Below are 405,661 nucleotides of genomic sequence, written 5' to 3' on the forward strand. Positions count from 1 at the left end.
TACCCGCTCGGAGCCGACCAGACCAGAAGTTGCGCGATCAATTGAAAAAAAAGATAACTTCATATATTTACTTCGGCCCAACCTTACTCAAATTCATGCCCTAATGTATACAATTTTAACTTTAACTGGCCGCAAGAAGCACATAGCTGAGGTGGAAAAACAGGGTTAGAGAAAAGGTGGGGGAACAATGGAGAACTTCAATATTGTCATTTAACCGCGCGCAGCGCGGAAGCAAAATTCATATATGAATTTAGAGCAAGAAGAGTGAAGGAGTTTCTCTTTTGAGAAAAAAATAAAGAATAAAAAGAAAAAAAACACAAAGCTACCTTTCTTCCCTTTCCTCCCTTCCCTTTTCCTTTTCTCTTCTCTTTTTTCCCTTCTTTTTTTTCTTTTTGGGGAGATTTTTTTTTGGGGGGGCGACCGCCCCCCCTGGCTACGCGCCTGTATGTCAGTCTTATTCCATCCAGGTAGGCCTACAATATTTTGGATGCATGCTATCAAAAGTTAAACAAATATAACATATAATTATTAATTTCTTTGTAATTACATGTGCATACATCATTTTTTTACATTAAAAAAGTGCCCGTCGGGGTCTTACGAGCTTGCTCATTAAAAAAATAAAATCTTTATCCGAAAATCGGTAGCCTACCATTTTGTCAATGTATGATTGACCGGTGGTTAAACTCATTTCCTTGTTTACTTGCTCCATCGATTCCCTTCACTGATGAGTGACGTCATCCAGAACTTCTGAATTTCGGGAACGAACTGGACCATTTTCATTTCCTCCTATTCAGTTTGTAATGGGGAATAACCAGTCACTTCTGTTATCCACAAAGCATATGCAAATATTTGAAAATTAGTTTTATTGATGCACATGTGGAAGGCACCACCAGAGGGGGGGGGGGGGGGTGACGACCATGGGTGTCGATCGGTATTCTTGGTTGGGGGATGATTGACACAAATGTTCTTGTGGATGGGGATCTTTCAAAATTACCCCCACTAAAATCACAAGTTAGGACATTTGGGAGTGGTTGATATGCATGGTGTTCTTGGAAATTCCTTCATTGTTGTAGTGTACTATACTTGTATAATTTTTTGAAAATTCAATTTGTGTTACAAGTAAGCCTATTCTAAACTCATACCGAGAAAAAAATGACAAAAATTTACTGGACCATGTACATAGTGATCTGTTTATTGAGCATGATGTATACACAGGGCCATGGGTGTCGATCACGGGGGGGATGGGGGGATATATCCCCCCAATATTTCAAGTGGGGGGGATGGCCTGTATTATCATCCCCCCCAATAACTTAGGGTAGAAAAATTATAATAATGATGATGAAAAAATGAAAAGTTTGATCATGATGATTATAGTATGCCATCAATCAGTGTGTTTCCCTCGCAATTTGTGTATATTGTTATTAAATAAAAACATTCTTTTTCAGGACTATTAAACAGATGGGTGGAGGTTCAAGATGAAAAAGAATGAAATGTTTATGTATCTGATATTTTTAACACATGACATAAAAGGACCCCAACGAAAATCAACTTTTGTTGATAGGGTGTTCCATCCCACCAGTGGTGAATAAATTAATTTAAATAAATCATTAATTCAAAAGGGTGGAAAAATAAATGGGAGTAAAAGAGTGGCAAGATAAATCTCTAAGGAATGACGGTAAGCCTGATGGCGCTCGAGAAGCCACACAGGTTGCAATTTGTGCTAGTCTTAATTGGTCCGAATCTGCATTTTATCATCATGCATTAACAAGAATAAAGATATTGCCAGTCAGGTTAGAATTAAGAGAGAAGTTGTATACACAGAGGCGTCGATCCTGGGTGGGGGGGGGGGGCAGGGGGCGATCGCCCCACCAATAAAAATATTGGGGGGCAAACATATCGTCCCCCCCCCAATAATTCCGCATGTGCAACTAAAAAATAAAATAAGATTGTAATGCTACACTGAAATCAGCAAGCGAGATTGAGATACCAACTCGATTTTGATTTAAAATCGTGCTCAAAATGTCTGCTTTTCAGATTGGAATTGAAAAATTTTCAGCTCGCGCTTCGCGCTCGCATCATGTACCAAAATCCAAAAACCCATACTTTTCATGATTACATAGGCGAATAGAATGTCCCGTTTTCAATTCTAAACCTCAAAAGAACTTTGATTTGCAATAATCTTTTGTTGGATAAACATCTTCCATTAAAGTGTCTTTTTTCCAGATCAAAATTTTCAGCTCGCGCTCGCATCTATTGTTCTTCTAGATACCCATCTTAATCATTGGTACCAAAAATGCTTAAAATATCAAGCTTTCAGGTCAGAATATAAAGAAATTTCAGCTCGCTCTCTAGTGAGACACATGTATCGACCCTCCTCATGAGTTACTACAAACAAACCTAAACAGGTACATTTTTCCTGTTTTCATGACATACTAAAAAAATTTAGCTCGCGCTTCGCACTCGCATTGTTGGTGAAGGTGAGATATGTGTCTCTTTTATATAGGCCTATGTGTGTGGGGGAGTGGGGGTGAGTTTGTTCGTTTTTTTGTGATCGAGCGCCTTTGGAACTTTGATTCATAATCCCCCCCCCTATCTGAAAAATGGATCGACGCCCTGTGTATACATCATGCTCAATAAACAGATCACTATGTACATGGTCCAGTAAATTTTTGTCATTTTTTTCTCGGTATGAGTTTAGAATAGGCTTACTTTTAACACAAATTGAATTTTCAAAAAATTATACAAGTATAGTACACTACAACAATGAAGGAATTTCCAAGAACACCATGCATATCAACCACTCCCAAATGTCCTAACTTGTGATTTTAGTGGGGGTAATTTTGAAAGATCCCCATCCACAAGAACATTTGTGTCAATCATCCCCCCCCCCAACCAAGAATACCGATCGACACCCATGCACAGGGCGTCGATCCATTTTTCAGATGGGGGGGGGGATTATGAATCAAAGTTCCAAAGGCGCTCGATCACAAAAAAACGAACAAACTCACCCCCACTCCCCCACACACATAGGCCTATATAAAAGAGACACATATCTCACCTTCACCAACAATGCGAGTGCGAAGCGCGAGCTAAATTTTTTTAGTATGTCATGAAAACAGGAAAAATGTACCTGTTTAGGTTTGTTTGTAGTAACTCATGAGGAGGGTCGATACATGTGTCTCACTAGAGAGCGAGCTGAAATTTCTTTATATTCTGACCTGAAAGCTTGATATTTTAAGCATTTTTGGTACCAATGATTAAGATGGGTATCTAGAAGAACAATAGATGCGAGCGCAAGCTGAAAATTTTGATCTGGAAAAAAGACACTTTAATGGAAGATGTTTATCCAACAAAAGATTATTGCAAATCAAAGTTCTTTTGAGGTTTAGAATTGAAAACGGGACATTCTATTCGCCTATGTAATCATGAAAAGTATGGGTTTTTGGATTTTGGTACATGATGCGAGCGCGAAGCGCGAGCTGAAAATTTTTCAATTCCAATCTGAAAAGCAGACATTTTGAGCACGATTTTAAATCAAAATCGAGTTGGTATCTCAATCTCGCTTGCTGATTTCAGTGTAGCATTACAATCTTATTTTATTTTTTAGTTGCACATGCGGAATTATTGGGGGGGGGGAACGATATGTTTGCCCCCCAATATTTTCATTGGTGGGGCGATCGCCCCCTGCCCCCCCCCCCTCCCACCCAGGATCGACGCCTCTGTGTATACAACTTCTCTCTTAATTCTAACCTGACTGGCAATATCTTTATTCTTGTTAATGCATGATGATAAAATGCAGATTCGGACCAATTAAGACTAGCACAAATTGCAACCTGTGTGGCTTCTCGAGCGCCATCGGGCTTACCGTCATTCCTTAGAGATTTATCTTGCCACCCTTTTACTCCCGTTTATTTTTCCACCCTTTTGAATTAATGATTTATTTAAATTAATTTACTCACCACTGGTGGGATGGAACACCCTATCAACAAAAGTTGATTTTCGTTGGGGTCCTTTTATGTCATGTGTTAAAAATATCAGATACATAAACATTTCATTCTTTTTCATCTTGAACCTCCACCCATCTGTTTAATAGTCCTGAAAAAGAATGTTTTTATTTAATAACAATATACACAAATTGCGAGGGAAACACACTGATTGATGGCATACTATAATCATCATGATCAAACTTTTCATTTTTTCATAATCATTATTATAATTTTTCTACCCTAAGTTATTGGGGGGGATGATAATACAGGCCATCCCCCACTTGAAATATTTGGGGGGATATATCCCCCCATCCCCCCGTGATCGACACCAATGGTGACGACTGTCAACATGTTCAAACGATAAAAAACAAGGGAAAATTGCGGAACTGAAGAGAGAAAAAACTAAGAGCAGACAGGGCTACTCCGTTTTTGAACACTCCAAGAGTCGATTTCTTTCAATGCCGGAGGAAAATGAAGAAACCCACTCATATTGCCATCTAGAAAACTGATAGCTCGCATGTCGCTATCATTTCTACCAAAAAGACTTATTTTTCGTGTGTAGAGGTTAACCTATCCTATCGGATAGGGACACGGACCATAGCCCTCCTAGTACGTGTTGGCGATCTTCAGGTTTCTTAATTCACTCGGAATGGGTCGATTCTCGACGCTTTGATTTTCAAAATTATTCCCGGGGGGGGGGGGGGAACAGTCAAATACATTGCTGCACACACGCGTGACCAAAAAAAGGGGGTTCATGAATGGGTATTTTTCAGTTTTGGACGCGGTCTCGTTAAGAGTATTAAAAACACAGATTTTCAAGAAAAAGGGTGGCTTTTAAAGACTGATCAATGGTCAATCGCGGGGTCAAACGTATGTCCCCCCTATAGCTTTTTTCTTTTAAAGACAAGCCAAAGTGTTTTGTTTTTCCCCAAGCTTTTTCCCCGAGGTCAGTTTTTTGGGGGACAACTTGTTTAGGGGCCAAGATGTGTAAATAAAGCCCGCGAAAAACTTGTTTAGTTTTTTTTTTTGCACACAGAGAAAAATTAGTCTAGGGTGTGTTTGGAAAGTACTTGGTCACGCATGTGTACAGCAATATATTTGACCCCCCCCCCCAAATCAGTTTGCTTTCGTTCTGCTTTATACGCAAGTGAAGCCAGAACAACACAGGGTCCTGTCTTGTATGCTGTTTCAATTATGAGATATTCCAATCATGAATAAGAAGTAGGCGTCTATTATTTACAATGATTAAACCCTCATTCTTTGGCCGAGTGTGGGCGTTTTTTAGCATCGCTGCGCACATTGACTACTGTGTTTGCAAAAGAAAACACGAACGAAACGAACGTCCCCCTTTTTACGCAAGTCATTCAATCGAAAAAGCCGTTAGCAGACGACATTCTGTCACTCGCTCGCACTTTATCATGATTATAGTGCGAACTTCTCGCGGACGTGATTAACAAACCTGGAACGAAATCATATTCGGATATTTAGCTCATGGACTTCTTGCCTACGAGAGAATATAAGCTTACATTTCGAGTTGATATACCGGGTGATATACTGCTGTAGAGTTTATCAAGAACATTCATCTGATTTCTTCTTATCATTCAAGCGCAAGTGCTATCAAAAGTGCTGCAGGCAAACGCTTGTGATTTATTAGCTAAAAACGCAAATGCACCGTTGACCGCCATATCGGTTTGTATTCTGAGTCATTTGTCATTCAATTGCGACAGACAGCAAACAAGACTGTCAACGAATTAAGAGGAGCATTTAAAAGGGAATAACTCGAAATCGAAGATGAGTTCCAATGCTACCAAAGAGTCATCGACGTCGCCCTCGGGTGTGACCATCACAGCGACGCAAGAGAAGGTACTCGAGCAGACATTCAAGCAGGATCGTAACTGGGATGAATTCACGCTGGAGTTGGTGGTTGCAGAAAGTGAACTAAGTCAAAAGGATGTTGAGGTGAGGATGATTGGCCAGAAGTTTGAACACCTGGGGAGCGTTTCATCAACATATTTTGTCCGACAAGTTGTCAGATCTGACAACTTTCCCTGATTCTGATTGGCTGACAGGTACTGTTGCTATGGTAATTGTCGGATAAAACAAGACTTGTCGGATAAAATCGTTTCATGAAACGCTCCCCAGGTCCGACTCCATATACTCTTCATTAAAAAAAGAGGTTTATATCATTATGAGTGAATGGATGCTATTTTAGGCAGTGGCGTAACGAGGCAGAAATTTTAAGGGGCCAAACGTGGTGATTGGGGCAAAATTTATAAAAAGCTATGAGCGAGCAAAGTGTTTGACCCTTTTTATACGAAAATTAGATTTGTGATTATATATGATTTGTCATGTTATCCGACATGATTATTCAGATAACATTATCATTTTTCTATTTTCCTTTACTTCGCTTTTTTTTCTTGATCAATTTTTTTTCCGGGGGGGGGGGGTCCATGTCCATATGCCTCCATCTGTACGCCAGTGGCTCTAAGCATGAAGCTATTACAATAGCTCCATGCTCGAAGCTATTTTATGTTGGTTATATAATACCAAGTACTATGCATTTAGACCAAGGTGATATCTCCTTGTTTAAGACGGTAACACTTTCCGATTTACTATAAGGAAGCAAATAAGATAAGCCGGGGAGCAGGAAATGTATTAATCGGGATTCATCTTTAGGCCTACAATGATAATACTGGTGGTATATATATCAGGTATACGGAAAGGTTTTCAAAGTGGGGAGGGGGCTGACCAAGCAAAAAATAAGAATCATGGCCATTTTTATGTAAGTACACGGTTTTTGAAAAAAAAAGGTGGAAGCTGAAGCCCCCCCCCCCTCTTCCGAGGCCCCTGATATATTCATCTACTTATATCTTTGTGACTTTATATGCATTTGCAGATTGAAAATCAAATTTAGATTCAATTGAAATATAATTCTCTTCGTATATTTATTTTTTAATGTTTTTGTTTAATAAATATTGGAAATTAGTAAAGTACGAATCACGTTTCAATGTGCTTTTAAATGGACTTTGGATGTTACTACCCTGATTTTAGCATTGCATTATGGCTTTCATTATCAACGTAATATTATCAAGGCTACGTCGTTATACATGTGTTTAAAGACAAAAACAGTTTGTCACAATAAAACTATTTCATTCCCTTTAACATCATGCACGAAATGAAATGTAGGCTATACCTTTAGCTTGAATATTTCATATTTTTACTAATTTGATACATATGTTTTATCCATAAATCATTTTAAAGTGTCATGCACATATCCTCTTTGGGAATGAGTAATATAGAGTCATTTACAAGTTTCCTCCTTTTTAAGGACACGAATATAAAACTGGTTCAATGTCATAGGAAGTCCTAATTAGCGAGATTAGGGGACTTCTTATACCACCAGGGCTGCCGAAAGAGATCAATTTTACACCATGCACCTCTAAAGTCACTCGGGTTTAAGCCTTTTAGGCATAGAAAACATATTTTTTCATAAGTGATGTAAATTACATCATATACAAGTAATTCAAGTGTTAAAGAAAATCGCGGAATTTATGTGATAGGTTTGTTTTAATGTATGAGTTCAACCTATAATGTGTATTAAATAATATGCCAAGTGATAGCGAAATCAGTTAATCAGATCAACTTCAAATAGGCCTATGAATTTTAACGCCCTAAATTTATTTATTTATTCATTCATTTATTTATCTATCTTTATTCATTATACATCAATGATGAGCATTTAAGTGTTAGGATTATCCAAAGAAACGGAACGAAAAGAGAAATGGACCATCAGGTCATCTTGAAGCATTTTTATAAAAACATGTCAAGTGGAATAGTCCTAAATATTGATTTTAAAAAATAGTTGGATTGTTCAAGGAGATCAGTGTCCACAGAGGGATGGGTAACATGGGGGGGGGGTGCAGTAACATACATGTAATCTGGATATTATGACGGGCATTGATTTAATCTCTATCAGACAAGAAGTTAACGTTCATAGGCGATCTATGATCTTCTTGTGCTCTTGAAAGCAATTGTAATTTGAGATTTTTTTCATTTAAAACTCACAGGCCTCAATAAGGGGGGGGGGGGGGAGGTCCATGCACCCTCATACGACCCACATCAGAGGCCCGTTGCAGAAAGAGTTGCGTTTAAACGCAAGTCAAAAAATCAATCGCAAGTCAAAAATGCGCGCTGTTGATTGGTTGAAAATCAAGTTGCGCGTGATTTTTAGAGTTGCGTTTGATTGCAACTCTTTCTGCAACGGGCCCCAGTACTCGTTTTCGTTATTGTCAATACAATCGATGTGTATAGTGATGACGTAATGAAATGTTTCCTCGTCCGGTATTTAGACAAATCATGAATACAGGTCTTGATTATTGTGACGGTGTTACCTGACTTATTTGGGTTTGTTATATCGCGTGTTTGTAGTAGGTCGCATCTGTCAATAAAATCCAATCGCCCGATCTGTCCAATTTAATGCTATGATCCTTCTTGTTTTATTCTTCCCTTAACATGATAAACGCAGACTTTTCTCCTTATCTGTATCAAAATGATTAAAAAATGTCCCGGTAGCCATTTAAGGGCGTAGGCTGCTTTTGGCAAAGGGAGATACATATTTTGGGGAAAGTGCATGGAGTCAACATTTACTGCATGAATAAATGAAACAACGAAAAATTTGATATTCTGACTAATTTTGCAAACTGGATTTATTTTATGTCACTCAATGGAAAATAAAATCCAACATCACCCAATTCACTTTCAAATCGAACTATCACATGGGGGGGGGGGTACATATAGTCACGTAAACTTGCAACATGCTTGAAATATCGATTGGAGATGATTAAGTATATACATTTACAAGCTTCATGATACAGCTCTCGATCAGCCCATATCACAAGATTGATAGAGATATTTGGCCCCTGGATGTACATCAGCTTCGATAAAAACGCATAATCGTGACTGGCATACGAGTATACGGCCTACTATCATGACTATAATCGTAGTTGAAGGATTTGTGTATGACACATTAAAAAAAATGTATTATTTTGTTGTTTTACTCATGTTTGTTGACTACTCTAAGTTGTCCCATAGGACCATATATTTAAAGGCTTTGGCCACCAAGCTATTCGGTAGTATTGATACCACTATTAATTTGATGCATAGCGCGTTAAAGGCCTACACAGTGACATGATTTATTACTGATATCGACTTTCATTCTCTTCTGAATGCAAGACTGTCATTAGTGTATTTTTTTTCGGGGGGGGGGGCGTATGTCAGATTATTATCACCATAGAATTTAATAGATTTTAGCACTATAAACAATATTCTAAAAGCTGTATAAAGTTATTAAGCTATAAAAATGCTCAAGCTATACTCTATATGTACCAGACGATGCCTGAGGTGAGTTTCAGAGAACTTATATTAAAATAGAGTATCATGGCGCGTTGGATTTAATTACAGAGGAACGGAATGTCCATAGCAACGAGACAGAAGACATATGAATCAATTATTGAGCGTTGTAACGAGTTTCTCCCGTCTATCATAAAACACCCTGGTAATTTCTTTGTCGCGCAGTGGCTCAATGCAAGGAAATATATGGGGTTATTTTAATCTTAAAATGGCGGGAGGGGGAGACAGGTAGAAAGCATATGTATTGGGGTGGGAGGCGGGGACATGCGATTCCATTTATACATGTACCTTGAATTGAAAACACGAACGTTTTCGTGTAATTTTTCTCCCCAAATCAGCCTAACGTTCATTTAATTTCGATTTAAGATGAAAACAATAACATCCGTCATGTCCGTAGGCCTTGCTCGAAAATACCTCTCTGGTTGTCAGCTAGGTTACTTCTTTCTCTCAAAAGAGAAAAATCGTCTTTCTGATTGAAATGCCATTTCAGCTGACACAACAATAACATCAGCATTTGTCGGTTGCATATACTTTGAGACAAATATATTGTCAAATGAATCCGTGTTGCGTTAGGATTCGAACCCCAAGATCCCGTGGTTCACGCGCCACCACCTTTTACTATCAGTTGCTAATAATTATACACTTTTATAGGCTACATATACACTGTGCAAAATATTGGGTAAAATTTTTACCACCACGAGGGTAATTATGTGTCCAACCAATTTTGGGCAGCATTTTGCCCAATGCGGGAAGCATATTGTTCAGTAAGTTTGAAATATAAGTAGTAATTGCTTTAGAATGGGCAAAATTTTCATTACACTGGATAAATAAAAATGCCCAAAAGAAATGCCCAATGTTGGTGGGACACATAATTACCGTCATGGAGCACTTTTGTCCGATATTATCTGTCAGTAATGTAATATTGCATAGGAGAAAATAAGCAGGGCAACGATTGAATATTATAACGTGGAACTGTATATGGCAAGTATCATCTCATTCCCTATCCTTGTGAACGCATCCCTCGTATCGTCTCCATGGCAACATGGTTTCAGCCCTGATAATCATCCTCGTGATCAGGAATGAAAATACGAAATTCGTGGAGCTATGCATCATGCCATGACCTTCAATTGGTATCTCTCCTCACCTGTTAATGACGAAGGCTCTCTCATTTTGGTATCTATTGATAACTGTTCTTTGATATTAAGGTTATGTAGGGATCGACGGGGGGGGGGGGGGCGGGGTGCGGAGGTCCCGGTCGTAGATAAACCCTAGATTGTGAAATGATTGAAACGTTGTCATTAGCAGGTTTGCGAAGACACTTAATGTGAAGTTCCTGACATGATGATCAGAACATCATCATATGGCCATCATCATCATTATCATCATCATCACCATCATCATCATCATGGCCATCATCATCATTATCATCATCATCACCATCATCAATATCATCATCATTATCATCATCACTATCATCATCACTATCATCATCGTTATCACCACCACCACCATCAATCCCCATCACTGGCATCATCAGCAGCATGATCATCGTCGCTATCATTTTCAGCATCACAACAATCATCATTAGCATCCCATAATGGTCTCTGTTTTAATTACGTTTTTATCACTGACGCATGGGAAACGGACTTTGGTTGTCAATAATTTCATCAATGTCATTGACAGCTTTATCAGGTTCATTTTGCCTCGTCTCCTGTCTGGTAAAGCAATACGTTTTTAGAGTCTATGTTTTATGTTTCCATAATTATTCTAGGTATATTTTGTGTAATTACACTGTATAGGTAAGAGGGGCCCCACTACAAATGAATGGCCTACAGTAAATAGCTAACTGGTGTATCAATTGAAGGAACCGTTTTGGGTAAGTGCCACACCCGCCCACAGAGCGACGCCCACGCCTTTATCTGACGAAAGCAAAAAATGAAAATGTTTACAATTTTGGCTGAATAATTTTGCAGAACAAAGGGACAGGGGGACGTGATAAACATGTTATTGTGGGCGTTAATGGCGTAGAACCGTTTGGGTTTGTTCAAGAAGTTCAAAAGATACAGTTCATAATCCTTTTGATGAAAATTAGATCGGCAAGCAGATAATTCAAAACAAGGTTTCGAATGATATTTTCTTTGTTTTTGGTTTTGCGACGATCAACTAAATAACATGTATACGTACTAACCAATATTTTGTGTACTGTATAATTAAAAGCGAAATGGGAATAAAAGCGGTTAAAGTGATGTAAGTATGGAAGAGCCGTGTAGTCGTTCTGACTCTCGCCTTATAAACAGAGGGTCGTGTGTTCGAATCCCACCGAGGTCTAGCGTCCTTTGGCAAAGCGTTTATCCACACTTTGCCACTCTCGACCCAGGTGCTAAATGGGTACCGGGTAGGATGCGAAATATATTGTATGTTTGATTTTGCCAGCGTCATAATGAGGATGCGATGAATGCAAGGGAGTGGAAATTGTGCACTTTTCGTGCGGGATTGAAATGAATCCAATGACCGGGGTAATAATATGCTGTAACGCGCTTTGAGCCATTCTGGCAAAAGCGCTTTATAAAAATTGGCTATTATCATTATTATTATACAAGCTTATTTATACTACCGTGACTACGGTATTCTTTAGGCCTATCTTCTATTCTCTGAGCTAGAAATTTATTCAACTTTCTTGGTGATCCTATTCTCTTAAACTATCCACCTCCGGCTATTCCCCTGCCAATTAATTAACCCACCCCCCCTGTGGTGCTGTATGCCCCTGAGTTCATGCAATGATCTTTTGGTTTCCCTATTCCTTTTTTTTAAACATGTACTGGTGAAATAATTAGTGAAAGAAGCCTCAAAAACAATCTCTGCTCGATTTTCGGAGTCGATACCTAACAAAATCATGCAAGTTCCCTCATATTACCCCATAATATAGTTCACCATATTTCAAATTGTCTTTGATTTCAAATCGCTGTATTATTCAATTTGGATGAACGATGCCGTATGTCTGATGTCATACTGTTTTTGTATATTGTTTACTTGCGAAATATGTCAAATAAAGTCAAAAGTCAAATTCAAATTCAAATTAGCCGCGCCATACTCTTCCTCGTATTTTTATCAATCCTCCCAAATTGTATTGAAAGTAGACCTTCAAATTAAGACATAATTATAGATGTTTGCACATTGCATCGATCTAGATTTAGGACGTCTATGACTGTATTCATAATCAATAATGGAATTACATGTAATTAAAACACATATCTCCCTACTATACCACTGTGATCGGTCTGGATTTATCATTCATGTTTTGAATGGTGGTCAATGTTATAATAGAAAAGCAAGAACGGGTCTGGGATGATTTTTTCCCTATTTTTTTCTTTGCCTTTCCGAACCACAGCTAACCCTTTTGATGTTTTAAAAATCTAAGTCTCGCCTCAGGAAAGAAAACCTGCAAACGGAGTTTAATTTCATCCTCGGATGCGAACCCTTAACCTTACCTATAGGGGCCGCGGAACGGTTTTCAAAGTGGGTGCTGACCATGCAAAAATCACAATCGGGGGGGGGGGCAGTCCCCCCGCTTCCGCGGCCCCTGTTACCTTTATAAGTGCAAGGGCTGTCCCATTGCGCCACGCTGACAAATTGCTCGATTCGATCAATCATATCTTTACGATTCGTGTTTATGAATATTTATGATAATGTTTTTAGTTTGATGCGATAAAGGCCTATACCATTTTTGATGGTGGCAAAGAAATGTAGAAAAAATAGCAGTGGGGGGGAGGACAGCGTACAGGGGCATGTACCTATATACATTTTGGGGCAAAATTATACATTGATATTCACCTTCCCGGGAACGAATTGTGCAATTGGACCCACAGGGAGATCCATCCCCATAATCCTATTACCTTACATTCAATTTCCTTCCTACCAACACTACAATGTTCATGTTCGATCATCCGAGGCGCTATATGGGGCAAGGTATAGGGATAAAGCAACTCGGTCTGATGGATGGGTAAGGTTGAGGGCTGGAGACCCCCCCCCCAAAAAAAAAAATCAAAAGGATTCTTCAGGTTAATGTACTGTAATGCCCACTTCACCATCAAGTTTGCTTGACGATTTTGACTTATAGTTTACCCGTTCACATACCAAATGTAATTCAGAATTAGTATACTTAGATTATTATCATATATTATGTTTTCTTTTCTCGTTTGCTTTGCTCTCCCGCGTCATAAAAAAGACATAGTGCATCGTATATAGCCAAACTAACGCAACCGCCACAATTTTGTTGCTTCATCTCACCTACTGTATGGAAAAGCATTATAAAGAACTCCCCCAGTTTTCCCACCGTCAGGTTAGTATACCTATAATGGGATTAATCAAGCCCCAACAAACCTCCTCTCTCTTGTGAAAACGACCATTGTGCCGTTTATGGGTCTCAACACGAACTAATCGAATCATCTTGACAGGGGAATAAAGCGAATCGGTTCAAAATTCTTTGCACAAGTTCACTTCATTGGCCATGCAAAGGTGTTCAAATATTGTACCCGGTTTTTATGTTATTGTACATTTCACCCCGTTTGTTTGTAATTCCTTAAAGCCGTCAATTATTTTGTGGACAAACTTTTAAAAATTTACACGCCGCAAACAGTGGCAAGTCACTCATAAATCTTGAAAGTGGTAATTTTTGATAAAGTGTAATATATATTCATATACAAAAATGATTGGAATCATAATATGCACACCGGTTATTAATCAAAGAAGTAATATCTTGAAAAAAAGAAAATACGTAGGACTCACCGATATCATTTTGCAAATAAGGAAATTCCCGGTTTAATTAAACCTGTCAAAAAGGAGAGCTATGTTAAACCTCTATGTTTGCGAAATTCACCTCAGTCGAAATATGAAATATTGACATCTTCATTCATCACCTCTATAACAGTTTTTCGCATATAATATTTGCAATCATTTTTGTGTGATGAGAATGTACGTTACTGAAAAGGCAAAATGACATTCACAATATATACTGTCTATTTTTGCTCTACAATATTCGCCAATTGATAGGAATTCAATTTATAGACTTCTTGTGTGCACTTGGGAGAACATTAAAATTTAGCTCACAAATGAAGTAGTTATATTGTATTATATATACAGCCTTTAAACAATTGATCGAATGCATTAATCAATTATAGGAATTGCATTAATGATCCAACGATTTACCCAATGCAGAAATCACTCAGCTTGTTTTGCAATGATAAAGTTCTGAAATATGTTTTCCTCCAATGCATTTATATTGTTTGGACGAAAAAAATAATTTCAACTGATATATTTTGGTTAGATAAATCAATAGGAAAAAACCTTGCTATATAAACATGATAAAATGTTGGCAGTTAAAAAAAGCGAGAAAAAATCAAATAAGTCAATCTTGCAGCTACTTTGGTTACGAAAACAACACAAATCGAATTAAAATGTATATAGCTACTCAAATTTCACTATCATTTCCATTCACCCAATACCAAGTGAGCATAATAATTAGGCTATTAAGAAAATGGATGGGGGTATCCAGAAATCGGACTGGTATATTGTTAGACACACATCGGTAAACACGCATCCATCATTGAGATTTAATAATCATCCATTATCCATTTATTAAAAACTAGATTGGATATCGTATTTGGCTTGCGAAATCCATTGTTTTTTCATTCACATTCGTTGAGCGATGAACCGTTTATTATGACTTATCCTGATGATTATGTCATTAATATAAGCCTTCGTTTTCAGAAGGAATAGGGGTAGGACATTGAGAAGGGAAAAGAGAAGGAGAAGGAGAGGGGAAGGGGGAGAGAGGGAGGAGGATGTGGTGGTGGAGGAGGAGGAGAAGAAGGGAAAAGAAAAGGATGAGAATAAAAAGACTCGATGGTTTTTAATGGTACTCTGTCAGGTCACTTCAAAAAGAATTAATTTGTCCCGCCTGTTATAGTTAAATTCACTCATTATAACGAGCATGATCAATTATTTTGCATGGTATTATTTCTGACATCGTCATGTATTGAGAAATAGAAAATCCCTGTTATAATTTTGTACGTAATTGAGCACTGAGTCCTATAATGCAATGCATAATAATTCTATTAAACTACATTTTGACCTTTGTAATATTTGTTCTGCTAAGTTTGAAGCCCACATCATAAGTATCTAACCATGCACCCTTTGGTGTGGGTTTGACTGATATCATCTTATTTATTCTATTTCAAAAACAAACACCGATTACTCTTTGTATCTTTGATGGACACGAGTGCGTCCATATACAGTATTTTTTCAGCGGCGTTGAATAGGAGTAGTTATCGGAATTGAAATTTAGTATTGAGGAAAAAGCTGAAACGAAATCCTTAAATCGACTAGAATGTCAGCTTCTGTGATAATTGATAAAAATAAGCAGTAATGTGGGCATTAGTTTATATTATTCCGTGTGATAAATGCCTCCATTAAATTGCCCAGTTTGACAGTGGCGTAGGAGGCCGAATTGGGCGGGGGGGGGGGGGGCTGAGATTTTCATACGATGTAGAGCACTATATTGGAAATTTGTGAGCGAGTGAAGCAAACGATAAAAAATGGTGAGGCCACAAATAAAAATCAGTGTATATTCAGTCAAAGTAACTCGAAAATCTATTTTAACCTGGGGGCCGTTTCATAAAGCTGTTCGTAAGATAAGAGCGACTTTAAGAACGACTGGTGAACCTTTCTTACGCGCTAAACCATCGCCAATTCAATATACCACTTACCGCAAGAAGGAATCAACAGTCGTTCTTAAAGTCGCTCTTAACTTACGAGCAGCTTTATGAAACACCCACTCGGAATGAGGTCTACTTCATGATAATTTGATGCCGTTAAGAGTCAAATTTGACTCCTAACGGCATAAGACATGCAAGAGAGAATGCGTCCCCAATGCATGCAGTACTCCTGCATGCGATGTACCAAGATTCTTTAAATACTGTAATACTGTACCATCATAATCATTACTTACATTGAAAACCGATATCGTCCGTGTCTGTTAATCGTTGTCATTATGTAATGAGGTCATGAGAATACCATGAGTTATTAAATCATTATTAGCCGCCACAAATCTACACAAATATGAGTTTAGGGTGCACAATATAGGTTTGGGGTAATATACAGCTTCCCGTCTATGAAGCAAAATATACTTCTAATAGCCTTCTCCGTCACCATTCCTTTTGATAGGCAAACCATCATCCATACAAGCAACGGTACTCCATTGGAGAATGGTTTCTATTTGCTCACCTGTCCACCAACGCTCTTTCTCAAAAACCCTTTCGATCGATTTCCTCACTCTGGGAAAAGGAAATAACGAACATGAAATGATAATTTTTCATCACAATTCTGATATTCAAGGCATTCCCAAATCGTGATTGTTTGTAATTATACGACCTAAATTTTTACAGGGTTCATTTTAGTTTTTCGATCTTTTAGTTGATTTTCTGTGCGAAATTGTGTGTGTATATGTGTGTATATATATATATATATATATATATGAATACATCGAAGAAATTTTATTTCGTATGCTTTTTTCTGCTCACTGTCAAGTAACTTACGAAACTATATAGCGGACGAACCTCAGGTGAACCTGATCAACTTCATGTTAATCTATATATCTAGTGATTTGATATTAGAAATTAAAAACAAATTAAAATAGAAAATAAATATTTTGCATAAATGACAATAGTAATAATGTATGATGAATTTTATGATGATGATGATGTTGATGATAACAACAGCAATAATGACTTTGGTCATGAGGATGTAAATAGTATAATAATAATAATGGTAATTACAATGATGATAAGAGTAATGCTAGAAAATGATATTTTTTTATGTTTACTTTCCGAAATTGATGCGTTCCCATCAGTATTTCATGAAGTGGAAGATAAGGGATATTGAGCACAGGACATGTTATACAAAACCAGTACCACTTACCAGCATACATCTAATTGGCATGTTCGCGTGACAACCACCTTAATCATTTGTAAACATGAAATACTTTACCAGGGATATATAGGGAACTAGGTTTGCGTCAGTGTATAGGATGAATTGGAATGGCAGTATATAATATGGGGAGGGAGAGTGATAAGAAGCGTTAAGGGGGGGGGGAGGGGGAGGGGATGGAAAGGAAGAAAATGAGTTCTAGCTTAATAACCTTATGTCAATGAATTATCAGCGCTTGCTTGAAAAAAAAATGTCACAAATCTTTCGAAATACATCAGTGTTTGATTCATGGATCGATAGATGATGCAGCACCACTATTTTCGGTTACTGTCCAGGGATCAGGAGATATTAAAGGAGCATGCACAGTCTGATTAGCCTATAAAATAATTATTAAAAAACACCCAATAAAATAATAGCTGTAAATATCCCTTCATAATCATTCTCTTATTTGCGATCCTGTTTTCAACTGATCATAATTAGCATGCACTCCAAAATCATATGAATTCGCAGGAAATATGTTTGATTCTAATGGGAGCAATCAAAAGCATTGTAACACTGACATAGCAACGCATCTGACTCAGTTTTTTTTAGTCCATTTTCATCTTGTTTCTAAAAGAACTATGCGTGTATTCTAGGCCATGCAGGGGCCGTTTCATAAAGCTGTTCGTAAGTTACGACTGGTGATCCTTTCTTACGCGCTAAACCATCGCAAATAAATGTACCATTTACAGCCTGGATCACCAGTCGTTCTTAAATTCGCTCTTAACTTACGAACAGCTTTATGAAACACCCACCGGGTCGCATATTGGTCCAAATTAAAGAAGGGTTCCTTTATAAATTTCGGCAACAAAATTCAAACATTTTTATTGGTAGGGCGTATATGATTGTATATTCCCGCATTCAAGCTTCTGTTTATCATCAACAGTTGGTATTCTCCACAAGTCGCTTGTTGGTATCCCATAATTCCTAGGGCTCGATCGTCACGTTTCCATTTCATCATTTCCATACATTGCATGAATAAGCAGCTATAGCTAGACGGGGAGTATCATGATTAAAATATGTAATCCATGATACGATCTTCCCTCATCCATGTAACACGTGACAGACTGGGCTGAGCTTATAACACGTATTAGTTCGCATATCACGGCGGTATGGGGTCTAATGATTTAACAGTTTAAAGGGATAGTCCTTATTTTCGAACTTACAGAGAAATGTAAGATTTGTATGATAAATTGTATTATATTCAAAGTGGTGAGATATAATGTTAAGATCAATTTCTTTTCAATTTGGGTAGGCCTACCATTAAAAACAATAATTAACGTTATCTATTGTTCTCTCTGAAATTTTAAGGGGAGGAGTTTGAATCTAGACCACAAGTGTTAATATTGATAACTTTCTATTGCTTTTATTTATTACTTACAGATTTCCTTTAATTGTAATTGTTGACATATAGTGTGCTTAATAAGCATGAAATGTGGTTATTATGATATATTACGTGCGTGGAAAGTAGACATATTATATACATGCACAGTCCTATCTTCGTCGTAAAATTCCCTTTGCCAGCCTATAGGTCTATATAGCTGCAAAATGGCCGGACTATGCTATGCGTTGTAAACAAACCCCTAAAAATACCAGTGCACTCTCTCCATATCGATTAAAAAAGAGCTTCAAACATATAACCTATTAAAATAGATGCTGATTTTCCTTTTAAAAACGAGGGATGACTGGGAGGGGAGACGGATTCATCGCTGTGTGTGTGTTAACAGGTACGAACCCCATCTGCATTTTGGAAATCCAATTATTTTTGAGCGAGAATCGTGACGAAAATAAAGATTATTTTGCTCTTTCGGCTCGAGTATTTCCTATCCTTGGTATTATCGCCATTAGTCATGGGAGGATCCCTGGGCGATACAGGTTAGAATCAAATTACCCCCCCCCCTCCCACAGTACACAGAGGCCCCTTTTCGTCAGAAGGGGGGGGGGGGGGTCGAAGACCGGATAGAAAGAATTGATGCAAGGAGATAGCGGAGAAAGAATTTGCCTTGGCGTAATGAATTTTTTTTAAAGAAAGAAATGGGATCCAGAATATGGCATATTGAGGAGAATCTTTACAATTACCTATTTATAATGGAAATATAATTTTGTGACAGTTAATAATAATGTATAATGTTACCCTTTTCTCTTTCACTTCCCTTTATTTTTCTAGCCTCCAACAAGCCACCATCTATACGCCAATGAGTGTGAGTGTGAGGGTGTGTGTGTGTTTAAAGGGGTGGGCTATAACAGTAGAGATAATAATGATAATAATAATAGCTGGATTTATAAAGCGCTTTTGCCATAGGATACAAAGTGACGCTATTATTACCCCGGCTTTAGCTCGAGCTACCATCACCAGCGCTCAGTGCATGCAAGTAAATATCCCTGCCGGGTATATACCCATTCACCTCACCTGGGTCGAGTGCAGCACAGTGTGGATAAATTTCTTGCTGAAGGAAAACATTTGAACCCATGACCCTCTGTTTAAAAAGCGAGAGTCAGAACCACTATACCACGACGCCTATACAGTAGTATAAGAGGGGACAGAAATATAGACAGGATGAAGAATGATATTCGGTAAAGTCAGACAGAATGTGTGTGACAAAGTGTGCGTGTATGTTTGAAAGAGACAGAGACATACATACAGACAGACAGGAGAGACAGAGGAAGAGAGAGAATGAGAGACAGATCAGGAGAACGATGGGAGGATAGAGATTAGAGGGGGGGGGGGGTGGTTAGAGATTGTATTGTGGAGATAAACTGATGAGTAGATGCGTTGAAAGATGGTATTGAACAGCAACGTAATAATTGAAATCAGTGGGTTGCAAGAGTTGTCGACAGACAATCCAGATGAAAGTTATTTTAAAACTAAGTATACAAGTACATGTATATTAAATGTATGTAATATACAGTAGCAGCTATTTGCTGAAGGGAGGAACACAAATAGATAAACTTAATTTTATCAACATATATACTACTACTACTACTACTACTACTACTACTACTACTACTACTACTACTACTACTACTACTACTACTACTACTACTACTACTACTACTACTACTACTACTACTACTACTACTACTACTACTACTACTACTACTACTACTACTACTACAAATGAAGGTAATACAAATTAAACATTAAAGTTCATAGATTAAAAAAAGTAAAAAAGCATATCGTTTCCCATTTTATGACATCCATTTCCCATCAGTACCACTCTTAAACTTGAGTAAATTGCTTGATATTTGAGTTTCAAACTCTATATCCATATCTTCTAAAGATAACTTCTGAAGAAATGGTCATTAGGACTAGGATTATCCTTCCATCCATGCGTAGACCTATAAAGATGTCGTCCTACCAGAAACAAGGAGGTTTACTCTTTTTTCCCCAATTATTATACGCCAAACCTTTGTGACTGCATGGAACTTGCTTTAAAAATCTGTACTTTTATTTTGTCATAAATAGTTTGTGCACACTTTTGGAAGAAAACCCTTTTTAATCAACGTCTTGAACGAAGAAGATAAATGTTGATTGTGGCTGTGATTAAACAATGGGTATCCTAATCGGTTCAGACAGAAAGCACAGCGACGAATGGAATTGGAAACGGGATGCATTTTATGAACCGTCTTGTCACTGATTTTCAAGAATAAATTTACCCTTTGCCAATGGGATGCGAGGATTTCAGTAGCTTATAACTGTTGTGAGTGAAAACCTCTGACAAACAGCTTCATGAAATGCTCTTCTGTAGCCGATCTTGCGTGTATTTAGACAGATCGTGCATGGAGGATGGTTGTAAATAAACAATTCATGCAACATCAGTATCGTGATCGTGGTCTAGTTTTAATCAACCCAATTATTTGTGCATAGGCGGTGGAAGCGTGGGGGGGGGGCGTGTCCCCCTAATTTTTTTGTTGGTAGCCCTTTTTTTTGGGGGGGGGATTGTCTATTTTTTCTGCATTCTCCTATAATTTGTGGTTGATAACCTTCTTCTTTTTTGTTTTTTTTGCTTGTCAAAATTGTGAGGTGGTCCCCCTTGAAATTTTTGGCTTTCGCCGCCAATGTATTTATGACCCTGGCTGGAGAGGGTAAATTCTATGATAAAATTTATATGAGATGATACGGGAATTTAAAAAAAATGAATCAAGAAATGAATATAATATTTCTGTGGGAATATGTAAAGCAGATGTGGTTTGCTTTGTTTGTTTGGTTTTTTTCTCTCCTATTTAATATTTATTTTGATTTCGGAATAGTACCTGAATTTTCGTAACAAACTATGGTAATGAAAAAAAGTTTCCTTTCATTTTTATATATGAAAGGTCACGCATTATGATCATGTATTAAATGTATATATATATATCTTTTTTTTATATATACATACATATATGTATGTATATATATATATATATATATATATATATATATATATATATATATATATATATATATATATATATATATATATATATATATATATATATATATATATATATACATACATACTTCTCAAGGAGTCCCCTGAATATGACTCCAGCCTAGCACTTCTGAGGTGATCCCTGATGAAAACAAATTTACCGGTAGCGCAGTCAATCAATATTTATCATGGGTAATATTTGAACAAATTGCACCCCCATCACTCTCTATTTGTAACATACTGTACCCTGGAATATCACATGGTTTATAATGGTTCCGATTAACAAGTAAATGTCTCGAATTTAGTGGAGCTGCACAGAGAGAAGTAATCAAGGAAGCTTAATTTCTTGAACGATTTGTTGTCTGGTTTTCGTCTTATGTGATTTATACCCGTTATTGGCAATTACCTCCAGTTAATTTATTCAGTTGTGTTTAAATGGAGCTCGTATTTCATGCAGGCGTTCTTCAAAGTTCAGAAAATAAAAGAATAATATCGTGTGAATTTGTTACTGGTATATTACATAATGAGTTTGCTAAGTACCGCTAAAAGAATGATTCAATCTGAATTAAATTTAAAACAAATTTATGTCATGTAATCGTCGTATCACCAGAAATTCACATGCAATGTATTTATTCATAGAATGTATAAATTTATTGTCACATATAATGGATATAAGTTATACAAAAGTTTTGAACAAATTTGTATTATTATTTTCTTTTTTTTTCTTCCTTTCTATCCAGAAATGGTACTCCTGGCGCAAGAATGAATGGCGGAGAACGGAAGGGTTACGAATTGGAAGCGGTACTCTTACGGACATGTGAGATCTGAAATCCATGCCGCAAAGGAACGATTATCATCATCAGTCAATGAATTTAAGATATTCCAAGTGTGAAGGATAAATTGTAATATTGATCTGTGCACAGATCGAGTCTTAGCATTACCTTAAAAGGTCAATTCCATCCCAGAGGAAGGTTGATTTGAATCAATATAGAGCCATATCAGAGAAGCATAATGCTGACATTTCATCAAAAACTGATGTAAAAAAAGAAAGTTACGACATTGTAAAGTTGTAAAATTTAAAGTGTCATAACTTTTTTCCAACCGATTCGATGATTGTTTTTGTGTCATGCTTGTTTGATTTGCCTCTTCTTCTTTTTTTCAAACCAACTTTGTTTTTTTAGGTGGGCTTGTCATTTCACGAAGATAGTCTTTCTACTTTTTATGGCATTATGAGAGAAAAGCAAGTACTCTCAGTTACGAACAATCTCATGTTGAAATAAATGTATGGTGATTTTTCTGCAAGATCTGTGGCAGTGTAATTTATAAGGAATACTTGTGATTTTAAATATTAATTGAGTTTGAAAAGATTGGGGTTCGAATCTCATAATAAAGTCCCACACTACAAGAAACCTGAAATATGAGCGACTTAATATGAGTTGACAGAAGAGGTACGAAAGTATTGCAATTACCAGGCGTAAACTGAGTTGATTCTGCAAATTCAACTTGTTTTGATTTTCGGCAAAACCCGGGAAGGAAACCGAGGATTAACCACGTGATGTAATCAACATTACTCCGGATCGGTTGCCATGGAAACAATCACAAAATGAAGCACATCCTGGATGACAAACCCTTAAACCGACGAGAGAAGTTAATTTCATATCTTCCCTGAGAAAACATGCAGGTATAAATCAGAGACCGTGGAACCAGGGGCAAAGATTTTCCTCAAATTTTCAGCCATATTTTCATTGATTTTTTTTAACTGTATATTTACCTCTCCAAGATTATATCATAGTCACGCTAACGAGTAACGACAATTATGGTAGCCATGGAATACCTCATTGATCACCTTATTACAGTTATATGGAGTGCCAGATTTCAACTCATTCACCAATTAACAATTGTTCTTAATCCTGCTGCAGAAAGTTGTCAAAATTTAATTGACCCGAGAGATGGGAAGAATAGGAAAATACAAATGTTAGAATTTTTATCATCATAATTGCCAGGGATGTGGAAGAAATAGTATAAAGCACAGCATTCCATTGAACTGTGGTTTAAAATTTTCGTTTAGACTAGGATTAAACCACTGATTTGTATAGAGATCAGTTGGTTAACCCAGGTTTGATCATCGGATTATCATCCACCGACTAAATCGTTCTATTCGTCAGAAAAATATACGAAATTAAATAGGTTTGAATAATTTATATCACTCGGTTCCGTTTCTCTTTTAGGCTAAACTTGAGTGACATTCTGAGCAGAGGATTTTAAGATACTGTTTATGTTTTGTGGTTTATTGTGGTTAATTATGGCCAGCCACAAATGTAATCAACACTTTGTTCACTCTGTAGTTATTTTGTTAACAATTGTGCTATTATGGTAAACAATGAGGTTTTGCATTTTTGCTATTTATTTGGAGTTAAGCCACGGTTTGAGCTTATAAAATGATGTCAAACCTTTGTCTTGAAATATGGATCTTTATCAATAGATAGGCCTATCCTATCGCCAGATCTTACCATGGCGACTGATTCCATACATCTTTTTATACATGAATGCTGGAAATGATTCACACACAATCCAAGATATTTAGTATTTTTTGTATAACCAATCATACCTTTGAAAATTTTTAAAAAGATTTATGATTCATAATAGGTTAATTTCATCTGCTAAATCATACTTAAGATAATGTAAGGAGTTGTGTAAAATACAAAAATAAACAGAAAAATCAATACTTTGAAATTTGATCAATTTTACCATTACCATTTGTGAAGGGAAAAGCATTTGAATAATTAACGCGCAATCAATGTGGGTCTGCTTTCCAATGAAGTTGAGGGTGGGGATCATTTTTTTTCTTCAAAAGAGCACATTAAAAAAAATAAGTCCCATCGCTGGTGAAGTAACAATTTATTGAACGTTTTCAATCCGGAATGTACAACTCAGGATCTATTTACTACCAGTATTGTATTCATTCATTTATTATTGAGATAACATGGTAAGGTAAATTGTTCAGGAAAATCCGTTCAAGCAGATTTAGCCCTCCCCATACTAGATGCGACTGTAACAGCCTTGGATTATCCATTGCTCAGTTTGGTTACAGGGGGGGGGGGCACGTGCCCCCCTCTCTTTGAGAAGCAAAATTGAAAAATTTGTAATGTAAAAATGCCATGAAAACAGAGGTGTGCCCCCCTCCTTTCGGTAAGAAATATCCTTTATTTGTAGTTGAAGACCTTTTTAATCGATTTTTTCCTTCGAAAAATTGGCCCCCTTTGGAAAATCCTGGATCCACCCCCGGGTTACATCACTGATTCAGATTAAATAAACATTGTTTCAACATTTACCTAATAACTAGAAGAAAATGAACGAGTAATATCTCCAGATTATGAATATACTGCACATTAATATGAAAATAATTCATCAAATTTACTTATATGTCTTACCAGCATTTTAAATATCTAGAAGCGCCCTTTATTCTTGCAAGAATAAGAAAAAATGTTTTTTTTTAAGACAATGTAAATATCAAATGTATTTTAAGATGTTTATTCTAAAGAAATAGCAGAAATAATCGCAGGAAAACGATGTGTGTAATAACATTTTGTAGGTGATGCACACACCGAATTCCTTGCCAATATTTTGTGCAATAAAGTATCATGAATTGTCTCCATTTTTCTATTCTTTTAGAAAAATTCATGTCATTATGCCAATAGGTACCTACTTCATTTTGTTTATATATCCGTCATGTTAACTTTATGCATCTTAATTTAAATTTATCGTACACGTACGGGTGATTTTTTTTTCCTTTAGTGCAGTTATGCTCTTAGTCAACTGATTTGCATGACACGAATTAGATGTTTATAAATGTAGCTCGGGTAAAAACACGTTTTCACTCTTGCAAGGACTATAAATCTATACAATTTTGAAAATAGTTTATCGCAATCGTTTGAATTCTAATTTTGTTATCGTATTTTGTAAATGCAGTATATAGAAATTAAGAACTGTAGGGGGTTTAAAAATCATTGTTTAGTTACTTTGAATATGAAGAAGAATAAATGAGGATTGAATCTTATTCAATTTTGTAATGCGATTAAGAGGGGAGATTGGTATATTAGTATGTACATGTACGTGTATTCTAAAGGATGAAGAGAGGGGAATGAAAAAAAAGGATAGTAGACGAGAAGAGTTGTCGATTTTATTTTTGAAATAGAAAAACAGAATAAAGAGAGAGTCACCGGGAAGGGGAGGGGCGTTCAGAAAGAGAGAGAGGGAGGGGGATGAGATGAGAAGAATGTGGTAACACCAGGGTAAAGGAAAAGAGGAGATGGGTGATGGGGTATGATATGAAAGCAATAAGAATGAAGAGATGAGTAAAAAAAGGGGGGGGGGCATATAAGCAAGAAAAGAGAATGTGATTTAGAGGATAGCGGGTGAGAAGGGCAAGATGCGGGTTGAAAATAACATGATAAAGAGTAGAGAGGGATGGAAAGTCAGTGTGGAGTCAGTAAGAATGACGAGGTGGGCAAGAGGGGGGGGGGGGGGGGGCTTGGGGAAAGAAATAATGTGATAATGTGATAAAGAGGAGATAAGAGGGGCAAGATGTGGAAGCAAGTTAATATAAAGAGATGAGAGCGAAAGAGGAGAAAAAAGGCGTAAGAGAAGAGAAAGTTAGTGGAAGAAAGGGAAAGCTGTTAAAGGAGTTATTTTTTTTCCGTTATGTCGATCTGTCCACAAGTGAGAGACGGAAAGGTGAGGATTGGAGAAGTACGTGGAGTAGGATACCTGAGAAATACCAGTGAAACACCGAACACGAATCCATTCTGGGCATATAAGGATATTCCTAACCATACTTGCCAACATAAAAGACTACAAAAGCTGTAAACTTAACGGGGGAGGGGCCTCCCAGGGCTAGAGACATTTGAAATTTTGAAATCTATTTGATGTATTTTAAAGCGCTTTCTATTTATATCAAAATTAAATTTCAGCTCGTGCTTGCTGTATTGTTAAACTCTTTCAAGAAATTTGTCAGCTCGCGCAACGCGCCGTCCGTAAAAGAAATGTCACGGTCTCCGAATATAAAAATATGTAATTTATTTGCGATTCCATAATCTCGCTGAAAATGTTCAGTATTGTCCACTGCATTTTCACAAGTACTGTTTAAAGTTATGTAAAGTATATAATATATACTTTACATAAATTTAATATTCAAGATTGTCAGGTGACCGGGCTCTTTTGGTTAATTTAAAATTACTTCTGACCCAGTTTATTATACAGAGGCATCTTGATTTTGTAATAACAGTATTTGCGTGAATCGTGAACATTGTGATAACTTTATAATTTCTACAGTGTAAGCATTAATAGCTCCATGGTGTGAATACTAAAGATTACCAAACCGGTATGAAAGAATATGCATAATTTTGTTAAGGCCTATCCATAGAGCTATTAATAGCTCCATGGCCTATCCATGTTATCTGAGTTTTACTGCATGGCGAATAGTTAAACAAATCTCAAAACTATCGAATGCCTTCATATTTGAAAAATGCAACCATTCCAAGATAAGTTTCTGTTCGTATTCCTTATAATTCTGCTATAACCCCACTATGATTTTTAACAACACCGGAAACTGACTTTCTGTTTCTAAACGTTCTCACCACTATCTTTAAAAATTCTGAGAACTAAGTTTTTTCCGGAATGCTAATTTATCTCCCTATTTTCAACAATTCTGAGAAACACGTTTTTATTTTTATCAGGAATGCTGCTATCTCCCCAGCGGGCTCCCCAGTCCCCTCTATTTTTAACAATTCTGAGAACGAAGATTCTGTTTCTACCCGTTATGGTGTTATAATTTTTAACTACAACCTTCTTCTCCTATCAAGACTAGCGACACTCATCTCCTTTCAAGACTGGTGCCCATATTCTACTATTATGACTAGTGACCCTCTTCTCTTATTATGGCTAGCGACCCTTTATAGGCCATCACATACCACAATATAAACTTCCAGGAACTTGAAAATATTACAATTATGCAAATGAAAGGGAAAAACTTGCAAAAAGAAGAGATCTTTAATGGTTATTCGTTACTTTGAGCATGAAGCTATTATAGCTCCATGCATGCTGTGATCACCTTTAAATTATAGCTGCACAACGACTAGACTCACACACTTTCCCGATAGAGACCCCTTCCAGGGGCTCACTTTATTAACCATCTCAGTATAGATTCTGTATAAGCTGCCAAAGGGATTACTACATCAAGTGTCAAGTACCGAAGTGATGACGTTATCATTATTATTTTTTTGGTGCATTTCAGAATTTTTGATACCATATTTTGGTAGAGCATGATGAAATACCTACACTACTAAAATTCAGTGCGAATCGGTCCATGGGGGCCCAAAAAATGACCTCGTGAATACATAATTAGCCCCATTGATGTATTCATGAGGTCATATCTCAGGCCCCCATGGACCGATTCGGATCAAATTCTGGTATTGGGGGTATTTCATCATCCTCCAAAAATGCTGAAATGCAAAATTTGAAAATTTCTTTCAGCTATTTTTTTGCGGTAAATTTTATTGCGAGGAGAGTAAAAAGCGGTAGGGGTGAAAATGTCTGAATGGCGATAGACTATCGCCCATAGCGGTAGACTCGAGTTGGCAACTACATGTATGTTCTTAACGGCAGTTGAATCAACCTCAAACATGCAACCGGAATAGAAGTTTCCAAACCCAGAGAGATGAGCACATACAAGAAAGGATACAAAAGGTCAGTTCGAGTTGCTTGCATGAGGCGCGCAACATTACTATTTGAGTCTCACGCATAATGGTGAGACTTAGTAGCTCTGAATGTCGGCGCGTCATGGTCTAGTGGTTCTGACTCTCGCCTTTCAAACAGAGGGTCGTGGGTTTGAATCTTAGCCACGGCAAGAAATTTATCCACACTGCTGCACTCGACCCAGGTGAGGTGAATGGGTACCCGGTAGGATTGATTCCTTGCATACGCTGAGCGCAAGTGATGGTACCTCGAGCTTAAGCCAGGGTAATAATAGCAAACGCTTTGTATCCTCAGGTAAAAAGTGCTATATAAATCCAGCTATTATTATCATTTATTATTAATAAGATCATGATATGGAAATATGTTAAAAGAGGTTCCGTGCAAGAATAACTGTTTAAGCTGGATTCATTTTACACCCATTTACGATATGGTCTACTCAATTCACAATAAACATCAATTGAAACTATTCACTCATACCTGCATTTACATACAGAAATCAACAATGATATACCATTTCAAACAGTTTATAATATTTTATTATTGATATTCTTTGCATATATCAAGTATGAAATATATTAATTCATGTATCAGGCATTTAAACAAAATAGTACAAAAGGAAGAAGAAATAAAATACCACAGTTAAAGGACAAGTACACCCCAACAAAAACTTGATTTGAATAAAAAGAGAAAAATAAACAAGCATAACACTGAAAACTACATCAAAATCAGATGTAAAATAGCATTTTAAAGTTTCGCTTCATTTCATAAAACAGTTTTATGCACATCTTGGTCGGTATGCAAATGAGGAACTGATGACATCCACTCTCACTATTTCTTTTGTATTTTATTATATGAAATATGAAATATTTTTATTTTCTCGTCATTGTCATGTGAAATGAAGTTTCATTCCTCCCTGAACACGTGAAATTCCATTATTTCAACATTTTGTGCTTCAGGCAATTAAGGAGGTCCTAATCGTCAAATTCATCAAAATTGAAATATTGTATAATTCAAACAATGAAAAACAAAAGAAATAGTGACATCATCGAATCTGTCATTCGGATGTAACTGGCTCGTTCATATAACTATTTTGTTAAAAGTAAGCGAAACTTTGAAATGTCATAACTTTCTTATTTTACATCCGATTTTGATGAAATTTTCAGAATTGTGCTTGTCTGATTTTTCTCCATTGATTCAAATCACATTTTTCTGAGGTGGACTTGACCTTTAAACAAGAACCATGAATAGCACAATAAGAAAAAAACTACAATCCATATGCTAAAACTAGCTTGATTTTGAATTATATTACACCTTCATTTATCTGTTATCTGATTAAATCAGTAAATCACCTATAACATATTGGACAACAGAGGGCAATCTCCCTCTAAAACTATCATACCTACATTAAGACTTTCAACATAGAAAGCACAGCTGTACAGTCAGTCGGCAAGCCCTGAAAAAGAAGCTTCTTTTATCCAAGTGATATTCATGACTAGAGGGTTTTTGCATTGTTAATGAGCTTGGTGCGAACTAAAACACCTCTTTTTATTCGGCCATTGCTGCTCTAAATATTTACCAAATTTCATGTTTTTGGTATCTCTGTAAAGAAGAGGAATCATTCTTTCAGGTCATGTGTTTGGATTTTTAAAAGAATGGTGCAATATAGGGAAAACTTTTGATATAAAACATGAAACAAATTATTTTTTTTTCATGCAACAAAAAATGTTGTTTTCACACTTAATTTCTGTTTGAGCACAAATGATTTTTAGATCATGATAAAGCTCAAGATCTAAGCTTTAATATGATATAATTTGTACAAGAAGATGTATTTTAGATGGGTCAGCAGCCAGCTTTTCATAGGCCAAGTACATTTAGCAGTTCAAAAACAAGAATACTGCGCTCTGATTGGTCATAGAGACCACACACCCATGCAAATTCCAATGTTCCCCACACTGAGCCTCTGTAAGGTCACACTCACCATGTGGTAATCTCTTCAAAATACCCGCACCTGTTGTTGTGAAAACATTCAGCCAATCAGAACTCTGGATTTTATGTTACTCAGAAATTTTAGCCCAGGGAGGACTCGAACCTACAATCTTTGGTTCGACCAAGGAGCTTCAAACAGAAGCTCCTTGGTTCGACAAGCAGACGCTTTGATGACTGAGCCAACTTTTAGCATATAACTAGACCATAACTTAAGTCTAATAAAAGTTTTTAACTTTGAAGGTAACGGAAATTGCCCATCTAATGAAATAGACTTCTTCAAAATAAACATGTTGTGTACAAAATATTGAATTTCCTGACAAATATTCACTTTTTACATTCTTACTTCTGAAACATTATCAATGAAACCAAACTATTTCAAAGTTTTAGAGTCCATTGGACTAAAGCATTGAATAATAAATACCAACTAAAAATTACCAAACGTCATGAAAGCAGGATATTAGAATATATAAAACGTGATAAAGAAATCTGAGAGCAAGAGGGGGGGGGGGGTAGTGGGATTAGTTCAGACAATATGTTACCAGGAAAGTATATTCTTTGAATTTGATAATGCTTTCATTCACTAAAACCAAATTTAAAGTGAAAATAGAAAAAATAATCAGCAAAACTAATTTATTTACATGCATTGTGCTTATACTGATTTGCGATTCCAATAGCATACTTAAAAGGCATAAAATATCAAATTTAAGTTTACTTCATTTGTGATTTTGCCATGATTCATTATAAATATGAGTACTTATTCAATTAATCAAAACATTTTATTCCATAATTCATATCTGCATGTTCACATGACTAAAACAACATAATTGTTTTGATGAAATAATACACTAATGCATATCAGTTGCTCAAGTATTTTCATGAAGTATTAAAAAATCTCATTCTCAGACCTTCTTTCTATGTTTCTCTGTCACATTGCAGCACATACAAAACCTTTAAAAAAATTATTTTCGGAATGCAACAATCATAATACTGACTTCCCTCTCATTTATATCCTTACTCATCACTGTACTAAGGTCAGCAGTCAAAAAGGAATGACACAAGGTTTCTAAGGGTAAGTATAGTGTCTTCAGCACAATTAGACTCATCTCTCTTTTCCCTTCACCTCAATGCCATCACTGAGCTAAGGTCTTCCACTTCCTAAAGTCTGGTTTCAGGGAAAGTTTACAGAGTATGATCCTGTATTAGGGATCTTGCTGAATGTAACAGCTTCTTCCAATAAAAAGTCCAAAAAGACATGGCACTATATTTCCAATGGCTATGTTCATGTCTTAGAAACTATCATACTTTCTTATAACTTCGCCTAATAGTCATCACTGTGCAAGGGCCTTTCATTCCCTAAAGTCAGATTTTGGCAAAAGTAATAAGCATGATTCCGTACAGGGATATTGCAGCATCTACATGTACATTCTTCTGTTGACAGACCAAGAGAATATGGCACTAGGTTTCCATAGGTTATGATCCACGTCTCAGACGCACTGAGGATTGATCACTGTGCTAGGCACTGAGGTCTCCCATGCACAGAAGTTGGGTTTTGGTTAAAGGAGAAATATATTGATTATGAATGTGGTCTTATTATATATCAATGGAAAGGTAATGATGTGGGGATCATCAGTGGGTCATTCAAAAATACCGAAAATAATACAAAAAGGTGAAAATCGCCGATTAAAAAACGCTAAAATGCCCCTCCGAAATATGCCTCGCATCGGTCTCTGAATTGACTGGAATTTGATGACGTCACTGTCTGTACGAGAGGCGTGATTGGCTCTCCAAAGGGAAGCTCCACTTGCATGCAAAACCTGTTGCGTGGGTACGTTTTCTCCACACTGTCACTGAATACTTCTATCACGAAATGAAAGAAAACCCAGAATTTTATCTAGATTTGGATTTTCAAATTGATGATTTTAAAGATGAAGAGAATGATGATGAAGTGAACAACACAGTGAGGTAGTTGGAGGTAAATAATGGGGGAACAATGCCGATGATTATGATGAAAATTCAACTTGCCTGACGATCACAAGTAAAGTCATGTACATGCCGATTCGCTACCAACTCATGCAGCTGCTGTTACAAGTGGTAGCTATACGTACACCGCGCGGGCCAAATTAAATCCATGAAAATGAATAACCACATCAGAGAGAGTCTATCATAAGAAGGAAAATAATGATATAACTGTACTTACAAACAAGTGAATAATCCGAATTAACCTGAAAGCAAATCAACTCAACGAATAGCAGCAGACGATATGCACCGACCATAAACTTCATGTGGCTGGGATAGATTGTCACTCGTTCTGTTAGATGTAATTTGTAACTCATTAATTTGACAAAATTACGAAACTCGGGGAATTATTTATATATATAAAAATATAGTAACATCTCTTATTATTTTTTGTATTACGATAAAACCTCTTTTGAAGGAAAACGTTGAGATAAACTAAAATTACTTTTAAATCCCCCCCCAACATGCGTAGCTTGTATGTCATTGCAAACAAACCATCGCAAACATGCACGTATTCCTTCCTTGCTGATTGAGAGCTGTGCAACACGTGCATAGATCTACATGTATATTCTCTCAGTCTCAGCCGAGGCGAGCAAACAATACGGCATGTGTTGTTGTGATGGTTTGTTTAAATGCTACGCATGATGGGATGATCTTTTACATCTAATTTTAATTTACCCCAACGTTTTCCTTCCAAACAGGTTTTATCATAATTCAAAAAATGATAAGAGATGTTACTATATTTTTATATAGAATAATAATTCCCCGAGTTTCGTAATTTTGTCAAATTAATGAGATAAAAGTTACATCTAACAGAACGAGTGACAATCTATCCAGTCACATGAAGTTTATCGTCAGTGTATATGCCATATCGTCTGGTACTATTCGTTGAGTTGATTTGCTTTCAGGTTCGGATTATTCACATGTTTGTAAGTACAGTTACATCATTTTCCTTATGATAGACTGTCTGGATGTGGTTCAATTTGGCCCGCGCGGTGTAGCTAGCACTTCCAGCAGCATTAATTGGTAGCGAATCGGTATGTACATGACTTTACTTGTGATTGTGTTGCAAGTTGAATTTTCATCATCATCATCATCGGCGTAATTCCCCCAATTACCTCCAACTACGTCACTGTGTTGTTTCACTTCATCTCAAAATCATCAATTTGAAAATCCAAATCTAGATAAAATTCTGGGTTTTCTTTCGATCATTTCGGGATCGAAGTATTCAGTGACAATGTGGAGAAAATGTACCCTTGCAACAGGTTTTGCATGCAAGTGGAGCTTCACGTGGGAGAGCCAATCACGCCTCTCGTACAGACAGTGACGTCATAAAAAAATCCCCAATTTCGCGGACGTAATTCTGCGTGTTTGAAGCATTCAGAGAGAGAACTTTAAACTATCAATTAACTGAGTTTCATCCGTCTCCATGATAAATGATGTACACCATCGTGTTCTCCTTATTTTCTCCTTTATTGTGATATATGATTCTCCAGTTTTACGATTTTCAATATATTTCTACTTTAAGGATGACAGAGTAGGATCCTGAACAGGGATCTCTGCATCTAATGCTTCTCCTGTTGACAGAATAAAGAGACATGGCACAAGGTTTTCCATGGGTCATGCTATTGACACAATGAGAATGGAATTTTTTGTCCATACACCTCAGATGAGTCATCACTGTGTTACGGTCTCCCATTCCCCGAAGTCGGGTTTTGTCTAAAGTTGACAGAGTAGGATCCCGTGTTGGGATCTTGCTGCATTTGGAAGTTGTCCGTTGACAGACCAAAAGGACGGAGCACCAGGTTACCAAGATCTTTCAACTTCCCAAACATCTCCTCTTTTAGTTTTTCATTTCTAACCTTGATCTGCTCAGGAAGTCTCTGTATAAAAAAAGATTAAGAGAAAAAAAATATATCAGTGTCAGGCCTTGAAATAGGATTTTGAAGGGGCACGGCCACTTGGGTAATGGGTAATTTTTCAAATACCCAGAAAGCAGGGAGCCAAAGGTCAGAAAGAGGTGCACCAAGGCCATTTTTAAAAGGGCATGGAATGAATTATCAAAATCACAAGAAAGCTCACCACAGCCAAATAAAAAAACACGAACATGCATGGTATCATATTGTTCTGCAGCAGTAGAGCTGGCAAAGCCCCCGACCTCTATTCTACATGCACTTTGAAGATAAGCTTTTGAGTTGAATGTCAGGCTAAGAGAGATCTGAGGTAGTGTCAGGTCTATTAGAAGCATTGTAACTTAAAATCTTATAATATGGAAACTTTGCTTATGCTATACTATACACTCAACTATCTACGAGTATGATAATGTGGCTATAAAGTAATAACTTAATTATTACAATTTTCCAGAGAATCATGGCCTTATGCTTGTTTAACAAAACCGTCAAAAGATGTTTGTTAGCATCATCCCATCCCGAGCAAATACATGTTAATTTTATACTGGTGATGATGGGTTTTTGTGATACATGATACAGCAATATATAGGCCCCTGCTCCTGTCAGCTGATATCAAAGAGGAAAATATAGCTCACCATACAAGCTGCTCTGGCTTCATAAGAGCTTGGATCTAACTCCAGGACTTGTTTGAAGTCTGCCAAGGCTTCATCTAGCTTTTCCATCAGCTCATATGTGTTTGCTCTTCTTAGCCATACCTAAAGCAATTGGAACAAAGATGATCAGAATCTATACAGTGCATCCCCGGAAAAACAAAGCAGAGAATGATCAATTATTGATAATTTATCATACCTTCATCACAAAGTGGTCATTGTAAAGCTTAGTCTCCTGCTTCACCTATTATAATTGATATGATTCCTCAATCATGCATGAGTGTGCAAAAAACAATTCTAACAAATGATACCAAAAATTCACTTGCTGGAAGGTATCTGAATTTTGAAAGGAAAGTCATATGTTCTAAAAATTCCACACCTGCTCTTTAATCTGATTATTCAATAATAAACAACAACAAAGTTCGTTGAATGATGCTTGCATTTTCATAATTTACTGAAGCAAATAAGTAGTCATGGATTGCCACCTGTTCCAATGGCATGGTGGTCAAAAGACTTTATGCATGATTGATCCAAGCCTGTTTATCATCTTCATTACATAAAACTATGAAAATTGAAGCATTTATTCTGAAAGAGGTGACTTTAATTGCTTAATTAACTGTACCATACTTTATTTCTTATTATCAAAAATATCCTTTCCCATGTTCTGATACACAAATTGAACATAAATACTATCATCATATTTGAATTTCATTCCTTGTCATAGATTTAATCCCTTAACAAAAAAGTAAAGTTGTTGATTTCAGTTACCTACATACATCTCATTATCTTTCAATATTTTATTACGTCTGGATAAATTTTATGTAAAATTGGTTAAAATGCCACGTTCATACATTACGTAATTGACTTTGTATGTTTCCTGTTAATGTGTTATTTTCCATAATTGAAAATGAAATGAATATGTAGGCACCATGTGTCATAATGTGATTTACAAAACAACAATACCTTCAAGTAATGTGGATGAAGTTCTAGGGCTTTATTGCAGTCTTCTATGGCCATCTCATTCTGCTCTCGACGCACTCTGCATGCTGCTCTGTTTGCATACATTATTGACCTCTCCTTTTTAAAACATAGAGGGCAGACTTCCAATGCTTGTGAGTAGGAGGATATTGCATCCAGAAACTCTGTAATAAAAGGAAGGAAAGAAGCTGATAAGATGAGGGAAAACATGAAAAAATAATAAAATGAGATATGACGGGGAAAATTGTCAAACTGACTGATTACCAGATTTTGAGATAAAAGACCCCCCCCCCGTTTGTTATTTTGTGCCAGTAAATAAAAGGGAAAAATAATACAAGAAGCTACTAACTGAAACATAATTGAAGTATAATAAAGACACAGAAAATAAGAACTGAGCATATTTCACACAAACATGAAAAGAAATTATCTCCTTTTCAAACATTAGCTGCCTGTGAATTAATATCTTAGTGAATTTTCCAAAGTATTTTTCTTAATTCTCACCATCTTGTTTGAATAGGTTGTTTCCTTTTGCCTTGTGTGATTGAGCTTCCTCCTTTAGATTCTGTGTAAAAATAAAACAAAATATAATTGAATTATGATATAATAAAAATATAAGTCAGCTAAAGTTTTTTTGCATAGGTATTTGAATGTACCTCAGCAACTTTCCTTTTAAATCTTTATTTTGGGCAAAGATATTATTTTCATCTTCAAAAGTCAAATTCTATAAAGCTTTTATCTTTAATACACATTAATTTTTGTTTAGAGTTGAATCTATAATGTCACAACAACTTTAAATAAGATATTCCAATAAATGAATGTCATGAAAGCAATAATATCGACTAACTTGAATAAAAGTCAACCTCTCATAACTGGAAAATTTGTTGAAGTAAAAACTTCAAATGTTTATCAGTATTGATTCAATAATGTAATAACAACCTCAATAATGAAAGATTCCAATACATATATGCTAACAAAGCGATAATATCCTCTAACTTTTATATGAGCCAAACTCTCATACATGAAAAATTTATTGTTCAAAGAAAAAAAAAAAAACTTTTTTTCACATCTTGTTTTCAAAATGATAATAGTCAGTTCTTGTATAGCACATAACACATTATAAGTAACGTCTCTATGCGCTTCCAAAAGACTTGGATATTATTACCCTGGCTTTAGCCCTGCAGCCTTTTACAGCACTGAGGCATTTCAATGAATAAATTCCTGCCAGGTACCCATTCACCTCACCACGGCATGGCTGGGGATTGAACCCACGACCCTCTGATTCAAAGTCCGGAGACTAATCCACTAGGCCACAACGCTCCGCAATATAAATAATATAAACAATAATAAAAATAATAGTATTATGGTAGACTGATCTTGTGAATCATAAGTCTACTTGATATCAGGTAGACTAATTTGAATTGACATTTACCTCTCTCTCTTCATTGGTCATTGCATCTTCCCTTTGTTGCCTCATCTCCATCTCATCTTCCACGATCTTCTCTTCCTCCACATTCTCTCCTTCTTCCTGCAACCTATCATCCTCCTTCTCCTCTGCTTCCAAGCCTTCACACACCTCTTCATCCTGAGTGAGTTCTTGAACCTTTGAAGCAACTGGCTGAATTGTTGAATCATCTGAAGTAACTGGCAGACCAGTAGAAGTATCTGAAGAAACTATCAAATTATCAGATGTTTGTTCATTCTCTACATTTGCATTGTCTGCAAAATTAGAGCAGGCATCACCTCCAGATTTTTCCAAAACCTGCACACTTTCTTTCAATCTGCTACATGAACTGTCACAATTTTCCTCTATATTCAGTTCTGTCTTTGAAACAGAACCGACATCTAAAGTTTCCTCTTGCCCAGGTTGGCGATCTGATGGCAAGCCCTGTGCTGTTTCACCTGACCCTGAACCTGACAATGAAACACGATTCTCTACAGACTGCACTGATGGATGATCATCACCACTGCTTCTTGACAGAAACTCCTTTTCTTCTCTGCCACCTTTGGACTCTTCATTGGCTAATGCATCAAAGAATTCATCATCAGAGTCGCTGTCGGAGACTGCAACTTGATGGGCCTCATTTGTGTCCATGGTGACAAGTTTTCGCTTTGCTATCCTTCTCCTGGTTGGCTAACAGCACATCAATGGCATCTAAAATCAACCAGAAACTTCTGAAAACATAACAGAAATTAATTTGTTAAATAAAATGAAAGGAATGACACCAATCCAAAGATTCCAAACTCTCTTATTTGTTTAATTTTCCTTGTAAGACTTAGAATAATTCTAGAGAGTTGATGCTACAAATGCATATCATTATTCAATCTAATTTAATTTTTTAATTCAATTCAATTTTTTTCCAATCTACCTATTTCCACTCAAAACAATATAAATCGATATAACCCAATATTCAATAGATACATGTAACATAGGGATTCTGGGGAATAATAAAAAGAACCAATCGGCTTATTGAATATGACCCCTTTCATCAATTATTATTATTATCATTATCATTACTATTATTAAATGTGTGGACATATAAAATAGATCCAATTTTTTTTTTAAGTCTTAGCAATTGCACTTGTGACAAAACACACCTATTGCTTGGTTAATCTAATAATTTCATTTGATCATTGTAGATTTTAACCATCAGTGATACACCCAAAACCATGTGAATTTTATTGCACAGGGGTTTTTGTACAAAGTCATTAATTTGGCTTGCAAAGTTTACTCACATTATCGCGTTTCACTTCTTGACTATGTTTATAAAAAAGCATCCACTAATCTACAAAGTGAAGGGTTTACAAATTACACTTTGAGTCTTTACACACTTTACCCTTGGACAGTTTTTCAAGATTTTTCAAATTGCAAGCGCTTGTTAATAAGATTAATCGTCACGTCACACAACAAAATGAACCCGCACAAGTATCACAATATAACATGTATGTGTGTGATGAAACAAAGGATTAGACAGGAAAATCTGTTTCAAGTTATTAAAACATTTTACATGTATGGTGTACAATTGTTTTTTTCTCAAATATACATCCTCTGCACACAGCTTGATACATGACATAACTTGAGAGACAAGCTTCTATTGGTAAGTTATTGATTCCTGCTCACTTTTTCACATTAATATTCAACATTTGCATATTAGACTTAAACTTAAGTCAAAGACAATTCACAACATGCACCAAATAGTCTAGACCAAAAGCTTCTGTCTCTGATATATTGGTTGTTGCTCTGAACTCAGTTGGCTCCACTCAACAATTACAGAGACCAAAGTTCTATCTCGATCTGTACAGGGAGTCAGGGACTCAATGGGCCATATGTTTATGTATTAAGTTCAGATAAACCAGGGAAGTGGGAGTTGTGCAACGGCCAAACAGCCGAAGTCACTGTTTTTCCCTTTTAAGTTTATTTTTCCTGTTTTGTTGCATTGTAGGCCAAAAGGGAATAATAATAATTATTTTGGTAAATTCTTGGAAAGACTTCCATATGTCCCCACCACTAATTTTAAAAAATACTTCTCCAAAACCCCCTTCTGTCTTTCTCTTTCTTCTTTTTTTCTTCTTACTTCTGGTGGGAACTTGGATTCAAACCTCTCGCTGCAGAACGAAGTATCTCCAGTCTGTCGCCTTACTCACTGAGCTAACAGGAATTGTTGAAAGCCATGGGTTTCATAACGGTTATCAAAAGATATTACGACTTGTCTACTCTCCAAGAGTATTGGGTATTTATTTTTCTGACTAAATAAACCGATGCCATTGGGAATTACACACACTCAAATTTTTGACGGAATATAGCCATATTTTGGTATGTATCTGACTTTTCCTTCTTAAATCTCTTAGTCTTAGGTATATATTAGAGACAAAAATCAATGAGCCCCGTCAGGGGGATTTTGCATAAAAAATCCTCGAAACAGATGGCTGCTAGCTGTCTACAAAAAGTCATGCTAATGATAGGTATGTTGCAAAAGCGCCCTCTAGGTGCATTCTGAATGAGGCATTGAATGTGCTGGCTAGAATTGCAGGGCGACTGTGGGGGCATTGCTTTGTATGTTTTTGCATGTGGAAGGAAAGGTTATTCTCCATGGCATCATTGTTTTTACGTAGTTGAATGTTTATGGCAGCTGTATAAACTTGAAAAAAATTCTCACTTGGTGATCTTGCGACTCTGTGTGCTACTGGAACTTTGGCCTTGCTTTCAACCTCTTGCTATTCACATTTACAGGTATCATCCCACTCTAAAATGTATTCATTCCGATAGAGCAACATTTAAACTATATTGTGGTGAAATTTGAGTGAAATCTACTGACGCTAAAGATGCTTTTTATGTCCCTGTTTCGGCGGCGTCTGTTATTTTTGGGAGTGTTTTGGGGCACTTCCACATGTAAATGCATGCGCATTGCCGTTTTCTATTAGTGCACCTTGGTCCCAGTTAAGATCACAGCTTTTGGCTTAAAAAACAAAGGAATACATAGTCATAAGAATTGAATAGGCGATTTATATGACCTTAAAACTACAATAACTTTCTTATTTCTGGGGCTATTGAGACAAATGAGGTGTTAAATTAAAGGTCTTGATGAGCCCTAAATGATGCCATGAAGAAAACACCTTATTTCTGAGATTTATTTTTTTTTGCAACATACCTACCATAATGATTATTAGTATTACGACTCGGTGACACAATATGTCCAATCTAGACTCACACAAGTAATGTAGCTATATTACATGATTTTTTTTTTTTTTAAATACAGACAAATTATACATCACTTGAAAGGTTTTTTTCAAGACAAATTCAATGGTGAAGACCAAATTACAATTGGAGCACCATAACTGAAGATATGGCCTCTTAAAGGGACGCTATACGCAGAACTTTTCTGCCACCCAAGACAAGTACCCATTGGGTGGCAGATCTACAGGTACTTGTAGATCTAAGAAACTTCCATACTTTTTTTTCATGTAGGTTACTAAGTTAATTTGACTAAAATGCAACACAAGAGGTGATCTTGTAGAGCATGGCTGTGTTACCTTCATATTTTTCTTATTCAAACAGCTTCTATTTGTGAAAATATAGTATACAAGAAGAAAGATAACAAATTAGAATAAGACAAGAGAAATGCATGGAACGCTTTGCGTTGTTAAAAAAAATTAATCAACTCTTGGGGGTCTCATTCCTCAACAGACTTTAATCAGAAAATAAAAATGAATGTCCCACTATACTTCCCGGTATCTGTAAGATTTATATCATTCAAAAGTAGAAAATTAAGTTTTGCAAGTAAATTTTTTTTTTCTTTCTGTTTGTCCATGTTCACTCTGTATTCTGTATAATTACCATGATGTCTCTTTTTGTTTGCAGATCTGAGAATGCGAGATCAGACAGCTGGAGCTGCAACAGTACCTAGAAATGTACTCCACTGCTTAGAATTATAGAATATATTAACATTAAATATATTGGAATATATAAAGTTAAAAAGCAAGTCTCTGACATTATCTGAATTTCTACTACATTTAAAATCACATTTACAAAATAATCCCCCTTCTAGTAAACATAATAAAACAGGGACCCATTATTGTGTACATCATGTGAATTGATGAGACAGCTTATTTATATGATGACACAAAACAACAGAATATAGATATAGTCATGTATCTATTCATTTTAATACCAGTACCAGGCAGCAGTCAATGCATGGTCTGCGCCTGTACACCATGAAAAAAAAATGAGACTGCTTTAATTCCCGCCTGTTTTTTTTTTCTTGAAATATTAAGTTGAAATTATCATTAATTTATCATCAATACACATAATTCATGCAGAAATCAAATGCACAACTTATCACCTACAACTAATTTCAATGGGTTTAACAATAACATACATGCATCAAGTACCACACCCATGGCCACCACGCCCACTCACTCCTTTCGGTCAGCCATGGCACCAAAATCACACTCTAGGCGGCACAACATGGGCTTGCATTCGCCTCTTGCGCAGCTATGCGACACATTCTTATATATCAAAATTAGATTTTCTGATACAAATACACTTCAAAGAATTAATTTATATCTGATATTTGACTGTTCCCTGGGAAATTTTCTGTTTATACGGCTTTGAAGTAAGAAAATAGAAACACGATTTACCGTAAGTGTCCAAAAAACTCCTTTTTGTAACGAAAAACATTGCCGATATTGAACTGACATCGTCACTAACTTGTAGAAGAAAGTCTGCCGATTTTAATGATACATAACACATGGTTATTTGATGCCCCTAGAGGGTGTCAACGAGTAAAAGTAACTTGCAAGATTAACCCGGTTCTGGAGTCATATTTTCCAAAATGGCGACTTCCATCGTGTGACGACGGACAGGTGGTGCTCTCGAAAACGGCCTTAAAAACAACATTTTGGCGATGCAAATGTGAGTAAATTGACTAGAAATAAGAAGTTTAGATATAATAGAAAAAGATCGTAACATTTTATGAAAAAAGGATTTGAAATGTTGATACACTGGCTCAATGAATTTTGCCCATTTTGTGTGTTGGCAGAATAGGAAATGTGTTAAACGCGAACCTGTTGCGATCGCTAAATAATGATAATATTATTACCCATAAAAAAGCATATTAGAAAGATATCTGCTTCCTATTTATATTACCATACCTATGACTGTTACAATACAAAACGCGTTAACTTAGTTTTTTACCTCATAACAATATTCAAGTGGATATGCCATAAATTACAATGGACTTACACAAATATCAATATATGGGGCAACAGCAAGTAAAACAAAAAACTTGCATAATTAGAAATGATGCTAGAATTTCATATTTAAAAGTAAGATACAGATCGATACATCAGATAACGAATTAAATGCTTTTACATGTACTTTACAAGGTTGGTTTGATAAGAAAACACTGAAAAAGCCGGTAAAATTACCTCCTTCAGAGCGCGACTGTCGTGAATATGTGTGATGTATGGTATCTCGAAGTCGAAATGTGAAAATTTGATTTTTTTAATTTCGGGAAGAAAGTTGTGATGCAATGGAATAGGGGATGCAATGATGCAATCATAGAGATCTCTATACAATCCATTTGGTCAAATCTGCCCTTTTTGGTTTGCACTCTCTGGTGTATTTTTTTTTCTTGAAAATTTGATTGGAAATAAACGAAATTGATTTTCAAAATAAATACAAATTAAAAATATTTTGCATGAATGTGGCTTGTAGTATTTTTCCATTTTTTCTTCCAAAATATATTATTTGGTTGTCTGAAACACATAATTTCGCAACTTCTTTAAAAAGACATTTGAAATTCGATTGAGTTTCATTTTTTTGGTCTTTCCTCCAGTGACTGTATTATGATTTTTAAGGGGGTGAAGGGCAAACGAAAAAAATTATTGGGACAGAGTCACTGTGGACAATTTCTTCATAGTCATATTTTCTTGTGGCCACTGAGTGGAGTTGGGAGGGGCAAATGACGATGACACCACTACCCATAAGTTTCGCAGTGGCGGACTGCAAACATGCAGATACTCTTTACCTCAGACAGTATATAGGACTCGAATACACTTTATCGATTCACTAAACAAGAGCATCAATCCAACAATACAATCTTTTTGTTTTTCAAGGAATTCTAAATATTGATGTGTGACTTTCTTTGCTTATATAGGTCTATATAGCCTACCTTATCTTTCTCAAATTTTGCTTTGATGATGATGTATCCATGGACATTAGGTCCATGAGCTATCAGTATTATTATGTAGGCCTATAAACTGCAGGAATTAATTACCCTTCCATATTTAAAAAAAAACAATAATTCTTGAATTTTTTATGCAGTGTAAGTTATAGTAGGCCTAATTAATGACATTATTTTAAGCCTGATCTGAAACAAAATTTGAACTTGGTTATATTTTGATCAAATTGATGATTTATTTTATGAACTTAAAACAATAAAAATGACATTCATACACTGCACATTGCATAACTTCTTCACCCTTTGATGATCACGGGTGCTTTTTTAAAAGTCTATCTATATCGATCATATTTGTAGGACCGTAAGAACAGTCATTTGGAATTCACTTCCATCATACAAATGTATTAAAACAATATCGAATATTTTAAATATAAAAAAATACTCTTCATATTTTTATTCACTTGCTTCATATCCTCAAGATGAGTTAATACATAATAATGTATATATTTTTAATTTAAATTTTAATGTAAACGAGAGAAAGTGTAGGAGGAACATGAATATGAGATGAAAAAAAATAAAGGGAACAAATCACTCTTCCTCCACTTTGATATTGAAATAGCTATTTCTATTAATTTCTTCCATTCTTATATTAATAGCTACCTCCTCCCTTCACAGTGCAGTGCAGTGGAAACAATTTTCTGTACTATATGGGGGCGGATCCAAAATTTTTGAAACGGATTTAAAAAAAAATGAGATGGGCTTCACTCCAAAACAATGAGGACTTATCTCACGAGAAATATAACAAGCAAAAGAACAGCCTTAAAAAGTTTCCCATGCTGGACCCTTCCTGGTAGTCCCCCATCTTTTCTGACGAAACATCTGGGCCATTTGCCATATGAACAAAAAAAATCAAAATAATTTCCCCAAATAATCCAGATTGCACCCCCGTGTCCACCCACGCACCCACTCTCAACTTCTAAAGTCTTTAACGCACGTTGAGGTTGACGTCGCATCGTTGTCATCATCACTATCTTCATCCCTTCTTCTCCAGCTTCTTCTTCATCATCTGCTCTGTTATTTCTTGAATTTTGAAACTTTTTTTTTTTCCATTAAATGTTGAACAATAATTTTAGGACATGACGTCATGGGAGTTTCAGCTGGGGATTGTATACACCACGTATTCGAGAGTGAGTCACCGTACCGTTTGTTCGTTTTGTGATTTTTATTGTACAAATTGAAATCTTACGAGCCAAATATTCTATAATGAAATGCAGAGCGTTGTAATGTAGAAGGTTGTTCATTACTTAGTAGTAATCGGTTGGCTGATCAAAAGATAAAAAGGAGATAAAAGACTTAGAGCCTCGGCCGTCACGGTGCAAAGTCTCACGCTTCTGCAGCTGCAGACAATACGGTACACACACTCAACACGTCAATGCACGGAAAAGACGTCGGAGAAAAGGGTTCGGAATGAGTACCGTAGTCCAACGTATTGACAACCGACGTGGGGAATCAGATTGTGAACTTCTTTTACCGGTAGGACCCGATTTCAGCGACAGCCGTCGCAATGAGAAAATACTTGATTTAGAATCGAGTGATGAGTATGTCGCGAATGTGAACGTTCATGTTGAGAATAGGATAGAACCCCCTCATTTGCATGGTCTTCCAGATGTAATTTTTGAACCGAACACGGCCACACTCGATAATTCAATGACAAGTTCTCCCGCCGGGCACAGCCGGCGAGAAAGAGAGAACGAACCTCTTTTGCAGCCGGTGCGGAGTAGGAGTAGAAACTCGTCATCTTTGGAGGATTTCAACACATTTTCAGATGACCCAGAATTTACTGGTATTGTTCGAGAGGCAGAGCAAGCCATTCTCCATGGAATTTACCCAGAAAGAATATCACAAGGATCGAGTGGAAGTTATTTTGTCAAGAGTTACACTGGGGTAGGAAGGAAATTGACATTCATTTCAACAAAGTCAATGAGGTTGAATTTACTTGAATGTTAGGGAGAATAATAATAACATATATGAAGCCCATGAAATGAAAAGATCAACATGATATTGATGAAGATCTTGTAGATCTCTACACATGACATGTAGAAAACAACTTTTAGTTTTAATTAAAGTAAAAAAAAAATCAAACTTCTAAATCTTAGGCCCATATTCTGAAGTCGGGTTTGATTTTGGAAGCCATAAGTTCAAAATTTATGTTTATATTGTATATTTTTTATGTTTACTATATTGTTTCCTTTTGCCTTCATAATGAAGAAAAATACTTCAGTTATCATTCCCAGACAATTGTGAACAATTTGGGTGTCATTAACCCAGGGATTTTAAAAAAAATGAAATTTCAATTATTTTTTATTTAGAAAGAAGTAATCAAAAGAATTCAATTACTTACGCATTATACATGTATGATGGACAGCTGTAATGAAAACTGGCAGTGTCAAAAAATCAAGCATTTGTCCTGGAGAACAAGAGAAAATAAGCTAAATATTGCCAACCTTACATGTATTTCCCCACACAGGGAGTTGTAACAGAGAACAAGGTTCATAACCTTGTTAATTGAATGAGTGGTACCGACTACTGATAGGTATTCAAACAAATGTGTTTCATTACCTTGTGATGATGTGATCTAATTTAAATTTTCATAATTAAAATAGTTCAAGAGACTCTACTTGATTGTGGTAGATCAACAGGAAGAAAAAGTTGATTTGCATTTTGCACACAAATATTTTTAAGAGAAGTTCTAGAAAATTGAATAGGAAATACCAGCTTCTAATACATAAATTGAATGTTTTTTTTTCATGTTTTTTTTTATTGTAGAAGGTGATAGGTGTCTTCAAGCCCAAGAGTGAGGAACCATATGGTCAGTTGAACCCCAAGTGGACAAAATGGCTGCAGAAGACTTGTTTCCCTTGCTGTTTTGGCAGAGGATGTCTCCTACCAAACCAAGGATATTTATCGGAGGCTGGAGCTTACTTAGTTGATAGGAAATTAGGCCTCGATGTAGTTCCCAAAACAAGGGTAAACTATCTTTTTAAAGATGTAGAAAAGGATTAGTTATACTTGAAATATACAGCATTACTATTTTTTACCATATTGTGAGTCTAGTTCATGAAACTTGGTCAAAAGGGTAACAGTGTACCACTGAACATCCTGTCTGAGTTTCAGTCCACATGACCAAGGTCAAAGGTCATTTAGGGTCAATGAACTTTGGCCATGTTGGGGTAATTGTTGTATTATTAGCATCATAACTTAAAAAATGTATGGATCTACTTAATTGACCTTAGATGTAAGAGCAATCAGGTACCATCAATTATCCTGTTCAAGTTTAAGGTTACATGATCAACGTCAAATATTGATAGAGATTGAACTTTGGCCATGTTGGGAGTATCTGTTGAATTGCCATTAATATAACTTTGAAATTTTATGCATCTACATGTAGTTAATGAAACCTAGATAAGAGTAATCAATTATTATTGAACACCCACCATGAGTTTCAGTCCTACTCATTAGTATTTTATTATAGTTATGAATGGTGTTTTTTTGTAAATAATTATTCAATAGTTTTCAGAGTCACTCAGCACTGCTGTTACAAGTATATTGCGTAATGCAGGCGAGACTGCCAGAGGCAGTTCCTGAGCTAAAAAGATGACTGTAAACTTTCACATTTTGTATCTGATATTCACAGCCCCCTGCCCTGAAGTTTCGATGATTGAAAAATATTGTAAATAATATGTGATTGTAACATACAGAGAAGCAAAGAGTTTACAAAGTACTACCAGTCACAATTCTTTGACTCACAAATACCTGTTAAAACCAGAAAACAATCATTCGGTCCACTGAATTGTTCTCCGGTTTTAACAGGTAATAGTCAAAGAATTGTGACTGGTAGTGTGCTCTCATGTCGAAATATGTTTATATTGGCAATAACGGTATTATATTACAAATCATGTACTAACAATGAATTCATCTCTGAATACAGCCCAGACAACATCAGTTTTCTTTAAATTCCATATTCATTTAGAGGTTTCACTTCCTCAACTGTACTTCAGAAGTTTGTTGTACCAATATGAATTAGTATATTTTCTTGTACTTCATGTTGTAAATTTGCAATTAAGCTTTACTGATTAGTTATTCTGTGCTTTAATATTTTGCTCATCCGGCCCAAAGGCTATGATAGCTCTAGGTAGGGATACAAAATGTCTGCACAGACTTATACATGTATATGAAACTCATTGAATATGCTAATTTCTGCATATTTTTCAAAACTCACAAAAATGCTTGTTATTTATTTGTGGACTCATTTAGATTTTTTTTTTGAGATTCACCATGGTTCTACACAGAATTTAGAAATTTTGACTAAAAATCATTTATGCTAATTTATACGAAATGTTTCATACGTCAACATCAGTTTTCTTTAAATTCCATATTAATTTAGAGGTTTCACTTCCTCAACTTTACTTCAGAAGTTTGTTGTACCAATATGAATTAGTATATTTTCTTGTACTTCATGTTGTAAATTTGCAATTAAGCTTTACTGATTAGTTATTCTACACAGAATTTAGAAATCTTGACTAAAAATTATTTATGCTAATTTATACGAAATGTTTCATAAATCACAAAAATGCTTCTCTGTCATTTCTTCATCAATTTCAATTCTGTTTCCTCATTTTGTCACCAATATAATTCACTACAGTGTCAACTGAGCTGTAATTAAAAATTGTGTTAAATTTTGTTGCAAGATGGCAGATGAGCTCCACATCATTGATGTGCTAGTTATCTTTTAACTGCCATTAAAGTAGGGAAAACATAAATTAAAACTCAAAGTATTCACTTAGATATATTAATAAAATCCTAGCTTTAACAAAGTATCCAGTTGAAATTCATCTCAAACTCAAACTTTGTCCATTTGTTTTGTGAATTAGTTGTTTATTTTGAGTCACGAGTGTATTTTCTTTATCTTGCAGGTTGTAAAATTAGCTAGTGAAACTTTCAACTATTCTCCCATCGATAGAGCAAAAGCCAAGACAAAGAAATTCACCTTGGAAAAGTTTGAAGCCATTGGTAGGAGATTCAATCGTATTGGGCTACCACCAAAGGTAAGAATACATAGTACATTATAATGTAAATTTAATCATTATTATGATGGATTGATGGTAATAATGGTGATGGCAGCAATAGTGATTTCTTTGTGCTTCCCAATATCTGGAAAGTGAGACAATTTAATAAACAACCCCTCCCCCTTAGAAATAGGAAAATAATGAATCTGGAAATAAATGATAAATGAATAAAAATAAATAAATGAAAAGAATATAGAAAAAAAAATAGTGATAAACAGAAAATTAGATAAATAAATGAAATAATGAATAATTAGGTAAATAAAAAATTAAATGTTATACATGAAGAAATATACATGTATATTAAATAAACAAATTAATATGAATCTCATCACCATGACTGGAGTGGAGTTACAGAGATGCCAAGTTCAAAGACCAGATATGTGTGAGATTTTCTGTGAATGAGTGAGATCACAGACATTGTGTACAATGTATATGGAGATAGGCTGTGATAGTTGCGTGAGACAGAGATTTGAGGGGATGAACAAGAGTCCAAAATGCTTGAGTCTCACACATAATGCGTGAGACTTGGTAGCTCAGGAGTTACATAACTGTTACACCATGGGAACTGGGTTGGGGTGTACTTCTAATGTACATAATATGCATTGCAAAAGGTCAGAATACACGCATGGCTGGTGCATGATGGGAGATACAGTATGCTCGGTCTGTCACTATATTTACATTCATACTGGAATGATGTACTGTATTGTCATTCATAAGTGAATACAGTTGATGTGTTCAAAGATAACATTTACTCTTTAAATGTCATAGTCGCCACCTAGCTCCACATTTTATAGGTTTAAGCTCTTTTACACACAGTACTACAATGTACAATGTACCTGTGAAGGTAAAAATGTATTTGCAATATCATTGTTATTGCCTATTTATTATGAAATGCCATATGAGGCAAGTCAACCCGGTATTGACCTGGTTCTTCAAATCACTTCTAAATTTGTTAAAGTTTAAAGATTTTGATGTGTCGTTTGCCCGGAAGTGCCCCCCCCCACCCCCGGATCGTTTGTGACATTTTTTTTTTTAATATAGAATAGAAGTTAGCATGGAATGTACATTCTGTATGTGCATGTTGAGTGTAACTGTTACCCCCCCCACCCTGCAGCTTTCTGTAGAATGTTAAAGGTATCAATCACCCTCTCTCAATCTTTGTTATAAATACAATGCTCAACAGTCCATTATACATACATGTACTATTGGTGAAAACTTTGAAATGTTATACAAAAGATCTTGTTACATTCTGTAGAAGTGTCTAATTTCAGAAACATCTGTAGAAACCACACAGATATAATCATGTGTGGTGACTAATGCATGAAATAATGCATGAAGGAAGTATTGTAAAGATCTCAAAATGCATTTAGTATTAAATTGTAAGTGTTTTTGTTTGTTGCATATCAACATAACCCTATGTATATCTATAGGATTCGGGAGGTTTGGGCCATGGGTAGTTTTTCATGAACTACATGTACCCCATCCTCATGAAAACTGCAGAATCAAGAAATTATGACTTTATAATGCTACATGAATAAATACACAATCCAAAACAATATAATCAATATAATTGGAATAGTATCATAAAATAAGAGGATGTTTTTTGGTACATTTTAGATCCTTTCCTGAATAGGTGAACAGTGGACAATATTAGAAGTAATTCTGTATACAATTTTTCCCCATACCTGTACAATGTACTGACATGTCGATCCATAAATGCATGTTGCATCGTCCAAAAAGTGTATTTCATATGTTATAAAGGAAATGAGCAATAAACAATTGATTTAGAAAGGATTAAATAGATTTAAATTGTTTTGACAGTCATTTAGCTTTTTGGCATATTTTGACCAGTTTCCTACACGTTTTTTTCATATTTGAGAAACATTCTGATATATTTAACTCCCAAAATGGATCCTTTCCAAAAATGATTGAATGCTGAGTGTACAAACATTATAATTGCCTGCTCCTTAACATTGATTTCTCTTTGTGCTGTGAACAATACAGCATAACAATCACTGTCCTGCTCTTGGCAAAGAAAAGGGTAAAAGAAAAAAGTCTGCCTATTATCCTAAGTTTTCTTAAAAAAAAGAAGTTTGGTACAATCATGAAGCTGGCAAAATATAGTTTTGGTCATAAGTGTGGAAAAATAGCTGACTTTAATTTGAAATAATGGGAATATGATTAAAGGGATGCTCCGGGCTGAGATTAATATGATTTAATGGACAGATAAAGAAAAATCAGACAAACAAAACATTGAAAATTTGATCTAAATTGGACTAGGAATAACAAAGTTATGGCATTTCAAAATTTGCATTATTCCGGTGAAAAATTTCTAGGCATGTCTTCATGAATATTCAGTGAGCAACTTGATAACTTGATATAACTTGGTAAAACTTGATATCCCAAATTGTTCTTTTGTATTTTATTATATAAAATTAGGTATATTAAAAAAATTCTATCAAGGACTGAAAAAAATTGGAATGAAAACTGATTTTAATAGTGCATTAGATATTCATTGCTGCATCTTTTTTCTTATAAAGGAGACATATTATTCACACATGTGTGAAAAAATGAAACAATTATGATTTCATGTAGTAACACTAAGCCCACCTAATGAATATTCATAATGATTTGCAAGCTATTTTCACAATATATTGCTAAACTTTAAAATTTTATAACTGTTATTTGTTATCCGATTTTGATGAAATTTTTAGCATTTTGCTCTTAGGATTTTACTATATTTGTTAATAGATATACATGTACATGTATTAATATTTTCAGCCCGGAGTACCCCTTTAAATTATACAATGTGATTTTGTAGTATCTACTTGTAGAGTTCGTCTATAATAATCATTTGACATTGAATGTTAGCCAACCATAAAATACAACCTGAGTCATTTAACTGACTTTTAATTCATACAAGCAGATAAAATTTTGTACCTTACCACCTTTGGACAAAGTACAAGGAAATGTTTGTCTAGCATACATGTACTAAGATTATAAAGACATTTTTACTGGTCTCAGCTCACATACATGTAAACCATAGTAGGTTTACAATTCTGCAATTGTAATTGTGTATCTTCATGGCTCTCCGTATAGTTGCTTCATTTTTTTTTATATAAAAATTAATTCATACATGTAGATTGTTAAGTCATAAAAAAGGATTTTCTTAAAATTGGAGACTCAAAAGAGCCCTTCACACCCCAGTGATATGCACTGTACAGGATATAATGTAATGCAAACAGGTATCGAATGCATGGATGATGTACATCTTAACATGCATGTCACAAAATATAATTGAGTGCACAGGCGTATACTGTCTACCAGTATAAGTCTTAACAATCAATTATGATAGAATTACCTACATGTACACATATGGTGAGTGGAGTGGTGAAGGACAAAAATGAAATATGAGCTTACTCCAGTGGTTTGTGTGCAGTCCATTGACATTTTTTTAATGTAATTTGTGTACTGATGTACATGCCAAGAAGTATGGATACATGTATATAAGGTCATGATTACTATCAGTTTGAATTGTCAAAATAATAAAGATACAGACCATTTAAATTAAGAGCTTGGCAGTCCTAATATAATTCATAAAGTCATTTTAAACTTCCTTTGAAAAGTAAATTGGTAATGATATACATTTTAAACAGTAAGAAATGCGAAGCCCACTGAAGCACTCGTTTGAAGCGTCTGCTATTTTGCAGGTCACTTGAATATTATTAACACCTGTATGATATTAGAAAACAAAATGCCCAGTTACATCTCAAGTGGTTTCAGTTCCTGTTTGTATGAGATTAATGTATCAACTTCTGCAATACTGAATGAAGTGAATATTTAATCTGCAGCTTTTACTGCTAAACTAGCTGGAAAATAACACATGGAGGCTTTATACCATGAATTATTTTAATTAGAACCATCATAAACAAGGGGGGGGGGGATAAACAGAAAATTTATTTATTGAGGATGTTTGCAATTGGATGTCAAGTCTTCAATAGAAAATAATATATTCCACAAGTGAAACAGATGATTGATGACCACAAGACACCATCGCTAGAGTGACCAAAGCTTTGTATCTTTAAAAAAAAATCAGATCTGCAGTTGAATGTTAGAAATCATAATACTGTTTCCAATGGGATAGTCTTATCTCTTCGTTTATGTGGTGTAGTGGCTCCTTTTTTCTTTTGAAAGAGAGAGCTAAGATCAACAGATTTTATCTTGTCTTCATTAAGTGATTTTCCTCAAAATATGAGATGGAAGATCATAAACCTAGCTTCAAAAATAAAGATGTCTGTACAACTACACTGTCCAATGGCCTGTATTCTGAACTCTACTTTTATAGTGTAAAGTCTGGTCTACAGTTGTAGTTTAAATATGGAAAGCCAAGTGGGACACAAATCAACCACCTAATTTTCTAAGCATTGTATCGATATGTGAAATATTTACCGTTTTTTTACCTAGTTTTTGTCTTAAATATATTGCAGAAAATTGAGCAGATCAGAATCCCATGTTTAGATCGACATCTCAGATTCTGTTCACGTATATATCGGCGACCAACGGATGCGATGATTTCAGATTTGCTTATTTGCACCCTTCTTTTAGAACCGACCACCCGCAATGTACTAATTTTACAGCCAGTTCTTGTCGCAGTGGCAAAATGTGTTGACTCTTCAAAATATATTCTATGTCACTGTGCTAAATGATTGTCTCACTTTTTCCTCTGCGAGCTCTGGCACATGATTCAACGATTGACGATGTTCTAAAGCCGATTCCTCTCAGATTTCTTGGTATGAACAACTGTTTTGCAGTGGTATTACATGTAGGGTCTGGTCAATACAACTTTGTTAAATTATACAAAATGTTTTATCGCTCTCTGGACATTGTCCCTAATTTCCTGTGCGTAGCATTTGTAATAATGTGCGCAAGGTGGTCGGCTTCAAAAGACTTAGTCGATATATGGTGGACTCATTATAGTTGACCATAATAATGGAATATGTTACATGTATTTATAATATTTTTTGTGTTACTTGTTTTATCAGGTTGGATCGTTCCAGCTCTTTGTCAAAGGTTTCAAGGATGCAGACTTTTGGTTAAGAAGGTTTGAAGGAGAGGACCTCCCGGAGTCAACATCCAAACAATTCCAGCTTCAGTTTGAAAGACTTGTTGTCTTAGATTACATCATTAGAAATACAGGTAATTCTTACATTCCTTTCTTTATTGAATTGAACTTATTCTAAAATCCCACTGCCATGACAAAACAAACAAATATATAAAAAAAAAGCAATGAAAAAATTGGATTGCATACATGTAGTATGTGCAAGGACTTGTCCTACTGGGAAGAACATACATGTAGTTTGTCACTAACTTTGTTTACACTTTGTTCATAGTGGGTTCACAGTGTAATATCACCTTCACACCAATAAATTTTGACCATTTTAAGTGTCGTCACATTGTCAGATATCCTCTTTGTGAACAAACTGAGCTCTCACACAGTTGAGGTTTCCACGGTGTGAAATTTTCTTCACTTCGATAAATTTGGGAATTTTAACATTGCGAATTGCATAATCCAAGACCCCATTTTTTCATGTTTCTCCCGTCACCAGATAGGGGCAACGACAACTGGCTGATCAAATATGAGAAGACAGGGCTGGAAGAGGACCAGCAGCAGCAGCAGGGCCTTGAAGAGTCTGGTGAGGAATGGGGTATGGTCACACCACCGGTCACTCACGTAGCAGCGATAGATAATGGATTAGCATTCCCTTTCAAACATCCAGATGAATGGAGGACATGTGAGTATGAACTTGGTTTTGATGTCACCATCGTCATGATCATTGTTAGTATCTTCCTTTACATCATCTCCATCATGTTCATCATTATTCCTCTTAATGTCATTTATAGTTCTTGAAAAGCTCCTTGAGCACTCTACAGAGTGGATTTGCCACGTTACATCATCACCATTGTCAGCATCATCAACATCATCATGTTCATCATTTCGAGCATCACCATAATTATCATCATCATCATCACCATCATCATCCTCATCATCATCGCCATCATGAACATCATCATCATCATCATTGTCATCATCTTCATCATTATCACCAGCATCATCATGTACATGATTTCCAGCATCATCACCACCACCATTACCATTATCATCTTCCGCATCATCAATATTCTCCTCCTCCTCCTTTTTTCATCCCATTTTGAAAAAGGAAATAGTGGATTGCTTCTTTTTAATCTTACTCAATAGTCAATTCATTGAAGTATTAGACTGCCTTTGTTTTATTGGTTATTACCATTAAATAATCTGATCTGTCCATTTTTCAGATCCATACCACTGGGCCTGGCTACCTCAGGCAAAGCAAGCATTTTCAAAGGAGACGGTTGACCATGTACTACCCAAAATAAGTGATATGAATTTTATTGAAGAACTCTGTACAGAGCTCTACCAGCTTTTCAGCGTAAGTATGAATTGTGATTTGACTTATATTTTGTTCCTTAAAATATATACACCTGCAGTAGAATTTGTTTTCTGTTTTATTTTCTGAAACTGAAGGTGCGCTGCTTTCCATTTGTTTCTTACACAAATAGAACAAGCTGAACTATCATACAGTTGTTTTTGTGTACATATCGGACACGAATTTGAAATTTTCAGCAACATTCTCACCCTGTAAAAGTCTGACTCTGGATCAGCGCCTGTATATATTCTGAGTCCAAGACAGATATACAGTGCAACACATATTTGTGAATTATCAACTCAATTAACCAAGGCAAAGAGATGTAACCTAATTTATGTTTGACTGAGTATATTTGACAAAGAGGGGGAAATATCTAGCTGATTGTGTGCAATGTAATTACACACGAAACAAACACAACAGCTGTGAATAATGCCCTCAAGGGAAATGGTATAATTCAACCTTTTCCATGTGAATATCGTAAGCTTTCATATTCATACAATCAAATTTGACAATCATAAATTATATTTTCATTTCCATACAAATGAAATGAACAAGTAATTTGAAAATTTACTAAGGAAATTTAACATTAAAAGCAAATTTCCATTATTATTAACCCAGAATCAATTTCGCAGAAGAATTTTTTAGAGAGATTTATATAGATTTTTCTTATCAAGTACTGCTTCTTTGAAAAGTAGGAAATGAAAGAGGAAATTTTTTTTAATACATACATGTATCTTACTCCCAAAGTGTGTAGAGACATCATAAATTTGTTAAGTTTTCCATGAAATTCATTTACATATACTATTATTATGTGCTATCGTACAACGCCTACTTAGCGAGTTGTACGCGATCAAATGGGAGGCTGAATGTCATACAATCGTACCGTTGCACACAAGACGTACCATCCAAAGTGTACCACTGCACGGCTTTAGGAGGTGACGTCACAATGCGATTTCATTGAATAAGGTGACAATGCGCGTACAGCTCGCTGGCTAAATGCGCAATGCTGTCCAAGATCATGTGCGCTTGTGGGCCCGGCTTGTGGGATTTTGCTTTTCGCTTTCAATATTTTTGCTCCCTTTTTATAGATTACTGGAGGGAAAAACTCTTGTTTTTTCATATTTTCGCTAGATTCCGAGGCGTTGTACAACACAAATAGCGAATATTCTTATTCGTGCAATGGTGCGAGATTTCGCATTCGGTGAAAGAATGAAACGCTCTATTCAACTCGGCTAACGCCTCGTTGAATAGAGCATCTTTCTTTCACCTCATGCGAAATCTCGCACCATCGCACTCATGCCTATTCGCTATTTGTATACTATCGTACAACATTCCATAGAAACATAGTTCAGATTTTATTTACACACGTATCTGAAGATATCAACCAAGGTTTAGCTATCGTTAGGCATGGCCTTGTGGTAAGATTAAACACAGAAGACATGCAAAACATAGGAAACCATTAAAGACACTTTAATCATCTATGCTAATACATTCCATATTGTAGGTTTGCATACAGCATTCTGTGAAAAATGGCAATTACAGCAGTAGATCTACTGAAAATTTTCTAGCCAAATGTGATTGACTAGGTCTTTGTTGCATGATATACTTTGTATAGATCTCAAATGGGATGGCATGTGAATACAATGATCTGATCTCTTTGGTTCAACTCTTCTCAAGAGCCTCTAATTCATTTCACTTTATAGTTTGTGTAATAATCATGCTTCAAAGCCAAATGCTCAATTGACTTTTTTGAAGAAACTAATTGTAAAAATTTGTTTGAAGTCAAATGGTTAAATTTCTTAATGCTTTGTGATATAATCTTGCAGATAAACTTCAACAATTTAGGCATAACAAAAAATCATCATTGGAACCAAATTATATATTATTTTTTTCATTTTCAGTTATATAATTTTTATTCATAATTTCTATTTTAGGAGGATAAGGGCTTTGATAAACACATGTATGAGAAACAGATGGCCGTAATGCGTGGGCAGGTAAGGATGAAATGTTTATTTTTCATCATTTAATTAAAAAATCAGTTTCACAGTTGAATTATACTGTTTTAGGTTTGACTTTGTGTGAATAATGAAAAGGGTTATTTCATGTATGGTTGCGGTGAGATGGGGAAGGGGTAAGAGGACTGACAGTTAGTATTCATCACCCTTTTCACAATTTTACGAAGAAATTTCACTCATGAAGGATGTGAAAATTGGAATCAGTTGGACTGATAATAATTTATAGTGTATTTCTGTGTCTGTGTTCATATTTCATGAACATGGAAATTGTTAGATTTACTGCTGTCAACGTTTCTTACTTCATTAGCCAAATGTTTCCGTTTGCCATGAGAGCAAATTTTGAGGACAATATTCAATGGAAATAATTAAAATAGTATGTCCAAAGTAGTTTTCCTTTGAACACTTTAGATGCTATTAACCCAGGCATGTGATTGAGACTATACCAGAACACATTGTGTGCACATTATCCATTCCCTGGGGAGTATTCCAGTGCTGCTCACATTTATAGCTACCAGTCAGTCAGTGATCACTATATTCAAATCAAACATGCACTTTTAGAGAAACAAAACATGTTTTGCCCTGTGAATTTGCATGACCCACTTTGTCACAGACAAGACGTCATACTATGATAACTCTGATCTCATAGGCTGGTATTCTGAGGTCCAGTTTAACTTAGTCCATGATCTCTGAGCTAAAATGTTTGTGTAAGGTTGAGTACCTGACATAGCATCAGGCTGGAATCCTCCTTTGGGAGTGGAGAAAGTACATACATGCATACAGAGCTTGTCTGGCATGGTTTACAGTTATGATGATTATGCGCAGTTAGAAACATGTGTTTGGTCTTATCAGTAAAAGCGTATCGTTCCATTATTTTCCCAGGTGTTGAACCTGGGCCAGGCGATGAGGGACAACAAGTCCCCCGTACAGTTGGTCCAGATGCCCCTCATCACCGTGGAGAAGAATAAGCAGGATGGGAGCAGCGGCCCGGGGCGCATCCGTCACCATAGCGACTCCTTCACACAAAGCTTCCATTCAAAGATGCCCTTCTTCAGCTGTTGTTGATGACGGCTGATGGTTAGTTAACTAGAATCACATAGATTTAAAGAAAAATGTACTTTAAGGTAATTTCTGTAGCTGTGGTTAATATTGTTGTGAAGTTGTGCAAAAAAGGTATTCGATGTATCTTGCAATCCAAACATGACTCCAATGAGAGTGATGCAATGAAGAGTATTGACACTTTCCTTGAGATCCTTTGAGTCCTGAAAATTCTAAAGTTGAGTGAGATGAGTGGTATGATACATGCATCTATTACAATTAAGCTTTAATGGATGGGACATTCCTTTACAGGATTGTAAAGTTCATGTAATGTCAACCATAAACAAGCATTTGAAGGTTTGTTTGATTGTCATGAATTTCTAAAATAAGACACTTAATTTTTCTTTTGCCAATCTGACTGTACTGACTCTTTGTAGTGGAAGAGAGTTGAACCTTGATCCCATACGGTCTCATAATTTGAACTTGTGTGTTTTTACTCCAAAAGTTTTTCCGCCGTGGAAAAATTTGATAAACAAGTGATGACAATGATCATTTATCTCGTGCTAATACACAGGAGTCTCATGCTGTGAAATTGTGGCATTCAGTTTATTGAAACTAAATGTCAGGAGAGTTTTTATTTGAAACTGCACCCTCTTTGTTGGGTGAAAAACATGATTGTTGGTGATTGGATATGCAGTATAAGCCTAGTAATTGAAAGATGTATAAACTAAAAAAAAATATATCATCTTTATAGGGAGATTATCCTTACTTTATATTTGTAGTTCGGAATCTTTACCTGTGTCAATCAGCATTCTAAATCCAGTGGTAAATTTGACCACGGTTTAGGGACTTGACTGTCAAAATGATAAGTGAATCTTTAAAAGGAAGGTAGTATATATTTGACAAAACTATATACATTTCTATGTTTACCAATATAATTTAGCAGATTCAGCAGAGATTTTGCTTCATATAGCATGCTAACAGAATCTTTTAAGAACTGGAGCAGACTGAAGCTGCTTTCATTCACCAGAATGGCAGAAGATAAAGTGAATTTGAGAGTTGTTGCAGTCAACCTCTGGACAGGTAGAAGCTAATATTGAAATACTGTAGAAACTAGATTGATATAGCTCCTTTTGCCTTTTAGCTGCTGGTAGGAGACAAAGACCAAGAGCTTTGCATGTTTAAATTGTGGCCTTGATTGGTGTTTTTGTACTTTGGGTATTGACAAAAATACATGTATGAGGATCAAATATCTGTGTTTGACTTGTCTTGCTATATTGTAATGGCTACATGTAGATGAAAGAAGGTAGTAAAACAAGTTTAAAACTAAGGTAATTATGTACTTTGAATCAAAAGTGACTTGTAAGTTGGATTTGGATGTTTTTTTTTAATTGACTACCCGGTAGTTTAACTTTCAATGATTTCTAAATACATTCAGTTCAGCTTTGAATAATGACCAACTGAGTATTAGATTTAGATGTACATGTTAGCCTGGGGGTGTTCCACAAGATTTAAGTATGACTTAGAATCGCACTGAATGTCGTTATGTACCGGTACATACATGATATGCAACGCACAATACGCAGTAGTGCGTGTCCCCCTTGCATGATCTGACCAATGGGGTCATGCCTTTTATACCGCACGCAGCTAGGCATTTGAGTTTAACTCGAAGTCATACTTTTTTTGTGAAACACTCCGTTGATTTGAATTTAAAGCTGAAGTAATCTAAATGTTATGAGATTTAAAAAGAAATCATTAATATTAAAAATAAATCTAATTCTGGCTGGTCACTATTCACAACCGACATGGATTTATTTCAAATCCTTAAAATTCAGATGTTTATTTATCCAGTTACTGGTATTCATATTATATGAATCATTTTTTCTCTGAAAATAATATCAATTATGGAGTGATCTGATCTGTATAGAACTTTTTAATTCCGAATCGAGCCAGGACTATCAACTGTTTTGAATAATAAGAAATCAAATATTCCATTACGTGATATTTATGCAGTCTTGAGAATGTACTTTAGGGGTAGAGACTTTGAGAACCCAGTAAGACTAATGTCTGCAATCAATTGTAAAATTGCTTTGGCCAATTAAATTAATTGTTACGCATGCATTTTGTTCAAAAGACTGTCCACAACCAATCAGAGTTCCTTTTTCAAATTGAAATGAGTCATTGGGTTTGGGTTAATGGGGATCAGATGATTAGTGGTAGTTTGCATTTATGTGTAAGCAGTTTATTTATTAAACATCGATCATGAAATAGGCGGTTTGTAGAAGCATGATATCTTATGTCTGTTTCTTTAATACTTTATGAGGGAAATGTTTTTAATATGATGTGTTATGATTTCAACAAAGGTGGATGAGCCCAAATAGTATATATACTTAGGTGTCATAACTTTAGGGGAAAAGGAAAGAGCAAATTTACTCTTGGAAAATGGGAACTATTTTTGTTCTATTGTGTATGTAGTAATGTACTTGTATAGGAAGTTAAAATGTATCTATTTAGAAAAAAATAATATTTTCTTCCTTCTTTGCTACAGGGTTTAAAGGTGTACTTTACTTTAAAACACTTGCTTTAATTGAAAATTATGTAATTTAACTGTCTTAGATAAATTTTATGCAAAATATTTTGGCAAGAAGCATGATTTAAAAAAACACACACAAATGGTCAAGATGCCCTGAAATGGTTGAGAGCAAATTTGACAGTAGAAGTCTCGTGAATTTTTCATGGAATGCTTGCAAGGTAGCAATTTGAAGTACATGTAACTCAGTAAATGCTTGCATGTATGTGCCAAGCCAATAAACACATAGGCCCATATTCTGATACCAGTTTAATAAGGCCCTGGTCTAACTGTGAAAAGTATGGGAAGCCAAAATGTTTAATAGTCTATGTTCTTTCTCCTTTTTTTTTGCTCATTACCCTTGAATTAAGAATTATTCTCCGGCATTGTTCTCTGCTTAAAATTTAGTCAGTTTAGTGAGTTTGAGGGTGGTTGGGAATGATTAAATTTAATAGTTCTCAAGAGAAACCTTTGAAATGAATTGTAAGCTCAATTCTGTAATCTTTTTCATTGGTTAGGTGGAATGGAATTAAAGAGAGAAACCTATGCAATAAATCATAATGAGCATTTAGAACTAATTTGGATGGTGGTTTGACCATCCATCTCTTAACGTGAGCTGATTTTGTAATCACACCGTTTAATGATAGCAGTTTGTGTCTTTTTAAGTGGAGTTAAATGATTAGTAGGTATATGAATGAAATGAAAATTTAATAGGCCTAATGAATTACATGAGCAATCGGCAAAACAATGTCTGTATTTATTATTCTGAATGCTATAGCTGGGGTCTAATGCTGAGAATGTCTTAACTGATACACTTGTGTATGTGCTCAGAATAATTACGTTATGTGTTGTTCTTTAATAAGAATGTCGTGTAGAAGAACCAAGAGCATTGCCAACGGCAGCTTCAACAGCGCTCGCTGCGGCTGCAGTTGTTGAACTCCAGCGGCGCCTCCAACTGACTGCAACACCGCTACTGTGCTTCCCACCGCAACTCCTCCTCCTGATGCCATTGCTGATGCTGACATCATTCCTGCGGCATAGGACACAGCCGTGATACCCGCTGCGGTGAATCCTGCAATGCCTAAAGCTGCGGATAGAGCAACCGTAGCAACACCGACCCCGATGACACCACTGATGACTTTCCCCAGGGATGCCTCAGCACCTTGTCTTGTGAGGAGGAGAACAAGGCTACCCGTCAAATTTATTTTCTTCAAGCTCTTCATTTCTCATCAGCTGAGATCTTAAAGGAGAATGAAACCTTTAGAACAAGATAGCTTGTGTGAAAACAGAAAAATCAAAGAAACAGATTAACGAAAGTTTGAGAAAAATCGGACAAATAAGGAGAAAGTTATGAACATTTGAATATTGCAATCACTAATGCTATGGAGACCCTCACATTGGCAATGCGACAAAGATGTGTGATGTCACTTGTGAACAACTCTCCCCATTACTTGTGTACATATTTCACTTAAACTGCCTCTTTTATCACATCTATCAGTAGATCATGTGTTCTTTCTATAGGAGGGCATGTAATACAGATTTTTGAAGAATACATCATGGATAAAGAGTTTGTATCACCACAAGAAAAAGCAAAAAGATACATTTTGGGGGTATTTTATAGTCCATCAAAGGGAAAGTTGTTCACATGTGACATCACACATCCTTTTCACATTGCCAATGGGAGGATCTCCATAGCATTACTGATTGCAATATTGAAATGCTCATAACTTTCTCATTATTTGTCTGATTTTTCTCAAACTTTCTTTGTTCTTATTCTTTGATTTTTCTGTTTTGACCCAAGCCTACTTGTTCCAAATGTATTTTTTCCCTTTAATGTAAACTTTGAAAAGAAACAGATATAAGAAGCGTTTGAACTTTCAACAATGACAGGGAGTCCGCTGCACTGAGTTGAGAGATGAGAGTTGATTTAATTAATATGAGTACCTAATGGTAGCTTTAGAGCATTTCCTATATTTCAGGTAACCTCGAAACCTGAAAAGTGCCCAATTAACCCCTAATCCAGAATATTGGCCATAATCTTGTCTGGTGGTTTCAAAATGTTACACTATGTTTAATGTGTGTCTTTTGAATTATTTTTGGTCACAATGAGTAATATGAAGTTAGGTGTTGACCTTTTAATGTTGCTGTAGGTTTTTTTTTAACATCATCTCAGCACCAAGTAAACATGAGCTATCAATAATGTGATTTGGATATTTTTTTTTTGTAAATCATATGAGGTGTTGAAGCTAGTGAACGTATTTTGCATTGTGCATTTAACATAAACACCAACACCAACCGCAGCACCAAACTTGAATAACCAGTTTACCTTTATCAATTTTAATCATACATCAAATAGCCTTAGGTACATTATGTTTTAAATTGTCTTTAAAATTGATTCGATATGGATGATTTTGAGCACAAATGTATTCTGTTTGTACTATCTTTTCATAGATTAATTAGCAATATTTGTTCGTTAGCCAAACATGTTTTCCTTAAAAAAGGTAACATAGATTATAGGTAGTAGAGTGTATCCACAGAATTTGAAATATTTAGAACATTTTTCTCAATTCTTAGTTCATGCACCCTCAGTGGCTCTGCCAAGCCCCATCTTGCATAAGCCCTAGACACAAAAGAATAATAATACAAGACAGACATTCAGCATTTTGTTGTGATACATGTAATATTGCTTATCATTTGTGAGGTGCTAATAAAGATAGATGGTCCCCGATACTGCTGCTCAGTAGCTTATTTAATTCTACTGTACCTATTTCAAATTGTCATAATTCAAGTTTCTGCTATTACAGTGAATCTGAAAGTTAGAAGCAAAATATGTATATTTTTTTTCATAACAGTAATTGTTTTTCATCTTTATTGCTTACTGGTATGTATGAAGTGCAATATGAGAGCATGTACTGTATTTCTTTCCTAATTACCATTTTTGTTTTGTTATGACGGTTATATCATTTATTTGTCTTTATTGAACACTAACTATTGTTTTGTAAATCTTAACAATGAATATAACTGGAAGGTGTAAACTACAAGTATGTATGTTTATTGAGGAAGACAGTTTCATTTGTCATAGATTTCAAAGTTTCCATTTCATTGAAATTGTAAAAATTATTGTCTAGAATAAATGCACCTAATATGTTTAAGTATGTACATGTAGCTGCAATGACATTGTCAAGATTTCATGGGAGTAGGGGGGGGGGAGTAACTGATAAATATTAGCTTTAGAAAATTGGTCAAGTATAAGTTTGAAAAAAAAGGATATAACCTACTTTCGCAATTTACTCCACACTAATTTGAATTGAACTAAATTGAATAGCGAGCTTGTATTTATCCATATAACCATGTAATATTTCCCTTGCTTGCCAGATATTTGGTTTACAGAATGAGATTTTGTCTTTGTTTTCATTTTGTTTTGTTTTGTTTGTGAAGGTGGTTCTTTAACAAAAATGATAGAAATTGTGTTTATTTGTCTAAATCTTAAAATGGAAATATTAGATGAATATCATTATTGAGAAAAAATTGCTGTAAAATGTTTGTATCAGTACATATAAATCAACATTGCTTCCCTTTATGTTGTGTTTATAAGCATGGTATGGATTTGGCAATACATTTGTACACATTATTATCATTCTTTGTTACTATTTGTCAAAATCATAATTTCTTAGAGAATGAATCATCGTGGTATGTATCTGGAAAACAAAATGGAAAAGAAGTGAATTTGAGGTGACAACTGTTTTAATGTGTCTTAAAAGATATATCGTCTCAGTGTTCTCTTCAAAATATAGTCATGATGGTTGGAAATATACATGAAAATTTACTTTTAACCTGAAAACTCAATTACTATATTGTGTGTTTATTTTTCAGCTCTGATGAGTACTGAAAGTAAAAAAAAATGTAGGAAACAAGGATAGCATGTTTTCTGACTTAAATATATTGCATATTAAAAGAAAGTATAAGGGAGAGAAAATAGGAGGCTGTCATTACTAAAGACATGATACTGATGCATAATCTGATACATGAATGAATTTGATATATTGCCATGTAGTGTCATTATACCCTCTATCTAAATGGGCTTAGCAATGCTCCTCTGCCTGGTATGATGTGCATTGCATATGAACTTCCAATGAGATGAAATATTTCTATGATTTATTGTATGTATTCTTTTATCGGTCTTGTCTCCGTTTTCTTTTCATGTGCCTTATCTGTCTAAAGGAAATAGACTCATCTTTGACAAAAAAGCTTTGCAACAATTGATAAGCATGGTGATCTTAATATCTTTTTTTTGCCAGTTTGCAATCTTTTGTTGGATAACTTATCACCCTTATAGTGAATGGAGAAATACAATCAAACCAATATTTGTATGGATTTAAGGTACATGTGTGAAATTTTAAAATCCTGATAATAGAGCCAGGTTATTTGAACCCATGTCACTGCTTTGGGGTATGGATTATGGACTTCAACTCGGTTATCATTGTAATTCTCATGTATCTTTAATTAAAACACAAGGATTGATCTTAGGTTCTTGATACATATAAACATAAAAGTGAAAGCAGTATGGAACCTGCATCCAACCCTTAAGATCTAGGCTATCAAAATGCACATTGTAACATAAAAGCGAACCTAGACCTATCATACTTAAAGGTGCATCACCTCTCTCTCAAACTTGCAGAAAAGGTTTACATCGAGTTACAAGTTATTTGTAAACCCATGAACCCATGAGATAAGTGTAACAATTTATTTACCTTGGTAACGGCTTGTTGCATTCAAGCAAAGCTAGAAAGCAGCTTCATCTGCAGATTTCAGGATAACATTCTGCATTAAATGTGAGTAAAAGGTGTTCCGGAGAGTACTCATACTGAAGTGGCAATGAACTTTAGTTAGATCTTCTTTCAAGTATTCTTATCAACTCTGTATGAAAATGGTTCAGAACCATTGACTATTTTATTTGAATTACTCGTGCTCTCATATCTACCTGTCAATATCTGTCTAAGTTATGTGGTAATCGTAATTTATATATGAACAAAATGTTTTTGTCTAGTCATTGTAAATATAAATGGATGAATTTGTATCATTTTGCAGAGCTATTTCAAAGGATATTCCATTAAATGCTATGAATATGACTGCATGCATTATATGAGTTTCTGTACAGTGTTTTTTTAGGGGGGACTATATGCCCAGGTTCTAGGATGTTGTTCTTGATTTTCATGTATCAATGAAAATAATTTGAGAAGGGTACACTATTAAAAATGTTTATATCTTATTGCTATATTTTCAGCCAAGCCATGTTGACTGGTTTTCTGAGAGGTTACTCTGAAAAAAAAAATTGATGGAACTTGTGAGTGTTCCATTGAGCTAATAGTGATTGTCAATGACTAATTTGTTTTGAGGATTGAGAAAAGGGGAAAAAGAAGTTTGAAAATGAATAAAAGAGATGAGTGAAAATAAAGTGTTAGGATATGCGAGTGAAAATATTAAAATATACGTTAATTTAAACTATTACACAGTTCCATTGATAGAAAGGTTTGTTTTTTGTCTTGTCATCTGATCAAATTGTACAGAAAAAATGTATTTGAAATATGAATTGGCATAGACTAATGGCTCTCGTTTTTCTCATATTTCGCCCCAAGCCCAAATATTGCTTGTCCACGAACTTTTTCACGATCAAGATTGGTCGTTTATTATGAATAGCAAATTCTACGGTATTAGTAACAACGCTCGTACATTATTATAACTCGCAACTTTAGTTATTTATTTTGACCAGTGATCTTCTTTTGATTATGATTAGCGGCCCTCAGTGGATTTTGACAAATTAATTTTTTCTACAATGAAACTGGTACGTAATCGGTATACCATGTGAACTCCAAGGGGCTAGGGGGCGGCAGTCACATTTTATGTAGGTACAACATTTTGGGCCCTTATTAGTATGACGCAATAAGACCGCATACATTCGTCAATCCGAAGGTTCGTAATCCCGAAGGTTCGTCAATCCAAAAACGAAATAAGGTTCGTAATTCCGAAGGTTCGTTAATCCGAAAACGAAATAAGGTTCGTAATTCCGAAGGTTCGTTAATCCGAAAAAGAAATGAGGTTCGTAATTCCGAAGGTTCGTCAATCCGAAAACGAAATAAGGTTCGTAATTCTGAAGGTTCGTTAATCCGAAAAGGAAATAAGGTTCGTTGATCCGAAAACGAAATAAGGTTCGTTAATCCGAAAACGAAATAAGGTTCGTAATTCCGAAGGTTCGTTAATCCGAAAAAGAAATGAGGTTCGTAATTCCGAAGGTTCGTCCATCCGAAAACGAAATAAGGTTCGTTAATCCGAAAATTAAATAAGGTTCGTATTTCCGAAAATGAGAATAATTCATTTTGGTAACAAAAACGATGTTGTCGTTACAAGATTACACGATATTATGCAATGATAGTAATAACGATCGATGATACATGCGTGTGTTGTAGCCAAAAGCATGTACATGTATATCATTGAAAATATAGGCGCCCTGATCAAGCATAGGCCGATTTCGATTTTATCTGAGCAATTGCTGCCTAAGCAAATGGTTTAAAGATGCAGGGATCAATTGTGTTGGTCGCATGCGAGTAACTTCTAGATAATAGGATTTGTATTGGAGGGGATGCCATTTTTAATAACAGCTTCTGCTGGTAATAAAAATAATACTAATAATGATCTTTGTGAGATGTTGAAAGCGCGAATCGCAAGCTCAAACTAGTACACATTTCAAGACGTGAATTGAGCATTCGGAGCATTTTTTGTAATCGTGAGAAAGATGTGTATCTTTCTAAAGAATTAATGCGAGGGCGATCTGTATACTGACCTGGGGCCCGTTGCATAAATTGTTTTAACAGGAGTTTTTGCCCTGTGCTAAAGTCAATGGCGGAAATCAGACTAACCATAGTTTTCAGTTTTTACCAGAGTTTTCTAAGGTAAAAAGGTTTATGCAACAGGCTTCAGAAAGTAATCTTTTAAGGACTGCATTTAGTGACTCATGAATAGAGTATATATCTCACGAACTAAATAATGAGAGCGCGAACCGCAAGCTGAAAATTTGTGATATTCCAACCTGAAAACTGGACATTTTATACTTTTTTTTATTTGTAACCAGGAATAGAATGAGTTCCTCAATAAACAATACTTGATGCGAGCGAGAAACGTGAGCCAAATTTTTCCGATTTTCCAAACCTGAAAACTGGACATTCTAAGCATTCTTTTAAAAAAAATAATAATAGCTGGGAGAACAGTTTTCAGAACTGAAGTGGCTTCCCTGGGTAAATAATATCTATATCAATTATCATTCTAGACCTACATGAAATTACCAAAAGTTTGAGCACGTGATTCGCTCGCAACATCTCACAAGGATGCCCTTTTATAAGTACTTGACCAAAAAGGCGAATTTTACATCTTCAGATTTGATTTTTTCCCCCAAACCGCTTGCTCGCTACGCTCGCAGAAATGAAACGTAAATGTATAACTCTAGTGATCACTTAAAAAATTGTGCTCAATTTAATTTCTACAAAACACACAACCTCTTTACACAGATGATAATCTCATGGTGAAAATATCCGCTTGCACCAAATTGCCCCTATTGGCCCTTTTTTTGCTTTGCATCCCCCCCCCGAAAAAAAGAAAATACGTTCCGCCGCCATTGGTTGAAAAACGCATCGTCTTCATGGCAAACTGCAAAAAGTTCTTAAAATGTCCCCTTTAGATCAGGTCAGAGCTTATATATTTAAAATTTCTGTTCGCGCTTCTTGCTCGCAGTTATTATCTAAATTTAGTTACTTAGGCATCTCGTTTTGAAGATCACAAACATATTGCCCATCAAAAAAAGTATATAGCTCGCGCTCGCATTATTTAAAAAGGGTTTATCATGTTATTACATATTTACTTTATTTCATAAGTATAAAGCTAATTATTGACTGTTAGGACTACCCTTTCAAAGAAACAAAAAAAAACAACTTTAAGCTGCCGATCGAGGAAAATAGGACTGAAAAAAATATTGCCCCCCCCCCCTATTTGACGAAAGTTGGATCCGCCGGGCGGGAGGCATGTTGCACTTGCACCCCCTAAATTAAATTAAAAAAAACAGGGAAATTAATATTTTCCAAAATGGGAAAGTTCCTTTTTCAAAAATAAATATGCCGTTTTTTATGTTTTTTCGAAATGAAATACTCTTTTTAAAGTATACAAGTTAAGTTTTCAGGCTGGAATATTGCAAATTTTCAGCTTGCGCTTCGCACTCTCGTGTGATTGGTGAAATATGCATCCTAAAGAGGTCACTGAATGCTTTCTTTAACAGGTTCCTTTTCTGGTCAGTATGTTTAAGCTCGCGTTTTACGCTCGTGTTAATTCTTTAGTTATATGCACATCTTTTTAATGACAGCAGAAATCTGCTCGAATTTAAAAAAAATTATTTTCATTTTTTATTTAAATACCCTAAAGTTTTAGCTTGTGATTCACGCTCGCAACACCTCGCAATAATGCCATTTTAAGAATAATTGACCCCAAAAAACGTTTTACAACTTCACCTTTGAATTTTTTTTACCAAGCCGCTCGCTCATTATACTCTCTCCCGAAAAATAAAGCCTAATTATACATTTTGCCATAATAAGAAGTCACTTCAAAAAAGTTTTTCTCTACTTAATCACTATCAAACACACTGACTTCAAGCAGATGATAATCTTAAGGTGAAAATATCACCAAAGTGCCCATTTTGACGTATGAGTTTCATTTTTGGCTTTACCCCCCAAAGAAAATTCGTTCAGCCGCCCTTGCCTTCCCATCCTCATAATGATTGAACGGCAACAGTGCCCCCTCCCCTTGCCTCTGCTTTCACGGTTTTCATTTTTCGGATTAACGAACCTTATTTTGTTTTCGGATTAACGAACCTTATTTCGTTTTCGGATTAACGAACCTTATTTTGTTTTCGGATTAACGAACCTTATTTCGTTTTCAGATTAACGAACCTTATTTTGTTTTCGGATTAACGAACCTTATTTCGTTTTCGGATTAACGAACCTTCGGAAAAACGAACCTTATTTCATTTTCGGATCAACGAACCTTCGGAATAACGAACCTTATTTCGTTTTCGGATCAACGAACCTTCGGAACAACGAACCTTATTTCGTTTTCGGATTAACGAACCTTCGGAACAACGAACCTTATTTCGTTTTCGGATTAACGAACCTTCGGAACAACGAACCTTATTTCGTTTTCGGATTATCGAACCTTCGGAATAACGAACCGTCGGAATTACGCCACAAATGTTCGGATTAACGAACCCTTTTTCGTTTTCGGATTAACGAACATCGAGGTATAGGCAATTTACGTGTTTCGGAATTACGAACCTTCGGAATAAAGAACCTTCGGAATTACGAAGCTTCGGAATTACGAAGTGTAACCAATAAGACTGCCATAATATTGACTTCTGCCGTTTTAACCCACCATAATATTGCCTTCTGCCGTTTTAACCCGCCATTTTACTTCTTACATGTTTACCTCTATCAACTTTACTCCTGTCCAAAAAGTGTCCAATTAAGTAAATTTGAATTAACAATTTCGATCATGTTTTTTTTTGTCACAAAATATTGTTGAGAAGGGGAAAAGGGGGAAAACAAAGTCCTGTAGTAGGGTATTCCGTGGCAGGATGTTGCAGGCGATTGAAATGTTGATACGATTGTAACGCTTGATGAGGTTGGTTTGGGTTTGGTTAAAGGGATACTCCGGGTTGAATATCTTTATATTTAAATACATAAATTAAAATTTGCTGAGCAAAATGGTGAAAATTTCATCAAAATCGGATAACAAATAACAAAGTTATTGAATTTTAAAGATTTGAAATATTCCGATGAAACAGTTCTAGGCATGTCACATGAATATTCATTAGGAGGGCTGATGTCACATTCCCACTTTCCTTTTTCTTATGCTATTACATGAAAACATTTTTTTTAAATAAGCCAGTTTACGGTTAGCTAATGATGAACTTTTCTCAAATGACCTTTGTGATTTTTCATTAGGACAAGCACTATCATTTTCAAATGTAGATGTTCCGTAAGCTTTAACGGTAGAGTATTCAAATTCTAAGAACAAAAGGCATTGTATAGACCAGGTGACTAGAATAGTACATCAGGGATAAAGTTTGGAAATCTGTTTCATTGTCTGCCTGGCACATTTGACTATTGTTTAGGCTACTGTCAAATACCAGTGATTATGAAGGCTCTATTTATTACTCTTCAGCGAGGATGTGATAAAGTGAATATTTTGAAAGGAATACATGAATAATCAAATCACAAATGCCTATGTCAGTGAATTGAATGTCTCATGGTTTATCTCAAATGACATTTTCTGCTCGTGCTTATATGTAAGTGATATGTGTCTCCATTATATGGTAAAATACGTTGCAGAAATAATTAACTAATGCATTTAATCAGTTGTCAATCCCATTGTTTTAGTCCTTGGTAGAAAAATATAGAATAAAACTTATTTTATATATCAAAAAGAGCAAGCGGGATTTGACATCATCAGCCCACCTAATAAATATTCATGACGACATTCCTAGAACTGTTTCACCTTAATAATGCAAATATTTAAAATTCATTAACTTCGTTGTTATTCGATTTTAATCAAATTTTCAGCATTTTGCTCTGAATTTTACTCTATTTATTGAGATATAAATCTATCTTCAGCATGGAGCATACCATAACGTTTAGATGTTCTAATAATTCTCAAACTGAGCAACTGTGGTCTTAATAAACGGTACCATAGGGTTAGACAATTAAGCTACGGTTTTGTAAAGATGAAAAGGTTCAATTTTTAACAGACAGGATGTATATGGTGCTGAATATGTCGTTAAAATGTTTGCACGTTTCCAGGGGTCTAATTCAGCCGGTTTAAACATTATTTTTGAGGGGCGGACTGTTGTGCTAAAAAAAATACTACCCTCGAAATACGGTCTCTATATGCATTGGAGCAAACACGACTAGATCCGGCCTGATTTCCACATTTCATGGACTTTGGCTATGTTTCTGTGTTCCCAGTCAGCTCAAACGGAGATTTTGCATTCTAGTAAAATTACAGTCTCAGCCATTGATGTTACTAAAACAATTATCAGAACACAAAGCAACTAAGGTGTGTGTGTTATCACAATTTATTTCTGAAATAAAGGATGCAAAACGGACCCAATGCTCCATTTTACCTGTACATTATTATTATATTATTTTAATGTAGCCATATGTTTTCCACATTATGTGTATGTAAAAATCTGTTTTGTCGTTTTATGCATTGTAAGACAGATACATGTGCATTTTAATTAAATAAAGTTAAATTGAAAAACAATGTTACGCATAAATAACTTTTACCGGGAACTTTTAGAACATTGTGTCTTCTCTAGTCACGCACGGAGAAGGAGAATCACATTGAATATCTTTTGATCAATGGCTATTACTCTAGGATTTAAATAATAAGCATGGATGACTTCACATACTCAAAGAATCTTCGGGCCTCCGTCGTGCCAGAATAGATTCACTACATGCAAAGCCATTCTGCAATCGTATTGTGAGAATACCATCGGTCCTGATTTAGGGAGTACATTCATTCTACATATCGAGCAAACATGGCTTCACAAAAATCATTTTGTATAGTTACAGGGGCAAGCAGGGGCATCGGTCGTGCAATTGCTATCAATTTTGCCAGGTCATTTTCTGCGGAGTCTCGGATTGTTGTGACAGGGCGAACGGCGGAGGCCTTGAACGAGACGAAGCAGATGATCCAGGCCGCTGCTCCCGGTGTTCACTGCACGGTTGTCATCGCCGATCACTCGGATGAGGGTGGTATGTCAAACACTCTCTCTGAGGTCACAAAAGATGTCAATCCAGAAGAATTTCAGCGATGTTTCCTCATCAATAATGCTGCTAGCTTGGGAGATGTGTCACGTTATGCTCGGCAGTTGGATGCTTCTGATCTGAGCAGGCTGCAGAAAGTATGCATGTTGAATGTTACTTCAGTGTTGCTCCTGACCTCGCATTTTCTGAAGACCTTTCCGCGGAGGGATGGACTGTCCAGAACTATCGTGTCCTTGTCATCGCTCTCTGCTTTGGTACCATTCGCCAGTTGGTAAGTTAATCATGTTTTGTTTTTGAAATACTCCTATGCAGGGGTGTTGTCCTATGTAGGGATCGTTGGCGTGATGAAGGCGAATCTTGGCCTTGGTGATGGTTATCCAGGATGGCCAACATGGGAGTATCATAATGTGGTTGTCCAGTGGGTGGTTTCCTGCAGGGGTGGCTGTCTGTAATAGATGGTTTTCATAGTGGATCTAGGGGGTGTTAATTGTCCAAGAGATTGTTTAGAGAATATGTAATGAAGGTTATCTATAACCTTGAGAATAGTTACAGGGATGTTTGTCTGCAGGGGTTTGATGCCTGTATAATAGGTAGGGATAGTCGTCTAGGAGATGGTCACCCAAAGGGTTATTGTCCAAGTGATGCTTGATCAGGACATTTTCATGGTTATCCGGTATAGTTCAGCTGATTGTCCATTGGATTTAGTTGTCCGGGAGTTCTGGGTAATGGTCAGGGAAATTTGTTGAAGGGGTAGTTGATCAGAAGTGGCTGTGGTGATGAGTATCCATGGCGGTTAATATTGGGGATAATAATAATAGGAGTGGTTGTCTACACTCTTAAAAATGTTGGGCAACATACTGCCTACACAACAGTTGGTTAAAGCTTTATCCGATTTTGGGTAGTTTTAAACCAATGTGTGATTTGGGTGAAAAGTACGCTGTATTGGTTGAAAATTACCCAGAGTTGGATATATTTTTTTAACCAATATCGGTGTGCACATGCAGTATGTTGCCCAACGTTTTAAGAGTGTACACTTTAAGAATTATTGGGTAAAACTTTAACCGGCAGGAGGGTAGTTACGTGTCCAACCAATTCTGGGCAGTATTTTACCCAATGCGGGAAGCATATTGTTCAGTAAGGTTTAAAAAATAAGCATTGACTACTTTAGAATGGGTCAAATTTTCATCACACGTACTGGATAAATAAGAATGACCAATATTGGTTGGACACATATACCCTCAAGGAGCATTATTATCCAATATTTTTAGAGAATATGGGCGGCTGTCTATCGTAAACTCATTGGAAGGATGGTTGTCAGGGGTGGCTAACGTTCGGAAAATTGCCCAGGAGGTTGGTTCAAGGAGATGGTCATGAAGGCATTGATTGTCGGAGCGGGATGGTTGTCCAAGGATGAGATGATCATGTCTATAATAATGCTCCACTGTATTTGGGAATTTTGGTCAATTTGCACTAAGATATACATTCTTGAAACCATTCATATTTTGTTATGTGGAGCGTTGTGGCCCATTGATTAGTCTCGGGACTTTGAAACAGAGGGTCGTGGGTTCGAATCCCAGCCATGGCGTAATTTTTTTCGGCAAGAAATTTATCCACATTGTGCTGCACTCAACCCAGGTGAGGTGAATGGGTACCTGGCAGGAATTTATTCTTTGAAATGCGTGTGCGCTGTAATCTTAGTAATTACGGCTGCCAAGCTACAGCTGGGGGAATAATATCCAAGTCTTTTGGAAGCGCATAGACATTATTCATAATTGTATTGTGATATGCGCTATACAAGAACTGTGTATTATCATTATTGTTATTATTATTATCATTATTATCATCATCATTCTAACCTGTTTGCAGCTCTGTTTACTGCATGACGCAGGCAGCTAGACTCATGCTCTTCAAGACCATAGCTCTAGAGGAACCCGATGTTCGAGTTTTGAGCTATAACCCAGGCCCGGTGGACACGGCAATGTTCAAAGACATGCAGACCAACAGTGCCAGTGCTGAGTGCAGGAAGATGCTAGAAGTTACTGAAAGCGAACAGAAGTTGCTCCAGCCGGATCAAACCGCTTCAAGGCTGCTCAGCATCTTGGAGAAGGATGCATTTGAGTCCGGGGCTCACGTTAGTTACAACGATGACTTGGCAGAGACGGTCGGTAACTTACGCAAGAAGTAGGTTTCATCTTTCACATTTCGTCTCACACCCGCTGCTCACACCAATCGCTCCAAAGGGGTGTGTACATCCAGATTTCTTTGGATATAGAGCTCTCGGGTTAAATTGGACTTCTAATAGCATGCCAGAGCCTATATTAGCAAAATAAGGAAGATCTAGCAAAACAAATACTTAAGCAAAATAATCTTTATGTGCGTTTTTTTTATTTTAAGTTGTTCTTTAAAATATGTTTATACGTAATATATAAGAAAGAAAGGGGATTAAAAAAAGGGGGGTGTAGTTGCATATAAACTGAACATAAATGAAACGAAGAACCATCGATGGTTTATAACCTAATCAAAATGCACGTGACACGTACATGTGAGCACCGGAGAGAGAGAGAGAGAGAAAGAGGGGGGGGGGTAAGTGGTGAGACTGGGGACAGGAGAGAAACGGGGAACAGATCGACGGTCATAAAATTGACCCCCCCCCCAAAAAAAAATGAATTATCACGATTCTCTTAGTACATTTATTCACGGAAGGAAAAGATCGAAAAAAAATTAAAGTACCATTCGCCTATACCATGCCACTTTGGAGAGTTTGTCACCCTTGCCATGATTTATTAAGTTGTATAAATTTACATTTCAGTATTACAAATAGTCATAAACAGTAAACCAAGGATGGTAAACTAGGAAAAGTATCTAAAATGCATAAAGTGTATTACTACAACATATCGAGTTTTTGTGAAGTATAATGTCAAAGTTCTGCTTTGACAGAGGTCAACACACGATGTTAAAATTGATGCATATACTCTTGATGCTACCGATGGATATCAAATCAGTGGATTCCCGATCCAAGTAGGAAAATATATAAAATGGATTATATGTTTTACTTCATTATTTCCAGTTTTTGTGCGGTACAGTTTCAAATAAGCATGTGTTGTTGTATGAATATATCACTGCTTATGCTACCAATAGATATCACATTAATGGATTCCGAAATCTATTTAGACCGCTTATGACGTCAAATTAATGGATTACTCTGCTAACACCAATAATGAGGGTAACTTCTCTCTTTTGTCATGACTTCTGTAGATTAATGTCCGCCATTTATCAGACACAATCAATCAATGTAATAAAACGAGTTGATTAAACAAATCAAACAAAGACACTGATAATTTCATATGAATAAGATTTGTTTGTAATTTTCCGCCACTTATCTCCCTCCATCGACTGTAAGTCTTTGCTTTATATTACAATTGGCGCTCCCTAGTTCGAAGATCGATTCGCCGCCTCGTAGTTGGAACACCAATCTTCTGTTCCCCTAATTCAAACATCAATTTTGCGCCCCCTAGTTCTAACATCAATTTGGCGCCCCCTAATTCGAAGATCAATTTGGCACCCCTTAGTTCTAACATCACTTTGGTCCCCCCTAATTTGATCATCAATTTGGCGCCCAAACCTTAGTTCAAACATCGATTTGGTGCTCCATAGTTCGAACAACATTTTTGCACACTGTAGTTCGAACATCAATTTGGCGCCCATTTATTTCAAACATAAGTTTGGTGCCCCTACTTCAACCATCAATTCGGCGCCTCTACTTCAAATGTCAGTTTGGCGCCCCCTAATTCCAAGATCTATTTGGCGCCCCCTACTTCGAACATGAATACAACACTCCCTAGTTCGAACACAATTCGGCTCCCTCTAGTTTGAGCGTTAATTTGGCTCCCCTGGTTTGAAAATCAATTCGGTGCCCCTTGTTCGAACATCACTTTCGCATTCCCCTAATTTGAACATCGATTCGGCACCCCTAGTTCAAACATTAATTCAGCGCCCCTAGTTTGAACATCATTTGCCCCCCATAATTTGATCATCAATTCGGCGATCCCCTTGTTCGGACATTATTTGGGCACCCCCCTAATTTGATCATCAATTTGGCGCCCCACACCTTATTTCAAACATTGATTTGGTAGTTCGAACATCAATTTTGCACCCTGCAGTTCTTACAGCAATTTGGCGCCCATCCAGTTCAAACATCAATTTGGCGCCCTCATATTCCAAGATCATTTTGTCGCCCCCAAGTTCGAACATCAAATTCGGCTCCCTCTGGTTCGAACGTGAATATGGCGCACCTTAGTTCGAACATCAATTCGGCGCCCCCTTGTTCGAACACCCCCTTGTTCGGGCACCGAATCTATTCGGTGCCCATCTTGTTTGAACACTTTGGCTCCCCCTAATTTGATCATCAATATGGCGCCAAATAGTTCGAACATCGATTTGGCACATTGTAGTTCTACTTCTCACACCAGTGCCCATCTAGTTAAAAAATCAATATGGCGCCTCCTAATTCGAAGATCAATTCGGCGCCTCTAAGTTCGAACATCAGTTCGGTTCCCCTATTACAAACATCACTTTGGCGCTCCTACTTCAAACATCAGTTCAACACCCCTGCGTCAAACATTTCGGCTCCCCCTAGATCGAACATCAACTTGGCACCCCTAGTTCAAAGATCGATTTGGTGCCCCCTAGTTCGAAGATCAATTCAGCAACACCCTAGTCGAATAGTTATTCGGATCCCATCCAGTTCTAACATAAATTCAGCGCCCGTAGTTCGGGCATCACTTTAGTGTCCCTTTTTTTGAAAATCAGTTTGGTGCTCCCTAATTAAAAATCAATTTGGCACCCTGTAACTCGATCATCAATTCGGCACCCCCTAGTTAGAACAGCCCTAGCTACAACATCGATTCAGGGCACCTTGTTCGAACATCAGTTCGGCTCCCCTTTCTTCAAGCGTTAGTTTTGTGAGCCCTAGTTTGATCATCATATTGGCTCCCCTAGTTCAATCATCAATTTGGCGCCCCCTTATTCAAAGATTAATTTGGCACCCCCAGTTCTAACACCAATTTGGCACCCCCTAGTTCGAAAATCAATTCGGCGCCCCCTTGTTCGAACATCGCTTTGGCACCCCCTTAATTTAAACATCTATTTGGCACTAATAATTCAAACATCGACTTAGTGCCCCCTTATTCAAAGATGAATTTGGCGCCCCCAGTTCGAAGACCAATTTGGCGCCCCCTAGTTCGAACATCACTTTGGCACCCCCTAATTTGATCATCAATTTGGCACCCCGTAGTTCTCATCAATTTGGCGTCTCTACTTCATACATCAACTCGGCGCCCCTACTTCAAACATCTATTTGGCGCCCCCTAAATCCAAGATCATTTTGGCACCCCCTACTTCGAACATGAAGTCGGCGCCCCCTAGTTCGAACATCAATTCGGGCTCTTTAATTCGAAGATAATTTTGGCGCCCCTAGTTCGAACATCAATTCGACAGCCCTCTAGTTCGAACGTCTATTTGGCACGTCCTATTTTAAACCTCAGATCGCCGCCTCTAGTTCGAACATCGATTCCGCTCCAACTGGTTCGAACATCTGTTTGGTGCCCCCTCCCAGTTCTAACATTAGTATAAGACCTCTAGTTCGAACATCACTTTGAAGCCCCTCCCCCCTAGTTCGAAAATCAATTTTACACCCCCTTGTTTGAACATCGATTCGGTGCTCCCTAATTCGAAGATCAATTTCGCACCCTGTAGTTCGAACATCAATTCGGCTCCCTCTGGTTCGAACGTTAATTTGGCGCCCCCTTGTTCGAACATGAATTCAGTGCCCCTAGTTCGAACATCACTTTGGCGCCCCTAATTTGATCATCAACTTCGCGCCCCAAACCATAGTTCAAATATCGGTTTGGCGCCCTTCTAGTTCGAACATTGATTCGGCGGCCCTACTTCAATACGGCGCCCTTAATTCCAAGATCAATTTGGCGCCCTATAGTTCGAACATGAATACAGCACCCCCTAATTCGAACACCAATTTGGCGACCATTGTTCAAATATCAATTTGGCGCCCCTAGTTCGAACATCTATTCGGCGCCTCCCTAGTTCGAACAGCTATTCTGCGCTCCCTAATTCAAATATAAATTTAGTGCCCCCTGGTTCGAACATCAATTCGGCTCCCTCTTGTTTAAACGTGATTTTTGGCACCCCTCGTTCGAAAATCAATTCGGCGCCCCCTTGTTCGAGCTTAGCTTTGAGACCCCCCTAATCTAAACATCTATTCGGCGCCACTAGTTCAAACAGACTTGGTGCCACATAGTTCGAACATCAATTTGACTCCCAGTAGTTTTAACATCAATTTGGCGCCCATCTAGTTCAAACATCGAATCGGCGGCCCAACTTCAATATGGCGCCACTAATTCCAAGATCAATTTGGCGCCCTCTAGTTCGAATAGTAATACAGCACCCCATAATAATAATAATAATAATAATAGGCATTTATATAGCGCCATCTATCTAGAAATAATCTATTCCGAGGCGCGTTGTTATTATTATTATTACCCCGGCTTTAGCTCGAGCTGCCTCTCAGCGCTCATGCATTCAAGGAATTAATCCTACCGGGTACCCATTCACCTCACCTGGGTCGAGTGCAGCACAATGTGGATAAATTTCTTGCTGAAGGAAATTACGCCATGGCTGGGATTCGAACCCACGACCCTCTGTTTCAAAGTCAGAAGACTTATCCACTGGGCCACAACGCTCCACAATACAGCACCCCCTAATTCGAACACCAATTTGGCGACCCTTGTTTAAATATCAGTTTGGCACCCCTAGTTCGAACATCGATTCGACAGCCCTCCAGTTCGAACGTCTATTTGGCACGTCCTATTTTGAACCTCAGATCACGGCCTCTAGTTCGAACATCGATTCCGCTCCAACTGGTTCGAACGTCTGTTTGGTGCCCCTCCCAGTTCTAACATTAGTATAAGACCTCTAGTTCGAACATCACTTTGACGCCCCTCCCCCTCCCCCCCCCCCTAGTTCGAAAATCAAATTTTACACCACCTTGTTTGAACATCAATTCGGTGCTCCCTAATTCGAAGATCAATTTCGCACCCTGTAGTTCGAACATCAATTCGGCTCCCTCTGGTTCGAACGTTAATTTAGCGCCCCCTAGATCGAAAATAAATTCGATGCCCCCTTGTTCGAACATTACATTCGCATCCCCCTAATTTGAACATCGATTCGGTGCCCCTAGTTCAAACATGAATTCAGTGCCCCTAGTTCGAACATTACTTTGGCTCCCCTCCAATTTGATCATCAATTTCGCGCCCTAAACCATATATAGCCAATATGGCGCCACTAATTCCAAGATCAATTTGGCGCCCTCTAGTTCGAATATTAATACAGCACCCCCTAATTCGAACACCAATTTGGTGACCCTTGTTCAAATATCAGTTTGACGCCCCTAGTTCGAACATCGATTCGGCGCCCCCCTAGTTTGAAAATCTAATCTGCACTCCCTAATTGAAAGATACATTTTGTGCCCCTAGTTCGAAGATCGATTCGGTGCCGTTACTTCAAACACCAATTAGGTGTCCTCCAATTCGAAGATCGATTTGGCGCCCCCTAGTTCGAAGATCAATTCAGCATTACCCTAGTTCGAACAGTTTTTCGGCTCCCATCTAGTTCTAACATAAATTCAGCGCCCCTAGTTCGGGCATCACTTTAGTGCCCCCTAATTAAAAAATCAATTTGGCCCCCTGTAACTCGGCACCCCCTAGTTAGAACACCAAATTGGCATCAATAGCTACAGCATCGATTCAGGGCACCTTGTTCGAACATCAGTTCGGCTCCCCTTTTTTCGAGGGTCAGTTTTGCGAGCCATAGTTCGATCATCATATTGGCTCCCCTAGTTCAAACATCAATTCGGCGCCCCCTTATTATAAGGTTAATTTGGCGCCCCCAGTTCTAACACCAATTTGGCACCCCCTAGTTCGAACATCAATTTGGCTCCCACTGGTTCGAACGTGAATTTGGCACCCCCTTGTTCGAAAATCAATTCGGCGCCCCCATGTTCGAACATCGCTTTGGCCCCCCTTAATTTCAAACATCTATTCTGCGCCACTAGTTCAAACATCGACTGGGTGCCCCATAGTTCGAACATCAATTTGGCTCCCTGTAGTTTTAACATCAATTTTGCGCCCATCTAGTTCAAACATCAATTCGGCGCCCCTACATCAGATATCCATTCGGCGCCCCTACTTCAAATATCAATTTGGCGCCCCTAATTCCAAGATCAATTTGGCGCCCCTAGTTCGAACACCTAATTGGCACCTCCTAGTTTGAACTTCAGTTCGTCGCCCCTAGTTCGAACATCGATTCCGCTCCAACTGGTTCAAACATCTATTTTTTTAAAGTTCTAACATTATTATAGGGCCTCTAGCACGAACATCACTTTGGAACCCCCCCCCCCCACTTCAAAAATCAAATTTGCACCCCCTTGTTTGAACATCAGTTTGGTGCTCCCTAATTCGAAGATCAATTTGGCACACTGTATTTCGAACATCCATTCGGCGCCCCCATGTTCGAACATCGCTTTGGCCCCCCTTAATTTCAAACATCTATTCTGCGCCACTAGTTCAAACATCGACTGGGTGCCCCATAGTTCGAACATCAATTTGGCTCCCTGTAGTTTTAACATCAATTTTGCGCCCATCTAGTTCAAACATCAATTCGGCGCCCCTACATCAGATATCCATTCGGCGCCCCTACTTCAAATATCAATTTGGCGCCCCTAATTCCAAGATCAATTTGGCGCCCCTAGTTCGAACACCTAATTGGCACCTCCTAGTTTGAACTTCAGTTCGTCGCCCCTAGTTCGAACATCGATTCCGCTCCAACTGGTTCAAACATCTATTTTTTTTAAGTTCTAACATTATTATAGGGCCTCTAGCACGAACATCACTTTGGAACCCCCCCCCACTTCAAAAATCAAATTTGCACCCCCTTGTTTGAACATCAGTTTGGTGCTCCCTAATTCGAAGATCAATTTGGCACACTGTATTTCGAACATCCATTCGGCTCCCTCTGGTTTGAACGTTAAATTGGCGCCCCTAGTTTGAAAATCAATCCGGTGCCCCCTTGTTCGAACATCACGTTCGCATCCCCTTAATTTGAACACCGATTCGGCACCCCTAGTTCAAACATTAATTCAACGCCCCTAGTTCGTTAGGTGCTCCCTAATTCGAAGATCAATTTGGCACCCTCTAGTTCGATCACCAATGCAGCACCCCAACCCTAGTTCGACATCAATTCGGCGCCCCCTAGTTTGAAGATCATTTCGGCGCCCCCTAGTTTGAACATCAATTCGGCGACCCCAAGTACAAACGTCAATTTGGCGCCCCCTAGTTCGAACCTCAATTTGGCACCCCTATTTCGAACATCTCTTTGGCTCCCGCTGGTTCGAACAACAATTTGGCGCCACCTAGGTCGAACATCAATTCGGAGCCCCCCTAGTTCGAAGAACAATTTGGCGCCCCCTGGTACGATCATCCATTCGGCTCCCTCTGGTTTGAACGTTAATTTGGCGCCCCTAATTTGAAAATCAATCCGGCGCCCCCCTTGTTCGAACATCACTTTCGCATCCCCTCAATTTGAACACCGATTCGGCACCCCTAGTTCAAACATTAATTCAGCGCCCCTAGTTCGAACATCACTTTGGCACCCCCTTGTTTGAACATCAATTAGGTGCTCCCTATTTCGAAGATAATATTGGCACCATCCAGTTCGATCACCAATGCAGCACCCCCCACCCTAGTTCGACATCAATTCGGCGCCCCCTAGTTTGAAGATCATTTTGGCGCCCCCTAGTTTGAACATCAATTCGGCGACCCCAAGTGCAAACGTCAATTTGGCGCCCCCTATTTCGAACATCTTTTTGGCTCCCGCTGGTTCGAACATCAAATTGGCGCCACCTAGGTCGAACATCAATTCGGAGCCCCCCTAGTTCGAAGAACAATTTGGCACCCCCTGGTACGATCATCAATTTAGCGCCCCACCTCTTAGTTCAAACATCGATTCGGCACCCTGTAGTTTGAATATCAATTTGGCACTCCCTAGTTTATATAAGGTTTCAGGTATACTTACCATTCTTATACATGTACGCCTATCTTTTTATTTTACCGTTAATACTAAGATGATCTATAATGTTTCGATGTTTTTGTATCACGTTGATATTTTTGTATCTTACCCTGTTTTTCGATATATGCTTATGATTATATGCATATTATTGCCAGTTTACTATGTTTTTTATGCACAAGGACCAAGACGCAAAACAGTAATTTTATCTCAGATATTGTGAACCTGTTTGAATATGTGTGAGTAATAAATAAATGAATAAATAAATAAATAAACAGAACATCGATTCGGAACCCCTTGTTTGAACATCAATATGGCGCCTCGTAATTCAAAGATCAATTTTGCGCTCCCTAGTCCGAAGATCGATTTGGCAACCCCTAGTTCGAACATCGATATGACGCCCCCCCCCCATTGTTCAAACATCGATTTGGCACTCCTTAATTAAAAGGTTAATTTGGCGCCTCGAGTTCGAAGATGTATTCGGCTCCCCTAGTTCATCGAACATCAATTCGGCACCCCGTAGTTCGAAGATCGATTTGGCGCCCCCTAGTTCGAACATACCTTTAGCGCACCCTCCCCCCTCCCCAGTTCGAACATCAATTTTGCCCCCACCCCTTAGTTAAAACATCAATATGGTACCCTGTATATTGATCATCAATTTAGCACCATGTAGTTAGAATTTCAATTTGGCCCCCCTAGTTAGAACATCGATTCAGGGCCCCTCGTCCGAACATCAGTTCGGCTTCCCCTACTTAAAGCGTCAGTTTGCACTCCCTAGTTCGATTACCAATTTGGCACCCTTTAGTTCGAACAAAAATTCGGTTCCCTCTGGTTCGAACGTTGAATTTGCACCCCTAGTTCGAAAATCAATTCGGTGCCCCCTTGTTCGAACATCACTTTCGCATCCCCCTAATTTGAACATCGATTCAGCGCTTCTGGTTCAAACATAAATTCAGCGCCCCTAGTTTGAACATCACTTTGGCGCCCCTTAATTTGATCATCGATTTCGCGTTCCAAACCTTAGTTCAAACATCGGTTTGGTACCCCATAGTTAGAACATCAATTTAGCACCCCCTAGTTCGAACATGAATACAGCACCCCCCCCCCTAATTCGAACATCAATTTGGCGACCCTAGTTCAAATATCACTTATGCGCCCCTAGTCTAAACATAATTTCGACGCTTTCCTTGTTCGAACATCTATTCTGCGCTCCCTAATTCAACGATAATTTTTTTGCCCCCCTAGTTCGAAGATCGACTCGGCGCCCGGTAGTTCGAACATCAATTGGTGCCCCCTAGTTTGAAAATCAATTCGGCACCCTCTAGTTCGAACATCAATTCGGCGCCTCCTATTTGAAACATCAATTTGGTGCCCCCTAGTTTGAACATCAATTTGGCGCCCCTACTTCAAACATCAATTAGGCGGCCCCTTATTCGAAGATCAATTTGGCGCCCACTAGTTCGAACCTCATTTCGGCTCCCACTTGTTCGAACATTAATTTGGCGCCCCCTTAGTTTGAACATCAATTTGGCAGCCCCACTAGTTCGAACATCGATTCGACGCCCCTGGTTTTGACGTTTGACATCAATTTGACACCAGCTAGTTCAAACATCAATTTTGTGCCATTCCTTTAAACATCAGATCGGCGCTCATTAATTCAAAGATTAATTTGGCGCTCCCTAGTTCGAATATCAATTCGGTGCCCCCCTTCTTTGAACATCACTTTCGCATCCCCCTAATTTGACATCGATTCGGCGCCCCTAGTTCAAACATAAATTCAGCGCCCCTAGTTTGAACATCACTTTGGCGCCCCCTTATTCCAAGATCAAATTGGCGCCCCCTTAATTTGAACATGAATACAGCACCCCCTAGTTCGAACATGAATTTGGCAACCCTTTAGTTAAAACATCTATTTGGCACCTCCTAGTTTGAACCTCTGTTTAGCGCCTCTACTTCGAACATCGATTCCACTCCAACTGGTTCGAACATCGATTTGATGCCCCGTAGTTCGAACATCAATTTGACACCCTGTAGTTCGTTCTAAGATCAATTTGGCGCCCATCTTGTTCAAGCATCAATTTGGCGCCCCTCCAAATATCAATTTGGCGCCCCCTAATTCCAAGATCAATTTGGCGCCCCCTCCTTCGAAGATCACTTTGGCATCCCCTAATTTGATCATCAATTTGGCACCTTGTAGTTCTAACATCAATTTGGCGTCTCTACTTCACACATGAACTCGGCGCCCCTACTTCAAACATCTATTTGGCGCCCCCTAAATCCAAGATCATTTTGGCACCCCCTACTTCGAACATGAAGTCGGCACCCCCCTAGTTCGAGCATCAATTCGGGCTCCATAATTCGCAGATAATTTTGGCGCCCCTAGTTCGAACATCAATTCGACAGCCCTCTAGTTCAAACGTCTATCTGGCACATCCTATTTTGAACCTCAGATCGCTGCCTGTAGTTCGAATATCGATTCCGCTCCAACTGGTTCGAACATCTGTTTGGTGCCCCCTTCCCAGTTCTGACATTAGTATAAGACCTCTAGTTCGAACATCACTTTGGAGCCCCTCCCCCCTAGTTCGAAAATCACTTTTACACCCCCTTGTTTGAACATCAATTCGGTGCTCCCTAATTCGAAGATCAATTTCGCACCCTGTAGTCCGAACATCAATTCGGCTCCCTCTGGTTCAAACGTTAATTTGGCGCCCCTAGATCGAAAATAAATTCGGTGCCACTTGTTCGAACATTACATTCGCATCCCCCTAATTTGAACATCGATTCGGTGCCCCTAGTTCAAACATGAATTCAGTGCCCCTAGTTCGAACATCACTTTGGCGCCCCCCCTAACTTGATCATCAATTTCGCACCCCAAACCATAATTCAAATATCGGTTTGGCGCCCATCTAGTTCGAACATCGATTCGGCGGGCCTACTTCAATATGGCGCCACTAATTCCAAGATCAATTTGGCACCCTCTAGTTCGAATATTAATACAGCACCCCCTCATTCGAACATCTATTCTGCACTCACTAATTGAAAGATACATTTTGTGCCCCTAGTTCGAAGATCGATTCGGCGCCCGGTAGTTCGAAAATCAATTCGGCACCTGGTAGTTCGAACATCAATCGGCGCCTCCTATTGTAAACATCCATTTGGTGCCCCCTAAATTCAAAAATCAATATGGCGCCCCCTAGTTCGAACATCCATTTGGCTCCCCCTAGTTCGAAGATCAATTTGGCACCCGGTAGTTCGAACATCAATTCGGCGCCTCCTATTTGAAACGTCAATTTGGTGCCCCCTAATTCATTAATCAATATGGCGCCGCCTAGTTTGAACATCCATTTGGCGCCAAAAGTTTAAACGTAAATTCGGCGCCCCTGCTTTAAACATCAATTAGGCGTCCCCTTCTTCGAAGATCAATTCGGTGCCCCTAGTTCGAACATTTAATTCGGCTCCCGCTCGTTCAAACATTAATTTGGCACCTCCCTAGTTCGAACATTAATTTGGCGCCCCCCTAGTTAGAGCTTCAATTTGGCACCTCTTGTTAGAACTTCTGTTCGTCTCACCTACTTTGAGCGTCAGTTTTGCTTCCCCTAGTTCGAACACAATTTTTTTGCCCCCTTAGTCAGAACACCAATTTAGCGCCCCTAGTTCAAACATCAATATGGCGCCCCTAGTTCAATAATCAATTTGGCGCCCCCCTAGTTCGAACATCAATTTGGCACCCTGTAGTTTGATCATCAATTCGGCACCCCTCCCCTAGTTAGAATTTCAATTTGGCACCTCTTGTTAGAACTTCTGTTCAGCTCACCTACTTGAGTGTCAGTTTTGCGTCCCGTAGTTCGAACATGATATTTTTTGCCCCTTAGAACACCAATTTAGCGCCCCTAGTTCAAACATCAATATAGCACCCCTAGTTCAAACATCATTTTGGCACCCCCTAGTTTGAACATCAATTTTGTGCCATTCAACCACCAGATCGGCGCCCGTTAATTCAAAAATTAATTTGGCGCCCCCTAGTTCGAACACCAGTTTTTCGGACCCTAGTTCGAACATCGATTCGGCACCCCCACCCCCTTAGTTCGTACATCTATTTAGCGCCCCATACTTCGAACATCGATTAGGCACCCCTTGTTTGAACATCAATCCAGCTCCCCGTACTTCGAGCGTCAGTTTTGCGCCCCCAAACATGATTTCGGCGCCCCCCTAGTTCAAACATCAATTCGGTGCCCCTACTTAAAAGATCAATTTTGGCGATCAATTTCGCAACCTGTAGTTCGAACATCAATTCGGCTCCCTCTGGTTCGAACCTTAATTTGGCGCCCCCTAGATCGAAAATAAATTCGGTGCCCCTTGTTCGAACATTACATTCGCATCCCCCTAATTTGAACATCGATTCGGTGCCCCTAGTTCAAACATGAATTCAGTGACCCTAGTTCGAACATCACTTTGGTGCCCCCCCCTAATTTGATCATCAATTTCGCACCAATTCAAATATCGGTTTGGCGCCCATCTAGTTTGGACATCGATTCGGCGGGCCTACTTCAATATGGCGCCACTAATTCCAAGATCAATTTGGCACCCTCTAGTACGAATATTAATACAGCACCCCCTAATTCGAACACCGATTTGGCGACCCTTGTTCAAATATCAGTTTGACGCCCCTAGTTCGAACATCGATTCGGCTCCTCCCCAGTTCGAACATCTATTCTCCACTCCCTTATTCAAAGATACTTTTTGTGCCCCTAGTTCGAACATCCATTTGGCGCCCCCTAGTTCGAAGATCAATTGGGCACCTGGTAGTTTAAACATCAATCGGCGCCTCCTATTGTAAACATCCATTTGGTGCCCCCTAATTCAAAAATCAATATGGCGCCCCCTAGTTCGAACATCCATTTGGCTCCCCCTAGTTCGAAGATCAATTCGGCACCCGGTAGTTCGAACATCAATTCGGCGCCTCCTATTTGAAACATCAATTTGGTGCCCCCTAATTCAAAAATCAATATGGCGCCCCTAGTTCGAACTTCCATTTGGCTCCCCCTAGTTCGAAGATCAATTCGGCACCCGGTAGTTCGAACATCAATTCGGCGCCTCCTATTTGAAACGTCAATTTGGTGCCCCCTAATTCATTAATCAATATGGCGCCGCCTAGTTTGAACATCCATTTGGCGCCAAAAGTTTAAACGTAAATTCGGCGCCCCTACTTTAAACATCAATTAAGCGTCCCCTTATTCGAAGATCAATTCGGTGCCCCTAGTTCGAACATCAATTCGGCTCCCGCTTGTTCAAACATTAATTTGGCGCCTTCCTAGTTCGAACATTAATTTGGCGCCCCCCTAGTTAGAACTTCAATTTGGCACCTCATGTTAGAACTTCTGTTCGTCTCACCTACTTTGAGCGTCAGTTTTGCGTCCCCTAGTTCGAACACAAATTTTTTGCCCCTTAGTCAGACCACCAATTTAGCGCCCCTAGTTCAAACATCAGTATGGCGCCCCTAGTTCAATAATCAATTTGGCGCCCCCCTAGTTCAAACATCAATTTGGCGCCCCCTAGTTCGAACATCAATTTGGCACCCTGTAGTTTTATCATCAATTCGGCACCCCCCTAGTTAGAATTTCAATTTGGCACCTCTTGTTAGAACTTCTGTTCGGCTCACCTACTTGAGTGTCAGTTTTACGTCCCGTAGTTCGAACATGAATTTTTTGCCCCTTAGTCAGAACACCAATTTAGTGCCCATAGTTCAAACATCAATATAGCGCCCCTAGTTCAAACATCAATTTGGCACCCCCTAGTTCGAACATCAATTTTGTACCATTCCTTCAACCACCAGATCGGCGCCCATTAATTCAAAGATTAATTTGGCGCCCCCTAGTTCGAACACCAGTTTTTCGGACCCTAGTTCGAACATCGATTCGGCACCCCCACCCCCTTAGTTCGTACATCTATTTAGCGCCCCATACTTCGAACATCGATTAGGCACCCCTTGTTTGAACATCAATTCAGCTCCCCGTACTTCGAGCGTCAGTTTTGCGCCCCCAAACATGATTTCGGCGCCCCCTAGTTCAAACATCAATTCGGTGCCCCTTCTTCAGAGATCAATTGTGGCGCCCACTAATTCAAAGATCATTTGGCGCCCCCTAGTTCAAAGATCGATTCGGCAACCCCTAGTTCGTACATCATTCGTCACCCTCTTAGTTCGAACATATGTTTGGCGCCCCCTTGTTCAAACATCAATTTTGTGCCATTCCTTCAAACATCATATCGGCGCCCATTAATTCAAAGATTAATTTGGCGCCCCCTAGTTCGAACACCAGTTTTCCGCCCTCTAGTTCGAACATCGATTCGGCACCCCCACCCCCCATAGTTCGTACATCTATTTGGCGCCCCATACTTCGAACATCAATTAGGCACCCTGTAGTTTGAACATCAATTCGGCACCCCCTAGTTAGAACACCAATTCGGCAGCCCTAGTTAGAACATCGATTCGGGGCCCCCTTGTTTAAACATCAATTCAGCTCCCCGTACTTTGAGCGTTAGTTTTCCCCCTCAAACATGATTTCGGCGCCCCCCCCCCCCGTTCAAACATCAATTCGGTGCCCCTACTTCAAAGATCAATTTTGGCGACCCCTAATTCAAAGATCATTTTGGCGCCCCCTAGTTCGAAGATCGATTCGGCAACCCCTAGTTCGAACATCATTCGTCGCCCTCTTAGTTCGAACATATGTTTGGCGCCCCCTTGTTCAAACATCAATTCGGCGGCACCCTAGTTCGATTATCATTTTGGCGCCCCTAGTTCGTCGAACATCAATTCGGCACCCCGTAGTTCGAACATCACTTTGGCTCCCCCTAGTTTACTTATTCAGATATTCATTTATTTATTAGAAAATATTTTTACAGGATAAAAAAATGAACTGAGTTGCTGTTTTTCATCAATGTCCTGATTTTACAAGGTTAAAAAACATAAAATTACAATATTATGATGCAAAATCCATATAAATATTTAAAACAGCAGTATCTAAACTCTGATGACAAAGTGATAATTCAACACTATAGGAACCTAAACAGTAGCGGCACCTTGATTCAAGTTATTATTTCACTAAGAAAAAACAAATAGCCCTATCAAAGGGCAGCCATGCACTCCACAAGCACCCAAAGCGCCAAACCAGCACCCTATCCTTCAGAGTGTACGCAACTAGATAACTATAGGGTAAGGCGGGGTAAGTTGTGACAGTTTTTGCTTTTTGCATGTTAGAATTGATATGATTAATAATCTTGTCGAAATAAGTACCTTGCCTTGAAATTTAATTCTTCTGAAGTATTTTCCACCTATATATAACTTTCTATCCCCACACTGAAAGTCATCGTGACCTTTGAAAAAAACGATGTCAAATGGCTCAACTTGCCCCATATATGGGGTAAGTTTGAGCCACCTTCTGGGGTAAATTGAGCCACAAAAACTATGTACAAAATGTATGAGGGGAGAACCAGCATGTCAATTTTTTGTTTAAAGTCTTTTCACGTGCCAATTCTCTATAAATACTAACATCCTTTAAAAGGAAAAGAGCAATCATGTAAATTTGCTCCTTTCAGCCAGCATTTCAATCGATTTTTATGATTTGTTTTTTTTTAAGATACATTACCATAGGAATTATCATGGCTCAACTTGCCCCATGCTGTTTGGCTTAACTTACCCCAGTACGAGCTAAGTGCGATAATTTTGTATCCACACATTTATTATGCATCCATCATATAAAAGACTATGACAAGAATTAAGATCCATACCTGGACTAATAATGCTGTTATCATGTCTTTATTATATTTAAAGACGTGTGTGTTTATAATGCACTTATCTATTTCACACTCTTTTTTACTTTTTTGGCTGAAATTCATATTTTTCCCTCTAAAAAACTACTTTTTGTTTCAAAGTTGAAAACAATGTGGTGGGGTTAGGGGTTATGCTATGGGTCATCAATACATGACACCACCACAATGTCTGACTCATTCATTATTGGCCTGGGGCTGGTGGCTCAACTTGCCCCTATGCTCAACTTACCCCGCCTTCCCCTACATAAAGTTTGCAGGTATATCAATTACTTAGCTACTAAAATATGACAATGAAATACTGTTAATAATTATGTTAAGACATTAATAAAAGTGAAATTCAGTTCAAACTAGTAAAGTGACCACGGGAAGACAATCTGCTGCACCCACCCCAACCTTTTGCAAGCAACCGAAAATTCATGACACGGAACAGTCCCCGCCCAACACATCGCTGACATGGGAGAGAGAACAGACAATATATAAAGGTCAAGTCCATCCCAGAAAAGAGTTGATTTAAATAAATAGAGAAAAAATCAAACATGAATAACGCTGAAAACTCCATCAAATTCGGATGTAAAATAAGAAATTATGACATTTTAAAGTTCCGCTTATTTTTTCACAAAACAGTTCTATGCTCAACTCAGTGATATGCAAATGAAAATGTCGATGATGTCACTCACTATTTCTTTTGTTTTTTATTGTTTGAATTATACAATATTTCAATTTTCACGAATTTGACAATTAGGACCCTCTTGCTTGAACCACAAAATGTTAAAATAATGGAATTCCATGTGTTCATGGAGGAATGAACTTTGTTTTATATGATAGAGACGAGAAAATCAAAATATTTTATATTTTATATGCAGTATAATACAAAAGAAATAGTGAGTGGGTGATGTCATTGGTTCTCTCATTTGCATACAGGATGAGCATATAACTGTTATGTGAAATTATGCAAAACTTTAAAATGTCATAACTTTCTTATTTTACGTCTGATTGTGATGAAATTTTCAGTGTTATGCTTGTTTGATTTTTCTCTTTCTATTCAAATCAGCTTTTTGTTGGGGTGGACTTGTCCTTTAACGACGTCATTCATCTCTCGGTAGGTCGAACAAGAACGATTCACCACAACAATAATTTGGAAAAGCCTGTGAGTGCGGCGACATGCAGTCAAGCCAAGCATCATGAATATCAATAAGTTCGATCATCAAATAAAACGTTTATTTTACAACACCCGCACTCTGAAACAGAGCTCACATACAAAAATCATACTTATTAGGAAATTAAAACACCCACTACATCGCAGAAAGAAAGAAAACAGAGCAAATGAAGATAAAGAAAGGACGTACAGATAAAAAAGAAGAAACGCAGAAGAAAGGAGAAATTTGCTACAAAATAAGCATGATAAGGAAAGGCAAAAAAGATGGAAAGACAAAGAAAGGGAAGAGTAAAGAGAGAAAATAACAAAATAGGAAATAAAGGAAAATTTAAGTATGAAGAAAATAAGAGACATAGAGTGAAAGAAATAAGAGTAGAAAGTTTAAAAAAAGAAAGTGAGAAAGAAAACAAATTGGCTTTAAAAATTATCTTCTTTGGCGTTCAATTGTTTCTGCTATTCCACAGATAGTTAAAGCTCGTTGTTTGGAGAGGCGACATTTGTTTAAAAAATTAGATATTTTTATAGTTTTTGGTAATAAAAAAATGTTTATATCAAAATTGTCAACCAAGATCATAAATATGATATTAAAAGAAAATAAATACCAAACCCCTACTTCTGAAATATATTGGAGATCAAGGTATGATATAAGTAAAGAAGATTTTAGTTTTATTTATGAATTGCCTTTTAAAGTTATTCCAGATACAAGAACAAGAATATGTCAATATAAAATAAATACAAGATGCCTACTAGTAAATGCAAAGTTAAAGAAAATGAAAGTTGTAGACAATGAGATGTGTTCTTTTTGTGAACAAGAACAGGAAACAATTGAACACCTACTGGCAGAATGTTCGCATGCTCGAGATTTTTGGAATGAATTTCTAAGATGGTGGCATACTAAATTTAAAAAGGAAACTATCCAATTAATGCTAGGTTCCCACTGCCGATCAAACCAACCCAACCAAGCCCGATCACCCATTTTTCCCCGACCAATCCCGACCACATGCCTAAACACGAGCTCTTCCCGACCGCTATTTGACCATTCACGACCCATATTCGACCATTCACGACTCCTTCACGACGTACAGTCGACCACTACTTAGATCTCTTCTCGATCATTCCGATCTACATACGATCCCAACGCGATCCCTACTAGACTAGCTGGACGTCCATCCGATCTCTACACAATCTAGACCCAAGCAGATCAACTTGTTCGAAAAGAGATTGCTGCACGTTCGTTTTTTTCTTGGTCAACCGAGGGATTCACTGGCGTAAATCCGTGTTGATGGGTGGGGGGATGACTGAAATATTTTGGCATTTTTTGCAATCATGTTTTTAGATATGCAAGGAATTGTCATTGATATGTCCACACTGGCGTTCCGTGGGTCACGGCATTGTGGGGGCACCAGCAAATTTTTTGAATCACTGAGTGAGCGCGCGAGCTGATTTTTTTTATATTCACACCTAAAAAGGGACATTATAATCAAATTTATGTAATCATGATAGGTACCTGTCTTGCTAAACAATGCGAGCTGAAATTTTCTTATATTTTGACCACAAACAGCGAGATTTTAAGGAATATATTTTAGGAATCCATTAAGAGTATGCATATCTCACCATAGTCATCTAATGCGAGTGCCAAGCGCTTGCTGATTTTATTAGAATTACATCTGAACACATGAAACACTCTTCGTAGTCATTGCAATCATGATTATCATACGCATTTCACCAATCAAATATTGCGAGCGCGAAGCGCGAGCTGAAAATTTAGATAATTCAGACCTGAAGTGGGGCATTCAAAGGTTTCTTTGTAGGAATTAACTAGGACCATATAGGTATTTCATTAACCAAATGATGCGAGCGCGAAGCGCGAGCTGAAACTTTTTCATATTCAGATCAGAAGGGACATTTTAAGGACTGATTTTAGGAATTCACGAAGAGCAGACATATCTCACCAATCCACTAATGCGAACGTAATCACGGACAGGAAATGTTTATATCACTTTTTGAGTCATGTAAAAAAAGCATATGTCAATATATGATATCTTAAGTGCTAGAAAATATATTTGGTTTATATTGACTTGAAAACGTGATGTTTTAGTACAACAGGATTACATATCTTGTTAAACAGACAATGCGAGCACCAGGAACAATGAAGACGTAGGCCCTGGGCAAATTATATTTCATGAAGTTATGATAAAAATGTTTCTTATGTAATGTAACATAAATAATTATAATATAACATTATAATGAATTATATTTTCTTCTTTCCCACTACGTTTCTCTTCCTTTCTCCCTCATTTCTCATTTTCCCCGTTTTTTTTTGGGGGGGGGGGTGCATGTGCCCCCATGCCCCCCCCCGGTAGTTACGCCACTGTATGTCCATATGGCAAATACCCCTCCGATATTGTTATCTTTTTTACCCCATTATGGTTTAACGGTTTTATTAGAGATTACATTCAAAATGTTTTGACATTCCATCTTAATCCCTCCCCCCAAAACCCCAACATTGATGAATTGGAAGAAACGGGGGTTTCTCTTCAATGTTATAATAAGGACAAAAGTAATTCGTTTGCAAATGGTGAACTGGCTCTTTATTTGCATTTTATGATCCAATGATATTGTTTTATTTATTAAGCGGTATTTTAGGAAGAATTTTCACCAACAAAACAATTATCTCTTGTGATTTTTTTTTTCATTTCTTCCGTAAAAAAGTGGGGGGATGTTTGTACAGGCCATCCCCCCTCCTCAAAAAGTGGGGGGATATATCCCCCATCCCCCCGGGATTTACGCCAGTGGAGGGATTTCTACAGGAGGTGAGATGGCCGAGGTTATTTTCACTTTCAGTCACATCAGATGACGCAGCAGAAGCACTGACACTTCTTTTCATGTGCTCTTGTCTTCGGGTGTGTTAGGCAGGGGAGTCTTCGGTTTGAGGTGCTGCTGTACGCTCTTCGGGCCTTGTGACTGAAGATGTTGAAGATGTCGATTCATTGCCATCATCTGTATCAGCAGCTGTCGCAGCTTTACGTTTAGTTCTACGCGGCATGTTGGAGTATGTGAAGAGCTGCAAGTAGTCACCTGTTATCACTCCCAATTCCAGAACTGATTAATTTTAATATCAATAATAGGCCTACTGGTACGAAGAAAATGTGATAAGATCAGCACGTAATTGTGTCTTTGCCCTTGGTTGAGTTGCGATCCGAAAGATCGAGTGCGGTCGGGAAGTGATTGGGACGTGATCGTAAAGCAGTCGAGAAGTGAGCGAGTTCGGTCGAGTAAGTGTTCAGGGCAGACATGTATCGATCGTGAAGCAGTTGAGTTGTTGATCGAGTTGATCGGGAACCAATCGTGTAGAAGTTGTGTGTGAATCGAGATGATCGGGTAGTGATCGGCGGAAAAAATCCACCCCGACCAAACTAGACCTCTACACGATCGATTTTCGATCAACTCGATCAGTACACGATCGCTGTACGATGGCTTGCCTTCACGACTCCTACACGATATTTTTTGGCATGCCAAAAAATGTCGTGTAGGAAGCCAGATCGATACCGATCAAGGTAGACCGACCCCGATCGCCCTTGCCGACCGAGCCCGACCAGGCCAAAATAGCTTGATCGGGCTTGGTCGGGCTGGTTTGATCGGCAGTGGGAACCTAGCAAGCCCCTTTCACAATTGACGTACGACCTGTTTACGACCGCCTGCAACAGTTTTTTCTTGTTGTTGCACGATTGATCTCTTGGTGTCTTGCGAGCACTCGCAGTCGTTGTAGACGAACGCACGAATTCGAGGTGGTCGTGACTGGTCGCATCTGAATTTGAATGTTTTTCAAAATCCAAAGGCGATCGAATACGATCGATTCACTGGCATCAGGTCGTGCCAGGGGTCGTACCATCGGTCGGGTGATCATCGTGCGAATGTTTTTCAACGTTGTACGACTTGGTGCGAGAGGTGGCACGAATAAGTAGTCGCATTTACTCGAATGGAGGTCGTACAACACTTGCACATGTGCTAGCGACCTACATATACAGGTGTTGTGGCTCAGTGGATAAGGCTTCGGACTTTGAACCATAAGGTCCGGGGTTCAAATCCCACCTCAGCACTAACGTCCTTTGGCATGACGTTTATCTACATTTGCCAATCTCAACCCAGGTGTAGTAAATGGATACCCGGTATTAATGAATTCCTTGAATGCCCGTGCGCCCGATCAGGGTAGCCGTGCTAAAGCCGGGGTAATAGTATGCAGCGCTTAGAAACATTTGTATTAAGCGCTATATAAATGTTGCATATTATTATTATTATCATTATATACAGAGACATGTCTTGCGACTGGGCGCGATAATATATGGGCCAAGATTGTTGCAAGACCGATCGCAACGGCTCACAACATTGCACTACCGTTTCATTCGCATGTATGCGACCTTTCCCCTCGAAATCCCTCGTGCAACATTCGCATGTGATCGCACGAGCACAATAGGATCATAAGCGACTTACTCGTGCAACGGGTTTTACTGGTTGTTTTTGTTGTACGACAGCTGTTGCAACTGTGATAGCCTCTGGGCGATCTTATGAGATGACTAGCAATTGATGCCTGTTGCAGCCTGTCGCACGACCAAATGGTCGCAAATGGTCGTACGTCAATTGAGAAAGGGGCTTAACGTAGCATGCTGCTCTTTTTGTAATCGTGTTAAGTGATCATGTTCCTTTTTCCCAATACAATTTCCACAAACATAAATTGCATAATCTAAAGTTGGCAAAACATTACTCATATAAAGAGTGTTAAGGAGGGATTTATTCAAAAATTGTCTCAGTTTACAAAGAGAAAATATCTTGTAGGCTAATGTTTTAGATATTTGATTAACGTGCGAACTCCAATTCAAATTTTCATCAATTTCAACACCGAGGTATCTAATGGATTTTTCCTGTTCTACCAAATTATTGTCGATAAAAATATAAGACCTATTTCTCAACAGCATTACCTTTGTCTTACTGACGTTTATACTTAAGTGGTTTTTATCGTACTATTTTTTAACATTGTCGATACTTTTTGTGCATTTTTAAAGTAACTTCATTGACATCGAAACCATAATCATAAATTACCACGTCATCATAAAAATTATTACATTCACTACTGATGAGACAAGTAGAAATGTCGTTAATCATTAAGAGAAAAAGAGCCGGGCCAAGCCCACTTAATTGCGGAATTCCTATATCCACATCTTTATATGATGAAATTTCACCATGGCAACAGACCATTTGCTTTCTGTTACTTAAATAACATTCAGATCATTCCAATGGAGTACGAGTAACGCCGTATTATTTGTAAATTTCAATAGTATTAGCTTATGATCAATTGAATCGGAGCATTTAGAAATGCTAAGGAAGCATGCCCCGACCATTTCACTTTAATTTAACGCCCCATACCAGTCGTCAATCAATCAATGTAAGGAGGTAACAGTTGAGTGGTTAGGTATGAAAAGCAAACTGAACAATAAGATCAAACTTCTGTAAATAAACGAGAAGTTGGTTTTGAACAGTTTTTTTTTTTCAATTAATTTGGAGATATGACAAGCGACTGAAATTGGTTTATAATTTGATTTATCTGATTTTGATCCTTTACCCTTATAAGCATTGTTCTTGACTTTTTCCAATCATCCGGGATTATACCTGACATTAAACTTAAATTGAAAATTTGAATTAGTGAATTGTAAATAAAAGGTGCAGCTAAACGTAGAAATTCAGAATCAAAATCCATAACATCTGGGTTACTTGTGACTGACAGACTCAGAAGCAGTTTTACCACTTCATGTAAGGTTTATCATGTTCAAAATCAAATTCATACTTACACTGAGGTTGGTTCCAGTAAACATTTTTCTTATCTTTTTCTGTAATTAAGATTTTTGCCTATATTAATAAAATAATCATTCATTGTGTTACATTATAATTCAACTTGAACATCAATTTCTTTTTGTATTTCCAGTCATCAAAGTAAGTTCATTCCATAATTTCTTAGGATCATGTTTATATTTAGTGGAAATCTCAGAAAAGTATTGGCGTTTAGATTCTCTTATCAATTTGGTAATTTGATTTCTTACAATACGATATTCATTAACACGATGAAGAATATCTACCGCTTTGGATTTACAATATTTTCTTTTCAAGAAATCACGCCGGCACATGAGATCAATAATTTCATCAGTTATCCACGGAGTAACGTTCTTTAACTCTGATAACTTTAAGAGGAGCATGTTTATGACTTATTTCAAGAAAAATACTTTTACAACTCTTCCATACGCTATTGATTTCATTGTTGCACGATTCATATTCAGGCCACATGAATACCTTATTTTGCTTCTAAAAATGATTTTTTTTTTGTTAGGAATAACCCTTAAAAAGGAAAAGGGAAAAAATCAGATTTTGGTGGCTGCGACGGGAACATTTTGATGAAACTATTTTCGCACCCCCCATGATGAAAGCTGGAACTGATCCTGGGTATGACCGAAGAAAATGTAAGAAAGGAGAATGTAGAACCCTTCCAATATTCATGGTCGCCGGACTTCCCTACCGACTTTTGGGGGAAGAGAAGAAGTAAGGAACGAAGGGAGAAAGAAACATTAAAAGATGAAAATAATTGGAAATCAAAACTATAAGTCAAATAATATAAATTTAGCTCGCGGTTCGCGCTCGCATTTATATTTATGCAATGATAAAAGACATACGGATGAGTTTATCTTCCTACCACAACCACTTATATTTCAAAGAAGAAAGTCATTTCTTATACGGATTAAGGGGACCGAAGCGACAGCCACCAATTGACGACGTTAAAAGGGGAGGGGAGCAGGAAAGAAAAAAAAGAGAAGAAAATAGGGAAGGTAGGAAAAACTAAAACAATGGTGAAAAATGTGAGGATGGGAAAAACGTGAAAAGGTACGGGGAAGAATTGTGAAATATAAAGAAAAAAAATCGATCACTACGACACCAGTCTGAGATCATTACATCTTATTCTACAGACATCAAAAGCTTGAGTGAGCTAGATGAAAGGATTTTCACTCGTAGCACCTTCTATTTACAACAATTCGCCATTAAATCTAAAGAAAAAAATAATTAAGGACTTCTAAATGTAAATCAAAGTTTCTTAATGTTAACATTTGCATTATTCATTCTTGACGCAATGACACTCATCCAGATTATGTGCGCCTCTGAATAGATTATTTCAAATTTCTAGATAGGCGGCGCTACATTTATTCATACCAATTGTGGTATTGAATTATATAAAAGCCCGTGTAAGGGAGTGGCCAAGACCAGTGCTTTGGAAAAGAGAATAACTTTGTGTTAATATTCAGGGCCCGCTGCATCATAAGAGCTGAAGTGGCCGGGTAAATTGCTGTTCTTGTTGAGTTAGTCTGGCAGTTAGCCTGTAAAACGTCTTCGTAATTATAGAAATTCGAGCATTATTTTAAGGAAAAGGAATTATGTTATTCCTTGATAATTTTCTTTGATTCGTGTACCATATGACTTAGTAGATATAGACCTGTTAATACGTATCTTAATTCAGATACCATTAGCGGGTATGGCGATATAACACTTGGCGGGATACTAGATATTATGTGTTTACCAATAATCAACATAGAAGGGAGAAACCCACACAACTACAGTCTGATGTTTTCTGTCTGATTCGTCTGCTTAGTTGCAGGTATCGGATTATTTTTTTTCCACAAGAGGTGCAGCTTAACAATGCCCTTAAATTCGACTCGCAATGACATTAGCAGAAACAGGGAGAAACGATGATAAACGCATTTCCATTAATTCTAATACGGTAATCGTCATGTATATATCATGAAATAACGAATAATCAAACCTAAACTTAGCACTTGAATACCAACGCGAAGTAATATTGTTTTGTTTAGAAGTAAACAAAACATTAACTTTCATGCTATGTGATATGATAAGGATTTGGTGCGAGTGCACAGCTTGTCGGAGTACAAACAAGCGTTTTGGATTTGGGAGCAATTGTTTCAGGAAGTGATCGATGTTTAAAAAAAACAGTCTTTTAAAAATGATACCATTGCTGCCGTTATAGAGTGGATATATTCCATGGATTGCCATCTGGTTTTAATTGAATGGTAGGCATTTGCTGTGAGAGGTCGTAATTCATATCTGACAGAGTTGTAACTTATTGGCCGGTTCTGTTTACCAACTACCTACCAGCATTAATACATTCATTGGCCCGAGATCTATGAATAAAATCGCATTTTATTGAAAAGCGTTGTAGTATCATTCACTCAGAATTGCATGTAGGCTGGGTTGGAAGTACAGCATTTGTGTTATACGACTCAACATCCAGAGTTTGAGCTTGGAAAGTATTCCCACGGGCTTGGGTGCTTCATAGATTCAACATTAATTAGCCAAGCCGTCTTTAATTGTCATGTAAATCTTCAAATCCAGAGGAGGATCCCATACCCGTTTCTTTTTTATTTCCGTTATTACGGCTGGATTTTAGCCCTGGTTTTCTCTCCATCACCTGTCAGGGGAAAACCAATTTGAATTGATCTAATTCGAAGAGTTCCAGAGCTACCATTATAAAATAACAGCGAAGATGATGGAAATTTAAAAGGATTTGAAGTGATAAACTAGCGAGCAGGAATCCATTAAGATGGCTCTGCAACTCGTAGCAAAATGCGCCAAGAACTTGCCGAATCTCGACGTAATTGGGAAAATAGATCCGTATTTGGTGGCAAATTTCCAAGGTAAGCTTGCTCATAATTTGATTGATTACCTCGATTTTCTTTAACCCATCCACAAGAAAATAATTACTCTTTTCAATTAAATTAATTGATGTCTCTTTCTACTCAACTCTTAAAAGAGATTTGAATTTATTGTGCTATGTGTACATCCAATCTGTCGTTATGGTGCAAAAGTTTGAAGGGATGGTCCTGGCTGAAAATATTGTGGCGAAAATGGAGGGGCTGAGGAGATGTGCTTCACGGGGGCTTTTCAATCCCACCGCTGCCCCCAGTGTGGCGAAAATAGAGGGGGGGGGGGGTGTTTGGTTCACGGGGGCTTTCAGTTCGTTCTCTCTCTTTTATATCAGCTATACTTCGTGGGGGTTTATGGGTAGTACTGGGAAAATGGGGTACGGGGCGCTTCTCCTTCGATCAATCCCTCTCTTGGAAGCGAGCGGTCAACAAAGCAACAGTGGGGCTGAGATCCACGTATTGTGTATGACATAGGTGCTAAACCAATGACGACAGGGAGAGCATAATCTTGCAGTGCAACTATATTGGGGCTCTATAGCTCCCATTTTATTCATACTACTTCCAACCAATCATACTGATGTAGTGTATATACAGTGAAGGCCAATACCAATGCATGGCCATATAAAAGTGAACATAAGTTTAATTATAGAACAAGCCTATGAGAACTGGGGTCGGCACAGGCATCAATGTTTTGGACTATATAACCCTTGACCTATAACAGTATATTACGGTTCCTACTCTATCTGTATAAATCCCTTCTCAGGGCGGTGTGGGGCTGGCTTGGCAACCATTGCGAGGGAGGGGATTGGAACAGGTATATGAGTACATCATTAATGTACCATGCATTAAAGTAAGCTGTCCCTTGTCTTCCCAACCGCGCCTGTCAGCCTAACTGCCCACATGCCTGAGTCTTTCCTACCCTAATGAATAAGTCCAAGTGTAAACAGTGGATGGGGGAACCCCAACAAGTTTATGTAACAATTTGCCTAACCCTATTAAACTCTTCTCCTATTAAATGGCCACTATGTAAACCCATGGTCCCCAGTGCTTTAGGGTACACTGTAATCCCCATACTAACCAAGAATCCCCCTTGTTTTGGTATGGCTATGCAAACAGCCATGGCAATGAGATGAGCATAATATACGTAGGGGAGGCGAGGACGCTGTTCGTGTAATACACATACTAGGCAGCCCTGCAGTAGTTCCTCGACCCATGGTATTATTATGTAATCCCATACCAAGGATGCAGCAAGCCCTAGCTATCAGTCCCCCCACTAACCTAACGTGATGTGGCCTGGTATGTAAACCCCATAGAGCAATTGGGGATGCACAGTGAGTACATGGGTGCTGTTCGTGTGAGCAAGCTAGCCCGAGCATTTACTAGGCCACCCATTAGTAACTGTGCACCACCTCTCACCCCTAGGCGTTGTATACCAGCCGTCTGCCCCCCACCCAACCCAAGGTGGATGTAGATGGTAACCTACATTGATGTTGATGCCTGGCCTCCCAGTCTCACGACCGAAATTTATGCTTGGTGGTACGGAAGTTGCCTGCTCGAGTCTGCTCTGGAACTGCCTGTTTTACCCGAAAAATCCTCCCTATTTATACCCTTCGAGCAAGTCCTTCTATACCACTCAAGCATAGACTCTGGGAGAGTTACATAAGCATTACTTCTGCTCATTAAACATTGTAAACCCCGGAAGATAGTTTGACCCATAGGGAGCTGTACTTAAAATTCAGCTATTTCTCCCCACTCTAAACACAGGGGCTGGAAATAGCCCGGCCAGGGTAATCATATCTGGCCTCGATCATAGCCTCCCTTGTTCTCTACTCTTAAGAGTTACAATTAATCGCTTAAGTCAATACCTCCCAAACTTTGTCTTAACTACTGGAGTGAGCTTGAGGTAGGGCTGTGTGGTATTGGAAGGGTTAGTGCTAGGTTTTCACAAGCTTCCATTGTCTGGCGATTTTGGTCATTTATAAAAAGGTAGTTTAAGCCTATTCCACTCCTGGGTGACTGTCAATCAGGGATACTGCGTGTAGGTGTTAGTCGCCCGGGAGTGAAACGGTTAAACTGGAGAGAATTTTGCCTGTCCCTCTCTTCTCGCGAGAGGGCACTTTACCTTAAAGCTGCATTGTAGGTTTTCACCTAGCTTAAAGTGACATTTCGTCACAATATTCATATCTAAATAATAGGGTAAAATTCACAGACCAAATTGCTGAAAATTTCATCGAAGTCGGATTGAATTTTAAAGTTTATCAATATTTTGTGAAAACAGTTTTATGCACATCGTCATGAATATTCATTAAGTGGGTTGATGATGTCATATCCCCATTTTCCTTTTTCTTATGTAATTACATTAAATCATAATTGTTTCATTTTTTCATACATGTGTAAATGATGTGTCTCCATTATGATGAAATAAGTTGCGGCAATAAATAACTAATGCACTTAATCAGTTGTAAATCCAATTGTTTTAGTTCTTGGTAAAGACAATTACGTGCTTTCATATAATACAATACAAAATAAAAAGTGGGGATATCACATCTTCGGCCCACCTAATAAATATTTATGAAGACGTGCCTCGAACTGTTTCACCGGATTAATGGAAATCTTTCAATTCAATCATTTCGTTATTTGTTATCCGATTGTGAACAAATTTTCAGCATTTTGCTCTGTGAATTTTACTCTATTGATTGAGATATAAATATATCCAGCCTGGACCATCCCTTTAAGTCATGTAAAGGTGAGTGCATGGGCGTCGAGCCGGAGCACAATATCTGGCATTTGTGAGGGAGTGAAATGAGCGAGCGAAATCTGCGAATTTGTGATATTTATATATGCCAAGGTTTGTCATCATAAAGTAAAATTGAACAGATACTCAACGTGATCCAGAGGAAGATATGATTTCCCGGGGAGGGTGTAAAAATCCAAAATGTATTATACGTATGTGCCGCGATCGAGATCCACATTTTTAGCCTGAATTTCCGTTCCAGAGCATCACCAATTCAGAAAGCCATTCATATTTTTCCCCCGCTCCGGAGACCCTCAAATTTCCAGTTTCTCGTTCCAGTCATGGAACCCAGCGCCCGCTCATGCGGATCCTATATAGTACAGGGGTTTTCAAACTACGGCCCGCGGGCCGGATCCGGCCCGCGAGACTCTGGTGGGTTTTTTTCGGGTTTTTTTTTAATCACTTTGAAGTCACAATATGAAACATAGCTCAATATGATTACATTGTGTATCCATGTAGACCTAACCGTAATAAAAGTAATGGCAGAAAAATAAATTTTCCCATACTGAAAGTGACTAGGAGACCGACGTCCTGGTTAGAGTCTACAACAGACATGCTCTATATATTCATTCTACTTTGACTACAAAAAAGTTGATACTTCAAGACATTATCTGTTTCCCCAATTAATATCAGGTATATGTGCAATCTAAGTTCAATTCCGTTTAACAAAGTACTACAATTTTGTTATTGATATTGACTCTCGCTGTATTTTGAAATCTTTTTCTAATTTTGCCTGCGTTCCATATGAAACATTTTTTTCTAATCAAATGCTCCCAAAATAAGGGGCAGATTGCACAGGAGAGCATCTCGGACCCCGACCGCAAGGGTCTTTGCGCTTCGCGCACATTTTTTCTAAGTATCCACTTCACCCCGGCCCTTTGAGGTTGCTTGGAGTCTCATCTTGCCCTTGAAAGAAAAAGTTTGAGAACCCCTGCTATAGTAGGATCCACGCTCAGCACAGTCATGACACGGGCAAATGGCGTTCAACTACAAGCCAAAGCTCTGGACAGCGATACGGAGGCCGCTGATTGGTTCATCGCGCAGAAACGTCATGACCAGTCTCATGCATATTTATGCAGCGCTCCGAAACAGAATTTATTCCGTTCCATTTTTAGTTATCGTTGATACTAGAGCAGTTCCGGTCCGGAGACCCCCATTTTAAGACCAAAGTTTAGTTTCAGTGCCCCCGACTTTCGTTCTTTTTTGTGCAGCACATAGGTATCATTTTTAAAAAATATGATTCGAGTACCCCCCCTGGTATAGTTTTTAAAAAATGCCTATAAAAACCTCAAACAGTACTTCAGTGTGTTCAGTTTCTCCTTTCGAAAAGTAAATATTGATGATCCATAAACTTATGAGTTAAGTCTTGTTTCAACGTGCAGTTTTCAACCAATCAAAGGTCATGAATTTTCATCAATTCCAAAATCCGTATTTTTTCTTAAGTGAAATTGATATGGAAACAGAGCATTTATTGATATTTCTGACATTTTAAAAGAGAACAAACAAATTACACGAGTCCTAAATTATATTTGCTTCTTTCCACCCAAGTATCAGATATTCCTGCAATGATGTGACATAATAAAGGAATATGAAAACGCATAAATAAATAAGAAAATAGATAAGTGAATAATAAAATGAAATCGATAAATGTAAAAAATGAATCAATCACAAGAGTTATTAATGTACCTGACCTGGTTTACAAAAAACGGGGAACAATGGGGAATCGTAATTAGTGCATTCCGAAGTTGAGTGCATGACCATATAGATTTTATTGAGGATGTGACCCTTTTATAATTGAGGGTACATTCATTTTTTATGACTGTTTTCCGCTAGCTTAAAACATGATAAAACCTTGTAAGAATGCTCGTTGTACATTTTCCATGCAGAATAGTTTCCGCGTGTTGTCCAATTTTCAGTTTAAGATATTTTTTCTAAAACTGTATTTTCCTTCAAACTAATGAATGAAATGGTGGTCATTTTGAAAGTCAGAATACAGCATCAACATGACACAAGAAATGACTTTAATGTTGTCAGACAATATTTCACTCCTGTTTCACAATTTTAGACATTCCATAGTCAATGTAAGTGCAATTTTGTGATTTACATGGGTAACTTGCATATTTTGTCCGCCATATTGGATTATGCCAATTGGCAGAAATGCACTTTCATCAACATTTTTGTCCGACAAGTTGTCAGATCTGACAACTTTCCTTGATTTTGATTGGCTGAAAAGCACTGTTACTATGGCAATGGTCGGCTAAAATGAAACTTGTCGGATAAAATTTCTGACGAGTCCTATTATGAAATGCTCCCCAAATTTGGAATCAGAAACATCGAATTGACAAAAAAAACCCCATAAAAACCATGTCTGAACCAAATTAAAGGTAGATTAAGAAAATGTAGGGGTAAGACGAAGCTCTTGCAAAGGCTGCTGTACAAATTTCAAAGGGGGTGGCACCCTCCCCGCAGGGGCCGCGAAACGGTTTTCAAAGTGGGGGGGGGCTGACCATGCACAATAAAAAAAATAGCACGTTCTTTAAGCCTGTCACTCTAACAACAAGTTGTCAATTGCAATTGTATGGTAATTTTTGCGTTATTATACACGTGTTTGGACCCTGTCACGGATCGCCTCCCACGATACCAACATTTTTTTTCCAAAAAATAAAAATAATTTGTAGTAATATTGGTACACCATCGAATGTGTTATGAACCAGTCAGTCTTTCATGATTTTCCATTTCTCATATTAGTGCGCCACACAGAATGAGGGTATTATTGTATTATACTTTATTCATCTGTTTCGATTCGCACAGATTAAAAACATCTGTAGCTGTATATTCATAACTGGAGTACCTGTAAAATGATATGTGTATGCAATCAAACGAGCGAAACACTGTTGCTCATTATAATGGAATCCGTGATTGTAACGTCATGATGAAAAAAAAATCACTTGAACAAAATGAATAAAACGAGCTCTTTATTTGAGTACCAACTACAATAAATTATAGCAATTTTAGAATGTAAATCTTCAAAATTATTTCCATTTCAGATAGTATCGTCATATTTTTCACAAAAAATGTAATATTATCTTATCAATGTGACTATAGGATCTTCCCTATTGTCCATATAATCGTAATAAAACTGACTAAAATTGTATTAATCTCTTATAGTATCAACTCCGCTTGGAATCGTATCAATTTTGACTACTAGTAGATTCGTGTTTGCGACGGGAATTGTGATAGGCCCTGTTTAAAAAAAAAGTTTTGTAATTATAAAGAGAATCGTTTTACATTTCACCCTTTTTTCTTTCCCTTTCTAGACCTATATTATAATACCAGAACGTTATCGATTCAAAAGCATTCTGTATATATGAAAGGACATATTAGTCGTAAGTGGGGGGGGGGGGGTCGTGGATATGGTCCGATTCTTTCCTCTTCGATAGTAACAATATGGAAAAAAACAACTTATATCAATATGGTAGATGAATAATTCTTACCTTATTCTTTTATTCAGGTGTAAAACGAGAGACGCATCACGTGAAAAGTGATTTAAATCCGACATGGGACAAGGTGAGTCAATGTTTTTTTTAAAACAAGTTTACATTTCAAAAGGAAATCAAAATCCACATCAAAACTTGGAGGCTTATGATGGTACCGAAATCATTGTAGAATCGAAGCTGTTATGCATTTTATATTATTCATCTCACTTGATTGTTTTCAGAATCTAGACATGGGGAACCTTTCAACAATTTTTTTTTATATAAGACAAGTTGTCAGATCTGAAAATTTTCTTGATTTTTGATAACTTTCCGATAGAGTCCTAATGTTAACAGTGCGTGTTTTTTTCGGAGAAATCATTAGGCCCTATTCCTTTCATTGTTTGGGGTGGTTTCTTTTCGGAATGTATACGGTTTATCAATAATACCAAGTCATAATACCATTATGGGAACATATATAAGGGATTTGAAACAGAACCGGAACGGATCTACCAGCAGTAAAGTACTCGCACTCTATAGCATGCATTATATCCTGCATGAATATATATATATAAGGATAATTTCATAGAAATTTTCGAGAAGGACTGCGCTGGCATTCTCTCAAGTGTATAAAGAATATGCCTGTTAGGCGGCTATATTAGCTATTTTCCCCCAAATATTTCCGAGCTCGAGACATGAAACTTTCTTCACTGTTTCGTAATTTCTCTAAGGCAATGACGAAAATGCTAGTGCAATGTCATTTAGAAACCTACTCCAACGCTGTGTTTCCCTATACTTTTCCTGTTAAAAGATATAGTTCCCTTTTATTACATGTTTGCATGTAGTTAAATTAATATTCAAGATATATCACCTCAAATATATACAGTGCTAACGCATTTTGCTGGTAGTGGATTTAAATAGAAAGGTGATATGATATAACGTTTCCGCATTGAACAGGCCACATCATTGCCATTCGATTGTAATTTTTTAAGCTATTTTAGTCAATAAGTTAATTGCAACATCAATATAAAATATGAATAAAACATACTAAGATCACGTATAGAATATATCAACTGAATAAATCAAGTGTTATTCATTAATTTTTGATTATTATGTCAACAACTTTACACAACGGATATTATCCTGTCATTATAAACAAACTTGATTCTCTCATATTCATGATAATTTCAACCAGATCAGATAGCCCTTTGGTCTATCTGATCTGGTTGAAATTATCATTAATATGAGAGAATCAAGTTTGTTTATAAACAAACTTGATTCTCTCATATTCATGATTTCAACCAGATCAGATAGACCAAAGGGCTGTCTATAATTGAAAAAAAAAATCAATGTCTCAAATTATAAATTAAAAAAACTAGCTAATGGGCTAACTTTAAAACAGCCTAAACACACTTGGCTAACGCCTCACGCATATAATGTTGAGTTTAATTTGGTGTTGATAATTTCATAGGCCGTGGGTCCTCAATTCACGGTAATCTTAAAATCAAGAAATATACCATATCGTGGAAAATTGTTCCTTTAAAAATAATTGAGTGAATGAGACAATTAAATATTTAATCGAGCGCTCCATTGAAATTAATAATGTCATCGATCTGTATCACTATGAAGATTTAAAACACACTTCAGGCAGAATGGTTAATGACATCAAAGCACTGCATTCATTCAACGTGTTTCGCTTTAGTGAGTGAAATATGTTACGTAATCGTCGTATGATTCCAAATTACTAATTTTGCGGGTATTCCGGTCACGACTGTATACATAACAAACTGATATGAAACTGGAACAAGAAATATATACATGTGTATAGAGCTGTCATGCCCTATAGGCCTCCACCTTACCCCCCGCCTAATGTATTTTCAAGCATATACGAGTGTCAAAATAGGAAGATCACATATTTTGTCGAAAGATCCTCAAAATCTTGAGAAGTGTTGTCCTGAGCAATTTTTGAACAATGCGTGAAGTCTTTACTATATAAAAACGTAAAGAAAAATAAATCATATAAAATATGTTACAATGATGAAAACATGACCAACATCTTTGCATTAAAAATCACATTGTTATTATTATCACTATTATTAGTATTATTATCATTATCATTATTATTACTATTATTATCATTATTATCATTAATATTATCATTATTATTATTATCATGACAAATCTCATCATTCGCAGCTTTCCGAAAAACGTTCACTTGCCAATGAAAAATAAATAAACAAAAATGCCTCTGCATTATATGTTTAACTCCAAGTAAACTATTTGTTTTATTTGCTATTTGAACCTTAATTCATATCTAAAAAAAAGGGACAGAAGCAAAAATTTAATATCTATAGACGTCGAAATATAATTTGATGGGGCCTCTCAAGAAACAAATTTTGTTTGAACAGTTCCCGATATATACTGCTATAAAGGTTATATTGTTTTCGATTTTGTGACGATTCGAAACTATTCTCTTTTTTCTTAACAAGACAGATAAATAATTTGAAACACAGTTTTCTTTCAAATACGACAAATATTATTTTCGTTTCAAAATTCAAGTTGATTCATTTCTATATTCATTTAATACCTTTTAATTTATTCATTCATTTATACATCATTTTTTATTTGTTATATACAATTCATTTTTATTCGTAAATAATATGAAAGAAAAACGTATTATGAATTGTCATTTTTAACACTTAATTGTTAACTGCAGTAAAAAAAAAGTGGATGAAAAATCTTCCATGAGATAGAGTGTACTTGATTTACAGTATGTATATATAGGCCTACCAGCAAACATATAGTTTGAGAACAATTTCCCAACGAGACCGGCAGCATTTCACAATGACCCAAATTAGTACTTAAACTCCGGATTTACACTTAATCACTATTGAAATGGATCCCATTTTTCCAAAAGCCTACATGCTTAAAACATTTTAAAAATTGATTTCCTAAGATCTTGAACGCAGTAAGTGTGTGTTTTCTATCGAATTCTGCGATATCAATTTGTTGAATATTGTGTTTTAATTGTATGAAGGAATACGAATATAAATGTCAGGACATACAGAACTTTTCTACTCCGTTTCGGAAATTCAGTAGGCCTAATTGAATATAATTGTTCTTACAATCATGAATTCAATTGTATTCCAAAATGCATTCTCAAAACACTAATCATATGCGTTTATGTGTATTAGTAATCATATATGGACGGTTTATATCCAATTCGTACAATTACAAACTCGTTTACTATCATTTGGTCTACCATCAGTTCGTCCACGATCCATATTCTATTTTCTATTTTGTCCACTAATGTCGATTCGTACAATCACAAACTCGTCTACTATCATTTGGTCTACCATCAGTTCGTCCACTATCCACATGGTCTAATTTCTATTACGTCTACTCACTTTCCTACCGGGTGCCCATTTATTACAACTGGGTGGATAGTGGCAAATGTATATAAACACCTTGCCCAAGGACGCGATTGCTGCAGTGAGATTTGAACCCTGGACCTTGTGGTTCAAAGTCCAAAGGCGCTGAGCCACACATCTATATACCATATAGAATATGTTTATCCGACCCCATGTATGTGAGACCTTCATGGAATTTTCTGTCTCTGATTTCTGGTTCATATGACAGTCTGTAATTTTCTCAAATGACCATGACTTGGTTAGTTTTTTTAATGAAGTAAGTATCGATAATAATAGGAGTCGGACGTACAAAATGGTTCAATATTTCATGGAATTGCCCCATATAGTCTAATTGGACTTAGTGTTGATTGGGAGAAAATTAATGAAAGAAAATGGGTATTAGACCAACACTGCTTATGAGACAAAATGATCGTAGACGAACGGAGTGATTATTGGACCAAATTAGTGTTAGACGAAATGGCAGTACACTAAATGAAGATTGACCATTCGAAAAGTTGACGAGTTGGCGATAGACGAATCGGCAGTTTATTATCCGAACTGGAACACGGTGAACCATTTACCTTTGTATAAAACAAAATAGCAGAAATCAACTGATTAAACCACCGTTTATACGATGATTTGTAATAGACATCTTAAGATCTTAGTTTGAATGGTAATGAAACCAGCCTAATCATTGTAAAAAAATTTATTCAGGTAAGAGATATATAGCTAAACATATCGATGAAAGTTTCATTTTTTCTTCATTTTTGGTGACGGCACTTGGTAACCACCCTCTATACCATGTACCGAATTCCAAGAACAGACATTTTGAAATATATTTTGTTTTATAAATCAATAAATCAAGATCCTGGTTTTTAAAGAATAATATGCATGGAAATTCACATCCATGAATATTTTTTAAAAATAGAGAAAATTGCAATTTCAATGTATAGATACACAACATAATCCTATGAAAAAGTACCCACAGTCCAAAAAGCAAAACTAAAACAAAAAAAACATTCATAGGCCTAGCAGAGAAAGGGATCGGGTATATGCTATACACATGGACAGTCATGTGAAGTACAGAGAGCTATGAATACTAAAAAATACGCGCGAAAAAAACATGTGTATTTACATAATTTCATATGGATTATAAAGTATATATCTTTTTTCGATTTCAACAGGCACTGGACTGGGACCTGGGTACAAAACCCCTTGAAATCGGAGATTTTATCGAAATAGATGTCAAAGATTGGGAGAGAGTTGGCAGGCATCGGTAAGTTATTATGATGAATAATTTAGGAAATGAATTAAGCCATAAGTTGTATTTATTATTTACTCCAGCTTGGTAGGGTGTTGCAAGGTATTGTTGAAGGACATGCGATCGAAAACTATTGCCTACCAAGATAAATTTAGGAAATGAATTAAGCCATAAGTTTTATTTATCGTTTACTCCAGCTTGATAGGATGTTGCAAGATATCGTTGAAGGACGTCATGTAGCAAAGTATTAGGCCATAAGTTGTATTTTTCATTTACTCAAGCTTGGTAGGATGTTGCAAGGTATTGTTGAAGGACGTCATGTGATCGAAAACTATAGCCTCCTCTCCCCCCCCAAAAAAAAAATGATTTACGAAATGAATTAAGACATAAGTTGTATTTATCATTTACTCCAGCTTGGTAGGATGTTGCAAGGTGTCGTTGAAGGACGTCATTCGATCGAAAACCAAAGAGACAGAGTGCACCGTTCAGCTTAAAGACTGCTCAGATAGACTGACGACGGTAATTTTGTTTTTAGTGATGGTTGGATCCAAATGATCCAGTCACACCTGCACAGCAGACCCCAGAAAGAACAAAGCTATTACGTTATTTTGAAATAAATGCCATCGATCGATTTGGAGTCGCTTTCATTCGTATGACTGCTACAATAAACGTGAAATATTAATGATTGCGATTGATCACCAAAGGTGATTGTAGTAAAAAGTGGAGGTGTCATGGTAATTTGATAGGCATGTGTTTTTGTTTTCTCTCTCATTAAAGGCAGAAATTATGTACGCATAAAGTTCTAAAACATATTCTTCTCCAAAGTTCTTGTTTCTCCGCCGTGTGTACACTGTTAAAAAAAATCCAGAAGATTTTACAGAAAAATACAAATGTTACAGAAAGAAATAACCAAATCATTTTGTAAATTGTTATAACAGGAAATATTTTTACATTAATAATTGTACAATTCTACAGAACAGGTGTGTTTTAAAAAGGAGGGAAACAGTTTTATTACAATAAATTTGAAAGTTATAAATGCATGTAAAATTACGCAGTGCAGTAAGATTACAGGTGTTCTCGAGACTCTGCTTCAGAAATCTTTGTTTTTATTAAGTAGAAATTTTCTAACAGAGAAATCGTGGGAAAGGTGGTTGACTGTGGTGCAACCGAATTGTTTGTTTCAAATAGTATATTGCGCATCATTTAATATTATTTTCTAAATGATTGGATTCGTTAAAATACCACATTGGTCTAACATTTCCTTTCTTTTATTCGCAGGGTGAGATTGAACTGGTTCTAAAATACCGGGATCCGACTTCTGGCCAAGCAGCAACAACAGGAGGTAAGTTATTTTTTTTTATTATTCTATCGGTTAATGAACGCTTATTTGTCTTAATCGCTTTCGTCTCTGAGGGCGGCGGCGGCGGCTGGGGAGAGGGCGCTGCCCCTTTCCATGACTTGGGATAATTTTTTTAGTACGACAGAAAATTTATTGGAATAGTGCTTGCAAAAACAGTGTCGGAAAAGATATTCGCCCCCCCCCCCCGGTCGGGTTTATCGGCATGCCTCTGGTCTCAGCCCACTTTGCACATTTGGTGTAATTTACAAATGGGTTGTCTTGATTGGGGCCATATCGGTCCCATGTCCACTTTGGTTAATCATCACTTCGTCTAAATATCATAGGTTCCATATCATTTGGTCTATACTTCAGTGAAAATGAGCAGAATACATTAGATTAAGAGGGGTCCGACAATCAAACATACACTAACTGAATTATGATTATTAGTCAGTGGAAAATAAACAAACTGATACCGATAAAGGAAGAAATATGAATTGGAGTACCATGCACATGTCGAACTCCACATGTGTGGTTCGACTTTTAATTAGACCAAGTGTCCGCAGACCAAGAGAGGGTATTAAACTATTTTGCCACCCTCACTCTCCAGCCCCCATACCTCATATTTTGTATACTCTTTTTTTACATCCCAGCGCCATTTGCCTCTTAGAATGTTATTATTAGGGGAAGCTCAACTAACGCAAATTTGGTTTAAAATATATTCTAAAAATATTAAAGATTTAGGGGATATTCGTCCGATTCGAAGGAAAACATAGTTATGAATATTTCAAATTCAAATGTTTTACTTTTTAACGTCACATGCAAATAGCCACCCAGTATGTAATTTGATTTTTAAAAATCCATAAAATGCTATTCTCTGAGAAAATTGAACGAAGAGAAAGATTTAGCTGGCTTTCAATAGGCCATCAGACACATCATTTCATTCACTCATCTATAATAATATATATATATATATATATATATATATATATATATATAATATATATATATATATATATATATATATATATAGTCATCCATCATCATGATTCACAAACCATTCAAAGATGTGAGTCGATGTTACATGATATCTGGAGCAGCTGGTCACATGTAACATAGAAAACATACGATTTCCAAAATTCTGAAGTCAAATTCAAGTTTATTTGATCAAATCAAACAAGACACATATTAAATAGTTTGACAAAAATCAATCTGACATGATAATAATAATACGTGAAGCTTAATATAGCGCTTATAATGAAAACGAATCTCTAAACGCTTTACACAAATCAGGTATAATAATCATAATAATATAACATAAACACAATACGAGCTATACTACACGGTATTAATGTTCAATAAAATGTTATTTCTTGGTAAAGAGGTGACATTTAGGTGGTTTCTTGAATGTTTCAACCAAGATCTTGGTTCTTATGTGCAGTGGTAAAAAACAAGGTATCAGAGGATAAGTTTGGGATCTTATAGAAGCTCAGCTTATGAAAGGGACCCCTAATGAAACAAACAAAATAAAACAAAGTAAGTTACATTACAACAAGAAAATTTATGAAATAGTATTTACAATGATAATTCAGAGAGAAAATAAGAAAAATGCATACATAAATCCACAGACACACACGCACCAAACCTAAAACATGCACACGCACCCTCTCTCACACACATGTTTTTTCAAGTTTCAAGATTTTGTTATATCTCAATTAATATTTTCGACATTAAGTTTTAACTATAGGCAGTGTTGGAATGAATCTGATGCTTCGTGGTAACTTATTCAATTCTTTGATGCAAACTATCACAAAAAAATTCATAAGCTTGTGGTTGGTAGATAAGATTTCTCTGACGCGTATTGTACAATTATGGACCTTTGAGCAAACAACAAATGCATTTTTTAAAAAGGACATTTTTTTTAGAGGATTGTGATTTGTACATAAATGTCAAATAATTCAAGGAGACTAAATCATCAAGAGATAGAATCTTCAGTTGCAGAAATAAAGTTACACGTGAAGTTATGTAATTCGAGCTTGTCATTAGCCTGATAACTTTCTCCTGAAGAATTAGTAACTAGTTTAAATGGTTCCTTATAGGTATTTCCCCATGCAACATTACACTAGATTAAGTGTGGCATAATAATAGGATTGTAAAGAGTTACTTAAGTTTGCCGAGGTAAAGACAAAAATAACTTATAAATCACACCAACACTCCTCGAAACTTTGGTACAAATATTACTGAGACGATTTTTCTATGATGCGTGATCATCAACTACAACTCCCGAAACCTTACATCTTGGCTTCGATTTATCTGATAACCTCCTATTGATAATGGATCAATATCATCAGGGATTCTTTTACCATTTGTTTTAAAAACAATATGTTGTGTTTTACTAGCATATATTAAAATTTTGTTACAGCAAACCACTTGAATATATTTTGAACTTCATTATTTCTTGAAAGATTATGCATATCTTTATGACGGGAAAGTAAGCAATTGTCATCTGCAAAATAGTGAATAAGTAAAGAATTGTGATGAATTTAAAACGCCATTAACATAAATCAAGAGCAGTAACAGTAAGAGACCCAGGACTGAACCTTGGGTTACATCACATTTTACCTCATTGGATTGCAATTTAACTCCATTAATCATTACATACTAAAATCTATTCTTTAGGTAATGATCGACAGTATTAAATGCCTTCGATAAATCTAAAAACACACCAACACAAAGTTTTCCACTATCAAATGCACTAATGATAGTATTTAATAAATTCAAAACTCCATAAACTTGTGGATTAATTCTTTCGAAAGCCAAATTGTTATGGATTATAATATTATGAAGTTGCAGGAAATCATCCAATGTTTTTTACACTAGTAAGTATGTTATTATTTGACGAATTTTCCCAAACATTCGTTTGTATGCTTCTCTCACTTTTCGGCATTTATAATTAAAGCAAATTTATTTCGTGTTGGGCCGTCCGATGAAAATAAATTTGCTGATAATTATAATATACTCTTAAGATTGAGACTTACAAAGTCCTTCCACTTTAGTCACAGGTCAAGACGAAGCTGATACTTGCCCCAAAGCTCCCGATCCTTTGCCAGTCAACGTCAACGCTGGAATGCCCGGAGCCCCGGTTTCGGGACCAGAAGGAGTTGGACTAACGTAAGTAACCGATTTTCAAAATACCGTTGAAACATAATGTTATGCAATTCAAGCTTATGGCTGTGGTCCCATGTGCAACCCAGATGATTACCGTGGAAGATTAATAAGAAGTTATTTTTAGAAAGGTGATCAAAAATAAAATGCTTTAATTACACGGCTTTGTCGACGATTTCATTCGCTGTTATCATGCTCTCTCATCTGTTTCTTGAATAATTAACCAAAAGTCTTTCTTAGTCAATATTTTCTTGGCGATCAGGTGCAATTAAATTATCTTCAATATACATTACATTATGTAAACTGTACAAAAATATTTGAAAGGGAAATCATTAAATCATAAATGTCAGTATTTCAGTTTCAAGTACAAAAAGAGATCATGTTTGTTCTCTTGCTAGGCTCGCTCTAGACAGCTGGCAGCAGACTGTTTCTCGGGGCTTTTTAACATTTTTTAAAATTTTCCCTCGTACACAGACGACTCGCGATCTTTCAGCCGCCATTAGGGGGTTAACAATGCAAACCCCCGACGGGGCTCATCGATTTTTGTATTCATTTCATAAAAATCTAGAAAAAGAACTGGACCAAAATAAAGATGAAAGATATTATTTGTATAAAGTTTATGGTCATGTAGAGTGCAATTTGGATATCCGGTTATGATATGAAGTCTCCCAAACAGAAAACGGGCGGCTCTTCTTTCTCGCTCGCTGCACTAGCTCGTAAAATCGAAATCAAAGTGAATTCAGGGGCAAACAATAGGACCAGAATGACCCGTACAGTGGCAAAAAAAGTGTTAACTCAAGATAACCATTCTCTGTTTACCCCGAATAGTTCTAGAACCTCGTGTCTAAATATGTGTCAATTTTATTTCTTTCGAACAGGTTTATGCCTGGCCGCACGAAGAGGGAGGGTCTTTCTGACAAACCACGTGACTTTCAAATGCGAATCAAGATCTGGGAAGCGCGTCAACTTTACGGTGCCAACACCAACCCAGTTTGTCGGGTAACCGTCCTTCATAGCACCCGGGTAACCAAAGTGAAGAAATCAACCAACAAACCATACTGGGATGAGGTAAGTCCTATTTGTATTTCTAATATATTTCCCCTTTTAACATGCTCCAGTAAAAGGGAGTTTGTGCCATCGGCACATTTCCCCTTGATACTTGATTTCAAAATTGGGAGAATCCCCTCACCCCCGAAATTTAGACTCGTTATGATTATGATCACTGCTTCTTATTTAACAGCGAAACTGGTTTTTGCTTTTTTTGTCAAAGAGCTAACAGAAAACAGACATAATAAAATGGTATTTGTGGCACAAAATTTGAATAACAGTGCAAAACACGATCGCACTTAACTCTTTCGATGACTCTCCAGCATGTCTGTGGTACAAATAATGTTCCGTGCTACAAACAAATAAGAAAATTAACCGTCACACTCTCTGTTTCATAATGTATTCTGTTGCATAATTTTATAATATTATCATAGATTTTAAAGTAATCCCGAGCAATGAGAGAGAAGGAAATAACATATCATCCATGGTACCTCACTTGTTTGAAGTACTTTTAACTTTGATTACTGTGAATTATTAATAAACTTACATTTTTCCTTTATTCATCTTACAGCTGTTCTTCTTCCAGTTCAACATAAGCCCTGTGGAATTGTTTGATGAAGCCATACAATTCCAGGTATGTTTTATCATTATTATTATTTTTTTTTGGGGGGGGGTGGAAAATCACCAAAATATTCACAGTAAAAGTTATATGTAGCGCAGTTTTACAGGGTACACATTTATTTTGCGTAGGATGCATATACCGAACAATGGCAAAATTCAACATTTGGAGGTTTTATGCATAAAAAATGTCAAAACGTTTGGAATTATCATCAGCTTACCCCAATCATGCAGAAAATATTCACAAGCAAATAAAAAGTAAAAGAAATGATGAACACTCGCTTGCCAACACAATCATTGCCAAATAAAGACCCTTTTATTATGAGTTACGCAAAGCTTATGCAGTACTATTCTATCAGCAGAATATATTCTTTTTACTATAATTACATTTCAAATTTGTGTCACATTTGTGTAAATATTGTTAGACAATGGATTTAATGATTTACTTTTCCCTCCATAATGGTGTAATGATCCAATTAGTGCCCGGCTAGTTATCATAATATTGTTTCAATTACCAGAGTATCGCCACTCCAGCTTTTATTTGCTTATGGTCCAATGGGCCCAGTTTGTCATCATTATTTCGAAATTGGGTTACTCTATTTTAATGCCCGAATCTACGAGTGAAATTATTGCCGTCACGTAATCACATATCAGGATAAAAAAGTTTTCGCCTTCTCATGAACTAGATATGAAATGGATATTTAGATATAACAATCTATCTAAATAAATGACGCAAAATCTTCTTTTCCTACGTTCTTCTCATCAGTAAAGTGGATCTCCCGCTTAGTAGATCAGTAAGTTCCGTATCGGATTAGAAAGCTGAAACTATTTACATGTTTATCATTGAGAGTAGTCACTTCTGTGTGGCTTGTATTTGATGCTGACAGATTACAAAACAAAAGGGAAAACATACAATGTTGCAAGATGGGTTGCGATCTCTTAAACGACGGCATCATGGTCGCTAGAATGGTCGACGCGGATGATTGTGATGCCGTGCATACTCGTGAAATGCTCGCACTACTGGTCGTATTACCCGACACGACTTAATTTGATTGTGAAACCGTCCGAATAAAGACGCGACCAGTCACAACCACATTAGGTTCGTGCGAACTCCTGTAAAGAAGGAAACGAACACAAACGATCGCACGACAAACTTAGAAAGCGCCTTTAAAGTCAGTCCAAAATGCTTTAATGCTAACGACGTTTGGCATTCGTATATATTTGCTGTACTGTTTTTCTTTCCCTTTCGCTCGTCATGAAGTGCACAAGCGGCTGTATCCATGTACTGAGGCATGGTAAGCAGAAGGATAGGGCGTAAATGATTTTGTTCCCCAAGGGCACAAAGAAAACCATAACAAATGGCACCCAACACAGGTAGAATGACAAGGTCATGATGATCAGGGTTTTGGTGCCTTTCAGTCGCGATCGTTGGCTTTGATCAGGGTATCTCATTGTCGGTTTCTTTGAGGATGGTGCTCTATGATTCCAGACACTTCTTCTATTACCTATTGCTTCACTCCTTGAATGAGGGGTTATGGAGCTCTGTAACTTGTCAAACGAACTTTCTACACCATATCCTCGCTCTGCATAAAGAGCCACCGGGATTCCCGTAGAGTCGATCGTAGCGTCGGTCGCAGCATTTGAAAGTCGATAATCATGCATTCCCGACTGACGATCTTTCAGGTATTAAACCATCTCTATTTTTATGTTCATCTCCTACCAAGACACATTAGTTGGTGGTTGGTACATCTTTATTTAGGCTTCGGTCCAAACTGTGGCTAATGTCCACAATTGTTCCTTTGTTGACATCAATTTTATTTGCTACAGGTGGGTGTGGCTCAACTGCATCTTTTGTCACTTAATCTCTTGACGAGGTGGCGGTTGACAGGTGACATTCTTGACCTGATAATCTGTATGACTCAACATCCTCTGACGCAGATGCTGTACTCTGAAAAGGTTGTTTGATTATGCGTTGTGTTGCTGTTTGTGTCACTTTGGTATGTTCCGTTATCGCGAACCCAATGGAATCTACCCTATGTGGACGGACAACGCGTTTCGTATGCTTCCACGTAATCCAAAGAAGACCACTGTTTGAGATTGTGGTACATAACGTGGTGAAAACAATAGGAACCATAAAGCAGATCACAACGGCATAGTGGATCTGGTTATCCCTTTCTACAGATGCTCTACATGGGAATGCAATTTCCTCCCATAGAGACAACCAAGGTATCGGTAACAACAAGAAGGCCGCACTTATCCAGAATACAATCAGTACTGTTGCCACAGATATCTTAACATGTCTTAACGTGACATGGGTTAAGTAACGTAGAGGGCGTGACACCATGATGTACTTGTTAATCCCGATGAAGTTCAGCGTGGCCATGACCGATAACAAGAAAATTGATGACATGAACGGGGAGACATTTGCCGCCACGATGCAATTGAAGCTAATTGGCATGAAAGAAAGGAGCGTACACAAAAACCAAACAACACATGAGAACATGTTCAAATAAGCTAGTAGTTGGTACAAAAATTGCGTCACTTCGTGCACTTCTCTATCAGAACCTAGGACGATAAGGATGAGAATGTTAAGGACCGTGGCTAGAAATGTGCTTATGGCATTAATTGTAATTATCAAGGTATAGCTCGTGTCAGAGCTAAATATTTCAAAGTTTGAACTGTTGTTTGCCATCTTAATATCGATCTCTTGTCAAGCCGTCCCCAATCTGTTAAAAAAAGTCTTGGAAACTGTAGACAATGACGCGACCTCGCTATTATTGAGGAAATGTGACTTCACTCATACGACAAAATTGATCATTAATGTAGCTGTATAGAGTGCATAAGCAAACATATAGATGACATTTTTTTCAACCATTAGGAGGTGTTTGTTGTCAGCGACACAGCATTGCACAAACCAATCGGATCACTGTCAAACACTGTCAAACTCTTAATGGCATTTTGATTGTCTTGATGTGTGTATTAAGAGTCATATCACGTTAAACGATAATAATTTCAATACTAGTCTATGCTTGGCACATCTCTAGACTGATGACTAAACTATTTGATTTGCCAGATTTACCGGTGAATGTTTTGGTGCAGGTAATGCTGTTCTCCAACTTAACCGAATAAGATTAACTGATTTTACAGTTCCAAAATTGTAAATTTAATTTTGTGTTAGTATGTTTTTATAAAGTTACACTTCTAAAGAACGAAACAAATGAACTACATGTCCGCAATAGTCATCCGCATGAAGCCATGAGTGTCACGATCAGAATCGACACGATCATGGCCCCAGTGTCCCTTTTTATGTGACTGGAGTCGTTTGATTGATGCTTCACCAGTGGAAATAGTCACCAATTATCGTTCAGCAATACTACAATCCCTTCATCACTTGTTCACTTATAGCCGAGTGTCAACAAACGCACTAATTGATATTGCGTCTATGGTGCTTTGTGTTTGTTGGCTAATATCGATTTGTTGGTTCCGAAAGAGGTAAAATTGACAGTTAATAGAGCCATATTTAATAATTAAGTCACATTCAATAATTTACAAGTGTGTGCGTCCGTCTTTGCATTCATACCAGAGGTTGATACTGCCCTACTTTTACAAAAGGGAGACGAGCAAAAACTGAAGCAATCTTTCCTGTAAGATGGTAAAATGTGCCTTTATATTAACACAAATTTCAAATCATTAGCACAATAGTTAACACGCCATTATATCATATGAGGATTAGTGTTTTATATATATTTGCTTTGATTATTGTGGTTATGCTACTTGATTCCTTTCTGTAAGGCATATTAGTTGTAGCCTGGATGCCTTACATATTTTAAATTAACCCGGAGACATAAGGGAAAATGCATTGTTATAAGTGCGTTCCTGAAAATCAATTTTCCCGTAAATGACAAAAAGTCTTGATACCAATTTCCACATTTCTTTAGCCATATGCCGAGTCCCTTAAACACAGGACCCATCTCTGTGGTCTATTGGTCATAATTTAGGCATTTCCCTTCATAGAAAAATTAGGCTCATGTTTGATTTCTTTGGACGAGGAAGAGATATTTTTTAACTTTACACCCCCAAAAAAGAAGAAGAAATGGAATCTTACTTGAAGCTACACAATCGTCATAATCATTTTTAATTTAATCTCTATGAAGGGCATGATTCCGAAATCTAGACGTAGTTGTGTATGTTCTCAAGACTTAATATATATTCAATGGTCACCCACTTTCATTTGCAAGGTTGGTGTTTGTAAGACACCGAACGACTAATACACGGAACCGGGGGCACTTGCCCCCCTTAAATTCCCCGTAGGAATAATGCCCTTTTTTCAAAATGAAATACTCTCAAAAAGCATTACTTTTTTAAGCAAAAAATAATTTATTTTTTAAGTAAGAAAATAACAACATTTTTGCACCAATTATTGTTTAGTAAGGTACTCATTATGTTACTGATTACAAAATATGCTTGGAATGTCCAATTTTCAGGTTGGACTATCACAAATTTTCAGCTCGCGCTTCGCGCACATATTCTATTGGTAAGTAAGATATACGTATCCTATTCATGATCCACTAAACGCAGTCCTTAACAGGTACCTTTTCTGTTCGGTACATTAAAAATTTCAGCTCGCGCTTCGCGCTCGCGTTAATTCTTTGCTTAGATACACATCCTTTTCATAATTACAAAAAATGTTCGGAAATGTTTAATGTTCAGATCTTATTGCATGAAATTTCCACAAGTTTGAGCTCATTTTTGCGCTCGAGAGAATGCCCTTTAACAGTAATTTGCGCCATAATTGACCAAAAAGGGAGTCTTACGATTTCAGATTTGACCATTCTTTTCTAACTCGCTTGCTCGCCAAGCTCTCTTGCGGAAAAATGAAGTCTAAATATATATCTCATCAATCAGAAATCACTTCGAAAAGGCTTTGCTTAACTTAACTACTACAAAACAGACAACTACCATTTTGTATATATAATCTTAAAGTGAAAATATCCGTTTGCACCAAAATGCCCATCATAAACGAAAAAAAAAGTTTCGCCCCCTGCACTATTGATATTTGACAGGAGAGTTCATTATTTTGCCAATTAATCAAAATCTATCCTTTATTTCGTGGTATCTGATAGAAAAGAGTTTACGGCATCTCTTTGCATTGATAGGGGCAGTCGAAATATTTAAATTAATTCCAACGATTTGTTGCATTGGCTATCATTTGTTTTGCTATTTTCCGTGCTCTTTCGCTCGTCATAAAATGCACCAGCGGTTGTACCCACGTACTCAGACATGGCAGGCAGAATGCAATAGCATGCACAATCTCGATCCCCGTGGGCGCGAAAAAAATCTCAACAACAAAAGTGATCCAGCATAGATAGAATGACAAGGTCATGATGACCAAGGTTTTGGTGCCTTTCAGTCGTGATCGTTGACTTTCGTCAGGGTATCTGGTCGGCTTCTTCGGTGAAAACAAAGGTGCTTTATGACTCTGGGTACTTCCTGTGTTCTCTCGTGTTTCACTCCGAGAATTCCCTCGACGCACTGGACAAAAGCCTTGTGAGATTCTTGTAGAGTCGATCGCTGTTGTACCATGTATCCCCGACTGACGCACCTTACAATTCATCTGGCAACCGTTATCTGCTTCTACTGATACGCATTTGTTGTTCGATGGCTCATCTTTTTCAAGGTTACGGTCCAAGTTGTGGTTGATATTCGCAAATGATTCTGCGCTGACACCGACACCATTAGATTCTTCACAGGTCCTTAGTTCAGTCGATAGTTTATCATCATTGATCTCTGAAACTTGGAGCTTACCTGTGGTTGACAGATGATATTCCTTAACTTCTACCGTTCTGGGTGACTTCATATCCCTCTGTGTTGAGGAGGAACTCTGAGGAGATTGTTGGTTTGAACGCTGTGCTGATGTTTTTATCGCTTTGTTTCCAACATTCCCAAACCCAATGGCATCCGCCCTATGTGGAAGTACAACACGTTTCGTATGCTTCCACATGATCCAAAGAAGACCACTATTTGACAAAGTGGTACATAAAGCGGTAAAAGCAATAGGAACCATAACACAGACTACAAATGCAAAGTTGTCAGTTGAGCCCTCTGCTGCAACATTGTAACATGGGAATCGGACTCCCTCTGAGAGCGAGAACCCGGGTATTGGTATCATCAAGAGAGCTGCACTAATCCAGAGTATAATCAGGGTCGTTGCCACAGATATCCTCACGCGTCTCAAAGTGACATGTGTAAGGTAACGCAGAGGACGTGACACCATGATGTACTTGTTAATCCCGATGAAGCTCAGCATGGTCATGAGAGATAACAAAAACACTGATGCCATGAATGGGGAGACGTATTTCGCCACGATGCAACTGAAGCGAATTGGTATGAAAAAGAGGAGCATGGACAAAAGCCAAATTACACAAGCGAACATATTCAAGTAGGCGAGCAGTTGGTACAGGAATCGTGTGACATCGTGCATTTCTTTATCAGAACCTAAGACAAGAAGCTTGAGAATGTTGAGGACGATGGATAGAAAAATGCTGGTAAAATTACTTGCAATTATCAAGTGAAAGCTGGCGTCAGAGCTAAATAATTCAAAGGTAGAACTGTCGTTTGCCATCCTAATTTTTTCTCTGTCCGATGTACATTTGCTTATTCACAATGCTGGTAAAGATGCGAGAAATGATATCCTAAACGAAGAATGGAAGATGTAGGCCTACCCAAGAAAGAATTCGCAATGGGATAATTTGATACTCAGTTATTGAATTAATGTGATATTCAATAAGCCTACTGCCTTCGTACGATAATAATAGTAACACTTAATATATCCATAACGATATCAGCAGATGGGTTGATATGTAAGTTAACGTGTGGTATCCTGGAGACAGATGATAACTTTGTTATGAAATCAATAAATGTGCTTGTTCCTCTTTTGTCACTCTGCTATGTGTCCGTTTTTATTGTCTTTAATGAAAATGTGAAATCAGGACCGCTGAATAGAACAGAATCATGTCCCTCTTTCGATCACATCTACGTGTCGATTGGTTTCCCTTCTTGTTATGTCATGTCAATGAGGATGCATCACCGTACGTGACTGTGAAGACAGTCAACTAATAGTTTTTAGATTACAATGATGTAGATCTTACTGACATTTCTGTCAACGTTAAACGATGTAGTTTTAGTTCCAATACAAATAGGCCTACATCCCAGGCACACCAACGGGCTGATTATAATTATTTAAAGGGAAATTTTACCCTGACAAAAAGTTTATTGTAAAAATAGTAAAAAAATAATAATAGATATTGCAGAACATTTGAGAAAAAGTCCATTAAAGAATTAAAAAATTATTAGAAGTTTAGTTGTTTTATTTGTGACGTCATATGCGAGTAGCATATATACATAGCGAAAGGTAAAAAAATCACTGGTATGTAATTTTCTCGGAAAGTTGAAAAATGGTTTTTGCTGTACGTTTGTATATTAATAGACATGTGATTTTACACCCGATAATGAATAGAAAACGAGTATAAATCATCAGGAATCATTAAAATAATGAAATTCATTCATTTTGTGTTACATACATGTATGATTGCAAAGATGAAAATAGGACATTTTAATGTACATAACAGAGCACTGGACTGGTGAGTAATGTGTTCTATATGCACGATTTAATCTGAAAAAAAGATTTGTAATGAAAATATAATCATCAGAATAATATATCCGAAAGTCTACATTCATAATTCATATTTCAAATCAAATGGATCCCTTCCATAAAATCAATGAATAGGGGAGTGACAAAAATAATCATTTCCCTTCTCTTATTATTTTCTCTGGTGATATTGAATCAAACCCAGGCCCACAATTTAAGTTTCCATGTGGAAACTGCGAAAAACCAGGAAAATCTAATCAGTGCGGCCGTCTTTGTTCCACTTCTAAAAGATGGTATAGCCCGATAGTCCGGATAGTATGGAAATATATACAAGTTGATATCTGAGACCCGATGAAGAGTGGTTTTGTTCAACCTGCTTTTTACCATCTTTCTGTAAATCTTTATTTGATGACTATGATAATACTCTAGAGGACTGTGAGAAAGAAATTCGGGTACCCGAAATTATTCCAGAGACAAATTTACAACAAAAAAGCTCGAAGGATTCAACGACAGTTTTTCAAGATTTTGAAAACATATTTGCTGTAAAAGTTCTTCACTTTGAACATTTCAATGTTAGATCTATTCTACAAAAAATATCAGAAATTCCACTTCTTTTTAAGAAAAAGAATCTTGCAGTCATTGCTTTCAAAGAAACATGGTTAAATGACTCCGTGAACAATGAAGAAATCAATATAGATGGATACAAAGTTATACGCAATGATTGATTATCAGGCTGGGGGTTATGGTGGTATATATCTTTATATTTGCGTTTTTCAGAAATTTCCACTGGCTAAAAAATATATTGACTTATTGAGTCTTCATTGATTTAGCCAACTCATCAAAGGGGCAACCCGTGTCACACACACATTTTCATCTTTTTTGGATGATTTTATATGTAACAACGAACAAAAAATAGTCAAAGTGGTGTTGCTGATCTTGGTATAAGTGACCATTCTTTTCTTTTCTGTACACGTAAGAAAAACAGACTGGCTATTGGTGTTCATAGAACCACTGATAGAACGTTGAAAAAATATAGCGAAGAATCTTTCAATCTCAAACTGTCTGCCGTTTGATCGGTCAGATTTCAAACCAATGCACTGACGTAAATAAGGCTTGGTCAGTTTTTCAAAATAATTTCATTTCAACGTTGAGCATGATAGCGCCACAAAAACAGATAATAATTAAACAGACCATAAAACTGGATCACTATAGATATTATTTATCTTATACAAGAAAGACACTTGGCTTATAAGAAAATGAAGAACTATTTAAGAGATGAGGAGTATGAACGGTATCTAAAAGATACAAGAAATTAGGAAATGTGGTTCAAAGAGAGGTGAAAAGGCCAAATTAGAATACCTACAAAACAAAAAATAAGAAGATAAAAAAGATTCTAAAAGACTGGCAGAATCTAAAAAGTTTTGGAGTAAAAAGGGAAAATGGAAAGGACCAAGATTTGGTCATTTCAATTGACTGAAAATTATGTCATGATGAGATAACTATTTTCAATAAATTCAATTCCTATTTTTCAAATATCGCAGCTACGTTGGTAAATAAACTTCTTTCTTGCAAACACATTTTCAGTGCAGATAGTGAGAACATTCGTGAATGTTCGTGAAGAAAAGGTATCAGCCCAGATAAATTCGAGTTATTACATGTTTGTGGTCAAGCCATTTTTAATGAGTTGTGTAAATTAAATGTATCAAAAAGCGCTGGATTACATTTGATACCTCCTAAATTTTAAAGAGGAGGGAGCAAAGGCTTTGTACAAACCTTTAAGTTTCTTAATGAATTTATCTATGTTTACTAGCACTTTCACACAGAAAATAAAACTTTCTATACAGGTATCAAAGTTGTATGGATCAGAAAGCAAGACATATTCTCTCTTTTGTTCTTATTCGGAGTATATTTGATTATTACATGCTAACCCTGCATGGTTTAGTGGCTTAAGAAAATCCGATCAAAAGAAGTTGAAAATTATACAGAATAAAATGGTTAGATTTATTAACTGTTCTGATCCCAGAACCCACATTGGCTTCACCGAATTCTCTGGAGCAAATTTTCTTGAAGTCACCCAAAGATCAACACAGCTTATTTTGTATTTTGCACCACGTGCATTGAACTTATCACAAATGATATTCCGTCACTTTGTTTTTTTTTTTTGCTCGTTATATCAATATTTTAAGCTCAGAGTGAAGTGATTAATGTTAAGTATTTAAGCCTCCTTTTTACTCAGGTTATCTTTTGAATAACAAAATGACTTGAGATAAAGATCTTCACATGCAATACGGGTATCATGGTTAATGGCATGAATATGAGTAAATGAAGCCTAGAGAGAAAAGGTAATATTGAAGCAAATGGATGATTTCTTTGAAGTCCATAAGAAATATTTTTTTTTTCAAAAACAGGGATTTTGTTGGAAATTTCAGATGATAAAGAGCTTATTGTGTTTGATAGTTCAAGCTTTCCCTGTCTCCAACGTCTGATTCGATATCATCCTTCATTCATACATATATCTTATGATAATTTATTTTTGTATGCTAACACATTAAACCATTGCTTCTATACACTTTTTTTACACACAAAAACATATATCACCCTTTTTAAGTAAAGAAAATACATTTTAGGTTAGAAAATACCAATTTTGCATCAATTAAAGTGTATAGTATGGTAACCATTCTATTACTGGTTATAAAAAATTGCTTAGAATGTCAAATTTTCAACTTGAAATATCACAAATTTTCAGCTCACGCTTCGCGCATTTATTATTCGATTGGTGAGATAATATGTATCCTATCCATGAGTCACTAAATGTAGTCCTTAACAGATACCTTTTCTAATTAGTGTATTAAAAATTTTAGGCCGCGCTTTCCACTCACGTTAATTCTTTGCTGAGCTACACATCTTTTTCATAATTACAAAAAATGCTTGGAATGTTTAATATTTAGGTCATATTACATGAAATTCGAATTCACGCTCGAGAGAATGCCCTTTCAACAGTAATTAGCCATAATTGACCAAAAAGGTAGTTTTAGAACTTCAGATTTGAGATTTTTTTCAAAAACCCTTGCTCGCTAATCTCTTTCACCGAAAAATAAGGTCCAAACATACATCTAATCAATCAAAAATCACCTCAAAAGGCTTTGCTCAACTTAACTACTACAAAACACACAACTATTCAAAGTGAAAATATCCGTTTTCACCAAAAAGCCCATTTTGACATAAAGTAAGCATGATAAGTTCACTTTTTGGCTTCGCCCCCAAACGAAAAAACGTTTCGCCCTCCTGGACTCCAACACCTTCAAGATTGAATTTTGCGCAAAGATATTTGACACCTTTGAATCCTCCTCTGACAGGAGAATTCATTATTCTGCCATAAAACCAAAATCTCTCCTTTATTTCGTGGTATCTGATAGAAAATAGTTTATAGGGTATCTCTCTGCAAGAACACGCACTTTACTCCAATTTTCGGAACACGATTTTAGCAACCAGTAAGTGTGACTAAATTGAATCACCCTGTATACCATATTATACATGTATTTCGAATGTCTAGATTAGGACATCTTTCTACAAAATAGTTTTAAAGAATATCCTTGTTTTGCCGTATTATGTTACCATCTGGTGATTATTTATAATATATTTAAAGGATTATTAAATTCTTTTACACCATATAAAATCATTAATGAATGACCGCGAATAAGACAAAACAGAGTGAAAGAGTACAGACAATACATTCGTTGATGATGTTACAATGAATTAATGATTCATTCATTGAATCATTCATCAAACTTGAAAATGTTATAGTCGCAATCGGTTATATCGGTTCAAGCGAATTATTAAACTGAATATATATTTTTGTTCTTTCACAGAAACTAAAATTGAAACGCAACTTGATTGTAACTGTGCCCATTTTCCGACATGTTGTTTTTGTCGATTCCTGAGCTTCAATCTATTTTGGGTAATAGGAAATGGGGGCAGTCAAATATTAACATTAATTCCAACGATTTGTTGCATTGGCAATCTTTTGTTTTGCTATTTTCCGTGCTCTTTCGCTCGTCATAAAATGCACCAGCGGTTGTACCCACGTACTCAGGCATGGCAGACAGTATGCAATAGCATGTACAATATCGATCCCCACGGGAGCGAAAAAAATCTCAACAACAAAAGGGATCCAGCATAGATAGAATGACAAGGTTATGATGACCAAGGTTTTGGTGCCTTTCAGTCGTGATCGTTGACTTTCGTCAGAGTATCTGGTCGGCTTCTTTGGTGAACACAAATGTGCTCTATGGCTCCGGGTAATTCCTGTGTTCTCTCGTGTTTCACTCCGAGAATTCCCTCGACCCTCTGCAAAAAGGCCCTCTGAGAATCTTCTAGAGTTGGTCGCTGTTTTACCATGTATCCCCGACTGACACACCTTACAATTCATCTGGCAACCGTTATCCGCTTCTACTGATACGCATTTGTTGCTCGATGGCTCATCTTTATCAAGGTTACGGTCCAGGTTGTGGTTGATATCCGCAAATGATTCTGCGCTGACACCGACACCATTAGATTCTTCACAGGTCCTTGTTTCAGTCGATAGTTCATCATCATTGATCGCTGAAACTTCTGGCTTACCTGTGGTTGACAGATGATATTCCTTAACTTCTACCGTTCTGGGTGACTTCATATCCCTCTGTGTTGAGGAGGAACTCTGAGGAGATTGTTGGTTTGAACGCTGTGCTGATGTTTTTATCGCTTTGTTTTCAACATTCCCGAACCCAATGGCATCCGCCCTATGTGGAAGTACAACACGTTTCGTATGCTTCCACATGATCCAAAGAAGACCACCATTTGACAAAGTTGTACACAAAGTGGTAAAAGCAATAGGAACCATAACACAGAGCACAACTGCAAAGCTGACAGTTGTTTTCACTGCTGCAACATTGTAGCATGGGAATTGGGTTCCCTCTGAGAGCGAAAATCCGGGTATTGGTATCATCAAGAGAGCTGCACTAATCCAGAGTATAATCAGGGTCGTTGCCACAGATATCCTCACGCGTCTCAAAGTGACATGTGTAAGGTAACGCAGAGGACGTGACACCATGATGTACTTGTTAATCCCGATGAAGCTCAGCATGGTCATGAGAGATAACAAAAACACTGATGCCATGAATGGGGAGACGTATTTCGCCACGATGCAACTGAAGCTAATTGATATGAAAGAGAGGAGTATGAACACGAACCAAATCACACAAGAGAACATATTAAAGTAGGCGAGCAGTTGGTACAGGAATCGTGTGACTTCGTGCATTTCTCTATCAGAACCTAAGACGAGAAGCATGAGAATGTTGAGGACGATGGATAAAAAAGCGCTGGTAAAATTACTTCCAATTATCAAGTAAAAGCTGGTGTCAGGGTTAAATAATTCGAAGGTAGAACTGTCGTTTGCCATCTTAATTTGTTCTCTGTCTTACGTACACCTGCTTATTCAAAATGCAGGTAAAGATGTGCGAAAGGATATCGTAAACGAAGATTGGAAGATGTAGGCATATGCCAGAAAGAATTCGCAATGGAATAATTTGCCACTCAACTATTGAATTAAGTTGATTTATAATAGTGTTCTCGTCCGATAATAACGGTAACACTCAACATATCAATAATGATATCAGCAGACGGATCGATACGCACGTTATCGCGTGCTAGTTCCTCCTTTATCACTCCGCTATAAACAAGTCCGTTCTTTTTGTCTTCACTGAAAAGATGAAATCAGTACCACTTACTAATGCAGAATCATAGCCCTCTTTCGATCACATCCACGTATCGATTGCTTTCCCTTCTTGTTACGTCATGTCAATGAAGATGCATCACCATACGTGACTGTGAAGACAGTCAACTAATAGTTTTTAGATTACAATGATGTAGATCTAACTGACATTTGTGTCAACGTTAAACGATGTAGTTATAGTTCGAAGATTTGAGAAAAGTCCATTAAAGAATTGAAAAGCTATTAGAATTTCAATTATTTGATTTGTGACGTCATATTCAAGTGGCATTCCATACAATTAATGAATAAGGAAGTGACCATAATCAATGTTTTCCTTCTCTTATTATTGATTGGTGATATTGAATCAAACCCAGGCCCCCAATTTATGTTTCTATGTGGAAACTGCGAAAACCAGTAAAAATCAAATCAGTGCGGCCTTCGTTGATCCTCTCGTAAAAGGTGGTATTATATTCTCTGTCAAGAAATAAGTATGGGTAAATTTATATTTGAGCCCGATGAAGAATGGTATTGTTCAACCCGCTTTTTACCATCTTTTTGTGGAATTCGGGTATCCGAAAATATTCCAAAGACAAATTTACAACAAAAAAGCTTAAAGGATTCAACGACGCTTCATCAAGATTTTGAAAAAAAAAATTATTTGCTGTAAAAGGTTTGTATTAGATCGTTGATATAGCGAAAAAAGCCAGATTACAATACCTACAAAACAAAATGAAGAAGATAAAACGGATTCTAAAAGACTTTGGCAGAATATAAAAAGTTCGGGATTAAAAAGGGAAATTGGAAAGGACCAAGAATTGGTTACTTCAATTGACTGAAAATTATGTCATGATAAGATAACTATTTACAATGAATTCAATTCCTATTTTACAAATGTCGCAGCTACATTGGTAGATAAACTTCCATCATGCAAAGACATTTTCAGTGCAGACAGTGAAAACATTCGTGAATTTTATGAAAGAAAAGCTGTCAGCCAAGATACATTCGAGTTATTATCTGTTAGTGATCAATTCATTTTTAAGGAGTTGCTTTAATTAAATGTATAAAAAAGCGCTGGGTTAGATTTTGATACCTGCTTAATTTTAAAGGTCAAGTCCACCTCAGAAAAATGTTGATTTGAATCAATAGAAAAAAATCAGACAAGCACAATGCTGAAAATTTCATCAAAATTGGATGTAAAATAAGAAAGTTATGATATTTCAAAGTTTTACTTATTTTCAACAAAATAGTTATATGAACGAGCCAGTTACATCCAAATGAGAGAGTCGATGATGTCACTCACTCACCATTTCATTTGTTTTTTATTGTTTGAATTATACAATATTTCAATTTTTACGAATTTGACAATTAGGACATCCTTGCCTGAAGCACAAAATTTTAAAATAATGGAATTCCACGTGTTTAGGAAGGAATGAAACTTCATTTTATATGACAATGACGAGAAAATCAAAATATTTCATATAATAAAATACAAAAGAAATAATGAGTGAGTGATGTCATCAACTCTCTCATTTGGATGTAACTGGCTCGTTTATATAACTATTTTGTTGAAAATAAGCGAAACTTTAAAATGCCATAACTTTCTTATTTTACATCTGATTTTGATGAAATTTTCAATGTTGTGCTTGTTGAATTTTTCTCTTTTTATTCAAATCAAGTTTTTGTTGGGGTGGACTTGTCCTTTAAAAAGAGGGTGCAAAGATTTTGTACAAACCATTATTCTAATAACTTTCTTAATCCATATCGGATTTTCCTCAAACCTTCAATATTTTTCATTACTTTTTCTGCTTTTTTTTACAACAAGGTTTTCTTCAGGTTGAACTTCTTTAAAGCTTAGACCTGTAATTCTGACAGTACTGATTATTAGTAATAATGAGAATACATTTGCCTACTGAAGTCGGTTTATCCATTGTGATTGCAACATTGCCCGCAACTAGACCTTTAGGCATACATCATATTATATTCGGGGTTTTATCCAAGCAACGGAGACTAGGGAAAAGTACCGTTTTGATATGATAAGAGATGAATATTTTTTTCCACCTCCTTTCCCCAAAACATCTTCATCGAACGACAAAGTGTGTATTTCAGGCTGCTTTGACGACGATCAGAAGTTCTGACACAGGTTTAATTTGCGCCTGGTTGTATTGTCGGTACGACTGGAGTACATTATTTTTGCGGACTGTCTGCGCTTAATTGTGTGTAAACAAACATCAATTGACTTGTCAGCTATAACAAGATTATAACGTGTTCAATTACAACCGAGTATTAACAAACCTACTAATGGATATTGCGTCACTTGGGTTATTTGCTATCGATATTTGCTCCGAGTAAAGTGATTAATGATAGGTATTTTAGCCTCTTTTTTTACTTAGGTTATATGTTTATGAACTATCACTTTAGATGAATATCTTCACATGCAATACGGGGATCATTGTTAATGGCATGAACAAGAGTAAATTAAGCCTAGAGAGAAAACGTATTATTGAAGCAAACGGATTATTGCTTTGAAGTCCATGACAAAAAATATTTCCTTCAGAAACAAGGAATTATTTTATTACAAATTTCAGATGATAAATAGATTATTGTAATTAATAGTTAAAGCTTTCCCTGTCTGCGCCGTGTAAGTACAGATCATTTTTCATCCTTCATCTACTCATACATTGTTACGATACTGCAACAAATAACAATCAAGATGTATTTTAAATTTCCTTTTTTTATTACAGGAAATAATTATACATAAATAAAAAAAAATAATGATCTTACATAAATCTCTTGAAGTGTCTGATGTACAATCCAGGGTTATAGTTCACTGTTATAGTCCAATATATATATTCCAGGTAGGCTGGGAAGATTCCTTATTGATGATGGCGATGATGAAACTGATGTTGAAGTCCGATGAATAATAAAAGTCACTGTAACGAGTTGAAATGTCCGTGAAGACGATGTTGATGATGATTAACAGTTGATTTCAGCAATCCATGGGTTGAAACGTGTTCATTGAACAGGTTGATGATGTTGATGAGAACTGATAATTTCTCTCTCAAAATAACTGCAAACAGTTCATTGATGGTGGGCATAAACTGCTCTGATCTGATCTGGTGAAGTGATCTCATATGATGTGATGTGATCTCCTGCTTTCATATGATGTGATGATATCCTTAAAGAAACTGCAGCTTTATATATTAAATTTCAACTAATCTAGAATCTTCTAAAAAATGTCACCACCATAGAAGGTTCTAGCACCTTCTTCCAAACGAACATTCTCCTTTCAGGAGCAGTCAAAATCCAGAAGACTCTTGAATGACCTCATTGAAATCAAGTGTCAATAACATAGCTAAGCCTATTGTTCCTAATCTCTATTCAGAAATAACAATACAACTCCTTGGCCTTTAAATAGGCAAGCCCTGCATAATAAAAAGACATCTGGAACGTTCTTACAAACATGCTGTGGCATGTACTTGATCATTCTAGGCTATTTTTAAAGAGGAAATAACTAATAGATTAATGTAACTGCTTTCATAATATTCTTCTACAATTATTCTTATATATATATATATAACAACATACACACCCACCCTCACACACCCACCCACACACACATATCTTAATATATACAGTGCGTATAAAAAAAAATTACACTTAGAAAAAATCCTGTAAAATTATATATTTGTAATATCCTAAAGATTTTTCCACATTTTAACATTGGTACAGATCCATTTAAGCAAATGATGATATAACTGTCGAAAAAAATTACCGCTTGAGTGAGCACCACTTACTTTTGAAAAGTTAGTGAAAAATGATTTTCGCAGAACTTGGAAATAGTTATGCGAATAAAAGTAGACCTAATCATGAAGAAAACGTAAATTTAGCTAGTAAATTGATTTGATGATATCTTTTACCCTTTTAAACTTGTTTCCTTGCCCAAAACACTTCGAAAAGTGCATTGCGCCCCACCCCACTCCCCCACACACCGAGGCCATCTTGCTTTACACTGAGGTGTGATTTACATTAAATGTCTAAGGCTTCATTTTCATTTTATTAATCATTGTCAAGCTTGGGAAAAGTGTGAAGGAAACAAGTATCAAATTAAAAATGAGCTGTAAACCCACTTTAATGACACAAACTTAGTGAAAAATGCTGGAGATGTCTGATATAAACTTTTGTTCAGATTCAGTTATGTCCTCAGATCCAGCTGGCACACAAAAGGGTAAAGGTTGTGCTTACTAAGTGTTGAAAATTTCAATTTGGGTGGCGGCAAAATTGTTACAAAATGCTGGAGTGTATCCGTGTTATTTCAATCGACTGAAAGTGCAAGGGAAATATTTCGCAGTGTAAGTTTGATTTCGCTCTTTCTCCTTGACACAGCGTGAAAACGAGCATTTCTGCGCAAACAGATTTCTGCGAACTTTACAAAAATGGACAGTGCTCACTCAAGAGTAACATTATGTCAAAACTTTTACTTTGATTAGATAGATGAGACCGAAACCCAAAATTATATGTGAAAAAATTACCCACATGTTGTATATTTTTAAATCCCCAGGGCTTTTTCAAAGTGTAAACTTACTTTTGATACGCACTGTATATATATATATATATATATATATATAAAACAAAATATGCTGAAGATAATGCTTTCAATGCCAATATAGTTTTTGTCTCACCTGCGAAGCAGAGTGAGACTATAGGCGCCGCTTTTCCGACGGCGGCGGCGGCGTCAACATCAAATCTTAAACTGAGGTTAAGTTTTTGAAATGACGTCATAACTTAGAAAGTATATAGACCTAGTTAATAAAACTTGGCCATAAGGTTAATCAAGTATTACTGAACATCCTATCAGAGTTTCATGTCACATGACCAAGGTCAAAGGTCTTTTAGGGTCAATGAACTTGGCCGAATTGGGGATATCTATTGAATTCCCATCATAACTTTGAAAGTTTATGGATCTGATTCATGAAACTTGGACATAATAGTAATCAAGCATCACTGAAAATTTTTTGCAAGTTTCAGGTCTCATGATTAAGGTCAAAGGTCATTTAGGGTCAATGAACTTTGGCCGAATCGGGGTATCTGTTGATTTACCATCATAAGTTTGAAAATTTATTGGTCTAGTTCATTAAACTTGGACATTAGAGTAATCAAGTATCTCTGAACATCCTGTGCGCGTTTCAGGTCACATGACGAAGGTCAAAGGTCAATGAACTTTGGCCGAATTGGGTGTATCTGTTGAATTACCATCATAACTTTGAAAGTTTATGGATCTGATTCAAGAGACTTGTACATAAGAGTAATCAAGTATCACTGAACATCCTGTGCGAGTTTCAGGTCACATGATCAAGGTCAAAGGTCATGTAAGGTCAATGAACTTTAGCCATGTTGGGGTTTTTTGTTGAATAACCATCATATCTCTGTAAGTTTATTGGTCTAGTTCATAAAAAGTGGACATAAGAGTAACCATGTATCACTGAACATCTTGCGCGAGTTAGAGAAGTATTCAAAGTCAGCACTGCTGCTATATTGAACCGCGTGATGCAGGTGAGATGGCCAGAGGCATTCCACTTGTTATTATTCTTTACTCGAATTTTCGACGCACCTCTGTCTTCTTCAGGAGTATATCCAATGTGTGGTATCAATCAGAGAGCGCATCCTCAGACAGATGTTGTTATGATGACTGGCTGAGGATGCTCGCCCTTCACAGAAACATACATAGTAACGCTTGTTTGTAATTATCTAATTGTTTCGTAAATGGCTATGTATATATATATATATTTATATAGAGCCATTTATTTTTGTTTGCTTGTTTGCTAACCAATTAAACCAATGCATCTTTTTACTTTTTTACAATACAAAAACATCGAAAAGATCAACCTACGATACGACGAGATATCATCACGCCCTCTCTCACCCGCTACATTTACACAAATTGGCCCAGAACCACTAATTTACACCCACACAGATACACGCCACAAACACATCATCACACACCCTTACAGCACACACACACTCACTCACACACACGCACGCGCGCGCGCGCTCAATCATTTGAAATTCAGCTTCATTTTATCGTTTGTATAAAAATTATTGTTTTTTTAATGCCATATGATTTAAATTCGTATTACCTTTTTATGCTTAATCATTACATAAAAAAGCATGCTAGCTGATGAATTGTTTTAACGTAAGATATTTCAATAAATCAATGAAAAAAATAATAAATCTTTACATTTATATTTCTATTTACTCATCGTTTAAATGATCAGGAAAATGTAAGTATTCCTTTCAGGTTAGATTAACCCTCCCATTTCCGATTTATTACACGAATTTATCATTGACATTCTGCGTCTATTATTCTTTTTCGACACAGGTTCTCGATTCTCATCTTGTTAGGAGCGATGCCATGATTGGCTCATTCAACTTAGACGTGGGATCAGTCTATGACAGCGAAGAACACACTTTCCAGAACAAGTGGTTGCTGCTGACGTCTATGGAGGAGTCTAAATCTTCAGGCGCCAAAGGTTATTTGTTGGTCAGCATCTCCGTGATTGGACAAGGAGACGATTTGCCAGTATGCTGTTTTATTTCCTGTTGTTTTAACATGTTCAATTAGAAGAATATTCACGCCTGTATTAATGCCTATAATATTTAGGCCTTCTTACGTATGATCAAGGAGATATCACCCATCTCCTTGGTCTTACTTCACACCCCAGAAAAATTTCACAACTGAAAAATGGGGTTAGGAATTGAAAGAAAAACCAGTGGCCCGTTTCTTAAAACATGTTACAATAAAAAAAATTTGCAGTTACGGTCAAAAGTTACAGAAATCATTCGATTTGATCGGCCGAGAGTAAACTCGTCATCGAAATCATGCACTTTAAAGCAAAAAAATAAAAATAAAAAAAAACAAAACAAAATAACGAATCTTTATGAAACGGGATTTTGCAATCATACACAAATATGTTTAGCCTTGATCAAATCTTAATTGTTGCTCATTTTTTATTTCATGGCATTTAAACACTATGTTATACTAATGATGTTCGGCGCATCTACTTTTCCAATTACTGCTACTTTTGATTTGACCGCATACAGTTCAACTTTTAAACAGGTAGTTTCTAAAGTTTGAACTATCCCATATTCTAGGTCAACATGAAATGTATTCTTTTGATCTTAATTATTAGGGTTTTATGGACTGATTCATGTTTATGTCGTTTTAAAATTATGTTAATATATATGTACACGTTTTCTCTATTTAAGAAGGAAATGCAAATCGTTTTTTTCTTTTGGTGCTAGACTCATAAAAATTGTATAATAAAATTACTAAATCAATCGTGTCATCATAGAAATTAATTCTTACACTGTCGACCTCCATGTGATACATCTTATTCCGTTTCTTCACCTTTTCCTCTTTTCGTTTTTTCAGATATTTAAGAGAGCTGAAGACGATTTCGACATAGAGACGTAAGTATAACCTATTCAGCTATATTGTGGTGGTCTTTTGTCGCAAATAACATTGAATGAATTTCACCGATCGTAAAAAAAAATGATGTTCACCCTCAACTGAAATATTAATTGTTTTCATTATCCGCAGCCATATTTGTTGGACTTTTAGAGATTATATGCCCTTGATTTTACAAATTCTGTACGTTAATAAGTCCGCCACAATGTATTTTGTTTGCCTATTGAATTCATTAGTACTGCTCAACTTCTTATATTTAAAAGCGGATTAATGAACGTATCAAAATAGGCTGATATATAAAAAGGTTTATTTACTTTTCTCTTCCATCTTTGCAGCAATCTGATCCAGCCTGCTGGAGTGGACGTTCGGAGAGGATGTTTCAATCTGCAAGTTTTCCAAGCTGAAGATCTGCCACAGAGTAATCAGATTTTGGTGCTATCATTTTGAAAAGTTTCTTGTTTTTTCTGCACAATTTCATTGTTATTTTTACAGTTTGTTTTTTTATTCATTATAAAATGCCGTTTTGGTATCTTTAAAATCATACTGGTTTGCGCTTAATATTCTCGGAACAAAATTCATGTAAATATTGTTAGGTTTTACAAAAAACTTTTGTCAAAGAATTTTTATATTATCCATCTATATTAAATCGTTTTTTCACCTTTTTATAATTATCATTATTAATGTTGTTAGATTTTTTTTTTTTTTGGGGGGGGGGGTCAACGTGATTATATGTCATTTCCACTCCCTCCCTCTTTCTGTCCCATTCTTATTCTCTCTCTCTCTCACTTTCTTAATGCCCCAAGATCCTTTCGTAAATCAAAGTAGATTATTGTCACACACATGTTCGCATAATTTTTTTTTTTTTTACTCTTAGTGGATGCAGGTACCTTCGAAGGGATGAAGAAAGTTCTTCGTGTCGGGGAAGAGAAGAAAGAGTTGGTTGACCCCTACCTTGTCTTCTCATTCGCCGGGAAGTCGGTAAGTAGGCCCCCCCCAAAAAAAAAATGAATAAGTAAATATGGAAAAGAAACAAATGAAATGAAAAAAAATCTGTATAATAATCATGATAGTGATAGTAATAATAATTATTCTGATAATAATATAAAGAAATATCATAATCAATGATAATAAGAATAGTAATAAAAATGTTAATAACAACAATTTTAATAATAACAATAGTAATAATGATAACAATAATGAAAATAGCTTACTCAATCGATAAATGAGATAAAGATTAATCTGAGAATAAATGATAATGAACAATAATTCATAGATAGTAATTGTGACAATATTCAGCAGATTTGTAAATCACGTGAGGAGCAAATCGTTGCTCTATATTTCGTTTTGTCTGAAGGTGATGATATCATTTTGTTTGTAAATAAGCAAAATATGATTTTAAGCTAACTGCATTTTGTAGCTATTGTATTTAAAAAAATATGCCTTTAAAAATTGTTTCATGATTTAAGATCCATTGTGTAACTGTTGATTTGAATGTGATTCATTGTTTTGTTCGTTGATTAAATGTGATGCTCCAGTAGAGGATAAAAAATGTTATCAAGTGATGTAATTTCATTTTGTTTGTCACCCTAGTTGGAGACAGATGTAAAGTACACAAATGATCATCCTGAATGGAACCAGGAATTACGGCTACCAATACGGGTAGGATTTTATTTGTTCTTTTTTCTCATCATTGCTCGTATTATTATTTCTTACATCATATATCCTTGATTATTTACTTTAATCTTTTTATCATAAACATCATCATGATTATCATTCGTATTATCATCATAGTCATCATCATCACAACCACCAATGTCATCGTTATCATTATTGCCGTCATCGTCATCATCATCACCATCACTACCATCACCACCACCACCACTGTCATCACTACGATCGCCACCACCACTATCATTACTACCATCACCACACCACCACCACTATCATCACTACCATCACCACACCACCACCACTATTATCACTACCATTACACACCACCACCACTATCATCACCAGTACCATCACCACCACCACTAGCATCACCATCACCACCACAACTATCATCATCACCACCACCACTATCATCGCCACCATCACCACTATCATCACTACCATTACCACCACCACCACTGACATCACTACGATCACCACAACCACTATCATCACCAACACCACCACTATCATTGCTACCATCACCACCACCATTATCATTACTGCCATCACCACCACTATCATCACTACCATCACCACTATCATTACTACTATCACCACCACCACCACTATCATCACCATCACTACCAATATCATTACTACCATCACTACCACCACTGTTATCACTACCATCACCACCACCACTATCATTACCACCACCACTATCATTACTACCATCATCATCATTTATTTAATAAATTCATCATCATTATCATCATCATATTCATTTTATCAGTCATCATCATCATCATCAACAACATATTCATTATATTCATTATGATATATATATAATATATCATTATAATAATAATATATAGATTACAAGTACTTTATAACTCTGTACAATCACGATGATTTACGTTCAGGTTCATGTTTAATATGTTACCGGTATTTTCATTGTTATTCTGTGAATAATATTTTTGTTGCAAGAATTGTCAGGTTATACAATTATCCGTTTTAACGGAAAAATAAATGAAATGAAATCATCATCATCTTACTTTGATAAGTATTGCAATCATTGTGATTGGTGATAACTATGGTCGATTTTAACTTCATGATGCAATGGTAAATATTGTTGATGTAAAGAAATGTGAAGAAATTGAAACTTAATTGAAGGCGCAGCTTATTTACTGTTTCTTATGAGATACCTTTCGTGCACAGGTTCATCACTCTTATTTCATTATTCATTTGTTTTGGTTAAGTTTGTATAAAGACGAAATATATTTTCTTGCTTTACTTCCCTATGTAGTTTCCATCGATGTGTGAACGGTTGAAATTAACATTAAAGGACTGGTAAGTCTTATAACCAAAATTGATACACAACTCAACGACCTATTTCAGATATTTTCTAAAAATCTTTGACGTATCCACTGGTCCCAATACGAATTCGCGTTTTTGCGTGTGTGTTTGGAGTGATTCTTTTCCCTCAGAACAATAAGATAAAGATCTCATCATGCAGGAATATATTAGAATTGTAAATATTATATGATATGAATTATTTAATGGAAATCATCAAATTAACGTTTCTAATAGTACCGGAAAGGATATCTATTCCCATATTTATCTTACCTGTATATATTCGTCTTATCTGTAGATATACTAAAATAAAGAGGCAACATTGCCATTCATTTATGGAGAAGGGAGGGAGGGAGGGGGAGGGGGTCTTGTAAAATTTGCCACAAGAATAACGACTTAATACAGTCTACAAATTGGTATAGGCCACATATTTTCATATAGCTTAATAATTATATTATGAAATATTATTTCACTGTAGGGATCGTTTGTCAACCGATGACTACATCGCTACAGGCTTCATCGATATCAATGAGATTGGATCGAGAGGAGATGACGGTACCTATTATTTTTTTCTTCTTTTTAATTTTTTTTTTTTTTTTTTAAACAAGTGCACACCAAGTTAATACCAATAATGCATATAGCATTCCCATTTATTTGAAGGCAGGATAAAAGAGCATTGTACATTAAATACTTTGCTCACGGGCATAGGTGCCGCGGCCGGGGATCGAACCCCGGATTTTCTATGTATAGCCAGGCGCCTTAGACCACTCGGCCACGGCACCTCCATTCATAGATGATAATCGATTATAGAGAACACTTGAAAGCAAATAGAACTTTATTGATATCAGTTATATCAACCTAATAACAGTTTCTCTTTTGTCCTTTAAAATTCAAATTCTTTGTAAAAAGAAAACATGTTAATTGAACTGGCTTTTCTAATTGCCATGTAAAAACCTTGCAAACAATATTTTTTTTGATAAAATACAACAAAAGATACCTCAAAATCTAATTTAGTTTTTTTATGTTCTTTTTGTTTTAGATATAATTGATATGTGGGCCTGTTTTATGTAGAATTATAAAAATGACGAATCCTAATTGAAAGATGAATGTATCCCTAACCCCCCAAACAGACAATAATACCTATATTTTAGAAATGTATATGAAGGCAAAATGTAATGCTGACCCCAAAGAAATCGTATCTCCTTTTTTTTTCTTTTTTAGGGGGGGGGGGTGATTTTCATTTTCAAAAATTACGTTTTAAAAGATTAACCGATTTACATTTTCACTCTTATTCGACGAATCGTGTGTTTTCAACTGCATAAGAAGATCACAATGGTAAGAATGCATTAAGTCATGATTGCCAGCAAAGTGCACCCTCACGTCGCAATCCCGCTCGACCCCCTCCCTTCTAATTGCATTTTTCCACTTCCCGATTTCCACTCGCTTAGTTTTACACCCTATCAAGACTGGAAATATTAACAGCACTTCATCATAGCCTTAGAATACTATTTTAACGCTTTTTTAAATCTGGCACTGTGAACTAGGTGGATCTGCCAAATTCTTGTTTAAATCCTTGCAAGCATTTTGTCATCTTTCACACAATATGAAGCCTTTGCACAACCCCCTTTTCATGTAAAGTTTTTATCTTTCTTTTTTCTAATAACTAATAAAAAAATCGCATATTTTCTTTCCATTGTTAACGTCATTGTTTGCAGAGCACAGAATGGGTAATATTATAAAAGTGATTGTTTTAGTATGCCCAGCTGGTGTTGAGTCTATTGGAATAGCAATACACTATTAACAAAAAAAAGTTTAACCCAATATTGGGTAAAATGGGAACGTGCATGTTCGTTGGGTAAAATAATGCCAAATATTTTACGCAATGTTACATTAAAAGTTACCGTTAAAACATGGATCTAGCACAATATGGGGTAAACAAAATACCCAGCAAACATGCATGTTCTCTTTCTACCCAATATTGGGTAAAACTTTACTCAGTTTTTTAGAGTGTAGTGACTTGATGGGAACATTTAGTGCATTCTTATTTTGATTCAAAACTTTTGATCTTGAGTCGCATCCTTAGACTCTCATCCTTAGACAGTGTGCATGACACATACGCCTTTATATGCTATTTGTTCAAAACATTTTATGCTGGATATCCGGAGGCCATCACAATACCATTTTACACTTTTTCATTATCTACCTTTCTTCAAATAAAAAGCAACGTTAATTGATGGCAGAAAGGCAAGAGAATGTTAATTAATTTTCATCCAATGTCTTTCTCTTGCTTTTTAAATTTCTAGCTTCATTATATTTTCAGTTTCATGCAGAGCTTTCAAATGCTTTGCATAATTATTTTTCTACCTTTCTTAAATTAAAAACCCAACATTTTAGTTGATGGCAGTAAGGTTACATTCACGTCATTCTCGCCCAATGTCTTTTTTCTCTCGTTCTCTTAATTTCTAGCTTCATGATGAAATGTGCAGTTTTATAGTCTTTACAAGGCTGTCAAATGCTTTTTATATTATTTTGTAACTTGTTTGTATAAGGGGTCTTTTAAATTGCACGCCTGGTGGTTTGGTTTTATTGCACTATGAAGAGTGTATAGTTGGATACCCGCACGCAAATTTTACCAATCTTCCAAGCCCTTCAACCCACAAAAAGTGTTGATTTGTGTACCACGTCTACGTTACTTTGCAAGTAAAAATTTTCTTTTCTTTTCTTTTCTTTTGGGTGTGGTACGAGTAATCAATAACATTCTCTTTTGTCTTTTCACTTTTTTCTTTCGCTAGATTTTGAACTTTTGAATTATTAAAACTAGAAAATTTCTCTTGTTTTCGTTCCGTTGGGAATATGATAAGATAATGACGGTTGAATCTTACTTTTCGCAGGATTTCTTCCTACTTTTGGACCATGTTGGGTGAATTTCTACGGTTCTCCTCGCGAATTCGATACATTCAACGATGACTATGAGGCTTTGAATATGGGAAGGGTGAGCACTTGAGTTTTACTCGCGTATTTTTGTATCTTATTTTACTTGGGCATTTATTGTTTTTGCGTCTTTTTCTGCTCATATCCTTATGTTACTTCAAAGCTTACCTTACTCGCGTAATTATGTAATTTGCATACTCATTTTACTCACGTATTTATTTTACGAGGACCCCATCCTCGCAAGTTATGCTTTTCTTGGGGTCCTTCCGATTTTTAATTATGAATTTTGTATGTATTTATTTTGATTGAGTTTTTAATGGAAAAGAAATGAACTGAATGGCTGAATAAACTTGTGTACTAATCATACAGCGCGTCCCAAAAAAAATGTCCCTCTGACATAAGACTGAATTAATTCTAAAATGTGGTAGGATTCTCAAGTAAATGTTCATGAGTAGAAAGCTCATTTCATGTTCTAACTTCTATGAAAATTTCATTGGTCGCGCTTCAGCGGTTTTGAATACACACTCTGTTATGTAACAGTGGTGCATTTTAGCTCATTCCAAGTTTGCAGCATTGATGCATTTCTTCATTGTCTATGGCATGTTAACCCCGATTCTTACATCCAGGATCTGAGCAGGGATAATTCCCTAATCTAGGCTCATCAAATTATAAACCTGAGCATGTTCAGAAGGACAAGAAACATTAAAAATTAAGTTTGTTTGATGATTGATAGGGGAATCAGTGCACCAACTTGAAATAAAATGTGAATGATGGATGAGTAAAATAAGCTGAAAAAGGGGAATCCACAAGTTAATCACCCTTTGCGAAAAGAAACTATACCAAAAAAAAATTTTGACTTTTTTCTTTTAAAAAGTTACACTGAATTATTGAACTTGACCTCAGTTGTTAATTAACTAAAAAAATGTAATGAAAACAAAAATGCAGTATTTTGGAATTATGCATGAAACAGACATGACCCGTTGTCTCAATCATTGTGCATCTCCCGTTCATCAAACATGAAATGAACTGTCAAATACTGTTTTTGCCCTTCTGAACATGCTCAAGGTTGTGATTTGATGAGCCTGGTTAGATCATGGAGATTTCCCTGGTCAGATCAGGGAATTCCTTGGTCAGAACAAGGAGATAGAGATGAAATCTCCTTGGTCAGAATAGTCAAAGGGGGTTGATATGCAAGAAAGTGCAGAACACAAAGCAGTGTTGCATGCATACAAACTTGGAATGGGCTGAAAAGCACCACTGTTACATAGTAGGTTGTGTATTCAAAATTACTGAAGCGAGACCACTGAATTTTTTATAGAAGTTAGAAAATGAGATGGGCTTCCTATATCCATACATTTCATTGAGAATAATTTCAATTTTTGGAAATTATTAAGCCGCATATCAGAGGGACATTTTTTTGGGACGCGCTGTACTTGCTTACTTGTATGTTACTCGCGTACTTGACACTTCCGTACTTATCTTACTTGCGTACTTATGTTACTTTCCTACTTTGATACTTATCTTATTCGCGAACGTATGGTACTTACGTACCTCTCCTACTCGCATGCATCCATACTTATGTACTTATTCGAGTTTTCGCGTCGCTACAAGCTGTGGAGACGAAGAGAAGCCCTAATCAGATGAAAAAAAAACTTTTGAAATGTGAAAAAAGGAAAAGAGGAAAGGAACTATATTAAAACAAATAAGTTATACTGTGTTTTATCTGTTTTATGTCTGAAGTAAGGAAAACAACAAATTTTGTTGCAGATAATGTTAACAATAGCCTAGTTATGTGATTAAAACTACCAGAGTTATCTTTTAAGTTGTTAACATTTTGTATCAGATTTTTTGTTGTTGTTGTTTGCTTGTTTGATTTACTTTTGATTGTAGTCTGCAAGTAATTTTTTTGTTATTGTTCTTCAATGTAGCACAATATTTGATACTGTATGATTATTGCGTTTGCTATGTTGTAAAATTATGAAAATTAATAAAACTTCAAAATATAAAAAAAAACAGTAGCATAGTTTGCAACTTTGAAGAAATATCCAGTAATGTTTAACAATTAAAAGAAAAAAAAACACTCGAGAATGGTTACACGTTTCTACAGCTGCTTTATTGAACAAACATGTTAAAGAAAGATTATCGCAAATAACAGAATATGTAAGTTTTAATAAAGAAATTTGAATTGTGCCATGCAGTAGGATTAAGATACATGTAAGCGATTTTCCAACTTTATTATAGATTAGTGTGGAAATGAAAGAAATATGTACCTTTGTTGGTTTTGCTCCTCTTGATGGCCATAACATGAAAATTTAAAGGGTCTCTTTTACAAATTACGGATGACTATTTTTACATTTCTTGTCCGAATGACTATGATTCTAATATCCCCTCTCATTCGCCGATTTAATGCTTGGACTTCACACATAGATTGATAAATCACTCAATTTCCTTTTTACAATTTTCTTCACAGGGGGAAGGCGCGGCCTACAGGGGGCGTGTCCTAGTTTCCTTGTCAACTGAGCTAGGGGAACCGCCTCCTGAAGACATCGTAAGTATCAGCTCTCATGACATTCAGAGGGTAGATAAATACAGACGGCTTCGGAAATACCACCTCTACGCCGCTTTCATCAACGCCACCATGGTCAGCGAGACTGATCGCTCAGTGGAATTTGAGGTATTTTTTTCTATTCAGTTTTTATCGATAAATTAACATCTACAACAATTAACATATTCTTGACAAGCGTAATTATGAAGCGACAAATACTTGTACATGTACGTAATGTTTCCATCTCATACCCAATGGGGGGTCGATGTAAGGCTAATTCAGCACTTTAGTAACCAATGCATACCAGATAAAATTCTTTCATTTTGATAAGTACTTTACCACAAATATTAGGAGGTTCCTATTCTAAAAGGACGATGAATCTGAAAAATAAAAATAAATAAATGTATAAATGAATGCATTTTTAAATACATAGATAAATAAATAAGTAAATCAATCAATAAATCCAATGGATGAATTAATTGATTTATTCATTTATTAATACTCATTTTGCGCATCCGCGGTCGTAACTGCGTTCCGCCTTAACAGTTCGACGTCATCATCCATACAGCGTTGGTCCTACTAATGTATATACAATGATGATGCAACCTTATAGTTTATTTTGCGTACGGGGAATATTTGTACCTTTACTAGTATGGCCTGGTTGGGCTATACAAGTTTACAATCGATTGCACAATTATCTGAACATGTTTTCATTTATTAGGTCAAACGAACATTTATGTTTAAAGGGTTTAAATTTCTGAACCTGAAATATTTGCCAGGAATTACAATTATCTTGCTACTTCAAGTTGATCCCTTTATGTGGTTCTCTTTTATCAGAAACATTAAAATAATCACTCAACAGCCATCCGAAAGTTTAGTGATTTGTGACCTGTCCATTTCTTCATTTTATCATAAAATTGTTTGAAATATTTCACACGTAATACTTCTTAATTTGTCCCTAGCTATGGTATGAAAATAATTTCGAATCGATGTCAATTGCAGTCACAATTTAAAGCCAACTCCTCTTCTTAATTTGTTTTCTAAAACTTTATTTGATTCACCTTAAAAAATAATTGAAATAAATATAAATCAGACGCAAATGAACGGATTGACATTTTACAATAGCATAATCGACTATTGTAAAAAGGATTAAAGATTCCTCTTTTCACGCCGTATTCATTTCTTATCAACATCATGCCTCTTCTATACACCTCAGGTTAGCATCGGTAACTATGGTAACAAACTCGACGAGCGCGTCACACCCCAACCATCGACCACGCAGCCCACAAACGCCGTGTTCGATGGTAACCACTACTACTTCCTACCCTGGACGAAGACGAAGCCGTTGATCGCCATCAACAGCGAATGGGAGGACATCAGCTTCCGCCTCGACACCCTCAACATCATTCTGCACATCATTGCCAAACTGGTGAGAAGAATGCTCAGGATTTTTTGAACAAATTAAGAAAATGTTTCGAGAATGTAGAGTATTAATAACCGTCTTTCGAATTCATGTAGGAAGTTTTTTAGGCTATACAAGTGCAACATCCAGGAACTTGATAAACAGAAAGTATTTAAGGGGCTTCCTTTAGGATTTCAAATATTTTTCCCTTCCTGTAATCGAAATTGCAAATCGCAAGTTAACATTGTAAGCTATGGAGGGAAATAATCATCTTTTTATTGCAAAGTTATGAAATGGAATGTTCAGGGCTTCGTCTTGGAACATTATTGCATACACTAACAGCATGTAGTTCCCCATAGCTCAGTTTTTTTTAACAGACCTTCATAAAGTTACTCAATTCCTTTTAAGGATCCCTTCAATCATAGGAACATGATTATATAGTTCAATAGGTAATAGAGAACACCAACTAGACTAGACTATAAAATTATTAATAATTATGTCATTAAAGTGTGGCGATCATTTTCATGACATGAAAAAAAGGAGAGGAGAAACAAAAACTAATTAGGAGGGTATGGGAAAAGAATGACTTGGTCATGAAACTATATCAGATAAGAGGTCTACCAAATTTTCAAAAAGTTATTGACACTTATTGGTGTGGGGTTGGGGTGGGGGTAGTCTTTCTCCCGATCCAACAAGTTGTCCTGGTGCCGCTTCCCCCATGACTGCAAGTTGTAGATTTCAAATCAAATCAAATTCTAATTTTCGATATTTGAATATACGGTGTGCAAGAGACTAAAATACCAATATCACCAACTAGTCGCGGGAATGTTCACAAGACTGCTAAAAAAAAGGTAAATGAAAAAATGTATGATTACTTGATCAAGAGGTAATCGCAGCATACGGTGACAGCTTAGATGAATTACTGGGGATATTGTTATCAATTCGGACCTTCCCTGCTCATGGGAGTGCCAAGAGGGTGGATTATATAAGAAACACTCAGATTCAATTTTTGATTTACACTTAAGGAAAAACACATCGGTCATGTGAAGACGTGTATAAAGTCAGGAGCTAGTGAGAGTGAAGTAGCGACGCATGTCATCAAGACAATCGACAAACTCATCGAAGATTGTAGGTAAGTTTGGAAAGAAAGGGCAGGCAAGTGAAAACAAGTGATAGACGAAAGAAAGAGAGATAGAAAAAACAAAAGGAGAAAAGGAGAAAGACGTGATCTTGACCTCACTCCAGGGGCCACGTCTTACAAAGAGTTACGATTGATCTGATCAATCTCAAGTACATGGAAATCCATCAATGTCATAATTTTTTCTTCAGGAAATTTGGTCAATGTCCTTTGAAAACAAAGAGAAGCATACTGAATTATCATGAAAACAGTAAATGTTTGAATATACATCATTTCTAGAAAATATTTTGAACAAACATGTACTTTAAGATGTTGACGTTGCTGGTTTATCATAGTTGCGATTGATCGCATCAATCGCAACTCTTTGTAAGCCGGGACCCAGCATTCATGTTATCCTATTTATTATAAAGTTTGGAGCTCGTTGCAAAAAAGAGTTGTGTTTGAAGGCAACTCATTCTACACGATAAAAAACAATAAATTTTATCCAACTTTGTTTAATATTATGTAATGGTAGTTGTTTAATCGTTTAAACAACCGTGCACAATTTATTGATAATTTAATACTGAAAATTAAACTTTGTTGTTTAAGAATTTAAACCCTTGTTTAAATGTTTTAAACTACTGTAAGTTCCATAATAGTAAACAGCTTTGTACAATATTATATACAATATTTTACTGTGTAAATATAGTATATATTTACTGTGTAAATATAGTAATTATAGCCAAGAGATGTTTTTTTTTAAAGATACTGCTTATTCATTTAATATTGCGCCATATTTGAACTTCAGGAGACCTTTACCCGAATTCGGCAACATGAAGCAGTACGCAAACGCTCTCGACAATCGGAGATACGAGCTCAGACGACGAGTGTTGTTCGAGGTCGCTCGACGAGCAACGATCCTCCGACAGGAAGCCATTGAGCCGGTGGAAACCGTGGATGAGCTCGAAGAATACCTAATCATGCTACGAGAAATCGCAGTCGAGGTAAGCCGTTCATCATCAAAATAATGATAGACACAAGAAAACGAGTGCATAACCCATCCTGGGGAGTCTTTCATAAAGTTTTCGCATGTTAAGAGCAACTTTAAGAACGACTAGTGAACCTTCCTTACGCTCTAAACCATCGCCAATGATCATTTTGGTGTATACCATTTACCACAAAAAAATATTACCAGTCATCCTTAAAGTCGCTCTTAAAACTTACAAATAGCTTTATGAAACACCCATCAGGACATAATTATATGTTACCTTATTTTATCAGGTTCTTTCAACCAGAAACATTTCTTCTTCTCTCATCGCTACAATATTGTTTGTCTTTTTAACCTTACGGATTAATAAAGTACAATATTAACAAGTTGTCGTTTTTCATTCGAAAACATTTTTTTAACTTGTCATTTCGTTGCAAATAAAGGGATTACTTGTTGTTTTCATTCAAATTCAACATAAATGTACCCTTAAATGAGAAATTGCTAGTGTATTTTAAATGGGCTCAGGATTTGAAGATTAAAAAAAATATCTTCCGATGTACTTTCTATGAGTTTAAGGTTTATATCAAATTGTAATGGATAAACTCGGGTTTTTGATATTTCTGAAGGGAAAATATAATAAGCCTATCGTACTCAAATCAGTGTGTCAAAATTCTTTGAATATATTTATGATTAATGATTGCTCCGGATAAAATTATATTTCCATTACTACCAAAGGTACATAATGATGATATCTTACCGAAAATATAGCTGAAACGAAATGGAACGAAACGCGTTACAATTTTCTTTTCCTACATCTCCCTTTTATTAGCCTCAGAACAGTCTCCCAGATGTTGTGATCTGGATGATCTGCGGATCCAAACGAACGGCGTACATCCGGGTACCTGCCTACCAAGTCCTTTATTCTGATCAGCGAAGGGATGCATGTGGGCTGTTCTGCGGAAGAACTTTCAGCTATTTCCTTAAGGTATGGGAGGAAGAAAAAAACCTTGTTATCATTGGCGGCGGAAGACAAAAAATTTAGGGGGGACGTAGGAAACAAAATGGACAAACAAAAAAGAAAAAAAAAACAGAACCGAAATTTCAGGGGGGGGGAGACTACCAAAATTTTTTGACAAGCAAAAAAAAAGGTCATGAACAAAAAATTTAGGGGGGATCGTCCCCCCACCTAAAATTTAGGGGGGACACGTCCCCCACGCCCCCCCCCCCCGCTTCCGCCGCCTATGCTTGTTATACAGATTACAGAGAGATGATAGCGACGTAGTTCATTTCTGGTGGGTGTTTCATAAAGCTGTTCGTAAAGTTACGAACGACTTTACGCACGACTAGAACATGTTCTTAGGTCATAACTCAGTTACATCGGGATGTCACAGAGCACAAGAAAGGATCACCAGTCGTTCGTAAAGTCATTCGTATCTTACAAACAGCTTTATGAAACACTCACCTGGTTGGTAACCTATAGAGGAATGAATATAGTGTTTGCTATTTTTTTCAGACTTCTTGTTTGCGAGAAGGAACCTAGTTCTGACAAGATTAGCTAATTTAGTCATTATGAAAGGGTTTTCGTTTTTTGATTTTTTTTAAATATCGATTCTTGTTTACTTTTAAGCCTAATTACACAAGTACTTCACAATCAAACGAGGACACACAGCCAACCAAAGATGTCTAAGGTTTATGGGTCATTTTGCAAATCGCCCAAATCATTGTACCTATACACGCGTACCGCTTCGATTCACAACGAAACAAGATGTCCTCGTTTGTATACGAGAGTATAGGGGTGTCTATGGGGTCATGACTGTATTATTTGCTTTATGAATATCATTATGGATTATTTATGATAAAATATGTAAATCTATAGCTGCATGTATAACACCTTGGCTTAGATATGGAACCAAAATTATGAATAGATTATGAAAAAATTAATATCTAATACATCATGAGAATGTCACGAGAATTACGTCATGGCCCTGAATTGAGCGTGATGTCATGAAGTTAAGGTGGATTTCGTCGCACGGCTGGCAGAAGGGCGCACACACTAAATCCCATCTAACCTGTCAAATATCAACTTATTCCATACCAAATTTACTATGCATTTTCGATTTCATCACTTTATTTATTCATTTAAGTTTGGTCTGGAATAAGTTGATATTTTATAGGTTAGATGGGATTTAGTGTGTGCGCCTTTCTGTCAGCCGTGCGACGACTTATTCATATTTCATGCGTAATTTGCGTTCCATGATTATGTCAATATGCCACACACCCTATGGATTTACATAATATGATTCATCATATTCATAAAACAAATGAAGGAGTTATGACCTAATAGACATCCCTATATGGCTTACGAGTAGCTAAATTTCATATGGTCCCCGGTTGACCGGATTCATACTGACACAGATGTCCTCGATTGTGCAGTAAAATACTGTTTTTCCAATTTTCATCCATGAACGTTGTGTGCGTGTGTGTTTATAATGTATGTAGAGGTATGAGCATGAGCTCTCTCTCTTCCGATCCCTTTCTCCTTCCTATTTCCTCATATTATATGCTCTGTCATATCGCTCCTTTATCTCTCTCTCTCTCTTCATCTCTTTATTTAGTATCTGAAGGTGAAAGGAAAGGATGATAATCGATACGCCATACCAGCGATGCTGCGGCTCAAGCTTTGGCTAGGACTTGAATGTCATAGTGAAAACTTTCGAAAGGGAATGTCAGATTCGACTATCGCTGTCTATGCAGAAACGGTAATTAAAACCACCTCATTTGCTGTATGAATAGATCGCCTCTTTCCTCTTATTATCAGAATTGTTATCACTATTGCTATTCTTTTTTCATCCGAATTAGTAAAAACTGAATAGAAGTAGCAGAAGAAGAATTGGTAGTAATATAGTACTAATAATAATAATAATATATGTGATTTGTAATGCGCCAAATCCACTTGGCAGAGTGCCCAAGGCGCAGTGAAAGAAGAAAGAAAGAACGAAAGAGAACAGGTACAAATAATAATAGATTCAGGAACAATTATTATTATTATTAGTAGTAGTAGTAGAAATTGAAGTTGTAGTATTAGTAGTAATATTATTATTTTTTTCCCCAATTATTACCCTCTTAGTACCTTACAGTCAATAGCAGTACCAGGGTATTGTAATCTATGATAGAGGAAGACGTAAAAATTAGTTCAAAATTCCTCTACACATAATTTCCTTTTGCCTTTTTCCCTTTTTCCTCACCTCGTTTATCAGATAGAAATAATAGGGACAATACTCATCTGCCTCTTTAAAACTGAATCTGATTAATCAATCATAATTTTTTATTGCATTTGGTAACCATTACATTTACATTATTTTACAGTATGAAAATCAAGTCAACATCATGGGCCAATGGTCAGACAAGGGACTTCTAGGAAGACCGAAATACTCAGACTCAACTGGAAAGGTAGTTCAAGCTTATTGTAATTTTCATGATATTCAATTTGTTCTACATCAAACCTTGTGGATTCTGTCGATTGTATGATGAAATTTTCCCATAAAGTTAAATGAAGGTTGAATTGGAAACAGGCTTCATAGTTTCAATATAAAGCACATATTTTTCAATTAAACTATAAAGATTGTTTACATGATTTGTATTCAGATAATGATATTTCCCGTTAATATAGCCATAGCAATAATTTGTTTATAAAAAGTAATTTTAGAGACAATAATGACTACGGTAATTGGAATAGTCATACTCTAGACAAAACATTACTCGCTAATAACAGGGGCGGATCCAGGATTTTGAAATAGGGGGGGCGCCAGCGGCGAGGGAGCGAAGCGACCGAGCGGGGGGAGGGTGTGGGAGGGGGGATACCCCCTCCCACGGCAAGGACTTTTTCAAAAAATCATGTCCAAAAGTCGTATTTTGAGAGCACCTTTAGAAGAAAAATGCACACTTAAATCACTGTAACTTCATGACTAAAAGACACATACTGACTCATTTAGGAGCTGGTTTCCAGTCACACACCGTATAAGCGGTCATTCAAAACATACATTTGGCAAAGGCTCTTCACTTGCTTGCACGAAAGTATTTTTATTCTCCCCCCCCCCCCCAAGATAAATATATAATACCATAATCATTATTTATATAATGCGAGCGCGAAGCGCGAGTTATTTTTTTGGGGGGAATCTTATTTACTTTTTTCTAAAAGTTTTGAACATTCTGGGCAATCCTGAAAAAAAGATGTGTATGCAAGTGAATAATTATTACGAACGTGAAGCGCGAGCAAAAATGAACTGATGGAAAAGGTACTGTTAAGGACTTGCTTGCAGTTAGCCATGAAGACGTTACATATTTTTAAAAATCAAATAATGCGAGCGCGAAGCGCGAGCTGAAATTTTTTGACATTTTTACCTAAGGAATGGAAATTCTAAGCACTTTTTGTAACTTAACAGAATAGGTATATAACTAAACGATTAGTGCGAGCGCGAAGCGTGAGCAAAAAATTTCGTGATTTAGACCTACTGAACGAGACACTCTATTCAAGTTTTGTAAATCATGAAAAGGATGAGGAAGTGGGGATCTTCCTTACATTAATAATGCGAGCGCAGAGCGCGAGCGGAAAATTTTTATATACGTTTGAGCTGATCGAAAACGTATTTGTTATGGACTGCTTGAACTTAGCCATGAAGACGTTACATATTTCAACATTCAAATATTGCGAGCGCGAAGCGCGAGCTGAAATTTTTGACATTTCTACCTGAATAATGGAAATTTCAAGCACTTTTTGTAATCGTGGAAAGGATAAGACAAAAACTGAACATTATTGATGCGAGCGCGAAGCGCGAGCGGAAAAATTCTGGACACTCTATTCATGTTTTGTAAATCATGAAAAGGTTAAGCTATTGGAAATTTTCATACATTAATAATGCGAGCACAAAGCGCGAGCAGACAATTTTTTATATTGTTATCTGAAACTGGATAAATATTTAAATGGAGAACAAGGTGCGTATCTGAATAAACGTGTGTTTGAGATATCGACCTAGAATTTGTATATTCTAAATACCTTTTTTTACCATGAAAATCAATAAAGCGAGCGCAAAGCGCGAGCTAAAAATATATAATATTCAGATCTGAAAAGGGGTCACTTTAAGCTCTGTATTGCAAGCACTTTGTGGAAAAATTGTGAGGTGAAGAAGGATCACAGTTAAAACAGAGCTGATATTTTCAATTATTGTTACTTTGAATTTTGACATAGGACCGGGATATTCTATAAGGACATTATGTCATCATAAGAAAATGATGACTATCTTCCTATTTCTCTTCCTAAGCATGAGAGCGCAAAATCTATTAATATTATGGCCTGAAAATTGGACATTTAAGCACTTTAGTAATTATGCATAAGATGCACGAGTTTAAAATCTATCAATGCGAGCGCAAATCGCGAGCAGAAATTTATGATTAATTGTCATCAAATGGTGATTTTAAGTAGTTTGTTTTAGAATTAATATTGAGATATACATAACTCACTAATCAAAATGCAAGCGTGCAGCGCTAGCTGATACGTTTTGACAATCTGACCTAAATAGGGATATTTTGAGAACTTCATGGAATACAGGAAAATAATAGGTACCTGACAAATCAAATTTTGCGAGCGCGCAGCGCAAGCAGAAATTGTTAATATTCAGACCATAAAACAGAATTTTTTACACTTTTAAAAAATCAATTTGTGAATAAAACAAAATAATGAAAGTTCAATTTCCCAGCTGAAATATGTTTTGTATATTGACTTCAGAATTTGATATTTTAAGGTCCATATTGAGCAAGATATCACCTAAAAGGCAATGCGAGCGCAAAGCGCGAGCGAAAATTTTATATCCCGACATGAAAGATTAAAAAAAAATAATTTCCAAGTCTTAATTCCCCTTATCTTATTTTATTCACTCATCTTCCTCCTCTTATGCTTGCCTTCCTTCTTTTCTCCTCTCTTTTCCTTTTTTCATTTTTCCTTCCTTTTCCCCCTTTTTTTCTTTTTTTTGCTCCGCCAATAGGGGGGGGGGGGCCCGGGCCCCTCGGCCCCCCCTGGATCCGCCTATGGTTGGGGCGCCCTGGATAATATGCCTCTGAATCTACCAGAAAGTGTAAAAGTTAGTTTACATTAAATACAAATATGTCTGACCTATACATTTCAGTGAAAACGTACATGACCAAGGCAGAATGATAATGCTGCGCACGTGGCGCCCGATACAGGGCTTCATCTTTGAGTGAAGAATAATCTCGGGGATAGACATCATTCGCATCGTTGACACTTTCTCTCGCGATCTGTAATTACAATTTACATGTATTTGCCATAAAGACGGACAAACGCATGTTACAAAAAACACAAAATTTCGGGAAAAAATGATATCCAATCCAACATCTTCACACTGGTCACTGCACTGCAACTCCCGATTACAAGTGGTGCAACTTTCCAACCAATCGACTTGCGCGCCCTGGAATTCCGGAATTTACATATTGCAATACAGTATGACAGAGGTGCATTTGTGCGAACACAAAGGCCATGAGCGTAAGTTAAAATATAGTTTTGACTAGATCTAGCCCTTGAAATTGACTTCATTGTACCAATCCAGTAAATATAACCATCCCAAAAAAAAAAAAAAAAAAAATCCGGCGAAAATAGGGGGGGGCGCGCGCCCGGGGCGCCCCCCTCTGGATCCGCCACTGAATAAGTCTTGAGTCACATAACTATAACATTTAAGTATAATATTGCAACGTGATTCTGTCATTCTAGATATGATATGAGTTTTCCCAGTTGTGTGGATCGTGATATAGGGAAACTTTATGTTCAATTTTGCTATTATAAAATATATATGAAACATGATGTAACATTATTCCCATCTTTTCAATTAATAAATATGATTTGATGAAAATAGAGACGAGAAAAAAAAACACCATTAAAATCTTTAAACCTCAAAGAAACATCTAAAATCTGAAAATTAGAAGAAAAAAATAACTGAAAAGACTAAACTGCAAATCATTTTTTTTTTTCAAAACATGACTGCCAGATGCAAAGAATACGTTAAATTACAAAAGACAAAATTCGCAAATCTGTTTTCGTGTTCGTTTGCCCTATACAAAAAGGCACTGATTTAACGAATTAAAAAGAAACAATAACTCTCTTTCGAACAGTGATGATCGGATAAGCTATAACAATCTTAGATTTACTGTCAAACGTTGTGTTCCATTCTGTGTTATCACTGGTGACTTCATTTACTGAGGGGTAAAGAAACACAAGAAAATGTGTCATCAGAAAGTGTTTCCATAAAGCAAAGCAAAGCTCATATACATCAATATGTGATTACTCATTATGAATTCGATCACTTATGAATTAGGCATACATAGGAAATGCACAAAACACGCTTCTGAAAAAAATATTACTGTTGGTAACACTATTTACATATATATATGTAGATAGTAGTATATTATTATCGGTTGTAGTAGGACTAGAAATAGTATATTTTAATTCATCGGTTAAAACGAAACAAATAAGTGGAAACAACTGGACTTTACATCCTGATTCTCCTTCGTTTTGTACTATTATTATTCTTGTCTTACCATTATTATTACTGCTTCCTAAATTATTTTTTGCTATTGCCCGAATTGTATATACAAACGCCACTGCAAAAGCATTTTGGGATTTAATTCATGACTATGCTCTCTGTACATTCATGAAGTCCCGCATGAAGTGCCGTGGCCGTGTAGCCACTGCGGATCGTGACAAAAGATAATTCTTCAAACATTCATTTCGATATTTAAGCTCAGCGGGGGTTGGAAGTTATTGACAAATAGTGTATACAGAAGCATAAATTTGGTCTACATTTTTTATGAATAGGCGACAAAAAGAGTTGGTGGTATTGTTCTTCTAGCTCCAGTTCACCTAGTTCCGATTCACCTTTCCAAAGAGGTGAATGTGAAAATGTATTCATTGGATGATATAATCTATTAAATATTTTTAGAATTTGAAATCAATGTAAGAAAAGACGTACAAAGTTAAAATAAAGCAAACTACTGGTGGGGATTCCAACAGAAAAGGATAGCAGGAGACCAGGCCCTTTTTTGATATTTGAAAAAGGCTGAGGAAGGCTGTGATGTGCTGGAAGGAAGATTTGATTAAGCAAGATATGAATTCCTCCGTGTTTTTATTTCAAACGAATTAAGTCGGGTATAAATCTCGTTTTTTGTTCGTTATTTAAAACGGGGAAACTGTTGGGGTTTTTTGTCTTTGAAATTAGATTTCACGTTATTTTTATTGTTTTATTTTCCTGTGTATTTTGAAAAAAAAAACATTTCTTGATATTATGGTGATTGGTGGTGATTTTTTACCTGATTGCTAAGAAAGCATGAATGCTTGTAAGCAAGCAACCAGAGGACCGACGGCTTAAGGTCCTCTCCGAAGGACCTGTTACTGAGGATTAATGCCTTACCAAAGGGCACTAGTGCACCAAGTGGGAATCGAACCCGGGTCACCGGAATACGAATCCCCGCTCTACCGACTGAGCAATCGCGCCTACTACTGTTAATGTTTATCATTACCCATGTGATATTTTCCAATTTACTGGAAAAAATGGTCACAATCTATCGACTTAACGTGTTGTCCAATAGTCGTAGTGTAAAAGTCGTGCACTTCGGGATCGAATTTTGCTGGCAAACTTGTTAAGATAATGATGATGAAATTAAAAGGAAGGATGAAATTTTATCTGTGAGAACCTTAGGCCTATATTTATTTGACTGACCCCCTCTCTGTCTCTGTCTCTCTTTCAACTTTATCATAAAATTAGTAAATATACTTTGAAAAATAGATGCTTTCATTATTAGCCAAATCAGATTAAAAGACATTCAACCTTAAAGAAAAAATTACTCCTTTTTTATTCAGACAATGTTTTATTTCGTAAATAAGACCATAGATGAAAATGGAAAGCTTTTAACATCTTTTAAAATATGTGATCATTGTGATTGTGATGCTATCCTAACTTTATAATGGCGATTCAACTTTTGGTCACATTAGATATACATAAATTGTTGAAACATGATTCTAAATTAGTCCTCTGTATAACTTGTAGATTTGTTCACAAGTCTCATATTAATACAAAGAAATAAATGAAAAAATATGTTCCCTGCCATATACAACAAAAAGGTCTATATGTATAACATATTAGGAAAGAGGAGATGTGTGCAATCGAGAGAGGAAAATGGAGGGAAACACATACAAATCACTTCAAAGCACAAAGCATATGGATATTAATATACATTGCAGTGTCTAATATGAAATTTTGATTAAAATCGAATAAAATAATCAAACTTCCAAAGACAAACCAAACTGACAATTAAAAAGTGTAATTGGATTTAGTTTTAAGAGAGGGTAACTAACAAGATACTGTAATCATAAACACATTTTCTGAGAAAGTATGTAAAATGCTATTTTTATTATCACCCCCACCACCAAAAAAAAAAATAATGATAAGCAAATAGTCATTCCCATGTCGGGGCTGTGATGATCTCGATCAGTATTGTCATTTACATTGCCAACGCTGAAGTTCATCTCCTGGGTATTTTTCAGTCCACAGCGCCTCCACATACATGTAGACGTAGGTTTGCTGATGAATAAAGAAAAAATAAATATTTCCATGTAAGCTTACCGATCAGAGAGAAAACGAATGTACAAGAATGATTAATACTTTTTGTTAGTAATTTTACTGGGACTAATTCTATATTTTAACGTTCAAGTGAGGTATGCATAATACTCTTTGCTACGCTTGCATTAATTTCAATTAATTACTATATATGTTTTTTGGGGGAAAGATTACACGTGGACACAAAGAACTACCTTCCCATTTTTAACTTTCAAATTTCTTACCGCTGGTATAGTGAGGTATTCAGCACGACTAGCGCCGTCCTTCAGGAGGCTTCTCAATGATTTCAGCATCTAGATTTTAAAATTAAAAATACAATAGATAAAACAACCAAGACCCAAAGACATGTGGTACATAACTTATACTAAAACGACTAACCGGTCATTATGAATCACCTAACGGAAACAAGTTGTGTATTTAGAATGATGTTAGGATGTTGGCACTAATGAATAATCAATTTAAAGAAAAAGACAGAGATAGAAAGGGAGAAAGAGAGAGAGAGAGAGAGAGAGAAAGTGAGAGCTTCACAAACGTAGAGAGCTCGAATGAATTCCCAGAGTTGCAGCTGCCTATCTATGCATAACTTCACCGATACCTGTATTGCTCGAATCTTGTAAAAAGTATCCGTTTCTTTGGCTTTGAATCAAATAACAAGTGGAATGCCTCTGGCCGTCTCACCTGCATCACGCAGTTAAATATAGCAGCAGTGCTGACTTTGAAAACTACTCTAACTCGCACAAGATGTTCAGTGATACATGGTTACTATTATGTCCACTTTTTATGAACTAGACCAATAAACTTACAGAGATATGATTGTTATTTAACAAAAAAAACCAACATGGCTCACAGTTCATTGACCTTTGACCTTGATCATGTGACCTGAAACTCGCACAGGATGTTCAGTGATACTTGATTACTCTTATGTCCAAGTTTCATGAATCAGATCCATAAACTTTCAAAGTTATGATGGTAATTCAACAGATACATCTAATTCGGCCAAAGTTCATTGACCTTTGACCTTGATCATGTGACCTGAAACTCGCACAGGATATTCAGTGATACGTGATTACTCTTATGTCCAAGTTTCATGAATCAGATCCATAAACTTTCAAAGTTATGATGGTAATTCAACAGATACATCCAATTCGGCCAAAGTTCATTGACCTTTGACCTTGGTCATGTGACCTGAAATGCGCACAGGATGTTCAGTGATACTTGATTACTCTAATGTCCAAGTTTCATGAATCAGATCCATAAACTTTCAAAGTTATGATGGTAATTCAACAGATACCCCCAATTTGGCCAAAGTTCATTGACCCTAAATGACCTTTGACCTTAATCATGAGACCTGCAACTTGCACAAAATGTTCAGTGATGCTTGATTACTATTATGTCCAAGTTTCATGAATCAGATCCATAAACTTTCAAAGTTATGATGGGAATTCAACAGATACCCCCAATTCGGCCAAAGTTCATTGACCCTAAATGACCTTTGACCTTGGTCATGTGACATAAAACTCATGCAGGATGTTCAGTGATTCTTGATTAACCTTATGTCCAAGTTTCATGAACTAGTTCATATACTTTCTAAGTTATGATGTCATTTCAAAAACTTAACCTCAGGTTAAGATTTTGATGTTGATTCCTCCAACATGGTCTAAGTTCATTGACCCTAAATGACCTTTGACCTTGGTCATGTGACATGAAACTCTAATAGGATGTTCAGTAATACTTGATTAACCTTATGGCCAAGTTTCATGAACTAGGACCATATACTTTCTAAGTTATGATGTCCTTTCAAAAACTTAACCTCGGGTTAAGATTTGATGTTGACGCCGCCGCCGCCGCCGTCGGAAAAGCGGCGCCTATAGTCTCACTCTGCTATGCAGGTGAGACAAAAACTAGCATGTATTTGGTTTAAATCACATTTTGAGATGCACGGCGGATAAACAGAAACGCTTAACCCTAATACTACATTTTTTTCGGTTCGAACTAACACACACATGATAGGCCAAACAGGCATACGATTTTTTTCTGTAAAAAATCGAATCAAATTGGTCCGACTTTACGACCCGCGTGGTTTTAAGAATATAAAAAAGTTTTTATCATTCTCATATTACTTAAAGATAAATCTAGATGGCAATGCACAGTTCACTGTATCCTAAGAAATTAATGAGATTACATGAGACGAATTAACAATAAATCAGGATATTCCAATAAAATCGGTTTATTTGTCTGATTCCATGGCTTCTTTATCTCTTTTATTTCATTTTGTACGTTAAATGCCAATGGAAAACAAAGTCATTATCAGTTTAAAAAAACAGGAAATGAAGGGGGCACAGGCGCACAAATGGGGGCTCTTCTCCCCGATTTTTATTCAGTCCTAAGACCAAGAATAACCATAAAGAACAAGAAAGATTTTTTTTCTTAAGGGAAAAAGGTAAATTCTCACATTATTTGTATACTATTTTCTCCAAATCTATTAGGTTTTAATGTTATACGTGAAGGCAAAAAATTATTGCTTTCTTGTTTCGCTCGCAACTTTCATAGTTCATAATTTATTCCAAAGCATCTTAAAACATACATTTGCATTGCATATTACAAAAGTCTTCAAGTTGTCAAAATTATGGGGGGGGTGTGCAAATCGACGTCCCTGGACCGACGCCTCTATTAAGGGGATTAACACTTTCAAATTTCGTAAGATGTCATACACCTGCAAATTGCTCAACCTTTACCTCTCTTTTCAACTTCGAAATAATTTTTCAAATGCCTACCTTTAGGCGATCGGGGGGGGGGGTGTCTTCGGCGCATATACCGAAATAGGTCAGTTTATATAATAACTTTGTAATAGGCCTACACCTGAGATCCCCAAAATAGTTTGTAGATAGCATTTTTTTCTCGTTCCGTTACCATTCGAATTCCAATTCATAGACAGCCAACCCTCTGTACTTGTAAAAAAAATATATAACTTTCATTGATTTTTGTCTCACCTACATCATAGAGTTAGACTATAGGCGCTGCTTTTCCGACGACGGCGGCGGCGTCAACATCAAATCTTTACCTAAGGTTAAATTTTTGAAATGACATCATAACTTAGAAAGTATATGAACCTAGTTCAAGAAACTTGGCCATAAGCTTAATCAAGTATTAATAAACATCCTATTAGAGTTTCATGTCACATGACCAAGGTCAAAGGTCATTTAGGGTCAATGAACTTAGATCATGTTTTGGGAATCAACATCAAAATCTTAACCTGAGGTTAAGTTTTTGAAATGTCATCATAACTTAGAAATATATGGACCTAGTTCATTAAACTTGGACATAAGGTTAATCAAGTATCACCAAATATCCTGCATGAGTTTCACGTCACATGATTAAGGTCAAAGTAAATTAAGAGGCTTTTATAGGAGGAGATTATAATTTGTTTTAATTTACTATCTATTGTCCACGGCGGACGGCATTTGAATAGTAATGAGTCAGAAAGAAGAGGATCGAAGGTATTTGAATTCCAGTTCATCGTGGCTTAACCGTGAACCAGAATAGCCTGGTGGATGAGTCGCTGCCCGGAAAGCAGTAGATGGCAGGTTCGAATCCCGCTGGTTCCAATTTTTTCTGACTTATGATTTATGATTTTCATACAGATCGAGCATACTGATCTTATGATTTTCATTACAGATCGAGCATACTGATCTTAAACAAATAGGAGTAATGCCGAAAAATTTGTTAAGGTCAAAGGTCATTTAGGGTCAATAAACTTTGGCCGATTGGGGGTAACTGTTGAATTACAATCAAAACTTTAAAAGTTTTGGATCTGATTCATGAAACTTGGACATAATAGTAATCAAGTATCACTGAACATCCTGTGCAAGTTTCAGGTCACATGATCAAGGTCAAAGGTCATAGGACCAATGAACTTTGGCCGAATTGGGGGTATTTGTTGAATTACCATCATAACTTTAAAAGTATGTTGGTCTAGTTCATAAAACTTGGACATAAGAGTAATCAAGTATCACTGAACATCCTGTGCGCATTTTAGGTCACATGACCAAGATCAAAGGTCATGTGAGGTCAATGAACTTTGGCCACATTGGGGGTATTTGTTGAATTACCATCCTATCTCTGTAAAGTGTATTGGTCTAGTTTACAAAACGTGGAAATAAGAGTAACCAAGTATCACTGAACATCTTGTGCGAGTTAAAGTAGTTTTCAAAGTCAGCACTGCTGCTATGTTGAATCGCGTGATGCAGGTGAGACGGCCTGAGGCATTCCACTTGTCTTGAAATTAAAAAATAAATATCAATTTCTTTCATTTTTGGCCGACATGATACTTTTGAATTTCTTTATTCTCGCTGCTGAATTATTGTGACAAATGAAAATTGGGATATCCGTCCGACAGAGGTTCTTCCGACTGGGATTGCTTTCCAGAATAATGAGATAATTATTATTATTATTTGAATGGATCGACTTGACTTACTTTCAGCCATCATTTAAGAAATCTTATCGAGGTTGGAAATAATTTAATCACGCTTCAAAATATACCAGCAAAATTATATTTTGGACAGTCAAGGACAGAAAATTTAATCACGTACTCGCTCGCTCGATGACACGTAAGGACGTAATGTAATATGCCCTCACAAACTACGGTACTTTGACTTCTTTCTCTCTCCCTCTTAAACAAAGCAGGAAGCTCAAAGTTTTCATTTTCATTTAATTAATTTGGGAATGAAAAAATGCGTGATTTCAAGGGAACTAGTTTCAGGTCAGCACTTAAGTATAAGATGGCACATGTCTTTAATATTACATAATTAGATTAATGACAAAGTTCAATATCCATATTCACAAATTTGATTCAAGTAGTCAAAGTTGATTTGACCTGGAAAATGAAAATAATTCACAAGGACACTTATTTTTTTTCTTATAACATGTTTGCATATCATATGTGTCTGTACATTAGTGGATTATACCCTTTTTTATCATTACTGCTACTTGTCGTTTTTGTGTTTTTGCTAACAGGGCCACTTGGAACACCACCGATTCGGTAATAATATGTGCCACCCTGTATAAATAAATGAATGAATAATGAATATCAAAAATACATATATTCTTAATGAAATATAAAGAAAAAATAAAATAAATTATGATACATCTGTTCCCATATATAAATGGAATGAATATTAGAATGAGTTGATTCATTTTTCTTACTGATTCCACCACTGGAAGGAGCACCATTAATGCCAGGAGGACCATCATAAATGCCAGGAGGAGCAGCCCTTTTAAATACTTTGGCTTCTGCATAGATGAGATTTTTTAAGTAGAGAAATAAACTGTTCCATTTAGCATGAAGAACTAAACCAAACAGAATTGTGAAGTGCAGTCACTATACACGCTCTTTAAGAGCTGAATTAGCACTTCATTTTTTAGAGTGTATGTTCCAGCATGCCAAACAGCATTACTGTAGACAGCAAGATGATTATGCGTTGCGACATGTGACATTATGCGTTAGAAAAACTACGACATTGTGCGTTGACTGCGACATTATGCGTCGGACGCTCTTGGCATCATGTCGCAATCTGCGACATTATGCGTTGGTGCGACATTCCCGACCTTTCGATCGAGGACGCGTACGCTAATTTAGAACGGTAGTTCATTTTGGAAGAGACTTTTGGGCCCGTCGTTATGGTCGTGAAACTCCGTCCTGTAATGCAAATTGTGTGACATGAGATTTTTTTCGTTTCGCATCTGGGACGGAAACATTCAATCTGCGTTTCGTGTGCAAAATTCTGGTTGCTACTATGGTAACAGCGATATATCTGATTTAGGACGACCAAATCCAAATTTGGTTCCTCCCAGAGCTCGAGAGGCCGCCCGGGGGACCCACTTCCATTGAATGGTGGATACCAGGCGCGACCACAGGTAAAAGGGGAAAGAGTGGGTAAGTACGTTATGTATAAGCCTATGTAGCGTTATGAGGGTGTGGGAAACAATGATTAAAATACTGAAAAGGGTTATATTTCCACTACTTGTAGGGTGTCACAACTTGCTGAGAGATGCATTTTCATAATCTGGAAAAGACCTTCCCTTGTTTAGGGTGCTTTTCGAAACCCCATTGTCGCGCCTGGTATCCACTCATCAATGGAAGTGGTCCCCCCGGAATTTGAATCTTTCTGGGGAAAGTAAAACATAATGCCCATTACATCGTGTGCTAGAGGCATATCGTTTGTGTAGAAGGCGTACACAATAGAACAAAGAAACCCGTTAGCTCAAACCATGGACCCTAGGGTCCGTGCTTAAACGTATTGTACATGTATATGCTGTGTACAGAAATGGTTTCGGCTAGAGAGGTTGATCTGACCCATGAAATCAATTGCCAGTGATCCACCAATAATCCACATTAAATGCAATATCGATTCGATGGACTGTAATGATCTATATCTAAGCCTTCATTCAGTAAGTTTTTCCTCATTCAATATGTACTCGATCTGTTTGAAAAACCACTTTCTTATCCATGTCATAATCTATTTTAGGTCCTGCATTTCGAATAGACCAGTTCGTAGTTACTTCATGGACAATTTTGGTCAAATGACCTTTCATTTCTTTCATCATGATAGGCAGATTTCAAAGCAAGATATTGCGTAAGCTTGCCTTACATAGCAGGATTAAGAAATTGAATAGACCAGGTGACTAGAATAGCACACAAATGAACACTTAATGAAGGCATTTGTTGCATTCCTACTTTGAATGCATATCTTAGCATGTTGCACAATGTACTTTGCAAACTGTGAAATACCAGTCGTTCGTGGAAGCATTGTTGTTTTTTGTGGATATAAATGAAAACGACAATTCAAAAGAATATATGAATAATCAAGACATCAAAGTTGGTGCTTATCTCATTAGATTTTAAAGCACCATGTCATTTTAGTACAAATGACCTTCTTCTGATCATGCGTAGAATCTTTTGATCATGCGCAGAAAGGAACTACGAACTGGCTTTTATCTCCAGCCATCAGTCATAATATACATGTATGTATGGTGCGGATGTCGCGGGAAAGGATTTTGCACACGAAAAGCAGATCTGTAGGGCCTGTAACCCCCCTGTAACACAAAGCTTAGCATTGATCGTACAGCAGTTTTCTACGTTTGATTCTATTGACTATAATGTACAATCAATCTTAAAAATCAAGTGTATGATTAAGCGTTAACTTTTGTGTTAGGGGACCCCAATATTAGCGTCGGTGAAGATTGCGAAAGGTCCCAATTATCGGTTGTAACAAGCCTTTCCATGTATATAGTTCATTTTTAAAGGACACTCCCACGTTGACGTTTTTATATTGTGTTTTTGTATAATTAGACAGAAAATAGTAAAAATATTGGGGAGTATACATCTGGAATGAAAATGCGTTTATAACAAAGTTAATGACCAAGTTCAATATCCATATTCACAAATTTGATTCAAATAGTCAAAGTTGATTAGACCTGGAAAATGAATATAATTCACAAGGACACTTATTTGTTTTCTTATAACATGTTTGCATATCATATGTGTCTGTACATTAGTGGATTATACCCTTTTTTATCATTACTCCTACTTGTCGTTTTTGTGTTTTTGCTAACAGGGCCACTTGGAACACCACCGATTCGGTAATATGTGCCACCCTGTATAAATAAATGAATGAGTAATGAATATCAAAAATACATATATTCTTAATGAAATATAAAGAAAAAAAAATTATGATACATCTGTTCCCATATACAAATGGAATGAATATTACAATGAGTTGATTCATTTTTCTTACTGATTCCACCACTGGAAGGAGCACCATTAATGCCAGGAGGACCATTATAAATGCCAGGAGGAGCAGCCCTTTTAAATCCTTTGGCTTCTGCATAGATGAGATTTTTTTAAGTAGAGATATAAACTGTTCCATTTAGCATAAAGAACTAAACCAAACAGAATTGTGTAGGCATAAAGGCATAGCCTGTGACTTTGATTTAAAACGCAAAGAATGTAATTAAATAAAGAATAACTCCAAATACAATGTATTTCATGTTTTTGTAATAATGAATATTACATTAATTCAACATAGTTGTGAGATACGTCAAAATATAATGTTACGGTTTAATCCGCCAAGTTTGAACTGGTGTTTTGTGTTTTGCTTATCTTAGTTAATAGGTTATTCGGAAAAAGCACAAAATTTAAATGTGTTGCCCTGTGTACTAATCCCGATAATTATTATTTATATTACATGTATATACTGTGTATCGAATCAGTAGCGGACCGTGACCCGAAGGAGACAAAGCATCAGGGGGGGGGGGGGCACTGCATTGTCTGTGAACAATGCTGTGCCCCCCAAATGCTTTGTCTCCTCCGGGTCACGGTCCGCCACTGTATCGAATTACACATTGTTAACCATTTCACCACAGTTAACCATTATAAAATCTCGCTTAAAACACATATGTCTCCGTTCCATACTAATTCTTCTTCTGGAAATAACACATTGTTTCACAGTGTGTGCCACAGTGTGGGACGCAATTTGAAATCCATCATTTTCACCGTCTTTACCAATTACAGTAATGATTTGCTTGAAAAATCAGCTTTTTGATGATTTGAAGATAAGATAAAAAAAAAGGGGGGTGGTCAAATACCTGTATGTTCCAGCATGCCAAACAGCATTACTGTAGACAGCAAGATGACAATAATTGTGTTCCTCATACCTATTCCGGCTAAGAGAGAGAGAGAGAGAGAGAAATAAAGTGATTTGGTAATCAGTGCTTGTAACGGGCTCAACCTTTATCGCCTTTTTAGCTGATGATGATTATTATCATAATAATGAAGATCATATTGATGATTATACTGATTATGATTGATATCATTTCGAAACTGATGATAAGGATGATGATGATGATGATAATGATTGTGAACATGATATTTAGAATGCTAGACCAATTTTATCGCGCTTCTGTGGTTTCTTAAATGCCAATTGGCACTACAGCCTTACACGAAATAATACATTTTCGACAAATAGTCACACAGATAGCTCACACAACTCCCGCCCTATACTCGCACACACACCCACACACACATCCCCTTCCCCTATCTATTTAAGACTTCATCAAAGGAAATTTATCAAAACATGCATTAGTTTCTTAAGTTAAGATGAGTATCCATTTACAAATTTATGCACGAACACACCACCATACCCACCTACACCCCCTCCGCATCAACAAACTCCAACACATTATGAAGCACAAAACACTCGAACAAACTTTTTTGTTTGATAATTACCTGTAAGTCAAGAGAAACAAAAACTTGTCGAAGCTGCACCGTGTGAACAGCATAAAAGAAGTAAATTGATAACCGAGTAAGTGAATGAATGGAGAAAAAAAGTACCAGCACGAATAAGAGGCACTACCAAAATGGCTGCTAAAGCATAAATATCCACACTTCATCTATTATAGTGTCTGTATTTTTTGTATCTATTCAATGGTTTTACGGGTCAAGTAATAGGCCTACATTGTGGCAAGTTACAAGGACGTCAGTGGTAAACATTCCTAGTGCGGGACTAGGAATGTTTACCACTGACGTCATTGTAACTTGCAACAATGTATTACTTGACCCGTAAAACCATTGAATAGATACAAAAAAATATAGACACTGTAATAGATGAAGTGTGGATAATTATGCTTTAGCAGCCATTTTGGACGCCATCCTGGATTTCCAGGTACCCTGGAGTGCTCATGTTCACTCTAAACTGTATTCATAGATCTTCTTACCATGGAATATGAACTGATATTAGATCTAGGGTGGACAATGAGGAGGTATGTAAAAACTGTGGTGTTAAAACTGACACCAATTGGTGTTAATAGAGGAACACATCCTGAGGTGTTAAAAAACACCCTAGAGATTGAACATAACACCAAAGGGTGTAAATGTAACAACCATAGGTGTTGTAATAACACCTATAGGTGTAAAACTAACACCACCAATTTAACACCGGTGTAAAATAAATGGTGTGGTCCTCTATGTACACTGGTTAACACCACAGTTTTTGCTGTGTGTCCTTTTTCTGTGAATGGCGACCATTTTGGACGCCATCTTGGAGGATACATGATGACTATTAGTACATTATTCTATACATATTACTGGACCTATTCCGGAAAAATCAGCTTGTTACCATAAATTTCCATTATTAAGCCTCTTTTTACTAATGCTCTTGGTATAAAAGTAGTAATTTTCCTCATAAGACCAACTGTGGTACAGAATAAGGTTTATTTCGCATTTTTGGTACACTTTGAGCGCAGCGGTGGTTGATAAAAATATTGTCTGCAGAATGATAAAACAGGGTTATCCTGTTTGTTGATGTGTGAAAAAAAAACTATTTAGAGGGGGCACTCGCCCATATCCAACTTACACGGTTTTCAGTTACTGACCGTCCAAAGATATGAAATCATAAAGAGGGAAATAGTTGAAGCCGTTGCCCCCCTTTTTCGCACTTTTAATTATTACCTCATTGGTTAAAACATTGTTAATGAGCCCGCCCCTCTCTCTCTTTCTTTTCCTCCTTTTTTTTCACATGCAGCTCAACTTGCCGAAGAACAAGTTCATCAAGCCGCCAGGGTGGGATTGGGAAGGTTCATGGTCCGTCAGCCTTGATGCAAGGTAACCCCCCCCCCCTCTTTCAACTGACAGTGTAATTGACTTCTAGTAGAACTCATTTAGTTGAATTTATTGTTCATTGTATGAAACCAGTCTTTTAATCGCAAGATTGACTGTTTAATTACTGCTCGACATGACTCCGTTCATGGCGGTCAGTTGAGTCGACATAAGGAAATTTAGAGGGGAGTAAATTGATCAAGGAAGGTGAATGTGTGTGAGTGCAAGTGAGAGTGTGTGTTGGTTTTGGCTTGGGTGAGGGTGTGTCTGCAAAATGGGGTGTGTGTGTGAGTGGGGGTGAGATGAAGGGTTTTGGGATGGGGTCGTAGCTGGGTCCTGTTCACAAACATGTGTCGTAATGAAGACTGGAGTTCTTAACCAATGTTCTCTTTGTCTTCTCGGCACACTCTTAAAACAGAGAGTAAAAGTTTAATTAGTATTAGGTAGAAAGGGAACATGCATGATTGCTGGGTAATTTTGCCCCCAATATTGGTCAAAAGGCAACACAACATAAATAAAGCGTAAAATTTACAAAATATTTGGTATCTTTTTATCCAACAAACATGCTTGTTTCCATTTTACCCAATATAAACACTCTTTTAGAGTACAGGTAGGACAAATTCAGTCGTTTATCATGTTTATTATAAATCTAGGAGCTTCTATCTTACCATTAGTGTCAATATTATTTTGTAATATTATGCGGGATAATTGGGTTCCAAAATTGTAACATATTTATCACATATTTTTCACAGTCTACTGTACGACGCAGATGCAGGTTTAGAACATTTCTTAGAAGATTGCTTCGAGCAGCAAATGCGCTACGTCCCCGGGGGTGAATTTTCGGCAGCCAGTACGCCATTCACCAATGTGGTATGTAACGAGACTTCCCAAGTAGGCTTATATGTGTGGAGCGTTGTGGCCCAGTGGATTAGTCTTCGGACTTTGAAACAGAGGGTCGTGGGTTCGAATCCCAGCCATGGCGTAATTTCCTTCAGCAAGAAACTGATCCACAATGTGCTGCACTCAACCCAGGTGAGGGAAATGGGTACCGGTAGGAAGTAATTCCTTAAAAAGCTGTGTGCGGTATGAACGCCTAGCTTAGCCGAGTAATATAAGAGCGCCTTGAGCACCTAACAAGGTGGATATGTGCGCAATATAAATACCCTATATTATTATTATATCCTTTTGTACCATTGCGCTGAGAAATAATTAACATCATCATATTGTCTCTTTCTTCTTCTTCTCCTCCTCCTCCTCCTCTTCCTTATTTTTCTATTCCATTCTTTTTCTTCTTCATCCTATATTACAACTTCTACTTCTTCTTTTTCTACCGTCACCTTCACCTTCCATCTCCATAATGATCATCATCATCGTCATCATCATCATCATCATCACAATCGTCATCATTATCATCATCACCACCACCACATCATCGTAATCATCATCACCATCATCATCATCATCATCACCATCATAATAGGACAATGTCGAATGAACTATTCATTCAGGATTACTCTTGGTTTTACCTGTTTATAAATTATGCTTATTTATTCGTTATTTTTGGCTGAAACACTCTTGGACAATGATACATTCACGTTCTCAAACTGGCTGCTATCTCTCTTCATTCATCATCACCAGAAAGGAGATCCCGTTCTCCCCAAAGATAAGATCGAATGTCCCCATGGATGGGAATGGGATGATGCCTGGCAGGTCGATATCAACAGAGCTTGCGACGAAGAAGGTACAGTCTCAAGTCTTAAAACTATAGAACTTTCCTCTCTCTGTCTGAGCTACAAATAGTGATAACGGCATATAATCACGTAAAAAATAATCATTTGAATCGATTTTATGATAACTATATACTGTCCTCCTAGGAATATGTCTTTAAAATTACTTATCCGAAGTAGATTCGTCGACAACTTTTTAATAATAATTTCAACAATAATAAAATTCGATAATCGAAACTACATGGGAATTCAAAATGAGTAACAAAATTAAATCCTTCCTCCCAAACTTGTAAAAAATGCAATCACAATTTTGCTTCTCATCAAAACATTAATATCAAATTTAGTCATGGTAAATCTCTGATAAATTCCTTCACAGGATACGAGTATTGCGTAGAGTCTACTTCTGCTGCTTGGACACCTGCCTGTAAGACGTATCATATGTGCCGCAGGAAGCGATGGGTTCGACCAAGATCGCTCATCAAAGGCTTCAAGGTGGAAGAGGTAAGCACGAATGCACTCCTACATCTCAAATCCGATAGCACCAGATACTTCCTATTTAGCCTGTTAAGGAATCTGAAATGAAAAACGAATCAAATAGTCAATACTAACAATATACAACATACAAATATTCAATGCACAAAAGATTTAGCTTCATTGTATCGCGCCAATCTATTCACATAATAATAAAAAGAAGAAACGGTTTTTTTTTAATAACGTCAAAAAATACCTATGAAGCAGGAATGCGGTAGCATTCCCATACACGTGTGCAGATCAAAAAATCGCTCCTACATTCTTTGAAAATTGTCTCAAACTGCTGTCCCAGTTTTCAGTAGTCTTTTGTAAACTCCCCAAATCTCTCGTCAATTCCCGGCGCCAAAGAAACTTTTTTGTTAGAAAAGGACATTATTTCAGTACAATCAGTCGGTTTACCTTGGTGTAAGAATGTGTGCATCCTTGTATATACGTGAACACAAGATCCGGAGGATTGAGATGTTCCCCAAGAGACTGAGTGCCCCTAATGACGAAAAGTGCGAAAAACAAGAACATTCATTGACTGCCATGCAGGTCGAGATTTCGTTTGGAATATGCATACCTGACATAAATCATAAAAAATTCCACTTCTTTTGTACACCTTGGAACAGGCAAAAGAAGAACACGTTGGAGACGACTGGGAGTACGCACCGATGTTTAACATGAGATTCCATGCCACTGAAAGGAAGATGGACCTGGTTAGAAGGAGAAGATGGCATCGTAAGATGGTAGCAAAGACAGAGCATGCAGCCTCAATATTCTCTCTAAAGAGGGCGGTAAGTGATATCTATAGAGAGGGGGAAAAAATGTTGTAACCATTTCACCCTTAGATATTTGGATGACTGAACAAATTGATGATAAAAGTATACCCCATGTTTCAATGTTTTGTTTCGTTTTGTTCCATATACTTTTTATACCCAAAATAATTGCAGCACACTTAAGTTCCTGATTAAATTGTCTTCAATATTTATTTGTACTAAATTGTATGTGCTATTCTGTATATATACTGTTACTTTGTATTTTGTGTATTTTGTTGAAAGGAAAAGAATAAAATCTAAATCTAAATATCAATTCGAATGACGTTATCTTTTCAAGCTTACTGTTTTCTTCCATTCTGTCTCCCTCGCTATCTTCTCTCCCACTTTATTTTTTATGTTTGCTTGAATAGATTACAGATGACAAGCATGAAAAGCAAGATCAACCTGTTCCTAGGATTCTCCTGGAGCCTAAGGGTAAGAAAATTCATACGAACGTAGGACAGCAACACAGGCATCAGCAACAACATTACAATGTGTTGTAGCCCTCTACGTTCGTGGATGATAAGGGCATGACACCCTGCAATGAATGCATTCATGAAATTAAATTGAAACGAAATATCATTCATTAAACGAAAATTACATTATTGATGTCATTGATCCACAGCATATAATAGAAAAACACAAGCACTGGATCTTTGATAATATATAATGTAGACGTTTCTACAGCTTCAGTAGACATTTCACTTACCAATCTTGAGAGAACAGCCATCATCATGGTTAATGTGTCTTTTTCCACCTTTGTACACATGCCCTCTTCGATTTCATTTCGTACAAGGTTGAGTATTAAGGATGAAGAGGGGGGGGGGTCAATCCCCATTCCTTTAAATATGAGAGATCTGTCCTGGTACGCCATTTCTGCATTTAATCGAGTCTGTTCTGATTCAATAAGCATTGTTTCTTCCTTCCCAAGATATAGGTATTTCCCATGGCCGAACCATCGTACGCCCTGACAATATCCGTAATTTTATTTCTTAGAAACACACAAGTATCAGCTGCGAGCGTACATGTTCCAGGCACGGAACCTGATAGCAGCAGACTCGGATAGCTTCTCAGGCAAGTATCTAATATCCATTTCCAATCTAAAGTAGATATGGAAGCATATTGACCGGTCCGACCGCAGCCGAATCGGTCAAACCTGGACCTTGTTTCCATCTGGAACACTTTTTTGACTGGTCAGAATTTAGATCCAAAGGCATTTTTGCCGATCTAAGAGGTGTTTCAGGTCGACCAGGACCAGCTTAGCTGAACCCATACCGGTTTTTAGTCTAGAGCTTCTTGGTTGGCCCAAAACCGGTTATAAATCCGCAAGTCTAACTTTAGACTGGATGCGAAAGCATTTTACGCCACCATTTTTTTTTATCTGGTCAAAACGTTTGACCTAAGAAAGAAGTTGTTTGGGTATCACCAGGGCTGACCAACTCGGTTGGAAAAGATTGCACAACTTTTGGCCTATAGTACCGGTACTCAATGATCAGATATTCATGTGTGCTTGTGTGGTTATAAAGTGCCAGGGAGCCAAGTCTCGATTATGTGAAGGACTTGAGTCTAAATCCATCATTCTTGTGGTCGGTTAGAATGGGTATACATGTAGCTCATTAATCATTGGTCTCACGAGCCGTTGAACTCGTATTGTTAGACCAAGATATGGTTTAATTGCTGCCATGGCTAGAGTGTCACAATTGTTAACGATAATGGTAAATATGTAGGGGAAGGCGGGGTAAGTTGTGACAGTTTTTGCTTTTTGCATGTTAGAATTGATATGATTAATAATCTTGACGAAATAAGTACCTTGCCTTGAAATTTAATTCTTCTGAAATATTTTCCACCTATATATAACTTTCTATCCCCACACTGAAAGTCATCGTGACCTTTGAAAAAAACGATGTCAAATGGCTCAACTTGCCCCATATATGGGGTAAGTTTGAGCCACCTTCTGGGGTAAGTTGAGCCACAAAAACTATGTACAAAATGTATGAGGGGAGAACCAGCATGTCAATTTTTTGTTTAAAGTCTTTTCACTTGCTAATTCTATATAAATACTAACATCCTTTAAAAGGAAAAGTGCAGTCATGTAAATTTGCTCCTTTCAGCCAGCATTTCAATCGATTTTTATGGTTTGTTTGTTTTTTAAGATACATTACCATAGGAATTACCATGGCTCAACTTGCCCCATGCTGTTTGGCTCAACTTACCCCAGTCCGAACTTAGTGTGATAATTTTGTATCCACACATTTATTATGCATCCATCATATAAAAGACTATGACAAGAATGAAGATCCATACCTGGACTAATAATGTTGTTATCATGTCTTTATTATATTCAAAGACGTGTGTGTTTATAAAGCACTTAGCTATTTCACACTCTTTTTTACTTTTTTGGCTGAAATTCATGTTTTTCCCTCTAAAAAACTACTTTTTGTTTCAAAGTTGAAAACAATGTGGTGGGGTTAGGGGTATGCTATGGGTCATCAAGACATGACACCACCACAATGTCTGACTCATTCATTATTGGCCTGGGGCTGGTGGCTCAACTTGCCCCTATGCTCAACTTACCCCGCCTTCCCCTATGCATTCGTTTGAGTACTCAACCTATATAATCATAGAAATACTACTACAACTACTACTACTACTACTTCTACTACTACTTCTACTTCTACTACTACTTCTACTACTACTACTACTACTACTACTACTACTATTACTACTTCTACTACTACTACTACTACTACTACTACTACTACTACTACTGCTGCTGCTGCTGCTTCTACTACCAGCAGCACTACTACTACTGCTGCTGCTACTACTACTACTACCACCTGTCCAGTACTACAACTACTACTACTACTGCTACTGCTACTACTACTACTACTACTACTACTACTACTACTACTACTGCTACTGCTACTGCTACTACTACTACTACTACTACTACTACTACTACAACTACTACTTCTACTACTACTACCTGCTACTACTACAACTACTACTTCTACTACCACCACTACTACTACTACTATTACTACTCTTCTTCTACTACTACTACTACTACTACTACTGCTTGTACTACTGATAATAAAAGTGATGATAATTATAGTACCAATGAACATTGTTTCATGCTTGTAGCACCAACATAAGAGAGTTTCTATATACAGCTTTGTGAGAATGATAAATAAGTGTATTTTCTCATTTTCAAATAATTATACCATGATTCATTCTAAGCAAAGTGAAATTGTACCCTTAAGTAAACTTTTAGATAACACATTTCAAAATGCACTTTTCAGACCCGTTTGCCTTCGTGAGTCTTTTGTTTCGTAGTCAACGAACTCATATCATCCGACACTCGCTCTCGCCGACATGGGACCAGACCCTCATCTTTGAGGAGATCGTCGTCCATGGATCTCCGGGCTTTCTCGCTCGACATCCCCCAGACGTCGTCGTTGAGATCTTCGACTACGATGCCTATGTAAGTATTGGTGCAAATATCATGATTATGATATAACTTTATCATCATATAAACAAAGATCTAAAGTGTTCTCGTAGATGTACAATCAACTTGCTTGCTTATATTGATATTATACGTGTGTTACTGCACTAGAGATGTCTACGAAATACAAATATCCGTATCCTTATTTTTATGGGTATGACATTTCATTGTCAGTGTACCTTAAGACTAAATTTTTATTAAGCAAAGCCTCTAACATGTTATGTAATAATTGTTTATGACTAGAATGGCATAAAACAATAAAATACAATGAATGTATAAGGTCAAGACCATAAAGCAAAACGTGCTGAGTATATAGAAAGTGTGTAATCATGTGAGAAAATATTTCAGAGCTGTCAGGCTCTTAGCTTGTTTGATTGCAAGCGGCAGATCATTCCAGATTTGACTACCTGAATAAATGGTTCAGATGCATCTGACCCAATAAATGATTTCCTATAAAATTCAGTTTTATATTTGGGTAGACGCGACACCATCTTTTCAGTATTACGAGTTGAAACTTCATCAGGAAATACAAATCTATCAAACAAAATCGCAGGTCTTAATTTGTTAATATATACATTATAATTGATACATTAGACAGCATGCTGTCTTTCAAAACAGTTTATCAAGAAGAGTTGGCCAACTCAGTTCCTGAAAAACAGCCAATGATCGGATATCCTATGACTTTTTCGAGAATACATGACCTGGGCCTCTTACAAAGAGTTGCGATTGATTCAATCAATCGCAAGTATGGACGGCCAGCAACGTCAACATCTATTATGCATGTTTTTTTTGTGCAGTTTGTAAGGTATTGAAATATACTTCTCTGTGATCACACATTAAAACAATATTTCGAATTCACTACTGTTATCCTTTTTTTAAATCTGTTTTCAGAGGAACGATGAGTTCTTGGGTCGAGCCATTGTCAAGCCGCTTGTGAAAGTGGATCCGTCTGATCGCCAGGTGTGTCGGCTAGGATGGCACAGCCTTCAGCGAGGAACAAGACCAGCAGGAGAACTTCTTGCATCTTTTGAACTCTTTCTTGCGGTATGTAGAAGGCGAATTTGCACTGATGTGATGGAGCGGGGAAGGAGTTGTAAAGGGATTTAATCTTTCTTTTCACTTTATCACTCATTATTTGGGGCTTTGTAAGTCTTCTTTTTCTTTTGATACTTCTTCTCCTTCTCCTCCTTCTTCTTTTCTTCTTCTCCTTTTCTTTCTTTCTTTCTTTCTTTTCTTCTTCTTTTTTCTTCTTCTTTCTCTTCTTACTCTTTTTTCTTTATCTTCTTCTTCATCTTTCCATATTCATTATTATCATTATTGTTATTATTATTATTATCATCATCATTATTGTTCTTGTAATAGTTATTGTCATCGCCATCGTCGTTGTAGTAGTAGTAGTAGTAGCTGTTGTTGTTGTATAGCATTATTATCATTATAGCTTCATTTATGTATTATGAGGGTTACTTTCATTATCACCACATCCCCATCCCCCCATTCCAATCACAAATCTTCCAGATATTTGTGCCGAAAGTTTTCTCCATACTCCATTTACAGAAGAACCATTCGGACCTGCCCTTTCTGCCGCCGATGAAGAAGGACCGTTACGTGGTACCAAGTGGAATACGACCCGTCATGCAACGCACTGTTGTTGAGGTATTATTTTACACACCGGAGATGTTTATCTCAATCAGGTTGTTTATGACAGATGAATACTACTTTATAAGCATTATTCAACCATGATTGGCGACTTACCGGCATTTACTTCAACTTTAGTCTTGGCAAAATTGAAAAAGTGGGCCTATATAGTCATAAAATGTAAAAAAAAATATATACGTTCTAGACCACCCCTATATTTATTATTTCGAACCGTTTGCTTTATTCTTGAATGTATATAACATGGAATATTTGGTAGCACCAAATGACCAAAATGTCGTGTAAAACTAATTATGCGTATCATATCGATTCATGTTAGTCCATAAAAAAAAATGAGAATACAAATAAAAATGGATATACCTATTTGATTAAAACGATTCAAATATGAGATTACATTTTAGAGATATCAAAACAAAGGGAAAATGGTGCATCCTTTATTGTTTTATCGTATTGCTCTTGCTTAACTTATTAAATGGTGTTATAGTCATGAATATTACCAATTGATTAATTTCGATTTCATTTCGTTCCTAGATTCTTTGCTGGGGGCTCCGAAACATGGCAAAGTACATGCAGATGAGTGTCGACTCACCCAGCGTCGAGTTTGAAATTGGCGGGAAAGTGGTGGAGTCGGAGGTGATATCAAACCTTAAAAAGAGTCCCAACTTCAAAAATCCTGTTCTCGTAGTTGTTGTGGTAAGATTGAAACATTATCTTTGCGTCGCTACCATTCATCATTTTTGTTCAAAACGAAAAAAAAAATAATCATAAGGATATCGCAGGTATAAGCAATGGACGTCATTAAAAAGTATTTGCATGTGGCAGTTCTTTCAACGCCCTTTCAACTGGAAGATTTCAGATTCGAATCTTGAAGCATTGAAATACTTTTCGATTATATTTTTCTAAATGACCCCTCGGCTATGAAAAGGGAATCATTCCCCGTTTTCAATCATTTTTTTTTTCAATATGGAGCTCTTGGCCCCCTGGTTTTCTAATAAAATGAAGGCACATGTTTGTATTGCACCTATTGCGCTTTTCTGACAGAAAAGAAACGCTTTTATTGAAATCTTTGGCTTTCATATTTATAAAATATTATTTTTGTCTCACCTGCATAGCAAAGTGAGACTATAGGCGCCGCTTTTCCGACGGCGGTGGCGGCGTCAACACCAATTTTGAAATGTAATCATAACTTAGAAAATATATGGTCCTAGTTCATGAAACTTAGACATAAGATTAATCAAGTATCACTAAACATCCTGCATGAGTTTCACGTCACATGACTAAGGTCAAAGGTCATTTAGGGTCAATGAAGTTTGGCCAAATTGGGGGTATTTGTTGAATTACCATCATAACTTTGATAGTATGATGGTCTAGTTCATAAAACTTTGACATAAGAGTAATGAAGTATCACTGAACATCCTGTGCGCATTTTAGGTCACATGACCAAGGTCAAAGGTCAATGAACTCTGGCCATAATGGGGGTATCTGTTGACTTACGGTCATAACTTTGAAAGTTTATGGATCTGACTCGTGAAACTTGGACATAATAGTAATCAAGTATCGCTGAACATCCTGTGTGTGTGTTTCAGGTCACATGATCAAGGTCAAAGGTCATGTAAGGTCAATGAACTTTGGTCACGTTGGGGTATTTGTTGAATTACCATCATATCTCTGTAAGTGTATTGGTCTAGTTCATAAAACGTGTAAATAAGAGTAACCAAGTAAAATATCTTGTGCGAGTTATAGTAGTTTTCAAAGTCAGCACTGCTGCTATATTGAATCGCGTGATGCAGGTAAGACCGCCAGAGTTATTCCACTTGTTATATTTTTGGCGCAATTAGGGCTAAACGTTAAGTTGAGTAGGCCTGCCCTATGTCCTAAGCTTACGAAATAAACAATCATCTTAAATGTTATGATATCATGAGACTATTTAAGGTATTCTTCATGAGCTTATTGGGTTGAACATTAAAAAATTGCATTATTATATCTCCGCCAATCAAAGTTTGAAGTGGGTGTGTAGGAATCAGTGTATGGTTGGGGAGTTGGTCTTGCGGTCGGTCAGCTGCAAATCTTGCGCATCAAACTACTTCTTCAGGTTTAAACCAATTTTCATGAAACTTGGAACACATATTGGTGTTTGGGTTAAGATGTGCAAATCATATTTATCGCATGTGTAGGAAATTTTGTTGCCATGGTAACGGCATATTATGGCAAAAATTAAGTAAACATCTTGCAATTCGATCTTCTTCTTCTGTTTTTAATCAATTCTCATGAAATTGGGCACACACACTGGTCTTGACGTAAAGTTGTGCAAGACATATATTTTGTGTGTGTGTGTCAGAGATCATGTCGCCATGGTGATGGCATATTACAGTTTATATAGTGGTGATTGTGTAAAACTATTGTGGTTTAAAATATTTCATACTTCAACCAAATTTGGTTTACACATTGGTTTCGAGGTAAAGATGTGCAAGACACATATTTTGTGTGTGTCGGAAATCGTGTTGCCATGGTAACAACAGAATATGTAATAGATTGGGCAAAATATCATGTTTTAATCTATTTGAAACTATGTTTCAATAAATTTTCATGATATTTAGCTCACACATTGCCGTTGGGGCGAAAAAAAAGGCAAGAAATATGTTTTCCATGTGTTGGAAACTGTTGCCATGGTAATGGCGTACAGGGTGTATTAATCACATTCAATGATTACTTCTAGCTTTCCTCTTCATCTTGTTTGCTTTCAATTTCTCAACAAGGATCTTCCCCGGGAGGAACTCTACACGCCACCGATCAACATCAAAGTCCGCGACCATCGTGCGTTTGGTCGAAAGCCTGTGGTAGGGATTGCTACCATTAATGGGCTGGGGAGGTACCGGCGTCTTGACTCCGTATCAACGGTGCTATCAGATGACGAGCCAGACGGTAGGCATCCTTAAAGCCAATATGACACTGCCACTTTTTTTGACCACCATCCCTAGGTCAAACATTCTCAAATAGCTCCGGATTCTATAGAGTCTAGCAATTAATGACCACTTATTTTCTGCTAGTCTTTACAATTTTCATACCGAAATATTTTGCAAATTGATTAAATGGTTTCCTTTGTCTCCGAACATTTAAGTTGTCCAATGAGGATCAAACTTCCTTCATGACTTTAATCTCAATATATTTCCATTATATGACAAGTTTATCTATAACACACTTGTCCTCTGCACTTTGTGACTTGGGTATTTGGAGGACAGTTTTCATTTAACATTCTATATAAGCAATCGATATTTAAAAACAATATCAGATTAAATTACAAAACATCACTTAGCTTTTTGTAATATGTACATTTATCATTTCAAATCCAAATATGAATTCACTTTGCCAACCTTGGCAACCTTGGCAAACTGAAAAAGAGATATAAAGTTGAAAATGATAAAAAGTAAGTCTCATCCCCGGGAATAAAAACACCATCAATATTATTTTTATCGATGCACAGTAATTGCCTATTGACGACCCTTGTATCAATATTTTTCATCACAATCAATCAATGTTTGCTATTATTGGATTTAAACGGATACAATTAAATTTTATATGATCTGACCAAATTTATGCATATATTTCAATTTCAAAGCATGCATTTGTAACAGATATAAAGTAATTGGATAAAATTTAGCTTGTACATAAAACATACCAAAAACGATATGTTGAATAAAAAATACCAATATTGCGAGAGTATTCATTCCTTGGTACAAGACATTATTTTATTGCAATTTTCTAAGTACAAGAAGAAATAACAATTTATGATAACCTTTATTGATAAATATAACTTACTGATGTCTCTTATCAATTCTAGTCCAAGGACCTCCACTGTTGACTGTTACTGATACAGCTGATGAAGGACCTGGTAAAAGAAATGAATACACTGTTATTGATGTGGATGATCAGAAGGACTCCAAAGTCACCTTCAAAGAAGAAGATCGGAAAACCAGAAGAAAGAAGGTTGTAACTTTTAAAAAATATACTTTAAAAGAAATATTTTTCAGTTAAATTACACGTGATACACAAACATTGTCTTAGACCTCTCTTTGTGTACTCGTCTTTCTGCCTTTCCCCCTTTCTTCCTCTTTTTAAACAAAATTATTTTCTTCTTTCATGACTCGAAAACAATTGTAGGGGCGCTCCCTGCCCAACATTACGTCATCCCTGATTATAATAATACTGGGTTATTCTGAGAAATTGAAAAAAAGGAAAGTGATGGAATATCATATTTGTTGATATTCTATTCAATGTAGATTACATTATTTCTGCAGTGTAAGATGAAACTGAAGTGTAGCATTTGGCATGTGTTTCTGTTATGGAAAATGTATTTTACGAATGAAATGAACCCGAAGAAAACAATAAATCAAATCAAAGCAAATTTGCTATTTCCTTTATAAGACGGTGTTGTGTCGGCATTAGTGGTATGATTAGAATATCATTTTGCCGTACAAACGTGAGCTTTTTATGCCATGCAGGTTGAACTTAATATGCATCTACTGTGTAATTTCTCAAGTTTACAGTTTTTAATGATTAATTATTTTTTTATACTAGTGAATGCTCTTACTCGACACCCATTTTGTTATCATCCTTTCACAATCTTAACAATCGTAACATAATCAATCTCCCCTAAATATGCACAATATGGATATTTGTTTTATGTATTTATTTAAATCCTTATTTCATTTTGTCAACAGAGACACAATTTAGGTCGACCAGTATGTAGAATTTATTATATAAGCTTGTGAGAAATTCGAAGTAGCACTTAACTGCTCGCATATGCGCACTTCCTGTAATTTGCAGCCTCCATTACACGTTTGGGTTTATTTGAGATTACGATTTCCTTCGTTCAATTTCATAATTTTCCGTCAGAATCATCTCTTTTGCACTAAAGGTTGTCACAAAAATCCGAAATCGTAAAGGTTTCAAAATGAATGTTGTCACTTATTCTTCCCCTTCTGCACTTCTTTCTTTTTGTCTTTTTTTTACCTGTTTTGTTTTCTTTCTTTTTTTGTCTTCTACTACTACTACTACTACTACTACTACTACTACTACTACTACTACTACTACTACTACTACTACTACTACTACTACTACTACTACTACTACTTCTTGTACTACTACTACAACTACTATTACTCCTACTACTACTACTACTACTACTACTACTACTACTACTACTACTACCACCACCACTACTACTACTACTGCTACTTCGATTTCTTCTTAATGTTCTTCTTTTTCTTCGACTTCTTTTTTTCTTCTCCTACTACTACGATACCACCACCACTACTTATACTATGACTTCTTCTTCTTCACCATCTCATTCTCCTTCTTCATCTTTACTCGTCTTTGTGATTTTCCTCCTTATTTCATTGAAGAACCGATGTTTCTTTTTCGCTTTTCACTGCATTTTGTTCCCAAATTTTAATCATAGGTTTACTTGACCAGTGTGCAGACATGTTGGTTTAAGATGACAGCAACCATGTTCCTTTCCACATTCTTTCATTCCCCCCCCCCTCTCCCCCTAATTTTCTTTCTTGCATGAAAAGCACGTGTTTCTGTTTGTTCGTGCATCATTTCGCTTAGCCGGGGTTCTTATCCTTTTCTAACATTACGATTGTCGGGGGAAAAAAACCCAAATAATTATGTGGAGATTTGGAATGTAGCTATCGTGGCAATAATGGTGATGATGATGATGATGAGATTCAGATTTTCCCTACAGTTCACGGTGGGAGAAAATACATTCTGGGGAGGAATTAAAGGGGAAGTTTACCCTGACAAAAACTTTATTGTAAAAATAGCAGAAAAAAATATTTAAAAATATTGCCGAAGGTTTGAGAAAAATTCATAAAATAATTAAAAAGTTATTAGAATTTCAATTATTTGGTTTTTGACGTCATCTGCGAGTAGCATTCCTACATAGCGAATGGTAAAAAATCAATGAAATGTTATTTTCTCAGACAATTGAAAATGGTTTTCACTGTACCTTTTGTATATCAATAGACAAATTATTTCACACCCGATCATGAATAGAAAACAAAATTAAGCCATCAGGAACCATGCAAAATTTGAAATTCATGCATTTTATATTACATAACACATGGGGCAGCTGCTCGTTTATGACGTCCCAATCCAAAACTTTGAACTCTAATAACTTTCTTACTCTTTAACGGATTTTCCTCAAACCTTCACCGATATTTTTTACTATTTTTTCTGCTATTTTTGCAACAAAGTTTTCTTCAGGGTGAACTTCCCCTTTAAATTCATCTAAAAGCATGCATACAAAGTCTCCGTACTAGGTATTATCACAACTTCTGTCTCTTCAGAAAGTTATGAAATGTATTTATTACTATTCTACTTCATTAATTTTAGAAGAAAAAAGTAAGTAGATACATTTATAAGATTTTAAAACAAAGTAAATATTTGCAGCAATAGAAAAGAACACACAAGAACAATGTATACGGGAGACATAATGAGTATATCCCTGAAAGTCATGGCAAATTTCTACCCGACAAGAACCTCGCGCGAAAAATGTTTATACACCGTGGGAAGAAATTCAAAACATATGACAAAAGCTCTTGATCAATGTATTAAAAGACAAGTTGAAAAGCGTTACGCATCGAATATGTCCTCCCCATGAAGACCCATCGTACAATATGTTTTTAATGCAGACATTACATTTAGACTGCCCAACCTGTTTTTGTAAGGGAATTGTAATGATTTATGTTGTGTTTTCTTTATTGCAGTTCAGTGTAGGGGGCTTCAGAAAATTCCAGGTAAGATAACATAGACAACATCTTTACAAATGCAGTGTTCTAAAAAAAATCGAGAATCATTATTAAACAAATAATTTATATTTTTCTCCTCATGTTATTGTTTTTAGTGTTTTAAGCAATACCAGACACGTTTGACGAGGAATAATAATAATAATTCATTAATGTCACCTTATTCCTGACACATAATAAACTGATTTGAATTCTTATTATTCATCCAGTCGTGTTCAATATGATAAATTAAATTTTAAAAAGCTGGAAATCCACTCACTGTTGCGACAATCTGTTCAATCTCAAACACTAAGGCCCGAATTCTAGAAAGGTGGCTAACTTAGCCCATGCAGTGGGCTAAAGGCTGGTCACACCACCCGAGCGTTGTTGGAGTGGTTGTGGAGCGGAGAGAAAAAAATCATCACCACTCGCTACCGTTCACCATTTTCGATTTTTATTGTTATTTTGTTGTTTTCGATTTTTTCCCCAATTTTGTGAACGAAATTCGACCCTCTCTCCCTACCGCTCCACGACCGCTCCAACAACGCTCGGGCGGTGTGGCCAGGCCTTAAGTTAGCACGGGCGAAGTGAGCCAGCTTTGAGAATTCGGGCCTACATGTATAAGGGCCTTCCCTTCATCGATATCATCATTCACCCGAAGAAGCCAATAATAATTGGCGAACGTTGCAACAGAGAGTTATTTTAATTTTTCCCGTTCAATTTATCATATAGTCACCTTATTCCAATCATAACTTACTTGTAGTTTGTTATCAGCCCTTTATAATATGTTTTTATTTTGTTTATGGTGATCGTGCATTTGCACTTGCTGCCCCCAAACTATGAAATAGCCTGCCAATTGATATAAGAAGCTCTCCATCCTTGACTCTCTTCATATCTAAATTAAAAACATATCTCTTTAGTTAAGAAAATGTGCTATAGATGTAAGTAAAAAGAGCTCTGAACAAGCGCAGCTGAATAAAAGCTGCGCTGCAAATCACAGATGTTTATTATTATCATATCATTTTTAAAAGAACTTCGCCTAAACATCTATGGAATGAAAAATATAAGAATTCGAGATTACTTAGTCATTTTAATCTATATACCGCACTATAATTATCATGACAATTGAAGTTCCTAGTAAACAGATGTTTGATATTACAGGGGTTAACAGTAACACTGCAATACAAAACATACAAAACTACCTGGTTCTTAATATTATATTGTTCTATCTATGTTTTTGCCTTTCAGTGGTGGCAGAAGTCGAAGTCACTAGATCCGGTAAGAAGTGTTATGTAATGATTTATTTAATTTGGCCGATTGGATATTATAATAGGATATTTGAAGGTTGGTTTGGTTGTCATGATTGTAGGATCGTGAGGAAGACTGGCGTTATAAACGAATATGCTGATATTAGATAACCTGATCTTTCGATATCATGTTTATGATCACTTACGAATCTTAGTTTACCCGCAATCATTACATATTTTATAGCAAGCCTGTACAATTTATTATTGTATTCTATATTTCATGCTCCCAACACTGTTTAATAGGCAACGAGATATCAGCATTTACACTTACCATATGGGGCTAAAGTAATATGAAAATTCTATGAAATTACCTTTGAAGAGTACTCTATTACAATTTTTATGTTTGAAAATAAACCTTAAACCTTATTTATCACAGCTATTAACGATTTTTATTAGGGCCATCTTGTTTAATAATCAAATTGTGTTTGAAATCTAGGAAGCCGTGGCTGAGGAAGAGATCGATTGGTGGTCGAAATACTACGCGTCAAAGGGCGACTTTGCAAAGTGTGTTTCCTACATGGAAAGGGGATATGACATAATTCAGGTATAAGTTGACAACATCCCAACGCTAATCCACAAACACAATAATAATTACATTGAAAATAATGAACAATGAGTAATTAATAATAATAATAACAATAAGTAAACTATATATGATTTTGGAAAATGAGTATTAAAAAAAAATTAATGAATAAATAATTGGTGAACTACTAAATAAGTAACATTAAAAAAATATTTCTTTTTTTATCTTAGTCTATAATACCCCAACTACAAATTAATATTTTATCAACATCAAAGCTGACAAATGAAATTTGAAAGTAACAAAACATTTTGAAATTATTTCCGTTTTGTTTAGATCCTGCCAGGGGAACTGGAAGATCAGCCAGGCTACCAAGGATTCTCTGACTTCTTTGATACCTTCGAGCTCGCTAGAGGAAGGGCATCAACGGACGGCGAACCCACTAGTATGGGTGAATTCAAGGTATGAACCTGGTGCCCTAGTCACACCCACCATATCGGGTCCAGGTCGATCAAAGGCCATTGCGTTATAACGTATGACACCCATCATTCGGATTGGAAGAGTTTTCGTGGGCGTGGCTGTAGCACGAGACACTGATAACGCCTCATAATTGTTAACCTATCGTATCTTAACCATTTTGGATACTTTAAGGAGCGACACATGGTCATATTCATCTCGCAATTTTGAGCAACACTGTTAAAGCCTGTCACTCTAACAACTATTAATAAAACTTTTAAACATTTTGCTTTAATTTAAAAATAAAAAATTTTCAAGTTTGTTTTTCTTTCATAGAAAGATTTTATTCAAAATCAAACACGAAAGCAATTCAATATACAGAAAAATCATGAAGCGAACATGTTTACAACAACTGTACATGCATACTATTATCTAATGATCGACTGAGAACCCTTTCAATTTCACAATAGCGTTTCAAGCTAAAACACAACCGATCACCCTTACAACGTGTCGAAAAAATAAAATATTTAGCGTAAAGAATATAAAGGTGTACAGTAGAGTATTGAGCGTCAGGGCAACCAAACAAAAATAAATTCTTATTCAAATATACGTCATTGTTCAAATAAGAGGTTTGGAAGTTTTCAATAAATTGTTGGGTTACAGGGCAGTCCCAAAACAGATGTGAAATACTTTCAACAGAGGAAGAAAAAAAATGTACATAAATTAGATTCAGACAAGACATAGATTCAGACAAGCCTGTTGAAAGTTTTAAACAATTTTGTTATTAAGAGTGACGGGTTTAACCAGCATTTTTACATTGGAATTTTACTTTTCGCATTGGTTAAAAAAATCATTCTATTTGATTTGACCTTTTTTATTTCAATACAAACTATTATTCCATACAAGCAGGGACCATTCAAGCTAGCGATCATTCAAAAGAAATTTCTTTTTTTTTCTCCCGTTAGGGATCATTCAAGATTTACCCAATGCCTCATGAGTTGAAGGAGCCCATATCACCCATGTTCATCAAGCCAAGTGAACTACCATCCACTGGACTGGTGGAGGTCCTAGTTCGGGTCTATGTGGTCAGGGCTTATCAGCTGTGTCCCCAGGACACCAATGGACTGGTAATGTTTACTAACAATATTTATCCATATGATTTAACTTTAGAATGACACAAATCTATACACAGTAAAAAAAAATATACAAAGCTGTTTACTATATGAACCTTACAGGAATTGTTTAAACAAGTATTTAAATCTTAAGCAACGAAGTTTAATTTTCAATATCTAATCGTCAATAAATTAAACATGATTGTTTAAACGGTTAAACAAATACTGTAAGGTTCATATAGTAAACAGTGTTGTATAAAATCTTAAACAGCATTTTTACTTTGTACCCCCCGCCCCAATAAAAAAAATAAAAAATAAAAAAGAGATCTTCACTCCAAAACAGAACTCTGTTTCACCCTCACTTCCAAAGGAGCTCATTAGGGGGATATAAACGCCATAGTGTTTAATTTGTGTAACCTTCAGTTCAAGAGGAGTGGAATTTTCCCCTGTGACCAACTCTATGCCTGTGACCCATCAATGTGCGCCTTGATATATCATACTATATGTTCTTGGGTCCTGTCTTGCAGTCCAACAATGTAGGTCTTCCTTTTACTTTCTTTCGGAAGTTTATAAGACACACATCTCTTTTTTTATATTGTTTTTTGTATTGATATTTATCATATTGTGTTTGGTTAATTGTGGATGATATACAATAAAAACTTTTAGTGGTTTTCCGCAATTTCTTCTGCAAATGATCCATTTATAACAGTGTTTGTAAATTTTTGTTATCAATAGTCTGATCCTTACATCATCGTCAGATTGGGTAAGACTGTTTTGGATGACGTCAAGAAGTTCATTCCGAACACACTAGAACCTTTCTTTGGCAGGTAAGCCACCAAATCCTATTTCAAACAAGATTTTGGGAATATTCGTATTGTTATGATATCCGTAAATCTTGACGTTTCCATGAAAGTGTATTACTTGATATTACTTTATATGTAGATTTGTAGATATATCCATGCACATGACTTATTTCTGCAACAAAAGCGATGTCTTCCTTTGTAATTTTCAGTACCGATAAACTAAACAATATACAAAATAGGAGATTTACTAAATTTCAGTACGTACTACCATGGTTTCTTTACAATTTATAATTCTTTTTCTTCTATGTCTGTTTTGTTGTGTAACTTAAAAGATAAAATTCTAGTGCCTTGAATACTTTCTATTTGTGGATGTGGCGCTTTACAATTAAAAGATATTATTGTTATTATTTTTTTCCCTCAGATTATTTGAGTTGAAGACAACACTGCCCTTGCACAAGGATCTACGTATACAGGTGATGGATAAGGATTTCTTGAGCCGTGATGATATGATTGGTGAGACTGTGATCGATCTCGAGAACCGATATCTCTCACGATACCGCGCAACCTGTGGTCTCCCCGAAACTTATAACATGTAAGTCTTTCATTAGCTTTAAACGCAACTTTATAACTCTTGCCATTGTTACACTCGATTTTCTATAATGTCATAATAATTTCATTCTTCAGTATTTTTATCAGCGAATAAATTATACAATTAGTAGTTTTATAATTAGTAACTGTGCCCTTTTGATAACTTAAAATTTACATCAATAACTGGGATATACCCATTTGATTTGCTAGTTCATTACGATGAACCTGCGTGCCGAATATAGAGTACACAACTTTTCCTGCGCGCGCGCTGCATCTCCCTACCAACGCACTATCCCAAGATCGTCGCGCAATTTGGCGTCCATTTCCTCTTTTACTTTCGCCTGCGGTCGAGTGCAGTCGCAAGCTAAGTACACTCTCAAAATTGCATTTCTGTTTTCCGTTTGGATACTTTATTGTGCAATTCTTCCCTTATTTCAATCTTATTTTCTCTCATCTAAGATTGTTATAGGATTATCACGTCGCGCGGAGCTTCCGTGATATTATTTTAACGTTTCTTGTCCCTCTTCGTGAGTTTGTTTTTTTAAGATACGTTTCTCACAGGCGGGTTGTCTTCACCTCTCCGCCCCATAGCTCCGCGCCTTCCTGCTCGGGCGTTGTCTTCGCTCCTTTTTAATTCTTTTAATTCTTTTTATTCACTGACTTCTTCGTTTATACGACTCGTCGTGAATTTAATTGATTTATTTCTCCACAGATAGGTTCTGTAGGACGTTAGGAGCGTCGTATTCCAGCCTCGTTTCAAGTTCTTTGTCTCTTGTTTCGAGTTAGTTGATTGTCCTTTTGTTTCAATCAATCCTTTGTTCTTGTATTTATTAATTGAATTAATTGGTTAATTGATTAATTAATTAATTGATTGATTCTTTTAATTCTTGACTTGCTCCTTTGCCTCGATTCAAGTTCTTTGTTTCTTGTTTCGAGTTAGTTGATTGTTCTTTTGTTTCAATCAATCCTTTGTTCTTGTGTTTATTAATTGATTAATCATTCAATTAATTTAAAAAAAAAAAAAAAAATTATTTTCTTTCCTTCACAAGAATACTTAGATTTTTTTTTAGGAAGCCGTCTCCTGTCAGCGTTCGTCGCCTTTGACTCGGCCTTCCTTCTCGGGAAAGCTATCTTTGTTTTTCCCCCCCTTCCTTTTCAAGTCAGCTACCGGTCTCTGGACTTATACATTTTTTTTCTTAAACTTCTTGTTTAAAAAAAAAAAAAAAAAAAAGAAAGGGAATCTTGCTCCCCTTTTTTCCTTAGCTGATCCTCACCTCAAGAAAAATTATTTTTTCTTTTGATCAGGTGGACACAACAAAAAAAAAAAAAAAAAACTTAGTGTTTTCTTCTTTTTAGATGCTTCCCCCCTTCCTTCTTTTCAGAATTTTGGCGGAAGCAGATTCTTGTTGTGATAATCAAATAATTAATTTTTCTAACGGACTTCAGGGACAGTGTCTCTCAATAATTCTTAATTATTACTGTTTCCTTTGTTCTGGGATTTTACCTTGTATCATCCTTGTGAGATCCGTTTTTGACTCTCAAAAGTCCGCTTTTTGAGGTCCTTGTCTTCTGGGTTGGGGTTTGTTACCCCCCTACCCCCTTTGCTTCTCTGTTTTTTTATCTTACTACTAGATCACCCTACGGCAATAATGAGCCTTTCGGACTCTCTTTCTGAAGAGCCTCAGGCGACTGCTGTTCGGGGCCCGACACCGGGGTCTTATCCCCCACCACAGGTAGTATAGATAGCGAGAACAGAGTCAGAGCCCCGTGGGCTCTCAAAGGGGTGGAACCGTGGACGCACGTTCACGTGCCCCGCTTAATAAGGGTGGAACCGTGGATTTGCGACCACGTGCCCGCACGGTGATGGCCAAGGCTTCCGTCCCGGAACCTGAACCTTATTGGGGAGCGTCGCACTAGTACAGAAAACGGCGACTCCTCTAGGGCTGTCAGACCCACCGGCCATCGGGTCACCTAAAGTCCGGGGGGAGAGCACGGGTCTCTCCACCCGGCAAAGACTAGGCTCGATGCCGTGTAAGACCCCTCTAGGGAGCGTCGGCAAAGGGCTACCAGCCCCTAGTCGGAAGAGGCACCTGAGTCCGACCGTGTCGGACTCTCAATTCAATCTGACGCCGTCAGATTCGGCCGACGCCTCCTCTCGCTCGGCTAGCTCTCCCCGTGGGAGAGCTAAGGAGAGGAAGACAGGCGCAGTCCAGTCTCTGGTCCAGCCTCTGGTCCAGCCTCTGGTCCAGCGTCTGGTCCTCGGCTGGCTCTCCCTGTGGGAGAGCTAAGGAGAGGAAGACAGGCGCAGCCCAGCCTCTTGTCCCTTCTTCCGCTCCGGCGCCGGAGCAACCGAAGAAGAAGAAAAGAAGAAGAGGAGAACCACAGACGTAAGCCCCGCTCCGTCGGGCGGTCTGTCCTCTGATTCTTTTGATGGCCAGGCCTCTCAGCTTCACAAGCTAATCTAGAGTGCCCTCCAGCACTGCGGGTTTTTACCCCCCAGGCTTGCCTGCTTCAGCCGACGGTACTACCAACCGAGCGGATCAAGCAGACACCGGCCATCCAACACACCTCGGAGAGTCACCGGCAATATCATGTTTCGCCGGCTCACGCTCCTGCAAGGGAAATTCCCGCTAATACACAGGTGCTATCGACATACGGGCGTCGCCCGCCATTATGTCACCAGACTCCCGATCATTATACCCTCTTCTGCCCCCCGGCGGGGGCCGCATAGAAGAGGAAGAAGAAGAAATTCTAGGTCGCTAACCCCGCTGTGCGGGCAGACCTTCCCTTCTGATTCTTGTGCCGACGGCCAGGCGTCGTAACTTCATGTTACAACAGAACGCCCTCGAGCACCACGGATCTTCATCCTAATGCTCTCTGTCAGCTAAAACCGCCGTGTCGAGCACCAGGCAGGTCAAGCAGACAGTCGCTGTCTCGCACCTCGGAGAGTCACCGGCAATATGATTTGCCGGCCCACGCACCTGCAAGGGAAATCCCCGCTAATACACAGGTGCTATCGACATACGGGCGTCGCCCGCCACTATGTCGCCAGACTCCCGATGATTGTTCCCTCTTCTGCCCCCCGGCGGGGGCCGCACAGAAGAGGAAGAACAAGAAGAAAGTCTAGGTCGCTAATCCCACTTTGCGGGCAGACCTTTCTTTCTGATTCTTGTGCCGATGGCCAGGCGTCGTAACTTCATGTTACAACAGAACGCCCTCGAGCATCACGGATCTTTATCCTCATGCTCCCTGTCAGCTAAAACCGCCGTGTCGAGCACCGGGCAGGTTAAGCAGACATTCGCCATCTTGCACCTCGGAGAGTCACCGGCGATTTCATGATTCGCCGGCTCACGCACCTGCAAGGGAAATCCCCGCTAATACACAGGTGTTATCGACATACGGGCATCGCCCTCCATTATGTCACCAGACTCCCGATATTTGTGGGTCAGGCGTCGCACATACTCCCATGAGCAGTGCGGGTAATTCACCCACGCTTCATATCAGCTTCAGCCGCCTTGCTAAGCACTGTGCGGCTCAAGCAATCACCTGTCCTCTCACACCGGGCATTTATTGAAACGCTTTTCACCTACACGGTGACCCCCGTTTCTATGCAGGTGCTTCCGACATACGGCTTTCAAGCATCAATATGTCGGCAAGCTCTCGGTGACCGACGGCTGGACGTTGCATCCGTTCAGGCTGCATCTATGCGTCCCCGAGCATTACGGTTTCTTATCCTCGTGTTCTCCGTCATTATAAGACCGCCGCGGTCTTATTGCCGGCGTCGGGTATTGAGCGGATTGAGACTTCTCTCGCCAACCCGCACTCCGGGGAGCTATCGGCGAGTTACCTGCATGGGTATTCCCCCTTTTTATGCAGGTACTCCCGAATTCGCCCTCTACGTCAAGCCCACGTACGGCGACGACTCCTTCAGCGGTAACTCTCTCCATTCTACCCCCTAAGCGGGCCCGTAGATTGGAGGTAAGAATCTCTTACATACCGCATGCCGCACTTCTCTCGTGAGAATGTTTGGCTGCTTTGAGGGGGCAACCTATCACGTCCGCGGACCGTCCGCCCTGGCGACGGGACCGTCGGTTTCTGGCCTGAACCTCACTTTCTATTCGAAAGTAAGGGTGCCCTGTCTTACTTAGCTCCTACCCTTGCAAGGCCAGAGTCAGGGCTAGTACAGACACCCGTCCTCCAGCGATCGCCGCTGAAGAGAGGGCGACTCCGATATGAGCACCATCACCGCTCAGCGGTATGTCTCACTACCTCATAGCTCTCCGAACTTATGAGTATGTATATCGGATCTGAATGTCACGGCGATTAAAAGTTCTCCTGTGCTTAGTAATCGCTACGCCTTCACCACCCGGTGCATTATGGTTATGTTAACCTATTGTCTCGTATTCGGGCGGCTCGTTCGAGCCCTGCCCGAGCTGCCATCACCGATCGTCCAGCCGGACATCGCCGAAAGCACCCGCACCGAATACCTGGAGGGAATCAGCTTTTCATATGCTAGATATCCCTCCTGTTGACATTCACAGTTGTTCCCCGAGTCCTTCCCGGTCGGGTAAGCATCATCTCGGAGGAAAGAAACCGCCGTACATCTCATGAGATTATTGGCTATGTACGTGCGTTCAAGCTTGTTTAAAGCCCCAGACTTCTCTGTCGGCATTCTATGCCTACTTTCTGGGCACACCCACCGTACCGGGTCGGCGAGTTTACACCAAACTGTACGCCTCCAGACCATCGCTCGAGCTCTAACAGTCTATCTTATAGACTGCCCTCTATGTGGGTCAAGCTTGCGGGCGTCTCCGCCATTTCCTCCTTGTGTGGAGTGGTCTACGGTGGATGTCTTACCGTGCCCATTTGTCGAACCGTCTTCTTATTTAGAAGCTTTTTCACTCGGCACACTCGAGTCGCCTCGCATGCTGCTTTCATCCTCCCTCCATGCAATGCATGTGGCCATGGTCACCGCACGACCGAGGATGATGTAACCGTGGATGCATGTATGCTTATGCCTACCTAACCACAATCACTACGACCCGCTTTTTCTCGGGCCGACTGTGGATGAGTCTCTCCATGTAAGTGATTTACTTCACTGGAGTTCTTCTTTTAGAAACTTAGATGCTCATCCCCCACTGCTTAGGGCGTCATTTTTGCCGCCCCCGCAGCTTTTTGGAACTCCTTATTCTCCGATATCGGACTGTTCCACGCTGCCGCAACCGGCGCCGGCGGTGCTTGCTCTTACGATCACCCGAGAGACCAGGCCTTGTGGCTGTTTTCATAAACAACTGGTTCTCACCGCAGACTGATGAAAATTTTTGTGATTATTTTCCTCAAGTCTCCCTCCTCCTTCGCTTGTTTCTTCAAGCGAGGACATCGACACTCTTAGCCAGTTTCCGTCCCTAACTTGATAGGACAGGGCCGTTGCTACCTCATTCGATTCCGTTGGGAACGTAACTGTTGAGGTATCATATCTGGCGATGTCTGTTCGTTAGAACATCTCTTGATTGTCGCCTTCACGTACGATCATGACAGAGACTTTTCGCCAGCTCCCTCTGGCGTACACTTGCTGCTGCTAGGGATTCCCCCGCCCGGCGGTCATCCATCGCAGCCTAGCCTCACGGGCTCTCTCGGCAATGGTGGCTTGAGCCAAGCCACCTCTTCCACCGCGGACACTGCACCCTCAGATGGGTGCTTCAATCAGTACGGGAGAAAGGGGATCCTGAGTTCTCTCTCGATCACTCGGTCTATCACACTTTTTCGTGATGTGTACCGCGCTGTTTCTCTGACACGCCCGGTTGAGCTATTTTAACCAGACTGCTTTATTCTACATAGGCAGCAGGTCCGCGGCATTTCTTATTAAAAGGATGGCACTCAGTCGCTTTCTCGACCCTTGACTGCCTTACGAGTGGTTTTCTTCTTAAATCCCTACTCTCCGTCGTTCCTAGTCCCCTTCGGACCGCTAGTAACTTTCTGCCACAGCTCTCTATCAGAATTCTGCAGATGTTCTGCCCTCACGCATTTGAGACAGATATCGAATTCTGGGCGCTTTCTCCCACGCGGAGGCTTCTGAGATCTCTCGCCTTCTCAGATTGTTCGATTGATCACTTACTGAGCCTTAAAGCTTCAGTTTCCGATCACGATTCTTGTTGAAATTTTCAACAAATTCCGAATTTTACGCTCTAGTCAGCTGGTGATGTTGTTCTCCTGACACTAGGCCGAGGGCCCATGATACTTAGTATCATTCTTGGGCTCTTTCTTGGAATCGTCGTTCACGACTTCTCGAGGTCCGCCTATTGACGCCCCTCTTTCCTTCACTCCTTGCTCTTAAGGACTTCTTCACATGAGGCTTTATCGCCTCCGCTGTCCGTAAGGCAACGGCCTTTGTGTCTTCATCTCCCTATTTTTACGCACTTCTTAGTCTAGACATGCCTCCCTTCACGTTGAATCCGTGTTGGTCTAGCAAATCAAATGGGTATATCCCAGTTATTGATGTAAATTATGAAAATACTTACCATGATTTTCTTATTTACGAGATAACTGGATATACCCATTTGAACCCTCCCTCCTACCCCTCGCCTTGTGTGACAACATGTCTTGCCCGCAGGCTCATGAGAGGAAATGGACGCCAAATTGCGCGACGATCTTGGGATAGTGCGTTGGTAGGGAGATGCAGCGCGCGCGCAGGAAAAGTTGTGTACTCTATATTCGGCACGCAGGTTCATCGTAATGAACTAGCAAATCAAATGGGTATATCCAGTTATCTCGTAAATAAGAAAATCATGGTAAGTATTTTCATAATATTTTAGTTTGATTCATATTATCATTTTAGTAACAGTATTTGTTTATTTATGTTACTAAGTATTGTTACCTTTCATTTAGATTTTTACTTTATATTCATGTATGATGTGATGATTCATGTTGTTTATGTTTTCATCAGGTCATTGATGAAAAACAGTTCTATGCTGATCTTTTGTACATGATTAAATATGTTCTAATAAATAAATAAATAAATGAATGAATAAATAAATAAATAAATAGATAAATAAATAAAGTCCAAATTATTACGCACAATTGATTGGTTGAGAGTCATGCCATGTTTGCCAACCCTTTCTGTAACGAACTCCAAATAGTACATACTAATATTCAAAGATATATATATATCTTGAATATCTTGAAAATGTGAAATGTTGATATGAATAAACCTTGAACCTTGATATCCATCTTTTTTTTTGTTTAAGAGAACCGCTTTTTTTCATAATGCAATCATTCGCTGAATGATGCGACAGGTAATTTCTGCAAACTGGATACCAACCACTGTACTGAATTCCTTACCGACATATCAATGGAGATCCCTGTCATTGTAGGTCCTCGGTTGGATAGGAAATTTCAATATGAAGAGGGTTTATTTAGTAATACTTTAGATGTGTACACAATCATCAAAGTGGTACTGGTAATTCCTTTGTTGAATTTGGGGTATAATGGGTAAAGTTCCTCAATAAAATTCCTCATTTTGAGCTACTCGTCCTTGTCATCTATAAAATAAGATTTAAAACATGTGTATAAGAATGAAAAAGGTGTTGTGATAATGTTGTCAACGTAATCATTTTCTTGACCATCTTTCTAATGTCGATTTTCCATTTAATCCATTCATTTTTATATTGACTAAGATACTGTATCAAATAAAATTGTCACCACTAGTCATGTTATCAATTTTAAAAAGTAAGTTTATTATATGATTATGTGATAAAAATATAAAAAAACACAATAATGAAAATTTCATCAAAATCATCTAATTCAGCACTGGGCCGAACTTATGGAGAGACTCAGCAACTCCACGTAAACTTTTGGCCGAGTACTGCATACGAAATTCAATGGCGCCACCGAAGTTTGAGAATGCAGAACCCCCTACAGTTGTTGAAGTCGGAGGAGAGACATACAGACTCGCCGAAATAGGTAAATTTCTTCTTTTTATTTCTTCAAATTTCAAACTTCTGTTGTTATTGATTGTATATGATACATACAATGCTATTTAGTTATTTTAAGTGTTATGATGATGCATATTTTGTTTTATATGCATTGAATTAATTCTTTTGACCAAACTATAGGCCTACTGATCGATTTGCATTTTGTTGGAAATGAAATAAAAGAAATGAAAATGAATCTACCTCCATTCGAAGGGCCATTATGAGCTAATTATAGTCATCAGAAACAGTGTAGGCCCATTTACATATTAATGGATTGCAATGGTATTTGATGTCTTGATTTAAGGTTCTTTTTAGCAACTTATTTAAAAAAAAATCATCTTGATAATTAGGAGAACAAAAAGTAAAGAGTTTCTTTAAATCAAGGGGATTCTTTTTTTTTGGTAGAGCGTCACAAGCAGAGGAATGAGCACTGGGGACCTGCCGACCAGCGGCTAGCATTATACGTCCTACACGCACAAGGTTTGGTACGGGAGCATGTAGAAACTAGGTGTTTATACAACTCAGCCATGCCTGACCTACCACAGGGCCAACTCGAGATGTGGGTGGACATGTTTCCTACGGACCCAAACAATCCTGCTGTTGCTCCAGGACCCCCGTTTGATATCTCTCCAAGAACCCCAAAGAAGTTAGTCATCCCTTCGGTCAGCTCTTATTATAGTATTTTCATGCAATATTCCCATTTGTGTGTGTGCGTGTTGGGGGATGTGGGTGTGTGGCGCACGCGTGTGTGCATTTGTCCATGGTGGAGGAAACGAGGACACATCCACACACTTTGTATTCTACTATGAAATTTATTTCCGAATCTTATCTTTAGTAGATCTGAAAACATCAGTAGTTATCACGATTGTATCATAATTGTTGATAATTGATGATCACTATTTTTTTCATTATTCAGAACATTATTAAGAGAAAATTAATTTTGTAAAACATATATGCACTGCCTTTTTTTGGTTTATGAATATATCCGATGATGAATTCAATTTTCTGATATTTATTTGAGATTTTCCTTTACGCTTTTACGTGTATTAACTGTATTTGTTGTTATGTGATCCACTTCTTTCTTTTGATAGCAGCCATTAACCCTTTAACCCTGTCCTTTAACGCTGTCTTTACCAATTGTTTTATAATTTGAAATTGCTTCTTTGGCACCATCAGACCTACCTACCATGGATATTTTCATTCTTAATCATCCATTCTATTATTTCTATTACTCTATTGGGATTTCTTATTAGATAAACTTGCCTCTTTTTGTCTTGAAGGTCTACAATAGGGGGAAACCCCGGTATAGTGGTCCACCTACACTCCTCCACTCAGATATCGGGGGAGAGACCTGCGGGTCATAGTGATTCAGTTCGCTTTTCACCTCCCAGGCACAGGTGACGCCAAACAAATAATAATAATGATAATAATTCTAAAACTTTGTTGATCTTAATAGGTTTCAAGTTCGTTGTATCATATGGAACACAATGGACGTTGATCTGCAAGAGGTCTCACTCACTGGAGAGAGAATGAGTGACATTTACATCAAAGGGTATGATTTTATTAAAATCTCCTTGAAACGTTTGTCTAAACTGTTCATGTACCCTGAACTGTAAATAATAATAACAACCTATAGATGATATTTTTCTTTTCCAGTCCTCTTCGATAATTACCTGATGATAATTATGATGAATATCATTTTTATAGCGCCATTTATCTGTAAAAAATTCAGTCACCGGCTCCCCGATACGTCACACGTTATTCACAAAGTTGCTAGGAAAGATTGACCTTCTGTTCAGACATAAAGCTCTCAATCTCTTACGTAATTGGTCGAGGATTCCAACTTGCTTTACTTGTAAGTATCCAAAACTTTTAGTTTAAATATATATTTTTTTATTTAGTTTTCAAAGTTTCTGAACCACCCGAGTCCAGAACACGGGTCATATTCATATAATTTCATAAACACATTTAAATCTGTATGAGAGGACGATCTATAAACCAAGCGTTGCATCAATCGCTTCTTATCCCTCCATGAATTTGGCGATCTATATTACTTGAAATAAGAAAATAAACCCTACCTTTCCTTTGTAAGTCATGCAGTCTTCTCTTCTCTTTGACATCTATAGATGGTTAGCTGGAGTTGATGAAAAGCAAGAGACTGATGTGCATTACCGGTCACTCAATGGTGAAGGAAACTTCAATTGGCGCTTTGTCTTTGACATGAATTACATCCCTCCAGAACGTGTGATAGTAGTTAAGAGGAAGGTAGTTATCATGTTCCCCCCCCCACACGTACCTGGGGGTTGGATCCTCCAACACAAGATGATTGTTTGTAAAAGAGAGGGGGAAAAATGATTTCTTTAGAAAATAAAATAAGCGTCTGTGATTTCTATTAGAGATTCGTGTACAGTTGTACATCTCATTTAGAGTAATTTATTATGTTCAGTTTTTTTTAATTTAATTGAATTGGTTTGATTTCTTGAAAAGATATTAAACAGGCAGCTTGCAGGCTGAAAATGTTCAATTTGCAAACAAAAAATCAACAGAGATAGTATAATTATACAATGGTGAGAGATACATCTTAAGTTGAATTAACATCGATGAAATGCCACTTCATTGATAGAAAAAACAATAAATTGATTTTCTACTATTATGTTTGAAATCAAAAGACATAAAACAAACAAATTGGGCTCATAATGAACAACAATGAACAAAAGCAGAAAATGAGTGGATAAGTTGAAGCAAAGGTCAAGTGATTGAAATTGAAATAAAGTAAATCTATTGTGTAGATTAAAACAAAATTAGTATTACTTTAGTGCTTTCACATTTCCTGTTACTTGTTGGCCTATATTGTGTATGAGGGAAAACTGGAAGCATACTTACTTTCTGATGTAACTTTTCACTGATTTGATTTGTTCTCTATATTGTTAATTGTGCCTTGCCCATTTTACAATTGGAGATCTTATGATGCACTTAACGTCAACACTGTTTTCCTTGTCAAGGATGTTCTATGTCAAATTTATACAAAATGAAAATACAAAGATGATAAAATGAATAACATTTGAAGTGATATGCAGTGGGAACGGGAATAAGGAGATATTGGGGAAAATAATATCGGAAAATATCTCATGCTTGTTCAAAATTAAAATGTTGTATCTTTTATTCCTCCAATCAGGAACATTTCTGGAGCGTGAGTGAGACAGAGACGAGGGTCCCGGCAACATTAGTTATCCAGATCTGGGACAATGACAAGTTCTCTGCTGATGACTTCATAGGTATGTGGCATTATATGACTTCAGGTCAATATGTTACTGTCACCATTTGCAAATGGAATGCAGTGCTTCATTAAAGAAATGAAAATTATCAGTATTTCATCTTTAACCTAATGTGATCCTTTTCAGAACCAATTTAGGGGTAGTTTCCATCTTGCAGATACGTTAGGTTTTATGCAAAGCATCATGGTATTTGATTAATGTACTGGAACAGATGTATTTTCAGATCAAGCTTTTATGAAATTGATGGCGCAGTTTTACCCTGGCACGACCTGATCTGGATGTAGAATATTGCATTGGATTTCTCAAATTTTACTATCGGTTGTAGTCTTCTATAACAGTTAGGAGCTTTCTGTTTGACATTCCTTTGTTTTAAAGAAAAGTTTTCATAAAGGATTGAATGAAGAACCATGCTATGAGACATGGGACTACTTTAAACTTGGTCCAGTCAACAAATTAAGGTGCAAATGGAATTAACCCTGTTTGGAAGTAAGACAGGATTCAAGCACAGTTTGCCAAGAACATTGTACAACATGCTGTAAAATGCATTCAAGTAGAAATGAAACAATACTGGTACCTTCAAAATAGAGTGTTCATTGGTGTGCTATTCTAGTCACCTGATCTATTCAATTTCTTCATACTGCTATGTAAGGCATGCTTACATAATATCTTGCTTTGAAATCTGCCTATCATAATGAAAGACCGGAATCGTCCATGAAGTAACTACGAACTGGTTTATTGTATTGTGACAATTTAATCCTTTTTTATAGGGACTCTGGAATTGGACCTCAATCGGATGATGTCTCCAATCAAAAAGGTCAAAAGTTGTACAATCGATAAGTTACCAGAGGGCGAAGACCCAAGCCCCTACATGTCCCTCTTTGAGCGCAAGAGGGTGAAAGGGTGGTGGCCCTGTTACAACGTAGAGGGTGAAGATGGCACAAAGAAGCTTGCGGTGAGGAACACAATAATAATAATAATAATAATAATACATATCGCACGTATCCACCCTGCTTGATGTTCAAGGCGCTCCTATATTACCCCTGCTAAGCTAGTCTACCGATTCCGGTGCGCACAGCTTTTTGAGGAATTAATTCTTACCAGGAAAATTGCCAAAGTTATTCCGTTACACAAAAAAGGTAATCGATCAAATCCTAATAACTACAGACCGATTTCTATTCTTTGTTGTTTATCGAAGGTTCTTGAAAGATTAATCCATAAACAGCTCGTACAACATTTAAATTGTAACAGCATTATCACTTTGGACCAATCAGGCTTCCGTCCTAAACATTCTACTTCAACTGCCCTAATCAAAGTCACGGATGAGTGGTTAATAGACCTTGATGACGGAAAGTATACTGGTGCGGTCTTCGTTGACCTCTAAAAAGCTTTTGATATGGTTAACATTCAATGTCTACTTGAAAAATTTAAAAGAGCTGGGATTAAAGAAACGAATTTGAACTGGTTTCATAGCTACCTTTCAGACAGGAAAATTGTAACATGTATTCATAACTGCAACTCTGAAGAATTACCAATCAGGCAAGGGGTTCCTCAAGGATCGATACTAGGTCCATTGCTTTTTATAATTTTTATTAATGATTTACCTACTATTTTCAAGTCATGCAACATCCATCTCTATGCAGATGACACTGTGATTTACTTTTCTCATAAAGATCCCCACATAGTTCAATCAACGTTAAATGGAGAGTTGCTCATTCTTGATAGATGGATGGACTTGAATAGACTTAAAATTAATTATGACAAAACAATGTGCATGCTTTTTTTAAATAGACATATGCTAAAAAAACACAATGAACTAGATTTAAGAATTGATGGTCATACCATCAAACAAGTATCTTCGCTGAAATACTTGGGTGTGTATATTGATTCAGAACTGAAATGGGATGTTCATGTTAACCACTTAAGTGAAAAGGTGGGTCGTATGATTTCGTTCCTCCGTAGATTAAGTAAATTTATCAATAGGAATAACTTGAAAATTATCTATCAGAGCGTGCTACTACCCAACTTGGATTATGCTGATGTAATATGCCAATCTTCCTATGACAAATATACAGATCAGCTACAAAAGTTGCAAAATAGAGCTGGTAGAATTATCCTTAATATTAACAATCGGTCACATGTTTCTACTGACTCAATTCATGAAATAATGGAATGGCAAACCCTGAAGTCTAGGCAAAACTTTCATATTCAAACAATGATGTTTAAGATCCTCCATGATTTGGCTCCTAAATATCTAACAAAATACATATTTTACACCTCAAGACCTTACCATTTTCGAAAAAATAATTTGTGCCTCCCAAAACCCAGAACTAATTATTGCAAACGCACATTTTTCTATAGGGGGACAAATTTGTTTAACAGTATCCCAGATAATATTCGTAATTGTATGACCTTAAACTCGTTTAGATCAGCGTTGTCACATTTGAGACATTGATTTCTTTTTCGGGGGAGGGGGATGGGGCCCGGGGATGGGGTAGTAGTGTAGGAGTAAGCAAACTGATAGTGATTTTTTTCCCTCTTCTCTCCTTTCTTTCTTTTTTCTACCTTTTCTTTTCTCTCTTCCTTCATTTCCCTCTTTTGTCTTTTCTTTTCTGTTCTCTCTTTTTTACTTGGTCCCCATGGAAGACCAGCCGCACATATAATTGGTGCAGCTGAATATGGGTTATCCAACCGTCTCTTGTCTTAAGTTTGATCTTTTAACTTTCTTAACATGTTTCAATCAATCATTTTTTTTAATCAATGTTTAGAATCATTATGTATGTATATGTTACTCCTTGTATCTCTTGTATATATATTGTTATGTATTTTTTATGACGGAAATAAAACAAACAAACAAACAAGGTACCCATTTACCTCACCTGGGTTGAGGGCGGCACAATGTGGGTAAATTTCTTGCTGAAGCAAAACACACCATGGCTTGAAATCGAACCCACTTCCTTCAGATTGAAAGGCAAGAGTCTTAACCACTTGAACACGACGCCCCATGTAACATTATTGTGAATTTGATAGGTTGATTGATACTACTTTATGACAGGGATTAATGAGGTTAAATAAAATGAAATCAATAGCATAGCTTCTCTGTATACAGGTACAGTTGCCCTGGAATAAAATAGTCATTAATTCACCAGATAAAAACCTTCCTCACAAAATACATAGTATAAAGAAACACATTTTGAAGTAATTTATTTGACTACTCTGTCAAGATCGACACAGTATCAACCAAATCTGTCTAAACACATTATATTTATAATGCTGCATGTCATATGTATTGCCTTCTGGTAGAGGACCTAAATGAACTTATTAAAAATATAAGAGATTTGCTATGTTTCCTGTTTATTGATGTGTCTGTAAATGTATTTTCAGGATGTCTCCGCAGTAGAATAATGCTTGCATAGTTACTCTATGATTTGTTTTTGGTTCATTTTCACCATGCAAAATGTTGGGCCTGGTTTAAAATGAACCCATTTTAGTTTGCAAAAAAGAACAAAGTACGAATCAAGCTGATGTTCATGATAGATTCATGCATTTCTAAACCATTACTTTGAAGTACACATAAGAATGAATGTTTAATTTCAGGGTAAAGTTGAAATGGAACTGGAGATCTTAGATGAGAGTGAGATCAACGACAGACCAACAGGTCAGGGTCGAGATGAACCAAATCAGCATCCTCATCTTGATGAACCAAAGTGAGTAACGATTTCAGGACAAGTGGAACTCTGATGATATCTTGAACCTCCGTACCTATAGTCCAAATCATCACTTACCAATCTTCCCTTTTCAGGGAGGATTCCTTCTACTCCACTTATCTATACATCTATACCTTTTTCTTGATGGCGCTGTGTTACAGCTATCACCGTTTTTTTTTTCAAATTTAATCCCTTATTTGAATTCATGTTTTTACTTCTGATTTTCAATATTTGGGCATATAATTGTGCTTAACCTTAAGTGCAATATTAAATCTTACTCTTATGTTATTTGTTTATATTTTGTTGATTCGTAAGTCTTATGTCCATGGAATGTATTTTTTCGATTTTCTGTTAACTTTGTATGTATCAGTCCCCGGACTGCTTTAAATGTCTTTCACATAATTAACCGAATTTAACTTATCGATTAAGATATGCGAGTGCTCCTGTGATCCTAACTTAATTCTCAAACGGCCAACGCCAGTTAAATCCAGTGTGCCTACACACACTCACAAAATTACACATACACACACCTGCACATCCGTACATTATCTCCCACACCAACACATCAACGCAACGTAATGTCATTGCTCATACTTAAAGGAGAAGTCCACTCCAACAAAAAGTTGATTTGAATAAAAAGAGTAAAATCCGACAAGCACAAAACGGAAAATTTCATCAAAATCAGAGGTAAAATAAGAAAGTTATGACATTTTAAATTTTTGCTTAATTCCACAAAACAGTTATATGCACATCTCGGTCGGTATGCAAATGAAGGAACTGATGACATCACGCACTCACTATTTCTTTTGTATTTTGTTATATGAAATATTCTCATTTTCTCATCAGTGTCCTTTGTGACAAAGTTTTATTTCGCCCTGAACATGTGGAATTGTTTAATATTTTATGGTTCAGTCAAGTTGCTCCTTATTGTCAAATCTGTAAAAATTGAAATGTATATTCAAACAATAAAAAGAACAAAGAAATAGTGAGTGAGGAGCGTCATCGATTCTCTCATTTGCATGTGACTAAATTGTGCATACAACTATTTTGTGAAAAATAAGGAAAACTTTCAAATATGTCATAACTTCCTTATTTTGCATCCAATTTTGATGAAATTTTCAGCATCATGCTGATCAACAATTTTCTGAGGTAGACTTGACCTTTAAGTATTCCTGGGCCCGTCTTACAAAGAGTTGCAATTGATCTGATCAATCTCAACTGTATGAAAATCCATCCATACCATATTTTTTTTGTACAGGTAATTTTACACAATCTCACTAGTAAACAAACAGAATCACACTGAATATTCAAGATAATGATGAATAAATGAATACACATATCTAGAAAATATTTTTAAACACATTTTGCAGTTTGGATGTTGACGTTGCTGGCTTTCCATATATAGTTGTGGTTGATAGGATCAATCGCAACTCTTTGTAAGACGGGTCCATGATTTCCCACCCATTTCCCCAATCACACAATAATTACTAAGTCATGCAATCATTCCTAACACACACACATCCCATTCCCCAACTCATATACTTTCTACACACACTTTCACCCACCCTCATCCCACACATAACCTCTCAAGCACGTTATATGTATGATAATACACAGTCTATTCCCATATTCTCTTTACTTTTTAACCTTCCCAATTGAACAGTCACCATTTTCACTCTTGATTATATCTATAAACTCTGTGCAATTCATATGGAAAATTGATCAAGTATCACTATTTCTCAAGATATTCTTAATGTAATTATTGTCATGAAATATAACCTGCCTTTTTGAGTAGCAAAATAAGGAATATGATAACAAAATCTGGCAGTGCAAATTTTCTCTTTCGTATGATACAAGAATTATTAAACATTCATGTTTGATATCTTTTCGACTGTTTTTGTTTGTACAGTCGGCCCGAGACATCATTCCTGTGGTTCACATCTCCGTGGAAATCAATTCGCTTCGTCATCTGGAAAAATTTTAAATGGCGTATCTTAATCGGTCTGCTCATTGTCCTTCTCGTCATCTTTTTCATCCTCTTTATCTACAACGTCCCAAGTGCCGCCGTCCAGAGTGTGTTCAGCAGCTGATTCAACAACAAATGCAATCATTTTTATTTGGTGTTCAGCGGTCAAATGAACGGTTTCGTTCAATGAATGAATGATTGTAATTTGTGTTTATCCACAATATTATAAGCACCTCAATCAATATTGTGTTCAGCGCGTTTGATTTTACCACCGTGATAGTGCAATCATTTTGATTCCGTTTTTGGAGGCCAATGAATGATGAATTCAACGAATGATTATATTAGTCAGTGTTGTGACTTTATATCGTCAATATCCCAAGTGCCTCTATAAACCAATCACGAGTGAAATATGAATGCATTGATTGAGTGCTCAACATGAAATGTGACTTATCCAACTACAAGTGCAATATGAACCATCTTGATTGTTAGTTCGAAAGACAAAATGAACAAATATGATTGTATGTGTCTGTTCAAATATGATTGTATTTGTTTCATCAACGTATGTGATTGTATTCTGCGGATTTTCAACTGGAAAGTGAATGATGTGTTCAACGTTTGATTGCATTTTTGCGTATTCAACATGCAATCTGTATTTCCGATATTCACAATCGGGCAAACGAGCGAGGTGTTCATAGCATTTATATGTGAATGTTCGACATTGATTGTATATGTGTGCTCAACATATGATTTCCACCATTTTCATCATGTTTGTCAACATTCATATTTGATTGTATTTATGCGTGACAACACTAGCTCATATAACAGAGTGCTCATTTGATGGATTGCATTTCAAATTATAAATTTGATCATGCCATTGGCTGGCAATGAAAGAGTCAGACTAGAATTTTTTTTTTGATCGTTCACATTTGGTGATGTTCTGTTTTTATTGCTTGTGTTCATTTGCATTGGTCTGTTAATCTGTTGAACAAAAATTTCTGATGCTGATTTTTTTTTCTTTTTCGAAGTAGTTCATGAGTTGATTGCCTACTTGAATTCTTCCACTCAGGATTGTCTACTGTTGTTTTTATTTGTGTATGAACATTTGCAACTAAAATAACAGCTCTCTCAATAAAAATCAAGGCACTTTTGTTTAGCATTTCTAAATTTTGTCGATGAATTTCATCTGCTAAAAAATATCTAATTTTCATCTGAATGTGCTTGATTCATTGCATTTACATTATATTTTTCCTTGATTGAAACGTAATGAAAATTTGCTTTGAATGAAATGAAATCGTGAACACGATTAAGGCATTCAGATAATATAAAAAATTATTTTGCAAGAATTTATTTTATTCCGGCATTTGAAAATGTTATTGAAATGTCACATTGATATATTTATTGATTAACGTAGGGATATTCATTTGAAACAGGTGCCATTGCCAAGTCAAACTGTGTATTGTAAGCATGAATCTTGAAATTAGTGTGGAGGGTCTTTCTCTATGTTAAATCTAATTGTTTTTTTAAATACATTTCTGGCCGTTTCCATACGTTTTCGTACGGACGACATTTCATTCACTCGTTTGAAATATGCAAAGTGCATGATGTGAAGATTCAAATTAGTATTTCATGGGGTTTTGAAGCTTTAGTTGGTTATATAAAACGAGAAGTATGACTAGTTTTGGAAAAATTGACTGGTGTGTTTGGTTAAACGTTATTTTTTCTAGGGATGCAGTAGTAATGAACATGCTTCCGATATAAATCATTCCAAAGTTTGAGAAATGGTAACCCGGAGGATGATGAAGGTGAAAACGGTAATGATGGTTATGGCGGTGGTTTGATGATGACGATTGTGATGGTGGTGGTGGTGGTAATATTGTGATGATGCGTGGAGATGATGATGATGATAATGATAATCGGATTCCTTTTCAGTTCAGCTTGAATGTATTATATTGTACTTTTTGATTATTATTGTGCAATGTTAATAAGTAGGCTTATTTAACACAATTAAATTCGCTATATCTATAAATATTTAAAGAGAGAGATGAAAATTATGATGGTTTATAAACACAAATTTATATAAACAAAATCCCAATTAACATGCTGCTTGATTTGAAATTTCTGATTTGCGCACTCGTGAATAATTATGGTTATTGTCTCAAACGCAAGAAGGAAAGACATTGTCAGTGTTAGCTAGATTTAGTGAGAGGATAATTCATATATAGAAAATGTGAAAACGGGATGAGTGAGAGAAATGTGAAATTGAATTTTGAGAAGAAGTAAGAAGTACAAAAAGAAGAAGAAGTAGAAGAAGTACAGAAGAAGAAGAATAAGGAGGAGAAGAAGTAGAAGAAAAGGAAGAACAAGATAAATGAGAATGGGGAGAAAGAGGAGGAGGAAAAGGAGAAGAATGAAAAAGGATAAAGAATAGTATAAATAATTAAAATAAATAGAATAAGTAAGGGTTAAATGAGGAAAAATATGTAAGAAAATTGAAAAGAAAGAAGAGAAATATGAAAGCGGGATGAGCGAGGGAAACGTAAAATTGAATTTTTAGAAGTACGAAGAAGTACAAGAAGTAGAAGAAAATGAAGAACAATAGAAATGAGAAAAGGAAAAAGAGGAGGAGGAAAAGAAGAAGAATGAAAAGGATGAAGAAAAGGAAAAATAAAGAAAATAAATAGAATAGAATAAGTAAGGTTAACAGAGGAAAATATAAAGAAAATTGAAAGAAACAGAAGGAAGAGAAAGGGCGGGCATGGATAGATGTGGGCAGATCCTAAAATGGTTAAAAAGATTAAGAGGGGAGGGAGGGAGTGAGAGAGAGAGAGGTGCGGTATAGAATTAATTTCGAAAGTCAATCTTGTGTTATCATTTTTTCCAATATTCAATGATAACTTATAATTTTTTTTACACACCGTGTTTATTTATTTCATCTTATTGATTGATGATTTTTGTTTAGGTGTGGCTATGAAATGTAAGTAACATGTTGCTTTCGGTATATTTAAATGCATAATAAAAAAAAGTCAAATAGACAAAGAAATTGTCAAAAGATTTTTGGAAGAATTAGTAATTATTTACAGTCTACAAACGACATCAAAGCAGAAAGAAGTTGAATAGCTAGTCAGCGTTAAGTATGCATTCGTGCACTCGTTAAGGGTACAAAAAACACCAATTAAAAAGGAGAGTTTTGAAATACTGGTCAATGGTCAATCGCAGGGTCAACCGTATTTAAGGTATGTTTTTTTTTCCAAAGCTTTTTTGTAAGACTAGCCAAACGTGTTTAGGACCTCGGCCCCTCGGTCTTGCAAAAATAGACATTATAATGCTGAAACCGTAGAGGGCTCTCTCTCTCTCTTATTTGGAAAAAGACTTAAATGCTTGTCAGTTGTGTTGCTCCAACTGCAAAACTTTCCGACGTTTGTATTTCAATACCCCCCCCCCCCCGGGGCAGTCAAATATATTGCTGTATACATGTGTGACCAAATTTATTTCCAAACACCCCTAAACGAGTTTTTCTCTGTGTGCAAAATAACCCCCTAAACAAGTTTTTCGCGGGCTTCATTTACACATTTTGGCCCCTAAACAAGTTGTCGACAGAATATGACCCCCAAACAAGTTTTCCCGTTTCCCAGGCCCGTTTCCAGGGTCGTAGCTTACAATCTGGAAGAACCCGGACATTTCAGAAACGAAAACCACCGGGGAAAATGTTTCGGGGAAAAACATACCCTAAACACGATTGGCTAGTCTTTAAAAAAAAAAAAGCTTTGGAAAAAAAAAAACATACCCGAAATATGTTTGACCCCGCGATTGATCATTGACCAGTCTTTCAAAACTAACTTTTTTTAAAGATATATTTTTGCTACTGGAAATATATTGATGTCGGCACCAGTATTCGGTTTGTCACAACACTTTACCCCCCCTGGGTGGGTGTGTGACAATATATGAAATCTATCGCAAGCCAATTATACAATCATAATAGTAGGCCTATAGTAGGATCGATACAGAAACTAGATTTAAAAGAAATCTCCATCTATGGGCCCTATAGATAACTTTCACTTTTAATAATTCTTTTGTGAATTCAAACCCAATAACAGGCCTACATAATTATCCAGCTTGTTTTTGTCAGTTAGGCCTATCTGATTTTGGGAAGCAGTATTAAATATTTCTTTAAGAAGTAGGCCCTACTTTAGGCACTTTAATCATTCCAATTTTTTAAATGAAAACTATGAAAATAGCTTTTAAACTGGCATCTACGGTATTTAAGCTTCATGGTTGATTTATCAATTCTCAGGTCGATCAATGCACATTCGATCGGATTGATTCTCTGAAAATGAAAGATATTCCAAAATACTCTTTCTAAGATCTTGCATCATCATGCAAAGTCCATCCTCAAAATAGCCAACAGAAGTGTATCAGTTTTTGAGGAAGACCCCCCCCCCCCCCGATTCCCCTCCTACAATTCTGAGATGTGCTATGCACATAGAGTTAAATACCTCTATGGCTATGCATAAGTGTGGCGGGGGCGGGGTGGAATGACTCGTGCACAAATGGGCGTGTTCCGCATTCACGTATCGTGTGAATGGTATTGGGGATCTGTCCATTCCAAACCAATGCACTTGTTCGCGCGCATATACCATTCATGCAGGTTCGTACAGGGGGCCGGGGTGTAGTAGTGCTGTGGTATATGGTCATTCCTCTTCGATCGTGGTCTTGAAGGGAAGGCGGAGGGAAAGTAAGTTCTAAAACTTCTTTCCAGGGCCCTACGAGGTTGGAGAAGGGAAGGATTTACCAGGGATTGGTGTGCCAGTGAAGGCTGCCCGTCACCATGTCTTTGGTTATTGCTGTGGAAAGTGGGAAGAGTCTGCCAAACATCGAGAAGTTTGGTACGATCGACCCCTTCGTCCAGTTGAAGTTCGCAGGTGAGTTGTGACAGGACAGTGCAACACGTTCATTCAGTGTATACACTGCAAACATGGCCTGGCAAAGGCAAAAATTAAGGCGAGGGGCCGTTGCATAAATCTTTACCGGTTGAATGATTAATATATTTTGTCTGTATTTAGGATACCCAATTCCCGGTGGGGTCACTCAGCTGCAGAGGGGGACACGTATTCCCACAAATGCAAGTGACCCCCTATTGCAGTCAATTTCAAGGACATTTTGTGAAATTTACCCCCCTATTTTCACACCAAACAAGGACAAAATTGCGGTAAAATGGTACCTTGAAACACCCCTAATTATAAGATTGTAAGGACACTTGCCCATTTCGCAAATTTACCCCTATTTACCGTATTTCAAGGACAGGGCATTTACACCCTTTCCTCATTAGAGGAAATTGCAACACAGGCATCAGAGTGCTCGGTCCTTAATGATGACCAAGAGCCATGTCATACTGAAACAATCCAAAAGAACTTTATTTTTCGTGAAAAATAAGAAAAGTAGAATTCTTTGTAAAAATAAATGTAGAGTTGTCCATAAAGATACAGAGCATGATGCGCGCCCTCTGCGGCTGGTGACTTGGCGACGGATTTTACTTCCCGTAATCGTTCTCCCTTTTTTCCTGACCCCTATTTCCATCAGATCGAGGACAATGAGCACCCCTATTTTCACTACTTCGAGGAGTGTTCTGTCCGCGGACATTCTGTGAAATTGACCCCTTTTCCCGCGATTTTGGTAACGGTCATGCGGTCCCCAAGTCATATTGAGCTGAGTGACCCCACCGGGACCCAATTTGAGGCCGGTACCTTCCGAGTCACATTCCTTTGCATTTTCCATATCAGATTATAAGGGTATTTAATAAAAGAAAGACGTTCATTCACGAGGTCATTCCTTAAAGCTAGTAGAGAAAAGATATATTTCTTTGCTAACCGAGTGATATGTGGAACAGTCTCCCAGAAGATGTAGCTACCGGGGTGTAGCTACTGCTTCATTGTTCAGTGATTGCATTTAAAGACCCTGACCGGTGTAAAAACAATCATATATTAGAAGAAAGGCAATGATTCATACAATACAAATATACCAAAAATATTCTATACATCTTCCATTTTATAGAAATATTAAATAAAAATCAAAGAAACTGCTCCTCCAAACTGCCAACATAAGTAGCACATCTAATTTTGTCTGAAGGAGAGCAGCAATAGACATTTTACTGTTATCGATGAATAGGCTTAGTCCTACAACATCGTTGGAGTAAAGTAAACTAATAAACTATTCATTTTCCATTCTGATACCCCTTACTCTGGGCCGAAACTCATCTCGGAAAAAATAAGAGTAAAATTCACTGAGCAAAATGCTGAAAATTTCATAAAAATGAAGTTATTGAATTAAACTAAGCAATATTTTATGAAAACAGTTTTCTGCACATAAGACAAAGTTAGCCTGTGCTGATGATGTGGGCTCCATGAAACTCCCACCTGCCTTTGTAAAATTGCGAGGACTTAAGAAAGTTAAGAACACCTTTATTAAACAGCACCACCCTGCTCAGTAAAATTATGTTCATTGAGTTGATCTGATACATGTAATCCATGAAACAATGATGTAGCCTATTAAAAATGTAAATGAGTATGATGTATAACTGGTGTTTTGCTTTTGTCGATCCCATTCAACAATCTTCAACTGGGCTTAATTATCACCACTTGGGGATTGTTGTTGACATCAATTTTAACTTAAACAAGCTCCAAGAAAACATTATGACGTACATGAACGTAGCTTCGATAAGCGATGCTACAAAATGCCGTTTTGAAGAACAATTTATAGATAAGATTATTATTTAAAAACTTATAAAATTTAAAACTTGATGGAATTTTCTGTGTTTTGCTCCGTGAATTTTGCTCTATTAATGATTTAGCTGGGAGTATCCCTTTTCTATTGAAATCAGGAGCCTTGTGAATTATGTTTTTAAAACTCGATTTCTGATAACTCTATATTTTGAGGCCTTTGATACCCCCATATACCCTAGTACCCTAGTTTTTAATGAAAAAGCAAATATATAGAAAGGATTGAAAAACAGAATTTTTGTAGTGGGTAATTTTTTTTTTAAACATTTATATTTGTTTATCATTGCAGTCTGATATTTTTACTTGATGTGTTTTTAAATGCCAAATATAATGTTCATCTTTTATTTCGCTCTAGGTTCAAAGAAGAAGACCAAAGTAGTAGACGATTCTACTGATCCACAATGGAATGAGGTAAAGATTTAGTTTGGACAGAAATTAGATTTCAGAATAGTTTTAATGAATTCTAAGCTTATGCTAACACAAACTAATGAGAAAAACAACAAGAAAATGAGAATAAAAGAAAATTATATTCTGAAGCAAAGTGCAATAAAAAAAAATTGTTATTAGTTAAAGATGTGATCTTTAAAGCAACCAATTCAAGCTGCACTGGGATGTGATGTGTTGTGACTTGATTTTGCTGTCAGAAATGTGTGTACCTCTGAATTCTGACATATCTAAAGTAGCCCTTCTAATGTACATGTACAAAAGGGTCTGGGTCCAATGGCCATTGGGGTTAACTACAAAATGCTACTTGAACTTGATTAAAAAGAATAATTGTGATTTGTGAATGATTAATGGTTAAGAACTAAAGGTGGAAAATCACTTGTATTTCATCTTTACCATCCAAGATAGGCCATTCAAAGCGATTTTAACAGCACAAGTACATACATGTAGCACAATAAGAACGAGATAATTGACATTTATTTAACATAAATGGTTTCACTCTTCAATCCGGAATTTCTTGATCAGATCCATTGGCCTAAAGATGTTTGGTATTTTTGGTTCTGTTTGTATTCAGTACAATTTCCTTTTCCCCTTATTGTTGATGAATTAAACTTGTGATAAATGCCTCAATTCTCACAAGGCAAAATATCCATGGAATGCTACTGGTTTGATCTGCAGTAGGCCTTTGTGTCTTTAAAGAATATTGCGATCAGTTAGTTTTTCAAATAGATGAGGTTGGAAAGAAATCAACCATGCAAGGTACATTAAATTTGTCCTGCTTTTGCAAACTCTCTATCCATGTTGAATCATGTTAACAAGTACACTTTCATGCATACATGTACATGTATTTCATTTGCATATTGTCTAGAATTAGAAATCACATTCCTGAATGAAATTGATTGGTATAATGTATTTGCACATGATAAATTTGATGTTTGATAAGATTTTTACTTCTTGAACTGGATACACATTGTGAGTATGATGTGTACACATGTATTGTAAAAATGAATTGTACACCCACAAGACCCAGTCGCTCGTTGATTCTTATGTATTTCTAATCAGTGAGGCATTTAATAAATAGGGAATGATTACTTATCTGAGCAATTCAAGGTAAATGAAACTGGAATTGGTATTTATTCTCTGGACTAAACAGACTCAAAGGAATGCGAGGGGTCAAAGTGCAGTAGACAAGGAAGGCTGGCTTCAATGCGACATGATTTTTTTTCTAACTATTTCACATGTAGGCCCACTGAATGCACAATGGATCATACTATGATTTTCTGCATATACATGTACATGTATACAGAAAGTACATTTAATGAAACCTGATTTAGGGAATGTGGATTCTTTTAATAATAGTGTGCATTTTTAATGACATTTATTCTCGTGGTACATGTATAAATGACAATTATGTAAAGTGTTTTTTTTTTTTGGGGGGGGGAAGGGGGTATTTCTCTTTCTACTGTAGTTGAGGGACTGGTCAGGTGCATACATAGCGCTTATAGTAGGATAATTTTATACTGGCATGTTGTGAAAAACAGGTGCATCATGTTAATAGATATTATAATTTTATTACATTATTTCTACCTTGGGGCTCTGTTGAATACTACATGTAGGTGATAAAATAGTGTTATCCGAGAAGTCATTAGAGGAAATTAACCAACACAAGTGTTCGTGCAGCCAGTATTGAAAGTATCTTGTATAAAGTATCTCTTGCCAATGGTACATGTAGATTGATACAGGCATATTCTGATTAAATTGTTAAAATGACAGTTGGAATATGAGTAATTTGTGGTCAATATTGCTTATGTTTCAAAGTGGTATCAATAATAGTCATAGATAAAAAAAAAAGTTGGGGATAGAATTGAATCATCAATTATCACATTATACTGTAATTCAGGCCTTAATTATACTGTAATTCAGGATTAAATTTGAATTGAGTGAATATTGATGAGTTAAATCGAAAAGAGATGGATACATGTACATGTAGAGAAGAGAGAGAGAGAGTGAGCGAGGGAGGGGGGGGATTGAGATGGTTTACTTTAATACAGCATAGGGCACTTATTTCAAACAATCCTTCTATATTTGTTTACTATGTAAATTGACATTGTATGGTGGTTTTATCACAATGTGGAATTCCATATTTGATCTGTGTACCCTCTACCACTCCTACACAAACAGGAAGATATTCAGGGATATACAGCTTTCATTTCATAAAGGGCCAGTGTGGTCTGATTGATTTTTGAGAACAGAAAAAACAACTTGTGGACAGTGGATATGATTGAAGGGTCCTATAAACTTTATAATGTGGGCAGGATGTAATTATTATTCTTTGATATTCATATCGGCCTCTATCTTTGTTTTGAATTAGTTTATAAAATTCATATAACAGATTGTCAAATTGTTTGCAGAATTGATTTTATTGTAAGGGTATCCCTAATCAAAAGTAATGATTTTTGCCTTCATTTTTAGTTTTTGGACATTCTTTATTTTGTATGACATATTTCATAGTATAAAAGGAGAAGAAAATGTCTTAAATTATTTTTTGTGTGAGAATTTCACATGAAATATGGTAGGCATTGCCATGGTAATGGCTTTTTATTGCTCAGGGAGAACTACATGTACTTCCTCACATTTTTTTACCCTTTCCTCATGAGACTTCTTAGTTGCTACAAACATTTTTTTTTAGTAAAGATCATGAGCAAGTCACTTTTTTCCCAATCTGATCGGTACTGAGTTGCCATGGTAATGACATTGTATGATGATGCATCGGTGAAAACTGCTATTTTCATATTTATTCCTCACATATGCAAAGCTGTTGTTATAGTTCATTAACGTATTACCTTTTTTTCATCATTCTAGACCTTGGAATTTAATCTCAGTGACAAGCCACTTACAGCTTCCGACTCAGTAGAACTTGAGGTCTATGATCATGAGAAGATTGGTCGTAACAAGTGAGTAATATTTTATTCCGGGAATGTAAATAGTTACTACAAGTTGTGGGCAGAAGAGGTATAAATTGTATCTTCATTGCAGATCAGTGAAGTTATCTGCCCCCTCCCCCCTAAATAATAGTAAAAAAAAATCAGAAGCAAAAGAATGTGATAGAAAGAAGAATAATCAAAGAAAGATGCACTAATTACCCAGGCCAGGGAAATGATAGGAAGCATGGGAATAAGAACTATATCCATATATTTCCATTAGCTAAATATTTTGTTAGCTGCTGTGCCTTTGTGGCACACCCTATTGGGTCTATTCAAAACAAAACCAGGCATTTATTGATTTCAAGGTTTTTCCTCTATTATCTGTAGATTTGTGTATTCCGCTCATGAACAATTCAGCAACCATGTACAGATTGTCCCTCATATGTTTGTTTTGCACACAAAGTCTGATGTGAAACGTGCTGGGAATAGGTTGATGGAAGTTCCGAGTTGGACCAAGATAGTCTTTATCCAAAATGCTGTTTAGATGTCTGGGGGAAAAAAGAACATGGTGCCTAAATTTTTTTTTGCGACCTTAGTGGTATTAAAATCAAACTGCTCTGATATGAAAATTGAATTCATGAGACTTTTGATGTCATGAAATATACTATGAGAATGAAATAAAAAACAACACTGGGGTGGATCCAGATTGTGTGTGTGTGTGTGTGTGGGGGGGGGGGAGCGGTTTGGGTGTGAATTGAAACTTGAGTAACCGTGAAATTTTTTACTGAGCAAAATGCTAAAAGCTGCTATACCCCCAAAATGGCACAATCGTCCCCTCTCCCCCATCACGAACTCACCCCCAATTGAGGTTGTGGGGTCTCAGATTAGGGTCGGGAACAATATAAAAAAAAAAATATTGGGGAAATAAAAACAAATCACAGAATTACTGCTCCTCATGACAGATTTTTCAATTTCAAGATTTATGAATGTATAAAACTGATTATTTATTGATTTTCAGTGCATCGGTTGGAACTTTGAAACAAAGCGAAACCCCCAGATATACATTTGGTATTGCCATTATTGCATGTATATTTTGACAAAAAAATGTACTTTTGCAGTCAATTGTAAGTTTTACACAACTGCAGTAGTAGTAACAGTGAAAGAAAAACAATGACGTTAAGTTTTCTATTTGCTCTCAGTTGGTAAAACAAGCTGGATTTAATGTCCTTCATCGACAGAAATTAATGCATAATGCTTTGCAGATCGGGAGAAGTGTCATCTGCATATAAAACACAAAACAAAAGGGAGAAAATCAATTACTTTGATAGCAGGCAGATAATAGACCCATTTCCCCCATTGAATTTCACCCTGGATTTTACCTTGAAAGATCCAGTAGCGAGATTCTGTGAGTTAAGGATTGCATCACAATTTTTTCGTCCAGTGAAATTATTGATTTTTATCATCAAACGTCACATTTGTACTGTTTTTATTCAGCCAGTGAGGTGTGTGTAATCTGGTTTCTGATGTGCCTCACAATACTTACAGACCTTTCTTATAGGCAAAAGTTGTTGCTGATTAAAATTTGTCATTTTGGAATAAATCAAAGTGTTTACAATATAAACAAAGGGGAAGGATGATTGCTTTAGATAATGATGATAATAATAGTCCTTACTAGCGCTTAATAATGCTTGATACATTTGAACAACATCTCTGTTATATATTATTACAGCCAACATGGCTTCTCTCTGTCATTGTATCTACAGTATCTGTTGGGTTTTAAATTCATCTTAGGGAGAAAAAGTTTTTGTCACAATGTTAAACATCATGCCCATTTCATTGGTTCAAATTTCAAAAGTGCAATTTTCTGCATAACTGGAGAGGGAAGAGAAACATGTTTTATTTAGTTTTATTTGGTCAATACCTTCATGAGTCAAATTAAATTCAGGGTCACATCTCTATTATTTCAAGTATTGCACAAATTACCTGCATTTAATAAAAACGTAAATTGATGCACTTGATGATATTTATGCTTGAAGTTTATTGATTGGACATGGGGTAGAGAGTAAACTTCTTCCAATCATTTGCCCTATAAAGGTATTACAGGCCTATACCTTAATATGACACCATAGCATGGAACTAGCTTTAAAAATATCACTGAAGATATGCACTATCAACATCCTCCTTTACCTTTAGAAAGCAAACTCATACCTTCCCACAAACTAATATTATGGTTCATTGACTGTAAACAGTAACCATGGCAACCCTTCCCACCAGGCCCTCTCTTTTGAGTCACTTCCAGCCCACGTTAGGGGCTTATCGTACCCGCCATGGGGGGAGATCTGGCTAGGAGTGTGGGGGAGTATCTTCCTGATGTGGTATCAGAGGGTGGATTAAGGGGGGAAATGAATGGTAATAAGGGGTAATGTTCGTTACCCCCGCCAGAGATTTAGCGATCCCTGCAGTAAATAGGCCATAGCGCAGGCAGGCGAGTTGGCTCTTTGGATTTTTGTGAGGGGATAGATCGCTAAGCATATTTTTAAAATGTGTTGCATAGTTTGCAAAGGATCACATATCCCACCAGCCTTTGAAAATATATTTCTAACAACTTTTTCAAGATAAAACAAGGGAGGGCAAAATCCATACATTCTTTATTACAATATTCTGCTATAGTATTTGGGGAAAATGCCCAAAGTGTTAGTACTTCTACTATTTCATCATTTATTCATAAATGAAAGTCTGTTCCACTTGTGAAAAAGATAAAGAAATGTTATTGATAGCTCCACAAGAAAATGTTCATAATTTTAGCCAATCATAAAATCTATCCTATAATATATCATTAAGAAAAATTCAAATAATCACAGTCCTACATGGCATACATGTATTGTGAACTTTAAAAAATTAAGACAGGAGGGATTGTTGTATAGTTTGTCTCCTTAGAATATTCCAGTCATGCCCTTGTGTATTGACATAATGAATTATTGCTTTCATTTGTAGATCAATTAAGGTGCAGATTATCTAGGCTTAGGAAATATAAGGATTTACATATATGTAAGGTACATTTATATAATTTGTAAAAATATAAGTTACAGCGTACATTGCTTTCATTGTCAGCATTCATTATTTAGCATAATAATAATTGATACCTGAAACTAAAAATGGACCTGCATAAGAGTACTCTTTGTTTAGATCTATGCTTTTGAAACTCCATAAAGCCAGTCAATAAAACTCTATTTCAATGTACGTTGCTTCATAGTACGAACTGGTTTAAACAGGGATTTATTATTGAAATTAAAACTGTACAAGTATGTATACAGTTATATCCAGATGATTTTTGAGTGACATGTGTAGACTTCCACTGTTCTGTTTTGGTGAAGGAAATGTACATGTAAATATTTCATATGGAGAATTATAGCCGACATAATTATAGGAAAACTTCAAGCACAGTATGTGAAATCAGAATTTGGTAATGTCTCAGTTTCCTTTTATTTAGGAATGAATATTTACAGTATCATGTACAGCATAGATTTATATTTGATATATAGATTTTAGAGGAATAGAGATGATGATGCTTTATAAGATTTCAAAGAAAATTCAGAAGATATCTGCTATGCCATAAAGTCATAAACGTACGTGGGTAAAACCATTGCTGCCAAACCACATACTTTAAATTTTTCATTTCGTAAATGGCATTACCAGAGGTATACAGATTGACTGCTTAATTTTCTTACTGCAATGGGGCAAACATTGAGAAAGCAAATTAGATTTATAGCAGAAGTCATGAGGTCTGATGGTCCATTAATTATTTCTATGATTATTCATAAGACAGAAGTCAAGTAAATAGCTTTAATAGGCCTATATCATAAATAAGAACAAAAAAGAACTTCAGAGTTACATTGCTTGAACTGTGATATCTGGTAGTCTAAGCACTGTTTAATTTTTACACACTATGGTGCTGTCCCAGATGGCTGACCTGTATTGGCTTTTTATCAACTACACATAAATATGTACATGTACTGTATACTTTACATTGTTCCTAATATTAATCCAATTTATCTATACATGTGTATATGAATGTGGTACTAAAAAAAATGATGCTTGAATTCTCTATAGACAATAATCATCTTTAGATTGATCCATTATCTCACAGTCTAGGCTTTCATAAAATGGTCCAATAAACCTGGAGCTACATGTACATGTATATGCAATAAAGTGGATCTACCAAAATGCACATACTTCCTGTAGTATACATGTACCTGTGAACAATTCAGGAAAGTCAGTTCACTGTAAAAGAGTCATTCGTATTAGTTAGCCCAAACTCCTTATAATAAGCAGCCAAGTATGCAATCCTATTATTGTTCATCATTCACTGCAGAATTCTTCAGTATTTCCTATTATTTACGTACAGTGTATCATCCCGGGTACTATTTAATGATCTGCCATTTGATAGTATATTTACCAATTATATTCCAACTTCTAATCCAAATAAAGTAGCTTTCTCCGTCCAAACTACAGACCTCTTTATTTGCACTTTAATTACATTTCTATGTGTAACATGCATTTGCTTTATATGCAGTACTTGATTCAAACAAGAAACACTTCTGCCAATATTTAAAGTTTGCAGAATATATACATGTACATGTATAAACAAACACTGAATGAACTTCTAAAGTTCATTTTGCAGTGTCTTATATTTATATGGCTCTAAGCTTTACTTTGAATCCAGTTTAGGTTTATAGTTTTGAATTTACTCAGGCTACATGGAAGTATGTTATTGTAACCACTTCAGTCCTTGTGAACTGTTCCTGTAGCGTAGCGGGTCCTGCACAACAAATTATGTTATTACCCTTCTGGCCTTCTCCATTCTATATGTCAAGGATCTGAGGGCCCTAGGAGACCCATAGTTCAATTTAATTTTTTTGTGGGATACTTATGGTATGACTCAGCTGGGAAATGAACCCACAACCTTCAGTACATACAGCAGGCACTCTACCACTGAGCCACCATATCCAAAAAATAGTCAACTCAAGGACCCCAAATGTGACAGGTTCACATTTTACAGCACTGAAAAGAACACCCGTTTCGCTGGCAGCTGCGTACTTGTGCGGGCGACCAGAAGTTTTCTATTTTCTAGTTATACAGGCATACATGTATTAAAGCATATTTTTGGGATTGTCTTTGGGGTGACAATCTTTTTCAGAGTCGCCCAAGGATCTACTACAAAAAATTATATTCAAGAATATCTCAAATATTTTTTTCTTCTGGCAGAACAATGATTACTGCATAATAATAGCTGGTTGCACAAAAGTAGCCCTTTGAAATTAAATAAATACCCCCCAAAATTCCAGCAATTATCCTATTGTGGGAGAATATAAGGGTCTTTTATCTTGGCATCTCTGCCATCCCGAGTTTTCAAATAAGCACGCTATTTCTGATCTGGCAAATTATCCTGATCTGAACAATCTCAAGATTATTTGCAATGCAGACCAATTATCGCGCTATTTCGTAGGATTAATCTCGAGATTGCAATCCCAAGTCAACTTGGGATTATTTGCAAAATAGCGCGCTATTTCACGAATTATCGCGCTAATTCGTAGGTGCAGACGCACTCGGGATTATTTATACACGGCAATGCATCGATGCCTCGCTCGAGCAGGAATCGCTCTTCTCGCAATGATGGAGACAGGGTTTCTTGAATCTCGAGATTAATCGCGAAGAGGGCCGATCGGGCTAAAATCTTGAGATTGGGCAAACTCGGGATGGTGCAGCACCGCCTGTAGAAACTTTTTTAGAATAAATTAAGATTGCTTGCAAAGATTCATTGGCATCACAGGACATAACTATGCATACCAAATTTTATCAGCATTTTTGGTCATATAGAGAGAAAACTGAATAGATTTTTGCAGTCCTATGTAAAAATATGCTGTGCAAGCACACAGAATGTTTGTGGAGCAGTCTTAAAAATATGGAGGAAATGGTGACGTGATGTTGATGTTCCCTTTATATACCCTTTATTCTCCAACTGCTTTGGCTCTCAAATGTGAGCACACTGTATGTAGGTCCTACAGGAAAGTCTACAACAAATTTAGACCATATTCATGTATTGAAGATAGCCAGTCTTGTTTTATCAAACATCTTTCGGTAACAGCCTATTTGCACTGACTCATCATGCGTGTATGGAGGGGATGGGCAGACGAACTGTGACTTAGCACCTACAAGTATTAAAGGCACAGGTCACCCAAATAGAATAGATTAATTACAGATTAGGTCTCATCTTGCACCTAATTGATAATGATTTATACTGTATGACTAGAGAATGCTGTAAAACAGATGATTTGGAGAGTGCATTGATTTAGAGCTGTTGTTCGATCCCAAGAGGATGTTCTGCAGTTCCAAGGAGCTTCCAAACGATTTGCACTCATTGGATACCTGAATGGGGAGGGGATGGGGCACCAATCCTTTTTGGCTGGCAGGATTGTGCTTCAAGTAATAGTATGATCAGTTGTGGATCCAAAGGATTGGGCAAGGGGTGCATGCCCCCCTTTATATTTTTAGAGTTGCCCATTGAATAGCTAAATTTAAACAAAAGTGTCATTTGCAGCCTGCCTGTCCAATGCAAATCATGAATCCGCCACTGTCAATAGCTGACTTTTGCACAAACTTAGACTAGATAATTTTGCTTGCAAGCACACATTAAAAAGAGCACCGTGTCATATTGATCAAGGAGTTGCATGTTCATGTACCAGTGAAAAAAACTCACTTGATCACATTAACCTTTTAAAATAGAAATTGATAACTTTTTACTGCTTTGAAAAATTTGTTATCCACCTGAACAAAATCTGTCTCACTCCAATATAAAGTTTATTTGATAAACAAAGCTAATACCTACATGTATCTTCAGTTCTTTGGAAATTGGTCATGAGTTCTGGAATATACATGTAGTGATTGTCATTGTGTATAAAATTTTTGACTTTGAGCAATGCTATGTTGGTAGTCGGTTGTCCATGGACCCACCATAACATTGATTGGGTAGTCGGTAGACAGAGACCAATCCAGGAAGCTTCAATAGCTAATGCACTCTCTGGGCCGGCAGGGTTTGACTGAGCCAGCAGTTTAGGTTGGGGACTGACCCTGCTCTATGATGACTATGAGGTCAAATTCATAAATACCATGAATGATGAATTCAGGAAAGATTGATTCATAGCAGACCACTCATTACCCAGGGGCCTCACTTCCAGACTGGTTTTTAAAGGGAAAGTCAAGTTGTTGGAAAATCTATATAAGAAATTATAGTTAACCTTAACAATGTTTTCAGGTAGAATAGTGAAAGCGAAAAGGTTCACCAAATAGTATTTCATTTTTGGGGTCTTTACTTCAAATGCTTTGGCATTCAACACTAAAAAAAAGCTGTTTAAAATTTTGAGCACATTGTTTAAGCCTGTCTCTCTAACAATTAATTTCTAATAAATTAAACTAGTTGTTTAAAGTTTTAAACAAGTTCAGATAATTTTAAACAGTTTGTATAAGTTTAAAGGACTTGTGAGAGTTACAGGCATAAACAACAAGCTACATATTTTTACTCTGTAAATGTGATAAATGCTAAATAGATCTACGATATGATGTATGTTCTCTTGAGCACTTGCTTTATTTTTTTCTTTTGAAAAGAACATATTGCTCATATCGTTTGAAGTTTAGTTCATCAGTTCGAAATAAACAATAAAGTTTGATTATCACAGAGACTTTCTTTAAGCATGTGATCTTTCGAATCATATTTTGACCTACACATTTCATATTTATATTGCGTCATGAAAGAAATGTGACGTGGAGATTTGTTGCTGATAAGGAGAGAATTACGTCAAATGGCTGTTAGGACACCGAATCTAGATCAATGATAAAAAACTGAACGGATGGATTCTTCACAGGCTTTAGGAAGTATTCTGTTGAGTGTTGACCTATAACTTCCAATCAGTTCATGTATACATGTAGCTCAATTTACCTTGATGGGATCTGATGAGAGACCGAGTTGCTTTAACATGTACTGTTAATTTGCCTGTACTGTAGTTAATATGCTACTTAAAAAGTTATTTTTAACCCTATACAACATTAAAATAATCTTTTATTTAGGTGGTTTCTGGTAGTTGAACCTTGTTTAACTCCAGACTAAACATGAATTTTGATCAATATACTGACCCTGCTGTAATTTAATTTTCTGTTTTATTTAGTGTTGTTATCTGTTAGAAAATTCTGTCGATATATTGCTGAAAATATCTTACCGATAGTAATAACTTTCAACAAAAGAACATAATACGCATTTTTTTGTATTGATTACACATAGCGATGTCACAATACTCGCGTTGGTCAAACTTTGTATCTGCCACTGTGCCTAGAATGCTTTAAAAATTGCGTTCATCGGATGTGTGCGATTACATAAACACCTTTTAACAAATTTTAGCATAAATACATCCTCACCTTTCACGTTAACAGCATTATTTTAGGGTTGGATGAAGTTTTATTGATAATTTTGAGTCTTTTTGGACATCGTTTTGAGCAGTCAATGACTTTCGCCTATCTGTCATTTGATATCGTTTGAAAAGCCTCTTTCAAAACGCTGTTTCCGTGAATTCTGTCCGTTTCTGCAATTTGCGGAAAATTACTGTCATGTCCCTATATAATAGCGGGTATCAACAACGAGAGAAAGGTTATTGATAACAGCACTACTTTTATTATATATCCTAAAAAAAGATAATATTAATTGTATACTCTTCTTGTTTGTTGTTACTTTCATTTTATAAAAAAATCCAGACAATATTTTTTTTTTGTATTTACAGTAGTATCAAGCTACCAACTGGCATATTGTAAGGAAAGGAATTAATGCTAGAAGAATAGACCTGCCATTACCACTCATAGTTTACAATATGAACAGCACAACCAAATGAAGTTGCATTGTTCTTATTGTAAACAACCATGCAGATTTAACAGCAAACCTTAATTTATTTTGTGTTTATACTAAAATTTTTCTAAATAATTCTTTTTTAGCTCTCGTATTGAAAAGATATTGATCAGTATATTAATACAAGAGTATATTAGAGAGAAGCGTGGCAAATTTATAGCAATATTAAACATTGGCACAGTGTTCGCCATCAACTGCTATTTAAGTATACTTAAAGGACAAGTCCACCCCAACAAAAACTTGATTTGAATAAAACGAGAAAAATTCAACAAGCATAACACTGAAAATTTCATCAAAATCGGATGTAAAATAAGAAAGTTATGACATTTTAAAGTTTCGCTTATTTTTAACAAAAGAGTTATATGAACGAGCCAGTTACATCCAAATGAGAGAATCAATGATGTCACTTACTATTTCTTTTGTTTTTTATTGTTTGAAATATGAAATATTTTGATTTTCTCGTCAATATCATGTAAAATGAAGTTTCATTCCTCCCTGAACAAGTGGAATTCCATTATTTTAACATTTTGTGCTTCAGGCAAGGAGGTCCTAATCATCAAATTCGTAAAAATTGAAATATTGTATAATTCAAACAATAAAAATCAAAAGAAATTGTGAGTGAGTGACATCATCGACTCTCTCATTTGGATGTAACTGGCTCGTTCATATAACTATTTTGTTAACAATAAGCGAAACTTTGAAATGTCATAACTTTCTTATTTTACATCCGATTTTGATGAAATCTTCAGCATTGTGCTTGTCTGATTTTTCTCTATTGATTCAAATCAATTTTTTTCTGAGGTGGACTTGACCTTTAAATATGCACATACCTTTTTATTTTCAAAATCACTTTGACTATAATTAAATCTAGCATGCAAATTGAAGGTACCGATAAACCTAGCCCATGGATATGCTGTGACGCACTTAATCTGCTAGCGTTCATTAAAACAAAATTGAAAACAGATTTTTATAGAGATAGTGCTTTTCGATTTTGAAGTTCTGTTTATTATGTTTAGGAAGGTGTGATAATCAATATGATCAGGGATTTTTACATCCTGTCGTCATCTGTTTTCTAGAGGAAATTTTCTGAAAATGTTGGATCAGTTTGAATATCACTTGTGTTCCAGTTCTGTCAAACGAAAAAAAATCACAAACTGGGTTCGAAGATAATGTATATGTTTATGTATGATACCTTTCTTTCGAATGAGCAAAGTATGAATTTTATATCTAAAAAAGTAATAAATTTATTTAATTTTTTTCCTGATAACATGTAGCTGGTGATAGGCCTACAGGTATACTTCACAAATACACTTGCATTTCTATTGTTATAGATATGTTTATTTATGCTTTGTTTGAATAATGGAATCATTATTTTGGATGATGATGATGGAAATTGTTTTGATGGTGATGCCCATTTTGGTATTGTTTTCAGGAATATGATGATGATGATGATCATCATCATCATCACAATCATCATCTTCATTATCATCATCATCATCATCACCATCTTCATCATCCTCATCGCCATCATCATCACTATCATCATCATCATTATCACTGCCATCATCATCATCACCATCATCTTCATTTAAAATAGGACAAATTATTTTTTGGGGAGGGTTGGGAATGGAAGCAGCCCCAACCATTTGGCAGTCCATCTAAGCATTCATTTTAAAAAAATTGTTTCTTTTTTCTCATTTGCTACAGATTGATTGGTTCATACACCTTAGCCTTGCGTGATGTGGTCAAAGGTAAACAGAGGTCCAAACGAATGGAATGCAAGCTCAAGGATCACAAGGGCAGACAGTGTGAGGTTAGTACCTTTTTTTTGTATCCATTTGAAAAAAATTATTGCATCATCAGTCTGCACTAGACCCACTCATGTACATGAACTGCATTTACATTGGTTTTCACATTGAGACTGGATAGGAATAGTGGTGGTTTTCTGTAAACACATTAAAAAAACTTGTCCTGTTGTAACATTGACAGTGACCGTGGGGGGGGGGGTGTGGGGGACTTGTTGATCTCACCTGGAGATTGTTCCTCGATTGTGCTTGCTTTGTCAATCCTGGATCCGTCCCTGATTGAATCATTAACATAACTCCAGTGACCCCATTGCTCACATAAATGTCTGAAAATAATGTGAACATATATAAAGCCTTCAGCTTTTCTCACAGGAATAAAAGCCTACCCACAGATCCCATTTCATCCCCGTAATGTTTTGTCTTTATATTTGCAGGAAGTTTGATATCCAAATATTTGAAATTAATGTACATCTATCCTCATGTGTGTATCAAGGGGAGTGGATGGCTAATTTTCTGAAAAATGCCCCTTTTTATTTATTATTTTTTTAATTTTTGGAGCATTTGCATTTCATTTGAGTGAGAACCCTGCTCAAATGCTTTCTTCAAAAAGTTTGCACCCCCTCTTTGATCAAATCCTAGATCCAATCCTGGGGAGCGTTTCATCAACATTTTTGTCTGACAAGTGGTCAGATCTGACAACTTTCCTTAAATCTGATTGGCTGAGAGGTACTATTACTATGGTGACTGTCTGATAAAACAGGACTTGTCGGATAAAACGTCCGTCCGACAAGTTCTTTCATGAAACGCTCCCCTGGTTTAGTATAATGTCACATCATTGGATTGTGGTTTTACTTGGAATGAAGTATATTTTCTTTATCACTCAAATCTGTCTGCTGTATGGATTCAAACACCCACACTTCAGCCTTCTAGCTCTAGACTAAAATATTCAATAAATGTATTTGATAAAAACCTTTGAATTGTAGGTTACAAGAGTTGGATATAATGTGAAGTTTTATGTCATAATTCCTTTCAGCTAGAGTTGCTACAGTTTTCATTTCTTTTTCTTGTTGTTCAAACATCCTGACTTTGCAGACCTGTACATGAACATACTTGTAATTTGTAGTTTTAAATAAACCAGGATTTTACAGCCCCCCCCTTTTTTATAGCAATCACATATATTCTGAATCATTAGATGTGTCCCAACTGAAACCATCTTTCATACAGATGAAATTCAATAATCCTAGTACAGGTTTTGTCCTACAATGTGGTATGTGTTTTTACAGACTACAATCACAGCTTTATTAAAAATTAAACAGCAAACGAATGATGCAATGTACCTGCAGTGTTATTTTTGCTCAGACATTTGATAGAAGACAAAAAGGTTTTAGTTCTGCCGGAGCATTGTATGCTACATAAAGGTGACCACATCCATTCGAATTCACCAAGGTTAAATTTTCTTGTAAACTCGTCTTCAAGTTCTGAAAAACTCAATAAGCATATAACTTTAAACAGACAAAGATGAGAAAATATTTCTTCGATAACTAAAGTATAACATCTGGCCAGAGCCACCAGATAAAGATTATTCAATATATTTTTTGTGTCTTGCAGTATTTATTCCTCTCTCAATTTGTTATCAAGTGTTGGGAATGTATAGGATGCCTATTTTCTTTTTCACGAAGATAATACGGCAACTCAATGCGTATTTTATTGGCACAAAGAAGGGTCCACTTGTATGAGTCTACTCTTCCTGGGTGCATAGGCTCAAAGTGAGAAAAAAAATACCAGTGGTGGATAATGAGGGGAGAGGGAGGAAGGGATGATCATAAGGGGTGTCACAGAGGGCCGAGCGGCAATTCTATTAGGTGCAAAAATATAAACATAGACACGTGAACCATTTCATTATTGTTTGTGTTGTAGGGATTCACCATCTTTAGGGTAATGTTTCTTTTATTAATTGTGACAAATTTGTTACATCAAGCAGCTGGAAAAATATGCGGAGTATCTGGTTGTAGAACTCCAGATTGGAAATATAAAGTGAATAAACAAGTATTTTTATTAATGCAATTACAATTCATTTGATTTTATAAAACATTGTCTGGAGTCAAATGTGTGAAAACTTACAGGATATCAAGGCCCAAAACAACAAAAAGTGCCCCCAAAAGGATTCCAATGTGAACAGTTGTGTGTAAGATAATAATGATAATAATTAGACTTATATCGCACCAAATCCACTCTGTAGAGTGTTCAAGGCACTTTTTAGGAAATTATAAAAGAAATTAAGAAGAATTGAATAGAAGTGTTTTGAGGTAATAATACAAGTAGAACAAACAAGGCAATGGCAAAAATGAATCATACATGTATGTTAGAACATTCACATATGATTTTTTTGTAAATTAATTACCCCTTTTTAAAGTAAACTAAATTGGATACTCGGCTGTAGATTTACAACTTTTCTTTTAAAATACCCAAAATCTCATTTTCGTTAGTCCTTCCTTCAGATATTTGTCTTACTCTGAATTCAGTACAGTAGGCGTACAGTGTACATGCGCATGACAAATTTTGAAAGGTCAAGTATATTTAAGGTGTGACTTAATTGCTAGAATCTATATTTTGATAAGTTTTACCTGTCAGACCTTAAAAAAAATATCAGTTTCGGGAAACTTCTAATTACATCTTGAAATTCTTCAAGACCAAACCGTTTGATTGATCTGTGTTGGATAATTTCCAGTGCAAAAATTGCAGTTTTTATAGACAGTTAAGTTTTGATGTGAATTGTAATTTTCACTCATGAAAGATAGTTTAGATTTTCTGAAATGAAAATCTAAGATTTCCTGATATTGGAAAAAAAAGTTAAAGGAAAAATAAAAGAAATGTAAAAAACAAAATCATATAAAGATATTTCATTCATCCTCACATATCTGTACGTTTGTACAATCTAGGCCTATATGTTCAGAGAATACATTATATGAGAAATAGTGTTTTTAACCCTCAATTATAACATGGTTGTGCTTTCTTTTGTTCAAGGGGGAGGGGGTAATTTGGGGGCCTTTTACACTACTGTGCTTGTTTGAGACTTCAAGCATTGAACATTTATGAGACTTTCCAGACTTCCCTTGTGACACTCCTTGTGTACTTTTTCTAGCATTACGAGGAATTCCATAGAAGTTTACATACTCGAATTGATTACATCTGCATTGAGCTCGTCTTCTGTGTAATGTGTGATAATACAAATGCACGTAGTGTATTTTGTAGCAAAAAGAGATTGTATTGTAGCCCTGGTAAAAAGGCTGTGACGAGCAAATAATGGGTAGACGATAAAACAGGACATTGGCATATTTGTGTGGGAGGGAATATGGGAGTGGGAGGATCTACATTATAACAGTGCATAAAGCTGAGGCCTACATGCCTACACATATATAATTACATTCGACCCTGTACTCAATGTGTGTAATGATGATAATGAAAATAATATATTCATGATTTATTCATTTGAAAGAAAGCATATTCAACATAGCTCCATTTACAGTTTCCTTGATATTTTGATTTTTTTATATAATTTCTAATACACTTTTGTTTGTATATTTCTTGTGTTCTACATTGTAAAGCACTTTGATATAAATTTCATAAAAAGCGCTATATGACTTACTTATTATTGTTATTTGAAAAAATAAACAATAACTACACATATTGCTGCCACGGTAATGCACTTTAGCCTACATGTATGTGTTTTAAATATACATGTAGGCCTACATGTGACATATTAACTAAAGTTAACAAAATATAATAATTGAAATTAAATGTACATGCAACAAAACATGTGTTTGTGTACAATACAAAATATGAATAAATATATAGTGTCATCTATCTAGGTAATCCCTTTTGAGTCACACTTTTACCATTACCGTGGCTTTCGGGTGGCTCCAAGTATGGGGTGTGTAAATAAAATGATTGGTATATTCTCATCACATTGTGAATTGATCGACCCGAGGTTTACATGTATGGAATGCCAATTATCAATCTAATTTTTCCAAAATTGGAATGAAATGAGAACAAATGTTAGGGCCTACATGTATGTTGGTATTAATAATTTTAAGTATTGTGGTATGCCTTTAAAACCTGCACATTATTTTTTTTTGTAAATTGCTTTTGAAAAAAAATTACACTTTCTGTGTACATGTAGTATTCTACCTAGCACTCGATTTGAGATACATACAAACTTGTGTCAACCAAAGTTCTTGATTACATGGCCTACAGTACGTGTACATGAAAGGGGAAGTTCACCCTGAAAAAAACTTTGTTGTAAAAATAGCAGAAAAATTAGTAAAAAATATTGGTGAAGGTTCGAGGAAAATCCGTTGGAAAGTAAGAAAGCTATTAGAGTTCAAAGTTTTGGATTTGTGACGTCATAAACGAGCAGCTGCCCCATGTGTTATGTGATATAAAATGCATGAATTTCAAATTTTTTATGGTTCCTGATGACTTAATTTTGTTTTCTATTCATGATCGGGTGTGGAATGATTTGTCTATTGATATATAAAAGGTACAGTGAAAACCATTTTCAATTTTCTGAGAAAATGACATTTCTTTGATTTTTTACCATTCGCTATGTATGAATGCTGCTCGCATATGACGTCACAAATCAAATAATTGAAATTCTAATAACTTTTTAATTATTTGATGAATTTTTCTCAAACCTTCGGCAATATTTTTATTAGTTTTTCTGCTATTTTTACAATAAACTTTTTGTCAGGGTGAACTTCCCCTTTAACCCTATGACTTAAACCGGACTTAATTGATATGAGCATGATAATGATCTTAGAATTATTATGATCGGTGTAAAACCATGTGGTATACACTTTTATTTGGCCGTTAAACATTTTCAGAATGTGAACACTGATGGGGGGGGGTTGCTTTGTATATGTACTGTAGTACTCGCCAAGATATGAAGCTGAAATTAGCCAAAGAAATATGAGTCATGTCAATATTTCTCTTCGTAATGGTAACTTCCTGAATAGTGTAGTTAAAATAATCATCGCTTGGATACTTACAGTTGGTAGCGTGTTTAGAGTAAAAGTTAAAGGTAGTGTAATGATAGTCAAGGCACCCCTATATTACACCAACAGATACATGTACCTTCACTATTTGATTTGTAAGGGTATTCGTTTATAAAATTCATTGAACAAAATAATTACATAATTTTAAATCAATGACATATCTTCCATCAAATCCAACTCATTATTCCTTCTAATTTTGGGGGAATTCTTACATTAAAAAAGTAGCCTTCCAAATATTTTCCATCATTTTAAAGATGTTGAATGCATCATCAAGTGCAGATTTACATTGTAGCATTAATTGTTTTCGTCAAATTCCTAACAACTTTCATGTCTTGTGTTTTCTTCTTCAGAAAAGTACAATATTGTGTTATTGACCTTACATTGAAATTTTTAAGGATTATTTTTCTGAAAAATAAGTACCTTATTCTAGCATGAACAGAAATATTAAATCAGTGACTTTAAAATCTGCATTAACCAATAATCTGGGTATGTGTATACTTTCACAATGAAGAAGTTAATGGCTGTGCAGTCACATGCATGAGTGGGGAAGGGACACGGTAGATTGATGCTCGGTATCCTGTCATTCCAATTACCCATTTTATCATTCGATAGAGCTTGACGATGCACCCCCAGTTTGAACAGTTTGCTGAATCACAGCACTCTGCTGCCTCTCAGTTTGCAAACCCAAACCATCGGTATGTTGAAACATGAAAGTGGGCTGGATTAATGGGATTGTTATGTTGTACTGGACTGATACAAAAGTACATGGTATACACTTGTGCTAGACTATATGTTGCTCTCAAAACTGACTTGTTGATAATTTGATATGCTAAGTTATGGTTTCTGAATGAAGACTACACTGTACATACATGTAGGCCTACATATTTTCTTCAACTGTAAAATCTGGGTTGGGCTTTCGCTCAAGATAATCCTTAAAAAGTTTTATAAACTTTATTTACACCTGACGACCAGAGTTAGGGAGCCAGGAGTACATGTAGGGCACACCAATCATCTCTGTTTTTTATCATTGAATTTTGATAGAGAAGCCATAAAAAGGGCAAAGACAACGTTATCAGTTTTAGAAAATTACTACATGTAAACTGTAAAAGAGGACATTAAAGGACAAGTCCACCCCAACAAAAACTTAATTTGAATGAAAAGAAAAAAATTCAGCAAGCATCACACTGAAAATTTCATCAAAATCGGATGTAAAATAAGAAAGTTATGGCATTTTAAAGTTTCGCTTCATTTCACAAAATAGTTATATGCACATCTCGGTCGATATGCAAATGAGGAACTGATGACATCACTCACTCACTATTTATTTCTTTTGTATTTTATTATATGAAATGTGAAATATTTTTAATTTCTCATCATTGTCATGTGAAATGAAGTTTCATTCCTCCATGAACACATGGAATTCCATTATTTTAACATTTTGTGTTTCAGGCAAGGAGGTCCTAATCGTCAAATTCGTAAAAATTGAAATATTGTATAATTCAAACAATAAAAAACAAAAGAAATAGTGAGTGAGTGACATCATCGAATCTCTCATTTGGATGTAACTGGCTCGTTCATTTAACTATTTTGTTAAAAATAAGCGAAACTTTGAAATGTCATAACTTTCTTATTTTACATCCGATTTTGATGAAATTTTCAGCATTGTGCTTGTCTGATTTTTCTCTATTGATTCAAATTAACATTTTTCTGAGGTGGACTTGACCTTTAAGTTTCTTTGAATTAATGACTAAAGAATGGTGGGTGAAGAAGAGGAAAGTATAATATGATTCTTACCATGCTGGACATCAGAAATGTAACATAATTTCAATCATTTGTTGGAGGAGGCCAATCACTTTCATGTCATGTATTCAACATACAGCTAGGACCCTCGGCCTGCCATTGAGACTCATGGCATGCTATGTAAAGATTTCCTTCCTGTGTAAGCTGTCAAAGAGGACATTAAGTTTCTTTGAATTAATTTTTCAAATAATGACTAGTGAGTGTATATAATTTCAATAATTTGTTGGAGGAGGCCGATCACTGTAATGTCATGTATTCAACATACAGCTACATTGTAGGACCCTGCCATTTAGGACTCATGGTATGCTAATTATAAAGGATTTCCTTCCTGTGTATAACAAATCATTTTAAAAGATAAATGCCTGTGTGGGCTGATTTTCTTTATGGCTTCAAACCAATTCTGACTTCTGCTGAATAATGTACTCTGTAAGTTTACAAGCATGTCTCCATCATGTTATTTGTGTTCTCTTTAAGAACTGTTTCCTGATAGGTTGTACAGGTTGTAGACATGATTTCCTGATTCATTATTTGATTTTTTCCTGAAAAATTAAAAAATCACTTGACGAAAAAATAATATGAGATTTCATAAACCTGTTGCCTACTAGACTGGAACTTGATGTGTTTTTTTGTATTTGGGAATCACAGAATACATAAGTCAATGGGTAAGGCCCCATTCTCATTACTGTCCTAAAACTAGTTTACTGGAAACTAGTTTTACATGTAATGAGATAGGACAGTGTGTATTGAATTTGTAAAATCAAGATATATGTTTTTGATTGTATTATATATCTTTTATAGAAAAATTCTGTAAATTTTAAATAGATTGCTCCAGCATATACAAGTTTGCTGTATGTGTAATATCTGTAAATGTAGCTCTTACACACAGTTACATACATGTAGATGGGGAGCCACTGGAACCCCCCCCCCAAAAAAAAAATCCAAAGGAAAAAAGATAAAAGAAAGAAAGGAAATAAAACCCGGAAGGGTTACAATTTTATTTTTTAATCATTGTCAAAATGAAAAATAAATGGATTTTCAATTTTTTTCTCAATTTGCTCACTTTCAATTTATTTTTCTAAAATTTTGCCCAACGTTATAGACATGCTGTTTCATAATTTATGGCTCATTTTGTCACTGTCACACATAGAGTGATTAAGAAAGTTCTCCATTACAAGAAGGATTTCCTCATATTTGCCTTAATTCTGTTTTGATCTGAGTAATTTTTGAATTTCATTGTTGGAAGTAGCTAATGGTAACAAAGCAATCTATATTTAGGATAAACTGACAGTGATAAATGATAAAAGCTGAATAGCTAATTTCCGGATATTTTTCCTCAGTATGATAATTTTGGAACATGAAGTGATCATTCATCTGTCATCAATTTCATTCTAAATTATATTTTTGAGCAGGAACATATGGTCTTCTCATTTTATTTGTGAATTTATATTTTGTGATACATGAATCCACACTGGCCATCTTGGCATATACATGTATATCAATCACAGGCTATTAATAGTAAAAATGCTTGTTTGTATCATGAAACTTGTTACTATGACAAGTTGAAATGTGTGCTGGGTCAGGCTTGCTCCTTTGAAGTCAACTTTATCCAATCATTTGAAAATATCATTATTGTATCATGTTGGTTTGTTTGAAAAGAACTCAAGCTTCGTGTGCTGCACCATAATAATAATGATAATAATATAATAATTGACATTTATATAGCGCTTTATCAATCTATGACTGCTCAAAGCGCTTCACAATTATTATTACCCGGTCTCTGAATTCATAGCATTTCAAGCAGCCTGTTAGGCGCACACTTGCTAAACCAACCACAATGGCGGTTGTTTCCTACCAGTACCCAATTAGCACCTGGGTGAGAGTGGCAAAGTGCGGATTGACGCTTTGCCAAAGGACACTAGACCATGGTGGGATTCGAACACACGACCTCCGATTACAAGGCGAGAGTGCCATAGTTATATTGTACATTTAAAAAAATCCATTACTAATGTCAACCTCATTAAAAAGTTGACGACTTCTTTGTATTTCATTTAAGATTTATATCCCATTCATACCTAGACTTAGATTATTCCTGTTAACCATGGCTGTGGAAAGCCTTATGCTAAAAAAAAGGTACTGAGTCTGACCTAAAAATGAAAAGTTGAAGAATCGCAATAAATATGATAGCCAATGATATGTTTTGAGGTCGGCCCTGGGCCAGCAAAGATAATAATCATTTGTTAGATGGAGAGCTTGGGTTGACCTAGATGTTGTGACCTGATTATGTGGTTTTCATGGCAACAGAAGATGGCTGTAAATGCAGGATCTGAAAGAGCCAGACCCAAGGCTGGTCTGAACCTGGAGGATGGTGTGAAATGGATACAAGATGATGAAATTTTATATGTGAAACGGTTTATATACTGCTTGCATTTGGAGTAGCAAGTGTTAGTGAGTGATTGTTTATTACAGTAAGATACTATTAGAGCCTACAAACACATAATTCTCTGATTGAATGACTTTCACTCTCATACATTATTTTGGGCTCATTAAAGTTGACAAAGTGTATTGAAACCACAAAAGATAACTCTCAAGTGGATTATTCTAGGTGTACTGCTAAAATGCCACACATATGCAAATACATAGCAAATTAGTAACAATACATTTCCTTGAATTTTATTTTTCATTTGATTTGTCTCCCTCTGTAGGCAATTGTTGTTTGCAATGTCACCTACAATGCTCCTCCAGGATCTGAACCACCACCATCAGGTGGAGCCAAGGGAGGAGGTGGAGGAGAAGCCTCTGCAGGAGCTGTGCAGGAGGAAGGAGAAGAAGGTAGGCCCGATATCTGTTTATACTACCTAGCAGCATCTCAGCAGTGTGTGTGTGTGGGGGGGGGGGGGATGAGACGGTCATACAGGCTCAGACATTGTGTGATTTCACTTCTATAAAGTTTTGTAATTTTTAACCTTTGTTCCCACTGCTGCACGATGTATGATATCGCAATGAGTTGAGGTACATATGGGCTTGAAGGTCATGCCTCAAAAATTATCCCTCCAAATATAAAAAAACCCATAAAGGTGGTTGCCCCTGAATTTTATTATATGCGGTAAATTGTATTGAAAATGAAATATAAAAGAGTTTGAAAAAAGTAGGCCTACTGAAGATTGATTTCACATTGAATATTCAATTCATCTGCCATTAAGCTGCCTCTTATACCCTTTTTCATTAAATTATTCTTCATTACCTTGATAACCCAACCCCACATCCCTCATAGTACCCATCTCTTTCTTTTAACTAGGTGATGTTGAGGGTGGGGTGACTGGCAGCGATGAAGCTAATGGTGGTGGTGAGTTTGCCTAAAAGGCTAACACCATACATGTATGTGTACATTTTCACCCACCTCCCACCCACACACCACTCCATAATGTGTGTTCAAGAATCTTTTCTTTAGCTATACATCGAATCACATATAAAAGCCGTCAACACAAAGGGCTTATTCGCCTCAATTCAAGACTTGCCACTGCCCCAGCAGTTTGACCCAGGTTTGAGTGCCCATGAATCTACAAAATTGCATTTCAAAATATATTTTTCTAAGCGTTCCATGTTTGTGTTTTGAAAGGCATTTTCTGCCTGATGACAAATGGCTTGAACGCAACCACATTTTATGCTAATCATTTTTGAAAACATAGGCACTTAAACACATCCCTTGGCCCTGTTGCATAAAAGTTACTATTGAATAACTTTACAATCCGATGGTAACTTCCATGATATCCTTGATTCTGATTGGCTGCAGAGCATCGTTACCATGGTAGTTACCATTGGATGGCAAAGTTACTATAATAGTAACTTTTATGCAGGGGGGGCCTTGTCACATGTTATCTTCCATTATCTCTGATATTTACCCTAACAACCATCCCTTGTGTCCCAATCTGTTTCTGTTTTCTAGGAGATGAAGATGGTGGTGGCGTTATGGATGCCGGTGGTGATGATGGAGGCGATGACGATGGTGGTGATGACGATGCACCAGGAGGCGGAGGAGGAGGAGGAGGTGGAGGCATTGGAGGCCTCAAGTAAGTTTCATTTGAATTTTGTTGATATTATTGTACTGTTGGCTAACAACGTTTCTTGAGTTTTCATAAAATTACATAAGAAAATGATCAGAGTAATCGTAGAGGTAAATATAAGAATCCTGACTCAATCAAGATTTGATAACCTCAAATGAATTATCCTTTCAAGAAAGAACAGTCTTATTCTTTGTGTGTTTCAATTTTGATCTTCTCTTTTGTAAAAATGTTAGTACATCAGTTTCTTTTCTTTGGGTATCAAAAGACAAAACTAAATCAAAACTAAAATAAAAAGACAAAACCGGTGTGTTGGCTCAGTTGGTAGAGCGTCTGTCTCACAACCAGATGGTTAGGAGTTCAAATCCCGACCGCGTCAGACCAAAAGACATTAAAAGATGGGAGTTGCTACTACCCTGTTTGGCATTCAACAATTTAAAGGGATAGAGTCTCGTCGATCTGCCGGGCCCACAGTCAATTGGGCAAAACAAATTTTCGGGGTATTTCATTTCTGATGTCCATTTCGAACAATAAAATATAGATTGAGATTTAGATTGGATTAAAAATATCTCTTGATGGAACCACCATACTGAAAAAAGACTAAGTGAATAATTTCACATTATGTAAATAATTTTCAATTTGTAAATAAAAGCTGATATATCCTAAATCCCTTGTTTTAATGGATGATACCCATTCATGTCAATATTATACAGACGATACAGGGCTACTGTATGTTCTCTCCTTGATCAAATACCTGTCAATATTTAGCTCTCATCAAACAAAACACACATGGGCAATACCCTTTCCTTCATTAACCCTCCAGGACTAATTAGATTGTTATCAGAGTCTTTGTTTAGCCAGTAGTCCATCATGTATGTGCAAAACATGTATGTATAGAGCTGTGTACTATTCAACATATCATTAAAGGGAAAGTTCACCCTGAAGAAAACTTTGTTGTAAAAATAGCAAGAAAAAATAATAAAAAATATTGGTGAAGGTTTGAGGAAAATCCGTTAAAGAGTAAGAAAGTTATTAGAGTTCAAAATTTTGGATTTGTGACGTCATATACGAGCAGCTGCCCCATGTGTTATGTAATATAAAATGTATGAATTTCAAATTTTGTATGGTTCCTGATGACTTAATTTTGTTTTCTTTTCATGATCTGGTGTGAAATGATTTGTCTATTGATATACAAAAGTTACAGTGAAAACCATTTTCAATTTTCTGAGAAAATGACATTTCATTGATTTTTTACCATTCGCTATGTAGGAATCGTGCTCGCATATGACGTCACAAATCAAATAGTTGAAATTCTAATAACTTTTTAATTATTTGATGAATTTTTCTCAAACCTTCGGCAATATTTTTTATTATTTTTCTGCTATTTTTACAATAAACTTCCCCTTTACCCCCTTCCTACGTGTATGAATCTGCTTTTAATAAAATCCAGCTGATTACAGATGTAAAGCTGCTGAAAAAATGCTGCAAATTTATTATGTAGAAGATTTTCTATGGTTGACTCTGCCCAGTCCTGACTCTATGTATATGTATAGCATTGGAGACGTAAAATGCTTTTTTTTAACCTTGATAAAAAAAGATTCTGTATTCAGAATAAGGATCATAAAGCATTTAGTTATTGTTCAATTCATGCAATTTTGGTGTTTGGTTCAAAGGCATTGCCATATATAGTTTGTTTTCCTTGATTAATTCTTGGATTAGTTATTAAGTTTTTTTTCCTCTGCTAATGGATCATTCATTAATGATTCATCACTGAAGATGATGTGTGTGACATAATATTCCATTCATACATGAAATTTTAAGCTACAAAAGGTAAACTGAAAATGTAGCTGCAGAGTTGAGTTTAAATGTAGTTCCGTTCTAATGTAATCTAATATAGAAAAAAAAATACATGGTGGCAAATACATTTCTGAAGATGATGGTAAGTTTTACACCTTTTAACCTAAGATACATAATTTTTTGAAGTTCTGTTGTGAATAGGACTTGACTTGCAGTATATTGCACCTTGAGAGATATTATAAGATAATCATCTCAACCCCTTTTCTGTTTTATAATACCAATGAAAGTGATATTATTGAACTATTTGATTATCTATGATGTCAGAGTGTCACAATCTTCTTATACATCATGGGTTTAAATCCGCAAACTCTATTACCTAGAATGCCACATTTTTATAACAACTTTTTCTGATATTCACCAAAATATTGACATTGAAAATGTTTTGTAAAGGTTTGTATCAAGATTTATCGATAGAGCTCATGTACCTACATGTACTGTATGACAGGAACCCAACCAACGTTGGAAATACATAAGGGCAACGGGTGATTTCACCCTCATGCTAGCCCAAATTGCCCCTTAATTTCTCCCAAATTCATGCTTTTGGGCGACCACCCTTTCGAGAGTCATCCCATGATCTGCCACAAACAGTGTTCAAGAATTTTTAGAAAATCAATATTCTATTAATGACAGAATAGTATTTGCTTTTACTGCCTAATTGCTTATTACCCCTAAAAAGTAGCCCTTAAAAATAAAAAAAATAGCCCTCATATTCTTTAATTACCCCAATGTTGAATGAAGATAGCCCATAAAATATATATGAATCATTTCCTACCCTGAAACCAACTATATGATTGACCTTCTGGAAGGACCATTCCCTTTAAAGATGTGCATTTTTATAATTTCCTTAGGCGCAAGAAGAAGAGTCGCTCCAAACTTTCCAAGAAACCCCAAGACTTCCAGGTGAGGATCAAGGTCTGGGAAGCACGTCAGCTGGCCGGAGGTAACATTCACCCAGTCTGTAAAGTGACCGTCTCTAATCAGACCAAGATGACCAGGGTCAAGAAGTCCACCAACAGACCTTACTTTGATGAGGTAAGTCAGGATAATGAGGCTTATCATGATGCTAGTTATAATAATCATGTTTTAGTTGATATTGATAATTGTAATGATGATTATAATATTGATAATAATACTGTTAATGATATTCATAATTTTATTTTAAAAAATGATAGTAGTAATGATAATGATTATGATATTGCTACACACTACTACTGCTGCTTCTGCTGCTGCTACTCCTACTACTACTGATGATAATGATCATAGGGAATACAAGTGCATAATAATTGAGGTAGCTCTCTAAGCCTTCTACAATTCATTAGACAAAATGTGTATTGATTATATAACAAGAAAATTATTACAAAGACAGTGAGATAATTAATCAATTGTCACGTTGTGTACCACATGCCAATTCTTAAAATTCATTGAAATAAAACAAATAGGCACACACAATAACCATACAATACATCATATCGATCGTTCTGCCTTTTGGAAATAACAAAATTTAATCAAATAAGACAGTATAATGGGGTATAGGGAAAAGCTGAATGATTGAAAGTACTACTAGTATTTATGTCTGACTCAAAGATAATTGACGAATGACCAGAGCTATTCCTTTGGGATAGATTAATATGTCATGTGGATGGCTCTTTAATTGATGCCTCTTCCCACTTGAGAATTATGGAGATGGTATGAAATTATTTTGTTTCATTAGTGCCATTTTCCGACAGGTTTCTAGGATATAAAAATGAAATAAAATCTTTACTGTAATAAAGATGTTCAAGGGAGACAAAGGAGATTGAAGAGCCTCCTTGAAATAAAATCTCTCATCCATGCCTGAACCGACCTAAATGTAGATAGTATAGGATAGTCCAGTTCACCCTTTGATGTAATTAATCCATTAGGGATTTTGTTTCCGGCTTTCCTGGAATGAGGTTCAGTCATCCATATCAGAAGTGATCTCTTTTGTAGGATGCTAGGAAGTTAATCATCCTTCATGACTTGGACATAATTCTGGACGATTTGACACAATCGTTAGCCATTCTGGACGTAATTACTTGACTTTGTCTGAACTTTAATTCACCCTCTGACATAATTTTACCTTCGAGATGTGTGTCCAGCTTTCCTGGATTGAGAATCTATGATCCATGTCTTCAGTGACCTATATGTATATTCAAATTGTAGGATTTAAAGAAGTTACTTATTTTAAGTTATCGGATTCACATTGATTGGCAAGTTAGGGTGTTTGTGTTTAAAGGGGGGGGGGGGGGAGGAGGGTGGAAGGGGTATTGGCTTTTATTAGTTTGACATTTGTGGGAAACAGAGACCAATATGCCTCAAACCTGAATGGGGGTGAGGGGAGTTGGTGGATGTTTGACAATGTTCAATTCTTAATTGTTTTGGTATATAACACATCACCATAATGGTCAGAATTATTGACTAATTAGATTATGAGCTTTTTAAGAAAAAACGAGCTTCCCTAATTGATAATGTCCACTGACTGTCGACACAGCATTCAGTCTGCATCAGGTGGAGATGTGTGTCTCGGGGGAGGGGGGTCATTCTCTTAAAGGTCAAGTCCACCTCAGAAAAATGTTGATTTGAATCAATAGAGAAAAATCGGACAAGCACAAAGCTGAAAATTTCATCAAAATCGGATGTAAAATAAGAAAGTAATGACATTTCAAAGTTTCGCTTATTTTCAACAAAATAGTTACATGAACGAGCCAGTTCATCCAAATGAGAGAGTCAAAAAAGTCACTCACTCACTATTTCTTTTGTTTTTTTTATTGTTTTAATTATACAATATTTCAATTTTTACGACTTTGATGATTAGGACCTCCTTGCCTGAAGCACGAAATGTTAAAATAATGTAATTCCACGTGTTCAAGGAGGAATGAAACTTCATTTCACATGACAATGACGAGAAAATAAAAAAATTTCACATTTCATATAATAAAATACAAAAGAAATAGTGAGTGAGTGACGTCATCCACTCTCTCATTTGGATGTAACTGGCTCGTTCATATAACTATTTTGTTGAAAATAAGCGAAACTTTAAAATGCCATAACTTTCTTATTTTACAACTGATTTTGACGAAATTTTCAGTGTTATGCTTGTTGAATTGTTCTCTTTTTATTCAAATCAAGTTTTTGTTGGGGTGGACTTGTCCTTTAATTATTGTGGCAGCGGTGGGATATATCATACATAAACCAGTATAAATGCATGGGATACATTTTTTGACAAGCACTTGCAATTATTAGAATATTAAAAGAAGCTTTCTTTGTTCATATTTTCAATATTAGTTTCCCATTAAGACTTAACAAGTATTTGGATCAGCTTCCTCAGAATGAGTTTCATCCATTCTAAACTAACAATGGTCAAGATTATAGGATGCCAAAAATTATCAAACCAGGAATGTAGGTTATATTTTTTCTATACCAGTGGTCTTTGGATTCGGTTCCTTTCATCCGTGACCACCCCAACAGTGATGTCGGATATCAAGTTATTTTAATTAAACCATAGGATACCAATCTTGACCAGTGTTATGTGTTCATTTGCAGTTCCCTCCTGCCATTGTACATCCAATAAAAGTTAATAGACCATGCTGGTTCACTGGCTTGATTTATACTCTGGAAGAAAATTTGTTAATTAGGAGATTTTATGAAAGTCTACCCTGCTTTTAAGAATGCTTGGTTACACTGTTTTCACATTGACACTGATGAAAACCTATGACTTTGAAATTAAGGTGAATGGAAGACAATGCCACATTTAAATGTTCATGGACACAGGCGGATCCAGGATTTTCCAAAAGGGGCGCACATTTTTCTGAGGAAAAATTTTACAAGAAAAAAGAAAAATAGAAGAAAAGTTTTAATCCAAAATTAAGGATATCGCATCCCAGAAAAAAATGGGGGGGGGGGCATTTTTACATTGCACATTTTAATTTTGTTTCTCAAAGGAGGGGGGGGGGGTACAGGCCAGTTTTATGTGCCCCCCTGGATCTGCCAGTGCATGGACAGTTATCAAAGTAGATAATTTGCTCAGTTGTCGTACTGCCTGAAATGCGCAAACATTTCTTTAACAGTTACTGTAGGTAGGGCTACATAAATCAATTGTCAAGAAATTCAGAGAAAGTGGAAGGGGACAAAGGAACAACAGAAATTAAGATTACAAATTAAAATGAAAAGTGAAAATAAAATAAAAATATTTAGAAAAAGATCGTATCTAGCGATCTGCCCACATGCTATTGCTTTTCAGTTCATGGAGTTCAATTAAGGATGAGATATGAATGATGAGGTTTGGATAATCCTAAATCCAATTTTGCATGCATCACATGCTTTATGACAAGTTCCTTGACAGCATGCTAAGTCTTGCAAACACTGGCATTAATAACCCGCCCCAGTTTAAGAGCCTTGTGAAGACAAAGAAATGCATTTTGATACTTTAATCAAATTTATATAGGATTGTAATAAGACTATTAAAGATCATGTTTGCTTGGTTTTTGAAGATATTAGTAGAGTTAAAGAGCTACATGTAAGATGCTCAGTGATATTCAATTTGTTCTGTTGTACATGTATAATTTGTAAGTAATTATGTTTGTGTTCTCCTTTTCCCACTCATTCCTGTAGGTATTTTTCTACAATTTCCACATGAGCCCTGCCGAGCTTTTTGATGAAGTAGTCAACTTCCAAGTAAGTCATTTTAATTTTGTGAGCACTGAAAAGTATTTTATATTTTTCAAGTTATGTGATAATTTTCACCTTTGATGGTATATTTGACAAGAATTTCCAACATTGACATATTGAGTGAATGAGTTGATCATATGATTGTTACATGAAACAAATTTTCATGTGGGCAAGGAGTGATATTGCTCCAAAATAATAATGAAAATAAATAAAATAGCTTGTTCTCAAATCATGGCACAAATATAAATAGCCCTGTACTAGAAAATAATTTGGGCAATTTCGCCAAAATAGATAGCAACCGAAAATACATGTAGTTTCCTCTGCTCAATTTTATGTTAAAACATTGGCAAATATTGAGTTGCAAAATTATGTCCTACCGTGGTATTCTCAATAACTGTAATTAAGTTCATGATATACAGTGGGCGGTCTTTATTGACCCATCGTGGGAAGGGTGCGTGATGTGTAAACGGAGCGAGCAGTCAAGTTCCTGACACGGTGTGAGATCATTTACATACCAGCAAAACGGCATCAGGTTTCCAACTCATTAATTGATGGAAAATGATGAGATTTAAAACAAGAGTGTCGAGGGAAGATGCATCGAAGGACAGACAGGTTATGAGACCAGCATCTTTTCTACAATTGACATTGATCCTATTTTTTAGATTTGAAATAAATGTATAGAATAGATTAGGAAAATTTGGTTTGAAATTTTATACATGAAACAATGTCATTTTCGTCTATTTTTTGTAATTTCTACTTTGTGATAACCTGTCTGTACTAAACCCATCATTTGATGATATCCTGCTGTGTTTCATTGAGATGAACCAGTGTTTAATATAGTAAGTGTGTTCACACCTCCTCCATCAGGAAAATACCTGTCAATTATGAGAACTTTTTCAGGCTTCAAAATACATAATAAATAATATGTTTTTATATTTATGGACTTGAGCCAGATAAAATTATTATAATTGTAATCCTGCAGCAAGACTTTTGCATTCTTATATTAAATCATTTACATCAACAGCTACACCGTCTTCTTGCCTTTCATCAAAAGTTGTCTTTGTAATTTTCTTTCAAAGTGATATTATCCCATGACTTTGGATAAAAGGCTCAAAAGTTCTTTCTAATTGTGGATATTGTTTGGAGATATTGCAAGTACTTTGCTTCCAAACTCTCCCAAATATTTGGTATTTTTCTGATTTGGGCTGGTTGTGATACTGTTTGAGAAAATTTTAGGGCCAGGTTTCACAAAATGTCTTCGATAAATTACAAATCTGAAAGAACAATTCCAATTGGTTCTTGGTCTGTATTTTTAACAAAGTGTGCATGCCACGACGATCCTAAATGGCCATTGCTCTTTAGGACTTGATCAGAGACATTTGTGTTACATGTATGTACAGAGCTCAAGTATTTTTCCTGATTGGGTAGGTGTGAAATTATCTTGTGATAAATGTCCCAGTAGAGTGACCATCATAGAGCTAAACACTGTTGGGGGTCTCTTATTAGGTCAAATTTTGATGGAGAGATGAAAGGCTTTATTTCGCCAATTTGTTTTGGATGTTGCAATATTGCACTTAAGTCATGAAATAAATTTATATCTGGCATTCCTATTGTTATACAGCGCCATATCAACATTGCAAGTCCCCAATACGCATACATGTACATGTATTTCATTGGCTGAAAGTCAAGTTAGGTTTGATTTTAGGAAATGCGATTGATCATAACTATTTCTGCAATGGGACCCTGATCTTTCAAACAGAGGGTCATAGGTTCGCTTCCAAACCATGGCGCATTATCCATCAGCAGGAAAACTACCCACACTGTGCTGCACCTGACCCAGGTGATGTGAATGGGTACCCTGCAGGGTTAATTCCCTGAATGCACTGAGCTCTGGTGATGGTAGCTATGGCTAAATCTGGGGTAATAATAGAAAGTGCTTTGCATCCTCAGTCAAAATGTGCTATCTTAAAGTTACAAAGACCGACCCTTGTTCAATTTTGAATAGAGTATGCTTATTAAATATTAAATACAAATTATTCATTTGATTGCACTCAATATTAAATAGAAGCACACACTGCATATAAACTGGATCTTTATCATGATTCCTTCAACATGATGATATTAATTTTACTACTGTTATACTTCTTGAAAATTTACTTAATTCTTAAATCCCTGTGTTCTTTTTATGGGAACCAGCTGATTTCAGTAAGCAATAGCTTAATTATGATTAAGCATGAAATAAGATCCTTTCCCATAAGTAATTTCACTTGTAAAAAATTAATTACATATCAAAGTCATAGAATACATTATGTACCAACACATCCTGTTTCAGCTATAACTGGAAATGATCTATGAACATGCAGATACTTTTATCTGCAAGGTTTTTAATGAGGTTATAGGCTTGGCAGGAAGATACTGGTTTATTCCCAGGAAGTAAAGTGATCCTTCTCATATCGCTTGATAATTCTCGTCACCTTGTTGGCATACTTCAGTAGAACTCTGGGTAGAGTAACAGAATGACTTGTTCGCATTCTATTTTAGGTTAATTGTTAACCCTTAGTTATAGCCACATATATTTATATATACACTGGCATGTTGTATTATTGTACTGTATTTATTTTTCTGGCAAGTAAAATGTTTAGACGTACATGTACCAGAATTTTTTTTGTTGCTCTTTTTAATTGATTTATGAAAAAAATAAAGCCATAAAACTCAATTTGTTTTACTAAATGTCAAGTAATATTAAACAGATCATAAAAATGATAAAAATTTAATGAATTTTTGTTTTTATTAAAACAAATGACAGTATGATTTAAGAATTGCTGGCCTTTTATTCTGTACTGTGATGTAGCTTTGTTGAAGTAATTTTTTATACTGAAATCCTGTACTGTCAAGTAATGCATAATTCTTGATATGCTCAGTCACATTGGTATATTAAGATAATTTATTGGGCAAGAGTTTAATGTTGTATTTAAATGTATACCCATATCAGTTAAAAATACTTGTTCTGTGTTTTCACATCAAACCTAATCACCCCAAAACCTTGTGATCCATGATATACATCTTTTTCCATGAACGCAGGTATTCAATTCCCGTCAGCTGCGTAGTGACGCCCTGATCGGCGACTTCAAGCTCGATGTCGGTTCCATCTATGAGGAGGAAGATCACAACATCGCCAACAAATGGCTGCTCCTGTCCAATGCTGATGATGCCAATGCTGGAGCTAAGGGATACCTCCTCGTTAGCATGGGTGTGCTAGGATCAGGAGATGAAGCTCCTGTAAGTCACTGATGACGACGATGATGATGATTATGATAATGACAAAGATGGTGGTGATATGAATAATAATGAAGATCAAATGCTGGGGCTAAGGACTACCTCCTTGTTAGCATGGATGTGCTAGGATCATGAGATGAAGCTCCTGTAAATCAGTGATGATGATGGTGGTGGTTGAAGTGGTGGTGGTGATGATGAATAATATGATGATGATGGTGGCGGTGGTGATGATGATGGTGGTGGTGGTGGTGGTGGTGATGATGATGATGATGATGATGATGGTGATGGTGGTGGTGGTGGTGGTGGTGGTGGTGATGATGATGATGATTATGATGATGACGACGATGACAACATGTGTGGTGATTATGTCATTAGTGATGATTAGTTGAAAAGGAAATCTTTTCTCTACAAAATACAAAATTGTTAGAGACCTGAGGATAATTGCATATAAAGAGCCTGTAAATCTAAGGAAGTTCTCATTCTGATTGACCACTATGGAATGGTATGTTTGTATTACAGGTGTTCAAGAAAGCAGATGAAGCAAATGACATTGAAACAAATTTGTTGAGACCTGCTGGTATGTCTCTCCGTAAAGGAATGTTCATAGTGAAGGCTTACCATGCTGAAGATGTTCCACAGAGTAAGTCCTAGGGTTGATTTAAGTCATCCTTTGACAAAATGCATTGTTTTTTATTTTACCTAAAACTTTTGCCTGTTTTTATGTTGGGATAAAGCAAACTTTTTATGTTTAAATAATTCCCAGTTTGACTGCAATTTACAATTTTACTTTTTTAAATTCAAATATAATTACTTGTCATCAGGATAGCAAAATGAAAAGACAATTGGAATTCAAAATTTGTGAGAGCTCAGTCAGTAGAGCGGGGGTTTCGGATTATTCCGATGACCCGGGTTCGATTCCCAATCGTTGCACTAGTGCCCTTTGGTAAGGCATTTACATCCTCATTACCAGGTCCCTCAGAGAGGACCTTAAGCCTTTGGTCCTCTGGTTGCTCTCTTACAAGCATTCTTTTTTAGCAATCAGGTAAAATGTCGCTACCGTTTACCATTTACCATGTTTTAGGACATGAAATGAGAATATGAATTTTGCACATTATCAGGGCTCAGTCACATGCTAAGGTAAGAAAAAACACCAAAACTCAAAAGTAATAGAATGATATTAGGAGTATGTAATTGGTAAGCAGGATTTATTAGTGAGTCATAACTGGCATTTTCATATATCTTTATTATCTTTTTCTTCTTCAGTGGACCCTGGATTCTTTGAAGGTGTAAAGAAGTTCTTTGGTGGAGGTGATGGTGAACAGAAGGAACTTGTAGATCCATACCTCATCGTTGGATTTGCTGGAAAGAAGGTATATTTTATTGATAAAATAGCTTTTCATTTCTCGCTGGCTAGGATACCGATAGGTGTATTATGGTGGATTTTGTGAACAAAAATATGTAATATGAAAAGTTACTAATGAACTAATAGTTTTTCTATAGTTTCGAGTCTGAGTAATGTTTTTATCTGGATAGATGTCATCATAATCTTCTGTCTACTTTGTAGTCATAGTAATATTGTTTGCTATTTTGATCATGTGATATTAAGAATACAATTTAAAAAAAAACATGCCATACACTGATATTATTTCCCTGTACCTGTATGTATACTCTACATAATTTCATCGATTTTAAACCATTTTTTTATACAATAGCTGTAAGGTTGTTAATCTCTTTGTTGAAAGGCGCAGAACTCTGGGGCCGATTGCACGAAAGGGTCTTTGCAAGGACCGTCTTTCGTGTCGCCCATCTTTTATGATGCGCGCTGTGAAACGCATTTTAAATAAATTACCTGCAAACATATTTCATTTGTCCGTTAAAATTAACAAAACATTTGTTTATAAAATGATGTGATATATCATGAAATTGTATAAAATTTGATTTAAAAGCAAGCTAACAAATCTTATTCTTTATCATAAATTTCAGAAACACCCCGCTTATAGCGTATCATAAAAGATGGGCGACACGAAAGATGGTCCTTGGAAAGACCCTTTCGTGCAATCGGCCCCTGAACACAACGAACCTCCTGCCGTAGGGCTGCATTAGAACAGTTTTGACATATAAATACTTTCATCAAATGTGAATTCATGTTCTAAGAAATATGATTATTTGATCTCTATTTTACACAAAATTTCCCGGAATCTTTTCAAAAATTTCTTAGTAAATTAGTTTGATATGATTGTTGCATAGATTAGAATTGAATTATTCATCATTGTAGTGAGTATATAATGTAAGACTGCAAATCATAGTATTGCATCCTGGATGGGGATGCTGGGTTGTCTTGAGGTACTGTAGGTCTGTAGATGGTGTTTACATTTCAAGTAATTGTGGATTAGAACCTTTAAAGTGATTAATATTTGTTGAATTCAATCCAATCCATAGATCCAGTCATCTGTAAAACAGTGTGATCAGAACCCACAATGGAATGAAGAAATCCGTCTTCCAATTCGGGTGAGTCATCTATTCATTTCCTATTCCATTTGCTCTTTCATCATCATCATCAAGAGTATTGTCTTGAAATGTGACATCTGTCCAAGTTTCAGCAAGTCATCTATTGTCATTCGAATGAAAAGATAGGCAATTCTAGTCGTCATGAATTATTGCTGTTTATCTTTAATAACACATATTACATTTACATAAACACTTTATATCTAAATTTGTAAGCATCGTTTCTGGTTGAAGAAAGCAAATTGCTTCACTCCAAGATGAAATATTTTTTTATTGCAAGATATTGCTACATGTAGACATCAATGTTAGATTCATAGAATTCCTGTAACATTTGTATGACATTTGTATGAATGAAAACCTGTCTAGAGATACATTAAAGTAACATTGCATGTTTCCATATTTATTTTTCAGTTCCCATCCATGTGTGAACGTCTCAAACTCCAACTGAGGGACTGGTAGGTATTTCATTCATTTGCTTCCTTCTCTTTTGGAGGAAATGTTCACATAATACTAAATAGGTTCATTATTGCGGATTGAAATAATCGCTAGAGGGTATTCATTTGTCTCGCAATCTACTATGGTCAACAAGGAAATTCGTGATCACTCTCGCAAAAAGTGTTCACTGGCTTTCTAGGAAATTCGTGATCACTCTCGCAAAAAGTGTTCACTAGCTTACAAGTTCACGAGCTTTCGAGTGCCGCTGCAACTCTTTATCAAGTGACACGGATTGTCCGATATCGTACTGTATTTATATTAACCTCCAAGACCGTACGCACAAACGCGAGAATAGGTGGGCACTGATCCGTTGTGTGATTGGTCAGGAGTTATGCAAATAAGCCGGGGGTATATGCAAATACGCCGTGGGTCGGCAATATGCAAATGAGACCAAAATTGGCGGGCTCGCTAGTTTCCCGTGGGCGGGGGTTGACTGGCTGAGCGGTCCCTCGATCGGGGCCGGGAACGATCGGGTCGGCGTGCACTGCCAGGTAAGGGGGTATTGTGCTGTCGGATGGTTCGCATCCAGAAATCGGGGATGTCGATCCCGCTGTCTCTGTTGAAATTGTTAGGACAAAGACGTATACTAATAGCCTCCTTAATCCTGCGTGTATACCAATGTCTTTCTTTGGCAATGCAATGTACACCCTCCCAATCTGGGTGGTGTTGCTTCTCCCAAGCATGTTCTGCCACCGCGGATGTGTCGGTTCGCTGTAACCGAACATCGCGCTTGTGTTCAGAAATGCGTTCAACTATCGGTCAGGCTGTCTCTCCGATGTAAGACCCGTCACATCCCTGGCAAGGAATGTTGTATACTACGCCATCACGTCTGTGATCAGGGATAGGGTCTTTGGGGCGTACAAGCTGTTTGCGTAAGGTGGTGTCCGAGCGGAAAACCGTTCGGATACCGTGACCTTCTAATCGGCGTTTAAGTTGTTGTGAAAGGCCATCTATGTATGGCAAGACTGTACAAGTCTTGAAAACCTTCTGATCCCTTGGTGATTTTTTCTTGAAAGTATTCTTGATAAAACGGCGTGGGTAGCCGTTACTGTATAAGGCTCCACGTATGTGTGCTCTTTCTTATGGGAGTTCAGGCGGGTGAGTTATAATACGTGCTGCTCTGTCGAACAGACATTTAACAAGACCCTTCTTGACCGATTTGTTGTGATGAGAATCATATGGTATGTATTGGTCTGTATGAGTGGGCATGCGGTAGACGGAGGTGGAAAGTTTCCCGCCCTCGTTTCTTTGGACTAGCGTGTCAAGGAATGCTAATTTCCCTCCTTGTTCAGTCTCCAGAGTGAACTGGATGGACGGTTGCTGGCTGTTCATGTATGCAAGTAGGCTGTCTGCTTCGGAATTATTTACAATTATGAAAGTGTCATCGACGTATCTCTTCCAAATCCGCCCGCGGATGTGGAAGGACACTTGGGCAAAGCGTTCTGTTCAAATCCTTCCATATATAGGTTAGCCACAACCGCTGAGACTGGGCTACCCATTGCTGCTCCTTCTGTTTGCTCATAGAAAGAGCCTCTGTACAGAAAATATGTGGATCTGAGGACGAACTCGAGGAGTTCGACTATTTGTTCAGGCATAAGTGTGGTACGTTCTGATAATGTGGGGTCGGATTGCATGCGTTGCAGGGCCGTACTGCATGCGCCCTCTATCGGTACGTTAGTGAAGAGGGAGACTACATCAAAAGAGATCATGGATTCTTGTTTGTTAATTGTCTGCTGCGATGTGAATTCTGCGAATTCACTGGAGTTGGTAACCGTGTGTTCTGAGCAGTTAGTGAGAGGGGACAGGATGTCCGCCAGGTACTTTGATAGGTTATAGGCAAATGAACCTATGCATGAAACTATTGGTCTGAGAGGTATCCCGGGTTTGTGTATTTTGGGCAACCCGTATATTCTAGGTGGCTGTTTCTGTGTGGGCTTTATCTTTTTGTATGTAGCCTCATCTAGAACTTTGTCTTTCTTTAGTACCAGTAACGTACTGGTCAGTTTGCGACATTCGATCTGTGGGGTCTTTCTTTAGCATTTTATACGGACCAGAGCTCAGAAGCTCGGTCATTTTGTCTTCGTAGGAGGTACTATCTAGAATGATTGTGGCACTACCCTTATCCGCAGGAAGGATTGTGATGCTATCATCATTCTTGAGTATTGTTCTCGCGTTTGTGCGTACGGTCTTGGAGGTTAATATAAATACAGTACGATATCGGACAATCCGTGTCACTTGATAAAGAGTTGCAGCGGCACTCGAAAGCTCGTGAACTTGTAAGCTAGTGAACACTTTTTGCGAGAGTGATCACGAATTTCCTAGAAAGCCAGTTAACACTTTTTGCGAGAGTGATCACGAATTTCCTTGTTGACCATAGTAGATTGCGAGACAAATGAATACCCTGTAGCGATTAATGTTCACATACATTGATTAAAGCATATACCTGCCAAAAATTCCTAATAAATTGGAATATTTCCATTTTGATGTAAAGAAAATTGCTTTTTTAGACCTTTCTGTTCCAATTTCTGTGAAAATTTTCTGCTCTATTGAATAAGAAATTTGAGAATGTTCCTATTTTGTTTTATTTTTATTTTTTAATTCATTTGTTATAATGTATTTCATGGCTGTCAGTGTTAGCAGGTATGATACAGAAGCCATCTTATTTATTTTGTCCCTAAGGAGGCTTCAAATGGTGAAGTGAACATCCATGTAACTTTTAGATCTGATATTGATCATGGAAATTTATGTGTTGCATACATCTCACAACATGATTTACATATTAAAGTCAAGCTGAAATCTATCCCTGTATCTACAGTCAGTCAATTTATGTTTATTAGTCTGGTGAAATATACACTTTGTGATGATGCTCCAATTGGGCGATTCCATGCTAGAAAAATCAGCCATTTTCACAACATTTTGCAGCCTGCTGTCCAAACGAACAAAGAACTTCAGTTTGCTTTGTGGTAATATTAAAGTTCTACTGGGAAGACATGCAAAAAACTGACAACCAACAAAAATATGTTGTTTCATAGGTGAAAATTAGAGCTTAAAATGTTGCGTGTTGCAGAAATGTCCCGTACGACATACATTTTCACCTATAATATACCCATAATCATTTTTCGGTGTTTGTTATTAGTTTTTCACATGACTACCCACTATAGCTTTATCATTGAAGCAACAGAATATTTTATTGCAAAAGCATTCGGCTAGGAAACTAGAAATTGTCAAAATGTCCCATACGACACGTATGGAATCGCCCAATTGATTCATGATTCTTAATTGAGCCTGTTTTCACAACAGTTCTTAATTTTGTATTCTTTGATTGTTAGATTGATGGTTGATGACATGTTGTGAGAGTTTTATATTATGAGTGCTTGTGCATTGTTGCGATTTGATTTACAGGGATCGTCTATCAAGTGATGACTATATTGGAACTGCCTTCCTAGATCTATCTTCCATGTCAAGCCCAGGAGAAGAAGGTTGGTCTAAAATTTGTTTTAAATCATTAACTCAACAATTTTCAAACCCTGTAAATTATTCTTATAATCAAACTCAGTTTTTAATTCTACTGTACTCTAAATAAGAATTTGAGTCCACATTTCTGTGGAAAGCTAGATTTCATCTTACATGTACTTTGTTTATTTTCATGACATTGATCATTTTCCAAATATAACTCTTTGTAACTCATTTTCTCATATTTGACCTTTTCTTTTCATTTCATGATAAAATTACTCTTTTTATAATCGTTTTTCACGGCATGATTGAAATATTGAGAATAAGATAGCGAGTGGCACTCTTTAATAGTGTGGTGTACGCTATTAAGTTAGTGTTAACCGAACCAAGGCAATATAAAATACCACTTTACAAAGTCTATGGAAAATATCAAATCTGTTAGATTGTGCAACTCTGATTTCAAAGTGATTTTTACACTAATTTTCATTCACTTTTCTTCATTTTCACCAAACCCCTCTTTTCAACTTTCCCTCCATCAAACCATTTTGCATGTCTGTTCATTTCAATCATGTGATACCAATGATACCCATCATGTGACTGATCACATGATCAGTGTTGTTTGGAGGTAACAATGCCATTGAAGAGGAGGAGTTAGAGGGTCAGGCACCGGATGACTCTGCAGTGGTAGGAGGGGGAGGAAGAGGGGATGAATTAATAACGTTAACAGCAGGAGATGGAGATGGTATGGAGTAAATAATTCCACTTGCTTGACTTAAAAAAAAAAATCCTGCTCCAAATATCCAACTTTCCAATCCCTTTTCATCCCATTTCCCCTGTGGCAAATGCTCATGTAAGGGAAGTGTTTCATGAAGCACATTTTCAGTGGGTTTCACTGACATGTCTGCTCTCAGCCAGTCACATGCAAGGATTCCCATCGCTTATAACATAGTCAGGGAATTTCAGAGGGATATTGTTCCATGAAACATATCCCTGAATGTTTTTATCAAGTGTCGATAAGAGTGATACATTACAGAATTTAAGATTGAAGAAAAAACAAACAAGCAAAATCCATCAGATTCTTCAACTTCTAAAAATTCATACCTGATTGACTTTTAAAAATAATATTGCACTGCATTTTCAATCTAAAATGGTGTGGGATGGTGTGTTGTTATATCACCTTTTTTCTCTCTCTTTTGGGGAATTTTTTATCCTGTTTTAATGTTTCCTCCTTTTTGGGGGGGCAAACAGGTATAATTTTGTTCCTTTTTTTGGTGTCGTTGGGAGGGTAATTACAGATCAAAATGTTTTCACAAATTACAGTTATCCTCCCCTTTTTACCTCTCTTTATATATTTTACCTATTTTAGAGTTCCGAAGCCCTTGACCAAGTCTGAGCAGCATGATTATGTATTGATTTTTTTTTTAATGAAAGGTAGATTTGCAAAAAAAATCAGCAAATCTGATATTAAAGTAGAAATGATATTTCATAAATTTTCCCAAATGGTAGCAGACAAAGTTTAGATTATATGAAAAGGAAAATGTATGAATTTAACCTGAATGATAAAACGGTTATGCATGAAGTAAGTTTTCTATGGCCCGTATTCTGAAGTCGGGTTTAACTAAAACCATGGTCTGACTCTGTGCTAAAATTATGGGGAGCCAAAAAAAATCTGTTTATATTGTATATGTGTTATGTTAACTAGTTTGTTTCCTTTTTCTTTCATAATGAATAAAATAGATTCAGAATACTTCACTTATCATTCCCGGACAATTATGAACATTTTGAGTGCCAGTTGAGTTAATGAAGTGAATGTGTACTGTATTTGTGCCCCAATTGGCTCTCCATAGTTAAACCACAACTTTAAACCAGGGTTTAATTTAAACCGAGTTCAGAATACTGGCCTATGCCTTTAAAAGAAAGTGTACATGTATGTACAGGCATCTCTGTATTTCCTAGTATTAGAGTTAAAAGTCAACTAAAATATTTAGATATGAGTAACTTACAGTATGATATTATACAAACATTCTGGTTGTATTGTGGTTTGCATGTGGAAAAAGGACATCCGGGTCACATTACACATTATTTTTCATTTGATGAACATATAGGATTTATTGCAACCCATAATGATTTTATAGGGCAATTAGATTAGATGATTAAAGTTTATGTTTTTCCTCTGTCTGTTAGCATTAGATAAATCTCACTGCTGCCTATCAACTTTGTCTGTTAAATAACCATGACAGATTCAGTCAAATCCTGCTTCTCTGGAAGATTTTTGCATGGCAATGTTATCATATTAGCTTTTGTTGAAATACAGGAAGTTGGTGGTCCCCGTTCAAATTCTGAGTATTCAATAGTCGAGAGATTAACCCTTAAACTAGTTACATTGCCATTGTAAGAGATTTTTGTATATGGAGTACAGTGTACTGCAGCAATATATACATTTTTAAATTTCAGTGTTTTGGATATAATATCTAGGTGAATGAAGAAACTTCCACAGTCCAAATTTGGTGGGAACTGGTCCATGCGGTCCGGAGATATGGTCGCATTAATATATTTTTTTTGCCACATTGAAATCCGTGTGATTTGGCCTGGTTCCAAACAATAATGATTCTTGATAATTCACACTGATTTCGGTGGGGGTAATTAGGGGGGTTTGTGTGGCCATAATTTGGACCACTATGAACTGAAATAAATTTGATGTGTGGGCGATTTTCATCATGTACTTTCCAAAATGAGGTCATAAAAATGCTGAAATGTGAAGAAAAAGGGAAAAAAGTTTTAATTTAGTATTCTACTATATGGTTTAAAATGCTGAGGATTTAACAATGAAGGTGACAAGCTTAGATCATTTCCATCATATTAAGCTATATTTTTTTCATGCAATCCTGCAATGAGGTAGGTGAATATTACAATTTTAGTTTTGAGACTTTTCTGATTGTGATGTCTCCCAATTTGAATTGATAACTTTCATTCAAATTAAAATACTAAAGACACCACTGAAAATCAGTGAAGTGCTGAGAAAGGTAATGATAGAAGCTATCTAAAATATTTATGAGTTGATTAGAACTAATTAAAAAAAAACTAAAATGACTCCTGCAATGTATATCTTATTCTCCATATGGCACTTGTAGATTTCGTAAATAACTATTTCCGTGCTTACATGTGCATCGGCTTTTGTTTCAGAACCAAAAGCCGATGCAGAATGGGCTTTTGATTTATATTGCACTGCGTCTACATGCTGTCACATCTCGCGGTGCAGAAACCTGAAAACCAACAATATACGTCATAATACAGACAACGGATTCCTGCGCTTATAAGTACATAATAATGGTAAATTAAATAAAATGCGCACCAATTGCCGATGCTTTCTGTATACATATAGAAAAAAAGCTGACTCTGCATAGGCTCGCGGTTCTGAACCTACATGTACTACTTTGGTGGTGCAAAATTGCCGATTCTGCACCAAGAGCCGATGCAAGTAAATCATGTTTACACACAACAAAAAAGACGATTCTGCATCGGCTTGCGGTTCAGCCAATGCAGGGTGTAAATACGGTAAGAATGGCACTTGTAGATATTGTGAATAACTTAAAGTTTATTTCAGGATGTGTATGATGAAATGAACATGGCATTCTTGTTACTGTCATCCTGTAATATACATTGACATGCACCTGTTGATTCAAATGTTTACCTTAAATACCACCTGTTACTTTGCCAGTGTTTTTTCATGGAAGATGAATTGATGTACAATGAGAATCTACCATTTCCCCAAACAGCTGTTTGCCTACCAGATTTCTATTTAAATTCAATACAGCATATAGCATTTGTTATTGCAGTTTTGACATTTATTTTATTTGTTTTTACTTTTGTATGGATAGTAATAGTAACAACAATAATAATGATTCAAAATAAGTAAAACATTTATATATGCCTATGATGACACAAAGAAAGAAGAAAGAAAGTAAAAAAAAAACTTAAAATCCATATCAGATACATTAATGCTATTGTTCAGATAATGTTTGTTTATTCTTTGAGAGTTCAGTTTTAGTGCACCTTTTGTTCAACTAACATCAAATAGAATTTGGGCTTTAATTGAAGATTATCATAAATGTTTTTTAACTCTGTTAAGTTTCTTTTTTGTCATTTAACCTTCATTTTCCATTATTAAGCTGTTGGTGAGAGAATGTTTGATGGTGAGATGAAATACTTCAGTTTTGATCCCTTTGAACCTGTGGGGTCTGCTAATGGTTTGGTCCTTTATTGATCCATGCTCTTCACTGCATGTTGTTGTTCAAATTCCCAAAGAAACCCCTGGTATTAATTCAAGAGGGAAATTAGGGATGTTCAGCAGAAGAGGTGGAAAGGTGGATATAAGAGGAGTTGTGACACAGAAAAGGAGGAAAGGATGAGAAATGGAGAGAGCAAAAAAGGATAGGATGATGAAATGAAATGACAAAATTATATTAGAGTATGATACATGTAAATAGAAATATATATGAATAGATAAAGAAATTATAATAGGAATGTGAAATTATTTCCCTGTCAAACTGTTTTTTAAGGTATCCCACCCCACCCCTACAATTAACTAGATATACCTGCCTTGAAATTGCATTGTTAACTGCATGCTGATTAAGGCTCAATTTGTATTGATATTATTGGTGAACCAAAGTGTATCTTGAAATATCCTACTGTAAGGGGAGCAGTGATTTTTTTTAAAGTGCATGATTTTTATCACTTTATATTATAAGTATTTTTATTCATAATATAATAAGTATTTTTATTCATTAATTTTAATATGTCCTTTTATATCCGTACTATCATCGTTTGTTTTGGGGTTGTTGCTTATTTTTTTTTAAATTTTATTGCAAAAGTAGAAGAAAAATAAACCTATCCTTTGTGAAAACATTAGGTACCTGGATGTATCTTTGATAAAGTGGTCAAGTGTCTTGGGATTTTCTGTCTGGTCACCAACTCATATACAGCACTTGTGTGGAGAACGTCCAATGGTTATTCAGTCTTACCCAAGGGAAGACCTTGCATGTTCTTTCTACAAATGGTTTATTAGACAGAGCCCAACAAAGAAATATCGCTGAATGCAGATAGCAGAGCCTGTCTATTTTTAATAAAATTTGGACCAAGAATGCATTTGTATTGTTCATATTGTTTTGGGCCTCTGCCAGACTAAAATTATAATTTGTTTAATCATCTGTTGACGAGACTGATTGATTAACAAAATTAATCTTTATCAATTAAGTCCACTGAAATATCTACATGAATACAATTTCAAAAGCTGTGTAATTATCTTTCTTTTTACAGGTTTCTATCTACATGTACTTTAGCCGACCATTTAAAAGTTAATGGTTCCAGCGGAGAGTGCTCAATAGAACGAAGCCTCTAAGGGGTTTAAGATTATTTATCACTGTAATCCACTGAATTCACTGAATCTTATGTTTGATTATCTCTTTTTTTTGTTCAGGTTTCCTACCCACGTTTGGGCCAACCTTTGTTAACTTCTACGGTTCTACCAGAGAGTTTTCAGACCTGCCAGATCAGTTTGAAGATCTCAACATGGGCAAGGTAAATGGTTGCATTCATATAGTATGGTGGGCAGATTAGGTGCTAAGTTCATTAAGATGTTCTTAAAGTAATGTATGATATTAATGATATTCAATTAATTGGAATAAACTCTAAAGGGCTACCACTGAGCTCAAAGTTTTCAGACAAGTCAACATGTATTGCAAAATTTCCAAAATTTATTAAAAATGGTTCTACCAGAGAGTTTTCAGACCTACCAGATCAGTTTGAAGATCTCAACATGGGCAAACTAAATGGTTCCATTCAAATAGTATGGTGAACAGATTGGGTGCTCATTTTATTAAGATGTTCTTAAAGTAATGTATGATATTAATGATATCAAATTAATTGGAATAAACCCTTAAAGTGTTACTAGTTTGCTGAAAGCTTCTTCTGACTAGTTTCCAAGTATGGCATTATTTCGGAAATTCATTGAAAATGTAGCAAGCACTATACTTGCAATATTGATAAAAAATAATTACTCCATTTTGAAATTGTGCTCACAAATATTTGTCTTTGATAGTTTTCAGTATTTTAATCTGCCAGATGGAAATATTTCCCAGTCCAAAAGAAACATATTTGCTTATTGAAAATGATATGAGTGCAGAAATCTGAGTGAGGATGTAGAGTGCATAATATGCAGGTAATTAGAGCATTCACACAGGTGATTAGTAGTACTATTTACCTTAAAGCATTATAAAGTTATCATGTTAGTAGTAAGGTCAGTTCAATAACTCTGTAAGATTGTCAATCAATTCCCTGATCAGGGTGAGGGTGTGGCCTACAGAGGGCGTGTCCTTGTCAAGATCGAGACCAAGCTCGGAGACCACCCGGAAAAGAACCTTGTGGAGATAGAGAACGCCGAGATCCAACGAGTTGGAAAGTTCCTCAGCCGGCGCAAGTACCGTCTCTACTGTGCCGTCCTGGACGCGACCATGGTCAGCGAGTCTGACGACCCCGTCGAGTTTGAGGTCAGCATCGGTAACTACGGTAACAAGCTGGATGACAGCGTGGCTCCCCAACCGTCCACCACCCAGCCGACCAACGCTGTGTACGATGGGTGCAGGTATTACTTCTTGCCATGGAGTGAGAACAAGCCACTGCTGATTGTCAACTCTGACTGGGAGGATATCTCCTTCAGATTGGATACTCTCAACATGATCCTACGCAAGACTGAACGATTGGTAAGACTTTAGAAGATGTGTTCAAGGGCCCATTCCACAAAGGATAGAGATTAATCGTACGCTTGATTTTCAAGATTATTTGTACATTGTAGTCAATCCAGTCAATCGTAAAAATGTATGCTCTATGATGATTGCTAAGCTTTGTGTTACGGGCCCCCAGGAATGATTGAATATTCTGTTTCAAGAAAAGGAGACCCCCTCCCCCTCCCAAGAAAAAATATTTAAATCCAGACAAAAAAAAACATTCAGCTTGTAAGCAATGAATGAAATTTGTATTGTTGTATTCTGTTTTCTTTTATCTTTCTACTGATACATTATTTTATAACGTAAAGTCTCTAAAACAGATTTAATACATGTAAAAGCAGCAAGTGGTTAGTTTATGGGAGATTGCTCTCTAACATGTACATGTATTAGGCTTGGGCGGTTCTAATCTTGGCGAGAGTCGACTCCGATTCTTGCCCCAGGCGTCGGTTCCAGAGAGAGTCGACTCCCAGCGCCGATAATGAGCTTTGAGACAATGCCTCAATTATGCCCCTACACTTGATACCTTTATCTCGGTGTACGCTTGTTTCGGTTCTTCTCCCAACTCCATGGTCCTTTCCCCAGTCATCACAAGATCCAACTCACTGCATTGCAAACATCAACCACAGTTACCACACACAAAAATTCTCTCCCCATCATCACAAGATCAACTCGCTGCAAAGATAACAAACACAGCACATGTTTCACCGTGGTTTGACCTTCGCATTGTTTCTTTGAAGTGATTGTTTCCGATTTTAGTGTTGTGATGATAGATTGATTTTGGTGCTTGAATGATATCTGAGTTGATTAATGGGAGGTAGAATCTCCATGATTTAATCCAAGTTTGAACGTTTGATACTTGGTTGATGTGAGCTTTGCGTGTTTACTATTTAGTGTTTTAAATTAATCTAATTTCAAATTAATCTAGAAAGATCTGTATTCGTGTCTGAAGACAATGTCAAAGAAAAAGAAAGTTCTTAATTTGTACAGTTCTGAGGTAATTTATTTTATCATACAGACATACCTGCAAATGTTATTAAGTTGAACAAATATCCTTCGTACATACATTTTTGACACATTTTAAAAAGACTTAAAAATTATTCATACAAATGATATATGTCTTGAAGGTCATTGAATTGTTAAGCATTCGTATCAGTTAGAGATTCTAGACAAATTAAAAAGGCCTACCAGAACCAAAACTGCCAATTTCCAAATCATCCATCAAGGAAGCCTCGCAAAGCCTCTAATTGAAATGAACTTATCCACGTCTTTGCAAATTTTACCTGACCTTATTTCTCCAGACAGTGAGAGAGGCCATGTGGCAGCCAAACCTAAACAGAATAAAAAGGGCGGCAATCTCGTACTCCCCCCACCACCGCAAGAATATCAGATTTCCAAACATGTGCTTCTCAAGATTGTGCAATACATGACGGAGACAAAGAAAGTTTTGTAAACAAATTGGCGAAGGTTGATGTACCTGAATTGAGGGACTATAGTTTACGTTTTCAGTCACTTAAGAAAATGGCGAACTGGTCAAAGGTGAAATTCATCATTGAAAAAAATGAATGTTTGGATTAAAATAACTAAGATTAAATGAAATATGACTGAAAAATATCCATTGTTGAATCTCTACTTTTATTACTGACAGAACAATAACATCATTTTTTATTATTAACTTCTCGCCAATAAGGCAAGACTCTCATTTAAGACTAGCAAGCAAACGTTATCAATGGGATTTTGGAATGAAAGAAAATGCAACTGACAGGAGGGAATGACCACAAAAGCGAAATTATTTGCTAAACAGCCCCTCCACTGGGGGTTATCTCCTCCAAACTACTTCATTTCTCCTCCCCACAAAAATATTTATTGACACTCTCGAATAGGTGGTTTCAGACCGCCTCGAAGTTCGCCAGTTCCAGGTATTCTCTGATCGGGAAATTTACCCCGATCAGAAAATACCAGGTATTTTGGTAATGTGAAAGCAAACTACGCGTAATTTCCCCGAAAGAAAATACCCGCTAAATAGTAGGTACTTGGCGAAATTACGAGAACTTTCGTGGGGATTTTTCCAAGGTCGCAGGTATTTTGGCGATGTGAAAGCAAATTACGGGAACTTTTATCCCAGCGTGTCGTTGGGTGCGGCGGCGTGGGTGGCTGCTGGGCTAGTGATTTTGAATCTCCCGCCTTGCCTGCTTATTAGACCACACTGCGCATGCTCGTAACTTCGGGAACTTATCCCGAAGGATGTGTTTCGGGGCGGTGTGAATGCAGGAATAATTAACGGGTATTTTTTAGCCTTAAAAAGTTCTCGTAATTTAACGGGGATTCTTGTGATCGAGGCGGTTTGAAACCACCTAATGACATTTTCCAGATGAGAAATATTCAGGAAAGGAAAAAAATACAGTAGAACCTTCGAAGCCCACAATACCTTTACTGTTCAAACAAAATGTAAAATGCGTAGTTTTATGTGTACATGTACGTTTCAATCATTAATTAAAGTATAAAGGATGGTTAATAAACATGATATTCACTCAAAGCGATATGCAAATAAAGATATATCGCATAGTAATATAAAGAATGCTTGTTTATCAATGCATTTGAATTCAAAGGGGAGACAATAAAAGAGCTAGGAGACTTAGTGTCCTGAAGATTATCATTGATTTCGAAACATGGGGTATATGCTGCATATAAAATAAGGAAAACGAATTTAAGTAAACTTATTTTGAACAGATATATAAAAATATTTATAAACAAGAGGTGATAAACACTTCATTAAAATTATAATGAAATTCGTAGTGAATTACAACTTCTAAAAGGAGAAATTAACAAGAATAAAAGGGAAATAAAGTTTGGAAGAAAAGAAGGAATGAGGAGAGAGAAGCTTTGGGGGAAGGATCGGCATGGGGCTGGAGAGTGTACATAAATGGGAGGGGGGGGGAGCAATCATCTATTCAGTCAGCCAAAATCTTACACCTTCTCACACACAAATCCCAATACACTAACTTTCATGATACAATCACAAGTGTCGCTCACCACAACGCACGTGGTCTCTACTGGCATTTTACAGTCACATACACACATGTACATACACAGTACACACAATGCACACTGAGCCTCATGCACAAGGTATACTGCAGGCTCCAAACAGAGAAACGTTCTGCTCGAAGTATGTGACTCTTCGGCTCCAAATTCCACATTTCTTTTATCTCAGTGCTTGGATTCGGCGCTGAGAGTCGGCGCTGGGGCCGATTTTCGTCCATGAATGAGAGAGCATGGCAAAGACTCGAGTCCCTTTATCTCAGAACCGCCGCCGCTTGGTACTCGAGTCTCCAGAGATCAGGGTCGACTCCCCGACTCTGGCATTGAGAATCGGGTAGACTCGATTACCCGGCGCTGGCTCCCAAGCCTGAGCATTTCAGAGCTACCAGATGAATAGACTGCTTTCAGAAGAAGAACCACAATTGTAATACTGTTCTTGTATTATTTTTCATGTGATGGTTGTAGGAAGCCAACATGGAGGAAGTCCGACTGTCTATCAAGTCTGGAGCCCCACAAGCAGAGATTGCTGCTCAGCTCATCGGCATGATTGATACACTCATTGCTGACTGCAGGTATGACCTCAATTTGACCATTAATTGACCTCTAATTGACTCCTAATTGACTTCTAATTGACCCGCTATTAAAAATAAGTTTAACTGTTATGCATAAAATGGTATTTGATAAAGGGCTATCTGTAATATACTTGATCCAAGTTTGTGTACGATTTATATGTAATACTGTAGTTGCCAAAGAGACTGGAAGGTAGTTTAGTTTCCTTATTCTTACACTGAAATGGTATAGGTTATACAATAACTAAAAAGAAGAGATGAGAATGAAATAGAGGATTTTAGAAGAATAAAATGTGTATTTAATCATAGAGAGACTGAAAAGTAGTTTAGATAGTTTCCTTATTCTTATACTGATATGGTTATGGTTATACAATAAGTAAAAAGAAGAGATGGGAATGAAATATAGGATTTGAGAAGAATACAGTGTGTGTTTAATCATTCAATCATGTTAGACTGTTTGTGGAGCATCTCTTCAATAAACAAGAATTGCCTTATTGTTCATTTGGTACACGAGGCATGTGTTAGGTCATGAAAGGCTATATCATAATGTTGTATTTTTCTTAAAAAAATAGACTGATTATACAGTAATAATAATAATATGCAACATTACATACATTTTTAGTGCTTAATGCAATGTTTGTAGCGCTTTGGCTTGGCTTTAGCACGGCTACCCTGATCGGACACTGGAGCATTCAAAGAGTATCTTCCTAATGGGTACCCATTTACTACCCCTCGGTGGAGGGTGGCAAATGTAGAAAATTGCCTTGCCAAAGGACGCGAGTGATGTGTGATTCGAACCCGGAGATTGAGGTTTAAAGTCAGAAGACTTTTCTACTGAGCCACAACACCTCTACAATATAACAAAATATTTCATCAGATCTTTCTTCTTCTCTCACACTCTCTCAGGATGCCCCTTCCTAACATTGATGAGTTGAAAGACAAGGTCAATGAACTTGACCGTCGCAAGTATGACCGTCGCGTCTACGCCTTGCAAACCATCGCCAATGATGCCCTGAAATTGCGAGAAAACGCGACTGATGTGAACGAGGCCATGGATGATGTAGAAGGATACCTACATCTACTGCAAGATCTTGCTGTAGAGGTTAGTTCACACTTTGCTACATGTATATTCATTCTTGTATCAAAAATTGATTTTGATTAGTTTTTGAAGGCATTAGTTTGAGAGATATATTTAAGTTTGTATTGTCAGAGAAATATATTTAAATTTGACTTAAAGGTGCAAAAGTCACAGCAAGCATCTCATTTCTCACACCAAAGTCAACCTCCAGTAGTTTGGCAAATCAAAGACTCTAAAGTCAGTGTTAATTGTGATCATATGATCATTGAAAAAAGATATAAGTCTTAACATACTTGTTGAAAAAGTCACAGACAACAATAATATGAGAGAAAGACTGAATGATGATCATATCAGGTTTTAAAAAATCTAAGTTTTGTTAATTTAGACAAGCAAAATGTTGTGGATAATGGGAATTGTTTGATAACCATGATCGCTGAAAATTATTGACCTACATAGCATTTGTATGCACATGCATTACTCAGAGCTTTGAAAAGGACCAGTCTAATGACATATTACAATCCATATAACTGAACAATTATTATCTTTACACCAAAATCATTTGGTGAATAATAGTTATATATATGATTTGATTATCATCTCCTGGTGTCACTTACAGTACAAAATAAATGTAAATCCTATGATGAGTATCACAACTCATAAGTTATCTCAAAGCTGGAACCGGAGTCTTGATGCAAAGAATAACCATACTTTTGTCAGATACCTGTAGAATTTTTCCTCGTAGTCAAATCTAATCAGTTGCTCACTTTTTATCAAATGCTCTTCCGAAAATTTCAGCCCCAGAACTGCATGCCTGATGTGATCATCTGGATGTTGAGTGGAAGCAAGCGTATCGCCTACTCACGCTTCCCAGCCTACCATCTTCTCTACTCCTCCCGCTGCGAGGATGCTTGTGGCAAGTTCTGCGGCAAGATCACAAGCTTCTTCCTCAAGGTCAGTACAAGGTCATATCCAGTGCGGTTAGAAAAGAGCATGAGATCTTTAAGAGATTTAGAATAGACATCTCACCTCTAAAATATACTACATTCTATTTAGAATTAGAAGTACACTTCTTACTTATTATTCTAATTTTTTTTTCAACCCTCTTGAAGAGTTGAAGTGAGTAATTATTTTCATTTCGTTGATTAGATTTTGAATCAGTGAGAGGTTCTAAACTAATTCTCTTTGGATACATCCACAACAAAAGTAATTTTCACTTCAGAACCTTGTATGCATTGTGTACTGAAAAAAATGATACCAATCACATTGGATATGATTCTATATGAAAGTTCCTTTGAAATTCAAATTCAGTAAAATTCAGTCTGGTTAAAGAAATCATTTTATTAATTTTCCTTCTACTGTGTTTTAGGAATTTTATCTTTTAATAAAATAAGTGGAGGAAAGATTCAGTAAAAGAAATGTCATTCCTTTTTCAATTCTTTCAAGAAAATCCCCACACTTTTCTCTGATACCTGTGTTTGTATCCCAAGTAAAATGTTTGAAATAGGAAAATCATAATTTGTTAATTCATTTGCTAACCCATTGATAGTAGCTTCCACACAGTTTTGGAATTGCTCCCTGACATGAAATTCTGATAATAATGGTGTTGAAGCCTTTCGTTTTGTGTTCATCATTACGCATTAATATCCTCACTGCTTTACAATATTCTGGTATTTGTTATCCATTGATAGACCATTTTTTAATCTGTTCCCATTCAATGATTCAAGTATATTCTTCCTTCTGTGAACATTTTTAGAATGTCTAATTTAGAATATAGATTTCATCTCACAATCGATTACATGTAGAATAGAGGAAGTGGCATTTTAGTGTGTATGGTTTAGCTTTTATCTCATTTTCCATTTTCTATTCAAATTTGATCAAAATGGAAATTTAGAGGGAGTATAAGACTGTTTATCATAAAGATAATTGTGTATGAAATGATCGCTGATTGGTCCATTGCAAAATATTAATAACTACATGTTCAATATGTACATGGACAATATGATATAAGAATACCCTTGATCTTTAGATTTATTTTTGGAATTAAACTTTTAAGCCATAATGTCATGTGATTTGCCGCCAAAGAAGTGTGTATTTATAAATATATATATATATTTATGCTAAATATGTCATTGATAATTTCTAGAGGCAGAAATATTTGTAAATGGTCGGATTTTTAAAATGCCACTTCCCAAACATTTGTCAACTTAATGTTCCCAAGTAATTTTCCTCCTAATAATACATATGTATATGGTGCTACCCAATAACACTTTATGCACATAATGAAATATATACTGTTTGTGTTGCTTAAAAAACCCTATACTATTGTGTCCATGTACGATGTTTCTGATTTGTATTCATATGCAGTGATGCCATCTCTTACCTTTTTGAAATATACTCAACATACCCCCCAAAAAAGAAAGAAAGGGAAAAGGTGTTATTCCTGAATTGTTTTTAATCGTACATCTACCCAGTATATGTATATTTACTATATCCACAGTGCACTGCAGGAGATCGAAGACACTGTCTTTCATTTCACCAAAACTAAAGAAAAAATTTTTTTTTAGTCCTCAGAATATTGCAGTAATATCAGACAAGTTTCACATCACTGCATATGTTACAAAGAGCTTCTGTTCCTCTTTTAGAGGAATTAACATTAGCACCTTAGATCTTTGTACATGTATATCTGGCATGTTAAAAGATTACAAACAAGGGTTTAAAGAAGATTGATTTTTTGGTACCAGGTACCAACAACCGAGCCTGACAAGAGAGCACCGGATAGAGTTCCAACTATGGTAAAAAAAAAACATCTACAATCTTCTCTCTTTTCCCCTACACGTCATCTATGTACGCTCAGCATCTGTCTTCATTGTTAAAACCGCTTTTGCCCTTCCCTTTGGTTGTCCCTGTACCTGACATTTGGTTTTCAGTGTGTGTGCTTTCTACCTGTGCTTTTAATCCCCAAACCCTTGGCTGACTCTAGTACGGTTTTGTCTGGTGTGTTTTATTAATCATCAACAATGAATTTGTGATATCCAGCTTTTATTGATTACTTTGAACAGAATCAATATATTGGATGATTTTGAGTACTTTTTCCCCTTTTATATAAACTAACTCTGTAGCTCTTGTGAAAGTGGCAACTGAACAATAAAAAAAAGACATTCTGAATTGCTTTCATTAACACAGAATGAAAATTGGGGGAAATACCCATTACATGTACAAGTTCGATTCACTTTACATTTGTCGTTTGATTTATTGTACTGATCTTGTATGTGTATACTTACTCTCAAATGAAATATCATAATTATCACATTAAGTACCAAATCAGCCAAAACTGTAATCAAAGCCTACCCAAGGGACACTTACCAATTGTTTTTATTTTCTTGTGACATTTTATTCAAGTGTCGTTAAATTCTTCTCATGATACTTTTCACACTTAATTTTTCTTGCTTTTTTGCAAAAATTTGGAAAGCTTCAGTATCTGTAACATAATCCCCCTCCTTCCTTTTTTTTTAAAGATATTGATGTGAACCAAACTCCAAGTGTTTTTATGCATATTAGATGATATGTTTGCAAATATGTATTAAAAAGTTCTCACAAAAGAAAATTGAATAATACCATTCTAAAAATGTGACACTGATTAAATGGTATTATCTTTCAATTTGATTTGAATTCCAAATTAATTTGTCATCCCTCCTAAAGAGAAGTAAAATAACAAAAAATACCATTCTAGTAATGTTTTGTTGAATATATGGTATTATACTTGTACCTTTGAATTTGATTTCAATTTCAAATTAATGAAGAAAAAAATAGAATGTTAGCTGCAAATATTGTCAGAACAAAGATTTCTATAGTTTCTTTGCAAAAAGTTCATTTTTAAATACCCAGTTTAAGGAACTGAGTGTACTGACCAGAAAAAATGAATGTCAGAATCGAGTGGAGGTAGACCAAAAGTGAGCCCTTAATTTTTCTCAGCATTGTTTAGGAAGAGTTTTATATCTTTTCTTGCGTGAGTTTGTATTCCTTGAACCTGCTTCTTCCTTGCTTGAGCTTCTTTATTTTACAAAAGAAAACCATAATTCCTGAAGCAAAAATTGTCTTTTCTTGCATAGTTTATCTGCTTTATATGCATACCTATTAATGTGAATTAAGATATTAATAAAGTTACATGAAATTTTCTTCATAAGTTTCAAAAGACAGTTTTAATTAAGTTTGCCCCTAAGGATTGAATCAGTCTTAATACGCATCTTATGAAAAAACAATTTTCATTTCCCAGTTCTTCCTTTTTAAAATGACCTCCCCTCCCCTCATCTGCCATATCATATTTTATGTGAAATTCACAGCTCCCTTATTCATGAACATGTTTTTACACTGATTTGATCATAGTTCTTATTTTTTTAGCATTTGAATTTTCTTCCCAACAAAAATCATTCATTATTATTTTTTATATCCACATCCTGATGCCCTGTTCATTTCCTGGTCTTGAGAAGTTAATGAATTAAAAGTTTTTTTAAAATCACACTTCTATATCTACAGTTATAAGTAATACTGTCTCTTTGGTGATAATCTATTGGTTCATAATAAAGTATCTGAGGCAACTTTGTGATTTAATCAATTACCTCATACAGTGGCGGACTGTGACCCGGAGGAGACAAACCATTGGAGGGGCACAGCATTGTTCACAAACAATACAGTGCCCTTCAATTAATTGTCTACTCCGGGTCACGGTCTGCCACTGACCTCATAACTTTCATGTGTTGTTCCCTTAAAAAATTTTGAGTTATTATAACTATTAATCTTTATGCAAATTATCTTATATAATGAATAGTGATATAAGTATCAAGCTTATGGTGTTAAAAATAACATGGAATATTTAATCCAGTAGCTGTCTTAATGATTATAAATTAAATTTATGTATGTACTCTCTTGTATGATATGTATAACAAACAAATTTACGAAGGGGAGCCCAAACTAATGTGCACTTTCAACATATTTCTTCAGTGGAAAATGTATACTAATTACTGTTAATCACCAAAACTTGTTATTAAAAGTTTTATCACAATAGATGAAGAAAATGTGGGAAATGGGTGGTAAACATAAAAAATGTTGTGGGAAATAGGTGGAAAAAAGGAAGCACATTATTTATATTAATTTGAATCGAATCATTTAGTTGATTCATTATTTATGGTCTTGTGTTTTATATTATTGTAACTTGGTTTTCTGACTTTGTTTCTGTTGTGGTTGTGTTCCCATGTGCACGCTATATCCGTCCATTACACACACACATACACACACACCAGAGTGGAATGCCAATGGTAAGATTTCTGCATCCTTCAAGAAGATTGTCCCCACATGCACAACCCCAATGGAACTTGAATGGATTTTTATTGATTTTGTCTGTTAAAGGACTGCACCCTGGGAATGAGTGCCCTCCCCCAACCCTCCACCATCTCAAATGAGTTATATACCCCCACTTTTCTCCTACATATTCATGTATGCATTGCCATAGCATAAGAATGTTGCAGTTTCATCTTTTGGATGTCATTTTATGAATTTGATTGAAGCATTCTTTTTTTTTTGCAACTCATGATTCATGGAATGTTTTGCAATAATAATGTTGGATGGCAGTGCATTTGATTTAAAATAGATTAGGTGTTCTGGGGCCCGTTGCAGAAAGAGTTGCAATCAATCGCAACTCTAAAAATCATGCGCAATTTGATTTTCGACCAATCAACAACGCGCATTCGGGACTTGCGCATGATTTTTTTGAGTTGCGATTGATTGCAACTCTTTCTGCAACGGGCCCCTGAGGAGATTTTGGTGTGGTTAAGGCAAGGTGGATAAGCCAAGTATTAAAACATTAGATCTGTAATGGTTTTGTGAAAATAAATGCAAGAAGAAAGACCTCAATTTGAGGAGAAATCTACACTATGAACGACAAGTTTTTCTTCAATATTTTTTATCTGTTAGGTTTTGTCCCGAGTGACAGTAATAGTGCTCCTGTAGTTGGAATATATGATTTTATACATTTGCAATGAGTACTAAAAAGAAATTGCAATATGTAGTTTAGCTTTGATGAACTGGGTAAACACTGCATGAACTCTGTGCTAATTTACAGTATGTCAAAGGCAAAGGTATGAAGTTCAATCAAAATTCATTTTGTCAGTTCAAATTAAGCATGAGAATGAGTAGCTGAAGGTCGATTAAATTTTGCTCTGATTAGAAGAGTTAGCATTGTTCGACTAGATTTACTGAGAGGGAAACAAAGAATTTACTAGACATAAGTTTACCCCTCATTTCTCATTCACCAAAGAATCACAGAGGGAATGGAAGAATTAATGCCTGAAATTAAGTCTATCAAATTTTACTCTTTCCTACTAGAGATAGAAATAGTGGATTAGATAGAAAGCTAAGTTGCAAGAATGGAACTTTACTCCATTTCTCCTATCTGCCTCAGTAATTATAAAGTTAAAGCTTATTAGCTGGTGCATGGATGCTTGAAAGAAAATTAGAACAGGTTTGACATGCAGATCTTTTTCTTTCTTGTGCTTGAGGAATTTCATTGAAGCAAATGCATTGCTACAGTATTATTGCATGTTGAACATTTTAAGTGATATACCTCTACCCGAGGCTTAATGACTATTTTTAAGACCTGAGGCCCGTAACACAAAGCTAAGCAATGATTGTAGAACATTTTTCTACTCCCAAATTACAGAGATTTGGGAGCAACAACCTAATTTCCTTTATTGTTTTTATTCTATATTTTTTGCTTGTCAATTTTTTTTCTGATGACAACCCTCTGGAGTAATACCCTCTGAACACCATATTTAAAATCATTCCCAGGGCTCTAGATAGGATTATGAATATGTACAAGTATATTCATGAATTTATTGAAATACTTCAGTACAACAGGTTGACATTATGATAATCTTTGAATTAATATTTCAACTTCCCGGCCTTACTCTGTTTTCTACACAATATTTACACATCAGATAACTAGTACAATGTGAAATATTTGAAGCTCACTTTGCCCATTTTTTTGACATGAATCCATGGCCTGCATTCCACATATGTATGTACCATGTCACTCATAGGGGGTGTTGCAAAAACATGAGATCAATTGTAAAAGATAAGATATAAAATCAGTAGTAAGTGTTGAAATTAGTTTCAATTTTATGATTATAATTGTTGCACTGTTTGCAATAGAAAGATATAGATGATTTTCTAAATTAATGGTGACCATGCAGTTGCAAATACTACATGTATTTGCAATTGATGGCGATTTAGATTTTCAATGCCCCCTTATAAACTTACGCAATGATTATTGGTAATTTGTTTTACATTTTTTTTTGCATACTTCAAGTCCATCCAACATGTATCATAAATATACAGAAATCATTATCCTGCAGCTATTTTGAACTTGCACTACATATACATTTTTATTCTTTTTTTTCTTCTTATTCATTAAAATGCAAATGGTATTTTGTTTAATTTTTGCATATTTACAGTAGTATGTATAATACATTTTGCTGATATACAGGAAATCATTTGTTTTTATAACGAACGAATTTGTGAAATTTTGCCAATATTCTTAACCCCTATTCCATCATATGTCCCTGTAGCAAAAATTTGCACTATTGTGAAATATGGTGTGCATACAATTTAAGCCTGCCGATTATAAACCATGTAATTTTTTTTTTAATTTGCAATTTATTGCAACTCTCTGTGGCCCTAAGTGAAAGTGGAACTTAGACTACATTACATGCTGTATATTTACACTGTATGATCAGGGGATATTTCATAAAACTTAAAGGACAAGTCCACCCCAACAAAAACTTGATTTGAATAAAAATCGAAAAATTCAACAAGCATAACACTGAAAATTTCATCAAAATCAGATGTAAAATAAGAAAGTTATGACATTTTAAAGTTTCGCTTCATTACACAAAACAGTTATATGCACATCCCGATCGGTATGCAAATGAGGGAACTGATGACATCACTCACTCACTATTTCTTTTGTATTTTATTACATGAAATATAAACTGTTTTTATTTTCTCGTCATTGTCATGTGAAATGAAGTTTCATTACTCCCTGAAAATGTGGAATTCCATTATTTTAACATTTTGTGGTTCAGGCAAAGAGGTCCTATTCGTCAAATTCGTAAAAGTTGAAATATTGTATAATTCAAACAATAAAAAAACAGAAGAAATAGTGAGAGAGTGACATCATCGACTCTCTCATTTGGATGTAACTGGCTCGTTCATATAATATTTTGTTAAAAATAAGCGAAACTTTAGAATGTCATAACTTTCTTATTTTACATCCGATTTTGATGAAATTTTCAGCATTGTGCTCGTCTGATTTTTCTCTATTGATTCAAATCGACAGTTTTCTGAGGTGGACTTGACCTTTAAAATAATGGCAACTTTGGCTTTATGGAAAATGCCCTGCAACCTTGATTATGATTGGCTGCTGAGCACTAGATACAGTATTATCTTGGCAAAGTTACCATAATCATGTACACACATCCTTTTTGTGAACCTGGCTCCTAGTCTACAATAATGGTGATGTATCTGTAACCGATTCTCTTTTTCTCTAATAGGCATTTCATCTGTAGATGTGTTTCCTCTGTGTTTACTGGTATTCTTTATCAGATTGTACTGTATCCTATCTCTTCTTTCTTTGTTAATTCTTGTAAATCCACATTTCTTACTGATATCATCCTCCTATGTCCCTTACCATTGTTTTTCTTTACTTTTTATACTTGTCTCTTTTCCTACTTTCCAATCATTTCTAATTTCCAAGATGGCTTCCTGAATTAATTCAAACCTTTTATTGGTATTGCTAACAGGTATATGTGAAGAAAGTGGATCAGTATGGAAAACTGATGTGGGTAAAAGCTACAGACCAACGCGACTTCAATATGGAAGGCATATTCTGTGTTTTAATCTTGTTTATACGTATCTCTTTTACAATTTCAAGGTTTATAAGAATTCATCATATTTTTGGATGATTGAGAGACATAAGTTCAGGCCACCATCAAGGAACTCCATTTGCGATCCTTTGCCTTAATTAAAACGCATTTCACACATATATGTACAAGTCTTTGATTCTTCTTTGTCCAGCAGTCCTTTGCTCCTGAAGGGTTGCCCTCAAGAGGCTGTTCCTGGACATTTGCTCTCGCTACAATTGCTCCAATGAAAAATCAAAGTTATTATAATGATGCTATAGTGTAGCCTCAAATCTAACCCTATTCTAACCGTGTAATTCAACCCTTATCCTAATCTTCATATTTTTATGAAACAACCTTATAACCTTAACCCTAGACCAATTTCTAGTAACAAAAAGACAGGAGTATGTGTTAGGAGCAAATGTCAGGACACCCTTCAAGCCCTAGGGGGCATTTCATGAATGTTAATCATCAGCACTGACCAGATGAAAGCTCTGATAATTTCAGCGAAAGCTTTGGTTTTCACTAGCTGAGAAGCACTGGCTTCGGACTGTTAATATAGTAACTGTTTACAGAATGGTAACTTGTCGGTGCTGTCAGGGTTCATGGAATGGTGCCCTAGACCTTGGTTGTCCATATCATCCAACCTACATGTACCGCGGATAGCCTCACACCAACATGTTCATTTTATTAACCACAGTTCCTCATAAACACTCACCACAAGGATATTAACACTGCTATTCTTTGGTTGCCTCTGTATCTGACAGTTCCCAGGGAAGAAGACCAGTAACATCGGGGTCAAGGAGGTACCGGGAATGATCAGGGCCAAGCTCTGGCTTGGTCTTGAGAAGGACAGTCCTCAGTTCCAGGGTGGACTCACAGACTCCAGCATTGTGGTCTTTGCAGAGACGGTAAGCTATCAGAACCTAGAAAATTTCAAAGTAACCTGCCAACTCTGTCTATTTCATTGCATTAGTCCAAGATATTTGGTGAAAGAGAGACCCACTTCAAGCACTTTGTCCTGATATTTGTGAGAAATATGTATGTTGTAATGTATAGGAAACTCTGCATTATCCCTTCATGTATTTACATTTTCCCACTATATTTCAGGATTAACAGGTGTGAAAACTCAATTTTTGCTGTTTCTGTGAAGATGTAAGAGTAATTTGAAAGGAAGGAATACACTGTTTTGTTTTTTAAATTATTTTTGTTACCTTACATGTAATTATTGACTGAATTTGACAATGTTTAATTTACTCCATTGGCTCTCTTTTATTAGATAAGCAGTTTTCAGCAGCTTCTTTTTGCCAATGTTTATAATGATAAAAAATAGTTAAAGTTGATATTTCTGTAATGCCTTGTCCCCAAGATACACAGAGCTACGAGATACCATCCCTGGTCAGCATAGGAGATGACATATTACCAAGCAGTGACAGTATCAGTCTATAAAGTCCAGTGGGTATATGAGGATATAGCTTGTGAGCATTAGTGTCAGTGTCAATGTCAGTGAGGTTTTGTTCTCTCTATTTATGCTTGTTCTCACTTTCTAATGAAGTATATTATTTATTTATGTTTTGTTTATTTTAGTATGAGAATCAGATGAGTGTTCTAGGTAACTGGACCAGCAAGGCACTGCCACGACCAAAATGGTCTGACGCATCAGGAAAGGTAAGCTTCTGCCATTTAAAGACAATCTAAAGAATTGTATAACATGGCAGTAGTTTTCAGGCAAAAACCTGTTACTGTTAGCAGCCAACTGCTTCTTTAGGCCTTGGTGCACCTTTGTTTTGGCAAAAAAAAAAGTTCTGGTGATTTTTCAATATCTTGAATGCAGTGAAATGAATTTCATATTTTGTATCATCTAAGTCAATCCCATAACATACTCATCTCGACCTCTTCGCGAATATGTATGTATGGGGCCTTTCTGAAATAATTCATTTTGACTCATCTCTTCTTTCTTGTTCATTTGAAAGTGATCATCATCACATGTTCAAGAATATGGAGCAAAATCATGTTTTCTGTTTAATTTTGGTGAAAAATATTAGATATTCAGTTGTATGATTTAGTTCATAAGTCAAATATAAATAAGTTTATTTTCTTTTTGATTTAGATCAAGCTACCAAAGGAGAAATTCCAGCTGCCTCCTGGATGGCGATGGGACGGTGATTGGTTCAAGAGCCCCGAACTCAGGTATACAGCCAGATATCACAAGTGCGTCTAGGCCTTGGCATGCACACCGCACCCGCATGCGATAGCCTGACCACGATAAGTATATGTTATTCATGAAAGAAATGATGTCTGCATGGGTATTATTTTTATCAGCAGGAATATATAATTTTCTTCCAAGAAGTAAGTGAAAATACAGATTTATTTTTTGTCTTTGCTGTTATGAAATTGTAAATCATCTGCGATTCCTTTTCCTTTCACAAGCATGTTTTTTGATTGGCAACTTTTTAGATGGAATGACTTAATAAATTTTCATTATATATTTGTTTTGGTGCATCTGATTTGACAAAATTAAATTGAAGTGTCTGTATTTTAGTTTTGTCTTCCACTGATGTTCGCATATTGCCCCCAAAACAACCTCACAATACATTATCCATACATATAGCTATTGAAGAAAACTTTGAATGTTTGAATATAGAATTAAGTCAGTTAGCATCCCTAGTAGAAATAATAAAAAAAAAAAACATTTATACTGCATACATTTGTTTTTCTAATGTCATGTTTCCTTTGATCTTGGTCTTGTTTACTAGTTTACTGTAAGTGTGTTGTGATGGTCATGCATAAAGTTTGTAATTGCATGAATAACTTTTAAGGGGTGAGGCATTTCAGATTAGACGTAGGATACTGGATTTTTCAAACTCCACCAGTAAGCTTAGCCTTCATCATTCCATGTATTTAGTCTGGGATCCTGCATTAGTATACATGTAGCATTATGTGTACTTATAGTAAAAAATAATTGTTGTTTTCCTTGAAGTTCTTAACCTTCATCAACTTCAAACAGCCTATTGCCAAGTGGTGTGATTTGATTGTGAAAACAATATTCTTTTTCAGTGAAGTTCATTTGAAAAGGTTGTCAAAATCAGTTTGCTTTTCTGTTTATAAAAGGGAGTCAGTGATGATCTGGCTCTAGTTGCATTCACTAGTGATAAGAAAAAAATAAATAACAGGATGTTGAAAATGACCATCCTCTTTGGATGTGAAAAGTAGTCGAAGCTGACACAATAGACTGCTCAAGCTCAAACAATGGGTAGATTAACACAGGGTGTTCTTTTCACACAGAATAAAAGAAGGAACTTTTTATTAAAAGCAAAAGAAGGGATGATCAAGAACAGGATGCCCAAGTGAATGGGCGATTTCAAGTCCAATGTTGGCCTTAGTGTTGGTGTTGGAATTTTGATTGTTTCCCCGAGTTCGAAAACTTATTCAGAGTTTGTAAAAACTGATCACAATATTGACATGTCACTCTTGTGACTATTGGGGACCATCTTCATTTTATGTTTGGTGTTATAATCATGTATAAATTAATCTAACAACACCAAAAGGTCAACACTGAACTTGAAATCACCCATTGTCAGATGTTTGTATGGCTGGGGCATTGTTCAGCCTTCTTCTTTGCAGCCATCTGATAATTTTGACCACACTTCTGCTACTTGATCTTTGAGGCCCTTTTCTTTATGTGCTTGCACCCAAAAGAAGGCAGTCTCGATCTTGATTAACATGGTGCAGTATTCATTAGCGTGAACAACATAAAAACAAGACACTACCAAACCACTTCTTGTGCAACCTTTTCACATGAATTTCACTGCTGAAGAATTCCTTTTCCACAGCCAATATACAGAGAAACTTTTCTTTGTATCAGTCATATTTATTCTTTTCACTTTCTGTGTCATCAGCTTGATGTTCGATGCAGATGCAGGGCAGACCAAGTTCCTTGAAGACATCTATGAGCACGAGCAAAGGAACATCCCAGGAGGGGCATGGCAGGTCGCTACTGTACCTTACGCCAATGTGGTAAGTGACAGACAGAGTTGCTAAAACTTTGCTGGCCAGTCAAAACTCTGATAGTCACTTAAATAAACATTGGATAGTGTTTGTCTTGGTGATCTTTGTGGTGTTTATATTGCAGAGTCAGTCCACCAGGATGTATTTACTGTCTAGTTTAAAATGAATCATTGCCTAGGATTGGAATTTGACAATTAGAAAATTACAGACATTCTTGGCTCATATCTCATTTATATGGGTTGGAGTGGGAGGGGGGAGCTAGGTATTATCAGGGAGGCATTGTATGAAAAGCCAAATTTACCGGATGGTGCTATAGTAAGGAGATAAAGTGAATCAGTCTGTGTTTAAGGAAATTTAAAATTCACAAGGTTGACTTGCTCAATGCAGGAGACGAAAAAGGTATAGATATCCATAAATATATCTAAGAGAGTATAGAAGTAGGTGTGCTGAAATAGGGAAAAGAAGTGAGTGCTAATAGGAGTTATAAGAGTTAAATGCTAATTGTGTACAAATAGTAAGAAACCTTCTAATGGCCCACCCACAAAACCTTTACCTGATTGGAATGTTCCCTTGCCACTGAGAACTAGTTCATGTCAATTTTTGTGATCAATAAAAAATAAATCAGATTGACATCTTCAATGCATTTTCTTTTGTGTGAATTTCAGAAAGTGAGAAACGCTTTGAGCCTAATGCGAACATCGCAGTATAAGTAGAAATAATCATTTTTTCCTTTTTGTTTATAGAAAGGAGATCCCACTCCTAAGAAGGATGAGTTTGAATGCCCAGAAGGATGGGGTTGGGATGATGCTTGGGCTCTAGATAACAACAGAGCCTGTGATGAAGATGGTAAGTTCCTTCAGCAAGAAATTGATCCACAATGTACTGCACTCAACCCAGGTGACGTAAATGGGTACCTGGCAGGAATTCATTCCTTGAAACGGTAATTATGCTGCATATACTGTAGAGCGCTTAGAGACTTCTGACAAAGTAAGTGTTAAGCGCTATATAAGCAAGTATAATTATTATTATTAAGTTTATATCAATTTATATGACACCTCGATACATGTAGATCCTTGTGATTTGATTGCTTGTTTAATATATCGTTCATCCAGCCCATTTTGCAATGATGTCATCAACCGTACAGTTTTGGATCCATACGATTTTGTAAATTGCACTCGCGCACCGAGACTGCATCTGCAGGCACCAGCAGTGCGTATGTTGTAATGACGTAACAATCAACAGACCGAACTCGCACTGCATGAGCGTGTCTTGCATCTAAATTCATAAATTTCAGATGAAAAAAAACAATTTTTAGGTGTCTTATAAACCAGGTAATGAATGTTTGTTCATTTGTGCAATGGACAGTATACTTCATTTGGTGAAAGATGGAATAATGATCCATTCAACAAGGCGTAGTCGAGTTGAATGGATCATGTTATCTTTCACCGAATGAAGTATGCTGTCCATTGCATTAATAAACATTCATTATTTGTATAATGGTGCACACCCTCTGACCATTTACCCCCCCCCCCCTCACTGAGAGAAATTAGGATGAATAAGGCCCTAGTTATATCACATACATGGATGATACAACAGAAAGAAATATCTTAAAGTCAAACCCACTGTAAGTTCTGATGAGGTGAATGATTTTAAGATGCCTCAGTCTTAAATGAAATAAATCAGAATAATGATAAAAATCACAGTATATATAATTTTATTTGTAGTAAACTTTGCTTATCTCTCTGTATCAGAGTATACTAAATTCTAACTTCGAATGGAAAAAATATCTTACCTATTGTCAAATTTACTTTTTGATTACTGCCAGGTTTTGAATATTGTGTGGAATCATCCGTTGCCAGCTGGGGGCCTGTTGAGAGAACGTACCATCTGTGCAGACGTCGACGATGGGTTCGACCTCGATCTCTCATTGCTGACCCCAAGGCTTTGGCCGTAAGTATTTATATAAAATGAATATTAGTGGTAGATTTTAAGTGGTAAATTCTAAGTTTTACTTCTTGTAAAAGCTGTCTGTGATCAGATTGAGTAATTTCAAGTTCAGTGTTGACCTTTTGGTGTTGGTGTTAGGTCAATTTTTGCACAATTATAACACCAAACATGAAATGAAGATTGTCCTGAAAAGTGCACTCACTAGTTGTTGAGATGTCAGTAATGTGATCTGAATCAGTTTACCAACTCTGAATAAGTTTTGGAGCTCAGGAAGCAATCCAAATTACAACACCAACACGGGACTTGAAATCACTTAGTGGCCTAGTTGATATCCTACGCTCACAGCAATATCACCGACTTGTCAAATGCAGTGCATCCTCCATCCTCAAACCATCAATATGTTATGATTTTATGATTACCTAGGCCAAGATTCCACTGAATGTGAGATTAGTTCGATTTCAATAGACAAATAATCCAAATTCTATCAAAATTGAATGGAACATAATAATATTTCAAATTTATAAATCTTGCTTTTCATCTGATTTTGATGAATTCATCCTATCTTGTTTGTTTCAATTTTGTGGTAAAATTAATTTGATAGGTATACTTCCCCTTAATTGAGTCTAGTTGTAGATAATGGGAGTAGGGAAATAGTTGAACATCATGCCCTCAATCAGAAAAAGGTGACAATATATGTAATTGTTCTGAAAATGAAACAATTTCTTTCCCCTGTGGTCATAAGGATGGATATACACTGTACAAATGTATTTGTGATAACGGGGAGAGGGGTAAAATGAGATATATGTGATTATTTGTTTAAGCTCTCTGTTGCCGTTGATTGCTTGTGTGTTTGGTCTCTTATATCCCCAAAACAGTGGTGATCAAAGCTTTCCATCTCTGTTAATTCGATTGTATTGTGTTGTTTAAATTGTTTCCAGTTGCACTGTTGCCCAATGCACTCTATCTATTTTATGTTCTTTCTGATTGCGTCTCTTGTCCATGTTTTGTGTCATTTTCTGTATCATACTTTCATATTATGCTGTTTGATGTTTCTTTCTTCAAATAAAACTGTCAAATGTTGTGTAAATGATGCAAATTGCAGGAGAAAAGAAGATTGGAGATTGAGGAAATTGTAAGTGGTGATCAAAATGTTCAAGATTTAGCTTGTTTTAATGGTTTAACCATCAATATGTAATCCCCATAGTTAACATTGCATGGGATTCCCTAAATGGGTGAAAGTAAAGAAAAAGAAATGAAAATCCTTAGCATGTGTTGCAGTCCAAGTTTGGATTTGATGTAAGCTTTAAAATGTTAGGCATGATCACTTTTAACATGTTCTTTTTGAGGGTGTGAGTACAATGCACAATTGAGGTTTTCAATCTCTCACATTTATTTGTTGTGCAAAAATAGTTTGAATGTTTTAAAGTTTTGATGTATAAAATTTATTCAGTCTGATTTCAGAACAGGCTAAAATTCAAATAGCGTATGTATGACATATTGGATTGAAACAACACTAGTACCATTTATTTGATGGTTTTTCCCATTGAAATACCTTACATTTCACTTTTGCCAAAAATTACATTGTACTTGCTTATTCGTTATCTAGATATCTGTTCCCATTTTTGATTGGTAAAGAAAAGGTTTAAATAATTAAATCCTTTGTACAGGGTTGATTGTGACTACATGTACATTGGGGGCACCTGGTGTTATCAAAAGATTGTTAATGAATGAATAGTTCCAGATTTAAGGGTATGTTGCATGTAATTGTGGTGGTGGAATTCAGATGCGCATGATACAGTAATTTAAAGAGAAGCAAGATACCTATATAAAATGGCTTGCAACAAAGTGTACATTATTATAGAGACTGAACAGTGATAAGATATAAGATAAAGAAGAACTTACATGTTTAAAAAAAAAGGAAGAGAGAAATATTTCTTTAGGTAAACACCTGTATATGTGTATTGTTGATTTTTTTTGTGGTCAAAACAGTCATGTGATTGATTTGAATCAAACTTGAACTAAAATCCTATAACTTTAAGTACAGTGTGTACAATTAAGATCAATCTTTAACTTATCTTAATAAGTTATGGCATTGAGGTGTGTGTTATCAGTATTTGTTTTAATCAAAATCTGGATTTGATGTTAAGAATGTATTAATGCATGATGCATTTTATGTACCCCCTTTCTTGTACCTTTTAAAAACCATTCAAACATACTTTGCTCAAGTTATTGAAGGTACAAAGTTAGAAAACAGTCCCATAAGCATGGTCTAACCAATGTAATATTGCGCTGTATACCACACACATCTGGAATTAAAGTTGCATTTACTCGTTACGTAACCTGACCGTAAGAAATTTTATAAAGTAGCAACTTTTAAAAAAATGGGGCCAGGTGAATGGTCTCCTTATATACATGTATAAGTCCTTTTATCAGTTGTGATCTATCAACCTTAAGAACCTACATGTAACCGACTAAACACAGACACTCTTCTTTCAAATTGTTTACAACTAGTCACTAATTTTCACATTTCCAATTAGAATCATGATCAAACAGACCTGGTTTTTTTTAATGTATTTTTTTCAGTCCTATCTATCTCTTTGAAACAGTAACAAGTCATTGGCTTATTATGTTATCATGGGGGGGGGGGATTGGATGACATTATTTGACTCTGGTTTATTATGTAATGGTACTCATACCCAAAACTTCTTTACAATATTAACATATCATATTGGCAATCACAAGTCTGCATGCTAAAGATCCTTACCTATTCTTTGTTGGGTTTGGATAATTATTTATCCATATTTTCACAATGATTTCCTCTCTTTGTCTATCTGCAGAAGAAAAAGAAGAAGGAGATGGACCAGCAGGAGGGATGGGAGTACGCCCCTCTCTTCAATATGAAATTCCATGCTTCCGAGAGAAAGATGGACATGGTCCGTCGACGACGATGGCATCGCAAGATGCTGGCAGAGTCTCCAAATGCTGCAGCGGTCTTCTCCGTGACAGGACCTGTAGGTTGCTTCTAGGTTGTGTTTTAGTATGAAAAAAAATATTGCGGAAAAATGGTTGACTCTAGTTAATTCATTTCAATTGGGAGAAGGGGGGGGGGGCTGGAAACTCATCATAGACAAAATAATGGGGAATGGGTAAAGTCACTCTAAAAAGATGCTTAGGCATGTACAAGTTGCCTTGCATGTAGTTTGCTAAATGATTATGTTTTTTACCAGTATCGAACACTCGATTGAGTTGTGTTGTGTTTGAATTTATTTTGTAATTTAACTGAACTTATCATTATTATTTTTTTTTTTTCCTAAGGATGATGAAGAGGATAAGAAGGACAAGGACAAAGATGATAAGGCCTCCAGGAAGTCAGCACCAAGGATATTCGTCAACTACTCAGGTATGGGGGATATCAAAGCTGGGCAATATAACCTTGTGGCCAGGGAAGAGTTTAACAAAGCATCTTGTCAGTGGTTTTCACTAATTTATTTGTTCTGTGCCAATTATGTGTATGGATTTTATGAGGTTATCCCAGTAGTTGGTGGTAGCCACTGGCTATTTGTTTAATGAAGCAGAGATGCCAAGTTCAAAGACCAGCTATGCGTGAGATTTCCTGTGAATCTGAGTGAGATCACAGACATTGTGTACAATGTATATGGGGATAGGCTGTGATAGTTGCGTGAGACAGAGATTTGAGGGGGTGAACAAGAGTCCAAAATGCTTGAGTCTCACGCATAATGCGTGAGACTTGGTAGCTCTGATGAAGGCTCCCATGTATTCTGAACTCTGGTTTAATTATACTTTGGTTTTAGCTCTAAAAGAACGGGGGAAAAGGAAGGAGGTGGCATCATGGCCCCTCTCAAAGCTTCTTGCAATCTTTCAGAAAGTCACGAAGATCGATGTGAGAGTCACTGTAGCTTGTCTAGCATTTTGAGTGCCTCACATGAAGACTGTTCGAATAAAGGATGTGCACATGGAAATGACTGATCTAATCCAATGACCGGGGTAATAATCTGTAAGCGCTTAGATGTGTACAGTGTATGTCTTACATGCTTTATGAATAACTTGATGATTATTATTATTTTCTTGTTCAGTATCTCACAAGTACCAATTGAGAGCATACATTTACCAGGCCAGAGATCTCATTGCTTCTGATTCAGATAGCTTCTCAGGTAAATCTCCTTCAAAGTGAAAATGTTTTGCATCATATCAAATCAAGGTCTGAGCTCCGTTGCTAAAGACAGTAGCATTTGAATGCAACTTTGGAAAACCAAACACAATTCGTATATGCACGCTTTTGATTAATTGAAAATCAATCTGCATTTGGTTTTTCCTGGTGTGATTATTTTTTGATGTTCCAGCGAAAATCCCCTTGACCCAGTAGGCCCCTATGTCTTTTTTAATTGTTCCAGGGAAATTTTGGAAAGCAAAGGAGTTTGTAAATTCTTTTTCCAGAAGCAATAGCTGAAGGAAATTTGGGATTTTTCTTTTTGGAGATTTATGACATTTATTCAAGATATGTTTGCAATGTTAGCAAGCATGCCCTCTGACTTGCCCAGCATTTGAGGAATTTATATAATCGTTGTAACTCTGGAAATCAGCACTTTGTTTAAGTATTATGGAATATGTGATCATGGTATTTTGCATATTTTGAAAAATTACCCCTGTTCTTACAAAAAAAAATATTAAAACAATTATCAGTATTGTCCTTACAGATTTAATTCAGTGCTAAAATAACTGATACTGAATATGTCATTGTTCTGTACGATAGATCCATTTGCCTATGTGAGCTTCCTGAATCGCAGTCAACAGACTGAGACCATCAAGACCACGCTTAGCCCAACCTGGGACCAGACCTTGATCTTTGATGAGATTGAGATCTTCGGAGATCCAAAGATCATTGCTGCCAACCCGCCGGACATCTGCATTGAGGTCTTCGACTTTGACAGTTTCGTAAGTTTAATCGTTCCCTTTGAATTCATAATAACATTGATTAGGTAATGAAGATTATATAATGGTAGTAATGATCATCAATTGTGGTTTAAGCATTTCTTGTTCAGGTGGGTGTTTCATAAAGCTGTTTGTAAGTTATGAGAGACTTTAAGAACGACTGGTGATTCTTTCATGTGGTAAATGGTATACTTATTTGCGATGGTTTGGCACTCAACAATTCCTTCTGGTTTACAGTCCTTTTCGGGACTACTTTTCAAGAAAGAATACTCTACTCTCAAATCTCCACTTTCTCGCCTATCCATTTCTTCTCTTCTTCTATACACTGTTTCTATAACACTCCACATGGTGTACCATAAACCACATCAGTGATTGTACATGCCACCATGCAAACCTTCAAACAACATCCAATTAATAATATTTGTCTTATTAGATTTCTCTTCATGTAAATCCACTCATTTTAATGTATTTCTAATTATACTTAATTGTAAATTTATATGACAAAAATATAGTCAATATTTGGAAGGAAAGAAAGAATGTTCCATTATTGTCAATAACTGTATCAGTAACTGAAATTAGTAGTTAAATTCATTTAACTAAACAGAAATGGAAATGTATGATACACTTGTTCATTGACAGAATAAAAAGTGAAGTAGAATTATTATAACTTCAAGATTTTTTTCTATTTTGGGGATTTGTTTTCTCCATCTATTTGTTACCATTTCTTTATTTTCAGGAATGGTTTTGTATGAATCATTAAGAATCATTCATTTCCATGGTTACTTAATTAATTCCATTTGTGACCAACATGTATTCTAAACTCTGGGGAACTAAATTAATTATCAGATTATTTCTATCATATTACGTTAGGGCAATTTGACACTTATTGAACTGTATCTAGCTTTGGTATGATGGTTTTTACGTGCAAAATATATTAATATCTTTTGAAAATGAGAAATAAGTTAATTGGTACCTGCTATCATAAAAACACAAATTTTAAATCAGAGTGAGTTGAACCAGAACAAGGGCCTTTAAAACAAACTCATATATTTTGTATATAAGATGTGTCATAAAATAAAGAAGAAGCCAAGATTACTGGCTCGATTTTGGGTCCTATTGGATTTTTTATTTGAATCCTTTCATTTATTTGATTTACTCTCATTTTGATTTTCTTTCCTGCTATTTCCGATCTCACATGGATCACTCTTTGGTTGACGGTTGTATACAATTTGTTTATATTATTCAAATGTTATAGAGTATTATGGGAGGAGTAAGCGGACATATTTTACTGCTTCTTTCTCCATATCACTTCACTTGCACTTCTGATTGAAATATTACTGAAAATGCCTCTCTTTTGCTGATTTTTTGTTTATAACACTCTTGAATAACTAATTGCATTTTAAGAGAAAAATATAATGAATTGTTATATTATCGTAATTGTTTGGTGGAAGCTGGATAATTTAAAAACGATTATAGCATGTTTTGTATTTGGTTAGATATGTAAAGAGCATCCTTTCTCTAAATATTTCTTCCAGGGCCCCTGCTTTAATCTATATACTAAGGGAATTGGTAACATTGTGAGACAAGTCTTGTAAAGGCCACCGCACACCTTACGACTGGTTGCGATCCGATTTTGGAACAAATCACATTCTGCTCATTTTCTGAAAATGTGAATGGAGCATGTCATTTTTTTTAAGGTTAAAATTAAATGAAAGAATACTAAGATAACCATTTTGTAAGATTGTAAGCCTTTATTTTTGGAGTAAAGGCCAAATTAGTTTCAAATCGTAGCCAATCCTACGACTGCTATGACGTCATTACGACTAGATATAAAATTTGCTTTATTCTAAGAGAAATGTTAGCATAGTCACAGATTTGAACATGGGTATTCTTACAATGATTTCAACATTACACAGTGAGATATTCCAAGTCTTAATATTAGCATCAATTTCTACTACGTTTTATACTAAAATTGAGTCAAAGACCAATCGCAAGGTGTTCGGTCGCCTTATGATGATGCAAAATATTGATTATAGGACTGTATTCATGACTAGTTGCATTGATAACTGCATGCAATCAATCCTAAAAATAAGTATTTGAAAGTAGTGAAATCAATCGTAAAAGTCAGTCATAGTTTGTCAAAAAGTAGATTAAAAAAAAAAAAAAACAATGTTACCAATCCCCCTTACCACCTCCCCTTCCTGAAACCAATTTCCCACTGATCTCCAAATAACCCAATGCATTATGGGACAAGGAGCGAAGTAAATGTATTGAATTGACACTAATGACTTGATTGCTTTTCAACTAAAGGTTCCTTTATGAATCTATTTTTTTTGTGTTATCAATTGAAAGGATAATTGTGACAATATATAATGCCAATTTATAATTTCAAATGCAAATTTTCTCCAAGTCATACACAATGAAAGATCCATGCTGGTGAATGAATCGTTTCTGGCTTTTCAAAGCTTGTATATTTCTGAAGTATTTCTAAAGTAATTTTGGAGCAACAGTTTTATTTTAATCATTGTTTATTTTTCTGTCATCTTTCATTTTTGTGAAACAATTTACCCGAACATTGAACATGCACAAAATAGTTTTGTTCTAACTAGATTCTAAAAACACTATGTAGAGAATGCATTAAACAAATATTTATTAATATTATTACTTTTAAAGTCTGATGTAGTTTGAAACTAATCTGCAGAAAGTGTGAATGTCACTCTTTTAAACTATATTTCAAGCACTCCTTATTGAATTATTAATTTTTGAGTTAAGCACTGATGCAGCGTTCCTGTGATTACCGGTATTACGCATTGACATACGTTTACTTGTCGTATTTGCTTTACAGGGAAGCAATGAATTCATGGGACGTACAGTAGTGCGTCCTCTTGTGAAGCTAGATGCCGCTGATCAGCGTGTTGCTCGTCTGGCCTGGCATCAGTTCTATAAGGGATCTGGAACGGCCGGAGAACTCCTCGCCTCCTTTGAACTTTTCTTGATGGTAAGATCATTAAATTTTTGAGAATTTGGATATTGTTAAAATTCTTTATCAATTCTTTATCATATCAAAATCACTTTTGATCATAGATTTTAGGAACTTTTAGAAATCACTCTCTTCCTCATTTCATTTTCATTTTAAAAGAGTATTCAGATTTATTTTTTCACTTTTATGTATTGCCATTTTAAGTAATCGACATTCATATGCATTACATGTTTTTTAAATACAATTGTTCACTATTCATTTCTAAGAATGATGGAATTATCTTCATATTGCCTTTTCAAGGAGTACATGAATGTTTATATTTTTTCCTTTATAAGAACAAAAAAAGTTGCAAAAAGCAAAAAATATATGTATACATGCCTATGAAAATAACATAACAGTGCTAGAATAGATTACAATTGCATTTATGGGTTCTCATTGTTTTGGTATTATCAGTTAATATGGCAATATATGAATATTCTTTTTGGATGTTATTGATTCTTTCATGCCTTTCTTTTTCCTACAGTCTGAAGGCAAGGATCTTCCTTTCATGCCTCCAAAGAAGGGAGAATTATTCATTGTTCCCAATGGTATCAGGCCGGTTCTACAACGTACAGGAGTTGAGGTGAGTGAAGTTACTTATATATGTACATGTATGATAATCATACCATCGATTATCTTGCTAACCAATTATTTTGGATATTATAGAGGTGTTGTGGCTCGATGATTACATCTCTGGACTTTACCTTGCCACAGCACTCCTTGTGCAAGGCATTTTGTCATTTATTGCTCGAGCACCCGATCAGGGTGGCTTTGCTATATATTGCTGGGGTAATAGTGCAGTGATTAGAAACACTGTATTAAGCGTCATTGTTGCATATTATTACCAATATTATTATGACCATGCCCTTTAAATCCTACCTTTTTTATTAGAGTTTACCTCATCAAAATTATAAAAGAAGTAGTGAATGTTGAACTCACCTTTGATGAAACTTTAAGATGTTTCTATTGGTTTATCCCCTATATTGTTATATGTAGATCCTCTGCTGGGGAGTTCGTAACATGAAGAAGTACCAGCTCGCCTCTGTCACCTCCCCCAGTCTTGAGTTTGAGGTCGGGGGGTAAGATCATCAAGTCAAAGGTCATCAAGAACACCAAGAAGAATCCCAACTTTGATCAGCCTCTCCTCTTCCTGGAAGTGGTAAGGTTTAGTTCATCATGAGGAAGAGTTTTCTTTCCCCATTGTTCAAATACAATCATGTAGAATACATGTTGGAATAATCCTTTTTTGAAAGGGAATGGGAGAGAAGGGAAATGAAGGGAAGATGAATGCTCATAGAGGACAGGGAGGAAGGAAGAGGAAGGAGGGAGATTAAGAGGAAAGAGTGAGATTTAATAGGAAGGAGAAATAGAGGGGTAGAAGGGAGATTATGGGTGAAGAAAAGTGAATGAGGTGTAGGAGAAGGAAGAGGAGGGGGTGAGGGAGAAAAAACTAATAGGGGATGGATGAGAAACAGGAGTAGGAGAAAGGGGGGTGGGGTGACAAGGAAGTGGGTGTGAAGGTGGTAATAAGAAGGGGTGGATGAGGAGCAGGAGGAGAAGGGGGGGGGCAAGGAAGAAAGGGGGTGTGAGGGTGGGGGGAAATAAGAGGGAAAAAGGGAGATGGATGAGAAGCAGGAGGGGGGGGGGGCAAGGAGGGAAGATGGTAGTCCAGATTGGACCTTGTTGTTTGGAAGTGCCCTTTCCCAAAAGCTAACATAGAGGGCACATGTCTCCCAATCTCTAATCAGCGCCAATCTACTCATCTTGACTCCCCAGATGAGTAGATTGGCGCTGATTAGAGATTGGGAGACATGTGCCCTCTATGTTAGCTTTTGGGAAAGGGCACTTCCAAACAACAAGGTCCAATCTGGACTAGTAAGATGGGTGTGGGGTAGGAAGAGGAGGGGAAGGGAGAATGATGAGAAGCAAGAGGAGGAAGGGGGGGGGGGGTAATAAGAGGAGGCGAAGGGAAATGGACTAGAAGCAGGAGGAGAGGTCAGGGTAGGAGGAGGGGTGTAAGGGGAAGAAGTGAAAGGAGAAAGGAAGGGTGTTGGATGAGAATTAGAAGTATGGGGAGGAAAAGGAATGGGACAGAAGAGGAGGGGGGGGGGTAATCAATGGAGGGAAAGGGAGATGGATGAGAAATAGGAGAGGGGTAAGGGAGGGAGAAGTGGGGGTTAAGGAGAAGAAATAAGAGTTGGGGACATGAGGTGGAGGAGGAGTGTATTGATATAGGAGAAAGGAGGAGGGGGAAGGGGAAGAAAAAGATGGGTGGGAACAAGACAGAAAATATCCATTCTATTGTGTCTTTCCCTACAGCATCTTCCCAAGGAGGAGCTCTATACCCCTCCAATCAACATCAAGGTTCGCGACCACCGGGCCTTCGGTCGCAAGCCTATTGTCGGTGTGTGCTCCATCAAGAAGCTTGAACCCTATCGCTGTATACCTGCCATTGAGGGCGAAACCACAGAACCAGGTGATGCACCAGGTAAAAAAAACAACCCCCTTTTTTTTCTAGAACCATGATGCATTTGTGACTTGAGCAGTATTTAATCATTCCTTGCATCTCACCTCAGTTTCTTTGTTTAATTTCTTGTTGAATGATGTTCTGTTCAATACACATATCTGTTTTATCAGGCCACTAGTGACATTGAAAAGCTACAATAAAGGCATGCCAAAGTTTGGATTCATCCCACTTCTTAAGCATGTGTCTTGCATGTGGCCTACATGTACATGCAATATAAATCTATTGACAAATCTATTGGAGCAAAACGGCTATATCCAAGGAAGGAATTTCGCTAAAAAATTGAAAAAAAAAGCTATTATAGCATATGATTATGGCACTAATTTTGCATTGTAGGTCTAGATTTGAGATTAGAATAAAGCAGCAAAGATCACATTGAAGAAAACTACCTTATCAAATTTATTGCGCTAGCATTCAAAAGTTGACTTACTATCCAAATTTTGCATGGTTTTGTGCAGCTTTTCAAAGTCTCTATCAACTTTGCATCAATACTAACCATTTTTACTTTATCATTACTAATATGCATCCTTTTGAGACGACATATAACCTTGTTTTTATCAGCAGTCCCATTTAGTTATAGATCACATAATGAACATAACAAACTGAAGATCTAGAACATTATCCATTATTCTGTGCATTATTAGCCTCCAAATTTTGATCTTATATAGCTGGAATCAACATATTACTAGGCAAAAAATACTATACAGCTTTACTGCCCAAAGTTCAACACCTTTTGAAATTTACAAACATATATATCAGTTATGATCAAGATTATTTATTGATTAAAGTAAGTATAAGATAAAATCTATAGATTCATATTTGCATACAAAGTAATAACAATACTTTACAGCTTGTTTGAAGTATAAAAACAGATTGATGCTCTAAGATTCATATTTCTTCACAATTGCCCCATTTTATATATTTCATATAAGTTGGAAGTATATCAAGGATATATTTTCATCAATCCTGTATCACATATCCAATGGTTATCAAGTAAAGTTGTCTAGAGGTCACAAATTTTGTGTATATCGCAGATTAAAACACATTTTGGCCTTTACAATCTGCTACGTTTTGGTGCTCTACCTTGCTGATATTTACTGAACCCTTTAAAAAAAATTCTGCCTGGATATCCAGTAAATGTTGACTTCTTGTATTAATCAATGAGAGTGATGAAAGTAAAAATTGACTTTGCCTCTGTCATTTTTTCTTGGCAGAAATATTATTGTGAGATCCAAGACAAGTTAGAATATATGATGATAATACCCATTAGGCTAAATTTGTTAGGCATCATACTATTTTTATTATCTTGTCATTTTATGTTTTCGGATATGAGAAGCAGGATTGAATCTCAGTGATATTATCCCTTGACAGTACATGTTTAAATACAGGCTTTATTTATCAACAATACATTATGCAATGTATATCAAACTGCTGACCATCGAATATGTATAAGGTTAATCTAATCAATATTTACTGTACAACATGAATCGAAATATACCTTTTTACCTTGTTCGTATCTTCAGTGGGACCTAGTTCTGTAAATGCCATTAACAGCTTTTTGATAACCTGTTGCAGTGTTAACCAATAATTGTAACACATCTTTTCAAGACAAAATTATTGAATTGTACACTCTTAAAAAGATTGGTCAAAGTAAAAATATGTCGAATATGTTGGTATTACTGATAAAAATGGTCAATATCAACTGAAATTTTGGTAGAATCATCCTGAATAGTTTGGATGATTTTGACCATTTTTGTAGGTCGTAGACTTAATCACCAACACGTTGGTTAATTTGACCAATCCTCTTTCAGTGTGGGAATTTTATGAACATAAAAAAACAATACATGGGATGAATCGAAAGCTTCATAGATCTTGAAACAAATTGTATGTTAAGTATTGCAGTGGTATTGATTTGGATTGATTTTTGTTCATATTTCTTAAAACTCATAACTCCAAGATCATAATGTCCCAAGAAAATATAGCTTTCAGTGAATTTTACAACTGCATACTGAACAATATTTTTTTCTATGGGACATTAAAAAAATTGGAGATACATGTAAAGCTTACAGTTTTGGAGGTGTCCTCTTAGACCCTATTGCACAAAAACTCTTCCAGGAGAATAACTCTGATGCAAATCAAAATACCAGCAAATTGAAGACTGTGAGATTGCATTTACTTGTCAAAGAATAAAGTATAGGGTAATTTTCCTCTGGTAAAGTGTTTTTTGCAATAGGCCCTTTGTGTTTATTTTCATGTGAATGGTTTTGTAAAAATTAATGAATAATTCATAGTGTAATTTAATGTTAGGATATCTCTGTTTGTTCCTGAAAATGTACCTCTTAAAAAAGGGTAACCTTTGACACATTGCAGATAGAGTTGTGTTGTAACAAATCTTTTGAAAAAAATAAAGTGCAAATCCGGCTTCTTATTGATGGAAAATCAAATTACATACGATTGCAACTCTTTCTGCAATTAGCATTATATGATACCACATTTTACCATTCCTGGGTAACCGGGTACGGAATAAAGGTGTATACTTTGTTGCAACATATGTATAATGACCCTGTGACCCCCTCACCCAGATCTAAGATCAATGGTAAATATAGTCTTTCCTGTAATTCTGTATTTGAATCTTAACATTGGATGAGGTACTTACACATTGGAAGTGTTAAAGAAAGTATACTTGGGCTGTGAAACCTATACTGTACAAAGACCAGACTGATCATTATATCCCAACTTGTCATTGAGAGATATAAGGGGAGCCTTTCATGAAACTTTTTTCTTCCAAATTGCTTGTGCTATGGAAATCCTCACGTCTTATTGGCTGAGAGCGAATCACAGACAAGATGATTCATGAAATACTCCTCTAGGCCCCGTTGCATAAAACCATTATGGTAACCTTGCCATCCAATGGTACCTTTTCTGCAATGGTGACCTGGTTTGACATATATGTGTACCTACCCCTTTCCCACCTAGCACAAGTTTTGGAGTATTTGGCGACTCAAAATCTACCAATGAAAGTTCACATCACCAAAATTATGGCAGGCTAAAAACTTATGCTGATAAAAATTTGTTTCAGCTGAATCACCAGTCGTAATTATGCATGTGTGACTTGATTTAGTTAATCTTAAAGCTTTGTATCCTTACTCATCTGGATATCCATCTGCCCTGACGAGGAAGCATTTTATGAAAGGTTTAGTCAGTGATTTTATCTGACTAAGTTGATCTCAACCAATCAAATTAAAGGATTCCAGTAGCTTATACCAGTTGTCAGTGATATCACTGATTATTTGTTTAATAAAATAACCTCTTCAAATTTGAACTGCCTCTGAGCCCTGCCAAAACGCTTTCACATCCAGCCAAAGCCTGTGCTTTGGAAAAGGGTCTCAGGGGTACATTATAATTTGGTATCAACGATGTCTGAAATTAATGTAATGATCCTTTTTGTATCACAGCTGGGCAAACAAGCAGTTTAACTCACATCAGTGGCTAATTTAAGATTTCATATTTGGTGTAATATTCACTCATGGATTGAACTGTCATTGGAGAAAGATAATTCCCTGTATGTGGTGTGTCGAAAGTATCTAAACTGGTTATGATGAATGTAACAGCTTACTTTTTCCCCCCAACCCTCAATCCAACCCTAATTAAGAGCCTGATTGCTTTATAAAATTTTATACTCAAGTTGTAACCTGCCTATATACATGTACATGTACACAAGTTCATTATTTCCATTATGCTTTTTCGTCTTAAAGCATAATTTTAGTACTTTATGTATGTATTGTATTTCTAAATGCGACAGCCAAGAAACTTAAAGACCAGACAATTTGATGCACCCAATCTATGAATGCCTGTTTTACTTTTTTTCAATTTCTTGAATAATTTAATTGTTATGTTCTATGATTTTAAGAGCTTTTTCAATGTGTCTGTTAAGACCGATTGTGACCGTCCACCTCAAAACCCGTCATAAGTCATCCAAATGAATTCTGTGATTTTCGTTCAGGTTGAAAAAACAACTGTTAAGCTAAAATGATATATTAATTGATCAACAATAATCCTCTCAAGTACTTTATTATAAATGTGGAAGAATTGGAGTGAGAGCTTCAAAGAAAGTCCAAGCAGTCATGGAAACATGTATTTTGGGTTTGACTTTCGGCATCAAATTTTGACAGTATGGAGACGAATCATTACTCTCTTTGCCATTAAAGCTAACTTTCTAAATTTTGAATTGGAAGACCAAGTGACTGTTTGGGTAAGTAACAGAGCACCTTGCCCTGTTATACAGTATGTTATTGGTTTTCATGTGGATGGTCACAATCGTACACAGCAAAAACTGTGGTGTTAACTGGTGTACAAAGAGGACCACACCAGTTATTTTACACCGGTGTTAAATTGGTGGTGTTAGTTTTACACCTATAGGTGTTATTACAACAAGTTTTGTTACATTTACACTCTTTGGTGTTATGTTTAATCTCTAGGGTGTAATTTTAACATCTCAGGGTGTGGTCCTCTATAAACACCAATTGGTGTCAGTTTTAACGCCATAGTATTTACAGTGTAATTTTGCTATAAATAGAGTAACCTTTCTCTTTAGATAATGATCATAAAAAGCTACCGAGTTCCCTCCATTGGCACCCCCTCAGTAGAGGTGTGTCGTAACCTGTTTATAAAGGCTTGGCCAATCTTACCCCATGATGTAGCCGGTCTTTGTGTGCAGGTTTTAACTGTATAACGTTTCCACACTGTTGTAGCAACCAATGGTAATGGTGCAAGAACCCCCGCACCACCTCAACAGCAACAACAGCCCCAACAACAAGCACAACAACCACCACAACAACAACCCTCTGCCGAGGGGACATCACCGGCTGAGAAAGGTAACCCAGTAGACACGCCCCGCTTTGCTGTGCTTTATTCCCATTCATCTCATTCAACACTCTTATCACTACAGTCATACAACTTAGATTTAGTTGTGTCGTATTCATGTAAAATCGATACAATGACATTTTTTACGTCTTCATGCGCTCTCATACTAACACTCTCTCTTCCGTGGTTTTATCGTGATTATCTAATTGCAGTCAACTGTGGTTATATTTGTTTGTAGATGCTTTGAGCACTTGACACTGTTCTTCTTCTGCTTGTCAATGTATGATGCTTTTTATCTAATGCTTATGTTTAACAGCATGCCCGTAAAACCTTGTTTGAATAAATAGTGTTCCAATCGTTTACAGTCTGAAAATTTGTGGACGAAATGGTAAACATGTTGACCTGGTGTGTGCCATGCATGTTTCATGTGCAAAATCAAAGGAATTAATACATGTGAAGCACGATTTGCACTTTGCATCGAGTATACATGTATGTAAGTGTTTTTTTTTGTGTAGATTGTGAATAAAAGAATGAAGAATGCATCTTTAGTTTATGAGAGAGAGATTTGGAGGGGGAGTAAAAGAGCATGGAAGTTAGAGGGGAGAAGGAGAAAGAGGGGGTTGGTTTCATGTATATCCCATGTCAAGTCTATTTTCATTTTAATGTACAAGTCTGTGTTATTATGACAACATTACTGTACAGTGTATATCTGTGATAAAATGCTTTGAAAGTGGTCAAAGAGAACATGTAGGTTTGATTGGCAAAAGCCAGGATTTTGCTTATGTGGATCAGCTGTGATGACATTCAAAATCTAATTGTTTAAATGAATGGTATGTTATACATAAAAACTAAGGAAAGATACAAAAAGAAGCATTGGAACTTATTTTTGGCTCCACCAGCCAAAATTTAAAGACCTTGAATAGTTGAATTCTTATTTGATGATAGGATATGCTGCACTCATATACATGTACAATGATTATCATCATTAGTGTAAATTGTGTACAAATTCATTTTTCTTAATTGGTTCATATTGCAATAAGCTTTAAGGTACATGTACATATTGTTAAATAAAAGATAAAAAAAAATTTTAGTTGCCTGTTCGAGTGGAAAGAGCAAGTTTACTGTGACAAAAGAAATATGCTAGAATTATCATAATAAATACCCTAATATATACATGCAGGCCTGTACAACAATCACACATATACATGTAAATATGCATGAGACACACTCAACAGTGCTTTGAAATATTGTTTGAGGAACCCAACCTTCCTTTGACATCCAGTCATCTTTTTCTGTATATAAATCATGTATTGTTTACATCTTGAAATTTGAGTCATGATTTCTTTTTTCTATCATTCATATCATTGAAGAAATTAAAACGGGTTAAAAGGTGTATTTATTTAGATTTTGAGCAAGTTTGCTCTGCAAATGTATAATTCCCATTTGAAGACTATGAAAGGGACAGTGTTGGTAATACGAATCGGGTAAAAGACAGAAAGCTCATTAACATGCATACAGTAGATAAAATTAGTTATTGACTTACAGATTTTTGGGGTCTTTTTTTTGGGGGGGGGCTGGCAATCGAGGGTTTCATTTATACGAAGGGTACTATGATCTTATGTCTCTGCAATAAGTTATCATTTACTTCACATTTTCTAATAAACATCATGCAAGTGTCATGTAACAATGCACTCTTTCCTTTATTGGTCATTCATTAATTTTCTGTCTTTGTAAAGAAGAAGGTTGTAGGAACCTCATTGTATTCCAAACTTTACAGAGCCTTAAATCCGAATGAGGAATTTGAATATTAATATTGATGGAGAATCAAACCGGTAGACTTTATCAGACTTTATTCTGATGGGAATTTCTCTGCTCCAAATAATCTCTTACCTTTCGATGTGTATAGGGAAAGATGAAGATGGTCTTGGTATAACAGGAGACGAAGTGGCCCTTATTTCTAGCGATTTATTGGAAACAAGCATACGGAAGTTAACCAAATCGAAGCCAGGTCAGCCCAGCCCACAATTAAACCATCCCTTCTCGTAGTGTCAGTCCAAGCTTGCCTTAATTCCCTCCATTTTATCTATCTTCTACTGAAATTCAAAATTCACCCCATGCTGGTTCTTGTCTTTACATCATATTTAATCCATCAATGACATACTGTTGTCACATGTGGGACTGACTTGGGCTGCGCAGTGAGTGGTAGAATATTTAGTCCGTATTTCACCATCGCATCTTGATATGTAACCATTACTAACAATATAAAATTTGCATCTGTTCAGACTTCATACTTCAGAGTGTTCATTACATCTTCATATGGTTGTCTTTTTAAAAACTTTAAAAATATATATATAAAATACACTCATTAATGTAGCAAGAAGATGTTGCAGGTTATTTTTTTCAGTGTTTCAACTGGCTTTCATTGAAAAAAATCCCATTGCATACTTTTGGATTTTTCATTTATTTTTGTTTTTATGTGATTTATGAATCGACAAAGATAATTAGTGATCCCAAAATCATGCATTTTGCTGTATTCATAAGAATTGAGAATACTACACCATCATTAAGATAACCTATATAGTATTAGTATATATAAAAAATTATTTCCTATGTGCTTTGTAGGTGTTACTCACATTGCACTTTCATGAATAGCAAACTGTTACTAACCAAATGATGTTTTCTTATTTCACCCAGGTTTTCTGCACACAGTTCTTATACCTACACACAAGGTGTAACTAATTTTATCAAACTTCTGTCTAATTTTCTTACTATTTCTAATTTTTTGTGTCCTTTCAAGATAAGACGGTATCAATATCCAATATCTAAATCTAACTATTGTCTTTTTCTTTAAATAATTCACATTCCTTATTGTCAAATATATTCAGAGTGAGAATTTAAGTTTTAATCCTGCTAAATCAGTAAAAAAAAATGCTCAAGGAAAGTGCTCCAAATATTTCAAATCCAAGAAAGTAAATCTGTGCTTTACAAAAAAAAAAAAAAATAGATATACAGTTAATTAGATGTACAGGGCCTAGTAACGTGGAGTTTAACATCTAATCATTGGGCTATTTTTATGATTGATTGCAATGCTTACTATTTATGATCAATTAAAGAACCCAGCCTTATGATCGAATGCATAGCTTTATGATCGATTGCACAGCTTTATGATACAAGTCCATAGATTTGCATTGCTGAGCAATAAGATTGTCTATGCAGTAAATTATGCTGAAATCATGCTCATCATGGTTATATTTGATAGTGATATGATATTTTGCTCTTCTTTCGGAGGAGTTAGGTTTGACTTGGATTGGCGCCAGCTAGAAGTTGACTCTGTTGGGAGTCAAAGTGACTAGTTTTCGAGTTACCTTGACTCGGTATTTGACTTGGCAGAAATAAGTGTTGTAACATTAGTTGCCCTCAAACGATATGAGCAAACAAAGTATTGGATGTACAAGACACACCCCTTTCGTGCGTCGTCGCCGATGGCGTTGGATAACATATTGCTACTTTATCGCAAGAAATGCGTCCACATTTGTGCTGCGGATGACAACGTGCGAAAAGATTTGAAATATGTGTTACTGATCACCAATGTTGATAACTAGTTGGCCTTGGTTGTGCGTAATACTTTTACAATGATTTGCATTTTGACGTAATAATGTCACCCTGGACAATTTGCATTGTGATGCATGATAGGTCGCAAGTGGTGATACCATTTAAAAGTCATGTTACTGATAGCCTGTTGCGATATTTTGCACCTTGTGATGCTGTGGCAGTTGCTGATCACCACTGGTGACTGATAACGCTATCTGTCACGAATTTTGATAATGTCTGAAATTGCCCGCTATGGGTTATCATTGGCTTGCTCCCCCATTAAAATTGCTAGTAAGTTTCATTGTACATCGCATGCACTGTATTGTTGTAGTTAACATGTGCAGCTGCATTTGTTGTTATGATTGTGTGATATTGCTCCAAAATCAAGTCTAATGAAGAGTGACTTACCTTATTTAAATCAACTATAAGAAATCTGTAACACCAAACTATATAAAACCTGTTTCACCAGCAGATAGTTTAAATTCAAATAAAAAAGATAACTTTTTTGACACCAAATAAAATAAATGGAAATGCCCCAAAGCCAGTGTGTGGACATCAAGCCTTTATAGAATAACTTAGTTTATGCAATATGAAGTAAAAATCAATTTTAATTCAGTTTGTCTTTCCCATTAAGCCATTTTGATATGCCAGAGGTTGGTAACATGGGTTTCATAAATGTTTTAATTACATGCAACAACAGGAAATATTTAGACAAAAATAACTTCTATTTGTATACCCCTCCCATTACACCTTGGATTAGTTGCCAATTTACAATGATTCTTAAATCACGCAAAGGAGGGGCAAACAATTTTAGAATATTATTGAGATAGTTGTTTTTAATCCTCCCATCTGGAAATTTGCCACTTTATGTTGTTGAAATGTAAAAGGAATGTGGCTCTTATCCAAATTTCTTTTTAGAATGATTAAATTTGAAACTCTTCAATTGATTTGAAACACAAAGTCAACTAAAATAAGCTGCTACACAATCTTCCAAGTCAATGCAAAGTTGGGCGTATTGCAACAACTGACAGTTAAATAAATTATATGAAAGTTCATATTGAAAATTAAGTAATTGTAATTTTGCTAAGTACTTGAATGAAGTATTAATAATGTTAATAGTGATCACATCAGGCCAAATCCAATCAAATGAGTCCAGTTGTCCGTATTTCATTTGTATTTTCCTTTCAATTGTAAAAAAAAAGAAAATGTAGAAGAAAAAAAAAATTATGGATACCACAATCAATGTTAAGCAATGAACATTAATTTTTCTAAATCTCGTTGTGTGTTTTTTTAAAATAAATTGTCTTTGTTCCTTTCTTCAGTTATCACTACTATTTGATATTCACTAACCAATAATAATTATATTTGTTAACTTGCACAAGTCACTGTTGTAGTGATGTTTCACATGCATATTTTCCTACCCCTCACCCGTTGTTGTGTTTTGTGAAACATATTTACTCTGATATTCTTTAACAATAATTTGTATTTAAAAAAAAAAAGATCAGGTATTTGTGCTATCAGCCACTATATCTTTGTTGCAACAAAAATAATAAGCAAGAGATGAACACTGTAATGAATATTGAAAAGCAGCAATGGGCAAACAGGTAGAAATGAGTATATAGATATTATTGAACAATTATTAAGTTTCTTACCGTATATGAACAGAGTTTCTTTTTCTTAGGGAAATGCCAGTGTTGTGGGAAAATGTTTGTTTCTCATAAATTGTTTCTCATATAGGAAAAAGTTGTTTCTCATATTGTAACATGCATACATATGGGTCATGTAGTTTGAAAGCTGTTTCATTTTGTATCAATGCTCTAGTTTTCATTATCTGTGCAGATCTGTCTTTAGTTTTGTAGAAAGCTGGAGTAGAATTTTACATGTATGAAATCACTCACCTTCTGAAAAAATGCTTCCTACCGTGTTCTATAAATAACTTTTGCTATATGTTTTGTGTGCATATGCTTGCTTTTTAGTTCTAGAAATCAACAGTAAACTTCAATTATATATTTCTTCCCATTTATTATCAAAGATGTCATTTTTCAAGCTGTCTTGCAGACTCCATATGTCAGATAATTTAAATTGTTCAGTGTTTATGATTATTAGATATGACATAATTTCAAATAAATAGCCTTCAGAAAATGCATAAAATATTCAGTAAAAATTGTGATCATTTGCAGAGTGTTGATGTTGACAAACATTTCTTTGTCTGTAGGAAATAGCTCCGTTTTGAATGTTGTTTTGATGAAAAAATTATGTCAGGTCTTAAAGTCTACTGAGAATCTGTTTGCCTAACTTCCGAAGTAAGCTTAGAAGCTTATGCTTAATGTTTGAAAATCGGCTTTATGAATGTGCCATTCAAGGTGATGAAGTTGCTGGTTGTTTAATAGACTGGTAATTATGAGAGTGATTATCATTATGTATCAGGTGTTTTAAACCACTTTTTTTTTCATCTTACGTAATGAATCAGTTGATGGAGGTATTCGATTAACCTTCCTATTTTCCATTGTCTTCCTCTTTCCCCAATCATTCTCATATAAAGAGATGCCTACACTGGCAGAAGATGGCAAGACACCACTGCCCCCAGCTGCACAGACTGCTCCAGGTCAGCCAAGAGAGGGCAGCACTCACAGTCATGAGAATGCCGGAGAGGGTGACCATGTGATCATGATGCCGGAAGAAGAACCTCCAAAGAAGGGAGACAAGAAGGGGAAGGGTGGAGAAGAAAAAGTCAAGAAGAAGGTATGACATGATAATAAAATTGATTTTCACTAATTAAAATAAAAATATATTATTTATCATTACCATTATCAAAATCCAAATCATCATCATGATTGTTATCATCATCACTTATATCCCTGTTAATGGTACAATACTTTATTGAAAAAAAATCTTCTAGTGTTTATCTTATGATGCAGGTATTATTCATAGGATAACATCAATTCGCATTCATTCATCTGTATTTTGTAATTCTGTTAGAATGATCATCTGAACGTAAAATACCCCATTGGATTGTCAATGAAAACTAACAGATTATTTTTATCAATTTTGCATTCCTACAATTTGTTGCAAATTGTCATGCATGATATATGTCACATTCATTTGCTGTTACATTTAAATCCTACAAAGTCCAACCCAACCAAATCCTTATGACCCCACTCATTAACTGTTTATATGCACTTATCTTTATAATTGATTTTCACAGTGTGAGCCAAAAAATTTAATGTATAGCAGACTTTGTTTCAATAGACTTTATTTTTTTTTATTAGGGTTATTTCATTCATTTGCTTGTTGCCATTTAAAATTGTAAATACACATTATATTTATACTACAAATTGTTAGGAGGGGTAGGAGTGATTAAGAACTTGGAAGAAAATGATATTTGGTACTTTGATACCAAGTTTTGAATTGATTCAAAGCCTTAATGTTATTTCATTCTTCTTTGTATCTGATTCAAAAGTCTTTTTTTAATGGATTTTTTTTTAATACTTATTAAATGTTTTCATTTGCTCACAGCTAAGCGAAGCTCATTTTATCCATGTTTGCAAGTCAAAGCAACGCTGTAATGTTCAGTTTTATGTGTAGCAGATTCTAGCTAAATTATTTACCGCAACTTAAATCACAACCCTCCTGGGCTAGTGGGAGCTTTTGTGTCCATGTATCCCCCCCCCAACTTGGTATCAAAGCCAATTAACCCTGTGGAAATGATGTTAAACCATAGCTACCTTCTTAGTGTACTTGTAAAGCATACGGTTGCTATTAGAAATAAGGGTAAAGCTTACTATTCAACATTCAAAGATCACTTTGGAAAGGCCATTTAAAATCATTTCTCAATATATACATGTAGAGGCCCAGGAGGGAAAATAGTATTTACATTATGGCTGAATTCTAAGCCATGTTTCCTTATATACCCACTCATCCGTGCTATAGTTTTGTTTCCATGTTATGTATATATTGTATTCCCTGTGACCCATTGTCATGTGTGTATTGTTCCTCCTTTTATTTAATTTTGAAACTGACCAAAAGTTCTTCAAATATTTGGATAAATTTTCTGTGAACGAAAAGAATAAGGTAAGTATTCCAACATAACACACGTCTTTGTACACATCACAGCAAAATATAGCACAAAAGCTACAGTAAACTTACACACAAACACACCAATATTTGTTTAAATATTATAAGCTGTTAAGCACTTATAAATGATATATTTTTAAGATACATATTTGATTTGACATTATTGAGGAAAAGATTTCATTTAAAATCATTAAGGTATTAAAGTGCTATACAAAATACATTTTAGCAGTCATATACAAAGCATTGAAATTGCTAAGATGAATCGTTTTCAAATTCTACAATTCTGATCGGGCAACATTAAAACTTTTCAATAAATCAAAGGAAATTTCTTGTAATTATAGAATTTGTCTTGCAAAAATACAAATCACTGATGAAATTGAATAACTATAATTTCGCAAGATTTAAGTTATCAGGTAAATACACATTAGAAAATTTATTGACAAATTAACCCAACCTGCATGTTTTGTTGGTTGTCAACTTTATTCTGAATGTTACTCTGTTCTCAAGTGTGTTAACATATATGCATCTGACGATATAACTTTTAATGAGAACGAGTAGAATACGGTTTGGTCTGTTGTGTTCTCTTATCTGCATATAGGGACAGATTGCAAATGAAATAAGGGTGGAAATATCACATTTTCAAGAGTGTATGTTCAATCAGGGGTGAAACCAGAGATTAAGCCGGAGGGGGGGGGGGTAAGTTGGATTATGAGGGGATGCCAATAATTTATGATTACGACAATAATGGGATAGGTTCATTACTCGGCCTTCTTTTTTCAATACAGTTTTTTCTTCCTCTTTTCCCTACTTTTGTTTAATTTTATCTCCTTTTATTATTATTATTGTATGTATGTTTTTTTTATTATTTGGAAGATCTGGGGGTCCAATCTGGGATGCTGCACCTGAATATAATACACATGCACAGCATTCATTTCAGAACAAGGAACATTTTCAAGCAACCATATCAAATGATATAAAACGAAAATGCACTTGTAGAAATAATCATTCTTGGCGATGTGTTTGATCCTGAAAACAGACCTGCCAACCAGTACGTTTTTGGCATATTTAGTATGTTTTTGCAACCAAAATATGGCAGTACGCTCTTTCTTTACTAAATACGTCCTATTTCATAAAACTAAACACAAATATGGTTATTAGATCAATGTAATTTCTTGTAACTTTTTTTTCAATCATTTTGTTAAAACCAGGGTGAGATATACAAATGTTTCAATGTTTTTTTTTTTCATCTGCAAGAGCAGTGCACATTTTAGCTTGCATGTAGCTTGAGCACCGCAATGAGCGAGTGCGCCACGCATTTGATTATAAAATACACTCTTTGGGGAAAAAATAGTTTTTTAGATCACAGAATACAATTTTTCATTCCCAGAGGTTGGCAGGTCTGTGAAAAAGGACCATCCAAAAGACATCAAGCACATACTTGCAGAAACATGAGTTGTGGCGGTCATTTTCAGGATCAAGTAGGAACATGCATATCACAAAACCTCTAAAATGAGTTGTTTAATGCCCCCAGAAACCTCATAAACACTGTTTACCACCCTTTAACCACCCTTTTCATTTTTACTAACTTATTTATTTGCAGTGTGATTGGTGTCTCTGTTCTGAGTTGTATTTTACTCAAAATAGATTAGCTGCAAGTTGTTTGCTTGTCATCATTAGTTTATTTATCCATGGTTATCTTTTTTGTTTTTTCTTGATAAAATGTTTATTTCTTGTTTGACAGTTAAAGACAAATTGAGTCTCTCATTTCGTACTAAGAGGGATTAATAGGTGACTTTATTTATTTTGTTAGTATTTATTCTTTTCAATTTTTTATGTTTTCAGAAGTTTTATAAAAAGACTTTTTTTTATTCACTCATTTAGATATATTTCAATTTCTGATTTTATTTTGAATGTTTTTTCTTGAATTTTGGTATTTTTTAAAAGAAATAATGAATGTAGATGGAACTTAATTTAATCACACTTTTGGTTTGATACAAGCATGTTGTTTTATCAGTTAGCACATTGGCATGTGATGATCTAATATTAAAATGACTCATCATTTTTCATAGATATATGTATTTTTTAGATATCATGTACACTGTACAGTCTTTTTCAGTTAAAAAAATTCCCTCCTTTATTTCTACTTCTCATAGCTAATTAAGATTATCTTTCATGTTAGTTTGATTTTGTATTATTGATTATCACTATTATGAATTCATTTTTTACATCATCAAATGTGGTCAGCTAAAAATTTGATCGCCGAAAACGAGAAAAAAAAACAATTCAATTATCTTCTAATCATGAATTCAAATGATTTTTGTACACCTTTTGGAGAATGTTTAATTGTTCAGGTCTTTTTTTAAGTTTCTATCATTGCTTGAAGCTTTCTCAGTCAAAATATTTGTTTTTAATGATGTAGTGTTTTGTTCCAACTGGGAAAGTTTCAAGATTTTGATATTTTTTTAAAAAATCAATACAACAATAAATTCCTCAACAAACCATTAAAAATGATAGTGATTGAATATGAATTTGTCCTCGAAAAACTAATGATACATTTTCCTTTTCTCTTTAGCAGATGGACATCGAGGATATTTCTACTTATTTATTTTCCATTCATAATTGACCATCACTGATTTTTCTTTTGTTCTCCCTCTCTGATTCTTTTCTCTTTCATTTCTTCGACTAATCTTCTTTGGAGTCAGAAGAAAAAGAAAGGCTTCAGGAAGCTTGTTTCCTTTGGCAAGAGGAAACTGGGAAAGAGTTATCGGGTTTGTAGCGATGAATTGACCCGCAAAACCCACCCTATCACTCCAGGGGGCCCACTCCTATAGATAGACCACTCCCAATCCTAAGGGAAGAATGTGGATCCCTTGAAGGAGAATCTTACATGTAGTTAGTAAAAAAAAGACACCATTTGCATTCCTGGGATACCCGATTGTACACCACCAACACACCAGTAAAGCTGGAACCTCCTGAGCAGACAGTGGTTTATAGGGTCGAACCATTGCTAACGCACACATGCCACACCCCTCCAAACCTTTGTCTTGCCAGAAAATTTCAGCATCACGTCAACACCAGTGCTCTACCTATAGCCCTTCAACCGTTGAAAAGTTCCACCTAGGACTGATTTCACAAAGAGCTGATTAATTCATATCAATCATAACTTTTAGATTGATTGCAACTTTGTGATAATCTTTTATCATGACATTAATCATTGTTTGAGATTCATTGGAAAATCTGACGTTTGAAATTGATCTTAATCAATCTTTGTGAGACATGGTATATACTTCGCAACCTTCTGATATATATGCAGCCTTATTTTTTTTCTAAAAATTCTGCCTACTCGAAATCCCTTTGCAAAGATTACTTTAATGCAAATATTATTCCCTTGATAGTATTTTTGGCATGTGGACCTTCGCGTTCCTCTATAAAGAATCCAATAGTTCAGGAAATTGTTAGCCAATTGGTGAAATAAACAAAAGTTAAGGGGTTTATCTAGTTCTAATGTGGTATTCTTGGTAATAATACTTTAGTACTTGCTGTAATTATTGGCCCACCCAAACATGTATATCCAAGGATGAAAGGAATACCTATTTGACGGTCACATTTTTCTTTGTTTATACTTACTTTCTGCTTTCTCCTTCAATTAAAATGGAAAAGACAACCAGGGATAAGAAAAGTAATTTTTTTAAATCCTGCTATCCAATGCTGGTGAAAAGTAAGTGGCAAGTTGATAATGATGCATTTTCCCTTGTATTGGGTAACTATAGTATATGGTGGATGAAAGGAAATTGTTATTAGTGCATGCATGGTGTTAACTATTCGCAGGTTCTGTCTAGTTTTGTTGCAGTTTGGAGAAAGGTTGGATAAGAATTTATTCTAGAAGCTGTAATCCTTGCTTCATCACATTAAAGGGGAGCTTGGAATAGAATATTTGTTCACCCCCTTTATTTCTTGCCCTAATACATGTACATGTTATTACATCCTCCTCCTCCCTCTCCCCCAACAAGTGCATGATGTTTCAATAGTTAACAGGAATGCATGATGTGGTTGCTCTATTCAAAATTTATCATGGAATAATAAAGTTCCTTTATCCTCCCAAGTAATATGTCAAAGTTTTATATCCTGATTCTTGAATTTTCTTTCTGGCTTCATTTGCCTATTTCTAGAAAATATTCTTTGATTTAAAAAGTAGAGCCATATTTTGTGGCATTGGAATTATGATTCTAGTAATATATTGCAACTAAGTGCTGATAGGTGTTGGAAAGATGGGGAAAAGCATGTTTCAACCAATTCATTTCTGCTATGTTGGAATTTGATTTAAACATTGCACCATACTGTTCCAAGATATTGATAAATGTATGTTGGGAAATTTAAGAATCTATCATCTGTTTTTAAATAATTGCTCCATCTTTCATTAAATTGATGGATTTAAGTAGGAGGACAAAATTAGCTGACTTTGCCAATGATATCTTCTGTGTTGGGATTTCAATTAATCTTTTTGTTTTGCTCCATTTCTCGCAAGAGTTGGCATGGTGTCAAATTGGCAACTTCCATGTACATTGGACCCTGGATTGTGTGAAAACTTCATTTTTGATGAACTTCGCTATACTCTAGCTTCATCCTTTTCCTTCATTGTATTAGCTCTGTAAAACTGTCATATCTCATCACCTATCTATTGTTGTCATGTTTTTTGCTTTTAAGTTAATTGGATTTTTCTTGATAATTGATTAGTTTATATCAGCATAATTGATTGTTCCTCTCCAGATTTCCTCCAGAAAGAAATAATGAACTTTCTACCTCTTTAACCAGTTTGCCTCTGAAACAATTTTGTAATTAAAAAAAAGAAATTCCCATCCAATTCTTCTGTTTTCTATTAAGTATCCATTCATATTCCTGTAGCTTTCAATTCCTTCTCAAACATTACACTTCATTAGTCACATCATTTCTTCTTTTCTTCACTCCGGGATTATTCTATATCTGTTGTTTGTTTGCGTGTAGACTGGGGTTCTTCCCCAAATTATATTGTGTTCTTATCTCTATTCATTCCATATTTTTCTGTCAAAAATGAAGTTGACACAATCCAAGAAAATTACCCTGGAAAGCATGATACAACATTTGATTTTTTTCTGTGAAATTAGTGTTTAATTTCTTCCCTCTGGCAATTTTCTTTGATGTTCTTTTTTCTCCATTTGAAATGATCCCACAGAGGCTGAGAGAGGTTAGTTTTCAACTAAGAAATATTTAGATACATTGAAAACAAATAATCTTTTAAATTACATGAATAACAGATGTTTTGCTCCAATTCATTTCAGAGAAGTGAGATAAGCAATTTAGGTTATCTTTAAGGATATTGCAGTGTTAGTTACAATTATATTATGATGTCTACTAATTGTTTTTGGCACAATGAGAAAATAGCTCTTCTCTTTTAAATTTTGATGTATGAAGATAATTAGAGGAAGTCTACCAATAGTAAGTATAATATTTGAACATATAAGAAGGATAGACATACATGTAAATGAGCTCAGTACTAGGAACTGAATTTAGAGGTCAACCAGGTTAGGATCAATTAGTCAGACACCACCACAAGGCGTCGGAGAGGTAACCCTGAAAGATTGTTGTCTGGGATGAGCGTTGGGGTGCAAATTTGTCGCGTGTCCTAAGACTAAACGTAGCCCTCATATGTGGGAAAACCACACAATCTGTCAAAAATGTTGTTTTGCTTCATCGCCTGACCGCAAATCAAGGCCCGAAAGCAAAGAAAGCCCTCTACCCAAGATTCATTACTCATCCTCATCAACTGTTTGGTATGATTATTGGTGAAGTATGCACCGAGAAAACGACCCAAGGGTTGAATGGCTAACGAATCAGAGAAAGCTGAGCTTAATTATGAGTTTCCTCTTATCCCTAATGAGCGGACAGCCCAAGGGAATGTCTTACATGAATGTCCTCTCTGGGAAGGGTTAACTTGTCAACCAATGATCTGATGAAAAGTTTGGAATGGTTATTTATTTCCTTAAAATCATGTTGTTAATTAAAGATTTTATTATTTTTTGTTACTGATTTGATCACCATCTCGGTTTTCTTTTATTTCTAGCATAAGTTAGATGATTAGAGGAACTTTGTGGTTGACAATTCATGAAAGAACTATGAACCCTAAATTTTAGATTTAAAAAAGAATATTTCTCAAGTTCAAAAGTTTAACCATACAATTAAATGGGTAGAATTTGACAAACTTGAATGAAAGCACAAATATCAGAGATAAGGGTATCTATGGGCTTTAATTAATGTTTTGATTATACCAAAAATATGTGTATGCTGTAGACTTATCTTTTTGTAAATATAAAACAAGGGTTTTTAGAATTCATAGTTAAAAAAACTACGTACTTTAAAACATTGGTTGATTATGCAGATGTTGTTTGTTTTAGACTTATTTTAGTGAAATCTTGTAACTAACAATGTCTGTGTAACCTTCTGCTTTCCAAATGGTCTAGTGGCATGCGTCAGGAGATGATCTCAAAGGAGAGGTGATATATCTTTAGAAATATTTTTGATTATTGTTGTTTTCGGAACGCTTTAGCTTTGAATTGATACATCTTCGAAGTTCAGTCACTTGCATGATATAAATCACTATTTAGTTTTAAAAAAAGTTGTTCAAGGAGGTGGATGGATATTTTGGAGTGAAAAGGTCAATTTACATGTGAAGGAAAAGAAAGGAAGGAAGGAGGCAAAATAGGAAGGACAAAAAAAAAATGCAGGACTGAATAGATGATTGTGATAGAGCAATGGAATTGGAATGAGAATGATAATTTTCGGATTTGGGGGAAAATTGTAGAATGTTTTGATAATAGATGGTGGTTTTGAGGCAAGATTTAGGGGCGTGGTATTGTATTTTCCGTCTCAAGGTAAGGCTCTAGCTACATTCCCTTCCCATCTCTTTGCAGTTTCAATGAAGTCCCCCCCCCCCCCGTTTCACAAACCCTGCAGTGTATGCATGCGGGAGACAAGATCTAGAGAATGGTCCAGGCAGTGGACTACATGTAGGTTTGAATGAGTTTTGGGGTTGCATGTAAAGATGGAGTTCCTAAGATGATTTCCCTTTAACGATGGTTTGTTTTTTTTTGTTACATTTTATACCACCACCACTCTCACCTTCCCTCCTGTGCCCTATAACCTATAACCCTTATTGGGTTCAACCCAATCTGTTAGTTTTGTTTTCTTCCCAAGCAGTAGTGTTTTTAAATTTTGCATGAATTGAAATCCACTGACATTGCATTCTCTCAGAGAGAAAAAGTATCGCAAGCATCCAAATGTAGCATTGAATATTGCAATATTCTTAATGGTAATGTGATAGAATTCAGAGAAGCATCGGAGTGCTGGAGTAGGATGTGGAAGCGCAACTACAAATGGAGATGCAAGCAAACTTGACAGATGATGGTCAAAATTGGAGACTGAAAATATTTTTTTTCTAATCCCACTTAGTGTACATACCAAAAGATTTGCCTAAATTTGTTAGTTCCTTCCACCCACTAAGGAAAGTACATCCCTCTTCCGTGAAAGCCTTCACATCATTCCATCTTAAGAAGAGGTCTTATTTACAAGTTGTTAGCGAGAGCACCGACGTGTTTACCAAAAAAAATTTATCAGATTACTTTCTTCATCCAGTGGGCCGGAAATTTGATCAAAGTTCTTGCAAAAGGCTGTCATGTTTTCTGGGTTCTCAGCAATTACTCAATAACATCTTATTAAGATTGAATCTGATATTTGGTGGGAGTTGCCAAATGGATGATTACTAGTGATTTATATCTTTTGTACGGTGGGATGTTTGATGTGATAGAATTGGGCAAGCGGTATGATCGGGCCGATGATTTAATCATCATCGAACAAATTGCTTCTCAGATGCAAGTGCCCATGCTTTGTGTATATAGAGATGATGTTTCAATCATCGTTTGGATGATAAAAAACAGCATGTAAGAAGTTATGAAGAATCTTATTCTGTAGGATAATACTTACATGCTCAATCCTACCTCCACCATTTACTGATGACAGTGACACAAGAGTTTTCCATTCTCTTTTTTGGTTTTCTTTCTTTTCTCTCTTTGTATTTTCTTTGTTTGTCCCTAACTTTCTTTCCATTCATCCCTCCCCTGTGCCTATTTTCAGTAAATAATCTCCTTTGATCTGCTCATCTTTTTCTAACCAATATTCTTTCAAACTTTCTCTCTGTCTATCTCCCTCTGCTCATGTATTTTCCCCCTCTATTTGCCTATCTTTCTCTCATCTATCTTCCTTTTCAATGTTCTCATGTCCCTGCATTTCCACAGCTTCTTGTTATCAAATTTCTCTGTTTATTTTCTGCTCTTTTTTAAGCCTCACTTTCTCCTATCCTAATTCTTACCTTTGTTCTTGTAAGATTTTTTTTTTTACATCTTTCTCCCTGAACACCCTTCTGTTACCTAAGTATCTTTCTTTTTGTCCATATCCATATCAGGCATTCTGCCTATCTTTTTCTCTCTTTCCATCATTCATTACTAAGTTTATCTTTCTTCCTTCATTCAATCACTGTCTCTCTCTCTCTCTCTTTCTTCCTTTCTTTATTTTCTGTCCGATGTGAAGTTAAAGTGCTAATCCGAAGCAGAGTAAAGTACAGCTGCAAAAAGAACTTTCCCAGGTCTCGCTTCATATTATGACAGCTCTGGCATTCATCCATACTTTATGCACCCATATAACACACAAAAACCCTCCCCGGAGATCTTCTCTCATGTCTAACACTCAAAATTAAACAAGGTTGCTTGCTAGCTTAAGCATTAAATAAACTATCCGTATTCCCAGGATATGTATAATTACAATTTTTACCTGCCTCTAAACAGCATAAAATACCGTTCCCTTTTTAATTGGTTGAAATATGAATTCCATTGAGATTGTTTCCAAAATCATAGTACATAGGTGGTAATTAGCAAAGTCTTTTTTAGTGGTATGAGATAAGTATCTATATCTTGTCCAGCTGTTTTTGTAGTCTAGTACCCCCTTATAATAAAAAAGCTGAAAGAGATCAACAAAATAACAAATAATGGTATTTTTCACAATTGAAATGTAAAAATCTTCTTTCTGAAACCATCGGAAGTTTCCTTTATTTTAGGTCCCCAGTTCCAAGGTATTCGTTGTGTTCCCAAATTGATCCAATGCCACAAAGTCTGTGATATTCATATGTATCTAATGACAGAATTGATGAGGGTTTGTAGTATTTTCATAAGAAATGAAGTATGGAATTTCAGATGGTATTAAAAGAACAGGATGAAATTGAGATAAAGAAGGGTTTCTCTTGCCGTAACATTAGATAATCCAGGAGTCTAATGATTCTGCCTTAGTTCTTTCTCTCCACTCTCTTAATTTTTCTTTCACTTTCTTTTTTTTTTTATTGTTGATGTCAGGAAACAATTATATCAGTTAATCCTCAAAGGAAAAAATGGGATTATTGTATTTCAGTGTAACATGAATGAGTCCTATTTCTTTTAAACAACTTCCTTTGTTAAAAGGTCGAAACAGCGAAGTTGCAATTGACTTGTATTGTTACATTGTGTTACAAACTCAGAAAGGAAAATTGTATTTATTGATTTATTACATATGTTTTTTATTCATTCTATAGATCAATAGTGTTTGGTTAAGTATATTAAGTTAATATATTTTCATTAATTTACCCATTACTGAAAAAAGTATTAACTGTCTGGTGAGAAAATGATTGGAGAGTACAAAAGAAGTACTAATTTGTAAAAGGATTATTTTGTACAAGTTCTTCTTGGGCATAAAATAGCGTTCTTTGGGTTTGATTTTAATGATGTTTCATTTATACAGGAACGATAAAACTCGTGATTTCTACCTTAATACCAGTATGTCATTTTAACTGATGATTCATCCACTCAATTACCCTCCGAAACAATCCCAAAGTAAAATGGACGATGTTCGCTCACCCGGGCTCTGTTTTGACGGCAGTGCTACCCTAGGGTCGTTGAAGGATGACTAAACTTTTCAACTCTGGATTGCTAGGGTTTGATGCTGTAATTTCTATTTCCCGCCACCACCGCACCGATTCTCGGAAGACGTGTTGGACAAAGGCCTTGCATGTGTGTTTTGATCAAGGATGGATGGTTGGTGAGGGGGCTAGGAGGTTTGGGGAAGGGATGGGAAATGATTGGGTGGGGTAAAGACAGCCAGGAAGGAAGGAAGCATGGGAATTCTAACAAAAAAAAACATTAACTAAAGTATGAGAGATATATGTTAAAATCAGCTCACAAAAATAATGTCCCTGATTTGCTTTAAAAGAGATGTCCTTCAAGCATTTGAGTTACTGATTTAAAAAAATCATGTAATTCGTTTCATATAACATGGTTCAAAAATCCATCATGAACCAAATATATGATGTTCACATATCAAATTTTCATTTTTCAATATGGCAAAAAAAAATATGTCTAGATATGTCATGACTACAAGTATGTTGTGTTTGTGTACCTTTTGTAGGATGATCACTTTGTTTCAATGCAAGCACATTTCTGAAAGCTTTTGAATTTTAGTTGCCCCTTTTAGTACATTTCTGTCAAAAGTTTTATCTTCTATCTGGTAAATTGGAATAATGTCCATATTCTGGTAGAATAACTTTGAGATAAATGTTATTTCTTTTCCTCCTAGTTTGATAACATACAGAAACATTTTTTACCATGTTCTTACATGGAAGATGTTCTTCATTGATTAATTTGCCTTGAACGCACCTAAAGGTCAGCTCCTTTCTGTTTTTGCGCCATTCAGCTCTTGCCTAGCTCAACTTTTTTTAACTTGACATTGAAGAGTAGGTCTTTTGAATGAGTCTGAATTTAAAATACGTGAGGTCAGTGTTTATTACATCTTTGGGATTGCTTATCTTTATTTCTTTGATGAGCCAGGTTAATAATCGATTTCCTCATTATTTGCCATATGGTATCGATTTCACAGTAGATATACTTCTGTATTTGAACTTCTTCAACTGTATTTTTACTTATTTTATTTTCAACCTATATGAATTAACTATCTGTATCATATTGGTAAATGGAGTGGGAATATTTGCATACAACCTTTATTGGCCTGTTATTTTTTTTCTTTATGTAAAAAACCAGGGGCCCGTTTCATAAAACGTGTTACAATAACAAATTTACAATAAAGTTTTAAAGCTACTGAAATCCTTCGATTTGATTGGCTGATGCATGTTTAATGGATTTTTTTATCATACGAAGTCTTTCTAAGTGAGACCTTGATAGGACTGAGAAATGTTTTATGGTAAGACGTTACGAATGAAATCTAGGCCTGTTTTGACTACATTTTGCTGCACCTGAATCTTGGGAGCTTCTTTCCCAGGCTAAGCCTCATGAAGACTAAAATAGCCTTTTATAACTCTGAATGGGGACTCATGTAGACATGAAATCATGCCCCTTTAAGCGTCTTTGAATGGTACTGGCCTATATTTACTGCGATAGCTTCCTGCTCTCTTTCCTCTACTTTAATACCCAGCCCAGTAAATTTAGCCTCCCGATCAGCTGCGAGACATGTGTATGACGCACTCTACAGCTGAGTGTACTACGCGTTTACTACGTCCATTGACTCGCGACTTCTTGACATGCCGCTTACTGTACCTACATGTACCCTGCTGTGCCCCGAACTAAAACAAAAACAAATACATGGCGTGGCAAGTGGAGCTGTGTGCCAGCGAGGCAGTTTTAACGTGACCATTCTGACTTGGAAATTTTTTTTGGAAAGGAAAAGTTTGCTTCATGATGACTAAGAATCACGCAGCCGATGGATGCTTGCCCATCTCTCCTGCTTAGTCTCAATTTTAAGACATATTTGTAACCAAATGCTCTTTTCTTGATAGTGATAGTTGAGAGTCGTCTATATTTCAGATGAGTGAAATAAGAATAGTGATTACATCATGCAAAATCCTTCTTGTCCTCTTTATATAGACATCTGCTCTTTCACTTGAAAGTTCAAGGTAGCTTTGGCAATTTATGGAATGAAATAAGGCTTTAACCCCAAGTCTAATTAAAGCGTCCCTCTGGTGGTAAAAGATGCACATTTTAGTGATGACAGAAAGCTTAGGTCTTGTACATGAGTACACGTAGTGAACTAACCAGGGTTGAGGGTGCGCTTCAATTTCAAGGCACTTCCGCCCATTTCATAACACAAGTAGAGCGCAATGCATTGTGGGTTGGATTAACGTAAGACGGGAGCCAAATTTTTATTTGGATGCAAAATTAAAACCCTGGATCAGTGATCTTGGCTGTCGGGTTGAATTTTCCATTTTGTCGTGCAAAGATATGTTTTTATTTTCTTTAATCCTCTTTTCTGTTGATCCCCCTCCCATATCTTACTCTGATGACCAAGAACAGCTGTAAAGATTGGCTGGATTCCAGAGAGCAACTCACCTTGAATATATCTTTGTGCTTTCCTCTTTGTTATCATGTTTTGTGCCAATTAATCAAGAAGGTTCGACAAAGTAATGTAAACTTTGATAATCAAACATGGAATTTCAATTTCAATTTGCTGCATGTTTATAAAGACAATTTTAAATCTTTCGCTCTGGAGTATTGACATGCTGTCTTTGTTTACACATTGAAAACAGATCTATTTTTAATACCTTCCCAGCAGCTTTCATTAATATGTTTTACAATTTTCCATCTTTCCTGATATGCATTGAGACCTTTTGAAAAGGTTCAGTGTGCTGTATGTGCTGCATAAGACTGTTTTATTATTGCTATTACTGTTCTTAAATAAAAATAAGATTGCTGTGTTGTATCTGTGTTGGTAACATTAGAAACTTTGTTCAGTTGTCTAATTGTTCAGTTACATTTGGTTTCTATAAGCTTTAGAAAATCTTAGATAAAAGTAAGATTTTTGCATAAGCGTGACAAAAATCTAATAAAATTGATCTGAATAGGAGTACCGACTGATCCTTGAATTCCCACTGGATGCCACCAAGTTTGGTTATAAATCCCAGGAGGCTGTGGAGGGTCCTACTCTTTGCCTTCAAGAGTCGGGTGATTAACTAATGGCAATTGATTGGTAAAACATTCTTTGGGGTGTGAGTGCTTTTAAATGATCTGTTGCTCTTCATCATCATCATTATCACCACCACCACCATCTTCATTATCGTCATTATTTTCATCATCACCTTCATCACCACATCATCAGTATCATAATCTGTGTACTTCAGTAAAGGTGTCACAATCGTATTTAATTTCAGTAGGTACTTCTGATACCATTGATAATGTGACATGAACTTGAAAACAGACCCTTAGGGTTCATTTCAGTGCACAGCTGAGGAAGTAGCAATTTTACGACATTAAGCAATTAAAGCATTTCTTCAGTATCATGCATTTCCTTGAAATGTTCATCAATATGATTCAATGACTCAACAAGGGAACGAAACCTCAGAGTCTTTCTCCGTTCTATTGTTCGGAGGATTGAACCGGTCCACATTCGTCTGGTCGAAGTTAAATCTCTCCGGTATTGTCTCTTATTCCCAGTCCAGTACAAGTTTTATACTTTGACATTGATTAAATCTGTCATCGAGGAGTAAAAATCGTTGGCAGTGAGCTGGCTAATTTGGCTGGAGGCCAGCTCAAAATGTCTTCCTTCGTGTCCTCCACGCATCCAGAAAGAGTGTCGTGTGCTACGCTACCTTAGGAGTTTGTTTTGATTCTCATTGTCATGGCGACGGGATGAAGCGCATTAAACCAGCTACAACTGGCACTGAACCAAGTGCGACTACAGGCAAATGGATGAGCTTCAGAGATTTGTGAAATACTTGACAACATTTTTGTTTCCTTGCAAGGGATTAGCTAATCTGAATGAACACTTCATACTTAGATTCTTGAAGGATGCGGGAATAATCAAGTTCGCTGATTGTCCAGTAGGGATATTTGGGAGAAAAAAATGTTGTAGTGTAAGGTATGTTAATCTCTCGAACATTCTATGTAATGATACATGATAAGTTGTTGAGAATAAACAGTTTTATCAAAATAGCAGCTGCTTTGGATTTTGGATGATATACTAGAAAACCATTGGGATGTTGGTTTTGTTGGAAGCTTTCAAAGGGAAATGTTTATTTTTAGCTTCAATCCACTTTGTCAATTGCGACTTCTCTCAAAGCAAGTGAACCAAGCGTCTAAGATCGTATAGGTGTTCTTGTTGACTTCCTTAACAGATTGATTTTGCCAGGTCGTTCAAGTTTGATAGTTTCCTGTGGCATTAACGGCATTCCAGTAGCAGTCATCATACTCCGTGACACAACAGGAAGTACTAAGTGTCTGACCCCCTTGATGAATCTTTGTTTACATGTTTGAACAAGTCAGCTAAAGTATGCTCCCGATGCGACGATGATGGGTTGATCATGATTGAGGGTTTGTAACTCGCCAATCTAGATCTGGAATAGAGAAGCGAACGCCTGCTTTTTGTCTTGTGAAGGTCATTTCAGATGTCGTTGGGAAGGGGGTGGTTGTGAAGAGGGTGGGGATCATTTGTGGTGAGAGAGGTCGAAGGGGGATGGGGGAAGAGATGTGCTCATTGCATAAAACTTGTAAACAAAGGGAGGAGTCTAGTGCTGACTTTGTTTAGCCAATCAGAACTCGAGCTCTGCTCATGGCCAGAAATGCTACTGTTTTGGATTTTCTTTTATAGAAATAAAATGTAAACAAAGCAGTCCCTGGCCAAGAACAATCAACCAATCACCTCGCTGGATGATCTTTTGCCTTGTTCCGACAAGCCCCTGGTTATTCTTTTCCTTTTTTCTTTCTTTATTTTAAATTACTACAACTTTGCTTCCTGTCAGATTATTGGCAAAGTGCCATGACTTTCTTTCTATGTTCTTCTTTATGGTGATCGGGATTTTTTTTATATGGCTTGATACTGAAACGTATAATCCACGTCGGGCTATTTTTGAAATCAGATTAAGGTCGTCCTTACTTGTGCACTCGGCGTCACCCTTACTTCGTGTTTGAGCATGTCTGTGTTTGAAGGGGCAGGTGCGTGGCTAGGGGAGGGAAGGGGATGTCATCATCACTTCAAAACAAAGAGAGGGAAGATGGAGATGTTGTATGGATGATCTATGGGAGAGGAGGGGGAGAATGTGGTGTGGGGTAGGGTATGGTGGGGTCACCTGGGGGGTCATCCCTTCTCTTCTTTATCTTTATCATCCTCACCGGACCGAGATGCTGATTATATAAGGACACCTTTAGAGATCACCATCATAATCGCCTTCGTGAGCTACGTCAATTTCCCTCGCAAATTCACGAACGTCTTCTCCAGGAGCCAATAGCATATTTTTTCAACTTTTTCACATCATTTCTACTCCTAGAAGCCTCATTTCCACAACCAGAGCGAATTCATCATTTAAAAATTATATTCGAGTTAACATTCACATCAATTCACTGATTCGATTTGTAATTTTGTGTTTTATTTCTGTTCTTTTCCGATCCACCCCAATTTTTCTTCACGATGGGTATTTGTCCGTGGCAGGATATCTTTGAAGACGAGATTGATTGGTGGTCCAAGTATTACGCCTCTACTGGGGAAACCGAGAAGTGTGGGGACTATCTGGAAAGAGGCTATGACAAGATAGAGGTGAAGTTTGGTTTATATTTTTTATTTTGAAATTTTTAACATATAATTTATTTTCTAATTTTATTTTTTTAACTGAAGTAAATTTATTTTATAAATTCTATTCTAGTTCTCGCTTTATATGAAACGTTAATGAAATATGTTTCAACAGATGGAGTAAAAGCTTTAATCTCATCTTTTTTATTCAGACATTCTTTAATGAATGCATCTTGGATTGTGGTTTTACTTAAACATACAGTTTTTAACATCTTTTAGAAGATTTCTCACCTCATTTCAAAATTATTGAATAAAAGGGGTTTTCAATTCAATTTGGTGACCAACAGTATTTCTCTTTTTTTTTAATTTAAGATGGTGCACATCAGTAGTTAAATTATCAATTCCTTTACTTTTATTCAAATAAAATAACTTTTTTTTAAGTCTCAAAATTTGTGTAAAACTGTAAAAAGAAGAGTGGATATCACAGTGTATTAAACATTATTTCAAACAAAATCTAGTGAACAATATTTACCTATGGGGTCCCCAAGCACACCCAAAATCAAATTTACCTTTGAAAACCACAGAGAAATCTATTTTTGACCACTGACTGTTTATTCTGGCAGTAGACATAGCCAAAGGCGGCCATGTTTCATTGTGTTTTGATTTGGCTGCAACATTCATCAATGGGAATATCAGATTATTTTTATCTCAGTTTTGAGGATACTTCATCTAAGGGCAGTCCTTTCTCAAAATATCAAAGGTTTTTCATTTTTATTTAGTATTGCCCAAGATTTTACAGGAAATTGTTCAATTATTTCTGAAAACACATTGGATTTGAATCTAAGGAAAATTTACTTTTGCATTTTGGATTACATAAAGATTTATTGGTATGTATATAAATTGATTACTTTTCAGAAATATGTTTTTATATATTTTTTTGGAATCATTTGTGGACTGATTTTATTTGAAGGAACATCTTTATTTGGCTTTTCATATGAAAACTAGTTGTTCTGAATCAATATTTTTTTTAAAGAAAGTGTAGAATTATTTTTTTGTTAAATTTGCTTTCAATCTGACTACAGTCAAAGCCTAGATCTCGGTGAGCATGCTTGAATTAAGAATCCAGCATCAAAATAATTGAAAATCAGTAAAGCTCAAATTTTGACATTTTTCAATGCTTTTTAAAACATGGGAATAATCGTGTCCTACACAAATGATTTTCAAATTGAAGACAGAAATGAAATTAATGAGAGTCATTCTAAGTTGCTTTGATTTCAATCTTTATTTTGTTCACCTTAATGTTTTGATAATTGTCAACATGGATGTTTCTGTATGAAAGCATTTTTTTTTTGGGGGGGGGGGCAAACTTCTTTACAAAAGGGCTCATTTTCTTTTCCTTTTTGTAAGAGGTGTCTCTGAAGCATATCTTGCAAGAATTGATTGATTGAAACATTTTAAATGTTGTTATTGCAGATCTACAACAAGCCTTTGGAAGTTCTTGGGACGAACGACTATTTCCAGGACTTCTGCAACTGCTACGATCTGAACCGTGGAAAGCAGGAAGACGAGGATGAGGAATCAAGCGGAGTGGGAGAATTCAAGGTAAAAATGTCTTTTATCCATCTCTTGAATCAATCATGAGATACAGGGAAGAGCTTATGGTCACTTCACTTTTTCATTGACATGGTTCCGAAATGTGGAATACCCTTTCATTTGTTTACTATTAGTTCTATATGTGACCATCCACCCAAAAACCAACAATAAGTCACCCAAAATAAAAATTGGGAATTTATTGAGCTAGAAAAAGCACTTCGTAAGCTTGAAAATTATACATAGCTTGTCAAAATTGATTAATAATAACCATCGTAAGTACTTTATTGAATCCAGAGGAAATTCAGCGAGAGCTTAAAAATATAGGATAAATCAAGGTTTGAAGTTTGAGGTTCACTTAAGCATGAGATGTGCACACTGTACAATCTTGGAGTAACTTCCAAGCAGTCCGAATAAAATGGTGTAAAAAAAACCTTGTTTCTTTTCTTTCATTTAACTGCATGTACAACTTCAAATTTTTCTACAGTATGACAAAAAACGAATTTGCTCTATCAGATGAGTTAATTTTCTATAAATTTTGCTTTTGGAGACAAAATTACTATTCTAGGTGTTTCCAGAGAATCTTACCTGGCAACAAGAAGCCTTGGATTTACACATTGTATCTTGTTAGATTAGATTGTGTATCAACTCCTTAGTAATGTGATGAGGAATAGTGAAAGTATGATGTGCATAACATGAAAGAAAAATGGTCTACTTTTCCAATTTAAAATAATTATAAGACAATTCAGATCTTAGAGATGTATAAAAATATCTATGTTTATAGTGTCTGTAGTGTCTACAATATGTGTGGAAATATGGAGTTTTTAAACACAGATTTAAATCTATCAAAATCTGTAATTAATCTGATATCTTGATGAAGAGTGTTCTACAAGATTAGTGCCATTTTCATAATAGCTCTATGTATTTTAAGTAAGGAATTCTATTTTTTATAAGTTTGACGATGTGTTACTATGTAGAAGACTGTGATTTGGCCACTTTTCTGGGAATGATTTATATTAAAATGATGAAATGTTTAAATATAGTAGAGGAATTGATGAATCAATATCTTTGCAAAAATGTTATTGGGATAATACAGCAATACCTAAGAAACCTTTTTCACGATTCTTTTTAACCCAATGAATACTAAATTATGTAAATCTCAGGATTTTTTAAAAGGACCATCCAGTTTTAATAGGCAGTAGGTTATATAATTGAGAGTCACAGTGAAACTGTAAATAATGGATTGGTAATTTAGTAATGTATTAGTTCTATTCTTCATATATTCTGACATGTATAGACTTGTCCTGTGAGTCATATGATGTACCTCTTTATGGCTTCATTTAAGTTTGACCAGGTGGTGCCATGTTTTTAACTGTATATTCATGTTTCATCATGTTTCTATCTGTATCAGTGCTCTCAGCTATCCTTCATGGTCAGACATTAATTATTCTTCGTGTTGTCATGTTGTATAGGGATTCTCTGAGTTTTTTTTTTTTTTTTTACATAATTAAACTGTTTTGAGAAAAGTGTACAAGTTCCATTGAACCCCAAATTTTGTTGTTTGGCCAAACATTTTTTCATGCACAACCCTAAAAATGAAGATAAGATATTTTGATAATGCTGTATAGTGTATATTTACATGATAATGATGATGAAGATGATGATGATGATGATGATGGTGGTGGTGGTGGTGGTGAGGATGATGATGATGATCATGATGATGGTGGTGGTGGTGGTGATGATGATGATGATGATGATGGTGGTGGTAAGGATGATGATGATGATGGTGGTGGTAAGGATGATGATAATGATGATGATGGTGGTGGTGGTGGTGATGATTGTGATGATGTTTGGCAGAATGTTGAAACAATCTGCACCCTAGTAATTAATTGTGAATGCCCTCCAATCATTATTTCAATATTTACATGGAAATCATGATCTGTCTTCACTCACAGGGTCTCTTTAGGATCTACCCGTTGCCCGGTGACCTGAAGGCCGAACTGCCTCCAAAGCAGTTCAGCCACCTACCCCCATCAGCACCGGTGGAGTGTGTCATCCGTATCTACATTGTCAAGGCCCTTGATCTCCAGCCTCAAGATCCCTCTGGATTGGTAAGTAGCATTTGGGTATGGTATCACAGAAAGTTTGTTAATCAATTGTAATTGGTTGATTTGTATGATTGATTATGCATAATGATCTATTTAATCAAGTTTAAAAGTCAGCCGAACGATCAAGTACTAAGGTTTGTGGTACAGGGACTTGGAGCCTGTTTCAGTAAAAGTTGGGTTAAAACGCAACTTAAGAAATTAAGCCTAATATCCTGATAACGTGTGTTTCATTGGTTGAAAATAAAGTGTGTTTTTCGTTTTAGTTCTGATTGTGCAACTCTTTCTGCATTGGGCCCTTGGACATTGCAATCAGTTGAATGTCAGCTGTAGTTTTCTGAATCAATTGTAAACTCATGTAATTAATTGCAGCTTTGTATTTGATCACTGGACTAATTCTTGCAAATATTTGCATTTCCACTCAAACTTAATTGAGATTGAACTCTATTCCTGTAGCTCATTATACCCAGCCAATTCAATATGTTACAATTTCATTAGCTTAACAGCAGCTAGTCTCTTAACAGTGGTTACAAGTTTGGTGAAACAGGGCCCTGACTATGCAGTGAACTTGATTTGACATGATGGGATCGCCAAAGAAGACTACTAATTATCTTCCAACGGGATCTCTCACAAGTGCATAAATTACTTTGTTTGATTGAAACAATTTGAGGGTAACCACAATATTACCACTTGGGACAAGGCATTCAGAGACATTAAAGAGGACAAAGACTCTAGCTATCAGTCACATAGGAAAATAATGATTACTTGTCTCTATGAGGCTTCTCCGTCTTTTTACCAAAACACATAATTGTTGTTGATTCATATTTTCATCCTGATGTAAAATCTAACTTTATTGTTCTTAAATGTAGATTATCTTTAAATTAACACTTGTTTTTTTTTTTAGGCTGATCCGTACCTGAAGATCAAGCTTGGAAAGAAGAAGATTGATGATGAAGATGACTACATACCAAACACGCTCAACCCAGTCTTTGGAAAGTGAGTATAAGTCCTTGTGATATTTGGGAGCTATCGCACCGTGAAGCCAAACATATTTAAGAACACAGTAAATGTATTGAAAATGCCGTCAAATGACAAAGAACAGCTGGGAGGTCTTTGTTGAAAATTGGTGAACCGAACAGCAGTTTCATCCCAATTCACAATTATCAGAATCCCATGCTAGTATTATCTACTGAAATCTCACTTACGCATGACTAAATCAACCAACTGTTTCTCATTTAATTGTGAATGAATTTATTTAAGTTTACTTTCAATCTTCAACTGTCAATAATATTCAATGTAAACATTGCACAATTAGTCTTCAGACTATAGCATTGTATTCTGTTTTATATCTAAAAAAACAAATTGAATTGAATTGAATTGAATAGATGTTGTTTGTCAAGAGTCCAGGACAAATCTGCTGATTTGATTCGCCTATTTTCCACAAAGACTTCTTGGGTGCTCTTTGTCATGAAGTGTATTTGACAAATCATTTTCTATGTTTGTGAATCTGTTTTGCGTGGAGGTGTGAAAACTCCATACTACCTTGATTCTTTTAAAAGATACACATTATCTTCAAGATTGGAAGTCCTACTTATCATAATCCAAAGAAGATAAATGATAAGATGAGTGGAGAATGATGTCAGATGAGTTGTTTCATCTGGCATGAAGTATATAAAGGAAACATTGAAATAATTAGAGTATGTTAACCTAATGTCTACTGAATTTTGTAATTCCTGTATGCTTTGTATAGGGTTCACCTTATCCAGCATGCAACAGGTTATTAATGTAATGAAATTGAAGGGTTAAAGAATGTATATTGGTAGTTGTGAAATTAGGAAATATTAAGAAAAGCTGTAATCACATGGTCCAAACAGGTTTCCCAAGTAATATGTAAAGTCCAATAAAATGCAACTATCAAGTATTTCTCTCCGTTTTTCAGGATGTTTGAGGTCAAGACGTTCTTACCAGTTCACAAAGATCTCAAGGTAACCGTCATGGATAAGGACTTGCTGAGCAAAGATGACATCATCGGTGAAACGGAGATTGATCTGGAAAACCGATTCCTCACCAAATTTCGTGCAACAGTTGGACTACCAGAGAGTTATAACACGTTAGTTTTTCCGTATAGTTTATTCATGTTCACTATTAATTGTTATGACTGTCCGATATGCTAGGATGATGAATTTCCAATTTTGATGTTTCATATATACTTTTTTGTTAAGATACCAAATAATAATTTCCTTGCTGTAAATATAAATTATAATTTTCTCCTGATAGAAAGAAGAAAGAAAAAGACATTTTCAAAAGAAAGTATGAACTTTTTTGGCCATGTGATGATGTAGACTTCAAAGATGATCAACTTTAATTGATATGAAATGGACAGATTTAGACATATGTCGACATAGATTCTATCACAGTGGGACGCAGATTCAGACAGGTACATGTCCATCTTCAGGCACATGTGTATACAGAAACAGACACATAGAGACAAATTCAGATAGATATCGATACAGATGAAGAGAAAGGTACCATTGTCCAGGTTTACATGGCAATAAAGATCTGGTACTTTATTTTTCTTATTAGCTCTGGCCCCAACAAGTGGCGTGATCAGAAGACACCAAGAGAACTGCTTGAGGATTACTGTAAGCTACAAAAGATCCCTGGACCATTCTTCTATGGATCCACCAAACTCACCATGGAGGGCAAGATGTACAATTTGGCTGACTTTGGTAAGGCACAATGTATGGCTCCCTTTTGTGAAAGATGATGAATTTCAAGGGGTGTTGCAAGTAAACTTTTAATTACAGTTATATTTGCCTAAGTAATCGGCAATTAGGGTTTAATTTAAGTTAAAGTTAAGAGAAATAGAATGTGTCACAAAGATGTTCCCTATGGCACTTCCAAATATGGGTACTTTCATGTTACTCCGATTTACTGGTGGCAGCGGTGGGATGTTGTTCTTGGCCCAGGTACATGAAATATACTATTATCGTAACTTTGTCATCCGATGATAAGTACCATGGTAACAATGCTCATCAGCCAATCAAAATCAAGGATTCAGTGGAAACAACCATTGTTTGGCAAAGTTTTATGCAAACGGGGACTGCTAATGACTGTTTATTGTTTCACTTATTAGTAGATTTGTTTATCAATTCATATTATTTACTTATGTGATTTATTATATTTTTTTTTAATTTTAAATGGTCTTATTTTTTTGTATGAGGGCATTCAATGGAAATCTACTGTTGATTGAATTGTGGCATGCAACTATAAGCCAAGCTAGTGGCCACATCTTTAGGATGGTGACGTTAAAGATGTGAATAGTCATCTCTGAGAAAACTTAATCATGCACACAATATAATTTATTTCCTAATTCTGTACTCTTTCTAAATCCATCTTCATTCACGATTGCTGGACTTTTGTTTCCCGGTTCACAGAAACGAACAAGATGCACAGCGAGCATGAGGGCCCCCAGGACCAGCGCCTGGCCCTCTACGCACTCCGCCAGTTCCCCTTGGTGAGGGAACACATCGAGACACGCCCGCTCTACAGCCCTCTGCTGCCGGGCATTGAACAGGGCAAGCTGCAGATGTGGGTGGATATCTTCCCCATGACCATGGGGCCACCGGGTCCTCCCTGTGACATCACTCCCAGGAAACCCAAGAAGTAAGTTGCTCTTGATCCTCTATTGTCCTGGGTTACATGTATCATTCTTCCAGCTTACGTGAGTTTAGGGATTAGTGGGCCTGTTTTTCAAATAGCCAATTAAATACTTTTAAATAGAACATACATATATTTCAGTTATATATTGGCACATGCATGTACTCTCTGCTACGCTGAAGAAATTGTATACATGCATTATAACCCCAGCTGTTGCTCACTGGCCGTGTAGACCTATGTACCCCAGAAATTAATCCTGCCAGGTACCCATTCTGGTGTAGGATTTGAGCTACAACATGAATAGTGTACCCAATGTGTCTTAAATTACCTATCAGCTGAAGCCAATTCTGATCTTAAGGGTAGTGGTTTCACAATACACCAAGTTTTCATCCTTTGGCATGTGTTGGCCCTGAACAGGACCACCCAAACTCAACATTTGACAAGTTTATTCTTGTTGCCTTCATGATCAATCCTGTACTCTTGCGTATAATCCTAGATTAGACTTAGTGTACTTTTTAGACAATGGAGTCATTTCAAGAAAACCATTGACCTTCCTACGTGCTCAAAATTGATCAAACAGTCAGTGTTTAGAGACTGAGATATTGGATATTTTTTACCATCAGATGAGCATATGCTGTCAAGAGAGGGCAGTAGACCACTTTGTTTTTCATTCCTCATAAAGGGAATTCTTTAGTGTAGTATCGTCTTTACACCTCTACTTTAAAAGATTTGGGCCCGTATTCAATTCGATACTTAAGCCAGATTTTTTAGTATTTTACTCAGTATCTTGCTTAAGTGTGAAATATTAACCATCTTTGGTATTTAGTCGCATCTTTTGGCTGAGTATTTTTCTTAAATCTAAGTCAGCTGCCTACCTGGCTTGTGTGCAATATACAATGCACAAGCAAAGTCAACCATGCTGCGCACAGACTGATACATGTTCATTCATTGCACATTATTTGGCTTACTCCTTATAACATCAAAGTGGTAAGTGTTTTAATTGCTTAAAGTTGGCTTGATAATATACAAATAGCGAATAGGCATGAGTGCTATGATGCGAGATTTCGCATGAGGTGAAAAAAAGATGCTCTATTCAACGAGGCGTTAGCGGATTTGAATAGAGCGTTTCTTTCTTTCACCGAATGTGAAATCTCGCACCATTGCACGAATAAGAATATTTGCTATTTGTGTTGTACAACGCCTTAGAATCTAGGGAAAATATGAAAAAACAAGAGGTTTTCTTTGCAGTAATCTATGAAAAGGGAGCAAAAATATTGAAAGCGAAAAGCAAAATCCCACAAGCCGGGTCCACAAGTGCAATTTAGCCAGTGGGCTATACGCGCATTGTCAGCTTATTTAATCAATGAAATCGCACTGTGACGTCACCTCCTAAAGCTGTGCAATGGTACATTTTGGATGGTGCATCTTTTGTGCAACGGTACGAATGTGTGACATTCAGCCTCCCATTTGCTCGCGTACAACAAGCTAAGTAGGCGTTGTACAAAATAAAATACTTAGAAGTAAATTGAATATGGTTCTAAGCATTTTGCTTAGCCAAATAAAATGCTTAGAAAAATGCTTTCTCAAACCATGCTTTCAATTGAATACCCGCCTTGGTGTCTAGTACAAATTTCTTTTTTTGTATGTTGAATGTGCTTTAGTAACTCTTCTTCAATGATTTTTAATTCCACATGTTGGGAAAGGAGAACTTTCATAGAAAATGGTTTCATTGCTTCTCTTTGCACTCATATTGGAAATATCTGTGATAGGTTCTGGCACAAGGATCTTGTCAGATTTGCAGTGTAGTCCCATACACTTCTTTCTACATACAGCCCAACTCCCTCTGGATGGTAGAGCAACAAAATTAAGCACCACATTTTGCAATCCATCCATTATGTGTTTATGTTCAAGTAATGTAAGTAATTAGCTTGGGAACAATATCATACATGGAAATCAGAGTAGGCCTACCATATGTAACAAAAATCAGACTTCTCTCTCTCTCTCTTGATTATAATTGTGTCCTTGCTTTGTTCCTTCTATCTTTCAGGTACGTTGTTCGCTGTGTTGTCTGGAATGCTAAAGATGTTATCTTGGATGAAACCTCCATCACTGGAGAGAGGATGAGTGACATCTACGTCAAGGGGTAAGAGCCTTTCTCTTTTATATAATCCCTTTGTGACAATGAATTACAAAAAAAAAAATCAAAATTTGAGACAAAAAAAGACATTTTGACCTATCTAGTGTTTTCATTTTATGGATTGTATTTCTTATAATTTTCCTCGTAATATTGTCTATGTACTTATGAAAGGTACTGATGAAATCTAGGAATGGTATAGAATGTTGATTACTTTCAAATCTTATGTTGGATGTATGTTGTATAATTTGGAGGGGGGGTAGGATCAAAGATTCTTAGGCCAAAGCATAAAGGTGATGGCTTTATACAGTAGTTAGAACTTTTATAAATCATATAGGCAAACCCCATGAAATATGTTTGTCATCCCCCTGCCATTTCTAACTGTATCATGAAGTGAAGTAAGGAAGGGAAAAATGGTGGTCAGATGTATAAAATGATTGACTGTTTATGGAAAGTCCGATGCATGAATGTGTCTTACTGGTGTTCTTCAAAAGTTGCATTTGCACTAAATCACAGATGGATTCTGAAAAAAATTGTAGTGTAGTTAAAAAAAAAGGAGAATTAATTAAAAATTTTGATTAAAAATGTTGATTTAGGATGATCATTTGCTGTTGCAGTCTAAAACTAATCTTTCATTTCATTCTCTTTCATTCATTTTGATTTTTCAAAATTCAGCTGGATGGCCGGTGAGGATGAGAAGCAGGAGACCGATGTCCACTACCGGTCACTGAACGGTGAAGGAAACTTCAACTGGAGATTCTGTTTCCCCATCGAGTACATTCCTCCTGAACAGGTCCTAGTCATCAAGAAGAAGGTATTTGTCAAATTCTTTTTCTGCAAATGCTTTTGTGTTGCTTCTCAATCGGTCCACAATGATACACACAAATCGTGTAGACTACCTGGACTAAGTTGCATGAAACTTACTCTCATGTTAACATTGATATCCAATGGTAACTCCCATGGTAAGGATGTACAACAGCCAATTGAAATCAAGAATTCAATAGCAGATATCATGGAATGTCATAACAGTAACTTTCATGCAACAGGTTGCTGGCCTGTCAGAGTGAATGTCAAAATGGCATATCCCAGTTATTTCATGTTATCTTGTCTACAGAGGTGATATTATGTGTCATGTTAAGAATGAACCTCACATGTTTTATTCCTGTTATCTCCTTTTATCCTTGTATTCTACTTATTCAAGCCTGACAAAATAGAGGTGCTGGCAGAGAAATTAAACTCAAGGTTTTGCTCCCATGACCAAGACATTTAAACAGAATAGAGATATTTCATCAGAAACATAAAAAAGGGTTTAAGTGCTTTAGATATATCATAATAATATCATAATATATCAGTATTGATCCCTCCCAACTCTTTATGCCACTTTTGTTTTATCTGATTTGTAAGATTCCATTTAGAGTTGGCTTCCAAATTACAATTTAATGATTCATCCCTTTTCTGTCATTTTATTTTTGACCTCACCAATTGTTTGAATTTTATCAGTTTAAACTATCCTTACGGTTGATAGATTGTTTTCTACACCCAATCCAATTTCAATGTTTTTCACATTCTTATACAACTATCCATCATAACTTGAGATATGCCTTACGTACATGTACCAATACATATTACACTGCACTAATATGGTCACGCACTATACACTAAATTATTGCATATGAAATTTGTGTATAATGATATAATTTATAAAGTCATGTTTACACTAAAACAATGTCTGGATTATATTCATGTTTGATATTATATTCATGATAGACATGTGATTGCTCTTAATATTTCATGAGGTCATGGCTCATACAATTTTTCATCTTTCAAAATCACACTTTACTTTGGGTAGTACTACATGCATGTCCATGTCTTAACTCAAAATGAAATTCCCTTTAATGTGTGGTCACTCAGTTTTTCTCGAATAAGTAAGTTATTTTGCCTACAACCTTTTCATTGAAAAGGTACAGCATTACCATGTAAGGGATGTTATTTTTGTTTGTTATTATAAAGCAAATATACACCAAGAACTTTCAAAAGTATATTGCCAAGTTTGGAAGAAAGTAAGAAACTGACTCAAAATATTATTAAAAAATATTGATCTGAAGAATGTTGTATTGTTAGCTTCAGGACATTACATTTTTAACATCATATTAACAGACAAATTGATGCATCAGTCAGTAAGCATTAAATGATGAGCTTTGTTGTTGGTTCTGCTGTTGTATGTATGATTGGACCTTAGTACTAGAAATCCAGTTACTTTTACTTGTTGCCATACCAGGCCCCCCTCTGTGATAGCTTTCTGATTGTCAAGAACAGTTTTTATTTGAACACTGTATAAATTTGAATACTTAGCTGATGAAGGCTCTTACCCAACAATGAATAAATTCCAGACATCTAGTCAAATCCCCAAGTTGGTTGTTGTTTCAAATAAATTCTAAACAATTTTCTGGATGATTTAGAAGTTCATTTTAGAAGATATGAATTGTAGTCCATTGCTTCTTAGTTACAGTTATATCATCAGCCATGGTGTAATTTCCTTCAGCAAGAAATTTATCCACATTGTGCTGCACTCAACCCAGGTGAGGTGAATGGGTACCCGGCAGGATTTATTCCTTGAATGCATGAGCACTGAGAGGCAGCTCGAGCTAAAGCCGGGATAATAATAATAACAACATGCCTTGTAATAGAATATTTCTAGATAGATGGCGCTATATAAATGCCTATTGTTATTATTATTTAAATCAATAAATGTGCAAATTGTTTGTTTTGCTTTTGAAATCTCCAGGGATTTTTGGTAGGTATTTTGGTGGATGATTGTGAGCAATTAAATGGTATAAAAAAGGTATACATAAAGTTATTCCTCAAAAAGTTGTGAGCACCGGAATCGGTAGCCCAGCTTATCCAGGGGGGTGTTTCACAAAGATTTAAGTATGACTTAGAGTCGCACTTAAATGTCTAGTTGCGCGCAGTATAAAAGGCATGACAGCATTGGTCAGATCATGCCAAGAGGACGCGCACTACTGCGTATTGATCAATAAGATTGCGCGTTGCATATCATGTACGCGTCGACATTTAAGTGCGACCTAAGTCATACTTAAATCTTTTTCAAACACCCCCCTGGTAATATAGGAGTGCATTGAACACCTAACAAGGTGGATATGTGTGCTATACAAATACCCTATATCATTATTATTATTGTAATATTGCTATTATCTGAATGTTTTATTAATTTATTTGATATCAGTGTAAAGCATTTAATACAATTAACATACAGATATGCCCGTGTTGCATCAAAACTAATTGTCATGGTGTCTTTGTCTATATTGTAAATACCGTGATAACGTGGCTCAGCAGCCAATCAAAATCTAGGATTCCAGTATGGTTACCATAATGGCAAAGTTACACCATTAAAGGACAAGTCCACCTCAACAAAAACTTGATTTGAATGAAAAGAGAAAAATTCAACAAGCACAACACTGAAAATTTCATCAAAATTGGATGTAAAATAAGAAAGTTATGACATTTCAAAGTTTCGCTTATTTTTAACAAAATAGTTATATGAACGAGCCAGTTACATCCAAATGAGAGAGTTGATGATGTCACTCACTCACTATTTCCTTTGTTTTTTATTGTTTGAAATATGAAATGTTTTGATTTTCTTGTCATGTGAAATGAAGTTTCATTCCTCCCTGAACACGTGGAATTCCATTATTTTAACATTTTGTGCTTTAGGCAAGGAGGTCCTAATCATCAAATTCGTAATAATGAAAAAATTGTTTAATTCAAACAATGAAAAACAAAAGAAGTAGTGAGTGAGTAACATCATCGACGCTCTCATTTGGATGTAACTGGCTCGTTCATATAACTATTTTGTTCACAATAAGCGAAACTTTGAAATGTCATAACTTTCTTATTTTACATCCCATTTTGATGAAATCTTCAGCATTGTGCTTGTCTGATTTTTCTCTATTGATTCAAATCAATATTTTTCTGATGTGGACTTGACCTTTAAAGTAAGTTTTATGCAATAGGACAGAGGTGTAGCTATTAACTCCTCTTATATCCTCTTAACACCAAAGATACATGAATAAGAGAATTAAGTATTCAATGGGTCAATAATGACATTGTAAACTCTTTGCATATACCCCGGCTTATTTGCATATACGGATTACCGGCCGCATCGCACACCGACGCACTGGTTGGTGAAACGCCTGACCAATCACACAACGGATCAGTGCCCACCTATTGTCCTCGCGTTCGTGCGTACGGTCCTGGACATTAGTATAAATAGAGAACGATATCAGATTATTTTCGTCACTTGATAAAGAATTGCTATGGCACTCGAAAGCTCGTGAACTTGTAAGCTAGTGAACACTTTTTGCGAGAGTGATCACGAATTTCCTTGTTGACCATAGTAGATTGCGAGACAAATGAATACCCTCTAGCGATTATTTCAATCCGCAATAATGAACCTATTTAGTATTTTAAACTCTTGTTGGTTTTTGGAATGTATTATCTTGGAACAAAATTGTATGTGTAGGTTATAATACCTCAAGTAGGAGTATTTTAATCTGTATTCAATCTTGAATCAATTGATTGAATGTTTGAATGTTAATATTAGCTTATTGAATAATCAGTATCATTGTATAGTTTTAACTTCTAAGGAAAGGAGAGCATTTATTGCTCTCCTAAAGCACTGGATACTAACAATAATTATGTTCCCAATTTTTTTCATTTCCTTTTCCCATTATGTTAAACATTTTTCTAAAAGTGGGAGTACATGAAGAGTATTTGTTTATATACTTAATAATATGATAGATTAAAACTTACTGTGGATGTCAGATCAGGGCATCTTATGCAATTTTCTTTTTATTTATTTATTATTATTATTTGGGGGGAGGGGTTGGGTGTGTTGGTTAATATTTTGTTTTCTGGGAATTCCAAGTGTAAGTCTTCTTGATCATCAAATGAGATATCTGGGTTAATCATAATTGTAAGTGTAATCACTAAAAAACTCTGTTGTAATGGACTTATGAAAATAACTTTGATAAATTATTAATCGATCATTATAATAAAAGTAGTAGTAGCAAACACACAGAACAAAATGACTGATTTGTGGACAAATCTCTATTTGTTTTGTACACAAATTTTCAGATATTTCCTTGCTATTTTTCAAACTGCACCTTGCCTCCTTCTAAGCACAACATGTGTCATGGGAAAATATAATTCACACCACATATATCAAGGTCAGGAGGACATAATTTGAAATAATTTGTGTACAAAACTAATGGAGATTTGTCCACATAATCAGCCTATTGAAGCACTTTTGCCAGTTTATGGATCCCCATAGAAAGTACAAGACTTTTCAAACTCCCATAACTTGCTTATTTCACAACCGATTTTGATGAAACTTGTTTTAAATTGTTCCTCTCATTTTACCTTTACAATAAGATTTAGAGCCATAACTGTAAATTTTCTGGCTCAAAGATATATTGATTATTTTTCTCCTAACAATACATGATTTTATTTAATGTTTATCATGAAAATAATTGTTGGAGAAGGGATGTAGTGTGCCAATTTTTTTTTATTATAAAACATTGGAATGTTAAATTGCCATTTGCTTTTTAGTGCTAAAGGGCATGGGTCTGTAAGGTGGACTACTGATTAGTGTACATGTAATTCAAAACAATAATGTGAAATAAGACACAGTACAATATTTTTAAAGAAGTAAACTCATCTTATAAAGTAGATTTTTTTATAAACTATTAGATGTAAAGGAAATTAATTTGGAAATTGTAAAAGAGATCGGTTTCTCTAATTGTATGTCGGTTACAATTGATGAAATTCAACTAATATCATTTAAAGTAATTCTGGTGCCATATTACATTAGAAAGATAATTGAAAGAGATGCTAAATTTGTTGCCAAGATGTGTAGCAAATTAAGGCTAAATTTCTAATTATCAAATAACTTCAATTAGATGGGCAATTGTCTTTCTTACATGTATAATGAAATTATTTTTGTATCAGTTCTTCAAATTCTTACATAAAGTTTAGAAAGAGTACAAAAGAAATGAAAATGATTTCTTTGGAATAGTGTCTTGACAAGAAATATTGTGCTATAATGCATTGGATTCAAAGTACATGTAATTGTATCATCTTGAAATGTTAAGTGATAACTTGTATATTGCCAAACCCAGTGGAAGGCATAATAAGAACATCTATGGCAAATGTAGACAAGAAATGATGTTCACTCACTTATTGAATATACTCTCCTTTCATTTTTATGTCCATTTTAGGAACATTTCTGGAGTTTGGACAAGACTGAGACTCACGTTCCACCTGTTCTTATAGCTCAGATCTGGGACAACGACAAGTTCTCACCCGATGACTTCTTAGGTTAGTCAGTCCAAGTTATTTGTTTATTTAAAGGAAAACTTCAGTGTTTTTTCTGCTTTATTTGCATACATGTACTTCATGTATCCCGCCTCGATGAATTTAATGAAAAATTAAGTCAGGTGTTTATAGACAATTTCTCACCTGATAGCTTGTTGGGTTCGTCGGGCGAAGTTACTTGTGTATTAAAGGAAAACTCGAGTGTTCTTTCTGCTTTATTTGCACTAATTCATGTGTGCTCCCTCGAAGATTTAAGAAAAATTTATTGTCAGGTTCTCTCTTAATGACTACTTTGGAATCTCAACATTCAATTCTATATTTTTCTGTTGTGTGTAACTATTCTTCTGTAAAGAAATGAGTATGGTTTATGATTACTTGTAAGTAGGTTTGAGAGGGGAGTGTGGTTGTCTTTCAGCATAGGTTTTAAACATCATGAGCCCAACCCTATACCCTGAACACATCCTTACCATGGATCACATGATCATATGAATTTGATTTCTACTAACCTCAATGTGTTACCGACATTATTACATGTCCTACATGTACTTTCCATGCATTCAACCTTTAATGTTGCAGATCTTCAAGTAGAGAATGGTAGCCCCCTTAATTCAATTCAAACGATTTGGACCAATTTGCAGTTTAATTCTTGATCTTGAGTGGAACACGAGGACAATGTTCTGAACAGGAAAGATACAAGTCAGACACAATACAATATAATGAATTTCAAATGATGCCCTCAGAAAGGGGCAGGTGCCGCCATTGCTCAAGTCTTTGCCCCTTAATTCAATATTGCATTGTACGATGTATTGTTCCAAGTGTTCCTAGGGCTAAAAGCTGTCTTGCGTTTTTTTCTTCAAGAATTTATCTTTATATTGTAAAATCTACATGGGTGACATTGCTATTTTCTCTGTTTAGCATGCCCCGTAACAACTACATGAACATGTGCACCAAGGTCAGGCTCACACTTTGACTGATGTATTCATTTCATAACTTTAACAGATACTGCATGCAACCTTTTCTTCTGTAAACTATGTCTTATCTTATTATTTTTTTTCTTCATTTATTATAATTTTTTGATATTGGACACTTTCAAGAATATAACAATGAAACAATTTTGACAGAGTGATTACAGTATTTATAGATCACAGAGTGAAGCTATTGGTGGCCAAGGAAGATAAGAGCCCAGGGGTCCGTTGCAGAAAGAGTTGCAATCAATCGCAACTCTAAAAATCATGCTCAACTTGATTTTCAACCAATCAACAGCGGGCATTTGGGACTTGTGATTGATTTTTGACTTGCGTATAAACGCAACTCTTTCTGCAACGGGCCCCAGGTGGGTGTTTCGTAAAGCTGTTCCTAAAGTTACGGACGACTTTACGCACAACTGGAACCTGTTCTTAGGTCATAACTCAATTACATAGGGAAGTTGCATAGCACAAGAAAGGATCACCAGTCGTGCGTAAAGTCATTCGTATCTAATGAACAGCTTTATGAATCACCCACTGTAAACTTGAGACTCATAGGCCTGTATGCTCAAAAGGGATTTCAAATGTACCATAGTACAAAACCATAGACTGTGCAGACTTTTTGTATTGTCGTGCTTCTATTAGGTGTTCTTTTCCAAAAGCATACATTTATACATACATTGGAATTTTCTTAGTATGCGCAATGAAGTAAGCATAGTTATGTACTGGTACAAAAATATGCAAAGTCCATGGTTTGTACCATGATGCAATTGAAACCTCTTTTGAGAATAAAGGCCGTAGAGAAGGAATTTTAAAAATATTCTTGGCTACCTACATGTATTACTCAAACACAAATTAATATGCCATAGCTTTGAACAAACCAGATTTCAGAATACATGCCATAGAGGAATAGTTCTTTAATAACTTCTCAGACTCGGACCCTCAACAGTATCGCTTTAAGCAAATGTTTTTAATAGCAATTATTTTTCTTTGTTCTCTTAAGGATCCATTGAGCTAAATCTGAACGGTATGCCCAACCCCGTCAAGAAGGCAGGGAGTTGTTCCCTCAAGCAGCTACCCAATGAAGCCAAGGGAAAAGAAGTCAGCTTGGTGTCTCTCTTTGAGGCCAAGCGTCTCAAGGGTTGGTGGCCTGTCATCAGTGAGGAGTCCGGAGAACGGGAGCTCACTGTAAGTCCAAGATGGTTTTTGCTTCCCTGACACTTTCTCCAGTGAAACTGTGGTTTAAGGACTTAGTGCGAGATCGGTGATACTGTGTGGGAGTTGTTGGTTCTGTGATGTTTTCTTCCGTGAGACCATGAGATCGGTGATGCTGTACAGGAGTGTAACATGGTGTTTGAGGGAAGATGAGATATGAATGTCTGATTGTAAGTTTTAAAGATGATTTGTGGTTCCATATCACTTCCTTCAGTAAAACCATGGTTTTAGAATTGTGAAATTGGTGATGCTCTGCAGGATTGGGACTTCGTATTTGAGTGAAAATGGGATGGGGATCTGTCATTGTTAGTCAAAAGCTGATTTGTAGGTTCCCTGATTTTTTTTCTGTAAAACCATGGTTTTAAAGTTATGTAAGATTGGGGATGCTGTACAGGAGTGAGACTTGGTGTTTGAGTGAAAAATGAGATAGGGATTTTGAAGACAGAGAGAGCAATGAGAGCTATTTATGGTGTGAAGATGATGTATAGGATGACCGCAGAGGACTTGGTGCAGATGTTTGGTGTGGAACGAGCGATGGCCTGGTTTGCGAAGGCAAATTGGGTATGCCAGTACAGGCGTATGGTGAAGAAGGATAATTGGCATCTTAAAAGAGGGCATTTGAGTTTGATTTGTTTGGTTAAAAAGGGAGGGCGTGGCCAAAGAGGACATGGAAGAAGCAAGTGGAGGAAGAGAGTAGGTGGATTGGGTTTAGAACTTCAAACTCCTTACTTGATCTTCATAAATGTTCCCTCTTCTGTATTCTTTCAGTGTGCAATGTATTAAATACATGCTTGCTTGTTAAGGTTTGCTTGATTAAATCCAGATTTCAAAAAAACATTTCTTAATTCCAGCATTATGGTTATTAAAAAGTTTTAGGTGAAAATTTAAATTAGGCTTTAAAGTTTTAGGTGAAAATTATGTGCATCACATGGCTGTAAAATTAATTATAAGACCATCAGAGGCCATGGCCATTGATGCTCTTCTGATTGGCCTCTATGCCCCTCTGATTCGTGCAAGAGATTTGCTGAGCCTTTTTTGTATTTTCTATTTGTGCTTTTTTATGTAAAGGTGCCCTTTTTGAAAACTGGCATGATTGCTAGATCGGTTGAGCGCCAGCGTCATGAACGGAAAACTTTCTAAACCTCCCTTCTAGTCTGGTGCTCAGCAGTTTAGAATAGAAAAGGGTTATGATAAAACATAAGGGGTTATGATATGTAATGCAGGGCCCGCTGGGAGAACAGTTCATAAGAACCTAAGTTGCTACCCTGGGTAGATATCTTATATATTTTTTTGTTAATAAATGTTGCTTTGCCCTATTAATTGAAAGCCTGTTGCAATGTTTGTGTCTTGTATTTCAGGGCAAACTGGAGTTGGAGCTTGAGATCTTGACAGAGCAAGAAGCCGAGGAAAGGCCAGCTGGGCAAGCAAGAGATGAACCAAATGCCAATCCTGTCCTGGATCCTCCAAAGTAAGTCAATCTTTTACCTGGATCATGTTTCACGAAACAAATAGTGATTTTTCACTGATTATTGTTATAAGCTACCGAAATCCTTGCATCCGATTGGCTGAAAGCAGATTGGTCAGTGAATACTTGCACTGCTTTGCCTATTCTAGAGTACATGTAAATGGATCATTATCCTGGCAGTTAAATTTAGTTATTAAAGGGGAAGTCCACCCTGAAGAAAAGTTTATTGTTAAAATAGCCGAAAAACAAAGATATTGGTGAAGGTTTGAGAAAAATCAATTATAGATTAAGAAAGTTATTAGAATTTTTTAGTTTTGGATTTGTGACGTCATAAACAAGCAGCTGCCCCATAGGTCATGTAATATAAAATCCATATATTTCATGTTTTTAGTGGTTTGTGATGACAAATTTTTGTTTTCTTTTTCGGAACGGATTCAAAATAATTTGTTTACTGATATACTGAATGTACAGTAATAACCATTTTTCAATTATCTGAGAAAATAATATTTCATCGATTTTTTTCCATATGATAAATAGGAAAGCTGCTCACATATGACATCAAAAATTAAATAATTTGAATTCCATTAACTTTTTTAATCTTTGATGGATTTTCTCAAACCTTCAGCAATATTCTTTAGTATATTTTCTGCTATTTTGCTATCAACTTTTTGTCAGGGTGAACTTCCCCTTTAAGCAAGTATCCCAGATTTCCAGCCCTTTATTATTGGTTTATTGGTATGTTGTGATTTCCACTTTAAAGGGGAATGAAACCTTTGGAACAAGTATGCTTGTGTTGAAACAGAAAAATCAAAGAATAAGAACAAAGAAAGTTTGAGAAAAATCTGACAAGTAATGAGAAAGTTATGAGCATTTTGATATTGCAATCACTAATGCTATGGAGATCCTCCCATTGGCAATGCGATAAGGATGTGTGATGTCACATATGAACAACTTTCCATTTGATAGACTATAAAATGCCCTCAAAATGTATCTTTTTGCTTTTTCTTATGGTGATACAAACTCTTTATTCATGATGTATTCTTTAAAAATCTGTATTACATGCCCTCCTATAGAAAGAACGCATGATCTACTGATGAATATGATAAAAGAGGCAATTTAAATGAAATTTTACTAAAGTAATGGGGAGAGTTGTTCACAAGTGACATCACACATAGTTGTCGCATTGCCAATTTGAGGATCTCCATAGCATTAGTGATCAATATATTCAAATGCTCAGAACTTTCTCATTTGTCAGATTTTTCTCAAACTTTCGTTGATCATTTTCTTTGATTTTTCTGTTTTCAAACAAGCTATCATATTCTAAAAGTTGCATTCTCCTTTAAATTATATTTTAAAAATTGCCTCCTGTTACCCAGGGGTAGTGTATGATTCATGAACTGCATTGAGCATTTATTATGGCCGTTAGATTAGAACTAAGTTGAGTGAAGTGTCAGCATGTAGCACTGGCCTAAGCTTAATGTATTTGCCTAACTGTGTGAGGGTTCCCTTCAAGAATGCAGAGAAATTGAGGTAGAGTTAGGTATAGCTTGGAGTTAGGCACAATCCCATCGAGCCTCAATAAATTTGCCTAACTCTGTGTGAGGTAGAGCTGGAGGCAAACAATCATACGGCCCCTGGGAAGCGCGGGTGCCGAATTTCTTGGGTTTCATTGCACCCCGTGAAAATGTGGTTGAAAATGTAATTCCCAGGCCCCTGAAAGATCAATATCATTAGAGTTAGGCAAAGTTCAATTCATTGTTAATATTTCTATAAGGAATGGACATATTGTATCTTTAGAATGGTTTGACTGTGTGGTAATGGTGCAATAATGACTTGTTGTTGATGATACTTATTTTGACATGGATGGTCATGATAATGATTGATAACTATGGTGTTTGCTAGTGGTGGTGAATAAATGTGAAGATGTTATTCAAACCTTGATTCAGTGCCAAATCTAGTTGAGCATCGCAGTTTGATTTCTACCTTGCTTGGAATGAAATCATCATAAAACATGAAGCTGTTAGTGTATCAAATCATCAAAAGCAAGCATGGAAAAGTCATGTTACTTTCAGAAATTAATGAACTTAGTTGAAGAAAAAGTGCTTAAGTTCTCACTGAGGTATATCGTACCTCTTCGATGAAATGGAAGTCATTAAAGGGTTTTTTTTTTTTTAATAGCAACAAATTATTTTGCTTGAGAGTATCCTGTACGCAAAGACGATGCATTCGAGGATGAACACAGCATGCGAAACATATAAGCTAGACCTACTGGAAAAAGTCTTAATAAATATCATGGTACTTTCATAATGATATTGTGAATTGTCAACCACATGGCTTTTAGAGCTTGATTATTGTCTGATCTGATTTCAATTATGATTGATTGTATATGTACATGTAGCTGCTGAATCACAGGTATTTATTGAGAATCCTAGGCAAAGTTACTAACCACCTCTAAAGGGAGAACCTTTCTTACGTAGTGACAATTCACTTCTATTTATGATTTATTAATCCAGTTTTTGGTTGTTGGAAGATGCTGGCTAAAAAAACTGCATGGTTTATCTTGCAGGAATATTTATATTTTCTTGTCTCAGACATTATTTTCTTGTTGTGATCATTCTAATAATTTCACTTTCCTCTCTATGAATAACTTGGATGGATACAAGAAGTATTGTTTATTTAAAAGAATGATCATACTGTTTCTTGCAACTGTTGCTTACACAAGGTCATGTAGTTATGACACTTGTAAAGGATGCTTTCGATGCTATTCTTCCAAGTTCCTCTCATCATTGTCCTCATCGAAGGCTTAATGACAGAATTTCCAAGGCAAAACTGATCTGTCATTGCTAGAATGTTTGTGATTTCCTGTTTGTCAAGGTGGAGGGAATTTCCCCAAAAGTACAATGATGAGAATGTTCGAACATGCATGTTAGCCCTGGAAGTGTACTTCCAAGGTTCGTGCCTTCCGTCACATTCCTGCCTTGTCAGACCATTTCTTCACTCAACAACCAGCAATTAACTAACCCATCGTCATGTGACAATCATATGTAGCACTAGTGGCCAAAGAACAGGATACCCTTCCTTGTACATTAAAACAAAGTAGGGGCAATTTGCATACTCTTATTGAGATGAAAGGTACTTGGAATCTTGGAGAAGAACTGTGTTAGATGGCGGAGAGGTTAGCGCCTGAATGGCCACTCACTCACTGACAATCAACACACCTTTAACTCCTTCAACACCAAAGCTGGGAGGTGATGACTTTGGCCTTGCTGCAATGGCTGCAGCGGATGGGTTAAGAAGGATGTCCCTAGTGGCCTGTGGGATCTCATCCTCCTCTCATTTCTGGCTGTCCCCTGGCTGAACCTGATGTCACAGTCATCCCCCATCCTGTTGCTTTGATCTGGGGAAGACAAATACATGCCAGATTTGTCATGGACGAGCTGGCCACCAACCAAGAGTCTTTCACACCAGGGGAGTGTTCCCTCAAGCTTTTTTTATCAGGGATTCTCTTTAACAGTCGTTCTAAGCTACTGAAATCCTTGGATCGGATTGGCTGAGAGTAAACTTGTGAGTTGAAATCCCGAAGCGGTAGATTCAGGAAATGCTCCGCGGGATGCTTGCTGGTTCAAGGCTTGGTCAGATGGGTAACAATTAGCAAAGAGCCAAATGTTTGAGACCCTATGAGTACAAAGCAAGAGTTATGTACTTTGCAAACTGCTTTTTCTAACAAAGAGTGACAATTTTGGTATGAGTACTTCTGGTGCTTTGTAACTTTTGTGTGTTTGTCCAGAATTGAGTGATGCAAGAGTATCTCTAATCAACATAAACATTGCTTTACAAGAATTTTAAGTTTTTAGTAGGTTTTAAGATTGATCCACAAATGGCTAGTTGAGGCTAGTCTGAGATTTGAAAGCCTTTTCACTATACAGAATCTATAGCTACTAGCCATCAACTGATATCTTGATGTGTTTTTTTTAGCAGACTTGAATTCCAGATATATATTCTTAGCATGATGTTTAACCAAAATAACATTAGATGATCGATCAATAAATGCAAATCATTTTCCCTTCTAAACTAATCTCACTCTTGCTGCAAAGCTGAAGCCATTGAAATTTTTATTAAGAATAAATCTGTTTACAGATCGCCATATTAGCACAACAGGGTGTTCAAACTTTATTCACGCATGTAAGGTCCACTGGTTTACTCTTAATGCTTCAAGTCCCGTCAAGTTAAAAGAAGTTTAAATAAAGCTATTGCCTTCAGAAATTTAGCAGGCCATGACTTATCTTGTAAAACTTTACACAAAGATCCTCAGTAAGCTGATTACTTGGAGACCTTATATGGGTCATCACATCCTTAGATTCTCTGTCTATCTCAAAAGTTTGACAGGGATATGCATGTAATGCTTTGTGATTTGTCCAGCCTTAACCCATCAGTTCTGATATATCAAACCCCAATAGTTATGAACTGTGCACATAACTTCATCACTGATTGGAAGAGGTTAAAGGTGGATGTTCATGAAGAATCAAGCTAATATATAAGTAAGTTTGGAAACTATCTAGTCAATAACAACAAAATTAAAATTACTAGAGATGCGTAAGATTCTGAACTGATGATAAAAGTTATACTAAAACTGACAAAGTTTTTGTTCTGATTGATTGATTGTAGTAGCATTTGATGAAAATCTCATACTAAGGTGCAATCATACAGGGAGTTTTTCTCGGCTAGGAGAAAAGAATTGGCTTGTTAATATGATATCTGAATTATTTTTATATATGTATATATATATATATATATATATATATATATATATATATATATTTGATTCATCATAATATTGTACAACCACCAAAGTGGCGGTAAATTGAATACAATATGATTAGATATACCTCATTTCTTTATGAAGCAATCCAGTTATATGTGTAACTGTAAGTTCTATTTTTTAAATATGTTCTCTTAGGGTTCAAAGCCATTATGAATGATAGAACTTGTTAATTTTCAGGTGTGAATTGGCGCTTAATGTGCGATGGCTGTCAGGGAGACGCCCGATTCATATGTCAACAGCCATTTTGGGCACTGCACAAATATTGCGGGGAAGCGTTTTATCATCGGCTTAGCAAAAGTACACAGGAGGGAGAGCAAGCGCGGACGGAAAAGGATGATGCCGTTTTTCGTTCCCCCCTCTTCCCGTATCCATCCTGCTCATCTCCTGTGTGCTAGAGGTACCGTCCCTCGTCGGGAGGGGGAAGCCCATTGCCAGGAGGAGCGCGATCGTGCCAGTCATGGTGCCATATGTGAATGGTTATGCAGTCACGATCACAACGCGTGTTGCCAATTTGACAATTTCCATGCTTTGCAAGAGATAGAGTGGTCATGTTTCATTAAGAGGATTTGAAGAGAAGCTTTAGGGAGGAAGCAATGAGGGGATGAGGTCAAATCAGGGGCAAATCTTTCTCAGAAAATTGAGTAAAATGCCCCCAGCGATTGTCTCTTCTATCTCTTCCCACTTTCCCCTTGCGATGATTGACAAAGGGTGTACTCATTTCTTCTTGTTTAGTTGCTTCTGAACAGTTGTCATGGAAAGGTCAGAGATTGGGCAACCATTCAGGAGAGTAATTAAAGTGTTTATAGCTTGACATGGAACTGAGGGCAAGAGTGCAACGTTGGTGATGATCTCATTTGAAAAATAGTGCATAGGGCTGGGAATCGTTCTTTGCTTCTTTTGAAAGAATGGCATACCAGGTAGATGGGAGTCAAATTCAATTTCAGTAACCTTTGGGAGTTTTTCCATAATGTTCTTATTAAAATATTTATCCATGTTATTTCATTTGTTGTTATAGCTGTGTGGAAACCCCTTGACTGTCTATTTTCTAAATTGTTTGAATTTTTTCCTTTTTCTGCTGCTGACCCCTGTCTCATGTATCATTGAGAAATGAGATTCTTTAAAAGTCTGAGAAATATTTGCCCACCTGAACTTGAAATGTAATTTTTTTTTAAAGATGAAATATGATTTGCTAAAGAATTTGTAATGGTTCATTGATTCAGGTAAGTACTAATGCATTCATCTCAATAGGATTTCATGCAAAAGTTCCAAAGTTCTTTGCACAAAATAGATTTGGTTGCTTTACAATGGACCCAAGGAAAAAAAAAAGTAATTCGAATTTCTTTCCAGCCCTGCCTATCAAGAAGGTATTGAACTGTAAAACTGCAAAACACAGAGATTTGGTAATGTGGCAGATGAATAGCAAATGTACCGATGAGCCCTCGAGTTTAGGGGTTCAACTGGTGTGCATGTTGAGAGACTTACAGTAGAAGTGATAATGAATAGTCACTTATTTCTGTTTTTATTTATGGATTGATTTTGCTTTTTGTTCCTGTTCTTTCGTCACATATTTTAAGGTTGCATTGAAACAACTTGATGGCAGATATTCTAGGACTAGCAATATTCCGACAACTTTTCATAGCATTCTCGATACATGTAGGCCTAGTCAATCAAAGTGGAATTCTTGAGAGGGAAGGCAAGGTGTAAGAATAACGTAAAGCAGACTGATAAACAGAAAGAAAGAGATCTAAAAAAAAAGGAAAGGTGAGAGAAAGAGAGAGATAGAAAGAGAGAATACAAAACAAAAACAGGAATGAGGTCAATCAAGGCATGAATTGGGTTAACGAGAAAAGAGAAAATATCACCGATATGCGCTCTTCCGACCTTTTCAATGAAGGTGATGGGGAAAAAGAAACAAAAGTGGCATTTACAGGGCACCATACAGAGAACTACTCAACTTCAATTTCCATCACCGAAAAAATTCCACGTGCAAAGTTACAAAATGCATTTCCCTAGAAACAATGAATTCTGTCCACATGACATCATTAATCTTGCATTATTTATTCAGATTGGAATTAATTAAAATCGATGAGTGGCTATGTGCTATATGCGATTACATTACAGAGAAATCATGACATTCTGAAAGATAATTGTTTATGACTTGTTGGTTATTGGCAGGTAGTGTCCCCACTGTGAGAATATTCTGACAGAGAGGGTATCAAGAGATATGTTCATACGACATACCAGAATATTTAAAATTACTTTTTTGCTGTCAATATTCGTGCTTGAACAAGAAAAAGTATAATCCTTCTTGCTAAAAAAATAATGCACAGTTTGCAAATATTGGGATATCTTATCCTTCCTATCTATCTTATTTTACTTTTATTCTTTTGGTCACAATGTTTGATTTTAATTACCTGTAACTTGTAAGTCTGCCAGATGCCTGCCAGATATAACAACAGTTAACAGGTAATCCGCTGCTTGCCTATCTTGAATATAAAAAGTTTTCACTTTCGTTAGTGCATAGATAGCTCTTCAAATCTTTCATCCCACCAACTTGACATTAAACCCATGAACCCAGTATGTGAACACGACTGGTATCATTGGTATTTTGTGGTTTGCGTGAAGTGAGTCATCGGGTTACCAATTATTTCTCTTGTGTTTCTCTCTATCTCGTTTTTTCTCTGACGAACGAAACGTCGTCGGTCGGAGTGGGGAGGGTATCCCTGCTGTCAAAACCTGAACTCTTCACCTGACTTTTACTTGAACTTGACATGACAAGAATCAATCAAAGTGCAGAGATGTACATCTACCTTCAAGCTTTAAAGGAAAAGTCAGGTTTTGAAAGAAATTCAAATCCATTGCATTTTTTTAGTTTATACAGTAGCTTAAAAGTGGTGAAATTATGATGGTGTGAACCTTTTGCACATCTAGATATGTAATAGGCCAAGAAGATACAAAAAAGACATACATACTCTTCTTTTGGGGGGGCTCTGAAACCACAGCTGTTAGAAAAAAAATCAAGTTTTGATACAAATAGAAATAGAAATTGTTCCTTGAACGAAAAATCATCAGCTGCCCAAAGGCCAAATTATAGATTTTTAGACTTAAAAGCAAATACACAAATATGCGTAAAAGTAATGACAACATATTGGAAAAACAGAAATGAGAATCACAATTCCATAAGAATCAACTCTGATCTCTCCCATTTTCTGTTACGTAGCTTGTTGATCAGTAGTAAGACAAAGGCATGAATGAGATGCAGTGAAAGTTCTTGATCATTTAGATGAGTAATGGCAAATAAGGAAAGTAGACATTATCGACCTAGCTACTCTTGGCTTTAAAACCATGGCTACACGTGTAGAAAGGTGAGATTCTACTCGTGTAGAATATATATTAGCTTGAAAGAGAATTTTTTAAAACTCCTTGGTGTTTTTCAATTTCAACCCATTTCTTTCTTCACATTTCCCCCTTTTTTGTACTCTTTTTTTGTGTAATACTCTACGATATAAAATCTTGTAATTATGCATTTCTCTCTATTTGTTTGAATAAGCTATACAAAGAATCTTTTTTCTAAAGTCTGCTCTTGTTTTGATGAAAGTTGTGTCTTAGCAGAATTTGGCCAAGATGTCTTTCTTCATCAGCGTGAATAATCATAGTTTAGTCATTGGCTTGGGGAGAGTTAAGCCTAATTTTTCTTCTATTTCTTATTTCTTTTGTTCATGAACAAGTCACAAAAAAAGTTGGTAGGTTGGATTACTCTTTCCTTTTTTCTTAATTGTTATTTTGAGAGACAAAAGGATAATATTAAAAGGGTGATTAAAATTCTGATATTGGTATTATTTCCTATAGCAGGAGAAGAGCAGAGTTGGGAGCAGGTTCATGAACTTTTTAAAGAGATGGTGCTGACTTTGTTTATAGGAGCTAATAATGTGATTTAGGAGGACTTTTCTTCTGGGGAAAATTATTGCTGGTAGGGGGGATATGGAAGCAACATTTCTACATCCCTTTATGTTGCCAAGGCAGACTTTCAGAAATATTAAAGAGCATTTTGTCTTTAAACTATACCATGAAGATATTGTAGATAATCTACCTCTTGACATATATGTGAACTGATCGTATGGTGATTAATCAAGTAGCCTTTGACAGGTCACGCTTTTGTGGCTTCAATCTTTTGTGACATTCATAGCCGTTTTGTTTCTATCTGTGCTATGTCAGCAATTGTGTAGATCCTATAAAGATGTACATGTACTTGCTTGACTCAAGTAACACCAGAAGTTCTCAGACTTTGACTTTCTTTCAGGCTTATTTCGTTTCTGTTCCTTTGTATGTATAAAAAGAGGAGGGTTGTTTGTTTAGAATGTGAATTCCCAAAATTCCAATTCCAGAAGTTGCATGGTTGAAGTTACAGAAAAATAATCTTTCCGGACTTCTCCCTGGATGCGTGATCCAGAAAACAACCATTTCAGATCCATTTTGACGTATTTTTGATACCAGATATCATTGATTACAGATTATGTTGTCGTGAAGTATGTACAGAGTTGACAGCTCCACGAATTCAGGTCCCAGCACACTGATACCATCTGAATCAGAGCATGGCATACTTACAATAGCAGAATGAAATATTTCTTCGAATAGTGCCTTTTTTCTTTCTGAACCGTATGCCATAACTCCTGGTGACATTGTGTCGTCATTTATTTCTTCTATGTGACATCATGGAACACAATGAATGAAGGGAACATGGTATTTGGCTTTTCATGAAGTTTCTTGTTTGGCATTGTATGAGTGGAGGCAAGAGGCTGCCAGATTTGAATCCCAGTCCTCGATGGATAATTCCATTGATAAGACTTATCAATCAATGAACGTTTAAACTCCCCATCAAAATGGTACGTGTGCATTGTTCAATCATCGTTATGATGAACATCTTGAATCCTTTTTTTCAATGAACAAGTGCACCTTTTCCCCCTTTTTTCATGGGGGATAAAATTTCTTTTTGTGGTATGAATCTTTTTACCATCCCTTCACCCTACAGTTTTCTGTCTCCATGTTTCTCAGGTAATTATGGTACAACCATTAAAAAAAAAAATTTAAACTGGAGTCAATAGTGCATTTTCTCCCAAATATTTTGGTGAGCCTTTCATTGTGTTGATCTTTACTCATCTCTTTCCCAAAGTGTGTTTTATGAAAAATATTTTGTTGAGTCTATTGTGGAATACACGTGGTTACGTGCAGACTCCAGCATTGTACCATGAAGATGTCACATGGTCAAATACGAGACTCTTCAGATCAATACCTCTTGAAATGTCATTCCTTTAAAATCTTTGGTTGACAGTATTTTTCATTGCAATTGAGCATGGAACTCACACAAGAGTTGGTTGAATGGCTTCAGGTACCTTAACATCGGCATAAGCTAGGTTAACTTACGACTGATAAATATTAAATTCTAGGCCAAGACACATGATCCTATACTGTCACTCCATATTTTCAATGGGTTGCCTGGCATTGCAACATGAGGTTTACGTGTGATGGGCGAATCATGAACAGAATATCCTTGCCTCTCTTCATCAGTTCATCCCAATGAAAATTTCATGTCATTTTCAATACAAATTTTCAATTGGATTGCCTGGCATTGCAGCGTGAGGTTCATGTGTGATGGGCAATCGAGGAGAGAAAAACCTTGCCCCCTCTTTCCATCCCAATCATTTCAATGCTGAGTTTGGATCCAGCATTGGTTTAATGATGGTTATGAGAATGCTGGCGAAGCAATCTTCTCAACTGATTTCTGAAACTGACTAAAAGTTAAAGGGAAACCACTTCTAAAGAGCAGATGAGAATAGGGTCTTATATAAATTCTTGGATAAGGAATAAGAACTTTTTTTGCTTGTGTGGGGGACAAAAATGTTAGAATTACAGTGCGTAGCAGCATATCAAAACCATGTCGTAATCATTTCATTGTGTTTCATTTGAAAGCTTCGGTCATGTACGCTGATGGTTCAGTTACTGTAAACAGGGATCCTTGCATAATGAAGATATGCCTAGTTGCAGGTCAATCATGGGGAAAATGAAAATCTGCCTCAAGATGGGATAATCGGGGTTAGGGAAAGGTCAGATCTGAAAATGATCTCCTTATTGCCACAGAAGAAAATAAGAGCTAGTGATGCCTGTATTATATGATAATATCAATCTCTCTTCTCTCGTTTATGCAGTCTTTTAAGTCTTTGCCTGCTTTATTCACTTCTCTGACCAAATTGAAATGTTACTGCAGCTTCTCTGTTACTTGCACACAGTTCATATACAAGAGGGATAGCAAGAGATATCCCATATGGGCAAATAAGGATATCTTTATACATTGCAACATAAAAGTTAATATAAAGTTAATACTTTCAAGGAGTGTGGTTGTTGATATTAAACAGTAGGTACGAATGCCTAACAAATTTGAATCCCGTGGATGTTAGATCTGACTGATCGAACTGTCAAATGACTTCCGCATTCCTTATTCCCCTAGATTAATTTCTCGACAGTGACGAACCAGATTGTGAAGGCAACTGTTAAGAAATGTGGCTTAGGCAACAAATAGCGGATCATCAATTCCCTTCTCAATTCACCTGGATATGAACCTGGTGATCCCAACAGAATCTTAGGGTCAAATCAACAACATCTTTCAAAAAAAAAAACCTCGGAAAGCTCAAATGCTGTCAGTGTCATGCAAAGTTCACCGAGTCTTAGTTTTTTCTTTAGCATGTTTGTACAGATCTCTTGCAACATCTATGAACCTTAATTTACCTTTATCATGCTGGGATTTAAACAGAAAAGGGGCCAATGAGCTCTGTGATAGGGTCATTTCTTCTTTACCCGTTACATCTCTTGCTTTCTCAGAAAACACACTCCGGGGTCAAACATTAATTTCTCTATCCCTGAACCGTTAATTGAATTTCCTGGACAATTATTTGATCAAGGGTACCCTGGGATGGCTGGGTACATACAGACTAGTTTCATAAGATGATTAGGCGGGGAAAATAAAACATTCTCCAGGCCTTTCGTTTGTGCGGTGAACGATCCCTTTACCAGACCATTATTGTGAAATTTCCAGGAACGTCTGATAATTAGCTGTGTTTGAGTCCCTTGGGTCAGTCAGCTATGGAAGCTATGGGTAAATTCCTAGAAACGGGCCTGTTTGTGACTGTACAATACATTGCCAAATACTTTTCCATACTCCAAGTTCATTCAACCCCATATGTGATTACTATTGTCAAAGTCTAATATTGCCAAACCAACAAAATTGTGTTTTGACGTCTATATGAAGGTGGAGTCTTGGCCGTCACTGCTTTGTAACTTTGGAGTCAGTGGGAGATTGCAAGGGAAGCCTAGAAGGTTGGCTCGATACCAAATACAAGTACAAATATTTACATCAAGTACTTGTTTCCATAATTCAATTGGAATATTATACAGAACAGTATTACTCTATATAATCAGGTGATAACATTCAAAAGGAGGTTTTTAATCTCTATAAACTGAGAGCATTAGAAATGATGGTTGATGGACAAAGCCTGTTTTTAGTATTTGGGTATAAATTGGTTAATCAAGGCAATTAGAGGATTATTTCAGTGTAATCAGTAAGCTAATCATCTAACTTAATCAGAATGAAAGGGTGTGCAGAGTAGTGTTCATGTTAGGATTCCGAGAACCAGATTTTTTTTGTGTTTTTGATTTTCAGTAGGAAGAATAAAGTCTCCCCACATTGTCTGAGTCACAAAGGAAAATTCTAAAAGAGCAGGGATGGGGGGAGGAGAATCATGGGGAAGAAAGGGAAGGGGGGGGGGGTAGTTGAAAAGTTAGGGTGACAATAAGATGAAACTTGTTTTTAAAATAGTTGTTATCTATACAACCTACTTTCAATGAACTTTGAAATGAGAGGGTTCAACTATTCTATGTGGACATTGATGGATGGTACCATTATAGCATGCTTAGGTATTACAAAATAGCTCAAGATTTGGGCAGAGAAGACATAATATTTTGATATTCCATAGGTTAACCAGGGAGCATTTCTATGGTAACATGATAATGTTATGGTGTCTGCCAAGAATAAAAAAAATAGGCTCCTTGTCTCAGCATTAAAACCTCCTATTAGTCCAACTGAACATGAATAATGAAAAATAAAAAATAATAATTTTAGATGTGTTTCCAAACAAAAAATTGATGTTGTTCTATACAACTTTTAGAATGGTTATGAAACAAGTGAAAGAACTTTTCTTGACCCTTCATCAGATAGTTGTGTGGCCATTAAGTACTGGTCTATTAGCCATCAGTTCAACCAAGAACATAACTTGGGATTAGTCCAATAGGGTCATTAAGCAATTCATCTTTCGCTAGTCCCTATGTATTGCCTAATTCAGGTAAGCTGGATTTGACTAACTGCCTGTTCAGACAATACTGAAATTAATAACATCTCAGGATTAGTCGACAGACACTTAGGCTGCATGAATAGAAAAGAAAACATTGAAGAGATATGCAGTTTTCCAACATTTATGTTTTACTTTCGGTCATTTTCAGGCCTTTCTACTTGAAAGTAGGCTTTTTTTCTTAGCCCCATTCTTGTTTTGGTCTTGTTTTGGTCACCACACATCAGTTCACTAAGTAACATTTCAGTGGTTTAATGTATATTTCTATTCCATGTTGGTAAAGCCAAACAGTCATTTTCTATTTGATAACAACATTTTGCCACACTTATGTAGCACTTCATACAAATAGTTTGAAGTGCTGAATATTATTACCCCCATTTCAGCATCGCTGCTCATACTTGCCAAATCGTTTCAAGGAACAAGTTCATTTACATGTACCTCACCTGGGTTGAGAGTGACAAATGAACACCTGGCAAAAGGATGTTTGAGATTAGGCGGGAATTGAAGCGAGATAATCTGTTGTGGATAGATGTCCACCAGACCACAACACCTCTGTAGTGTCTATACACGGGAGTTGTGGAAAAGGGGATGAATCAAACTTGGCCGTTGAGGGCTCACATCAAGATAATGAAGACACCCCCCCTCTGTCTTCGTTTTTGTCTCTTGAATTGCGTTATTAATGCAGGTGGGACTGCCATGGATATATCACCAATTTTGTTATTATTTCCGGTAGTGGAACCCTCTACCACCTGTCCACCATAGTTTCAGTTTGCAATAAATTACTGAATGCCAATGACCAATCCTCATCATTGTTGCATGTGCACTTTGTTCAGTACACTGACCAGGAACCAATCAGAGCGGTTCTTTCATATTCATAATTCATCACAAACTTTTGTGTAATGACGCCCTGCTGAGAGCTCTCCACATATCAGGCATCTGTTTGATATTGGATAATAATATTTATATTTAGATGTTCATGGCAGGAAAAGAAAAACGGGATTTGCTCTGATTGGAAATTATTTTGAATCTTGCAATGCTCTGCGGACTTTCCTGCCTGAAATGAGAATCTGGAAATAGTTGCACTCGCAACCTTTCACATTCTCCTTTTCCCAAGGTACATCTTTTCTAACTCCTAGTTTCGGAACTCTAAATGTTAAACCTCTATCAGTGTTGACACAGATTTATGTGAGAAATGTGACTTTGATTCCAAATAGCTGACTGCATCTCAGCTTTATATGTTGGCTATTCCCAGGGTGTTTTGAAATTGGAAAATTTCCAGTGTTGATTGGAGAGAGTTGTAAGTGTAGAGTTTCTTTTATTTGTCATATGGAGCTTACATTATTTTCTGCCCTTTCAACTTTCACCTCCCCCTCCCACTCTCATTCTTTTCTATTAAATGTTTTCTTATAAATGCTATTTTTATCGCATCCGCGTCTGAATCTATACCACCTTTCAAAAATGTGGTTGGAAAAAGTGTGACTCTTTCTTTTGGAAATACTCCAAAGATTTTTTTCAAATGCAGTAAAAGAGTTATAAATGTGTAAATTGTTACATATAAATGTTATAATTTCTTCTTTGTATCTAATGTCTAAAATTCAGTGATTTCTAATGAAGAGAAAAATATGGAAAGGTTTAATCGGTAGGCTTTTGATTTGTCATTTCTGTGCTCCTGACAAAAAATATTTTTAACGACAATAAGCACTGCCCCTGTCTGTCCTGACCAACTGTCTTTTTGTCCATCCCAAGAATTGATTCCTGCACTAATATTAAAACATAGGCCTATTAGATGTCTTGTTTTTAAACATATGTTGTCGCAGTAAATGACACTGATATAAATTTGAATGAAGATCACAGCCCATTAGCGCATATATATTCAACCCCCCCATGTTATAACTTTTTTTAATGGATTTCAAACATTCATTCTGTGTAGATAGATGATCCCAATAAACAGATCATCTTCAAATTGAGATTCCACTATCCATAGCTTGTTATGAATTAATTAATTAATTAAATAAATAAATTAATTAAATTTCTCTTCAGGTAACTTGCAAATAATTCTCCATGGATAATAAGACCCAATATAAGGATACATTATATTGAAATTACATAAAAATACAGCGCTTGTTGACTCATACCCGAGTACTACATGAATTTATTTTTATCATAATTGATTTACATTATTACTTTTGTGACCTATTTTTGTTTATTTCTTGGTTTCATCTGGGATGCACATTGACAAATGCACAGAATCTGTTTTGAAAATCTGAGTGACTGGTAGGAGGGAAGAATAATGTTTTCTATGACATTGTTTCCCCAGCCCTATGGGAGCATCATGTAAGTAGGGGTTAATGGACCTGATTGCTCCTCCCACTCAATTCTATTACGATCTGTCTTCGAGGAACAGGTTCCGACATCAAAATGTCCGATTGGGCCCTCACCATCAAGCTATCGTATCGATTACCAGTCCAAGTTCAAGTTAATTGAATCATGGCAGTGTTTATCCCAAACAGTTCCCTCTTGAAAACATCACCCTGGTATTCTGCAGGATGTTGAGGTGATACCAGAGGAGCCTATGACTCTGAGATGCGTTGCTGTGGCGTCGGGGGAATGGGACGTGGTACGGGCTGGGCAGAGTACCCATTTTGTGATATTGTTATTTAATCGTGGTGTCGCCAGTGTGATGATGTAAGGAACAAAAGCAGGCTGATAATGGCAGCCATATGTTGTGGATCTCGTGTAACCCATACCTGTCCGTCATTACCTGCCGTCTCTTGATGATACGCTCAGAATTTCTGGCTAACACTCCTGTTACTCAACCGAAACTTTGATCTCTGTTATGACATCCATCCAGAATAAAAAAAATTCGCCTCAAAATGATCTTCATCTGAAGTTCGAGAAACTTTTCAATGATATCTTATAAATGAATGCACAGAGCTTTTTAGGCACATAGAGATGTTAAATTAAAATTTGGTTTGTTCTGTTCCAGAAATGTGTATCATTAGTATCATACATTATTCTTAAAATGTTGAGGTAGTTCTTTTGGTAAACCAAAGAAATGTGTGGAAAGCTGCTTAGATTTTGATAAATGATTACTTGAGGGGGGGGGGGGGGATATGACAGATAGAAAAATAAAAGGCTGAGTTTTCATCCAGATTTGTAGTTGCAAGGATGTCTAGACATTACTAACTGGATTTGGTCTTGGAATTTACAAAACGGCTGCAAAAATTGTTCCAATTTCATCAATTTTGATACCTTGACATGAAATTTATTTGTTTTTATTTTTTAACTCATTGTTTTAGGGGATATGTTTGGTTGTTATTTATGAACAGGTGGTGTTGCAAATGAATCAAACAGAATTTCGCATAGGGTGTTTAAGTTAAACTGTGCACATGTATGGACTGAGTTGTGATCATCACTTCATAATTGGTTGATATGAAGGAGCATTGCATCGCTGTCATTCAGAAATCCATGTTCTGACTGTATGCGTTGTAACCCAAGACATCCAGGGTAGCGTCCTTGCCATTCCAGAACATCTTCAGGACATAGATAATCAGTTGAAAACTAGTACCCCTATTTCAGAAGCCTTCAGACAAGCATGGAAGTGTCGTGTAGTGGTTCTGATTCTTGCCTTGGAATCAGAGGGTCATGTATTCAAGTCCCACCAGGTCCTAGGTTCCTTTCGCAAGTTTAATATCAATCCACACTTTGCCACTCTCGATCCAGGTGTTTATGGGTACCTGGTAGGTTGCGAAAGCATATGTCGTATGCCTTGCACTCGAGTCTTGGAACTCTTGTGTTGGAACGCTCTACAGGAAGTGGAGTAAATGCATACATTCTAACCCAATCATCATGACCAAAGTCTCTTGAATGCAATCATCTTTGTAATCATGCTGCTGTCCAGTAATGGACTTCAGGCAGGAAAGACTTCCTTATTGTATCCTGATGTATTTGGGTTGGGTCAAGAAGTGGTGTGAACATGACAATGGAATGATAGGTAGATCATGTGAAGGCTCTTGAGCAAGATTCCCTGTTAAATTACAAGAACTTTCTAAGGATAAAAAATACCTGATTATCATTTCCACATTCATACAGCCCCGAGCCTCTGACATACTATTCGGGAAAAGCAGTGTGGTCTGCTAAGCAGGCAAGGCGCGAGATTCAAAATCGCTAGCTCAACAGCCACCCACGGCGCCCTCACCCAACTACACGCTGGGCTACAAGTTCCTGTAGTTTGCTATCACACTGCCAATATACCGGCGATCTTGGAAAAAATCCTTGTGAAAAGTTCTTGTAATGTTAGGTGGTTTCAGACCACCTCGAAGTTTGTCAGTTCCAGTTGTTTTTGCTGTGTGAATGCAAATTGTGCGTAATCTCCCCGAAAGAAAATACCCGCTAAATATAAGGTACTTGTCAAAATGTATGGATAGATCACTCTATTCAGAGTCATTGATATAATGGCTCTCTTCTTTCTAGAGGTAAAATTGTCTATGAGGCCATTCTCATTACATTTTCTAAAACTAGTTTACTGGAAACCGGTTCAGGAAACCAGTTTGGAAGATCACTTTGCTAGCGTTCCCACCTGATCACACGAAAATGGTTTTCAAAATCACTTCATGTAAAGCGATCTTGTTGCTATTGAAATGCTCTCAGTTTGCGCTAAAATAGTTTCCAGTAAACTAGAATGGCTGTATAGATATGCCTATGTACAAAGTGATAGCCAGCCCTTGATCAAAATCTACAGAATCTCATCTTCTATTCAACACAACAGGTTTGATTTTCTCACAAAAATCAGGTTGGGAACCTGGAAACTATTTTATGTACTGCAATTTTCTTCATCATTAACCCAAAGGCCATACAAATGACAAATATCCAAATTAGAGAATAGATGAAAAAAAATCAACTGTGACCATTATCGAGAAACCCTTGCTTTATATGTGTACCGCAGAACATGCAATTGTAAACACATTCTGAAAGAAGAGATGATGAAGAAAAGTCAAGCTATTTCTTTGCTTAAACATTGATCCCCCTCTCCCCAATTAACCTTTCTCCAACAGATAAAAAAAAGTTACCTTCTACAGAAATTGCTGTGATCTGATTCTTACTATTTTGTACAATGTATTTTGTTGTGATTTTTATACAGTTAAATGAAACCAAACCAAAGCTTTTTTTCTTAGGGCAAAATAATCTTTTTTTGTAAGGTTGTTGATTTGATTTGAATATCTGTGCCTACTTATGGTAAGGTTAGAAATGGGTCACAGAAGTTCATTGATCTCCTCCAGCTATGGATTAAAGAGTAATCCTGCCTCAAAGTCATTAATCTGGCAATGTTTCACCAGAGTAAAGTATTTTCCCAATTTCTCTGTTTCAAGCTTTTTTTTCTGTATCTCTTCCTCCTCTCTCTGTATTTTTTTCTCTTTCTTTCTCCATCTCTGTATTTTGTTTCTGTTTCCCTCAGTCTCTCTTGCTGTCTCTTCCACCTTTTTTTATTTTCTGCTATTCTTCGTGCACCGTTTTGTGTCTTAATAATGAATCTTCTGGAGATGGTATTGTGGGGATTAGCGGATGCCTGGTAGCACAGTGGCATGTTCATCTGTCAGTACATGATTATGCCCTTGGGCCCAGGGGTTCCAGAAACATGAGTGCCTTAAAGAGAACTAGTCAGCATGTGTATAGGTATCATGCTGTTTGCCTCTAATGTTACATCATTCGCTATTGCGGATGCATTCAAGCAACAATTTTCACCATAGAATCTCTATTTTCAAAGACGTTCAGTTCAACCATTGCCTCCATGATTAAAAGCATATTGGCAGCGTTATTTTATCTTAAAAAACTGATATCTTTACAAATGTTACTCTGAAATGCTAAAAATTGTGTCTTTTGTACAAGGATTCTGCAAATTCATGAAGGCAAAAAGGCAAATTGAATGCAATGGCCATCCCCAGTGACATCACTCTTGTAGTCCACTTAAGTTTCAGATAGGCCTAGACTTGAGTACTCACTGATCAGGAGCAGGAGCTTTAAATGAGAGATAATCAGCATTAATCAAAATTCACTTGAACACTGTCCCTCAGTAACTGTTGTTTGTTGTTCTAGCTAAAGAATAGCTTGAATTCATCCCACTTCACATTACCCTCAGTCACCTATAGTATTACAAGCGAAGCCAGAGAATCTATTATATCCTTTTGGGGAAAAATTGTACACCTGGTTTAGCGTAATGTGAACCCTTTTTAACTGTTTGAGCGTGTTTATAGATCTGTTTGTGCTGAAATTCAATTTATCAAATGTTGGAATTTGAAGGCCCTATAAAGTGTTCATTTGCATCTCATGGTCTAACCTTGCTGTCTTGTTCGGACGAGATTAATTGGTCAACATCTTAGGAAGACGATCTCCACAAATAAATTGGAACCATAAATTGTTTATTCTAAACAACTTACAGCTTTTATTACTTTTACACTTAATTTCATTTTCTCTGATACAGAACATAAAGCAAAAGATTTAAAATAATAACTTGTTTTATTGTAATAGTAATCTCGTCCCGGTGTAATTATTCAACATCTAAGGAAGATGATCTTCACAGAAAATTAAGTCCCCATATATCAGTCTTTTCTCAGATACTTCAAATTTTCTTTTGATTCCAAAATTCCCATTCTATCATTTTCTTACTTAGAAACATCTTAGTCTGAAAATAGTAATCTATTGATCAGAGGCGTCGATCCTGGGGGGCAGGGGGGGTGATCGCCCCACCAATGAAAATATTGGGGGGGCAAACATATCATTTTGCCCACCTCAATAATTCCGGATATGGCAAAAAAAAAACAAGATTGTAATGTTCAGCAAGCGAGAATGAGATACACAACTCGTCCTTTATTTAAAATCATGCTCAAAATACCCGCTTTTCTGATTGGAATATAAAATTTTTCAGCTCGCGCTTTATGCTCGCATCATTCTGTAGCAAAAACCCATACTTTTCATGATTAAATAGGTGAATGCAAACGTCCCGTTTTCACTTCAAAGCCTCAAAAGAATTGCTGCTTTGATTTGCAATCATCTTTTCTTGGATATATATCTTGTTCTTTATCAAAAACATCCATTAAACTGTCATTTTTTCAGATCGAAAAATCAAAATTTTCAGTTCGCGCTTTGCGCTCGCATGTATTCTTCTTTTAGATACCAATCTTAATCATTGGTACCAAAAAATGCTTAGAATATCAAGCTTTCAGGTCAGAATATAAAGAAATTTTAGCTCACTCTTGGCACTCGTACTATCTGTGTAGTGAGATATATATCCTCCTCATGAGTTACTACAAACAGTTCTAAACAGGATCGCTTTTCCTGTCAGTATACTAAAAAAAAAGTCAGCTCGCGCTTCGTGCTCGCTTTAATTTGTTGATGAGATACCTGTCTGTGTCTCATGAGTCATATATATGTATGTGTGTGTGCGTGTGTGTGTATGTATGTGTGGGTGTCTTGTACGATCCAGCGCCTTTGGAACGTTAATGATTTTGCCCCCCCCCCCCAAATCTGAAAAATGGATCGACGCCCCTGTTATTGATCAGTGATTTAGAAAGATATATGCATGGGTTTTGAGACGGGAGCTACCATGCTCCCATTACCAAAATGGTTTAATTTGAAATTGCCTGGCTTTCAACATAAGGGACATGTAACATAATGAGCAGCAATTAATATTTACTATGGATCCCATCATTTTGCTCAAGTTTTTCTATAAACACTTGTATGTCTCATGCTCCATATTTCCTCAGAGTTTACCCATCATGCCATTGCGTGTATTGACCTCAGGCACATCATTGTGGGTAATGCGAAATTCATAAAATCTAAGAACGGGTAAAAATTTTACACTCATACAGAAGCTGATAGCTAGTGCATGGAATCCTACCATTAATCCTGTCTTGATTGCGCTGTACAGGAATGGAATTAAAGGATGATACAATGTAGCCAATTGAAGGTTCTTTCTTCTAACATTTCCTGGATTCAAAATTGCTCCATCCCCGATCTCTGTAATGATTTCTAGTCATGAGTTCCTCTATCAAGCCGAGAGATTTCTTGTACAAATCGGCTCATTGCCCCCTCCACCTGTTCATGTTAATTCAGCTTCGTTGCTTGATGATCTACCAAACTGACACCTTGGCTTTGAGACGACAGGAGCAGCAGTTCCCCCTTACATGAAATGATGGGCTCATGGAGGATTATTGCGGGCACATGGAAGGGGTGAACGATCGCTACTTTTAAAGGCTTAAAGTCATCGGATTTGCTTGTGAATCTCAGGAAATATCTGTATACTTGTACCAATGAGAATGATCTGCAGATTGTTTTTAGATTGAGCAAAGGGTGACTGTGCATTCTGTCTGCATTTCTGGGTGGTTAACCTAATGCCATATCCAGAAGGATGGATCCAGTGTAAACCTGATGGAAATTAAAGAATACAATATTCAGGTTATTACATGACAGCTTTTACATGCTATTGTTGAGCTATTTTGGGAAACTGATCATTTGTCCTTTCTTTTTTTCATTTCATTTCATTTTATTTATTTAATACTTTCATTAAAAAACATATAACAATGTATACATTTACACACACATAAAGGAGAATAGATAGAGAAAACATATAAAACAAGTAATACCAATGTACAAATGAAAGAATTAGGAGAGGCAGAAAGGCAGAGCCTTATATTAAAAGCCAGAGCCTTATAGTAAAAGCCAATTTTAATTTATCATGACATGACTGACATCTGTTTAGATTCTTGACAAATGAAACATGAATCTTATTGATTTAAATTCAGCAGACCCAACCAGATTGCTTGAGTAGTACAAATGAATTTTTATAATCCTGATTTATACATACTTTGCCCAAAAATATGTATACAGTGTGTTTGATATGTTTGTGTTCAGTGTCATTTAAGCTTATCTATGTTTTATATTTCATGAACCTATCAATCTTTAGGCATTTTCAACATCAGGAAGGCAAAGCAATGTTCATTTGATTGGCAAAGCAACTGACAAGTTGTGTGTGTAGAGAGATGCATTTGGCCCAAGAACTTGTTGAGGTTGTCTTATAAGGCGTGGCTTTACCGGCCCGAGTTTGCTCAATCTCAAGAGTTTAGCTCGATCAGCCCTCTTTGTGATTAATCTCTAGATTCAAGAAACCCCATCTCCATCATTACAAGAAGAACAATTCGTGCTCGAGCTAGGCATTGATGCATTATGGTCTGGTGCCGTGAATTAATAATCCCGAGTCGAATCTTTGAGTGTGTCTGCACTTAATAAACAGCACGCTATTTTGCAAACAATGCTGAGTTGACTTAGGATTGCAATCTGGTGATTAATCCAGCGAAATATCGTGATGATTTCATCTCCATTACAAATAATCCTTAGATCAAGAGAATTGCTGGATCAGGAATAGGATGAATATTTGAAAACTAAAGCTGATGCAAAACTCTATAGACTTCATGGGTAACCCCAATTCATTGGTGGTTAATTAGTAATACATGTGGTTATATGACAGGAGCACTCACAAGAAAAGTGGATTACATTCAAGACCTTAAATTTCCGTCATCTTCTTAAGATCTAGATGTATTGTGAATAGCCATTTTTTCAGGCCTCTTCTCCCTATCTCTTGTATCAGGTTTATCTCTTGTTTTCTTCAACTTGTCAAGTTCATGAACTGCTGAACTTCTTGCCTTAGCCATGATTATCCCCATGCTTATCTGTTTGAGTCTTGCATATTCTGTTATTTTCATTATTTGTTATTCTGTTTTTCCTTCTTTTATTTTGATATTCTTTTGATGCATTATTCCTCAGGTGATACAGTAGAATAATGTCATGTTTTATTGTGTGCTTATTTTCAATCTTTCCCTTTCTTTATTTCTTTGTAGCCTCTCTTCATCCCCCAAATCCTTCTCTCCCACCCATCTGTCCTCCCACACATTGTATAATTCTCGCATTCTTTTTATCTTTTATTACTATTTTTTATGATAATCTTCAATTATTAATATCTTTTTACTTGGATTTCTTTCTTTAAACATGTTTGGTTGATCAGATGCGTTGTGCTCATCATTCTGTGCTTCTGTTTTTATCTGCCTAGTTTACAGTACCCTCCCCTCTTTCCTCACACACCCTCCAACCCACCCTAGAACACCACAAATACACCATCTCACCCTCACCATACAAGTATCGTATCAGCCCCTCCCCTCTGTCTTCACATACACAAACACACACTCCCTCCAACCCACCCAAGCATACCTCAAATACACTCTCTCACCCTCACCCGTACAAGTAACGTATTAGCCCCTCCCCTCTGTTTCACACACACACTAACACACACACCCTCCAACCCACCTTAGCACACCACAAATACACCATCTCACCCTCACCATACAAGTATTGTATCAGCCCCTCCTCCTCTGTCTTCAGACACATACCCACACACACACCCATACACCCTCCGACCCACCGTAACAGACCATAGACACACTCTCTCACCCTCACCATACAAGTATCGTATCAGCCCCTCCCCTCTGTCTTCACACACACTAACACACACCCTCCCTCCATCCCACCCTAGCACACCACAAGAACACTCTCTCACCCTAACCATGCATGTATCATATGAGCCCCTCCCCTCTGTCTTCACACACACTAAACACACCCTCCCTCCATCCCACCCTAGCACACCACAAGAACACTCTCTCACCCTCACCTATACAAGTATCCTATCAGCCCCTCCCTGTATCTTCAGACACATGCACACCCCAGCCCACCCTAGCATACCATTTTTTTTCAACAATACCATCATTGAATTCACTCCCACACCCTCACTCACATAAACATCATATCACCCCCTACTACTCTCTCTTCACACACACACACACGTACACCCACATTTACCCCCCAACCCACACAAGCACACTGCAAATACACTCTCTCACATCCTCACCCACACAAGTATCATTTCAGCCCCCCCCCCACTCTCCTGTACACACAAACACACCCCAACACACACACACCCATACACACTCTCACCCACAAAAACTTATTTTTAACAACACCATCATTGAATACACACCCTCACCCACATAAATATCATATCACCCCCTCGTACTCTATCCTCACACATACGCACACATCCACCCACATTTACCCTCCAACCCACACAAGCACACTACAAATACGCATTCACACCCTCACCCACAAAAAACATATCAAGTGTAGTTTAGTTTGTTTGTCACCCATCTCTCTCTATATCTTCTTTCCTTGGCTTTATCTATCTCTGAGGTGACCTCTTCCTCAACTTTGCATGGAAGTCTTACTTTGTCAGCATGCTGCTCTTTCTTTTTCTCTCACTACCCTCATGGAATGCAACAGTGACATATCTCTCAACTGTCACTCTTCCGCTGATGCTTTCCAGATATCTTCCCTACCAAAAAGACCTTCCTTGGCTTAGAAACAACATAAACCAGTGCCCATTTGGCGCTCAGCAGATGATATCGTCTTCTGTTTACATCTAAGGCTTCTTCTTTTCCTTCCAGCCTAACAATGGCAGAATGAAAGATGTCAATATCTTGTGGAAGAAAACAAGTCTGTTGGAGTAAAAGGGAGTGGGAGTCCTCGTATCCATTATGGCTTCCGAAAACATTCTGGATTGTCTTGATGCAGTTAGGCATTCTGCTACCTTTATTTGGATCAGTAGTAAACAGATTAATTAAAGTGTGCTACCTGTTGTCAAATCACCAATGCTTCTTTACCAGCAGTAGTGACAGCATTAACCATCCAGCACCCATACTGCCTGCTGCATACATTGTGCTTCTTATTACTTTTTTTCCAGAAACTGAAGACTTGAAGAATACAGTCTTACTATTGTTACCCTTATTATTCTATAACGAGTACATTCCTTCCTGCTGATTGGAACTATTAAAGTCTATTATTAAATTCGCAGTAAGGAGCATTTAAAACTTTTTCAAATGTTAAGATATTCACAGACAGTACTGTCCTTATGGTCAAGAGTTCATTGATCCATTGTTAGCTTGAGAAGAATAACATATGCCCTGCTGTTCCACTACTATGGTACCTGTGTTGCATTCATCTTCAAAGCAAATTCTTGGAAAAGCAGATTTTGAAGTAAAACGCAAAAATATGAAGCTGTTAGGTTGAAAATAGTAAACAGTTGAGTAAATTAGTAGCATCGAATGACTCACCCCCTGGCCTTGATAGTCACAAAAGGTGCTATTGATCACCCCTTAAATTAATCAATAAAAAACTTAAAGAACATATAAGCACTCCATTACCTTAGTCTATAGAGATTAGAGAAGTATACAATGCCCTACCTATTATGCCAGAACTTCTGTAAGGCCACTTAAAGACTTATGAAGATAACATACACATGAAACAGTTACCTCAAGAAATAACAATACATCCATTGTAGTGCTCAGTTTTTTCCTATCATAAAGCCAAATCTATCCATTATTGCATTTTTAACAATAATAATGGTCCGCTACCTTGCCTGTATTTTGACCTTGGTAATAATACTGTTTTTGATCTCTCTTTATTGAAGTAAATGAATTGCTCTCTTACCTTAAAGCTTGTGTATAGTTTTGGTAAATCCACCAAAATGCACCTATCACTATTCCAATTCATTACTAGCTAATATGAATGGATATGCCCTATAACAGTTATGATGTGGAGGATATGAAATGAAAATGTGTTTTACAGGATAAATTTTGCGATTTTACATGGAAATTTAACTTGATCGGGTCACCCGATCAAATTAAGATATCTGTGTGTTTTTGTCTTTCAATTAAATCCTATTCCAAATCATGGAATGGGCTGAAACTTTCAAGATATGTTCTTTGTCTGTAACTTTTGGATATCTAATCACTAGATTTATAAGAAAAGTGCTTGAATGCCCAATTATTTGATTTAAAACAAGCATCGCAGAGAGAGGGCGCTATATATCCAAGATTTGAATATTTGAAATTTTCTCAGAGAAGTGCAGTTGGAAAAATATCTAACCGTCTCTACGCTTCAGTAAGACTGTCATATTAGATGATATTCGATTATCAATCACATTATTGACCCTTCACCAAAGCTATACACAGGCTTTAATAATACTGATGTGCATAATAAGATTTAAAGATTAGATTTCTTGTAGAGGAATGTATTGAAATTTCAAATGGGCATTTATGAGAGATATCTGATCAAAAAGTCAAAATGTCAATGAATAATGCTTGAACCACAACCCTTTCTTTTTTTAATTTATGATTTTACTTTTATTTTAGTGAAGGTCTATGGGGGATGTCTGTTATTTGCTTGTAATGAGGAGTGGAAATAAGCTTTGTAATAAGACATGAGGGCTTGTTTGACTGTAGTCTTTAAGTTCAGAATTAGCCAGGGGATGCTTTCTCTGTAGGTAGAAAAAACTGGTTTAAAGAGAAATGCCAGTAGTTGCAGTAAACACTGATTTCATGAGAAAGTCTGTAAAACCAGGCTTAATTGTCAGTATATCATTGACGATCTAGATCTGGTACAGTCACATAAACTGAACTTTGTGAAATCTTGAAGTCTACGCTGAAAAATATTCACACTGAAGATCACCAACACAGATAAGCGCACATGGAACAGTATTATTTTTGCGTTGAATGTCGTGCCCGACGCTTTACCCGAATCATGTGCTTATTTGCTAATTTCTCAGCAATTACACAATTTCTTCCAGAATCCTTTGGCACATATTCTTTATTTATACAAACAGACACTTTGGTGGTCATTTCATTGGATTCTGTACGAACTCATTTTGATATCGTTACCAAAACTGGCATTTACCTTTAATCTATTCATCAGTGAAAGAATTGGAAAGTGACTTTACGAATTCATATTGGGTGAAGTGATGAGGTGAATAGTAATATTGATTTTGTTTTATTAGAGTGGTGAAATACATTTAAAAGTTGTTCACTAGATAGTGAATGCGGATCTAAATTTATTCATTTAATGATGTGTGCTTCCACTCCAAATAAAACAATTTGTCGTTCCTTTGTTGAAAGAGGAGTTCTTACACTTTTCCCCATTGAAAAAAAAACAAAACAGATTTGCTATTATATGTCAGGCAATTTGTGAATAGTTCAAAACATGTTTGCAACCTGTTGCTTACTTGACATTGCACTTTCAAATCAAACCACTTTGATCATTATCCTGCTCTGTGCCATGTGGTAGTGTGTTATGGAATACTTAACCCCCTTGATTTGTTATTGAATAGTGACAAATGGTTAACAATGCCAGGTATGTGTGTAGGTGTGAAAAGTCTATACCCAAAGGTCCATGCCCGTATCCTCACCTTTTCAACTTACCAAATCCAGAATAGAAATTTCTCAAATTGCTCTATTTTTGCCTCATAAACAGAATTTATTTCCCTTTATCATTTCTGTGGATTTCAGCTTTCATGTTTTTGAGGAGGGAAAAACAAGGTTTGTTTTTTCCTTCAAATCCTGCCAATATATTATTTTACTTCTTGCCTAAGCTCTCAATTTGTGGTGGAGAAAGCTTCAATCAACCAAACGTTACACATTAATGGTATCATTAATCGTTGTTTCTCAAAGTAAAGTACTATTTTATGCTTCTTGAATTGGTTGACTTGAGAGTCATGGAGGGTAAAAGTTCATCGCGTGGTCATGTAGCTTTATTACAAAAATTGCACACTCTGCATTTAAAAATATATTTTCCACCTATTTTTTTCTTCCCTGTGAATTCAGCCCTCCCTTTGAACCATAAAGCAATAATTTTTTTTTTTATTTCAACTATAGCTATGAACTCATAAAGTACATTGGCATGACCAAAATAAAGAAGGGAATGAGAAAATTGTTATTTCAAACATGACAAGTTGTTTTGCATTTCATTCGTTAAACATTAGGTAAGGACTACTTCAACCCCAGCCCCCAAACATCACTAGATTCAGAATTTACCCCCACCTTACCTTTCTGTCTGAGTTTCATGGGCTTGAATCCCTGCCATGATTGTGTTAATGTCCTACCACAAGAAAATCATGCATTTCGTGTTGCACCTGACCCAGGTGTAGTAAGTGGGTACTGGACAGGAATATTAATTCTCTGAAATGCCTGTGCACCTGGAAGGTAGCCAGCTACACTAACAGTAATAATGACAATTGGTTCATTGAGAATTCTGCAGCAAGGATACAAGTGCTATTTTAATATCTTATCATTAAAGTTGTAAAAGGACATACTTTTAATAGAACCAAAAAGCAACAGTTCAAAATATATGAAATTCAAATTCAACATTTGTCAATACTTCAGCATGTTTTGTAGAACAGAGAATTCAAATTGTTCATTCGATTGCCAAGAAAACAGAAAGCTCTTCGGTTGTATCCATCACTATTGTGCCCCCCCCCCTCCCCCCATTAATCATATAAGTTTTATCAACGTTTGTCTTTCTTTGTCACAGAAGTAATTCTTTCCATTATCTGAATATTGCTTTCCTGGCCTCATTCAAGCAATTGCCTTTTGATGGGCTCTGTCTAAAAGAGCAATTACATACTGCATTTTAGCTCTGAGTGCATACCCAATGTTTTGATTGTTATGTTTGTAAGGAACAATGTACAAGGTTACTCATGACATTTTGTAACTACTTAATCAATACCATTTGGGTTCATTTATTGTGGTTGAAGTTATTGATCCTATGTTTAGCCTTTATAGGTGTTGGCCCTATCATAGTTACAAAAATAATTTATGAGCGGGTTTTTAGAGTGATTAAATCGATGTCTTACAGACATACATTTTGACAGTTCACTGAGATACCTTGTCAACAGTCAGAACTTGGTCTTTCACACGGGAATCATGCAAGCAGCCTTATATAACACTGCATCATAGATAAAAACAATGGGAAATACAACCTAGAATGTTTAATGATCTTGTAAAGATCTTTGTTCTTTACCTCAGTAAGTTGATGAAAATGAATCAGTAGATTCCTAGAAAGTTCATTATGAATACTGAATAGCTTGATCTTTAATTTCTGGTGATCGACTTACTCTGCTCACAATATTTGATTGGATATTATGAAACAAAAATGAGATGGGACTGAAGATATTTTTTTTAGCATCCACCCCCGTCAAAAGGCCCCCAACCCTTCATATCCTGAAGCAGTCTTCAGGACTACGTCTGGCCGGACAGAAGAAAGGCACATGATCAATATAATTGAAGGGAGAGTAAGACGGAGACATCTTCTTTCAAGTATGGATGATAAAACATTCATGTAGTTTCCGTGACATGATAACAAAGGAATCATTTGAGGGGTTCAAGCGGGGGTCAACCGGCGCTTAATGGAAAAATCGAAAGGGGTAGAACGTGCCGGGAATAGGCTGGGGCTGGTTAAGTGGATGCGGAAACGTGATTTCTTCCGCTCCGATGCAAGGACGAGATGCAGGCAATGCCATCCCAAGGAAAGAGAGAGAAGTGAAACGAAGGATGTTGCCAAGATGTTTTATTCTTCATCCTCCTATTGCACACCTTGGAAAGATTAGGAAGGGAAGAAATGATAATGGACCCTAGGATCAGTTTAAAGGCCATACTGTACAGACACCTTCAATACAATCACCTCCTGTCCTCAATTACGCAAAATGTCTCATCCTTACCCAGAATGCTATGCCTTCACTATATTGAGTCTGATAATATAGTCCTATTAACCAAATTTGTTCACTACTCTTTGCAATATTCATAGACCAAATAGGTTGCCAACAAGCAAAGGGCCAAAATTCCTCTCCCGAAGATTGCTGATTTCAATTAGACTCACCCCTTTCATAAACCCAATTATGTGGCTAATAGCAGCGTAATTTGGTCGTAAAATTAGAGGAGGACCAGAGTTATCCGCATTATTTTGATGCTGCAATTATCCGCATAATAGCAGCATCGGGACCAGATTTTGACTTTATGAACGCATTTTGAAAGTAATGCGGATAATTGCCATGGTGCGGTCACAAGGTCACCCTTTTCCAATGCAACCGCATCAGAGGGGGTGTGTGTGGTTGACATCATGATTATCCGCCTTTTTCATGACGGGCGCTCGTAAAAATAGTCCGGATTATTTTTTGAGTTTGTGAACGCAATTTTTATTGAATTATCCGCATTACTCATAGGCAGCTAATTGGAAGATGGGTTTATGAAAGGGATTTCAGAAGCCATTGTAATTGTCATAGCAAAGGTCACACCTAATTTCAAAAAAATGTTTGCATCAAGACTAATGCTGCAACATGGGGAGCCTTTGTTTCTCTTAAGATAACACTCTCAACTTTAATGCTTTTTAGAGTATCGCAAGCTTGCTACCTTAAACTTTTGAAAATGCTGCTTCCATCCTGTTTGCCAACATGTGAGCTGTTTTAGTATACTTTGGCAACACTGGATTACTGTTATTTGGTAAAAACAGGCTTTATCTTTATCCCCAAAACAGGAGAAGATAAAATGAGTTGTTTTTCCTTCAATAGACAATTCCATGCAAAGGCAGTAAGGATCAAAATGCAAGAGTTGGCCCATGTTACACCATTAACTCTCCCTGTTTGACATAAAGTGACAGATATCTTTATACTTAAAAAAGAGCATTGGTGCTTCATTGTGCGATGGAATTTTAAGCCTTCGATAATTCTTTGACTACCAAATAAAGCTTGTTGATCCATAATAAACGTTACTGTTAACCAGTGGACAAATACTACGTTGCTTGAGTAATAAATTACCCCCTCCAATGCTGTAGAGGATTGATTCATCCCTCAAATCTGGTAGATGACCAAATTTAACGACAAAGTTTACCTTTCAAATGTACAATTTAATTCTTTAATTTGTTGATTACAACGCATAATCCTCTTTTTATTTTAATTCAGTTGCATCACTCATGTCGTAATTGGTATCTACCATCAATTTAATCCAAAAAAAGTTATCAGAGAGTGTCTGTGAAGGAAAACAAGCTTTGAAAATAAGCTTTCTCATGGGCATTTTAATTTAATTGCAGTGCATGATCTTTTTATTTTAATTAGATTGCATCACTTGTGTCATGTTTGGTATTTGATATCAATATAAGCAAAATAAAGTTATCAGAGAGTGTCTCTGAAGAAACAAAAACAGCTTTGAAAATAATGGGCATTTGAGGCAGCAAGAGAGAAGAATAGTGAATAATTTTGCATGACCTAGATATCTCATGAAAGGAATTCATGTTATGAAAGGTATTCTTACAGTTTGTTTTTCATTTGAAACACATCAAGACCTTGAAGTCATTTCATTCCTTTTAGGATGTGATTGACATGTCACAGTGCCGAATCAACACCTCATATAAAGCACTTTATTCTTTCCTTTTGAGCTGTCATGTGAAGACTCAAGCTAACTTTCTCACCTCTCAAGGCAGTGCTTTGCGCCCAGGAACGGTCTTAGAAGAAATAGGAATGTTTCAGTCACATCAGTGGACAGATATGGTGTCACAGTATTGAACTTTCGATGACCCGTCCACAATAGCATCGTGCGAACAATAACTTATGTTGTGTTGGCGATATGATGATTAAATCTAATTCCCGTTACAATATCGTCCATGAGTAAATGTACAGGGGTGACAAATAACGCTCATTGATTTCTCAAGTATTCAATATATCATTCTTTGCCCTCCCTTTAATGATCGCATTTTTTTCTCAATCATAGTTCGAACAATAATAATTATTCTTTACATTGCTCATTTATCACGTCAGAACTGAAGTATCGGTATGCAGCCTTGTCGCTAATAATGTGGAGATGTGTCGCTCACAATAGAATCAGATCTGGGGCTGTAGCTCTTTATTTAGCATAGCGCCGATAATGTGCAATCTGTCTTCTATTGTCATAAATACCTGCTATTAATGTATTCTCTTGGATCCTTACTGCAAACATAATCTCTGTTTCACCTTGCTACACCCAATTCTATGTCAAAATTCAACAAAGAAAAGCAAGAGACTCAAGTGATTTTATAAAAACCTCATTATGACCTGAAGGTGTCTCAAACAATGCATCAAATAGTTCTACAACAAAAACTTTGTCAGATTGTTTGGAGGATTTATTATAAAAGAAACTGAAATTCAATTATTCATGTTCAAAAAGAAGGCAATCTTTAAAGGTTTTCCTAGAAGATTTTGGATTTACCTCGAGCATATGCAATCTATCAATCTTGCAATGCTGTCTTTTGTATTTTTCATTTAAATGGTAATGTATAATTCCCCTCTTTCTATTGAAATATAACATGATTGAAGCGTGATCAGAGGATAATGACATTTAAGGTGAATGTGATGTAGCTGAAAGAATTAACAATTCAGTTCTGATGACTCATGAAATTAATAGGTGATCACCATGATAAATTGGTCATCTTTGGAGCCAAAATGGAGATTTCTTGCGTCTTGTGGTACCTCTAAATAATCCGTATCCATGGCTACGCTGCATAAAGGCAGGGCTTTTCTGTGTCTTTTCCTTTTATCTTTGTTGCAGAAATTGGAGGAATAGGAATCGGGAAAAAAAAGACTTTTAGTTGGATTTCAGTGGTTAACTTGGCCTAGCTGTTATGGTGTCTTACAGCTCTGTCTTGCACCTTAAACTAAATTGGAATTATCTTCAGGATCACTGGTTCAGTGACTTCAGATTGGATTGAGCAAAAATTATGATTGATGAGGGCTAGGAGAATATAAAATAGATCTTCGTTCTAAACTTCGAAACGATGGGTCTGTGTGCTGAACTGTTTTTAATTGCACTTTGCAAATTATGTCCCAGGGCTGTATATGACGTAAGCTACAGGTCATGTCGGGGACAGGTTTTGTCATGGTTCCATGCACAGTAAATGTAGAATGTAAATGCAGTGATGCAGAGCTGATATGCTGTACTGATGTTTTCAAATTGCTATGTTTGTTTCTCTTTCTCTCAATGATGGTATGAATGAAATTAGCAATTTTATAGAGTAATAGAGACATTTCAGTTTGTCAGGTGTCCTATAGTTAATAATTTCCTGCACCAGAAGGAAGACGTACCATGGGCCTCTTACAAATGCTATTGTAATGACAAAGCAAGATTAATAGTTTTGTTTGTACTTTGTTCTGTCTGATATTAAAACATCTAATTTAGGTTTGTTGTCATGAATATTTTGTTATCAGTGTGTAAATTTGGAAACACCGGGTTTCAAAGAAAACAAAAGAAATGAACTACCCCGTTTGCACCTAATTAGGGTCAACCAAGGGCCACTTGAATTTTTTTTTTTAATTACTTGTACAAATACCATGTATGTATGTTTTTCACTCTGTTGGGGAATCTAGCCTGTCACTATGTACTGATGATCATGATGGTGATGATGATAAAGTAGCTTATAAAGTGGTAATTTTTAATCTGTAGAGTGAGGAGCGAAGTAGATATAAAATGATCACCCGTTTAAAAATTGGGTTAAGACTGAAGAGTGGCAAAAATAAATCAATATCCAGTCGAGTCATCGACCATCCCCTGTTCGACAATGAGAGTAGCTAACACAATGCGTTTTTTTTTCTTCTTTTCTATGTAGTCGTCCAGAGACGTCCTTCTTGTGGTTCACCTCCCCCTGGAAGACCCTGAAGTATATCATCTGGCACAACTACAAATGGTACATCCTTGGATTCCTTCTCCTGCTCCTCCTGGTAGCCTTTATCATCCTCATCATCTACAATGTACCAGGAGCTGGGGTCAACAGGCTGTTCGGTAACATATAACAACCCTTGGTTTGAGGACATCCAAAAGCCTCCAAAGACCACTCATAGCTGTAGGGTCAATACCATTACCAATGGGTGGATGTATGGGGGTTGTCAAGAATGGATCAAGGGCAACCTACCAGGTTGGCCACAAGGTATCTAGTCTTGTTGAGCTTGGTCAAAAGCACTTTCAAAGAGTTCCAAAGGCAGCTAGCGATGCTAGCTTGGTTTGGTCCTATATGTTCCTTGATTTGATTTGGGGGAAGATGGCAGGAGCAAAATGAACACATGTCTAGAGTTGTATTCTAGATTACTTTTTCATCATATGTAATGGAATTGTTATGACTTCACAAATCATGTGAAACATGCTTTAATCTTAATGTCGGGTATTCTTACGAAAGCAATAGAAGAATTCTACAATTCCGAATGTATGCCTTATACCAAATATTTCGTAAACCAACAGTGTCAGTCTGTGCCTGTCATGAATTTTGTATTTGCTAATAGTGTTCTGACACAGGGCACCATTTAACATGCCACATTAACGTACTTACTTTTGATTTTGTTTTAATCTGTTGATTACTCCTTAGCTTTATACAGGAATTACAATATATTTGTAGCAGGTGGGTAAAAAAAGTTATATTATGTATTGAAATGTTTGAAATAATTTATTGATAATGGAATGACACGGATATCTTTTCCACACTCATATTTTTTTAGGGAAAAATAAAATCATGAAATGAATTCAAATTACTGAAAAGTGCTTATTACAATGTTTATTTACTTAGAAAAAAAAAACAGGAATGAACTTATTTATATATATTTTGAATAGTAAACTCATGTCATTTCCAATTAAGTCATGTTAAATTGTGAGATTTATGGGGATTTTGCTTTTGATAGATATGAATTTGCAGTGTAATTCTTGTTAATTAAATTCAAGAAAAGGGGCTTTGTTAGACAAATGATACTCTTGTGAGTAAACAAATCATGCGTTGCAAGTTCAGTCTGACAAAATGTAATGAAAATAATGAAAGCCTAGTGAAAAGAACCAATACAATTGTATATGCTATGTAGATATGATGTATTATGTTTTTTATATGTATGTCTTATTCAGTTTATCTGTTTCTCTTATTGTCTTTTCTATATGTCTTATAAACTTGTTCTTTTTTCTTATTCAGTTTATTAATCATGGCATTTACAAGGTAGTCGACAGCTATCATACATTTATGAAATGGTGTATGTTGCAATGAGAGAACATTTGTTTATTGATATTATACCATAGTATAGTTTATGAAGTATATTTCAGCGTCTTGTATGTAGAAAGGTGGCAAAGAGTATATATTTTGTTACATGGGGTAATAATGAGTCTTAGCAAGTTAAGCTAAGATTGTCTTAAGCTTGAGTTGATTTGTTATTAGGAAATATATGTTTGATTGAATTGATGTGAATATGTGAAATGATGACCATTCATTATTTTCATTAAAGTAATAAGACACAAACTCTTCCAAGATTGATCATGCCTTGATTGAAATCTCATGCCTTAAACATTTAGCAAATGAAATGAAACTTAATGAATTTGACAAATATATTTCTATTCTAATTATCTATTTGATAGATGGAGACAAAATGTGAATATATGAAAGTATGATTATGTAATGTCCAATAAAGATATAACACTTATTAGATTGACAGGACAAGAAGGATTAGTTTGAAGAATTTTTCTGTTTAATGTAAGTCTGTGAGTTATGGAACTTAATCTGAACACATATGTAATTATTTTAATTTTAACAATCACTGACCAATTAAAAATGAGATCTACATTTATTTCCAATTTATTTTGTTCATTCTACCAATTTTGAAGGTTCATTGAGGAGTTCCATTGAATGCTTACTATAAATTTAATGTTCTGCTTTAACGTATTAGGTGGGATGAACATGTTGAATTATGATGTAATATTTCCATGCCTTCTGGTTGCTTCATAGTTGTAGTATGGAACGGGTATTTTGACTGTCTCTCTCTTTCTTATCTCACTTTGTATGTAGATCACTCTTTTTTTGCTCAAATTAAATTCCAAGAGTGAAAACAGTTGTCCGAAGTCTTTTAATTTACTGGATTGCATTGTGATAGGAAGAGTTTGGTCGGTTGAGTGTGTATTTTGAGGTGTGATGAAAAGTTGAAAAATATGAATTGTTAAAAGAAATAATATGAAAGCAAATAAGGAAAGGTAAAATGATTTTCTTTGTGATGTAGGTGTGTGAGGGTGGGTGTGTGTGTGTGTGGGGAAGCTTGCAGTGAGCATTTTCTGGGGACATTTTTTATATTTGTCTTGTCTTTCCGTTAATGCCCACAATCATTATGTTGGTTATATGAATGTCAAGATTGACTAGACCTGAATTTTGCCAGGACTGGCAGGTGCAATACACCGGGTGAACACCCTACTCTTTGGCAAATAGTGTATTGATTTTAATGTGCGTAGGTTGTGACTCTCTTGTACACGGGACCAACATTTGCATCCTTTATGATGGATGGAGTGTCTTCCTACTGCATTCACACCTGCACTGAATACAGTGGTGAGGCACGCTAACACACAACGCTATATCATCAGATTTTTTTATCTGTTAGACGTGTTTTGGCATGAGTGGGACTTGAACCCCTCACGTTGAGATCTATGATCTTGTGCGAAACATGCGTTCTAACTGACTAATCTTCGCTGCCTCCCATCATCTGGGAAAGTCATTACTACCATGCTAATCAATTCTTATCACATTTCAAAGCATTTCATATTGTAAACTCTGGATTCTTAAAAAGTTCTTGTTTGACCAATATATTCAAGTTGTGTGGGAGACACTATTGAATACCCAGGGAATATGACAACATAATATGTAACAGATATTTGTCTCACCTGCGAAGCAAAGTGAGACTATAGGCGCCGCTTTTCCGACGGCGGCGGCGTCAACATCAAATCTTAACCTGAGGTTAAGTTTTTGAAATGACGTCATAACTTAGAAAGTATATGGACCTAGTTAATAAAACTTGGCCATAAGGTTAATCAAGTACTACTGAACATCCTATTAGAGTTTCATGTCACATGACCAAGGTCAAAGGTTATTTAGGGTCAATGAACTTAGACCATGTTGGAGGAATCAACATCGAAATCTTAACCTGAGGTTAAGTTTTTGAAATGTCATCATAACTTAGAAAATATATGGACCTAGTTCATGAAACTTGGACATAAGGTTAATCAAGTATCACTGAACATCCTACATGAGTTTCACGTCACATGACCAAGGTCAAAGGTCTCTTAGGGTCAATGAACTTTGGCCGAATTGGGGATATCTGTTGAATTCCCATCATAAATTTGAAAGTTTATGGATCTGATTCATGAAAATTGGACACAATAGTAATCAAGCATCACTGAAAATTTTGTGCAAGTTTCAGGTCTCATGATTAAGGTCAAAGGTCATTTAGGGTGAATGACCTTTTGCCGAATCGGGGGCATCTGTTGAATTACCATCATAACTTTGAAAGTTTATTGGTCTAGTTCATTAAACTTGGACATTAAAGTAATCAAGTATCACTAAACATCCTGTGCGCGTTTCAGGTCACATGACCAAGGTCAAAGGTAAATGAACTTTGGCCGAATTGGGTGTATCTGTTGAATTACCATCATAACTTTGAAAGTTTATGGATCTGATTCATGAAACTTGTACATAAGAGTAATCAAGTATCACTGAACATCCTGCTCGAGTTTCAGGTCACATGATCAAGGTCAAAGGTCATGTAAGGTCAATGAACTTTGGCCATGTTGGGTTTTTTTTGTTGAATAACCATCATATCTCTGTAAGTTTATTGGTCTAGTTCATAAAAAGTGGACATAAGAGTAACCATGTATCACTGAACATCTTGTGCGAGTTAGAGTAGTATTCAAAGTTAGCACTGCTGCTATATTGAACCGCGTGATGCAGGTGAGACGGCCAGAGGCATTCCACTTGTTTTTAATTTAGGTTAGCTTTCATTGTAACTGTCATCAATGGTAAGTAATCTTTCTATGAAAGAAAAAACAAACAAAAACACTTTCATGAAAGCAGTGCTCAAGAGCCAATCAATTCAGCTTTCTGTGGAAATGACTGTTAGTAGTAGTGCTACCATGATTTCACTTTATTTCGAAAGAGGTTTAACCCACTACAAACTGAATTTTCATTCAAAGATATAAATTATTGTGACTTCAACATCAAACTTGTCACTGTGAAACTGCTGTGGGAATGCCTTATAGGTCAAGTAAACCCCAGGAAAATGTTGATTTGAATAAACGGAAGAAAATCAAACAATTTATCAAAAATGGATGTAAAATAAAGAGTTATGACATTGTGAATTTTCACTTATTTTCACACAAAAAAAGTTATATATGCATGACTTAGTGACATGCAAATTAGAGTCAATGATGTCCTTCACTCGCTATTTCTTGTTTTTTATTGTTTGAGATACACAATATTTGACTGAATCATGAAATTCATACCACCTTCTCAGGGAGCAAAAAAAACTTTCACAGGATAATGAGGAAAAATTGAATGTTTCATATTTTAGAATACAAAAGAAATAGTGAATGAGTGACTTCATCAGTCTCATTTGCATACCGACTAGGATGTGCATATAACTGTTTTGTGAAATAAAGCAAATCTTTAAAGTGTTGTAACTTATTTTACATCTGATTTTGATGAAATTTTTCTCTTTTTATTCAAATTAACTTTTTGTTGGGGTGGACTTTTCCTTTACAAACAAAGGTCATGTAGTAATTTACCAATACAATTTATGTACATAAGAGAAAAGCTTTCAATTTTTAAGTTTTTGCCCGATAGTTGTATATCTCACACAAAGTCTCCTTGTTGCATATCCTATATTTCTTTGTCATGATATCTGTTCTCTTTCCCTCCCCCATCTCTCTCTCTCTTTCTGTCTCTCCTGCCCCCCCCCCCCCCCCCTCTCTCTGACCCATCATTGTTCCCTCATTGCTCATTTTACTTCATACAGTTGGTAGTCACATACTCAACTAATCAAGTAAACAACATGAATAAGAATTTCACAAGGACACATTAGTTTTCTCTTACAGCTGTTAATACGCATAAATATTTTACTGAGTAAAAATGATAGAAATATATGGTACATGGATGTCAAAACAACTGTCCAAAATATACAGAAGTATATATAATAATGATAATGATTTGATTAGATAATACCACTTACAATAATCATATAGTTGAAGTAATAATAATACCTCTATTTGAAATGAAATCACAAACAGCGATATTAGCCCATGAAGTACAAAACTTAAGGGTTACGCCTATTTTCTTAAAAGTAAAGCTCAATCCCAAATGTTCAACATGATTGTATACTTACAAACAGGTTTTTGAATAGATATATAATAACATTTCACAACAGCAATTTCATATATTTTTTCTTTTTTTAAGCTTAAAACTTTAGTCTAATCTAAACATAACCATAAATAGAAGGAAGAGTTCTCAGGATAATTGGTACTTACAGGAAAAAGAATAAATGATTGGATACTATTTATTTTCTCTTCCTGTATTTTTTTTATCCCCCTCACGCTCTCTTCCTTCCTTTTACACACTCTCTCTCTCTTTTCCACTCTCACTCATTACGGGGCACAAAATTAAGAGGTTAAAAATATTGAATGAAAAGCTTTAATTCACTATGTGGAAATGATATTTATCATACCTCTGAACAAAAGTCATTAAAAGGGGATCTAATTATATCTTTTCTATAATTCAATCTAGGAAGAAGATAAACACATAAAATTTGACATGATTTGGCACTTGTTTCTCTTGCATTTGATTCCCAACAATCAAGTTGTTATGGAACAAATTATTTTGCTAACAGCATTAAGCTCTCATAAGTTCAAGGTATAGCCAAAAATGCACAAAAATACTCAATACAGTTTTTCAAGAAACACATTCTAATCTTAAATTTTGGCACACACCTGGTGCATTATTTGAAGGAATACTTTGAATTTCAAAATGAAAAACTTGAGTGTTTGTTTAGATATGTTTTAAAGGGGGATATTAACTTTAAATTTGTAAGGTTGTAAAAGGGAAAAAAGCACACAAACGCATGAAAAATATCCCTGTATCAAAAATATGCCACAGTAAAAACCTCACTACACACTTGTAAAATACTGCTAAGATCATACAAATATTTCAAAACATGAATTGTTCCTCCATCCTGACTCGCTCTCACTTTTTTTCTCAATAAATTCTGGTACAAAAAGATGGACATCTCAAAGTTACACACCTTGTTTGGAATAAGGTCACTTTTGAATGTCATCTATAAGGGTTGATCCCCACTGCTCTGCAATCTGTGACAATCCAGATATTCTTGCACAATGCATTAATACATACTTATTGGCAAGCCTGTGGGAGCCCGACTCTCAGGCATGCTCACATTGAAACAAACTACAGAGTCCGTGGAAACGTCTCCTTTATTATGACCCACACACATGAGGATTTAGTTAGTCACCAATATCCTTTGTCATATCTTTCTGATATATGTACACATTTGCATTTTAATGTCAACAATTTAAAATCCAGATTGAACAAACAAGTTTTCATTGTTTTACGTTTTCCCTTGTGTTTGTGGTTATTTTTGTTTTAGTGTACATGTATTTATAAGAAACGGCAATGGGTGTCGAGGAATATTGTGATGTATTACGTTGCCAGTCTAACGAGCATAAATGAATTGGCTCCTTATTTTGAAATTATCTGTGAAGATGAATATTCCAAGGTGTTTGTAAATCATTGAAATCCATAACCTGAATTAGATACACATCTAAATATTGTTACGCCATTAAGTTGGCATGTTCAACTATAAATCTTTAATAGGTTAAGGATACATTTTTTCAATGTGCCGCCACAATAATGCTGTTTGATTCCAGCAGTAAGTTATATTTATTTTACAATTAATTATTTAATGAATGAATAAAATTGTCAATACTCTTTTTTGGGGGAAATTTGCAAGTAAACAGTTGACATCCATAGTATTTGTGCACAATGTACACTGTACATTTTGAATGGAAACTGATGATGAAAAGTCATGTCTTAAAAAACATATCAGAAAGCATATTTTCAAGCCATGTCACCGACCTCCCTTCTATACAAATTCAATATAGCCACTTACATTACCCGTTTTGTCTGAAAACATTGTTCATCCAATCAAAAAATGTAACAATACATACTTTTCTTAATATAAAAGAATTCTTTTGGCAATACTGTACACATATAAATACATAAAAATTTACTTTTACAGATAAGACAAAAACAAACACTGTAAATGCAATTCTTTCGAGCTTTTAAATCAATAAGCTTGAATAAGACCAGCATTTAAACCACAAGGTTTTAAAAACACATTAAATAGCATCAAAACAACACCGTTATCTTTTTGACATTTTTTGTGATCTAGGTGATCTGTATTTTGATTTGTTCCTCATAAATCACTTTCTTCATAAATTAATCTACATCCTTATCCATTCCAATACCAATATTCTTAACGGCAACTACAGTCACTTATCACTTGAAAGTACAAGGTGAAATCCATTTTCGCATACTAACCATATCTTGCAACAAAAGTTTCCATTTTCGTTTTCCTCTCTCTAACCGAAAAATGCAACTAAACATTTTAAAAGTACAGATCCAGATTACATTTCAAATAAAGCTCTATCTCTTTCTTTGCCCAGAAACAAGATACGTACTTAAGAAAAATATAAGCAATAAATAAATACATTACATATCTACCTTTCTGAATAAAACTTAAGCTGCTTTTTCTGCTTATCTTTGAACTCATAAAGAGTCGAGTATTTCTCCAGGTTGGTACAAAATACTGTCATACTAGATGTACATGTATGTATGAATGGGTAGAATAATCGCAAACCAACGTTACGACTACCACGCTTCATCAAGTGGAAACAAGATGTTGGCTAAGAATTACCTGCCTATCAAATGAAAATAAGCTTTGGAAAGACATTGAAGACAGGACATGATATTTACAGTGTTGCAAATTGATAAAATATGAATATTAAGGTGCCTTGTCATCACAAAATGCCTGAAATGAATACATAGATAATTAATAACCTATCAGTGAATAGATTCATGACTATGGAATACCGTCAAAAGGCAATATATATATAAATCATATATATATATTTATATGTGTGTATTTAAATGTATACATATATATATTTTTGCCTTAACATCTTGCCAATCTCCATAGTTTTGATTACTTTCAAAAGCATACACCCAAGATGTTTATTTTCACCATGTCATCAAGAGCCTTCAGCACGAAACATGTCGATGAATGTAGAATGGTTTGCTGGATTTGGTTGAAATCAAGGACATATTGGATTGTTTAATAGTTTTTCATGACCACTGTCTATATGCATATGTAATGCCAAGCCACAGTGCAAGGTTACAGTTTAAAGGGAACGTGTCATGTAGAGACAATCAAATCGATCCCTATAACAGAGCGTCATCATTTATTCATTTCAAAGGTGTTCGCTAGGATCAGAGCTTTGTGCGTGTAAATGTCCAGTTCTTCTCAAAATACAATGTCCAATTTTGAATGTCTTCATGCTGCATGACACGTTGCACTTCTCTGATGGACACCATCTCCTGATGGACCCTCATCATCCTGAGATATCGAAGACTTAGAGTAGCAGACCTCATTCTCATTTTGATCCACCATAACTTTCCGTGTGAACCGCGTCGGCATACCACCCTTGGGTTTCGGGGACGGCAGCCATGCAAATTTAATCTTCTCTACATTAGGTGTTTCAAAGTCACAGGTGCGCGCCAACTCGATAAGCAAGATGCGTAACGTGAGAAGTGCAAAGTTCTGTCCGATACAGCTGTGGGTGCCATGGCCAAAGACGGGCATGGAGAAGCGACCAGCAACCTTGTCCTCCCTGCGTTCAGGTGAGAATCTATCAGGATCAAATTCGTGGGTGTTGGTGAAGGAATTTGATAAGTGGATGGTCTCCCGGATACTCCAGAATACGGTCCAACCCTTGGGAACTTGCTTGCCCTGCAGAAGAAGGAAACAAAAGATTTGATGGAATTAGCAATGGCATACTCCCATTTAATTATACAAAAGCTACCACGAGTGTCAACTGAACAAAAGGCCAGAAATAATCAATATCAGTTAAGATTTGACTAAACAGTATGAGATGCAATGATATCTATGCTATGACCTAAGAGATAGAAGAGTTTGATCCAATATCACTAATATTTGACACTGCATTATCCATCTCTATATTAATGAGTTAGTAAACATCAAGTACATAATTGATGTTTGTCTACAGTTGCTCCTTGTATATATCACTTTCATTTCTACAGGGAAGGAGGTAAACAACATCACACCAAAACCCTTTCATATAAAGTCTTATTTCTAAAGCAACCAATAACTATGTACCATGAAATAGAGCCAGAGTCACATTATCAACTTTACCCTAGGGTCTACAGAGTCTATGAGAATTACGGAATTCACTAGGCAACCAGGCAACACTTTCTTGAAACCCTCTGCTTTTCCCAGACCAACTATATCCTGAAGGCAAATGCCACACCTGTAGCAGCTTACTTACATCTAACTCAAAGGTCTTGAGAGCAGTCCTGAAGGTAGCACCAATGGGAGGGACCATTCTTAAAGATTCCTTGATGACTTGCATGACATAGTGGCATTGGTTGATCTTGTTAAGGGTTAGAGGGGTGTAGTCGGTCAGCAGGCCATACTGGTTCAGCTCTTCCCGAACCTTGGCTAGGACCTCTGGCTTCCTGGCTAGGTGGTACAGCATGGTGCTTGCTGCAGAACTGAGTGACAGCATACCGCTTATCAAAAACTCAATCTGAAAAATGGGGGAGAAACACCAGCATTAAGGAATGTGAAAATGTCTTGTCAAAATTGAATAACTGGATTACCAACACTGATATAAAGATGTTTATCAACAACCTAACCTGTACTTCTGATCTAGATTCCTAGCCAAGTAGGGGCCAAATTTCACAATTGCGCATATCTGGAACTGCAACCAGTTTGTCAACCATTCTTAATCTCAAATTACTACATAGACAAAACAATGAGATGTATACAGATAACTGGTGTGAAATACTAGCTTTGGTAACGTCATGAAATTAATGGACATGATACTCGATTAGCTGATTGACTTCTATTCATCCTTCCTCAATATTCTTTGCAGCGCTATGAAAATTAAAATTGATCCTAATATGAGTAATGAATAATCTTAATTTTGTATGTACAGACTACAGTAACCCATATTATAGTGCCTGGTTTTTCATAACAGATAATTTCAAAATTAATTTAAAACCCAGTTAGATATGCCTATATCCTGCAGAGCCATTTCAAGAAAAATCTTAACCCGTTCTTTATTAGAGTGGGATTGACCTGTATAAGAATATATGAATAAAAGAATGCAGTGGTAAATGGGTAACAATGAATGAAAAGTCAAATTTCAGCCAGTGTGATTTATTTTCTTGAAGGAAGAGGAGCATACCGTTTGGTTCTTGATGGCTTCATACAAGCCTTCCTTGGAAGTATTGCAGTCTGATTTATTGGCGAGGTTGATCAGGATTCGCATGGCATCTTGGGTGTCTTCCTCCGGATCTAGGTTAGCCTTGCGCATCACATTCTCGTCCAGGTTCTGTTTGATGAAGTCCCGAGCCTTCAGGGCCTAGATCATCAAAAGGTGAGATGAATAGAGAACCAGAGATTGAAAGGGGAAATAATTAATAGGGTGTGTGTATGTGGGATAACAGAAGAGAAATACAAAGAGAAAGATTAAGAGGAGAAAGATTAAGAGATAAAGAAAAAAGGTCTTTAATGAAATTACATACATGTATGTTCGCGCTCCCTTGATATAAGAGATTTCACCGTGATCTCGGTGTAAAAGTATTAACAGAAATAATATTATGGAGGCCCAAAAGACTATGATACATTCTTTTCCTTGGACTTGTATCTTTTCATAATTAGCTTGGGGTTGAAATGTATTCAATTATTTGTACTTCGAACTTGTAAATTATACATGAAGAACAGACATGGAAAAGTGAACCATATAGGATTGTACTATATGTAATTACATGGCACGTGTCATAAAAAAAATTTAAATTTTGAAGTTTGATAACTAGAAAGAATAATGAAGTTATTGTCATATGCACTGCTCACCTTTCTAAATGTTGAGAAGGGCAAATCGAAAGGGATTGTCATGATGCCTTTCATGATTTCATCAAACTTCTGACAGAGCGTTGTCACGTCCTCGTCAGTGTAACGGAAGCCACAGATAACATCAGCAGCAACACGGAATGACAGATGTCTCAAGACATTGCTGGCTAGCACCTCATCAGACTGACACCACTTCTCAATGGCCGTTCTGACTGGTTTCTGTATTCACAAAAAGAGTAGGGTATTGTTTCATTATAATGATGAATATGATTAATCATTTGATCTCACTACAGAATTTTATGACTCCTATCAATATACATGTATATTCTCTTTTACTTTACTTAAATAAAATAAAATTTTGATTCAATTGCAAAGTACACCTGCGGGCCATTTCATAAAACTTGTTATAATAACAAATTTTAAATTACAGTTTAAAGCTACTGAAATCCATTAATCTGACTGGTTGATAATAGGTTTGTTGTAGGAATGATGCATTTGTTATTGCATGGATCTATTATGAAATGGGATCCTGGAGTAAAAAGGCTTAAACCCATGATGGCCACGGCTAGAAGCCTCCAAATAAAAACACAAAGGGATTTACAATAGATTATGCAAACGGTCAGGTGCTTTCTCTATTGGTGTCTTTTGTTAGGGATTCTTGAACCCCATTGGAAACTAGCATAATACCCTGGATTGGTTTTTGGCCAAATGCCTTTCAAAATCAGCAGACCAGCAACATCTTTTCAAATCAACTCCTTTGTTCAACCTAGCCATAGGATGATCCTGCCGCAACATGAGGTTCATAGAGCACAACACTGTGACTCAAATTCATGATAGGTCAGGCAAAATCACCTTTAACGCTCCACCATTACTCTAAGGTAATTTGTTTTGGTTGCAAATCAACAGATAGTGACTTAACCCTACGAAGTACATTTTTTCCACTCTAGACAGCTGTGCTGTTGTATAGGCCTACTGCATTCTTAAAGTTGGATAACTAGTATATGATTACCATTTGCTTTTGATTTCAACTACATACTCATCGAAAGGCCTGACTGCTGATGTCTTTTTATTTCTCATTATCCACTTTTAGCCGATATCATCTGAGGACATTTTTCTATTTCTTTGATTGCATGGAAACCAAGCTTCTTCCTTTGGGTTATATTGTATGTATGGAGACTGTTCTTCCCGGACCCAGATATTAGTGTTTCGTTGGATTTCCACCCTTATTTACAACTATCATCATATCCATGGCAACACAGAGAACAAAGTTGACTACTGGACAAGGTGAGGGTGAGTTCTCCAATCTCTTTTCTTCTGATATAATCTAAATGTGTCTTTATGATCATAAATCTTATTTCAATGTTCAAGCATTGACCAAGAGAACATTTAAATTCCGTGGAGGGGGTAAATGACTGGACTCCTGACATCACATATCATTGTACCCCCCTCAAGAATTCCCCCAACACAATTATTAGTTAAAATGCAGCCAACACTCAGGCTATGCATACTGTGCATACAAGATAACTCGGAATTGCCTGTTATAGCAACAAGTAGGCATGCGGGTATGCATACTCACAGATAAAATAACACATCTGTATAAATGTTTCATGTTGCATATTTGTGACCACATATCTGCTTTACTTAGATTTGGTGTTAAGAGCAGAATGAATCTACTACCCTTTCAATATACCCACCTGAATCATAGAGACATAACCACTGAGAGCCGAGTGTGAAAAGGCTACATAAACCCTTTTCTTCATGAATGCATGTTCCTCGGCCTGTGCCATGGCGAGGGTGTCTTCCCCAAGGATGAGACGGGTTGAAGCTGGCCACTGAATTAAAAAAAATAATAATATAAAATATCTAAAATATATAAATCTTTAGACTAAATATAGGTTGAAATCTTTCATTTCTTCAAAATACAAATTTAATGGTTGATGCATGTTTAGCAAGTTCCTTTTTTTTTAACTGACAATTTCACTCTCAGCTAATCAGATGCGAAGATTTCAAATACGTAGGAACACTTGTTTGCGAAAAAAGGCTTTGCTCGATTTTGTTTATATGACTGTAGCTATGTATGCAGGGAATGTTTTGAACGGGTGAATGTCCTTTGAAAGTTGAAATTCGTGAAGCTGCCAAGCGGGGGGGAGAATGCTCAAATACAATTACTCTATCACATAGGAACTGATTGATTGGTCCCGGAAAGTGGGAGCTTGAAAATGAAAGGGAAACGTGAGATTTGTGATGTCGATAGCAAGGTGGAGAGACAGAGTGGAAGGAACGATGGAGACAAGATCATTAAACGGAGTGTTGTATTTTAAAGATGGTGATATCAAGATAGGCATAAACATGAAAGAAAGGTGGAGAGAAAGTGATGGTGGGAGCAAGAGGTATACAGAGAGGAGGGGGTAGAGGGTGGCTATAATTATAGAGGAGAAAAGGAGCCGGTGAGGGCGGCAGAAAAATAGAGGGAAAAGAGAAAGGAAGAGAGAGGTGATATGGCGCTTTGTGATAGAGTGATCTGGGTTAGAGAAATGGTTGAGGGTAGAGAAAGATAGAGAAAATGGATTATTGCAGGAGAATATAAATGGGTGACTGGAGAAAGCCAACTAAAGACTATTAAAAGACTAAATAGTGGTAGATTAAACACAAAGACTTTCAAATAGAGAGATGCATTAAACAAAATGCTCTAAAACGGGATAAATTGACCTATACACCATACACTGATCCAAGAAAAAAACAAAGGAAACTAAAGAAAGTGAATGAGGGTAAAGGGAGATTGGAAATGGAAGAACTGTAGGAGAAAGGAAATAAAAGAGGCGAGAAAGCGAGCTGACAAGAAAAAAAAGTAGGTAAATAATTTTATGAACAGCGACGCACGGTGAGTGAGGTACAAGTTCAGTTCGGAAGAGAAAAGTATGCTTAAGCCAAAAATTTATTGGATGAAAAGTGCAAATGTTATTTCTTATGATCTGTTAAAGGTCAACCAAGTTATTTTCATGCTTTTAACTGCTGCTATCAATCAAAACTAATGAAGTATATAACCTGATGAATAAGGGGTATTGAAATATACTAATTTGTACAAATTAGGCTGTTTGGCAAAGTTTCACGATTTGGATGGAGGGAATTCTATTTCTTCATGAGCCATTTTCCAAATAATAATTCTTTAAAGGAAAATCCATGTTATAGTCCTCGCAAAATCATTTGTAGTTTTTCAGGAATTAAAGGGAAAGGGACATAATGTATCGTGTCTGGGGGTCAAGACTTGTTTAGGGGTGACATGTTCAGAACACGCACTTGGAAGACATGAATAGCGTTGAGAAATAATTATAATGTTCAAGGGAGTAGCTTTCAAGCTGTCCCGCCATAGCAAAGCCAAGATTACTCCCTATCTAGACCCTTTCAATCGCAAACAATTTCCTTAACTTCACGACAGGTTTCAGACATACTTCAATTTCCATCAAACATGAACGAGGCAGAGAGGGAAAATTGTAGATTCATTACGATTAGTTCAAAATATACCAGGTTGTCATCATCATTATTATTTCTTGATATTTGCCATTTGTGTCATTGTTTTTTTTTTCTTTGTAGGAATAAAAATGATATGTCTATAATGGACCCGTTCCCGTTTATTTTCCTATTTTATATCCTAATTATTTTTCAGTGATAAACATGTTCACAAGTGATTCCTATATTTGATGTGGTTCAAGAACCCCTAATAAATAGAAACTGACAGGATAAGAATCTGACAGCAATAAATAAAAAGAGGTGATGACTTTATACGATAATCTACTTTACCTGAAGGCGAAGTGAAATATGAGAGCACATTCTCCTATTCTTTTACTCAAGTGGTGCCTTGTCAATAGGCCAATTACTGTAACTTATCTGTGAATTAAGAAAAATGATTATCAAAATATCTCCCATTTTTCGATGCATACAAAATTACTAAGTTCACACTTACCGTTGAAGTCACGATATCATTCTCCCCTTGAAGGATCTTGGCGATATTATCTTTCCCGTAAACTCGAACAGTGGGGTTGAGAAATAGGTGCGTCTTGAAGATTCGTCCAAATTTTGCAAAGTTTTTCTCGTAAAACGACGGTCCCTGAATAATAAACAACAAAAACAAAAAAGAAACATTGATTTATCAATATAAAGAGAGATTTCAATATTTGCTCAAATAATGTAATTTTAATTTATCTTTAACATTCACAGGTTATAATAATTTAGTCAGTCTTATGATGATAATACATTTATAAAGCGTATAAAATATTCACACAAAAAATATAATCAACTGCACTTTATAGGATTCCTAAAAGGCTTGTTATTAGTCAAATATGTGTTTTGAGTTTTGATATAAAGTTGTTTACGGATGGTGCTTTCCTAGGGGGAAGCTATGCCAGAACTTGGGGGCTATACAAGCAAATTTTCGATCACCTAGTGTTAAAACCACTAGCGTACCTATAGGGGGGCAGGGGGACAGTCTCCCCCCCCCCCCCCGACGAGTCACAACTGAGGACCTTTTTTTTTGCTTGTCAATTTTTTTTCTGATGCGAAATGTCGTTTATATCCTGTCGAGGACATTAATGACTGTTTCTATAACTAATGTTAGTAAACAATATGTAGTATTTCATGTATAGTACGATAAGGCTTAACGTGAATATTGATTTTTTTGTCTTTTTTACACACTCGTAATCCTCCCATTTAAACGCACGTGTCAGGATTCTGCGAACTACTTCACACCTCACACTGTCAAAATACCGTTGACAGGCGTTCACACCTATTGAGCAGGATTACAACGTGGAATTCTGTTGCCTTTCACACCTGCTCTTGGATTATGAAAGAATTCTTTTCCGCCCCGATGCAGTTAGTCTATCCTTCACCACTCTGCCCTGCAAGTTAACCTGCATTTAACCCAGGAATAACCCCTAACTTCGATCGAAACACCTTTCTGGAATGCCTCTGTGTGATTTCGAGGAGCGAGAGTGGCGCGCGAAGATGACGACTGACGACACGATGACAAAGGGCAAACTAAAGCAAACGAACTTTTCAAAAGTTGAAGCCCTCTCCAATGAAAAAATGGGTTTATTCCCATAATAAATGCTTTTTTGCTTTCAGAGCCATCATGACTTAGTCCTTATGCCATTCAGTTCAATTCATTATGAACCGCGTGGCACCAAGAACTTAAAAACGTGCCCCCTTTCTGCTTTCCTCCTCCTAAAATGATAATTTTATTGCAATGACTCGAAGGTCCATCTTCTGGCAGAGGTTCTAATTATTTCCTTCCCGCCACCGAATTAAGTTATGTCAATCTCGTCACAATATCGGTACATGACGTTTGGAAAGTCGGCGAGAAATTAATCTGATACTGCCTTTCCCCCTTCGCTGGTTTGCATTTTTGCTCCTAAAACCGCAAATCATTTCCCGCTTTCCCCTTTGATTTTCAAATCGATTCTTCAGTCTTTACTTATTAGCCTGACTGCATCTGACTGCTAAAATGCGAATTATGATGGTTATCACTTGTTAATGATACTTTAATAAAAAAGTCTATTATTAGCTTAGTTTAATTTAACTTTAGCTTCTATCTTATTTAAAAGAACGAATCCCATAGTAAGTTCACCTGAAATACATTTACAAATAGGCCTTAGGAAAACAGTATTTCGAATATAAGTCAACCATTAAATATTTATCAATTCAGAATTCAGATTATTGCAGCTGGTATGTGGAAATTATAAAGAAGTAATTCGCAGAATACCGTATTATCCAAAATGAATTATATCGCGCGAGCAATTTCATCATAATCTTCTATGATATTTTATATATTCACTCTACAACAACTGTTTTCATAACAAGAATGATAACAAAAAACAAAGCGCCATGATAAGTGTAAATTTGACAGCTATATTTTTTCTATCTGTCAATTTACAATAAGTTTATAAATAGCAGCAGCATAATAGAAGAGAATGCTGGACGTAATATGCATTTTCATACTCCAGATGAGCTAAACACACAAACACAACGATGGAATATGCCATACACCTGTCAAAGAAATTGTATATAGGGCATGCACAGGTATTTACTTTTCTATGAGGAGACAGATCGCAGTGATACACATTCCTAAATTGACCTATTTATAAAGAAAAAAAATATATTCATTTCAACAGCAAAGAGATTAGAGTTTCAGTTACGTATTGATAGGATTACCCTACTCTTACTGGATAAATTCCAGATGTAATATCGGAAGAAGGGGATATCCTCTTTCATCATAATTTTATTCAAAGCAAATAGCTTCTGTTTTTTTTTAAATGATCATTAGATGACTTTTTGAATTAGTATTTAGCGGAGTTTTGCATGAAAAACCAATCATATTAATTCTAGAAAATTCATAATGCAAACCTTTTTCCAAAATTCTTTATTAATATTTGCATTTTTCTTCATGACACATAAGATTGTAATTTCGGAAAAGTCAATATTTTAGATTCTGAATGTAAACTCTACATTCCGACAGATCAGTTTAAAACACAGGATCAGATGAAAATTTTACATTAAATGAATGTTGTTCTGCTTGTCTTGGCCCTGGTTTTGTCCACCCCCCTCCCTCTCGCACAGTCTTGTCATTAAGCCCCGGGAAACAAAAGAACATTTAATTACTAAAATGTCAATCAATTCTTTAAGCCCGATCAACCGATACTAAAGTGAAAAAAACAATGTTTCACATGGACCATTAATGTCGGACACAACTAACCGCGGAAACTGGTCTTCATCGTGTGGAAAATACTGATCCTCGATCACGGGGAAGGCCACTAATTGAATTGTAGTTGGAGGGATTAAGGTATTACATTGTATGCATATTTACTTTGGGGACTTTATGCTTTCATATTTCAATATCAGGTTGTACTGGCAGGTTTTGACGTATATCGTCAACCGCAGAACCACCTTGCAAGAGCCGAGTGCAAGGGACAGGACGAGAAAGAGAGAGCGAGGGAGAGGGCGAGTGCAAAATTTGAGTTAGTGTTAAAGGGTGCGTGTGTTGGGGGGGGTGTGCGCGTGTGTGTGTGTGCAGAGAAAGACAGTGGGAGGGAAAGTGGGGAGATAATAGAGAACGATAAGTCGGCCTTTTCGAGTGAAAGCAAAATATGCATTGCGGGGAGGTGCATTTTGATGGTGTGTTTTGTGTGTGTGTGTGCGTGCTCAGAGGATGAAAGCGAAAAAAGGGGGGTGGATGCAAGGATAAAGAGGAAAAGATACAGAAATGGTGGCTTGGATTTGTGTATTTGAAGAAGAAAGGAAGATGTGATGAGGAAAGAGAGAGAGTAAGGGAGAGAGAGGGAGCATGAAAGGAGGTCGGGTTCATAACTGACAGATTTAATCAAAACGCCAAGGCAGTCCTCGCCGCAGATTCCCCAGAACGCCATCGAGGTTTCACCACAGGTAAATAGTTATGAGGTGCTGCACTCTGGTGACATATCACTGCAGCACGACTTTAATAAACGAGGTATTTAGATGAAATAAAATAGAAAAGAAAGCGAAAGAGTTGACTGATTGTTCACTAGATTAACGTAAAAACAATCGAGATGATTATGCCAAAGAGAGAGAGAGGGGGAGTGTTGTATTAACGCCTGCTTGAGATCTTATCAGCATAGGCGTCTCGCGTAAAGTTTAATTACTAAAACTTGCACTCGAGATGGCATGGGGTTCAATGGCAAGGGCGAAACAGGGATTGATAATTGTTTTGGAAAAGGTACAGATGTATTCCGTCAAGGTAATCATCAGCAATAGCTTATCGATGCCTTATCTTAAAAGGTCCAGGGTCCATATGTCACAATCATTTTGTTATCAAGAGTATGAACGTGATAGTGACAGTCACGACGTATTACAAAAGTTATTTTTGTGATAGTGGTGATAGCAATTGATGATGGTGATGATCAAAATGGGTGTTGCTTCACATCTGCAAGAACTGCCACGACGTTGACTCCTGAAAGTCTGGGAACGATTTTATTGTAAATTTGACAAGCCAAAAAAAAAAGGTTTTCACTGCAAACTACAAAATAAAGATCGTTTTGGTATAAAGAATTTCGAGTAATTTTCAGTACATTTCTCCAATATAACACACCTACCAGCATTCTAGGGGATGCTGCCTGTGGAAAATAATACACGCAGCCCCCCCCCCCCCTCCCCGGGGAAATCTTTCCAGGGCCATGATTACCACCCCCTCCGAGAACTGTCCCTGGATCATAGCTTTCCCGGGGATGCTCCCAATGACTACTCCTTAGGCCAGGAAGGAACTAGGTCTTGAATTAGTTCTAGAAAAACATTACGCTCCACGACCATAATCAGGAAACTAAAAAAAATTAGCCAGAAATTCAGTAAGAATACAGTAAAATAAATTTTAATATTCTATTCTACAAAGATGAGCAAGACATCACCTCTTTGGTCACGCCATCGCCTATGTACCACCATGCTTGGCGCCACTGCTCGAAGATACGCCAGTGACATACACATGGTCAAGTTCGTAGGTCAGAGGGATCCCTTTAACTCTGTTGGTATTTCTGACGCCGTTCTCTCCTAGGATCTGCCACCCTTTCGGGGCCAACCCATCTCTCATCACCTATCAAATGTTTCCTGTAATTATTTAACCCCGACCTTTTCATAGAGTAAGTTATATAAATGCTGGCCTGGTCTCTTCAGACTCAAGCATCAGAATACTTAGGAGATACACTCACGACCCTATGTAATTGGAAAGGCACCCCAAATCGCTACATATTATGTTATAATCTTCTGCAAAATAGAAGCATACAGGTAAATGGGATACGCTAAAGCGGTGAGCGGACTATGGTCAGATGGTTGTTAATCGCAGAAAGGTCCATCGCTTTTAAATCATAAAAATCATAATCAGATCATGTCTTTAAAAAAAGTTACGGGAAACTCGTCAATTGTCAGACACAGATGCGTGAACAAATAAACCTGTGGTCAGTGCAGGAATCTCGATGTTTCATTTCATTTCTGCATATTATAGGGGGATAATTTTCAGAGAAAAGGATAAAGATGCATATCTCAAAATAGAGGACATGGCGAAGTAATACGACAGGACCAATCATGCCAGCAAATTAAACCGTGAAACGATTGGTTTATTTTCGTTCGGGAGGGACACGGAATCCTCTCGAAAATAGACAACCCTAACATAATGCGTAATTTGATCGATTGCCCTACAAAAGTCTGCGATCCTATATTGGCACTGTGGACTTCCCGGGAACATGATGGGCTGGTATATATAAGCATCCTTCGCTTGAAAAAAGATCCTTCGTTCCTCGTCGGCAATCCCGTGTCTTGTTGACAGGCAGGTAACGAGAAAACAAAGCAACGCTCGAATCGTTTTAGAAGATGTCAATTGAAGCGATTGATTGCCCTGGAATCCCCTTTGTAACTGATACCAACGATGACAGGTACAGAATTTTACCGGTCCGTAGGTCCTTCGTGCTACGGACGCAGGGATGCAGAACGGGCGACCTCTATACTGACAATACCTGTATAGTACTTATAATACCCTGCTACCTTCATAACTTTTACTTTTATTACGTGCATACCAACGTGAAAATGTAAACATCTTGTGTTTACAAATACCAGAGTCGCGTTTCTTTACGAATTGAAGGTCTATATAACGTATCACCATTATAGTATGTTTTCATCTACCATAGATCGTAGATAGACCTTTGTTGAACAATGCATTGTAATACCAATACAAAAGCTTTGCGATATTTTATTCGTGATGTCAATGTGTGTTGCATTTTTAAAGAATGGTTTTATGGTATTTCGAGGAGGGTTAAAACGATGTAAAGGCGACGTTACTATTTTTCATTGACTGATGGGTGTATTAGAGTTAAACGACCTAAAACTTTTTTGTATTGCTCTTCTTTCTCCCATGATATTCCCCTTCCTTTTCTCCCTTTTTTTCACTAATAAAATCAAGGGTATGGGTTGGCTGTAAGGGCTGCATCGCCTTAACGACGGAGTCGGCAAATCTCTGGTAGATTTATACGATCGTTTCCAGATCAAAGCATAATCCTGTTTTTTTTTTATGTTTATGTTGTAAATTCATTGATATGTCCCTTTTCCCTCGGATTCCACTATTATTATGATATCAATAACTGTAGTGCTGATAACATTTATTTAAAAAATAAATAATGATGATGAAATAATAATACTATTACGAGTCTTGTACTACTATCACTAATAATAACTATGATGGTAAATAATCATGTTCAGGGTTCAGTTCTTCCCTACAGATAACATCTATGCTCTACTATCATGGCTATGTGTAGCCGTTGCTTTATAAAAAAAATGAATTAATGAATAAATAAATTACAGAATTTGTAGTAATATTTGTTCATTAATGTTTAATTTTGACTCGAAGTAAATTGTGGTTTGAAGTACACGGATACATTGCTTTTTTAAATCGAGTAGTCATAGCAAACAGAATGAAAGAAATCCAGTTCAAATTTTAAATGCGACAGTTCTTCAGTTTACATTTCTATTTTAAAACACAATACCTCTCGGACAATTATGAGCTCTGTCGCGCATGCCTCATGGGTAAAGGACCAGTGCAAAAATAATTTTGTAAATATGGCGTACTTTGCATTGGTATTTAGTAGGTTCTCGCTGGGATTGGAAATGTTGATAAACAACACTGGTGACTTACATAGCTTGGTTGAACAGAGTAGCACAATAAGCTTTTGTTATATCTCTCTGGTCTCGTGCCAATTTGGCACCAGTACGCTTCGAGATTTTTCGTGAATCATCGACGCAAGAGGTTCAGCCAAAGGTTGATAGATATTTTTCGCCTGAATATGACCGGGATCGCGAATTCACTTAAGGTCCATTTAGATACTTATGCGGTTAAGCAATAAATCTACGATTCGTTGTGTAAAGACGTGATAGGAAATGAAAGATTTCATACAATTTTCGGAATCTGTTGATTTACCGAGACAAAGAAAATGCGCAAGAGGAGAATTCCTAGGGCATCGATCCTTGCTAAATTTACCATTTCAAAGCACGTTTGATATCAAATCGGTCAGAAGGTCAAAGCCAACGCACACTTATTAATACCACTTTCAGCTTGTACAATTTTCCATGATATAAAAGAACAAAAATCAAAGTCCCTAATAGGTCTACCACCATGATCATAAGCTGAACACACAAGCGTTAGATCTAATATAAAAATATGTATACAACTGGACTTTCTTTCAACTTTCGTTTAAAACGAGATGAAACGTGGATTCATTATCATTATGTTGCCTTTGTATATTTTCTCAGTATCGTCATAATACATCATCATAATGACAAAAAAATTCGCCTTAAGGAACTTGATGTGAATACCCGGACAATGTGTCGTAGTACAATCCACTCCGTGATGATGTATAAATTGTTGATTGTTGTCCATTCTATACGATGAATAAACTCCATCGTCTTGCCCTCGTATTATTCTCGAATAAACGATGGTTTAGATTGTTCAACACTGGGGTCATTTGCCGGACAAAGTGGACTGTATTCGTTTAGGTCATTGCTTGAAGGCGATTTCTTTTCTGCATTTCCACCTTTATGAATTATGCAACGCTTTCTTAGCATTTTCCCTTCTTTTTCTTGAATTAGCAAACCTATTGTATGCTGAAATAAATTCATACCCATAGGCGGTGAAGGCTGACCAAGGTCAGGTATTGTTGTTTATAAATATTTTTGCTTGTAGTAAGTACTTTAGGCAGGGGCTGCAGAAACGGCTTGGGTTGGGTGGTTTTTACCCCCCCCCCCACTTTATTCCAAAACCGTGGACAAAAACGTAAAAATCATCATCTGATTATCATCTGATTTTGATTTTTTGCATGCATGGTCAGCCCCCCCCCCCTTTCAAAACTGTTTTGTGGCTTTAGGTGCTTTGGGTAGAGGGATGGGGACCTTTCATACACTGTATTCTGCATCATTTCATCATTTTTCCTCCGCTTTCGAGGAGAGTACTTTGGTTAAAAAAAAAACAAGAGTGTGTGCGCGTTTGGTTCAGGTTTAGGTAAGGGAGCGAGTGTGGAGTTGGTGTTGTGCAGTAAAGTGTCACGCTTGAGGGATAACTGGGGAAATGTGTAAACACAGTGGTATGGTAAAGAGCAAACGAGTAAACATAAAGTCGCGCACGCTAAAGGAATAATTAATTAGAAAATATGATTACTTTGAACGTTTATCAACAATCGATAAATCGCGGTCATAAAGCACGCACACTCGAACACGCGCGCGGATATTATCATTCCCTCCCTCTCCCTTTCTCAGTTATACGTATATATATATATGACCACTGCAGTTTAAGAAATGATGCCAAATTTGTCAATAGAGAATAATTGCACTCTTTAAATATTTCTCATTTCTAATTAGGCCTAGGCTTTCCATTGTATAGAAGCATGGTAAGTTGCATTCATGAAAAAAAAAAGAAATACGAAGTTTTGAAAGGGGTAGACCAAAAGAAGGTCTACTCATCAAAGTAGCCTCAATCTTTGCAATGGCATTTTCGGCACCGTTTTATCCAGATAGGTAAGTTATCTTACGCACTACCCCCACCCACATACACACACCCATCCACACGTACCTCCCCACAGAGTTCCGTCATACGCATAACAACTCGAAACGTACGCCTTCCAGTTCAAGGGTCAAGTTCAGCTTATTCATGAGCTGAACAAAATCATTTTGACCTACGAACTTAAAACCCACTTGGGACAGGCCATTTAATACATCCAACGTCAAATCCCTCTTCAGTGCTATAACGTTTAGAGCTTCCATGCAGTACCGTATTCATTCTCACTTGGTTAAAAAAAAACAAGTTACGCCAACACTACCAGGGTTGGTGTTGACTTGTTGTTCTATACAAGGTAAACACTTTCTTTGTAACACCTCACCGCATAGCGCGCTCAAATAACCACATATGATCCGCCGAGATTACATCCCGTTCCGAGGTCGCTGATGTGTGTATCAAAGTAATATCACCCACTGCCTACATGGCAACCGTTTGTAGGGTGTTATTTACATTATTACTCAATTTCCTCTTTCGTGGTATAATTATCATCACCATGCCATTCATGCGTTAACACCAAACCAGAATAAAATTGAATATGTTCTTTACAATATCGATTTGAAACATTGTACATATAATTTATATGAGTGGGGATGGTTTCTCGTCCATTTTTTCATGAGCCTTCTTTCTCTTGATTCAGAGGGCACAACTGCAAAGGAGGGGGAAAACCGCCACCTCGTGGTGGTCAAGGGAAATGCAATTGCGGGTCTCACTCGCGGAATATTTCCTTCCGTGTTCTCACTTTGAAAATGTAGAAAGAAATCCGGGAAAGAAATTCGCTGTAACCCATACCTTCTACGAAATTCTAAGTGATTTTTTTTTCCAAATGGTCGATCTATTTTGAAAGGGGATCACGGATTTAATCATATATTTAAAGGAGATTGACTCTAGTACTTTTTTACTATTAAATAGGGACCCGATGTGAACTGGAAGAAACGTTCGGGTGTTTCTTCTTGAAAGTATAATACCAGAATACCTTTTTTTCGGCATCGAATCCCAGAGGACTCAATCATCGCTTCCACGGTCTCTTCATTACCGCGTAAATCAAAGTCAGTATACAATTTATCTTGCAAAATCTGGCGTAATTGCGGATGTTACCTTCATTATGTCGAACATTTAATGGCCCATTCAGCGTTAAAGAAGTGGAAAATTAAATATCATTTTTCAAGTATTCCATAAATCATTGCCTAACAAAGGAATGCTCTCAGCTCTGTTCCGTCACCGGAATGTGGATATGCTCGAACCCCCGTTTGATCGGGAATGAACTTCGCCTGACTCTGTACCCTCTGTCCAGCGTCAGTCACCCAACAATACCTTGCATACTTCTCAGTTCCTGTGCAACGATTCAGAAACCCCTTTATTATTCGCCTTTAGCGCAAAGTGCATGTTGCAATAACTATTCCTTGCCCTTGGGGGGTATTCCTATTCTTGTGGAAAATTCTGGAATGTCGTATTCATTTCTTCTCTCCCAGGCTAAATTCTATTTCTTTATATTTTTAGGAACACTATTGTGAGTGAATAACGATACAAATCTTCATTATGACGTCATATTGTCGTTTTTATCCATTTCTCACTCGTTTTTGGCTTTCCTGTGTACTTTCTGTGCTGTTCCTGAAGACATGATCTGACCACAATTAAGGTCAAAATACCTTATTATGATAGGTATAAAAGAGGTAATGTACTTCTCCGAAGCCACTCAAAAGAAGAGGAAATGATAGTCAATTGTTGACTATCATTCAGCTCTTCTCGTATTTATTTTCAGAAGAATACAATTTGATTTTTTCTACTAAAAATAAATGAAACCAATAATTGCATTGGTCGAGATTCTTGCCTCACCATATTCTATTGGTAACTTTGAGAGTACGTTCTTTGATTCTGTTTGATAAATAGGCCAACATAGACCAGACTATCTTTACTCGATCATTCAACATTTTCTCAATCAGTATAGGTTTTAGCAAATTTTGAGCCTAGAGACACTGGTACTACCAGAATGAAAGCTTAAGGATCTAAGCTTAATTAAACTCCTTAACCTAACTCAACATTATCATCGGGGTCAACCCCAATATTTACTACCTAATAGGTATCTTAATTGATGACATAGTATTTTTGTTTAGAAGGCTGAAAATCGTTGTCTTGTAATTCAACGACACACAATCATTCTCAAGTGTATGGAATAATTCGATAACTTCTCGCAGTTCCAGAGCAATTCCAGGTAACCCTAATGCCAAAATTAAAGCAATTCCTTGCACGTCAACCCATTCTTTTCTACCCCTGTTCCTCGGAAAAAGAATACACTCTCTCAAGAGGAGTTTATTGGCCTCTGAATAACCCCCAATACGACGTATCTACCAGAAAGGTCGGGTTATCGCTGATTGGTCCGCTTCGTTCATTGACCGAAAAGAAGATGTGCAGCTGATTGGCTGATTGGAGTCTTTAGGAACAGTGAGGTCATCGTGACGTTTTCATTACGCACCAGCTGATACCGGTGGAACGGGATACGACGCCATGGTTGGCTAACTTGAAAAGTGTCTTTCGCATTGATGTTCTTATCACTTGCCTTTAATGGTAAAAGAGGAAGCTGCTCAATGCTAAATTACGAAATCGGTTGCCATTATTTTGAAACATCTTCTTTTCGCAATTCCACTGCCACGTTTTTAAGAGTAACTTTGAAGAGTGAATTCGGCAATGTCCCTGTAGGAAAATTCTGATACCGAATTCTTAGACAAACCACAATTTCCAATTACCCGAAATTCCTAGAGATGGGGGAAAATAAATTTCCTCGTATGAAATATGCCACGGGTGTTTTGGAAGGAAAAAAAAAATAGAGATTTGTTCTAATAAAAGTCCACCTACCTGGAAAAGCACGTGAAAGGTCTCTCCGATGATCGGCCAACCCATAGATCCGCCAGGAAGAGGCGCCGAGCAGTTCGGGTCACTCTTGCTGACTATATACCAGTACCAAAGTTTCTTGATCAGGTACAGGAGACAAACGGGGACAACGAAAGTCCAAATGGAGTATATAAACGCCATGTTACGATGTGTGTTGCTCAAAAAAAAGATGAATATACTATATTCTCGGAGGCTGTAGGACAGAAAAGAGAGGATATTGTCCAGTATTCTTCGAGCAATAAACAGCAATGTTATAATATTTAAGTGTATGTGGTATATACAATGACAAGAGCGCAAGAAATACATACACCCAAGTACTCACACATTTAGAATGGTCTGTAACTGCCGAAGCAGTATGGGTCTAAAGGTTTGGGTGAGGTTAACATTTGACACCTACACATTAAACTTCGACTTTAACTATTAAAATATCAGAATTCTTAATCAGATGTTTTCTATTTTGAAACTATCCAACCGTTTTAATATATATACCATGAACAACCAAATAATACGAAACCATGAAACCAAATTTAATGAAAACAATATTAACCTCGAAAGCCAATTAAAAAAGAGTTCACATTGCCGATACTAAATTAGTCATTTTTGTTTGTCCTATAGGCCTGTCTTTTATTGACTTAATTTTGTTGAATAGCTGAACAATTGTTTACAATGAAATATATTTATTTAATTTTTGTTGTTCTAAAAAATATTTTGTTACTCATCACACAAAGCCCTTTGTTAGGAACACTCTCATTCAATAAGTGGGCTAAAACCTTTTTAACACTGTGAATATTGCGGAACGTAGGAATTAATGAAGTGAAGTAAAACTATCAAATCATTATCAATATAATCATTGTCTTTTAATTTTCAATGTTAATTAGTAATCAGTTGATATTAGTCATCTATTAATGTCTGCAATATTAAAAGAGATACCAAAATGTAATTGTAATCAGCTTAGACATTCATACATGTAATAGCATAGGAACGCAACAATTCAAAGTCCACATCTAAATAAAATGTTAGGCTCACATACTTCGACATGTAAACAATTACAGTTTGTAAATATCTGCACCCCCCCCCCCCGAAACCTGCGATAATGTCGTTCTGGTGGCGCCTCAAAGGGAATTCTTTAAACGTTAGATGGACAAGAAGATAGACCAGGTCTCAGATTTTTTTCTTCAAATTATTACCATTCAGGGTGATTTCAATTATACCAAGTTAAAACAACATAATCTGATAAATGTTTAAAAATTTAGACTTCTTCCTGGAATGCATTTAAAATGATAATCAGACCAATTAAACCCTCAAGCACTGGATATATAATGGTAAAATAATGACACAAAATCCAGAGCTCTGTTCTTGAACGAACTGGATTTATTTGATTTCCATCAGGCAAAAAAAAAAAAAGGGAAATTATTTTATTCCTCTGTCAGCATCAATCACTGCCATCTGGCTGCTTAAACCCCATCGATTACCACTGAATAAATACCTAAATATATTTAATCAACCAAGTCAACAGATTGACAACTTGGCCTAAAAAATCAAACGTCCTGGATTTCAATTATATACTTGCCGATTCGAACACTGAAAGTTATCGCACAGAATTATTTTTTTTGGGAAGGAGAATAATTATTCTCTTAAACATTGTTAAATATACATGACAATTAAATATTCAAATATTCCCCACTGTTGTATTTTGTTCCAAAAGCATAAGGCATGTGATAATTCTTTTTTTTCCATGAAGTACTTTAAAAAGTAGGTAAAAATTGACAATTAGCACAATTCTGCTGACTTTATCAGAGGAATAGTTGGAATGATTTTAGTTAATACGAAACATAATCTAAGTAAGGTTTTAAATATCAGACACATAGCATATATATATATTTCTATATTGTGAGTAATATCGTCTTTTCACAACTGCATCAGAAACTAATTTTGGATTCTATTTATTTTTGTCACATCATGGGCACTGACGAAGAGTGTAATTTTACCTTTCATCTTTTAGAGTTACACTCCTTTTAAAATCTACGATTTCATTTATATATATATATATATATATATATATGTATTATACATCATTCAGTAGAATCATGAACACGTAACAATCATTCGTTTGTAGGTAAATATATAAGTTTATAATATATGCAGCTTCTTATAAATAAATATTTTATGGTCATAATAAATAGGCCTACGGTATTCTGCTTTGCTTTCTCCAATCTTCAGTCTCAGATTCTTTATTTTGTTCAACCAAAAACATCTTTTTTGGAAAACAGCAACACGGAAAGGCTGAGGGTGTAATCACTTCTGTTGGATATTGTAAAAATATTTTTTAATGGTTTACAAAACAGATATCAAATAAAAGAAAATGTAATGAACAATAAAGAAGGGACATTTAAAATTCGCAATGTAAAAAGAAAATCACAACTTACCTCGCTCAGATCAAGGAGACAAAATTTGCTACGGCTTTTTTCAAATCCACTTGTAGTAATTAATGCGTTCTCTGAGAGCTCATGAAATTTGGAATTCCTTCCCAGTTCACCAACCAAACTTTTCTCAAAAGTCAATGACATCCAAGCAAAATGAGCTTTGTAAGTCAGCAGTGTTTAGCTGAAGAATGAGCCGAGATGCGGGCGGAAGTTGCCGGTATTACAGCGTATGAATTACACGTGAAGAGGATTTCCCCGTTCCGCAAAGATTGAGGGAGAGCGAATGAGAGAGTGGCGAAAAGAGCTTGCTTGCAAGACGCAACATTCCTCCTCTCACATGCGTTTATTATGATCGCGATATTACGGTTTGTTTCACCACAGAGATATCTCTCGTATTTATATCACCTCGGTCGGCCGAGGATAAATGTGCAGGGTCCCGAACGAACGGAGTGCGCTTGCCAATGTTTTCATCCCTCACCTCCCTTTCTCCCAATCTTTCTCTTTCTCTCTCCGCCTCTCTCCCTGTTTTATTTGAACAATCTGAACTATTGAACTTAGCGCTCATCTATCACTGTCGCAGTATGTGTTTATATTGTGTAGCGGTTCGCGCTGTTTGCTTGCGTAGTACGTAGCGTTGCATCCCTCGTGCGGTTTTCCACTGATCGATTGCGCTACGTAATACAGGAGAGGTGGAAATATATCCATGGCGAAATATTGCTTTGAGTTCACAACCGAGTTCACGCATGCCTCGAACACGAATTTTCGCTTGTCCCCGGGGCTGGCTCAGATCGCCTTCGCACTTCACTGCTCGCATCAGTCGGGTTGACCTCTCCATGGGTACAGCGCATCTGGCACGCGACTGGTGGGCGGGGTCAGAGGCGGAGTTTTAGAAGAGTGAGCCAATCAGAAGTTATCAAAGAAACGTAAACTTTGTGAGCATGATCGTTCTCCCTCTGTCTCAGAGAAGAAAGAAGATTTAGATTCTCTTCTCTCACCTTCTCTATCTGCTTGATACCGGTTCCATTCCTGAAGTAATAACTAAATGTAAAACCGTCACTTTCTTTAATATAGTATATTATAACCCTTTCGGTTACCCTCGTTTGTCATCCGTTAAGATCCTGAAATCACCTTACAAATGATAATTTGACATATTGCGTGAGCTTTGAAATTTAAATTTTGTATAATGTATCGATATACCGACCGATAATTTTCACGACGTCTCTTCGTGGTGTTTTCTTAGAAGTTTGCTTTTTTGTGAAAGAAATGAAAATAAAAGTGCTCCGATTCATATTATTAGTCGTCATGATTTCCATTTATGCTATTGGGATTCGTTCCTGGACCTCGTCGTCGTGGTGATTCACTGTCCGAAAATTAATATCGTAGTATAGACCTTTTGACTTGATAAATAAAATGTTAGTTGCCGTTGTCAATTAAAGCAAAGGTTAATCATGAACTTTTTTCAGTATCCGACTATCTATTGCCTTCACTTGGTTTAGCAGATTTCCATTGCAAAAATGGAGTTTAATTTCTACTCATGTCCCGTCACGTTTCTTATGAAAGTGTCCTCATATCGATCGAAATGCGTCATGGAACACATAGACTTATTAAATTAAATTCATTGGAGGTTATCAAAACATCCCAAATGACCTTTAATAGTCGCAATCACGAAAAGGCCATTGAAGCAAATTCTGTGATTAGCATGATTAGGTTTGTTTGATGATCACGTCATATCAATTTAATACAGATTCACACGTGGGGCTTTATATTACGGAAAGGTCAAATTCCAGTGAAATATGATTACTTTTGTTATTATCGACCCCCATCGGTTCTAAATTTCCAAAAGAAAAGGAAATGTATTGGATAATTAGCTATTCTTCGCTTGGTCGTTATCATAGATGTCATGGAAAGGTCAGAGGAGGAAATGAAATAGTATTTCCAAAATTATTTTACTTTATTTAAATTGAAATGAACAGATTGGCCTATAGCACGTGGGTGTAAGATGCGCTCTGATCATTTTTATCAGAGTGAGTTATACGAAGAATCATTTTCATCAGAGTGAGTTATACGAAGTATTATGTTCTCTTGCAAATTATCATTAAAGAAACAGCACTGCATGGCATATGGGGGGGGGGCTTGTAGGCATTAGACGCCCCAAGAGTTCCATAAACAAGAAAAAACAAACAAGAAAGGAATAGGATAAAATTTGATATTGTTTTCTGAAAATGTCAAGATGGATTTTTATTTT

At 36.3% G+C, this 405,661-nt stretch overlaps 8 protein-coding genes across 10 annotated transcripts; 4 read left to right on the forward strand and 4 right to left on the reverse strand.

Annotated features, from left to right (window-relative positions):
- Window positions 1-34,113: 34,113 nt before the first annotated feature.
- On the reverse strand, window positions 34,114-43,107 carry LOC121425164 (tetratricopeptide repeat protein 1-like). Of its 2 annotated transcripts, none has more exons than XM_041621165.1 (6): window positions 43,047-43,107; window positions 37,552-38,294; window positions 36,624-36,684; window positions 36,108-36,286; window positions 35,130-35,249; window positions 34,114-34,467 (listed from the first exon to the last, which is right to left on the reverse strand). In XM_041621165.1, the coding sequence occupies exons 2-6, from the start codon at window positions 38,212-38,214 to the stop codon at window positions 34,270-34,272; spliced, it is 1,221 nt and encodes a 406-aa protein (XP_041477099.1). In that variant the 5' UTR covers window positions 38,215-38,294; window positions 43,047-43,107; the 3' UTR covers window positions 34,114-34,269. The 2 variants fall into 2 exon arrangements, with proteins under 2 accessions (XP_041477099.1, XP_041477100.1); XM_041621166.1 differs by having other exon boundaries at window positions 37,552-38,274; window positions 43,047-43,080.
- Window positions 43,108-44,948: 1,841 nt separating this feature from the next.
- Window positions 44,949-59,525, forward strand: LOC121424969 (phosphatidylinositol 4-kinase type 2-alpha-like). The gene is made up of 8 exons (XM_041620870.1): window positions 44,949-45,745; window positions 46,628-46,828; window positions 48,775-48,906; window positions 53,970-54,123; window positions 54,534-54,719; window positions 55,261-55,394; window positions 57,326-57,385; window positions 58,286-59,525. Exons 1-8 carry the CDS (start codon window positions 45,269-45,271, stop codon window positions 58,466-58,468), a joined length of 1,527 nt encoding a protein of 508 aa, XP_041476804.1. The 5' UTR covers window positions 44,949-45,268; the 3' UTR covers window positions 58,469-59,525.
- Window positions 59,526-61,339: 1,814 nt separating this feature from the next.
- On the reverse strand, window positions 61,340-62,319 carry LOC121424970 (interferon alpha-inducible protein 27-like protein 2A). The gene has a single exon (XM_041620871.1). It carries the CDS (start codon window positions 62,231-62,233, stop codon window positions 61,847-61,849), a length of 387 nt encoding a protein of 128 aa, XP_041476805.1. The 5' UTR covers window positions 62,234-62,319; the 3' UTR covers window positions 61,340-61,846.
- A 10,211-nt stretch (window positions 62,320-72,530) lies between these two features.
- LOC121425047 (sepiapterin reductase-like) lies at window positions 72,531-79,323 on the forward strand. Its single transcript, XM_041620994.1, has 2 exons — window positions 72,531-73,142; window positions 74,738-79,323. Exons 1-2 carry the CDS (start codon window positions 72,643-72,645, stop codon window positions 75,054-75,056), a joined length of 819 nt encoding a protein of 272 aa, XP_041476928.1. The 5' UTR covers window positions 72,531-72,642; the 3' UTR covers window positions 75,057-79,323.
- Window positions 79,324-100,110: 20,787 nt separating this feature from the next.
- Window positions 100,111-209,415, forward strand: LOC121425594 (myoferlin-like). Of its 2 annotated transcripts, none has more exons than XM_041621705.1 (51): window positions 100,111-100,732; window positions 107,047-107,102; window positions 111,603-111,694; window positions 112,093-112,198; window positions 112,958-113,021; window positions 116,072-116,186; window positions 117,059-117,248; window positions 117,799-117,861; window positions 137,619-137,819; window positions 138,672-138,709; window positions 139,043-139,125; window positions 139,582-139,685; window positions 140,298-140,366; window positions 141,667-141,710; window positions 142,192-142,268; window positions 144,605-144,705; window positions 147,115-147,318; window positions 148,406-148,618; window positions 149,617-149,723; window positions 150,517-150,712; window positions 151,526-151,681; window positions 153,312-153,455; window positions 154,063-154,146; window positions 170,951-171,030; window positions 171,777-171,894; window positions 172,663-172,765; window positions 173,128-173,252; window positions 173,894-174,058; window positions 174,451-174,514; window positions 175,076-175,153; window positions 177,382-177,563; window positions 178,476-178,628; window positions 179,139-179,237; window positions 179,769-179,930; window positions 181,994-182,159; window positions 183,076-183,221; window positions 186,008-186,037; window positions 187,274-187,303; window positions 187,769-187,876; window positions 188,189-188,314; window positions 189,274-189,435; window positions 190,156-190,247; window positions 190,645-190,815; window positions 198,616-198,770; window positions 199,187-199,427; window positions 200,238-200,333; window positions 200,908-201,046; window positions 201,957-202,056; window positions 202,824-203,008; window positions 205,651-205,760; window positions 207,670-209,415. In XM_041621705.1, the coding sequence occupies exons 1-51, from the start codon at window positions 100,639-100,641 to the stop codon at window positions 207,848-207,850; spliced, it is 6,168 nt and encodes a 2,055-aa protein (XP_041477639.1). In that variant the 5' UTR covers window positions 100,111-100,638; the 3' UTR covers window positions 207,851-209,415. The 2 variants fall into 2 exon arrangements, with proteins under 2 accessions (XP_041477639.1, XP_041477640.1); XM_041621706.1 differs by having other exon boundaries at window positions 100,112-100,732; window positions 116,078-116,186.
- Window positions 159,616-169,837, reverse strand: LOC121425595 (collagen alpha-1(III) chain-like). Its single transcript, XM_041621707.1, has 6 exons — window positions 169,657-169,837; window positions 169,017-169,094; window positions 168,167-168,253; window positions 165,576-165,662; window positions 160,598-160,666; window positions 159,616-160,337 (listed from the first exon to the last, which is right to left on the reverse strand). Exons 2-5 carry the CDS (start codon window positions 169,081-169,083, stop codon window positions 160,626-160,628), a joined length of 282 nt encoding a protein of 93 aa, XP_041477641.1. The 5' UTR covers window positions 169,084-169,094; window positions 169,657-169,837; the 3' UTR covers window positions 159,616-160,337; window positions 160,598-160,625.
- Window positions 209,416-212,368: 2,953 nt separating the features above from the next.
- LOC121425408 (myoferlin-like) lies at window positions 212,369-340,344 on the forward strand. Its single transcript, XM_041621453.1, is given in 52 exon segments — window positions 212,369-212,645; window positions 214,855-214,910; window positions 217,806-217,897; window positions 228,522-228,627; window positions 238,176-238,302; window positions 239,417-239,540; window positions 242,237-242,420; window positions 246,018-246,080; window positions 249,156-249,353; window positions 249,870-249,990; window positions 250,614-250,720; window positions 251,790-251,858; window positions 252,267-252,310; window positions 255,753-255,829; window positions 261,280-261,380; window positions 262,145-262,561; window positions 266,087-266,193; window positions 267,097-267,292; window positions 268,064-268,219; window positions 270,010-270,060; window positions 276,987-277,130; window positions 277,807-277,887; window positions 278,330-278,409; window positions 280,119-280,236; window positions 280,971-281,073; window positions 282,053-282,177; window positions 285,012-285,185; window positions 285,490-285,574; window positions 286,269-286,346; window positions 286,946-287,127; window positions 288,380-288,394; window positions 289,970-290,122; window positions 290,628-290,726; window positions 291,140-291,214; window positions 291,216-291,302; window positions 292,463-292,631; window positions 297,419-297,541; window positions 299,437-299,538; window positions 303,664-303,863; window positions 305,148-305,192; window positions 320,733-320,837; window positions 322,284-322,412; window positions 324,356-324,511; window positions 325,410-325,501; window positions 326,445-326,615; window positions 327,089-327,234; window positions 327,943-328,171; window positions 330,213-330,308; window positions 330,975-331,113; window positions 336,596-336,695; window positions 338,661-338,845; window positions 340,231-340,344. Coding segments are annotated over 52 exon segments (6,390 nt in total). The 5' UTR covers window positions 212,369-212,551.
- A 42,453-nt stretch (window positions 340,345-382,797) lies between these two features.
- Window positions 382,798-403,786, reverse strand: LOC121425409 (cytochrome P450 26A1-like). Its single transcript, XM_041621455.1, has 8 exons — window positions 403,420-403,786; window positions 400,958-401,186; window positions 389,462-389,605; window positions 387,195-387,332; window positions 385,504-385,719; window positions 384,836-385,012; window positions 383,912-384,172; window positions 382,798-383,355 (listed from the first exon to the last, which is right to left on the reverse strand). Exons 2-8 carry the CDS (start codon window positions 401,132-401,134, stop codon window positions 382,900-382,902), a joined length of 1,569 nt encoding a protein of 522 aa, XP_041477389.1. The 5' UTR covers window positions 401,135-401,186; window positions 403,420-403,786; the 3' UTR covers window positions 382,798-382,899.
- Window positions 403,787-405,661: the final 1,875 nt, after the last annotated feature.

The sequence above is a fragment of the Lytechinus variegatus genome, chromosome 12 (genome assembly GCF_018143015.1).
Source record: "Lytechinus variegatus isolate NC3 chromosome 12, Lvar_3.0, whole genome shotgun sequence".
In the NCBI taxonomy this organism is placed as follows: Eukaryota; Metazoa; Echinodermata; class Echinoidea; order Temnopleuroida; family Toxopneustidae; genus Lytechinus; species Lytechinus variegatus.

Coding starts and splice junctions, on each gene's coding strand:
- LOC121425164 (XM_041621165.1), bottom strand. CDS start 38,214: ATGGACACAAATGAGGCCCATCAAGTTGCAGTCTCCGACAGCGACTCT. Junction 35,250..36,107: donor TTCATCCACATTACTTGAAG/GTATTGTTGTTT, acceptor CAATTGCTTTAG/GTATGGCTAAGAAGAGCAAA. Junction 34,468..35,129: donor AAGCCAGAGCAGCTTGTATG/GTGAGCTATATT, acceptor TTTTTTATACAG/AGACTTCCTGAGCAGATCAA.
- LOC121424969 (XM_041620870.1), top strand. CDS start 45,269: ATGAGTACCGTAGTCCAACGTATTGACAACCGACGTGGGGAATCAGAT. Junction 46,829..48,774: donor ATGTAGTTCCCAAAACAAGG/GTAAACTATCTT, acceptor TTTATCTTGCAG/GTTGTAAAATTAGCTAGTGA. Junction 55,395..57,325: donor AGCTCTACCAGCTTTTCAGC/GTAAGTATGAAT, acceptor TTTCTATTTTAG/GAGGATAAGGGCTTTGATAA.
- LOC121424970 (XM_041620871.1), bottom strand. CDS start 62,233: ATGAAGAGCTTGAAGAAAATAAATTTGACGGGTAGCCTTGTTCTCCTC.
- LOC121425047 (XM_041620994.1), top strand. CDS start 72,643: ATGGCTTCACAAAAATCATTTTGTATAGTTACAGGGGCAAGCAGGGGC. Junction 73,143..74,737: donor TTGGTACCATTCGCCAGTTG/GTAAGTTAATCA, acceptor ACCTGTTTGCAG/CTCTGTTTACTGCATGACGC.
- LOC121425594 (XM_041621705.1), top strand. CDS start 100,639: ATGGCTCTGCAACTCGTAGCAAAATGCGCCAAGAACTTGCCGAATCTC. Junction 112,199..112,957: donor GCTCAGATAGACTGACGACG/GTAATTTTGTTT, acceptor TTTTATTCGCAG/GGTGAGATTGAACTGGTTCT. Junction 178,629..179,138: donor CTTTTGAACTCTTTCTTGCG/GTATGTAGAAGG, acceptor CTCCATTTACAG/AAGAACCATTCGGACCTGCC.
- LOC121425595 (XM_041621707.1), bottom strand. CDS start 169,083: ATGAGGAACACAATTATTGTCATCTTGCTGTCTACAGTAATGCTGTTT. Junction 168,254..169,016: donor TGGCATGCTGGAACATACAG/GTATTTGACCAC, acceptor TCATCTATGCAG/AAGCCAAAGGATTTAAAAGG. Junction 160,667..165,575: donor TCCTTCCAGTGGTGGAATCA/GTAAGAAAAATG, acceptor TTTAAAATCTAG/ATGCTGAAATCATTGAGAAG.
- LOC121425409 (XM_041621455.1), bottom strand. CDS start 401,134: ATGGCGTTTATATACTCCATTTGGACTTTCGTTGTCCCCGTTTGTCTC. Junction 389,606..400,957: donor CCTTTCACGTGCTTTTCCAG/GTAGGTGGACTT, acceptor TTTATTATTCAG/GGACCGTCGTTTTACGAGAA. Junction 383,356..383,911: donor TCAAGACCTTTGAGTTAGAT/GTAAGTAAGCTG, acceptor CTTCTTCTGCAG/GGCAAGCAAGTTCCCAAGGG.